This window comes from Gambusia affinis, linkage group LG18 (assembly GCF_019740435.1).
Source record: "Gambusia affinis linkage group LG18, SWU_Gaff_1.0, whole genome shotgun sequence".
NCBI classification, from domain to species: Eukaryota; Metazoa; Chordata; class Actinopteri; order Cyprinodontiformes; family Poeciliidae; genus Gambusia; species Gambusia affinis.
The window spans coordinates 13,800,798-14,265,343 of NC_057885.1; the positions used below are offsets into that span (position 1 = coordinate 13,800,798).

The 464,546-nt window shown below is 38.4% G+C and overlaps 6 protein-coding genes and 3 long non-coding RNA genes across 24 annotated transcripts; 3 read left to right on the forward strand and 6 right to left on the reverse strand.

The window, feature by feature from the left end:
* The first annotated feature begins 353 nt into the window (after nucleotides 1–353).
* Nucleotides 354–45,137, forward strand: LOC122820598 (RNA-binding protein with multiple splicing-like). 4 transcript variants are annotated; one of them, XR_006368833.1, is made up of 9 exons: nucleotides 363–830; nucleotides 16,529–16,606; nucleotides 18,190–18,228; nucleotides 21,731–21,793; nucleotides 27,251–27,401; nucleotides 30,738–30,865; nucleotides 33,282–33,345; nucleotides 41,783–41,900; nucleotides 42,976–45,137. XR_006368833.1 is itself a non-coding variant. In XM_044098156.1 (8 exons), exons 1-7 carry the CDS (start codon nucleotides 768–770, stop codon nucleotides 33,342–33,344), a joined length of 585 nt encoding a protein of 194 aa, XP_043954091.1. In that variant the 5' UTR covers nucleotides 364–767; the 3' UTR covers nucleotides 33,345–33,351; nucleotides 41,783–41,906. The 4 variants fall into 4 exon arrangements, 1 of the variants encoding a protein (XP_043954091.1); XR_006368835.1 differs by lacking the exon at nucleotides 30,738–30,865 and having other exon boundaries at nucleotides 354–830; XR_006368834.1 differs by lacking the exon at nucleotides 30,738–30,865 and having other exon boundaries at nucleotides 358–830; nucleotides 33,282–33,351.
* Nucleotides 45,138–51,005: 5,868 nt separating this feature from the next.
* LOC122820599 (fatty acid-binding protein, intestinal-like) lies at nucleotides 51,006–52,958 on the reverse strand. Its single transcript, XM_044098158.1, has 4 exons — nucleotides 52,685–52,958; nucleotides 52,326–52,498; nucleotides 52,094–52,201; nucleotides 51,006–51,391 (listed from the first exon to the last, which is right to left on the reverse strand). Exons 1-4 carry the CDS (start codon nucleotides 52,749–52,751, stop codon nucleotides 51,341–51,343), a joined length of 399 nt encoding a protein of 132 aa, XP_043954093.1. The 5' UTR covers nucleotides 52,752–52,958; the 3' UTR covers nucleotides 51,006–51,340.
* Nucleotides 52,959–81,828: 28,870 nt separating this feature from the next.
* On the forward strand, nucleotides 81,829–84,121 carry LOC122820600 (doublesex- and mab-3-related transcription factor A1-like). Of its 2 annotated transcripts, XM_044098160.1 has the most exons (3): nucleotides 81,829–82,405; nucleotides 82,982–83,310; nucleotides 83,413–84,121. In XM_044098160.1, the coding sequence occupies exons 1-3, from the start codon at nucleotides 81,928–81,930 to the stop codon at nucleotides 83,764–83,766; spliced, it is 1,161 nt and encodes a 386-aa protein (XP_043954095.1). In that variant the 5' UTR covers nucleotides 81,829–81,927; the 3' UTR covers nucleotides 83,767–84,121. The 2 variants fall into 2 exon arrangements, with proteins under 2 accessions (XP_043954095.1, XP_043954094.1); XM_044098159.1 differs by having other exon boundaries at nucleotides 81,830–82,405; nucleotides 82,982–84,121.
* Nucleotides 84,122–85,175: 1,054 nt separating this feature from the next.
* On the forward strand, nucleotides 85,176–243,670 carry LOC122820601 (glucosidase 2 subunit beta-like). 6 transcript variants are annotated; one of them, XR_006368836.1, is made up of 17 exons: nucleotides 85,176–85,406; nucleotides 85,665–85,781; nucleotides 88,331–88,426; nucleotides 91,401–91,458; nucleotides 92,316–92,433; nucleotides 99,781–99,910; nucleotides 103,377–103,403; nucleotides 107,043–107,109; nucleotides 111,941–112,019; nucleotides 136,322–136,408; nucleotides 149,192–149,261; nucleotides 179,323–179,392; nucleotides 182,193–182,282; nucleotides 208,045–208,116; nucleotides 223,805–223,904; nucleotides 228,218–228,502; nucleotides 242,309–243,670. XR_006368836.1 is itself a non-coding variant. In XM_044098161.1 (16 exons), the coding sequence occupies exons 1-16, from the start codon at nucleotides 85,325–85,327 to the stop codon at nucleotides 228,353–228,355; spliced, it is 1,401 nt and encodes a 466-aa protein (XP_043954096.1). In that variant the 5' UTR covers nucleotides 85,176–85,324; the 3' UTR covers nucleotides 228,356–229,615. The 6 variants fall into 6 exon arrangements, 5 of the variants coding, with proteins under 5 accessions (XP_043954096.1, XP_043954097.1, XP_043954098.1 ...); XM_044098161.1 differs by lacking the exon at nucleotides 242,309–243,670 and having other exon boundaries at nucleotides 228,218–229,615; XM_044098162.1 differs by lacking the exons at nucleotides 103,377–103,403; nucleotides 242,309–243,670 and having other exon boundaries at nucleotides 228,218–229,674.
* A 6,627-nt stretch (nucleotides 243,671–250,297) lies between these two features.
* elavl2 (ELAV like neuron-specific RNA binding protein 2) lies at nucleotides 250,298–291,990 on the reverse strand. 4 transcript variants are annotated; one of them, XM_044098168.1, is made up of 9 exons: nucleotides 291,543–291,989; nucleotides 289,748–289,865; nucleotides 271,489–271,579; nucleotides 270,442–270,682; nucleotides 262,380–262,483; nucleotides 259,644–259,797; nucleotides 257,575–257,800; nucleotides 257,065–257,103; nucleotides 250,298–252,874 (listed from the first exon to the last, which is right to left on the reverse strand). In XM_044098168.1, exons 2-9 carry the CDS (start codon nucleotides 289,825–289,827, stop codon nucleotides 252,544–252,546), a joined length of 1,266 nt encoding a protein of 421 aa, XP_043954103.1. In that variant the 5' UTR covers nucleotides 289,828–289,865; nucleotides 291,543–291,989; the 3' UTR covers nucleotides 250,298–252,543. The 4 variants fall into 4 exon arrangements, with proteins under 4 accessions (XP_043954103.1, XP_043954105.1, XP_043954104.1 ...); XM_044098170.1 differs by lacking the exon at nucleotides 289,748–289,865 and having other exon boundaries at nucleotides 291,543–291,990; XM_044098169.1 differs by lacking the exon at nucleotides 289,748–289,865 and having other exon boundaries at nucleotides 270,442–270,685; nucleotides 291,543–291,986.
* Nucleotides 291,991–293,491: 1,501 nt separating this feature from the next.
* Nucleotides 293,492–297,158, reverse strand: LOC122820603. 3 transcript variants are annotated; one of them, XR_006368839.1, is made up of 4 exons: nucleotides 296,959–297,158; nucleotides 296,461–296,618; nucleotides 295,992–296,148; nucleotides 293,492–294,370 (listed from the first exon to the last, which is right to left on the reverse strand). It is a non-coding gene; the product is annotated as an uncharacterized LOC122820603 (long non-coding RNA). The 3 variants fall into 3 exon arrangements; XR_006368838.1 differs by having other exon boundaries at nucleotides 296,955–297,130; XR_006368837.1 differs by having other exon boundaries at nucleotides 296,698–297,130.
* Nucleotides 297,159–300,181: 3,023 nt separating this feature from the next.
* Nucleotides 300,182–306,243, reverse strand: LOC122820605. The gene is made up of 3 exons (XR_006368841.1): nucleotides 306,156–306,243; nucleotides 300,747–300,814; nucleotides 300,182–300,332 (listed from the first exon to the last, which is right to left on the reverse strand). It is a non-coding gene; the product is annotated as an uncharacterized LOC122820605 (long non-coding RNA).
* Nucleotides 306,244–374,982: 68,739 nt separating this feature from the next.
* On the reverse strand, nucleotides 374,983–428,025 carry LOC122820604. Its single transcript, XR_006368840.1, has 4 exons — nucleotides 427,897–428,025; nucleotides 396,637–396,750; nucleotides 376,115–376,200; nucleotides 374,983–375,904 (listed from the first exon to the last, which is right to left on the reverse strand). It is a non-coding gene; the product is annotated as an uncharacterized LOC122820604 (long non-coding RNA).
* Nucleotides 428,026–429,543: 1,518 nt separating this feature from the next.
* On the reverse strand, nucleotides 429,544–434,418 carry LOC122820390 (caspase activity and apoptosis inhibitor 1). Of its 2 annotated transcripts, none has more exons than XM_044097760.1 (6): nucleotides 434,182–434,418; nucleotides 432,384–432,575; nucleotides 432,229–432,313; nucleotides 432,097–432,145; nucleotides 431,931–431,998; nucleotides 429,544–431,862 (listed from the first exon to the last, which is right to left on the reverse strand). In XM_044097760.1, the coding sequence occupies exons 1-6, from the start codon at nucleotides 434,284–434,286 to the stop codon at nucleotides 431,408–431,410; spliced, it is 954 nt and encodes a 317-aa protein (XP_043953695.1). In that variant the 5' UTR covers nucleotides 434,287–434,418; the 3' UTR covers nucleotides 429,544–431,407. The 2 variants fall into 2 exon arrangements, with proteins under 2 accessions (XP_043953695.1, XP_043953696.1); XM_044097761.1 differs by having other exon boundaries at nucleotides 432,414–432,575; nucleotides 434,182–434,388.
* Between the last annotated feature and the right edge of the window lie 30,128 nt (nucleotides 434,419–464,546).

Sequence of the window (464,546 nt, forward strand, 5' to 3'; positions counted from 1 at the left end):
TTTGTGGCTGTAACATGAGGGAAAAACTCAAGTTCAAAAGAAGTTCGCAACATTCGCAGGGGGCCAACAGAAGCAAGAATTTGTTGCCCCTTTTGTCCACACCCCCCTCGACTCAACAACTTGTACAGGCAGTCAGATAAAAAAAACAAAAAACAAAACAAAATAGCCACATAAGCCAGCGCCTTAGGAGAATATTTCAGGAATGTTTCAGTCACTAAAATAACATCCAGCTGGTCCAAAAGGTGATGGATGCAGATTTTGTTTCTCCCCCTTCCGCTGTAGCTCTTCCAGCGGTGGATAAATCTCCATAAACGCCGCTGCGGCGCATCCTCCAGCCCTCTACCCCACCCAGAAACCCCTCCCTCCCGTCCTCCCTCGCCTCCTTCCGCACGGAGGGACGGACGGTGGGATGGGGAGAGAAGTTTGCCAGCGGCGCGCTTCGCTCAACATTAAACTGTATTTCATTTTGGGGGGAAACAGCAACAAGAGGAGCCCCGCGGAGAAGCTTTCCAGGGAATGCTGAGGGAATATCCGAGAGCTGAGACACACACGCCGCTCACAGCTGACCCCCTTTATTGACTCCTTTGATTAAATATAAAACAAGAGAAATCATTAATGTCTCCGAACTAAAGGGAAGAACTAAAGGCTCGGGTCCAGTCGGAGGGTGCCTTTTAATTTAATTTGTGGCGGAAGAAGACGAGCAAAGCGAAACAAGAAAAAAAGACGACCTTCCGAGTGAGGCAAAACAACAAAGAGTCCGACTCAGGATGAATAACAACAAAATAGAGAAGGAAAACGAGCAGAGTGAATTCACCAACCACGAAGAGGAGGTATGTATACCAGCGTACCTGGAGCCCAGGAGCTGCTGCTTTTTAAGGCTTAATAATCAGGTTCGAGCTGCTCCGCCGGGAATTTCCACTTTTTAGCCTGATTGTCCGAAAACCTGAGATGCTTTACGCGGAGTTTCTATACCTCGTAAAAGTTTCACTAGACCTCCTGATGCGAGCCGTCTTCCTCGTTATTCTTCTATTCTTTACAGAAAACAGAAAGAGAAACAACTGATTATTTGGTTGGACTTTATTTTCACAAATAAAATGATGAACTCAAGAAATGACTAGCAGAGAAAAACTGAAAGGTGCAGTTTTTCATATTCTGCTCTGTCCACACCTCAACCTGTCCTCGCAAAGTTTTTACTTCAGTTCATGACGTCATTGTCCATAAATAGTAATGATGAGTTTTCAACTCTGGTATTTTGTTTATTTTATTCTATATTGACGGCAAAAAAGGGGAAAAAATAACGTTTTTGAGCACTCTAAAGAAAGCAACAGTATTTTAAGTATTTTACAAATAAAAACAAATTTCATAGATTCTTATTTTTAGTTTCTAGTGAGAATATCTAATTGCCTATACTATTTACACATAATCTTGCAACCTCGCTTTCTGAATTTGGCAATTAGTGCTTTTACATCAGGCTAACAATGAGATGAAAATTAAATGCTTAAAAAAATACTTTGGTTCAAAATGATCAAAACTTTAGGTGTATTTATTTTAGATGTGTTTCTTCATCTATATTTGTTTTGTAATGAATAAATACAACACCTCTGAGGTGTAGATATGAAGCAGCGCCTCCTAGTATGGTTGCAAACTGTAAAAAAACTGAGCAATTTTAAGCCTCTTGTTGCTGATGGTTTTAGGTTTTTAATGTTTTATACATGAAAAAAACTAGCTTAATTCAATAACGTTTTAGAGCTGTGTTTATTTCATATGTTTTTATATGCATTTGTTTTCAACAAATTACTCAGATTTTTACCCTTAGATAACTGAGACAATGTTTATGTAAACATTTTGCAATAGTAATAACAACAATAACAGAAGGGGGGAAATAAATAGCCAAACAGGAAGTTTGGAGCACTAAACACAACTATAAAAGAGATTCTGAGCCAAAGTGAATCAGAGTTCAGAGAAGCACAGAGGAGTCATTGAAGTTCAAACAACGGCTGCTGCAACATGCAGGCAATAACTCTATGTTGCATTACAGTTACCTCCTCCATCTAAGCACAACAGAACAGTTTGTTAGGAAAAAATGTGAGATAATCTTTTCTAATAAAGATAAGATGATGGTCCAGTTTCTGTAAACGCTGCGCAGTCTGGTTCAACAATATCTCTGATTGGGTTTGTTGTATATGTCTTTTCTTTGGCACAGATGTGTCTCCGTTCAAAGGACATAGATTGTTATTTTCAAGCTTGCAAGAAAGGTGTATCAGATTATGTTAGATAGTTCCCTTGGAGTAAATCTGATTAAGACTCGATACTTTGTAACTGAATGCCTGGACTGATGTAATGCCATATTTGGTCCCGAGCTCGGAAAGGTTTCTATAGATGCAGGGAGTTTATGTAGCACTTCTCGGATGAGGTAAAGGATAATAAATTTAGAAGTTCAGTCTGAGTCTTTCTGACCTCATGAATTGGATTGTTTGACAGATCATCTTCTGGAACGCAGTTCTATCTCTGCCAGTTGAAGTCACGGCCATTTTTTAATTCACAACATACCCAATTCAGCTTAGTTTATTTATATAGCACCAGTTTACAACTGATGTCACTTTACAAGACAAGCAGGTCAATTCGAGGCTGGTTGTTTACAATCCAAGTTGGTCCAAATTTAATTGTAACCAACACAATTCTTTCCAGTACAATCCATTACGGTATAGTCAGTTCAGTTCTTTCCCGAATACAGTCAAATTCAAATATACCAAACAATTGTGTGTATTTAAGCAAACAGCTCATTGCCTTGAGTCGGTGGCAGTTTGGTCCTGAAAATATCGGCAGTTTGTTCATTTAATTGGACATCTGCCAATTAGGTATTTTTTAATTGCTTGTACCAATCCCAATTCTTATGCTAATTGCTATTTATTTATTTATTTTATTAGTTTTCTCTTTCAGTTTGAACTCTTATATAATATAATGTTTGGGAATATATTTTGTTTTTTTTTTTAAAGATGGGAATCAGCGCTTGTGGCCTGATGGACAAATGATTTGGTTTCAGGACCTATAAGTATTTGAATCTTAACTATAGAAAACCACACACCAAAGATTGTACTATGTGTAGCCACTGTGACTGGAGGGAGGGAGGGTACTTATTTTTTATTTCTTTTTTTTTTAACAAAGGGTACACTTGTAGTTGTAATAGACAAGAATAAAGGTTTTGTTATATTCTTGTCTAAATTTGACATAACATTCAAATTTCTTTTGGGTGTGTGTTATTCTTGCACTGGGAAAAAAAACACCACTGCTGTGGTAGAAAAAAACTTCATCAATCAATCATTATTAAGAAATTTATATGTCAGGTCTATCTTATTATCAGTTTTGTATAAAGATGCAGCAATCAGGCTTTTTCTGACCAATACTGAATTTAGATTTAGACTAATCTGGATTTTTTTTAAATTGTAACATATAAAAACAGTGTAACAATAAAAATATGCTGCAGTTTACTTGATATAGGTCATAAAGTTGAATTAAAAAATTGAAGGAGCAGCAAGAATTTCCCATTTGTACATCAAAGCCTATAACATTAAACTTATTTTGGTTTGTAGTAGACATGAAGTAGTGTGTTGAAGTATTTGCTGTTTGTTGATGGACTTTTTTTGACCAAAATTGATGGGAGTTGTAGTCTAAGTGCATTTGAAGAATAAGGTAAAACAAATTTTAAAAAGTGACAATTAGAGCAGATCAAGAAAAATCGGCCAGTTCCGACTCTCAGGCCTCAGAGGCTCAGGAGTATCCAGTGTAATAGAAATAGACCAGATTAATTTGTCAACCAGTCAATTGTTCTATCTCCAGCTCTAACAGACTAAATGGACAAAATATGACGTTTTTTTGATTCTAGAAAATGCAATTAAAGCAAGAGTGATAAAAAGCTCTTAAAACTAAATTAGATCTGAATTTTGAGCATTTTGCGTCCAAGCATGACCTTTAAGACCTATATTTGATTCCTGCTCATTAGCTCTTTCTGTACTCATTTTAGCATCTCATAGCTTGGACTTAGAGCTATGAGACATTAGTAATGATTTGCATTTTTTCAAATTTAGCTGCTTTTTGCAGTTGTAATTAAAATTTTGACTGCATACTATCAGATATTAAGACCTTGACCTGTGATAACTTGCTTTCTGATGTAATATGAAATATTCCCGATTGAATAACAGAGTCATTATTCCAATATTTCTGAGGAAAATATTAGTTTTTTTCCGCCCCGTTTGTTTGATAAATATCTGGACTCTTTCGAAATTGAAATTCCGTGCTGTCGACGGCCTGCACCACCAGACGAGAACTGTCTGTGTGAAAGGCAGACACAGAGACGGGGAGAGTAATGGCCAGAGGAATCTAATGTTGTAGAAATGTTTGGATCTCATCCAGACTGGCCGAGACTTACATTCACTTGGATGAATTAACATGAGGTTGGACAGGCCCACTTTGTCTTTGCTCTAATAATTTGTGTTGTTTGAGCTGCGGGGGGAGGAAAGAGGTTTGAGTCGTTGTTTTTTTCCACTTGTTCAAAAGTGTGCAGACAGATGTAGATGTTTGTACAGTAAGGCAAAGAGTAGTGTGAGTTGGGCTTTCTCTGCATCATTTCTTAAATTTCCCTTTCCTTGAATCCTAACTGCCCAACTATAAACTGTAACCTTATGAGAGGCAAAGTTCAACAGGCTGGCTGGTGTGACTCTCACATGCTGAACAACATCACGCCCTCCCTCCCCCGCTTTTGCACAGCCTGCGCCTCAATGGATCACTGATTCGCACCAGCAAAGCACTGCTGCGAGCTCGGCTCCGTTGCTCAACCTCACACGCCATTGACGATGCTTAACGTTTATCTTGCGTGCACCGGCGCCCACCAAACATGGTCTGGCTGCTGGGGAGGTATGCAGGAGGAGGCGTGGGGGTGGGGGGTGGAGGGTTTCAGTCCCTGCAGCATCTAATCTGGAAAGCTGCTGCGATAAGCGCGATTATCAGGTGTTCTGGATGCTTTCACGTTTAGCAGCACTCGGCTGCTGATGAAGTTGAGGTGACATGCTTGTAACTGTCAGAGATATGTTTCGACCGTGGCCGGTTTCCAGACCTTTTTTGGACAAGACATTTGTGCTGGACCCTAAAGGAGACTTGTATTAATCTGATATGACAAGGGTTTGATAGAAAGATATGGCATGCGTGTATGTTTATTTTAATGCGGACCAATATTTATGCACACTGAGACTTCAACACACTTTAATGTTAACAGAAAGGTGACATTTAAAGACAAAGGGCAAGCAGAGAAATTGAAGTAAATAAAGTGGAGACATCATTCACTTGGCAGCCAAAAATCCTATTCATAAACAATATTAAATGGTGGGACTAATGCCTGTGTGATACTCTAATGGTAAAATACCTGGTTTTCAGTTAATGCAAAAACTTCCAACAACTGTGAAAACCGTTTTGTTTATTTACAGAAAACTGACCTACTGAATTCAGCTTCAATAATGTGATATTACTTATAGTTTTAGTTATAATGCACCAATCCATGGGCAAGAAATTGGAATCAACCAGTTTTCTCTATCACTACTAAACATCCTTTTGTCAAAGTAAAAGTACTTACAGCAGCTTTCTGTATCTTACTATAATTTATAACCCAGAAAAATTGTAACCAAATTTTTACATTATTTTTGTGGGTTTTTGTCTTTAATTGATATCTTACTAATTAGCTAAGGTAACACAAGACCTTTGTTTTTCCAAATAAGCAGGTAAAAATACATATTTTTTACAACTTATGTTAGTAAAAGCTTTTTTCATCAAGTAATACTTCAGTGAACAGCTTGCCGAGCTCTGCTCTGTTTTGAGTTTATTAAAAATTAGATAAAAGTTAGGTTCATATGCTTTGATGAAAGATCAATGGTGATAATCTTGTAATTCCTTCATTTTCTTTGGTTCACTTCTAACTACTCCTGATATCAAAGAACCTGCTTTATGTTTTTCATGGTAGTGGTGGCTTTACATATTTCAAAAAGGTTTGCATGAAAACTTTCTATTTAACAAAAAACAAAAAGAATGAACTTAAAAAGAATACCTGGAAATCAGTATCCTATTGGCTGATTTAAGGAGTTTGACCGGATTTCATTTAACATCTTTAAATTCTGGATGGAGTGTTGTAACAGAAAGAACATTATGGCTTCTTCTTGGCCTCTTTCGCTGTCTTCTGACAATCAGTGGAGAAACAGAGAAGGATGGAAAAGGCAAATGGAGTATATGAAGTGCATCTGATCTCTGCCAGTCGACTGTCGGCTTGACCTTTCGCCTGATTGTTGTCGGTTCGCCTCTCTATGTCTTAAGTCTGCTTAAGATGAAACCCGATTACCGGGTTGATGTGCCAAGCTTCAGTTTCTGGACAGAAAAGACCACGGATGTAAAAGTCCTACTAAATAAGGTCCCTGAACCCCCTTAATACCTGTTGAATGTTCTCATAGTTACAGGGAATGCTGCACGTACGAGTTCAGCAAACGTGGTGCATCTGCCCCCGGGGTGTAATTGAGTTGTGCTTGGCCTGCTTCAGGTATCCTCTTCAACATAGCAGGTCATGTGGGCAGCAAGCGTGACCTTTTTTTTTTTGTTCTTAGGTTGTGGGGCGGGGTGAGTCTCGCTGCTGGAGAAGCTCCATGGGCAGCGCGGTGGCGTTGGGGATGCGTGTGATCCGTGTGCGTGTGCATGTATCTATGAAAAGGGCACGATGATACGCTAACTCTCTGTGACATGAAACGTTACCTGAGGGAGGGGTTGGCATGATGGGGTGCGAACGGACGGAGGATTTGACCAGACAAAAGATCTACAGTAGATCGAGCCTGCGGCAATTCAAAGAGGACACAAAAGCACAATATTACAAAAATAAATAAGTAGAATAAAACCTTGACTGAGGTGAGGGTAATATAGACATGAACAAGCCACCTTTACTGCCATACAGAAACCATAAAACCTTGCTCTGTCTGACAGTCTGAGAGGATGGAGTTTATTTATAAAACCCTGAGGGGAATTGTCATCTTATCTTAGCCATTTGTCAGCAGTGCGACAAGAGATATTTGAAAAGACAACAAGAAAGCAGAGAGTCATCAGGACAGATGTGAGAATAAAAAAAAACATACATATATATTTATAGTACTGTTACTTGTCTCCCACTTTTTCTTATATATATATATATATATATATATATATGTATCTATATCCAATATATTTGGTGCTGCTTCCCCTAAAAGACCTCGGCTGTCAGATCTCAGTTTGTTTTGTAGTTAATGATATGATGAAACTGCCCTGTGATGGAGGAAGTGCGAACTTTTTCCCTAGATGTGTGAGACATTTTACCGTCCTTTGTCATACTGTCAGCTTTACTAAATATTACTCACTCACGAGCTATAATTATCCGCCTCACAGCATGGAGTGTATGCTCTCAGTCTTCACACCTGCTATTGAGATCCTTTTTATGTTCATTACTCTTTCTCAGACTCGCTATTTCATGTAATTTCTTCCCTCCATTCATCCATCCTCTGCTGCTGCTTTTATCTCCCTTGCCCTCTGTTTCCTTCCCTCCCGTCTTTCCTTTGTCCCACCCTTTTTCTGCCCTCTCTCTGCCTTTATCTTGTTCTCTTGCTGTTTCCTCCCACTTTCCCTCACTTCACCCTGGCACCGTTTATAATTTGCCGAGCTATCTACTCCCGTCGTTTCCATCCTGCTTGCCCCTATTTATGTCCTGGTGGACGTACCCCTTATCCTTTATCGGGCTGTAGGGTGAAAGATGTCTGAGATCAGGGGCTGGTTTTGGCTTGTGGAAGTTGAGGAGGGACTCCAACCGGAAGGAAACGGCGTGCCGATGACTGACAACTCTCCCTCCTCTTTTTCTGATCACAGGATCTTGCCAGCATATTCAATTTGAAGTCCAACAAAAGCCTACATTAGTTCCAGCACCTCAGAGAGTTATTGGCAAATATTAGTAGTTAGCCTTAAAATGCTTGAGCCTTTTTATTGCGTTTGCGTCATCTTGCTGTTTTGAAGATGATAGTTATTACTTGGATTGCAGAGTTTGATGAGTTAGGCAAGCATTTTTTTTTTGTGAACATTTTTGGCTTTGAATCTGACTTACTTGTATTGCATGTTTCCTTGCCTTTACAACTTTGAAGAGCATCAAAGACAGATGGGTGCTATATGTTATATTTCTAGAACTGGTATGTAGTAATTCAAGCATTTCTCAACATTGATCAGTTATTACATTCAATTCTGAATGTAATAGTTGCATTTCAATTTAAAGCTATAGAGCTCAAAGTCTTATTTCTTCAGGGGGTGTGACAGAAAGAAAAAAAATGCTTATAGATTAATTTCTGCTCAAATAGATCTGTCAGCAGATCTATTTGAGTTTATGATGACCTTCTTTCTTCTTGGTCTGAAATAGACCAATAAAAAGAAAAACATTAACATTTTCCGTCATACTATTCCTGTGGTTTCAGGTTATTTTAATGGAATGGAAGATGAAGCTACTGACTTTGTTGGTGCACACTGTAGGCCAGCTGGCTTAAATAAGGATAGTGCAGATTTTCTTTGCTTACAGAAAAGTCAAATATATACAGTGAACCCCCTCCAAATCGCAGTTCACTACTCGTGGAGTTTTCTGTGGAAAGTAACTCCATATTTGCAGAATATCTGCCTATTTGTGAATATTTTTATATTGGCTGTGTTCTCTAACCCTATTTTTTCTTTCTTCTCTATTAAATGGCTCGATTTTTAGGCCATAGATAGCCATGTTTATTTTAGCAGTATTATGACATATGGTGAATGATAAAAATTACTAATATATAAATTATAATTAAAGGCTCTCTTGCGATTTCTGCAAATAAATGTAAATCAAAACACAAACAGACCTCTGGTACTGATAGTGCAACATGCCTAAGTCAGAAACTAACAGCTCTGGTTAACAGACTGTGATGGATGACGATAAAGATTCGACAAATGGTGACTTGTTTTCAGCCACTTTGATGACTCAGAATCTGGTGTTTGTTTTTTGTGGGGGGTTTTTTGTTTTCTGTTTTTTTGTTCTCGCTTACCCTCAGCTCATCCATCCACAACGCAATAAGCGATTTTAGGTGTTCACTTGGTCGACGAGCAACAAAAGGAAGAGGCTGACGAACGCTGAAGCGGAGATTAGTTCAAATTAATGAGCCCTTAGGAATTTTAAGTCCATTCGAAGAGACTCGTTAGTTGTCAAAAAGGAAGAAGAGATCATGTCGCTTCAGAGTAATTTTGATGAGCTCTTAATCAAGGAGTCAAACCTATATGGGACTGACAATCTGTGAAAAAAAAAAAAAATATATATATATATATGTTTCCCCTTTCACATGATACCAAGAAACTGTTTTGGTGAAATGCAGAGGACATATTTTTTGTTTCTAGGTCAGATTATAAACAAGAAAAATTCTTGTGGAGGCAGAGAGAATAGAGCAAAAGAAGAGCAGAGTGCAAACCTACTAGGTCATTAGTTTTAAATGTCTTTTAAAGGTCAACCTGTTGGAAGATTTACAGAGTCTCACTGAGTCGTAATTGTTCGTCAAAAGCACTTGTAGGACTTAGAGAAAGACGGAAAATAACAGAAGGCATTCTCCACTCTTGAGTTCAGGCATGACGCCTGGAGTGCACTCAGTCTCACAGTTAACCTTTTGCCCTACAAAAACAACCCCAAGTCTAACCTGTGATCTCTGACCCAGAATTGGAAACTTGACCCGACGAACCCTGATCATTAGCAGACAGACTGGCTCATCCATTTATGGTTGTTTGACACCTCTCAGGCCTGCAGTCGCTCACTCCTCACGCCCTTTGACGTGGAAGATGAAGAGACAAAGCTTCATCAGCTATGAGGATGATGAAGAGTGATGCCAACGCTGAGCCGTGTCAACGGCAGAGGGAGGCCTGTGGCATGATGCAGCTGGGAAGTCTTTGATAGCAATATATCTGAAAGTTTAATGGATTTTGTCTATTTCATTATTTATAACATAAGTCAATGTGAGATTTGGAAAGGTGATGCCCAGATACACATGTAAGGGTGTTGATGTCTTTTTAAAATCAGTGCTGTCTATTAGAACTTCACCTTATATCTAAATTCATAGGCATGCCAATATTATTGTGTGTAATATAGATATTGCAAAGAACTGTGACAAATATTGGCTAATTACCTTAATTCATGGCATTAATACAGAGAGTATTATAGCCTGTTTTTGCAATCATGACTTTATTTTCTTCATCTAATGACTTAGGGTTTTCTATCATAAAGTGAGTAATGATGTTCACAGTGAAACAGAGTGTATTAGCTGCTGCAAATTTCTGTCTATGTATCTCTGTCTATTTGCTTGCTCTGCACAGATTAGATCATTAAATTTAACAACTCAGAAAGCAAAGCACTACGGTAGGTTTATTAAACTGCTCACTAATAACTGGAGCTGCACTGAAATATGCTGTGACCTAAAAGCTTGTGAACATGCTAACATTAGTCCTACACTTCAGCAAATTGCTGTACCGGAAAATCGTAACAGGAGCGAGATGTCAGTTTGTTGAAGACTTCTTTAACAAAGCAAATAGTTCAGGGGAAACAACCTACAAGTTGACTGGTGACTACAATCAGCTGTCTTTCAGCCTTGACCCTTGTCTTGCAGGTTAAAAATAATAAAAAAAAATCAGCTATTTCTCAAGTCATTGAATGCATCATTGCTAAATGCTGCATGATTGTGCTGGCAAAAATTCTCTTCAGTGTGAAAGTTGTCACTGAAAGAAGAACCACTTAAAATGAGCTATATTTAGTGATGAGACTCGCAGAATCAGAAGGGCTGAATGTTTAACAGCTTGGTTCAAATGTTGTGGACCTTTTTGAAATCTAATCAACATCATGGTAAAACCTACTGATATATTGTGTAAGAATTCACAATAAGTTTCTTGGGGACATATTATGCTAAGGACAGCCTAAAATGTAAACACATTTTGGACGTCTTTTGAAATATTAGTTAAACCCTGCTTTATATGACCTTTGTTCTGGTCCAAATATAAATTGTGGCTTATTAACCACTTTTGAGTGATCTTGATGGTATTTGTTAACTTAAAAAATTAAAAATTAATCTAAAATTGATATTGGCAAATCTCAGCAAAATTGTAATTAAGAATTTGGCCACAAACTTCTGATTTCACACAGCTGCACAGCACATAGCAAAGAATAAAAAAACTACCGCTAAGGTCTTGTGAAAACTTGCCTAAACCACAGGAACTGCATAAAACAAATAATAACACTGAAAACTGAAACCTACCCATACTATCTCTTAATCAGCTTCATTGGTCATGTTTGGCAATGGAAACAAGCTATTTTACTTCTGTGAAACTGCTATAAAATACATAAGCATTCAAATGTAAATATATAAATTCAGAAAGAATAAATGTTTTTCTTATAAAAAATATGGTCAAGTTATTGCTTCTATATTTAGGGGTAAAAGATGTGTCCAAAGCCATTTAGTTTGAAGGAAATTTCAGTTTTATTAATTTGTTTGTCTGATACCTTCATTCAAGGACGGAGACAGAAATGTGTTGCAATCTTCTCACATTGCAACAAGGTCGTGTCACTCATTACAGGCAGACGGAACGGTCAAAATAGCAATCCATCGCAGTCAAACCAAATATACGAGGGAGTTGCACTGTGCAGCAGACTATAATGAGGCTTTTCACACAAAGGGTGTAGCAGACTCAACAAAACCTACAGTGCAAGCTGAATAGAAATGACACATTAATAACTTCTGTTGTTTGATTATTGAAATTAATCTTCCTCATGTTGGCTAATCAAATGATCAAATGAAGTTTCCCTGCTGAGAAACCTTGACCTGAAAACAAGTTTTGAAGGGTTTTCTTGGCTTCTTGAGACTTTAACTGTTTAGATTTTTATTGCTTTATGGTGTGGCATTTAAAAAAACTTAATTGGTACTAAAGGTTGCAGCCTAAACTATTGGATCAACTACTGGATCCATGCTTTCATGTCGTATACACTGAACTCTGATCCTACCATCTGAATATTGCATCTGAAATTTAGGCACGCTGGACAATGTAGTTTTTAATCTGTTTTGGTCCTCTAGTGTGAACTTCGGCCTCAGTTTCCTGTTTTTAGCTCATGGTAGTTGGCCTCATTGTGGTCTGCTCTGGCTGCAGCCCACCTTCTTCAAGGTTCAACGTGTTCAGAGGTGACATACTGATGATATCTTTGCTTCAACCAGGAGTTATTTGAGCTACTGTTGCCTTTCTATCTTCTTGGACCAGTCTATTAGCCTATTCTCCTCTGATCTGTGACTTTAGCAAAGCAGTTTCATCCACACAACTGCTGCTCCCTGCATATTTTTTCTGTTTTGGAATATGGTCTGTCCCAGTTGATCAGGAGTTTCTGAAACATTGACATCCAAATTGTTTCATTCAGATTCACATAAAATCCATTTTTTTCACCATCCCAAGTCTTGGTTTGAATGTCTTCAAGTCATCTTTGCCACTTCTAGATGCCTTAATGCCATAATCTTGATTGCCAAGTGACTGGCTAATTTGTTAGCACAAAACTTTCATTTGAGATTGTAATGAAAACACTTGGAAATGGAGAAAAATATTCTAATTGCTACATCCAAATTTTAGTAAAGTTTTGATAATTAGATTTTTCCCTCCTGCTTGTCTTTCATTTGTGTGTTGTTGATTGAACAGCACCCTTTCTAGGCCTAAACAAATAGGGTGGCACCAGAAAGTCTGAAAGGTGCATAGATGGAGAGCCAATAAGGTGATGACCTCATCTGGTGCTTGTGAAGTCAGGGATCTCTGATTAGAGGTGCATGGATCCCCCCAGGACTTGCTGCAGAAGTGGCCTTAATAGGATGTGATGTTTTTGGCCCCGGGGCTACGCACTCTGCCTTGCTCCGCTGAGGCGTTGCCAAGGAACTGCACCAGTACGCCGGCTGCGAAGCACTCAGCTGGCTTATTGAAGGTAAAGGCTGCTGTTTCTGATCGAAGCCTGCTCTCGCGTTACTCCGTGGATGTGTGAACACGCCATAAATGGTCAACAATTCAAAGGCTTGGACCTGGTTCCTCAGCACTATCGTAATGTACTTATGTGACTCACGAGGAAACCAGTAAAACAAATCCAGTAAAACAGTAGCAGAAGGTTTGACTTTGTGGGGTGTTTTTTTTATAACTGCTTGGCCTCTGGTCTGACCTTCACTTTGGTTTAATGGATTATGAAATTTCACAATGATGGCAGTCCCCTTTACAACTCTGTTAGCAGCATAATACACTGTAGCGGTAATCAACAGCAGATATACGCTGTGAAGAGCTGTTGCCCCATTCTATCACCAACGTGTGCAGTCAGCTCCACACCGGACACGCATGGAAAGAAAGGATCATATATCACAATAGCTGACGTCAGGAAGTCTCAGGAATGAGGTCCGAAGCAGCCAAGAATGTCCCATTGTTCCAAGACGGTGGAATACTCCTTGTTGTGTGTCTTAACTTGTCTAGTTTTCAAATGTCTCTGGCTAAAGATAAGAAGTTCAATTAGAGATGATATTTGACAAGATAGATCACTAGATAGATAAGGTTTTATTATGCTATATGCCAACTTCCTGCTAACGTGACAATTATTATCTTTGTCTTTAAGATAACTACACTTAAGTTGATCACACAGTTTATTAAAACTGTGTGATGAGTTTTCTATCTATTTATGGGTCTTTTTTTTCCTTCAACAAGAATAATTGTTGCTAAAATTTGGCAATGACACAAATCTATGTAGCTTTATTTTTATTCTTGTAAGTTTCCAATAACAATGCGCTGGTTACTGGTATCAAGGTATTTCAAGAACAATCACGCTGTTCCTCCACTGTAACCTGTTTTCATCAAAAAGATACAGAAAGTTACTGGAGTTTTCTCTTGCTACGTGGAGCAGAAAGTATCTAAACGCTGCTCCTCCTCCACTTGTTGCTATGCACTGCTGCTCAGCTAGCTCAAAGAACCCTCGTCGACCAGTAAACTACGCAGATGCTCGACTAATTAACTCGCTCATATCAACTTGTTATACCCTTGTTATTCTGTAAAGACTTCTAAAGTATTGAGCATTCAAGTTTTCTGTTCCTGTGTATTTGCTGACACCAGTTATTTGATGCAGGACTGAAAGGTTTTAAGAGGTGGTAAGGTGTTCAAGTCATTAAGGAACTACAAGTTGCCTCAAGGCCAAAACAGCTGGTGCCATAAGAAGCAACTTTTTCAGCAAAGAAATGTTGCGAGTCACTTTTATCGCAACATCCACCAATATTGTTGCATGTTTTTTTAAATATTGTGTTGCCCTAACCTGATCTGTTACACCACTGACCTGATCTCACATGAGAAGAACAGTAAATGGATGGATGGAAAAGTCGCCTACAACAACATTTTAAAGGTGTAGTTTTTGCACTTGTCTTTGTATTTGCATTGAGCCTGATTGATTTTATTCTGCTGACTTTTTAAAGCAAGGAGAGCATCCTTAGAGTTGATTTGAACATATCTGCCTGAGACGAGGTGAAGTGAGGACAATACAGGTTTCAGCTCACCACTGTGATGAGAGAGTTACCACAGGGGAGCGTTTTTTTTTTTCTACTTCATGTTTGAATGAGCTTGGTGACGCTGACCATGCTTTTGCTCCCCCAGTTGCTAAGCTGCGTTTGTTTATGTGTTGATCAGCCTCTAGCTTTGGGGATGTGGATCAGGTTGCATTTGGGAATGAGGTGAGGTGTTAGTTCAGCAGCTCCTTTTGTCCCCTGAGTTTTAAATTTAATGAATCTGGGAGCTTTGAATGTTCTTTGTGTACAAAACTATAATTTTCTGAAAGCCTTATTGATATTAAGGTGGAGCATTTTAGTTAAACTATAGCTAAATTGCATATTTAGCTATTTAAAAAAAAAAAGATTTGTATGTATTACATATGCAAAATACAACTGGAGAATCTTTTGATCGGGATTTAAAGCTGTTGCTCCAGTGAATGGCACATTCAATGTTTGGATATGTGTTAACAGCTCTGTCCTGGGCTGACCCTTTATTAAGCACAGACAGATTCACAGACGCATAAAGAATTTTCTGTTACGCTGCCTACAAATCTGTAACCAGATCTGCTCTCAGCAGCATGAAACAACTCCTCGGCACCTGTGCTCCATAGTGCTGCTATGTCTGTGTTTACCAAACCGCAGCTCGGGTCTAATGGGTCTGAATGTGTGGACAGAGTTGTTGCTGCTGCTGTTGTTCACACCAGCCTTTTTTAGACAAGGAGGCCTGGTTTTCCATTGCACGATTGACCAGGCTGGCAAAAATAAAAGAGTCGCATACTGACTTTGATGAGAGAATAAAGAGCAAACATAGAAATTCCTCATTAGTGTCCATTTGAACTTTTTCTTGCTTTTGAAAGTATTAATAAATCTTTTGTCTGTTAACATATATCTAAAAATTTTAAAAATTTAATTTGTTTTTAAATATTCCATTTAATTTTGCAGTTCTGAATTGAATAAGCCTTATGTGAGTGTTGGACACGTCTTTGTGGTCTAAACAAACACGGTGCCTTGTGTTTTAAAGCATCCTCCTTAAATGGCTGGTAAAGGTGGAATTTTGTGATTCCAACCAATTAAAAAAAGAGAATATATATATATATATATATATATATATATATATATATATATATATATATATATATATATATATATATATATATATATATATATATATATATATATATATATATATATATATATATATATATATATATATATATATATATATATATATATATACATAATATATATATCATTTGTCTGTTTCAAGGATCCCAAGTTCTCTCAAACCTGATGAGTTCAACTTATTAGAAAATTTTTCTGCTTAATTTTCCATCTTTGAAGTTTTCCATCACAGAGGTTATGAACTATTTCTCTGAAGATAGTATTTGATGCAGTAGAGCCTGAAAGCATTATGTAAAGTGTTTCCTAACATTGTTTAAATAAGCCTTCGTGTATATTCTCCTCATCAGTTTTCATAACACGACATCTTCTGCGCCCAAATGCCTGATCAAAAGTCATCATGAGTTTGTCCTCTGCACTTATGCCCCTTCTCTCACTCTCAGTTTGGGTTTTCCTCCCACCCAATATACTCAACATATACAGTACGTTATAATTCTCAAGAAATGCCAACCCATGCTGCAAGTTGAAAAGTTCAAATGTAAACCAGAGGATAAAACTGCCGAGGGGGATTGGCCATTTTCAGATTACACAGGAGAGCTCAATGGTGCAGAAAGGAGTGTGTTTGTAGAACAGTAAGATATCTCTATCTTTGAGTGTAACTGTTTAACTTCATTGTCCTGTTCCTCATAATCTCCTATGTCACTGTCAGAGAGCCATTGAGGCTATTTATAACCACAGAGGTTAATGAAAAATACATAATCCCTCTCTCTTGTCCTCTTCAGGTCCGAACACTATTCGTCAGTGGGCTACCGCTGGATATCAAACCACGGGAGCTCTATCTCCTCTTCAGACCATTTAAGGTATGTTTGTATGTTTTAAACCGATGAGCTGCAGCAGCTATTCTTTGCTTCTTCCCTTTTTCCCAGCAGTCAATGAGACGTCCATTAATGGTGATGAAATAAACAGCAATGGAAACTCTCCCTCGAGGTTCAAGTGTCTGTGCTCCTAACGCCAGGCTTCAATCACATCTTGATCGCGTGTTCATCATGGAAAAAGTGGCTCAACGCCTGCAATCCAAAAACAAAGCTGTTTGCTTCGCCTCAGAAGCTTCGCTTTCTTGCACTGGCAGGGATTTCTAATCCAGCTGAACAAACTCGGATGTTGCTGGCTTTTTGGCCCGTCGCCCGAGAATAATGCACCTTAATGGTTCAAGAGCAGTGCTGTTCAAGTGATTGAGTAATTGCAATCCATGTAATCCCTCTACTAGACAATGCTTTTGGTATGTACCCTGAGTAAAAAGGTTTACAGCATGAGTGTTAAGAGCTGGAAGCCTTGGAATAATTAGATAAGACACAACAATCCAATCCATATGGTCGTTTTGTAAGAGCTCCAGAAAGGAACCTTACCATGTAAAGCAAATGGTATAAAATACCTGTGCCTCTCAGAGGTAATCACATTGCTAAAAATGTTCAGTATTTTGTTATGTTGTAAGCACAATCGTCAACATTCTTTTTTGTGACATATATATGTATATATAGAAAGATCTTTGGTTATAATAACAAGTGCAAGTCTTTTGGGATGCTCCTCTACTTTCACATCTAGAGACGGATGTTTTTCTTTGCCAGATATTTTCAGCTCAGTTAGATTGGACTGAGGCTATCTGTGAAGAGCAGTTTTCAAGTTTCTCAGTTGGATTTTGATCTGGGCCTGGTTTGTGGTTGTCATGTGCTTCAAGGGGAAACCTCCAACTCAATCTTAGTTTCTTCTGTATCTAAAATCGATATTTGCATCAACTCTGACCGGCTTCCTTTGCCTGTTGGCCAAAAGCTTAAACCCTGGTCTTATTTGACCAGATGTTGCTTTTCCCTTTATGGTTTTTGACAAACTTTATTGGAACTTCATATGGATTTTTCCCTCCCATCTTCTTGGCACTTTTCTGTTAAGCCCACATAAGTGTTTATGATTTAGAGCTGAATTATGGAGCTCTGCAGCTCCTCCAGAGTTCCCTTTAACATCTCCTTATCTCATTGATGCTCTCCTTGCCTGGCCTGTCAGTTTAGTTGGGCAGCCATTGCCAGTAAGCAGGCTTGGGAAATAACCTGACCCTGATATATTTTTACTCTGCTTTCACTAATATTCTCTAAAACATCTGAGACCAGCTGACATTATTTTGAGATCAATTTCCACAAAGATGGACTCTATTTACTAAGTAGGCAGCCTGTAAAGTCATATATTTGTATTTAGGGGACTCTTGAGTTAAAAGTTCTAAATACAAATGCACACTTTTCAGATTTTTGAAAACATTTTTTTTACCCTTTAACAGACTTTTGTTTTGATTTATTACATAAAATAAGAATAAAATACATTAAAGGTACATTTACGTAAGGGTATACTGTAAGGCACTCCCACTTACGTCATATTTCTGTTTTGTTTTTTCCCTCAGGGTTACGAAGGATCCTTGATAAAGCTCACTTCTAAGCAGGTATGTTTAATGTCTTCTCATCCAAAGAATCCACTGCATGAATTCTTGCCGCTGCTTAACAAAACATCCCATCTGTCAGAAGCTTGCAATTCACTGCATCTCCTTTTTTCCATCTTGGTGGGATTGGCTTGCTGACAGGAAAGGATAACCCCTCTGTTTTGTCGGGAAGTACCTCTTTAATGTGTAAGAGAGGTTTCCTGTTGGGAGGGGGAAACACGTTTCACCCAGTTGCCTTTGCCAGTCTGATACTGCTCGTTGGGGTGGAGGGTGTAAAAAAGAGCATTTTGACACAAGGTCAGAGTTTTTTCTCCAGAGGTACAGGACTGAAAATTAGCTAGTCTGGCAGGTGTCCATAGGCAGAGTCAAGCAACTTATATTTTCACATCACACTGTCTCCTGCTAAGACATGTTCTGCACATGTTCTGGGCTTATTGGGGAACGTACACTGTAATAACACATTTCTTATTTTTGCTAGTAGTTTCAGGATGTGAAAAACATTCACAAGATTCAGCAGTAGTGGAGTACAGGACATAGTTTATTAGTCCTTTCACACAAGATCTTCAGTCTGTTTTCACAACAAACTAAAAAAAACCCCATATATATAATTTTTTTTCAAAGCTGTTTCATCTTGAACTTTTGCACAGCAGGCTTCCATATGTTTTTGCTTTATTCTTTTGTCCATAGCAAATAGTCATGTACTCTTTACAAACTGCACAAATGTAATAATTGTTTACTGTTTGCATTAGCTCAACTATGCAAAGGTTTTAAGCCAGCATTATTCCCTTTATATTTTGCTTTCAAGCAGCCTGATGTTCTTGTAATGTTATAAAGTGGCCTTTAACGGTTTCATGCTTTCCAAATTTATGTTTAGACATTACTTTCTCGCTCATTTGTATATTGAGTTGTGTAGTGGGTCCTGAAAGTACATAAAAGAAAAGTGAATGAAAAGAGGAGACAAAGTTTGGAAATAGAATCAAAAATCAGGAGTCATGACACAGGAGAGGCACCATTCTTCATTCAGTCAAGTGTTTTGCTGCTAGTTTTCTGACAATCACCATGTCGATGGTCAATCTGTCATGTTTGGGATTTTTTTTCCTTTGAAGACTCAACTAAAGAAACTGGAACATTTTTGTGACAGGCTGTTTGTGACAGACCAGAAGATCTGAAAAAGACAATAAAATACTATTTTCCTGAGAATTATACAGATATTTTCGGATGCTTCTAAATTGGTTTATAGTCACAGTTGCACTACTACACAGTTTATTTGTACTTAGGAAAATCTTTTACAAGTGCAGTACTCCATAATCTGCTCATGAGCTTGTTTCTTTAATGATTTATACATAAAATACTACAAAACACTGTCAGTACCCAGTAATTAGCTTCACACTTATCACAGCACTTAGCATATTCCACTGATTTTCTGACTCCCAACTGTCTGGAACATGGTTAATTTGGGTTTGATTTCATTCTAAGGTCCTTGTTCCACACATTATGGGTAGATAATGGTTCACCGATGTCGGCTGAGGTTTATACTTTTAAGTATCCTCCATTGGTCTTCTCTTTGAAGTAGTTTCTGCCTGAAGCAAAGACAAATAGGCTTGAAAAGCTCCTTCTTTTGGCTGCTAATTAACCTTGTGTTTACCCCAATAAACACAGACTAACACCAAACTGGTACCAATACGTACCAGTACCAAGTGGTATTAAGTACCACCACCAGTGGTTCTTGTTGACCAGTCCTACAGAGATATGGAGGACCTTAAACTAATATTTTTTTGTTGTGAGATGTTGTTCACAAGGCCAAATTTGTCTTTAAGTGTCTTAACAACAAATCCTAACAGTATTCAGATATGAATCAAGTTCCAAATAAATATTTTGAAAGAACAATTACAAATATTACAATAAAATCAGGCCTTCTGAGAAGCAAAATATAAGAAGAGAGTCAGGCTGCAAGATATTTGAACACTTTTTCCAAATAAATGTGTTTGCTGCTTTCCTTTACGGTAACCCTGAAATTTAAGATCATAGTGCTGGACTAAACAAAACCCTGTTTGCCTTGTGGTTTCCTTTATAAACCAGCCATCATGTAAAAACATGGTGCAAATAACAGTTCCTAAATGGCCCTTGCAACTGCACTTATACAAGTGCTTTTAAAAGTCTTAAACATCTCCACTCACCACCGCTTACGGATGTTATGGCTGCGCCTGCATTGCAAAGAGTCAGCTAACAGTAAAAAGCCTGCATGAATTCCCATTTTACTATATTTACACTTGACAGATGTTTTAAAGAAAATGTCTGTGACTTTAAAATTTTAACTGTGAGTTGAAAGCTCTTTTTTGGGGGGTGGTGATACAAAAAAAAGGACCTTTGCTGAAGTGCTTGTCTCCAAACTAGCCCTTGAACTGACTGAAAAGGGGCATCGCTTACCTTCTCCCTCCCTCCATAAATGCCATCCTCAACAAGACAAATGTCAGCTAATGCGCACGTTCAGTCAGGAGTCACAAAGTACTGTCCAGGAGTGCCCCTGCTTTGTTTTGCTTCTCCTCGCTAATGGCAATGACGATGGCGACATAAATCAATCGATCGGCCCTCTCGCTCCACCAGCCGGAGGACTCGCAGCCATCTCCATATATAGCAACAGCAGCCAGACCTCAGACCCTTTCTATTTATATTCCTGCTACGCTTCCTCCTCCTGACGTCTTTACTAAGTCCTTTCTTTTATGTGCGTGTTTCGTCTTTTTCTCCACTTCTCCCCCTCCTCTTCCTCCTGCTTCTCGCTCCACTTATTCCAAATTCCCATAACCCTCCACGGCTTTTCCAGATCACAGACGGCGGTGTGAACCCAAGGGAGCAATGTGTTCGGAGGCTCTCTATCCACACAAACATGGAACAACAAACCTTTTTTTGGGATTCACACCTGCATAGTCTTGCTCTCCTTTTGCTTTTTTTCCTTCGTGCCCCTCCCATCATTGCGACAGGTCTCCGAGGTTAACACACAAAGCAAATGTCACGAAGCAGGCCTGCTTGAGGACAGGAACTTTTAAAAGCTTTGGCCTCACTTTCTTCTATTTTCACCTCTCACCTCTAAACTCTGTTCTTATTTGTCTTTGTTTTTTTCCCCTCATTTCTATCCCTTTTTAGCTTTTTCTCCCTCCCTTCTCAGGGTCTTGTACAGCAACTCTTACATGCACTTTCTCGCGCCTCACATTGCCCGTATTTGGGCAAAGGAGAGCCCGAACGTTGAACTCTCTCTTTGTGCAAACTAAACCGCATTTTTTTTTCCTCCCCCTTCTTCTCTATCTCTCCTCATGCCGCCACAGTTTCATAAACAGGGCAAGAGAGAAAGAGTCGGAGAAGGAAGGAGTTGACTCTGATAAGAAATGAAAAAATGTACACAGTGTATAAAAAAAGAACATGTTTTTGTCATTCAGACAGAAATGCAGACTCAGATTTCTGCCCTAAACAATGTTTCTTTCTTTTTGTTCTGTCTTCTTTCTCTCCCCAGCCAGTGGGGTTTGTCAGCTTTGACAGCCGATCAGAGGCAGAGGCTGCTAAGAATGCCTTGAACGTAAGTGCCATGCCCTCACCGCTCGAGCACCGGCTCAGCGCAAAGCATGTTTCTTCTTCTTCTTCTTCTTCTTTTTTTTGCAGCTCAAATGGATTTAATTGAGGAGAAGTACACACATTCCTTCATGACCTTTCAATTGCAAAAAAAATAAAAAATCTGATGCAAGTATACGACGGCTAAGCAAACAAAAACCTGAGATGTGCTATAATATTTTTCATCTTAATGATGTTTGGACAAAATATATCCAGTTGCTATCACCATGTGAAGCAAGTCTATAATAATGTTAGTCTCAGATATAAAACTGAGCAAAAGACATACTGTATCTTTGTTTGAGATTCTTATTTTCACTTGGGAAAGGAAGTAGTTTGTGTTTTGTTTTGTCATGTTGACAGCTAATTATTTCCTGTCCACTGGCTAATAGCACACAGCTACAAAAACATTGATGTGGACTCCACCACTTTCAAATGTATTATTTGCTAACATTTTGGGTATTTTGTTACAACCACAAATGGTGACAGACAAGATAAGTTACTAGTAAGAACCTTGAAAATATTGTGACAGCTACTTGTTAGCCACTAACAAAGCTAAGGTTGGTATTTGCTATTTCACATGCATACAAAACTGACATTGATAAACATAGGTTGAACTGATGTTCTTTATAGCAAAATTTCTGATTATGAAGCCTTTTCTACTGGATACAAAGAAAAGCAGAGATGGTTGTTGACGGTAATGTTGGATGCTGTTGTCCTGTTACGTTGATGAGGTAGCCTTGACCAGCTGATAGCACTATGTTCAAAAACATTGACGAAACCTTCAACACTTTGAACTTGGTGAACTTATTTAGCATTTTTGAAGAATGAAGAAATAGTGGCAGAACAGAATAAAAAATTTTGTGGGCTGATAATATAGTAAATAGCTAACCATTAGGTGCTAACCTCAGCAATATTAGCAGCTAATGTTAGCAGCTAGCCATTTGCTGCTGATAGTGCTTAAGTTAGCACTGAGATGGGTCAAGTATAAACTAAATCAATATTTGTAGATTAAGGAATTTTAAGATTAGGGAAGTTTGAAATGTATTCTTTATAACATAAAAAGGTGCGTTTCTATTAGTCTCGTTAAGATGCACCAATTTTTCCTCAGTATTTTCATAGAGAAAAATTGCTTTTGAATAATTTTTTTTAATAATGACCAAAACTCGCTGACAACGCTGAGGAAGCCCCACCACTTTTAAATAATTTATTCAGCACTGTTTTATGTACATAGCAGAAAAAGTACAAATTTACTAAGTCTCACATAAGAAATCAGAATTGGCTGATTTTCATCCCAACTGGCTGTGACTGATGATCAGCAGGTCAGAAACTCAAAAATACAAACTTTTTTCTGACTGTTGAATGCACTGTGCATGCTGTAAGAAAAAAAATCACTGACAAGAACACTCTTGAGCATATTACTGAATGATGTGACTCCACGGGGCCTGCACAGTGGTGCTGTTGGTAAAGCTGTTGCCTTGCAGCAAGAAGGTCCTGGGTTCGATTCCCGGCCCGGGGTCTTTCTGCATGGAGTTTGCATGTACTCCTTGTGCATGCGTGGGTTCTCTCTGGGTACTCTGGCTTCCTCCCAATAAACATGACTTGTTTATTGGGAGGAACATCTTGTCTGTGTCTGTGTTGCCTTGCGACAGACTGGCGACCTGTCCAGGGTGTCTCCGCCTCTCGCCTGGAACGTTAGCTGGAGATAGGCACCAGCATCTCTCCTGACCCCGCTAGGGAGAAGGGTATTAGAGGATGGATGGATGTGTCTCCATTTGTAAATGCTGTTTCAATGCCTTCTTACATTATAGTATTTAAAAAGAAACCAGAATCGACTAAAGCAAAACTCTTTACAAAAATTGTAGATTGGTAATCGGCCACAAAATTCTGATCTCTGCACCTGCACCTGAAAACCACAAGCTTTGTAAAACAGCATTCTTAACAGTTCCTTACAACAATGATATTGCACACAATATACGGTGATAAAGACACATTCACATTCCGCCCACTATGGAGCATCTGTAGGTTTTCTGTTTATGGAAATAAAGCTGCCTCTTTGAGCTTTGCCTGTGAATGCTGCAAGTTTTGGAGAAAATTAAATCTTCTTGTGTGTATAAATAGAGGATATTGATCTAGGGTTTAATTTTAATCTCCCTTATTTCAGTCTGTAGCTCAGGAGAAGCCTTGGTGAGACAGGCTCAAGTATATATATATAAAAAGAACAACAGAGCCCATATTCACAGAGTTTTTATCCAGCTTTGTAAAAACCAAGGCAGTAATGAACTCCAGCTTTCACAACCTTCACTTTCCTATTGTTATTTATATATTTAGTAGATTTGTTGATTTCTTCGTGACGGAAAAAGATCACTTTTATCTCCGTAACTGAAGTGGGACTGTGACAGCAGAGTGTGCTGTCTTTCAGATGTTAGAAGAATTGGTGCGTATCAAAGACAGAGCAGAAAGGAAGAAAGGAGAAAAATTATCATCTTATTATGAGCCAGCAACACTCACAGCGTTTCTGGTGAATCTCTAAGTGGGAATAAGAATTGTTTTATTTTTTCGGAGGCAGAGTTATGTTCCCGAGAGGTCATATGGAGATAAGTTTTCTTTTTTTTTCTTTTTTTTTTGAAAACATCTATCTGCATATTTAGATATGCGGAAGAGTGAGAAACCTCCAGAGAAAGTGAGGGATTTGTTTCCTATCAGGAGCTATGTTTTATTTCCTCTAAATTACAAAAACATTAGCATTAACCAAAGATGGTGGTGGAGAAGAAGAAGCTAAGAAGCTCTTCAAGGTGGATACACAGCTCGGTTCAAACATTGGAGAACTGGGGCCCCTCATTATAACTTTGCAGCTTATTACACCTTTACAGCTACTACCGGTAGAAGCTGCGAGCCGCCCTGAGCCAAGGCAATCCCAGTTAATTCCTCCCTCTTTCATGAGAAGAGCCTTCACTCGCTCGTTGCAGCTCAGCTTTGCCCAAGCCTGCAGGGACGAGATGAGAAGCCCATCCCCAGCAATTCCTTGCTCTGTTGCTGCAGAGAACTTCGCACCTCGACTGCTTTTCTGCACAGCTGATTTGACCTTTGTTGCATCTCTGCGTCTTATGCGGCCAAATAAATATGGTTAATTTGGCGACATTTGCTGTGGCCTTAAAATTTCCTGCCATTTGGTTGCTTGCAAGCAAAGTAAACACGTATCCGCTGTGATTTGGATGAGGAGGATCTTGGATTGTGCCACATTCCTTGTGTTTTCTCAAGCACAAGTAACTGTGAGAGGAAAAGATTTGGCCAACTGGTCATGTGGCGTTAAAAACACCCTTTATATTTGATTTGTCATGAGTAGTGGTATGTCAGAAGGGCTTTAGCAGTGGCATGTCAAGCATTTTCCAAAACTTGTGGCTCCTTTTAAGCTTTAGCACTGACTGTGTCATGACAAATGAGGCGTCTGATGTTGTGATATTAAATTACAGTTCCAGGGTTCAGTAGGAAGCACTTTGAGGTTCTTGTGGCTTATCTGCCTGACTTTTAAATGACACCATTGTGTTAGCCAGGCTTGTGTCATCAGGCTTGGATTATAAATTTCTCAATAATCCACAGTGAGCATCTTACATCAGACATCACATTCCAAGCTGCATTTTAAGTTAATTTGCATAAGTTTGTGTATCTAATCAAACTTAAGCATAGAACAAACATAATCTCACAGCAATTTACAGGACCAACAAGTCAAAGTTACATCCAATAATATAGGCTCAAATTATGGTCGAGATACAGTTTGGACAAATCAAATTCTTCAAGTGATCAAGTATATGGTGACGGTGGAGTGAAATCCTTCCATTTTTAACAGAAAGAAACCTCTGTTAGAACCCAGGTCATTACAAACAGCTGTAAGAGGTCAGAGGTTAAGAGTTAAGGGATGAGCTACAAAATAAACAGAGGTTCTGGTTCAGGGCTGCCTTCTGTGGAAGAGAGCAATAAATTTAACATGGCAATTCTTATAAGAATAACTCTATCACTGGATTAGTCTGGGAATGAGACACAGAAGCACTGAACCACTAGAACTTTCTATTAAAAAGAAAATCAAATTCAAAAACAGCTATAGCTTTGGCAATGAGTTCATCCTAGAAGGCCACACTTCCTTACACAGAAGCATTGAGCCAAGAGAAGCTTCTATGGAGCTAAAAACAACTAAAAGCAGCTAAAAAGAGAATCTCAGAACCAAGAATGCTCTCTATACAATAATTAAAAAAATAATGCATAAATGCAGGTTAGTCAGAGAAATACCAGTGATTTATTAAAAGAGACCTATTTTTAGCTGCATATTTTCTTGTGAAATTCTTTAAAGTATAAAACACACTGTACTGTGACAGTTCCAGGAACCAGAGTCTGGCAAATGTGTAAACAGCACATTATAATTTGCAATTTATTTTTCTGTTGCTGTCTGTATTGTTGTGATTTATTGCTGCACTAAATAACAGTCAGCAAAGTTTTTTGTCTTGTAATTTCCTCCCCAATTATCACATAACAACCTGAGTGCCAAACAAAATAATTTAAGCGTCCTGTTTTGAAAGGTGGTTGTGAGAGCAAAGTAATCCTGCTCTTAACATCATTAGGAATCATTATGTGGTGAGCCCAAATCTCTCTCAACAAAGTTGCTGTGAGCAACCTTCAAGGGAAACAAAAAGGTGTTCGCGAACTTTGTAAACAGCCTGTTGGCACTTGCAAAACAACTGAAACACGGTGAAAGTTCAAACTTATAAGCTAACTCGCACAGACTTTAACATTTTTTGCTAGGAAACCGCCGTCTGCCATTGTACCCACTGCTAAATCAAGGTGAGATGTGCTGCAAGTGCTTGGAAAAAAGTTTTTGACTAGTTTTCAATGACAAGTTAGATTTTCCCAAATTTCCCTTTTCATTTCTGTGTCTAGTTTTTCAAAACATTGAGTTGAGCCTTACAGAAAAAAACGATGTCCTCACAATCTAATAGGTTTTTAGAGCTCTTGCAAGTTAGAGAGGACAAATATTGTCTATACAAGATGAGGGATGCTGATGGACTCTTAAGAAAACTGACTGTGGAAATTGAGTATAAAGGTGATTCACCAAAGTATTAGCTACGGGGTGTGCTCACTTACGTAGCTAGGTTATTGCTACATTTTGTTTGCTTTTTGTTTGAATTGCATTTCACTTACCATTTGGAAAAAAGATTAGAAATTATTTACCATGGCCTTATTTTATTCATACATTGAACACAGGCATTTTAAAGGGGTGTATGCACTCTGTATGAACTTTACAAATAAATTTATATATATATTTTTTTTAACTAAAGCATAGTCAAAATACTGAAACACTTTGTACGGTTAAAAGATCCTTCCTACTGTGTTACTAAGACAAAGATTGTCCCTAACGGATCTCTCCGGTTGATCTCAGGGTGTCCGTTTTGATCCAGAGATTCCCCAAACTCTGCGGCTGGAGTTCGCCAAGGCCAACACCAAGATGGCTAAAAACAAGCTGGTCGGCACGCCCAACCCCCCTCCCTCCCAGCAGAGCCCCGGCCCTCAGTTCATTAGCAGAGATCCATGTAAGTGCTCCGATCACTCATCTGTCTGTCCTTGAGTATGTCTTACTTTGTGCTGCTGCTTCCTTTGGCTGAGCTCGACTGGGCAGCTGTTTCCCTTTAGGACTTTTTTTATTATCAGACATATTTATGTGCTCTGTTTGACAAAAAGTATATAGAATACTGTGCCTGTTTTTTCTTTCTCCAACAGAACATTTGGTTTGGTTACGTTTTAACAAAAATGTAACAAAAAAAAAATCCCTTCGTGTAAAATGTTTACTGAAAACCTTCTTATTTTAGCTCACCTGGTAAAAGATTGATACTCTCAGAGATTAAGTACTTATTAACCGTGCATGTTCATTGTTAACTGTTGGACCTGAAAGTACCAGGTGTGTTTGGAATTTGTTCATGCAGTTCCCACTCGGTTAAATATTTTTCCGAGAGGTTAAAGGGTTTTGGAGAAATTATTCATTGATAGTTAAACATAGACCAGCTGTAATAGTGCATTCTTCCTGAATGACCAAACCGCTCTTATCTTGGATCTTTTCTTTGCCAGAGAAGGGGGTGTTACTGGTTCCCTCAGAGGAAAATGGACGGAAACGATTTATGAAACCATGACGTAATCACCAGGAGAGAAAATTCATACACTTCCTGATAAGAGTTCTTTTAATCAGCCATTTTTTTCTTGATCATTCTTTGATAGAGAAGTACAGATAAATGCTCCTTAAAATTATGTTTGTCTGATGGTTCTCCAATGAGTTACCCCACGTTGTCTGATTTTTACGTTTTTAAGTGTCCACTCCCTGTACACCACACAGCACTGTTTCCTCACTTGTGCACCTTTTTTCACAGTCACCTTGCACTCAGCTTTACGAGTAAATTATGTCTGAGGTGGTTTCCTCTCATTTGCAATTTCTGCTAGCTACTGTTGCTCCGCCTGTAAAGCTTTTTGTTCTCATATGTATCCAATTTAGAGTCTAAAAGGTGCCTGATTTAAGCTGCAGAGCTTAGTAATTTGTAGAATAACAGGTCTTCGTGTTCAAACAGGGGTATATAATAGTATTTGATGATAACCATCAATTTCGTCAGCATAAATTACATTTATTAGATCTGTTGCTTAAACTAATCAAGTTAATGCTAACTCTATAATCTTGGTAAAGGTACATTTGAGTCCAGGAAATAATTACAAATACTAGTTTATTGTGTGCCAACTTTGGTAAAGATAACTAAAAATTCTTAAAATATTTTTTATATGTATTAAATAGCACCAACTCACACAGAAAATCTTTAGAAAAAAAAAAATCAACCCTTAATTTGTGTGTGTTTGTTCAAAGGGGGTTGGGGGTGGAACACATTAAGAAAAAATATTCACAACCAGTGGCACAGCTACAATGTTCTTTAAAATTTATGTAACTGAAGCATTGTTTTTATGCATTTGTGCCTTTTTAGGTCAATCACAGTTTCATGGACCTTTTTGGATTTTTGTTTCACTGGGGTTAAGATAGGATGTTGTACTTTTATCTTAGCCTCTCTTCAAAATGAGAAAGACAAGAGTACATGCCATTCCCATAGGAAAATATAAATATATGATAGACTGCTGATATTGAGATTGGCTAAAGGCCACAGCCGCCAGCAAATACGTAAAATCTACAAATCTTTGCGATTCCCTTAAAAAGCTTATTGCTGCCGATTTTAATTGTTCAAAAACTGCCTCAATATGCATTGATATGCACACTAATCTTAGCTCTGCAAACTATCTTAGCTCTGACACAGAATCGAATAATTTGGAGATACATTCCACAGAAAAATCTGCAAAAACTGAATTGCAAATAGGTGATGGGTCACTGTGTATATTTAATAATCAGGGTTAGGGGCATTCACTACAAGAAAGTGTCTGATCAACTTAACTTGCATAAATCTACAGTCAGAGCAATTATTAAAACTGGAACAGTTACAAGGCTGGACCAATGCTTGCCTTGAAATCACATGCAGTGCAGAGGACAGTCAAAGATGGTTTAAAAAAATCTCTAGCTGATTTTGGGATCACAGAGAATCCATAATAACAATTTATTTGAGGGCTTTTTTCACATTTTTCCCAGTTGTTCCAGTGACAGTGGAGTGTGTTGTATGTTAAAATGTGACATTACATGCTGTTGAATATTGTGATGAAGCTCAGAATGATAAACTATGTAAAAGTAATCTGCAATACTCCGAATGCTTCACTTCAGATCACCTTGACATCTTTACCCTTTTTATTCTTCCAAAGTAGTTGTCAGATTTTCTGGTGCTAACAAAGTCATTGTCCACAGTGGGCTTAGCCATCAAAAAAAAAAAAAAAAAAAAAAAAAACAAGCTTTGAGGAAGAACCTAAAGATACAAAAACAAAATATGCTTATTTTCAGTAGTTAGTGTACTTGTGGTACCTAATGTTAGAAGAGTCCCAAACTAAAAAGATAAATAAAACAAATGTTGAAATAAGCAAAACTTTAGTAGACTTTTGCAAGAAGCTGTACTGTATTGAAAGAATATGAGAATTAAACTTTTTTCCATTCACCCATTTTAACATGCTGCTTTGATCTGTTTAAGCTTCAATTTCTGATTTCCTCATTTAGAAACTCTGAGGTTACATGGCAGCCTGAAACTGACCCAAAAATCCAACATGGCTGCCTCAGGCATAAATGCCTGCTTTATTGTTTTCTTTCATTTTTTAAAATTTTGAACCTAATAAATTCTTTTGCACCCATAATACTGTACATCGTTTACCAGAGTGCAAACGTATATAAAAGTGCATTACCAATGAGCTTGGATTGCTAGTTAAAGTTAACCCTAATACTGAGGAAAACAATGAGAAAACCTGAATGATTTTTAAAGTTATAGCTAGAACAAAGTTAAGTTGTCTGGATCATCGTTCCTAGATCTGACTTCTGATTGTGAAGGCTTATGGGAAATGGCAGCAATGCAGAGCAAGCTTTGGAACTGGGCTCTGATTGATCACACTTTGTTTCATTATACATTTCCTGCAGTTACAGTCTTCTTTTATTCAAACAGCAGTGTATGTACACATGCCAATACCAGCTACTCCAACACAAGTAGGAATCCAAAGCTTTACAGGCTCGCAGTTCATGTTTTAAGTTGTTAAGGTTTCACTAAACAGTACTGGGACAAATGTATGATGTGTGGACTCACTGAGTGCTCAATGTAATGAAATAAGAGGAATCAACTTCACAAATTAAAAACTCCCCCTAGTGCGCACCTCCACAATCACCACCATCACCACCACCTCCACCCTGTCTCTCTATCCACCCTCCCATCCACGTTATCACTTTCCTCACTCCACTCCTCCTCTTCTTCTTTCCACAGATGAGCTCACAGTGCCTGCTCTATATCCCAGCAGCCCAGATGTGTGGGCGTCATACCCGCTGTACCCGGCAGAGCTGTCGCCGGCCCTTCCACCCGCTTTCACCTATCCCTCCTCGCTCCACGCTCAGGTAATCTGAAAATCCCACCCCAAACGTTTCCTATCGTCATCGCCACCACCACTGCTCCCTCACCTACCGCTGAGCCGGGAAAACACTCGCTGTTCCATTTCACAGATCCTCGTCACGTAGTCATTTTGTTAATAGAAGCTTTTCAGAAATGTCAACTTATTTTGGGGGGGAGAAAAAAAAAACTTCATCTCGTACAAAATTGTATATTTTTGGAACACGGAGAGCTAATTTTTAGACTTTCTTTAGAAAACTAGACCTTTTGAAATTGATTGATTTAACTATCAATTCCTGAAATAATGTCAACATTTAAATAAATATGTATATAAAGAAAAAGTCTTCAAAGCTCTTGTCAGGGCATATTTGCAAATTGTTTTGTCAAAATAATCAAAAGATGCTGTTTACAAAGCATAAACTCAACTGCACTGAAAGTTTTCTTTATTCAGACTCATATAAAAAATAAAAATAATTCCTTAATTATGAAATGTTTTACAAGGTTTAAAAAGCCACATGTACGCCTGGAGAGAATACATACGATTCTTGTGAAAAAGCCAAAGTTTATTTATGCTTGCATCATTATTTTTTTTACCTTAATCTCCCTCTTTAATTAAACCCTGTTTGGTCCAGTTCTTCAAGGTCTTCAAATCCACTCAGCTCAAACTGTGAGCTCACATGAGAGTTTTAATATTGATCTTTTGAAATTCTTCTCATAAATTCTGTTAGGTTCAGGTTGACCCACTAATACAACCTCAGTGTCAGACTGGTCTGCAGGCTTGATCTGATCTCTTAGTATTTGAAGTATTGCTAGAAATGTTTTTAATTGGGTCATGCAGTGTTGCTCAGATCTGCTAGAGAGGGCATATGGAATATATTTCCATTCATAATGCGGACACTTGTGTCTTTTAGGCATAAAGCCCTGCCCACCTTGAGAAAGACACTCGCCGAAGCTCAGATGAAGTCAGAATTTAAAATGAGCCCACGCTGAATCTGCCTCGTTGGCATTTTTCCATTTGCGTGCCGTGGATGTGCACACATGCTGACACAAAGAGAATCTGGCTCTGTGATTTCAGTAGGGGGTTGTGGTCAGTGATAGGCTTGTTAGAGCTTCCTCTGACCAGGAGTAGGTGCTGATATAAAGCCAGAAAGGGCAGGCTCTATTTCACACACACACACACACACACACACACACAAACGCACGCCCACACACCGGGCAGAAGAATCAAATATAAATCATGTTAACGTGAGCTCACCTTCCTGGCTCCGCAGCTAATCAGCTGATGTCATCAGGGTTATTGGATGCTAAAAGGTGATTTTAGGCCGGATGGATTCAGCAACCTAGCTGGAGCAAAAGTAACTGAGCACAAAAGCAGAACAATGAATCCTGACATGAAATAAAAATCAGGTGAGTGTATATCATCAAGTTACAGTACATGAAGACGTATTTACCTTCTTACAGATTTTTTTTTTTTGTTGTTGTCACATTTAAATGTTTCAGATCATTAAACAAGTTTCATTGTAAGGAAAAAAACCTGAGTACAAAATTGTTTTTAAGAGTATTTTCTCATTTATTAACGGAAAGATGCCATGCAGAGCAACATGGCCTTGCTAATAACTAGGCGTGCCTCCCCTGGCGGCGTCTGCAGCAACAGACTCTCTGCCTCTATGCAGAGGCTGGGATGGTGAAATCAACTCTCCTGTGTCAGAGAAGACACTTGCCTCCAAAAGGCTCCACTTTCTTTCTTGTTATTCTTAGAATATTTTCCCCATCAGGCAATTTTTTTGTACAGGTGAGACAAGGCCTTTATGCTCTTCTTGGTCAGCAGTGGTTTTGGCTTCAGGACTCTCTCACATGGACGTCATTTTTTCCCCATTCTCTCTTTCTTATACGGTAATTAAATCTTGAACACTGGCCTCAGATGAAACAAAGAGTGTTTTAGATGTGGTTCTGGGTTTTTCCTTAACGTTCTTGATGAGTCGCTGAGGTTCTCTTGAAGTAATATTTTGTCCGCCAGCCATTTCTCAGAAGGTTTGTCTCTCTGTCATATTTTCTACATGTATGGATCATGGCTCTGGCTGTGATTAACTGGAGTCCCAAACCCGTAGCTATGTTATTATTCCAGACTAATAAATCTTAATGCCTTGCTCCTAATTTGTTCATGAATTTCTTTAGATGTTTTGCTAGGATAGTTTAGCCTACTTCATGCCATCAGACAAATTCTGTTTAAGCAACAATTGGTTAGTCAATATTACTCTCACACATATTACCAGGTTCCCCATTATAAATGAAATATACGTGTCATTTGTAAAATTGCTTCATGACAAGCAGCTGGAAGCTTTTCATACATTAAAAATTGGTGCCTGAGCGCCACACTAAAGTTAATTTCAGGACTTGCGTTAATGTGAGATTGTGTGTGTTTAGATTCGTTGGCTCCCACCTGCAGATGGAACTCCTCAGGGATGGAAGTCCAGGCAGTTCTGCTGAAGTATGTGTAAGTAGCAGCATTCACACACATTGTCTGACCCTGCTTTACCCCGATGCAATGAAGAAATGTACATTGTAACGAGCTCTAGAGTAAATGTTATGACACTTTGTTTAAACAGGTGGTGAAACATTCCTAAACAGACACGAGGAATTTCTCAGAATGTTACTACAACTCAGTTTTTTTGTTTGGTTTTTTTATTTTTTATTTTTGCACTTAGACCTCAGATGAAAAATGTCCATCCTGCCGACTCCCAAAACTAACCGGCTAATTGGTCTCATATCTGCTGGTTGACTTCAAACACAAACATGTGAGTCGCCAGCAGAGAACACGGGAGTGTAACGCCCGGTGGGTCAATCAAACCTCAGCCACTCCTCAAGCATCATCATCAGAGATGAAAGGCGCAATCTGAAGGGGAACTCCATTATTTTCACACGCACACACACACACATGCCCGCACACACACACACTCCTCATTGCCTCTCTCTCGCTCAGGTCACATGGTTGCACAGGGTCGACTCTTCTCATTGATGTTATGGTTGATCTTGGGCATCAAAAGCAGCGAGTCAAACAGAATTTGCAATGAGAGTGTCAGCGCTGATGGTTTGGTTAAGCAGACTGAAAAGGGATCAGCAAATATGACTAAATTGGTAATAGACCCTGCTTTGATTGGAAGCATAAGTACAGACTGGTTGTGAAAGTCACTTAGTACCTTTACTCAAGTGCTCTGCGTAAGTAGGACTGAACACTTTCAGAAGGCTGTTTTTCACATTTGTATTGCAGCTCCACTTGGTGAAAATAGCAAACATTATGTCTTTTGTTCCCCTTTCACGTTTTCCTCTCCGGAGTTGTTGGTTGTTGTAGTTCAGTTGCTTTTCACCCAGTCACAGATGATCAAACAGAACAGGGAATTTCCAACTTCGGTCTGTGTTTGGTAGATTTGAAAAAAGTTAATGACTAAGAAGGAATCTGTGGGAAATGTGGAATTATCAAGGGGGTGGTCCTGGCTTTCTCCTCCCTGTTTAGATTAGAAATCTTGAAGTATTCTTATCACAGATGCACTGAGACATCGACTGGACAAGAATTGGATGATTTTTAGCTTGATTGACCCTGACCATTGTCGGCCTGTTCCGAAACAGAAAAATCAAATCTCTTAACAACACCGGGATGGGCTAAGAACAACACTCTTTGGTGTGTAAGTGTTTACTGAGTAAAGAAGCCTCAAAGCTATTTTCAGTGTCAGAAAGGTGTTTCTACGAAATAGGCAATATGGAGTCAAAATTATATCAGTATTTCAAAAGAAATCTTCAGTGACAATATTTAAAATAGCAAAAAAAAGGAAGAGGCTGTGAATGTAAAGCTTTAAAATAATAGGACTTAAAAGATTTATGAAGTCAACCACTTATTTAATTTTGTACTGAAATAGCAGAGGGGATTGTTAAGTTATCTGGATTTCCAGTACATGGATAACGTAATATCAAGGTCAAAATTAATTCTCCCTTTTGATATAGCTTAAATCTTATTGATATAACTTAAGTCCAATGAACAGAGAGTTTACGTGGGATCAAAAAGATCTCATTTTGTGAAAGTATCAGTCCTGAGAAGGGTATGAAAGTTCATGGATGTACCATAGCACAGAGAAAACAGGCACTACAAAGAGAAGAAAATTGGTCAACAGTGATGCTTCAAAAACAAATTTTCTCTAAACAGAATGAAGAGATGGGATGGAAACTATTCGGCGAGGTTCCCAAGAAGTAGATAGAAACACTGCTGCAGGAATTTGATACAAGCTCTGGCTTTGTCCTTCCTGTAACAAAAACTTCCTGTATTTTCCACATATCTTAAATAACCCCACCTTCCTATTTTAATAGTTAAAACACCAAATTTAACTTAACATGCAGTACTACAGACAGACTTCTTTATCTCTGCTCTATGTCCACTGGAGTATGCATTAGATATGACACCTTTTTCTTAGCTTCTCTTCAGAATGGAAAAGACAAGAGTACATCCCATTTCTCAAAGAAGAATATTCATATTAGTTTGAATATGGATTTCCCTATTATTAATGTCAATCTAGCTTATTTTCTTTCTATTGCTTTTGATTTGATTGCAGCGCACAAAGTACATTTATTCATAATTCACTGGTTATTCATCAATGCTGATCCTGAGATTTCGTTGCAACGTTGGCATGCCCAGTGTAAGGGCATTTAAAATTTATCTCACCTCTGTGTGAGGGAAAGATTACCATGCCCACAATACGTCTGCAATAATCATAATAAACACAGAATTCTGTTGCGACCAAACAGCAGATATTAGGACTTATTCGTCACTTTCTCAAACCCTGTCAGGATGAAATACATTTTTTAATTTAGAACCTCACGCTGGCGTTTCCCATTCTAACAAACTACTCTTTGGAGAATTATAAAAGGGACTGAGCAGATATAGCAGGAGGACGCGATCAGAATGGTCGTAAATGCTGCTTACGCTCTGTCAAGTGCTTTGGTACTTGGGAGCTGCTGGAAGCTCCATTTTTACGAGTCTTTATTAAAAACATTTATTGTGGGGCTTTATTTAAAGTAAATTACATCCAAATTAGTTTAGTGGATCGGTGCGTACTTAGATAAGCCAGCTGCGTTGGCTGCATCTGCACTCCGCTTTTGTGTTTGCAGGAAAAGAAGGGGAAAAAAAAGAAAGAAAACAAGAAACCAGAAAGCAAAACATTGCAAATCCCCCCAGATAGTTTGTGTATATGTGTGCACGCACACGGCGCCAGTCTCTCTGTCACCTCCCTCCAGTGTCTCGAGACAGGAAGAGACATGTTCTCCTCGGTCCCCCCCTTAGGGAGTCGATGGGAGGTGGCATGAGTAAGGAGGCTAACATTCTTCAAGCTGTTGATTGGCGCTAGTCTCCCCTGTCTCCTTCTTACCCTTTTTTCATTATCTGTTTATTTCTAAGAGCTTTAAAGATGTTGCCTAAAGAATAAAAGCTTTCGTGCTGTTTTGGATTTAATCTCCATTGAGGGAAGGGAGTGGAAAAGGGAGGGGCTTGGAGGAAATAATTACTCCTATCAAACCAGGAGGAAGTCGTTTGACCAGTCACTCTGCCCCAGTGGATATTAACCCCGTCGGTGAATCAACTTCCCTACATCCGGCTTGCAGAGAAGGGTGATGGAGAGCCAGCATATCCAGTCAAGATTATTGTGATAATTACAAACATTTGCTGCAGAAACATTCGCTGGGCACCAACCCCCGACTGTGTAGCATGGAGGAGAAACACATATTCAAATTATGAAATAAGGATTACGTTTGTTTGTCTTTTGTTTGTGCTGCTGGATTTTTATTCAGGATTTAGATCTACAGCATCCATCATACTAATGGGCACCCCAGCACAATTAAAAACCCCACAGATCCTCCACCCTAGGAGCTTTTTGACATCTTTTATAATGTTTCATAACAAATGTACCTGGATTGTTTGTTAGCATAAAGTCAATTTTTGGGGTGATATGACTAAAACAGATAAAGGAAAAATCCCTCTCATGACAGTGTGTAAGGATTCTGAAGATTTTGTGATCCTAAGATACTTTTCCTTTCTTCAGTTCTCCAATTATGGGTTTTTAAGATACTTTTCCCTCCCTTGTCATTCTCTTCTCTGTTTGTGAAGTATATATAAACTTTGACCTTCGTCCAGCCTCATTTGTCACCATTACAGTTGTTTTAAACATTTTATTTCTCAAAGACTGTGGCATGTTTAAGTTTAGCATTGCCGCAATTTCTATGCAGTAGTTACGCAATTGCCTAACTTTAATGTTTAGTGCGATGATTGCTTGGCTTTCCCAATTTGAAGACCGATTCGTAAAAAGGGGCTTCTGTGTCATTTTATATACGCAGCACATTAATACAAATTAAATAAATCATACACTCTTGATTAAGTTTTAAAAGCAATGTAGAAAATTCCAACAATTTTTAGGTTGCATTTTTCTTCTCGACACACAATTTTTAAACGAATGTTGTCAGATTCAAGGCAAGTTTATTTTTTTTGTATTTATAATGTTATTTTAGATGAAATTCTTCTAAGACTTTTGACACATCCTTGAAAGAGGTGCCAATAACTGCTCAGTTAGGGGGAAACAACAATTATGTCCTTTGCAACACAAAGCCATTGTCCCGAAGCAGCAGGCAGAAACTGTTTTTTTTTTTTCCTTCAAACCCCCAGAGACGTCAGATCTGTGAAACGTCTTTCCACTAAGGAAAGAAGTGGAGAGAAAATTCCCTGGAAACAAACTAGCTTCCCCCCCCCCCTACTATTGTATCAAAGTGGAGACGGAAATTGCAGACAAGTGTTTTTTAATGGAGATTCATTCAAATTTTTTTTCTTCACTTTGTTTAAATTTAAAATTGACCCTGACAGAACATTTTGTCTGGGTAAATCCAAAAAATTGGATAAAGGCTAGAATGATCATTGTAGGACTAGATGGTTTGTGGATTATTTTACACACCTAGTAAATAACATAACAATAAATCCACGGTCGTCATGCTGTCACACTGAAGCTGAATGAGGCTTTTACCACCAGAGAGCTCGTTGTTTAGTTAACCTTCCTGCTCGGTTTGACCCTGATATGTTGCAGCTTTGCAAACAATTCCTTGTTTTTGTGTCCGGGTTGACAGGAGGATAAACGGCACTGTACACTGTCCAAAATATTTAGCTACAAACCATGCTTTATTTTCCTTCTGCTCTGCACATATGAACTACCTTTTGCATAAAATCCCAACACAATACATTCAAAATAGTGGTTAAAAGGTCACAAAATGTGAAAACGCTCAAGTGGAGTAAATACTTATGTAAGGCTGTGTGTTGTTTGTTGTACTGCTGTGTAATGTTGTGGGAGTTGTCTTGGAAAAGCAAAAGCCTGCAATTAATTACAAATGTTGAATGTTGGTATTTCGGAACGGAAGGTGAAGCTTGCCTAGAAGTCAGCAGTCTGAAGAGGTTTGTTGTGGGTCAGCGGTTGTCTTGGCGTCTCACTAACTGGGGGCGACTCACAGACAGAGAATGCAGGCAGCTGGAACCGCGCTGGTGTGTGGGATCTTTAACCGTGAGCTGTCCTAATCACCTGGCCTCTGGAGGGAAGAGCCTTTCTGAGAAGTACATTTACTGCCGCTTGCAAGTTCAAACAGAAAGCCCCTGACTTTTCGAAGCTGATTAAGTTTTTAGCTTTCTGTTGTAATACCCCCCCTGGATACTGAGAGTCGCTTCATTCGTCTGAAAGCTTATGAAGCTGAATTGTATTTGACATTCATGCTCTGGCAAAGAGCTCGCTCCAAAGACAACCTTAACAGTGGACGTCAATGCATGGTGAACTGCAGGGAAAGGTAATCCGTATTTTCCATCTGACAAGACATATCGGGGGGGGGAGTGTGAACCCCTATCATGCAGGTTTGTCTGTGACCCTGTGAGAGATATATATGTGTGTGTGTGTGTGCATGTGTGTGTTGTCTGGCTGTCTGCCCCGAGGAGGTTTTTGGCCAATAGCCTGACAAAACCAGTGGTTCCTGTGCGATGTTGGACTAACTCCAATTGAAGGAGAGCTTTGGGCCAGCTGGGGCCCTTTCTAATAAGGAAGTGGGACTTTATTCCTCCGTCCCCTGCTGACACACAGTCACACAAACGCACAGAGGCATACACTGTAGCTGCATCAGGTCTCAGGAGCTGCATGTCAGCAGCTGCATTCACCACCACCCACCTCCCCAGCACCAATTGTTGGGATGTAAACATGATGGACAGACGGTTTTTCCTTGGGAAAGGAAAACTCCCTTTCAACAGAAAGAAACCTCCAGCAGAACCAGGCTGACTATGAGAGCCCATCTGCCACAACCAAGTTTGGGTTTGAGAAAACAAAACAGGCCAACAACAAAAAAAGCACAGAACCACTGATCCAGAAGACTTTTCTATGTTAAAGAAAATTTTAAAAGTTAAGTTTGTACCTCCTTTAGTGGTTTTATAGCAATTCTAAATAAACTCTGAAATCAATTGGGTGAAAAACAGCAAAACCCTTCAGTGGCTTTGATTAGGACAAAGACAAGGTGAGAGAAAGGTGGATATATGTGTCATCGATAGAACATGAAAGTAATGTTATTGTCAGCAATAGCTCAGCTGAGTTCCCCTTCCAGGAAGGCGTTTTTGCATCTGGCTTGTGGTGACTTCTGTGAAATGACAAAATGAGAACATAAAGCTAATAGCAGCAATAACTTCAAGTAATGCTCAGATGGAGAGCAATAGGAGAAAGAAGCAGAGTCAGGAAACGTACTAAATATGTCCTCCAGGATCACATTTTATTTTGTTAGAAATGTGTTTCTACTGGGTAACCCTTGTAAGTCATATTTGTTCAGACCTTTTCTGAATATTTCCATTCACAATCTTTTTAAACTTTAACTTTACTTGCTGATGTATTTTTTTTTGTGCTTTGGCATTTTGTTAACAGACTTCTGTGTAGCTCAGCTTAACAAGCTACCAAAACTTCATGCTTGAATGCTTTTTTTTTTTACATAGATCTAAAACTAAACTATATTTAACAAAAGAATCAAGACAATTGTTTCCATTACCATGGTTGAAATCAGTTACTTGTTGAAATTTTGCTCTTATTAGATGATTTAACAAGTCCTCTGTACCCTTTAGTCACGGCACACAACCAACAATCGGTGATAACAAGCGAGGAAATTCGCTACGTTACAAAAAAGAAACAGCTCATGCATTCATGAGAAACCCAATTACACCCCTTCTTTCTCAAACACTGCTTGTTTACCTATCTCACATTATGCAGCAGAACCAAGATATTGGATGTAACATATTAAGCCTAAAATTCACTAAACCTGTCCTTAATCTGTGCAGACATGTTCAATGATCAACCCAGTCTTTAACCTTGGCGTCTCGGCCAGAACAAATAGGGTGATGTGGAAGCAAGCGTCCCGTCAGGTTAGCCAAGCGGCTGTATAACGCATCGATTCCCTCATCCCTGATTGAACGCGCAATGGGGCATCAGTTAGTTCAAGCATCCTTACTCCCTTAAAACAAAAAAAAACAACAAAAAAAACCCATTGTTCTCAAGAAGCAGTTTCCAAGTCTGCGTTCTCTCTGACTATGTCAGTCTGCCAGCCTCTTTCTTTCTCATAAGATTATGGATGACTTTCTAGTTGTTTATTGTTCCAGAGAGTTGCCCAAAACTCCTCTGAACTCAAGTTACCAGAGTCTCAGAGAGAGGTCTATTTTTAGAGGTGCATCTGGCGAGGAGGTCTGACCTTTCTTTACGATCCGCTGGTGGTGGGATGTTGTGGAAGGTACAGATAGTCGGGGAGAAGCTTGACATAAGTACTTGAGACATCCTGTGTGTCACAGTTCAGGTTTGGGCTTGAAAGATTTGTAGAAAAACAAAAGGAGGGTCCAGTGACATTAAAAGTCAACATCAGTTTACTAATCAGAGGAGAGATTTCATTTTCTGGGAAAACAGTTGAGTGTGTCCAGGATGTCCAGGAAAACTACTCTAGCAAGAAAGCCAAATCCCTTTAGTCTATTTATCAAACTTTGCATATCAAACAAAGGTTCTGGTACATTTAGAACTTTTTGAGTCTTGCTTTGGACATTTTTTAATCAGGAAGATCTGTTTAGTGAGACCAAAGTGTCATAACTGGTACAAGTGTTTTAAAGTACGACCAAATCCCTTTAAATTAACCCTACCACACATAGAAATATGAATTTTATGACCAACTTTGAGGTTCTGGTTTTTGCACTGCCAAATATTGATTTTGCCCTCTACAGTGGGCAGCTGCTTTACAATTTGTTTTAAAACAACAAACTAATTATGTTCACATTTCACATTTCGAGCTGTTTATGGTCTCACAATATCGACTGGAACAGTTGGTGCAGCTGGAATTACAAAAACAGCAGCCTCTTTGTTCCCTAGACAATCTTTTCTTTAACTCGGACTTATGTCTGAGTTTGCCAACATTTTCAAATCAGCATGACCACAAACAGGTTTTGTCCACAACACGATAAAACAGAGGAGAACCTTCCTGTTATTTGCTGCAAGTCTTGCTCCCCTGGAACCTCAGTGAATCAAAGACATGTCTACACATTTTGTTGAAAATAAATTTTCGTTTTAAGTTGCATCTTTAATATATGTCCTCCTATATTCTGGTTAAACTCTTTACTGAAGTACTCAGCGTACTTCCAGCAGTAATGACTTCTATACAAAAGAGCCTTTTTTGTAGGTGCACCATGGTAACGCTTGAGAATTAAATATTCATTGAATTTTCTACCAGCTGGTCATCAGTCAAGTTAAAAATCTCCTTCTGATTTCTTTGTGTGTCTCAAACATCTGCACTCAAAAGTCATATGTCTCGTCCTCGGGTGACTAATTGGACATGTTGGGTTTTCTTTGCATCCTTAGGTTCCTGATGTGTGATGGTGGCCGTGGCCGGCTGTGACGGGCTTTGCTGTTTGCCTCTTTTCCTTTTAGAAATTAGGAGAATTGACCTGCTTCCAGATCCTGCAGCAGCGCACCGTCGGTGAGTTTTTTCCTCCGCTGATTCCAACAGGAGAGGACAGCTAGGCGGCAAGGTGTAGATCCCACCTACCCACCAAAGTGTCCACCAAAGCAGTTTGTGTCTGCTCTGTCACACTGCGTAAGATTTTTTGTGTGTGTGTGTGTGAAAAAGATCAAAAGTGACACACCTCCGCATACATCTGCTGGCTCAAACCTAACCACAAAGACATTTTTAACACTGTGTCAGCTTTCATCTGAGCAGGTTTTTTGTGTATAAAACAATTTTTTTTTCAGAACTAGATGCAGTCATAGTTAGAAGAAAGTACATTCTCTTTCAGGATGTCTGCTCAGACTTTTGGGCTACACAGAAATACAAAGTTTGTAGCAGAAAAAGGCACAATGTGCCCATAGGCAGACATGATGGCGGCACCTTCATGTTGTGCGGAAGCTGATTTTCAGCAGAGGCATGGAAGTGGATCCAAGAGAGGTGGATGGAGGATAGAAGATACACAGGACTTGAGACTGTGGTGGAGTTTCACCTTCCAGCAGGACCATCCTAAACATACAGGCAGAGCCACAGTAGGATAATGTACATATAGCTGAACGGCCTAGTCAAAGTTTAGACCAAAATGCCATTGTGAAATTGTGGCAAGGCTGAAAAAGGCGATGTTCAAGGAGGCTCTACATGCAGTCTAAGCTATTTTGGTTTATCACATGAAATCCCAATAAAATACGTCGAAGACGTTTGGAGCAGGACGGCGATTCAAGGGGTGTGAGAACTTTCTCCAAATCACAGCCTAGATTTTATAGAGATATTTCTATCTTTATACTGTGCCTATTTTTCAGATGAAAGTTTGTGTGGTTTTGCAGATACAAAGGCGAGTATTAGAGATTGAGGGGGAATCCAAGACGGCACTTGAGGGCATGTGTCTTTATTACAGTGTCTGCTTTTATACGAGATTTTATGATTTTTTTAGAATCTGTGTCATTCCGCTCTGCATGGTCCCCTTGTGTTTTCATTAGTTTTTAAGCTGCGATGTGCAGAATACTGTACAGTCCTATCTTCTTTTTCTTCTCTTTGCATTTTTCTCCCTTAGGCAGCAGCAGCCTTATGGGCTTCAGGACATACTAGACCCCAGCCTCCATCGCACATCAAGCACCCGTCCCGAACCTCTTCCCGAAGTCTTTGCAACTCTATTAGATTTTTTTATACTGTTACATACTCGAGCTTTTAGAGGCAGCACTTTGGCTACACCTCCTCTGACTCGTGCGATGGAAACGGTCCGTGTTTTCCGACGGCGTCGCGTACGGAAAGACCACCGGAGGAGATCCATGGAAGTGTGGCCAAAGTGCTATTGAGTAATGTTGTTATAATACTAGAATTATTACTATTCTGTATATCATTCATATCAATGTTATTATAATAAATACATGTCGAAGCATGACTTTGCAAAAAAAAGAAAAAAAAGAAAAATGAAAAATAAAAAACAACAATGCTGTACATTTTTAGATATTTTAAAGAAGTACAAAAAAGTATTTTTGTAATCAAGACAATGTTGAAATGTTTTGATCGGTTCATGTTGTGTATGAGAAATTGTCATACCTTGATTTTTGCCTTTTTTGTGTGTTTTGTGCCATTTATAAAATTACAAGTTGTCCTTCCATACCAAAGCAGTCATATCAGTTTGCCTCCTTGTCTTTTCTACGCAAATCTGTGGATGTTGGTTTGCTCATTTTGTCCTTTTTCTCTTTTTTTTCTTTTCATTGAGCCTGAGTTAAATCAGAAGTCCCTTTTTTTGCGCTGTAGGCTGTCATAATCAGACGTGCTAGTGGAGGCATCAACAGGATTAAAGCCATCGCCGGTGAAAGTAAAAAAAAGTGACCCCAGAGACGGCAACGACTGGCAAACTCAACTCCACTATTATTAGAAATCTGCTCCTTCATTTTGTAGCAAGAGGACAACAGATAAGTACAGAGAAACAAAAAGACCAAAGGCTTTTTTTTTTTTTTCTTATGCTGGTGTGCTATTTAGAATTCAATGTCTGACTGCTTTGTAGTCCTTGGTTTGATTTTTCTTATGAAGTAAGATATTATTTTTGCTGCATGTCCCTCTTGGTGTCACTCCAAAGAGTCCTTCAGCAACTGAAAGAATTTTCACTTTAAGCGATTTGTCTCTTTTGTCTATTTTTAGGAGTCAACTTGCTTTTGTCGAGTTTGTGTTTGCATACTAATGATCGAGATGAGTGGGGGGTGGGGATAATTTCTAATCTGGTGTCTTTCTGCAATAACACCTGCTGTGCAACATATCATGAACTGATCATGTTTCTGTGACATTTTTAATGACAAAATTATGATGCTCGTCCCATTTGTGCAAAAATCGAGCTCTTGTACTCGATTCTTGTACTTTTCTGATAAAGTCACATATACTGATGTGGCGCTAAAGGAAGAAAAAAAAAAAAAGCACTGAAATGCTGTTAGAAGTAAACAATACTCCCTGTGATCTTTAAACCCGGATGTTTAAGACCATCTAGGACGAGTTGAGTCATGTACATTTCTCAGTGTTTCTTCATGTTGAATAATAATATGCATCATATAACGGTGGACCATATCACCTGAGTACATGAAGACCTTTTCTTTTTCTCTTGCTTTTACAATTTTAAACCAAGTGTGGAGCCAAATTTATTAGAACAAGTATTTATAAAAAAAAAAAGTGTGAGTGTGTTTTTTTTCTTTTCTTTTAAAAGATCATAGAAGATGCCTATTGTATGATTCACTGTAAGTATTATTGTAAGTTCAATTGTATAATCATTTGATCATTTTTCTAGGGCTTCTTTTGGTTTGTAGCTGTCTGATTGGAACAGTCTGTGATTGATATGTGAATACTCCTATAATTCACTGTGAAAGTCGGAGAACAAATAGATCTTTTCATGCTTTTCCAGCCTTATGGTACATAAATTTCCTGGAGGTTGATGAGATGATCCCTCTGTTAATGAAAGATATTTCTTTGCTTGGTTCAGTGTGTGTAACTGTGTGTTGTGCATGCTCACGGCATGTTTGTTCTTTTTCTTAATGCTTACAGTGCTGTTGATATTTATGTACTTTAGCCACTGTGAGGAGGTATTGGACCTCAGTGAGTTGCGGAAATTTGTTGGTTTGAAACACACACACACACAAAAAAAGATGATCAAATGGAGCCGTTTTTATGAATATGTTAAATGAAGACATTTCGGTCCATCTGCCATTAAAGATTGAGATTAAAGCTGCTGTCGTGACTAATATTTATTTATCATACAATTAGGTTAAAAAGAACTATCAGACTCTTTGTTCAAATAGAGGATATAGTTGAGGGCCTCGTAAATGTTTTCACGTTTAAATTAGTTTTATTTCCCCTCTAACAAATGTAGACCGAAATTAAAAAAAAAACACTGCTGGGCGATGAAGGGTGGATTTCCCCTTCAGGACTGTAAAAAAACAAAAACAAAAAAAAAACACTCAATGCAACAAGAGAACTTATTTTGATTTGATTATTTATTGATGACATCACAAAAGGAATTAAAATCAAGCAAGTGTGGAAATTTTTTTTGGAATATTCCGACTTGTTTTAGTTCACGCGGTGAATAATAATAATAAAAAAAAAACACATTTAGATGTATTTGATAAGACGCACAACATAATGTTACAAAGTAACTGTTGCCCCTTAATTAGACTTTTTTGCTACTAAAAAAAATACAAAAAAATAAGACTAAAAGGGAAAAATGTCACACACTTAAAGAACTGTGTATCAAAAGAAGGGATAAAAATCTCACAGCTGGATGAATGACTCCAAATTCAAAGCAAACAAAATTAAACGTGATACATTTTAATAAAGTGACAAAAGCTTGTCACAATTAAAACTGAAAGAAAGTTTATGTGTTTGTAATGATTGATTATGCTTTTTTTATCTGTTTAGATAATATTTAAACAAAAGTTTCAAGTATGGCAAAAAAATACAAAAAAACAAAGAACCTTTTTTCCTTGTTTGCTTGTTGCTGACATGTCTTTTACCAGTGGGCATTAGAGATAATGGGTATACCTTTATTTGATATACCAGCCAAAAATACAATACATGCCCAGCTTCAATTTTTCTTTCAGAATTAGTGTCTGGTTTATTCCCAACTTCCCTCCTGAAACACTATTATGTATAAATCACTCGCAAAACACCTGAATGCAAATTTGTAAAACTATCGATTCAATATATCTGATGTGATCTATAGTAAAAGATGTTCTTGTCCAGACTGCAAACAGAAACAAATGAACACAAAAGAGACGAAGGCCTGCTAGAGAAAATTAGAGGACACCGTTTGCCCATTTAGAAATCCACCTGCACATGGTGCCATTTCCATTTTCCCTCTTTCACACTTGTCATTGGATAACACCCCCACCCTCCACTCCTTGGGGGGCCATCAAAACATGATGTGGGATACTATAAAGTGGTTTTTGTACCATGGGAGCTGGAGACCTCTCCCTGCCCTCTATAAGAATAGCCTGGCAAACCCAGGAGCTGGCTACACCTGAGACAGAGGCCAAAGCCAATTTACTTTCCCTCCATACTGTCTCAGCTCTCATCTGTCAGGCAGCATATAGCAGCTTCTCACATGGCGCGCACACACAAGCACACATCTGAGGGGCGATCACACGTTGTCACGGAGGAGAAAAGTGGCGGATAAAAGTGTCTCGTGAACAGAGAGGAATATTCATGTGGATGCATGCAATCATGAAACCCAACTTGCAACACATTGGAGGGACGTTCCTCCCCTTTAAGGAGTTCATTGAAGACTTGTTTGCGAATCCTTTAAAGTGTCTATTTTCCAACAGAGGAATGTCAAACAAAAGAAACATACCAAGGAGAAACGTTAAAGCAGCACTTATTAGTCAAAATTGCTGTCTGGGTTGTTTGCTTATTTTCTATACCAGTATTTACTGATAAATATTGGATCACTGCAAAAAAAACAAAAGAAAAAATCAATCATGTTGCAATTTGTTCATGTGAGTCACAAATCGCTTGTGTCACCTGTTGAACAGCACAAAGAAATAAAAACATTCACACTGATTGGTTCAATCTGACACATGAATTGACAGTGAAGAAATGAACTTAGCTATGTTAATGTCTTAATCTTGCCAAGAGCCAAAATTGTGATGGTTAAGAGGGTCATAGCATCTTTAAAATTGATGCTCCGACGGAAAGTTCTGAGTCCAAGTCAAAGTAGTCAAAAGAGGGAGCAATGGACTCTGTGAGTGGCCTTGGCTAGTAGAAGAGGCTTGACCCATGGAGTCATATCCAAAGAATAAGCAAATACAGCTCAAGTTGATGAAGATGTTAATGCTGGTTGAAAGTTGTCTCTAATCAGGATCCCCATACTGAGGAATATTACTGCTACGCATTACTGAAAGTACCGTCAATGGGAATGTGTATCCACCACTTGCCTCAGGAACAAATGACACAAGGGGTGAAGGCAAGTCAGCTGAGAGAGCGTGAAACTTTGGGCGGTGGTCTGCTGGGTAACCTCGTGTCCTACAACTCATTTAGATGGTAATCTGACAACCAAGCTTCACTCTGTCATGGAAATTGTTTCCTCTGATCACTGTGGCCTCTTACAGTCGGACAACTCACCTTTCCTGAAACTAAAAAAGCAGTTTGGAAATTGTTTGAGGAGCACAAAATGAGTCTGAGGTATGGACTTGGGCTGTAAAAAACACCTCTTACTTTCAATATGTGTATTAACATGAATCTGCCAAGATACACAGATGAAAATGAGTTTTTCTCTAAAATCTGGATCATTTACAAATATTTAGCATTTGGACATTGTCCTATACTGTCCTTGTTTTAAATGAATAAACTTACATCTGAATTCAAAAAACAAACAAAAAGTGAAACATAGAGGAGGCAGAATAATAGCATAATGCATAATAGTTTCTTTTGATAGCACTAGACTTTTCCTCAAAATGCATGAAATCATAAGTGCCAGATACAGATTTGGCACAAACTAAAATGATTTCATTTTCAGCATCCTAGTGATGTCAAGCATAACATAAGAAAATTTCAGTTTTGAATTGCAACTGTGAGGTCCCCTGAAGACGTTATGGACATAAAATGTCCTTAAAATCTAATAGACTAGAAGAAACACCAAAGCAGACTGGATATTTATTTCATTTTTCACATATCGTACAGAATAAGTGGCCTTCTGCCGCTTTGCAAGAGAATAAAATAACTTCTCCTACATAGATAATAGTTTTGCTTTAATACTGCTTGTTTCCGTTTTGTTTGCACCCTTGTTTTCTTTGCTTGTTGGTGTGATCTGCGTGCTTCAGCCAGCAGTTCTCACTGTAACAAGTTTCTGCCATTGTTACATAGTCAAACAGAAGCTGATAGCCTTTGCCACAGAGTAGCTCCAGAGACTTACAGCTAAAATGCACGAGACTTGACGGGGCTTGGACTCTGTTATCATCACTGACTAACTTCTAAGTCATCATTTCACAGCTTGGATGCGTCTCTGCACAGTCATTATCTGAACACTGATTGGTCAAAATGTGGCGCCGGGCCACCGAGAAACACTACCTCACGCCAAACCTCTGACTCTCCCTCCGACACTGACGGTTTCTCCGCCTTTGTTAAACAAACTGAAAATGAGTGAAGGAAGAAAAAGGCTGCCCTCTAAAGCTGCGCCTTGTTCTGCGTGTCTTTTCCTCCGTCCACCTTCTGTTGTTTGCCTCCTGCTCCGCACTCAGCGGCAGCTTCCAGCTCCCTGCGGTGGGCCTAAGGGCCCTCGGTTCCTCAGCAATCAAAACACTAAAGTCTCCCACGACTTTCCCTTTTCCCACAGATTCCATGCTGCTTCAGTCTGCTTCACCAGATTCCAGATAATTACACAAAGATATTTTATTAATAATCTACACTGATATCCAGCAAGCATACTGTGAGTGTGCGTGTGCGTGTGTCTGTGTAAACATGGTGAGTGTCACATGACAGCTTGACTCAGAATGACATCATACAGTATGTCCAGAGAACCTTTTCAGTGGAAATTCAGGAGTCCAGCAGCGCCCCTCATTGGTTATCGTAGGGAATTACAGACTCCATCTACAAAGTCCAACGCCAACAATGGTGACACACTAATTACCTCGACAAGAAAAGCATTACAGAGGTGTAAAACTGCTTAAATATATCCAGTTTCTGAAACATTTAGACTAAGTGTGATTTTTTTTTTTTTTTTAAGCAACGGATTTTCAGACTATGTTAAGATGTCTCCTATAATTGCCTCCCTCTGCCCGGTCAGCTCAACATGTGGCAAACTCACCCGCCATGATTGATGCTGGCACTCAGGGCGCGAGCTGTGATGGATTGATGCTGCATGTACTGCCTGTCAGTTGTCAGATGTATTTGGATGATGATGTTAATAAATTAAAACGTAAATGAAAAACCACAATTTCAGTTATTGAACTGAAAAATTTAAGCTCAGAGATTCTTACATTAAAGCTTAGAAAGAAAAAAAATCCAGTTTCTCACCAAACTGCACAAGGGCAACAGAACGTATTTAAAGTAATGCAATGTTATGTTAAGATGAAGGCAGGACCCTTGATGTAGTATTAAAAGGAGGTGGAAACTGTCATTATCGGATGTTTTGAATGAGAAGTAAATTTTGTGATTTCATTGCTCAACTTTTTCATTCATGCATCAACTTCCTTGTGTTCTGATTAGTTCGAAGCACTATTCAAATATCTAAAGAAATTTTAAAGGCTGTATTGACAAACACTGCAGATTTCTGGTAAGAGTCAGAACTCATTGTTCTCAAAGCTCTTCTTTATAAGTTCAGCCGATCCATTTGGCATGCTGGGTCGAGCCTTGAGGATTTTCAAAGCCAGAGAAAAAAAACATCAAGGATCTTCCCTTCTTGTAACAAAATCATGGTGGAAAAGATCCGTGTTCAAACACTCAGTCAAGTCAAAATATATAAATATGTTACGCTCTTTTCAATCTGACTACTTAGCCACCTAAAACTAATCTGAACAATCCCCAGAGAAGCTTGTGTCACTACTAAATCCTTTCACCATGACGCCATATTTTGTGTTTGAATCGCAAATCTGATATGAAATGAGCACACGTTGCCCTCTTGTGGTCAACAGTGCTTATTGCATATTGAGTCATTTTATTTTTTGCTTTCTCATGACCAAAAGAAAACATAGTTGCTGTTGTTTTTTCCCCACAGAAAGAGCAGCGTTGTTTCATGTATCCCCACTAAAGCTTCATGTGATAAAAAGCCCTCAGTTTTAAAAGAGCACTTTTTTCCTTACAGGCAAACACATGATATCTCAACAACATCACACCACAGTCATTCTACTCACTGGGTGAGTCACCTCAAATCAGACTCCGGGTTGCCATAATAATGTAATATTAGTTCCTCTATCCTCCCTATCATAAAGATAAAAACACTGAGATGCTCATAAAAATTTAGTTATGAAGATATGATCTTTGTGCTTAGTAATAATAACAGCCCGCTATCATAATTGGCATGGGATTTGTAAATTTAGGTCACTCCCCTATGATGCAATCCACACAGATGACCTCAAATTTAAAACAAAGAGCTAAAAAGGCAAACATTGCAACGCAGTGAGTAAACATTACAGCAAATTGGGCTTTTTTCTTTCAACCTAATGGCAGATTAACTTTCTGGTCTTTTAAGGTTCTGAGCAGTATGTGGGTTAAGTTGTATGAAGCATATCTCCACAGCCTTTTGTTGTATGTAAATACGATAGTTTCATCACCATCCTCTGGTTTTTTATCTTCCTTTTATCTTGACGACGTCAAGAGTTACCAGAGTTCCATTGGCTAGCTTTATTTTTAAAAACCCACAAACGTTTCTCAGTTAATGGAAAAAAGTGGCATGTGTAAAGTTTTACTGAACATTTCTGCTGTCAAATGAAACCAGCACATCCAGCTTAGGTTGCTTTAGGCCACGGAAAAACCATAGATCTTTTATTGTTTCTTCTAAGACTTCAAACTGGCGCTGTGATTCTGTCCTAGTTGTGTTTTCTTCTGAGTTCAGCTGGATGTTATTCACATTAATTGAGATAATTGTGGCCAAAAAAGAGACACTTTGCAGTTGGATCAGCTCTTTTAGCTCCCTTTATTTAGACTTCCTGACCTGGCCTGAGAACTGGACACAGAGTGCAAAATGTGTCTGTCAAGGTCATCAGTTGTCAATCAGGGGGGCGACACCTTTCTGTTTATTGTTTCACTCAAGTATTGGCAGTACAACAGCGTTACACTGATTCATCCCCAAAGGCATTGGTACATATATAAACATTTTCAGGTAGATAAAATGAGTGAATTGAGGATATACTTTAAGGTTGGTTGTTCTCTACTGTCAAAAAGAAAAAAAAAGTTGTGTGAGCTATATAAAAGTCAAAGTATTAACAGCTGGATCCTGGTTACTGCTTCTTGAAAATCCGCTTCGCGTCCACGCCTTCATAGCTGTAACTCTGCAGATAATAGAGACAAAGTTCAGGTGAATAGAGATATTGCATGGCAAAAATTTCAGTCATGAAATTTATTTTATACAGACAGCTGTATAAAAACTGCTGCATAAAACAGTTTGGCACACAAGCCGATCTTCCCATTTGCTATGAGCAGATGATCAAGTTGTTTTTCAGCCTGAGTGCTTTGATGTGACGGGCGTGTCTAAAACACAACACTTCAAGGTTTCTGTCTCAAGAAAGAGAGGATAAGGCTGATTGGCTCTGGCAACCTTCAAAGATACCATTTATTAAATATTTTAAGCAAAAACCTCAGCAGAAATTCTTGAATGTAACTTTTTCAGTTTTCAGAAAGCGGTGCATCTAATTTAAAAGTAGGTCGATTCATGACAGCTTGCAAACAAATGCAAGGGGGAGCCGCGGGAAAACTTTTAAATGACCCTTATTATAATACATCTTGACAAAATATATCATGAATATAACACTGTTTAGCTATGAGATGGCAGCAAATTTACAAATAGTCCCGCTTCACTACATGCTCCTACAGTGGGCACTGTGCAAGCTTGAAATGTACTTTTCATGCATATTTTCCTGTATGTATATAAGAAAACAAAATCCGGTTTTCTTGGGAAAAATAAACAGCAGTTCAGTTTACAAATGCAGCTGGGCGGCTCCATCTTCCACTTCAGATTTATAAGTGGCACTGACCTGCACAAGCTCTCCTCCAACCAGTGATCTTGTGGTGATGAGGACCTTGTTGTTATCTTTCCTGTTGAAAGTCCCTTTCAGCGTATCGCCCTCTAGCACCCATGTTCCCTGATGAAAACAAAATAGAAGAAAACAGAAAGAGATTAATTTTAAACCTCTATAAAGAATTTAAGCCTGTTGTTATGGTTTTCTTGTTGATTTTGTTGCATTTAAGCCATTTGTTGGCACTCACTGTGAGGTCGGTTCCATCAGCCATAGAGTAGTCAAACTGAACGCCCAAGGTGAAGTCAATATCTTTGGTGCGGAACGTGCTGGACTCTTTGATGTGAAACTTGTCCCCAGTTTGCTCGATAACCAGCTTCAGGTTGTCGTGCTCACCCAGCTTGCGTTTCACCATGTTGACACCTGGAGGATGTTCACAATGCGTGTTATTAAATTCAAAATACCTCAAGTAGTAAACCTGTTGAACGTTCAGTGCATCTTATCGTCTTAACCCTCAGACAGGTCACATCATTAAAAAAATAAATAAATAAGCAGAACAGTCATGCAGCCTAACGTGGCTTCAGGTTGCACCTGATTTAACCGACTCACCCAGCTGCTCCATGAACTTGTCGTAGTTCTCATTGCGGTCAATCTTCCAGGTCCCATTGAAAGCCATGGCTGCAAGCTTCTCTGCTGGTTACAAGGCACTGGGGACAACCGTGTGACTGAGAATTCCCACTGGTCCCTATTTATACCCACCCCATCCCCATGTTGCTGTCAGCTCCAACCTTCCACTCTCACCCTCACCGAGCTGGCATGGAGGATGATGTCCTTTATCTCACTGATTATCTGTCTGCTGATGTGGCCATTCAAATGTAGGGTGATTGCTGCGCGACCTCGAGGAAGGGCTCATAAATGAGCACAGGGCCCCTCCCTTCTGTGAATCTGGCACAGTTGAACACTGTTACACTGTTCTGCAGGAGGGGGAAAAAAGACAAAAGCGCGAGCTGTTTGTTTGGCTGCCAGTGGCAGTCACTCAGCTGAGTCCCTCTCTGTCCCTCACTCAGGCGTTTCTTTGTCCGGTGAGTTTGTGCCATGCATAAAAATGACTGATTGATAGTGACAGCCTGAGATTCTCTGGTGTTGTATTGAGCACAAAAACAACACTATGTAGTGCATGATGCTGGAGGGTTTCTATTTATTTAGATTAATTAGATCGTAAGTTAGTGAGAGGTATCCGAGTATGGCTGTCGGGGGACGGAAAGCTGTTAGCAAACAACTTTGACACTAGACAGAGTAACTAGTCGGGGCACTTTCCTCTCAATGTTAACCTGTTGGTACTTTAAACACTGATGCCTGTTTTCACTTCAAACATTCAGTTGCTTAAAATTAACAATCTGGAGTTACTTCAGGGTATCACTTCAACTTCCCACCACAAAACATGCAAAGTTGCATAGAATATCAGTAGCTGACTTCCTTGGCTTTAGGTTGTTCATTGTTTTGAACAGATAGTAAGAAATGCATGTTGTACTCCATAGTGTCAACCTGAAGGTAAAAGTCCAAACACTCAGTGTCCAGGATGTGTGGGGTTTGCACAGATCTTAGCTTCTTTCTTTCTGACCACAGACTTGTTCAAGTTCTGGACTGAGGGAAGATTAGCCCTCTTGGCGACTTAATTATTCATTGCAGTTTGATCCTGTCGTATTTTGTGAGTTAGCCAAACCTCATAGTAATAGACAAACAGAGGACAGACAGGCAGAAGATGACCAGCAGCTCCATTTGTGGGTTGTACTTCTTGAGCTGCAGCAGGAACTACGGTCTCTGTCAGGTCATCTTACGAACAGTATCTGTATGCAAAGACTGATATGGATGACTCCTTGGAACTGGAAGTGATCCACAGTAGACACAGTGTTGTTGAGGATGATGAGGGGAGGCAGTGTGATGGTTGTTCGCCAGAAGTCAACAGTCCTGTCCACAGTCTTCAGTGGTTTGAGCTCCTGGTGGTTCTGACTGCACCAGTCGACCAGCTGATCCACCCCTTGTCAGTTTGCAGACTCATCATTGCCTAAAATCAGATCACTTTTTTTTTCTTACAGAAAAACAACAAATGTTTTCTCTTTTAGGGGTTTTAAGTGAGAGGCCACCACAAAAGAGGTGGAATGGTAGAAAAATGATACATTATTGTTGGATATTATTATTGTAAAATGGAAATTTGAAGTGTCTGAACTGCAATGGTATTAAGCTCTCTTGATTTTTAAATACAGAAGCAAGCCTTCAGCAATATTTGTCCATCAGCTGTGCAGCTACAGACTGAAAAATACAGCTTGCAATGAGTCAGATCGGTTGGTAATATCACATAAATGTGCTTTGATATAAATCTTTCCACTGGATCTTTGGCTGTATAGTTAAAATCTTGATTCCAATAAAAATTTTAAGAGCTGATAGTTGATCAAGGTATTTTCACCTGTGAAAAACATTTTGTATGTAGGCCAAAAAGCTCCTTTTTAGACTTTCTGAGACCATATATGTATGGTAGTAGACTACAGAATTGTTGCATTACCTCAAACACTCCAAGAATATATGGGGCTCCAATATAAATTTTCAAAATGTTTGCAATCTTGTCATTCACAAGGTTTTAATCTTTATGATAAATAAACTTTAACATATTTATTTACAAAGAAATACATTGGCAATTTCCAAAATGTACTATGATATGACTGAATTAGTACCAAAAGAGTCAAATATTCTTATCTGAGAGAATAAATAATCTTAAGCAGTCTGATAAACAACCGGCAAACATGCTACACGTAGTGCCATTTTTTTCTATTACGCTTTTCATGGAGGAAGAGCCATTAGATATTCAGTTAAATGAGATTAAGCATGCCAGAAAAAACAGCAACATTACCCATATTGTCCCTAATGATATTGTCATTCCACTCACGTCTTCGGACAATGGGGCCCTATATTGTATCTGCATTCCTGAGAGGAAAAGCTGTGGCCTCAAGAGTTAGAATGTTAGATTATGGACAAATAGGGTGATTTCAATGTTCACACCTAAAAAAGGGAGATTATATTTACATTTAAAATAAATTGAGCCAAAAAGCTAAATGTGAAGAAAATGTGAATAGCCTACTGAGAAATCTCTAGAAGCTTGACAGGTGTTTTTAATGAGAGCCAGCTAGTTTTTAGTGCCAGCTACTTGCACAGGTTTTAAAAAGTTGCCGTTTCAAAACTTCTAGCACTTCCTGTCAGTCCCCTCCAATAGTAAGAAGTTCTTTCAATGTGGCTCCTGAACTTGTTCTCATCCTGTACGAAGCATAGAGCAATAAATACACTTAGCAATACAATGCAATGTGTGCTGCCAGTCACTTGGCTCATAGTAAATAAACATATTTAATGACTTCTGATTTAATGTCAGAAAGGAAGAAAAAAAGGTAACATATTTTCCAAAAGAGTATATAAGCTACCGCCTTGAGCTGTTTCAAAAACTATGAGTTACGCTAACTCAAACACAACCAAGATACAATAAGCTAGCATGCTAATGGTTATGTAACAACTGGCAATAAAAAAAGTGGATCATTTGTCATTTATCTAACTAAGACTAAATGCAAATAGATAACAAGTCAGCGTCCGATTGTAGTTGTGTCTCTTCTTCATAATCCCTTTTACTGCTTTCAGTAAGACAGCATGTACTTTGAGTTTGATTAAGCTAATCAGGGTATGCAGGTGCCATAATACAGTTGGTTCAGAATGGTGTATAACGAAATTGTTTGACATGCAATAAAGGTTTTATTGATAGAAAAACCACACCTGTTTTTTTTTATTCCATCATCACTTTCACCATGGTGTTTCTTATCAGCAAGTTACCAGAGCATTCATCTTTGTTAGTTTTACCCTTTGATGCTGATAAAACAGTCAACAATTATATTGATTAAATATATATATATTGATTAATAATTCTTGCATCATATCTCAGTTAATAATTATAACACTCCGTTTAATAAACTAAATCTGATGCTTATATAACCTCAATCCTAAATTTATGTAAGAGGCACATTAAAAGTCTGCTTAATGTTTCCTAATTTTTTAAAAACTTTTTTTCATAATGCAACTATATTTTTTATGGAATTTTATTTGACGGACCAGCAAAATTATGATGTAAAAGTTATGTGTGGTTTTCAAGGGTTGCAAATAAAAATCTGGTTTTCACTTGCATTCAGCTTCCTTTACAATAATACAAAAGAAATTAAACTCATCACCTTGTTAGTAAATTGAGCTAGTCTGTGTGAAATTTAATCTCTTTACAAATCCAGCTGTTCTATAAAGGCCACGGAGGCTTTGTTAGTGAGAAAACAGCTTTATGAAGGTCAAGGAACATAGCAGGCAGGTCAGGGAGAAAAATATAACTGTTAACTGTCTTTTTTTTTTTTTAAATACCACAAAAAAAAAAGAAAATGCAGATAATGCAGAACATGTGACCTCAACAAGCTGCAAGACCTCTACAAAAAAAGCCTGCAAGAACAGAATGATGTCTTTTTCTCTCTAAAGAGAAACATTTCTCTGTTCTTTCATGGTTCATTTTACCTTTTATCAAACACTTTACAAATGCAGCTTTCATAGAAGAGTAGCAAGAAGAGAGTATTTGTTGAAAGAAGGCCATTAGGATTCCTGTTTGTCCACGCAGTGTTTGGGAGACGGAAAGCAGGCTGAAGTTGCACTGCAACTGTTGCCTGTGTACTAAACTCTGTGTGTGGAGGAAAATTAACGCTGCAAATCACAGCAAACACACTATTCAACCGTGAAACATGGCGGGCAGCAGCATCATGCTACGGGGAAGCTATTCTTCAGCTGAGACACTGAAGGGGGTCGTAGTTCATGGGAATGCAGATGAAGCCAAATGCAGGACAATCCAGGAACACAACCGGTTATAGGCTGCATAACACTGGAGAGTGGGTCGGATGGCAATCTTCCAGCAGGATAGCAACCATTAATATATGATCAAACCTGCAATGAAATGGTATAGATCAAAGGAAATGTATGCATTATAATGGTCCAGTCAAAGTTTAGACCTAAAGATTCTTTTTAGAGACTCTCTCCACACGTGTGGCACACTTTTTTGATGATTCTTCATGTGTCATTTTCCTTCCGTACAGTTATGTTCTGTGTTGGGTTAATATGTCACATACGATACAAATGCAATGTATTGTTTGTTTAATGTAACATAACTCCATTAAAGTCTAAAAGGTGTGCATATTTTTTCTAGTCACTCCCTTTTTTACTGTTGTTTGACAGAACTCGAAATATAACTCAAAATGTTGTGTCATCACTAAGAAAACCCTGCAAAAATCAAACCATGTGTATTTAAACATAATATATGAATATGCTGTTAAAGAGCTGAGGTTTATTTATATTTACATTAAAATATAACCATATCTGAATGAACAGCTTTGACGTAAAAAATGTTTTTCTTGTGAAGATGTGGTTCATACTTATATCATGAGGATTTCTTTAAATAACCAGATGAATGAAAGCTGTTGTACATAAAGACTTATGTCTCTTTACTGCAATTTCGTATGTTGCATTTTTCTCACCACTCAAAGATAAATAAGCACACAGTTCTCAAAGTGCAGTAATGCCTACAAGAGCAACAGAGGGCGCTGTAACACAAGATGCTCTGGGAAAAAGAGAATGACTGATCAGTAAAAGCTGGAACATTGTGAGTACAGACATATAAACCCCTGGAATCTAACAACAGAACTTGCACAGTAACTTTATAATTTAGGTAATAATAAACTGTTGACAGATTGCATGAATGCTATCAGAAATACAGCTGAAAAAAGACGCTTGTACACAAACTGCACAGAAAGGCACTTAACCATTTTCCCTAACTGCCTCTTTGTCTGTCCTAAAATTTTCACTGGACTAATTAATACATATAAACTGTAACAAAAAGACCTGTAATGCGCTCTGGAATATTTAGACAGAAACCTTAGATGCATTGCGCCACCATGTGGACAAGCAATGCAGGTACTTTGCATTCTAACTGCCGCATGTCAATAAATTGATACAATCTGCTGGGTTTCTTTGGATAGAAAACTTTTGAAATTAAATAGAGTTATAATCTCAACTATACCGCATTTTCTGATTGCTAGAATCAACCCGTATGTGTGTACATGACCTGGTGTCTGTCTGAATGATTGGGTTACATTGATTTTTTTTTTCCTTTCTTGTTTTGTTTTGCTGAAGTGCCTTAAGACATGCTAGTGAGTTGAACTAAAATGAATTTAAGTGAACTTCCTACACTTCGATGCATTTTATGTCACAAATCTTATCCAGAATTATTACTTAAGAGGCAAATCATGAACTTGTAGAGGGTAATTTAAAATTAATCTAGAAACATGAGCAGGATTTACTTGCAATAATAGTTTTTCATGTATACTTATGTCAAGTTCTGAAAAGGACAACTTAGCTGTTGATTAAAGCAAAAAAGTAAATCTTAAATTTCAATCAGATTTTGTGAACATTTTTCTCATTTGCTCATTTTCAAATGAACAGCACAGTGTTTGAGGCCTCGGAAAACTCACCTGCAGTCAAATAAAATCCCCACATACAGTAAGCACCTACTCCAAGAAACACAAACAGAAAACAATTCAGGGCTAAATATATCCCAGAGTGCCTGGAGAGTGAGTGAATGTCAATATTATTGGGGCTCAAGGGTGAGGCAATATTTGCATTTCAAATGAGGCTCAGACAGTAGAGAAAGCGAGCATTCAGTCACAGAGACAAGAGCGAGCGCGAACGGTGAAGAGAGCCGACCCATGACACGGCGCTGACAAACAGCCAGGACATTATGCTGAAAGAGAAACAGTGTTGTAGGGAAATGGGATAATTGATTCAAATTAGGAAAAAGTGACCCGAAGTACTTTGCAAGAGGCTGGTGTGAGAGAACAAATGAGAGCAGTGTTGACGCGTCATCACAAATAAAGATGGAGCTTACCTTCCATTCACTCAAATGGAGCCCACATTGAAAAAGCAGGTTTTTGCTTTACATCATTTTAAATCCACACAACTCCATAACACAAACCACACTAATCTGCACTGTGGTAGAAATATGCCACTGTAGTGGAAAGTAGCTGCTACAAAGAAGCTTCCTTCGTAGCCTCTCCCCTATCTCCTCTTTTCAGAGGTTCGACCTTCCAATATTTATTTTCTTGCTGGCGTTGCGGCTCTTGAGGGAAGGATTACATGGCTGGCTTGGCCTACATCCTACAACTCCTGCTGATCCCTCCGCCGCCACCACCCACTGCAGGAGGCCCCAGCATCTAGGGATACCAGCATGGCCCCGCTGTGGGTTCGCAAATGATCCAGCACCAGGCGCCAAGCGATGCCACCCCATGAGTTTGGCCCTCCAGATACGCCTCTGGAAGGCCTTCGCCTGCACTGGAAGAACAGGATGACAGAGTTGCAACATAGCTTTTTAAAACACACACATTAGACCACCTTTTAAGCCTGTAATAGTGGTCTTGGACCGTTTGTACATGCGGGAAGTGGATTACGACTGCTACCGAGACCAGACTTAAAGCCTTGATGTTTGGGAGACTGTACAATCTTAAAAACGCTTAATTTCTTGACTGTAAGGTAATTGAGGGATTATTTTTGCATCATAAAATTTGAGAGCACAAAAATTGTTATCAAGTGATTGTCCATGAGGCGAATGCAGGTTGGGAAAATGGAATGCTGTCCCACAGCAGTGTGTGACCAGGATGGGGAGAAAACGCCAAGCTGTTGTGCAGCTTGGCATTTTCTCAGCCTAAGGCACCTCTTAGGCTGATCAAATGAAAGAATAGTCAAACAGCTGAAAAACCAAAAATAAATTTCAATCATCCAATCCAACAAATCACACCAAGCAAGAGTCAACAGCATGTTCTTTGGGACTGGATGCTCAACTCTACAGCTCAACCCATAATTATGTTCTTCTGACAAATATTCCACCATTTATGTGGCTTTGTTATTGTGTTTTAGAAATAATTTTCACAAAGTGAAATAAACGTTTTAAAATAAGTCAAAAGGTTTTGCTGTAATTCTTATTCAAAATCAATCTTTTAAGAGCTCATCTTTACCACCAACCAAAGTCTCTCAGAGTTCAACGGAAAATATAAAGTATGAAGCTATAATCCCAACACTCATGCTTGATTGAAGAGGCGTTAATTACACTCATCATTGTCTTTGATTGATTTTAATTTGTGCTTGGCTCATTTGACCCAGTTTTGTTGGAATGAAGTTGGCATATCCAGTGCATTTCTCAACATCAGACCAATTAAAAAATGGACAGTTTTTACCTGTTACAAATTTGTTTTCAACTTTTTTTTTTTTTTTTTCCAAACTTGAGTATTTTGGGATAAAGAAGCACATTTCTATGTCAAGTGACCTGCTGCCATTCACCAGTCTAACAAAATTTGTCATTAACATCCAACAACAGCTACAAAATCTTTTCCAAGCCATTTACTGAGTGGACCATAACCCTGAACAATATCTGCAAATCAAACCTGTCACTGTTATGGTCAGTGACTCAAAAAGAAAAGAGAATAAGGGTAAAGGGATAAAGGGAGCAAAATGGGGCAAAAGCCTCTCCAATTTGGCTGAATTGAAACAATTCGTCAAAGAACGAAGCAGAAAAAACATTCAATTCTAACAAAATATGCAAAAGATAAGAAAAAAAAAAGCTTTCCTATAACATTTATATTTTCAGTCAAAGGTTTTGAGTTTTGCATTAGTCACAGCAGCTCCTTCACAGCAGGTGAGTCTGAATTAACAGCTTGATGCAACATACGAACAAACAAACACAGGTTTGTTCATAGTGTGAGACTTTGGTGCTCCACTCCAACTCACGACATTTAAGTTCCTAATTGTCATCAGTAGCCACTAGTTAGCAAATCCTCCACAATTACTCATGAGGTGTAAGGTGACTATTCTCTGGTATTGTGTAAGTAATATTCTGTGACAAACGTCATCCTTCTCACAAGGTCTTATATATATATATACATATATATATATATATCTGTCTTTATATATATACCTCTTGTAGTACTTCCCACCTAATCTTAATGTTTCCTCTGCTCTCTTCAATCACTGAGGGTTTTCTTTTGTTCTGGCAGGACAAACTTTAAGCTCTTAATTGCAGGTGGTGCTTGTATGCTTTATCCCAATCCCAACCTCTTTTGTTCACAGTGCTGTGGGAGAAACAAAGGTTCCCTTTTTTCCCTTTTTGCTCCTTGTTCTGACTCTTAGAAGTAGTGTGAGGACGAGGAAAGGATTAAGTCAACATTTCTCATGACCTCTGGTGACTTTGAGTTGAAGGGGGAAACCTGCATGGTGCTTTTATGGGAAATTATCCAACCAGCGAATGTGACCGATATCCTAAACAAAAAGAAAACGGCTAACTATAAATATAAGATTTATATTTCAGAAGCCAGTGAAGAAGTGGAGCTCTAACTATGAAAAGTGCTGCTCTGAATCTCTCCTGCTGAGACAGAAGGAGTCATACTGCTACGGTTATCTGTTGTTGTTCATTTGTTTCCCATTACACAAGCTCCATTTTGGCTAATTACTCTTGACAGTAACTTTTCCCTGCGGTGTTGATTAGATCTAATTAACGACTGCAGGCGAGATGGAGGCCCGCTGCCCTGCTGCAGTCATTTTCAAACGCCAATGAACACTCAAAGCTACTCTGAGTCAAGTTTCCAATGCCTGTTTTTTTTTTTTTTCTTTCATGCCTTTCATATTTCACATTGTTTTTGCTCACTTAGCAGAGTTGCAATTACTGAACGTACTGTTTTGTTAAAAAATCTTAAGAAACTTTTTCTTTCCATTTATTATTTTAGGATGGCTTCTTTGACCGCAGCTCTTTAGGTCGTTCAAGTACCTTTCTCATCTTCCACAGCTCCATGCCAGTCAACATTAGATTTTTGGAAGGGAGAGAGATCTGATGAGAATGTCTCGCAAAAGTGAACACCGTGCAGCACGATGCAGTGGAGCAAATCGCCTGGACTATCTGATTAACAGGGTGAAAATGTTCCTTATCACCGATTATTTCAAACCTCCATACAAATGAAGCAGCAGCTAGAAAGGAGATTAGAGATGATTAAGGCGCGGATGGATTTCTTCATGTATGTACGTATTCCTGCCAACGAGCCAGAACGCCAGATTTACCAGATTAGCAAATCGTTGGAATAGTCATGGATTGCTTCAAATTCCAAGTTTGTATTCTGCTAAGTTTGGATGACTGTTGATTTAAATTCAAAGCATAAACATAATGGTAAGATTTAACAATTAAGCAGCTGTTAAATCTGCAGTGATATTAAGTATTTGGAATAATTGTTGCTTTATATCTAGTTGCAAACAAAAGCAGCTATGTATAGTAGAGTACTTTTCCATTTTTGAGTAAATATTGTTGTTCTTAATGTATATCAGGGTTAGTGAAAATTAAAACATAATGAGAATCCTAAGACATATCAAGGATTAAGTTGACTACCAGCATGACCGTATCAACTCACCATCTTGGCTTCTATTACTTGGGTTGTATAACTGTGATTTAAAAACAATGACTTCCTGGTTGGACTCGAAAGAAATCAGAAGAATTTCAACTCATATCAATTAGATTAAATAAAAACTTTATAAATCCCTTAGAGAAATTGAATGTAACATCTCAAAGGTTCTTCAAAGAGTCATAAGAAGCTGAAGGCTGTCATAGGCACAATTTGCTGACGCAGTCTGTTTTTCAGCAGATGTGAAGACGACTCTTGCTGAAGACAGTCTGTTGTTGCATTGCAGTCTCACCAGGAAGCTGCTCTGGGTTGTCCATAACATTCATTATTTTCAAGAAGCACTCGTCTTACACTCACACTGGATTTTGCTTCGAGGGAACCAGAGTAAAAGAGGTTTAATTGTAAATGCATAAGAGTTTTCAGATTTTCTTTAGGACATGGTATTTCATTATGTAACTAATGCTGAAATTTGAGTTTGAAAAGAGAAAACAATGTCAACACTTTAGCTATTATTACCCTATAACATGTAATATGTTTTAGACGATTTGACTCTAAAGTTCTATTCGACCCATTTTAGAAACAGAGATGAACTGAATTTTATATCATAATATTGCAATAATATTGGTTAAACATGATCCACTGTGAACCCTCTGTTAATATCTAACTTTTCTCGTTTCCTTTTCCCGATTTAAAAAGACAACTTATGTCTCATGATGGCAAAGGTCACAACTCTGAGGTGAGAACAGTATTTTCAGCCAGCCCTTTGGCTTTAATTTGACATGCAGTGTGTGATAATAAATGCACGAATGGCAAAAACCATGGGGGCTGCTGTTGAGGGGCTGGTGTTTGTGTGTTTCCATGCCCCTGATATGAATCTGGGGATATGCAGGAGTTTGATCACCCCTACTTCCATCAGCACCTGCTTGCAGAAAACCAAATAATTACCTGCACACAAATGTAGGTGGCGGTCCTTATCTGAAACCAGTTGCAGTGAAGCCTGATGTAATCACTGCTGTTGCCCAAGGCCTTGCCCATTTTTTTCCAACATGATGAGAAGAAGAAGAAGATTTGGGAAGGTGACAAAGTCATTAAAGTTCCTGGATGCTGTGTAAAGTAATTGTTTAATGTTTTACCCTCTAATTAGTTAATAATAATTTAGTTTCACATTAACTTAACCACTGTCATTATGAATGGGATAAAATAATTTTTCCTCATATGTGGATGTGCTGCAGCGTTTCAGCAGTTGGTTCCTTTCCACTGTCCAAAAAATATGCAATTTGATCAATAACTGATTCAAAATTAGCTATTAATTAGCAAAAATCCGTTTATCTTCAGTATGTACCCCTTAAGACATTGGACATGTAGCCTATGAAGAGAAATTCATGCCCAAGTCCCTTTTCGGCCAAGAAAAACATGTTGAAAATGTGATTTTTGTCAGTCAATATTTCCTTTCTAAATTTAGCCATAACAAAGACGTTGAAAATCAGGCTTGGTTCACTTGCTTGAAGCCATAGAAAATTGAAACATGTTCTTTGAAACAACTCATGTAAATTAGTTTAGGACTGACTTAAGAATCATTGGGGTGAAAAAGATTTATAAGGTAAAAATATAACCAGGTTTTGCATTTACTTATAACAAAGCTAATGACATAACTTTGCTAATAACATAGCAAAGTTATTGGGAGTTTTAAAGCAGCTGAAGATTTCTAATTTAAATCTTTAATTAAGTTGTTATCAGCTGTTCACAAAGACAGCTGCATTGGTTTTGTTGAATTAGAAAAAAACCCTCAAATGGATTAAACTATAATTTTAGCACCAAATAATGGATTCTGTTTAAGTTTTTTTTACAGTTTCTTGAACAAATATTATTCAGATACCAGATGCTCCAAATACCTTTAAATCCTGACGCTTCTTTTGTCCTGTATTTTTCCAATTTTATTTTGCGGCCCTAAATTGCCATTCTGTTCATTGGTTTTTAAGTATCTATTTTTAATTCCTGTACTCATGTTTCGTGCAATAAAACTTAAGCCATTTTTAAGAGGGGGATCTTTGTGTCCTTGGTTTGACTGAAAGGAAACCAGATCGGTTCTTGCAGATCTGGCCCGTACTGCTCCAGAGGTTTCTTTCCACCTGTTTAAATCCCGCTCCACCCACCTCTTTAAATGCACAGCAGGAGATACACACAACTGGGCGGGACTTCCCGGGTCCGAAACAATACTGACCATTCGCTGAGCACAAGGGGGGAAAAAGTGAGGATTACAAACGTTAGTTTTTCTGGGTCATTCAACTAGAAAATAGAGCTCCTGAATAGCCGCTTGAACCAATCTAAGGAAAGGTCATTAAATCACAGAGGGTGTAGTAAAGAGAACCACCAAGTGGAAGGAATACAGGCATGACGAAAAGTGAGTGGAAAATAAAATCTGCCTAAGGATAAACATTTTTATTTATTTATTTTTTTTGCATGACTTATATCCAGGTTGTCTCTTAACAGCTCTAAGGCTCCGTTAATTTGTTCTGCTGTGTGGCGGCAACAAGGGAAACATGGATGAGGAGTGATTTGCCCTATTCTGACACAAAAATTGATGCGTTTTTGTCCACACGCCATCACAAAAACTTTGGCTTATGAGCGTACTTACACATTAACTCATATAAAGTTTGATCTGTCTTCATTCTTTCTTCCGCAGCTGTAAATTATTCATGAGATTGGGTCTCTAAAGCGGTTCTCCCTATAGGAATCTATAAATCATTTGTACAGTTCCTGCCAAGTTATGACACTGCAAGTATTGAGATGGATGACAATTGTAGTTCAACTGTGTTTGGTATAATTTATTTATCAGAAAATACAACATCTTGCGCACACACATATTTACGTTTTAAACTGGTAAATGTACATTGCTTAAAGTTTGCCCTTTAAAAAGTATTGTCACCTCTCTTGGATGTTTCTCCCTCTAGTTGTTTTAAAATTGAAATCATGTTTAACATAATTTCAGTTTTACTGAAGCAACTTAATGTGAAAGTAAAAAAAAAACAGTTTTACACAATAAAATGAATTAATAAAAAAATATAAAAGGATAAATATTCTCCAGTATCCTTTAAGAAACGGCTCAAAATCTCAGGTTGTTTGGGGATCGGCACAAAAAACTCAGATTTGAGCCGAGTTGACTTGGCAACATCAAAACATTCATCTTGCAGTTTTTGAAACATTATTTTGATGTATGCTGGAAGTTTGCTGGCCAGAGAATAAATCTCCGCTCAAGTTGTATTTCTCTGACAAACTGAACAAAATTGTCTTCTAGGATTTGGTAGCACTGTGATTTGCTGCATTTATTTTTGCAGTATGTACACTGATGATATACAACTTCATATTTCTGAGTTACTACTCAGATACACAGCCCCCGAATCTGTGAGTAGAAGAACCCGTAGCAGGATGTGTCAAAATGTCCCCCAGCTTTTTTTTTTTTCCTCCCCCCCAGGGGGTCTTTTGTGGGCTCTAGTGTCCCTTATTTGAAAGTAAGCTGACAGGAAAGGGGGAAGAAAAGAGGGGAAGACATGCGGTAAATGTCAAAGGGTCCAGGAATCGACCCTGCGAAGGCCACGTTGAGGACTCATGGCCTCCAAACGTGGCTCGCGCTATGCATTACGCCACCACAACACGCCCTACTTTTTTCTTTAATCATGGATTTAACTATAAGCTCCATGTTAAGTCCAGTGAGTTTGAAATCTTTTTTTTCTAGCCATATTCTGACTGACACTTTTCAGTGAGCTTTTGTCAAAGTTCCTGGGATTGGACCTCAGAGACTCAGATGTTTTCACAATACAGTTACTCGACATGCAACAGCTGCTGTTTAGCAGTCTCCACTTCACTAACTGTGATGCTGCTGATAAAGCTGCTGGATAGCTATAAAATCCAAACCCTGACATATTTTTAGTGAACTGACATGAGTAAAAATTAAATATTTGTTTTATTATTTTGCAAGAGATTTTCTTTAGAGAGATTTCCAAAGAAATGGATACATCTCTTAAAGAAAACTGGGGTCTCTAAATGAGACCAGCATGGTATTATTGCTGTTATCTCATGACTCTGTCGACTCTATTTAAACCATGGAATGTGCTGCATACTGGCTTCTACACATCACCGCAAACCATTTAAAAAAACCCGATGTGTGTTGCAAAATCTGATAATTGGATGCATTTCACAGCTGAGTTTTAGGGAATTTTTATTGTAAGAACACAGCATGTTGGAGAATCCTTTACCCTTAAGCCAATATTTGTTGTATTCTGTACAAAAAAAAAAAAAAAAGTCTCAAATAACACACTTGCAATTGTGTCCATTGATGTTGAAAACTTGGTTCCCTGTCTGAACACAAATCATTGCAATTCTTTGGATTACAGCATTTAATTATTTGCATATTTTCATTAGTTAGTGCCTATGCGACTTTTCCTGTTATATCCTCTGTGTGGTGATTGGTCAGATGTTTGCTGGCATGTTTTTGAACAGCAATATGGATGTTTTACTTTAGTTAGTCTTTTTCCACTATCCAGTCTGTATCCACAGAAAACATAAGTACTTCTGAGGAGGGTTTGTAGGACAGAGTGGAAAATTACATACATTTGTGTGATTCTTCATAAGATACCTACACAGAGCATCAAATAGTTGTTTCTTACAGTTTTTGTGTTTTCCCTTTTCATGTTACTTTACTTTACTTTACTTTACTTTTTCCCCTGTCCTGCATTTTATCAAGGAGGTGTCCTGTCATAGAGCTGGCCTTCTTGATGAACTTACCTCACCGTTTTTACCTTAATTTTGCACAAGTTTGTTTGTTCTTCATATGAAACGTCAATAGAATACATTGAAGTTTGTGATCGTGACGTGATAAAATGTGAGTAGGTGTGAATACGTGTGAATCCCTTTACAAGGCATAGTGCCTGTCACAAATGTGTCAGGGAATCTTAAGATCCAGGGCTGATTCGGGCACAGCAGGCATTTTGCTGGGTGAAAGTGCTTGTCGCTCAGATGAAAGGTGTCACTGTGAATTTAAAAGTTGAAATAACAAATTTAACTGTTTTCTACACAAGTTATGTACAATCATCTGAAAATTCCTCTATGATTTTCTCAGTTGGCATCTTCTAACAAACAGCTCCTTTTATGTTTTTTTTTTGCATGTTAAGCTTTTGTTGTAGCAGGGCGGCCCATCGCCATTCTTTGCCGGAGGGGCAGTCGGGTTTCAGAGGCCTTCAGAATCACTGTTTTCATGGTTTAAGCCTTTCATCTCGTTGCTGGTTGAGGAAATGCCATGCTGTTATTGAGAGAGGTGTTGTTTCCCCTTACAGGGGTCTCAAACAAGGGCCGCAGTCCTGCAACTTTTAGATGTGCCTCTGCTGCACCGCACCTGAATAGAATAATTAGGTCATTAGCAAGGCTAATGAGCTACACAAGGAGGAGGTAATTAAGCCATTTCATTTCAGTGTTTTGTACTTGTGGCACATCTAAACACTGCAGGACAGCGGTCCTCGATGACTGGAGTTTGAGAGCTGTGCTTTACAACGTGTCTCCATTGTTGGGGTAGCGGGATGAAACTCCTGGCTCGCTGTAGGAAACAAAATCGATCCTATCAGAACAAGGTCCAGAACTTGATTTTACAATGTTTTGTTTGAAATGAGATGTTACAGCTGGTTCCCATCGAGGTGTAGACTTCTTGCATGGCCTCCATGTCAGAGAAGATCAAAGTGGGTCCTCACGGAAAAGGGAGACATTAGTGTTACTTTAGATTTGGAAGTAAATCCTGTAACATAAATTAAAATGAACAACCTCAGCTGTTTTGTCACATTACTTTGTATTAAAAAAAAAAGATTCAAAACTGAATTACTTCCACTCGACCCGACAGAAAAAAAACAACATAATTTCTCAAAAGACAAGATTAGAAATCACATTACTACTACATAAAATACATTAAAATTAATTTTCCTGGGTGAAATGGACCACCACTGCTCAAAGAGTGTGTTATTGATGGGGGTGGGCAGGATGGGAAGCAGATAAATGCAATGTTTTTGTTTCAGTGTGTGGCTCTGATGGTGTAGGGTGACATCAGTCGCCCTTTGAGAGGTTCTTTGTCTTCTTCCTTTCAATGTCCCAGATCAGGAAACATGCTTCTTGTTCACTCTTTGAATCAAAAACAAACCATGTATGTATGTGAGCAGTGAAACTAAGCTGCCAATATTACTACTGGAAGTCACAGAAGAACCCAGGACAATATCAAAAGCACTGCAGGCCTAACTCACAATTAAGGCCAATCTTCAAGATTCAATAATGGGAGAGAATGGACAAAAAATTGGAGTGATAGGACAAAAGCGGAAAGACTTTGTCCTATTGTTTTGGTTTAGAGCCGGTATTCTTTCAGAGAGAATACCGGCGTCATAAACATATCCAAACATGGCGGTGGAAGTGTGAAGGTCTGGGGTTTCTTTGCTGTTTCAGACCCAGCAAGAGCTACATTTATTTGATGAGACCATGAACGCTGTTCCCTTAGCCTTAGATCCTAAAGAATAATGTCTGGCTGTCATTTTATGACCTTAAGCACAATTAGGCTGTGCAGAATAACTGTGTTTGATTATCTGAATCACGCAAAAAGGAAAACCAAAAGAAATCTGTACGGAGGCAAATGCTTTGTTCCTCATAAGAATGAAATGGAATGAATTTTGTGAAATATCAAGTCCACTCAGAGCATATCAAAAATGTGTGTCACCTTTGTTATGCTGCAGTGTGTGTGCATTGAGATGAAAGTTGTAGTTTCTGATTCTCAGGTCATAGAATATTCTACTACTGACTGACTATAAAGAGGAAATTAAAATTTTCTATATGCAGTTTATTGAGTATATTGCTCCAGGTTGTTTAGTGACCTCCTTGATAACAAGTGGTAAAACAATAATTAGCTGAAATAATCAGAAAATACATTGGGTTGTTGCTATTCAAAGTCACACCTATCATCCAAGTACAACTTTAAGGTTCTGTGTCTTATCTTCTCATGATGGTGATGGAGGAAAAAAAAAAATCAATTTTCCATTAAGCTAATGTAGAAGAATCTTATCTTGTCTTAATGAAAAGACAATATTTTCATATTTTTACAAAGATGTCTATCAAAACTCCTTATATTGAGTCTGACTAAATAAATGGCTGACTTCAGTGCATTTCATGTTATTAAAAGAGGTTCATTTTTTCAACGCTTCCTGTAGAGCATAAACAGCATTATGCCTTCACATAAAGCTGGGGGACTTTCTCACACGATCCGAAGCTTCAAGAGGAAGATCTTAACCAAAATGTGAACGATGGAAACGATAAGCCGTTTTCGCAATTCAGTGTGTTTTTCATCTGATAATTTCTTTTAAGCCTGTGAAGTTGTGGTCGCAGCTCTTAGACTCTGAATCTCACATTGATGTTGGGACTTCAGTTGTACAATTACACATCTGAACTGATAAAAGATCCCATTTATCTTCTGTTTTGTGGATGGGAGCGAATTGGATCTTCAAAAAGTTTTCAAAAGCTCTGCGCAGTTCCCCTGCTTGAAAATATTTTTGAATATGGTGCTTTGTTCACACCTGTGGTCAGCACTATATATTTTTATTATTTTTTTCTGTTATCACACATTAATCTCTGTGCAGCCAGCATTTTGCAGTCTATAGTGTTGAATAGACTGCAGTGCGTATTGTTATCTGGTCTTCTGTCTCTGTACTTCACCGGCTGCAGTTCCCTCAGTGGTTTTGAACCATAACCAGGTGCAAGACCGTGTATAAGCATTTTGCTGTATGTTCTGCTTCAAAGACACTAAAAATTAATCAAACAGAATTACTGGAAATTTGACTCTTGTTTTATTTTTTGCCTCATGTTTACATGCTTCATTTTTGCTTGACTTTTAATACCGTCAAATGGACTTGATTTATTGATCATCATCAGGGTGACCAAATGAAAGCAAGTCTTTTATCAGGTTTCTGGTCTGAAAAACACAAGAGTGTACTTACACAGACATCAGCAATCACCTTAGATTGTCAATTGTTGCTGTGCATCAATCTGGAAAGAGTTATGAAGTCATCTCCTGACAATCTGGAGGTAATTAATACATTACATGCTAACATTTCAGTTAGCATGTTAAGTGTTCATTGCATGTTAACGTTTCCTTTGCTGTAGTATTTTAGACGTTGTTCTAGGGGTTTTTTGTGTTCTCCTGAATGAGTTGAAAAGCACTTTGAGGAAAGTTCACCACTCTTCCATGTTTTATCCATTTTGTTAACAAAGAAAATATTTAATTTGGACGACCAGAACAACTTGTCAGGTCTTTAAGAAATGGACTGTGACTCTTTTTGTCATGATCTGTAAGGGTTGGGACTTTTAGTTTTATTTACGTTCCTGATTTTGACAACTTCGATCTGGTTTATGTTTATTCCTCTGTGCCAGTTCTTTTCTGCTTTTTCATTTGCATATTTAGATTGAGTTTTTTTTCTTTTTTTTCTTTAGGTTAATGATCATTTGTTTACTGTTTATGTTAGAACCAAAGGGAAAACACTTGTCGCCATGGTTTCCTTTTCTCAACTTTGTTTCTTTCTCTTTTCCCAGCTTACTAGTGTAATAAGCTTCCCACTTGTTCCAGATCTGATTTTCCTCTGCCTGCTCTCTTCCCGGCTGCCTCAACTTACCTCTGATTAGCCCTTCTGGTTCCTCTGCCACTTCCATAGCTTCATTAGTTTTTACGTCTTTCTTACCACATTGCTCTCCACTGGCTTCTCCTATTGCTCTCAATTTATCTCAGTTGCTTTTATACCTAGAAAAGTTATATCCGAAACAACCAAAAACTGGAAAACAATTACATCAAGTTTAGATTGTAAGTCAGTTCATTGACAATAAAGTGGAAATTAACGTGGATCACTTATTCTCTTTCTCTGACTTTGACAGTTTGAATCCCAGTAGACGTGCCTTCCTGCACCTCTGCTTGACCGAATGCCAAGTGAGGTCATGAGTACTGAAAAACATAGCGCACATGTACACAGAGGAAAAAAATAAATAACTGATAAAGAATTTAAAAAAAAATACTGTGATCTTCCTGTTTATCTCTTAAATATGTATGATGTCTCAGTTGTTTCCTTTGTGTCAAGTGGAGTTGGCGTGAACCGCAAAAGTGCAGGTATGAGGGAGGCAAAGATAGCAGAACTGGCTTGGTGGGTATATGGGTTGAAAGCAAGTTTGGTTCTGCTGCCTCTTTGGAAAATGTGTTCCTTTTTTTTTTAATCAGTGTTTCTATATTCCAGTTAAATCCTGAAAAGCCTTATGGGTTGGCAGATGGATATAAAAGAGATTTAAGTAGGTATTCAACATTTTGGACACAGCATTCACACAATCTAACCTCTTATTGGCCCTTAACTCGCTGATCGCTTCGTGCTGCCTTTAATCTTAGCAGTAGCTCACGTCTGATCTGACTTTCAGATACCGCTCTCTATCTGCGACAATGTTTAACAATTTCCAAGCCGTTATTGTCTGTTACTGAAGGGCTGAAGTATTTTCCCATAACACCCTGCCAAAGATGTACAACACTGATGTCTCTTCTTGTGCTCTTCATTTATCTGATAGCAAACTCGGCTTTCTCTTTGCTTCACCTCCTGTTTTTTCTTACTTTTTCCATTTTGTTGTCAGCAGTTTCCAACATGTCTTTAATGGTTACTACGATCTGAAAGATTGTTTCCTTGTGACCTGGTACTCCAGTGGTGTAGATTGGCTTCCCCAATCAGCCAACACTGTTTCCTTTGGGAAAATATATTTCTATCTTATGGATTTAGCCTATTCTGCCCTATTCATGACTGGATTTACTCAGAGTAATCTAGTTTCCCTGAACTCCCCTAAAACTCTCTTGTTAGGAGCTTAAAGTACATATTTACTTAATGATCATGTGCATTGGGTAGTTTCTTTTTCATGTTACATTTTTTAACTTTTCATTGATTCTTTTGTTTTCTTTTTAATATGTTACACCTCTGCTAAATGTGTTTTGTACTGTGTTTTATACTTGTGATAATTTTTTTTACCTTTGAAAGGGACTATAAATGAAATCTACATATTTACAGTTAATGGCTCCATGTTTCTTTGCTGATCCTGTGATAAACTGGAGAGATGGATGTGTTTTTTTGTCAAAGTAAATAAAAATATAAACACCTCTAAATGCCAGTCAATTTTGATCAAACATTTTCAACTGTCCGACTGAAAGCTGAAAATAAGAATGGAGCTTGGTTTTTCTCCATCGGCTTGAATCCAAGCCCACCTGAGGTGGGCTGTGGACAAAAGATGTTTCCACAGCTTGACAGGTGAGCCTTTGCAAGGAAGAGTGGAATAAATATTCACTTCACATGACAAGGTGCAGCCAAAAAAGGATGGATGATGAAATTAAAACAAAAGGCACTAGAATTATGGCTGTGAACACATACACTGTGTACGTCACAAAAAAGATTTAAACAATTGTTTAAACATATATATAATAAATAAAATAATTCCCTTCTCACCCACCGCGGGTGGTGATTCTTCTTCCTCTTAGCTCGGGTCCTCTACCAGAGGCCTGGGAGCTTGAGGGTTCTGCGCAGTATCTTGGCTGTGCCTAGGACTGCACATTTCTGGACTGAGATGTCTGATGTTGTTCCTGGGATCTGTTGTAGCCACTGTTCCAGTTTGGGGGTGACTGCCCCGAGGGTCCCGATGACCACAGGCACCACTGTGGTCTTCACCTTCCAGGCCCTCTCCAGTTCCTCCCTTAGGCCCTGGTATTTCTCTAGTTTCTCATGCTCCTTTTTCCTGATGTTGCAGTCACTTGGTATTGCCACATCCACCACAACGGCTTTCCTCTGTTGTTTATCCACCACGACTATGTCTGGTTGGTTCGCCCTCACCATTTTGTCTGTCTGGATCTGGAAGTCCCACAGGATCTTAGCTCGGTCATTCTCCACTACCTTCGGGGGTGTTTCCCACATATATATATATATATATATATAGATATATATATATATATATATATATATATATATATATATATATATATATATATATATATATATATATGTTCCCCCCAAATTATCTTAAATTCTATATCTTACCACACTGACTGTGACTTGTTATGGTACGGGGTCACTTTTTAAACTCTCCAAAAACACTTAAAACTTGTTATGTATGAGAGACACAGATCAATTAAATATTTCACATTTCAATCTAGGATATGCAACGCACTATAATTTTAGTGTTATTAATTTATTAACTTTTCCAGTGAGCAGATCTCTACTTTTGTGCCGTATGAATCATCCTAATGTGTTCTCAAATGTGCTACAAGACTTTCGGAACTGTAAATGAAATCTCTTCTGCAAACGATAAACAATTATCCAATTACGGTGACAGCAGATATTTGCACTTAAGACCGAGTAAACAAAGCCCTAGGGGTCTAATTGGGAGTTATTCTAAATCCCATATCCTATTAGTTTAGGGGCAAGAAAGCACTGGAAAAATTACTTTGTTATTGTAATTATAGCGTGACTAAAAAGAATGCATAAAATGGGTTTTAAAGTGCATATTTCTCATTCGGAAGCCATGGGTGAAAGTCCTTTCTCACATATTATTCCTACGTTAACTTCCTCATTGATGCAAACTCCAGATGAGTGTCACATTTTCACGAGGAAAGGTGTATTTAGTAACCCGAAGCTTTAAATCCTTGACAGAGGGTTGTGCTCCTCTGCCACTGAGTTATGCATTGTTAAGCTGCAAAGCTCCCCTTGTAAGTGTATCATTGAGGGAAGAAGCTTCACTGAAAGAAAACAGAGAGCGTATCCAGAGTAAACTCAGAACAAGGAACTTTCTGCGTTCAGCCCTAACCAGTTTAGACAGAGAAGGTTGCATTCACCGGCATCCATCCACAGCCTTTCAAGGCCCTAACGCCCAACAAGGTGAACTCATTAGGGCATAAAACATTTTAAAAGCATATATAAGCATTTCCACAGCTAACCCCTATGTAAAAGTGAGCCTGCATTTCCTAGTACTGTACATGCACCCTGTTGATGCAGATGTAATATGCATGATTAAAAACAGACATGGGTGCACACTCAACCCACCTACCCACCCACGCCCACACACACATCCAAACACAAGCAAACTTGACTGTCTTTAGCCCACCATTGTTCATGGCCACTGAGGCATCGCTGGGCTAAGTGAGGGGCCCTGATGGATACCTACCAGATTCAGACCACCAATAAAGGTGTGACAGGAGGAGAGTCAGAGTAAATGAAGATATTTCAATAGGGGAGCTGAAGATAGGAGATAGCGGTCTACAAACTCTGAGAGAAAGGAAGTGAATTGGAAGAAATGTATTGTACTCTGTTTGACTGCACAGGTGTGTGTGTGTGTGTGTGTACAACCAAACACCCAACTACTTTGATTATCTGTACTTAAGTGCATCCTCATCTTATTAATTGTTTGTTTTTAGAAATGTGATGGATTGTTCCCATTGTAATGTCTATTCAACAACTCTTTTTTCTAATTTCTCTGTTTTGTCTTCAAAATTGGGACCCTTTAGAAGCATGATTAAACTAAACTTTTTGTTTTTAATTAATTAAATTTTTTTTGGCTCAAGAGCTTTTGATTGCTTTATTGCAGAAATTGGCTCTTTTTTTGTCAATTTATGTCATTACAGCTGCAAGTCTTTTTAACTCTTTTACATCTAAAGGTTGAATATTTTTATTTTTATTTTTTATTCATCTTTTCAAATGTTTTCTTCCAGGATTGCCCAGTATTTACCACCACCTATCTTCATATGAACTTTAACAAGCTTTCTTGTCCCTACTTTTAAAAAAAGATTCCCGCAGCATCATACTGCTACAACCATGTTTCATTAGATGGAATAGTGTGCTCAGAGCAATGTGCTTTGTTGTTCAACATTTGGGTTATCCTTTAATAGCCTAACTCTGCTTTAAACTTCTCCAGAACTTCACCCCTGACCTGTCTGCTGCATTCCTTGATCTTCATGATGCTGTTTGTTCACCAATATTATTTCTTATTAACAGAGAAACATAAAAGCAAGTAAACAAATAAAAATAAAACTGTATAATAAAGTCAAATTAAAAAAATAAAAGTAAAATAATGAATATTCTGTACTACCTAACTCTTTGATTGGGACTTTGACCTCAAAGCCATTAGATAAATTTCTATTAGGAGCAGCACAGAAGGAACAAACTGCCAGTATTTCACACCATAATCCTCAGTCCATTTGTTTTATCAATAAACATTATGATCTTTTTTCTGTGTATGTCAACCTTTTAGAACTTAAAATTGGTTTTTGTAAATGTATTCAATATATCTTGCCACTCCTTTGCAGTTAAAATAATGGGTAAAATAATATTTAAAAAGATCTGGGTTAAAAAAAAAAACATACTCACAATGTACTTTACTTCCTTTTGCTCAAATATTTTTATTCAGAAGAAATCCTGCATATATAAGTGAACCTTTTTTTTTTTTTTTTTTTGCACCTTGAAGCTTGCTTTTGGTCTTATCTCTGGAGAAAAATGTGTCACAGTGTCTCTGCAAGGATGCAATGGCATAGCTTTGTAATTTATGCCCCAGGCAATATAAACAGAGATACATAAAGTCCAAAAACACCAGTCAACATCCCCTGGCACAAACTGATAAAAAAAAAGCAAGGGGAACAGTCTTAAAAAGCGTCTCTAAAAGCAAAGTTTTCTTTACTGAATTCCTTTGAGGCAACTCATGTCACCCGGTGCATAAATCGTAACACAACAAAGTGTCGTTGATGTAAAGAGCTAAATAGAAAATGTTGCTTTGGTGTAAGAAGAAAATGACCATTTTCAAACGTGTCAAACAGTTTAAACAGCCCGGGCCATCCTTGGTGGCCGCAAAGTTGTTGGCTGTGAAGTGGAGGCTACTGTGTGGCACTTAAACAACAAGGGTGTGAAGTGACAGATGAGAGAGCAAACACATAAAAGGTCGAGACCCTTTGCATACTGAGAGAGGGGAATTTGTGGTAACCTGAGAGCTGCAGTTTGTCTAACAAAGGCGCTGTCTTAAAAAGTTTAGAATCCACACAGGCCAATGTCAGATTCAGGTCACTTTATTGAGTAAAAATGAAACAATTTGTTCCTTGTAAGATAAAAAAAAAAAAACTCAGTTCAGATGGCAAGTTGCAATTTTAGGTTGATTTCCCTTTCTTTCTGCCTCAGCTTCTTGCCTCTTCATTCTCCCTCCTCCGTCCTCCTGCCAGAGGGACACATAATCAGGTTTTGTGAGATTTGTTTCTAGATTAGCAGCCACCTTCCCTTCAGATAAGAAGCTGCTGTGAAGAAGCCTGTCCTGGGAGGCACAGGGCTGTGATGAAACACCGCATCTGACATGAACAGATCTGTTAAGAACACAATTAAGACACTGTCTAGCCGTATCTGCCCCAACTTATCGCTTCTGATCTTTCCACTCTTGTTTTGAGATGAGGCTGAAAAATTCTGACTAAAACTAGATAATCTGTGCAAAACTGAAACCGGACTCAAGGTTTTTCCAACAAGTTTGCCAATTCAAACGCATCCATTCATACAACCAATAGGGGTATCTGGAGTTGTAGGGGGGTGGGGTGGCGGGGCAACTGTGCTTCTACATGTATCCCGACAGATGATCGCCTCTGTCAGAAAACAGTTCTGTGTAAGAAGGTTAATCTCTCTTAAAATAATTTCTGAGTGTTTATAAATTATCAATATAGGCACTGACAAAACAATCTGATGTGTACAGGAAGCCAGGACAGGCGAAGCAGAGTCCATGCAGAGTAATATCCACCTAACATGTAAGGGACGTCCACAGTACCAATAACCATTGTTCAGTGGCTTTGAATAAACCAGTGATTCTTCCCAGAATGCTACCCGAGACTTCCCATCACTTAGAAAATGTGTAAGCAGTTAATACAACACTGTATTTGCAAATCAAAGTCGTTGGTCACATTTCTTAGCTTTTTAAATGTTTCTCTAAATTAAAAACAAATAATATTACTGACTGTTATTGAAATCTCTGGATAAGAATTTGGATTTATGGCATAACTCCTTTCTCGGTTTTGTAGTCTTCAAGCATCACTGCCACTGAAGAAGATACTCAAGTCTGTTTTTAAAAAAAATCCTCACCACATGTGTAGCTTGCCTTAAAGACAAGAAATAACTCAAGATGACAATGTCGGTGTTCCCAGAGTGTTTTTTGATAATCCAGCTCTGTGAATGGAGTTTTTGTCTCTGTAGTCCTTGTTGTTGAGGGCAACGGACAGGAAGACCTTTTGTACTTTATTGGTGGTTTTGGTTTTCTTAATGATGTGCACGTCATGTTTAAATTGTTCTCCAGGGCAGCAGGTAACCTGCTTTTCTAGATGAATGAGTCTTGGTTGTCTTTTTGAGGTGTAAGTCTCCCATCACCGTGATGGATCTTTTAGATGTGAGTTCCCATTTGGTGAAATTGTCCCCCTGGTGGCTATGGGTGGTATATGTGGATCTTTTGGTTTCAGAGATATTTGCAGGTTTCTGTTTTTTTTTTTCCCCCACCAGGGGGTCTTTTGTGGACTCTAGTGTCCCTTATATGACAGTAGGCCGACAGGAAAGGGGGAAGGAAAGAGGGGAAGACACGTGGCATATGTCGTCGGGTCCGGGAATCGAACCCGTGACGGCCGCGTCCTCCAAAACCAAGGCCTCCAAATGTGGGTCGCGCTACCCCCCACGCCTCCGCAGCACGCCCATTTGCAAGATTGTTTTTAATGTGATTTTCCTGAAGGACCAGGAGATTGTTTTGGGTTTTATTAGATTAAGTGTTTGGCAGGGATTGAGTTTTGGTTTCAAAGTTGTGCAATATAGAGTGTGCAAGTGAGTCAACTTGTTTTTTCATCACCTATTTCTGGTGGGATGTTTTTGTGTGGAAATAGAATAGAATAGACCATAAAACAGACATCGGTATCAATCAAGATAACCTGACTAAATTCAAAGTGCAGTTCTTGCAAGGATAGTTTAAGGTATTAAAGGGAAGAATCAAACCAAATGTGAAAAACTAATTTCACATTACAATCTGGGGCCCCTACAATCTTTCTGTAGGGGCCCCAGAACATCATGCCTCCACCTCCATGTTTGACTGTCAGTATCAAATACTGTGCTAGTGCTATGCCAAAGACCTTCACTGAATATATTCCCAAAATGTTGAGTAACTTTAGTTTTTTTATTTTACTCCAAATGTTTGATAGATTTCCATGTTAATTTGGTCAGCAGTGGTCCTGGCACTCTCCCATGGAGGTCCAGTCTCTTTCTTGTTGTTGAACCATGAACACTGACTTTAACTGAAGCAAGTCAGAACTGCATGTTTTGATGTTTTTTTTTTTGTTTTTTTTTTTATATGTTATGACCTCCTGGATGAGTCTTTGGTGCACTCTTTGTGTAGTTTTGGTAGACTTTCTACTTTGGGAAAAACCATTTATTCCTAATTATTTACCAGGGTCGCGTTTTTTTTGTTTTTGAAGAACAGTCTTTTCAAATCAAAACTTATACATCTTGAAGAGATTTAAACTAACCAGACTAAGAATTAGCATTTACTAGATCTCTTCTTTTCAGTGACTCAGTTTTACTCTGGCTACCACCGCTAGATTAAATAAAGCCAGGTGGGATCAGCTTATAGAGTCTGGATAAACTTGCCAGCCACAAATCTTAACTTCAAATTTCCCTTCACAGCAGATGAAATGATAAAAAGACCATCTGCATCACTGGGATTATTTGTGTTTATAGGGCTGTGCACTCTGGGTGATGAATTTTAGATAATCTTCCTGTTCTTACAGCTTCAGTGAGGCTGCACCAGCCCCTATCCATTAGGGCGTCGGAGAACATCTTGCTGAAAAAAAGCAAACTTGCTCTCAAAAACCAAGCTCCACATAAATTATCATCTGATAATTTGTTTACTTTTAGGTCCTTTTAACAGTAAATGCCAGGGAGATTTTCTTAATATGTAATATGTTTGTGAACGCATTGCTGTGTATGTAGCCTTTCCTCACATAGGTAACAGAGGATCAATTTGTCTGATAAGAGCTATCAGTCATAAGAGAATGACGGTAGAGATTATTGTGTCAGGAAGAGTTGAAAAATGTACAGCTATTTTCTCTTGAGCCTGGGCTTCAGAACCAGACAGTGGTTCTTATCAGACACACCTACAAGCCCAACGGAGCAGCAAAATTTCCCCTTTACATCTTTTGGAGAAGATCTTTCCTCAAAGACGCCCCTCTGGGAATCATTATCTCTGAAAAACACCAAAAAGAAACTCTGTACTTCCTTTAACGTCTTTTTAATTCACATCCATTATTCACAAGGAATATAAAGTCAAAACTACAGGGAGGCCAAGAGAAGCCTTCATGTCTCATTCAAGATGATTAAGAGACAACTTAAGATAGCATCGTTATGACATTTTATCTACCATTCTTGAATGCACCAAAGGATCAGACTGGCTGACTACATAATGAAGCATTCCAAATAAAATTACTGATGGGTATCAGAACTGCTTGGAAAAACCCACAAAGCTACTGAAAAAGATGTCAGAGATTTATATCCACTCATCATATTTGAACTATAATTTTTTATAAGCTGGAATGAACATATATAAACATACAATTTCAAGGCCTTTCTAGAACGAGAAATGTGCACACAAATTTAAATTCTCTGTGAATTGTCTTTAATTCAAGCAGGATTAAGATGAAGACAGATCCACACTAAATATTGGATAAATGTTACTTGGTAAGAAACAGAGAAACCACAACATTTTTTCTGTCAGAAATTGTGGAGTTTATTTAAACTGACTGGTTTGGAGGCTCATGCCATGGTTTGAAAACCAGTTTTAATTTTTAGGTTTAGAAGTCAACCATCCAGCTGTTTATAAGAGAGTTTAGCTTTGGTTGTTTCTGGACTGTTCCTGAACTTTTTAACAGATTCAGAGGTAACAGTTTTGGTCAGATGGCACTAATGGATGTTCTAACATGACAATGTAACTTGTTTTAGAATAGATGAAGCAGGCAAGCATAAAAACCTCTGATGAGGCCTTGACGTTAATATTGTTGAAATGGCTCAGATCAAAAAACAACCTATTTAATTAAACCCCTTAATTAAAATACCTATTCTGTAAGGAGGAGTGGTCAAATATCCAGACAGAATTATGCCAAAATTGTTCTAATGATTATAAAACAGCATGGTATGAATGTGTATGTTGGCAAAGGGCAGGGAACTCATCCATAATAAAAAGTTGTGTGGTCTTATATAATTTGGCCTGTATAATTCTGATCATGTGTGGATAATAGAAAATTGATAATAAATTAAAAGTTGCACACCATTTTTTTTAAAGTCATACAAGTTACTCCTTTGTATAGTTCTCTCACCACCTAAAATATCTTTTTATGTAAATCTTAAAAAAAAAAAAAAAAAAGCCCAAGTTAAAATTACAGCAAAATGAAAGACTGCAAACGTTTACAGAAATTGTTCTGGCAGTTTTTCTTTTTGTTTTTCTTAGCGATGTTTGTGTTCGTCTCTCAAGTCTTTTACAAGCAATAACAGTGAGCCAGTCCTGCGTGTGTAATTGGATCTGGATCCTGCTCTGAATGCAGAGAAGTGGAAGAAAAGTGACAAGGTGTGATTAGGTATCCCCTGAATCACACTGGCTGTTTGTTGGCAGATGGCTCTTTTGTCAAACTAATTTGTTCAACAGAATAACCAGGTCGATAATTACATGCTGCTTTTGAGGCTGTTGGAGCTATTGTTGTATTTTTCACAAAAAAAAAAAATCCAAATAGTGGAAACTAAGGAAACAGAATGAATGTAACCTCAGGCAAATGTCTCCTCCCCACCCCCTTTCATTTATTTTACACTTTACACTTGGTTTGTAACACACTGGCATATAGAATGTAACCACCGAAAGCAAAACTCCAATGCAAATCAATCTTTTTCCAGCTTAGGACACTTTTGAATATTTAAAAAAAACGTATACCTTTTCATGGCAGGTCTACATGAATGGTTCAGTTGCGTCAGATTAGTGCACTAATCACGGAAGCAAATACACATGTTAGGGTATTAGGAGTTCTGAGCGGAAAGGGGTGTGACGAGGGTGTTGGGTTTCATCTCAAACCACCTGGTGAAGGGACTCTTAAGGAGCGCTGTCTCAGAGTGCCAGCGCACAATAGAGTATTCAGTCCCACAGAAAGGCCTTCTACCAACTGCTCATCCGTTTTGGGGAAGTTCAAGTCTTTAATTTTGGATGGAGAGCAGGATCAGACAACTCTCTTTGGCCGGACAGCCCCCCGGGCCGCTTGGAGGACTCCCGATGGCCCCTTCCCTCCTGCGTCACCCACCGCTTTTTCTCCGTGCCTGCAACCCTGCGCTGGAGAGGGGCTACCCGAGGACCCCAAAGTGCGCCAGGTGTAGGAACCACGGCGTAGTCTCAGCGCTGAAGGGCCACAAGCGCTTCTGCCGCTGGAGAGACTGCGTGTGCGCAAAGTGCACCCTGATCGCGGAGCGGCAGCGGGTGATGGCGGCGCAGGTGGCACTCAGGAGGCAGCAGGCTCAGGAGGAGAACGAAGCGCGGGAAATTCGACTTATCTACCCTGGCCCAGGCATCGGAGGGCAGGCGGGGATCAGTCAGGGTCCGGTGGTAGGGCGCGGAGTGCCAGCGGCGAGCGGCAACACGCCACCAGCTCCATGTTTTGACGTTTTTGGCGCTCAGAACCATAACGAGGGTGGGTTTTACGCGGATATTCTGAATTATTAAGCATAACCTGAAGTTATTATTATTAGTTATAACTTCGTACTACACAGATTGTATATTTTTTTGGTACTACCATAGCAATAGTTTACCAAGCAAAGGGTAAAAGTTGCGTAAAGTATATATTATTGGATTAAGAGTTTTGTCCTTGTACTGTGTTTCCAGTACAAGGACAGAATGGCACAGCGGTGCCAATTCAAGGGTGTTCGAGGCCTTACGCAAAATTTTATTTGAGAGCACTATCACAATTGTTATTTTGGGTGCAGAGGTGAGTGAGTCAGAGAGGAACTCTAAAACATTTTATTTTCGTTCATCGTTAAAGTAGCTATGCAGTTAGTGTGCTTGAGATCTGCTCTGAAGTTAGATATGAACAAGAGGAGGCATTAAATAAGAATTGAAATGTGACTGTTATAATAACTTTCAAATAAACAGGTCTTATTAAGTTTTGTATACAATTAGTGTATTTGTGAAACTGTCCTAAATCCAAGGCCCCAGTAGCAGTAGCTTACACTTCACTTATCAAACTCCTCTTTTCTCCACTGTGTTTCAGATGACAAAGTGAGCAAATACAGCATTTGCAGTGGATTTCTGGGTCAGCCACTCTTCACGCCCCGGGTGCCCTCTCCAAGTGAAGGAAAGGATCTGTCTCCCGGCAAGGACAACAACTCTTCACTCGCCAGTGATAGTGGAAGTCCATCACCGCCATCTGATCAGCTCTCAGATAACACTCAGAGTCCTCAGAGGTCACTTTCGCCCTCTGATCCAGAGTCCGGCAGTGAGTCAGAGAAACCCAAAGACTTCCCGAATCTGGACCGTGACCCTGCTGACATCATGGCCAAGATCTTCCCCCATAAGAAGCGAGACGCTCTGGAGTCCATGGTGAGAACATGTAAAGGGGACATTGTGAAATCCATCGAGCTGGTTCTGAACTCTAAGGAGAAAAAAACTGACGCTGGCAGTTTGTCTCCGTCTCGTCTGCAGAGTTCAGTGTTCAAGCCTGCAGCCGGACTGCCGGGAGTTCTCGGCTCTTCGGGGACCAAGTCTGCCTTCTCCCCTCTCCACGTCCATCCGGCTCCCGGTGGGGACAGCCTCTATGGGCTTAGTCCTCACCTTGGTGTGAGCCCCCTGCGTCTGGCCTACTCCTCTGCCAGCGGTGGTCTGGGTGGGTTCATGTCCCCGTACATGACATCAGGACTGATGCCACTGTTGACCCTGCGTCCACCATTGGACTCACATTCTCTCCCAGGAATGATCAGAGACTTTTCTTACATCCAGAGTAAGGATTCCCTGTGCAGTACAACAGGTCTCTACACACGACTGAACAATGATAAATAATAGCCCTAAAATAATATCACACGATAGATGATTTTTGTCCAGTTTCTGTTTTCCTGCTGAACAATGTAAGTGAAATTGTACAACTGAGTTAAAAATTTGCTTGCAGTTGTGTAAAGTTTGTATGAAATTGTTTCATTGTAATAAAGGGATTCTGTTTATGTTTCTGAATATATCCATCTATCCAGATGACTAACAAAAGCTTGTATGTAAAGTATTCCTTGCAACAATGTTCATATCCTTTAAACTTTCACAGATCTTTCACATCACACACAGTATTGTGTTATTGTTAAGCACAAGGACTATTTTATGTTACATTTTACATAAATAAAACCCGAAAATGCATGGCATGCATTTGCATTCCGCTCCAGTACAACCAGATTTCACAGCAATTACAGCTGCAAGCATTTTGGTGGATGGTGAGTTGCTTTGCCAACATAGAAAAATTTTGTCAAATTTGATGGAGACCATCTATGATCATACACTGAAAGACTTCCCATGTATTCTCAGTTGAATATACTGTAGGAAGGGGTGTTCACTGTAGCTCTCGCTTAATACTTGAGGTTATTTCCCCTCTGGAATAATGTTTTGTGAGATTTCAAAAGCTTAGCATATGGTTTTCTGACATAAAACTGATCGAAGCATCTCCACAACGTCCTCCCTTCATGATGTTAGTCTTCCTGATGCTTGTTGTTCACTATGTTCTCTAACAATCACAAAACATCTGGATTAGTAATTGGTGCTGAAATGAAATGCACAAATTTCCTAATGTAAAACCCACACTTTAATTTGTAGAAATATAAGAAAGCAATATAGTGTTGTCCTTCCACTTTACAAGTATGCACGATTATGGTGTATTGCCCTAATACATAAAAGTACCAATAACATACTTTCAAGTTGTGAGTTCAATGTGACAAAATGTAAAAAGTCCAAGAGGTGCAAAAGTTTGCAAGGCAGCATGAAAAGATTAAGTATTCCACTACTTCCATAAAAAAAGCAAAAATAACAACAAAAAAACCTTTTGAACCTTTTTGACTAAATAATCTCGTTTTTTAAAATCAATAACCTACATTTTTATTTGTGATTACTTAATAAGAGTTGAAAACAACCAACATGCATAGTGAAAGACTCAGCTGACATTTTATAAAGGTGTTCAATGAAACGTATGTGTTAAAAATATATATATATTAAATATATATTGTGACGAGTGGGGCGTGACAATATAAAAAAATTATAACATTCCGAATTACAATTTAAATTATTATTACCTACTTTACAGTATGTTACTAGCATACGGAGTCTAACATATTTTCAAACGTTAAATACAAGCAAATGTTTCTCCAGGGTCTCCTGCGTGCTACACTTCTAACTCGTGATTGGTCCAACCCTCAGCCTCGAACCAATAGAAAGCTTGGGAAGTGTCACGTTGTGGAATGTTTCAGGAAGCTGGAACATGGACGGTCTAAACGCTGGTTTTGCATCCTGAGTTTGAAATATCCTTGAGCGGGACTTTAATGAGACGTGGCTGACAGCGGGCAGTGCTCATTTTTTGTCCTCTGAGATGCGTTTCCACATTATCACCGCAGCTTTTCTCTGGGCTGCGTTTGTGGAATCGCGGAAAATCCGAGGAATATCTTCGTCCTGTGAGTTTAGCTCACCGTTTTAGCTAAAGCCAAGTCGCTGACATCGTATTTATGTTATCAATAAGTCTTCATTCATAGTCACAGCTAGTTCATACATAGCTGACCTGATCACAGGCCATATAGATCTGTATAACATTTAGATGTATAGGTTGCAGTTGGAGGAACAAACATGTGGATTTCATAAAATCACAACGATTTACTTTGATCAATTCATAAAACGACTCTTATCTTATCTTTACGCGTTTTTCTGTGTAACAGATAAAAGGTTCTACAGGGAGAGGAAGTCATTTCTGTGCATAGACGGGTCCAAAATAATTCCTTTCGAGCAGGTGAACGACGACTACTGCGACTGCGCAGATGGGTCTGATGAACCAGGTAAACATGGATTGATAACAGAGGAATCATCATTCAGATTTTAGGATTGTAATCATTAGCTGCAGGCACAGACGTTTTACTTTGAGAAATATTATGTTTTTATTCTTCTATTTAGAAATAAAGTGTTTTGAACAGCAACATTGAAGCTGCTTTGCACTATTCTGTTTAGTTCAGATGGTTATTATCTTTAATTGATTTGGTCGTTTATGAAGGCTAAAGGAAACACAATTAACCTTAATGAGATCATCATGAATTTGACACTTCAGTTAGTTGCCTTAGGGCCAACTAATTTTTATACTAAAAAATTAGTTGGCCCTAATTTAATAACTTAAATTACTGATTATTTTATTTTTAATTTGTTGACAAATTATAGTTGAACTATATGCATTTTAGTTCTTATATCTAAGCTTGAATGAACTTAAACAGTGTTTCATAAGGGTTGTTTTGTCATATTTTGATTTGCAGATATTTTTTGTAATGATCACTACTATTGGTACTAAAATAATTCTAAATTAATTAATTAGATGTGAACTCTAGTATTTCTTTCATTAGGAAAAACCCAGATTCCAAGCATAATTGTGTTAATTTCCAAGGCAAACTTGCCACTCGCAATATGACGCATGTAGGTGTGCTGTTAAGGCACTGACCCAGTCTCTATACTCGCACTACACCCTACACTGCACTATGAAACACATTACCATATTTCCACCTATTAATTTAAAGCGTCCCATACTGTCACATGCACTAAAGAGTTGTGGGTGTATATATACTAGATCTTCTTGACTAAATCAACTTTCCGGTTTGGTATTCCATAGGGTTCAGTTTTAGGGCCATTGTTAATTTTTCGTTAGCTCCCATAATGTCAATTTCTCCTACTCACTTTCAAAACTGCACATTTAATTAAAATGGCTGGATTCAATTAAGACTGGCAGTTAACTCGGTAAAATCGACATAATAATAATAATAATAATAATAATAATAATAATAATAATAATAATAATAATAATAATAATAATAATAATAATAATAATGATAAAAAACTGAAATAATTATCTTTGCTTAAAAAAAGTCCATGTTCTATCATTTAAGAAATATTGCAAGCGGGGCTCCAGTGCCTTCCAGAAAATTAAATTAAATTAATTAAATTTTTTTTGTCTTGTCTGGATGATTATATGCATTGTGTGAATGTCTTTTAAAATCTACCATTGACCAGCTGTACGCTGCTCAGGCTGCTTCTACCAGGCATCTGGTTTGAAGTGTTTCATGTTTATTTCTACACACAAACTTGTTGTCAGGTCATTGTGACTCAACAGCCTAATCTACCAACAAAACTTTTCTCTAGTCCTGGTGTCTTTTATTGAGAATGTATGATGAAGAACTAAATACCAAGAAAAATGTCTAATGTTTTATGAGCTGAAATATTGTAAAAGCCTCTCCTTGCTGCAAAACGGCCAGTTAAACTTTTGTACATTTAAAATAAAACTGTTTAATGCTTAATTTAAAAAGTTTCCTGTAAATGGGGTATGTGGTCTACTGAAAGGGTCATTAATAAACTGTGCCATCGCCAGCATCAGCGTAAGTGCTATAATAACCCTCTTTCACCGCTACACACAGGGGGAGCAGCACAAGTAGGAGGTTAATGATGCCAAACTGAGCTCATGTTGAGTGTGCCTATATCATCAAGCCTGGTGGAGTTTTACATCAGATACAGTCCAGTAAAAACAAGAGATAATAAAGGTGGCGCTTCATCAGACCTCCGCTTAGATAAGCTATAACTGTGCTCATTTTCTCAAGAATAGTTTTCATATTCAAAACAAGGTTGGAATTAGTTAACAATTTGCATCCAAGGTAGGAGCATAGGTCAACGTTTTTGTTCCCCCCCCCTCACAGAAATATGTTTCACCTTTTAAAACTGGTACAGTTACAGACTTGTCTTTGTTGAATTCCAGATAAAAATATAAATCAATGATAATCATAAACTGGAGGAAAAAAGAAACAGAAACCCATCAGCCCATAAAAAAAAAAACAGTTGTATGTTATGCAACTGACACGCACTTATCATGTTTGATAAAAATGTTTATAGGGCCTTTAAAAATAAAGTAATCTTTTGTGGCAGAAGCAATATCACATATAAATATAGAAAGACTACAACCTTCAATTTCAGTACTTTTCTTGAGTAAGAAAATATTAAGAATGTTCTTAAGTAATTTAAAATTGTGTAAAAATTCCCCTTTATTAAAATAAATTTCAATTGTTTTTTTTTTTTAAATTGTACTTATTTAAGATAAAAAAACAATCAAGAAACTTTAATTCATTTTTCATTTACCAGACATAAAATCAGCCATCTTACATGCCTATTCTTGTTCCTAAACATGAATCTACTGAATAAATGCACTCAAAGAAAGCTAGATGTTCTGCAATAAAAGCTGAATTTAATTTTGACATTTTTAAATACTCAGATGAACTAGTGTAATTAAAACAACAATGTTTTGAGAAATATTATGCATTGTATTCTTCCTTTGATTTCTTTTTAATCTGGCATTCTTCAGGCACCTCAGCGTGTCCTCGCGGTCGGTTCTACTGCACCAACCTGGGTTTCAGGCCGCATTACATCCCATCTTCTAGAGTCAATGATGGCATCTGCGGTAAGCTTTCACTTTATGCTGAGTTGCACTGGTGAAAAATGAAAAATAAATAAATAGATTTATTTCTGAATTTTTTTCAAAATCAAAAGTTTACATAAAGAATGATTTCTATTTCTTTAAGCAGTGAGGGAAACCCGATATAATGAGGTCATAGCTTTGGAAACTTCTGATAGGTTAACGGACACATTTGAGTCAAATAGAGGCACACCTGTCGATTTATTTTAAGGCTACACCTTAGACACGCAGCTTTCTTTTTTCCACACAGTTAGAAAGTCAGAAGAAATCCGCCAAGACATCAGGAAGAGAATTGTGGCACTGCACAAGTTTAGTTCATCCTTGGGAACAATTTTCTGTTTGAAGACAAGAAAAAAAAAGTTGCATAGTATATGCAATCATAGACATGATGAGAATATCCAATCATCATACATGAAAGCCAAAGACCTGGTTAAGATGCTGGGGACACAGTGAAGAATATCCTATACTGACATAGGTTGAAATGCCATTCAGTGAAGATGAAGCCATTAAATGAAACATCAAAAAAAGCCAAATTGCAGTTTTACAGACGCATACAGGGACAAAGACCTTTCCTTTTGGAAACATGTCCTCTGGTCTGATGAAACTAAGATGGAACTGTTTGGTCAGAATGTTTGGAGGAAAAAGAGGGACACCTGTGAGCCTGGGAACACTATCCCAACTGTGAAGCATGGAGGTAGCAGCATAATACTGTGGGATTGTTCACATGCAACTTGTGGCTTTGAGGACAATAAATAAATAAATCTCTGGAATATTCTTTCTCTCATTATTGTGAAATTTAGCAACTAGAAATTATTTTGGTAATTCCAACTGACATGACATGTTCTAACTGATATGAGAAGTTTGATCTTGCTTCAGACAAAGATAAAAAAAATATGAACGCCTTTTTTATTCACTATATGTACTGTGAGCATCTGGTTTTGACTGTACTTGAATGTATATTTAGATAAGTATTGAAGTAAGCGTTATCTGGGGAAGTAGATGTTTAAATCTAAAAAATTGAAGTACTCTTTTAACTCTGTAAAAATTCAGTTTGTTTTTCCTCTGTGCGTTCTGCCGACTTGGACAAGCAGCTGCATCTTGTTTACTGTCGAGCAGGAAGCAAAATGTAACCATGAAGTTCTTTAATCCTGTTAATTCCGGCTTTATTTTTTTTCTCCCTTCAAAACTGTTCTTTATTCCTGCCGAAAACCTGAATGCCACACTTTATCGCAATGGATGTCTTTTTTTTTTTAATACCACCTTTCTTTTCTGCTTTTGTTCTTCAGTAACTCTCTGTTCTAGTTAATCTCATGGAGCACATATATAGATGTAGAAGCAGAATTAGACCACATGCAACTATCAAAAGAACAAAATGTTCCACTTGTCTCTTATTCTCCTCCCATTTGTCTCACCACACCCACTTTTCTCATCCCATTTGAAATTCAGATGGGTTGTCATATTCCCTGTTATTTTATTATTATTATTATTCTCATTTTTTTTTTAAGGTTTCAAAACCTTTCAATCTGCTGGCCACAGACGGGGGTTCTGGACAAATGCGAAATTTCACACTGTGCCTGCATTACTGGTGAAACATCTGAGCAAAAGTCAGATTAGAGCATTTGCTGCACACCCTGCAGTGGATATTATCAGTGGTTGATGTCAAGAGACCCTCTGTGAATCAGAGCGAGATATGATGTAGGCACAAAGACTCAATCTTCATCTTTAAAGATGAAAAGTCAGTGGCTCAGTCAGCCCCCATCTTCAAAATGAACTGACAGTTGAAAACATGGATGGATAAAGACGCAATTTACACAGCATCTAATCTCATGTGCTGTGTGAAATGTGTGCATACATCTTTGCAGCTAAAGAACAGAGTTTGCCCGGACAGTGATACTACAGGTGTTTCATTACATGGTGCTGTGTTCAGGTAGCATTAGGTGCTCTGAAATTCCGGATTCCTAGGATTCTGTGCCAGTCTGTCCGTCCTCCTGACTCCGGTACCTTGATTTCCAAATTAAATGCAACATTTCCTTTGGTTTAAAAAAAAAATCAATTACTTTGGATCACTCCTTCTCCCTTTTGTCCAGGTACTGAGTATTTATTAGCATTGACAGCCAAGAAGAATCAAAAGGACCCTTGCTTGATCAGAAAAAAAAGAGAAGTGCAGTGGAGAACATTTAAAGAACTTCTAGAACAAACAAAGATGAGCTGCATCACACCAGGAGCAAGCTGTGATGGCTGCAAATGTTGTCTTTCATTTAATACTGATATTAGAACTTGGATGTAGAAAGTAGTTTCTGTTTCCGAATCAAAAATCAGCAGGATTTCCCAATTGACGTGCTCAGTGGCCAGGCTAATTACTGCTAACTGTGCAAGCTAATGACAATGTATTTGCTGAAACAATGTAGCAAAATGTTCACCAAGGTCATGTGAGACTTAATGACATAAAAGAGTCAGGAAGTACAAACAAACCTTTTTGTCTTTACTGCAATCGAGCCATATCGGATTTTATAATCCAGATCAATGAAAAGGTCTTTTGAGACCCTTTTGTTAATTTTCTTTGTTGCGTTTTGAAAAAGAAGATATTGCTATGGTGGTATTTAATAGGAAAAGCTTGAGTACTGCTAATGTAGAGGTTATTAACTAGAATAGAAAAACAAAATAGAGATGTTTATAAGGAAGTAACACATTTTTCAAGCTGTAAATATCGACTTCTCATAAAGTTGATGTATTCACAAAGAGAGACCTTTAAAACACTTGAAGTGTTTCTAATTGTCCTTCAGTATAATCTAGTGTGGTATTCTGCTATTTTCCCTTGTGTTTCCTCTTTGAGGAGCTGATTGTAATCCCTTAATTTAGAGCAGTGACATTCTGTCCACACTGTGTGCTGCTATTCTGTTTTGTGCTTGTTTTTGTTTTTATGTGAATTTGGACGGGGTTCTCCTGCGTCTCTCGGCAGATTGCTGCGACGCTTCAGATGAGTACAACAGCCACGCTCGCTGCCAGAACACTTGCTGGTAAGTTGGATCAAAACTGAGATTCAGTACCTGTAAAATTACCCAGTTTATTTATTTATTTTTTTTCTTCAAAGTAAATCAGATGGTAGAGGGGATTTTGAATTAATTGGAACAGGACATCTGGAGGAATTTCTTTCTTTAATTACAGTGATAAAATTATTTTTAATAGGAGGATTTTATCACAGCAACTGCATGAGGGGCTTATAACCGCACCTGAGCAACAATAGTAACCTAATCATTGTGCCACCAGGGGGCATTGTATCTCTATGATAAGAAATAATGTGTAGTTTCAGACTTGCTCTAGTGATTGATATACATGGAATTAATGGATTTTAAAGCCCAGTTTGACTCGAATCTTGTATTTATTTTAGATTTATTTCTGCAGTTTGACTCGCGTAAATTCTAGATATCTTTTGTTATAATCGGGAAGTGTGTGTTTAGCTGCGCTTCGTGTCATGTTTGGACATTGTGATATGCAGGAATGTAAGCTGCTGCGTAAATGCACACTAACCCACTTCTTTTGTTGACAGTCCTCTATTTGTTTCATTTATTTTCTGCCAGACTAAAAAAACAAAAGTACCACATGGAAGCAGTCGATCTCATTATGTTTCCACAAGGTCCCCGCTCACATTCTGTTTGCCAGACTTCTAAAATGATTTAACTCCACCACATAGCATCTTATTTACTCCTCTGTTTTTTGTTTTTTTTTTTAACCCCACCCCATTTGGATTTCTACTGCACCGCAGGCCCCTTTAAAAAATTGGATTGCAGCATCTTGTTTGACCGAAGCCTGGGTGGCTGAGGTTTTCCTCAATAATGATGGTTCTATGCGTCTCCTCTCTTGGCTTTTCCTCTAGGAATCTGGGACAGAAAGAGCGGGCGTACGTGGAGGGTCAGATGAAGACCTTGGATGAGGGTTTGAGACTCAAGCAGCAGCTGATTGAGGAGGGTGTGCTGCTCTGGAGGGAAAAACAGGTAATTTGAAAAAGTAATACAAGAAACGTAGTTGTGGTAAAAGAACCCCACCATTTTCTGAGTTTCAGCATCTGAACTGATAAAAATATACATTTAATGTGGGCATCAACAGCACACAGTCTCTCTAACTGGCTGAATATTATGCATTTGGCTTGGAGCGTTTGATGGCGTACTTTTTTTGAAATATAATTTCTGATCAGAAACTGCCTCCAAGCTTTCTTTTTCGAGTGCGATATTGCAAACATTGATATTGCAACGATAATTGCAACTCCCAGGTTTTCTTTTTGTCGCAGTTTGTTTTGAATGTTGTGCCTAAAGATACTGCAGTTTACCAAAATTGGACCATTTTCAGATGGACTTGCTAATGTGAAACAGTTGTGAAATCCAATTGTTTTCCATTCTTTATACCCTGGCAGATTTAGATTTAAATTTGTGTTCATTCAAAGCTTTTGTCAGAGAGATGGGCTCCTCTAAGAAGATACTAAAAACATGTAGAACAATGATACACAGTCAGTAGGTTTTGTTTGTTATTTAATCTAAATAGATGGCATATTTAAGCTTTTTTACACCTTTCTTAAAACTGTTGAGCAGCATTTTGCCTGCATCCAGTGATATTTTGACCATGTATTTTTAATGCTGAGCTCCATATCTGTATGTTGGAAAGACTCCTTGCCAGTGCACTAATGTTTAACTACTTTCACATATTTCTAACCAAAAGAAGCATTTTGGTAACATTAATATAAAGCTTTAAATCTGCTCTGATCAGGGCAGATTTTAAATGACTTTTAAGTACATTTAGGGGGTTAAATAGAGAAAGCACAAAAGGTGAAAGAAGATGTTAGAAGAAAGCCATGTACTCTATGAAATGTCTTTGGTTCATGCAGCTGTTGGAAAGCGAGAGAGAGAGAGAGCAAAACCTTTAGCAGATAACAAGAAGGCTTTCTAATGTGAAAGAGATAATATACCCTTTCACAAGATTTCTGTTCTTTATTTTTTGTTGAAGAACATTCTGTAATTGGCAATGTTGGCAATCTTTTATAAACCTGAGTTAAGTATATGCATTTTCTAAAGCATACAGATAGACTACTGTTTTGACAATGCTAATCACTGTTATAAGATCCTAAGGGTTAACTTTAAATGTTAACTTGTCATTCAAATAATTATTTCTTTGTTTTGAAATAGTAAAGCCCAGTCTTGTAGGGTTGGATCTCTGGGAGAGCATAGTGCTTTTCTAGATCCGTAAGGACTGCATAGATAGGAAAGCAAGAGGAAAATATTTGCATGCTCTTCTTATTTCTTCCTACATGATCGTATTTAAACAGAAATCTAAATTGGACCTGTCAGGTCAGGTCTTTGCAAAGATGGAAGAGTGGAAATTGATCACTGAATTCTTATAGGTGCATTTTAAAATGTTAACTTATTTGAATTGCAAATAGAGAAAATTTATCAAATTTAGCGATAATGCTTAATTTAGCCAATGAGAAAGATGCAAATGAAGTTTAAAATCAACCTGAGGAAAATATCAGATATGTTCCCCAAAGCATTGTGTTAAGTTAAAAACATAATTTAATGAGGACAAAATTTGCATTTCCCTCCCTAATTTTAGCATCTTAATTTGAAACCAGTAAGTTTGTGCACATTTTCATAGTAGCAACACAATGACAAAGGGGGCAAAAAAACAGTGTAGTCTAAAATGACAAAAAACGTGCAGTCTGTTCTTAATTTCCTTCATCTTTGTGAAGATTCTGTTTGTTGTTGTTATCTTCTGCACATCGAATTAACTTTTCCCCTCACTAGCGTGTGTTGCCACATTGCAACTGCACTGTTGTCACCTGGCTAGCTGGCTAACAAGCTCGAGGAATAAGGGACGTCGAGGTTAATTTTGTTTCAGATGTGCTGGATCCGGAGGATTTCTCTTCGGATTGAGCAGCTTGTCTGCGGTGCTGCTTTAGTATGCATGTTCACAGCACCTGCTGCTACATACGCCTGTTGTACAGTCAGAGCCAGTTGATAACACAAACCTTACTTTGCCTTTTTTTTCCTGGAGGTTATTTTTTCTTCCTTGAATACAGTTTTTTTTTTTTTTTTTTTTGTCATTGTCTTGTGCGTGTTCCAGATCATGGCATCTTCTCATTATAGACTGTTTGATGAAACGATGCACCCTCCATTGCGGTTCTCACAACTTTGTCTTTAAGAACTCATCATTCTACATCAATAAAACAGGACAAACTTGCCCATTCAAAATTTTATCACTAGTAATATTTTAAGAAAAAACTGATGGTTGGATGGATGTGTTTTTGTTATTTGTTTTCCACGAAAATGTCAAATATCGATAGCCACCTTGATGAGCAGCTGGATGTAAGCATATTGTGACAATAATCTGATATTTACTTGACCTCTCAATGACATTAAGCACTAAAGTTTCATCCCCAGACGGTCATGTCATGAAAGTAAATGACACGAGACCGTGGCACACATGCTTCCATTAAATAACAGGAGCTAGCGCTACCTAACTTTTTGGATTCATAGGGCTTAATGAAATCTGTCCTATCCCGTGTGGAAATTTTTATGTTATAATTTCTCTGATAATTAGATGTTTATATAATTAATAACAAAATTTTTTTCTTTTAGTCTACAAAACATTCAGTTTAGTTTTTGGTGTGTTTATCAACTATTTTCAGCTGTGGATTTGGGGTTGGAAAGATGTTCTTTTCTGCAGTTTAACAACTTGAAAATGGCTAATCATTTTTTTAATTCATTTTTTTGTTCTTTCTGCCACGTGTTGTCTATTTTATGATACGACATGTGTCTCTCTCTGAATTTATGATGTTGTCATAGTAGCGCATTTTGTAGGGATGCATTATATAGCGACACTAACATTGATATTGACCAATTTTGGTCCTTTTCTTTTTAACACATCGGTATCAGTCTGAATAAATCTGGGTCGATATAAACAGTCGATATTTATTTCCATCTTGTTGCTCTTTGTTTGGCAGGGGGCAATTGGAGGAGACTGGTCATGTGATAGTGATATAGCAAAGGATTGTGTGAGCCTTATCGGGCATAACAGCAATATTAGAAATCAGATATTGATATCTGATGTTCATATGTGTGCATCCGTAATATTATGTCCATTCACTTGTTTCCATTTATGTCTTTCTATCAGTAGCTGGCTGGCCACACTCTGCTGCATCTTAGCATATTATTGGAAAGTTGTAGAAAAGGAAAATGTGTGGTTAAAAAAGGTTAATAAGTTCAGGCAGGAGATTAACAAGACGTGTACAGCAGCTGTAGTTCATGCTTCAAGGAGTGATGATGTCAGAATCACTTTTCTTGGGCTAAGAGGAGATAAGGTAGAACTGTTACCCATTCCTAAAAGTCTCTCTTGTCAACTGCAAGTAAGGTTTTGTATTTAGTCTGTATATCATGGTTCAAGAGACTGAATCTAAAACGGCGAGACACAGAGTCCAAAATTGAGGTTCAAGCTAAGGATCTGCCCGAACTACCAATAGTAAAAAGACTTTAAAGACAATTGTATAGGTGCGCTTGATTGGGCAGGAGACTCAAGTGACTTAAATTCCGGAGAGGATCTTTAAAGTGCTAATAAGAAGGCTAAACACACAACAGCCAACCATGCAGACATGATTAAGGCAGCTCTTAAAGAAACCTATGCGTCTTAGCAGAGCCACAAGCTGACCATCTCCACGCCACACTACAACAACGCAGTGATTCAAGCAAAAGAAGCACAAATCAATGACTGAGTATATCTACTGTCAAGTTCAAAAAGACATCCTTTTCAGCTGAAAAATTTGTACAAAAAATATTTGTTGGTATTATGTAATTTTTAGGTTTTATTTGCTGTGAGCAATAATCGTCAAAATAAACAGAACTTAGCACTTGAAATATCTCTGTGTCTAATAGAGCTATGTAAATTTCACATTTTTTAACTATAGAGTAACATTGTTTATTGAGATACACCAATAATCAATGCATCATTGCCGTTTAGGATTATCAAAAGGATTTGTATTGGTTGTCTGAGCGTAAATGTAAAATTGTCTGCTACAGTTTGAGGGTTGAATTTTCCTTTTCTATTTTTTCATTTTTACTTTTTTACATGACTGTTGAAATTAACAGTACAAAGCGTTGGCCGGCATTCAGGTCCAGCCACTTTAGAATACGTTCTTTGGACACTGAAGGACTCGTCGTCGCTGCATCACATTTCACAGCTCCATGTCTTTGTCAGGGTTGCGCTCAATCGTTTTGCATTAAAATGAGCTGTTTAGAAATCACCTAGTTTCAAGGCATTTTTAAACACTTCACAGAACAGTTTTTTTTTTTTTTTTTTTTGCAGAGCATTTCAGAAATCTATTTTTCTAAACATTTGCTTATAATGAAACATTGATGGGGAAAAAAAGACTTGCTCAACAAAGGTGATTTTATTGAATGAAGTTTTTTTTCTGCCACAGTAACCAGTCACAATCTCTTGATTTTTTTTTCTTTTTTTCTTTGTCAGCTGAATTTCTTTGTTTTGTTTTTATTTCTTTCCAACATGCATGCTTTGTGGTCTTACCCCCATTCCAGACCCGAATGTTCCCTTTTTTCTGTCAGCTGAATGGCAGATCGGGGCTAAAGTGTCACCCAGTGCTTCCAGCATTTCCACACTTTGTGATCATCGTCTCTCTTGACATGGCAGGGTGAGCTCAAGGCCGTGGTGTTGGGAACCTTATACAATGACTCAAATATGAACTCCTGATGCTATGGGCTCGAGGCTTAAAGACAAATCTCCTGCTATCAAAACCTTTTACGAAATTCCATCCCTTTATTCAATATTTGTACACAAGCTATGAAATGAATACAAGCGCACATGTTTATTTAGTAAAGTTTTGATTACATTTGTGTATTCCACGCTGGACATATTCAAGCATGAAATATGACGGGAATAAATTGATAGCGCTGATTTGTTTTCCGAACTCCTCAAATTTTCAGAGGAAAGGGCAGATTATTTTTTATGTTTTAGCAAATATATAGCTTTTCAGTAAGATTACCTATTGTGCAGAGGTTTTTAGAATCTAACTTTTATTGGAATTTTTTATTTTTTTAATTTTTCTAAGGAATTTCTAACATTTTACTCGTTTTCCTCACAAGTAGAAATCTTCTTGTGCTCTGGTAATAGAGCCCATAAATCACCGCTGCAGACTGAAGGTACCCAAGCAAACGGCGTGGCCTAGAAAGGTAGTCATCCCTGGCTGAAACCCCCAGAATCCATCAGTGCATCACCAGCGTCTCTGAGGAGAGAATGGAAGGCAGAGTCGACACACAAACACACTCACGGACACGCATTTGCACAAAGGAAGCTGGTCCTCTTTGATGCAAATTGCTCCGTTACAGAGAGTGATGATAGGTTTTGCTTGGGTGTTATCAGCTGTCAGTCTGACGGCGCTGATTTAATGAGTCTATGATGCAAAAACAGCCACTGTCGAATGTGTTTTTGGCAATTAAACGGACTTTGTGGTTAAGAGGTGGACGTAGAAATAAATGCAAACAAATAAGAGGAGAAAAGAGGTTGTAGCATAACTTGTGCACTGGCTTACTTTCTTTAACTTTTGAAAGTTGAAAATAATCACCAATTTTTAGAGTACAAACCAAAGAATTTATGTTTATCTTATTTTTGTTAGTTTTATATCTTTTCAACGGGTGGTTATTAAAGCCCTATTCATCTCTTACTTCATCTCTCACAAGCAAGATGTCAAAATGCCTGGACTCCTCGGCTTGAAATAGCCACTGACCCCTGACTAAGAGGGAGCAAGACGCCTTTTAGACCCATTTCATCTGCAAAAAAACAATTTTAGACTTAGAGATTCCCAAACCAGAGATCTTGCTCTCCAGCGCTTTGAAATTTGTATGTACATTTTGGTCAAATGTTATGTGATAGACCAATGTGAAGTAGAAAATAATTGTGAAATTGACAGAAAACAAGTCATGATTTTCAAGATTTTGGCATGTAGTACTACTCTGCCATCTTTACACTTATATTCCTGAATAAAAACCACTAGATTATGATTCAGTTCATCATAAATAAATGGTAAAGTGTTTAGCACAGCAACTAACTTGCTAAGAAATCACCTTTTACCTACATTGACTATCAGGGGAAGGAGAGCACTGAAACATTAGCTGTCCATGGTTACTCTGGAGTAGCAGCAGAAATCTGCAGCTCGAGGGAGAATCTGTCCACAGCACTGTTACTCTTGCACTCTATAAATCAGGGATTTATGCAACATGAGATTTATGGAATGGTAGAAAACTACAGCTGCAGATGTCTATGAACACACCGTTCCTACCATGAAATGTAATGTTGACACCATGCTGTTGGGATTCATTTCTTTATTAGGGACTGGGAAGGGACTGAGTAGATGGGAAGTTGAATCTAAAATAAAAACTTATGTTATCAAACATGCAAGCTCTTTTTTTTTTTTTTTTATAAAAAAGAAAGAAAAAAAATCTGTCTCTATATGTGTAAACATGGTTGGCAATTAACCCAAAAGACCTTTTTTAAACCAGCTTTTGATGCAGTTATGGTTCAAAGCATTGACTCAGGAGGGGCAGGTTTGAATTTTTAACTTCACAATAACACTACTTTGATGGTCTATTACATTAAATCACAATTAAATATCCTGAAATTTGTGGTGCTAGCAATACAAAATGTGAAAAAGTAAAAGGACCAAGGTACTTTAAAGAGTTCAGTTGGATTCATTGCCAAACCAATGTTTTTTGACATTCAGACTTAAAGACTAAGGACAAAAGGAAACCCATATGTGCCACAAATTTACAAAGAAATAAATATTTTTGAGGTTTGATTGAACTGCTTTCTTTGAACACGGAACATGAATTGGGAAATGACTTAAAATAGTGGGCGCATGTATGGATTCCATGTAGGTGCAATGCATGTGTATGTGTGTCTGTCGTAAGCAACTTACAAGGGATCCCATTTTGAACGACCTCATTCAGTCTGAAAAATTAGCTCTGCGGTCTGAGTATGTCGTCTGTGAATCAATCTCCTGTTCTGATAAATGCACCGGAAGGAGCACAGGACGAGTGGAAAAGAAGATGGAAAATGGCCATTATCCACATGCCTACTCCATTAGAAAAGTTTAAGGTTTGCATGCAGAATACATGGCTCTGCCTGCTCCAGTTGTATGCTGTTGACCCAAAATATAGTATGACTAAAGGGCTGTTCATGTTGGCGAGGAGCCTTACTGTTCTGGCACAAGAAAGCAGAAATCACAAAGCGCTTAAATTATAACATTGAAGGTTTGGTGTGATCATGTTTGCCCTGTTGTCCCTCTGCAGGCGCAGCTCAGAGAGCTTCAGCGGGCTGCTGAAGATCTGCAGATCAAATTAGAGGAGCACAGAAAGCGGAAACATGAAGCTGACCGACTCAAAGAACAAACATTAAAGGCTTTGAAAGGCGGGGATAAAGGTAAGGCTCCATCTATATTTAGGACCCACTTCAAGACGTTTGCTCATTTCGCAGAGTTGTTCCAGTTTACACAGTTGGGCCGTCGTTTTGGCTACAGGGCAGCTTCCATTTCGTGTCTGCTCAGCCTTACTGGAGCAACAGTAAATAGGCTGAGCAGCTCGGCTCAGGTTGTTCAACATCAGAGGGGGGGGAAATGGAAAGGTTAAGTGCAGATTCCTCTGCAGTGGAAATTAATTGACTTGGAGAAAGATTGCTGAGCAGCTGCAAACTGTATTCCCTCTGCTCTCCTTTTTACGTACCTCAAACCTTCAGAGAGACGTTGCATATGAGTCACAGGAAAAATTCCTTATCGCTGCAAGCACAAGCTGGCTTGGCATTTAAGCGACGCTCTGACTTGTGCATGTGTTGATACAGAAAGTTGTGAGGATAGGAACTGGGTTCTATCATCTCATGAAATGAAAGATTTACACTCATTAAATGTGGGCAGAGGACGCATTCAGCCTCCAATTTTTAGATTTCAGAGACAGAAATACACAAGATTCATACTTGTACCATTTAAAGCATGGACTTTTTAACATAAATTGGAGAACAATCCTTTATCCTTCTGTTTTCATTTCAGCATGTCGGAAAACCTTCAGGGAAAAATAGAATAGATTGGAAGTCTCTGTCATGCTCTATTGCCAGCTTATTTTCTGATCTAAAGAAGTTTTGAGTTCGAAGCACGCTCATTATAGTGTCGGTTCCTTTGGGCAGCACACATCCATCATGCTTCCCACTGTGCAGGCTGACCTTTCCTGACCATGACAGACCTCCCCCAACACATCGTTCCTGAGTCTGTCATCCTTTACTTCCATTACAGCTCATCTTCAGGGTGTAACAAGCATCAGTTTTAATTTCTGTGCTCGAGATGGCTTGTCTTGTTCGAGTTGCCCATCCGTCTGGAGGATTAACCGAGATTTCTAATGTCAAATGTGTTTCTACTGGAAATGCTCCAGTTTATTTTTATTCATTTATTATCAAGATTCCAAAATCTGAATGAAATATCTGCAGACGCCAATGCTTTTCCAGTCCAGATCTCCTTTAACTCAATTCTTTGGTGCTATTTTTGGTTCTGGTGTCATATATGCTAATATAGACACTGTCGGTCGTAGTACTGCATATTTTTCCCATATCCTCAGTCAGATTTATATTTACAAGGATGATGGTTGCCTAAGCACCAGGTTGGTCAGTTTTATTCTTTTATTTACATTCAGTTCATGAGCTTCTAAATTTAAACTATACGACTCCTTGAGAGCTGAAGATTAGCAGTTCAGACTTGTGTTTTTTTTTTTTTTGTTTTAGAAAATTACTTGGTATATTTTTGCAAGCTACTCAGCTGTAAATGTTCATTAATAACTGATAAAAACAGACAGCGTTGAATCAGATGTGACTGTGAAAGAAAGAGATTAAAAAAAAAGTAACATCAAGTGACGGTGCCGTACTGCCAACTGGAAATGAGGCATTTGTTCTATACATGAGAGAAATCAAAGTTTTTCCAGTAACACTACAAGCAATCCTCTTGTTCTTTAGAATGCTAATCTTTGTGTCATATCTTTTTGTGAGTCAAATGTTTTGCTATAGCCCAAATATAATTCATCTGTTCATAAACAGTTTAGTAACTGAGAGTGCAACAGATTTTCGCCTTTAAACCTGCATTTCAGTTAGAACATAGACCGACGCAAAGAGCAAACACTACTGCAAATCAGACATTAATGTTAATAGCTGGTAGGAAGAGAAGAGCAAGTTTTAGCTAGTGAAAGCATTTATTCCCCTCAAGATCAATATTACTCTAACCATTGATCTGTGGTTTAGTTTCATTCTGCCTGTAGTTAAACAAAAGCTCTTTACTGCCTATACTATAATGCAAACTTTCCTTCTAGTAGACAGTGCAGATAAAGTCAGCTTTTAAATTTACAATACTCGTAATGTTTTTTGTCTGTAATTTGAAAAAGTACATGTCCCTGAGCATCTTTTTGGAGCCAACTAAGAAGAAAATATGCATCGCAATAGCACAAGGCAACTTTTACGAGTAGCTTTATTACTGTAAAGAGAAGAGAGTTATTGTATGTTTTAATTATATTGGATCACTCGTAGAGCTCCACAAACCTCTTTCAGTCTTGCAAGGTTGCAAAAAAGCTCAACCCTATATCTCATTTGTCTTTTTGTCACACAGCACTTCCTATACAGCCCATACATAACAGTTGCCTGCAAATACACCTGCGGTTCTATACAGGAATGTCAGAACACGGATTGTTCCGTGAACATGTTGCCTTTCTCTTTATGACCGTAATAGCCTGCGTCAAAACGGGAATGAAAAGCCAGACGAACAAGCAGCTGAGAGTGCAAGTAGAGCTAAACACTCTGTGGTTTCACGGCTGCTGTCGATCAGACTTCTCTCCAGGGCTTTATGTGCAGTTATTGAGATGTTTGAAAGGACCAGGTTATTTGTACCCTCGAAGAAAATTAGTTTCTTGCAGCGTGATGTGTGCGGTACATTGGAAAAAATAGAACAATGGAGAGCTGGGGGTATTTGAGCTGACAGAACAGCAATCTAACCTTTTTCATTGCATGCAGTACAGGCATTTAGAGCCTGCAAAACAATCATGTATTTGCAGTGATTCATTATTTTATTTATTTATTTATTTTAATTGCTGTATTTATGGAACTTAAGTTCCGTCACACGTGCGTTTGTAAATAAATGCATTTTATTTATTTGCCATCTTACAGATTTCTTGTTTTTGCTCAATCAAAAATAAAATGGGGTCAGCCGTATTTTTTGAAAAGCTGAATTCAGTTTTACTAGCCACACCCAGGCTTGATCGCTGACAGATCTTTAGTATGGAAAAGGACTTTAATAGAAACTCTTTGTCAATATAAAGGTGGCTAGGACATCTGGAAAAGCAACACATTCTATCCTGATCTAAACAAATTGAAGAACAGACGAGAACCAAATCTGGATTCCATCAGTCGACAAAGTGTTCGAAAAAACAGCTGCACAATATGTCACATTTATGTCGTCATTCCAATTTCAGTCTGTGCAAAATTTACATCCAAAGGATAGGTTCAGTAACTGCTGGATGCTCTCCAACAATGTATTTCAAGTGTTATGAACTTACATTTTACATGCTAATGTAAAATTCAACTAGCTGGACTAGATATTTGTCATGGCAGGAGATGTTCACTCCAGAAACAAAGGGCAACGTCACAGAGTAGTAAGCACAGATCATAAAGAGAGGAAAAACAAAAAGTATCACAGCCAATACTGTCACCCCAGTATTTAGCAATGTTAGTGCAATATTATCGCCATCTTGCCATTCTAATGTTGCATATTGTTTCATGAAATCATGAAAAACTGTTTAACAAATTTCAAATTGCTTGGTTGTTTATTTGTAACGCTTTTATTTTCTCACTGTGTTTTCTGAATAAGATGTACGGCCTGAGTCATCCTCCTGCGGTAAGCCCCTCAATGCTAGACATGACATTTAAGTTGAAACACTCATTTTCAGGCTTCTTCTTGCTTATGTCGTCTCCTGTTTTCAGTGAAGTAAAAAGCTCAGCACAGAACATGCAGCCTTTTGATCTGTTTCCATTTCTTTGCCTTTTTTCCATAGAAAGATGTAATTTTCCTCTCTCAAATATTGCTTCTAGTGTATAAAAGACAGCAAAATGTATGTTTTCTTTGCCTGGGAGTGCAGAGCCTACAATGACAAAAAAAGCTCTGAGTGGATAACATTGTCTGTAGGCTAGCCATAGATCTGCAGACTCCCGCTGATATGTTCCATTTTCTCTGTTCTCGATGTGTCTCTTATTTTACGAGAGTGCTCCGATATCACCAGGGCAACATGGGTGGATGACTGATGGTGTCCATTAGTAAACATAGTCTCCTATATATGTGCCATTGGCCTAAAGATCCCAATGTCTTCAACTGCCTCCTCCTCTTTTTTCCCCCCACACCACTCTCCAACTCTTCTTTATTTTCCTCTTTTCTCCCCCATCATCCTCTTACCTTTCACCTGCCCCCTCCTTCGCCAGGTGCTTCTCCATCATTCTTGTTTTCCGCTGCACTCCTCTCCCCCACTTCTTCATCTATCCTCCTTATAGTTGTTTTTCGTAGCCACAACTTTGCAGTTAAGAGAGCAATGAGACCACCTCGCTCCCTTCATTTTTTACGAGGCGGCGACCGGAGCACGGGTTGAAAATATCGAGCGTTAGGTTGCAAATGGAGAGCTATTCAAATAAAGAACGGGCCACTAATCTTGCAGATGCTGTATGTATTGAGGGATAATATTATCAAGTGTAGTTTTTCCCTTTTACCTGTTGTTAAGTAGACTCATGATTAGAGTTGCAGATACTGAAGAGCCATATTGTTTCAGGTCAAGATGTTGTGCAAAATCTTACATCGTTTAAAATGATTTTTCTAAATCCCCTCCAAGATTTTTCAACTCATTTTAGCTAGTTTAATTGATATCAAGCAAAATGACAACAAATGTCATCTGAGGGCACTTGGCAAGCAGGTCCAAATTGTGTGCATTTATGTAGAATCCAATTAATTTAAAAATAGCCCTAAAATTTAGCCCCATTCCCACCCAATTATGTTCTATACTACTTACTCCAAAGTACATTAAGCTTGAATCAAAATCAGTTGAGCATACAATGCTATACGTAAGACGTCCTCTGAGTTGAGTGGTGAAATTATATGTGTCAAATTATATGACATCAGTGTTTTATGGTCATGTATTTTTAATGCACTGGGTTACAGTGCATTAAAATCCAGATACAAATTGATTATAAAGCACACATCCCCAACCCTATTGCACAGACTTAATACCAGCAGTAACACTTAGGTTGTTTTTTTTGTACAGAAGAGAAACACAACTAAGCTGATAAGCACTGAGCTAGTAGTAAAATCTTTGGGATGAAAAAAAAAGAGGTTAACATAGCTGATGGCAGCAATAGCTCAACTGATGCCCTTTTCCATGAAGTTGACCCAGCTTAATACAGAAACGCTGGGCCCAGTGGAGTTTCTGTGGAGATAAAAAAAAACCTAAGAGATAACAAAGTTTTTTGCTGCAATAACTGGAGATAATGTTTAAATGGAGAATAATTGGGAAAAGAATAGCAGTAAGGACAAATGGCCCAAATGTCCTCCAGCAGCCCAAGCTAATAAGAGTGTAACTATAGAGATAGTTTCAAGATAACAAAACACAATCTAACTATAAGCTGAATATGACCTTACAAAGGAGAAGGGGGGTCTGTACCAGACAAATGTAATCTCAGTTCTCTTACCACGGAAATCAAAACACTTATGTGGACTGAAATATATAATTAACATCAATTGAATTTTAAAGTTATTATTATTATTATTTCTCTTCTAAAAGCAAAACAAAGCCAAACAGAGAACCTTTTCATCCCTTAGTACAATCTAGTAGATGAAAGTCAGTATGCTGCATATAATTAGTGACAACAATATTTTCTTTCTGAAGTTTGATCCAGGAAAGAGACTGGATGAAGGACCACAATCACCCTGCCACATTTTACTCAACAACAGAATCGGACACAGCTTTGCATTTATTCAGCACTGGTTTTCGAAGGAAGTTCTTGTTTTTACTCCTAGAGATGGACTAAAAACAACAAAATAGAAAAGAAAATTACCCAAGAAACTCTACACCTTTTTTTTTTAAATAGTTGTATGAGTGTGAGACCCATTGTTTTGGATTTATAATAGTTTGTTCTTTTATACTTTGCTTTATTGAAATATCTTGTATTTAATTTCCTTCTGAACAGATAAACTAAAAATAATTCACACTAAGATGGTTTGTGCTTTTAACTGTAAAAAATATATGCATATAAAAGCATGGCTCCTGGTTACTTTGAACTTAGTAATCTTGGCAGAAGTTTGGATACCACTGATCTTTAAAGAGAAAACATGTAGTTACTGGCAGCAACGGCTCAGCAAATAGCCCTTCTCCCCCAGGAAAGTGACACTGCTAACCACAGGAATACTGGGCCAGATGTCATTTTTTTATGAGTGAAACTGAAGCTAAGAGGCTGTTAACTGAAAGATCTTGAAGTTGTATTTGATCAATTGGGGAGAAAGAAAACTTTTCTAGGTTCAGCTGGGAACAACTAAGATAAAACTTAAGAAACATGATCTCTTGCTGCGCCATTTTGGATTAACTGTTTTTTGAGAAAAAAAAAAAATCTAACTAATAATGTAACAAATGGATGGACTAGTTTTTCTGTCAAATAAAAAACAAAAAAAACCCCAGCAAGTTACCTCATTAATGTTAGTTTTGCCAGAGCAAGATTCACAAAACTTGTTGTAACTCTTTAATTTTTTATTTGATTTTCTTTACTATTTTTTTTTTCTTTTTGCACACACTCTGCATAAGCTCTTTGCTCCGTACATGGTGAGGAAAAGAAATGCTAATTTCACAATTAGCTTTTCCGTAATTAGTACGGAAAGGTAATTGCCGCGGATGTGCAATTAGCATTATGTAAAGTGCTTTTCCCCAGACGTGGGGGCCAATCAGTTTGCCCCTTTTACCTTTTCTGTTCTGTAAATGATTCTGGAGATGCTCAGCACCAAACGCCAAAGAACTTCCTCCACGCCTTGCTCTCCAGTGAGTGCGATTCACAAAACTGAATCGGCTGGGGTCACATGCTTTGCGGATAAGAGGGTTCAGGAAGTTTCTTTTTGCTTCTCCTTTTCATTTGCCTGTGAATGTGAACGGAGGAGAAGAGGGAAATCACTGTCATAGCAGCCGTTGCAGCACAAAGCCTCCTGATTGCATTCTGGACTCTGACGCGCTTTTTTTTTTCTCCTACAGGGAAAGCAAATGTTCCTGCACAGCATGACTGACTCATTGCCTGATTTTTTTTCCCCCTCTCTCTACCCTTGCTGCTCATACTTTTTAGTTGACTTCTTTTTTTTTTTCTTTTCTATTTTTCCTTTTATGTTTACGCTTCAAGGTTTTTATTGGGACTGATAAATACAACCATCAGCAATTGGTGGTTAGAAATAATGAAAAGTTGTTTCTTAAATATTATTATCAGCTGTGTAAAGCCTCTAATATACAATTGTCCTTTGCAGGTTTTAGGCAACAGAATAGCACCGTATCTCACCTTTTCCAACTACTGGACAGCAATAAAGATGGCAGGTGAGTTATATTATAATCAAAGAGGGTCCAAAGGTTTTTAAAGCCTGGAAACAAATTTGATGTAGTGCTGCTGCTCTTTGCCAAGCCTTTCATCCACCAGCCATCTCTGAGGCACTATAATCTTCTTCTATTAAATCTTTATCGTTTTGAACTCTATGTATCTTGCACATCCTACTTTTTGTGTTGATTAAATAAATTAGACTGTATGCTGATGATATATCCTATTAACTACCTGGACAGAAACTTGATTCATACAAATCAGTTTTCATGTTTCACTAAAATTCAGTTGGGATAGTTTTGGCTTTTCAAGCTAAAAAAAAACAAAACTTTTTTCTTTTTCCTATAGTGGAACTTGCATCTTTATGACATGGCTAGCAAAAAACTTTTTTTCTTATTAAACGGTGCACGTCTTGTTGAATTATGATTTAAATGTGTTTGAACTCATGTTTTACTAGAGTAAATTTAACAGTTTTAATTACTATATAGAGTCGCATAATAATAAGTCACTTAAATGGACAAATGTATGTGACAACGTGAAGTTGGCTAAAAGATCTCAAAAAGCAATGCAATCTAAATGCATTTTAAGAATTAATGAGAAGCAAGGTTATTGTGAAGGATTAGTCTAGAAACTGTCACATCTCCATATCTAATGTAAGGGCTTTCTTACATTACAACACCAGTGGGAAACTTCCTAAGAGTGGCTAGGCAACCAAAATTACACTAAAAGCGCATTAATCACTCATCCAGAAGGGTCACAAAAGAACCAGGAGCTACAACTAAAGCATTGCAGACCTCTCTTTATTTAGATACAATCTGTGTTCATGATTTCACATCAAGAAAGATACCGGGCAAAAATGGTATCCATATGAGAGTACCAAGGCCAAACCAAGACCAAACCCATTGCTGACCTAAAAGAAATCAAAAAGAACCCTCTTTTAAAATTTATATTGACAGTCCTCTGCACGATTTTTCTTGCAGGACTGTGGGAGAACCACAGTGCTGGTTCTGTTGGACCTCAGTGCAGCTTTTGACACTGTTGACCATGACATATTACTGAATCGACTGGAGAGTTGGGTCGGACTCTCCGGTCCAGTGCTTAACTGGTTTGAATCGTACATAAAGAACAGGGATTTCTTTGTTTCAATTGGAAACTTCTCATCAAAGAGGTCAAAGGTCACATGTGGGGTACCCCAAGGTTCAATCCTAGGACCCCTCTTATTCAATATCTATATGCTTCCACTAGCTCAGGTTATAACAGGAAATAATATTAGCTACCATAACTATGCAGATGACACACAGCTCTACATTACGATGTCACCAGGAGACTCAGAACCCATCCAATCACTGAACAGATGCTTAGAACAGATAAATGTGTGGATGTGCCAAAACTTTCTCCAGCTGAACAAAAACAAAACTGAAGTTATTATTTTTGGACCTAAAGAGGAACGATCTAGAGTCAGTGCACAGCTTCAGTTATTACAACTAAAAACCAGTGATCAGGCCAGAAACCTGGGAGTAGTGATGGACTCTGACCTGAACCTTCAGAGCCACGTAAAGACAGTCACAAAGACGGCCTTCTATCACCTGAAGAACATTTCCAGGATTAAAGGACTAATGTCTCAGCCAGATCTAGAGAAACTCATCCATGCGTTTATCTTCAGTCGTATTGATTATTGTAACGGCGTCTTCACAGGTCTGTCCAACAAATCAATTAAACAGCTGCAGCTGATCCAGAATGCTGCTGCTCGTGTTCTCACTAAAACCAGGAAGATAGAGCACATAACACCAGTTTTAAAGTCTCTCCACTGGCTCCCTGTAGCTCAAAGAATAGACTTTAAAATACTGTTGTTAGTTTATAAATCACTGAATGGTTTAGCACCACAATACATTAAAGATCTGCTGCTGTTGTATCAACCTTCCAGAACTCTCAGGTCTTCTGGTTCTGGTCTGCTCTGCATCCCCAGAACCAGAACCAAACGAGGAGAAGCGGCATTTAGCATCTATGCACCAAAAATCTGGAACAAACTTCCAGAAAACTGTAAAACAGCTGAAACACTGACTTCCTTTAAATCTCAACTAAAAACCCACTTGTTTAGAGTTGTATTTGAAATGTAATCAATTGCAAATTTATTGATGTTGTGTTTTTATTGTTGATTCTATGTTGCATTGTATTTTGTGTTTGATTTGATGTAAAGCACTTTGAAATGCCTTGCTGCTGAAATGTGCTATACAAATAAAGTTTGATTGATTGATTGATTGATTTACAGCAGTCCAGACCCTCATATTCCTCACTTTACCAGAACATGCATGTAAAAAAAATAATAAAATAATAGTGCTTAAGCCAACAGAAAGACTTGGAATAGTAAACCACGTGTGCTATAAAACATATGCATGCAGATACAATCTCCTCAGGCAGCAATTCCTATGTAAGAAAAATGTGCCCGTTTGTGCAGTCTTGCAGTTGGATGTTATTCTGCCTCTCTGGCCACTGTTCACAGCTCAGAACCCCTTTATCCACTCAATCTCTCTCTGTCTGAATTCTTGAGTCTCTCTCTGAGCTGTGCTTAAGCAAACACATTACTAAGCTGTCAGTCGGTGGACTTTGTGAACTGGCCATTATTATGCACTACATGTGTTGATGTTGATCTGAATAAGGCAGAGATTGTATTTTTATCCGCTGCATTACTGCTTAGGTCTTGTACGTCTCTCCAATTCCGTGTCAACCCTCATTTAGTTTCTTCTCTGATAAATGCAATGTCACAAATTATACCTAATGCTTGCAGTTGCCAGGCAATTTGCTTCCTCGATTAGCATGCGTGCTGCATGCTTTTTATGTTGTACCAAAAAAAAGTTATTTGTCTGGCTTTGTCCCCGATGACACTTAACTAAACGTTCCTCAATTCTTAATCTGCTTCATTGGAATTGCTAATTATGCTTAATGCAGATTCACAGATAATTATTCTCTCATTTATACTGTGAACTAATCTCATTTTTGTGTCCATTTACTCACCAATTATTGCCTCATGACAAAGGCCGCAGCCATTGATTTTCATAAAGTTTTGAACACATTTTAAATCGCATTAAGAAATTCCTGCAAAACATCCTCATTAGAATCAGTAATGCATTTTGATATAAATTAACACTGAATAAATATTTAATTCGAATCGTGATCAGGTTGTTTTAAATGGCCCGTCTGAAAACTTCCTAAAAAGATAGTTCACAAGTTATGAAGTCGGATTTGTGAAAATGTCATGAGTAGAAAGTAGCTTCACTGCTCTGTCCTTGTCAGTAATAATTAAATGTTTGTCATGAAAGAACTTTACTACAGGTATAGGGTGCCGACTTATAACATCTCCACAGAACCTTACTTAATAAATAAATGTATATCTATATAGATAGATAGATTGATAGAGCCTTTTGAACCACTTGACCATTTTAGCAAGGAGAATTGCATCCTGGACAGTTTTAGAAAGGTATGAGAATGTTGTACTTATTTTCCAGGTTTGAAAAGGCATGCGGAAAATATAGTTCAAACAAGTGTTGAATATTAACGCTTTGCCCTAACACATTTTTAAAGGTTACGTCCATCCCTCTTTCCATTTATACATCCATAATTCTGCCAGTTTATTCATTGAACTGTCTCTCCTTTCTTTGTTTATCTTTTCAAAACTGGCCTAATATGGCTGAGAGCTCTGGATATTTTAGTCTCAAAACCAACTTTGAGATGTAAAATCCCTAAATAAGGGGTAAAGACTCGTTGGTCACGAATGTAGGCCTTACAATCATTTCATCCCGAAACCTTTCCATGCAGCACACACAGGCACAGCCCACTGTGCCAGCTGGCAGGCAGTTGGCAGCCCAGTGCAGGATTAACTGGTACTAGTATGCTGGCCTATAAATAGAGTCTACCAACTGCTTCAGGAAATGAACCATGATGGAGCCTCCCAAAGGCCCACGAACAGGATGTGCTTTTTATCCTCTCCCCCTCTACATGGATTTATCACTGCCTGCATCTGCGAGCTCCATAATATTCATTACTGACTTTCATAGAGAAGCCTCCAAAAGGGGTGCACATCACAAAACACCTGCTTTTATGCTGCAGTGGTCTATATATACGTGCGTGATTTGAGCCAAAATCCAATTTACTTCACACAGGATTTACAGAGCCGTTGTTCTGCAGCCTGTGTGCCGTTCTCACAATGGTGAAAGGCATTGTTTCTCTCCAGCTCTCACCCTGAGCATTGATCTTCTGTAGGCTGTGCAGACTATTCGCTTTGTATGTTTGCCTGCCTTAGTTGACGCGCTCCGGGGATTGATTCTGGCTATGCAGTCATTATCTGAGCTCAGAGGGGGCAGTTTGGCTATAACCTCTAGAAGGAAGACACAAGCATGGAAAAATAGTTAATGACAAGAGTTTAGTGTCGTGGGAAAAGGAGTTGGCATATATATGTGTGTGTGTGTGTGACTTTACAGTGTAGTGCATTGTATTGTGAAATCAGGACAAAGGTATGAAGATATTAGCTGTAAATAGGTTAATTGGACTTTAAGAGATTTGTATTTTTCAGTGTTAATCTGCCCATAGTTAATTGCCTACTCTGGTTTTGCAGTTTAAAAGTGAGGACAGGTCTTCTTTTTGAAAAATAGTGTGCTTGTTTTTATTTTAAATCTCTAGATTAAAACAAGGTTGATATTTTTAAGTGGAATCCTATTGAAACAAGCAGTTATTTTTTCTGTATAACTGTCTAGTACCTAGGAATGTTCAGCACATATTGATGGAATCAAGCAAACTGTCCAATGGAATACTAATACGATGCATTTTTAAACCCCTCAGTATATCGTTGGATGAAGTCAAGGCTAAGGTGGTGCTTGTCCGTGATGAGACCAGGGTTCTCTCCGAGGATGAAGCACTGGTGAGCTATTTTTAAAATTTAATAGCACAATTTTCTTCAAGGTTTTTCATGTAGGCTTCACTTCGTGGCTAAACATTCCATAGGTTGTTTTAAATTTAGGTTGCACTTTCTTTTATTTAAATATTCTTGTAAATTATAATTTTATTTGGAAGCTCCCGCCCTCCTCCCGCCACCTTTAGACATTTTAGATGACAAAATGAACTTTGTAGGTATTCTTAATCATTATCCACTGCCGTTTATACAACATTTAAGTCATTTTTGTGCTAGTTACAAAGAAAATAAGTATCTGTTACTACGTAAACCTAGTGAGAAACAGTTAGGCAGCAAAAAAACCAAAGTAAAATGACAATATTTCTAAGTATTTATAGTCGTCCGTATTGCCACTGATTTGTCTCCAAGCATACAGCACTTGAGTCTGCAAGGCCTTACTTATTTTAATGATGATATTACATAAGCAAGAGCTGGCACTGATGGTGATTTATTTATTTACCTTTGATTAAATTAACCAGTGATTTCTTATATTGGCCAAGGAAAATATATTTGTCTTTAAAAATGAAAATACTTTTATTTCAATATATTTACCAACCAGATGTCAATTAACTTTACAAAAAGCATAAACAATGACTTGTGGCAATTTCAAATGCAAGACAGCCTCTATGAGTTAGGGAGCCTATTACAATATGACACAAATATAGAGAAGTCCTTTTTGGCAATTAAAGTCGTAAATCAGGTATTAAATCATAATAAACTTTTCTTGTTTTAGGTCTGTTAGCAATGATAAAATTATTTGCATTTCCTAACTTCCTAATTAATATTGCTGATTTTTTTTATTACCTTCTTCGAAGTCGTAGGTTTGCAGAAAATAACATTGTGTTTTCCTACAGTTTGGGAAAGCCAGTGAAGTTTGGAAACATCTGACAAGTTGCTTTATGTCAGAATTAAAGAGAGGAAGAACTCGCTATCTCTCTATTATCCTAAATTACCTTAGCAGTCCAATATCTGATTTCTAACTTTTATATACTTTTATAACTCATGGGTAGAAATTAGCGAAGGTTAGAATTGACCCAAAGCCTATTAAAAGCAGCATTTGGTAAACAAACATGGATAGAGGTTTTACCTGTTTGCTTACTTTTAAAATACAGTTTGTCCTTATTTTTAGAAAAAACAACAACAACACAAAAACTAAAACAAAGCTGAAGTAACATTCAGAACTGATTCTCTAATGGCATGATTATCCAGCAGCCTTGATGAAAGATTAGAAGTGGTTGTAGAAAATGTAGCTTTAGCGGTGGATTTGTTTACCTGGTCATCTTTAGAGCTCCAGGGAGGTTTTAAGTGGGAGTGAGGAAAAATTGCAAGCTGCTATATGTGTGTCATGTATTATTATTATTATTTCTTTTCGTATTTTTATTTTAGTAAACTTTATGTCTGATGTCTCCATTTTGAGTGTTGTCTCCACTTGTACAAGTGGATTTCCTTCACACTCATTTTAGTTCTGAACAGGACGAGCACAGCTTCCCAGTGGTAATTTAAAAAATATATATATATATATATATTTTTTCCCTCAAGCTGTTTTTGTGCAGGAATATGTCTGTCTGTTTCACTTAAGACTTGTTGATCCCCCGTTTTACGAGGCAGCACATAACAAGATGTCTGCGTGTAAACAAAGCAGCCCAAACTTATTCTTCTTTTCCTTTTCTTTTATAAATTACAACATTCATGGGGACCACACAAAGACACGCACACACACACACGCACACCCACGCACGCACACACCCACCCACACACACACCCAACCACAAAACGGAGAACCTTCAGAGCTCTGACCTGCATGAAAGTCTCACGGATGAGAAAAAATTGTCTGTGTTAAATTTTCCTGGTAAACGGGAAGACATTCTCAGTGAATTCAGCTGCATCTGAAGAGGATGAATTAGTATAAATATTCATGAATATGAAAATGTGTGCTTAACTGCAACCACAGCAAACTGTAATCAAGCTGGGCAAATTAAACAGGCTGCCATTAAACAAGCAATTTACATTAAAACTGACGAGGGGCTCAGTGTGTCAGACCCTATAATCAAAGTTGGGGCCCTACGGGGATCATATCTTTAGAGGAAGTTAATTTTTAACTGTTTTGGCAATCAGGCCTGGTCATCTTCAGCAATTGTCTCTTAAAACAAGGGGCATGCTTTGGTGTGTCCAACAGGTACCAACTATAGGAAGTAGTACTGGTTAGTTTGCAAAGTTGACTATACAAACAAGTGTTGCCTGATGCAAAATTGTGTTTTGACATCTGTGTTGACCTTAAAATTAGGCAAAGAATAGAGGAAGTTGTTCCTAAAAAAGAGCCACACAGGAGCCATCAAAGAGCACTATGCAACTTGAGAGTTGCAGGTTCGCCAGTGCTGACCTGTAGAATGGTTGCTGCTAATATTTGAGATTGTGTTTAAATCTTGAACAGAAAAGCCCAATAATCTCCTCATCACAGCTAAATAAGATTTTGTAAAACATTTGGAAAGGGGCAAAGCTTTGCTCCACTGTTCACGTCCAATGGAATGGGCTTGCTTTTTTTTTTGAGTATATATTAACATTACATTTATTTGGCTGCGCTGCAGTAAAATACCAAAAACATGTGTAATGCCTTAGTTGAGCAATAAAGCCAACAAGGAAGAAACATGGACTCTGTGATGTTTTTTTTCTCCTATATGCTTTTTGCTGAAATGAAAGGCATTATTAGTGTTCAGTTGTACTGAATAAAGAGCTTGATAAACTTTCCTCTCTTGCACTTACAAGTGGTGATCATATTCTTTTTCTTTTCTTTTTTTCTTTGTTCTCTGATTCAATTTGTTAAATTTTCACATCTTTTTTTATTAGTTTTTCTGCTTCTTTTCCCCTTCCCCTATAAGAAGCTTTGGCCTCCCCAGAAAATTCACTTTCCACTTCAGTGGCCCAGATAATTCAAGAAGGATTTTCAGGAGAACAATTTGATGATCAAAGGGAAGCTCGACGCTCAGAAGGGAAAAAGGGTATTTTGAATCGGCTCTCCCTCTGTGTTCCAACATTATGTTATAGCCTTTCATTACCGTAGAAACCCCTGCGAAGGTAGGGTTACTTTAGTTCAGACAATAAATGGTAGAGAAGCGAAAGAAGGGAAAGGAGAGACGTAATTTTAGTAATGAAACTTAAAGTTTTGCACAGACTGAACTTTTAGCGCTTCTTTATTTCGCCTTTATTAATGGGACAATACCTTCATAGAGCCGTCGATGTGTGACTCAACTCGAGCCGCAGCAACATCTCTGAGAGCAGGAAATTGCTTTCTCTCAGCCTATACACGTTTTGTGCCGAGGCGTATATCACTTATCCATCTTTCTACCTGCTCACATACCTTTAAAGCCCTCTCCTCATTCTACTAGAAACAGTCTGAGAATACTGCATGTTTGCCGTTTGAACTGGAGAACCAGAGTAATCCTCCATTTAAAGAAAGAAAAGCCAACTGTGGGGTTCATGCACTATTTAATGTTGATGAGACAAGGGAAGAGTTGAGGGAATTTAACTTTTTGCAAGTGTGCAGAACAAAAAAGAAAAAGAAAATAATCCTGTAGGTGTAAGGAAGGGATTTCTCTGCAACAGCTAACAGTCTAGGTGAAGACATTTGTCGTGCTTTAAAATTTAAAAATGGAGGCTATATTTTAGGTGCTCAATTATACGTCAGAATAGCTTAAAGGTCGAAATTATGATAGTGGAGTTTTATTTTAGCGGCGGAGGCAATAGTGCGTAAACAAATTGCTAATAAAGCTGAATTTCAAACTGCTCATAAAAATTACTTTTTTTAAACTGCAGTCACTTTATTTTATGACCAAATGTGGAATTGATGTTTCTTTTGTATTTTTCCTACTCTAAAGTGAAGCCCCAAATGATTCAGGCCAAATTATTGTCAGATTTAGGTAACCAATCAGTTTTTCTGAAGAGTCCAAACTTCAGTCTGATTTGTGGAGGCCAAAGATTAGGGTGGAAGAGATCCTCATAAAGACATTGCAGAAAGCTGATCGGCAATTGTAAGACTGGTCTTATTGCTCTAATGAAATCAAAAATGATTATTCCTTTCATTACCGAGAAGGAGTTGTCAACATGATATTTAAATAAATACATGATTTAAAAAAATAAGTTATTTCTTTTTTTCCCCACAGAAATAATCTATTTTTTTTTTCAAGGATTGCATTTGAAAATGTTTTATTTTCCATCAAAAAGCAAATTACTTTAAATCTGTGCCTGCCAGTTTGAATAATTTCACAGCAATTTACTGAATTTCTTATGCAAAATTGGTATTTGTTCAGTGTCTTTAATTGTCTCACAAAGGGGGAAAATTAGTGTTGCAGCCAGGCATTTCAAACATACAAAAACAACCTAAATACCCACATTGGCCATGCAACATTTTCCTGCATGTTTGAGGTATTTCCTTTTAAGCATAAGAGAAGGTGCACCCTAAAAAAATATACTGCTAGTTTTAGGTTTTAACTATGGTATTTTCAGCAAAGGACGGTAATCATTTTGGACCCTTTGCCATTTTGTAGTTAGATAGTTTCATACCTGACTGTTTTTATTTACATTTTTAAGAACTGCACTCTACTTCAGGCTTTTTTTCAATAATTATATTGCTTAGATGAAGGCAAAGGCTATACGACTTAAAGGTGAGGTGGTTGTTTTGCTTCTCCGCCATTGTATGCTTTTGTTTTTGGAGTTTTTGTACACAACCTTTTTGGGTAGAAATAGAGCCAAATGTTCTGGAACATTTTGTGTTGACTATGAGTCAATTCTTACCCCCCTCTAAGCTTGTCGCAACAAGCAATAAATCAATTAATAGCATGATAAATTAAAACAACCTAAGTAAGTTCTATTTGCATGATTTATTGTTTTTCTCTTTCACCTTCTACCAAAAACTTAACGATGAGACTTCAGTTTGGAACAACGATCTCAACTAGCTCTTTTTTTTTTTTTTGAAGGACAATTTTGTTTACAGAGACTTTATAATTCATTTAATTTCTTTCTTTCTTTGTTTATTTTGGATATTCAAAATATCTTCAAGTTGTCATGTTATATATTCATTAGAATTTAAAGTTTGTTGATCTTTCAAAATGTGTTCTTGCATTACATCATATGTCATATCATATTATAGTAATATGACTGTGGCAATCTGTGACGTTTTTCTGTCCCTCTGTCAGTGGACTGTGTTGTGTGAGGATTGTAACTCCACAATAGACGTGGACCCAGAAATGGTGCGTTTTTGGTCAGTTTTATGAATATATGGACTGCTTTTACCATGGAAACAGACAAAACGACACCAAACTGTACGGCTGTGTGAAAAGGAGGCATTTGTTTACGTTCTGTATCTGAAGTGAAGTAAATCTAATATGAATCCAACGAGTATTATCAACATTTTCATGCTATGCTAAATTTTGAAAACCAAAACGCTGCATGTTTTGTCAGGATTTGTATTTTTTAGAAACCCATTGTTGGTTTCATAATAGCATAAAAAAATCAATTAATTAAAAAATTGTATTAAATTGTACTACTGTGTGAAGGTTGGTTAGTTGGTGTAATTGTCACAATAAATTTTACAAAATATTATGATAAAGTCTATATTACCCATCCCTGATAACTACTATTTTAGTTAGATTCAATGGTATCATCACAAGAACTCAAATGAGATGTAATTAATCAACTGATCTGAGTATGTTAGAAGTATTATAAATCTTCCAATGTGAACATTTTTTATTACTCGCTTATCCATCCATCCATCCATCCATCCATCCTTCCATTCATTTATTTATGACTAAGATAATAGTATTTGCGAGGAATTGATGGTACACTGTCCAAAGAAAGAACCAAGAACCCTGAAAATGTGTTTTGAAAATGTATGCAATTTTCCAATTAAAGAGGTGCAGGAAGATGGCAGAGGGAAATCTGTTCTATTTCATACAAATAGTTTATTCTGTGGAAGGTCAAAAACTACGTGAAAACCAAAATATGGATAACAAAAATAGGCAGCGCATTCTGTTCTTCTTATCTGATATCAAAAGCCCTCTTTAAGCTGTTCATCCACTCTTGACATTCCTCTGTCACAGCGACAGCTCGACAGCAACCCACAGAGTCCCAGAGCACCTGCCACACAAACAAGCCTGACATGATTTTACCTTCCCACCTGGGCAACAACGCTCTCCTGATGCTCCCGTCAACATCAAGCGTTCTGCACAAAAACAAAAACCGCGTTGCCCTCCCTCTCCTCGTCACTGCTGACCAAGGTTGGCCTCTGCTGACCAGCTCTGTGCACCATCTGTCTGAGCTGGTTGACATTTGGCTCTTGCTTGAGCTGAAATCTCACCTCAGAGGGGGCCCTGACATGTTTGCATTCTGGACTTTTTTTTTTTTTGGCAATGTGTGTCAAAAGAGCACATTTCTCCTAGATTTTATCTGAACTGCAGACAGGAAGGTTTGCCTTTAGAAATGTGAGGCGGGGAGCAGGCAATGCATATTGAATCTTAATGCTTTACCGTCGTCATTTTATCACCATTTCCAGTTAGTTTGGTATCTCTGTTTCTGATTTCAATCAACTGAAAGTACCTGAGCAGACACACGAAAGTAAAAGCAGGCGTTGTTGTACAAGTGTATGTTGATGTCTCATTAGCCACCAGAGGGGGGCAGCAGCCTTCTAAGTTAAACTCAGGTTACTGTAATAGAAAATGGAAAGTCACATTCACAGGTCATTTAATCTCTTTGTTTTGTCACAGGCTGGGCCTCTGGTGCTGCTTTTCTGCCTCACACACACTCACAAAAGCAGAAACATCTCTCTTGTTAGGAAAAATTCTCCTTCGCTTGCGAGATATATTTATGAGACTGTTTTTATACAGCTGGTTGGATGGCTGGTTTCATAAGCCTGCAGTGATTCTAAGATTAAATGTGGGCTCTCAGGAGATTCCTGGGCCTGTATATGATTACTGTTTAACAGTGTTGTTTTTTTATTTATTTATTTTTAGCTGTAATGGGTATATGCGAGTTTGAGTCTTCTCTTCCCTCACTTACAGTAACTTGAAAGATTATTACATTGCCTGGCCATAAAAATAGACAATATCTGGATTTAACAAAGCAAATCCGTATTAGCCTCCAGTTGGGTACGGGGCTGATTTCTGCGAGAAAAAAATTCAGGCTCACCCAAACATTTATCAGGCTTCCCTTAGACTCCTTCACTGCTGAGCTAGATCTGCCATTTACCACTGCTCCTCTGCTCATCTGGTTATTTGAGTAGTTAGTAGAACAAAATGTCACTCTTACTCACCTGTCTGATGCCTAACAATAGTATGGAAAGGAGTTTATATGTAGGCTACTGGTCCAATTATGACGAAGTCAGGCTGGGTGAAACACAGGCTGCCAAAAAAGTAAACATTGTGAATGCCTCAGTATTGATGGTTGAACTAAAGCATGTCCAGCAGTAATAGATTTTTTCAATGTTAAGACTGACATTGTTTTGGAAATGGATGTCATAAAACCCAGTGACACTTAAAGATCACTGACGGTTGAGAGAAGTAGAGACGTGTCAAAAACTGATTTTCTTAAAAGATTTTAGTTAAGTTAAAGCAACTTCTATCTGGCTTTGTGAAGCTGTATATGGAAGGATGGAAGCTAAAGGGGGCAGGTCAACAGCACAACTTTATCACCTGCCACCCCACATGTCACATTTTTCCCTTTCTGACTGGCGTGCTTTCGACTCGCATAATTCGAAATGACAAGTAGAAACATGTGGCGGAGTTGTGTGTTTTTTTTTGTTTTTTTTCAGAACTGAGGTGGAGAAAAGTTTCTTGCTAGGAAATAAAAAACCAGTTGTATGTCATGCTCTTGTTAGACTGGAGGAAGGCAAGGTAACTTCAGAGGAGAGGCTGCACCCCAGTGATCCGCACGATAACGGTAAAGGAGTTTTTGTTTTTGTAGGCTGAGCAAACCCTGACACTTCTCGATCTCTTGCCTCACCCTTCACTAATCTTCCCTGCACTCATCTTTTGTTATGTAACTGTCACAAGATTGGATGTGCTTGAGGTTGCTTGGGTGCTGCAGTTAATGGAACCTGTGGGAGGTCATAGGCAAGAGAGGGATAGAACACAATGGAGAGGCTGCTCCGGCAAGTCTTGACAGAGATCTAAGACTTTTCTGACTGTCTTGCTGTCCAATAACTAAATTGCCCTGATTTTAATTCCAGAAAGCATGAGAAATATAACATAGAATGATGCAAGCAGTCAGGTGTAGGGGGTATGAAGCGCTTTAGCTCAATTACTGACAGTTCTAGCTTCCAAGTTACCCTGACAAACCAGGCTTTAAGCAACCCCAAGGCAATCATCTGTGTCCTTATCAGCTCTAACCACTTGACAAATACTATTGATGTTGCAGCTGGGTAACTGCAGCTCCAGAGAACATGGTACAAACCGAGTGGTAAGCCACATAGGGACATTTCAATCCACTGGGACAGTCTGTACCAGCTCATCCTCCTTTAGTGCATTGATTGGTGGTGTTTTACTTTATTGACATAAACACGGTTTTAAATACCTCCTTTCTAACATCTAGGGAAACAAGTTAGTCGAATTATCCTTTCGTTCTTCTAATGAAACTGTATATTTTTAACGTAATAAAGCTGAGGTGATAGTTTATTGCAGTTTTTACTGTTAAATAACATGTCTTGTTTCTTTAAACTTAATTAATGTGTATCGACACATGTATGCTTGAAAAAATTTAGAAAATTTGTTCTGTTTTTAAATCAAATACATTTAAAAACACTTTAAAGGTATTGTGCATAAGCAGCATGGGCCATGTGACTAATAAATTAGGTAATTTTACAACAGCCTAAGTCGTTCATACAAAATAAAGCCACAGTTTTTGTTAAAAAAAACGTAAATGACTAAAATTAAAATGAATATTCGTTCTCGTTTCAACCCTTGCCACAGATTCTCATTTGGATTTAGATCTGGATTTTGACTGGACTCCTTAATTTTCACATTTTTTCCCATCCAACTTCTCCATTAGCATGAACAGGGAAGCACCTCTACAACATCTTGCTGTCACTGCCAGTTTTAAGTATGGAGATGTCATGTTTTAGGATGATGTGAAGAGTTGGTTTTGCGCCACAAAAGTTAGGTCTTTGTGTCATCTATCCAAGGCTAATACTATACATTTTTTCTATATTTTGAATTGTAAAGAATTTGTCCACATATAGATGTCTACTGATGCCTAAATGCAATTGAAAGACCTGGGTTTGACTTACCGAAAGTGATTTTTATTGTAGGATCTAAAGAGTGCAGTTTTCAATATCTTAATGTGTATTTGACTGACCTCAAGTAGTATATATTTATATAAAGTGCTTGGATAGTACAGTCTCAAGCTAAATGTTTCAACACTTTTCGCACAGCACTTTACTAAATTGTGGTCTCATAAAGTACAACAATACCGACAACTAGTGTTCCTAAGGCTCCAGTTCAACCACAAACACAACAATACTCTTCTTGGAATCACTTCTCGAGCAATTTACACTGTAAAAATCTATCAAGAAAAACAACAAAAGCCTCACGTTAAATTATTACTCCTTAAATTTGGAAGACAGGCTCATTTGATTTTGATTTTAAACAAATGTAACCTAATTTGAGGTTTGGAAAATCTGAAATAACGAATTTGATGTTAAATTAGCAACTTATTTAGATAAAATTTCCAAATTACAGGCAGCATCATATAGCCAGTGGTGCTTTCAACAGTATATTTGACAATTAGGATATCATCAAACTGATATGGCTGCATTTGAAAACATGAACTTGTCGTCATCTTTCTGTGATATTTAATTCTCCTAATGTGTCTTGTGTTTGTTTCAAGCGTTTCTTGAATTCCTTTTTGCTGCTTTGTTCTGTGTTTGTTCATTGTACAACAGCAGGAGGTCTTTCAAATCAATTTTGGAGCTTGGGAACATTGTTTACAGAAATTTGTTGCTCAGCAGTGCAGATATTCACATCATTCTCATTCTAGCTACTTTGTTTGGTCCTTTGAAGCTCTGAAACATTTGAGTGAAAAGTCACAAGTTGCATGGGCTCATGAAAGGGGACTGATTATATTTGTACAGAAAAAAAAATTATGTTTAATCAAAGTATTGATAATAGTTTTGGCTCCACGAAATGTTAGTAGTGATGAAATTTGGACATCCAAGCATTGGTTTTGTAAAACAAACGATGTCAAGAGCACATAATAGAAACATTTTTTAAACCATTTTAACATTTATTAGCAATTAGCATTGGTAGCATAACTTGCTGCAACAGCTGATTTTCTAGATTTTAAAATTTCCTACATTGTATCAAATTTTGTCACCAGTTTACCAACATTTCTTTATCCAACTTGACCAAAAGCAGATTAAACATTTTAAAGGATAAAGAAAAAGTCACAATTTTGTAGGTCATTTAGCCATTCCGTTTGCTGAAGTTTCTTGTCCAACAAAAAATGTTTGTTGGACAAGTGTTTGTTCCTTAGCTGCTGTTGCTCTAAGAATGTAAAAGAAGATTCACCACTCAAAATGATTGCACAAAATATGTAACAAAAAAACTTTATTGTATTTTCGTCGTAAATACAAAAGAGGCCCTGTGAAGCAACACACTATTCAGTGGACATCTATTTTAAATTGTGAATGTATGCCTAAGCCTCCTTAGAATAAAATATGTGTATATGGACTTAAGACTTGTGTGATATGGAACATTTTATGAGATTAAATGTATGTGGAAATCATTGAGTTAAATAACGCAAAAAAAAAATAAAAAATCTTTTGTTCAGAAAACTGTGTAGATATAAAGCAATAAGCTGTTCTCTTCACTTTCTCTAGTGATATTGAATAGTAAGGTACATAAAATGTTATGCAACTTTGTGCAAATATAAATTAAATGTGGAGAGTTGTATGCTTATCCTTTTCTGCTTCTTGTTCTTCTTAACTTTGCATTATGAGATGTGAATACAGAGATTCAGATAACTGGATATTATATTTCTTTTTAGTACTGTGCATTTACTTTATTGCGGAAAAACACATTAGACGATTACACTAATACATGATGATCACAGTCAATGTTTTCAGTATAAAGCATGTTATGTTTTGTTGAGCTTACCTACAATGTTTTCCAGGCAATCTGCTTGATTTAGTTGTTTTTCTAAATATCAAGTCGCATTAAATAACATCCTACACTGGACAGAACCTCTTGCCTCTGAAAGAACATCGAAGCGCTTTAACTTGTTTGTGGGGGGTGACTGTTGATGTGTTTGCCGTTTCTATGGCGACCTCCATCATAAGACAATAATGAAAACTCTCCGAGGCCATCAGGGTGCAGAAATAGTGCATGTCCTCAGCGTTTCAGCCTTACGTGGGGCTCAGAGGAGTTACAAAACCTAACGTTCTCCCTCAGAACATTTCTCTCCTGCATCGTCTGAGGACTTCTAAGACCGGCAAAAATTGGGGCTTGCTAGCAAAGGGATGACACATGGAATGACAAAACTCTCAGTGTCTGTCTGTCAGACTTGGTCTTTATCCGACTGACATTTGCTGGCTCAGGCTCATCCAGGCTCCACAGAAAGCCAGGGATAAGAGTCAGACACAGATGGCTTTTTTTCCCCCTGAATTCTGTTGAGCACAAGATTTATAATGGAAAAAAAATGTTCCCAAATCCACATCCTGTTTTTACCAACTCTCAGAAAAATAACTGAGATTTGCTGTGGTTTAGACACCTAGGAGTTATCTCCTGCAATATTCATACCACTTGAACTTTTGTTACATTTTTGTTGTACAACAACCACAAACTTCAGTGTATGCACTTTGGTGAGGTGTAAAAAAAAAAATAATACATTGTTTTCAATGTAAAAACAAAAAGTAAATTGTGGAGCATATTTGTCAAGAGCTCAACAACAACAACAAAAAAGAATATTTGGAAATTTTGAATTTGGTTCTTTATAAAATGCCACCCCTACATTTAACAGTTTGCCAATTGCAAAATACTTAAAGATCCAACCAAAGCATTAAGAGTTGCTTGAAACCAGGCTTTTTATTTTGGGCACATCAGCAACTTACAGAAATATCAATTAGAGATGAAAAGCTCCCTGCTACTCCTCACATAAAATCCAGTGGGTCCATTAAATAAATTGAGTCCATAGGGAACCAGTTGAGGTGGTTCGGGCATTTGATCAAGATGCTTCTTCTCTTTGTGTGTTTTCTAATCATTTACTACTTTGGGGGGAGCCAAGTAAGAACTTTCTATATTAAAGGAACAATTCATCCCCTCTGGTCAGGGGAAATGCCTTGGGATGTCTTTCAATGAGCTGGAGTGGGATGTTGAGGTGGTGTTGGAGAACATTAGTGAATAAACAGATTCATGAAGACCAATGATATAAACTTGTTGTAAAGCAGTATTCCAAGCTTTAAACATTTCACAGACTGCTTTTCAGCCCATCAGCTGAAAATGGAAAGAGTATAGCTCATCTTCAATCAAGAATTGATACCCACCCAAACAGGAGAGACAAAAAATGTAGCACATGCAGAAGGCTTTCAGTGGCATAAACCTAAACCTCCGTCTCACCAAGGATGCATACATTTCAGTTTAAAACGTGGTAGCAGCATCAAGTTGTGGGCATACGTATCTTTAGCTCAGAGGAAGCAAGTTGGGAACATTTGGAAGGATGGATGAACCTGAAAAAAGTTCACCTTCAAGCAGGACAATAACCCTAAACATATAACCAGAAATAAGTTTAAAACTGATGTATTAGAATGGTCCAGTCAAAGTCTAGAAACAGTTCAGAATTAATGTTCACAGATTCTCTCCATCCAAACTGACTGAGCTTGAGCTATTCTATAAAGGATGGAGGTTACACATGTCTTTCTTTACATGTGAGTACAGCTGGTCAAGACATGTTGCTAAGACTTGTAGCCGTAGTTACAATTAGAGGTGGCGCCACAAAGTATTTTCTAAAGAAAGGCATTTCCAGATATATGTATTTACATATATATATATATATATATATATATATATATATATATATATATATATATATATATATATATATATATATATATATATATATATACATACATATATATATATTTTTAAGTAAAAGCGCTCTCTGCTGACCTAAGTTATTAGTGATTAAGTCTTGGTAGGGGTGTTGTAACTGAGGAGATGTTCCCTGTATTCTGAGTGAGTCAAAAGAACAATTCAAGACTGCCTTGTGCCATTTAAAACTGATGAGCCAGAGCCAGCATGCAGGAGGAGAGGGGAGGTGTAGGTGTTAAATTGATTGGCGAGAGAAAAAAGCATCTGCTTTGCAATCGCTTAGCAGTTGCCTCAGAAGCAAGCCTGCCTTTGTTTCCAAACAAGAATACCCACTTCTGTGTGCCGAGGAGTGTCGCCTTTGAAAGAGGGAAAGAAATCGTTGCATAAGAAACATTTGAAGACTTCTTTTTTTTTTTACCCTGTTTTGCAGCTTTCCAAGACCTTGTTCTATTTTTTTTCCCATTACCACCTCAACTCAGATTTTTTTTCCCACCTGTTCTTCAGCCAGTTCAGAGTTATTATGTGGGCAGAGAACAAAAGACAAAGGATACGGTGTTGGAGTCAGCAGCTGATCCAATGACAGCGAGGCGAGATGGTCTCAGGTGTACCTGCTTCTCAAGTAGCACTTCAAATTAAGAAAGGTTGTGATTGAGGAGGCCGAGGAGCGAAAAAGAAACTGGGGCATCATGGGAGCTTGCATCCTGTGTGACAAGTTCCTCGGTGCGTGCAAACTCCCCGACATCAAGAAAAGCAAAGAGACAGGAGACCTGAACTCTCCGACCTTCCCAAAAGTGAGACCAGACTTGCATTATGCTGAACAAGAGATTCCTGACTCTGCACTTCTCTTATTGCAGCTAGCTTAGTGTATTTGTCTCCTCTAAGTAAAATTTGATTTTCAAAGCCAAGTTTTCAAGTTTAATTTACCAGCTGCTAATGAATGCACAAGAAAATCTGAAGAATATAGGCTTCATTAAAAGTTTAGAAAAGGGTTATTTATTTTTTTATTTTTTTAAAATATGGAAAATTAAGGATTTATGACAAACCAATGGCTTCAGTTCAACATCCCCACGCCGAATGATGAAAATACAGAATAAAATTGGTAGCTTATGTAGTTTGTTCCTTTTTTGTTCAGGTCTGGCTTTACTCACATTCACAATGACTTCTTTTACTTGACAAAAAGGTTTTGCTTGATTTTGCTGTTCACTGGACCAGAGTTGTTTTTGTTTCGGTTGTCAGTGGAGGTAAAGATTTTGTAATGTATTGAGGATGGTGGACAGCTGGCAGGAATCATGGACGTCTGTTGAGTATGTATGTTTGTATGTCACATGACAAACTTTGAACCCAAGCTTTTCAACCAACAGTTACCTCAAAAAAAAAAAAAAAAAAGACCAACAACTTCTTTAAGTAGTACAATATTTAGTGAAAACTGTGATTAAAACAAATTATGCTCAGCCAAATAAGTGGGGGTCTCTGACTAGAACAAAAGAGTCATAAGATGCTGGATCTGATGGACTTCATGTTTCCTGTAGACCATAAAGCTTAGGAATACAAACATATTCCTGTTGCTACAATTGGCATTAGTGGAATATATTTTTTAAGTAACAGAATTGTGGATTAGCAATTCATGTTAAATAGAGAAATATTACATAGGTCATCTATTGGGAAAAATTCTGCTAAATAAATTAGCATAGCCTTATATCTTGTAGCCTTGTGTTTTTGAAACTTAGTTGGTTTTTAAACCAGGCTGGAATGTGGGGCGCATACAAATTCTCTTTATGTTTCCTTTTAACGATAGAAATTAAGCTTAATTGCATTCTGCTCCTGTAATATTCCTCGCACAGCTCGTAGCCATTCTTCCATCATTCTTTAAAGTCTAGCTGGCTAATTAATGAAGCTGTCAATCATACAATACATGCAGCACCAAGAGGAGGAAGAAAATTCTTTAATTGGAAAACGTTCCCTCTTTTCCCTTGGAGAATAACAGTTGAACGTCTTTTATCTGCATCTTCTAGAACCATTTAGAGATTTTCAAGAAGACTGTGGTGAGGAAAGTGCTTCCCATGAAGATCTTTCTCCAGAGCAGCAGATACTTCATGGTGAATAATGGTGGCTGCCAAAGTGGGAGGTTTGAGATTGAAGGTGTTTGGTTTATCAGGTTAGATTTAAATGGAGGGCTCTTTTACCTTAGTAAACTTTTTTCACCCTCATAAACTTTGTCAGTTTTTCTCTAACATTTTTCAGCTTCTATAAGTTGTCTAAATCACAAAAACATTTTTATTTATTTGCTGTCACCGTAATTTTTTTTTCCAGCCAATACATCTGCCTCTTTTGTTTGTTGCAACTGAATGAACAAGAAGCCTTGCGTACCGTGTAAATGTAAATCTGCTGGTGCATCTGAACACATCATCATCATCATGTTTCCGGAATCGCTCAGTTTCAACCCTAACCCTACCCTAATAATCGAGGTGACTCAGCCATGATTGATTAGTCCCCAGTTTCTGTCCAGAAAGCTACCAAGACTCAACAGTTCTTCACACTTGGCCCATCTTGAGGCCCTTTGTGCTGATTCACTGGTACTGTAGAAAGCTCCCCTTCTCCCTTAGTGCCTTTCCTGCTCAAGGCTCTGGTCAAGAAACCTCTGCAAATAACCCCCTGTAGGAGCCAGGTCACTTTCCATCTTGTATACTGACAGGCGCTGACCAGTCCTATGTATTTGTAGAGCTTCCTCTCAAAAAGTGTCTTCCAAATGCTGATAGATTTTGCCTACATGGGTATCATGCTTGTTTCATGGCAGACCTGTCTAAAGTGTTTGTTTACTCAACATCTCAATTTTACGCTTGTCTGCTCAGAGAAAAACATTTTCAGTTAAAGTTGCAGTGGAATTTTTCAGTCTACATGTTTACATTTGTGATAGTAGGTAGAAAAAACTTTTTTTTTTTTTTAAATGCTGGCACTCTTAATAGTTGTTGTGGAGAATTAGTGTCCTGAAGATGCCACCCTGCTGCTGTTTTCTAACAGAGCTTTTTCCATGTGCTGCTCATTCTGCTCCCTAAATGTGGAGTCAAAATAAAAATGGTTCCTGGTTCAGGCTAGTGGGTAGGGGCTAAAAGAAACTAACCTCTGGGTCATTTCATATTTGTACCCCACAGAAACAGAAAGTCATAGTTTTACCAGTTACAATTTTTTTTCATTTTCACCAGCTTAAAGAAACAGAGTGTAGAAAAGTTTTGGCTACATTCATTTTGAATGAATTTTGCTCTAGGAATTTTGTTAGAAGAAATTATAATTTTTTTTTTCTCCCCTATTGAATGAATGCACTCAAAAGCTTGGGATTTTTTCAGATCAGTGTGCAATAAAAAAAATATTTATTTAAAGATCTTTTGCACATCTTTGCTATAAATGTGCTCCAAAGTGAATTTCTACTGATCTGTTATTGTGTACAGGACCAGTTTTGTTGTCACTCTCGTTTGCTCCCTCACCGTTTCATTTACTTATTTTTTACCCATGCCCACCCCTCACTCCCTTTGCAGAGTGACATTTATTAATTAAATATGGTGTTCTGCCGCAGGATGTGCTTCCCTTTCCACTATCTCCAGACACTAATAATTACATTGGCATTTAGCTCCATGATAAGCCGACCCTATGGCCTTTATGAAATGTTCCCCAGGCCCTAATACTGAGGAAAATATAGACAGATGACAGGCTGTAAATCGATCCATCGGTCTGTCTTCTTACTTTTTATCTGTGGAGAAGAAGCAGTGTTCATTAGTCTGACGAAAGTGTCTTGCCACACCACCTTTTATAAGCATCGCTAAAAGTGAGCTTTGCTCAAAATGCTACTGGGCTATTTTTGTTCTTATTTGGGCTGATGATGACAGTTTAGTAGCATTAAGTAAATGCCATCACCCTTTGGTGCCACCTTGATTTATGGTTCTTCTGTACTCCATCCTTAAAGTTTAAATAGGTAGTCATGAGCTGGCACCATGGGAACTATATCATCTGAAACTATGCATATCTCAAGTGGAAACTAATATTATTGTAGCTCAGTATCATTTGAGGAGTACTGCTATGCCAGAGGTTAATTCACACACAGAATATTTTCTTTGTCCTAGATCCTTGGGATTTCCATTGTAAAGATTTCAGTGAGGTTTGTGGAGCATTTGGAGAACACAGAGTCTCAAACTTTAACACATTGACTGAAGAAACAGTCTCTCCTTGTTTGGGTCTTATTTAGAAATGTCCAGGTAGAGTCTGTCTTTATTGAATATCCTACTTTATCTGCAGTGTTTGCATTTTTTTAAATGACTGGATTACAGGTCTCAGTATATTCTTAGGTTTTAAAAGTCATAGTTTGAGACAGTCAGTTTTACATGATACCATTCTTATGGTAGAAATTGTCAAATGTCAAGGTGGTGTGATAATCTATGCATGTTTAGTAGCATTGGGAATTGTATTTCCTTTTGTAGATTGGAAATACCTTGATTCCACAAAATTGCTCGACCTTACTAATGTTAGCAAATTGTAAGAATTTTATTCGGATACATACCCAGTCTCAGTATCTGCCACAATAACTTTCTACAAGAGTCCAGTAAGATGTATTTTGCCTCTGCATATAGAAATACAATGTTGCATTTAAAATGTTATATTTTGAAGTCAAGTCTCGGTAACGGTCGTCTTTTACATGGTCAAACTAATTATCTCTCACAGCAGCTTTAATACGCAAAGAAAGTTGCAGGAACAAACTGTCAACCTCACTTATTTTACATCAGATTAAGTGAAAATGTCCAAAAAGCTTTCAGAGTATTAAGTTTGATTAGCCTTTACATAATTACTTTGCCTAAGGTGGCCTAATCAGCACATTGCAAGATGATTATGTGGCTTATCACCATTAGCTCAATCAAAGGACACTTCAGTAATAATTACTGTACATAATGATTTTGCTTGTAAAAATCTCTAATGCATTAGTAAGTTTCGAGGAGTTGTCGGGTCTTATTTTATTTTCTCAAAAATGGGGTTATTAAAAGCAAAAAAAATCTTTTTTACTACCAATATTTACATTTAATTCCACAAGCAGATCCTTGGTATGCTTCTTTTGAAAGAGCCTCCAACAGAAACCCCATTTTTCTATGAGGGTCTCATGAAGAGGATGTTCAGCATTGTTGAGGAAAATTGTGGAGAAATTTGCTGTGATATGAATCTAAATCTCAAGTACATCTCAAGTGCAGTATTTTCATTTTAACATAAGACTTGAAATGATTTCATCCTTTTTCTTTTATTTATTCAGTTTAAGAAACATTCTTTAAAACTTTTTGTTGCACTCTTAGTAGACTATGCCCCCAAACCCTCCAAAGTAAGGCATCCTGTCACCTCATCGAACTCCTTTTGATGAAGGGAACCAGCATCTCTGCTTAAATCTCCCTTCAGATGATGGAGCTCCTCACCTTATCTCTAAGCCTGAGTCCAGCCACTCTGGGGGAAAAGCTCATTTCAGCATCCTGTATCTGAGATCTTGTTCTATCTGCCAAGATCCAAATCTCATAGGTGAGACATAGGTGAGGGTCAGAACACGTTAAGGCTCTGCTTCTTCTTCAGACCAGAACATTTTGAGTAGTGTCCAGTAATACTTATTCTCTGCTGTTTTATTAGTTCTCTTTAGGGTCTAGAATATCTCTTAATGTAAATCTTAAAAAGCTTAGTTGGTTACATGTCTGAAATGCTAGTTAGAACAGATATTGCATAGAAAATTTGTGAATTGAGGACCTAGGCTTACTTTCAAATTATTCAATAAATGAGTATCATTGATTACTGATGCATTTGCTTAGCATTTTGTGTCGTCTTTCTCTTGAGTCTTGAGTGACGTACTACTATATCGCCTAATAATCTGTACCTTTTGTTTGGCATTCTGCCTTTTATTGACCAGATGCTGGCGAAATTTAATTACTTATATGATAATTATTAGCAGTAACACAATCTCGATATTGTCCATTGTTGTGTCGCAAAGTAAGAGAAGCCACATACAGATTTGCACATTGTTGATGTGACGATCCCTCCTTCTTTGGAGACTCAATGCAAACACAACCAGGGCCATCACTAGCCGGGTCCTTCAGTGCCAAAAGGCCTGTTGTTTGGTTTGTTTCTGAGGAATTCTGGAATTGGAAAAATGCTAACAAACAGTTTTTTTTCTTTTTACTACCTTTGCTGGCATAGTCAGTAATGCTTTCACCATGTGTCTGAATATGGACAAAAAACAAAACAAAACAAAGGCCATTGTTTTTTTTTTTTGTTTGGTTTGTTCTTCTGCACTTACTGATTGCCTGTTCATTTTGGAATGAAACATCAAATGTCCGTGTCAATCATTGTCCCTTTGTGCCAAAAGAATTGCATGTTGAAATAATCAAAAAATAAGACCAGTCGAAGTTAAGAATCTTTTTCAGACCATAAAGTAGAGAGAGGAGGAGAAATAGACGGCGTTGACAGAAAGACAGACAATTAAAAGCAGCAGTCAGAAAAGCAGCAAGCACCCAGTCGTTCCAGAAATCCTTTGCTTCTCCTTAAAGTGTGCTGTAGTTCACCTTCAGTAGTCTACATTGGCTGTTGGTGAGCTTTTCACACTAAACAACCACATACCCATGACGAAAGATCACCTATTTTTTCAGATTGTTTCACAAACTAGTGCCAAAAACTCTGACTGTGTGAACCCCGTTTGGTGATTAAAAAGAACACAGCATAAGGGACTTTCAGACTGGCTTTAATTCCTGAGACAGGGGAATTAGAGTAAGTGTGCTTCTCCTCTGCAGTCTGTGCTCTTATACCAATACTGTGTGGGAGACATAATATTTTCACTTGTGTGGGCTCATGGTAATAGATGTCTCATCTCTTTGTTTGTGCTGTTTCCACATATTTGCAAGGTGATACATTTCATAACAGACTGGAAACCCAACATTCTCATGCCAGGTAGATATAAGTGATATTTGTGCCTCTGGAACTATCTGGATCTATCAAATAGCATATCTGTAACCATGTTATTTGATCTTTCGTCTCCTGTAAGGCAGTATCTTCGCATAATGTTTTATCTGCTTCTGTGTTAGTTTGACACTATAAAGTGTCGAGCTCATTCCTCAGAACCGTTTTCACACGTTGAGTTACATCTATTCTATTCAGGGATGCAGTTTATAGACCAAGGTGAGTCATTACAAGCATTTATTTTAGGCAGTGAAATTTATTCAGTATAATTTGTTTACTGGTTTTATATTTATATTTTAGTAGGGGAATATAATAAAATATAATGATTTTCCACACTGTAACTTCTAAGGTTGCTAACATGTCACACTGTGTGAGCAAGATGATATAAAAATTCTTGAAATTAACTTTGTTTTTAGAGCTAAGGGTGTTAAGACAAGGCCTGACAATTAGAAGAAATACATTTTGCAGACCATCACTGTAAAAAATGTATTAAACTTTTACTTTAGTAAAATTACTAATGCATACAGCTACTCACAATACAAAAGAAGGTGGGATATGTGCTGTAGCCATTTCTAAAAGTTTGAATAAAATAACACACCATCAAATTTTTCGTGTTATTTTGAAGAAGAAGGAAAAAAAAAAAACAGGACGGCTAAACTGCAGGAGCAAATTGTTTAAAAGAGGATTCAGGAGAGGTAAATAGGAGAGAAAAGTGGGAAAGTAAAAGCCACATTCACTCTAGTGCCTTCTTGTCCTCTTCTGGTCTCTAAATTGATGCCCTCATTTTTTTTCCACATCATCTAAGTTCCCAGTTTACTGTCTGTCACTTTGTACAAACTCCAAACCCTTGAAATTGAAATTGAAATGGGTGCTAAAGAGGATGAGGTCGGACATATGAAGGGTGAGGTTTTAATATATTACTATTTGTTGGGAACATGGGTGTTTTGATTGTCTGTTTTAATGCTGTGATATTTTTTAATCAATTTTATTTGAGAAACTTGAATTTTCTTTGAAAACTAAATTGATAAAAATAAAAGTTTTCTTTGTTAAAAAAAAGCCTTTAAAAGGTTTCAAATTTAAGTTGTCGAAACCTGCAAGAACCCTGCAAACAACTCCTAGTAAAATTGTTTTTTTTTTTCTTTAATAATTGAACAATAATTATTTAGCACTGCTTTCGTCATAATCAAGATCTTTTCAATTTTGAACTAATTTGTGTTAACATTATCGCCACCTGCTGGAAATATTGTCCGATATTTTTGATTGGAACCCAACAGACTGAGCAAATAAAGATTTACTTCAAAACCTGCTAATTAAGTCTCACGAACAGTTTAGTTACAGTCTAAAAGAAGATTTTCATCTGCTTGATGACAAAAAAAAACCTGTCAAGCCAGTGAGATTAATTAAATCATTTACTGGTGAGATTTATTAAAAGTAATGTTAACGGTAGCACATGAGAACAAATCAAAGTAAATAGAGTTTTTGTGTTTCTTGTAACTGAGAAAAACACATTTAGTCCAAAATCTAATTTCCTGTTGATATCTCTCCGCCTATCGCCTTAGGTTGAGGTTGTTTTATTTATACTCGGGTAAATTTGTTCTGCAGCCAGAAAGCAGCTTGGCACATCAATTTCAAAACAGCAAACATAGTGCAAAGAAATTTAAATGTAATAGACATGTGAGAGGAAGGATACCCTGAACATCAATAATAGATGAGAATATAAAAACATGTCCAATGTGTTAAAAACAAGTTTCAAAATCTCTGTAAAAGCACATTTTTTAGTGTTAGGTTTCAGGCTTTAATATTAAAGTTAGTAAAAATGTCTGGTTTATTTTTCTCATTTACAGCAGCTAGAATAAAGTTGTTTTTTGGGGTTTGTTTTTTTTACTGATGTATTCTGCATTTAGGGAGTAGAAATGTCCATCATATCTACAGCTCCGTCCATCTGTTTTACCTACCCAATGTCAGGAACAATTGTGCTCTCAAGTTTTCTTACTCTGGAAAATTGTATTTTTCAGAGATCACAAATGATAACGCACAAAAAACTTTCTTTCAATCATTTTTAGTGATCGATTGAAATTTATTATTAAACAACTTTGGTTGCTTTTTCTAAGTCATTATAGCTGAAAGTAGGCCAAGTTTCCCATAGACGAGTTCTTACCTTTAATTTACCATTTTAACATTAGTGACAGTTTGCATTCTATTGTAATGAGACACTTATAAATATTATTTATCTATAAGTAATATCTTAAGGATAAGATATTACTCCCACTCTCCTTGGGGAAAAAAAACCTTTCCATTTCGTGTTTATTCCTGGGTTCTCCTGTCTGAGCCTCACTTTTCAGATTTTGTTAATGTGCTTCAAAAATACTGAGTTTAGGAGACTGCTATGGTAACTTGACAACCTTTACATTTTTATTTCTACCGCATCTAAAAGAAGTTGGCATGACTTTGTGTTTTGGATCATTGTCCTGATGATCCAGGTTAATGACCGGAAATGTTTCTCAATTATTTACTGATACTTGCTGTGTTCATTTTGCCCAAATCATCTTTGATCCTCAAAACTACCTCTGAGTTTCATAGTAGGGATAGTGTGTTTTTCACTAGAGGCTGTGTTTCCTCTTAAGAAAATGTTTCATATATGATTGTTGTCATTATCTATGTGTTTAGTGTATTATAAGCTGAATTGTGGGCTGCACAGAGGCGCAGTTGGTAGCACTGTTGCCTTGCAGCAGGAAGGTCCTGGGTTCGATTCCCGGCCCGGGGTATTTCTGTATGGAATTTGCATGTTCTCCCTGTGCATGACGGGTTCTCTCTGGGTTCTCCGGCTTCCTCCCACAGTCCAAAAACATGACGGTCAGGTTACTTACTTACTTACACACACTTATTTAGCAGCCCAGAACAGGGATTAGAACTTGGGATCCAGAAAAACTACCTTAGCAACTACTTTTTAGACTCATCTTCTTCCAAACCTGAAAAGTAATTAGACCAGAGGATACTTATATTTACCTACCAACCCAAGCAGTTTTCCTGTTAATTGAGGCATGGAATAGTTAGTATTTCTGACTGTGGCTTAGTTTCTACAGAATGTGGCTTTACAATTGATTTGGACAGAGAAAGAATGACTTATGAACATCTATGATACAGATGCATATGCTGTGAGGATGTGAAACCAAGCCATCTTTGTTCAACCTCAACCGAGATTACATCAAAAGGGATGAAGGGGCTGCTTTCACAAATTCCCAACTGAATCCTCCAAAAAGTGAACTTTAGCTTCGAGCGACACTCCTGTTCAGCTCAGTGTTTTCTCTTTAACATCCAATTTCAGTTTGTCTTTGACTGAGAGGCACAGAGGAACTTGATGCCATTTAAGTTTGTGATGATTCAGTGGACCTGCCTTCGCGTCTACATGTCCAAATCCACAGTTGTGTTTATTAGCTTAGCCTAATTGTGCGTGGAATCTAAAGGTCAGTGCCTGCTGTGATGTATAATTCCCAGAATGGCTTCCAGGTGTCACTGTTTCCAATGAATAAACTCTGAAAACTGTTTCGGTTTCCATCCAACTGCTGCCATCTTTTCCCCCTCAGTGTGCAGCAGTGATGCATTTTCTTAAATTTTCATTTCTCTTTTATTTATGTCCTTCCACACCATCCTGACACTGATGGGCATCTACTGATACAAACCGCCTGAGTGACTTCTATTTCAGCTGGCTAAAGGCTGCAGATTAATTTGCTTGTCAGTTCTTTTCCCCCTGCGGAAAACCATTTGTGTCGAGATGGGAAGAATGATATGCTTGTCCTCTGGTGAATTAAAAGATGCTGACTGTTACTGCAGAAACACTCTTCTTGATTAATAGTTTGCTTTCTAGAAGCTTAAAGTTCACCTTGGGGCTTTAAAGGTATGTTTAAAGAGAAGGACATTTGAGCAGGTTGAGCAGAATTGATATTAACTGGAGAGTTTATCAATTATGCAATGCATGTTTTTTTATAAACTCATACCTTTGGAGGCAGCCTGCAGAAAATACCCTATTATATTAATGTCTGTACAAGGACCCTAAACATTAAACGGTTTAGATGAAAGCTTAGGCATAAAATTAAGGCCCAATCAAAGCCTGCTACTATCAGCTTTCCTTCTGAAATAACTGCAGTAGGTGAGATTAAAGAGATTCTTTTCTATCAATGCTTGTATTTAGATGATTTAACAGTTTTTATTTATTTATACACATTTTTGTACTATTACAACCAGACTTTGCTGGGTGGAGGCCACCAAATGGATCTGAGCAAGTTTCAAAACACCCTCTGGGACGTCCTAATACGAGGCGATGACTACAAGGTAAGATCAAACACTTTTATCTAGATCTTTCATTGTTTTCCTGTTTCCATTGTTTTCATCTGGTTGGTTCTTTGTTGGGTATACAAACGTGAAGCTTTCTTGCAATTGTATTGAACATTATGACAATTTGTAAATGCTCAAAAGTTGAAATTTTATTCAGATTTATTGATTTGTTACTGGTCCAAATTAACTGTGCAGAAAAAATTTCTTCCATTGGAGTAGCAAAAGCTCAAGAAAGAAATGCTCACCTTTACTCAATGGAGATTAAAGGTATTCCCAGTTTTTACTGATGCTTTCTAAATGAGTTTGTAAAAAACTGGTGCCTTTACAAAATGTCAGGTACTATCAGGATTTCTTTTCAGATAATTAAAGTAGCCAGTGTTAAAAGAAATTGCTGATTGCTCTGTACATGTCTTTGCAAACTGCAGCAGCACAATCGTCATAAATGAGCAGTTGAAAGAAAACAAAAAGGAAAAAATGGTACTTTAATCCTTTTTAAGCAACTGTCTGCCCTCTGAGGTTAACAGCTTAAAATATTCAGGAAAAAATCTATATTTGTTTTCAAATTTCTATGGGCTCCATTCTAAAGCAAGAACATCAAGCCGTTAAAGCCGGTCCTATTATGGAAGTATATGGCTGTAACATTCCACTCATCCTAGAGTTTACGTAAGCTTAGTATTTTCAGTGTATCCTTATAAATGCATGAGTTATTCTTGACAGGGATCATATGTTTATTTGATGTTATTTAAAAATTCAATTTAAACAGCGTGAGAAAAGCTGTAAATGTGCAGAGCAAACATATAAGAAGTGTTGTTTCAGAGAATTCACTGCTGAAATTCAGTGACTCAGAAACAAGTGTTTGTTTGTACAACACAAGTCTAAAACTACTCCCTGTTTGCGTCAAATGTTTCAAAGCTTCATTACTCCTGTAGATGTCACAACATAAATTACCGTATTTTACTTCGCTTTGTTTAATCTGCTCTCACTTCCAAAAGCGGAAGCATTTCTTTCTGAACCCAAAATTATAAACAATGTCTTATATATATTTATATATATACCCAACAGCCAAAGCCTGAAAAAAACCGCTGCTCGTTTCTCTCCATCTCCCGAACAGAGATACCATCCTTTCATTTCCGCTCCTTCAGATAAAAAGATGAGACGGGAACAAGGCGAAAGTGAGGCCTATCGCCGGGCAGCAGTGATTGAGTCCCTTCACTAAGCCACGACGAGAATCTGAACAAATAACTGAGTCTGATGATAACTAGCTAGTCATTTCCATAGACAAAAAAAAGAAACATTGGGGATCAGATTAGATTTCACCATATGCCAGGCTTATCTCTGTGCTGCTTCACAGAATATGAATCATAAGGAAAAACTCCCGCACCCCATCTTTTAATAAAGATGGGGTGCGCCATAAAAAAAAAAAAAAAGAAACGTGGAGCAGAAATAAAATGATTTTATTTCTACAGCTATTGCTAGGAGTTTTAACATTGGGTTTTGGAAGCATGTAATAAAAAATCATTTATATGCTCCATCGCTTCTATTTGTGTTTTAAATAAACATAGAAACAAACCTTAACAGGTCATTTTTTGATTGGACTCCTTGAGCTGTAGAATATACTATCCTGAAAGAGTGTAAGAAACAAACATTTCCTCTTCTGCTCAAAGACAGTACAATGTGCTTTTTTTATTTTTCAATTAAACCAAACTGGCACAAAAATGCATTTAAAACTATGTAGAGTTTAATTTAAATCTTTTAAATTCTAAACATGTATGCACGTGATGTCATACACATGTACAGGTAATCAGGTAGTTGAAAAAAGGCATGTAAAAGGCTGAAAGTTGTTTGTACTGCAGGATCTCTGACTGAAGCAATGAGCTGAGTTCTCTAGCATTGAATTTGGAAATTTCTGAAGACTTTCTTTACCATCCTCCCAATTATCTGTTGGCAACCTAAACTAACATCCTTGACCAGCCTGGTTTGTCACGGTTGTAGATGTTTTGAACTGTTTAATTCTTACTCTGACTTTAGCTACGGGCATGTTCAGACCATCAACTATTTTCTTGTAGTCATCTCCTCTCTGCCCCCCTGCAGGCACACTCACATCCACTTGCTGCACCGTAAGGACTGATTGAGACTTTATTTATTTATCTGTTTATTGCTGAGGGCACCACTCCAACGTTATGTTCTAGACACATAATGACAAATACAAAAAAAACATACTTCTTTTGAAAATCAACACTTGTCTGCCTTACTCATGAAAAACAAGAAGTCTTGTGGAGAATAAAACATTGTTTTAGGTCCATGGTTGTGGAGCATAAAAGTGCTTTAAGGATTAGATTTATTCTTCAGACTACAAAGATTGCACGGAATGTTATTTGCAAGCTACAATAAGTTTGGTTCTTTAATCGACCCTCAGCTGTACGGCTCTTGAAAAACACTCTCTGGCTACTTTGTTCACCTGTTTAATTTCTTGTTAACTCACATAGCAAATCAGTCAGTTACATCTGGAAGCAAGAATTTGGCTTCCAGCAGCCCATACATCCTCGCATGTATGGGCTGCTGCTGGTGTCATAGTTTGAGGGGATATTTTGGCCCAATTTCTGTCCCTTAGTACCATCTGATTACCACTTAGCTTGAGTTTTATTACCAACCTCATCCATCCCCTTGTGATCACAGTAAGTAGTCATGGAGCAGATTCCTAGACAACACTGTAAACCTAAAAAAAAACAACAACCTTGAAATAGTTTGCTTTGCATGGCACTGTTGAATAGACTGTGCTCTAAAGGTCTCCACAGCTAATGGATTATAATTCAGTCTCAACAAGGACCAAAATCTTCCAGGGATATTAGATATGTTGTTGCATCTATTCCATGAAGGATTGAGGCAATTCTAAGGGGAAAATGCTTCTAACCTGTTACTCACAAGATGTACCTAATAAACTGTCCGGTGAGTGCATGTAAACAAAATTAGTTGATTATAGCAGTTCTTTATGCTGACGTGAGGAAGTCAATCGTCAGCTTTATATGCAGAACAGATACAAATGACCCCATAAGTACTTTGTTATTGGAAACTGCCAGTGACACTCAATCATCAGAGAGACACTTGTTTGTCAAGAGGTTGTGAACTCACAATAAGGCATTTTTGTACGTCTTGCTCTCTTCATTCAGTGAGTAATCAAGCATCTCAACTGCAGTCGACATCTTCCAGTCACATTCCCTATTTAGTGGTGAGTGGGCCCCAACCTTTATTTCCTCAAGATGACAAAAATCAAAACTACAGATCAGGAAAGGAGCGTGTTGCAGGCCACACTGCTTCGAGACCAGTGACGGTTCTGACCTTTTCACACTGATACAAAGGGACTGGGTGTTATTGTGTCGGGTTGAAACCTGACACAGTAGCTACAGCAGCTAATGGCGTGTTTTCCTACCGCTCCGCTTCTATGCACAATGCACATCCTGGCAACGGGAGAAAAAGGTCGAGACAGAGCTGCCCGTGAGGAAGGAAAATAAGTGAATCGTCCAATGTCTTAATTAGGAACTAATTATTTCACTTCTTCCGAGTTAGAGAAAAGCCAACCCTTTTCCCACTTGGTCAGAGAAACTGCTTGGTTTTGGCTGACCTCAGTTACAGGTAATAAAAACTGAAAGATATAGGGATTTGTATTTCTCAGTCAAACCTCTCAATCAACGAGGTTCTGTTTTCCACCATCTTTGCTTTTTTTTTTTGCATTCGTGTGTTTTGTTACCAGCTACACAACATAAGATATTGAATTGAAATTTAAAGGCTTTGGGAATGTTGCTAATTAAGAGCACATATAATATAATGGCACAAAGGAAGAATATGATGTCTTTACCAGGCTCCTCACAGAACAGGCTCCACGTTGTCATTATTTGAAAAGTAGAGATAAAGCCAAAAAAACGACCACTTGTTACTACTTTCATATGATTTGAGAGTGAATATCAGCCAGTTGTTGATTTTGGTGGTTGTGTTTGCAAGGTTAGTTATAAAGATAATCAATGTTTTGATTAAGTTGACACTAACAAGATGAGTTATTGCATCAAAATCAATATAAACTGACCTATTCTTATTTGCCCAAAATATGTTGAGGCTCCAGACGGATGCTTGTTTAGAAACAGTTTATTTTAGCATAGAACAAGCATAATTAAATGTCAGTAGTAACATTTATTTTTCATCAGTAGCAAATTGATGGACAAATGGAAACACACAGTACCAAAGATAGAGTAGTAATTAAATTAAAGGTACACACTTCCATAAAGGATGTTAACAGTTATACTAATTACCTTTTCTTTTACCGTTTTACCAAACATGAAAGTGAAGCATATCCTCCTAAATGATGGCTTAATTCTCCCCTGCTTATGTATTTAACCTTAGTAAGAAAGTAAATATTTCATATTGTAATTAATCTTATAGTTTCCTCTTATCTAGACAGAACCTTGGGCTTTCTAACCAAGTTTCGGGAGTATTAAAAATACCCAAAATGCCCAAAACTTTGGGTATTTTGGGTAGTATCGACTATTATGGTTAGAATCAGCATTGAGTATAAAATTTTAGTGAAGTTGCAACCCTAGCGGAGGTGGAACGACATAGACAACAACCTTGTTGGCAGGTAGAAAAACCCTTATGTCAGCTGCCTACAGGCGCCGTCCTGTAGGCAGGATAATCCTCACGCTCTATAGGCCTCACTTAGCTTCCTAAATTTATGTAAAGTGTCTCCTACCAAAAATATCAGCAGCTATATTTTTAGAAAAGTAAGAGTCCTTAAAAGTAAAAGCTTTGAATTTGTCTGAGTGTGGACTAGAATTAGAAAAGTCATTTTGGGACTGTGCGGGAGCTTTTTGGCAGTGGATACTGATGCACTGTTCATAGTGCATTTGTGTGAACATTTAATGGACCCCCTGCTGTTTTGCTGTCTCACGCTCACAGAGGCCTTAAGCAAACCTGACATCCACAGCATTTGTGGGACATTCCAAATATCTATCACAGCACATTTTCTCCCCCCACCCTCTCGCCACTCCTTTTTAAGTAAAAACAACTTTGGTGAATATTTTATGGGGAACATTGCCTCGGTTTCACCGAGTCGAGCGCAGAGAGTTGCACGCGATGACGACTGACAGGCCCCTGGTTGTAGCATCTGCTTGGAGATAACCTTTCTTTTTGGTTTGTCTTCCTGACAGTCCTACTCTTTTTTTTGCCATCCTGTTTCCCTTCTGTCACACTCTCTTAGCCTGGTTTAGTCTGGCTGCTGTTCACTTAGCTGCTGCTTTAAATTTTTGTGTGACCACAGAACTTCTGCCCATCCATCTGATACTGTTAGCTAAAATGCCAGCATATGGGTGGAAATCTGCTGTTTGGTCCACAGACTGCAGCATTTATGGCACTAAATAAAACAATTTATTAACTTTGAGGATCACACTGAAGCTTAATGCATGTTTGTTTCTTTTGGCAGTATAACACAGTTATAATTGAATATGTTTCTAATAGTAGTATAATGCCCTTTCTTTACTGTGGTATACTAAAATAGAGTATTCTTTTGCAGAGGCTTGAACGACCAAGAAACAATGCTTGGCTGGCTTAGATCATATTTGTCTTACAGATCGCAACTTGTTCATTTAAGGTTAAATCTTCCTTGTGTGCCAATGTAAATTATATAATATAACAGGCTTCAATACCTGGTCAGTTTTATTTGTTACAATTTACAGTTGAAATATTAAAAAGAAACAACGTTTTATTTTTTCTATCTGTCACTTTAAATCAAACTAAGCTTTTCCCATTTTAGGTTATGCAGCAATCTGCAACAATAAGATATTTTTTGTTTGGTTAATGTTTAGAGAGGTTTTAATGTTTCTCTCAATTCAAAAGTTTATATAAGCAAAGGTCACTTAAACAATTCAGGATAGCCCAGATGCCTTATCCAGTTTTCCAGGGGGGCTAAATCACCAAACAAATAGAGGCACACTTGTGGATATGGTTTAAGGTAACATCTCAAACACATGTCTTTCTCATTATTAAAAAAAAAAAAAAATGATTTAAAAAAAAAAAAAAAAAAAAAATGCTAACTCTGACTATGAAAGTAAAAACGTAATGCTAATTACTGCAACAATAAGCAAATAAAAATTATTTTAATATGTTGAACCTAATGACGGCTTTAGCCATTGTCTTCTTCCAGCTGCCCATGTCAGCGATATGCTGTAAAGTAACACGTCATAAAACAAGATCTCTAAATAATTACTTTTGTTGTTTCCGTCAGTGTTACTCAACCTGGGCCTCTGCCTCCATATGTCACATTTCTCAAGCGCACGCTTCGGTGATTGTCTTTGCTGTGATTAGAAGCTACACTTAATTTCCTACCCCAACATTCAATTTTGTGGAGGGCTGAGAAAACACTGTATTTCCATAGTTTATTTATTTAAATTTTTTGTGTATTTTTATGAACGTTTGACAACACGGCACTTCACCGCCATCGCTGCTGCAATGCTGCGTGCTCTTTCATTTAATAAACATTGTGCTTGCCTGACTTTTCCGCCTCGCCTCGTGCTCCGTGTGACGAGCAGCTGAATGGTGTCGCAACTAAAAGGGTGGCTCTGTTGTGACAACATTCATTTGATGTTAAAGCCGGTAGTCCTTGGCTGCCACGTTCTCCCCTTCTGTTCTCTTACTTTCTTGTCACTGCTGTGTCTGGATCGCACCGCTGTTGCACATTGACGACGCCAACTGGCATGACCCAGAAGTGTGACAGTGTCACACAAGCTGCTGATTTTCTCACCGCCCATAGCCATCCACTTTTCATGCCTGGGTGCAGGGAAATGAGTCGGTTCTCTCTCATTAAAAGAAAACCTTAATTGACTCTTACACTTATTTGAACTATAAAGGTAGTAAACTTTTTTTTTTCTCGTTTTCTAAGAAGACAAAGTTGAGATTATCTGTAGACTTATTTTTTTTCAAAGGTTTTTGTATTTTTGAGAGTCACCCTTGCTGGATCCGTTGGTCTGATCATTAACAGACCCAGAGCTTCACTGAGACGACAGCAAGGTGGAGTAAACATGCAACCAGAGCAACGATGGTTTAGATGAACCCGTATGCATGTGTTGGAATGGCCTAGTCAAAGTCAAGAGATAAATGCAATCAAGATTTTGTGGCCTGATAACCTGAATCTTGATGGTAATATTTTCAAAAAACGTTGAGCAAAATGTTCAGTCTTTGGGTGTAAGAAGTTTCTCTTTTAGGTCGTCCTGGGTCTTTTGAGGTGAGACTTTTAAATTAAGTCTTCTAAGAGAAGTGATGCATTGGTTAACGATAACAAATGTTCAGTTGTATTTACCACTTTTATTCCCTCAATATCAAACAGAATTTTAACTGCTGTAGAAATAAAGTCTGATATCTTGTAGTAAAAGATGGGGAAAAACTTCTCTCTTTGAAAAAGGGATTTTGTTTTAAGAGCATTTAAAATTAATCAAAAGACCGACTCCTTAAAACCACCTCCCCTCACTCTGTCATTGCTCTCGCTGCGAGTTCGAGATACAGAAGAGTAAAGTGCCAACAGCCATGTATGAGATTGGAAGAGGAAAACTACTCAGGGCATCTTTGTCCTCTGTTTGAACAGTGTCGCAGATGTGGGGTGGTGGGGGTAGAGCAGGGATGGTGGGAAAGCAGGGGAGCGAACCAAGGAAAACGGGGTGGGGGGTGAGAGAGAGAGGAGAATTTTCTCGCAGCTGCCCAGCCTGAGGCCAAAAATATGTGGCGCTTTCCTCATCACAGCGTCACCAGCCATCCATTCTCGCCTGTCATTATTTTACCTCTTGCAGAGGACACACGCCGTCTCTCAGGCACACATATGCACACTGGTACTACCACACACCGTCTGTGCTGCCTTGATCTAATCTCAAACATGGCCAAGTTGAACAGAATGAATAAAAACTCCAAGATATATATATTTTTTTGTTGACACCAGACTGTTCTTCTGCATGATTAATCACTTGTCATCGGTTCTGTGATTTCTCAAAAAGCCAAATTGAAGCAACTTCTGTTATTGAATTTTCATACTAACACACTGATTTTATGATTTTTGGGGTCTGTACAAGAGACTATTTTGACTTGAATTAGTAGCTTTAACACTAGTTTTATTTTTATCATATGTACTTTGGACTTTCGTCTACACGCTCCACGACATGAGCAAAACTTGCAGCTTGGAATCACGAGCAACAAGTTGGCCAGCTAGCTTCCTTTTTAGCAGTTGGTCATGCAGCTACTGTTATATAACAACTTTTCTCTTATCGTCCAGGGTTATTGTCAAAAAGCATTCTTTATAGTACATGAGGCTAAAATAAATGTTTTTGCAAAGCAGAAGTGTAACTTGCTTAGCTTCTTCTGATGTACTGATATTTTGATTTAAAATGTAACTCAAAGTGCTTTATATAGAACCTCCTGCTTTCGAAGAAAGGGATCATTTCTACTAACGTCAGATCAGAAGTCTTTTTGGGTTTTACAATAAGGAAATTTATTTTTTCTTCTTCAGGCTGAATTTGCTTGTGATTTGCCTCTCACAAAAACCTACTTGTCACATTTTGAAAAGTTCCTAAGGACATCTCTACACTAACTCGTTTTGCTGGTGATGCTTACAGAATGGATTTTTCCCAAAAAACTTGAACTTAAGAGTTTGAGTTCAAGTTCAGCGCTCGCCTTCCACTCTGCCCTCCAGTCCAAGAGCTGAACCTCAGCAGAGGCCTCCAAAAATGTCACAGTCTGCTTCAGTTTGTATTAGCAGCAGTGTCATGAGGCAAAAGAGATTCTTTGTGTTCTGCAGATATTGTGCTTATGGCTCTGTCGCCATAAATTTCTGTTCTGCTGCATAATAAACGCAGCTCCATAAACAACCCAGCTTAAACGTGAAAACTAAATTTTGACGTCAGCACAGCTCAAGTCTGTGAGTTAAACATCTGTAACAGCTTTCCTTTAAATCAGAGAGCTGCTGAGAGTTATGGCTGCACAGTCTGTGCAATCTGTTCTGTGGCTGAAACATATCCATCAAACACAGGACAGATTGAAAGTATATTTCACCACATTTATTCTCAGAAACCTGCTGTAAACCAGAATGTTTCTTGCTGTAGAATTTTGAAAAATCAAAAACCGATGTATTTGGAAACGAGAGGAAAGAATATAGAGCTGTAAATTTTTCTGTGGAGATTTCTTCCAGTATTTTCCTATGTTGTTGAACTTATATGCTGGAGTTCATACAAGTTTTAATGTCTGGTGACCTTAGTAAATATAAGAAGCAGCTTTCAAGTGAGTTCATACCATGCAAATAATAAAAAAAAGAAGTTGGCAAACATGAGTGATGGGATTTTTGGGTTTGTATTCTTGATATTTAAATTTGTCCACTGCTTGGAAACATAACCGTAACAAAAAAAAAAAAAAAAAGCAGAAACAGAATACATCTCAAGGAAACACATTTCTTTTATCACATCACCGCTTGGTTAACTTTACAGATGTCCAAATTTGCAGAGAACATATGAGAAAAGTGCGCTCAGACATAAGAATAGAATAGACACATTTAAACTGGAGGAAAGTCTGTAAAATGTGACACACCAGCTGAGCACACTGCTGTGGGAATTCAGCAAAATACTCACAGAGAGGAAGCTGTGTCTCTCCTACTTGGCTGTCATGAATGTAGGTCTGCCAAACTGAGCAACAACAACAGAAACGGGGCTGGAAGTATTACATAAGTAAGTATTCACTGTGATTTTGAACCCTGAATCGGTGGCTCACAGGCTGCTGTTTAAATTGCATCAGTTCCTCTGATGTAACTGTGTATAGCCCTGAACTCCCTTAGAGGTTTTAGTCATTTATTTTGATTAGGGCTGTATTTATAAGATTAGTCTCTAAAGAAAGTCGCCTGGGAGGATGGGTTGGCAAGAATGGTGGTGGGGGAACAAAATGAAGTCTGTTTGATCATTACAAATTCAGAAATTTCTGCTTGTCAATTAATTAGCCACTTCCTGGGTCTGCGTGTCTCTCTTTTCATTTGTGGGGGCCCGGCTCTCGATGGACAAATACCCACGGTGTGTCCATTGTATGTCTAAGCTCTCACTCACTGTCGGGCAGCTGGGGAACAGTGAATAAAGATCCTTCAAAGGCAGGCGGTTTTTCAAGAGCAAGCCTCTTTTTACTTGTGTTGACTGATTTCTGAGCACGCTGTGTTTGGCTTCTTCGTGGCTTTACGCTGCCAGTTTCTCTCCTGAACAAACACAAATGAGAACAAAGACAGGACATGAAAATGTAGGTGGAATAAGAACAGATTTTAAAGTGGTTTTTTCCCCTAGTGAATCTGTCTGTAATGCAAAAGTTTTCTTCTTCAGAGTGTTTGTGAAACTCCTGAAGTTTAGAGACGACAACACTTTAATTGGCCTGAATTAGGACAGTAATGAGTCTGCATACAAACTGAAGGTGAATTGGCTGGTCCACTGATGCAGTCAGAATCACTTGAGGCTAAATCTGCTAAAGACAATGGAGACTTCAGTAGAACCTGCATCCTGCAGAAACTTAGGGTCTATTCCCACCTGACACAATTGGTCCGTTTTACATCCAGAATTCATGATTTCAGACCTTTTTGTGCAGATGTGAACACACATTCAAATCCTGTTGACTAAACAACTGTTTATCTTCTACACTTGCCATCATACAATCTGTCCTGTGGTTTGTCTGATCCACAAAACAGGACAACTCCAAACTGCAACAAACAGTTAGGTCTGCAGAGAGGATCATCAGGACTGACATCGCCTCTGTTCATGTCCTGTATACGTCCAGGGCCATTGAAAGGTCAGCTAATATATCTGTCGACACGACACATCCTGGTAACAGGTTATTTAGGCTTTTAGCCTCAGGTTGGCGATATAGAACGCTAATGTCAAAACCTAGCCTACACTGAGACAGTTTCAATCTCCAGGCAATCTGTCTGCTGAACACAATGAAAATCTCACAACCAGGGTTGACAGCTAACTTAGCTGGAAACAAATAAGCATATTTGCACTAGCACAGTAAGTCTTCCCTCTTTTCATGTGCATGTACATGTATGTATACAAGTATGTATGCATGTATAACAAAAAATGGACTGTACACATTTTTTTCCTGTAAACACCACGCATGTCATTACCTATCCTTCGAGTCCTTACTTGCTAAGTGTTTTTGAAATATTGAAGTTTGCTGTTTGTGACTATACTTTATAATGCATGCAATGGAAACCTAAGTCAAATTTCTTGCTTGTAGCTACAAACTTGGAAAATTTTGATCAAATTTTTTAAAAGCCAAAGTTTTTTGACTATAAAGATGTGGTATGGTTTTGTTTTTTTACTCGTTTCTTCTTCTGCTAAAACTTGTTTACTGGATGTAATATAATTTTTCTGAGTGAATGCATACCTGAACTGAAAAAGGTAAAGGAAATACAGATTGTATTTTTCTCTCATAATCCACCGACTGAGAGATCTCAAAAGTAACAGTACATGTTGCGTTTGTCGATTTTTTAGGTAAAAGTGTGCAAAAAGCCTCCAGCATGCGAGTGATTGAATGTAATGTTAATCATTTTGAAGGCTTCTGACTTCAGCGAAGTGCTATAAAACACATTGAATTTTATGATTTTAATGCAACAACATAGAAAAAAGTCAAAAGGATTTTGAGCATCTTTGGAAGATACTGTAGTCTTGTTTCCACAAAATGACCATGAAAGCTTTTAATTTAAGGCAGAAGAATCATTTCACCCAATTGCTTTAGAATGCATGTCAGAACTGATGCTCTTTTCCTTTGGCGGTTGCCTCTGCCTTCAGTCCAGTCTGTCAGAAAGAGAATCCAAACTGCAGACACCACATGAACAGTCAAAGTGCTCTTAAGCAGGTTTTTGTTCCCTTCAGAAGCAGTGAGTCACATTGCATTTGGTGACACCTCTCACTTGCACAGTTGAGTTTACAGTCTTGTTTTTCCATAGAGGAGAAGATGACAGCATGCGGCATGTGACAGCTTATCAAATCAAACCCACATTTCCTCTTTCCCATATGTAGGACTCTTTTCATGTCGAGATGTCCTCACTGCTAGAGTCTCTTATAGAAAGCTTTTTTTTTTTCTCTTTTGTTCCTACAAGGATCAGCAAGGAGGACGCATGAAGAAAAATAAACATTTTATAATCTAAGGGAGGAAAAATACTGGCTACAGATAAACATCTTTCTTATTATCAAGTGTGTCCTTTATTGCTAAGCTGCAGCTTAGTAGTCAATATTTACTCCAGGAGGTGATTATCGGCGCTAACAACTTCCACAAGCCACAGAACCAGAGTGTGACTTTTAAAATAAATTGTGGCGTCTTTTAAAGGGAAATTAAAGAGCTGAAATTGTTTTGGCTTTGCCTGGATTTCCCCTGTGACCTAAAAACAGAACACAAGCATCCAAGCATGTTGTCTTTCATCATTAAACTGTCTTTCGAAAGGCTCCTGAGAGAGGCTCCTGGAGCACAGCGAGAGATGCCTTGTACTTCGAAACATCAAGTGTCGTCAGCGTCTGCTGGGAGGTGCATATTAGAGTCGTGGACTTGAGCTGAAAGGATCTTTGAAAATAAAAAAATAAATAAAAATCTCTTTTACAGGCTCTCTCTTTCACAAACACAAGTTGTGCTGGTTTCCATGTCGCTTTATGCAATAATGCAGGTGATATCCAAGGTCTGCTAAGTGTACAGTTCTTTGACCCTGCTTTCTCACCCTCTCTGCCTCCATTGTGCTCACAGATCAAAGACGCCCACAGTGCCCCAGGTGGTCTCATGAGTGAAGATCCTCACTTAAAGGCAGCTGACAGAGGTAAGCTATTAAACCTCACCACTGTCTTCGCACACACATGCACACATTTTCTTTGATCCCTATTGTAGAATGTCTTTCTTTATTTTTATCAAAGATCCTCTTACAGTACAATGCCGTACAAATGCAGTTCTGCCTGTCATGACAGTTGATAACAATCATGCAACCGCAACTCATTCTTTGGTTAAAATATAGCAATTGATCATAAATTCATTTACCACACAAGGTGAGTGTTATTTTCAAAAAGTCTTGTAATATTAATTATCTGGATTTTTCTATGCCTTTTTTCAGAGTTGTAAAGGATGGGGACTCATTTTTAAAGTGCCTCATGTTGGCGTAACTATACCACTTTTATGTGGATTGAAATGTTAAGAAATCAGGCGCATTTTGTTCATCATTAACTTCTGTTGTGTATAATGTATAGTGCTATAAACTATATAGAAATCCAGCTTATATACAAAATGCTATTTTGCTTAAATCATAAATTTACTTTGATCAGCCCAGATTTTTAGTTCATGTCACACGACATGCCTGGTTGGCACCTAAACTGAAGAATCATTGACATTTACATGTGTGAAAAGAGTTACAGTGGTCCACAATGAGAGTCATTATGTGCAAACTTGGAACTGTGGTGAACATTCCCAGGATTGGCTGGCCTATCAAAATTACTCAGAGAGTTCGTTACTCATGTAGATGTTGGCAAAGAACTCAGGCCAACAGGCGTACATGCATCAGGTGATGTCAGTGTTCATGATTCAACAGCAAAAAAACCCCAAAAACCTATACCTAGTTCACTCTGCAAGATTTTTGTTCCGATATTTGTTCCAATTTTCTCTTTTCAACAATTGTGAGGATGTCCCAATTATTTGGTTGGTTCCAAAGATAATCTTAAGAGATATTTCTGCAGAGTGATGTGTGTTGAGTGATCTTTTCCACACAGAAGCATGTTGGGAACACTCCAAGCTAAAAATCGAGGATATTCAACGTCTTGGGTTGTCTTGGCCCGATATCGCAATGTGTGTAGCGTTCCCTAAGAACACAGCATGAATGTGACCTGTAGCCAATCAGAAAGCGAGGTGACGGAAACACAGAAGACCTTTTTTTCAGTGAAACGCCATGTTGGCGTTTCAACCTCGACCAGCTACAGCTTTTTATTACAAAATCTCCATGAGTTTGTGGCCTTCCCACAGCTTTTGAGTCAAAACAGTCAAAACGTTCAGATTAGTGAAGTGTAACCCAAAGTGCGTAGACCTTGTAAATTATGCATTCATAAAAACATTTGGCACACCCATTCTAATTAAAGTTTCATAAGGTTCGTATTGAATTTGGATTACCTTAGTTCTGAGGTAAAAACCCTGCTAATGCAGTCAAGTCCGACCAGGGGGAATTGGCTGCATTTGTAGGTGTCTTGCTCCTTTTAAAGGGAGGAGCCAGAGACATTGGAGGTACTGTGACCAGGTTTTTCTCGTATAGAAAATACGAGTTAAATGATTATGAGATTTGTTTTGAAATCCTCCCATTACTGGTTTTACAGCCTGCCTTTTCCAGCTGTGTATATGGAGTCTGTAGAACATGTACATCGCAGAATTCCTGTGATTCTTACAATAAAAAGAGTAACATATCATTCCTAAACAGATGTATTAATGATAAAGATGGATCCTTTTTAAAAAAAAAAAAAAAAAAAGAAGGAAGAACTACACTAGCAATAAAGAAATTACAATTAGCTGAGTTTTCTATTTTGCATGATTGCAGATTCAAGTTGGGGCACAGCTTTTCGGGCAATGCAAGAAGAGAATTCTTGGGGGGAAGAAAACGTTTGGTAGCCGCTGCACTTATACAAGAAAATAAATAAATTGTGTCAATGGAAGAGTCTCTGATGAGATATATCACTCCAATTGTACACTGTCTTTATCCTAGAGGAATAATATAATAAACTAAGGAGTAGGCATGTCCATAGCAGAATTGAGGAATGGTCCTGTGCTTATAGGCAATTTGATCCAGACATTGTCAAAGTATGCTCTGTCTTGCCATGTAGTTTAACATATTTCACCTGGAAAATGGCTCATGTATATTTAAGAGATTACCCATTGATGAAAAATATTCAAGCATATTGTTATAAGCTCTGCTTTGGATTTAGCTTTCAAAAATATTCAATCACACAAATAGGAGTATTTTTGTATACCTGGAAGCTTGGTGAATAAAACAAGTTATCAATTCATGGAAGCGGTGTTTTTCTATACCCCCCCTGCACAGCCTCAGTTTGAAATAAATCGAAAGAAGGGTTCTCCTGATATAGATGTGATGGGGAGAGCTGTTTCCTGTGTATCGTGTTTTGTTTTCATACAGCCAGTTTATTCTCCCTTTCACACCACCAGCACATTATCCTGCTCCATCTGCTGCCAGGAGACAGAGCCAGGTATTTATGGTGAACATGAAAAGTGAGTGCATTCCCTGTCACCTATAGCCTGAGATTTACAGCATATTTGACAAACATTCTGAATAAAAAAAAAAAAGGAATGTTCAGTTTGTATAAGAGTTTAGATCTTGTCTGTTGTGCAAGCTCCCAGCGGATGGTACCGTTAGTACATGTGCGTGCTGCTCGATGTGTATGTATGCCTCCCCGCTGAGTGGAAATGTGTCGATCTGTCTGGTTGTGGTGCTACATATGTGTCTGTACGCCTGTGTGTATTTTTGGGCGTGTGTGCTCGCGGTGAATCTGCCTGCTCTGAAACACCAGCAACAGATAACAGATGGTCCCCCTGCATTAGAAGTGTTTTATTTCCCCGAGGAAACCAGATATGTCAAAAATAAGCATGTGCAACATTAGTCATTTGGAATATTCATGCCCCCGCTGTCCGACGGTTTCCTTTTCACAGCCAAAATACCACCAGCCCAAATCTCCCAAGAAACGGAGGGAAAGTCAGGGAGAGAACAACAACAAAAAAAAGCAGTCAGCTGAGTTGATGGTGTGGTAAGGGTTGAGGTCCTTCACGTGCTTTTAACATTGGAAATTTATTTTCAGGCTTTCTTAGCAGAGCGATCCCTTCATTAAAAATTGGTTACAGTCTGTGCATATTTTCTTGTCGAGAATCTCACCTCTCCGGCTCCACTGGGCATTATCACTTTCCTCTTCCTCTTATTTTGCCATTTTTCTTTGTCGTCTACATGTTGTGTCTCTGAAGCTCTGACGTCTTTAATCTTCACCTCCTCTCGGTTCAAGGTATCTACCCCATCTCCTCACCACTGAGAGTGGTCAGCATCCTTGTCCTTGGCGGCTGACTTGTGTTTGCCTCATTATCGAGCCTGATTAACCATCCATGTATTTGGAGGTATTCAGCCCACTGGAAGCCAATGGCACGTTTTTTTCCTGACTGCAGAAAGCATGAATTTTGAGCAGCATGTTTGTCTTCATGATCCCTCGTGTTCAGGGTTAATTCATGGCAGTGTGCGTGAATGGTGCACAGAGAGAGAGAGAGGAAGAGAGAAATTGGAGGCAATAAAAAGGAGGTGGAAAAGCTACTAAACAGGAGTGTGGTGCTTATCGCACAAATGCAATATAATTTATTCAGGAATATGCAAATCCAACAATCACTCTGCCTTGTTTACCGAAGGGACCTGCTGATTCAGAGACTGAAAGAGAAAGAGAGGCTGCCAGAGATGCCGACCTACAGTGGCGACACAAAGGCGCCCAGCGCTAACTCGTTTTACTGGTTTTCTTTAAATTGAAGAAATGAGGTGTGTCGGGCAATTTCTTGCTTATTTCCTACATGCTATGTCCTTCATATTTAGTCTGCTTATGCTGGCTTGTTGACAGAATGACTGAAGTTATGCAGAGTTTTGGGATGTGTTGCCTATAGCTTTTCTGCACAGTTAATTAAATCTTTAGAATTTGCAAACAGCAGTACATTGTAACAATATAAAAAGTATACTATTATTTCATCTTTCAGCTCAGGCTGATAGATATTTGTGCCAATAAATATATTTTTTTTTTTTTTTTTCCATTTGCAGCTTATCTCAAATAACCGTGGCCAGCAAGAACTCACTGGGGCATCAGTTTGCTCAATGTTTACAGAGATTTTGTTGTTGTTGTTGTTTAAATGAGTAATTATCATAAAAAATGCATTTTTATTAAATGTCAATTGCCTTGACACTGTGTCACCAGTGTGCTGTAATTATTAAGCACAAACTTTCTACTGTGATTGCTTGACTTTCATTGGTCCATGTTAACTTTTAGAAACCTGATACCTTGTTACCAGTAACTAGCCCATGTCTAGTAACCATGTACTTGAATGTTGGAATTTGTAGATTTTTCACTGCACTTTTGATTTTAATGAAGAAATGCATATAAATCTTGTGTCCTATTAAACCTTGAAATAAGTCTTGGAGCAAAAAGAATCTTGCTCTCAGCATGGAAATTAACTTTTGGCCATAGGGACTCAACGGTAAAGGTTAGGGTAAAACTCTTCCACTGCCACCAAGGCAGTTCCAGTCACTGATGATGATGTGGTATTTGCAAGAACTGCCACAGCCAGATTAACCCCAATAGAGGCCCAAGGGCAAAACTGACCTGTGGACTTGTGTTGAACCACAGGTTTTGTCAATTTTCTGTTCATTGAATGCGCACTAGTCAAGGTTGACCTTCAGCAGTCAAATGGCAGATCTGTTATAGTTTGCCTTGAGCCAGAAAAAAACAACTTGTGTTCAGTCAGTGGAATGCCATATTGACTGTTTTGTTTGTGTCAGCTATGTTAGTGTTGATTATTGTATCTTTAAGAATTTAATTATGTTTGGATTTCCAGTGGTCTTGGTTAAGAAGAGCATTGTCATGTGTGATGTTTCAATATCCACTAGAATCACTCAAATTATGTAAGTAACAACAAATACAGCACAGACCAAAAGTTTAGACACACCTTCTTAGAAAATGTGTCCAAACTTTTGGTCTGTACTGTACATCAGCCTATAACAAAAATAACTTGTGAAATTAGTGGTTTCAGGCAGTGATAATAGTAGTGTAAAGAATAATTCGCCCTGATTTTCTGGTATAGTCCAAAAACATTTATTACATTAATTGGCGATTCTAAAGTGACGTTTGGTGCAGTTGCATTTCTTTGCATTGTTTCCTGTTTCTCAGTTGGCCCTCTGATGGACTGGTGATCAGCTCAGGATGTACAATCAGTGGAGAATATATACCATAGACCTCTACAAAATATAAATAAATAGGCCCAATTGCATAAAAATCTCAACTTCCTATACAACTAGTTGGTCTTAATATCAAAATAAAACTAAACCACAACTGTTTTGGTTTTGAATGGTGTCTCTTGGAGAGGTATTCTGGGATTCATGGAGGAAGCAGTTCACTATTCACTGATGCAGTTTGAGAGTTTTCTGACCATTTTAAATATTCGCAAACCTTCCCTGCTGTCATCGTTTTTGGAAGAATTTAGCGGAAGTTGTTTTTTTTTTTTTTCTGTAATCCATTGTATATGACCTGTATGCACTGATGTGGAAATTATCAAAGTAGTGAACATGGAGGCTTCATTCCGAGGCCGTATCCTGGTTACGCCCATTCCAGGCCAGCAGTGGTCCAAGTAATTTCGGCAGCTCAGTTGCATTGCATATGACATTGTCCAGATTTGTCCTGGTTTGTATAGTTCTTACTGCTCTGAAGACTGGAGCAATCTTAAACTGTTGTGATGAGGGCCTTGTTGTAACATCTGCTAAAAGTTAATGTTGTGACAGGGAGAAACTGGTTATGTTGATTTCAAGATTAAATTTCCTGTTGAGTTGTTGGGGAAGAAGTGCCCTACCAAGTTAGGGGCTTTTCATTTTTCTCAGCTATTTACACAGACCCACTTTTATTTATTCAGCCACAGTAATATCCATCTTGACCATATTCTGGCATTAGTGACTGTGGACCAGTTCAAGAAATCCTTGGAAGAAATAATTATAAAGCCTCATTTTGCTTTGTAAAACTGGCCCATTGGCAAGACAGCTTCTCATTAGATATGCCCGTCAGACTTCACTAGAACAACACATCCAAAGAACTAAAGAGCCAAAGTAAAGCAAACCATGGAGACATGTGATTGCCAGCATTTTAATTATTCTCGTCTCTCACATTGGAATGTGGCAACTGTTACAGCTAAAACTAGCACAGGATGCTAGTTTTAATAGCAGTAATGGTCATTTTTACATAGAAAATCTTTCTGTGTAAAGAGCTTTAGAAGAGCTAAAACACTGATTTACCTCAAGAAAGTCAGGTAACACGTAGGACACTAAAAAAATGATCAGGGGGGACTTTTCAGTCTGAAAAGACTGCATAAAGCAAAATTAAATATTGAACTAAGAAGATAACATTACTCTATATGAACACTTTGAAACTTGCAGAAGTTCTTGATCCATTTTAGTTTTGTCTCTGAAAGGTACGGAGCAAAGTTTGGAAATTTAGCTGAGAAGGAGGCCTCGTCTCAATTCCCAAAGCATCCCCAACCGCCTAGCTGCACAGCAGTTCGGAAAAAAGAAAAAAAGGACGCAGGTAAGGGATTTCTCCACTGACAACGCAAGAGGAGAAAAGCTTGCTATGTCATTCCAACCATCTGGAAGTCTGGCTCAGACTTGAGGCTGATGTGTAACTTTTAATTGGAAAGACAGTAGCGGGAGGCAGAAGAGGAGGAAGGAATGATCCCGATGGATAGGAAGGCAATGCCTGCTGCCAGATGGACAAACCTGAGCTTGCTGGTGTTCTTGCCATTTGATTCACGGGCCAATGCGATGTGTGCTGAGCATTACAAAGAGGCTGGTGGAGAGATTTGATCTGGCTCAATACATGTAGTTGGAAAGGCTGCTTTGTAGACAACAGAGACTTAGGCTTTTGGCAGTGTTTAGTTTTACCCTTAAAAGGTTTGACAGAAATGTCTTGCAGCTACTGTAATCCAAAAATCAAGCTTATTCAAGAGATTACACTTCATATACTGGCTCTCTGTATAGACAACTGATTGCCTCTTGATTATAATTGTTGATCTCAATGCTAACAATCTGGATGTATAACCTTTCTGTGAAGCTCTTTAGGCTTGGATTGCAAGATCAAGGCGTTTTTCTTTCAAAAAGGCTTAAAAGTTGTGAGTAGTTAAACGTGATTTTACTTGGAGATATATTTTGATATTCTTTGGCTACTTTGGAAAAATGTAAAATTTTCCAAAGTAAAAAATTGATTCATGACTAATTATCTATAAAAAAAAATGCAATTATTAGGAGCATTACATTATATGTTTCATCTTGTTTTTGTTGGCATAGTTAAAAGTGGAAACTAAAGCTGTACTTGTAGCTCTTTCATTAAAATCTGAAATATGATTGGCCAAAATAGTCTGCTTGCTAACTACAAGTAAGGATATGTGGGTAGTTACCAAGTTTGAGCATTTTCAGCAAGTTAGAAAATAACAATGACTACATCAGTGTTAACTTGCTAATATTAGCAGTTGGAGGTCCCAACAGCTCAGGATCTGCCAATTATTGCTTATTATAGCTAAACATGACATGTTCAGGTAACTGAAAATTATTCCCAAGCTAAACTAGAACCCTGGAGGTCCACAATACTTTTGCTAATATTTCTTTTGATTTGCAAGAAACATTAGTGATTTGGAAGCAGTATGTTTAAGGTGTTGCCTTAAGAAACATCCATATGTGCCCCAATTTAGTTCAGATTTTATGAATTGCCTTAAGATGTGGCCACAAAGTTATGACACTGTGTCATCTGTGCTTTTCCATTTGATTAAAATACAGAAATTTTAGTGTCTATAAATGTCTACGTTTGTGGAAAGTAGCAACATTATCCAGAAAACCCATCTCCCCCATTATTCTGGTATTTTAGCAATCCTAGCCGACCTATAAACAATAACACCGTTAGTCTGATTTATTGTCTGGTTTATTGTCTGACAGTGAGAAGCAAAGGTTATGTCTTTCTATGCAGTGTATGTAAATAGCAGGTTTGAATTGAACATGGAGTTACCATTTTAGGTTTAAAATAACCCATCAACTGTTCTCTGACTGTTCCCTCCCCATTACTGCAGTCTCACTTGAGTTTTTGAGTCTGAAGGAAAACCTCCAGAGTGTTGAAGGTGAAACAGGAGTCAGTTCCTGGGTCAAGAGTTTGGCTAATGAGAGTTTGAGTTAAAATTTCAGACATGTAATGTTTCACCTGCCAGATTTCCTTCTACGACTCCCTTCTTCTCCTGCGTTCACTAGTCTCTTCAGGCACCTGTATGTTTATCTTCATTTCACACCGCATGTTCATTTTTCACTACTGTTGCCTCCTCCGCTGAGCCCCCACCCCCCTCACACCTATTTGCCCAACCTCAGTCCCTCCCCCCACCACCCCCCCGGCTTTGCAATTCAATTTGTGCTGTATGTTTCATTCCCTGCTCCGATTTAAATGTATTTCATGTCATCTGCTTTTAATTAACTCTCAGGATATGGCGACGAGGGGAGGAGGCAGACGGAGAGATAAAACCTCTTCACATCCGCCGATGAGTTGTACTGGCAATCATTTACCACTTAGACAGCAGTGAAGAAGCCCCCTTTTTGTTGCCCTGGCAACCAGCGCCTTGGTGATTGATTCCTCGCCAGCGTGGCATCGCTGCAGGGAATATAGAGCGTGTGAGCTTAGCATGCTTGCTACATCTTTCTAATTAAAATGGGATTACAGAGTCATCGTTGTATGTACAAACAAATGCATGGCTGTGAAAAAAATCAATTTCGGTAAATGTCAAGACTGTTAAATACAACTGTGCATAAACAAATGTAAGCAGGCTCCATACACTGATATGGACATTCTGGGCACAGTGTACTTGGAAAGATGTGTTTCCATCTGATTTGTATGTTGGTGTTTGTCGATTGACAGCGTCGGTGCCCCCCCCCTGCATCCAGGAGTCGAGCATGATTGACAGTGCATGGATAATATTATGCAGCTCAAATCACCAGGCACAACAATTAGTCTGTTTGTTGCTGTCTGCTAATCAGAAAATATTCCTCAAATTGCAGCTTAATGTACTTCTTAAATGAACAACGGTTTCTTAATGTAATTGGATTAGGCAAGTCAATCGTATCTGTGTTGTTTCTGCTGTTGTCTCTCAGAGAGCTGAGAGTGTGGAGGGGCTCGGTGTTCTCCAATACGCAGAGCTGCTTTATTATTTTCACATCCTGCCATGGCTGTTTGCACTTGTGCCATGGGGATGCTGACACACTCTGGTATTATATTTTAAAATATGATTCTACAAATATATGAGTGGGAAATGATTGCGGCTTGGTGTCGATGGCGTAGCAGAGGAAAAACAAACATCAGCAATCTGTTGTGGCTTTTTAGGACTGAAAAAGAATTTATATATTTTTTTGCAATGGCTATCCTTCATTGTTGTGTATCATAGTATACTAGTCATCGTATAGCAGTGGCTTCACTCATGTTCATAGGGCATTCTAGTTGACTTCAAGTGCAACTCAAAGTCAAGGGTGGGTTCAAGCCAAGTCTTAAGTTTTTGGAAGTAAGTCCAAGCAAAGTCCAAGTCTTTCAAATGAAGTCCAAGTGAAGTCTAAGGTCTATAAATGGCAATTTCAAGTCTTAAATGAGTGAAATTAAAAGTCTCAAATCACATGTATGATTATTGTCTGAATTGCCAAAGGCTGAAGGATTGGCATTTGCAAAGCAATTAATCCAGATATGCTGTTCATTTTCCTTGGCACTTGTTGGCTGTACCAGCAAAAGTGAAGTTGATTTCCAGTGTGTATTAATGCCTATTAAAGTATATTTGGTGTACGAATGCTTAAATAAGGCAATCACAAATGTGTATGAGGTAATTGATCTAAATAATTTTGAAAACATGGGTTTAATGTGTACCCCACCAGCAAAATAAATCTCTTTTGCTAAATGTACCAGAAAACATGAAACTTGTTTTTTAAAATAAATCAAACAGGTGGTGTTTTTATTTTTGAAAATACTTTGATTTTTTTTTTTTCCTAATAACATAACTAAAATCTGATATTCATCCTGCTTTGACTGTCAACTCCTTAGCCTGATATTGTACATAGGATTTTGTTCACCTTACATTGAGTTTGTGGATTTGCAGGATTAGTTGAAAACCATGCATGTAATGTACAATACTAAAATGTTTGGATTCCACTTTTTGTATTAAATAACACAACGGTGCAGTTACTAAGGTGTACTTGATGTAACCTGGGGCTTTAGGCCTTTTCCCAAGCTGCGCGCTTTGGCACTGCCTGTGCGGGATGTTTCATTACAGCAAAGGTAATAATAGACCGGGGAATTTCTAATGTGGCACCTTTATATACCTTTGAAAGATTGTGTGGAAGCCTCTGACCGCTGGCAGAAATAAATAAAATTCATGTTTAGTTGTAAACACTGGCTATTATTGGCAGATATGTCATGAGACGTACAGTGTATTCAACCTCTGGAATGGAGCACAGTTTTATTCCAGCCATTGAAATTCGAAGCAGGTCTACCTGCAGAGAGAGAGAGAGTGGACTGCTAGTACAGCATACATCTACTTTATCATCTCTTGGATTTTACAGGGCTCTCTGAGGCTAACGCACTTCTCACAGAAATGAAAGTGCAGTTACTGCCTTATGAAACGGAGCCCCAGATTAGGCATCAATCACTTTCACCCTTCTTTTGCCCTTTCAGTCTTTACTCAGATTGGCTACCTGACTTTTGTGTGCTCAGCAAATATGCTGGGTCCTATTTTTTATTTATTTTTATTTTTGCTGTACCTTGTATGAGAAATATGAGAACATAAAACAGAGTGAAGGGTTTGATTTGAAGTGAGAGACCCCAGGCAAAACTCGTCAATTTTGAGTGTTTTTTTTGTTGTTTCCATTGCGCATATTTTTCACGATGCACTATAAAGTACTTTTTTTTTTTTTTTTTTTTTTTTTTTTACTTTACATACATGCACCAATTTATTCTGTAAAGCAGATTTTATTTAAACAAGATACTTTTCTTTAGATGAACTTCATATTTTCAAAACTTCAAAATGGAATTAGTTAGTTTGTATGAGCATAAACCGCTGCCCTGTATTAAACTTGCATTCAAGATTGATTGTTGCTCTGGTTCAGTGACTAGATTCTCCTCAGGATAAACTAGTTTACCACTAACTTTAAAGATGACATGCAGTGTTATTTTCTTTGTACTTCACCATTCTGTGTTCTCTGTTTGGACATATATTTTTAAAATGATAAGATATCAATATCAATATCATAGTAATATTATGTTACTGGTAAGTTTTCATTTACTTCTTTAAATGAATTCATCATATTCAAACCTGAGTGCAAGGTCGAACCTGGAAAATAAATAATTGGAAAATTGAATATATACCTTATTTTCCAGACTCTAAGATGCACTTTTTCAATTGTTAATTGTCAGTTGTTAATTGTTAATTCTTGCTGACTGACGTGCGCCAAAGATTAAATAATACAGTCTACACCTGCAAGGAAAGCTAAACAACTACTTTTTTTTGCACATCCATCCATTGCCTTTTTCTGCTTATCCTTGCAAGGGTAGCTGGTGCCCTTGCCAGTATATTATTACTAACTCCAGCCATAAACAAAACTTAATTCACACCATACCTTTAAGCCCAACTAATAGAGTGCATTCCAATAGGAAAAATGCCCTTAGTTTCCGAAAATAACCTCTCTTTGTTGGTGGAAATGGTTAGAAGGGTCTTCTACTTGCAGTATATAAAGTTCTTACACACACAAAGGTCAGAGATATTTCCAAATCTGCAAGTTGACAATGGTTTCAAACAGGAAGTCTTTTGGTACTACTAACTGTAAACCAAATCCTTCATGTACCACAGACCGCAAAGGGGACTAAAGCATAAATACAGTTCTATGGATGATCATGCCACATTGACATACAGCTTCCTTCTAAGATTAACTACTATGAGATTTAATCCAACGGGTTAATAACTTTACTTCTATGCAGCCATGTCTTCAAACACATAGCCTTGATTTCCAGGTGGTCTAGCTTTCTGATATGAAATGATAATGACAGCCTCTTTTTCTTCCTCTTCCTTTTCTTTTTGGGTTGTGTGTTAGAAATCCCACATAGGTCTACGCATTCATTGGTGGGTTTTGCTCTTCTCTTGAGAGCTGAAGAAAAAACATGTGGGATTTTGTTCAAGCAAATGTGCAACGACTTCTCTGTCTCTCATTTACACCAGCGCCTGGCATCAAACAGGAGCTGATGAACCAATCTAAATCTGGACCTTGATGATGGAAAAGGATTTGATCACACTGCTTTGGACGTGACTCTCACGAAACCCAGTGCAGACGATAGTGCTAATAGATAATTGCCAACATAATCAGAGGTGACATGTTGCATGATGTTCCACGAACAGCCATTCATTTGGTTGCAACATGGCAATTTAAAGAATGTTTACTGAAGATAGAGGCTATAATTTCAGCTAATGTATTGTATATTGTAGTACGGTGGTATCCTAATGTAATATTTGATGTTTAACCACACAATTAGGGATTGTATTGCTTGGAATTCCACAACTGCAATAGGACAATGGCAGCATACATAAAAAGTAAGCATTCTTGTCTCCTTTTTATTAACTTTTCTTCCCCAAGAAAGTACAAATTAGCATGCAAAAGTCTCCCTCTCTTCTCACTCATACACATAAGTCCACTCATGGAGACACACACCCTCATCATAGCAGTTTTCTACAGACTTACACCGCCTCCCTTTGCCTCCCACTCATCCTGCTGATTGGAGTTGTCAGGAGTCAGAGGGTCACAGTAAAGGATGTCAATATGCCTCACTCAGAGACACAGAGATGTGTGTGCACACATTTGCACACCATGCACACGCAGACACATGCGCGCACACGCACACACACACCCAAGCAGCAAAGAGGTGAAGCAGTCAAAGTGGCAGGCTGTAATGCAGCTCTGCCTTAAGTGTGTATAAACATTGCACAGTCACCCTGTCCCATCAATGTATTTGACTCCATCTCCCGCTCACCCGTGTACGTTGAAGTAAAGAGGATTCAATTCATATTCATTATTCATCTGCAACTGCCTTGAGTTTAGTGATTTGATATACTAGCTACAATTTGAGTCTTCCACCTGCTCAGCCCCAAGGGAGGAATCTGGGTTTCTTTTTGCCTTAAAGTGGAAGACTTAAAGTTTCCTTGTTGCACAGAGTATTTATGCATATTAAACAGTGCTAATGTGGCAGAAATAAACCTTTTTCAATAGAAGATTTTAAGGCTTAGAATTACATCACCTTCACTTAGAACATAACAAAGCTCATGACCAATTGATAAGCACATTCACAGATACTAATGAGTCAAAAAAAGCAAACACAACACATATAAGGCACAAAAGTATTTTTATCTCCCCTACAAAGAACTATTTGATTCCTACTCAAGCAACTTTGGTTTTTGCAATGTTCAAAGGTTCATTGGACTGTGTTGGGGCTGTCATTTGTTATTACTTCATCTCGTAGTCTTAGTGCGCAGTGTTTCTACCACACATGGCTTTCAAGTGCATGATGCTTGAAATTAGTACAACTTTTTGGAGATGGATATTTTTCTGGCCCTCTTATCCAATGCATACGATCAATAGTTAATTCGACTAAGGAATTGATATCCGTCACTGCAGTGTTACCAAATAGAAAAAAAACTGTCAAATTTTATTTCCTATTGTGATTAATTCATAGATCACCAATCTCAAAAACAAAATATTGTCTATTAAGCATATATTTGTAGAAATTAAAAGCTGTGTGGTTGTTTTAGACCTCATAAAGAGAAAACACATTTTAAACAGCATTAAAAGTATTTTGACTTGGGAAGATTTCAAAGCAAATGGTAGTTTAACCCTAATTTTAAACTGCAACTTTCATGCTTTGCTTTCTTTAGCTCTCCCCACTGAATTAAATTAAATTAAATTAATCATTAAAAAAATTCAAAACTTGGCCACCAGAGCTTAACTTTAGGAGACTAAGGGCAGATTGAAAAATCCTGAATATCCTCACTGATTCTCTGCATCCAAATAATCCTAATTGGGCATTTCGGGTTTCTGTTTAGGACAAAGACATTTGGATACGCTCCAGATGGGGGAGGCCTCAGGGTGGACCAGGTTCACACTGATTATATCTCATGTCCGGTTCCCAAGGGTTCTTCTCGCACTAGAGCAGAGTCTGTGGTTTGATATAATCAAAATGGTTATGAATATTTGATAATCTTATGCAACACTTATTTAAAAATAAATTTTAAAGCTAGAATCTTCAGAATTATGCAAGGCTAGTTTCAGGAGTAAGAGTCTTCTGTTTTGGCACAGTTGCAAACCTGCCAAGCCATGGCCATCCACCTAAACTGACAGGTGAGGCAAGAGGTATGGTCACTCTGGAGAATCTGCAGAGATCCACAGCTCAAGTGGAAGCGTAGGTAAACAAGCCCAAGATTAAACATTTGGGCATATAAAACACTTTGTGTAGTTAAATTTGCCAGTAAAAACAAATGAACAAAACACTGCAAACAAATCTGACAAGAACAACCAAATTCAGTAACCAAGCAATTTCCTCAGTACAGTCTCCTCCTCACTGCTGTCTACTGACTGAAGGGACAGATAGGTTCTCTACCTACCGGTTATATCTGCCCCCCTCTCTGATTTTGCACAATTGTATGATTCCATATTCACACATATCATTGGCTACAAGGCCACCATGTTACTAATTAAAACAATGCTCTGCTGTGAGCAGGATAGAGCCACAGAGAGTGAGAGCTGAGCAGCGAAAAGGAAAAAAAAGTGGGGAGACGGCTCTTCTCATTCACTGATTTCTGCACATGACCCATCAATGATTTCCAACCAGTTTTAGATGTGCTGCTGCTCCACTACAGCTGATTCAAATGTGCCAACCTTCCCACTCACTGTGTTTAAGTTCTGCAGTAGCCTGCTAACGAACCATCATTTGATTTTGATGTGTTGAACTAGAGGACGTAATTAAATAGGCTGATTTGGACACTACTTATCAAGCTTTTTTTATTGTTTATTGTTATTGTTGTTGTTAAAAATGCTCAGTAAAAATTGTTGCAAAAGAAAATTTGCAAAGTATCCATTGTCTAGATGTGCAAAACTAGTGGAGATACACCAACAGGTATTTGGGTATAATTGGAGCAAAACACAGTGACTAACTGTTGGGTCATCAGAGACGGTAGCAGAGCCTAACAGAAACAGAAAACAATGATTGTTTGACAAGACATGGGCCGGGCTATCTTTATCTGTATCCAAAAGCAGACAGCACACACAGAAGCTCACAGGCAGTTTGCTCACAAATTGTTTTGGGCACCTGTCATGCTCAATTATAATTATCAAATGGACATCTAAATAATTGCCATCAGGCTCTGTCTGCTGTATCAGTGTTGCCCCATTCCTCGCCTTTAGTTGTAGTATTATTTAAAGGGCCAGCAAGCTTTCACAAAGCCAGCGCTCTCAGCGAAGTCCGAAGCAGCAGTGTTCAGCCTGAGACAGCATCTGGAGCACTGCAAATAATTAACTGGCACAAGAGGATTTGGTGTTGGTGTCACCATTTGTTTTGTCCACACTTCTCCCTGAATGACACAGACACACACACACACACATGCAAGCACATATAGGAAGCTTCTGATCATCACTGAGATGCTGCCAGGAGATAGGGAGGTAACACACTCATCCCATTGGGGATTACGAATGGTTGTAAAAGTAAATGAGGCAGATGGGTCTGTGTCAGAAAATAAAAAATAATAAATGCCTTTGAGAAGTGAAGATTTGCTGAGTTCAATCACATCTGTAATATAAAACTAATTACTATCACCAACTACGAGAATAATATTAGTAATAAAAACAAATGTTGAGGTGATGGATTCGACTGCAACATGTGTTGCTTCTCTGTTGGTCAAAATTTTGTGAAAGTGCTGTCATTCTGTCGTTTTGTGCGCTTTGAGAGTGTCAGATCTCAGCTTGCTGCTATAAAAGACTGCGCTCCAGGGCCGGCGAGAGCTATCCCAGAGTCTATCGCCAGCCGTTGCGTGACGACTTGACTCACACTTGTCGTTCTTCCCTTTTCCTCTTTCCCCTTGATTAGGCTGCAGTGTGGAGAGATATGTCAGAGCGACACACGCAGGCATACACACGTATACACACACAAGCCGTCTTCGCAAAAGAGTTGTTGCCTGTGGGGAGACCGAGGGTCAGTCCACCCTGCACATCTCCACCCAACCCCCTATGTTTGAAACCTGAGGGTGTGTTGAGTTTACTGCTGCTCAACAGCGCCCTCTCTGGCCTTAATGCTACTTTCCTCAGATTGAACTGTGATTCCTTTCACTGCAGATTTCATTGGAATTTTACCAGTTCCCAACAAACATCATTTCAAAGAATTTTATCATTTCTATCAAGTTAGATAGAAATTCTAAAGACGATCTCCCTGTCTTCCATAGGGACATTATGGAAATTAATCTACCTAATTTCCATAATTTCCACATTTATGATTGTCATAAAAATGGTAATGTCTTGTGTAATTTGATTGAGTAGTAAATTGTTATCTGAAAACGTTGTTACCCATTTTTTTGGGGCCAGTTGACTCTGACAGATTGACTCCAGATCAAAATCAAAATATTTCTAAGTAACTTTCTTCTTGTCGATATTATAGATTGGTGTAGCTTAACAATAGATGAGTAAAATATAGAATATAATGTTGTCATCATTTTGATGCCAAAAACTGATGGATGATCAGTTTTAACACCTCAAGGCTGATGCACCATTTCATTCCTGAAAATGTCTGATAACATGCTGAGATCTACACAGTATTCCCTGTGTTTTACTTGCTAATTTATTGATGGTTTTGGTTTGATATGTTTAAAAAGAGATTATTGATTTATTGGGATTTGTTTTAAATTTGATACATGGAAATCTCCAGTTTTTTTACTCACAATATTATAAGGTCTGCTGCTCTGCACCTCAAAGTGTAATATTAAAAATTTGACAAGCCTATAGTAATTTGATTAAGGACAAAATAAACTGTTTTCAGCCAACTTTTCATGCCCCAACCCAAATGTTTCCTGAGTACAGGCTCCAACTGCTAGCTGTTGTAACCAGCTAGCCGCTTAGCATATTTGCCACACGTAGCTTAGCAGCAATAGTTCATAAATGCGTTGCCCCAACAGAAGCGATGCCTCCTTTTTGCAACACCCTACCTGTCTGTGTTTCATGCATCTTAAATATTCCCAAAAGCTGTGTTTTTTTTCTCTCTTTTAATGAAGGGAAAATCGTAGTTTCCCTTTTTACTCTGCAAACAGGTGTAGGAAGGACAGCACTGCATTTTTCTGTCTTCAAGCTCTTTCTCTGGTATCTCATTGAACAAACTTAATATTATTTTCAGTGTGACTACAATTTAATCGGCTTTGAAGAATATATATGTCAAGGTTATTTATACTGGGTCCATGTCTGTTAACATTTCTTTCATTTTTGTAGCTCCATAAAACTTATTTAATCTTTCTTTAACCTAAGCTAAATACAAAGAGTTCCATAAACAAAGTCTTATTGATTTATATATTGATTTTTCTGGTTTGTTCAATAGTCTCTCCTGTCCTCTCTTAAATCCGACTTTAAACCTTCACACAAACACACTTCATTCCCCCTGACTCACTGCTCTACAGCTTACCCAACTCACACTCACAAGCTTCTTCTGCTGTTATCTCTGTGCACAGTAGTGTCAGCATGTCTGAGTGTGAATGTGGCTGTGCTTGTTTGTCTTTGTCTCCCTTGCCCTCTATTTTGCTGATGTGTCTGACACATCCTGTAAAGGCCTGTTTGGAGAGACATTAGCATAGCATTGCTCAGAATGAAACAGACAGGACACAATGAGGGCTGTCTGTAGTTCTACTGACTTTTCTGTGATAAGTTGCAGGGCATGTAAAGCCTCTTTGCTCCTTCAGCTCAAGATCTGCAACAGCATTGCAGGAATCTGAGGCGACAGTGTCGTTATTTTGTCAGAGTAGTTGCTGCTCACTGATCAACGCATCCAGCCCATCCTGTTTGTGTACTCTGTTTTTCTTGATGCCTGCTCAGCAAGCTCTCTCTGTGGTGCTGACTTAGATGGAGCAAACTGGTCGTGTCCACAGTCCTGCCATCAATGCTCCTGTTTCAGCCGCTGCCCGCTGAGCTACAGCTGACTGTGTTGTCTTTTCGTCTCTTTACCCTTTGTGCTACCTCATCTGTTTGTAGCAGAGCTTGTGTCATCCACCGTGCTTACACCGCCGGTTTGGGCTGCCCATCAGCCACTTACAGCAGGCAGGCGGTTTCTAATCTGCTACAGATTAGAAACCACCATTCTGGACCCACCATCTAAATTCTGAAGACAATATTTTCTCTTTTACTCTGAAAACAGAATACTTTGACTCTGTTTTCTGCATTGGGGTGAGCGTCACCAGGGGCTCCAGCAGAGCGCAGCAGTTTCAGTTGACCGGGTTTTTGCTCCGTCTCCTCCTGTGTGGTCTAATCAAGCCTGGAGCACCTGAGTTCTTTTGTTTCCTCTGTGCTCCAGCTTTCTGAATGCAACACTTCAATGTTATTTCAAAAGTCGAACCTGGTGAAACTTTAAACCCGGGGTGAGCATGTTTTTGCTTCCAGAGGGCCATATTAACTTAGTTAAACCAACCGAAAGGGCTGTTCATTGAACTGTGGAAAAAGAAATCTTTCAGGAGGCTTTGTAACAAGACATGCTCAGTGATTTTCCTGCTTTTCTTTCATGTCAAGTTTGCTTCATATGTAATTTTCATGCTTGGCTAAAAAAAGAGCTCTTTGATCATATCAGTGGTATCATAGACAATCAAATATATTGTCAGATTTAAAACATGCAACAGCTGTTTCACCTCAAAGTCCCTTTTACAGTGCATTGTGTTTTTGCTCAGTCAGCTTGATCTCCTTGATGCAGTTGGCTGGGTTTCTTTAGATTGATAATGTTTTCTGTCCATAAAAGTAATAAATAGAATTGGTGACAAAGGGAAGCCCTGGCGAAGTCCAACTTTCACCGGAAACGAGCCCGACTTACTGTCGGCAATGCAGACCAGACTCTCACACCGGTCATATAGGGACCTGACAGCCCGTATCAAAGGACCCGGTAGCCCATACTCCCGGAGAACCCCCAACATAGCTCCCCGAGGGACACGGTCGAACACCTTCTCCAAGTCCACAAAACACATGTGGACTGGTTGGGCGAACTTCCATGCACCCTCCAGGGCCCTGCTGAGGGTGTAGAGCTGGTCCAGTGTTCCACGACCAGGACGAAAACCACACTGCTCTTCCTGAATCCGAGGTTCGCCTATCCGACGGACTCTCCTCTCCAGAACCCCTGAATGGACCTTGCCAGGGAGGCTTAAGAGTGTGACCCCCCTGTAATTGGAGCACACCCTCCTGTCCCCCTTTTTGAACAATGGGACCACCAACCTAGTCTGCCAATCATGGGGAACTGCCCCCGATGACCATGCGATATTGCAGAGTTTCCACAGCCAACACAACCCTACAACATCCAGAGCCTTAAGAAACTCGGGCGGATCTCATCCGGCCACCAGGCGCTCGCCATCGTACCCCCCCTCCAGGCATGGCTCTATAGTGCAGGCTATAGTGCATACTCCAGGCGAGGGAACACGAAGTCGCCGTAGTTGCCGTTCATCATCGGGGTCTTCGGGCTGTGCTTTGTCTGGTTCCTCACCGAGGACCTGCCTGCCTTGGGTGAAGCCCCAGACAGCATAGCTCCTAGGATCATTGGGGCACTCAAACCCCAATGACTTGATGTCATTGGGGTTTGATGTCTGACTATGTTTAAATAGAAAAATAAATAGAATTAAAAGTAAAGCTTGCATGAGACAAAACATTAACACACCACCTCACTGACTTTATTGAAGCTTGATTTTACTATTGGGTCTAGATGTTACTTTGTGTGATCAATTTTAAAATAACTTCATGGATTGTTACTGCTAAACTAAAATCTGAAGCATGGGAATAATGGGATGATCTCTGGTTATTTTGACAAGATGAAGGGTCCAAGCTCAATTTTCAAAGAATCTAGCAAATGTGATTTATCCAACAAAAATGTTTTTATTGAGGCAAACTGTTTTGTATGGGTTGAAAAATTTCACCTTTATGTTTTCTTTATACACTCCCGATGGAAATCTTAAGTCTGAGGATGAAGCTACAATTATTCACATTTACTGCTGCTGCATCACAACCAGATTGTAAATGAAGCTCTAAAATAAAGAAAAATAAGAAATGGGAGCAAGAGTCAAACAAGAAAAAGAGAAAAATATTGAAAACTACAATTTATAATCCAAAAAGCTGTTTTCTAGACATTCTTGTTTCTCGAAGTTGCTGCATGTGGTGGGGATTGCCTGGAAAAGGGCTTGCATTATCTGGAGTTTTTTTTTTTTTTTCAAACCTCCCTATCATTCATTCCCAACCGTCAGGGGGAAACAAGCAGAGCTGAATGCTATAATGAAAACATTTATCATTTTAACTATGTGAAACAGTTGTGACAATAAAACGTATCATAAACGCATAAAACTAAGAATTTTCTTACGGTCAGCACTTGGAACCTGAAGCACCATGATATCCATTTTTCAGTGTTATTTATATCATTTTATTTGTTGAATCCTGCTGCAAGCATGTGAAATAAATTAGCTTTGAACATATGGGTACTGTGAAGCAGGGTTCACTTTGATCTAATTTAAAAGCTGCTCCTAAAGATACGAGGGTAAAAATGGTAAACAGAAAACAAAAATGTAGGCATAATTTCAGACTGGAACTTAATGTGGGGCCAATTATAGAGAGGTTAAACTTGTGACCTTCTGTCCATCAGGCTTATTCGCAATATTAAAACATTTCTACTTTAGCAAGTGCATCATGTTCAAAAGCACCACATATAAAAGTATTTTGCTTTAACATGTCACTAATTAGGTTGACTGTTGAATTCCAGCGCTCTGAGAAAGTAGGCGTTAACATAGGTACCTGTGCTCTGGTATTCTTCAAACCTTGGCGTGTTAATTAAAGTCTCTGTTCAGCACTTTCTAAATGAGATGCGAAATGTTAAACATGAGAGGTTTGCCATTAACGTGGCGCTTAGCGACACCTCTGACCCTGACTCGGGGCGACCTTGAGATAAAATTGTGCTTACCTGGAGTGCTGGATCGACAGAAGGAGCAAAGAGAGAGACGACTCAAGAGCATTGGGGAAAAAAAGAGTACTTGTATTTATTTTGCTGAGGAGTTGCAGGAACATTTATAGCTACTTGTGCATTTTCCTCTTCCTCCACTGAGTTGCAGAGTGTGTTTTGTACCCCTTGAACTTGAAAACGTTTTTAAGATAGAAAATTTCTTTCTTACACCTTACCCACCAACGCTAGTGCTCAATACAAAACAGTGGAGGACTGTGAAGTGGAAGAAAATGGGAGCCTGATTTTCACAATATATTAGGAACTGAAATCTGAGAATGACAAGCATATGTATTCCATCTCAATGTTTTGTGGAGCCTCCCTTCACTTAAACGACTGCAAGTCTTTTGTGCTACGTCTCTACCCGCTTTGCACATCTACAGATTGAAATCTTATGGATTTTTTTTTGCTAAATAATTCAAGCTCAGTCAAATTGGATGTTGAGCAATTTTTAATTCCGTCCACAGATTCTCAGTTCGACCTTTGTCCTGCCTTTGACTAGATCATTCTAAGACATGAACATGCTTTCATCTAGACCACTCTGTTGTAGCTCTGGCTGTGTGTTTAAGGTTTAAAGTCTTTTGCAGACTCACAGGCTTTTTTCTTTTGAGGAACTCTTGATTTATGGAGCGCACAATTAACATTCGACATATCGACAGATTCTTTCACCTTAGCTCAAGATGTCAGCAGCTCCTCCAGAGTCACCACTGACCTCTGGACAGCTTTTCTCAATCATGCCATCCTTAGCCTGACATGTCTGTTGTGTTCCTTGGTCTTCATGATGATGTTTGTTCACTAATGATCTCTAACAAAACTCAGAGACCTACGCCAAACAACTGGTTTTATACATGGTTACTAATTAGGTGACTTCTGAATATAGTTGCTCAGCATTGCATATAAGGATATCTAAGTGAAAGGATTGAAGATAAACATAGGCCACACTCTTCATATTTGTTTGAGAAAAATATTTTCAAAACCTACAATTTTTTTTCTCTGGCTTTATAGTTAGGCACTAATTTGTGTTGATATGCTACATAAAATCCCAATAAACAGAAGGCAATATGTGGAAAAGTTATTTTGTAAAACAGTGTGCACCTCCTGCCCTCAGTCTCATGTTTTAATAGCCACCAGAGGAATGTATTGGATTGTAATCACTTGAGTGATACACTAAATTAGCCCATTTTTACTTTATCAAATGTTGGAAGTGTGATTTGAGGAGTTGCCAGCTTTCTGTCTTTCTGTGTTTTCTGAAATAGATTCTTTTTTCTCTTATTCCCACTCGTGAAGCTTACAGCGTTTGGCACCATACCAAAAATGATCCCAGATAAAGATACTTTATGAGATGTTGCCTTCGACTGCTCTCCAGTGTGCAGCCCCAGATTTGTGAAGAGCACTCTTCTTCTTCTTCTTTTTTTTTTTTTCCATGTGCACCTGTCCATCAAACATTTGCTTTACCTCTACCATTTTCTCGTTTCATATCACGCAACTGCTCAAGTTAACATTTACTTTTGACAAACAAAGGTAAACACAAATGCTAAAGTCCTGAGGAATCCTCTGGCTGCTGGACCACCCCTGGGCTCTTCCCACGGCAGACAGTGATTATCACTTGCAAAACCGTCAAGCGGGAGCATGTTGATTTGTACATGAGAGCGGCTTGCTTCCTGCTATTACAGTGTGTTGCAAGATGACAGAGTTACCCCAGAAGGGGTAACCAAGTCATGAGCAGAGGAGACGCAGAAGTAGGTCAGCTCCTAGGCGTTTGTTACATCATACATATTCATATAAACAGCACCCAGTCGCTGCAAAGCAGACTCATTCCAGACAGTGTGTTTATTCTTTTCACTAAGGCCTCTTCTCCCTTTTTAAATGTTAGTGATTACACATCACGGTGGCAATATAAGTACTCAAGTATTACAAAAATCTTAACAGTATGCCTTGTTGAATTTACATATGGACATGAAGCATGTTCAAACATAATAAATAAATTTGTCGTAGCAAAAATATAAGGAACACAGGTAATTTTTTGTGTCTGCCATTCAAAACGCATTTTTTCAAAATTTGCATTGGAGCAAAATGTTGCTCTCACCACTAAATCTCTTTTTGAGGGAAATCAAAACTTAATTTCCCATCACTTTGAGAGACTTTTGTTTCTGTTTCATACTGAAGAAAACATGTTTCCATTATTTTGTGATGTTTGTTTTGTTGGAGATATGGCAAAACCTTCTACTGTTTAGTGTTATGGTAACACTAAAGAAACTAATCTACAAAATGTAACAAACACAAACCACAGGGGATATCATACATTTCCTTAGCTCTTTTGCAGCATTTGTTATTCATTTATTTTATTACAACTTCCAATATATGTGTTTTTTTTTAGAGAGGAAATACAATAAATAATCCATCTACGTAATATTGAATTTCTCAGCTTTAAAAACTAAAAAATAATTGTATAGAATAATACATAATAGTTAAATCTATTGTATTTCTCTCTGCATGTGATGCTACAGAAAACACAAAAGTAAAAACATCAGCATGTATTGCTGTGGCCATTTATGCAAAAATTTTTGTGGGTTGTAATTTCTACCAATTTTGTTCTCGACCAAGTTGCAAGACATTTTTAGTAATTATTTTGTCTCTACTTTTGCAAGAAATAAATCATATATCATTGTACAGAACAATCAAGTCAGAAGTGCGTGCAAATCAAACCACCTGTAACAACCCACGGCCTTTGTTGGAAATCTTGGTTTTTGGAACATAGAAGGCCTCAACATGTATGTTTTAATCTTCTGTGTTGCTCCCAAAATTAGAAATGCAAAGTAGCCTCTCATCTCATAAAGACAAAGTTAGAGTTAGCATTGTCCTGAAGCTGTCAATAAACACACCTTTGTTTATAGTTAGTTCAGCGGTTAATACTGTTTTTGTTCTTTATTTTCCTACAACACGTTAAAACATTACAGGCAAAACAAAAAGTGTTTTATTTTGTAAGTGAAGCCCACGTTCTGCAGGGCCTGCTTTTATCAGCTCCTATAATGACAGTCGGCCAGTCAACGCATTCATTCTTAATTCCAGTACACCCTCGCTGCTGTGCCGCGTTTGTCCTTCAGCCACTTTAGGAAAAAAAAAAAAGAGTTTCAGGAGAGCGTGGGAGAATGAATAGAAACCGAGTCAGTCACAAGGCTATGAATTGCACTGATAGTTCAAAACATGATGCTATTTCTGCCAGCTACAGTTATTCACTCAACCCTAATACAATCAGACACTCCAACACAACGATTATGCGGAGGGCGAGATTGACCTCTCCTCAACTCCCTGAAGCCTGCGCTTCACTTTCAGAATCATTTGTGTGATTTGGACAGAAGAGGAGAAGAACGTTAGAAAAGGAAAATGTAGCAGCGACTTGTCTGATAAAATGTTTGGCTTATGGCTTTATTCTGAAGCTCTTTCGACATCTAGTGACTCTTTAGTATTAATTAATCGTGGATTTTGCCTGTTAGGCGTTTAAACACTTTACATGGAATAATAAAATTATGCTACTTTCAAAGGAAAAAGGCAGCTTTTCACACCAGTGAAATGACGTTTTATACTGGGATGAGCCCTGCTAGCACTACCTGTTAGGTTTTAGCTTCAAAGCAAAACCAGAGCTGGTGCTGGAGCCAGTTCTTAACTGATCCTTTGGAGAAATAAAATGAGAAGAACTGGTTTTGTTTACCACAGTCAGGGAGCCACCTGGTCCCTATTATTACATCATTTTAGACATTTCTACCAGAACACTTTTGGTCCTCCCTCTGCTATATTTAGAATATCATTAATTTCTGTGTTTTCTGAAGGATGGTGCTGCATTTTGTGACCCTTGAAGCTGGCATACATAAAAGCAATCCTAATTGGTCCACCTCTGTTCTAATTTTCCCAGTCTGGTTTATAGATGTTGCTTTCAGAAGCAGTCATTGATTGTGAACACCTTTCATTACGGAAGGGTATTTCCAAATTGCATTGTATTTATTAAGGGAAATGCATAAATAGCAGCTGGTGATGCAGAGAAAAACAAGTTCATGTCTTATAAATGGAACTGCAAACAGGAATTTCACTAGCTGTATTTATAAACATGCTGCTGTTGATGCTGCAGGATGGGTTTCTAAACAGCTATGTAAAATACTGGGGGGAAAAAATTACAAAAACTAAAAGCCATTTTCAGTCAGTAGGCTTAAACATGGCACTGACTTAGGACTTCAAATTTTATCACAATGTATTCTGGCATTTATTGTGATTGCAATATAAGTTTTGTTAAATAATAAAATATAATGCAGACCTTTTTGGTATAAATATATACCAGTCTATACCTCACAAGCATTATATTACTCTAAAAAAATTGTTTTTTTCCATTTTCAGTATAGATTTTTGTTCAGTGCATCAATACTTTCAGTCAGACAGGCTTTTGATCAGATTATTGCCTTAGTATCACTTATACCCACATATCCCTACAAGGGATTGACATCATTCTTGATTGTTTTTATTCTTATGTCTGGCTCTACCTTCGGATTAAAGGCCACTTCTGTGCTTTGATTGTGAAATTAGAACTAGTTCGGTGAAGGAAACAAAAAAATCCTTTTCCCTATTTGTTGCATCTTTAATACATTAGGGTATAGTAATTCTCTGCTTATAGTTTAGTCCTCACCACTTAGCAGTCAGAGCAAGCTCTTGAGTTGAAGAGAGATGCTGAGAAAATGGACCTTGAGAAAGGAAGGTGAGGTTGCCTGTTAGGAGCTCATGCTGAAAATATTGAATCCAAGGAGAACGTTGGAGTCAAAAGAGAAAATGGGTATTGCAACATAGCACAGAGAGAAAGTGTTTAAAAGTGGACTGAAACAGACGTGGAAGCTTTTAGTACTCTGCCATTATTTTAAAGAGCAGACTTTTAAATAACAGACAACAAACCACCCTCCTACATGCGCCCGCCGGTCGGCGTCCTCTCTAGGTGTGTGTTGCTTGCGTGAAGCATGGGGAATCAAGGGTGGCCTCGCTGCATCAGCTGTGCTGCATCGAGCACGGCCGTGGCGGCGCGTATCGCCGGCTCTCTCAGGTTTCTTTTCTTAGAGCTGCCGAGGAATCGTCTCGCCTATCGATCCACTCGCATGTAAACACAGTATCTTCGGTCTATGGCTCAAGGTATGTATACACAGGAGATATTCTTGGGGCGGGGGGGGAGACGGCGTACACTACACACCGTGTTCATCCTCTTCTATTTTTGTACACAGCTTCTGTGATTTAACAGCTCTCCTGATGGCTTCTGGTAAAGTGCTGTATAGGAGAGAAAAATATCCACTGGTCAGCTTAGTTTTACTCTGAAAACATTTGTCCTGAATTCTCCACATGAAGAGTGTCGATAAAATGTTAATAATGCATGCGACTACGGATAAAGTGGGCTTTAACAGCACATGATACTTGTGGTTATAATGTTATTGTCCTTGTCTGATAGTGTAAGAAGAAACATAGGCTTCGAGTTATGTCGAGAAAATGGCTGCGGCAGCAGTTCAGATGTCTCCCACATGGGGTTTTGTGCCTCCTTCTGTCATTGTTGAGCTTAGCGATAGCTGTGTGAGTAAAACAAAATCAAGAGAGGCACTGAAGGGAACATAAGTGGTGATTTTAAATGGTTTAAAGGTGACTAAGAAGAATATCCTGTCCCCTTTTGGTGCTTTAAATTCGCCCACGATCTTAAAGCACTTCACATCTGTATCGGGTTTTGCAAAAAAGAAGTTGTAGTATTTGGGGATTCATACAATAGAAGGAACATGCTAATTGGTATTCAGGCCAGTGCTGTCACAGCTTCCCACTTGGTTTCTTTGCCACGCGCAGATTCTTATCCGTTGCCACAGCACCAGGCCCCAGTGAGAGTTCCTCCGACGTCAGCGGCGAACCTGTCCGCTTTCAGAAGCCCCACTAAATCCACATGTCCAACAGCACCAGGTGGTTAAATTGGAGTCTTTTAAGCCTGTCCTCACTTCTATTTTCAGCCACCTTCTTTCTTTGCCTTTCAGGCCTTTTTTGTTCGCATTTAAGGGCTGGCATGGCTCAGGCACAAATGTTCTGCATGCTTTTACTGTCGGGTAATCGGATCCCACTTTTAATGAAAAAGGAGTGCAATTATGTTTGCATCATGAGTTATAGGGCTGTCACCTGGTAGCATTGTCTCATCGCTTCCTATCTTTGGAGGTTAATGTATTTTCCATTATTTCAGATTGTTTACCTCTTCAGGTATCATTTGCTTTGACAGGTTGTTCACAATGTTTTCGCAGAGGCTGTCAGCCAATGTGTGCATTTATGGATTTAGTGAGCAATTTAAAAAAAAAAATCAGTCCTTCATTCAGCAAGGACTGAAACATTGTCTATTTAATTACACTAGAAATGTTGCTGTGCTGGTGTTTCTGCACACCAAGTCACAACATGCTTACAAAACATGTTGGAGGGAAATAAATGACTGACGTTTATTAATTAATCCAATCCAACTCTGACTATGAGGTAAGAAAATTATACCAGGATTTAATTGTGCTTACAGCTCTGACATTAAAGATGTGTAAAAATGCTTGAGATAAATTCATCTTGTATTGCAACAAGATACAGTGGACCCCAAACAACAACCATCTGCAATTAGCTGAAAACTACAAGTATTTCAGATCCCTTCTAAAAAACACTTATTTCTACCAACTTTAATAGTTTAGCCACCATTTATACTTTGCTGTGCATTTATACGCAAAATGGAAACCATTTTTGCACCGTCACAGATCCTACCACAGTCTTCTGTATCCACTCTTAGCGGCAAAGCCAATCAGTGGCATGGAAAATAATTTTTCACTCCTGGATTGGGTTCTCTCCAAATGCCAGCCAATAGTGTGTCAGGTGACATTGCTCCTTGGCCTTTAAGCTGCCCAAGCCACATTTACTTTCCAATATTTAAGACGATGTACAAACTCCTAAAATTTAACATCAACTCACAGCCAGATGGATCTTTGACCAAATTTCTTGGTGACAAATCTCCAGATTTTCAAAAATCCTGGACTAATTTATTCTTCGTTTCAGTTTTCTTCACAAGATTTTGATATGATTTATACGAGAACTGTGAACCCCATGGCGAATGGTTGCTTTACTCTTTGCTACGCCATTACTGTGTTGATTTGGGCATATGTTTGGGGACATTATCCTCCTGAAATACCTACTGATATTTTCCGTTTTCTTGCAGCGGCCACTAAATTTTCATTTTATTTTAAAACGAATCTATCTTGGTACAGAATACAAGAATTCATAACAGCAGGTGCAATATTCACACTATTCCTAACTGAAATGTTTGTTGCTGAATAGACCCATCTTTGAATCTTGTGATCATAGAGCTCAAATTCAAATTCATAGTAGAGCTGAGCAGGTAGTAGGAGATAAAGTGTTTTTTCTGGTGTCTCACACAATCAATTGGCACAAAGCCAACTGACTGGTTGAGGACTTGGTGAACCCAAGTGATTCCTGCAAGTTCTCTGATGGTGCATTCACACCAAACACGTTACGTGCGTCAAAAACTCATCTGACCATTCTTCAAGTTTGATGCACGTGTACTTCGAATGCAGACGCTTGATGGTGCGTTCACATCAAATGTGTTTTGAGCGCCTGGTTTACATTTAGAGTCTATGTGGAGGCACGTCGAGCGCCCATCAGACTCGTCACAATTGCTCTAGCGGTTTTGTTTTCCATTGCTGGCTTAATTGCCGGAATCTACGCTGCAATCTACACGTTTGATGCGTCAAACGCTTCAAATTGTGCCGTGACGGGCCTCTACATGGACTTTGAATGTAAACCAGACGTGCAAAACACATTTGGTGTGAATGCAAGCGTGAGCTTTGGAGACTTCGCCATCCGTCTCTTTGAGTTTTCCTCCCACTGTTTATCCTGGTTCCAGTTGTTATGAACTTTTTAATTGTTGCTTTGACTGTATAGATATCAGCAAGTTCAAGCCAATTTGTTACATCCTGACTTAACAAGGTGTTTTCTTGTTTCCCATTTTGACAAGAGGCTTGCTGAAATGTCACTTTACTTTTACACCCCAGTCAACCAGGAGGTCGTCACATGTTTCTAATCAAATAATCCAAAATTAATGGCTACATCTCACTGATTTCCTAGTTGTTGATAATAACATGTCATCAGCATGTTTTTCTTCTGACTGGATTTTGTCCAGTTGAGACAGGTTTTAAAGAGATGTGTTGACTTTACAGATATGTGTATGAATACTAATGTTTCCATATCGGACAAAAAGATTTTTAAAACAATCTTGAGATTAAAAAAAATGATTTGATGAAGGTTACAGATTCCTCTTCAGTGGTTGCATTTGCATTTAGTGTTTGCTTCAAATGTTTCTATTCACAGCGTCCCCAATCATGTCCTTGGATAAGATACTGAATCCCACTGAAGCCCCTCACAGTGTTTTCCTTGCCTAGGATAATAATATTTTAAATGAACACAAGATAATGTGCATATGAGAAAGATGGAGCTAAAAGTGACAAACATGCAGTAATTGCTGCAGCTCTCCCTCTCCCTCCGACTTCGTTTATTCTCTCTCTCAGTCTCAGTTAGCACACTTTTCAGTGTGAAGAGGCTAATAAGCTCACCATTCTGCACTTAACGCACCTGAAAATAGCACGCTCATGTTTATGTTCAGCCTCTTGCAGTCCTTAAAAATACCGCCCTATATTTGGAGAGCGCTGTTTGGCAACACGCAAGGCGCCCAGTCGCAACAACTCCGCATTGTTAATTTGTCTGATCTTTTGTTTTGTCTAGCTGCAGAGTGGGAGGCTACCAACTTGAAGAAGGTGGAGGAAGCCTACGAGACAGTCAACATGGAAATAAGGTAAGAGAAAATAAAGAATTAGAGGGGGAGGTTAGCTTCTGTTGTCACATAGTTACGGCTGAATATTGAACACTTTGCACTTTGCGTGGATGATGCATTTACTTCTCACTTAGCTACTGTAAGCAAATTGGAAAGACATCCACCCAGGACTTAAAATAGACTCCATCCTTTTGTTCTATAGGAGTGTGGAAAAGCTGCACAGTAATGAATTTGTACTGTGTGACACCTAAGGCTAATTTTAATGAAGAAAAACAAACTCTATTTGTTGCCTACTGTGCTCTGTGGGGTAGGCCTTTGGTTAACTTATTTTCGGCAGCCTCCGTTTCAGTTATCACGGATTCTTAGTGGCACATCTAAAGATGATTATGGCTCAAATTAGCGTTGAAAAACTCAGTAATTCTTTAGTTTTAAGTTTTCTTTTTTTTTGTCACAAAGCCTGGTTAAATATCAGGTTTTTATGCAAAAACTGATTATCTTTTTCACCTTTAATTTGACCTGCATACTTTATACTTTTACCAAAACACATATCTTAGAGGGAGAAAACAGTAAAAAAAAAATAAAAAAAACGCTGCAATAAGCATCTTTTATAAGTGTTTGTTGAAGCACCTTTTGATCCAGCTTAAGCTTCCAGTCAAATTCGATTAGCATGCCGCATCTTGACTTGCCAGTTTTTGTCCACTTTACTTTGCAGAACTTCTCCCAAATACGTTACATTTTGAGAGCATCTCTTGTCAAGAGCCTTCTTCAAGTGACCCTTCACATTTGCTGCCAGATTAAGTTCTTAACGCTCCTTAGGCCTTTGTAAAACTTTGATTTTCCTGTCATGAAGTCATTCTTTTGCAAAGTTTGATCAATTCTTTAAATTGCTGTGATGTTGAACAACAAAATCCCCCTCCATCTTCAGCTTTCTCACAGGCACATGCAGTTCTTGGTCAACTTGTGATTAATAGAACTACGGTACTCAAACTTGCAGGTGGAAAAAGGAAGTTATTTCCCGTTAGCTTTGAATTATTTATACTGGTTTCATTTTCTTTCCACCACAACAAGCAGTGTTGGTGTGGACTTTTTAAATCCATGCTAGTTACAAGAAGATTTATTTTATTTTATTTTATTTTTTGCAACAGTCTTAAAATCACCCTTCAAATTTTGACATCAACTTGAAGTGATTATTTTTCCAAACCCTCACTTTTATTTCAGTTGGTGATTTGTCTTCTAGAAGAATGGAAAAGAGATAATTTCCCATGTTGTTTTTTTTTTTTACAACTGAAAGTAATCCACTATAGCACAGTCACGCAACAGAAAGGCAGCAAAACCTTGTTCCCTTCTAAAGCAACATAAAACATGCAGACACTCAGAGATTTATCCCTGTTACATTCCCTCTGTGAGATGTTTCCACAAAGCTCTTAGCCCAACAGCAATGGCTGGTTAAGTAATTTCTGAGGCCCTTTGGGCTTGCAAACGGTTTATTACCATTAAAGAAGAGAGCGCCGAGTACAATGATGGCAATTACCAAAAGGTCAAGATGTTTCCACAATAAACAAAGGCCTGTATGAGGCAAAAGAGGAAGTAATGACCTGGTTCATATTGTTGTTGTTTTTTTAAATCGAATATTAATATACAAAAACACCCAACAAATTCCATTCTGTCATACCTAATAGAGTTTGAAACGCTAAGCACACTCCACTCAGACCCAGTTTAGCAATAACTAGATATTAACATGATATTTCTCTAACGTCACCACTGTGCAGAAACTCTGAGACGCCGGTTGCTTTTCTCCAAGTCATTGCTGAAGTCTTTCCGTTTTGACATGGTGTTAATGCACAGCTTTATGCTTCAGATAGCATCCTGCCTACATCCGTGCTATATGACCAGTCAGTCAGTTATCAGCACCTGGCTAATTTAGCTTTTAGTTTTTAAGTCTTGTTAAAGTAGCAAAGGTGCACTTAGTTTTTCACAAATTATTTCCTTTGCTGGTTCATCTTTGTTAATAAATAAAGATGGTTAGAATTACGTATACTCCCTGGTAAATCCCATATTATTTCTACAACGTCCCGTCACATTAAACCTTCAAACTAATTGCAGGTGTTCTCTTTTCACCATGACTGTGAATTCGAAGTACTCGCTCTGTCTCTCCCTCTCTTTCCTCCTTTGTCTCGCTCGTGCTGTGAAGGGAAATTTACTCATAAAATGATTCAGTGCATGAATGTCATGACCTGTGCCCTTACTGCATATCACATGCACATAGGGTTACGCAACCTCCATTGCCTCTTTGACCCCTATCCATCCCCCTACACTACCTTACCTTATCCAGAATCACCTTCCTTAGACATTTGTTAACCCCGTTCACATGTACGTGTTATGAATATTTAAATGAGGGTTTATGCACCCTAAGAAATACAGCTCACTTTCCTTATCTGCCATTAGTGAAGAAGAGCAGTCTTCAACGGCTAAAATATTAGAAGACAATGCATACAAATGGGGCTTTAAGGGGCTACCTCATTAAAACACTATGCGAGAAATCAGTTACTAAAACAGGAAAGAGAAATAAAGCCTCTCCGCCAGCACAATTCAAAGACACCCAACAGTTTTTAAAGCAACCTTTAAACATTCTTTGTGGTGCTGTGCATTTTTGCTACTAAAAGTATTTCACAAATTGGCTTTGGACTTATTGTTAAACATATCTCCCAAATGCATGGCTTCCTTAAACAGCCCTGATTAAATGTGTTTAAAAATATAAATTCAGAGTTGAAACGTAAGTGAAGGGGAAAAAGTGATGCACTTTGTGATTTTGTTTCCACAGTGATCTACAGAAGAAGCTGGAAATAGACTATGGGACAGATTGGGAGTATTTGTTTCTGAACGGCCAGTGCTACAAGCTGAACGTGTACGAGTAAGTACAGACTACCTTTTATCACTTGGGGTTTTTATCTGTGGCTCGACTTCAGTGCTGACAATATTTTTGAATAAGAGGTTGCATATAAAATGTGCAACCTCGGAAATTCAGTTCATTTCAGTTTGTTTATATACCGCCAATTTACAACAAAAGTTGTCTTAAGGCCCTTTACAAAAGAAAAAGGAAAGGTTTCTGTGTGATGACCCCTCAAAGCAATTATGACTAATGTCAGGGTTTGCGGTGTTTGAGGTGGTGAGGTAGACGCTAGAGACCCAGCTTAGGTGAGTGATGATGAAGTTTAATAAAGAAATTATTCACAATCGTCCAACAACAAGGCAGCACTGCTGAGCTGAATCCAGGGCTCGACACAGGTAGCACAAGTGATAAGAATGGACAGAGACTGTAGTGACATCAGACGTAAACTAGACGTACACAGACTGAGGACCCGACGACGACAGACACACACAGGTGACACTAAATACACAAGAGGAAATCAGGGAACGAGATACACCTGGGGACTAATCACGGGGAGACAGGACAACACAGAGACTCAGACACACAGGAAACTAGAAATAAACATACAGAAAAACACAGAACACAACAGTACCCCCCCCTTAACGGGCGGCTCCCAGACGCCCAAAAACCGAAACACAACAAGGGTGGGTGGAGGGGAGCTGGACGGGGGGCCAGAGTCTATGGAAAAACGAAAAACAACCTATCAAATAGGCGGAGACACTAGGGTCCAAAGTCCAAAAAACAAAAACAAAACAAACCCAACTGGGTGGGCGGAAACACAGGAAGGCGGGAACCACGGAGGAGGTCAGGGGGCCGACCTCGGCGCAGGAAGCGGGAGCCACGGAGGCTGTCCGGCGGCCGTCCGCGGCGCAGGAGGCGGGAACCACGGAGGCTGTCCGGCGGCCGTCCGCGGCGCAGGAGGCGGGAACCACGGAGGCTGTCCGGCGGCCGTCGCCTGCGCGCAGAGGCGGGAACCACGGAGGCTGTCCGGCGGCCGTCCGCGGCGCAGGAGGCGGGAACCACGGAGGCTGTCCGGCGGCCGTCCGCGGCGCAGGAGGCGGGAACCACGGAGGCTGTCCGGCGGCCGTCCGCGGCGCCGAGGAGTCTCTAGGGCCGCACAGGGGCGGCAACGAGGAGCACAGGGAAGGGGCTCGGGACTGGCACAGGGAAGGGGCTCGGGACTGGCACTGGGAGTCTCGGGGGGAGCACTGGGAGTCTCGGGGGGAGCACTGGGAGTCTCGGGGGGAGCACTGGGAGTCTCGGGGGGAGCACTCTCTGTAGCGCCGGCTGGAGCGGCGGCAGGAACGGGCTCGGGTGGCGGAAGCGCTGCTGGCAGCTCCGGCCGCGGAAGCGCTGCTGGCGGCTCCGGCCGCGGAAGGGTTGCTGGCGGCTCCGGAGATGCTGGGGCTGGGCTGACGGAGAGATAGTCCGGCTTGGGAGGCAGAGGGTTACCATTCAGAACGGCTATGGCTGTCAGGCGTTGCCACTCTGCCTCCTGTTGCAACTCCACCAGCCCCAGATGCGGAAGTCTAGGGATCCAGTGGTCCAGCATGAGGACCATGCGCGTGGCTATATTTAAGCGTTTACGGGCAGAGTATGGGCTAGCCACAACTGCCACATAGTCCTCAACCGTATCCCACAATACTTCTGGGTCCATGATGGTTGCGTACCTCACCTCGGTGTGGTCGGGTCCTTCTGTCAGGGTTTGCGGTGTTTGAGGTGGTGAGGTAGACGCTAGAGACCCAGCTTAGGTGAGTGATGATGAAGTTTAATAAAGAAATTATTCACAATCGTCCAACAACAAGGCAGCACTGCTGAGCTGAATCCAGGGCTCGACACAGGTAGCACAAGTGATAAGAATGGACAGAGACTGTAGTGACATCAGACGTAAACTAGACGTACACAGACTGAGGACCCGACGACGACAGACACACACAGGTGACACTAAATACACAAGAGGAAATCAGGGAACGAGATACACCTGGGGACTAATCACGGGGAGACAGGACAACACAGAGACTCAGACACACAGGAAACTAGAAATAAACATACAGAAAAACACAGAACACAACAACTAAGAAGATAAACGTATTGGGAGAAGTTTCTTGAAACTGATTTGATTATGTTTTAAGAATGGAAATCATCAAAAGGCATTGAACTATTAAAAATTTCCGCTCAGCATCTCTGAGTAACTTCAAGATTCAAAATGCTTTATTTATCACATGTACAGTTAAACAACTAGAACTTCTTTACAGATCATTGTTGGGGCTATCGTCAGTCTGTGTTCAGACTGACCTGTTTTAATAGCCGCTCTACAATTGGCTTCTTAATAAAGGTTCATCTTGTTATTTGCAGCTTTAAAATATCGATATTCTAAGAATTATATGAAATGGACTTGTTTAGTTTCTGTACAAAGTCTGGTTTAGGTTTTTCATTACCTGATTTTTTTTGTGATTGTAAGCACAGGAAATAGTAGTACTTTTCTTTCAGCCAGCTGACCAGGAGTGTGCCTGAAGTGGACAGAAGAGAGAAAAAACTGTGTTGCTACAGTGGACAGGTCTCAGATTTAATAGAAAATATGAAGCTATGATGGACCTCTCTATGGATCCAGTAAATCAGTGTGTTTATGAGTTTATGAGGTAGTTACTGTCATTTATTCCAGAATGGAATAAATTACAACATTTGCAAAATTTCTATTGATGGTTTCTTCTTCTTTTTTTTTCTTTTTACATAATATTAAAATCTTCTTATTTATGGTAATGCTGATGACTCTTGGGTCCCTCCCAAAGAAGTCTGGCTTGGACTTCATCCTCTTTGCAAGTTGGCATGCGGCTCACTGGACTGAGATGTGAGCGGGTTTGAAAGAGGTATCAGAGAATCAGCATGACAACCAGAGGCTGAAAGCTATCTTATTTTGTGCAGCTGTAAGAAATAAAAAGCCGTCTGTAACAAAAGGGAAGCATCTCAATAAAGACCTCCCCATTTAAAGGTTGATAATCTCCAAGCTCCAAGTCACCCCGGAGAAGGCAAGCAGCTAAATCAACTAAATTTAATCAACAGAATGAGCTTCTTTTACTCTCTCCCGCTGCATCCCTGTGGCCCCTGCTGGGGTAGAATCTGTTCTCCTCAGGATTGCTTGCCAGCTGGAGTTTTAGAAGCCTGTGGGTGGTTGCAGTTTAAAAAGAAAATTATCTGAGATCTGCACTATGCTGTCTGCACAGCAAATACATGTTCCAGGCATCTGTGGTTTCCCCGTGCACCAATACGCCAAAGTGATTCGTTTGCTCAGTTTGTCATTTTAGAGGGTAGAATCTGAAAAGCAGGGGTGCAGTTCTTACCTATGAGCATAAAATGGGTCTGTCTGGATGTTTTTTAATATAGACAGTGATAAAAATGTGGTAGGTTCAAGAATGTGGCTGTTCTGAAATGAATGTTTCTGCCAAATTAGCTGTAAAAGCATAACAGTAAGTAAATATACATCTAACCATGTGATTTCTACTGGGAAAAAAGAGTGGTGGGATTAACACCCATTTATTAAAATTGGGAATCATCCTGTACTTGAAATGTACAAGAGGGATTACGTTTTCAGTTGATGAAGAACCCATTTCTTTAGTTTGAAGTCAGCATAGATCTATTTATTGATAAGTGATACAACTCTTCTTCAAGCCATGTTTTAAGATTGTAAGACATATAATCTTTAACTAAAATATATGTAAAATGATTGCGTTTTGGGAAGCTGAAATACCTAAGCACAATGCTACTTGACATGCTATTGGCTGGCGTTTACAAAGCATCTGGTCCAGGAGCAACATCTATTTTCCTTGACACTGATTGGCTGTACCCTCAAGAACAGCGATAAGGACCGAAAATGTTTGCTTCGTAGGTAGTGCGAAGCAAGCAATGGTTATATGGAACATTCATCCATCCAGTGTCTGTTTCTTTTGGGTTCCACCATTAAGCTAGCCTGGTAAAAGCCAGCCCCTTTTTCTATGTTATTTGATTCGTACAGACAGTCTGGACTATCAGATATTGAGAAATGATGGCGTCCTGGAGGAGTAAACTCTATCGAAGTTTTAAATGTCAGAAAATCGCTAACATCTGGCCGTGATGTTTATAATGCCAGTTTGATACTATAAAGCTTACCAGAAAGCGTGGCCAACACTAAATGGCTTTGCTCGCTTCCACCACTATCATTGCTAAAAATACCGGCAGACTTACCGGTAAATGCTAACAGAGCAGAAAATTGACGTCGCCGTTCACAACTTCTCCTTCTGTTCGCTGATTGGCCCCACTTCAGTGAGGAAAAAAACCCAGACAGGGCACTGAAGTGAGACAAGAATCAAACAGAATTGCACAGGAAGACGCTCGTCAGACTATCTACAGGCCTGACCACTGTAGAAAAATCTACTATAAATTATTTTTAGCTCCAAACATATCGGCATGTATTTATACTTTAAAATGTATCTGGAAAATTTCTTAGACGTCCAGGTATCTGATATTGGAAAATTTTGAAATTCTAGTTTTGAGAATATGGATTATTGTGGAGACTCCCTATACTAAGCTTTGTTAGAAAACGCATGTAATGAACAGACATTGAAGCACATTGGAATCCCCCAGACTGTGCTGAAGCTTGTAAAACTCCAGCTTCAAAATATATAAAGGTAACAGGTTGGAGAGCAAACACAAATTTAGATGAGCTTGTCAATACGAACCGTTAACAGATCATGGTCCAAACCCGGAGAATCTCACAAGTCAGCTGACCTGAGTCTTTGTTGAGATTCCTGGAAAAAAAAAACATTGGGTCGTGCCATAAAATATTTTGGAACATTAATAAGGCAGTGATGGATTTTGAGTTTAATGTTCAGTCAGTGATGTATTGTCTACTTGTGTTGCCTTAGTAGGACCTTTTGGTCATGCGATTTAGAGAAACATGCTGCTTTCTTCTTCCCACTTCCCTTTTCTACTGGCCTGCTGGCATAAGACGCCCTGTGATTTTTTTTTTCTCTGCCTTTATATAAGGAGCACAATAAACACCAATATCAAGTTTATGGAAGGTTTCTTGACCTACCAGCACACTCTCAGCAATGTACCAGTCCTCCTCATGTCTCCCCTGTGTCCTTGCTGTTTGCCTTGAACTGTGATCTTAAGAAGAAATGACATTGACAGACACTCAAACCCAAAGCTTTCTGTAGCTCTTCCTCCTGCACCAAAGAGCAGCAGAGTAGAAAAATAGAACAAAGTTCCAGTTTCAAGTTTCTTTGATCATTTTTGGTGTTAAACCGTGTCAAATATGATTGTTGTATTTTTCTTATCGCTAATTACGGTACATTATTTAAATGATTTATTGGTTTATTCTTGCATCTTTCTGTACATGTTTTATTTGAGGATATTTAATTTAGCCTTGCAATGAATGTTTTCACAGGTTTGTCATTATTCAACCACAACCATCAATGTTTTCTTTATGTACTAAACTACCGTAGAGCTGTGACATGGGGAAAAAAAAGTATACATTGCATTTTTTTATTGATAAGCAGTTCTGTTGACAGCAATTGTCAAAGCTTTGCCACACATTCCAACTGGATGTAAATCTGAACTTTGACTATGAACTTTGACAACATATGATCAAAACGATTCCACTGTAGCTGCGGCTGTCTGTTTAGGATTGTTGTCCTGCTGATAGATGGATCTCTCTAGAAGTCCCAAGTTTTTCAGATCCATTGGCAGGTTTTTTTTACAGGCAGAATTTTGCACGAAAGTAAGAAAGTTACATTTTGGTCTCAAATCAGAGGAACCAAAACTTGACTTTACTTCTATGACGTCTTATGGTAGAGTGTAAACAGTGCTTATCGAGACAATTAGTACTTAATTATTATTTTTATTTTTTTTTACCCTTTCATAAAGGCTAGATTTGATGGGTATCCTACTGTTACTTGTCCAATCAACAAAGTCTGACACCTATACTGTGGATCTCTGCAGCTCCTCCAGTGTTACCATGAGCCTCCTGGCTGCTTCTCTGATTAATTCTCTCATTAATGGTCTCATTGGCTTTCTACCCAATACAGGATTGATTTCAAGCTTTAGCTGTTAGTGTTTCATGGTCAATCAATCAATCAAATTTTATTTGTATAGCACATTTATGCAGCAAGGCATCTCAAAGTGCTTTACATCAAATTCAACACAGAAACATAATGCAACATAGAATCAACAATCAAAACACGACATTAAGTCAAGTTCCATCATTAAATTTGTAATTGATTACTATTTCCAGCACCTTATCCACTCCATCCATCAAGAACCTTAAAAGAAATAACCAAATGCTCCTTGCAGTTCCCAGATCCATATTAAAAAGCAAAGGACTTTGTGTATTTATTTTAGCTTCCTTTTGTCCTCTGGAACAACCTGCCTATCCACATCTGTTCAGAGCATCATTTATTTCAATAAACTCTTCAAGACCCACTTTCAGTCACTGGCTTTTAACCCTAGTTAATATGTATAAGCCAATTTTATTCTTGAACTTCTGATTTTATGTATTTTATAGACTTTCAATAGTTAGTTAACTACTCTTTGCCATCTATATTGCTTGCTGTCAAGCACTTTGGTGCAGCCTTTGTTGCTGTAAAGTGGTGCATAAATAAAATTGACATTGAAAGTCCCTGGCCTTTCAATGTATTTGGACGGCTGTGTCTTTGTAGGTTTGCAGATGCACCTTAAATTTTCTCTTACTGACTGATGGATTGATTATTTATTAAGGGTTATTACAGTAAAAAATAAATGTAAAAATTTACAACACACTTTGTTGATGTTTTGTAAGAAATTTGTGAAAATCATTTTTGTTATCCCTCCACTCCATAACTGTGTATTATTTTTTTGTTCATATAGCACATGAAATCCCAGTAAAGTACACTAAAGTCTGAGTTTGTGTTGTGAAATAAGGTGAAACCTCTTCCAGGTGGGTCTTAGACATTTTATTTTTTGTAATGGTTTAAAATAGTCAAACTTTTTTAAAAGGAGAGAAAGACACAGCCATTTGTTGTTGAGCATTTACAAATGAGATGATTAACGGCAGGATCTGAAGCTAGCTGCAACGTACTGGCATTTTTCACATTACTTTCTTATCAGATTTTCCAAAGACCATAGACAAAATGAAGAAATGCTCAATGTCGACTCTGGGTTGGTGCATTATTTAATAGCCTTTATTACTTACTTCTAAGCACCGCAGGCTTTGGTTGCCTTTTGTTTTATACTATAAGCACATTTAAGGGTTTAAATTTCACCTCCTCAGAAAAAAGTAAAATCACACAAAATAATTTCATCCGCGACGCTCTTCAGAGTGGTGACGATCCTTTATCACAAGTTACGACTTAAGAACTCAAGTTTCTGCCAGGGAATTGGAAATGAAAGGGACAATTCAGGCGACACAGCCTGGCACAGCGTGAAGGGAGTCCACCGCATAATGAGTACTCAGAGTTCCCCCACCTACAGTGGAGTCTAATATTCCTCCTGTGGATCTGTTGACACTCCTCAAAGCAACTTAAATCGAAAGGGCTGTGATTTATGCAAGACTGTCAGGTCAGATTGACTCAGCCTCTGCTCTCATGTCATAAGAAAGTACAGCACTTCTGTGAGTCACGCCTGCCAGTGCGGCTCAGCTTCGACAGAGAAGAGAGAAGGATAACGGAGCACAAGTGACACTTCCAACTGTCTGCAGAACATCACATGGCCTTAAGAGCACCGGATTCTTCCAGACACAGCCGGGAGGGACTGCTCTCAAATAGGAGCACGAGCCCTTAATGTTCAGAGAAACCTGGAAATACAAAGCCATATACTGTAGATCTACTGAGAAGATTCTGTAACAGCAAACCACAAATACTGAAAAGCAGCCGTGACTGGACTGTAAGGCTCTAGAAAGAGCTTTTGGTTGTTTAACATCAATTAAATGAAAGAAATTAAAGTTAAACGAGCTAAACAATAAAACTTATGCTTTTAGCGTTAGAATCTTAGTTTGGGTCATACTTCTTTTAAGGGTAATAAATAGGAGCTATTATGATTAACATTAATTATGAATGTTGTTCCTGCCGCTGTTAATAGGAATGAGGCGACTTACATCGAGGCAGCCCAGGTGATTGGACAGGATCTCAAAGTTCCTTTACATCTAAGTAAAGGAACTTTACTTCTCAGATCTCAGGATAAATCTAACATTCAATAAAAACTAGAAACATGATCAACATGAGAATACAAAACGGGATGGAGATCTGTCAGGAAATGTAGATTCCTAGGACCTAGATTGTATGAAAACTTTACAATGTTTAAAATGCAGTCATGGATCTTAAAGATTAAGATGTTTAAGATGCAATGGCCTGAATTTGATGTGCCTCCGTGCCTTAGTTGCTTTTGAAGCAAATCTTCTTTTTCGTATTACAAGCCCAACACTCCCTTTTAATCTGGCTTTACTCACATCTTGTATTTATTTATGTTCCCTGATGAAAGCAAGTCTGAAACTGAGTAAAAATGGACAATTGAGGCAATATCCAGCAACCTCTTTTCATGTTTACATATGTTTTTAGTTATAAATTAACTGACTGCTTATGTTAAGGATAGCATCTGTGCTGCCTTTTTGCCTACATGTACAATAATCACTGAAATTGGAAGCAACAGAAGTTTCTTTCTACTTCCTTTCGTACCATGGATAAATCCTTCTCATGAGTAAGAAGCCACTGGGAATGCAGTTCACACTTGCTCCTACTTCATTCCACCATAAAATAAACTGATGGTTAAAGACGCGTTTCTTCATCTGAAGACGAGTCTTGTGATGTGCATTGGGTTGAGATACGTTAACTCCACTATGTTTTTCTCATTGATAATAATGTTTAATATTTATGTCTTTTTTTTTCTGGCTTGTTAAGTCAGATTTTGGCTGAATGGAGATTCTCTCTTGGAACTGCAGTTTACTGAAACTTAATACCGTGTAAATTCCTGGTTGAACTGCAACTGTGACTGTGTTCATGTATAAACGGTTTCGGCGAGAAACTTTTCACTGTCCTCTCAAAATGCAAACTCGTTACGGAGTTTTCTGTTTTGGTCCCTCTCAGGGGCTAAAGTGCCTAAATCGGTTCTCGTTGTCGCAGTGGCGTGATGAAAATCACATCATTTTGTTTTCACCCTCTTGTCATCCACTCCTTGTTGTCACAACCTCCTGGATAACTTTTTTAACCACCATTTCTATGCAAAACTCCTGTGTGACTGGTCAGAATTTCATGTGTGGTTCTTTAGAAGGAAAAGCTCCCAATGCTCCGTACTGGGCCGATGCAGCAGGCCGTCTATGTAGAAAGAAACCAGGCCAGGATTTGAACCCAGGACCTTTTTACTGTTAGGCAGCTGTCAACATGCAGCTAATTAATTTCGTTCAGTGTGTCATTTACCTTTACGCACATGTGTGAAACTATATGTTTCTCTAGTAAAGGGATGTTGTTGTTTTTTTTTCTTCTGGCTCTTGTCATCGGCTTCTCAAACATCATCCCACGTCAAAAATGACAGCACAGTCCCTGTTTGGCAGGTGTGTGTCCTGTTATGAGCATCTCCATTTTAGCAGTTTTTGTACATAGGACAAATGGGGCTTTGGCATTTTTACATGTATATGTCTGGCTAAATATAAACAATGAAGGAATATTTATTGCTAAACGCTTTGTGTATTCCCAAGCGCTAAAGCGAGCACCAGACATAGTACCATCTCAGAACCCTCCTGCACCTTTTGCTTTCTTTTATTTTGTGTAATTTTATTTTGACCACAGATACAGGCCCAGCAAAGCACTTTCTTCACCACTCTAGTATCTCACCGAAGGCATTGCAAGTACTGTTCGTCAAGGACGGAATATTTAAAAATGTTTGTGCTAATAGAGAGATGAAACACAGTACCAAGGGGGTAGAGCAAGGTCTGTAAACTGTTACTAATAAATTTATGTACACAAATTAAAGTTGTTTTATTTTTCATTCCATTTAACCTTTGTTTAACCTGACAGGAAAAATGAAGTTCAGTTTCTCTTTACAAATGCGGCCAGTTCTTTGACACCCATTAAGGGGACAAACAGGTGTTTTGCTTAACCATAATTAGAGTGTTGTTCAAATAATTGGCTCTGACGGAGCTAATAATAATGTAAGTTGTTTCCTCAGAGGACGACCTCCTTGTGCTATCTATACCTTATTCTACTTGGTCGCGCTTAATCAATTTTCAAAAGCACACATGACGTTAGCTTTATAAATTTCACATGCTGTCAAATATTATAATTGTACTTTTTGCTTTGACTACATAATTCAGACAGTTTGGTTTTACAGCACAAAAGGCATGCAAATAAACTGTGCTGCCTTCCCTTGAAAAGAAATAAAATTAAGTTAGCGGGTAACTTAGAGGGACGTTTTGGAGATATTGAGTAATGATGTTTCCCTTTGTTCTGGGAACAAAAACAAAGCTGAATGAAGAGGCGGTAATCGGGTTTGAAAACAGCGGTCCTCTTAATGTTTCCCAGAAACCCTGCTGAGGAGCACAGACAGCATATTTTCCTGCTGAATCACTGCCTCCCTCTCACAATTGTGATTCAGTCCAACTTTTGTCTGTCAGGATGCTGTTCACTTCCTGTAGCCAGCTGAACCCACAGGAGATTCAACCCAGTCTGCAGCGGGGGTGGGCATCTAATGGAATGAAAACTTTAGCTGTAACCCTGTAGAACTGTGAGTCAGTTAACTTGTGTCTGACAAAATCTTACTGTAATCACTGGTGGAATTGCCAAACTTTGACTCTTCTTATGCACTCAGGTTCTTATCATTTCTAAGATTTTCCACGGTTGATGAACTAATTGGGCTTAGACTTGTGACACCTTCCAGTTATCTTTATCGCAACAGTTATCACAAAATATTGATGTCTGAACAATTGAAATTTCAAAGCTGAGGCTGTGATCATAACTAGGACAAGGAAGCCTAAGCGGATTTTAATTTGATCTTTGTTAATCTAGATAATTTGAAATAGAGCTAAAAGAACTTGCCTGGTTTCTATTTGCAGCGCTGTCATTACTTTTGGGAGTAGCAGAGAATACCTGACGAACTGGCCAAGTGTGTCTTAGTTGGGTGAATTTATTATTGCCTCCAGATAAGATTTTCCTTATCATATAAACTTTACCTAAGGAGCAAGTGCCGTCTTTGCCAAACGACAGCTTCGGGCTTCAGGGTGTGGATGAGTTGATATGTATGGGATGAATGGGATGCCATCTTTTCAAAAGCACACATGACGTTAGCTTTATAAATTTCACATGCTGTCAAAAATTTGACACAAATAAGCTGTGTCAAATAAGCAGCATGTGACCAAGCTGGTGACCAGAATGAGAAGGAGGTGCTAGGCTGCCGGGGCGGTGTACAGTTCTCCTACGCATCACTTTGGTTTGGGAGAAGAATACATTTAAATGCCAGTTTTTTTCTTCAAACTTTATTTATTCAATTCAGTTCTGCACTTAAAAATATACTTGGATGAGAAGGGAAAAAGGAGAACTCATTTTGTAACACATTTTCTGATAGACCTACCATACAAAATACCAGACTCTACAACTTTCTGACTTAAAAGCCTATAAAAGTTAGTTTTGAGTTTTATGGGAGCTGTTGCGTAAATGGTATATTTGAACAGCTCAATTGTGCTCATTGAACTTCAAAATAGTAACACACTGAAGGTAAAGTATGACTCAGCAAGAGCTGTAGCACAGTTTCAATGTCGCATCACAGTGATGAATGCCTTTGCCCAGGAGACAGGTTGCTGAAATGCTCTCTGTTTCACACCAGATACCTTTTGTAAAATATCTTTCTCCACTAAAAACCGACAACAGGAAAGCCATTTCAGTGGCATTCTCAGTCTTGTGAATTGACTTTGTCCACAAACCACGCGAATGGTCAGCATCAGGTTGGATTCTGTGGCCCTCCATGCACATCTGGGCTTCAGATACGCTGCGTCAGTTGATATGCTTTGATATGTTTTTGTTTTGCTGGTATCTCGTTGCAAGGTCAGTGGTGGTATGTTAGTCTTGAGAAATTTCTTTATCAGGCCTGATGGGCTGCAGTTAAATACTTTTATTGGAAATTACTGAGCATAAATTCGCTAAGAGAAACCAGGGGAAAGGAACAAAAGACAACTAGTATGTCTTCTTTTTAGTTTGTTGTATGCTATTTAGTTATTTAACACTTTAATCCTTTCAACATTCCACCTATTTCTTTTGGAGGACAAAACAAGTAGTTTGCTGGTGACTAAATAAGATAAAAATTGACCAGATAGATTATTTAAGTGAAATTTACATTCAAATAGTGTGAAGTTCTTGAGTTGTTTTGTGTTTTCTTTCTGAGTTTTCAGTTTTGTTTGTGTGTTACATTAGTTTAGTCCATTCTTGGTTATTGTGATCTTTATTATTTATTTTGTTTTTTTAGATAGATTTTGTCACGGCTAGATTTAGGTCTCTTCCTCAGTCTGGCTTCTGCTCTCCCCCAACAGCTGCAACCTGTTAGTTAATCCTTCCCAGCCCATTGTTCCAGCAATCATATTACATTTTGTTTCAGATGGTAAAATCATGCAAAGAAGTGATTTCATTTTCTGTAAGCAGAACATTGTCATATTCACCTGTATATTGTTGTGTATATAATCTTTAGTAGATTTCTGTAAAGACTCCCTATTACAACGTGCGCTAATTATTCCAAACGTTAATTGCTGCCAGTAATGGCACGAACTGAATAAATCGCATTTGAACTACAACATTATTTGAAAAACTTGACAGTGAAATCATGAAAAGAATTTAAGAGTTGAGCTTCAGGTAGAAATCAATCACGGTAAAAAGTCTTTGTTGTCTTTTTCCCAGAGGAGGAAGAGAACAAAATGCCTTGGTGTATGAAAATTATCATCCGTCTACAAAACGATGTTTATCTCATATTTATTTTCACGCTGCTTCTCATTTGTGGCTCCTGCTGTGGCAACTTAGACCTCCCAGAGAGATCAGCTGAGTTTATTTTATCTAATCAAGTCTAATGTGATCCAATTCAGCAACTGTAAGAACTCCAGTGAAAGTGCTATTGTCATCTAAATTGTTTTTTTTTTTTTTTTTTCTTCAGGTGATCCTTTAAAATGAGCCACTACAAAGTGGTTTCTTGGAAATAAAATCTCTCTATCTTCAACATATAATGACATTTGTCCTTTACCATCAGTCCTGTACTGCATGCTTGTGTCAAGCCTGGAAGATTTATTCGCAGTTTAAAAAAATGTTTAAAAAATTAATTTTGAAACCTGCTGTGCTTACTGCAACTCTTTTTTTGTGTGGAACAAACAAAAAACTATTTTAATTACACAATCTTTGATTCCAAATTTGCAAATGAGCGTATTTGTTTAGATTCAATAAAGACATAATTAGCATTTGAATTAGATGTTATTATCTCTGTAAATAATGCCCAGCCTGAAAAATGTGAAAATTGTTCAGTCGTTCTGTGAAACGTGTCCACGCCAGAATCAATGTTCAGATGTTGAAAGCAACAAAAAGTTAATTGGCTGTAATGGTTCTGATCTACAAACCTTGTTCCCCTGAGCCTTTAACCTTAGTGCATTTGACCCAGTTAACATGAATTTGGACATAGCGACAACAGAAAATGGAGCAAATTATTTTAATGGACTTCTCTCACTGATCTAGCTCACCAAAACACAGATAATTGATGGTGATATTTAGGGGAGAGAAGGCACAGCTGAACCCCTCAGCCTCAGAGAAAGGTAGATGTGTTAGTGAGATGTTCAACACGGGAAAAAAAAACAGAAAACAAGAGTAAGTGTTCCAGTTGAAAACAGATCACGTTTAAAATGTCAGTCGATAAAAATAGAGTGTAGAAAGCACAGTTCTTCTCAAATATAAGACTAATTGTCATCGGAGTATTATGTCCAACCCTCTGAAGTGTCGTTTTCTGTCGGAGCTGCTGCGCAAAATCAAATAATTGCATTTTGTTTTTACTCATCCAGTGAGTTTAAAAGTACGTGTATTTGGGATGTGGCAGCGCAACTATAATGTTGAGTGTTTGATACCAACGTCAGAGTTTAAGTCACTACAGGTAGAGTGAAACAAAAAAGAAATTAATCAAATGTTGGAGACTGCTCACTTTTTTAACGTCTAAATGTCACAGAAACAGGAAATGAAAATAAACCACCTTTTATCTACTATATGGCAGCAAGTAGTGTTCAGGCTACAGTCAAGTGAAAAATTAGGACATCCTTCGTAAAGCTTGTATGCATATTTTATATATATATATATGTAATTATTATTATATGTGTGTCTATATATATACACACACATTATAATCACAAATTAATGTTTGTACTTATGCCTAAGGAGAATTTAGGGACCAACTAACTAAACAGTCGTGATTTCAGAATGTGGCAGGAAGCCGGAGCGCCCGGAGAGAAACCTGCAAACAGGAAACCTGTCAAATCTTTTTACCCTTTTGTCCCATAAATTTAAGTCAGACGCATGTTTGGTCCCAGTCAGATTTCTCCAGCCTCAAAATGGTTACTAATTTTGAGGCCTTCTAGGATTTTTTTCTTCTTCTGAATTTAATATTTTTAGCTCTTCTCCAACGGCACCTTTATCATCTTCCAGAGGAGGGGCTGGAGAAAGTGTAACATCAGGTGTCTCATAATTTCTTAACTTCTCGTAAATGTAAATCAATTCATTTTGGGACATGCTTGTTGTCAGCCTTCACAGTTTGTTCTCTTTTTATTAAATAAGAGTAGAACATTTTGGAAAATCTCCCATCTGTTTTTATTTTTATACATTTATGTCATAATCCTCGGGTGTAGAAGACTATAGCCTGCCTCTTTGTCCTCCTTGTTCAGAATGAAAACTTGAATTTGAAAGAGCTGTTGTGTCGTGACAATGGAGGTTTCTCAGTTGCTCTGTCGAGACATCTGATTATTGGCTCAGCACTTGTTTTCACTTTTAATGTGGGAATTCTAATTATCACCTCAAGTTATGTTGAGTTAGATTTATCAACACATTTTAGCATTAAGAACCATTTTTACACCTTTGAGGAGCAAAAGTGAAATTATTATTTTGAGATAACTTGCTCCACGCCTTCTTATTAAGCTCTTCTTACTTGTAGGTTTCATTGGCAGAGTAAAAAAAAGTCCTTCACAGTTTTTTTTGTTTTTTTTGGTTCCTGTGTAAATAAATAAATAGTGTATTAATAAGAACTCTAAATCTACGTCATTCTGTACGTTAAAATAAGACTTACAGAAAAATAAATACAAGAATCTCCCTCTCTCTCTCTCTGTCTCTCTCTCTCGCTTTCTGTATATACATATAGAGAGAATATATGTATGTACAGAGAGAGAGAATATATATACATATTTGTATATACATATACAGAGAGAGAGAGAGCTCTGGAATAAATTAACAGACCACTTAAAATGAACAGTTTCTCTGATTTTGCTTTGTATAGGGATATGTTTGAGTAAAATGAACATTGTTCTTTTATTCTATGAAATACTGAAATGTCTCCAAAATTCCAAGCAAAAATTTTGTATTTTTTTCAAGAAAATGAGAAACAGTCAGAATAATGAAAGAGACGCAGTGCTTTCAGACCTCAAATAATGCAAATGAAACAAGTTCATACTCACTTAGAAACAGCAATATTAATGTTTTAACTCAGGAAGAGTTCAGGGCTCAATATGTGTTGGAATAACCGCAAGGTTTTTAATGGTCTCTTAATTTCTTCTGGAGCTGCATATATGAAAAACATACGCAGCTTCTAGTTTTATATGATAAACAGCAGATATGAACCTGCAGCTCTAACTCTGGCCTTTTTCTATCCATGTTATGTTATATTAAAAACATGGTGGAAGCTCAGTCTTATTGAAGTCTTCTAGTGTCATCGCTTTGAGTCTGTGCACATATTTAAAACAGTCAACAGGCTCCCTGACTTGAAGAAGATTTACAACTGCTTGTTTCCTAACTCCTGTCTAAAACAACACAATATACTTGAGGCAGAGACTGACTCCCTAATGAGTTACAGTTCACCTTCTTCCTGGTTGGGAAGCTTATGGCTTAAGAGACGAGTCTCTCAGGTTTCCATCTATGCTAAAGTGTTTTAGTCTGCTGTGGTGAGAAAGGAGCTGAGTCAGAATGCAGTACTTTAGATTTACTGCTCCATCTACCTTCCTAGAGAACAAGATACAAGCTTCTGAATTTATTTTTTGCACGAAGGAGTCAGCAGGAGTGGTTCTGGCATCGTATCTTGATGAGTGTAGAACGCCTCTTTTTGGAGGCTTCCTGTGTCGGTCCAGTAGGGAGGAGACCCATGAGGAAGAAGAGTATTGTTGGTAACAGATGAACGGATGGATCAATGGGTGGAAATGAAATTTGTTAAAAAGGATCAATGGGAACAGAATATTCAACCTGTTGAAAGAAACAAACAAGAACCAACAAAACCTCACATCAAGAAGGATAACAATGAGATTTTTTACACACTCTGTTGAAATTATTCTCAGTTTTGTCTTGGACTGGATGAAACAGAGGCAATATAATACATTAAATGTCCATAAGCAGCTTTTACGTGTTTGTTTTTTATAAGCTGGACAGTCATGGTTCATCTGTAGACTTGAATAGCAAACTTCATATTGGACCTTTTTAGCCACACATGCTGCCCAAATTCAGCCTGAGCAAAAGCATTGCATTCAGGCTTTTAATGGCATTTACAAAGTTGTCTACCTGGAAGATAAAATCAGCTTTTCATTGTCATTTTAAGGTACTTTAACGCTGGGAACAGATTTCATGCTGTTGTATTTGGTCTGAGCCATCGAGTGATACTAGCATTTCCCTGGAGATACTAGAGATTTTCCGTTCCACGTTAATAAAACTCTTAAAAACTCAACATCTCCTTTTATGTTGCCACTGCATTATTACCATGTCACTTTGTGGTTTACTTTATGTATAATTGAAGGCTGTTCAAGTTAACTAAGTGTTGATTTCGCCAAATTTTTGCTGATAAACAATTAATTGCATCATTTTCTGCTGCCACATCACCTTTGACCTGTGGTACGTGTCTGAGCAGTTACCTGAAGCCATTGTTGATGTTTTCAGCGTCACCTAGAGTGAACTCCACCTACGCTACCACATAGCAGTCTACTGGCAGAAGTGCTTAATTGCCGTTTTTCTCCTTTTTTTCTTCTTCTTTCTCTAGAATGGAGAAAGATTACGTACAGAAAGTTTTTTTTTTTTTTTTTTTTTTTTTCTTCCCTTTTGTGGCCCTGGTAAAATCTAGGAACAGGGTTGTGTCAAAACTGTGAGGTTCAAGACTTTTAGTGACTGTAAACTTCTGCATCATCATTCCTTTTTATATTTTCTTAATGGGTTGTTAAAATTATTTCCGTGGAACGACACTTTTTCTGGTTAAAGAGAAAAGTACTGATATGTTAGCAACTTTTAATTCTAGTTTTGACTGCTAAAGCACTTAATTTGATTGGATTACAAATGATTTGCTCCTTGAAACAATATGTGAGCAACATTTTATATTTTTGTTGTTAATGGACGTGCAGATGAGTGCAAATTTGTTCACACCTTCTGCATGGCTTTTGAAATATGTGGCGATGTCAATTGTCGCTTGTCTTACATAAGGCAATTAGCTGTACCTGCTTCAGACGACAGAGGCTGACGGGGGTTTGGATCCTGTTCAAAGTGCCAAACGACTCACCAAGTCAAAAATGACCAGATGTCAGTATATACTCACAATCTTAAAAATTGGAGAAATAATTTCTTGTCAGTTTTGGAAAAGACGACCTATATTTCCTGCAGGTTATAAACCCAGAGCTCTTTCATTTAAATCACAAGTGTCAAACTCGAGGTCCGTGGGCCAAATCCGGCCCACCATAAATTTTTATGTGGCCCTTTACATTCTAGACTAAACACTAAGTGTGCTTAAATGTTTTGTTTTCAATCAAATCAATGCAGTTTTTATCTGTTTCCTGCCAAATTATATCAATCAGTCCCTCCAGTTTCTTGAGAATTATCGTGGAAATTCTCACAAAATCGACAAATCCTCACACTTTTTAGTGCTAATACATAATTTTTTACATATTTTTCTCAAAAATTGTCAAAAACATTCTTACTTCTACTAAACAGCTGCCTCAGCTTTAATTGATGTCAGATTATTGTCCATGATCTATACAGCGAGTAATAAAAAGTCACATTTACCGTCATAAATAAGTGCAACTATTTCCAAATTAGTACCACGAGCACTTTGGTTTTTATTGCAAAAAAATCACAAAAAGAATCACAAAATCCTGGAAGGCCTGAATAGATGCTCAATAATACTATTTAATTTTAAGAATTCATTGATATTTTAGCACTTTGTGAACAAGTTATTAATACAGTCTGACACAACCGGCTCTTTAACAGCATATATGATCTTGATTTGGCCCAAAACGAAAATTAGTTTGACAACCCTGATTAAAGTGACGGGGTACAACGTTTTGAAAAATATTAAATCTGTCCATTCTTATTTGCCTTATTTGTTAAGTCATCCTGTCTAATATTATGAAGTGGGGACTTCTTTAACAAGAATTTGCTCCAAGCTCAAAGAGAAAAGAAAATCACATTTGATATTAATTTCACAACCACAAATTTCAAATTTGTCTTTGGTGAGATAAAGTCTTATTAAAAAGGTTCAGAGTGTTTTTGTAGTAATTAGCATCACATCATCATAATATTTGTATTCTACCAGGGTTTTTGCATGTTGTTGCTTTTATTATTTTCTTTGTTCTCACTTTATAAATTGTTTTAACATGGTCTGTTTTACAAGGAAGTCCCTGTTCACAAATTTTGTTTGTTTTTCCAACATAAAAAAAAAAAAAAGCTAAACAAAGAGTGTTGATGGAAAAGGAGCTCCTAGCTTATATTTAGACATATATAAACATTTATTTAGTGCTTCTTCATCTTCAAATCATTAACCGTATCCATGGATATGTAAAGTCAATCAGCTACGGATGTAGAGTATGTCAGCTAATCCCTTACCTGTTACCATGATAGGATGCCACCTGTGCAATGAGTCTAGTCATAAAATATCCTTGCTTCTTAATTATTAGTCATCTCCCGAGAACATGTCACCACTTGACATTATAAAAGTGATGACGTGTTTTTCTGAGTGAAAAATCCAGCCTCTGAAGCAGTAAAGCTAACAGACAAGTCATGGTTTGGCAGTTTTGCATTTGCCTGACTGCACTGAGTCAAGTGGAACATTTTGTGCAGAGGGGGGATCATGATGTGGAACGGTTTTTTAGGAGTTGGACTCGGGTCCTGAAGTTCAGTGAGGAGAACTCTTAATGGATCAGTAAATGTGTTTTGAAGAATTTAATCCGCCTTATTCCAAGGGAACAGTTGTGGGGTGCCACCCCCCTGTTCCAACTTGTGCCCACAACATGGACTATCAAGATGAGCATGTTTGATGTGAAAGAGCTTGACTGGCCTAGACTGACCTCAGTGTTGGGGATAAATTTGGCCAAAGGCTGCAAACTAGGCCTTCTTAGCCAATGTCTGAGTCTGACCGTATTTAACTATGGTTAAAAACTCCCATAAAACGTTTCCCTAGATGAATTAAAGCTGTGATAGCTGCAGAGTGGGTAAACACCATATTAAATTAAAATATGGACTGTCATTAAAGTTTGTGTATATAAAGCCAAGTGATCTAATACTTTTGCTAAAATAGTATATAATGTTTATTCAAGCTCAACATGCAATAAGTGGATTGCTTTTATGGTGATAAAAACTGATTTGACTAAATGTCCGCTTTATAAGCAGAATGCCTCTGCTGTTACTTTGGCTGGAGTTACACAATGATTTGACAGAAAAATTGGAAAGTTTGTTTTAAGCTTTTCTTTAAGTCACAGGTGTCGAACTCCAGTCCTCAAGGGCCGCTTGTCCTGCAGGTTTTAGATGTGCCACAGAAACAAAACACTGGAATGAAATGGCTTAATTACCTCCTCATTGTGTAGATCAGTTCTCCAGAGCCTTAATGACCTAATTATTCTATTCCGGTGTGTTGCAGCAGAGGCTCATCTAAAAGTTGCAGGAGAGCGGCCCTTGAGAACTGGAGTTTGACACCCCTGCTCTAAGTGATGGTGACCACTCAGAAACAGCTACTCATTTTGAATTTGGCATTCTTAGTTTTTGTTGACTACCTATGAACATTGTATTGTATAGATTTGGATTTTGTCTTTTGTTTCCTGCATGAAGGTTGCTAAGTTTAACCTGGAGCAGAATGTTATGTAATGACACAATTGGAGAAATAAGACAAAATTTTATGAAGCAATAAAACCACAAAAGGGGCATCAATATAATAATATATAACTAAGCATTAAGCTGCAAAGTGTGGAAATAGAGTTAATAGTAAAATGTAACATTTTCCAAGAGTTTTTTTTTTTTTTTCATCGTGTGTGTTTACTACATCAACTCAGACTGTCATTGTGTTACATTAAATTTGTTAAATGATTTGATACATAGGGGCTGCACAGTGGCGCAGTTGGTAGAGCTGTTGCCTTGCAGCAGGAAGGTCCTGGGTTCGATTCCCGGCCCGGGGTCTTTCTGCATGGAGTTTGCATGTTCTCCCTGTGCATGCGTGGGTTCTCTCCGGGTTCTCCGGCTTCCTCCCACAGTCCAAAAACATGACTGTCAGGTTAATTGGTTTCTCTAAATTCTCCCTAGGTGTGAGTGTGTGTGTGAATGTTTGTTTGTCTTGTATGTCTCTGTGTTGCCCTGCGACAGACTGGCGACCTGTCCAGGGTGAACCCCGCCTCTCGCCCGGAACGCAGCTGGAGATAAAAACCAGCAACCCTCCCGACCCCATTAGGGAAGAAGGGTGTATAGAAAATGGATGGATGGATGGATTTGATACATTTGGAAAAAAAGCAAAAATGGAACAAATTTGAAATAGGAGAAATTTCACTACACTATGTATTGATGTACTAGGATCTGTGCTGATTTTAAGTGTAGTGAAGTAAAAGCAAAATCTTTTTTTTTCTTTGTAATGTCTTATTTACGCTCTTGATTTAAACATAAATCTATACACACAAGATGTTGTGGTCTTTAAGACGTTAACAAGTTCATATAAATGTAAAGTCTTAGATAATCTTTTGTCTTTTTAGTCCGTTTAATTAAACCAGTAAGAACTGAGACTGAAAACTAGCTTTACTTTGGAAAATCTTAGATCTCAACAGTTCTGTAGGGGACTTCAGCTGACTGTCCAACTCACTGAGGTATGAAATACTGCCCGAGGGCCTTGGAGGTTGCATCTAAGATATTTATTCTCTGGCTGTGTACTGTCAGCCCGAACACCCATACCAAAGATTGACACAGTGGTTGCAACCTATTATGGCAAGTGTCAGCGCTGCATTGTCAAACAGCGCCAAATCAAACATTGGGGGATGAAAGGAGACGCGATGTGGAGTTCAGCACTTGAATGGAAAGATCACTGTTGTCATTTCTGATCTGACGCTTCTGATTATTACCAAAGATTTAATAAGTGACCCACTGCGTTTTATCCCCTCGCCTTTCTGTCTTTAATATCCTTTGTATCCTCCACCCAGTGTCCTTCTTGTTGCATATAATCATCTGTCATATTTTCAGTCTGTGCAGTTGGTGATTCATACGCGCAGCATCACCGGCAGCACACTCGGATTCCCTCCCACTCCCTTTTGCGCACTTTTGTTTCTTTTTATCCTTCAGTCTCGCCCTTCCCTCCGTCTTTGTTCTCCTTGCTGCTCCTCACTCTTATTTTTTTTATCCCACTGCTGTCAGTCTATTCTCCTCAAAGCCTTTGTCACCCACCCGTCCATCTTTGCTGATATTTACCCCCTTTGTGCCGTGCTTTGCTTTCTGCTAAGGATAGCAGGGGACAGTTTGTGTAAATGTGCATGTTGATCTTTCTGCAATGTCCCTTTTATCTAACACAGATGGCAGAAGGGTCCGTCTCGCCAGCGGACAGCTACTCAACGTGCACCTCAGTCTGCGTGTTCACAGTGACATTTCTTATATTTTCTGGCTTTTTTTCTTTTCCCATTTCATCCTCGCAATTTTTTTTTATTAGTTCCCTTCCCTTCATGGAGTCAGGCATTTGAGGATCCTAGGTCAGATTTCATTGCATCCCCTCACTAGGATCCTCTTTTTTTGTGCATTGAAGGCTTGTCATTAGAAGTAGACAGGAATGAATCTCTTACCTTAAGGGTAGGAGTGAGCCTGACAGAAAGGGTGAAAAGGAGTTTCAGTTATATAGGGGAACTCCCTTCTGGGAGCTATTAAAAAGCTTTTTTCATTGTGTTACCCCCTCTTCCGCTACCCACAATCACCAGGCACCATATGTTTTAGGGCTCAAATGAGGAGCTTTAATGTTGCTGAACCACCTGCCTTATAAACTTAATGAATCAAGTGACATAGGTGCAGAACGATAAATCAAATATCAAGTGAAAATAGGATGCTGGGAGTTATTGAAACTATCTGGACGGCATTTCCAATCTGTTATTAACCAAACTAATCAGAAAACAAGCTGTCGGTTTTACTTTCAGTTTTACGCGTCCTTCATGTTGAGGTGAGTCAAACTTCGTTAGTGCAGAAAGAACATTTGATTGAGATGAACTAAACATTTCAGTAATGTTTGAGTAGTAGTTGTGTTAATGTTGTGTTTGATGGTTTTAAAGTAGGAATAAAAGAGCAGACCAGAGCTTGGTGGGATCATTGTATGAATCTTTTAATGTAAATAATGAGGAAAACCTTCAGAATTTGAGCAGTTAGTAAAACAGCAGGATAAACAGGGGATATCACAAAAATAATGAAGCCAAAGAACATTATGTATATATGGATAATAACATGAGCTGTAGGTAAGGTAATCCTGCTGATCCCTCTCACACTTCCAAACCCGTATATATTTATGCTCTTTACCTTCCTCCCTCATTCTCTCTCTTTCTGTTTCCCTCTGGCATCTTGTTGTTCTTTCATGGAAGTCTGTATAATGGTTCAAGTGTCAATAAAAAAAGCCCAGCTGCCTTTTACCCTGTCAGCATCTCCATCAAGGTCTTTGATCAGTTTGCTTCTGGACTGAGTGATCTTGCTTCAACTCCTTACCACCAAGTACATTAGTGATGGCTGCAGCAAAGTGTTAACTCCCATAGATTTGTCTTTGCCCAAGTGGAAGAGCTGTGGGTGGTGGGATAATTGGTAGCTCCATGCCACTCTGTTTTTGTCTCACTGGTTAGCCATTGAAAAAAGAAAAAAAAATCTTGTTTACACACAGTTTTTTCTTTTTTTTTGTCTGATGTTTACAGGTCTTACCAGTGTTGGTTTTCCACAGCATCAGAAAACCTGACAATATTGAATTTTAGTAGCTGAAAATATAAAAATATGTGCTATATAATAATACCAAGACTTTTTTTTTTACACTTTTCACAATACTGTTTGCTAAGAAAACATATAAAGACAAGGTGTGTGGATATATAAAATGTATTTGTTGTCAAATTTTAAAATAGGACTCATGTTTCATCCAGCTTCATTAGTTCTTTATTTATCCATGTTATAATAACAGAAACTAAGTAAATACTGCTCAATAGAACCTCTGAGTTTAGATTGTCGTGCACGAACGACCTGTTCAAGGTCACACAACTGCATCTTAGTCGGATTAAATTCCAGACTTGGACTAGGCCTCTCCAAAACCACTTTTGTTGACACTCTCAACAAAGATGGTTGAGTATATTCTCAAACTGAAAACAAAACAAAAAAAAAACAGATCCAACCTCTAACTTAATAATATTAATTCAAGGGGAGGCCCTTATTTCTCCTGCCATCACAAATGTAAATGTGGTGTCTTCTAATATCTACTGGGAAGTGTGAGCTTTGGTTGAAGGATAGTGACATTTCTCTTTCGCTATCGCTGAAAGATAGTGAATCCAAGTATAAACAAAGGATGAACATTTGGAAAATTACCTCATGCTTTTTAGCATGGTAGAGGATCTGTGATGCTGTGGGCCATTTCCCCCTTTAGATACCCTGAGAACTTTGTAAGACTGTATGGCATCATAAAATGGGTCCCTGAATGGAAAAAAAATAAACACAAATTCTATTTTCTCCCATGACCTTCATAGTCCTCTGACTTAAATCCAAAAGAACACCTGCAAGGTGAGCTGGCGATAAGACAGGACTCAGGACTTTTATCATCATTTGACCCGCTACCACTTCATCCAGCAATCTAGATGAAGTGGGAGCATCTGCTCTTTTAGCAACTGTTAATCCAGGACAAGCCCATAGTACACCCACACACGAAACAGAGCTGAAGTGCATTGACACTTACAGTTCCTGAAAACATAAAAAAAATCTTACTATAAGATTAGCAACATCAGTGGTCTCTGTGCACATAATGGCAACCTTTTATATTCTGATTCAGCCCTTCAACTTCACATTTAGCAGCTGGCTTCAGAGAGCATCTTTATTCATTTTGGCTAATGTATTTGTGGGACTTAACCTGTTTTGTGTTAGTTTTGTGACCTGTTGCTGTTTTTTTCTGTTGTCTGTTGGTAGATAATGAACTGAAGTTTAGTGTCTTAATTCTGCCTCAGTTGTCAAAGCTGTAGCACCTGCCTGACTCATAGTAACTGGTGCCAGATATTTAGGAGAATAGATGTAAACTCTAACACTATGCTCACTTGTGTCAACTTTAGGAGTCAGGGTTGGCATGTATATGTGTATGTGTGTGCGTGTGCGTGCATGTGCTTTTGTATTTTGGGAACAACAGAGCATGGAAGATGCTATGTGTATGTAGCAGCCCAATATTCGGCAAAGTACTCCTTAAAGTTACTGAAAGTTTTGTGTGAACTTCCAGAGGTTTCTCTCTGACTGAGTTGCTCATTTGGAGGAGTTTGAGATAACTCCAGAGACGTCAGCCAAGAGAAGCACAGAATGTACCCGCACTGTTCAGTCAAAGATTACTCAACCAATGCCAGCGATTTAGTCATCATTTGCAGGCTGTTAAAGAAATGGACATTACATACATACAGATCGGGACATCATTCATCCAGGAGCTTTTTGATTCTTCACTTGCGACCAGAATAAGTCTAGCACCACTACTTGATTTGTATGTATGATGGGCCTTTACCAGAGCAGTTTAAGGTCTTCCTTAGATCTTCTTGTTCTGATTGGAGCTGACTTAGAAATCTTACTTGACATTAAGAATTGACAAAAACCCTTAATGTTTTTTTTTTTGTTTTTTTTGCAGGAAAGACTAGACAAAACTGAGCAAAGATGGTGGAGATTGGAGTTTGATGATAATTCTGTTTGGGTTTGACACTACTGCGTGCTGCATGTGCGTTTAATGCATTATTAATACTGAAACATATTCCTTGATAGGAGGGCTTTAATATTTATACCAAGCATTTCTGATGATAATCAGATGTGCATCCAACTCCAGCAGAGAGAAAACTGTGTTCTTGTATTATGATGCATATTAGCTGGCATTTCTACTCATGCTGAACATCTGTGGTGGGCTACAATCTGCCAGTAATATCCGCAAATGCCAGCAAATTTTATTTTCATCAAAGTCTCAAAATAGAGGAAATCAGCCAAGCAAATTCAGAGTGAAAAGAAAAGTTATCTGACATAAAAGTAAGACCATCTGTACCATCTAATTTAGTAGGCACATTTTCTTTCTATTTCCTCTGCAGGTACATGTATACCCTGTGCCCATTCAATATGGTCTCACAAAAGAGCACAGCAGGAACAGAGGTCTCATTAGGGTAAGTACCTCAATTCCTGTCTATTTGGTTTCCAGAGTGAAATATCTCAATCGATGAGCTGCCAGAATGTGTCAGCCAAAGTGGGGGAAATAGTAAATCTATTATGGAGGAACTTGATTTAAAAATATTCTTTCTAAAGTGCCTTGCTGCATGTGTTCTACGCTGACATTTAAAATCTGCTGCAGAGCATGTTCACTCTTAGGCAAATGAAGTAAGTGTCCTTTTCATGAATGAACTTGAAACAAATCCCATCACTTTACCTATGTGGAAGCTAGCCTTAGATCAATATTTGTTTGATTTCTTTTTCCCACCTCATTCAGTCACTGTTTGATTCTTGTGACCTTTAATCAGCCTCTAACGGATGTGTTTTATAGTTTTAATACCTCTTGATCCAGGAAAAATGGGTCTGCCTTCATATACTGCTGAGGTTGTGTGTTTTTTTTGTTTTTTTTTCTGCCTCCAAGGGTTTCAGTTTCATCACAACATGCTAGTGATTGACTGTAACCTTGGAATTGGTTCCATCAACTGCTGGGGTTTGATGTGTGTCATAAATGCTATGGGAGACATCAGCATTAGATGTCAGAAAATACTTTCTAGTTCTTATGTCTAGGGAGCCTCACTTTACAGTTTTAATTTCCAGCATAGTATATCAGGCCCCCATCACAACAAGATAAGGCATCCCCAAAGTCCTCAGGAACTCAACAACTGTTCAGACGTCAGCGGATGATGGCAAACCTAATTTCAGCATCGAGACAACCACGATTCTTTGTTCTTTGTTCTAACACAACCCTGATTTTCTTCTCCTGGATGTGTTCTCCGTCATTCTATCACAGTTCTACCACCATGACAGTGTTTCCTCAACTGTGGAATCTGTGTGAGTAATTTTAGCATAGCAGAGAGCATGACACCAATATCTTGGTAAACTTATCTAGCACCTTATTGAGTCCCGAGGACTCCAAAGTGCTTTTCAGTCATCCACCCACATTTTCACTTTGATGGTGGTGAGCTACTACATTGTAGCAACAGCTGCTCTGAGACAGTCTGACAGAAGCAAGGCTGCCATTTACCGCCACCATGAGGTCTTCTGATCACCACCAGCAAGGCAACTGCCTTGGCTTCAACAGGCAAGGCAGTTGAAGAGGTCTTTCCCACTAGCACGCCTGAGAGAGACAAGAACGGGTGTTTGAACTGGTCAGGTGGGGATTTGAACTAGTACCCACACATTACAGGACAAACTCGTACCACTGTCACCCCTTCATAAAACCAGTCACAAAAAACAGTGCATGTAACACCTTAAAACTGTCTGTCACTGTGAGCTTGTCATAACAATTCTTTGGAGGACTAACTTTATTTTTTTAATGTTTTGTGCTGAGACTTTTATGCTATTATGTTATAAACCCTGCAAGCCACAGGTCACACTTCTTCCTCCTGCTTTTCACTCAACTTGATGCCAGAGTTTCTATTTGACAGTGAGTAAATGCATATCAATTGTAAAGTGCATTTATTTCACTCATACCTTCCTTCCATCTATAAGCAACCAACCTATGCGCAATTTGGAGGTGTGTGCTTTTTTCTGTAACTGTATGACAGATAAGCACATACCAATCTCTATACACAAGGGGTCTGTTAATGGTGACATATCCATTGATTTAGAGTTTGTGGATTTTAGGTGTTTGGCAAGATTCTTTTGGTTGAAGCTAGCTCAGTGGACTCAATTTTCACACCAGCCAGCCTCACGAGAGCGCTGCAATAAATAAATCACTGAATTGCAGCCTTACAGTTGGCACTAATAAGGTGGTGATGTTCTTCTAAAATGCTCCATTGACCAGACAATACAGCTGCTGTGGGCCGATAGAGGGGAAACCCAGGCACGATCTCACTATGAAAGCTGAAAACAGCCAAGATGCTCTCTACGTCATACCTCTCCAAGATCATCCACAATCTGGCTGAGTTTTAACGGTACACTGCAGCTGTAGTCCTCAGGATGAACATTCTTTGACAAATATTATATTGTATTTTTCATCTACTTTTCAGGTTTCTCCACTTCTTTCGCTTTTTAACTATAGCTGTCATGGTGCTGTCATAGAGCTCCAGAGTGTTGCATTAACAAATGCTTTGTTGTGCCTCTTATCTGCTTTCTGCAAAAATATTTTACAGTCCAAAAAAACTCCAAAAAAGCATAGCTTTTGTTTTTAATAATGGGCTGTTTCTCCTCTTCACCAAAAGTCCCTTATCCCTCTGAATTTGTAATAGTGTGCCGTTCCTGGAATTCAATCCCACTGATGTTGGAAGCGCTACTGAAAAGGCTTTATTCATTGATTCACTGTAACATCTCTTAAAGTACAACAACTAATCATTATAACTCAACACCCTTGACTTTTTTTGCAAAGGGAGAAATCACAAAGATCCAAAGCCCCACATAGGCTTCGCGACATTGTCAAAATATGTTGTCTTCTTTTGAATCAGGTGTGACTTGTCTTCACTGGGCAGCTAGATTGAGATGCTACAGGCTAATTTATGTGCAATTACCCTCCTCAGCAAATATATGAATATATTTTTTTCTGTTAGTTTTTTTTTTTTCCATTTCCAAATGGCAAATTAATTGGAGTCCAAAGCCGGGGCTGAGTTTTACAGTTTTGCACCACCTCCTCCCACACTACCTTCTTCCGTTTGGAGCGCAAAGTGCAATACTTCACCATGTTGTTGGTGCAGGAAAGAAGAGGAACAGAATGCTAACTCTGAGTAATGTGACCCCAACGCGCTGTCTGCCTGTCACTCATGATGGTATAGAGGGGCTGACAGGACCAAACGGGAACGTTCGTTGAACACATCGTTGAAGTTGGAACAAAAACTCTGCCAATACTGACACAGATCCAAAAATTTCAAAAATATACTTAGATTTTTTTCCACGCCACAGGTGCGTCTTAATAATTTAATATCATCAAAAGTTTTTATTATTTCAGTACTTACATGTCACAGGCATGTAGTCTGCTAATTCTGATAAGCATGACCTATTAAAATATTACATCAGGCCATTAGAACATGTGGATTCTAGAAATATCTACCTACTAAGTCCATGAACTTCACAGTATGCTCTCAACAAATGCTCTTCTTGCGTGAATTACTGCATCAGGTGATCAGTCTGTTGCTTCGCTGAGGTGCTGAGGAAGTCCAGCCTGTTTCAATAGGCCCAGAAATGGGTCTATTGAAACCATTTTCTACTCTCAACAGGATCATCCTGTTGAGTCTTGTGTGTCGTCTTTTTCTTGATAATGTTAATCTCTTTAGATTTTCTGTGTGGTTTGTACATCTCCATTAAGATTGTCAATAGGAAGATTTATAAAGCACTCTAAAATAATCTTGTCGGTGATTTTGAAAAAATGTCTACAGTCCATTTTTGGTCCACGTCTTGGTCTCTCTGGCATTTGCATCATTTTCATTTAAATACTGGAATTATCCCTGTTGCTTGGCATTTTTCTTCTTCTACTGTGTTTTGTTTCATTAAGCCTTCCATAAGTAAGCTTAGACACAGCAGCCTATGAGCCTTTATCGCTATGTTTTTGTTTCTTATCTTCTTGTTGACTAGCTTACCAGCTATAATAAATGAATGTCCTTTTTTAAATTCAATTACTGAAACATATGTTTCAATGACATTTTCATTTGCCGAGGTGAAGTTGTACATTTGATTAGTGCTGAATCTGACAAGGAGACTTAAGCTGCCTTAGATATTATGTTTAGCTCAGCCTCTAGAAAATTTTCAAATGTAAGCTGGTGAATGCAAACACTTTGGTATTTTCTGGACGTGTATGTGACAAAATGTAGTTTTCAGAGAGCATGTAGAGTAGTGAAGCTCTGTGCGGATGGCAGAGGAGACACATGAATCACAACCAGAATGGTGGGTATAAAGTAAATTTTTTATCCAGACAGACCATCAGTCAGAGCTTGCAGGAGATGGCTGGGTCTCCTGATATCAATCTGCATGGAGGCATCCTGTTTCTCCCCAGAGGGCCGAGGGGGAGAGAGTGGAGGGCTTGGATTTAAACGGTAGCATTTATCACACCTGCTCCAGCGTCCTAAAGGACAGCCGAATGAAACGGAGGAGAGGAGCGACAGCGGTAACATGTGAAACCTCGACTCTAACTATTGTTTTTATGTCATTACTAACGCATGCTTAAGCCATTTGAACAAAATTGGATCTGATGCTTTGCATGTGATTACAGCTCATTGCGGCTGCAACTCATGAAGCGAAAATTGTTCCCCAAACCCTTCTTCATTCTTGGTTTTGCAGCATGTTTGACATTAGTCCATTAACTATACAAACGTTCTTTACGACAAACCAACTGGGAACACTCTGTTTGTTCTTTTAATGTGGCCACATGTCTAGAAGTAAAAAAAAATAAACAAAATTCTGAATGTAAGGCAGTCATACTCCATGCTCCCAATTATCTGTAAATGTGGATATTATACAACACACACTCCGCTTCTTGAATTCCAATTTCTCAGTTCCCCCCAGTTTCACTTCTCTGCCTTTCGGCCTCAGCAGCTCAACAACTTCCTGAGATGGCTGTTGTAACAATAACATCAGCAATAGTAATGATAATAGAGCGGGGGAAAATGCTTGCATTGCGACAAACACCATCCCAGTGTGACAGCGTCGTCCGTCTTCATGATCCCCCCCTCTACACACCAACCTCCTCCCTAAAAAACAAGACACACTTGGTGAAATAGGTTGGTAAATGCACACAACTGGAAATAGTCCACCTGAAAAGACAGATAAACACACAACTACATTACTTGGCTAATGCTTCAAGGGGGTGAAATCATATAGAGAATTTAGTCTGAAGAGGAAGAATATTTACCTGAGTATTCAATAATTTCACACTCGCAATTGTGATGCATTCTGTGAAAGGTAAACAAAGAAATTCACTAATGTCTTCTTCTCAGTTTCCCCAAAAGTAGTCACCTTTCTTGACATTTTTTTCTAAACTAACTGAGAATTTTTGGAACAATTATTGTTAAATATAATACTAATGACAAGAAGAACAACAATGATGATCATAATCATTTAAATTGTAGTTTATTGAATTCAGGCGTTTCAATCATTGGTGTATAAAGTTTGCCACATTCCGACAGGACTCTGTAAGCACTGGAGGCGCCTTGTTTAGCGTTATTTGTAACAAATCATGGTCCTTTAGTTAAAAAAATAAATGTAAATTTAAAAAAAATAATCGTCATTTATAGATATTGCACCGCCGGTTTTCAGAAAGTAAAGCTAAACACAAATACAAAGTTTAAAGCCAGCCACTAACAAGAAGTAGAATAATACCCACAATAATCCAAAACATCACTCGTTCTTTCAAGTTAGAAACAAACGCGGATGTTACTTTCACTTTTAATTCCCTGTTTGTTTGATAAATAAAGGCGGCAACACTGCTTAGTCTTTTACCCATTAAAGATTGAAAACACAGGTTATTCTGGAAGAATGTTGTCAACATCCTGTAATTACCATTCAGCCCATTTCCTGTAAACAACCCCAACTACAGCAAAAAAAAAAAAAAAAAAAACATTGAGTATGCTAACTGTGTATCTGTATGCCTTTCACCACCACCAGAAGTATATTTGAAATATTAATGAAGATCCTTTCTAACTTAACCCAAGGTAAGGCACATAGAAAAAGCCACAACTGCTATAAATTGTTCTAAAAAACACAAAATATATATTTTTCCACATCTGTTGTTGGCTCAGTAAATATGTAAGGTGACAAAAGAATATAAATTCAATTCATGGGTGACTTGTGTTTCCAGAGGAAACAAAACACAAAAGAAAGCAGCATAAACATACGAAATTCAGAGGACAAAGAGATTATTTGAATCTAGCTGTGGAGGAGGATGAGATCAGTGGAGGGGTCATTAAATGAGTTTTTGTTTTGAGACTCGGGGGAAATCAGGTAGCCACGCAGTTGGGGTCGGTGGGGTCGGCTTGTGTTGCCCAGCAAAGTTCAAGAAGCCCGACCTTCTATTGTGCAGGGGTCAAACTGCTTTACACTTGTGATTATTGGGAGCACACAAGGAGAAAAAAAAATAAGTGAAATACTGAAATTGTGGGGGTCCGGGCAAGCAGCTTGCTTGTTCACCCTTCACCCTTGCAATCAGCGTGTTTGACAGTTCAAGCTTTGGATAAGCCCAAAATCCAAAGCTGACTGCATGCCAGAATAGAAAGTACAGGTGGTGGTATTATCTATATTTTGTAATGTTGAGCATTGTTTAGGTTTTACTACCATATATGTTTTGTGCCTCACAAAGTCTTGCAATGGGTTTTGGGTGGAGATTTTTTGGTAGTTCATTTGTTTCCGATATATTTTGAATCTCACTATTTTGCATTAAGTATGCAACAGAGAGTTATTACCCATTTTTTAATCCCTATTCCATCATGTAACGAATGACGGAATAGCAATTCATTTAAGCGATAAACAAATCCGTAATTCAATTCAACTTGTCACCTCTTGCAGCATTTTGACCCTCTCAGGTAGCAAGATTTCCATACTAAGACTTTTTTTTTCTGTCACATTTGTCAGGTTCTCTACAGTCAGCTCTGCTTTTGCTTGTTTCTCTATGGTGTGACCCCCTGCCTATTGCTTGATTTTATTTTATTTTATTTTTTTAAATGTTTTAGATTGTTTTATCACCTGTTCTTTATAATATTCCGACATTAAATCACATTTTAACTGTTTTACTAGGGTAAAATATAAATATAATAACACAAGAACATACTTATGAATTGGTGTGATCTTTCTATATGGGCCAAATTTGGTTTAATCCTTAAAATTCCTTCCACTCCCTGTAGTGCACAGCATAAGTGACAGCAGAAGATGAATTTGAAGGTAGTACATTCTCCATGCGCGAATGTATCTAATATAAGCTGTGTTAGTTTCACCCACTCAATTATTATACATTCCACTTTCCAGTGAGTCAGCCGATTTTAGTGGTGTTTGTTCAACTGTAACGTTTCGTTGTCCTGTGGTCCATGAAAATTAGTATTCAGAGGTGGTTCACTTTATTGTCTAAAATAGACCATAATGCTTGCTAGCATGTTAACGCATGTTAATTCAGGTTAACCCCCACAGCTGATTAATATGATTTTTGAACACCTCAGGACCATTACTACTTTGCATTAAAGTACTAATTCCTTTAGGAATTTTAGGAGTTCTAAACATTTATATAGGGTTTCAAGCTTAAAGTACTCATTTGCATATCTGATACCCACGTCAATAGCTCAGACTCATATCAGCATGTAGCTCTTCAAGAGATAAGCTTCTCTACAGTGAAACATCATTTATTGCATTTCAGTCTTATGTCAAAAGGTTTCATAACATCCCCAAAATCTTAAAGTCTAAAAAACTGATATGAGAATGTGAAAATCTTGGAAGAGAAAATCTACCAATAGGCAAGGTCTGCACAGAAATAATTGAATATTGGAATTGAATGAATGTATGGGTTGAAGAGGCAGGTAATGAAATTATATAATCAAATCAAGGAGGGGGAAAAAAAAGACAAGAATCTTGAAAAAGAAACAAGTCAATGAGTGCTACAAGTGACTCCTGCAGGTTCACATCACTCAGTATTCAAACCCACAGGTCTCCCTTGAACTGCCTTATTGAACAGTAGATTTTCAAACAGAAAACAGTGGAGCGGTGAGGTAGCCTAGCAACATTGAAACCACAGCGAATGGCTGTGTGTGCCCACTACGAAGGAGCTCGGCAGCTGAAATGACAGCGCAGAGCAACCCCAGAGAGAGTGGGATGTGCTGGCCACCATGAAAATACAAATAGGGAAGTGCTTTGTGGCTGACATCTGTCTGCTGTTTGCAAATCTGCTGCACGTAAAGATGGTTGTTTTTTTTTTTGTTTTTTTCCCTCTCGCATTCGCCGCCGCCTCACTTTAAAACCCAACCACATTGGCACAACTGTGTTTTATTTTGTCACTTTTATTTTTTTGTCCTCTGTGTGGAAGATCCTCTGATTGTGAGGATAAAACTCCCAGGTGCTGAGAGAAACGGGTACATCGACGTGAGTGCCTCCAGGCTGTCGAAGTCCCTCGAGGGGCTTTAGTTTGAATGATCCAGCTGAGCAAATTTATTGGCATGAAAGCGGAGACTCCACTCTGTGACCATGGTAATATGGAAATATGCTCTTTTGATCAATAAGAGTCTATTTCTCGTGAGGACGGCTCAAAAGCCTGACATTTTTTATTTTTTTATTTTTTTGAAAGAGCGATGCAGGAATGGGATTCTGACGGAAAAGATTTCAGATTCCGTCTTGTTTTCAGATTAATTACTGCGCGCTAGCAGTTTTCTGCAGCAGCTGCACGTGAACTGTATAAACGGGAGATAAGTACTGCAGCTAATTATCTCTATTGGTGGCCATTTTACTGCAGTCACTAGGGAGCTGTAAGATTATAACTGTAAAACTGATCGAACACAAATGAGCGCAACTAAAACAAAAACAACAAAAAAACTAACTTTGACTCAGGCTAAATCAATGAATGACACTGAAAGAGCTCGTGGCAAAATAGCCTGGCTTGGATTAATTACTGCGCGCTAGCAGTAACTGGACTTCTTAGTCCAGTTATGGACTAAAAGTCCAATTATGGTATTTGTGTAATGATCTTTAAAATATTTTAACAGCTAAAAGTATCTGTTTCTGCTCCTATCAATTATTTCTAATCCATCTGACAACTGTACTTGATGAATAATAACAGAAAGCAGCACAGTGTAAGAGCAACAGACTCTAGATAGCAGATGATAAATGATTCACAGTTCTTTAAATATGTTCTATAGGCCTATGTGTTGTACAATGGATTTGCAGATATTTACATAGAGATAGATGGGGGGTCTCTTTGAGCATTCAGCATTCTGTACATTTCTGCATATTAAAGTTAATCTTTTGAGATTTATGAAAGTAATTCAGCTCTTTGTATTCTCGCTTAATTTAAAATAATCATTCCATCAGTAACAGAAACATTTCTGTCTTCTTGAATATTCTTATTTCAGTTAGCAGTAAATTGCAGCGTATATATATATATAAGACAAAGTGGGAAGAAAACAACAGAAGGAGCTTGGCAAATTCCTCCTATCTATATATTCCTTATATATTTGAAGATAATTTGATGCAATCATCTTGCCATAACAATTTGGCCCCAGAATCTTACGCTTGACTATTTTTATTCCTGTTGAAACATCGACTATGTGGACATTTTGTTCACTTGCTGGCTAATATATCCCAGAGAGATGGTTTGTATTATTCAGTTTAAACAAGATACAGGATGTGTAGCATTAGACTAACTCTGTATATATCTCCTATATGTTTGCTTTTTAAATAAAAACAAATCTATCTAAGCGATTGCAGTGGTGTTCCTGTTCACTTCACACCGGCCCTTTAATTGTTTTGATAGCTGTTTGAAAAGCATGATTTATTTAATTTTTTTTTTTTTTACTTAATTTTTTTTCCCCCCACCCTCATCTTAACCTACGGAGCAGTGACACCTCGACTGGAACAAGTGCATAATTGCACATTTAAGTGCTCTACTTAATGTGCTCATTTTCAAGCTGTCAAGGTCATTCGCTGGAGTGCCATTAGCGGAGAGAGAGGCCCTCTCTACCTGGAAACATGGCGGCCTCTTAGTGCCCAGTGCTTTGGAGGAGGATCGTGCCACGATGCAGCCAGAAGCCTCTCCGTTCATTCACGGTTGCAGGGAAATGTTCGGCCTACATACGGAGCTTCCGGCCCCCAATGTGTTGATGATATATGGCCCTCTTTCCTGACGGCCCACACGATATCTGGTAATCAAGCCAGATTGGTAATGACTCTCGCGTGTGTTAGAGTGGCGTGGAGCGGAGAGCAGGGGGAGCTGACACTGTGAACCCCTGATGGCCTTTCTGCTGGGTTTTCATGGCAACAGCTCGGTCTTTAATGAGGCACAAGTGAACTGTTAGCAGAAGGCTGATTTTGGGGGTCGACGTCAGGCTCACTCAATGTCTGTCAGGAGGTGCTGATGAAATGTACATCCTTAGCTTTTTTTTTTTTATTTTCCCCCTCTCCCTTTTTTTTTTTTTCTATCACCACATGAAATTGATTTGGCCTTGAAAGTAAAAGAAAATGTGCCATCGATGTTTTTATAGCAACCGTGCGGGTCAGGGTGATGTACATGAGAGAAATACTTGAGAGGTTGTTGTGAAAAACAAAACCTTTAACCTGTTTTTCCGAACATATAACTGGCAGACCTACTGCAAGTACAGTAAATTTATTTGGATGCCATTATACAGTTCTATACTCTATTGTTCAGAAAAGTGTAAAGGTAGAGAAATAACAATCATAAACGCAGTGTTTGTGAATCTGAAGAGAAAAAAAAAAAAGCCCTGGCTGCATGTGCCCTTCACGTGTTCCTGTGCGTATGAATTATTCATGAAGGTGCTGGGCACAGTGGGCGGCAGGAGGGCAAGAGCAGCATCAGCGCCTGGCAGAGTAATGACATCGCCCGGGCTCGTCTCAGAGCGCCACTCTCTGATTGGTGGCCCGACGAGAGTGGCAGAGGTTAGCCGTCCTCTGCACCGCTGGGCTACGCGAACGGGCGTCTTCTGGGGGGAGTCGAGAGGGCTGCACGTTGGCTCGTTGAGATCATCCAGCGGCTCTAAAATGACTCTCTCTATCATCCAGAACGTTGCCATGTCTCATGTTGTAAATGATTAGCACATTAGCAGCCTAGTGAGCAGACTAACCTGCTGCACCAGACCCCTTGTTAGAGCAGTGAAAAGCATAGCTGTGAGGCCTAATTTATGGCAGCGCTGGCTAATGAGCGGATGCTATGGTGGGAAGGTGAAAGGAAAGAGCTTAGACTTTACACAGCCTAAAGAAGGTTTACATTACGTTTCTGGAGCTATTACTGGAGAACAGTTGTCAGAGTATACTTAATTCAATCAGCTTCTTTTTTTGTGCATATCCAATTAAATATTGGTTGTGTACACCAGTCTTCTTTGCTATGGGTAGCATGAGGCAGACAGTCTCTCGCGACTCAGTGAATCATACAGCATCAACTCACTACACTTAAGGACCTGGAGGCTGTTAAGGGGACTTGCTGAAGTTCCAACTGAGTATAAGAATTGGGAAGAAAAGGGACTTTGAATGTGGCATGGTTGTTGATGTCAAGGGGCTGGTATTACAGAGTATTACAGAAACTGCTGATCTACTGGGATTTTCACGCACCAGAAAAAAGAGAAAATATCCAATTAGCAGCAGTCGGGTTGATGGAAATGCCCTGTTGATCTCAAAGGTCAGAGGAGAACTGGCAGACTTGTTTGAGATAACAGAGATGGCTCAGTAGCTCATTCCAACCAATGGATGCAGAATACCTTCACTGTACACATTTTGAAGTCCAACCTTGAAGCCGACAGCATGCAGAACAACAAATAGTGTCTTGCTAGCCTGCTAAGGACACAAAACTGTGGCTATAGTTCACACAGTCTTGCAACAATTACTCAAAAACAGATTCGAAAATACATTGAGTCCTGTCCAATGAGTTTGATTTTAGATGCAACATTCAAATTGTCAAAGTTCAGCATAACGCCATAAAAGCATGGAGCCACCCTGCATTGTATTAATGGCACCGTAATTGTTAAGGGCGGGTGTATTCAACTTTAAATATGTCTCTTTTTAAGTGGTTTTCCTGTGTTTTGGCACAATTGTGAACTTTAAAACAATGCAAATTGTAACAGTTAAATCAAACTGGGTAGAAACTCGACATCTGAAGTATAATTTATTTTATTTAAGGCAGTACATATTCACCCAAGCGTATATAACGGCGGTGCTTTTCTCTGTCTGAAGAAACAAGCTTCAGTGAGTTTACATCAGCTTAACAAACATACCAGACATTACTGAAGGCAAATGAGCAGATTTATGCCGGGTTTATTTGAGGCCACCATTATGTTTGCTTCTTCTTCGAGTTCTGCTCCTCGTTTTTTTTCTCAAGCGAACACCCGGAGACAAACAAACAAAATCCCACAAACATCAACAACACAAGCAGGAATTTTGCCCCAGTTTCCAACCCCCTCTCCCCCACCCGCCCCACTCAGCATCTTCAGGGTGTTTTAACACCAGAGCGGGGTTGTCCAAACGATAATTGCTTCTGAAAGGTTGATTTGTGGCTGTAGCAGAGGGGGCAGCTCTCCTTTCAGCGTTGAGCGAGATTAGCAGTGGATCTTCAGGACTTATCACTCGAGGCATTCGGATTAGCGCAACGATGAAGTTTAAAACAGAATCGGTGGTCACCACGGCGTTTTAAAGCAAGCGAGAGAAGCTTAAATCAGCTCAAGCTATTATTAGAAGAAGAGGAGCTAATCAGCTTTTTTTTTATGGTAATTACCCTTCATCAGGATTAGACTATTTCTTTTTTTTTTTTTAGTTCTAAATCAGTGTTTAGACATTAAAAACAAAAACAAAAATTAAATGAGACCTTTCACTTGCAAACAGTATTCATCAGAATTCACATATTCCATCATTTACTAATTGAACCCTGCATATACAACAAATTTAATGTTGTGATTTAATCAAAACTCCATCTACTTTTGTCAACCGAAATCATACCTTAGTAATTCAGAGGAAAACTAAATGAGATTGGCTGCTTAATGTGTGTAGTTGGACACATCGAAGGTCCCCAGTGGTCCTGTTTTGACTCAATGTATTGATAGTAGGTTTAGCTGGTTGGATATGATTCCTATTACAGGTTTAACTTTGATGGACGGTGCATTTCATGGCTTTAAGGAAGGGCAGAAAACAGACTGAATCTCCATCCAGATGTCTGTAAATAAGATTCTCTGTGTTTTACATCCCAAACGGTGAGTTTCTTTACTATTTGGCATCAGTTAATTGTTAAAAAGTCTGCGACAGACTGGCGACCTGTCCAGGGTGATCCCGCCTCTCGCCCGGAACGTAGCTGGAGACAGACACCAGCAACCCTCCCGACCCCATTTGGGACAAGGGTGAACAGAAAATGGATGGATGAATTGTTGAAAAGGAAGCCTGCATTTTGTAGCCTGCTTCTTTTTCCACTTTGTGAAAGGACTAGAACAAGTTTCCACTACCCAGTCTACAAAAATATGAAAAAATGCACATTCCCAAGCAATTTTTCCAACCTGTTGTATAATTTGTGTTTTTTCCTATATTTCTTTTTTTTTTATCTTTCTTTCTTCTCTCTCTTTCTCCATTCCTTCAATCTCTCAGATCAAATGTCTTCTATAAATGCAAAATGAACTACCAGGTATTTGATCATTAGCTGAAACACAGTGAAGGAAGCCTGAAAGAGATGAACTCCTCAGCGACATTGGTTATCCTTTTTCCGAATGAAACTGAGGTCGTTCGTCTGGCGTTTTATGGAGCGCCGACAAAATGTTGTCCTTGCGCGTCATTCCGATAGAGATGTTTGGTATGAAGTGGGGTGACCGGACGGGGTGGGATGAATGAGTCCCTGCAAATGAGGACATTCAGACGGTAGACCGGATGAGTTAAGAAATCTGATCCTGCTGCTACAAGTGCAGGCAAGCATGACTTGTGTCAGGGATGCAGCTTAGAGCCAAACTGTGACAAATTGGATGAGAAAATGAAGTTGTCACTGAACCCAGGGGGTCCACTGTGCAAAGCCGGGGTGGGGAGTTACATGGTCTGACAGCAGGTCAGACTAACACATAGCGATGATAGGCACCCTAATCTTATCCAATTAAGCAATAAGACCCCATGTATTCTTGTGTTGATGGTGTTAATAACTAGTAGAGAGAAAAAAACAACTGCAGACTGACTTTAGAAAATGACCTGCCAATACCACGCCTAAGTAGGTATTATTACAGGGAATGATCTATCAATAACTTCCCATCTCATGAGTCCAAAAGACCGGTGTGTTGGCCATATCCCAGCGATAACTCAGCTCCTAATTGACAGCGTCTGCGCTTCCTCCTGGGGCACGCAAGGGCCGGCAGAGCGAGAGCAGAGGCGAACGGAGGAAGGGTAACGGCAGCGAAGCTCGGGAACGGTTGGACGAGGAGGTGATGCACAAGAGATCGTCAGTCAGCCAGCCTGAAGAGCCGGAGCGCCGGAGCTTTCTGCACGCCGCAGCAATCCGTTTTTAAGCATCCCGGTGCTAACAGGGTGCTAAAACCCAATCAGACCTGCTGAAAGGGAAGAAAAGGCGAGGCACTCGGACCCCGCTGGTGTCCACTCGTGTGAGCAATTCACCTCTGACTGACCCGCTCTGGGTTTTCGAATAAGCTTTGCGCATCGTGAAGAGCACTACAGCTACGTTGAAAAACCCAAAGACAACTGTGTGTCTGTGAAAGCAAAGGCGTATTGTTTTGGGGGGGAGAGGTTTCTAAAAGAAGACATCATGTTTGGACTCATCAAGGTCAAATGAGTAACAAATGATTTTTCTGAAATCTTCCTAGATAAAACTCAATAAATTCTGATAATGTCAGATATCAGCTTGAGCAAAATACTCACAGTAAGTCAATGGCATACGGAGCCAGGTAAATGCAATAAGCTATGAGCTTTACAGTGTTTTCTGAGACTGTATGTAATATCAAAGCAAAGGAAAAATATTTATGTACGTACATATTTTTTTTTTGCTTTTTACCTCTTTTTAAAAAATGCAGCTTCAGATGAGTGTGGTGTGCCTTTTTATTCAGTCTGTAAAATATCTTAATGACCATCAGTAAAACAGGGGAAGTCATAATAGTTTGTTAAATAAAGCAAATTGCCATTCCTAATATTAAAATCCCCGAAAAAACAGAGCGGATTTTGCTGCCTTATTCCCTCGTGGACGAGTCAGTGGAGGCACGTAGATCAGCTGTTGCAGCTTTACGAAAGAACTGGCAACAGTGTGGACGGCACTTACGCAAATGAACAGTAAAGTTATTCTAATATTTTCTTCCAGCTCCTTATCCCATTGATTAATTTGCGGCTGGAAAAAAAACCACAAGAGAGGCAGGCAGAGATTGATCTCATTCTTTATGCTCTGCCATCAGTATTTCAGATAAAAAGTAGTCGCTACAGTTGAAATTGAGATCAGCACCAAAAAAAAAAAAAAAAGTGTCTTACCAAAACTTAATCAGCCAAACTGGCTGCAATTGTTACCTTAATTAAGATATCGAGGCTTAGCAGCAGATCAGAGAAAGTCAGAAAACATAATGGAAGTGCATATGTCGACGCAACGTTGGACTGCGTTCACTGGCACCCTGGTTTGGTTTCTGTTCCTCCCTTGAAATATTTGGTGAGAATATAATTAGCTAGCGATGGGCAGGCACACTCATCCGAGACTGGTATCGACGTGTTCCTCCTGTGTGTTGTTGCGTGCCGAGTAATTAATATTTTCTCTCCATTGTTGAGCAAGAGAGGACGTTTGAGTAACACTGCCAAAGGAGGGCACTGCCAAACTCGCCATCTTGCCAATTTTTTTGTTTTTTTTTTAATTATTATTTTAGCTGAAAGACAAGTGTTTTTCAATGTGCCAACTGAGTGATGTTTTTTTTTTTTTTAATAAAAGACTCTCACTTTGTCTCAAATGTTCTTTAAAGACCATTTGGGGCAGAAAAGATGCCCCAATAGTTTTTTGGGGTTTTTTTCCAACTGTTTTTCTGTCACTTTTTGCTCCAGGTTGTGGGGAATGTGGGCAGGACCAGCAAAGAACCACTACAGTCAGATGGTGTATGAGAACGGAGAGCCATGCTGGCAAGGAGGATCTCGCACTACTTCTGTAAGTAAAGGTCAACATGCAGCCCTGGCAAGGACACACACACCCCCACACACACACACACACACACACTCCATCAAACTTTATGTGCTGCATTACTTCTGCTAATGTCAATCCCTGGGACATTTGGGTCATGCTTCATTCACACGCTCTCTTATTTACCTGCCTATTCGTTAACTGGGACACAAATTTTATCAGGTAAAACAATTAAATAGGTCACTAAAGTTCTCAGACATTTAGCTCAAAGATCCAAATGTGGTTGAGGAAATCACTTTTGACAAGTTCTTTTTAAAAACCGGTCAAACACAGAAAAGCAGAATAAGCTTTGGAGTTTATTTGTAATAAATCTGAACTTAAACTTGAGCAATAAAATTACTTTTCATGTCTCAGCGAATAAAGCGAGAGGCCAATGTGAACAATAAAATAGCTGAGGTAAAATGTATCAGTGCCTGAGACGGTTGTATTAGTCAAGTTTTTCAAAAGCTTCACCAAAAAATAAATAATCTTACCAAGATTAAAAATTCACTGTATGTCCAAAAAACAGAAATGGCAGGACGCTTACACACACACACCTCCAAATTGTGCACACGGCTGCAATATGTGAGCACTTACCGTCGCATAGAATACGTTTTTTTTCCAAGCTTGCTGTTATCAAGCGATAAGAATATAGTTTGATCTTAATCTGGAGTGAAAGGCTGAAGATTTTCTTTTTATGGTTTACCTAATTTTATCATATCTAGCCAACATTCTCAAGAAGCAAATCAAAATAAATGTTAGATGATTAAATGTAGTTAAAAAAAATACTCTGCTCAATACTAAAAATGTCAATCTGCCCAGATAATAATCCTCTGCAATTGAGGGTTTTTATTTACTACTACTGTAGAGAACATCGGGTTTTGTAACACATTCTGTAAAAAATGTTTATCTTCTGTCTGAAGAAAGTCTATTTTTTTCTGATCTGATTCCAAGTTTCCAAGTTTAAATTTTTGTGCTACAATCACATCTTCTACTGTAAATCATGATTATTCCAAATTTCCACCACCCATAAAAACTTTATCTGCTCTGACTGGTCATTGTGTTTTTCAGAAATGGCAGTATACATATAGATTTTTTTTTTTTTTATATTATTTTATTTTATTTTATAGCAGCAAACAAGCTGCTATGAAGATTTTCCGCAGCACCATAACAAGTTATGGTATTAATATCATCGCGATCGAAAGAGATGAGCCAGAAAGCATTTTCTTCAGAACAAACCATAAACCAGTGTCAGCTTTTGAATTTATTTTAATGAGGGGAAACTGGAAGTGAAGAATCCTGCTTCAACCACAGAGGTGAAAAAAGTCCAGTAATAAATGTTGCAAGGCTAAATCCCCTTTAAGGATGAACACACTTGAATTAACAGTGCAAATGGAACATGAACTGTAGGAGATAGCTAAACAGAACAATACATGAACCTCATAACACCACATTAATAAAGGGCAGTTAGGAGATTTCTCTGCTTCCTGCAAGGGTCTTGCAGAAAATCCAACAATTAGCTTTTCATCAACCATTTGAAAGGTTAACATTTTCATGGCTTCTTCTGTGGCCTCACCAAAATCAGCTTTTTTTTTTTTTTTTCTAATGCCAAATGATAAAAACGAACCAATTGGCCTCCTATTTGTCGCCAAACATATATATATATTTTTTATAATCAGTGGTCCTCCGTTTGCATCCTCGGCTCATACATCATATTCATTTTTCCCACAAACACTCTTACAGTCGCCTTTTTTTTTTTTTTGCTAGAATTTGCTCAATTAAATATGTAGCACATTTAATACTCTGCTTCTTTTTCTCCCTTGTCCCATCTTCAGATCAGATCCCAGTGAACGTTGTTTGTAAATGTATGTACTCTAACCTTCCAGGGGCCCCCTTTGAAAAGACTAAATTGAATTCCTTTGATATGACCCCCCCCTCCCCAAACCGTGTGCAAGCAGCATAGATGAAGACTCGTCAGAACTTGACGCTCATTATATCTGAAATGTCGAAAGTTAGCCTTGGATGGTGCTCCCTCTCTCTCACTCGGATGAAATAACACTTTCTTTTTTGCACCTAAGTAGGGACCAGTGATGTATTGTTTTACTTGGGGTAATCCAAATTCAAGCACTGTGCAGTTAATCTTACCAGGTCTGTGGGGAAGGAGGGAAGTCAACTGTTTAATTTATTAATTAAATTCTCAGGCCAGGGCTGTAACATGTGAGCACTGACTCCAACAACTGCAGATTGGTAGCCAGCTGCTCTCACTGTGTGATAAATTGGGCCAGCGTGCGTTTGTTCTTGGCGCTCATTATATTCGAAATAATCTAGAGAGATCCTTGTGTCAAAGAAAATCAGATTTAACTGCAATATTAGGTTAGTCAACCAGTTTGATTAAAAAAAAACAAAAAAAACATTTGTCTACTTTGCTAAACTAACTAATAGGTGATGCATTCTCCTGTTCTTAAAATTTTCCATTTTCTATCTTTCTCCATCAAAATCATACTCACTACATATACACATAATTATTGGCTATGCTAATTCTACCCTTTAGCATGGTATGCTAAACTTAGCATGCTAAGGTTAGAATTAGTTCTGTTGTACTGAAATTCAATTACCTGTATTTTTAGTTTAAGTTCAGATGAAATCTGAATATGCAAGATCCCCTCTGTGATGCTTGGAAATATTTAATTGGTTTAATAGTTCAAACAGCAGTTGTACCGTAATAAGCATTAATATGAAGCTGTGGAAACTGTCTCAGCACTGCTAGCAGAAGCTAACATCCACAATCGTTCTTTTGCGCTCGGGGATTCATCCAATCAGCGGCAAAGAAAATGAATGCCACTCTAGATATGCTTTTTCTACGCTTAATGTGGAATCACGTTCCACAGAGAAATACTGAAACGAGCTGTTTTTATTTATCAACTACTAGTTAATCTGCCACTGAACCGTTGATATACCATATATAAACAAAAGGATCACGTCACTAGGTGACTACTTTGCAAAACATTCTCCTTATTCTCCTTTAACTCTGTGAAAAATCGTGACAATTATTTCCGATAACATCACCAATCAAATAAGTTAAGAAGGTGCAGGTTTGTTCTGTTTTTTAAATCAGATCATTAAAAAGGGTAGATTCACTAAAGCACTTTTTTCTTTTTTTTGCTTACTCTGCTAATATATTTTACTACTGCACTGTTGAAATCAATATTATGACACTTCTTAGTCAGAAAATATCTGCTTTTCAAAACATTACATTCAGAAAACTATAAGGAGAAAAACCTCGATTTGAAAAAGAAACATATCTGTGCAATAAATCAGGAATAATCTCAAGATCGGTAATTCTGACAAGTTCTGATGATTTCAGTATTGACCTAAATCATCATCATCATGATTTTTACTCTTAATGGAGCTGCCTATGGCAATCTTCAATACTCTTCTACATATAAATCCTTATGAATCATAGTGACAACTAAGCAGCTCACATGTTTGATTCATATGTTTTGAATCAATGCTGTTTCTGTTATGTTTTTATGTTCGATTGTTTATGACAAGTAAAGCAAACAGTGGAACTAAAACGCATGTATTCCCCCCCCCCCAAAAATAAAAATTTATTTGAATGTTGTTTCGTATGTCTGAGTCAGAACTCACATAAATTATGCACACAAGAAAGCATTTTGTCTAACCAGGCAGAACAAAAACATTTAACATTTCTGTTGAACTAGATACTAGGTGACATAAAGGGGGAAAAAAAGGTTTGTTTTCGTTTTTATCCAAGAACTGAACAAAACTGAACCACCAGCATGGTAATATCTGTCTGGCTCTTGCCTCAAGTGATTGTTGTTAAACAAAGGGAACTGTCTGCTGAAGATTCAGGATGATATGAGGGCTCCCTAAACAAACGGTAAAAAATAATATAAGTCATTCTTTGCTGTCTTGTGAAAGAGGTGAAACCGTTAGACCCATCGCGATTGTAATCACGTCATTTCCAGATCTGTTTGCTTGTGGCAAGACAGCAGTGATATTCCGTTATCCCACAGCGTCCCCAAAGTACAGAGAAAGCAGGAAGATGCACTCATGTTGGTTGCAGGCACTGGAACTGCCAACATGCACTGCGAATATGTGAAATGCCCTGAAAGTCTTATTTGTTTCCGCCTTTTCCTCGCAGAATCGCAGAAGCAGGCAGCCGAGCATCTTCAGTCGGCTCACTTTGTGCGTTAAAACCGTTAAAAGGCTCCTGACTCGAGGAACAGCAGCTATCGTCCCCACTTCACCTCGGATTCTCCTCCTCTGTGCTTTTCTAGGTCACTCTGACGTGCGGAACGGAGACAGCCCTGCGATCGGTGAAGGAACCCAGCAAATGCCAGTACATCATGGACTTTGAGACTCCGGTGGCCTGTCAGCCGGTGCTGAAGCAGAGGGGCGTGCACAGTGAACTGTGACCTCCCCTTCCCTTTGCCACCTCAGCCTGGAATAACTTGGACCCCTGCCCTTGTTGGCTTGCCCACAGTGACAGGCCGGGGTCCTGAGGGTCCCCTCTGACATCTGTGTTGTCAGAACGTATATACTTCCAAGCAAGTTTGACTGAGGTCAGAAAGTATTTTTTTGTAATGATGTTCCATGAACACTTTCTGTGGTTTGCGTTGACTTACTTTACTATTTTATATCCATTCTGTGCTTCTGTATAGCGATTACTGACACATTTCTGAGACAGGAACCTTTTGTGAAATAGCTTGGTTTCATTACAAAACAGAGCAATATTACAATAAATGATTTCATAAAGTCAGGCCAGTTAGGTTACTATTGTTGCGAATCTAACCGCTACTTTGGATGGTGGCTTTGTCATTCTTCTCGATTGTAGAGTTTGCTTTATTATAGCCTTTATCTAATATCAGAAGAAGAAATATTGATATATCGTCTTACATGTATAAGTAAAATAGTTATATTTAAAAAAATCACCAAAAAGACCAAAAACCAAAAATAAAAAGAGCGATAATCAGCAGGAGATGTCAAGAGTTCAGTTTTTTTTTTTTTCCCCGACTGAAATTTGTAGGATTTCCAGTCACTTTTAGTCAGTTTTACAGTATCAATGCCAAAGTTTATGTTGAATCAGATGGGATGATTGTAAATGTTACATGTTTGGACAGGAAGCTAGTGGATCGTTTTAGCTCCAACTTTGGTTTGTGTAATTCCGTTACAAAAAGCCTCATCTTGGACATGTTGACGTTTCTGTCCTGGGGGGTTTTCCGATAAATTGTGCAATGAACATTTTCTTTTTTTCTGACAACTCCAGTTGGACGTGACGACAGTGATCACCAAACATCCAGAGCAGCTGATGAGGCGCCACACATTTATTTAGGCCAGATCTCTGAATACTAAAAATGAAAGAAACTGTTTAACTCAACATTAATTTAATGTACCTTTGTGTCTAGAGCTAATGAATCTGGTCTATTTAGCAGTAAACATGAATTATTCGTCTTCAGAGTATCAAATATGTAAATCCGAGCCTCTGTGACCGTTACATATTTACATTTTAAACAAAGGCTGAGATCCAGCAGGGAAGGTCAGAAAGTATTCAGGAACGCACCAAAACTTCTCAGTATGTCCATCAGAAGGTAAAGTGTTGCAGTACTTTCCACTTTCACTTGAGAGATGAAATATTTGTAACTGTATATTATAGAAAGTGATTACGTTACACGTAACTGCTGTATTAAAGTTTTATTTCTAAACAGTTTTGTCCTTTTTCCATCTAATTTAAAAATAATTTCACAGGGAGTTTTGAGTAGTTTAATGTTACATGACACTGTACAAACCAAGGTCCATAAAAAAACTTGATGTGGAAGAACTTGACTGGTAGGCTCGATTCCAATCCAACAAAACGCAGATTAGTTATTTATTTAGATAAATAACTATCGCTAAGATTTAGGATTACGTAAAGACACAACTTTGAGATGCTTTATCATTTTATTTATTTAATTTGTTTCATCCATTTTTTTTTTTTTTGTCCATCCACTCTTCTCGCTACACTGTGTTGGATGTGATGATGTCATAAGGTAGCTATGCAAAGTCCAAACTTTAAAAGACCTTCAAAAAAAATCGGGAAAACTATTTATCAAGACCATTTCAAAAGATGAGAGAAATCTTCAGTTTTAGTTGGAAAATTAAATCAACGAGGGGTTGCAGTTTCCTGCACGCTCGTGCTACGTTAATATGCAGTCTTTAAAGACTTCTGCAATATTTGCAGACCTTCAGTTCTTATTCTATGCTGAATTTAACAGCTATTGATTTTCCAACATCCTTGCAGGCCAAGCAGTCTGCCTCTTCCCCGGCCTGCTGTCTGTGACGTTACGTAACAGATTGTAGGGGTTTCTGCAGCAGAGCCCTCTGCTCATTAAGGGGGAGCTAAATCAGCTGTCAGGTTTCCAATAGTCTGCCTGATATATTCCTGGCCTGCTGGGGCAGCTGGGTGGCTGTTTGCCTGCTAGCAATGCAATAGCCTGAGGCCCTGCAGCTCAGGAACTGCTCCTTTTTATTTATCTGGCCTCGGCTCTCATCCACATGCTGTGTTTGATGGCGAGCCTAACCGTTTGCCTTCACCTTTGATTTTCCAGAATAATAATGGCCCGGTTTGTTCAGGGAGCCGGCCAAATTGGATTTACCACGTTGCTCCCGAAGCTTTCGAAAATGCATACGGAGTTATGCAGAAAATGCTAAAGATGGTGAAGGGATCAGAGTTCAAATGTAAAGTGGAGCAAAGGAACAAACTGTGGAAGTTACGCAAAATCTTTTCAATTATAATTATGGATAAAATGTTTGTAATTACCATAGATTTACAGTTTTGAAATGAACCCTAGATTAAAAAAAAAATAGCTAAAAAACTGTACATAATTTCAACTAAACAGCAGATGAAAACATGAAAACGTTGAAACACTGCTGTTCACTGTGGGCCAGACTTTACAAATGGCTTAAAGGGGCCCCAAATTTTGGGTTCTTCAAAACTTTAGGATGTTTTTGTAATGAACACACTTTTTCAAGCATTGCACCTCATATGAAACTCAGGTCCTTTAATATGTGGTGTGACGTTCTAATATTTTTTCCATGTTTATGACTGTAGACAATGCTCACATATTTGAAACTCCTGAAGTTATTTTACATCTTTTTGGCACCAACATGAAGCCGTCTCACATGGGGCATTATAAATCACCTGGGTAGGGGGGAGGTTTGTAAGTAGGGTTAAAATGAGGGCTGAAATTAGGGTTAGAATTGAGGTTGGAACCAGGGTCATATTGGGAACCCTCAGAGCCAGTGGCCCCGTGCTTCTGCTTACATTCAAAACATAACCTTATTAAATTGTCCCAATTAAAGTTCATAACTAAACTAATCCTTGTTTAGTCAAACATCAAGGATTATGCTTCCACATCGACTCTGACTGAGCAAAGTGTTTTTGCCCAAGACTGGCAGATTTTCAGTTTCTATCTAAGGTTCAAATTTGTATTTCTGAAACATTTTGAAAATGTCTCCCAATAACTAGCAACTTTCTAATAATTTAGCTGTTGATAACACAGCTGCAAATCCTCCCAATCTACCAGATTGCCTCTACCTGTGAGCTCTGCCGCATGACGACATGTGGCTGTTTCCTTGAAAGAACTTTTTGAGTTTGCTTCAAACCCACAAAGAAACCGATTCGACAGTCTGCAGGGCATTAACAGCTCCTCACTTTACTGACTGATCATCGTGTGTTAAATGAGTTCTGTGCTTCACCCCACACGCAGCGTGGGTGGAAAAATTAGTTTTAGATGGGCAGTTATTAAAAACCCACATTAACCCTGTGTGATTCTGCAGTGTGTGTGTATATTTTTTTTTAAAGTCCACTGATGTGAGGCTCTGGATCAAAAAAGGTGGGGGGGGGAACGGAGGGAGCGGTGGGAAGCTATCAGCAGGGAAACCAAACACACACACGCTCCCGAGCAGATTCTTACACACCTCCATTCAGCACATTAGCACATGAAGGGGCAGGGATGGAAAGTCGTTCCAGTTGAGCGTGGGTGTATTTGTGTGTTGACTCCAAATTGCTAAAAGGGCCCAGAGGCTTTCGATTGCATTAAATCTCAGTCAGCTTTGGAGAAACTAGTTCAAGGTACCTGTCCTCTAGAGTGGGAGACAGCGGGGCCTTCGCCTGACTGACTGGCTGACTGACGCCCACCACAGCCCAGCGCCAGTTTGGCTCTTTTGGAGATTGTTCTATAGGCCAGCTCCTTTTAAAGGGAGGCCAGTTGTGGCCTCAGGCCTGGGGGCGGGAGGAGAGAAAGCTCAGCGCTGAGTTGGCAAGACGCAGACTCATCTGACTTCCTCTTGTCTCCACTTTATTCCAATTAGTCACAATGGAGATGCTTCAGTCCCAAAACGTTTAACAGTTCGTTTCTCCAAACAGCACTATGTCCATCATAAATTGTACATTTTCAATCCGACTGCTGATGATGGAAGTTCTACCACCAAAGTTGAATGTAAAATTGTTTATTTATGTTTCTGCCCCATGGAGATTATATGCTTTAGTCCTTTATGTAATAACATAACATTCACAGTCATTAAATCAGTCATCAAACGAGGGACAATAAAATTGATTGAAACACAATTAAATAAGTGACTATAATATTATGTTTTACAATGCCCTCCACAATGACTAGCAACTTTATTGATGTTTTTCTGAAATATTCAAAAGGAATACACTTAAGAAGTTAAGCTGAAAATGCCCAGGCACAATACAGTCTGTTGGGTGAGTTTTTGTAAATAACTACAGAATCTGGAAAAGACCAAATCACTTAAACATTAACACCCCGAACGTATCTGTGTCATTTTCACGACTCTCATATGATTCAATCCGGTTGCAGGCAGTTCAGTTTAGTCTAATTATTTCTCACAACATGCAGTTCAATTCAATCCAATTACTTCAAATCAATTTGAAATCCAAATGCAGTCAAAAATTATCCTCAGAACAGAATCCCATTCAGTCCAGTTAATCTGACTTGCATGCAGTAAAACTTAGTCCAATTAAAGTCTCTTACTAACAGCCTTATTTGGTTATATTAATATTGATTGCATGCATCCCAGTTAATTACATTAACACAGTTAATTATTTCTGCCCAGTTATGGTTAAATTAAATGTAATATATCCAGATTCATTGGTTGCATTAGCTATAATAACGTGGGAATAATAATAATAAAAAAATAGTTGTCTTGCAAGGGAAGCAAACAGAGTCAACTCTGCAGAAAAGCTTTCAGAAATGGGATTTTAAATAATCTTAATCGGACCAAACAGTTGAAGCCTGTGTTTGGATTGAGCTTAAACCAGCAGTGTGTATACCTCAGCATCATATGCGCCACATTTGACTTTATTCAGCACACAGACATTGTGTTGGGGGGGTGGAGGGGGATGTGAGAGAAAAATAAAATCCTAGATACAGATGAACAAAGACTAATATTGACAGAAAGATGGGGGAGGATTAGAAAGACATTCAGACAAGTAAACACCAACAAAGACGGCAGTGCGCAACGACGCTCGAGGGAAAACTGCTCTTTGAGAGGAGGAGAGAGGCTGAGGAGAAAACAGTGGTGGGAGGAGCAGGCAAGAGGAGAGAAATGCGAAACTGTGAAAGGAGAGGAGGGGTTCGAGGCTGCACTGCCAGTCTGGTAAAGGGTGTTTCTGTGTTTGTGCTGTCATGTCGGCGAACGAGGCTCAACACTTCCCCTGTGGAGTGGATGAGTGTAAGCGTGCCGCGGTTGGAGGCTGGAAGGCCGAGCTGTGATAGCATGTGGTTCGCAGGAGCCTCCCGCAGTTGGCTTCTTACAGCGAAGGAGGCTGGTGGAGAGGGGCGATCAGGGCCATGGAAGCCAGCGACTACATGGGGGTCTTTCCTTTATTGCATTTTAGAGTGAGGAAAAAAAATTCAAAATGGTGTGGAGGCAGTCAAGGACATTTTAATGCAAGTGTCACTAGTAGATTGTGGCAGGAAATCTGGAAGATCATAACGAATGATGCTAGAAAAAAAAACAGTACAACCGTAAAATACGTAGATGTATTTTAAGACTGCACAGGAAACACACCGTTTTCTTGACTGACATAAAAGGAAAGTAAAAAAATAATAATAATAATAATCAGCTATCAGGAAGAGAACTGTGGGATTGCACACGTATGGTTCATTCTTGAGAATGATGACAGACGTTTGAAGGCGCTGCATTCATCTACACCAAGTATAGACATGATGGGAATGACCAACCATCATATCGCTGACGATGAATCACAGAGATGAACATATTTTAGTTCAAAATCTGCATATTGACCCCACAGCAAAAGCCAAAGACCTCATGAAGACGCTGGATAAGGCTGGTAAAGACAGAGTCATTATCCACAGTGCAACGTGTAACAACAACTGAAAGAGCACTTGGCAAGTGGTTCAATCCAGTTGCAGATAGTTCATTTTAATCTAAATGAACTAAATTGGGATTAATTAGTTCAATTAGAAGCTAAAGAAGTCCATTAGAATCACTCGGACAAATCCAGGATGGATGGTTTTGTCTGAGGCCGTGTGGAAGTTCAGCTTCATCTGCACCACGTTCTGCCCTTTGGGGCCTGGAGGGGAAATAAAATTTGACTGAAATCTTAATCAGAAACAGGATAACTCTCCGATTATCACTTCTATTTAGCAGCAGAATGCAAAAAAAGCGATTCAGTCTATTGTTGACCTATCTGGCATGCTGGATGATTTTCTGCTTTTCTTGTGTTGTTTGTTCAGATTAGTTTCACTTCTGTACACAGGCTGTTTCATGTTCCGGTTAGCAATAGCAATGAGGATATCTGAGAAACTAGGGTAAAACATAGAAGAGTGAAAAGTCACTACCCAAAATATTTGTAAAATTTTCCATGTGAAATGTCCAATTTGCAGTTTGTCAGACATCACTGGTCTGTGAAGATACCTTTTTTTTTTTTTTTTTTCCCCATCCTTCTTCGTAATTCACCAGATAAATGGGGTAAATTAGTCAGGGAACGTTCCTGGAGATTATTTCCAGTGCGATAGCTCTGTGGAGAACAGCTCTGTGCTGGCATCTCTAATGTCGCCATAAATCCAATGCAAAACATTTTCTGCTTTTCATGCATGCAAGGTGAAAGAAGATTGCTACATCTGACGGGATGAAAACGGACGCGTAAATTAAACCGAGGACAAAGTGGAAATTGATCCGAGGTGGCATTCCAGACACTCGCCATGCCCTTCTGTGGCTGCTTCACCCTCTGCAAATTGTTGTTTTTTCCCTCTTGTAGCCCCCATTAGGATGATAGATGAGAAGAGATGGAGAGGGTATGGTTAATCTTCTAGGGAGAGAAAGACTGGGGAGAGGGAGTGTCGGAGACGGAGGGGGGGGGGAGGAAGAGACCAGCGTGGCCTGTACATAAATAAACAGGGCGTCGCAGGACGGATGAAAAATGACTGCCATCGCCTCTGAAAAGACGGGAGGATGGGCAAGCGGGAGGAAAGGGACGGAGCCGAGCACGGCCGAGTGAGGGGATGGAAAGTGATTAAAAAGGAAGCAGGAATGAAAAGCAGAGAGAGGAGGAGGAGGAAAAGTGGGATATAACGAGAGGGAGAGCAGCGGGATCTCGGTGGGAGAGGGGAGGGGATTCTGGAGGGCTATATTGAGCCCAGCCTCTCTACAGGAGCTGCTTAATGAGCACAGAGATTTTTAAGTAATTATTGGTTATCAACCTGATAATAGTCATTGCTCTGGTTTTGTGTAGCAGACTCCTTATACTTATTCAATTATAGCCATTTTTTTTAACAAAGCCTTGTGTTTGGGGGCCAGCCAATATCGCACTATTTCATATCAGATCCCTTTCTACTGTATTTGCTTTAGTGGTTCACTGACTAAACCAAATAGTACAATTTGTTCAGGTGTGGATAGAAGAAAACCGCCTCTTAAATGTTTTAAATGAAGAAATATCGGAAACACCACTGCATGAAAAATTTTGGTCGGCTGCAATGGAAGAAAGTTCAACTAATGTCAAACCGCGTGAACTGCTGTGTCACGTGCCATTTTTGATTCCGCTGATTTTAATTCGTCAGCAATTGATTGTGCTGACGAGAAAGACGATGGAGGAGGAACCATGTGTGCTCAGCAGCCTCCACAGTGCAGGGAAGTCGTCCATTTTAAGGGTGGCGAGCAGCAGAAGACCTGCTAGCTTCTCATTAGCAGGTGAGACACACTGATAGGATCTTGGGATACAGTCGAATGGCTGGCCAGACAGACAGATGGTTCTCTGCTCCATTACTCAAGAATACAGCACAGCACTGGATACTTTCCACTCCACACACACATGCACACATAAAGAGAGGGAGAGAAAGAGAGAGAAAACGAGCACTTTAGTCTTTTAAGAGAATAAAAGAGGCAGAGAAGCATGCAGAGATGTGTTGGGAAAGTCTATAAAAGGACGAACCAGAGATGTGAGAGCGCTGATGTTGCAGCCTCAGGATTTATTGCCTGAACAATGCCCTGGGTTTTTGTTAATGAAACTGGTCTCTTTAAATAATAAAGCTTGTTTTTTACCCTCCTTTCAAAGTATTGGATTTAAATTTCAGATGAGTGCTGCGAGGGGAAAAGAGATACGACTGCTGCTCCGCTAAAAAAAAAAAAAAAAAAGAAGAGAGGAGAAGTCAGCACTGGCTGCTGCAGCGTCTGTTGATTCAGTCATCAATTACAGCAGCAGCAGTCGTGATAAATAAAAGTCAACAACTGACTAACAGCGAAACCCCGTCCAGCTGCTTATTGAGTTCCAGGCCCACAGCATTCGCCTGCCTGTACGCACACACACAAACACACACACGCACACACCATTGATCTCTATAAGGTCTTCAAAGTCTACAGGTTTGATCAAAGCTGGTGGAGGGTGGGGAGCAGTTTTCTGAAGGCCAGTAATGCTACCTGAGGAAGAATAAGAAGGTGGTGGTGGTGGTGGTGATGTGGGGGGGAGGGTCTCTGATGCCGTGACAGATCTGGATCAAGAGTACCTATTGCAGAATCAAAGTCAGCAGTATCAATATTTCATCAGAGAAGAACCAGCCGGTCGCCGTTCACCGTCTCTCCTGCAACTGTCTGGACCAAATGCTTGTTCTTTCCTGTCCTTTTGCTTTCCTACAGAGATTCTTTTGTGGGTTACAGTCGCCTCAGTCTTAGTTGCCCAACCTGTGGATCATAGATTTATATTATTGACACTGCATCCTGGTGGGTTACAGTGAAGCCAGTGGGGAAAAATGTATCTGTCTGCTTACTGATTTTTTTCTGTCTTTTTTTTTTTTTTTTTTTGAGGTCAGATTTAAATGTTTCAGATATCTAAACATATTATGCAAAGAAGCACCTTTTCAAACTATTATGTCATTTATTAAGACGGAAAAGACAAATCAACTATATGAGAAAAATACTAGTCCAGCGGCGGTAGAGAGATTTAATTCAAATTTATGTGCTGTATTTATGTACAGATATCTTCATATTTTAACAAGATTATGTGTGATGTGAATTATCCATTTTGGACAGTTTATTGATCAGCTATCACCTCGACCCTAAGGTGTTATTTTACTGTTCGAGCAATATGCTTCAATGATCCTTCACAGGATGACTTCAACTGTTACCTGGGCGCCACATCATGGTGCAATAAATGAGCTGTTTGGTTCATTACAAAATGTAATGTGTGACCACATCCCCATGCAGTTATCGTGACGTAAAGGACCGATGTTGCTAAACACAACAAACATTTATTTCTATACATAATACTTCCAAATAATCAGTGTCACATGACTTGTACTCGCTCAGTAAGGTAGTTTTGATGGCCCTTTCACCAGTTATTGCAGATTTTTTTCTTTATGGCCGTAGTGCCATGATAAAAGAAGAGTCAAATACTACAGATGATAAACTCAGTCAAATGTGTTAAATCATTTCTGTTTTTGGCTTGTTCATGTGGGAAGCTGCAGATTTCAGTCTAGATAGATGTGATCAATATTGAAGAAGGAGCTTCTTTCGTGGATGGCAGCCTCTCAGTTAAAGGCAACATGAAACTGCACCACTGTGGCCTGTGGGGCTGGTTTTTCAAGAGCTTCCTGGTTGATAATAGGCTTGATCTACCTAAGGGTGAATATTTAGGGTGAGTATTAGTGGAGGTAGATCACTGGAGAGAGGCACCAGCCCCCCAGTGACCCTGTAAGGATATGCGTGTTCGTATAATGAATAGTGGGAATGCATCTCGGCATGCGCGAATAATTTTGATTAAGTAGATATTCGAACATATAATTTTTATGGCTTGTTTCTTGAATAATTACACCACTAATTACAATAATAGCTCATATGAATCATTAAAAGCTCCAAATTAATATGACAGTCATGTAAACTTCCGATGTGTCCAGGTTCAGCCTGTTGTACAAATAATAAAATAGGCTAAATAAAAGGCAGAGCTTATGAGATGTATATCAACACGGAACTTAAATAAGCAAAATAAAAATAATAATAATAAAAAAGAGAGTCTTAATCCTGTCAGTGTGTCAGAATCATACAACCTCAATGTGTCACAATCTGGATTCTTCTCCAATCCCAACACAGGCAGGCGGCAGCACACGCTGTGCAGAAACTAGGCTACAGAGTGCTTAACATGGCACCACATTGACTAATACAGGAAGAGGTGAAGTTACTCCCTGAAACACGGAATTAACGCAGGAGAGGGGAAATGAAAGTTTGCATTATTTTTAGAAGGAAATTATGTCTGTGGATCTCAGTAATTATAAAGCAATTCAGAACTGACTGATAGGCCTTGGGTTTACTCCACCAGCCGCACTCTCGCAGCCTTATCTTTACCCAGCACAACCGCACAGACTCCTACATCCATTTTAATATGGTAATTATCGGGCAAATTCCAAACAGCGAGCAAAAGGAAAAGCTGGCGAAAGCACTTAAAATGGGATTCAGCCACCTGTCACCAATATCAACGCAACTCATGCTTTCCACTCACTTCCTGATGAGACGGGTTTATTCAGGGTATTTATAGACCTTCTCCTCCTTTGTGTCCACTCCCAGGCAAGCTATTTGCGGCTGATTCGCAAACGCGATAAACGTACGCACAATGACTGAGCTCCGTCATTTAGAATGAAAACCATTGTTCGAGCCTCTGTTAACAAGGTGCTTTATTGTAGCTTCTATTCATTCCATAGGCTGAAGATATTGTCACGCAGTACAATGTGACAGCTGAGCATCCAGATTCATCTGGGGAGCAAAAAACACAGGATTTGCTTGGCGACTCTGGTCTCGGTTTGTTCGAATCGTGCGTCTTTCTGCTAAAGCAAAAGGATAGAGAATGTGCTAAAGACGGGGTGAGAGACTTCCCTGTAGAGTTTTTCCTTCTCGAGGCAAGTTCTTCTGGTTTGAAGTGACTCTGATAACTTTTCTTACTAATAAAGAAGTTCTGAGGAAGAACCAGCAGCCATTCTCTGGCTGGCGACATCTGACTGTTGACTAAATCATGTTGGCAGGAAAAACAAGACGAACTTCTTTCATCCAAATTCACCCAGTGAAGAGGCAAATAAACCGTTGTTTTTAAAGGTCAGAGCAGACAAAGGAACACAGCAGACTAGTCAGTGGTAAAGTGGAGAAGTTCAAAGCAGGGTTTGGTTCCAACATGTTACTGTCATGTATGGTGTGACTGCAGCCTTACCAACACATGGTCATCCAGCTAAAGTGAAAAGCCAGGCAGGCAGAGAGCTTTCTATGCATCTTTCTAAAGCGTAAAACCCAAAGTTCTTGGTTGGATAATTATTCTATTTGCACATGTGAAAGTGTTTGTGTTTTTTTGGGGTAGACAGCAGCTGTGTTTTGATTGGTCATAAAAATTGCGCAAACTGGAATTCCGAAAATAAATTTGCTTAATGGAAACATGCTGATTTCGGAAAAAAAAAATAAACGTTTTTTGATAAAAAGCTTCCATAGTAGGATAAATTTGTTTTTGTTTTTTTTGGTTGACAGTATCAAAATTGGTGTATTTTGCAAAACTGCAACAGAAACACTTATCATGTCAGGGCAGCAGAGAGAACCATAGGTTGCCCCCCTCCCCACCATGGAACAGGTTTACTCGTTGTAATCTGTTGATGACAATGACAAGTAAGTCTTATCTTGTCTTATCTTATTTCGCATCACACCAGTTTGTGAACAGTAGCAATGTCCATGTCTGTGCTCATTGGACAACGTACTTGTGGCTACTCCAGAGATTGCACAGTTCATTAATAGTTGAGTTTATCATTCAAAAAGTGTTGAGTCCAAAGCTCTTCTGTAAAAATTGCTGACTGCAATTTCCCAAACGTTTTAGAGACGGACATCTCGCTCTGATGCCCGATGATGAGTGCTAATAATTTTTATTGACTTATCACATGAACAAGCTTATTCAAAGCTGATTTTAATGGCATATCTTATTTAATGGAAAAACCGTAATTGCAAAATTGTGACCTTTTTTGTGCATTTGTACTGGAGATGCAGGTAAAGGGAACACTGATGCAGATCCCATCAGTCCTTTACAGGAGTGATGACATTTTATGAGTTGGGTCTAGCTTGCCTTTTTTTGGCAAAGTGTTTTGTCGTTTAAAATTCTTGATTGCTTTATCGAATCAAATCTGCTGTGGTTTGCTTGCATCTTTAAAACCGCTAATTCAGACGTATCTGAGTCTCTCAGAGATCTCATTCCGTTTTGTCAGCAGATGTGCAGCCTCTCTCCTTCCACTGTAATAAATCCATCTTGTAATTTGTCCTTTCTTGCTGTCCCCTTTCTTTCTGTCTTTCCCGTCTCCCCTCTTGGGTTGGCTTTGCTGCTTAGCTTATGGGTCCAGGGATGTTGTATTAATTAACTCGCCTCACTGCACTCCCATCAAGCTGCCAGTAATAGGCCCAGCTCCAAGTTTCCCTCCTGGAGTGCACCAAGATGGCAGCATCCGTAAACAACTTGAAATTTACGGCACTGCAGTCTCAACAGCGAGGCCCCTGCTCCTCCACATGCTGAGGGACCGCAGGCTGGAGCACGAGGGTTCAAACAGACCCTTTCTTGGTTTAATGCCTAAATGCACTTTTGTCGTATTCAAACTGCCGCCAACCTTTTTTTTTTACCGCCTCAATTACCTCTCTGATACCTATGATTTGTGACTGCTGCTCAGAACAGAGTGCAACCTTTTTCAATGTGCACAGCATCATTGTGCCCATTGCTCAGCCCTGGAGCTGCAATAAACAACTTTGTCTACCGTCATATGTGGCAGGTTTGAAATGGGTGCAAATCTCTGTCAGTGCCAACAAGGTTTGACAAGCAGCTATGCAAATCACTCTGCTCCTCTGAGGGGCTGTAATGAGGTACAAAGCTGTGTGTGTGCGTGTGTGTGCGTGTGTGTGTGTGTGTGCGTGTGTGTTACTGTAGCTGGAAATATCAGAAGCGCTTCTTGTGAAGTGCTGAGGTAACTCAAGGTGTGGAGATACAAATACAGCCCACGGTCCACGGAGACTCCCAAATCATACATTACCTTCCAGTAGATGGGTCACCAGATATATTTAGTGTTGTTTTTCTTAGAACTGCTTACTCTTTTCGATTCAGAGTATCAACGGTAAAGCATTAAAAGCACAAAGCGATGCAAAAATCACTAAATCCTCTGGTGAGACTGAAAGTTGGTTGGCGAAGAAGCATTGCTGACCAAGGACTTTCACTGATTTCTTTGGCAAGTTGGGCAACTTGAGTGTCAAGACATTAACAACATAACCAAATATATATAAATAAATAAATAAATAAATAAATAAATAAATAAATAAATAAATAAATAAATAAATAAATAAAAAACACAGGTGAATATTGTTGATAAAAGGTCAACAACACCCAAACTGAACAGATAGCAAAGCTAACAAGAGTCCAGTTCAAGAGTGGTTTTAACACGGGCAAAGAAGATTAAGCTAAGGCAAAAATAAATATAAAATAGTGACATCTAAATAAAGACAAAGAGAACAAAACAGCTGGAAAATACATCAAAAACACTGAGGGTTTTAAATGGTCACAATTAGAGGTAAATGCAGCTGAACACAAACAGTGATTGATCACGTTTGTGGCTCTGCCCTCATTTTGGGGGTCTTACGCTTAATTAAAATTAGAGTGGGGGTTGGCAAAGCTGGGAACCCTACAGTGTCGAGGATCTAAGATGAGATAAAGAACAGAAGACAAGAAAAAGAGGATGAGTCACTCCACCAGCGGTGCACACGGCAGCTCCTTATTCTAAAGGCCAAGCACAAAAATACTCAGCTCTGCTTCATCTATAAACTATGATCTAAAGCTTTTTTTTTTTTTTTTCCAGTTTTATCCTTCCTGTGGATGTGGCTTCCTCAACGGTAAAAATAGACCTCACAGAGGCACACCCCAAAGTCAGTCGAGTCAGACCTCATTATTCCAACGGGTGGATATCAAGTGGACGTACGAAACTCATACCGCATGCATGTGTCGACACACCATAATGATCCAGATGTGCGGCACACAAACAGCCATGCTGAGCCTTCATCAGGGCCTCATCAACACACTCAGTGGGACGTTTCAGTCTGCCAGGAGAGTCTGCTTCCAGGCCCGTCCTCATCTCGGAGACTGCAGCTCCACTTGCTTTGGGGAAATCAGTCGAGCAGCAGCAAGGCGAAGGAGAAAATGAAACCAAAACAGTAAACACAACAATTATCTGCTACAGAAGATCCACCGGCGCCTCGAGAAGTTGTGAAAGTGTCGGGAAGAGGTCCGAACTTACAGTCGCTCCGTGAGGGGAAACTGACAGTCTTGTGGAATTGGAGCTGCAGCTGCTTCACAACTCCAGCGGGACTCTCTACCCGACGAGATTTCCTGGGGATTTCACTCAAGTGCAGAGCAGAGATGAGTTTCGGGGACTAATTACAGCAGATAATCCCAACTGTGCAACACTCCCTGACATTACTTCTTCTTTTTTTCTTTTTTTTTTTTCCACAGGTAACTGGTAAGACGAGGTTCTCTTGGGAATCCTAATGATATGTTGGTATAGTGAAAATTCTGCAGTTTATTAATTTATACAGTAAATAGCTGCACTGAGGAAAACCTTACGTCAATATTTTCACTGAAATATGTTTGTTAAATAATTTCAAAGGAGAAAAACAAAAACCCCAAATGATCAGGCTGAGAAAGTTTGAGTTGTGGTTTAAATCCATTAAGAAAAAAATAATTTCTGATCAACTAAACTCTTTCCAAACTATGTGAACTAGCATAACCAGGAGTTGCCTACAGATAGATAGAAATGTGATTATGTAACTCTAACATAATTGATATGTTAGAGTTTCCCCTCATGGGGAGCTGAACGGAGTAAATGCCACCGTGTAAAATCTTCAAATGCTACTTTATAAATAGAAATTAGAAGTGAGATATTTGAATTTTCAATAAAAAAGATGAACTGGAATACAAATGTTGAATGCATTGTCTTAGAATGATCAAATCAGGAATCAGTTTCTATGCCATTAGCCCATCTGCATGTTTAACCGTTGACTTGACATGGAAATAAGCAACAGAAAACATATCGCCCCGGCCAGAGAGCCTTGTTGTACCTATCAAAGGCCACTGCTGACACCACAAGCTCGTTTACTTTGGGAGAAGTTTGAAGATGTTTCTTGGAGAATCATCGAACTCTAATGAGGGACCAGAACTGTAGGATGTAAGTTCCAAAAATAATAAAAAGTAGGAAAATATCTGTCTGTTATTTGGAAAGCATGAGTCATGCAACTGGTTGTGATTGATTGAAATACCTCCAGTTTTGTTGGTTGTTTCCGTCTACGGCACCACAAATCGGGTAAATGTTCAAAGAAGCCTTAAAAATATCTGAACACTAAAGCTGAATTGTGATCCCCAGGCAGAACTGAAATGAAAACCTACATGATTCAGTAATGAAAAAGTCACCATTTTAACTCGGAAACTACTTCAGAAAACCACTGGGAGTAAACAAAGTTTGTTGTTCCATCTAGAGGTAAAAACTCTGCCACACGAAGGAAAGCAAAAAAACAAACAAACAAAAAAACAAAACAAACAAACAAAAAAATAAAAAAAAACAAATAAAAAATCCAACTAGACACAAGAAGTGGAAGAGCGACTCTCTGCTCGGAGTCGGAGCTCATTTAAGATGCTTACAGAGTGGATTATGGTGGTAAACACTCCCTCTTTCCTTTCTTTAAATGAGCTGCTCTTATGAAATTCACATGAATTGCAAAGCCTAATTGGACCACTAGGATCTAATGAGCCGATCTCTTCCATCCAACAGGGAAATCCAAAGTCTCAAGCTGCAGCATGAGCCCATTCCTGAACACCGCTGTCTGAAATCCTTGTTTACTCATCACTGAGAAACAGTTCCTGTCAATAACCATCCATGTCATAACGTGCCTCATCCAGCGAGGGCTTCATTCGTCCTCCGTGGTTTGTTTAGAGCCGACAGCTAGAAATCAGAGGCCCAGATTTCTCTTTCTGCTCTCCTCTGCATGTTGGGGAAGGTCTGAGACTAAGACAGAAACGGTTTTGGCGATTGTCGTCCTCGTTCCGGCAGATTGCCACAGCCACTATTCTTGAGGCCTGTTTTGCGTGGGGTGGTGGCGTTGGGGGGGTGCGGAGGGGAGTTGGTGGTTGAGAATCAGAGTGAGAGGCGAGATTTTGCCACGGCACCCGCGGAATGAGAAATGACACGGTTTCCCCCAAACGTGGCGCCTCATCGGGCTGTTACGGATTAGTTAAGGCTGTTATTCTAATCTGCGCCCCTTTTTTCTTTGCCGCCTCATTACGGAGCAGAGATGCCAAGGCCTCATGGCGAGAGTAATCTGTTGAGAGTGGTGAGGGTACAGATGATGGAAGCCAGAGCTGATCTGACGGGGGCTGCAGGAAGCCAAGCTCCAACCGTTTGTGGTGTAAGGACTTAAATCCAATCACCGAACATGTTTGACCATGGACAGCGAGAAATAGGAAGACAGCTGAACAAGGACGCGCGTCTTTGATGTCAGACACATGGAAATATGATGCAAAAGAGGAGCATTCAGCATTGTGCGTTCCACTGCGTAAGCTACTCGGCTTGTCAGTCACAGGCAGAGACTGAAAATGAGCTCCCATTCGTTTTAGCCTTCATCGTGTACGAAAATGTTCGTAGTGGGAGCTTTTCCATATTAACGCCAGCAACTTCAGGCCATTTTATTCAGATTTCATGTGACGGACTAACACTAAGTAATGCAGAATGGTGTAGTGGAAGGAAAGGGACACACATTTTTCAAAGTTTTCAGAAATAAATATATAAGACGGTTGGCCTCCATTTTGGCTTGAAACGGGGAATGGGATGTTTGTAGTCCATGCCTTGTATTCGTCTGTGTGTGGCGGCTCTTCTGAAACGGATTTCGCTTCACAATCCTCTGCGGTTCTCCCTGTTGCTGGTGCACCTTGTCCTGTCCCGACCACACTTATTTCTTACACTCAATTTTCTGTTAATATGATGCTTGAATATAACAAGCATATTGACAACCAGTGGCTTATCCTCCTTTCGAAGGGCCTCCATGACGGTTTTCTGGACATCAGTCAAGTCAGCAGTCTTCCTCATGATTGTGTAGCCGGCTGACTCAGAGTGAGAAACTGTTTGAAAGTTCAGGAAACCTTAGCAGATGTTTTGACTTAATCACCTGATGTGTGATCATAAGTTCCATTAATGATTAATTTTTGGGTTTTCATTACCAGTAAACCATAGCCTAATCACCAGGTGATATCTGTAAATCTATGTGAGATAACTGGCAAGAAATGTTGCAATTCTAAATGGACCGAACTTATATAGAACTTTTCCAATCATTTTGACCACTCAAAGCACTTTACACTAGAGTCACATTCACCCATTTGCTCACACATTTATACACGAGGTTAAGTGCTTTGCTCATCAACATGTGGCTGGAGGAAGCTGGAATCGAACCTACAACCTTCCGATCAAAAGACTACTCCCCAATATCTGAGACATCTGTGAGATGAATAGAATATTCAATATATAGAGAAAATGGCCTGCTTCTCTGAATAATGCTTTTTTTACCCCCTCTGTAAGTTTAACTGCAAAGAGAGGACAGCATTTATTTTTTTAAATTGAAAGTTATTGTTATGCTTTGATCTAAATTGTTTCAGTTTCCCAGCCTCCTATAATAAAACCTGTTCAAAGCATAATGCTGGCATCACCAGGTTTCATTGCACTTTGCTTAGGGTTAGAGTAGCTATATTATATATGAACATTTTAAACTTTAGAGATGACTGATTTGAATTTAAGCAGAGATCACTGATCATCACTTTATCTTCTTATATAACAGACAGACGTGACATCAGGAACCCTTCCTAAAGGCTTGGACGTGCTTAATGAAGCAACCTCACATGTGGAGAAGGCGATTGTATTTATCTGTGACACCGGGGCCATTAAAGCCACGTGAAGCATCAGCACTCATCCACTCCACCTCAATCAGCTTCGAGCCCTTTACATTTAACAACTTCAAGAGGGTTTCAACTGGGAACGAAAGACAAAGGGTGAAGAGCAGTAAATCAGCGGAGGACGAAGGAATAAAACAAAGGCGCTCCCATCATGTGGGTCAAAGCAAAACTGAGTCTTCTAATGTCTGTAACATTGGAGAAACTGGAAACTGATAAATCTGAATATTTGAATTAAGGTAATTTGTTCCAGTAATTCAGTTCAAAACAGGAAACTCAGACATTAAAAAAATTCTTTACACACAGAGTGATACATTTCAAACAACTGTTTGTATTAAGTTTGATTAAGGTTTAACAAAACAAAACAAAAAACATCAGTCTCTCAGATCATTATATAACGTTACATTAGTAAAACGACTCCAATATTTTGCTCCAGGATTTCCCCCCACAAACCTACCGTACCTGGGGTCCACAATCCAAAACGGCGGTGAATTCGAGAGCTGGAGGAGTAACCGGGCAGGACTGACCAGCTGGAGAAACAGTGGCGTTTCATGAGAGATGTATAGCTATTAAATATTACATCCATATTTGAATGTATGTCAAGCTAATGTTTATTCTAAATGTGTTATAATCCACGATTAAAAACCTGTTTTCTTCGTCTGCCAATGCATATAAGCTCACGGCATACACAGAGGAAAACCCTGAGGATGATAAAGACCTTTATAATGCTGAAGAATCTGCACAAGAGCGAGGTTGGGATAATAAATGAGCCCAGCAGAACCTACTTTGGGTTATAAATCACAGCAGACAGACCGTATGCAGATGTGTTTATGCACGACTCTGCTGACATCGGCAGCTCTGGACAAACATCTTTTATTTATCCCCAGTCCCATCACGTTACGCTGGGTTTCAGCAGAAGGGCAGACCCAGAAAACATATCGAGGACACAGAGCCTAGGCTCAAATCTTCATGTAAGGAGCCATGAGGGAGCTGCAGGTCAAAGCTGCATCACTTTATAGCTTTACATAAAGGACAAACAGGACAAGGTTTTTTTTTTTTTTTATATAGCTTCATAAATCCAACCAGGATGTAACAAGCCATCACAAAACAGCTATAAGCACATTTCTTCCCAGAAGAATTAGCCTCAGGGTTGGGTGTAAAAGAAATCAGGAGCTGTTGGTGACAGCGTTCTGCAAGAATATTTCATACTTCTTACAGGTTTTTTTTCCCCCCATCATTTATTCCTTTATGGAAGCGTAGCAAGAAGAACACCATTGTTGAAGGAAAGGCATAAGATGTTCCAGTGGTATTTGTCAAAAATCAAATAAGAGAGATGGATTCCTGGACTTTCTGGCCTACATTCACAACTTTATACATGGTGGAAGAAACACCAACCCCAAGGTGAAACATGGTGGTGAACTGATTGAACATCTTCAGCAGGCAAAGGGAGATAATCCTGAAAGAAAACGTGTTACTGTCAGACGAAGACTCCAGATTGAAAGACATTCACCTCCTACCAGGACAACAACCGACAGCACTAGAAATGAGAATATATGTTCCCTGTTGATATAAACTGATCATCAGTAAATAATTTTTAGGAATCAAAAAGTGATTAAAGCTTTATAAATTCAATTTTACTTTGTATTGAGCTAAAGATAACAACCATTCATATCAAAGAGCTAGATCAACCAAAACCAGAGACGAGTAAATTTTTTTGTTCCCAAAGAACAAATTTAAGACACTGTAATGTGAAACATGGTAGCTCTAGCATTACAGCATGAGAATGCTTTGCATAGTACATTACCTAAAAAAAATAAATAAAATAACAGGGTATTTTATCTAATACTATTTCCATTGCAATAAGTGTATTTAAAAATGTCTTTTCTAAAGTCAGCTATTATTTCAAGGCTGTACAATTTCGTTTTAGCGAGGCAGAGTTTCTAATATTGACAGAAAAGTGGATTTTTAAATGCCTCATTGGCTTTTATTATTTGTCTACTTTTCAGTATTCCTAGCTATAAGAAGTAATATTTCGTTTTTGAAATATTTCTACAGTTTGGAAACATTTTGTTGGAACAGTTAGATCTGGAAGACATTTGCTTTGCCCTGTTAAGTAGAAACTCAGAGATGTTTCTTTGTGAGGTCAGAGTAAGGCACTACTTTGCAAGAACTTGTCAAAGGATTTGAATTAATTTAGCCCTGCTGAAGCATAAACCGTATTTCTCATCTATACCTAAAAAGATCAGCTTGTGGCAGCTAATCGGTGACAGCTATCGACTGCCAAGGCTAATCTGACTTTAGCCAGCAGAGTGTAATCATTTTATACAGCTCAAACATCTGCCGATCTAAGAGGGGTTCTCAGCGCAGATAAGAGCCAAATATGCCATCACTCATCGCCTCGCATCTTCAAAATCATCACAAACTAAACCAGCAGCCCTTCACTTCCAATACTAGCACTTATGGGCTTCAAATCTACAGAAAGTTCTGATATTAAAGAAACTTTTTTTTCTGATTCAGAAGTGAAAGTTAAATCCAGAAAGACTGGAGCAGCTCACAGAGTGCAACAAACTCTTCCTCCCGTCTCTAAACAAACCTACAAAGACTGCATGTGCGTTCTACCAATACCGTTTTCAGTAAAACTGTTCCTGGCGTGAGTAGGGAAGCTCGCCTTAAAATCTATTTCATCTTCAGCAACCATAAACTACAAGTGAGCACTTTAATGAAATGTAGAGTATTGATTTTTTCCAAGGCTTCTACCTTCTACCTTTCTGCAGTTCTTTTCATTGGAACCTGGACTGAGGTCCAATTATCTGTAATGTTTGCTTAGGAATAGGGTATGCACTGTCCCATCACCTGCAGACCAGCAATTACAACCACCATAATGTCTCGTGTGATTGATCAGCTAAACTTTGGATATGAGTTTATGGAAAAGGGCTAGAGATGGAAAAGTTGTTCAGCAGCAATCACTGGGCTAACCAAACGAGCAGCGGAAATTAACTAAGAAAAACTGCAGATTTTGGAGACATTTCCAAACTACAAAATCAGTTCAAATAACTTTTAGGCACTGAAAGGTTTGAAAGATTCATCACCACCTTGCCCATGTCTGGAAGAAGACGCAAACTGCCACTCTGAAGAAGGGAAACTTTTTAACATGTTTAATAACTCCAAAGATACCAAAGCCCAAGTCTATCTAGCTGGAAGACACAAATCAGTTTCTACAGTGAAGAGATGTCAAAAACAGGGTTCCAGCAATTTCATGTAAAACTACTACTGTTTTCCACAGTTGTAAAAGTACTGGAGTTCTCTATAAAGTTGCAGACTGTAAAGAGACCTTAAGTGTAAAGCTTGCACAAAAACAAGACAAAAAAAAAATGCTGAAAGAAGGAAAGGAATCCTTCTCTGCTTAAAGTGTTGTTGAAGGTTAGGTTGTGAGAACATTTCAAACATTCTGAACAGGTACTGCTCGACAGGCGTATCCTACAGGAATTTACAGGTCTTCTGACTTACTCGTTATTCCCACTACTGTTTTTACAAAGTCTGCAGTATTCACCTGAGAAACCATGAAGTTCATAATTTGGAGAAATGAACTAAATCTTTATGCAACATATGGAGGTTGAATAACTCGCCACCGATAGACTGTATCCCATTTTCAACTCCAGGAGCATCAGTCCATCAATGGCCAATGCCGTCACGGTCAGTGACCGACCTAAACAGCTGCTTAATGCTTAAAATTTCCAAACAGAAACTTTATAAGAATCCTGGATTTATTGTAGGCATCAAGTGGAATGGAAATCACCAATTGCAATCTAAAGAATAAAATGTTATTTTTGGATGCAAAAGAAATAATCTCAAGCAATGTTGTGCCCTTCAAACTTATTTATTGATGTACTGAACATTGAAAAAATCCAAAGTATCCAAACACAAAGTAAAGAACATGTACATCCTCTTAAATAGTCAAAAGATATTCTGCTCCAAAAATGCTGTAAACCAAGTTCGACTATACAACTTCAAATAAATAATCCCATTAAGTAGTGAGATAGACAGGGTTGGAGGGAGCGGTTTTTCACGCCGGACCATCAGCAAAATTTGCAAAGACCAAACCATCATTAAAAGGTTTTGAAATGAAAAAGATTAACAGCGGTAAGTCGGGCGTGAAAAATGTGCTCCCCGTCTCCCCCCACAGCAGCAAGTATCACAACTCATCTTGACTTAAAGTTTAACTTTTACAATAACAACAAAAGGAGGAAATAGATAAAGAAAAAAAAAAGAAAAAAAAAAAAAGAAAAAAGCAGTTGCAAAGAACTCTATAATGCATAGCACACTGCTCGTTTGAGAGGGGAAGCATGACTAGTAACTGGCTGAAACACCAACCAGGATGCAGGTGCAGTAATCAGTGCAGCTAGACGTTTGGTCATGATGATCTTGTTTAAGGAAATTTAGCAGCCAATTTCTTTTTTTTAATGGTTTTTGTCGATGTTAATGCAACTGCTTCACTGTCCTTCCCCAAACACTATAAAGCAATATACACCTTTTTACGATTTTAAAGACAGGTTATATGCATTACATATATATGAGTATGAAAGAAATCAAAGTATTTCCAAACTGTGGTTTATATCCATTCTTTACCACATAAATATATATCTATAATGTTTATATATATTAAAAAAAAACAAAAAATGTCTATACTTTAATACTTTTTTTCAACAAAGCAAGACTATCTACAGACCAAACAACCAACATATTTGATGCACTGAAATGCTAGTCCATCGGACGACAAATAAAATCGTTTAACCTCAGGGAAATTAAAGGCTTCAAAAACAATATCTTACATACTCTGGGAAAAAAAAAAAAAAAGGTATAATCACACTTTCCAATAAAGTCTAACCTAGAACTAAAAAAAGGTCTGCTTAATACAACATAAAACAAAGAAAAAGACTTATTTACAAAGCTCAAAGCTCAGAAGTTATCCGTTTGATTCTTCTGACTTTCTTTTTAAATGCGGCTGCCATCATCAGCTTATCCACAATCTTTCATACAAAGTATGTAAAAACCCCTAATGGTCGATATTAAGACAAAAATCCGTCTAATGATACCGTAGGTACACCACAAAAACACCATGAGCTCCATCTGAAGGAAATCTTAGAGGAAGAACTGATTTTAATCCCCCAGAGCCTTTTAAGGTCTCTCCTTACTGTAATTTTGCATGCACTTTTTTGAAGCAAATAAATCTTTATCTTTATTTTTGTCAGTTTCCAAATCTAAAAATCAGAAAAGAGAGTTTGTAGTCGAGCAGACGACTGGGATGAAGGAGGACCCACAAGATGATTTACAAATGAAACCAGCACTGGTGCCGATTCTGTAATCTAAAGGTAATACAAAGATCTCAAAAGGTATCTTTTACATCATAAATCTCTCCAGAAACATCAACCACTGCAAACTTTCCATTTAAAGTTCAAAAGCTCACAAGGTGTCATATGAAGATATTTCTCAAAGTATCCAAGTCAAAATATTTTGTTCCAGGTCCAGTAAAAAGTTTCTCCAAATTTTTCTTTTATAAAAATAGATGCTTTTTTTTTTAAACCCACATCAAAGAGGTTCTTAGCTCTTTGGCAAGGTACTGCTTTAAGAATTTTTTTTGTCTTTTTATCCGTTAGGTTTACAAGAAGCAACATTATGCAGCCAACCAATTACCAACTCAGTACAATAAACTAACAGAAACGGCTCAAAATAAGTACTTGCTAACCACTCAAAGCGTAACGCACCAATGGCAAATCAGGACACAAAGAAAAATCACAACACATAACCTTACGAGACTAACGGTATCAAAAGTAATGTGCAAGAAAAATCAAGGAAACTGTAGTAATCTTATAGGTGATCCATCTGTGAAGACAGCGAGATTCAATGTCAGGTTTTAAATCCTGCTGGGGGTTTTTTATGCTTTAAACTAATTAAAATATTCAAAGTGTCGCAATGAGGAAAAACAAAAACATTGTTGGACTCTAAATATGGATTACAAAGATGTTTTACTAATGTAGAAAGTTACGGTCAATATGCTTCCATTTTCTTTTTCCTTGGTGAGTTTTCTAGAAACAATCTCAGTGGGTTTTTTTAGGCTTTGTGTGTTTTGTTGGTTTTAAATGAGACTTGCAGAACTCTGTCCCCAAGGCGGTATCCGTTCAAGCTGGCAATGGCCACGGCCGCCTCGTCGTAATTAGTCATGGTGACAAAACCAAATCCTTTGCACTTGTTTGTGTTGAAGTCGCGGATGACCTTGACGTTTGTAACGGCGCCGAAAGGCCCGAACATCTGCCACAGGATGCTTTCGTCCGCGTCTGGAGCCAAGTTGTAGACGAAGATGCACCAGCCGGTCCCCGCGTGCCCCGGGATGTTGATGCCAGCCAGACTGGTCACCCCGTCAATGGCCATGGGGGAGAACCGGCTGAAAAAAAAACAACAAAAAAGAAAAATCCCAAACATGGTTCAAGGCAAAACCAGAATGAGAACAGAACAGCCTGTTTAAACAAAGATCAGTTTTTAATCAAATCTGACAATTGTCTACAGGGTTCAGCCCCATCCATCCTTCATCCTGAGTTACAGGCTTTTACCATTCATTGCAATGAAGAAAAAAAATATATTCAAAACCTTACTTTGCCATAGGAGACAGTGCATTTGATTGCGAGTGATAAAATGGAAATCTTACAAAACTAAGAGAACATTAAGGTTCTGTTGGAATCTTATCCTACACTTTTCCTTTACCTGTAAAAACCCTTTAGTTATAAAAACCAACATGTTACCTTTTAAGAGGATCCAGACAGTTAAAATTGTGGACCTTAAGTATAGAACATGAATTGTAATGGATCAGGAGGTCTGATTTTAGGGATCAGCTCTGTAGGGATCTCTATTCCAAGTAAGCATTCAACAGTGATTCTTTGTTGATATGATGGACATGTTTAGTGAGGCTGGAATCATTTTGCATTTTTCAAACAGCCAGACTATAAGAGGTTACTGGATATCCATTAACTAGCCTCTACATTAACTACAAATGCAGTTCCCCACCAACAGTGGTTGTTGCTGAACCAAGTCCTTAAGATGAAAGTGTTCCACAAAAACCATGTCAGTAATCATCATCAATAAGCATAATATGCCAGCATATTCTACCAAAAAAAATAAATAAATTCAACCAAGCCCTCCACACAAATGAAATTAGACATACCATGGAGTTTGACCTTTAACATAAACTAATGGTGTGAGAATTAAATGTCCTTACAAATTATGATGCTTCATCCTTCAGAGGCAAAAAGCTAAATGAAGATTTTCATTACTTTTTTAACTCTTACTATGAATCAGCTTTGCAACTCCATCTGCAAAAATAAAGCTCAAACGGCCATGCAGAGGACAATTAGGGGCACAGAGAAGGTCACTGGAGTATCCTCACTTTCAGAACCTATGGTCAGGAACTCCTTGCAATCTCTTCACAACTTGTCGCCATAAGACTAGTGGTACTGCAACATCAGCTGCCAATTTTAATCTTTACATAATTTTATCTGTACATAAAATTTCATAAGTACATCTATCTCCATAGAAAGCTACAATTCATGCTTGAGGTGGAATTATTTTCATGGACAAGTAACAAGATGTGCAATTTGATAGCCAAAGACGAGCCTTTTTTTTTTTTTTTTGCCAGAATATATTAAAGAAATATGACCTTAGAAGCAACAACAAAACAAGTTGCATTTGGTCTTTGAATTTCAATTAATTTTTATGATTTTTATTTTTTTAAACTTTTCATTGGATTTTTTTACTCAACACTGCAACGCCCTCAAACTGACCTTTTTGCTCAAGGCTCTTCAGGCTGAATCTCATATGAGTCAATGCTTAATCTCACAAGTCAGCCAGAAAATACAGCTTTCCGCACTTGTTGAAAAACAGCTGCTTTTCAAGCTATGATTCCTAAAAAAAAAAATAAAAAAAACCCTTGAAATCAAAAGCACAGCATAACTAAAAATCCATATCCCATTACAGTTTAAGTTTTTCCTTAGATCAAAATAAAGTGGCATAAAAAAGCTCTGGCTATTAGCAAGTGTGGTTTTGGGGTTTTGGGAAACAAAATTCAGAGTGCTTGGAAAGCCTATGAATTATTGCAGCAGGTGTCACACAGGATTAGCTGCTCCAGTTGGCCTCTCTGGGAACATCCACTGTGACAGGTGTGCTCCCAGCATCAAGGACCCACAGATAGATTTGGCAACGAAGACGTACGCAGAGGAGCGAGGCAGACATGAAATCACAAGTGTATTGTTGCTGCTGATGGGCCTTTGAGCTTTCAAAAAGCTGGACTTCAATCACACTTGAGGAAGCAACACCAATACTCTGACAAATCCTGAAAGGTGTCTGATGCAACCAAGTTTAAACAGAACAGGGCTGTCCATAATAGATCAAGGTATAAAAAGTGAAGCTCAAAATATCGCTATGCAATTTTGTGCAAGAGCAGGGATGATTGTAAAATGCAGGTCTTTGTGATGTAAACGCAGTAATCCAGATATGCGATCTTCCTGTGTCAGAGTTCTTCATGCTTGAGTTTGAATGAGCACTTGAGGGAAAACTTCGACTGTGTAGTTTCTAATGGACGTTTATCCATACAAACACCAACCTCACAGTGACTTCAAACCAATCGCAGAATGCCTTTTATTTGTAATGAATATGCATCTTAGGATGAAGTACATGTGAGAAATCATGCAAATATTAAACAATAATGTAATGAAAATCTGATACCACAAAACCTTTTTTTTTTTAAATAAAACTTTTAGTTAGGTAAATGGTTTTTGATTTGCAAACATTCATCCATAAAAAAAAAACACTAAAAGCTTTACAGTATGAACGGATAAAGGTGAATTCCAAATTTCAGAAAGTTATTAGGAAGGGCAGAACTCCAGGTTATTTATTTATTCTTTTTAAATGGTAAGATTTAAAAATTTTATCTTTGTAACAATAGTAGGACCATCAAGTGGAACAATTAACTTAATCCATTCTCCACAAAAAATATTAAAAGTTGACTAAAACTGAACTTAAACTTTTTGTTGGTTGTTTAACTGTTGCCATGGTTATTTGAAGACGAAATGGGAGCAAGGGCTTGGCGATATGGCTCAAAAATGCATAATTTAACTAAGCATTTCATACCAGCGACTAGATAATTGGCAGTATTTTGGACATTTTAGCAAAAGGAGGGGAAAAAAACAAAAAAAAAAAAACAACTTGCATGACTTTACCTTTTATCCACAATTAAGCTGGTTTGTATTTTCTTTTATTTTGTGGCACAGTGGCAAAACTAAAAAGTGCACCCAGATAATTAGATGCACTCTGTGTATTCTGTGAACCATTCAGACATATTTTCCATTGATATTGGTCAGGTGTATTGTAATAGCTATTGTTTCATCGTCCAGTGGAAGCCTTCTGAGTATTGCATAGCTATTTATGGGTGGGAACAGGGCGGTCAACACGGCAGCTGCACCATTTCTCGCAAATTTGGGTGTATGAAGGAATCACAGCCATGTGCACCGTTTGACACACATTTTTCGTCCATTGCACTGTTCAAAATTTGCCAACAGGGACCTTATGCACGAGGCCAATTCCTGTAAAAATTGTGTGAGGAGGGGAGTACTTACCACATCATTTGAGAAAAAAAAATTATTTGAATTTATTAAATTTGTAATAATAAAATAGTAATAAAAAAACACATGCAGTGCTATCAACCAATTAAATTTTATGTCAAATGTAAAATAATTCAATAATATGATTGGGGCGTGCTGTGGTGGCGTAGGGGATAGCGCGACACACGTTTGGAGGCCATGAGTTCTCGACGCGGCCGTCGCGGGTTCAATTCCCAGACCCGACAGCATTTACCACTTGTCTTCCCCCCTCTTCTGTCAGCCTATTTTCAAATAAGGGACACTAGAGCCCACAAAAGAACCCCTGGAGGGGAAAATAAATAAAAGTAAAATAATTCAATAATATGATTAAAAGCAGTTACTGTGTGCAGTTTAGTAAAAGAAATCGCATCTTTATGCGACTGGTATCCTGTAGATACCCATTTCAAATACTGTAGCTTTTAAGACCAGTTTTTAAAAACAACCCACTCACACAATAGACACCCTTACATCCATTGCAGTCTATAAGCTACTGTCAAGATTTTAATGAGCAAATGACACCTTATCTGTGTGAATTTATTTTTTGGTTATTTATATATAACCAACAGAATTTACTCAGAACTTTTGAACAGAGTTTACAGATGTACTAAAAGATAGTCAGCTGGTTTTACTGGGCAGTAGGTCATTTTTAGAGACTTCAATTCAGGGTCCCCTTGATTGTACCCATTAGAGCCTCTACCTTCTCTACTCACTCCACAAATCAACCTTTTAGTCCAACTCACAATCTTTAAATATTAATATTCACTCCTACTGAATTCTGTGAATAAATTACACTCAGTATCTGTTCATCCATTCTGTCAGTGATCCCTTATTGAATCAGGTCAACCTTGTGAAGCATCAACTACCTACGTAACAAAATAAGCCCTCCCATTAGGTCAGTGATCCCTGAAGACCAATTAGAACAAATTTCAAAAGAAAATCTGATTACCTTTTGACTCCATAGGCCATGTTCAGCAAATTGTCCAACCTTGAGGAAAACAGAACAAACATTTCAGTAAGTGGAAAGCTTTGCTGAAAATGATGCATTTTGAAATGATGACAGATGAAAAATGGTTATGATACGATTAAAGTTAGTTGTTCCACTCAAGGGAATTCCATGACTATTATGACCTTTAATAACCTGCTGACTGTATTTATTTTTCAATAATCAACCTACACAGCTTAGTCAACAGGAGACATTCAGTTTACACAGAGCTTTTAAAAAGGGCTTTAGCAGCATGTTACAAGAAACTCTTCAGAGATCAGTATGGTGAGTGGGCTGAAAATGTTCTGAAATTAAATCATCAACCCAGGATTCATCATTTTCTATATTTGAAAAAAATAAATAAATAAATAAAAAATGAGGGTGAAAAAAAAAATATGGTGGTGAATGTAATCATGGGGTTGAATGAGGTTGTCTCTGATCAGATTTGCTTCTGTTTAGATGTGTCCCTTTTACCTGAAACGTTGTGCCTGCTGTGCGAGGGGTCCTGGGTACCTTCGATTGGGAGACTGATACAGCTGAGACAGCAGCGCCTGACTGGTCTTCTGGCTCGGGTTGTTTGCAAACTTGACTGTAATGGGTTCGGTTGCACCAGGTGGCTTCTGACAGTTCAGACCCTTGATTGCCTCCTCAGCCTCAATTCGCCGGTCAAAACGGATGAAGCCGACCCCCCTGGAAACACCTATGGAGAGCAGAACACTCATGTAACTAACCTTTGACAAGAAAAGAGGTAATACATCTCAAACCCCATGTTATTGAAACTGCAGTTACTTCTGCCAGTGTACACATGCAAAATTGATTTCTTTTAGGGTTCCTTTTATTTCTGTTACATCTTTAATTCATTCATGAGCATTTTGCTTTACTGCTAAGCAGATACTTCTACGACCCATAAGCCAAGAACATTTAAACTACAAATTTTACACGGTTGCTTTGATAACTAAAAAATAAAAATGTCTATGTTCCATTGTCAGATTATTTACTTAGCTCATGTACAGTGGACTCCCAGTATTTGCAGGTTGCATTCCTGTGAATAGCTGAAATCCACAAATACTTGAGATCCACCCCAACAACAGATGCCTATTTTAATTTTCCAAATAACTATACCTTAATGTTCATCAATACATAGTTGAAGCCATTTTAGCACTACTACAGAAGCCAATGTTAAAACTACTTACTTTGAGGCTCAAGTCAATCAGTACTAAGAAAAATGAATGTCACTACTGGATTAGTGGCTTTGCAAAGGCCAGCCAATAGCTTGTCAAGCCTCACTGTAGCTTGGTATTTCACCTTCCAAACTGCATCACAATTTTAAATGGAGATAAAAAATAAAAATAAATTAAAAATTCATGACTAAGTGAATTTTCTGTAAATAAGTTGGAATTTACAGATCTTTCCAAGACCCTAACACGGATAAGTTGGGGTTCACTGTAGACTCAATTTTCTTCCCACATTTGCAAAATCATCCCAGAAGCCAACCTTTGATTCTGCTTTCAGTATTTAAGTGAAAATGGTATGCTTTTGTTAACTTTTCCCTAAAACACATTGCACAGCTTTGTTGTGTCACTTTTGGGATTTCAGCTTTTATCATCATTTCAGCCTTTATTTCTCTATAATGAAATTGTAGCAATAATTGTTCATTTGTTTAGAAACACCTTTTAGAAACATCTGCAGGTTTTTCTAAAGACATTCACTAAGTTTTCACATTCCTCGTGTTATAAATTAACAGATTTATCTACATAAAAAAACTCAATTAGTCACTTACTAATTCACTCTGTAGTGAGTGACTAAAGAGCCACTCTTTAGACTCTTTAAGAGACTAGTGAGTGACGTGTAATCAGGCACTGAAAAAGTCTAATCACAATTTTGTCTTAAATTTGCATCTTAGATAAACTTTCTAATTTAATTTGTGTTAATATAAAGGAATTAGTGCCTGCTCTCAAATTTTAAGAACAGGCAGTTCAAAAGTTTGAGTTCACTTATGGTACAACCAGCAAAGGAGAACACATGAACAGCCCTGGAATGTGGAATTTCTTTGAAAAATAAAGTTGCCCAATATAAATGCAAAATGATTCTGCACCCATCTTCTGGGAGAGAGTAAATAAACAAAACAAAAAAAAAAAAAAATATGAGCAGATCCATTTTGTTTTCTTTTCTAAGGATTCTGCTTTTAAATGATGTCTGAGAAACATCATAAGTAGTCTAAATACAGGCATCACATGTAGACCTCGGAGAATGGAATCCAAAAATTTAAAGGCAAATGTGAAGAGAAGAGACTGAAGTGGAAAGAAAATTTAAAGCACCGACTCCTGCTACTTTACAGCCACCACTTTCATATTCTGTCTATGCATATTTATGAACAGCTCTAGTGGAAAATTGCATTTTGGGGAAGAGTCTCACACCAGCACCTCTGATGCATTTCTCAGCTCAGGCGGTTTCTTTTTGTTCAGTATTCCCAAAGGGAGAAGCCGAAAGGAAAAAATTTGAAAGTTAAAAAACACAGGGGGAGGTAGTCCCGTTCTACTCACCAGTCACCTGGTCCACCAGGATACGCGAGGTAATAATTCGTCCGTACTGAGAAAAGAGCTGTTCAAGTTCTTTCTGCGTCATGGTTTTTGGTAAGCCGCTGACGTACAAATTTGCATCTCTGATGGAAGCGGAGCTTGGGCGCGCATAAGAAACCTGCAGTAGGAAAGCTTACATGAGCACCACAAGATAAACATCACAGCAGCACCTGGTGATTAACTCATAAACTGCCCACCGACTGAGTAGGCTGCTAGTCACCTTTGATATTCGATTGTAAAAGGGGACACCTTCAATGCCCACAATACTTGGTACCATTTACCTACATCATATTATCCATCAGTAAAAGCAGAGAAACAACTTTAACTTGTACACCAATTTAGATTCATAATCTCAAATATTTTAGCCTACTAAGCCTGTTATTAAACTCATTTTCAACTCAATGACAGAGTTTAACAGATGCAAAACTCAACTGAAAACCATTAGATACAGTTTTAAAGCAAAGTCTCATTTAAAATTCCTTCATTACACTGCAGAGTTTCAGGAAGGTGAATTAAAATTAATAATGATCATATCATTAATCAACTACTTTTCACCATCAATTGACAAGAGAAGAAAAATTACAGCTACAAAAATAGCTAAACTATAAACAAGACTGCACAATATTAGGTTAATTCACGATTGCTATAAAACTACTAAATATTGTGAATGTGACATAAGTTACAGATCAGCAACATTCTACATTTTCTTTTTTATTCCCATATTAATCATGACATGTTTACCATCTCTGTCACAAAAATCTATTTCAGTTCTCAAGATCAATTGCAGTGAAAGTCCAACCAATAGGCTAATATCAGAAATGAAGAGAATTTGGTTGGAGACTAGAATCACAAGCTTTTCAGCTAGATCAATCATTGAGAAATTAAAAATATATATATATATTTTTCTGATCTATAAATAACAAATGCTGCCAGGCCACAGATGTTGAAATAGAAGCTGCAGATGCCATTGTTAGCCTTTCGTTCAAGTTGCCAAGGCCTACAGAAAGACTTCAGAGGGTGCTGATCACTTTAACCATTGCAGTTTTGGCTATTTGGTACCAAACTTGGTCAGGTATCAAAAAGGTCATGCATTTCATGTTTCTACTACTGTAATTTTTACCTGTCAAAGGTGATACTTAAGTGTCATCTGTCAGAAAATATTCTTTAAAGAAATTCAAAGACATTTACCATTTTAGACTTCATTTTTGAAAACGCCTGTAATTTTGAATACTAGCATTTTAAGTGTTCTTTGTTTAGAAAGAAATATAAACAATATAGTCATCAGTTCAACTGCTTGGGGAATCACTTAAAATTAACCTTTGAATTAAGAGTAAAAATTTTGAGCACTTAATCTGAGCAATGATCAAATCAATCTGATCTTTGTTAAATTAACAGCATTTAACATCACTGTAAAAAATAAAATACACTTTCAAGATCTAAAAGCAATAATGGCAGCACCAAGCCCAACTGGACAGCTTTTAAAATTACATTTTAATGTGGCAGCTCTTTATGGCCAACATCATCCATTCCTTTCAAAAGTAAGGACTCATCTGAATTGCCAGTAGCAATCAATTAGATAAAATAATTCCTTACAGGCACATTTATCTATAAGCTGACAAGAAAAGCTAAAATGCCTCGCCAATCAATATGTCATTATACCCCTCAGTAGTCCGATTCATTTTTCTTCAGTTCTCCAGCTCATTTTTCAGGCAAGTAGACGTTTAACCAATGAGAGCCAAGGAATGTATCCAGTTCAAATGCTGCTGTTTATTTTACATTTTAGGAATGTTAGACAGGACAGATTTGATTATCAGAGTGGTGCAGCTATTCTGCATTCCATTTTAATGCAGGAATAGTGTAAAATGCCTCCTTTTACAGTAGGAGAACAGAGTCAAACTATTTGATGAGCACAAAATCTGCACTGACAAGAATGCAAAAAGTGTAAAAGCTGCAGCTTCATGACCAGATCCAGAATAAGCTGTCCTCTCACCTCTGCCTCCATCAGCCTCGCCTTCACACTTTATTTGATGCAAATGCACAGAAAGGGTACTCTTTGAGCAGACTACGGTTTATTTGCACATCTGACGGTGCCGCAAGAGAACTTTAGATGTGAGACACAAAGAAACGTTATGTCCTACTTTCAGGGGCACAAGCTGGGAGATTAACTTAGGCACAGACATGAAAAAATGTGTCTGCTCTGCTTGTAAAAACAAAGCAATATGGTTTAGAATATGCCACATCAATACCAATTTTGTAACGCTGAACAAAAAAACCCCCCCCAAAAAACACACAACTTACAGGTTCTTCAAGCGAAAGTCGCTTAAAAGATTTACTTCAGAAAAAAAAAAGTGTAAAATATAAAGTACAAAAGAATAAGCTAACTCTAATGTCCACATTCCAACAGAACTACATGGAGCAAATGAGTTTTCCCCCCACAAGCAAGTCAAGTGTCATGTTGTATCATGAATGCTAATGGCAGCTGCCTCCCTGTAAAGGCATACAGCAGAGCTAGTTAACATGCAACCATAGAAACAGTTCTGCTCTACTTGAGGCCCAAGCAAAGCCGTCTGTGCCCAGATTAACAATAGGCGCCCTTACTGCCCCACATTGCTCCAGCATTATAATGCCTCAGCTCAACTCAGCAGATGTAGATATGAGCAACACATACTGGAGGATTTCTTTCATACCTTGATAACTTACCTTGATGGTTTTAGTCTGAAGTCTCAAGCCGTTTAAGGTATTGATGGCCTTTTCTGCATCTTTAGGATCCACATAATTGACAAATCCGTAGCCTAGGCTCTGCCCTACAAAACACAAAAATAAAATGTTTCAGACTCAAAGTGTGAAAACTGGGTAAGAAAAAAAGAAAGAGCCATTACAAAGACTGACATTTCAACATAATGTGGATACAATAACTTATGAACCCTGGGCAAATGCAATTGTGGAATAAGATCCAAGGCCATTTTATGGAAGGAACAGACTGAGGTAAGTTGCAGAGAACAGTGATATCTTTGTCAGATTATACAGTTATTCAGGTCAGAAGTCAATTATTAAATCATCTGCTTGAAAAACTGGTAGGAATCTCAAATATGCTCTAGCTGGATAGTAACTTGAAACCAAAACTTGAAACCAAAAAAAAATATTTTCATTTATTCAGCCCATCTCAAACTGCACAATAAATCAGCATCCACTATGCACAAAGTAGAGCTGCCCAATATTTAAAAATAATCTTACAATGGCAACACTATCTACAAATATTGAAATAACCATGAGATTTCTTCTTTCCTTCATTTCTCATCTGTGTGTCCATCACTCGGTAACCTTTCACATTTTGGGCAATGTCATCTGTTCCTGCTGCCGTGAGAATGCAAGTTAAGGAAATTTATGAATACATTAGCAAACAATTATTGTATTCCAAACAGCCCGTTGCACATACTGATGGGCTATTGTGCAACCTTAAATCTGAAATTACTCCAACGGCACTGAGGTTCTCCAGTTTCTTTTTTGAACCTAATAACTATTACCCTGCATGGCAAGAATTAAGGGGTCGACTTTTTAAATACTGAAGGGGAAAATGTCAGTGGCTGTAATTCGGGGGTGCCCAAAGTCGGTCCTGGAGGGCCAGCATCCAGCACGTTTAGTTCTCTCCCTGGTTTAAAACACCTGGATCAAATGTTGACTCATTAGAAGGCCTAAGAAGAACACTGACATGCTGAAAAGGTTGTTACTACCACCAGGAACAGAACTAAAACATGCAGGATTCCAGCCTTCAAGGACCGACTTTGGGCACCCCTGCTGTAATCTCAGTGCTAAAAGCAGGAGATAAAAATTGCACTGTTAAACCAACGCCACAACCAAAGTGGAAACTAAACTTGAGTCACTGGTTAACGTCACACAGCTGTATTGAACTTTCAATCCCAGAGTGTGGTTAATACCAGCTCACTCATCCATTCTGCAATACCATGAAATAACTCCATAGACAGTTAACTCCTAAGACATTTATGTTTTCATGTGAAATTTTTTCTTTTAAGCATTCAGCATGATAACATTTCTCAAGCCAAGATTCCTAAATGGGTCTGGACCTTAAGCAGACATTTGATTACTCTGCAACTGACAGACTACCTTCTGGGTCCTTTGTTAAGTTTGCTACTGCAGGAGGGAAAAAAAAAGGAGAGAATGCACACCAGGGTGCTGTGCACAGTCTGACACAGAAACAATAGACCTCCTCGCCCACCTACTTCTCCCAAATCGTATCAACAACAAGACATTTGGAGAAGTGTCTGGCAGTGAAAGTCCTTTCCAGAGCCAAGCACATATGAGACAGTTTCCACAGGTTCGTAGTGCAACTGCATAGTTTTGGGCAAGTCAAACTGAGTGGGAGTGTATTTTGTGATCAACTCAGCATTGCCCATTGGCATCAGTTTTTAAAAAACAAAACAAAAAATCTTGGATCCCTGGTTTAGAAGATAAGGACTATTAAAATTAGATTGTTGAACCTCCCTGGGATTTTCCACTATCACCAGATGTTCCCATTCTACCAGACTGAGAACTTTTACCCTTTGTGAGTTTTTCTATTATAAAAGTTTGTCCTGAAGAAAATGCAACGATTCTTTCTGCGGAGCAAAATGTTTAACTCTAGATCCATTCAACACAGAATGAACCTTCCAATGTGGAGAGTCGTTGTTTGGAGATATTCAATAACTTCCCACAAAGACAGATAAATTAATAGTTTGAAAAATCCAAATCATGTCCTTAAAAACAACTACACATAAAAGCAATAAAATAAAATTATACTGCAGTCTTTACAGTGGATAAACAAACCAGGTCATACTGTTAAACTAGTGAAAATAAACAATTTCAAGAAAGACTTTATAAACAGCAAGAGAAGCCTGTAAATTTTACCATGAGTATAAAATAATGTATGCTTTTAATCCCTTCTTATAAGCCAAAATACAAAATATTGCTGCAACATTTGCAAAAAAAATAAATAAAAATGGTACACCTATGATAACAAATAAGTTGATATTTACGGTTAAATTTTTTTGATTCTTACTGTGCTGATGAGCTAAATATACAAATGCACATCAAGTGAATAATGCACAAAATGCACAAAAAGTGCAACTACCCTCAAGATACTTTAACTGCAGCCTTTGTCAAGAAGCAGATCACCGAGCCAGCTACAAAGAAATCTGGATGTTTGCTTGAACAGTCATTATCCTAATTACAAATCTGAACTGAGGGCATAAATAAAGTCCAAAATGCTTCCCCCCTGATAATGGATTACTCAACACTTATTATAAAAAAATTTAACCAAGGATCACAGGAGACATCATCACAGCAACCAATATTGCGGTCAACTACTAGTACGGAGAAAAGACCTCTGTCTACAATGCTGGTACGCCACTGGGATATGTTCCCGGTCACCTTCTTTACATCTGTAAGGGTCTTTGTAATAGATTATTTGCTCTATTTAAGCTGGACCAGAGTTTGCTTCCTCATATAGTGCACTCCGCTTTATGTGTGTAGTCTGATCTAAATTCAATTAAAAACTTATCTCAAAGAGTACTTAATTGTTGTAACTCATATCATCCAAGTATCTCGGAGCAAGACATATCTCTGGTAGCAGGGAGTCTAGCAGCAAATTTGAAGAGGCCTGACTGAAGACCGTTGCTCAATGACAATCTCATGATAGTCATGATGTGCCAACAGTTCAATTTCAGGGCAGTAGAGAAGTCATCCAGGTCAGTAGCATGTCCTGGACAATGCCAGTTGATGGCAAGCACTCTTCCTTCTTTTCCTTTTTTATTTTAGGTTTTATTGGCTCTAGTGGCCTTCAATAGTGAATTGACAGGAAAGTGGGTAGAGAGAGAAGGGGGAAGACATGCAGCAAAGGTCTCCAGGCCCAGAATCGAACCTGCGACAGCTGCGTCGAGGACCAAGGCCCCCCACACATGGGCTGTAACCAACCCCTACGCCACCACAGCGCCCAGGCAAGCACTCCTCTTTCAATCGTTCTGGCAATATAGGTTGAAAGCAACACAGATATTCCAAGGGATATGCTCCTGACTCAGAAAATTGTCTCAATTGTATCCATGGAAGGAAAAGAGAAGGGAGGAAAAAAAAAAAAGTAAATAAAATTTGGGATTTAAAAAAAACATATGCATCTCATTTTTAACCCAAAAAGTGGGTTAAATATTGGTGGGTTAAATTTTAGTTAAAAACTAAAATTATTCATTTAGTTTTTTTGAAACTAAAAAAATAAATCCTTCCAACTGAACATTCAGAACAAGAGGGAATAACTGTCCAAACGTCAAACAAATCAGAACTACAAAAACAGTAATTCCAACATGCTGCCACCATGAGCAGCTTGATTCCAGAATGAAACTGTTGAGAACCAAACATGGAAACTCTGGTCTGCCTGCCAGCAAACCTTGATGTTGTTTGGATACGGTCAGTCTACTCAATCAACAAGAGAGAAAAATTAAACCAACCAATATATTTTTCTACAGTTTTCTTCTATTACATAACACAGAAGAAAATAAAATCAGAATTTAAGGTTTTCAAGGCCACCTGGTAATCTTGCATTCCGATTTATAATTAGTTCATTCCAGTACAAATGCTTACATTTATATGTAAGCAGCTTCATGAAGTTAAATTACATTTACCTTTTAGTATATGGAACCTTTTTCTTCCCGACATGCTTACAATTAAAAAGCTTACCTCAGAGACTAAACAGGAAACTGTTAATGTATCAAGTATCTGTTATCAAGTTCATGAACTTAATTTCACCTTGCAAGGCTGAATTCAATATAGCCAACAGAAATGCATAAAGCCTTTCAAATGAGCAAGTAAAATGACACTTTCACTCAAACCTGCAGGGCATGTTGTAATATACACGTAAAGCCTTTACTGAACAGATTTGTTTCGGAAAATAAACACCCACAGCACTTTTTATAACCAAGAGGCATTAAAACAAACCATTTACCAAGTTTTAGCTGTCGCTAAAGTAAAGAGGAGACTTGATAAGATAATCTTTCAAATAACACCCAGATTTGAGTAAAATGTTACTGTTACTCACAGTAGGAGAAAAATATTTTACAAAATGACTGAGCCGTTTCTGGAGCAGCAGCCAAAGCATGAACATTTAAAGAAAAGAGGAAGCACACATCTCTGGTGATTACTAAACATCTGATGTAGCACCCGTACACAGATGTAGGCTGACTTAAAGCCGTCGCCAGAGGGCCAAGGGAGAAACAAAAACAGTCTGGAGGGGATAGAGGGTTTTTAAGTAGAGCTAAAATCAGAGCACCAATCCAGAGAAATTTAACTTTGAGGCTTTGAATAATATCAAGCTGCTACTTATTCCTAAGTCAATTCAAGTCTTGAAGTAAAAAGGGACTTTTTAAAAAATGGTACGTGTTGGTAAACATATAGTGTTGGGTTAGAGACTGGCCATAAATTCAAAATTACAACACATTCAACAGCAACAGAAATTCCTGCACCAAAATCTTTGAGCGTGGCCTAGCAGCAAAGATCCAGCAAAGACCATTGAGGATTGTTTGTGTTGCATGATACCACCTGTTTATTCCTTTTAAATTTAAAATATAAATCCAACAAGTGTTTCCCAGCATGAAAAAAAAAATTATTTTGATGCCAGTGTAAATCTAGCTGAAAGTTAACATCCAGGCTACTTGGACAAGGTAAAACTGTATGTAAGCAACTTAGAAATGAAAGGGTAATTTAACAGTTTACAGAAGACAAGTCAAGTTAAATGACTTGTCAAGTCAAGTTAAAACAAATAAAGTACAGAAAAGACGAAAGGTGAAACCATCCATCCATTTTCTTCTGCTTATCCAGGGTCGGGTCGCAAGGGTAGCAGCTACCAAAGGGAGGCCCAGACTTCCCTCTCCCCAGCCACTTGTTCCAGCTCCTCCGGGGGAATCCCAAGGTATTCCCAGGCCAGCTGAGAGACATAGTCCCTCCAGTGTGTCCTGGGTCTTCCCCGGGGCCTCCTCCCGGTGGGACGTGCCCAGAACACCTCACCAGCGAGGCGTCCAGGAGGCATCCTGACCAGATGCCCGAGCCACCTCAACTGGCTCCTCTTGACGTGAAAGAGCAGCAGCTCTACTCTGAGTCCCTTCCAGACGACTGAGCTTCTCACCCTACCTCTAAGGCCCAGACACCTTACAGCGAAAACCCATTTTGGCCGCTTGTATCCACGATCTCGTTCTTTTGGTCACGACCCAAAGCTCATGACCATAGATGAGGGTGGGAACGTATATAGGCCGGTAAATCGAGAGCTTTGCTTTTTGGCTCAGCTCTCTCTTCACCATGACAGACCGGTACAGCGCCCACTTCACGGCAGACACTGCGCCAAACCGCCTGTCGATTTCCCACTTCCTTCTTCCCTCATTCGTGAACAAGATCCCGAGATACTTGAACTCCTCCACTTGGTGCAGGCCACCACCCCCTCCGAACCCAGAGAAGGCACTCTACCCTTTTCTGGCTCAAGACCATGCCGGATTTGGAGGCACTGATCCTCATCCCAGCCACTTCACACTCGCTCCAGGGAGAGCTGCAGATCACGACCTGATGAAGCCAATAGGACCACATCATCCCCAAAAAGCAGAGATGCAATCCTAAGGCCACCAAAACGGATCCCCTCAACACCTTGGCTGCACCTAGAAATTCTGTCCATGAAAGTAATGAATAGAATCTGTGACAAAGGGCAGCCCTGGCGGAGTCCAACTCTCACCGGAAACAAGCCCGACTTACTGCCAGCAATGCAGACCAGACTCTCAAACCAGTCACATAGGTACCTGACAGCCCGTATCAAAGGACCCGGTACCCCATACTCCCGGAGAACCCCCAACAGAGCTGCCCGAGGGACACGGTCGAACACCTTCTCCAAGTCATAAACATATATTCCAAAGAAACATTTTGAAAAGCACAAGACATTCCAGGTATAAATGATTTCAGGTACTCCAACAATCTAGGCAATGATTTACCACAAGAAAAGACAACTAGTGAACCTTAAGAGACACATGTGGCCATTTAGAAGATTTTTTTTTTTTTGGTCAGATTCTTTTGAGCACAAACTTCTGGCTCTGCACAAGCAGCCAGATGGACAAAACCTCAGCTCTATAATGAACACAACTGCAAACAGTACACTCCAGAAGTTGTTTTCACTTCATGTATGAAAAATATGTATGAAAATGTAAGCTTAAACTGATCAATATTTCAAAAGCAGAGAAAATGAAAGCTGCTGTTTTTTTTTCTTTTAAACAGTGAATTAATTACTACACTTGGAAATTCTGTTTGACCTTTAAAAAAATTACCACACTTTTATTGTATTTACAATCAGCTTTGCATTGTACAAAAAAAACTATTTTTACTAAGACAACACATCAGTAACCAGTCTTAAGAACAGCAGCAACCCTCATACAGCCCTGCAAACATCTGCAGCCCATATGAAACAAGAAAAACATGTATACATTACTTCCAAAAAGCAAGCTCAAGCTGGACGCACATCTTCCTTATTAATATCATTTACATTTCTATTATTGAGATCAAAAGATAATCTATCGTCTCATAGAGCAGAGGGCCATTTGTCCTTTAGCCTTGTAATAACGGAACTATATACTTACAAGTTAAGTTGGCTGATTGTTAACACAAAATGAAAAACAGCAGACACTTCCAAGAGGCAGGTCTGCTTGAACATTTGACATAATTCCGAGGGGAAGGTCACAGTAACCTTGACCAAAAACAACCACCAGGTAAAACACAGCAGCCTCAGCGTTCAGCCTGCTCATATCAATGTCACCCTGAGTTTTGTCAGGTGTTAAAAGCAAATTGAATCAATTCAAAACTGACATCACTTGCAATTTTTATAATATTTTAAAACTAGATTAAAACAAATTTGCTAAAAAATAAATGCAATAGTCTGTAGCTTAAGTAGAAAATATTCTTACTGTAAGCAAATTATAAGATCCTGAAAAATTAAAGGGGACCCATTATGTTTCCTTGAACTGGTTAGGATAAGTTTATGAGCTGAATAAAACATGCTCATTACAATTATTGCACCAAATCCTTACTGGATAAGAGTTCAGTTTCCAGTTCACTCCAGAACAAAATAGCTCAGTTCTGTTTATTTTGAGCTCTTTTCAAAACATGCTGTTTTAGGGCCTCTTGTCACTTTTATCCAAATAAGCTGCTGCTAGCCACACCACCCAACTCAACATTTACACACACTTGAAAACGGCTGCAAAGCAATGTCCTATTATACAACTGTACATCTTTGACCCTGAATCAGAACCAAAAACAGAAGTAGTTCAGCCTTCTTCACAACTAACAAGAATGCAGCAGCAGCTTCTGGATGAAAAGTCCACTACTAAACACTTGTCATTTCCAGCACTCATTCTGCATTACGTACAGTAATAAAACCAGCTGACCAAACATGCTCAAGCTCTGCTTGGGTTGCAAGGTGAGTGGCTGGTCTCAGCTGGAGTTGCTAGCCAATGGCACAGTGGCAATCAATTGTGACATAATCGAGAGATTTTTGAAAGCAACTCCTTTTCCAGACGCTAAACATTTTTTTTTAGTGCTTTAGCTGTTTTAATACAGAGCTCTGAATAGAAGTACAAGACATGAATTTTGCATAACAGGTCCTCTTTAAATGCCTCACATGTATAAAAACATACAGTAAAGCTCCCCAGCAAAAATAAATAAATTAAACAAGCCAGCACTAGAAAACAGACATTACCTGTTATTTTGTCTCGAACCAGTTTGCAGGATTCAATTTCTCCAATACTTCCAAACAAACTCTTCAGCTCCTCCTGGGTCATGTTCTGAGGCAGATAGTTGACTATCAAGTTAGTTTTACTGTCCTCTATGCTCCCCGACTCTACTGGTGAGGAGCAGTTGTTTGAGATTGTTGAGGGACCATTGCTCGTGTTGTTGCACGTTGGCCCATTGGACAGCTGTGTTTCCATGGTCGCAATTACCTGCTAAAGAGAGAAGGAAAATTATGTAAATAATACTATCATTGATATTGGTAATAAAAGAACAAAACAGCAGTTAAGAAAGGAAGCTCTTCACACGTCAAGATAATGATTAGTTGAAGTAAAACAAATATTGGCTGATTGGTATTGACCAAATTTACATGTCAGAATGACATTCGTGCATTATATTGTAAAAAGAAGGTGGGTCATTCACTACAGAGCAAATGCATAGTTAAAAAAACAAACAAAGGATCTTCACAATTTCATAAGAGAATTTTTGTTACTGGTTGAAAAAAAAAGAAAACTTTTCAAGGCCCTTAAGACACTTTCTCTTAAATAAAAATTAAATGTTATAACAAAAAAAAAAAAAAAAAAAAAAAAAAAATCACTATTCAGCACAATTAAATAAATATAGCCACAAGCAGCATCAAATTACTACTAGCAGACAAAAAGCCTTGGCGTGATCAGCGAGACAGGCAGAAACATGTTTATGTATGAAGAGTCATCCTTTATTAACAAATTCACCATGTGCAGAAAGTTGATCTGCATAGACACACCAAAAACATCTGTTTCTCTTAAGACATCAAACATAATTTGAAAAGAGTGGTTGAGACCATACCAATTCAAAACATTGACCATTAAGGAAGTTTCAACCCCAACCGTGAGCAATTTCCCCCCAAATTTAAGCAGAAATACTTTGGTTTGAACATCAGAATACAACAATGCCAATATCATTGGTATGGCCTGAGCAGAGAGCAAAAATGACCTTCTGGCCAAATGATTTCAAGATGTGAAAAATAGCCACAGACCCCAGTCCAAGGCTCAGGCGCCCACGAACCACTTCTAAGCAGAGAAGCCACATCGCACAGTCTGACTGCCATGTTAGTTTGGAGTTGTCGTCTGAAAATGTGGACACAAAAAGTACGTCACGTTAGAGAAACAAGGGTAAAAAAAAAAACAAAAAACAAATGATTATTGTAGGGAGGTTGATTGAGAAGGCCATTTTTATTACAGGAAGTCCATGCATATTCACTTCAATAAGAAAAAAAAAACCCACAATGATTAAGTCAGTCAGAAATTATGCAAGACACGCCTTAAGACATCAAAAGCTTTTAGTTAAGAAAAGTCTGATCTCAACAGCATGGACAAAAGGCAATTGACCAGCTTTCTACAAAAAGCACGCTGAAGCAGATTTAAAAAATAAATAAATAAATAACACTAATCCAATAGTGATTTGACAAACATTTCAACATCTGCACATTTTATCACTATACATCTCTAATTTGCAGACATTCAGAACACAACTGAATAGCCACTGGTAAAATAGCAATAGTCGTGAGGAAACCGGCGTTCCAATCACTAATTAAGGTAATACCATTTTAAATTTATGGTTTGAAAGCTAAGAAAATGTCTTGAATAACATCTTAATTCTTATTTTACTCAAACAGCTTAATGAGAAAAAGCTGCTTTAGTGGAAACCAATAAGCTTGGTGAGCTTTTAGTCTGCCTTAAGTTTATGCATCAGAAAATGTGATGTAATAAATCATCTTGTATATTATCAGCAGTAGATACAACGGTTGCTTTTCTGTTTTAAATAAAACTAAAGGTTTCCCCCAGTGTATTATAAGCTTGCCGGACTGCCAGGTTTTACTTACGATGCTCTTGCAGAGCAGGTTCACCTTTAGAAGTATTTATATGATCCCTCTATGACTACTGCCTTTTCAGAGTACTGCATCCATGCACACAAAAAGTATAACAGACTAAATGCTTGCTCAGCTCACGCTCAACACAAGCCTCAAAGAGCGTCTATGAAGGCTAAATGCTCAGAGAGGTTTCTGTTGAGCGAACAGTGAGACTGATGCAAGCGAATACAGCTTTGTAAAAAAAGAATAATGTGTGGCATTATATTTCTGCCATGTTTGTCTAATAAGTGGTCAGGCATGTACTTTGCTACGCCTGTGCTTTCAACTACATAAAGCTAATGTGGATAAACCACACTATCAGTCGGACAAATCTCTCATCCAAATACTGCCATTCGCTCGAATAAACTAGAACTTGACCAGACAGACATATTTAGAAAATCACAAGAAAACTTCAAACACTTAAATTTTGTACCTTATATTTAGTAAGTCCTTTAATTACACTTACTCTTTGTTAATAGTAAGTTACATTTCTTTTACTTTTAAATGTGACTGCCATTACATTACTTGTTGCAAGATTCAAGATCTGATTACTTAATTGGTATTTATTTTATCAACCATTTTCCATTTGCCTTAAATAGTTGGTGTTTAATAGATGTCAATAACATCTTCCAAGTAATTACGTAGTACTAGTTTCAAGTCTCCTGTCAATTTTTCACAATTTCTAACAAAATACAGTGAGCCACCGGTGGACTGCCCTCCCCTGCCACTGCACTTAAGTTTTCTGGGGGAGCCCTGTAATGACGTACGTTTGAATTTTTAATTTTATGCAATACTGCAAAACAGTAGGCGTACTCAAAGCTCTTGTACAGTAAACTCATGTGCCAATGTAACATCATTTCAGTGATTTGTCAAAAAGTCAAAAACGTCAGAATACCAGCAAATCAGCCATGAAATAACCTTTGTGAGCCTCAAAATAATGCAATTGTAATTTAACTACCAGGCAACAGGCGGATGTAGAATACCCTCCCCCCCAATTACATTTACTACAGAAAGAGCCAATTAATGAATAAGGGACTATAAAAATAAACTTCTAAAACTGAGTAAAATAAGATCCGTTTTGGAGTCAAGACAGTATTATGCTGCATTAGTGAACTCCGTCTTCAAAGTACCTTTAGAACATTTCTGCCTGTGACTGAACAGCATCCAGCTACAAACAAGCACAACTTCATCTCAGGGGAAGTAATTTGCAGATGTATAAAAGAGGCCAGAAATTAAATTTATCAAAATGTCAGAAACACAGATTACTTCTTGAAGAAACACAAAGCGGCAACATGTGTGCAAAATCGACTTCATAAAGAGACTCATGACAATTTAAAAGTAAAACACATTCAGTGGGATGTTTTGTGCACATTGAGCAGAGGCAAATTTAAAGCTTTTAAAGTAGTTGCTCTAAAGTCGTTGTTCTCAAAGTTCCAGTCCTTTCAGCTTGGAGGTTAGAAGTGATGAAAATGTCAGCCTGTCAACTCAAATACCAATTGATTTTCTTTACTCAAGCACAGAAAACAGCTTTTGCCAAGTTAACAGGCAAAAACCAACGATCCTAATCAATATGTCTTAAAAGATACCCTGAAAAGTGTTAAAATATATACAAGTTGTTGTTTTTTTAAAATCATTTCAACACTTCTGTTTGGATACTAACATCTAAACTAATGTTTGCTTACAATTTTTAAGACTCAGATCCTGCCGCTTAAGTTCCAACTAATTTTGTGTTAGAGCTGTACTATGTAACACACATTTAATATTTTTTATATCTGTCACTATGCCGTAGCAGTACAACATGATAGATAAAAGTGAAAAAATAAACTCCACCTACTCCCTGTGATCTTAGTGCCATCTACAGAATTACACAACTGTCAGAAAACAATCAGAAGCAAGAGAAGGGTCTTAGGGTTGTCAATCATCCTCGTGTACACACTTTTCATTCTCCTCCACTGCTTTCTGCTTTGCTACAGCTCCTTTCCCACAACAGAGAATACCATGAATGTGCAGTCAGGTAAGAATGATCACCAATGACGGCAGATACAGTTTTCCTTTAATGGTAAGTTGTTTCTCTATTAGCATATTGAGCAGTGCATACACGAGGGTGACTGACAGTGCTAAGAGAATAAAAAACATTTTTATTACTCAACAAATCTTCACATACCAACCCACATTTGCTTCATCTTTAAAAATACAACAACAAAAAAATTCTGAACATAGCTCTGCATTGAAAGTTTTCCATGGAATGTCATATGAAAAAGATCAAATTTACTGAAATTTGCAAATTAATAACATGGCTTCACAATGAATTCCACCTAGGGAAATATATTCTTGGGGGACTGGCATTTAGGATTATACCATTTTAATGTTTTAGCATTTACAGCAAAGCTCTTACCTGTTATATGAAATATCATTCAAACAGATGTACCCCCAATGCTCTAGATTCAAAATGTTAAATATTAAAGCTCAGCTCAAAGTGTGAAGCCTCGAGTGTGGGAGGCATAAAGCTGAAAACATTTCCTCATCTACATCTGTACTTATCTTAATACAGAGGGACCTTAACATTTTAGTGAAATTTGTGGGCATTTGCAAACATGTGTTATCGAGGCAGTAATTTTAGGGGTGTGATAAGTGGTGAGGGTCTTCACCACACATTTATAAAATCAGGCCATAAACCATGGGAATGCCACTTTCCAGGATTTTTTTTTTATATTTATGTAAGATTTTCAGCAGGCTGGACAGACTTCTTTTAGTGGCAGAGCAGAAAAGCTCAAATCTTGGTAGGTCATCAAGAAGGCAGTCAAGAAATGTGTTGAATCACTATCGGAACTTTCAGCAACAATATCCGTTTCAGCAACTTAAAATATTATTTAAGTGTGTATTGCATATCTTGCAGCACCAGGACCTCACATTATGCAAATACAATAAAGGTACTCTAACAAGTAAGCATTTTCAACATAAAAACAGAATTCTGTTATAAAAGGACCAAAGGAAAAACATGTTACTTCTACAGTAAATACTTAAAATAAAAATGGTGTTCTTTTCAATTAGATCATTGGTTTACTTCCTCAGAGTGGCAAATCTTCACTCAGAGCTAACAGCCTTCAAGTTTCTTAGGAGTTAAATCAGAAATCTGGCAAACAGCTCAGATCACAGTCTGATTGTGTGGAAGCCAAAATAATAAAAAAAACTAATAAATTTTTTCCCCTTCTCAGCAAGGGAATTTAAATCTGTACCATGGAATATACAACATCCTGACATCTTCTCATTGGGAGTAGTTCCTGAAGTTTCCATTAAAAGATATGAAATTAATTCACCCATTTGTGGTATTGGGTATTTTGCACATCAGCTTTTAAGCCATTTGGTGAGTTGAAGCCATCATTTCAATTTGTGTCATCTAATTTATTTGCCATCAACAGCAGAAATGTCCATTTACATGTTTCTTTTGCCAACATAAAACACGTAGATGGCAATTTCTGCAGCTAGGCAATCTCAGATTAGTTCTGTATGCAGACAAACCAAAATGTCTGCTATCCACACATACAACATACTTCATTGACTATGAATCTTTGAATAAAAATGCTGCTCATGCTTTATAATCACATAAACAGGTTTCCAGTTAAAATGTAGTAATGTGTGGGACGTGCTGTGGTGGCACACGGGCTTCGTACGCCCCACTTTTGGAGGCCTTAGTCCTCGATGCGGACGTTGCGGGTTCGGCTCCAGGTCCCGACGACCTTTGTCGCATGTCTTCCGCCCTCTCCTAGCCTTCTGGCCTCTCCTAGCCTTCTGCACTCTCCTAGCCTTCTTTCCTGTCTGCCTACTGTTGCAAAAATACGAGCCACTAGCGCCGCAAAAACTGAGAAAAAAAAAATGTAGTAATGAGGAAAATTTGAACCAGTTTCCCTCTAATCTTGCAAATGGATTGAATTTAAAAAAAATACTAATCTTAAAAACCACAGAGCTGTATGTGACAAATTTGTCTCATTTGCCATTAAAAAACCTGAAATGATTGTGCTGATGTCACAAGGTTCTGACCAAAGTGTGCTTTGGTTGCGTTTATCTTTAAGTAACAGATGTGGGCTGAATCATTCTAAGATTTACATCTTCTTCCATGGTACAGTGAACCTCAACAGGTCTCTATATTTCACAGCATCCAAGCAGAGAGGATTGTCTTGAGCATATGTAAAACTTTTATCTACCATGTTTGAAGTACAGTGCAAAATATGAAAAATGCTGAAGGTTACCACAATTCCTTCAAATAAGTGGATATAAATTCATGCATGGTATTATTATTACAAGATGAACAATAACATCAACTGTAAAATCTTAAATTATCTGTGACCCGTCACTTTTTTCAAAGTTGACAGGACGTGGAAAGTGGTTGCAGTGAAATAAAATAAAATAAAATGGACCCAATCTCACTCTCCCTATGTGTTCATATTCTGATCATACTATGTTGTATGAGACTCTGGTCTGTCTATGCTGTTACTATTGTACAAAATAAAATAAAAAACTATGACAATTAATGCTTAGCCGGGGGGCTGAGGGCGAACAAGGAAACCCTGGTAGTCCGACAGTCTTACAATAGAATGGCTGAAACCCTGACTGCTATATCCCTCTAAGAGCTTTTAGTCTGAACACCAAATACAGCCAGCAGACTGAAAACTGTTTTAAAGAGCAATATAGTTCTGCCGAGTCAGATGCATGAATGGCAAACAAACCAAACCAAGACCAAAACATTCAACTAACTGTTTAATTGCTTTAAACATTTTAGCTGCCAATGCAAGTCATTACATTGTCACATTGATACTCACTTCCAAATTTGATTATTTCAGGCAAAGTTCCATTAGACTTAGAGCTAGACAATAAATCAATAATGTATATTCTGATCAGAGGTCACTGTTCTCTGTTATCCTGACCGACAGTATAAAAAAAATGGGGGGCAGGCCAGCAAACAAACCCAAGATGGGGGTGGACAGGGGGAAATAGACAAGGGAGAAACAAACGCAAGTCCAGGGACCGGTAGACCATGGGATGAAAGTAAGAACGGAGGGAGCAATACGTAATATTTACGGCACCTTCGTTGTCACACTCAGAAACTCATCTATCAGCCATGTACCGCCATGATGCGCTCCGCCATCTGTTTGTTGAGACTGGGATTATATTAAATTTATTGTGCGGTTCGTCTATAAAGTTACACTTATGCTGTAAGCATCAAGTACTCAGCCGCCCACCGTGTTCAGGCTATCCGGTCACCTGTATAAATACTCCCGTAGCACTCTTTCCGCCGTTGACTTTGAACAAGCAGCTCCCAGAAGAGAAAGGCTGCCGTACTTCAGGCAATCGCGCCAGTCATTTTAAGGATGCTTATTGGTCCCCCAAAAATGATGAAAACCCAGGCATTGTCATCAATCAATAAAATACCCATAGCCAAACTTAAAAATTGGATGTTGTGCCGCTAACACTTAGCATTTGTCAACAACTCAGAGGTGGAAGTCAGAGCTCTGCGCAGCGCACATAATGTTCTGGCCGGAACACAGTGCACTAAATAATGAAACATAAATTAAGGAATCTTCGAGGCAGGTAAATTTTCCCAGAGAAATTTTAAAAATCAAGGTACTCGAATCATTCAAAGATTCATTTCAGCCCTAATCTAAAGTTTCTATAGTTTACAAAGAGTTTCTTGAAGCAGACTGCTGCAGAGACAGATAAGTCAGATAATATGAGCTTATCAGGGTCCCAATGCACCTTCAAAGAGAAGAAAAGGGACAAACCAATAACAGTCGGTGCAATTTATATGCATTAGTATCATCAGCCAAACATTATCTGTTCTTGTTGAGGTCTTTTACTATTCTTCTTAAGCATCTCAACCTGTGAACTATTTGGTGACTTCACTGACTGTTGATAACAGCAGGACAGTATCTGGATGAAGGTGCAGGAGTATAAACGCTTATTTGACATAGAGAAAGCTGGAAATGTTGGCAATTGCAGATAAAGATTGATTATTATTACAAAGAATCATGCCAATTTACAGAAAAATCTGATGTCCACACTGTAGTATTCATCGTTCTGAATATAGGCTTCACAGACTACACAACTGACGATGCATTGCACAACAACAGCATGAGTCATGATTTACACGCATGTCCTTAAACCAAGGTCAGATCCCAGAGAACAATTTTCTGTTTACAGCATAAACAGAAAGAGTAATAATGCAGACCGCTTTAACCCTAATGGCTTCAACTACACAAGATTTACTTATGGAGAAGATGAACCTCGGAAAAGCACCGAGAATCATTTAGCCTGATAACATGGAGGCCATCTATTATTCAGTGCGATTAATTTTTCTGTAGGAAGAGGAATACATTTATCACATTATCCACCACTAATCTCAGATATCACTACAATTTACCCACAATATAACTCCAACAAATTTTGCATTTATTATAAACTATAATAAATCTGCACAATATATCAAATTGCAGTATCATTGTGTGCAATACAGCAATTGCAAAAAAATAAAATAAAATAAAACCCTGCTTGGATGCAATTTTTGGTAAGATATTCCATTTCAAGAGTCATGCACCCCTACTGCTGATATGGGTCACATTTTTGACCAGTTGGACATCCAAGTGCCCTTAACACCCACCTATGATGCATGCATGGGATGTTAAACATCAGAGTGGGACAGATGTCATGTAATAACAGAAAAGTGAAAATGTCTAATGCAATTTTCAATGATAGCACTGCAAGTAAATATTTACTCAATATTCTTCAGTCTTGGTGGTAGGTATAGAATAAAGATTCATTGGCGGGGGATTTAAAATCAAAGTTTAAGTCTTCAACTTCTCTATCCCATATTAAACAATGAAGGACAGATGAAAATGTATTTTAGGCAAAGATTTACTATTCAAGTTATTTACTCAAGCAGATTTTTTCATGTTCATCAGGCAACTAGAACATATTGTTAACTTCAGTCTTCATTATTCTAAGCACAAACACAGGCTATTGTTCCAATTGAGAAACTGCCACAAGGCAGCAATATTTCATTAGATAAACCCTTGGAACAGCAAGCTTGGCAAGACGCCCCTTTCCAAAAAAACAGAAGAGAAAGAAAAAAAATGCAACAAAAAAAAAAAAAAAAAAAGAACTCCGTCTAGGCTTTCACTGTGTGGAGCCAGCCTTCAGCATCGTCCTAATGCAGGCATCTGAGTGCAGAGCATCTTGCTCCACAGAGACCTTATAGTTTACTTCAGAAACCAGGTTAGAGAAAAACAATAAGGTTCTTTAGTTATACTCATTCTTTTCACCTCCACATTTTCACCCCACTGAGTGGAACATTTAGGAGGCTTTCAAATGTAACACGTTTAATTAGAGACTAGTTCAGATCCCACTGCATCTATGCTGGAAGAGGGGGAAGAGGAAAAGATTTTTGCAAAGTCATGGGTGATTTCAGGAAAATATACTGATAAACATTACAGCCTACTCAACTCTTTTGGAGAGTGACATGCAACTGTCAAACTTGATGGGCATGGTGTTAATCTAAAGAAAACCACATTGTGTGTTCATAAATATTCCAAGGTAAGTCATCTTACTACTGAAACAGCAAGATGTTCACATGATACTATACTCCCAAAATGATAAAACATGCATATATTGATGTTAATTTCAAGTAAAAGATGAACACTAGACCTGATTATGTACTTAAAAGTATGTTTTGGTATCAAAACACCACATCTAGGACACTGAAACATTTTAGATGTGGCCAATGATTCAAATGGTTGAATTAACCAATAAGAAGGTCAAATTCTGCAAGTAATGTGATATGACATTCACTGAAAGCAGGGCTGGGCCTTATGTCATTCACTGTAATAACAAAAAAAAACTTTCCCGGGAAAATACATGTTATTGTGATATGCTAATTTCACCCATACAACGATATTCAAGTCATAAAGGTGAAGGCAAACATGGCTGTAATGCCAGAAAAAAAAGAAGCTGGTTTACACTTTGGACTGGACTAAATTTGGCAGAATTCAAATTTAGGTTTTATGAAACATTTTGGTAGCAAGGATTTTTTAAAGAAAGATTTACTTTTAAAAATATTAAAGATTCTTAGTTTTGCACATAATGTTTGTATTTAAAAAGAAAACATGAGGGGAAAAAACATCTTAACATCTTGTGAAACCAATGTTAATCAAACGACAACAGTTTGTGTATTCAAGTATTTTTATTTCCATTTGGTAGTCGATTTCAGACAGTTTGTTAGTTAAATTAGTTCACATATCTATTTTGCATTTTCTTTGACACTAGGCCTGTCACAATAACAAATTTTGCTGAGCGATTAATTCTCAAAAAATTATTGCAATAAACAATAATATTGTTTGAAGACCTTTTTACACTGATCTAATGGAATTGACGTAATAATGCATGCGATTTCCTGCCGAAGATATATACACTGTATTTTCAAGAGAACATTTAACACTGGAACTGATGAAACAAAACAACCAAAAACAAAAATAAAATGGATTCTCAGTCTTCACTAACAAAAATGTACTTGAATAAAAACACCAAAGTGGAAATAAATACTGCATTCAACCAAAAGAATGCAGATTTTGATATGAAGTCTGTATACCATATTGCCCTTCAGTAATCATTAGATTTAAATAGACAAGATGGGCACATCCGAATACCTGACGCAATAGTTCACACTAAACGTTAGTTCACACGTACATTTTCCCCTTACGACACTCTTAGAACCTTGATCGTTCTAAAATTGTCGCTTGCGATTTCGTAACCGATCATCCTGTAGTGTGTGTGTTACGGTAGATTGTTGTGGCCACTCCGATTTAAATCAGGGGTTTTCCCGACTGGGAGCAAGGCAGCCTGTTGAATGTGACAGGTAGCCAATCAGAAAACACCAATTCTCCTCCATGTTTTCTGAGGGGAAATTACGGAGGGGAATCCCAAACAGCTGATAGAGTGCAACCAGAAGTCCAGCAGACAGATATGTGGAAACAACATTAATGTTTATAAAACGTTTTACGCAAAGAATATAGAAATGACGAGGGGATGAGTTGGAGCGAAATTACTATGCAGTTGATAAACCCGGTAACTTTTCAGCTGTTCTTCGTTAAAGTGACATAAATAGGTTATAATGATTTTCATTCAGTCAGGACTGACTCTAGCCACATACATTGCAGGTAGATTGTAGTAAAGCATTGATTAATATCTGGTTTTAAAATTAGTTAACTGGACTTGTAGCCATTATTTTGTGCCCATTGTTGGACACCACACGGCACGATCAAACCTGATCGAACTGTTTTAGCTAGGATTTCTGTTGGCTAATGTGTGGTCTCAGATTTTGAAAATGGGCCGACAATCGGCCATCAGCTCCAAGATTGTGTAGTGTGCACTGGGCATTACACTAAGAACGTGAGGAGGGGGGGGGTGGAGCCTTTTTTTATTCAGTGTCATCAAGAGAACGAGAAAAAGGCCGGAAGAGACGACAAAGCCGATAATTAAAATGATAGTTTTAATTTATCGTACGATTAATTGATTTATCATTTATCGCGACAGGCCTATTTGACACATTAAACCATGTGTGACTTTGTATCTTATACATAATTTTTTTTTTTTTCCCTCCAGGGCGTCTTTTGTGGGCTCTAGTGTTCCTCATATGACAGTAGGCTGACGGGGAAGGAGGGGGGGGGAAGATATGCTGCAAATATCAGTCGGGTCCGGGAATCGAACCCGCGACGGCCGGGTCAAGGACTCAAGGCCTCCAAATGTGGGTTGCGCTATCTCCTACGCCACCACAGCACGCCCATACATGAATATTTTTTAATGTAGTCACTTTGTAAAGAACAGTAATAAAAATATATATTAAAAAGATCCACTCCCTTCACCCAACGAAAGAGAAAAAGCTGAAAATGTGGAATATTGTCCATCACTTGAAGTATTTAACAATGTATATTGTGATAAGAAAAAATTGGAAGGAGGATGGACATGCCTGCCGCAATCCTTTCTTGTAGCAGGAAGGGAGTTCATAGAAGCCAGCTCACGCAAAGAGGGTGAAAAAACATTTCAGATCTGCAGCTCTATAACTCAACTAGTCAAAAGTGAAGGCCTGTTAAGACTGGGGTTAACATATGTTCAAGGAATGGGCTATAGCAGGGGTGGGGACTCCTGGTCCTCGAGGGCCGGTATCCTGCAACTTTTAGATGCATCTCTACTTCAACACACCTGAGTCAAATAATGAGGTCATTAGCAGGACTCTGGAGGACCTGACTGCACTTGGGAGGTGATTCAGCTATTTGATTCAGGTGTGCAGGACCAGGGAGACAAAGAGTTGCAGGACACCAGCCCCCCCACCCCACCCCCGAGGACCAGGAGTGCCCACCCCTGGGCTATAGTCATGTCTCCATACTACGTACAGTGAAGGTCAAGAGGCTGACACCATAAAGACAACTGAATGACACGAAAGCCTACCAACCACCTCTGAATACAGAGCACCTATGGTTCTAGACCAGGGGTTTTCAAAGTATGAAAGGGTGAGCCCCCCTCCAAGGAGCACAATGCCTGCTGCGCCCCCCCCCCGTGGAGGGGGGCGGAGTTGTAAAAACTCCACCTTCAGCCCCGCTCTGGCGAAAACCAGTGATGGCATAGTTACTTTGAAAAAGTAACTTTAATCAGACTACTGATTACTCCTTGAAAAAGTAACTTATTTATATTATTGACTACTTGACTTGGAAAGTAACTAAGTTACACTAAAAGTAACTTTTTAGTTACTTTCAGCAGCTGCTAACAACAACGCTCCGCCTCCTGTGAAAATCACATTGAGCTTTGCCAATACTTAATTGTAAGCTATTTTAAAATGGTAACATCAACAATGTGTCTCCACTGATAAGGTTGAACTGAAGAGGAGATTGTACAAAAAACAGTACAAAAAATAAAAAACATGAGTAATTTGTGTGGTCCACTGTTGTCTGGAAAACTCTAAGAAGGATTTTAAAGCCCCCCTCCCCCCAGCCTCCAGATTCTGCGTTACGCCCCTGAGTTTGATGTCGCAGCGCACAGAGCTCCTCCTGCAGCTCCACAGCTCAGATGGCTGCACAGATTTGTGACACTTACCGTAATATTAATAATTATAACGGTGCTAACTTGCCATTATAACTATTGCCAACTACGGACACGTTTATTCGTGGCTGTTTTCACGTTTATTGCGCTGTTCATATTGGTCTCGATGTTTGCAGTTTTCTGGAGCGCAATGGGAAGCTAATTAAGTTGACATTAACAAAGACACAGCGGGACGGATCATCCGGGAAATGATGAAGACGGAGAGACTGACTAAAACTACCTTAATGACGGACAAATTCTGGGATTTATTATGAGTCTCTGCTTATTTCCAAGCCCAAATGAGCAACTTCACGTTCAAAAACGAGCCCAAAAAGGCGCAACCTGCCACTCATTAAATTTGCAAGCGACTTTTAAAAGATGAAGCCCAAAGCCGCTTATAATAATCGGACTTGGCGACAGAAACTCAAAATAGTTCCAGTTTTTCCACCAACAAAATGCTCATCTCCCTCCATTGTTTACATTTCTGTCGCATAGAGACGTCGGTCACTCGACAAGACGAGTAGAGGAAATACGATTAAATAACAAAAGAAGATAGTAACGCAGTAACGCAAAAATGATTTTGATAAGTAACTGTAGTCTGACTACTGGATTTGAAATAGCAACGCGTTAGATTACTCGTTACGGAAAAAAGTGGTACGACGTCAGTAACGTTACTGACATCACTGGCCAAAACATCCTCTAAGGTGGGAAACATTTCCACTGATCCCCACTCCACACGCGCACCCCACAGTACCAACTTTTTCCTAAATCCACAGAGTTGATCATGTGCGTAAAAGACGTTTCTCTCACATCAGTAGACAGCAAGCAGATAGCTTTTCCGGTTTACTTTTTCCCTCGCACCGCGCCTCCCCTAAAGTGCTCTGGCGCCCCCCAGGGGAGGCGCGCCTCACACTTTGAAAACCGCCGTTCTAGACTATACACCCAAATACATTGCAGAATTTTAATATTTTCACTTTAAGGATAATGCACACAAAAGATGTAAAAAAATGCCTCCATTATTTCCCACCCTGGAACATATGTCTGACCAGCAATCCTTTTCAAACCAGGAGAGTCTCAGGAGTGCCGACAGTCCTGAAAGAAACATAAACCCAATTACCACAATATTCCACCTCGGGTCGCTCTTCTACACCAAGTTGCTAGTTCTATGGTCGTATTCTAGAACCATTTAAGGTAAAAAAAAAAACAGTTTTTTAGTATCAAGATTAATTTGAGATTAAAGAGTATATAGATATGACCCACAATGTCACCACTAGAAGGACGATGCCAAAAGAGATGCATTTTACGGTATGATTGATTTTATTCTATTAAACCAAGTTTCTTTTGGTAGACTATGCCACTTGCTGGCATAAATAAGGAAATGCATTTGACTAAAATCAACAATCAAGTTGTTCAGTTTCAGCAGACTTTAGCATAATATCCAATCTGTGTTAAAGGAGTTATTTAATGTATGAACTTAAAAGCACTCCTCATGTGCCTTCTCCTTCAGATAAAACAGTCAGTCAAAAATAGCTATTATCCAGATTATCAATGTTTCATAGGTTCTCAGATTCATTCCACAGCCAGGATTTACAAAGCTTTTTGCATACAGTAAAAAATTTCACACCTGGTGCCAGAGTCTGAAAACATAGCTGTACAAAAGTAAAGACTCTGCATCACATCAGAAAACAAGATGAAATATTTGCCAAAAATATGTTTTATTTCCAGATTAATACAAGGCAGAGGAGTGAAAAGAAGCCTTTTTTTCAACAAAAAAAGCTGATTCACATAAGACTACTTATACATTTTTATGCTAAGCATGAAGATAACTGTGAGATCAGATGTACCGAAATGACACAGAGCACTCAAAGTGAGGAGGTACGAATCCCAGCTACTTGCTCCTCAGAGAATTAAATTGACCAAGAATGCGTGACAAGATGAAGAGCAAAAAAACCTTCCAGAGTGCATACACTGACATGCACAACCCGTCCTTGAAAACTAAAAGCCCACAAGTAACAGTTCAAAATATCTGTTAAAACCACAGATGTAACTTGTTTACTGACACACTAAGTGTACAGAGGCAAATGCTGCAGTTTACAATCGTGCATTAACAAAAAGGCCTAAATTCTGTGACGAGAAAATGAAAGCATTGATGGTGTTTGGCAGCTGGAGCAAAGAGCTTTAAAGTCACATTATTTGTACTGCCCATAAACATCCATTTGTATTTTCATGTAGATTACATTTTCAAGCAGCATGAATTTAATAATTTTATGTCTGCAACTTTAATTACATTTGCTTGGTAGCCAATGTGTCGTATTACCTTGTTCTATCTACAAGGTAATCAACACAGAATGTACTTAACTGATCTTAAAACTTGCTATTCAAGCAATTCAACCACAAACAAACTATCCAAGCAGGTAATTTTTTTGTAGCTCTTTATGTGCTGAAAACAGAGAGAAACAGAAATGCAGCTAAAGACCAAAGTTATCTTTGAGAACCAATTACAAATAATAATTAAAAAAAATCCTATATTGGGAACAAAAACATTAACATTACTTAGTATCTTGTGGAGCCATTTTGTGGGCCATCACCACACCCAAAAGGCCAGTCTCGGCCCTCCACCACACTGTGAAATCTCTAGGTAAACGGTTTCTCAAGTCAAACTCTGTGCAGCTTGGCTTAAGACCAAATGTTTTTTTACTTTAAAAATTAAAATAAAACAAAAAAACATTTCTGTTAGGAGAAAACTGCAGACTCAACAGGTCTATCGACAAAATGTGAAAAAGCAAATCTAAAATACTTTAATACCTTTTACAGCAGATTGTTCCATAGATTAACTGAATTTAGAGAATTTTTTGTGTAAGATAAGGAACTTATACACATCCTACTTCAAACCAACCATTTTGACCGTGTTTGGGGGAGGGGATAAGTCATGTTTTAAATCCATTTCTTTTTTATACCGACAGAAACTGCAAGGCACAAAAGCCCATGAGCATGAGATGTTGCGTCTGTGGAAGCTGTTGTAATTCACTGAGTGTTTTCAAGGGCAATGCATTACTGGCCTGCAGTGACGATCTGCCCATGCAGAGGGAGGGCCACCCTGTGGCCAACAGACTAAATCTTGTGCAACATCCAGACAAGCCATACTACACTAGAGGAGGAGGCCATGTTATGAAAAGAAAAGGGGACGGATGACCATTTAAGAAGGACAAAAGACATAAAATTGCTTCTCTTTTCAGCCAGTCTCTGCATACTAACCTGGTTCTGACAGCGACACACAATGAAATGCAGAGAAAAGTGATGTGTGGCCTCTGAGTCCTGCATTTTAGTCCCTGTCAGCAGCCTTTATTTAGAAAGGCAAACGTAGTCGCAATACACAGAGACAGCGACTCTTATCTCATGCCCTCAGCAGTGTAGGGGTTGCTGAAGCTGGAATGGTTGCAGGAATAGAGGGGGAGAAAACGGCTAAAAACAGCAGATACTCATCACACGTTGAGACTTCATCTGCAGCAACTTAATTAAAATGAAGTGCTCTTGTGCTCTCATGAACGCTACTTTAAAACCATAAATAACAGACACTATCTAACATTTCACAACCATGCAGTTGCTTCCAAAGATGATTTCAATATTAATAGCTATATATGAGCTATATTTTATATGCCTGACTTTAAAATATGCTCAAAAAAGTGCATCTTAGCACTTCCAGGTCAGCATTTTTTCCCAGTTAAAATTACTTTGTCTTTAAAAGGTTCAGTTTTAGTGACGAAACTACAAAATCTTTAGACCATAAAAAACCTAACAGAGATATTCCATATTTTGGTAACCTACAAGTACATTTTCAGACCAATATGCAAAAACCAAGTTTAATGACATTATTATCGTGTCAGACTTCAAGATAGAGGGGTAAAACCACTGCTGGCAAAATTAGTGATTGAGAGCAAGTGCAGGGGTAAGAAAAACACAAACACTAAAAAGTTCAGTGATTAGGGACCTCTACAATAGCCAAAATTAATGACATAAATTATTGTCCAACTCACTGACAATATAACTCAGCGCTGCAATACCAAGGAACATGACTGATTTTATTTCTCACTAAAAGTGCTTCCAGTGTTGGAAACAACACAATGCAGGTTTTTCCATTGATTTCTATGCAAAATGCCCAGAATTTTCATTAAATATGTCCAAAAATGACCTGTAATTGTTTGAGGCCAGAATATAATTGTATTGACCCCTGATCTGACTTTGAGGACCCAATCAAAAATATGTAGAATATAAAAAGATACGAATTCAGAATCGGGGAAGCATTATTGCATTCAGATTTCCCAAACTAGTCATTTTTCCTGAATTCAAGTCTATGCTGGTGAGAATCACAATTTACTTACATTCTGAATAAAAACTTCTTACGCGATAGCTCTGTAAAATCTAAGGTCCCAGTCATTCAAGTCAAAATTTACTGCATCACCACCTGATCTGTTTTGGATGTGTTTAGTTATCTGCTGTTCCTCTGCAATTGATCATGGAGACTCATCGAAATTAGCAGTGATGAGTCCAAAAGGAATATTGTGACTTTCATTGGTATAAAGTTACCATATCAAGCAATTGATAGTATGCGTTTCAGTCCGTCAAGCATCTGCTCGTATATTTACTGCCTCGCATTTCTTTTCCGCTCCATCAGCTTATTTTAATGGCAAAAAAATGCAAAAAAAATTGGACAAATCAAAACTATTGAGTTGGGGGACAGGGGACTCAAACTAAGTAGGAAATATTTTACTTTCCCTTCACCATTCTCACCAACTTGTAGCTCAAAAAAAATATTTCTCAAGAGTACAAATTTAACAAAAAATACTTTAGAATGTTATACAGTGCAAATAGTGACATGGTCCATTGAAATTTAGGTTAAAATATTTTTCCTTAACTAGGCTTCTGTTTATCAAAACCACCCAATAGTACATTAGCATCACCTGCAGCAACATATATACTATTTAAAAATTATGCAACTCAGCAGTTTCTCAAACCTAGACATATGATCTTAATATTTAAATGTTAAGTGTTAGCTTAGGCCGGATCCAGCTGTTAAGATGAGCTAACATATGAGGTTTCAAACGATATATTGACAAATGTAACACTAAAGGCAAAACTGGACACAAAGCTAAAATCTTTGAGAGAAAAAAACTTTTACTTAAAAAGGCTTTAGCTGTTTCTCCAAATAGCTACATTAGCATTTCTGCTTGGCTCAAACTAAAGCCAGGTTAATACAGGGTGTAGAGTTTGTGGCACGTGGGGGCTTTACAGTGTCTACATCGATAATATTGCACAAAACAGTTTGGAAAGCCGTACTAGTTCATTTTGATTTTTAGCCATCTTGACGTTTTATGCCAAAAAGCTAAAGCTACCTGTTTGGAGTGTCAGTGCAACGGATGTCCAAAACTAGAAATGACTCAATATCGCAATTAAATGTTCTACAATCATGTATCCAATGGCTTTTACTTGAGAAGACAAAGTCGTTCCTTGTGAAGAACAGACAACTGTTTTCAGAGATTAGAGCTTGAATCAAAATTAGAATAAATATTTTTGTAAGCGACTCAACGACATGATTTGTTTATAGATTAAACTTGAAATGTTAGCAAACCAACCAAGCAAACAGGAAGGGAAATTGTAGTGGAGGCTGCAAGTACCGCGACAAAACGTACTTAAATTATGCATAGAGCAGGTTCCAATTCTGAGCTGTATTTGAAAAAAAATTTAATACAATTTTGAGTGTGGCGTCTGAAACACCGAGTGGAGGCGCCATGTTTAATTAATGCGTTGCAGCTGTGCTACTGCGACTAAGCTAGTAGTTACCGTTAACTCGGAAAAAGAGCCAAAAACGCAAAAGAAAAAAACCTTTTAGAATTCTATTTTTTTAAAAAAACAAAACATAAAAAACCCTACTCATAAAGCTCCAGGAGCGGATTATATTTATAAGTGGCGTTATTACTAAAAGTATGGCGAGCATTAGCAGGACCGTTATCAAAAGCAACAACTCTCCCATGTTTTCTGGTCTAAGTTCAAATTGGGTTTGTTTTGTCATACGCGAGTTTTAAGTACGCCACCATTTTTTTTAGGAGCAACTCGTTTTTCCGAGTATAACAATAAGGCTAATGCAACACCTTATGATAGGCAGATACAAACTGCTAGCTGCCCTGCTAGCTAGCAAACCCCCTTCCATTTAAGACGAACAGGCGAACCACCACAGTGACCGTTTCAACTCCACTGTTGCTACGTGTCTTACCTCGAGGTGTTGAAGTGGCGCCGCGGGTATTTAATGAAGTCCCTGCAGACAAATGTTTGGTCGAAGTCTTCGTGAAGCATATGGGGGCGGTGGCGGGAACGCGCACGTCCTAAATAAACTGATCAGGGCGTTAGCCAATCAGCAGTCATGCAGAGGGTCCATCGCTAGTTTATTCATAACTAGATGATGAGCTGCAGCTGCAGGCTCTGTAGAGAATGCATCTCTTTTTCAGAAGCCGCTTCGTTTGGCAAAGTACAAAACAAATTAAAAATAAAAAGGACAACTTTGTCGGCTAACAATTCAACAAAGCAAAAGTTAAAAAAGAGGGAAAAAAAATACAACTGAATCAGTTTTCCACACTTTATACAGACATAACTACAGATCAATCCGTGTAAGATATTTATTTTTTAACACATTAAGAAACTGGAACTTCAACAATCTAAGATTATACAAACACAGTAGTTGCACAGATCGTTTAACTCTGAAATTGCAGATCGCTCTATACTGCCTATCTGTGGACATCCGGTAAAAACTACCTGCTAGGAGCAGAAGTTGCACAGTGGTGCCATGGAAAATCTGTCAGAGGATAGGGTGTCTGTTAGGTATTTGTTGTGAACTTAAACATCTGCATGGTGCTGTAAGCAGTACTATCATGTCACTTACGAATAATAAAAAGAATCGCTCCAGCTACTTGTCTATGCTTGCTAGGCTTTTTTATCTTACATGTATACACATTTTAAATCATGCTTTTATATATTTTGGTGTCAGTTTACACATTATTGTATTAATGGTCTTGTTTTTGTAATTTTAGAGCAAAGTCTGCTATTAAACCTATTAAATTTTACTCTTGACTAAAATGTAAAATTTAGTTTTAAAAATTAATACATCATTATATAAAAAAGCAGAGATTAATATGATCATGTGGAAACATTTGACACATAAAAAAGAAGAAATGGGTTGGTTTGCAGTCGCACAACACTAGCTTTTTTGGTATTTTGCTTTAAGTTTAGTTCAAGTTTTATGACCAACAGCGGAACACCCACTAATAATAATTTTTAGTTGCCTAATGTGTATCACTATGAATTACCTTGATCCACTGGCCTACAATTGTACAACTACAAGCATCAACTCTAAGCAATGCTGAAATTCGTACATTGGGAATACATTCTTGAAAGTAGCCTCTCTCCAGTGACTTTTTTTCCCCCCTTCCACAAATAGACTTGACTTGTGCAGTCACACCTGCACGGAAATTCAGAAAGAGTAAACACAATGTGCCTATGAAAGCAAGAACTTCATGCAGCAACTCCAAGTGGCACAACATGCAGGCGGCAGAGTGTAACCTACATAGCTTTGTTCATGTCAAGAGTTACACAGGCTATGTCTATTTTTAATAAGTTAGTGTTTGAAAATAGAGCATAAAAGCAAAGAGTTTATTTCGAGAGGGTTGTTTTGCACCTAATAAAAGGCCTCTAGAAGATAAACTGTTTCAAATTAGCCTGTTGTAGTGATCGTTTTCCAAAATTACTCTTCCCCATGTTTCAGCACTGCACACGATAGAAAAAAGCGTTACCATAAATCCCTCATTGATTACCCGAAAGCTCTCCAGTTCATAGTTGAAAATCAGCCGTCACATGAATGCACCACAGTGACTTTCCTCCCCCCCTCCCCGTCACGTCTGCATGCAATAAGATGATCTGCTCTGCACACCAAAAGGACCAACCGAAACAGACTATTCCAATGGGTTGATTTCAAAATGCTTGAAGCGAATGAGCAAATGTGCAGAAAAAGATCTTACCGTTTCTATAAACGAAAGTTAGGGGCGTCCTTGGGGCAAACAATCTCTGAATGAAACACCTGGTCAAATGATGTGGATTCCGCGCTCTCTTTTTCTCTCTTTCTTTTTTTAGTTCAAACTTGGAAACATAACAAAAAAGCCAACACAAACGAGATAAAATGAGAAAAATAAAATGTTTTATTAAATCAAAAAAACAGGAATGATATCGTTTCAGCAAATGCACGAAACAAACAAAAAGGTAAAAGGGAGGAGGAGGAAGGGAGAGGGGGGAAGATAAAAAAAGAAAACCCAAAGCCAACAGAAGAAAGAAAAAGGAATCAAATAATGAAACAAAAAAAGAGCCCGGCTTTCTGCCCCGTGTCTCGCTCTTTACAGGTGCGCCACACAAATACGCCACATCACTGGAGTGGAAAGCGACGCGGAAGAGGAGGCTGTCTTTAAAAGAAGCTAGTCCTGCCGGGGAATATATGCGGGCCGCATCACAGCGCGCCTACATAACTCTCCGCACTCACCGTTTCATCCCATTCAACCTACTCACGAACATGCGTCGGACGCGGAGGTATATCCGGAGAGGCTCCCCGTCCGCTGCTCGTTGCGTGCGGCGGCTCTTAAACGCCATTGGCTCTTAGCGCCGCGCGTCTCTCCTGGATCACAAGCTGCAATTCGTCCCCGAAACAGTCACTCAAAGAGACAGCGCGTTTATTCCTCATCCTCTTTTCTTTCTTCTCCGTTTATATGGCATTTGAAGTCAAACACCGTTCCACTGAAGGACGGACAAGCGTCAGTCATTTCACTTTCAACCCACATTCTGCATTGAAATGACCCGATGGCCATTTAGGGTGCGCTACTTTCAACGTGTTGGCTTTTATTGGGGCATCAGATTAAACACTATTTAAAATAAAAACCTATCTCCATCGCCCTTTTCCCGACTCTCTCTGCTCGTCTTTATCTGGTTCCTTCACATAATGTATCGTCAGAGTAATTAACAGCAGGCATCAGCGTGCAATTCTGCCGCAAACCCGTCTATAGGCCAATTGAAAGCTGCTGATTTCAGCACCACAGACAGCGCCGCGCTCGCATATAGACTGCCTGCAGGGCTCTTCAGTCAGAACTGAGTACAGTACAGTTCAGCGTGTAGCACTAAGATGAGAAACAGACATAGGCGTTTACCTTACAAACAGGTTGCTAAAAGCTCCAGTTTAAATCACTTGAGAGGCCCATTGTACAGCCTGAGTGGAGCAAAAGTTAGACTGGGAGAAAAAAAAAGTGTTTCTGGGCAGGAACCCGCAAAACTCCTTACATAGAAAATAGCTTTGCCAATTTATTCATTCCAAGGCATCCTAAAGCTCAAACAAATGACAAAACAAATGCCATGCAAATATGTTCATACAATTGACACACCAATATAAAAACCTGAGCAATCCACACGCTTGCTATGTTACTGAATTATGAGTCCACCTGTGTGAAATTTAGCTTAGTATAAAGTCAGATGTTCTTAGATAACCCAATAGTTTTGTTTAGAGAATATTACTGACAAACAGCATCATTCTGTCCAAGGAACACAGAAGAAAGATAAGACGAAAGCTGTTGAACAAAAATGATAAGTTGCATTAAAATTTGCCACAGGTACAAACACAAGAAGATGTTATGATCAGCTGAGATCAAAGTTCAACGTTTTGGCTCACATGTAGATTTTTACGGGTTGGGGAAACTTAACACTAAATATCATCCTGAATACAGCATCGGCACAGTAAAATGAGCAAATAGCAGCATCATGCTGTGGACATACTTTTCTTAAGCTGGCTAGAGTTGAAGGAAAGATGGACATGGTGGTAACAATCCAGGATTTCACTTTCCAGCTGGGTGACTAAACATAACAAGCATTAGAGCTGCAATGAAATGGTTTAGATCATATTCTGAAATGGCCCCATTTTCAGAAAATGGGGCCACAATAAATGCATAGATTTATTGTGTTCACAATAAATCTATGCATGTACATGGAGAATAGAGTAAAAAGAATACACGGTTTTCAAATAATAAAAACAGAAACGTTTGCTATAGCTTCATATTTAACGTCATAAATCAATAGGGGATCGAAACACATTTTTCACCAATGTTCTCTAACAAATCTGAGACCTTCACAGAATATTAAATTCCAATAAATTACATTGAAGAGGGTGGCTGTTCAGTGACTAAATGGGAAAAAGTTCAAGGTATATGAATACTTCTGCAAGGCATTATATTTGTTCCTTGACCTAATGCCAAAACTAATCAAAGGCAGCGAGCCCAAATCCAGACTGACCAAATCACAGCCAATTTAAAAACAGCAAGAAGCACAGCAACCATAAATCAATTCTCATTTATAAGTAATTTTGTCCTCCTGATTCAGTGTTTTTTGCAAGACTGTGTACTTGATTATACAACTAATCAAAAAACACAAAAGACACAAGAATTTAAGTGCAAAATTGTTTGTCTTGAGCCATTTTTAATTAAATTTGAAAAATGCAGACATGCAAATTCCATTTTACCAAGAATTTTGTTCACACTATTCCAGCTGCAGCTGCTAGAAAACAAAGAACTACGATCTGTGCCATCTTTGAATGCTATGCTGTATCTGCTAAACTTGAAGACCCATTCAGGGGAGGTAAATGGCAAATCATTTTATGCAAATTGACATGAAACCACATAAATGTTAGCGTGGATTCTAGTATTCCATAAAGAAAGTAGAGAAGTTGTGATACAGTGTCTGAAAGTGTTGAAAGGAGAATTTGCCTGCAGATCTTCTTGCAGCTTGTGCTCGCCTTGGAAGCTTTGCTGACAGGTCTGAACTGAAAAAAGGGAAAAAACAAAGATCTTTTTAAAAATGCACATATTGCAAGCAGGTGTTACCAGAAAACATAAATATCCAATCTATGCTACGCCTCACATTCATCTAGCACAACCAAACAAAACGTCTGTTTGTCTTAAATAAGGCTGCGTAAATAGTGCACCAGTAGTGTGTTTCAGAGCAATCTTGTTGCTCTGAGCATCAATTTTTTGTAGTCTGATGTAGGTCCAGCTTTCTGGCTCACAGTAGGTGGTATTAGCATGTGATCATGATGTAAAACCTGGAAATCCTTTTCAGATGTCTGCTTTAAAAAAAAATCATTTTGGTCTTACTGCCAACATTAAAGAAAGGTAAAGACAAAAGCAATCAGAATCAAGACGTTTACGTCCAGTCTAGTTTCTGAATCTCCTTGAAGTTAATGTCACTCACAAATATCAGATCATTAACATTTAGACCTCTTAAGATGAAAGAAGGACCTAAGCCTATTGTGTCATTTTCTGGTAATTTGGTAATGTACAGCACGGTGCAAAAGTCTTCTCTCATTTCTTCATGTTGTCACACTTGTTGATGCTGCCGTTACAAACAACCAGCTTATTTGAAACGCTAGATGTTTTCCTACCTGCAGCTTGTCAATATACTGAACGTAACCAATGGAAAACAACAAGAATAACCAACTTTGAAGGACGGGAAGTGTATTTTGGCATAAACAAGTAGATTCTCAAAACAGCTGTGAGCTGAAAACTTTGCAGACACACTATATAAAGAACATATTTCTCTCATTATATCTGGCAGAACTTTGTGGGATGGTTACATATTTTTCAAAAACATAAGGGAAGTTTGGATTAAAAAAAAAAACATAAAAAGGGAGAACAATTCGAAAGAGAAATTTCAAAAGATTTTCTGGAAGCCCCCCAAAAGACTACTGATCAAGACACTTAAGAAAATGTCTCATTGAAAGCACAGACCTCAATGTATTTTTGGGGGGATTTTATGTGATGGACCAACACTAACAAATACAAAATGAAAAGCATGGGGTGCGTTTGTATTTGGTGCCCTATGCTGTAATACCCCTAAAAAATCCCAAAAAGACTCTGAAGTCACCTAACTCAGGAACAGAGTCAACCTGTGTGTAATTTAACCTCAGGATCCAGCCGTTCTATGAACGTCCTCACTAGTTACAGAAGCAACTATGGAGGAGCTGAAGCTATCCACAGTAAAATAATTTGTCGAAAGGATAATATTTATCGGCGAGTCGATTCATCGGAACCGATTTCCTTAATTTTGGGAGATCTGTAATAGGCCGATTTCCATCAAACACTAGGCTTGATGGAAAACGTCCACTGCATATTGCCCCTGAAAAAATGGTAGTGGCAGGATCATGATGCTGGAATGGTTTTCTTCAGCAGCAACAACCTGGATAAAGTTGATGGGAAGGTGGATGGAATCAAATACAAGGCAATACTGGAAGAAAACAAGTTAAAGTCTGCAAACAGTTTGAGACTGACGCTTAGGTTCACCTTCCAGTAAGACAACCCTAAACATACAGCCAGAACTAAAAGGTAATTGTTTATATTAAACTTATTATATAGCATATGGTAGAAGGGCCCAGTCAAAGTACAAACCTTAAGTCAATTGAGGTCCTCAATTTAGGAACTTTTTGCAAATCTTGAAAATTCATGTTCGAAGATGGGCTCCATCCAAAAAAACCTGGAACTGCAGCTGAAGTTGGCTGCAGAACGTATTGGCTCAGGGAGGCCATGCTTCTCAGGTTTTTATTTTCTGAAAAATATGCATCATTTGATAAAATACAGACTGTCAAAATAAAATACAGACTTGGATCTCTAGCCATAGTTATGTGCCTTATTGTTTCTTGTTTAATTTTTAAAGTAAACCCTTTCGGTCCAAGTATTCCTGAGTTACCTCTTAAAGCCTACATTAAATACTCAGACACAGTGTCGGTCTCAGTCGTTCTGGCTTGGGACTGAACAAACAGCCGGCAAGTACTCCTAGAGCAATGGTGCATTAAATGCTATGCTGCTCAGGAGAATTTCCTGCGTGGCAGCCAAGGCAACAATCATTAGCAAATCTTACCAGCTTCCTGCAGCTTTGGTCCAGCACTGTCTTGCTGTCAGGGCCTCGCAGCACGCTCCTGGGCTAACCACACCATACCCAGGGAGCTGTAGGAAATCAGCCGTCTCCGTTCCACCAAGGAGACCAGACATATTAGGCTGCGAGCTGCAGAGCACCCTCTGGGTGAAAGATTAATTAGAGCTGACAAATCGCATACTATTGGAAACAAGCCCAATACATCACACAAAGATGGCTCACATGAAGCAAATGAAAGTGATTCAGTGGCTCCAAGAGGCCTGAAGTATTCCTCCAAGTCCTGTTGAATTATGGTTAGCACACTACTGCTAACCCCTCTTTTGAAAAAAGTATTCAACCAGGGGTGTTTGGCTGAAGAGCATGAAAATTTGTTTTGCGTTTGTTCACCTTTTTTTTCCTTTTTCTTTTTTTTTTACATACATACAGGCAGCAGCTGTTGTCAGTTTGACACCCAGTTTTGCTGCTTGTCTGAAATTTACCTACTCTTCTCAGAGGTTCTCTAAAAGTGGAGTCGCTGGAGTTGCTCCAGCGTCATAGGGTGTTGCAGTTGATTTTTCGGACTGGGGAGACGGGATTTCCCAGTTCCGTGTACAACTGGAACGCAACATTAGCTCGCCATTTCCTGGTAGCAGCGTGCTGTCGAAGAGGGTGTGGCCTTAAAGGGATATTACTCAAATAAGCCTTCCAGACGCTGAGCATGAGACCAGCAAAAAACATACTTTTTTTTTTTTAAATGAATACATTGAGTTCAGGTAACCCATAAACAGGGTGATTGAAAAAACTCTTTACTATAAACATAAAATAGTTAACACAGGAACTATAATGGAGCATAATGGGGAAAAAATGCAAAGGATGCATATTTTTGAAGCTATTTCCAAATTAGGGTCACCAAATATTTGAATACACTCCTTGAAGAAAGATGATATTGAAACAAGCAATATTAAAAATAAAAATTAAATGAATTATTCTCTTAATTAAAAAGACAGATGGAAATGGTAGCTTCTGGAGTTTCTCTCTGTTTCTTTTGTGCTGTATGTGCACATAACCTCTACAACAGAATGAAACTAGTGATATTCATTATTTTGCTGGAAATAATAGGCTTTATTGTTTTTACTGAGTTACCGTTTTCCCCTTCGCATAGGTATGGGAAGGACTCACAGTCACAGCCCAACTTTAAACAAATAAATACATAAATAAATTTTAGCCCCTCACTTCCACAATGAAACAGACGTATTTACAGAGTAAATAATTTAATTGTATATATATATTTCCACCCCTAAACCCCTCCCCAAGTGCCAAGCTTGAGGCCAACTGTATTTTTCAGCCAGAAGAATGAAAACATCTCTTAGAATTGAAAAGGTTGCTGACATCTTATCTTCAAATAAGCTGTGATTAGTGAAAGAAGAGGGCGCTCTTTTCTGCACAGGTTGTAACAAAATCAACCCTAGGCATGTGCTGTAGGATTTTCAACTAATCTGGTGGATTACTGGAAATATTTTCTAGCAAGCTGATTTTTCTACTGCTTAGACATTTCCTTGAACTTTGATTCTTTATCTTTAGAGTGTAAAACCTACCTCCTCTCTTGAATATGTGGAGACATTACATGGTGCGGAAAGATTCTAAAACAAATATCTTCTAAACTAAAAATCAGCAAATTAAGACAGTTTTGTTGCGTTTTTCTATTATATTGCATCTGTCCCAGAAACCTTATATTTTGAACACCTGCATTGTATTCATTAAAATACAATGCAGGTCAGAAGTTTGCGCATTTATCATTGGCATAAACCTCAAAACCACCAGAACCAATAGCAGTGAAATAGAGCTATAGCATGATACTGCCACCACCATGCTTTAGACTGTGTAACGTGTCCTTAGCTTTGGGAGCTTCACCTTTAAGCCTCCAATCATACTTTTGTTTCAATATAGCAAAATAACTTAAAATATTTCTCTTCCAAGCATACAAAATGCAAAAGTCTCAATCAATCCCTCAATTCTTATCTTTTCTCTGTCCATTGATAATGAAAAGAGCTCCTTAGTCCCTTGCATTCCCTCTAAATGTCAAAGGTAGGTTCTCTCTTGACCTTGACTCCCTTTCTCTGAACTCGGTGGCATCCTGCGATGATGAGAGGCCGGGCATTTCATCACACATGGGCATTCTTTTCCCACAGCGTCTGCAGAGGAGTGAGATGTCAATAGTACTTCCTTCGAGACATTATCGGACGCCGTGCTGGTGCCTTTTGTGCAACAATGGTCCCAGTGTGGCATGGAGGTGATTATTAAGACTCCCTGCTGTTGCCAGAATAAAAGCATCCTGAGATGAGCTCAGGAAGATGCGGCAAAAAGAGGATAATAAGTAAAACTGCTCTGAAATATCCTTTAGAGTGAGTCATTTTTTGTCTTCGGTCCCAAAGATTGCAGTGATTAGAGAAACAGGGGAAGAATCTTAGATAAGTATGAGATTGGTAAGAAGATCTTCCTCTTCTGACTTTAGTGCAGGTCATTTAACTCTGCAGACTACGCAGGAAGTGTTTATTTTGGTGTGTTAAAACATTCTAAAATGAAGAAACAAAATGGGACCACTCAGTTCTGCAGAAAATGTTTGTTTATTTCTAGATCTGTCAGCAAATGATGTTCATTTGAAAATCTGGAAAAGGGCTTTTCAAGTCTGCTCTTGTGGAAGTATATTTTGTAACATTAATGGCCAAAATAAAAAAGACTTGTACATCACTTCACAGATCACAATGAAATATTGAGACAATTTTCAACAATTGAGATGTCACAGGGAGTCACCCTAAGGTACCCGACCAATCAGCTGTGGTTCAGTTTGCAAGCTGCAGTTTGTGACCCACAAAATGTTGACACTAAAAGTGGGAAGACACAGATTCCATAAAGCTGACTGAGGGAAATGGGTGTGTAGAAATCTGTGCAATGACAGACAGCTGGAAATCCCATTCTCCAGCACTGTTATTTTTCCGACAGACAAAAAAAACCTACCATTTTCTTTACCATTATTGGTAATGGATGCAAATGCATGTTGCATTTGCATGACGAGATCTTAATCCGAGATCTCGTCATGCAGGTAACAAGAACAGTGAAGACACCCAGACATTCCTCATTGGGAATCCTCAAGGTGTTTTCAGGGTGAAACATGGTTCCCTCTACAGAGCATTGTCTGAAAATCTCCTCAGATTTTCAGAGAATCCCACCATGTTACTATCTTCAAACTACGACTTTTGTACTTCCAGTGGCAGCTAGTTGTGCTGCATATCCAACACTAGCTGCTGAGTCTTAGTAAACTAGAATGTAATTTATTTTAGTTATTGAATAAAAAAAATAAAAAAATAAAGCTAATATACTATATATTCATCACACACAGACATCTCTCTTAAGTGATTATTTGACATATATGTTGACATACTATACAAAAAGGGTCACATTTCCATTACTGTACACTACTTTGTCTAGGATATCTATTGAAAATGTACTACTTTGTTTTTGCACTAAATGCCTGAGAGAAAAAACAAAAACAAAAAAAAAAAAAACAAAAAAATATACATCTCCTGAAGAACCTAATACTGAAAAGTAATTTGGTGATGTGATGTTAACATCCAACTCTCATGCAACTTCCTACACACACATACACACACACAATGAGAGACAGAATAAAAAAAAAGCCTCACAGGGTCTGAGATCATGTTCACTTGTTTTATATTTCCCAGTCAATAGCAGAGGTAGATGATAGAGCATGACGTCACAGGGTTAGGCCATCCTATGCTGGTCCTGCTGGGAAGTCGGTGGTCCCAGAGTGACTGTTAATGTTGGGTTATATCAGACTGGATGATGTCATTGTAGAAGCACTGGGACCACAGGGACACAGATGACATAGTGATGCACCAGCACACCACCACCATGACAGATTTGATGTTAATAGAAAAAATATGTTTCTTTTCTTCTTGGTATTTATTTTATTATGACTCTGTGTGGTGACAGAAATTTGTGCAATGCACTAAAATGTGTTTTACAATGGCTTCCAAAAATACTGAAACCTCATAAAGGTTTTCTCATATTGTAACCAAGAACTGTAATGTTTTTTATAGGGACATCATAAGTCAGACAAACACAAAGAACAGCACAATTGTAAAGTGGATGATAAAGTATACATGGCTAAATAAATAAATAAAAAATCTTCACAGTATTAAAAATCTGAAAAGTGTGAAGGGAATTTGTATTCAGTCCTCTTTCTCTGTAATCCTAAAAGAAGATCAACTAACTTTGAGCTTTCCTCGTCCTGTGGGGTGTTTTCAGGGAAGTGGAATCTGGTCAAAGCTGATGGAAGATGCTGTAGAAGACGGAAAGAGAAAACAAATGCAGGGTTGCTCCTAACTATTTGAGAAAGAGACAAAAGGTTGTCCTTCCGGTTGGACTGGAAAAAGGCAGTAAACACCAGACTGGAGCTGGAATACAATGGAACGCCTCTTTTTCTGTGAAAAAGTTCTTTAAAAACAGTGCCTCTGCTAAAAATACGGATGAAATGTGCAATGTGATAGAATGGGACAAAGCTGTGAATGCCTTTGCTAAGGCGCTGTATGTTATTAATGAAGCTCTCTGGTAGCAAGCCACCAGCAGCTGAAGGCGTTGTGGGATGCTTGAATGAGTCAAAAAGAATGACAGTGAGTTGTGATCTCTTTGTCAGGGACGTTAACAAGCCATGCATGTGCAGAGTGAAGCTATTTTCATTCTTTATTCTTTATCCAAATAAACCAAATCAGTGTTGTTTATTTTTTTGTGTATTGAACACAAAAAGCACATTTTAAATAATAAATCATCTTTGGTGTGTTTCATTAAATTGTATTCCATAAAAATAAAGAAAAAGCCCTCATGCAACCAAAAATAAATAAAACCTGAAAACAGCTTCTTTCATCTTGTTCCTTTGAGGAAAAAAAACAAACAAACATCTCACTGTGAAGCAGAGAGAAATTCTGGATCTTGAAGAAAATGGCACATGAAATTTCAATTAGACGTCGAGATTGTGAGTAATTTGTATATTTTCTCCTCCCCCACCCCATTTTTAACACATGTTCATCTCTTGCGGTCGAATGCTAAGGAATCCCTGACCATGAAGCGCCCCGTTCTGCCTCTGGGATAACCCGGTCTAAACAGTCTGATTGGAGAGCAGGAAAAACAGCCCCACTGAGCGCAGGACGAGCAGGTGCAGGTGAGGCAGGGATCGATTTGGTTGTCTGCAGATAAAATAAGAAATCAAGGGGGTTGTGGGGATGTGAAGGGGGGGGAGTTGTGACAGCGCTCCCTGACAGGCCTTAGGAGGCTCCAACAGATCTGAGAGGGAATTTCCCAGAAAACAAACAAAAGGCATCATTAAAGCAGCGACTGCGCACACTTTCTCTTCTAAGTGGAATTTGCTCTTTTGCCTCCCTTTTCAATCCAGAAGAAGAGGTTGCCTTTAAGATCTCGTTTGATGGAAAGCCAATTGTCCTTTCCTTCAGTCTCTTGCGTGAGTTTTAACAAGAACTGCCCTAACTTTTCAGAGAAAATAGTCCAATTTAAGGTAGTTATTTCTTTGTATCGTCAGCCAAAGCTTTCTGGAGCGTTCTCAACAAAGGCAGCATTTTATTGTGCTTTAAAAGGCGCTGGCTTTTTATTCCCTCACCAACAGATTTTTAGTGCAGAGGGGGTCAAACCAACCAGTGGAAAGTTAATCATGAGATAATTTACTACTGATTCATTGAAGTTCTTAAACGAGGTTTTCTCAGTAACTCTAATGAATAGAACAATAACAAACCACAGGTCAATTTGCACTCTTTGTTTTAAAAGTGGCCCCAAGCTGCACAGCCTGGCCGCGTATCATTCTTGCCCTCCAATCAGGTCGGGAAAACGAGGGACATAAAGCAGCACAGGGAGAGCCTTTATTAAGGCTTAAAAGCATGAAAAACTCCACTCACACCGAAGGCACACAGGCATGATTAACTGCGCCTGTCGTCAGGTGAAATTTTTTTTAACCTTCAGCTCTCTTTGTTGTGATGTTTTGACGGTTTCCATGTGAGAAAGCAAAGAACTGCAGCTCCAAAATGTCAGCTGAAAATGTCTTCCTGTTCTCTGGTTTAAACAAATGAATCCAAATATTTGGAGAGGTACGTGCCTTGAGAAGTTCCTCTTCCTTATCCTCATATTTCATCTTTTAAATGTGCACAGATGGACGCTGGAGCACGTTGCAAAAAAACCTCTGATAGCTCCGTAACATGGATAGACTGTAGTTATTAAGAGATCAAGGTGACCAGTGACAATGCTCAAGTAGGGTTATTGAACAATGCTTAGTTATGACCTAGAAGTGCAGAATGTGTCGAGACCATGACACAACCACTTGCAAGTTTTAATACAGTTTTAATACATCTTACATTGATAATAAATTGGAATCCAAAAGAATGGATTTTTCTTGTAAACTTCTCAATCCATTTCATCAAACAATATCTTACTTTGGACTTATCTGTATGCCTTCAGTCTTGAATTTCAGGGAGGGGGAGGTTGTCTTTTTACAAATTAAAGTATTTCTAACATCACTAAACATGAATTTTTTCATGTAAATTATTATTAATTTACACTTCTCCCAATCACTACATGGTTTCATTTGATGTCATGCTTATCTGTCTGTCCCGGAAAGCTAGTTAGCCAAAAAGACAATAAATTGATTCCCCTCTCTCACTGCGTATTTGGTTCATGAGTAATAACGACCACTACACACAAATAGTGTTATAGAATACAGACCATGGTGGCATATATAAACAATTGAAAAATGTTTTTTGTGCACACTGAAGTTGTGTTTGTCTGGTGTTAAATTGAAGTTGATAATCTGAGAAATTCATCCCCTGCAAAATGTTGTTGCTCCATGCTTGTAAGGCCTTGCAGGGACATCTGATGCGATAATGCATACAACTTTGTCAAGCCAGGCATTGCAATTGGGGCTGTGGGCATAAAACATCTTTCAAAAGACAGCATATTTTCATTTGTGAGAGCATTTTCAAGCATAAATAATGCCCCTTTCTTTTGAAGACTGAAGGGCTTGATAGCTTTGCTATGCACAAAAAAGCAAGGACTTCTCAGTCCGAACGAGGTGGAGCAATTTGAGCTAAACTGACCTGGTTGGGGTCACAAAATTACAAAAATGTGCGATTCAATGGCATTTTGTCATGTGTGGAAAAAAAGGACTGAAACCCACTGACATTTTACAATTTTATTTGCATGTTTTTCCTTCCATCATTTTAAATCTGCCACCGAAAATGTTAAAGACAGTTTTACTGCAAAACAACCTATAAAAGATATAATGACAAGCCTAGAGGATTTTATCAGTTGAAATGTAAATGTAAAAAATGTCAAAATGTTGACACTGATTTTCACTCTAATTATTTTCTTTGTGTATACCTTTTAAATAAAAAAAAGTCCACTTGCTGTAATTCAAGGTGTTCTTGAGCTTCGCCCTCAAAAGTGGCACATAATTGCAATTTATTATGCATTAGTCAAATCAAGAGTCAGCCAGTACATTGAAATTCTCCACGTGAGGAGCCAACATTTATTCTCAAATTAAAGGAATGATTTCATAAGGAGGCTCGGAGTGAGGAATAATAATGATATAAACTCAGGTCAAACAAACAGTTGATAGGATGTTTAATTATTCAGCCATGGCAGTTTGCTGAGATAATGGCTTCTTAGACCTAATAAATTTAACTAAAGAGAAACGTGATGGCTCCTGTTTTGATTCGCCATCCGAGCTTTAATTTGGCTGGGAAGTGTTACCTCAGTGCATCTCCGCATTTAATTGCTTCCAGCCAAAGAAATATTTGTACAAATTGCACAGTGAGGCTTTACAAGATGACTTAATCAGCGGCCTCATCTATTATTTCTGTATTTTTATGAGTAAGAACAAGATCCAGAGAGGACAAAAGGGACCTGATTACTATTTATACCTCGTGTTAGCATGCTAGTTCAAGCACTTTTGTTGAAATGTATAAAAATTGGGTTAAAATCAATAAATATAAGGAACTATTGAAACTTTTTGAAGGTTTTGAAACTCTGCCTTTAGTCCGTCTAGCTGATTTTGCTGAATCAAGTTGAAATTGGATGCAATTTCTTATTTATATTTCAGCTACAAGAAAATATTTAGAGCATTTAATTGCAAAGAGAAGTATTAGAATAGATATTTGTTTTGCTTTTTGGGAGAGACAGGAACACTGCCACAAAATAAGAAAAATATGAGTCACAAAACATATATAACACTGGTCATAAATGAGAAATTGCTTTTTTGTGGAAAAATGATCAATAATTTGTATATTTAATTTTCTTGCATTCTGTTTTGCTTGTTGTTTTGTTTCTAGTAGCTGACTGTTCCAGTAGTATATACATGACTCTGAAAACCCACACACTGAGATATCTTTCATTAACCGGCACCTGAACCTGCTCAGCTCTTGAAAGAAACTATAGCACAAAATCTTTTAATATATAATCCTTCACAGTATTTTATTAATCTAAGGTCTCCTTAATTTTTTCTGTGTCATTCAACCATCTGCTAAATGCTAAATTGTTAAATCAACAACAGAAACAGACAAATCAACATATCCTGCTTTGAAGGCGTAAAATGTTCTCATGAATTTATGATGTAGTACACAAATTGATGCTGCAGAAATATGTTTGGGTGACAATCAGAATGGCGAAGACGCAAACAAAAATCTATATCCATTACCGTCTCGGAATGGAACATCCAGTAGGAAAGGTAATCTCAGTCTTTTCAAGAGACACAGACACCAATCATATGTGCCTGTGTGTGATTACAGGGAGCTCAATTAATGTTGGCTCAGGGGACAGTTCAGTCACAGAGACAAACATTTCCCTGTCACTGCCTACGTGACCTGCAATCACTGGTCCGACTTAGCTCCACTGATTGAGTTCAACAGGTTTGGAATAGTGGACCTCAAACATTCCTGCTCTAAATCACTTACAGCCGCAACAATGTAAAAAGTTTTTACTTCCTAACAGATTTCTTGTTTCAGCTCTTTTATCACACCTCTCTGTTTCATCAAGGTCATTGAATGCATTTTAATTTCAGATGAAGGTATCCTGAGAAGGTACAAAAGCATTTAGATGATGATGATTTTATTAATTAATGGGAAACTATCCGAACCAACCCAGTCCCAAACCGGTGAAGAAGTATTTGTCTGACCCCCGATTAAATCATGACCTAACTCTGATCTACCATATATCTTTGTTCAGATTCACAAGCCACAGCCAGTCTTGATATAGAAAAATATGTAACTCATTCAGTACCTATCTGACAATGCGAAGGAGGGTAAAATATCTCAAACAAGCAGCAAATTGTGGATTCATCTTACAAAATGAAAGAGCAGATGAGAGGTAAATTCATCATCTAACAGCATGAAGTGGCTTACAAAGCTATTCCAAGGGGCCTTGAGGTGTTGACAGAGTGGTGAACTGTGCAGCTGTGTCTCTCATCTCCTTTTACTACATCTGCAGGCAGCATGCAACATTGTGAGTGCCAGTTGACATGACAGAACAATCACAGCATTTCAGCAAAAGAACATCATAGCAGCAGGCATGAGCACAGCGGTGTCAGTGTGATGGTGCGGGCCTGCTTTGTCAGGATCTGGTCGACTTACCACAGCTGATGGGACCATGAACTCGGCTCTCTGGCTGAAGATCTCGAGACGACAGGACAATGTCCATCCATCAGTTTGAGACCTTGAACTCAACGCACTTGGACTGCATCACAAGGATTCAAAGCAAAAACTAAAATAAAAGTCTGGCTGTATTGCGATGCTGACATTCATTAAACAGGGAATTCGTGCTTACATAGAAGAAGGATGGTTTTAACAGCTTTAGTCCCGTAAGTAATACAATTATTATTGTAATTTTTGTATTTGTGTAATCATATTGTCTGATATAAAAGTCCAATTAATTGACCTGAATGTTTAAAGTCTGACAAAAAGCAAAACGTTATTAACCTATAAGGGGGGAAATTGTCATAGCACTTTAATTTACAATTTTAATGGGTAAGATGCTGACATTTTGTATATACATATATGTGAGCATGTGGGTGTGTGCATGTGTGTAAATATTCTATTTTCTCTGATTTGTACACCTCAAGCAGCTGTGTGTTGTCCTGTAACGCTCCTCTCTGCTCTCATAGGTATCCCCCATTCTCATGCAATGTTAAACATACTTGTGTTTTCACAGTAAAACAAAAAACAGGTCTTGTGAATTCACCCACGCAAGTTTTACTATCAGGAAATATCACATTAAAGACACCTCATTTAAAATGGAAGCATAATTGAATATGGGCTTTTTTTAAAATGCAAGATCCCCCGGCACAGAGATATCAGAAGCAACCCGCATTTCAAAGTGGCTCTAATATGATTTTCTGATAATATGGTTAATGCGGTGCGCTTAGGCTGATCAGAATGGGCCCAGTGCCGCCTTGGGAAGATTTACCTCCTAATGGCATGCTTACACTAAAGAGGCAGAGAAAATGCTCCGGTTGCTTTGATTTGTTGGGACTGAATACTGATAGACTGAATAGTGAAAAACTGTTACTGAAAAGGCGACAAAGTAATTGCAATGCTGTCTAGTTTTAATAAAAACAAATCCCACCTTGCATACCACTTTTTGTCTTAAGTTAGTCCGCACCTTTATTTAAAAAGCAGAAAAGCAGCAAAAGGTTCTATTTAATTCTCCTGTGGTGAGCTAATTCCTGATTCAAATACGAACCGTTTCCCTGTAATACAGCAGCTGAACCTTTGTTGCCATTGGTAACCTCTTTTAGCACAACCACTTGCAGCCCAATTAAGTGAATGTTAATTCCTAATGCTCATATTTTAAGCCGTGCTTGCTGAAATGTAATTTAGAGCACGTTGTCGGTGCTTGGTGCAGCCTTCTGCCCTCCCGGCAGGAGAAGGCAGGCGTTTTTCAGCAAATCAAAATCAATAGCTATCTAAAGGAGGCGAATCTCACAACATTAATCTCCTGGATCCACCGGTGACTCTCATTGTCATTAATCAATGCTTTAAAGCTTAGAAATTTGGCAATTAATCTTTAATTCTCTAATGGAGAACACACACACAATCGGCGCAAACAGTGGAAGTGGGTTACGCCGGCTCTGAGCTTATTCAATACCGGTCTAATGAGGTCTATTATGAGTCAGATCTGGTCCTTTTTGAAGCAGCTGAGTGTGCAGGAAGAGGGCCTGTGAAGTGGAGGGTGCAAGTCATTATGCTCTGTATTTTGCAAGACACACAATTGTAAGAGGGAATATGACTTCAATGAGAACTGAAACCGATGGAGATAATCTGTTCCTGCCAAAAAAAGAAGAAGAAGAAGAAGAAAAAGAAGAAGACGAAGAAGAAGAAAAACAAGCACCCAACCTTAAAGGCCATCACATGTCCAATGGCATTTCATGAACTCCAGATGAACTTCAGAAGTCTTTTAAATATTCTCCCCTTTTTGTATGCATGCGAATGTAACTTAATGATTCTTTCGCCTGCTTAAGTCGATAAATAATCTATTGCGGTTCACTCTGCATCTGTGCGAGTTCTTATCAGACAGGTGGATCCAGACTAGCACCTGCTGAGCAAGGGTCTGAACAGAAAAAAACAGAGGAGGGGCGGGGGGGATAAATCAGTCAAGCCTGTCGCATTGACCTACTTGACAGTGCTGAGCTGAACAGTGAGAGCTTCAGCAGTCAAACTCTTTCTCTTCTTGCCTCCCTTTGCTTCAATCCGTCTAGTATTTTGAATCTACTAATTGTTACTACGGCATTTGGACAAAGATACTGCTTAAGAATCAAAGCTCTTATTTTGTTAATTAGGAAATGAAATTATACATTTTAATTTTGTAAGATAAAGTTCAGACAATAACAGCCAAGAGAACAGAAATACTTTAGCGGACCATTAAAATGCAGCAGCGTTGGATTTGTCCAGTTCTCTGACCACTAAGAGTTTTAAGCGGAGATGTGGTAAAGAAGAGCAGCGAAGAGTCACATCTCAGGTGTAGGAATTTCTATTAAATGGGCTAACCTAATTTAGCACTTGACCACTTAATGAGCTTCACACAGATTGTTCTCCTATTTCTCCTATACACAAACATATTAATATATTAACATTAAGACAGTTAGACAAGTTGGGTTAAGCACCCATTGAGCCCATAAGCTGCTGCTTCTGCTAATTGTTCTCACTTGTTCTCCATACCACACACTGAGCTCTGGTTTCTTTATTTAATTGCCGGATTCATTGGAGAGGATTAATTTTTTGATTAATCAAACCAAAACCATTTAATTTATATATATTTTTTAAAAATCTTGATTTAATGGTTGACTACAAGAACAACAAAGTATCTTATGCAGACTGAAATATGTGCTATGGTTCACTCCACCTTTAGTTTTGTAGTTAAAGAACGGCAGAGTCAATACTGGTAAATTTTCACTGTTGCTTATTAGGAGCTTAGCTTTGAATTTCCCCTGAGTATGACTGCTTAATAAACCTACGAAGCGATGTATTTCTCAAGCCTTGAATGTTTATCTATATACTGACAGTAAACTTCGGAGGAGTTGTGTATGTGATTGAAGTTCCCCGGCTAAATTAAGTTTCTACAGTTATTTCCTTTCCAGATATCAGAAAAATATACAAAAATAATAAAAAAAAATAGACAACTCCACTTTTCCACACGCCATGTGAAGCAGGAAGCCAATCCTCACATTGTTCGCTTAAAACTTTACATTTCACCCGTTTTATTCTCTGTCATGGCAGCTACTGCCGACATGGGGGAACAGTTTAAAATCAAACTGGCAGGAGTCGACAGCTCCGGCGTTTAGGGAGAGGAAGAGAGACAGAAAGAGGGTGAGAGGAGGAGAGCGTGGAGGAAGAAATGTGGAGGCACAACAGGTATTTCTGTCAAACTCCAGGGGTCTACCTTGCTGATCCCTGCCTCTCATTAGAAAAGAAGGATGACACACAAGCATTTTGGGTAGAAGAGGGAGGATTCTGGGATTGGGAAAGAGAGGGAGGAAAGTTATAGGAGAGGAGGAAGAAGAAAAAGACGATGAAGAAGAAGAAGAAGGGGAAAGTGGGTTCCAAAAAGCCCTTTCTTTGACAGCGTTTGATGTAGCTCAGATATGTATCTGGGGCTGCTAAAACAAAGCTTCAGAGCGGGGTTGTCAATGGAAGCTGCTGCATGACAGGCTGCAGGGTGAATTCCCCTGACCCGCTGATTTACCACAGCAGGACCGTTTCTGCAAAAAATATTAAGTGAAGTGCAAGCTTGGGGAAGCATCGCCCCCACAACCAAAAGCAGAAGAAAAAAAAAGAGGAAATGCATGAACAGAAGGAGTAAAAAGAAATCCACCACCTCCACTAATACCACGGAATTATAGAGAAAGTGGGAGTTAGCAAGTCTCACCTCACAGAACTCACTTTTCCACAGGGTTAGGGACACGGGGGTGTCCCGCCAAGAGGAACACAGTCACAGACTGTGTGCTGAAGGACCAAAAGCCCACCAGCTGTCATGAAAGCGCTATCATCAGGAGCAGAGACGGTCCGAGAAGCTGTCAAACACCAGGTAATGTACCAAAGACCCTGCTGTCTCTAACAACACAGTGTTATGCTCCAGCGAGCATTCAAGGACCACAATGTCACAGTGTGCACACAGAGGAGCTCCGTGAAGTGCAAAAATAGAAAAACTTGACACACACCCAGAAAAAACAAAATGGCCTCCTGTCAAGGTGGGGTCAGCAGGAAGTGACTGCAGCCTTTTTGTTGCACCACAAAACATTGAGCAGAAAGCGCTGTGGTGTGTCATTCCATTTGACGATGTAGGAGAAGGTGCTGGGTTCAAATCCCACTCAGGGTCTTGCAGCGGTGACAAAGAAACACAGTCTATTCATAGTCAGATTACAGCAGGGCGGACATCACGGGAGTAAGTCAGGGAGCTGTAGCGGTTTGTGTTTGAACAGCAAGGCGTTTTCACACCAGAGGTTGGGCTAGACTTTTTCATTGTATCTCATTTAGACTGACAGGGTAGAAAAATTTCCATCAATCTATTTTTACCCATCACTTTTTTAAAAATAATAATAGTGGCATATTCCGTAGTATTTCATTGTTATTAATTTGAACTAATATTCAGTCCAAAAAAAAGCTGAAGAGCCATATTGTCCCATCGCACATCAAGCAGTGGAATACGTGAAGCTGTCCTGTCGTGGCCTGAAAGCACAGAGTCTCACAGCTTCCTATTTTAGAGCACAATCAAGTAAATGTTGCTTTGAGTTGTTCTAAAAATGCTGGATATATCAAAACAAACTTTACAAGAAATTTGATGCCTTAAAATTGGGCTTTCATCTCTTTGAGAAGTTCCTGCTCCTTCCGACACGCCGCCTTCAGTCCACCGTCACGACAGTGTTTCTCCATTAAGCTGTTTGCAACTATTCTTAAAAAGCATTGCACTGAGATGTAGTTTGTATGCTGACGTCAGCAGATGTGCAGTTTCAACAGGTGTTTGCTGCCACTGGTCTGAAGGAGCGGAACGGGAATCTAACGGGGAAGGGATGCTCTGTGAGGCCGAAGCTCAGCTGGAGACTGAAGCTCCAAGGAGAAGCTGTGTGGAAATAGGCGGCGTTGTGTCAGAGAAAAACTTTAGCTATCACAGGAAATTCAAAGATTTTTCAAATACACATGAAGGAATGAAAATAACATTCCAGGAATGTTTTTAATGAGGGAATAACATTATAACATGATGTAAACATGAACAAAAAGTCAATTGCATAATCTTTCCTCCCCTTTAAGGAAGACGCAGTGGGATGCACACAACTCCAAAAAGTTTAACTTTTTTTTTTTTCTCCAGTACACAGAATGTTTTTTTTTTTGTTTTTTTTTCTCCAAATCCTCCGGGGGACTATATAGATGTTTTTCAGAAAATGTGAGACAGAACTATGTGTTCCTTTTAGTCGGCAGTGATTTTCTACTTGAAACTCTCTCTGTGCCATTTTTGCCAAGTCTCTTTCTTATTGTCAAACCATGAACACTGACCTCAGCTGTCGCAAGTGAGGCCTCTATTATGCTTGATGTTGTGCCAGGTCTTTTTGTCAATGCTTGGAGTAATTTTGGTAGGTTGGCCATGCCTGGGATGGTTAAGCCGTGTTTCATGTTTTCTTCATTTTTGAATAAAGGTTCTTGACGTCCTTTGGAGTCCAAAATCCAAGAAATGGCTTCTGATTTTTTTTCTCTTTTAGATTATTTGATGCTGTATTGCTTTTTAAACTCTCCAACAGCATCTCAGCTCTGTCTTAGTTATTTCTTGATTCAAGCACTAATCAGATGAATGAAACTGAACTATAATTCAAAGGTAATCACAGTTAGCTAATAATTTAAGAGGGGGATTACTTTTCCACATATTTCAAACTGGAGCTTATTTTCTCTTCCTTCTTCCAGAAATGTTTGTGTGACGTTAAAATAACTTTGAGCTGTTAGATTTAGGTATGACAAAAAAAGCAAAAACAAGAAGAAATCTGTGAAGGGGATAAAAACATTGTCCTAGTATGATCGCTGTAGACCAAAGTTCTGGATGTGCTCTACTCTGGTCGTGTGGTCCCTGTCAAACTCACTCTTATTTTCACATTTCTCTATTTTTCCTGCTTGTATTAAATCATCCTACAGAAGATTCATGTACGGCAAATGCATGGTGCAAAAGAACTTTTTGCCCCCCCAACTACTTTTACTAAAATCTGACCTGCAAAATACATTTCAGTGCCAATCATTGCAGTTCAGCTACGTGAGTTGTATTGAAAGCTCATACGACACTGAAGGCATAAGCTGAGGAATGGCAGGAGTGGGCCCACCATGTGAGACGTCTCCATTTCACTGTGTGCACTGCTAGAGCAGGAGACACACTGCCTAGGGGAAATAAAGGCAAAAGTGCTGGTGATGGTGGTGTTCGAGAGGAGGGGGATGGAGGTTCTTGACAACCCATGAAATTTTTAATCCTTCCACACCCCACTTTTTTAGTGCCAAACTCAATTATTGATGCATGTATGATCTGTCCACAAAGCTGCAAGCCTGCAAGAGGCATATTTTCCTTCACTACTGTTTATCACACTGCGTCTTGTTAAATATCTAAATGAACAAGGGAGTAGCAACACCCACGTACTATTGGAGGCAATAACATTTGAATGTCAGAAAATAATTCTTGCAGTCATATTTTCTAATAATAGAAGCATTGCAAAGGCCAAGCATGGCCATGGGGAAAAAGGAAATGACTTTGCCCATGACAGTTCATAATTCCATTTCCAATATCTTTTTCTCTAAAAGTTTAAGGTCGCTCTTGATTTACTTGGCATATCTCATATATGTCTTTTGAAATGAAGTCCTCCTTCTCTACATTTTCCTTTGTCATTCAGCATTATGGCAGCTGACAGCTGAAGTGAAGTCTCCTTTATTATTTGCCAGCCGCTCTTACACCCCTGCATAATCACTCTGAATGCACCATAATTACAGCTCCCCCTGAAAAGGGTATCGGACTTGCAGCTTTATTGAGAATGATGAACCGATGAGCGTCGACTTAAACAGCGGGGCCTCGGCTCCTGGCTCAACCTGCTTTGGGGGAGAAATGGATTTTGAATTATCTATGGATGGTATCCCTACTCTCAGGCTGCAGGTTTCAGTGGAAGTCAATACCAGTCCTTGTCACACCAAGTAAAACAACTTCAATTCAAACCAGAGCAAACACAGAAACTCCCAAAGGTGCTGCACTGGTAAAATACAAAGCCGAAAACTCCAGCTTCACCTTAAACACCGTCTCCTTCAACATTCATCCTGCGTCTTCCTTTTATTCGAGATCGAGTCTCAGGGGAAATGAGTCCAGGAGAAAAACCAAGATATCCCACTCCCCAGGGACACTCTCCAGAACATTCTGGGTGATCCTAAGTTTTTTTTTTTTTTCAGGTGAGAAGAAATATATGATCATAGGAAAGATTATTTGGTGTTTGTATTACGCCTTTCCTTAGATGCTAGATCTGCCTGAGTCTTATCCCCGTGGGATATTCCAAGAAAACCTCCTCTATAGACCAGATACCTGAACAACCTCAGCTGACTCCATGGTTGACGCTATGGATGAGCCTAGTTATCCTTTGGAGGTATCGAGCTTCTTGTTGTTTTTGTCATGGTACATGTCTCATGACGACCCTTATAGGCCAGAACCTAGAAGGGTAGAAAAACTCAGCGCTGTCTGTTCATTCTGCAATCCATCCAGCCATCACAATCAACAAGACCACACTGTACTTGAACTGCTTCTCTTGAGACTGACTTCCAACACAAAAGGATCAATCTGCCCTTTTCAATTGAGAATGGTGGTTCTAGACTTAGAAGAGTTGGAGAAAAACATATGAAGTTTTTTTTTTTGTACATTACATAATTCTTTCCAGTACATTCCTGTAATCACCACCTATATGGCAGTTGTTGCTGCGACTCAGACTGCAAACAGAGAGGCTTTGTTCTTGCTGGCCTCCTGTCAGTGGGTTTGCCACTGTAATTTATGGCATTCCACCCAAGCTCATGTTGGAGCTCGACGTTTTCCACATTTTTCTGGCTACTTTGGCTGGCCATTTTGAAGCCTGCCCATGAATTTCCTTTGTCTCTGTAGTATTTATGACATTGCTTTTATGTTCCCATCAAGCCATTCTCCTCTGGATTTACACTCTGAATCAAATGAAAAATTATTGGCCCATTCCGAGACAAAATGTACGTATTCATAAAAACCAGTGGGCAACAGTAACAGAAATCATCGGGCTGAGGAGAGACAACTAAAACAGGAAGGCTCAGACACGAATGCCCTTAGGATGAGTGATCTTTCACTGAATGCTGACTCTTGCCAATTACAAACCGCCCACATCCCACTTGTTGTTAAGAGTAATTAGTCAGGGCCTGCCCGTTTTCCGGGAAGGTCTTGGGAGATGAGAGAAATGTGCTACAGGTCAGTCGGCTCAGTAGAGGGTTCAGTGCTTTGAGAGCCCCACTCCATTCAGCTCCTCACTCGGAAATGTGTGGGCTGCACTGAAGTGGAGTAATAGAGTGAAGGTGCAGCACGCTCAACGCCCTCGAGGTCAGCCATGATCATCATCAGCCAAGAACCATGAAGGATAAAAACAAACACGCCCGATCACCGTGAGGGCTTTTTATTCTGTTCATTAGCTGCAGTCTACATAAAAGAGACGACGAGTTAGTTATGTCAGAGGGTTAGTGGAAAATGATCCACCTTGACATGTAAAATACGTTTCACTGTCCCGATCCCTGCAGTTGCTGTAAATGTGATAACTGTGGAACAATGACTTGATGTTGAATATATATGTTTTGGAGATATTTTTTATGTCAAGCAATTTATAAGACCAGAACATGAGGGTGGGCATGGAGGTAAGGGGTTGGTGGAGTGGTTAACAATGTAGTATACAGAAATTGGGGTTGAAACCCTTCCTTTTCAAAATACAATCCCACACACAGCGCAAAAAATAAAAGAAAGAAAGAAAAATAAAAAGATCCCTATCATAGCAAACAGGGAAAGGAGAACATCATTCAGAGCCAAAGTTTGTAAACTCTTTATTCAGCTTTTGTGTTTTTGTGAGTCATTATAAAGAGTCATTATGTGTTCATTATCTTGATTAGATTTTCAAACAACCTTTCTAGATTTTCTGGTCAAAGGCTTGTTAAGCTCAGAGAAAAAGTTGAAACTTCACAGGAAATAAAATTTAGATTTTTAAACAATATTCAGAGCTTTCATTTTGGTGTTGAATGCTTTCCATATCTAAACCCCCCAAAGTAGAAGAGACGAGTGTAATGACAATAAAACTGAAAACAAAAAAGAAACCTTTTCTTGTTCATATCCAAGGCATCAATTCTATCCAAGTTTAATCAAATTAAACTTACGTTGAACTATTTCAACTTAATAGCTCACAACTTCCCAGAAGTCATAGTTTGAGGAATCCATTAAAACAATATAATCTGCTGAAAAACCCACACTTTAAAAAACAGACAATGCATTAACATCATGAATGTCCTACGATCCAGTCAATGGTCACTACAAACAAGAGCAGTGAGAACACAAGTCTAGGTCTGTGCAGAGCTTATTCCCAGAGCTGAGCAGTATAGACAGAACTGTTCAATAAGATCACTGTTACTTTAGCTATAGAGTTACAACATAACCCTTTGGAGTTAGCTCAATATCCCTCACACAGACACATATAAACAACACTCAAACTCTGAAATTATCAAAGTTAGTCTCTTATGATAAACCTCATCATTGCTTGGAAGGGCATCATAGTCCACATAAGCAATAAGGGAATTGCCAGATGAAAGAAGGCAAAATAATCAGAGCTGTTGTTCAGTGCATAAGCAAACTCAGAACATATAACCGGGTATAACCCGAATTAGCCAAAGCTGAGTGTGAACTAACAATTTTTGGTTGATATGCCTTGACATCAGACACCAGCTTTAGCTCAATTGCCATGGGTAAGGTGAAACTGTCCCTAGAACCAGATATTGCCACAAGAAATGGGCACGCTTAGTCCCCCCTATCTGGAACACCACAAGAAGTCTGCTTCCAGGAATGTGTCCCAGTTTCTTTTTTTTTCCCCTCAATTTTGCTTCTAGTTTGACCTGTCTCCAAAGGTTAATTTGCCATTAGAGACACCATATTTGACCCAATTGAAGTCCAAGACCACACAGACACTAGGATCATGGGGTATTCATACATCCGAGTCATGTAAAGACGGGAATTCTACAGATTAGTACTGAAGCAATCAAAATACAACAACAAATTGATAAAGATAATGAGATATTTCTGGAAAATTTGGATATACTGGCAAAGAAACAAATTTTACTTACATTTACATCTTAGGTACAACCAAGAAAACCAAAAAATAAAAATAAGATACATAAATATTCCAAAATAGAAAGCGTGTTACATCAACGCTCATTTCGGAGGAAGCAGCTGTAACAAAAGTGGTGTCACTTGGCTGTGACCTGCTGTCATCACATGATAAATACCTGCGGGTGGTTGTGGTCGGCCCAAACATAACAAGTACTTTGGGACACTGTTGAGAGCTTTGCTTCGGCCTGCTGCGAGGCGCTGACTTCCACTGTTTGTCCCTGTTGACCTGTCTATTCAACATACTTACTCCATTTAAACACGGCAGATGGTGCAGGTCACTCATGTGCAAAGCAGGTCATTAAAACCAAATCTCAAGGAGCCACAAGAACCATCTCAACTCCTTAGGGTGTTATTGGGCAGGCGAGATAAATGGCCAGTCTTCAAATGTTTCTTTTCAGTGCTTTTTGTGATGTTTGAGCTTCTGCTGTATTTGCTTGTGGCCTGCGTGTGGGAGAGGAATGCATTAGCAACATTGTGAGCAATTTCTAGTCACCCATCAAAATGCGGCTGTCTGGTAATTGTTGTTTAATTGCCGCTGAAATGATGTTTTCTGGCTTGACAAGTTACAAAGAACAACCAGGGGGGAGCTGCTGTTTTTTTTTTTTTTTTAAGAAACCACATTTGATTGCTTTTGTAACTTGATAAGTTGATCTGTTTTATGGAAATGTTTCACAAGCTATGGTTGGGGATTTATTTTTCAAATTACAACATATTTTGATTTTCTATGTTTGCTTTTAGGAACTACTAGATCCAAGGGTATTAACAAGGATACCATTTGCTTTGAACACTTTGTTTCCACAGGGACTAAATGTATCTGTAAGTGAGATAGCAATTCCTTAAAGAGTATCAAGTCTGTTTTCTTCTTCATTATTATTTTTGACAAAACAAAATGCTTCTGCAGTGCCTATTAATGACTGTGGACAATCCCTTCTCACCCACCCAGCCCTCTTGAAACAAGACAGCATATGTTGTGTCAAAATCAAAACTCAGACTCCCAGTCGTCCCGTCTCTCTCATCTCAGCTGGCGGACTCTTTATCTCTTCCTGCATCCCAATATTTCTCTATCCTCCTCTCTCTGTCACCCCCTTTCTTTATCAAGGCAGTGAGACCCCCTGGGAGGCTCTGATCTCCAGTGCACATCCTGAAGAATTAATGACTTCTAATGTACCAGTTAATGCAGAGAAGGCGGAACATCCATCATAACTGACAATTTAATGGTGCTTTCATAGATGGGCCACTCACATCTCTCCCATTCTCCTTCAACATTTTTTCCCATCTTCCTCTTACTTGCTAACACATGCTTTTAGGTATATAGCAAATGCGCAAGGCAGACTCTTGCTGACTTTATGCTAAACGGTTCTAAAATGCACACTCTAAAAGAGAGCATGCTTTGAATGCAAGCAGTTGACCTTTCTGTGGTAAGTTCGAACACAGACAAAGCAGAAACAGGGTAAAGAGTTTTGGGCACACAAGAAACCCTTTAGTGTTTTTCACACGTTACAGCCACAAACTTCAATCTTGTTTGGGGGGAGAGGGATGGAGGTAATTTGTTGCTGTAGACACTCAAGGCTTAAGTGAGAGAATTTGTTGACAGGGCAGCTGTTAGTCATGTATTCCACAAAAAGAGCCTAGATGGAAGACTAGCAAAAAAGTAATAAGAAATCCCCTTAACAGTTTCTTATATAGGCAGCCCCAGCAAACATGTGGAAGAAAGAATCTCTGTTTAAATAAGACCAAAATAAAACTTTTTGGCATCAATAGAGATACTTTCTTTGGAGGAAAACAACTTGAATAAACCATCCAGAGGATGAGATGTGGGGCTAACATCATCATGCTAACCCTAAACAGTCAACTAGAGGACAAAACCAACAGATGTGTGATAAGGGTGCAGTGAAAGTCCAGGTCTAAAGCCAATTGATAATCTGAGACAAGACATGGACACTGCTGTTCACCAATACTCTTCATCCAATCCGATTGAGCTATAGAAGTATTGCAAAAAAGAATGTGTAAAAACTTCAACTTAAGTTACAAGTGTAAATATGGCAGAGAAACCAAAAGACATGCATCTTTAGTTGCAGCAACTGCTCACAAGCATTTTGTAAAAAAAATTGAAAGAGCTTTTATGAGTTATGAAACAATTAAAACAGAAACTCCCAGAGAAACTAATTAGTGAGGAAGAACTGGCTTTTAAAGTTTGATTCATAACTGAAAACTAGGTTAAATATAATCTGGGTACTCGACACCTTTTTTAGAGCTCCTTTCAATAAGCTCATATTCTGCTGAGAACAAAAATGTCAAAAAGCGTTTCCTCCATTTGCAATTTGCAAAACGGCATAAAAGACACTCTGAAATGTCATTTTGGACTGGAAGCCCGAATTTAACCCATAGTACTTCAACATTTGGCTTTATTTAAGATTTTAAAAGATCATAAACATGCTGAGTACACCAAGATTATTGAGGAGAGGAAATATTCACCAAGATGCTCTACAAAATGATCCAAAGTCAATAAAATACCTGGTTGTTTATTAAAAGTTATACATGGAGTGTCATCAGAGTGCGCGCACATACAGCAGTCTGGAGGTGAGACTCAAAGCACTTCCTCTTACCTGAAGCATCAGAAGGCAAATAACATTACCATGCAAAACCGGAATCATCATATTTCACTGAAACTGGTGTTTACAACCAAGTTCAGACCCTAAATCTAACAACTTCAGAGAAACCTCCATATGTTGTCACAAGCTTAACTGGTTGATGCAATGATTAACAAAGTCATGAATTTAGATAACTGATTATATTACCACTTCCCTTTTAATTCAGAACTTACTTTTTTCATTATTTTTTATGTATAACAATAAAGTGGCTCTGAACCAAAAATCTTCTATTTGCTTTTTTAATACTTTTTCTATTCCCTCACCAGGTGTCTTGCTTTTTTTTGGCTTGGAAGTTTGCTAAATACAAATGCTACTTTACATTCTTATGTCTTATCAACCTTTAACATTTCTCACCATTCAATAAAAACTTGACTTAGAAAGTACAACTGACTCTAATAATATGCTTTCCACCCCCCCCTTTATGTTCTTTGAGACTATAAAAATAATCCTCAATAGATATGCAAGGTTAAGTCAACGTCTAAGGTTTTAAAGGGCACCTAATTTCTTGCTGCCTTAGCTCTACAGTCTTGTAGCTAATTCTTGAACATATAAAAAGAAATACGATTCATATGTAGTGCAGACTAATTTGGTATTATTTGCTTTATAAGTGCAGCAATCTCATCTTTCAGCGTCCTCATTACACAGGTAAGACATCTTACCATCAAGCTGCTCTAATGCAGATAATTGTCAGTGAACAGAGAAAAGCTTGGCTGCAAAGCCTCTTTTACTTGATATAGAAGCCCAGTATTTCTGGGAACAGATTGCACAGGCAGCTAATGTCCCTTTCAACATGTCTAAAATTATGTTCAGTGAACTGTCCAATCAATGGGATTGTCCAGTGATGGGAGACCGGGCCACCTTCCAGCCAAGTGGCTTTGTGGTTCATAATGGGGAGCTAAATTCATTGCAGCTGGGCCGAGTCTACAGGAGGTTGACAAAACAGATAGCTTTCACTTTGCTATTTCCTGATGGAACAAACAGAACTGAAGTGTTGGAGAAAAGGAAAAGAGCATTACACAGAGGTAGTGTACTCAACCCGCTGCCCTGAAGAAGTTAGAAGACATCACGAAAATGGCAAAAGTGCAAAAGATACAGATCTAAAACACACACACACACACAATATATATATATAGGTTTGTGTGTTCCACATATTTTTTAAAACTGTAGTGACAGTATGTGAAGAAATTGAGCTTCTCTACCTCCTGTCATCTAAACAATTACACCGTCAGAAACAACCAATCAGAGCCAGAAGCAGGGTCTTAGCACTATCGATCATGCACCCCTGGTTCACAGCTGGTTCACCACAACAAAGCCTGCCATGACTGCTCATGCTAGTTAGCATAGCCATCAATGACGGCGGATAAACAATTTTCCTGGAACGGCAAAACATTTCAGAAAACTGTTGTTTCTCTGTCTTTAGTACACAACATTGATAGACAGCGCTAAGATCCTCCTCCGGGCTCTGATTGGTTGTTTATGACTGGCAGTGATGCATTTCTTCAGTTCTCAATGTTAGCACTAGGAGAAGGTGCAGTAGCTTGATATTTTCACAGATTATCTGTGTCATATTTAATGATCACAACATGGCGACATTTATAACAATTACATAACAAACATTTTTTTTGTAAAAAAAGAAATGTTTGCTTCTATAAATATTATTGAAGCAAATCCTTATTGGTAACTTGCTACATTGCCTTACCTTTTTCTCGTAAGCAATGGTTTGATGTAAACACTGCAATCTTAAAAGCCATTTTCCTGCAAAAACAAAACCCCAGTAACATTACATTTGTGTAAAAAGCATAAAACAAATGCTTTGTGCTCCATTTATACGTGAAAGAAAACACTGAAAAGATGTTTACATAAAGAAAACCAATAATGGCTGCTTTTTTGAACCTGTTAGCCTACTTCATGTTGTCAGACAGGTTTGTTGTTTTACAGTTACTTTTTCTTTTGACTTCGTAAACAAAAACCTCAAGAAATTAATCACAGTGCTAGACTTAGACACGGTACAGTTGGACAATAACAAATAATCCTGTTAACATTTTGCTGCTGAAATATTTGCTGTACCCTAGACTGGGTGTTTCTAATGACAATGGTGTGTAAACAATGTCTCTGCTGAATTGTTTTGTACTGTTCATTCAAATTACATTTAAACTTTTGTGAAATTGTTTTGAAAATCCAAGGATGTAAGATAAGAACCTCATCGAAGTGTGCATTCGCAGTGTTTGCTTTCTGTATTATTTAGAAGTCTTTGGATGTTTGTATACAGGAAGGAACTACACTGAGTTGTCAGTCATACTCATGTGTCTCAGAGGACAACCAGATGCCTAGTCTTTCACAGATAAGTTACACAAAAAACCTCCCAAACAAAACAAACAAAAAAAAACATAAGAAAGATAGACAAGCCAGACCAGACCAGTTGTGAACTTGCTGTGTGAGACCCTGTAGGAAATTTATTCTGATGCAACATGTGGCATGTATCTTCCAAGGCTGATGTAATTTAAGCAAAGAAAGATTTTCAAAATAACTCTAGCCAATATTATTGACACATATATGGCATGGGAAATTGATAAGTAAATACAAATAAAGCAAAAGCTGGAAATGTGGAAAACAAATAATTGATTTATTGGGGAGTTTTTTTTTAATTTTTTTAACAACACAATAAAAATAAAAATAAGAATAACTTGCCAAAAAAAATAATGCATTCAGTTTAGTTGGCTCTCTGGGTTTTTTTGCGAACACGTATGAAACCAACTGGGACGTCTCCTCACAAAAACAAGCACGCAGCCTGAAAGGTAAATTTGGATACAACCCCAACTTCTGGTGGCTGGTGAAGCTCAGCTACTCTATACATAAATGAGATAAAAAAAAAGTAGGCAAAAGAAATCTGCAAAGTCAAAATCTACCCTAAAAAAGTCATTTCTGGCATAATCTGATATGCCAATATGCCAAGAGATTGGTTAATAAATGCCTTCCCACCTTTAACACAATGTCAGATCAGAAATCCTTGGCTATCCCTTTAATCGTGCCTGATATTTCTTTTGTTGTAGAAGGACTCCATCTTTTACAAGGTTAATCAGGTCAGAAGTAGAAGACAAACGTATAAATGCTGACAGGACACGAGCGGCTGAAAAAAATCTTGGTCATTATACATCAGCAAGTATATTGTATTGCAGACTATTGAATATGCAGGGCTTGCAACTTAGCCATGCATTAAATAGGAAACATTATACCCGCTTTTCAGATCTTTATTTTCGTCCCAATTGCTCTGGATTCCACTGTTAGGGGTAAAGGCCCCTACTTCTTTTACTTCTAACCGGATTCCTCTGGAATATCAAGTTGTCATGGGCGCCTGTTTTCCTTCCATTTTTAAACAGCGGCTGAAAATAATATGAAGCCCCTTGTGCTGGGCACACAGAAGATAATAAAAAGGAAGCAGACATTTGTGTGTTTTTGTCCCCATTTTACTTGCAAAGCAGCAATCTGAAGTCAAATAGCCGTCGGTAACCAGCGGCTGATGTTTAGCACAACCTCATTTAATTCCTTTATTTTTTTCCCCTCAGTGAGCTCTCTGCTTCAGAAATCACAGGAAATTGATTCCATTATCTGTATCACTTTTCCTCTGTGCGCAGCACCTGCATATGAAACGCTACGCACCCGCCATCTTAACATCTCTGCCATTGAAGTGACATTACTATTGTCATGGCAACAAACTCCCATCTCCGCAGAGAAACCAGAAAGCGAGGCAGGTTCATTTCTAAATCACCTTTCATAAACCAGGCAATACTGAGAGCTCTACCTTAGGCAAAAAAAACCCCCCACAACAACACATGGGCTGGTGAAAAGGCACACAAGACAATAAGCAGAGGGGCTTAAAAGAAAGGGGGGAAAAAAAAGAAGAAAAAGATTATCAAAGTTGACAAAAACACTTTAGGAATAATTATGATGAGATTACCTACATTGGGAATAAACGAACACCTCAGTTTCCAATTGAAAAGAACTGGAAACTGAAGCACTTTAATTGTTCAAGCATCAGTTATTCAAAAGTGTAAATTATCTTCTGATGCAGCGACTTGCAAAAGTATTCATACCTTTCTAACTTTCCACATTTTTGTCTCCTTATAGTCACAGACATCAATGCATTGTGCTTAGACTTTAGTCAGTAGAGCAACATAATTTAGTGCCTGATTGTGACATAGAAGAAAATTGATACAGTGTTAAATTTCTTACAAAAATAAAATCCAAATAGGGATGATCTGCATTAAATTCCGTTTTTATGAGCCAATAGTTTAGAGAATAACATTTTTCTGCAATCACAGCTAAAAGTCTGTTTATGTCTACAAGTCTTGAGACTCAAGTTCAGTCAGACTGAATGGGGAGCATCAATAAAGACTTTAACTATTCCATTGGTTGATTGTGTGTTTGGACCTTTTGGCCAGCTAGAAGGTGAGACACTGATTCAGTCTTGAGTCTTTTGCAGCTTCTATCCAGCGCTAGCTCTATTTATTTAGCTCTAATCACCTTTCCAACTCTCACCGTCCTCTGTGGCCCTCAAATTTGCAGGTATAAATTTAACTAATTTTAACAACAAAGAGTAAACAGCACAATTGAAAACACCACGGTAGGAGTTATAATTGACATTTAATATGAAATTTGGCAGTTACATCTTCAAAAATACCTCCCTGCTGATCATTTGGCTGCTCCCCGCATATTTTTTGTCTACATCTGTCACAGAAAGGGCCGAGTGCGAGCGGAACAAAAGGGTTTTTTGATGTGCCCGTACTCAAGGACATCAGCACAGCACCTTGCAAAATCTAATTTCCGAGGTGTGAAATCTCCTCATTCTCTCCCGTGATAGCTACATTTCATAGCTGGAGCTAATTATGGGAGCTGTAATTTCTTCGAGCGCTCAAGTCATCAGCCGGCGAAAATACAGAGCACCTCACAGAATGACACGGTATAATTAGTATGGCAAAAACAAATGACTTTTAAGATACTGGTCATTATATTGATGATGATTTTTTTTTTGTCTGGAGGAGAGGGAGGCTTGTTTATATTGTCTGTTTCTTTGCATGTGAATGTCATTTGGGGATACTAAAATGTTTCTATTTTAATATTCTTATGCAGCTGCTGTTCTTTCAACAGCAAAAGATATAAAATAAACAAATAACCAGAAGACTTATGCCAACAGTTTACTCGCAAAACAAACACCCGTTTGACATTGTCTTCTTAAAAAGAGGGCCTGGACAAATTTAAGATTCACTGGAGGTGCAATCTGCATGCTAAGGCCCATCAATTTTTCATGGCTCTCACACTATGAGCACTCACAGCCAAAGGGGGGTAATGCAAAATTGATTTGTGTATTAAAACTGCTTAGCCAAGCAGGCATCACTGGGAAATGTAGTGATTACCCCTTCGGGAACTTGAGAAGGCCACACGTTGCCAAAATGATTGGAAGGAAGATTCTCCGTTCAATATTTAAAGAATAACTGTGATTAATTTTACAAGAAAAAAGAAAATACAAAACAGGGTGGCATTTCAAGGCTTCCGCTGGGAGAAATAAATTATTTTTGGCATTTTCTCTTTAATAATGTAAAACTGCTAAAGGACGGAGCCCATAAACACATTTTTATCAATGCATAACAAAAGCATCAATAATCTTCCTGACACAGTCGCGTCAGCATCACAATAAATGATGTCAGCCACAAATGGAGTCGAGTTCACAAGAAATAAAGCCTGGCAGTAATGTCACAAGCGATGAAACACCATTTATTCTTGAAGCGGCGCCATTGATCTCACAACTGTTGTTTAAGTAATGCAGGGAGGAATCAAGCTGAGGACATTAATATGATGGCATAAACTTTGACGCCTATAGTGGGGTCACCATGGTGGATTCATGGTGTCTTGAGGATTTTTTTTTTTTTTTTTTACCAACGAAGAAAATTGAAGCTTTATTTAATCCTGTAGTATTATTTGTTTTTAGAACTTTAGCTAAATTCTAATCTTACTTGCTCCAAAATTTGTAAGAATTTTATGTACACCAAGAGAATTAATGTTATATTAATTGAATTTAATAAAAAATAATTTCAACTTATTTTTTTAAGGAAATTGATGATACCACAAACAACAGCAATGACAATTAGATGCAATAATTTAATGTTAAAATGTTTTTGTTTTGTTTTGGTTTTTTTTGGTAAATTTCCTTCTCTATCAAAGTGAAAAAAATGTTGCAAAAAAATGTTCTTATAAATTTTTTCTGTGTTTGTTTTTTCAGAACTCCTAAATCCCTCAAATCATCTCATTTCAAAAGACGAAAAAAAAAAACTGACATAAAAACAAATAGCTTTTAAAGCATAATTGAAATTGTTAGAGGAATCCAAATCGATGCGGGCCTGTTTTAAAAAATGATTGCCCATTTAACCTAATTGCTGGTCTGCTGCTCATCAATCGTAGTTGCTTGCTATGATTCCTTTACAACTGCTGTGGGGGAATTTTGGGCCATTTTTCTTTAGAGTCTGGTTTTAGTTCACCTACTTGGGAAGGTCATTAACCCACATTTCTGCATTAAAAATGTCTTAACTGGTCTGAGGTAATATTGTAATCTTAAATATCCTGTTTTTATTAACTCAAATCATCATAATTAACATAACTAAGGGCTTGAAAACCATCAGCCTGGGTGTTAATAAGCCATATAATGTGTTTAGCTGACTTTAATTGAAATAGATTAAATCTTTCAACAATAATCTGATTTATGATGGGTCTGTGTATACTTATGTCATCTTACATTTACAGCCATCGTTACATTTCACGTTGTTCTTCTGAGTCAAACGAATTCTGTGTTTCTATGCAGCTTTATCTTGGTTGAGTTTGCCGGCTGTCACCTTAAACAAGAAGCAGTCTACTGTAAACAGGTGTTGATTATTTAACTTGCCGGCAAATATGAGCTATATATAATTTTAAAACTGCTAAAACTGAACTCTAACAATCCGAAATGCTCAGCACTCCCCGTCAAAAAGACACAGTTTAAAGACTTGTTCTAAATGGAAAAAAGCACTTCCACCAGTTTTGAAGTTATACCTGGGTGATCTGTACTTACCCTTGTTAGCTGTGAGAAATTCCGGTTGGGCAGTACAATCTGCGCAATCCAAGCAAACAAACCATATTTCAAAGGGACCAATAACTTATCTAAAATTGTTTCTAAAACCGGTAAAAGTTGTAATTAAAAGGCAAATGAAAGTTTAGTTTTGCTGGTATATTTATGCATGACTACATCCATTCCATGTTTGCTTTTTTTTTTTTTCTCGTCTTTTTTTAAAATTAGACATGCTAGCACAATGACTAAAAAGAAAAGACACTCAACATTTGCCAGATCATACCATCAATCAATAATGTTTTACGCCTGACTAAAAGCTTCTCACATGAATGCCACAAATCAGTGGTGCTGACATTGATGTATGATTTATCATGTTTCATTTAATGGAAAACTCGCCCTTACTCCTCAGGCTGTCTTGGTTGTAACAAAGAGGATCGGTTTCTCAGAAGGCACTTTATTCAGCAGGGTAAAAACTGCCTTTTTCTTCTGCTCCTAACAGAATTACCCATGTCTGCTCTGAATTTACAAATGCCTACTTTTGTAAAATAACCTTGCCTGACTGCACAGAAACACCACTAGCACATACATATTTATCAAAGCACATCAGCAGGGGTCATCAAATGAGCAGCGCAGTTCTCGTCCAGCTTCCCTTCCCATTTAAACAAAGTACGTCCTTGAGTGTCAGAGGAGGCGAGTATACCTGCACTTGTAGAATATTTACCAGTCCTTCATTTGGCAGTGTGAGCCATTATCAAAGGAATCCCTAATGTGGTAAAACGAGCATAAATTACAAGCTGTGTGCGCCGGGATGACAAGATCAGAATTGTTTCCCAGGTAATCCTGAAATGTTCATCAGAATGATTAAAAATGTAACTTTTTTATTTTGCTTATTGATGTTCTCTGACAAAAAAAAGAAAAAGAAAAATAGTGTCATTTGGCAAAAAAAAAAGAAAAAAAAAAGCTATCATAGAGGCTGGAATTTGTCTTTTTTTGCATACTCAAAATTCACAATGTTCCCACAAATTACACCCCCATCAGCTCACCCTCCCACATTATGCTTTGACAAGTCTTCAGCTATGAAAAGCACTTAAAGGTCATTTTTAACCCGTGATATGAAAAAAAAGCAGCTTAGCTCCAATAAAAGTTCTGGAAACATTATTTGCAAAAAAAAAAAAAAAAAAAAAAAAAAAAAAAAGGAGCCTTCTCGTGCTATTGTAGCTGCCAAACAAGTGGTGAGTCATCATTGGTTAATGGTCAGCTCAACGAGCTGGAGCTCAACACAAATGGAATGACATTTCTTGATTATTGCTGGTGTCGCATAAGCTTAATTTAGTGGCGACCTGCGTGTCAAAACATGTCCTCCGCTGAAGACCACCCGGGGAAGTTGAACAGAGACTGAACTGATTCGGTGGGCTGCTGTGTCGGGATATGACATATTTACCAGTTAATTAGGTGGGACGCATGCATACGCACAAGGTCCTTAAATGATGTGGGTGTGAATCGACTCTCGGAATAAACTGCTGGAAAGTTCCAGCGAATACAACGATTCACGGCTCTCTTCACCCCCCCCTCCACTCTGATGCCGCCTTGTTTCGGCTGAGGCGGAGAGAAGGAAGCCTTTTGCTGTCTGCAAAAAGACTGCAACCTGTGGTTGAGAATATGACTGGAAATGGCAGCGCAGCTTTCTTATCTGTGTTTGAAAAGCAGCCGCTGACCTTTACGACTGAGAGCTGAAACATGTTGTGCACTACATCTGGGCTTTGGGCTTGGCAAGCGCTGCGCTTTTCAGCGATTATGGCAATATTTGTGAATGCCTCCGCCTGGGGGTGGGGGGTAAGGACCCCAGGGAGTATTTACCGGGCACGCCTTCAAGGCTTTCCCGACAACCCAGCTCACATTTTGGTGTAGGATTCTTCCTTGCATGGCTTCAGAAGGTGTCTCATTGCCTGTATTTTTGCTACTTAAAAGCAATTAAATCCACTGTTCAGTTATTTTGAATACTATTTTGTTGCTTTTCATGTCCTACAAGAAGGGTAGAGCAGAAAAAGTATTGACAGCTGTTAACGCAGTGTTGTACCCAACCGTATTAATGTATAGTTTAGTGGCGGGAAAAGTACGGTGTAAAAAGCAGCAGAGAAAAGCATAGTCTTGTGGGACAATTGTGAAGTGAAACCCCATCAAGAGTGTGAGGACATGGGCTATAAATCTGGCAGGAGAGATCTTAGAGATCTTCATGCTTCCTTTGGCAGACAAGAGATGTTGATTTAAATTTTAAAGCAGAACTTGGCAGACAACCACAACCACGGCCGTTACTGACAATGGCATAAATGTACCGTAATTTCCGGATTATAAGCCACTACCTTTTTCACAAGCTTTAAACGTTGTGATGCGGCTAATGTGCAGCTTTATAACAACGGCTGGACTGCTGTGTGACGAAGAGGACAGCACAAGCTCAGGAGCGAGACAAAAGTGTCTTTCTGAGTGACAACGAAAGAGAGACGGAAAGAAGTGTGTGTGAGGCCAAGGACGCCTGTGGGAAATCGTTGGTTGGCACGCACGGAAACCACCACCACACCTGACTCACAAACACAAACACATCCCCCAACGCACATCACATCACCTGCACAATGTACCTGACCCACACAAATAGGCTACATGTCACAAATACATGTCATTGTTAATAATAATGATAAAATTGCTAGCAGAATAATCAGACCTGCTAACATTGCAGAATTGACGAAGGCCACTTTTTCAGGCATCTTTGGCTTCATTAATTCAGGAATAGATCTCTCTCGTTGACGCGCTGGATTGGTGTAGGATTTTATGTAAAACGAGCCATGATCATTTTACATAAGCTATCTACAAGATAGAGAGATCATATAGATGTTATATATTATATATTAATCTTAGTGTGTTAAAAACTAAGCTCTAGACTTTCATCAACTCTAAGCCACGATGATCAAAGTGAAAACGCAAATGCTTGAAAAACGTCCCTCTGCATGTAGTGAATGACATTAAATTGACAACGTTACGAGGAGCACCTGTACAATACATTAAAACGCCCTCGAAAATATGTGCAAATCATTTCAAACTATTTACGCTACGCTTAGAAAGACGGAAAAATACATTAAAGTAACATAAAAATATATTTTACAGCTGTTTTGCTGCAATTTGAAAACATGGTGCTAACAAATCTCAAGAAAAAAAAAACTGTTTACTAAAATTTCGCAACCATCGTCAACAGAATAAAGAGAATTTAGATTTTTAATGTATAGCCTATGTATTTACTTCTAAGCATGAAAAAGGACACATTCACACTCTTGAGCTGTGATGCAAATGTTTTTTTTTTTTCCACCGTCGGGCTGCAAAGACAGATCTGTAAGTGCACTATCTCCAGAACGTGGGAGGATCTTATCTAACCTTTCCTGCCTCATGAAAAATTCAGTATCCTGGCCACCAATCTCCGCTGTCTCAGGATGTTATGTCCGATACAGAGACGGGGCTGCTGGGAAGAGAAGAGGAAATTATTTTGGACTCCAGCACTGTATGATCAGTGATATCAAGGCAAAAGACCTCATTCAGTCTTATACCTTATAGCACCCTTTACAGCGCGCATCCGACCACAGCAGTCGGATTTCATCGACCGTGCGGTGTGTGTGTGTGTGTGAGGCCTCGGGTTTGTGATGGGTCTTTGTGATAGGGGTGGCAGGTTATATAACGATGGGGGGACAGCGTTGGGGGGTGCAGACGAGTTGAGCGGCAGACCGTGGCTTGACAGCTCTCTGAAAGCAGAGGGAAGGTCTAACACGGGTGAGTGACAGATGTGTCGAGATAAAGCTTCCTGTCGGTCCCCAGCAAGTGTTGCCCAGCGTCACTGCCAGCCCCCGCCATGTATTTACCCCTCAGGGGACTCACAGACAGAACAGAGAAGATCTTAAATATGATGCGACTTCAACCTCAGAAAAACCAAGAGTCTGGTTAGCAAAGACACGAAGAGCTTCTTTCTCTCTCTCTTTTTTTTTTTTTTAAATCCCAGCAAATCTTCTTCTTTTTTCTTTCCTCCTCGTCTTTAGAGACACTTAATTTCAATGTTAAAGAGAAATAGTAGAACATAGATTCGTGCAACGCTTTGATTTTTGCTGACAGAACAGACATGCAAAAATTGACAATTTGCCCCAGTACAGGTTTGACTCTTAACTTTTCACTCTGGGCATTTTTGTCACAAATGCCAATTTCACTGTTCTTAGTTGTCATTTTGTAGACATCCTCCGTGGTTTGAAGAGCTGCAAGATGAATATTTATTCATCTCAGAGGTAGCTGAGAAGATCAAAACCAGAATCCTCTGGATAGTGCAAGAAGGCAGGTAGTTCGGTTTTCCCAAAAGAAAGGGAGAAAATGAGAATTGGAAAGTTAACCTTGTTATCTGATATACGAAGTAGAATAATTTGAGTTCATGAATGAGACTTATTGCCTTATTAAAAGTTATTTGTGTGAAAAAAGAAAAACAAAATCAAATGCACATGGTTAAAGATGGAAGACATATTTTAACAGATTTTTTATTATTATTTTACATGGAAATTTGAATAAAAAAACTGACTGATGCCTGTGAACAAGTATCAAGTACATTGTTTGAAAATCAAATTAGCCTCCAACAGGGTTGCCCTGTACTTAGTTCCATCCATATTGTATCAACACTTTGCAGGTTCAATGTCCTTACTAAATGAAAAGTTAAAACCCACAGCACAATGCAGCCACCACCATGTTTCACGATAGTTATTGTCGCTCCTTCCAGACTTTTGTGGTACACAACTCACTGTCTAGCACCTCTCAATTTGATAAATGGCCGATCGGAATCAAAATGCGTCTTGTAAATGCCCCAATCAATAAGATTGACCAGGATGAAACTGTAGAATCAGAGGGTTGGGTTATGCCGACTGATCATCCGATGTTAACACTTGTTCTGATTATGTCATTCCGACGGTCGTAAACTGACCTGACTGCACATGAGTGCCCGATGTGAACCATCAGTGACCAGACGTCACTGTGCTACTGCAATTAATACCATCTATATTCAGTACATTTGATTTAAGACTTTTATGCAAATGACTTTTACGTTAACTTATGTTGACCCTATCAATTGATTCTGCTCAATTATACAAGGATTATGTTGTTATCAGTCAGAACAGATCAGTTTAAATATGGGAGGCTCCCATCGGGCTGTGAAAGTTATTTACTTACATTCAAGCAGAAACTGTAGCAGACAAATTCATAGTCTTGTACTGTAGGGGACAGATCTCTTCTAAAGGACAGATGACATGACATGTCAGCAACCCTCCACAGGCCTGTGGGCAGCCTGCAGCAGAACGCCACTGTGCAAAGACAAAGGAGTGGGAAACTGGATTATTTACCAGAAACAACAAATGAACCAGTAGACTTTGTTGATGGTGTCCTGGCCTGATTGGCATCTCCCTTTGGGCTTCCTTATGCCTGGGAATCAGCTCCAACCCTTTATCATTACATATTTGTTGATTTATTTGCTCTTTTTGTTTGGATACATCAGTGTTATCTGTCATGGTGTTTTATTTTTCTTTTAGTTTTTAAAATATATATTCAGAAATGTAGTTAACCCTCCTTTTATGTTCGTTTCTGAGGTACAGAAATAAGGTTCCTGGGTCAATTTGACCCGGAGAGTGTTTAATCATCCTCCAAAACATTTTTGGATCTGATTATTAACTCCAATACTAACCATTTCAATCAATATTTGTGCAATGATGGTTTTTTTTTTATTTCTCACAAATAAAGGATCAGTGATGACAACTTACTCATTTACTCATTTGGACATAACTTTAAAGATCTGCTTTTTTTGTATCAACATTCCAGGCTTCTCAGGTCTTCTGGTTCGGGTCTGGGTTGGTTAATATACACATATCTTACGTGTATTGATGATTCTGATAATGGCACTTGACAAAATGTAACGTCTGTTATTGGTTTTTAAAACTGTTGACTATAAGACATGTTTATTATGTATTTTTGCTTTTATGTTTCATGATGTAAAACACTTTGAACTGCCGTGTTGCTGAGATGTGCCACACAGATAGACTTTGATTGACTGAAAGGTCTAGTAGCAACCAAGGCAGGAGGCAGTTGAGGTTTGTTTGGCAGCATAACCGAGTCAACGAGTCATTGTCACCATGTTCCATTTAAAACAGGCCACAAGCAGCAGCTACGACACATAGCAACTGTATGAGCAGTTTGAGTTTTAGCCTGAGGCATGATGCATCCCACGCAACTCTGACAGCCGTCAGCTGTAAGTTTGCTTGGCTTTGCGCAAGTGTGAACAACAGCGTCAGTAGCACAATCTTGTGGTAATGTCTCAGCCCATTACGGGAGAAGCCCCACTGCTTTTGTTTCCGCTCAAAGCTCCGCCGGACAGATGGACAACCTCTGTTAGAGAGCACCGACTGCAGTCCACCTGCTGAGCCAGACGACAAGAGGGAAGATAAGCCACAGCACCTGGCCGAAGTTGTAAGAGGGCGGGGAGGCTTTCGGTCCAGGAGCTGAATGTCCGCCTGGGTGATAAGCGATGCAGAATCTCCTCACCACTCAGGTTTCGCAACAGGATGGAGAGTCAAAGTTCTGTCCTGAGCCAAATCTGTGATGAAAGAGGAGCTAAACATCAATTTTTAAATTGTATTATTATTATTATTATTATTATTTTTTTGCATATTTAAACAATCTTTGCAATGCCTGATGTGTGGGAATTCTTGAAGACCAACCACTTTTTAACTCGTTAAAACAGGCTGCTGCTCTTCTAGCTTTTAATGTATTTATTCCCCTGTATGAAATGTAAACAAAAAATGTGACTGAAAGAAAAATCAAGAGCTATTTGCCCCAAAGTTGGTTATCTGCTCTGCATCTTAGCAAGCTTCTGTGAAGTCTGGCACACATTTTCTATAAATATAATTAGGTGCCTGTGCTCCAGTTTTTAAAGGTTAAAGTCAAAACAAAAAAGGAGTTTAAACTGGAAGTGAGCAAAACCTGTTGGAGATTTTCAACCAACAAGAAATGTTTAGGACCCTGCCACCACAAAAATGGTTTTTCATTATTATTATTATTATTATTATTATTATTATTATTATTATTATTATTATTATTATTATTATTATTATTATTATTGCTTGGTCATTGGTTTGTGTAGTAAAAATAGTAGAAATATGAAACGGCCCCATAAAATGTCTACTGCGCTGGAAGCTCATGTTAAGAAATTCAGGGGACCAAGGTTCATGAAAGCACCCACCAGGTTCAGAATATTTTCAGAATGAATATCTGGGGAGATAAATTTCTACCCAGATATTCTATTTTTAGACTGGCAGGCGAGTAGGAAACTAAGAGAAAACCGAATAGCTCCAAAAAAAAAAACCAATCCATGATTCTGGACAAAGATTCTAGAATGGAAACCCACATTTATCCACTCATATCATAATGAGTGGATAAATGCTCATCAGCTGTTATGGTTTATCTTTGTGAATTGTGTTTATGTTTGATCTTTGTATTTTCTGGTGTGTTGAGGACAACTTAAAACAGAAGAAGATGATCATTTTGACGTTTGCTCAGAAGAACCCGTTGCGAATGTTAATTCATTTAATGAATTGTTTGAAAGCTGCTCTGCTCTGCTTTGTCGAAGTAAATCAAGCCCATACGCTTTTTGTTGAGCGTTTGATTAATGCCAGTTGCGGTAAAGTGGAAAACGTCCTTAGTGTGACAATGAGACAGATAAATTATCTAAAGGAAATCAAGGTAATGGCTTTCATTTACTCAATAAGCAGATATTAATTATCTGTCCAGCAGATTAGGAGCCCCGAATTATTGAGAGTCTTGAGATAAATGGCTTCCTGATCGAGACATAATGAAATCCTTTTTATGTCCTCCAACCAACCACTCGTCAATTTACATATTAATTTCTGCTCTTCTTACTTTTAGCACTCACCAGAGTTTAGATTCCTCTCCCCGCGCCCTATCTGCACCACGATGTCTTGTTTTGCCTTCAGGGATTTTGATGTTATCACAAACACTTCTTCTCCACTGACACCCTCCCTGCTACCACCCTCAGAGGGGAAAGTAATGAAATGATGAATTTGTAAAATAACCGCGGGATGACTATGATGAATTTCGTGGCATCTCTCAGACTAATAGCTCTGTCAACAAGAAGAACTCTGTAGATGAGTGCAAATCAGGGTATATGTGGTTTACTCCACAAAGGATGAGCAAGGTGGGGGAAGGTGGACAAATCTGAGTAGCAAATATCTCTCAGATGAAAAAGGTTAATTTGGTATTGATTACTGAGTTTTTTCCACCAAGAAATGCGAGTTCCATCAACCGTTTGTCTGAATTCATCACTTTTGACTAAGAGATAAAATGTGCATTATCCCAAACGGGAAAGACGACGTGTTCTCAAGTTCTTTTAGATGAACAGGAGAATGAAAGAGTGATTAGAGTGCAAATACTTTGACAAGCATAGGTACCATATATTACTGTCAGTGCTGAAAGCTTTAAGCGGCTCGGCTGAATTTGTCTCTGATGGTAAAGGACAGGATGTGTAGGCGAGAATAACTTCTCAAACATATGAAGGAAATTGCGTTTTGAAGAAGCAGTCTAGAGTTTTAATGCAGTCTGAGCATACATACTATGAGTAGTAACACAGTGTTACCGCACTTTTTCATAACTCTTGAATACTTGTACATTTTGTCATGTTAGAGCCACAAACCTAGGAGTAACTTGCTACAATTTTGTCGTGGAAAAACACTAAGGGATGGACTATTCTCAAGTAGAATGAAAAGCTATTCATTATTTCAAAACAAAAGCCTGAAGTGCAGAAAGCATTTGTGTGTTGCCCCTTTTACTTAAATACATCAAGATATATTAAATAAATATTAAATTGTCTCCACTGGAGTGTGATTTAATTTCAATATAAATCCAAAGGTTTGTTAGAAAACATCATTGAAAAAACAGCATAATGAGGAACAAGAACCACAGCCGACAGTTGTTCCTTTAAGACGACAGAGGAAGTGTGACAAGTAGAAAGACCTGGTGAAAGAAAGTCACGACAAAGCCGCGTGTGCAATTTGCTGCAAACTGCAGAGGACGCAGAAAAGTTACTCTGTTCAAAGGAGACCAAAGCAGAACTTTCTGGACAAATTAACACTGCACATTGTCCTGAAACACTGCAAAACTTGGAGATGCAATCATCACGCTGTGGGGATGAGTTTCTTCAAAAGGGACAGGGAAGCTGCAACCAGATTGAGAACATGCCTAAAAATACAGCCATGGCTGAAGTGGAATGAGTTCAGTTTAGAGAGCCAAGATGGCTCAGTCAAAGTCCAAGCATAAATTCAACAAAGAATCCATGGAAAGACTTCCAAATGTCAGAACTCTGTTAGCGAGAGGAGAAGGGAATCTTTTTTGTCTCTTCAGTTATAGTTCCTGCTTGAACACATGATCAGAAATGTGGCTTTCAAAAACACAATGCCACTCATAAAACTCATTTTTGCCACTCTTCTTTCTTTTTGTTTGTTTCCCAAAGTAACTGCACAATCTACACGTCCAAACCCCTTTTTACTTAAGCTCCACAGCCATCCAGGCCTTTCCATCAGTGAATTTCCAACATATAGAAGTGCTATCAGAACTAATGGGGTTAGCAGAGTGCAGTGAGCAGACACTTTCCCAGACCAGGAGTCTCACTGTTGCCTCTATATCTAATAGTGTCCTTCCTTTTTCAGGTGGAAGAGACAATAAAACTTGAACATATAAAATGCTGCTGGAAAATAGACTTTCAGTAAATTAATGGAAAACAGTCCTTTATTGAGAAATGTATAAATATATATTTTTTAAACAAAGGCACCCTCTGTACTCTGATACATAGCAATTCTTTACTTCTCGTTTACTGAGGGGATAAACATGATGTGTCACAAGACCTATTTCTGTTAGCCACTCTTCAAAATGGGAAAAGTAAGAGAACTTGCCATTAAGGCTCAAATTTATCTTGCCACTTGCCATGCTGGTGCCACACCAAGAAGTGGCAACAACTACCAAAGGATGGTATCTGGGGAGTTAAAAGGTGTCCAGCTGTTTTTTGTTTTCTCGCAAGTAATCTCCAAATAAAAGGGTTGGATACAAACAAGGTAGAAATATGCATGCAGGTTCTGTTATCAGTATATCAGACCTTATACTTGCAATTTAGGTCCGTTTCACGTGGTTGAATTTTAACCGTTCGCCACACACCTAAGAGCTGCGGGTATGTAAATCAGTTTATCTTAAAATCGGTACACAGGAACTAGACTGGATAGGATGGGATGAAAAAGTAATGTCTGAGTGCAACGTGTTAATGCAATATAAAGAAATAAGGTAACATGGAGCTGAAACCTCAGCACTAATGCATAATGTCTTGTGTCAAGACAAAAGAAAGTTTGTCTTTAACTTCCATTGTATTTTTTTCTAATTTTTTTTAATGTTTAATGAGATCATTTTCACACCTACATTTCAGCTTACTCTTGGCAACCAAAACAAAAGGTTGGCGTTGTCTTGTTTTTTTCTTTTTTGTTTGTTTGTTTCTGTCGTTTTGTTACAAAGTTTTGCAGTTTTCTATAATTCTTTGTGTTGTTCTCTTGTTTCCTGATCTTCCTTGTGAATTCTGCCGCTGGTTGTCAGTCACTGACCCACAACCTCCGGTTACTGAAATGCCGTCAGATACACGGCTTGTTCTCTCTGGTTTCCTTTGCTTTCTGCCGGCTCTACGTGTGCTTTGTTTTCGTCAGCAATTGTTTTTGTTCCTGCTTTGTCCTTTTTGAACTTATGTGAACTTTGCTTTTTTTAATTATCTTCAGCACTCTCTGTTTTTCTCTTTGTTAGTAAGTAATTAAACTTTTTGTTTTCAAACCTGCCGTTTTCATGAATAATGCATTTGGGCTCTTTTCATCTTGCAACCCCTGCATGATGTTATGATACACAGAAGAGAAACAGAACCTCCCTGTGCTTTAGTAAGCCTAAAAAAAAAAAAGTTTGAGCACCTTTGTTTAAAAAAGTATAAAATATTAGAATCCAGAATCGGGTACATGCGATTCTCTGTATGACAACATTACAACATAGGACAGAACAGTAATGATTTCATTACCTAGCCTGCAGCAATGCAGTGCTTCAGGCAGTGCTAGAGCCGGGACATTAATTACAGTTGTTATAAACTAAAGAGTTAACTTACGAGACATGGCCTTTGAAAACTTTAGCCTTGACTTATCACTTAAAGTGTTTAGTTTTGACTCAGACTTGCCTAAAGATCTTGGCCTTGTCCTGAAAAAAAAAAAAAGCAAAACAAGAACCAATGAACATCTCATCTGAGACCTAAGATGGAAAATGGAAAATTACACAATATTCTAAAAACCTTGTTTTAGAATAGTATGGAAAGCATGTGAAATCAAATGGATAGCCATTAATTGTACATGTTCTTTTCAGAAAAAGCGGTACAAGTTTCACATCTTTCAAATTGTCAGTGTAGGAATTAAGTCAACCAGTCAAACAACAAAGGCTCCTTAAATAATGAAAACAGTTAATTAACTGAATACAATGGCACCGTCTTCCATTATTCAGCCGATTTATCTGGTTTTCTGTGGGCGTGCGTGTGTGTGTGTGTGTGTGTTTGTACTGAAACTATACATTTTTTGCAAATGGCCAGCTGCACAGGTTATGTGTTTCTGGTGGGGAGCTTGTGGTGCCTGTCAGCCTGCCCAGCTCCTCCACAACGTGTTTGTCTGACCACAAACCCATCAGCTGCCTGCATAATGACGGTAATTGATTAGAGTCTCGGTAAGATCCCCTGAATTAGAACAAACGGATCGGCCCGTTTATTGCCACAATAAAGAGAAGAAGCAAAGAGCCAAACGGAGTGTACAAGCATCTCAGGGAGAGATGGGTCAATAGTTTACCTCCAGTTACTGTGACAGTATCACTGGCCTGCGAACCAACGCCAAGTGTGATAAACAAAGCTCTCTTATTCTTAATTCTATTGAACGGATGTTTCTCGTCTTTTCAGTGGATTGGCTTCGACACAAACAGCAGAAGAAATTATCGCTTGTGCTCCGCTGAGGCCCTCTATTACCACTGTGCTTATTATGTCAATGTACCGAGCTCTTGATCCTGCATTATCCTCCAGGAAGATGCTCACAGTGGAACCTGGATGGAGAATGTACGCATCAGCTTGATGGCAAGGCATTATTCAGTCCCAATTAGGCTATGAGCGCTTTTAATCACATGCTTGTGCTTCAAAGCCAAATATTTCTCTTCTCATAACTTAATCCTTCAACCAAAGCACATCTCTAAGTTTTAGTTTTTAAGAACTGAACATACCACCATTGATTGTAGTCTTCTGCAAATAAAGGAATCAAAACAAGAGGATTTGCTTGTCTTAGGTGCTCTTTTAGAGAAAGATTAATTCCCAATTAATTTGCTAAACTGCTTAGAACGCACCACTTTATCCGCACAGCGGTTTTGTTGGAGCAAAGCGCACCCACCTGCCCCTGCGACCCCGGGGCCCATCTGTAATCCTTCAGGATCCTGCGGTCAATACCTTAAGAGTGATTCACCCCTTCAGTCGAATAAACTATTAAATCTATTAGTGAGACAGCTTAGCCTTACTTTACATTTTGATTACAATCAATCACCACTCCTTGCTGCAAATCTGATTCTGCGTTTCTGTCCAAACGTAAAAAAAAAAAAGCTCTGCCTCAGTGCGCCCCAAAGTACAATAAATGATTAATACTTGGGGAGCACAAAATGGTCATCTCTACAGGTGGGTACAGAAGTATCTTTGTTTATCAGGCATTTTAAAAATATATATATTACAGAGAACTGCAATATGCCACTCCTTCTGCAGGTCTCTGACAGTGATATTTGGAGATTTTTTCAAAAACTCTTGCCATCCACGTGTGCGTTTGAGCAAAAATAATCTTGGGTCCTTGTCCTGCGTCATTGGTCTCAGTTTCAGTTGCTTAGAACTTTTTACTTATCACTCATATAGATTAGGGGAGGAGTCTGCAACTTTTACCATCCATAAAGTTATTTTTGCATCAAGTCCAGATAAACACAACTTGTTTAGAACCACAAGAAAACAGCATTTTGAAAACAGACAGCTTATATGTATTTGATAAATATATAGTATAGAAAATTTGTTGTCATTTAAAAAAAAACAAAAAAACATCTTTATTTCTATCTTGAAGTGCAAAAAAGATGATAGACGTGTTTTCTTTCATGGGATGTTGATATTAAAAACAGTTTTCAACCTGATGACGACAAAATTGGATCTAAAAATGTTATTGGTACTTTGGGTGTCATCCTGTTGTGGAAATTCAATGATATTATTCAGTGGAAAACCGGAAAATTGGCTAAAAACTCCATCTGCTGCTACACTGATACTTGAAAGCAATCGTCATTTAAAATTTTTAGTCAGTTATTATGAGGCATTGCAGAGGTCCAAACAGTCATTCGCAGCGCAGCAGGTTGAGTATTTATCATAAACACTTCTGACGGAAAATCCTCATGAAAGATTTATCTTTGACCATAAAAGTTGTATCATGTTTAATTAAACATACAAGCCAAAATCTCATTTAGTAAGCTTAAGCTCATGAAGATAGAAATTAAGAAAGACTGTAGTGATGTTTTTTTTTTTTTTGAGAGGTCATTGTGTTTTAGTAGCTGCTGAGGTCCAACTGTCTCGCCGTCTCATATTTCATCCTGGCTTTATGTTTTACACCTCGCATTTTAGTATACTGTAAAGCTGCTCCCTTGGCCAAGTCTGCCTTGTAAAAAATAGATTTTCCCCTCAATAAAATTACTTGTAAGTGTAAACGAAGGTAAAATAAATAACTTGAGTATTTACAACACATCAATTAACAGCTTTTTAGAGAAGTATTTCTTCTAGAGAGCAGGAAAGGGTAAACAAGATTGTGAATTATTCCAAGACATAGGTCTAGTAAAAGATATCGTAAAAGAAAACAGATCTAGTCTATAAAACTGTATATATGGGCTTGTGTTCAGTATTTTGTAATTCTTGTCGACATCAAGGCACAGAGACTCTTTAGCAAAAGTGAGAGAATTTTCAAAATCCAATCCACCGATATGTAGGACATACGTAGAAGGTAAAGCTATTTCCCCTCTTGCATGACTGCTTCCTGTCATGTTACTGCGTCTAAATCTTTGAATGTTTGCCGAAAAAACACCACAAGTTTCCTCAGTCAGACACTCTGTGTCTGTCTCCTGTATTTTCCACACGATAGAATTTTTAGTAATCCCTCTGGATTAGAAAGACTTCCTCTAATACCTGGAGATGCGAGTCAACCACACTTAGAAGGCAGCGTGTGTAAGCCTGTGTTGCTGCATGGAGAGGAGGGAAACCGAATGTTTGGGATAAAGAGACTGAGCGGCGGAGAGAGGGAGGAAGATAGAAAGGGAGAGAAACAGCTTTAATGTCGGTCTCCCTTTTAGACATGCTTTTAATTCCTCTGCAGGAATATCAGCAATATTTAACTGGAAATGTCACAGAATGTCAAGTCGGAAAATGTCACTGGGGAAGGACTGGAGGGTGACCTCAAAAGTCCCCCTTTAAGATGAAATAAATATGCCTCACTGGTATTGTAAAGGCACATTTTTTATCCTTTCTCTTTTGTTTTTCAGCATATGATTTCTCCATTTTACGAAGGCCATTCATTTTCATACCAACAGAGGGGCAAAAAGCCAGAAGACAAGCAGGGGAGAGATAAATGAACTCATCAATCGCCCTGAGTGGGAACACGGGATCGGCTAACGTCTACCCTGTCATTTCCACCAGCCGCCCGGTAATTGTTGACTTGCAGTTCTGAATGCATTGCCGACTCTGGCCTCCTGCATGTGATTATTGTTGCGATTGCCAAAAGGGATGGTTTACCATTTCCTAAATGATCTATTGGTAAACATTTTCTATGTGAAAGCATACATTAAGGAAGCCATTTGCAACCCACTTTATCATCACCCTGTTTAGTTTCATGAAGAGAAAGAAGAGAATTTTCTGGTCTTTAACTTTTTTTTTTTCAGTTTTTTTTTAATCTGTGTCGGCATATGGGCCTCTTTTTGTTGTTGGAGCCTTGGGATTTTGAATTTATTTAAATTGCTTGATTAGTCAGTGTTGTGTTTGTATTTGTGCTTGTGCTGTAGTATTTTTATTTCTCATAAAAGTGTATTTATTTGTGGTAGGCTTGATCTTTGCTATAACTGTCAAACGTTGGTGTTCACTGTGTGTTGTAGATGGAATGTTTTGTTCAGTTTGGTTATGTTAATTTAGGATTAGATTTTCTTAATATTTTTGCATTTTGTTATTTAATTTTTTTTTTTGTGTGCATTTTGTTTTAGTTTAATTCTTCGTGGAAACTCCGGATGTTGTTGATTGAATTTGAATTGTATTCTTTTTTATTTATTTATTGGTAATAATTTATTATAATTCTTTAATTGAAAATGTGTGTCAGAATAAACGAGCTCTTGCCAGAGGAGCATTGTATCAACTTGCTTCCTCTGTGATCCACAGATACTGGTTCCACAGGATTCCACTTGATACTGGCTCAGATCCCCCTAGATCAGGTGCCGGTGACATTCAGTTATCTTAAAACATCATGAAAGCATTAGCGAGTACATCAACATGTCTTTTTGCATTACAGAAGTTCATTTCAATAAACCAAAGTATTATCAAAAAGTCAATTTATTTTGGGAATTCAATAAAAATTAAAAATTGTTTTACTTCATCACACAGAATGAAATACCTGCCAAGACTGAAACCACTTTAAAACCATTTACCTGAAAGAAGGACAAATAACATACAAATGATTTGTAAACTCTTTTGAGACATGAGACATTTGCTAGTGAAATTAGCATTCGCTTGACATTACCTTATCAGTGAAACTTCTTAAAGTGCAGCTTCCCCTAATAAGGGTCAGCTGCACCTTACAACTCACATACACACAAGTCTGCTTTCAGAACGTCACCACTAAAAGAAAGATTTCTGAAAACCATCGAGGCAAAACAGGCACCAGCTTCTCCTCTCTTGACTGACCTATTTCAAATAATTGCATCAGACTACCGTCCGTGATATAAGACCTACCTACAGCCGTGGCCTATCAGTGTCAACGCTGATTGCGACACTGCAGGCGTGTAGCCAATCATATTCCAGTCCTGTCAATGTACATTTCATATGAAGACGAACTGAAAACCAGCTCCAAAGCAAACAAACAAGCCAAAACAAGTATTTTTTTTGAGCACTTTGAGAGTGCTTTATGTAAAAGCCGTTATCTACAGCAACAGTTGGTTTATGTTTTCTAGCTTTGAAATACTGTTTCATCATCAAGTGCTTCAGCAAAACCTTTTTTGTTTACTTGTTGGTGACAGAATAGTACTTTACCTTCATGTGCACGGTGGTACAAAAACTTTTTTCAACTACTTTTTAGACGTATGCTTCAAAAATCTCAACTGTATATCTCTGTGGTGAGATTAGAGTCTCAAAGACATTTTAACATCCATTTAACATTTATTCTGTTTCAAAGAATAGACAGCACTTTTTGCCATTAGGATCACAATTTACGGGTAAAGGCTGCAGCGTAAAGATTTATTAAAACAGTTTGTGGTGTTTGAGAGAATTACTGTAGTTGTACAAACAGAGAATATGGCTGAAATCTCAACAAAGAAATAAAGAGAAAGCTGTGTCAGATAGAATGAAAGAGGAGGATGAGACGAGTTTCTTTTTAACAAGAGGAAGAGGGTCAAATGCATTGGTAGCACATCACGTAGGACAATTCGCATGTACGGACCCTCGTTTCAGTTATGACAAAGCAAAAGTCACCTAGGTCACACCGTTGTGCAGCTCAGCATTGAGAAATCCAAGTTGACATTTGAACCCATGCAGCAGTGGACTATAAACAGCCCTGGGGCTCGCTGAGCTGGAATCATGCACAGCATTGAGAGGTATATCTCACAGTAACAGTGCACGGGATGCAGGAAAAACATAAAACAACCCTGATCTGAAATCAATAAGGCTGCAGACAGTGGAGAAAAAAAAAAAAATCAAATAAAAAAAAATTCCAGGAACGGTAAGAGAACAAGGTGCACAGTTCAGCTAAAAGGCATACGGATTGTTCAGCTCTTTTTCTTCTATCTCGCACCGAGGGAAGATTTTCTAAGGGGCAGCAATGATCCACTTATGGCCTATCAAGACATTAGCCTGGAGTTCTAGGTGTCAGATTGGATACACGTTCACTCTGCTGCAGTGCTTCAGAACATCTCTTTCCCTTTCCCTCTGCGAGTCTGTCTCCTGCATCTCCGTTTCAATTTCCACCTCAGAGTCTTTACGGTTTAAAGATATTGATATTAACAATGATGAGTCGTCTTCGCTGAGCATTACTGTGTGCAATAACGGAGCTAATAGAGATCATTACCGACAGAGACAATTAAAATTGTTAGGAGCTGGGCCCCCTAAAAACCAGCAAACAGCTTGGACAAAAATATTGACAGCACGGAGTGGGAGCCTCCAAGGACATTAGAAAAGAAATTAACATCGGACAATTCAGCGATGAGTCACAGAAGCATCTAAAAAGAGATATATAAAAGGATGGCTGGTATGTTTTGTGACTGTTAATGCTGCTGCGATGCTAAAGCGTCCTCTGCCATGAGTCAGAACAGCACGACTTCACTGACTAGCAAGACAACTGGTTCAACAAAACTGCGGACGTCATTCCCATTGACAATAAAGGGAGTGGCATGGACGGTATTTATCTTTTTCTGTCCTGTTTATTGAGAGGGGGGTGAGAGGGGGATGTTTTAACAGGATGAGAAAATAAACCAGAGCTCTGCAGACAGGATTAAGTGTGAGGATGTTATCTTTTATACACAGCCACAAGCTACTCGGTGAAATTCACTGAAAATAGCAGCAGAAAGCTGGAGTGAAGCAGGAAATGAGGTTGAGACAGTACCGGTTTTACATTTAAAAAGGATAGAAAAGGAATTCTACCTATATAGCAAAACTAACGAAATTAACACACCTTATGTACCTTGGAGATTTGTTGACAGAAACACACCATCAGAATAAGCGGTTTGCTTGAAACTAGACATTATGCGAGCCCAGTGTTACGTATTCTGGTTTTATTGCTGTCCAAGATGGCCAACAATAAACTGGTGCTTAAGTCTTAAGATGAGAACAGAGAGCTTAGTAACAGTTGCACGTAAAGTGAATCCCAAATTCCTGGGTGAGGTTTTTGTATTTCTGCTTTTACCTACTGTGATTGTCTATAACCCAGATTTTCTTTTGACACATTGAACAGATGGAGGATGGAAGAAGTCCCTTTACTGGTTATTATTGTTACTGAAAAGTCACACATCTTACATCCTCTTTAAACGTTGAAGCTACAGAACCAGCATTCCACTGGGGAGAAATTTTATTCTGTATTCCTTAACATGATTTAGTCAAAATGACTTTATTTTGATTAGATTCAAAAGTTTTAAGTTTAGCCACTAAAAATAAACCAAATATGATTGCTGCAACAAATATGCTTTGTTAGTATTAGAATTTCCCCTTTTTCACGATTCAAAAGCAAGTTACAAGCTATTTTGATCAGACACCGATGATGAACTCGCTTAAAGAGAACAGGCTTTGCTTTTTGTTAAGAGACACAATAGAATATGAGTTGATTGAGCTACTGTCTAAAACAATCCAGACTAATGCAAGAGTTGCATTGCCACAGTGTAACAACTGAAATAGGCTGGAAAGTCTTTGACAAATGTTTCTCCAGTCTACAAAAAATGAAGGACTTAGTGTAATTTGTACTTTCTTCTAGTGAATAAAATTCAATCTGGAAGTAAATTAATGATTAGCTAATTTAATGGCAAATGAATAAATTGGACAGTAATGTAAATGTGCATCAGTAAAACATGAGATAAGCAAGGAGAAAGTGTAAAATTGCTTGTTTTAAAAAAAAATAAAATTAGCATGCAGATTTAAAACATCTTGGGAGTTGCAAATACCGTAGTTAAATTTATGTCTATTGTAGTGTCATTGTAATACCCTTTGATCCATTTTAAGCTCACAAAAAGATTCAAGATGAGAGCAAAATTGAACTGTTTTGAATTTGACTGAAAGCTTTGGCTTACCTTTGGTCCCTAAATGAAATGAAAATTAAGTTTAGGAAGATAAAATACTTTCCACCAGCAGAAAGTCTAAGTGGCTTAGCAAGGGTCAGGACAGATATGAGGTGACACTCAAAAGATGTGCGCCTTCCTGCGCTACTGGAAGGTAATTTTATTAAATGTGCATTATTTCAAGGTCCCAGTCCTTTAAATGCGATAAAGCGTAATCTGCTGTCTGTGGCAGGCGGCAGCTCGCTGTTTGTCCTTTTCCGAGGTCAGCCAGCTCCTCTTCCTTCGCATTAAGAGAAATATCCAGCTTGACCGAAAAAAAGTTCAAAAGGACCAAAGTTCGAAAGTCACCAAGCTAAATACTGCAATACCTTGCACACCGAAGGTGTTCAATAATTGCTCTTTTTTCAAGAAACATTCCCGATTGCATGTGGTAACAAGTAGGTGGTCTGGAGCCGGCATTGAGGAGCGTGGGATGTGGGGCTTTATGTAATCTGCAAAAAAAAATTTTAAATGTCATGCAAAGTAACTCTTATAAGGTTGTTTTGATGCAAAGACATACCGTCTCTGAGACCTTGAAACAAGAGAAAGAGAAAGTGTTAATAGTATTGCATGCAGCTGCACCCATGCTGAATAACTGCAACCCAAGAGACGCACATGTTCTCATTAAGACAAATCAGTAAACCAAATTATATATATATATATATATATATATATATATATATATATATATATATATATATATATATATATATATATATATATATATATATATATATATATATATATATATATATATATATATATATATATATATATATATATATATATATATGAATTACTGAAAAGCTTTTAGGTCAAAACAAGATTTATGTTCCCTGACCACCCACCAGGACTTTCCCATTATCTCAGTGTATTGCTTTTAGTACTAAATGATGCCCCGAATGACTCATAAATAAAGCATTTAATCACAAAAGGGGAAAACATGTCTTCAACTCGAGTTACAGCATTTAGGTTTATTTAGTGTTGTGATATTATATAGATATACCTTTAATCAGTAAATGATAAATCCTTGCTTTTGATCTAGATCTAATGTTATACTATAATAACAGTGGCCTTTTTAGAATGCTTAAAAAAAAAAACAACAACAAAAAAAAACAGTTTACCATGGCTTAGTTGTGAGCATGAAATTTATCTTCCCAGGGCTGAGCAATGTGAGGGGGAATGTTGCAACTCTTCCACACGAGGATGAAATTGCAGAGATGTTCCAGGGCGCCTGCACGGCTCCTTGTTCCCAACATTCCTGTCCCCAGTCTGGAGTTCTCCAACACGGGCAGAGGGCATGAGATCCACCTATGAGGAAAAGGCTTGTACATGCGTGTATATATATATATGTATATGTGTGTGTATGTTTATTTTCCATGATAAAAAGAAATCCAGGGCATCTGCTCCTATAGATTTTTTTCCCTCTGTATGCTCTGAGTCAGTGGCCAGGTTTGGAGAGACTAATGCACATTAAGGCTTCCTCTCAAAGTCAATCTACAGATCTGTTTCTCAGACGTCGTCGTGGTGAATAACAACACTTTCTGCTACACGGTTTGATAAGCTTAAAGTTGCTATGCTACAGTCACAATTATACCAGAAACTTAAACGCAGGTATTATTCAGTGAATACCATTGAGTGACGCAGCTGTACTTTTCTCTCTAATGAAAGCATTGTTCCCATTTTTACCCCTCTTCCTTCAAGGACATTAACTTTTATTGCATAATAGCCTGGTTGTGACAGTACACTAAGTTTTCCTTTATGTTTGTTCATAAACATTGATCACAGTTCCACGCTGTGGCTGGCATTTTAAAAAGTGTATAGTAAAACAAGAGCTGTGGACTTTTGTGGTTTTTTTGTAGACCTTTGGTCCACATGGAACAGCAGAGGATATAAAAGACTGGAGAGTTGACGCTTTGTAATTACAGTCCCTTGCAAAAGTTTGCTTCTCCTTGGACTCCTTTGTCCATTGTTGTTTGTAATACAGCTGAAGCTCAGTCAGACTGGATCTGAAGCATCCATGAAGAACAGTTTCAAGATGTGTCAAAGATTCTCCTAAGTCTGGAGCTTTACTGGGCAGTTCTAACACATAAATATAATTTAAGCTAAACAATTTCATTGTAGCTCTGTGTAGGACCGCCAAGCCTTTTGTAGCCTTTAAGAGTGTTTTTTTTTTGTGTGTTTTTTTCCAGGTACACACTGAAAAAAGCATATTTATAATGCCCACTATATCAACTGTGCTCCTTGTGTTAAACCACAAAGAGCACATTTTTAAATAGATTTTCTATATTTGCTATGTTCCCTAAATGACTTGGAGAATTTTTTTTATACATTTTTTTTCCCCCATACAGTGACTTTTTTCTCGATACTTTTACACAAAAGGTCAGACTTTAAGTTTAATAGGATTTGGGTGACCAGATTTAAGTCTATCCGATTAGTTCAGCACTTTCTTAAATAAGTTCAGTCCATAGCAGTCATGTGAATAGAAATGACAGAAAAGAATATTTTCAAGTCCATGTAAAACCAAGTCATTATTCTTATGGAACCATAAATGATTTAAGAGTTTGTGAAAAAAAAAGAAATAAAACTCACTATGAAAGTATTGTTGCAGTAGGTAACATTTATAAAAAAAATATGTATAGCTTCTTTACATATTTTGTTTTTAAAACTGTCATTATGCCATCAAGCTCATCTGCGGAAATGCACCAGACACTACCAATCATAGCCAAGAGAAATGTCTTAATGCTGTCAGTCAGCTAATGTATGCGCTGCTCAATCCCTCCTCCACACAGCTCATCCAAGTTTATCCACCATCACCGCTAGCCATGCTTACTGGCATGTGCATTCATAGTAGCCCAGGAGGGAGCTACGGCGTAGCAGAGAGCAAGCGGCATGGCGTGAGCAGTTACTGTCAACTTTCCTTGACAATTAGCAGAGTCGTTATTTAGACATGTTTAAAAAATTTTATTTTTTTTATTCACAGATTGTCTCTTCTGAACAAGAAATTTAGCTCTAATCCAGTAGTCAGTGAGGAAATCGAGGTTATTTTGCTTTCGTAGGATCTGTGGATCTAAGGATGTAAGTACTGTGAAAACATAATCAGCATTAAAATCCCATATTATTTTTCAAATAATGACCTTAAAAGTAAAGCTTCATCTCATCTTCCAACGAAGGAGGATTTTCTCACACATGCTGAGGATGAGAGATGAAGGAGAATAAAATGCAAGAGACTACTTGTTCCTACTTTCAGTTTCTGTTACTCCTCCTCAACATCACAGATCAAAGAACGCAAGAAAAAAAATATGTATAGCGACATACATTTCTGTTAATAACAACATGTGTTTATGATAAAAGTTAGACAAGTCTTTACATACATACAAATACATGTGTTACATGATGAAGTTAGGAGTTCAATGTAAATCCTGAGTGGAATTGATTGAGACTGAGAAAAAATTAAATCCTGTAAGATTTTATGATTTCTGTGTTAAAAAGACAACATTTATTAGATATAATGGGAGGTCTTGTCATTTTTCAAGGATGCAATTTGTGTAAAACCAATTTAATTTAACTTTTCATTTACCCTTGAAGTCTTTACCACAATGAGTCTGAGTTAAAACTCATCTGTATCATTTTATAGTTGGCGGTCACAAAGGTTGTGGGTCAGTGTCCTTGGTGACCTGGCTAAGGAAAATTAACAATAAAAACTGAAAGCAAAGCCTTTCTGGCATTTTTGGCTTTGAAATACCACAGTTACTAAAATAAACGAGAGTTGCTATGGATTTATAGGACGTAAAAGATCAGAAGTGAGAATAAACAGTTTAATTCTGCAGCTATCATTACAATTTACGTACATGACAGTGATTTTCCGAGGTCTCTAAATAAACTGAGGTCGTTTAGAAACCTCTGATTTCTAGCAAAATTTCAAGTTTCAAGGACATTTTATCTAGGGAGAGCTCTAATCCTACAAACACTGTAATTTCCCTCTGAACCAGGACTTATTGCTACAGAGGCAAATATTCTACACAGCATGCAGCACCCAAAAACTGTGCTTAATATATCTAATCCATATTTAATAATCAGATGAGTATCTATGAATTCAATTTCAATGCTTTGAATGCCTCCAAGTGGTTAAATAAGTATTATCTAACCAGAAGTGTGGAGGACCCAGTGTTTTTGTGACTTAAGTGCAACTGGAGTGAAATTCTGAAACTTGAGTCACCATATCTGTCTGAGCTTCTGGGGAGGAGGGGTTTGCAAATTTATGCAACATTTGCTGTAAAGAAAACGGCCAAAATGGCACAGAGGCGACAGAAACAGATGTCAGTTTTGCGGTTCAAAGCCTTTTTTGAGTTGGCAAGTAGCAGGTATATACTTTGCATAACACCTCTGTTTAAATATCATATTGCTATTTTACCAGTCTTTGTAGTAGCACATCACACAAACATTTGATCCACTGTTACCTCTCCGTTCAAGGTTGCGCAGCATTTTGTAGACCTTTTAAAAAGTCTTACTATTTCACACTGACTACCATTGACAATCAAAGCGTGAATAAATATGGCTGGGCGACAGAATTGCTGGTTCTAATTTAGTCCTGTTTATCATTGTTTTGTTGTTTCTGCTTAGCTTGTTCCTCTGCAAAGTCTGCCACCTCACATTCCAAAATCTCTGTCTACCTCGCAATCTGCAATTCAAATGGAAAGCCCATGCAGAACAGTCCAGATGGTCCTTCACAGGCTGCCATGTCTTGGCCAATCAATAAATCCTGCCTGTGTCTATTGATCTATGCTCACACTTTTGTTTCCTGTGCTCTTCTTCTTCTTCTTCTAAAAAATAAGGACATGCAAACATGTCGTGTTTGTGCTTGAATGTAATGTAAATTGTGGCAAGAATGCTGTGGTGAACTTTGAGAGTCAACAATGTATTAAAAGGCCTCTGTTTGATGAGGACTGAGTTAAAATAGGATTTTAGATTTTCTATGCGCCCAGTGTTGGACCATTCAGTGTTCCTTTTGGCCTACCTCCAAAAGAAGTCAGTCATCCACTGGCAACTTTTGGAACCAGCAAGCAGGAAACGATCATTTGCATCTCTGCTCCTCTGTCAAGTCAAAGCCCTCTTCTCCTAAAATGAACGCTGTCAAATGCTGACAAGATGAGCGATGTTACGCACACGTGCCAAAGTGTGTCAGGAACTCATCACCCCACCTGTCCTTCAAACACGCAGCAGGGTGCCATCTTGCTTTTTACTCACTTTCACTGATGAGTCGACGTGTGAGTGCATGTTGGTGTGCGTGCGTGCGTGCGCAGGATGGTGGGGGTTCATTTGACGGCGTGCAATTTCCCCTCCTGCTTAACCACAAAAATAGACCTCACAGTCTTGTTGTCCCTCTTGGCAGCAGTGAGTCTTTCTTGTCATGACACGCTGTCAGAGAGCAACGCAAAGTAGCAATTTGCCCAGGTATCCAGATTTCTAAACGGAAGTCAGACGTGCTCCTTCTAAATTTAGATCAAATCCTATTAAAGCTTGCAAACCCAAGTGACACACAGTTGGAGGGTGTGGATGCAAGATTTCCATGCAATGCAGTGTTTAACAGGTATATTTAAAGGTTTTTATTACTTTCACACTTTCGATAGTAAGTGGATATTCCAGCTAGGATACAGGTTGTGTCACAGACACATCACCTATTTTTGAGAAGTTTTTAATTTTGCATCTAAAAGTCTGCTAAGAGCAATTCTTTATGAAAATGGCAGTGGATATGAGGCTAAAGAGACTTCTTGGTGTGGACTACACTGTTTTTTTTTTTTCCTGACCTATTAAGATTTTCACGCTTGCTTCTAAATCTTCACAGTGCATTATCACATCTCTGGATAAAGCATGCCACAGAAGCTTAGAAACAGGCCGTTTAAAAGGCACTGAGTGAAACAGCGTTCCAGTCAGAAGTCAGAACATACAGTCATATTCAGCATGAATGTCATAATACTTTGCTGTATTTTACTGATGCATCTATTCTTTCTTTAAACTACAAAAGAATGGTTATGTCTATTATACAGCTTTATGATGAAAATTATATCAGATTTGATATTTTATTCTAAAGTATTTTAGATTAGTATCTTGTGGTTGATTTGCTGCCACACCACTCACTGAAGAGCACAGTCCTGACATTTTCAATAAGCGTTAAGTTTGGAGATCTGGAAACTTTTCATTGACTGATTTAATCCGTTCCAAGCCCGTCTGATGTGTGTTTGGAAATATTGCCGTGTTTGTTCACACAGCTGTAACCATCTAGCTTTGTTTGAATTGAAGTTAAAATAATAAAAAAAAATATTAAGTTAATCCTTCTTCACTGATTGACAGTGAAACTGGCAGTTAACCAGCCTTACATTGCAATGCTGTTAAAGATGAGTAGAGTCTGCTTAGGTCATTGTGGTCAAGCAACTTGACTCATCCAAACATTAAACGTTGTTCCAGAAAACATTTGACTTGTCCACATAAAGGCGTCTTTTTTATGCTAACCATCTTTTCATTCATTTTTTAACATAAACTTACTTCACATTGGACAATGACTCTGGTGTTCCATTAACTTCTACTTTATTGGAGACTTGATTGTCGAATCTATTTTGTTTTAACTTTGTTTTTACGCAAATTTTGTGGCAGAGCTTTGACTCTGTTCAGTTTAACAACACACCAACTCAGAATTGGGAAGCTAACAGTAAAGCCAAAACTTAAACCCAACAGGCCTAAGCACCATGTCTGTCTGAGGAAACCTACCAGCTCAAATTAGATTCTGCAATCCCACCAAAACAGGTTGTTCATGCCAGAAGTTTTATTGCTGAGTGCTATAAAAAGCTTGTAGTTTGTTAGGAAGATGCCAAAGGTGATTTTACCGAATATCAGGGGGTCATAATAATTTAACATGCATTTGTTTTATGTAGAATTATTTAAACCTATCTACATTGTAGAAACTTGTGCACCAAAATGATATCTTTGAAATTGTTTGCAGGTGTTTACGGTGTCAACATTTTACCCTTTAAAAAAAACAACTACAGAAAGTCCAAACCGATACTTACACCCATGATGAGTGTATGCAAACTTCTGACCAACATTGCATCAGTGGCATTGTCTAAAAAGAAGCACGCTCATTGCTGCAGCAGCACAAATAAGACGACATCCTCTCTCTTCTTAGTTTATCCACCAACCAGACAGCATTTAGGAGAAAGCCCATAAACTGGAGGCCATAAAATGAGCAGGACTCTTGATTAAAAAGAGTAGATTAAGAGTCTGTTTGGCTGCTCCTCAGACATAAGTCATACTTACTGGTGCCGTGTACAAGCAACAAGCACAACGGGAGATTCTGCAGTTGGCCCTTCCCCCCACTCCCTTTGGATAGATAATATGGCAATAGGGGGCTGTCCTTGTACATATCATTGCTGCCCTCTGCAGTTCTACACCCTCTTTAATGAAAAAAGCTCAGCCGAACCAGACACTAATTTATAATCATACCGGCTTTTATTGCCCCATGACGGAGTTTTGGTCAAAGGTATTGCTTAGCAATTGTTGTAGACATTCATCACGATAAAGTATCACCTCTGAAAGTTTCATATTAAAACTTAATCTCCCTTAATAAAATCCCTCCAAAAGTATGCAACATGTTGCAATAGGGAGAACATTCAGAGACCTCTAAAAGCTGTTTCTAGGGCATGTCCAGTGTCCCATTTTCTTCATGCACTAAAGCACAGTGACACGACTGGTCAGCCCACACCTGTGGTGTGATGTGCCATGTCACACTCGGCCCGACTCTCTTCCCCCTTTGGGCTTGCCCACTTGCCTGCCTGCATAACAGAGGAATGCAATTAATGACAGATGGCCGGGCGATGACCACGTCCTTGAGCTGCGAGCCTTCCTGGCACCTACTGCTAATTGTATCACATATAACACAACTAAAAGCATAATAAATCAGTGCGAGAGCGGGATGTTTTATGCAAGCCCTCTCCTCTTTCTCTGAGTGGTAAATTGCTCCGCTCTTGAAATATCTATAACCTTATGACACCCATGCTGCATTAGCTTAATTGCCTTTTTCTCTGCCCAGGTTTCTGGGCTGTGAGAAAATGCAGGAAGAAAACAGGGAGTGGGGGGTGGGGGGGAGAAGAAGAGGTGCAGCTGTGCTTAAGAAATTGTAGGGATGTTTTCGCTGATTAGCAACAATTGAGACCGATTACTTGCCGCTGCATGATGCGACGAGATCCGAGGCAAGAGGGCATGAAATTATGATGTGGGAGAGAAAGTGACATGCTATTTAAGGTTCACTCTGATATCTTAAATGTTGTAACCAACCTGGCATTGAGGCTTACAACAATGGTGGAAAAACAAACCAAAAAAAAAAAAAAAATCTGATCTAGGGTTGGGATTTCCTAAAACTCTATTTATGAGGTCAGATGAAGTGTCCACACAGACAGCTTGTGTCACTGCAGGGGTTTTTCCCTCAGGGTCACGTGAGGCTTCCCCACCCACTACCTGCCGGCTGAACCTTCCCACCGCACTCTGAGAGCTCGTTGTGGGGAGAGCGATGGCGATGTCTCTGAGCAGCTGCTGGGAGAGCAGCTCTGCCAAGGAAATTTATCAATACCCCTGTGTAAGGTCCAGGAACACAAGCAACAGTATTCTGCGCCATAAAGAGGCCGCAGAAACTGATGATCTGACCTCTGGAAACAAAGCACTTAAGGGTCTCATTGGCTCATCTCAAGCAAAAGTTCATGGACTCTGCACGTGTACAATCAATGGTGGGTATTGACCATAACATGGACAGTGGCGCCCAGGCATGTGTTCTCCAGCTCATCCAAGTTTTAGATTTATTCAAGATTTTTTTTTACTTAAAATTTAATGAATACATGGTTTATCAGGATGAAATAATTGTTTAACATCCTCACATGCTTGACACATTTTTAGGCTTAAAACCATTACTTTCAATCTTGCAAAGATCAATCTTTGTCTTGTCTGAACAAAACCCAGAAAGGAAGTGTTATTTATTTTTTATTTTTTTTCATGTGGGCAGCTACAAAAGTCTGTTAAGCTGAAAGGTGTCAATTTTGGACCATCTTTCAAGGCCCTATGGTGGAGTATAACTCGGCAAACTGTGAATAGTGACGCCACAGTTTTAGAAGATTTTAGTTCATGACTCGAGGAGTCTGGCTGGTTCCTGGGTTGTTCTTGAACATCCCGATTTGTGTCCTTTAATTGTAGGATGACAGTTTACGTCAGATGGTTGCAGCGTGGATATAATGGAGTGTCTCAGTAGGACAATGGTCCTAAATGTATATCAAAACTGGTTTTGGAATGGGTAGAGTAGACCTGAAGACCAGCCAATTTCATTGGCTTTTGTTTTTTTATTAGAGAAAAATGATCAAACATATACTAGAATCATGTTGATGGCTAAAAACCAAATGGTTCAAACGTATTATCCCCTACGATTATTTTATGTAATCCTTGATTGGAACTGTAGATGTCTTTCTGTTAAACTTTGATCAAAATGTGGAATACTACTATGCTTGCACATAAAAGGTACAGGATGTCTGCTAAAACGTAAGATTATGACAAAATAACATTTATTATGAGGTTAAGAATTGTATAGGTGCCCTAAATGTAAGTAAGGTAAATAATAAAAGGTAACAAAAGTCTCTTCTGTTTCATTTTCCCTATAGGACTAAACAAAGCAACACCTCTAGAAATGACTACGTGGACTCAGCTGAGTAAGCACAGCAGGACGGCTTCTTCTGAGCGGAACAGCCAAGCAAACCTCTAAAGCCGCCGGGGAAATAAGAACGAGGTGGGGCAAAATTCACCAAACCCCAGGCCTGAATTTGCAGCCACGTTGATGTTAAACTCAAAGCTCCTTGTGTGCTGCTGAGAGAGAAGGTTTTCCACTGAAAGACTGAAGAAAGAGGAGGCTGGGGCGGTGTGTTGGAGCGAGAGAACAGAGGGGGCTGAAAAAAGAAAAAAAAAAGAAAGAAAAAAAAAAGTACACAGATGGGGAAATCAATAAGGGTGTGTGAGAAATGGTCCAAGCAGCTTGCATTTCCTCGATGGTCATCAAAAGGTTATTTTACACCCAAAAAGCTTGTATTGATTGCGCGCGCTCGGCACGGTCTCTGAGAGAGCAGAGGGATATCTGCTGGGGGAATTTACACGGTATTTATTTTTTGCATTAGGATTAGGGTGGGCGTTGAGGACGATCAATGCTTGTTTAATGTAGCTGCAGGGATCAAACCATGAATCATGAGCTCCAGGGCTATTACATTTTATTTGGCATTGTCATTGACGGGCTTAAGGACCCAGCCATTCCTCAGTTTAGTCAAGATATGGAATTACACGTTTTTGTCAGCAAAAGGGTGCCAAAAATATTTGCCGCCAGTTTGCACAAGAAATTGGATGGATTTTGGTATCAGCCATGCTAAAAAGGGATGTAAATAAAACAAATAATTGGCTGGACAAGTGTTTCTAATTGTTTGAATGGCCAAATCAATCTGCCATAGTAGAAAAGCCATCTACTAATGGTTGAATGTTCAGTTACATCATTGATATTTGTGGCTAAAATTATACAATTCTTTAACCAGATAATTGGTATGTGTGTGTTAAAAATTAGTGGGAATATATCCATAATCTCTCATATAAAACACTGTCAGAACCAGTTGAAGAGAGACTAAACTTTCTATTTGACAGTAATGTGAATAACCTAAGTTTGATAAAACTACTCATAGCTATTTCTCAAAAAATATATTTTTCAATTCTCAAAAAAAAAGTTTGACCTTTACAACTTGAACACGTTAACAACCCTCAAAATCAAGCAACTCCAAACGTTGAAGATTTGTTAAGGGTTTACTTTTGTTGGGAGTGTTGGTGTTAAATCATCAGTTCTGTATAAATATGATCAACCTATTTGTAAAAAGAAAAGAGAATATTGTACAATGACAAGCACAAGTGTTGCCAGCTTCTGAAAAACCAATCTGATCAGATCAGTACAAAGTACTTAAGTAGCCTTTTTACAAAATACTTTTTCACTCTTAATTCAGTAGTTGCTTTGACAGCAATCTTACTTGAGTACTATTTCGGATACTCTACCAACCTCCCATTATGTGAAGACTGATGTATATATCCCAACTAGAAACAACACATGCCTATCATCCAATAATAAACTAGCCTGACTCTATGGCCAAACCTGTTTACACATTAGTTTTGGTTGGTTGTGACAGGTATTTCTAAAATCTAAAAACGTTTTTTTCAATCTACTCAGGCAACTATTGACTGATTCTGGCCTGCAAAGGTTTAAGAGTGAAAAAAAAAGAAACAAACAAAAAAAACCAGAAGAAATCTGTAAGGGGGAAGATCTCCTGACACCACAGTAAATATGAAGGCCTTTTAATTAAATATGCCCGCCCCAAACTCTGGTAGGATCAGTAAAAAAAAAAAAAAAAAAGCATTAACCAACATTTCCTGATTATCCAACATACTAAAACCTTCAATTATCTTCTCTTCATAATAAAAGCTAAAATATGTGCCATAAATGCCAAAGAGAAGTCTAAGAGCAACAATTATTTCATACCAAGACTCCTTATAGGCCTTTATGGTTTTAGAAAATGAGAGTCATTGAGAAGAAATGAACCCAACCAAAGTTCTGTCTCAAAGACAATGACAGATTCAACTTGTCCAGAACTTTTCCTCTGTCGAGACAACCTTTAGATATATGTTACTGTCAGGTATCAGCCATAAATTGCCTCAGCCTTGGCGATTTGAGAGAATCAGTTCTACCAAAACATGTATCATAGTGACGTACTGCTGTGTTGCTGCCACAGAAGGGAACAATTCATCAGCACATATCAGACCATAGAGAAAATGTTTTATTGTGCAATATGGTGGGTGATGAAAACAGCAAAGCTGGATCAAGGCCAAGATCAATTGTACAGCCAGAAAAAAAGAAAAAGTGCAGTATTTCTGCTGATGAAGAAAAGTTAGGAGCGGGAGGATATGGATCATTCTCACTTTCCGATGACTGAAAAGCTCCCAGCACCCGGCACGTCAGCTATGAGACGGTCATTGACACGGACTGCATAGCCAAACAGCAATCCTGTGCTTCAAATGAATAATTCAACCAGAACCAATAAGCCACTGCTCCAGCGTTCTCCGTGTGACACAAAAATGACAGCTTCCCTTCTCATGTCTGTTGGAATTACGGAGATTAATAAGGGCACACAAGTGGCGGTGCGCTTACAAAAAGTAGCAGCAGTATTTGTTTTCCAGGGATTTGGAAGAGGAATTTCCTTATCACTAACGGATGAAAAAGGTACAGACACAGCATTTTGATCAGCACTGATAAAAATCTATGTACAAACAGTTTAAGATTTGGTTGTATAAATATAATAAAGTTAGAAGAATGACAGAGAAGTTATTGTCTGGCTAAAAGCTCTATGTTGTTACTGGGAGTAAGACTTGCTATCTACTTCAAATGTTTAGAGACAGAGCAGCATACAGAACAGGACTATGAGTACTTTTGAATGGCTCTGTTAATGCGGACATGTGACTGAGTGTATGAGGAGGTTTTGTCTTACAGTAAAGATGTCCTGATCTTTTAAACTTGCATAAGGACATTTCTATATGTGGATCGCATGCTCCCTGCACATCTGCAGGATTCTCTTTGTACCCTTAGGATACGTATGTTAGGCTTTTTTGCCCTTGACTGTGCTCGCATTCAGCTGTCATGTGGTTTGCATGCTGCTCCTACACGCAGTAGTAAACGGAGGGTCAAATACACAGTACAATTTTTCTCTGAGGCACCAGCAGTAACTCATTTTGAAACCTATATTTGACATTAAGAAAGACAAGCACAAACTACTGATTCAGTAAGACAAGCACTTTTCAGCAGAAATCAATCCAACACTTTTCTCAATATCATGGCTTTTCTTTCAGTTTTTACAGAAAACATGACCTAAATAGGCATGTCACTGTTTACAAGTTTTTTTTTGTTGTTGCTCCATTCAAGTGTAGTTTCCGGGAGGGTGTCCCAGATTTGTGCATTAAAAGCTAGATAACAAATGCCATAGATGACATCCATATAAGCGTATTACAAATATATTCATTTAGCAACAGCAAGAAATGTTGTTCTTGCTGTCTTGCTAAAAACTGTAACAGTTTTGCTTAATTTTCAGCACAGAAATCACAAAGGAGACAAGCTTAGCTAAAGGTAAGTGTTTTTTTTCCCCCACAGGTGTCAGAGATATTCACATTTCTGTCCAATAACTTTTATCTCAGTTTGAAGGTGGTGTCAGGAGAAGAGTTGCAATTGCTTAGAGGCTGGTATGAGACCAACATATATATATATATCGGTTTTCTCAGGAGATGGATAGAGGATAGATGGTATTGAGGAGAGACATGATGGTTCCGGAGGTGAGTGTGTCATTGGCGAATGGCGTTGCTTGACTTGTGATTCTCAAAGTGTTTACCCTGGTTTGGATGTGTGAGAGCGCCGGAGACGGGCCAGGCAGGTGAGAGCAGGGGAAAAGGAAGCTGCTAAGGATGACTATAGAAGTGGGAGAGTATCCAGGTAAGATTGATTAAAGGGAGAGTTGACTGAGAGGTCTAGCATCTTGGATGATGAATTCATACGCAGGTTTACCTTGCTGTCTGCTACGGCCAATCAGTAGCGTGGCCATTGCCTTTCTATGCAATTCCGCTCAATTCTCATCTCCAGTCAGTGTTTGAGTTGAGATTCCTCTCAATGAGTTTTATTTCTCTTTTTGAATTTCAACAAATTAGGCTAATCAACGAACAGAATGAGGAGTTTCGAATGATTCATCACGCTGAATTGTGCGACAAGAGGTAGGCCGGTAAGCATCTACTAGCAAACCCTACTAGTTTGCAACCTGATTGGGTTCTATTTCCTGTCATTCCCAGATCCAAGGCTGGAATTACAGAAAAGAAGAAAAAAGAAACACTTTCTAAGTTTCTTCCTTTCTTCTTCCTGGTTTTCTGTAGCCTGCCTCACTTCTTAGTGGGACTTGTAATACTTTTCCTCACTGCACTTCTCCTCCGAGAGGTTAAGTCCGATAAGTTATTTTTTTAGGCTATTGTTAGCTCTACATCATTCATGATGCATTTTTTGACTGCTACGTTAATTGTTAATTCATAATTACTGACTTAAACCAAGGAGCAAACATTACTGTCTGCAGCAGCGAAGAAAGCTAATTGTGGGTCGAAAGCAAGATGGCCAGAGCTACTGGAACAAGTCTACATATGGGTACTTAAAGAATGTGTCACTGGATCTTATCAACATGGATGAGGTCCCCGTCATATTAGACAATTTTTAAATAAATGCAAGTTATGGTCCAATGCGACTTATTTTTACTCTTCATGAGATTTCTTGACTGATGCGATAGTCTGGAAAATACAGCAATAACATTTCTGAACACCAACAAAGGCAGACCAAGTACAACCAATAAAACCAGTCACAGTTGAAGAGTCATTTGTGCAGTCAATGTGATGTTCTGTTAATGGCCGCAATTAGAATAACAATAATAATTATGGCTTTTAATAAATTCACAAACCATTATAAGTTAGTTCCTCCTCACTTGGTAGCAAACTGTTCCAAACCACTCCAGCCTTTCTTTACACGCTTTGTTTAATTGTACCAGTCTCATAATTTGTCAGATTCTGAGTTCTGGTTGAAGCAGAATAGAGATAAGGCACCTAATTACCTTCATGGTAATGGAAGCTGACAGTGTGATTAGGCACTGACAGCGCCATTAGCCGGGAAAGTCACCCACTTTTAGGTTCCTTCTCATCGAATCAGTTTTACTTTGTTGTGGCACATCTAAGGTAGCTCACCTTTAGCCAAAGTCAAACATTTTCTCTGATTTTAAACAAGTGCTGTCTGCGCAGAGGTGGAACCTGCTCCTCAATATGGCTAGTCCATTGTTGATATTGCGCTGCTTGCGGTAATAAAAGACACATGCAAACGTCGAGCAACAGAAGGACCCCGAGCTGAATTGCAGCCAGCACACTCAAAACTGCCAAATACTACATCTATGGATCAATATTGCTTTCGCTTGACAGGGAGAGATTGATCACAGGCCGACATGAGATTTCAAGATGAAAACAGCAGGTGTCTTCTCTGGAGGAGGATGTCGAGTAACAGAGCGGTGCACACGCTGATGAAACCGACAGGCCGGCGGAGACGTAGAAAGCAGAGCCTCCGCTCGCCCACGCACCTTACGTGACTGGATAGACTCGATTGAAGAGCCCTGAGAGTGTGGATGCTGCTGCTGGAAGTCTGATACACGACTCTCCTGCTGTTTCCAAATGAGTGTTTTTGATCGAGCAACATGCCCTGACCAGTGCTTAAAGCAGGGGTCTTTTCTTGGTAATTATGACTAAAAACATATATGGCTGTTGGTTGTTTTTGTCTTAGCAAATAAGTGTTTGTGTCGTGTGGATTTTCATGTTGCGCTGGAGCATTCTTATCATCCTGGAGACAGAAAACAGGGAAGCTTTGACATTTCAAAGTTGACTAATCCTTAATACATCCTTTGATTTGTTCAGCCTTTGTTTTTTTTTTTCCCCTCGCTCTCTTTTTTTATTTTGAGTCCACCCTTAAGAATCACTTTCAGGCTGAGTAATAAAGCTCTTCTTGCCTATTTAAACCCTAAGATCTTCACCCCACAGCGTTCCTCTATTAAACTGATCTAACAAAGCCGGCAGCTATCTCAGCATCATCATCCGATATGACAGACTTTTACTTTCAAAGACGATGTTAAAAAGGGACCAAGCATGTAAAATTTCATATGCACAGCATTGATCTCTCCCGATACCCCACTTGTCCATGTCACTAATTCTTTATCTGTAGGAATTCTAATGCAAGACGTGTTCAGAGTGCGAGCCAGCTCCCTCCAGATTGATTACACAGATATTCGATCAAAGGTGTCAGCGAGCTCTCGGCTAGCCTAAGTATCTCCTGACCAACCATGTGTTCAGACATGTTCCGGCAAGCTTTTGATGCTTCAGAAAGGTTGAAATCTTTGTGATAACATCTCTTGACATCTATTCATGCGGTGGCCTGAGTCTGAGGAGGAAATACTCCGGTAGATCTCAAAGGGCAGGAGTGATCATGGATCTTTAAAAACATTTTTGAATCCCATTATTTTTTTGGACAAAGTGAATTGAAATATTAATTTTTTTTTTGCCACATTGCACCAAACTTCAATGTTATTTATTTGGATTCTTTTTTTTTATGACAGCTGAATACAAAGGGATGTATGTCTGCGATGGAAGGAAAAATGATTGTGATTCTTCACAAGTTTTCATAAAAATAATCTTGCAAGTGTGCCATGCATGTGTATTCAGTTAGCATAGAGATAAAACTGCAGGTGATGTACTCTTCCAGGTTTGCACATCTAGAGACCAAAAACTGTTCATTCGTCTTTGCAACAAAGCTTAAGTTTTATCAGGCTGGAAGTGAAATAGAGAGACAACTATTTTTAAGCCTCAATTATCAAATTGTGTCAAGACAATTCTAACACAGGAATTTGGTTCCATCTGAATTAATTTATTGGAGTTTAGGCTGGGGGTAAATTTTTTTTGATTGAAGGTCACATAAGGTCCAAGTCCCATTTTTGTCTCTCAGAATTTACTTTATTCAGATATGGAAAAAATCAATATATTGACTCATGAGGATCAGGTCTACCACATTAACCTGAACCATATGGTTTGTTTTACACTATAACCAAAAAAAGCAAATAAGCTTTATAAGATTCGTTATTGGCTGGTGTTTTATGCTAGACTCCACATTCAAAGTGTTGTGATCATCCTTTGCCCTGCCAAATATATATATATATATATATATATATATATATATATATATATATATATATATATATATCAGGTCTACCACATTAACCTGAACCATATGGTTTGTTTTACACTATAACCAAAAAAAGCAAATAAGCTTAGTAAGATTGGTTATTGGCTGGTGTTTTATGCTAGACTCCACATTCAAAGTGTTGTGATCATCCTTCGTCCTGCCCAATATATATATATATATACATATATATATATATATATATATATATATATATATATATATATATATATATCAACAGCTTCTACGTGACCCAAAAACTCACAATCAAACAATCAGTGCATAATTAATGTTCATAAAACAATTTGGCCGTTATCAGTACGGGCCTCACATCTAACTGTGATTAATCACATCTTTTGGATGTGATTAATCACAGTTAATTCATGAATTAATAGTGGGTGGGGGTACTTATTCACTCAAGGCCAGGTTAGCTTGAATAGCTTGTTCTCTTAATTGTTGAGCTCATTATTTGGAAACGGTTGTTGGGATTTGCTCAGGCTATATTTTTCTCTTATTAACATTGCTTCCATGAGCATTAAATTTGTTTACAAATGCAAAATCAGGAAGGAACAAAATGCTATAAGTTTGTGTATTGTAGATGCAAAATGAGTTGAGTCTTAAAATGAATGGCTATTTCAGCTAAGGAAAATGCATTTGATGCCTTCTACAGACTGTTATATTCTATAAAATTTAGAAACTGTTTAAGTCACTTTCCTATTGCATGGCTTGTGACATTTGTTACTCTCCACTGACGGGATATCCTTCAAATTAAATAAATCATTTTAAAAAGTGGCGTAAAACTGTAATGTCTCATTAGTCCAAAATAGTAACACAATTTCAGCATCACTTCCGGTCACAATACTTGGACCTGCTATTGAAGAAAAATCCATATTATTAATAAAAACTATTACTATTAAATGAAAGGTCGTAGAAGGCTCATTAATATAGTGTAGCAACACAACTCAGCATTGATAAGGAGTTTTGGGTCTCCTCCAAGCAGGTCATTTTTATCTTGATCTTCTCTTTAGTAGGTCTTTATTACTTCTTATTGGAATCTTTTTAAAGTGGGGGTATTATGCATTTTTCACTTGTAATGAAAGTGCTGTATAAATACACTGTATATCTCAATAAAAGGGGCATTGTAGTTTGTATGACAAGCTCAGCAGGTGTGCAGCTCCACCAGGTGTTTGCTAATTGCTGCTAGTCTAGTGGAGCTGTGTAGTGAAGGGCTAATCTGTAAGAAGGGAGAATAACTAAGGGCTGAAGCTCCAAGGTTGAACTTGTTAGGTGAATATCTGGTGCATTGGGTTGACACGGGAGACTCATGATGAATTCCGAAAGCATGACTCAAATCAACACTCCACGTATGTTTTTGATGAGGGAAAACATACCTGACATGATGCAAACCTTTGAAAGTACATTTTGCATACTACTTGCCATTTAAAAAAAGTGTTGTCGCATCTTAGGATGATCAGAGGTCAAGATAAACTTCCAATATGAGCACAAAAAGTCCTAATATATTACTGGAGCATGGCGTTTTCCCACAACTGAAGGGTTGATAAGCTAATAAAACTGAATCACTGCATTTCTGTAATGAAGGGTCGTATTGTATTCTGACGCTGGAAGACTAAAACAAACTGGTGAGGTGTCCTTGAAAAGCTCCACTGGTGAACGCTTGTGCATCAGAGCAGTCATGTGTTTTACTGAGGGCATTATTACAGAGTGGTAATTAAAGTGGTAAACCTTGCTGACTCTAATCTTTGGAGATACATTTGTGGTAATGTGACTTTCCAAAGGAGAGCAATGCCGTGATGCACAGCAGCCATCCTCTGCGTAGTGGGGGAGTTCCAGTCGTTTGGTAATAGAAATTGCATTAGCTGCTTGTTTATGGTGATGGGCTGGGAGGCACAGCCATGTAACTGGCATAAAGACAATTGCTTGACATGCATAACCAGAGGATTTAAAGAGTAAGTGTAGGACATTGGCTAGGTTAGCATTTTTAAAATGGATGTTTTGTATTAAATTTACATAAATGGAAAGAAATGCATTTCGGCACACAGCAATGAAATAAAAGTGTTCACAGGAATCCAAATGTGCAAATCTATTGCAAAGAGCCTCCAGAAAATACTATCTAGCAAAGTAAAAGGTCTAAGGAGAGTGCAAATTGAAATAGTTTTTGGACTTGGCCAGTTTGTCCTTAAAAGTTTCATCGCTCAGCTGTTTCATACAAAACATCTTTTTTTTTGTCAATTTAACTCCAAAGCATCTATAGAAATATACACTGAAGACCAAGGGAGCTACCTGCCCTTTCGTACAATTAATTTACATGTTGGACCAAGTTGTGGCCCTATTGTATAAAGGTCACGTATCATGGCACCTTACAAGTAAAGGCTCACATGAGACGGTGTCTGTCCGAGCTCATCAGCTCTTAGGGCTGGAGCACAGGAGGTGACAGACAGCATGGGGGCTGATCAATGTGGCAACAGCTATTAGGTAAGTGGGGCTGAAAGGCCAAGTGTGTTTAAATGAGCCACCAGGGAAGGCTTGGTTTCCGTTACAATAAGAACATCAGCAATGACAGTAGCTGGTGATGGTGTGCTTCTGCACGCAGTGGAAAGGACTAAGTTCAATGGGAAGCTATTGTTCATTTTAACAACGCTGTACAACAAAGAATATGGCAACGTATTTAACTAAAACCAGGTGTACACAAGAGTTGCTTTAGATGTGAAGATTGAGCGGCATTATACTTTATCTTTGAGTTTGACCACTGGATCCTAAACTGTGGTTCAAGTTAATTTACACAGAAGACAGTTTGGTGTTGATAGCAAGTTAAATTCAAAATAAATTAATTTTGTGGAGGACAACAGTGAACCAGAAACGGGTGCTGGTGATTGCTCATGATGTGTTTGCTGCTGAAATCAAAAGATCCTTCGTTTAGGATTTTTTTTCCACGGAGCTCAGTTTTCATAGTCTTAATTCCAACTTTGATCATTAGCAGGATTAGCCCTTACGTGGAAAGGGCAATATTTTTATTATTATTATTGCTCTCATTATATACATCATGAGATAAATGGATGACTCTGTTCTTGTCATAATCATGTTCGTCTTGTTTTGAGCACTTATTTTTGTTAGCATGTCCAATCCTGAGATAAGTAGCAAAAATGAATACTGTAGCCTGTGTTTTGGTGAAATCAATTTGCTGGACTCCTGCTTTGTAGACACATCTTAAGTTAGTCAGACACATGCTTGTCAATCGGCGATGTGAGTCAAATCATTAAAGGCCGAGTTTAAAGGATTTGGCTTTAAGTTGCAGTCAGTCGCTGTCACCAATAATGGATCTATGGCTTGGGAAACTAACAAAAGCTTTAAGAAAGCAGGACATAAACAAGTATCCACAGGCTATGAACATACAACACGGTACACGCAATCACACCAGATGACAATCATAAGACACAAAGCTCGGTTGAAATGTAAAGAGTACTGTGGTTGTTGGCAGAATCTTCGAAATAATTTTTGGTAGCAGGAATTTCCCAAGTACATGGAACAGTTCAAACTACTCAGTGGCTTGTGGTTTAAATAACCACCATTTGCATCACATGACCGTTTGACATTGTATGACATTCTACACAAGGCCCCCACATTCTCAGGCATTCTGTATCAATCAATCAAACTTTATTTGTATAGCACATTTCAGCAGCAAGGCATTTCAAAGTGTTTTACATCAAATCAAACACAAAAACACAATGCAACATAGAATCAACAATCAAAACAGAACATCAAGTCAGATTCCGTCAATAAATTTGCAATTGATTACGTTTCAAATACAACTCTAAACAAGTGGGTTTTTAGTTGAGATTTAAAGGAAGTCAGTGTTTCAGCTGTTTTTCAGTTTTCTGGAAGTTTGTTCCAGATTTGTGGTGCATAGATGCTAAATGCTGCTTCTCCTCATTTGATTCTGGTTCTGGGGATGCAGAGCAGAACCAGAACCAGAAAACTGTGCACTCTGCGTGCACTTTTGGTACATGGCTGGGATTTTATGGTCAAGTGTGCCGATCGCCTACATTTCTTGTGACAAATTCCTTTATTTCCTACAATTCTAATGAATATTAATAAGTTTGATGAGCTAGTTGGTCCTACCACTGTTTTTCTTAATCAGGGCAACCTCCACACACTTGTCAATGCGGGATAGAGACTGGTAGACATGCTGCACAACCTCGACCTCATCAGATTGGCATCACATGCAAAACAGTTTGATGTGAACACTGTTTTCCACCCAACAGTTTACTGTGTGACACCAAGTATGCGGTCATAAAAATTTAAATTTGAGCGTTAATGTCCGGTGGACGTCCACTTCGAGTACGCCTCAAGCATACACCCAGCACTGCAAGGTGAAGTACACCCGAGTATGTTGGGATCTACAGTCAGAAACCGTTTATTAGCTCACTAATATAAGGGAGGCTCAGATTTGAGTTGCAAACTTTGCCATTGCTACTTTTATTGTGGGTTTTCAATACATTGTGTATAATTACCTGAATTTGGCATTCATCACACTTAGCCAAATATCAACTGTGTTCTCGTGTGGGTTGCCTTTTATATCTTTTTACATATTTCTCCATTTCATTTACAGAAACAAACAACTATTCTAAGTTGCAAGCCTAAACAGAACTAAAATGAACTTGATCCTTTTACGTCACACCTTTCATAACTAGAAAGTTTTTAATGCTTAGTCACGGAGATGCAGAGACAAAAGGCCCTTCATGCCTCACTCTGTCACTGATGTGTGTTCACGTTAAGGTGGAACAGCAGGAGCAGGTTGTGTTTCATTATGCATCAGCCTACATGAGGTGTGGATGACTGATGAACTCAATTGGAAATCCATGACAAATAATTCAGCTAACTAAGGTAACCTTGTATTTACACGCAAACAAACTAACTTTTAAACACATGACAGTAACTGCAATGTCACTCAGCACCATCGATTGCTTCGATGGTGGGAGCAAGACCCCCGGGTCAGATCCTGTGGGGAGAATGAGGCGACTTATGAATAGCTAAAAGAAACAACAGAGATCCGCTGAGGAATAGTAATTGGGAGTTCCAGTGAAGGGAAAGAAACATTGGCAGGTTGAAGGTTGCAGAAAATATCGAGAATGAGTCCAAGGTCTCTGTGTTTTCCACAGTCAAGTTGTTTGTGTTTTTTCTTTTGGGATATAATTGAAACACACTGAGATTAATGGGGGGGGGGGTAACATCTTCAAGCAACAAGCTTTGATTTGTTGACAGTGAACACACTCTTCTGAATTTACAAACACCAGCAGAAGACATCACAGAAGAAACAATTTTATTATCCAAAAATAATTGTCTAAATAAAAATTGTGGATGTATATTTGGTATATGCATTTTCATTAATAGAGTGCCTTTAGCATCAGAAATAAGAAGTGTTTCTTATAAATCAAAGATATATGGGTATGTATTGGTTAAATATTTGCTTTTATTCCAAATCTTAGTTGTTGCTAACAATGACAGATGTGAGTAAATGAAAGTAAGGCAAACTCCATTCATTTGCTTGCAGTATGCTACCATGAACCATGCACATAATTTTGACCTGTAATTATAAAGCTCTTGAGATGAAACAAAACCATCCTATAGGACCCAAACAGAGATGTTTTTCACACTACATTTACTTACCTATTTTAGATAACACAATTCATGGATATACATTCAGGCTGATAAATGTTTCTGACATCAAATGATTCCTTAGGCCTTAGAATTTAGCACTGCTTGAGTACATCCAGTTATGAGAAGATCGGTTGGATTATCTTTGGTTTACACATCCAACACAATCATGAACTGATTCTGTTTATGGTTGTGATGAGGTGGGTTCTCCACCTCATCATTTACATTACCTTTACACTGTGTGCACAATTATTAGGCACGTCTTATTTTTGAGGATTATGTTCATCAATCACTAACGGTTCTCTCAGGTAATCAAAACTGTTAATAAACTCTTTCAGAAAGTAAAAGTTAGGTTTTGGTTTTCATTATGACAAATCTAAATGTGCACAGTTACTGGGCAACTAGTGTGCAGAATTATTACACAACTAAATGTAAAACAGTTTCTCTAATCACTAACCCATTTTGGGGTACTAATTTAAAAGGTATTGCTGCTTGCTAAAAACAAACCAATGTACAGGTATTATCACTGCATAATAACAGAATTCACAACCTTTAATTGCCCCCAACAAACTATTAAAATAATTGAAAACATTGCGCGGCAGCCAAAAATACAACTCCAAACTACAGACTAATTCAGAGCAAAGATGATCTAATATGGCCCAGGCACAGCAGCAGTGACATAGTAGTTAATATTGTCAGTTATTTCCAAAACACCAGGGACAGTGGCTGCCAGCATTCAATTCAGTCTCATAATTGGATGGCCCTAAAGATCTGCAATTACAGAACATCATAATTAAAACATTGTTTTCCAGAAATGATTCAACTTTTGTCCTCTTGCAGGTCTTTCTTTTTTTCTCTTCTTGGTTTGCAATTAAACCTGCCACTTGAGGAAATGCGAATGTACAATTACAACAGATGTAAAGGATTGGTCATCAGTTAGTGTCATTTCAATACTCATCACAGGTAAGGGGTGATATAGTAAAGGTTGTTTGGCGGCGTTACACTGGCTGTCTTAACGCTGAACCTCTTTGCCATTGTGAGTGACTATAACATTAACAGAACACCATCATGCTGTGTGGGCACCAGATTCCCAGTTTGAGCTCACCACGTACCGAGTAATGGAAACATGACCGTTTTTGCTAATATGTTTTAAAAACATGTAACAAAATCAGGGTATGCTGTTGGAGTGGTCAGAGTTTTAAAAAAAGTGATTTTCTGGTTCAGATCGTTTGTCAATGTTAGTTGTAAATTGTTCTGCGGCTTTTGTGAAAGCGCTTGAAAGATATTGTGAAAGTCAAAATATTGCTCTGTAAACAGCTGGCAGAAAACATGGTTCATGTCCAAAAATATCCAATACATATTAATTCAGTCATATTGAATACAATTCAATATTATTAAAAAGTTCAATTTACTAAGTGAAACATATTTATAACTATATAATATAGACTGATATTTTATATATCTGTCTTGTTGTGAAACATTAAAAGACACTTTTTATACTAAAATTTGAGGCTGTTATTGAGTCACTCATTTAGGATTTGCGTTAATTAGCTAAATTTGTAGCAAATCTGTATGCAGAGAATGGTTGTGTTTCTAACCTTCACTGTTTGTCTCCATTTTTTCAGCGCCTTAAAACAAAATACCTGCGGCAGTTTTTTGTGGCTGGAACTTTATCTACAATATCAGATGCTTTGAAAAGTCAGTTGGGTCATTATTAATTCGAAGCCTTGAACCTGATCATGATGCAAGTTTGACTTTGCTAAAATATACTTTTCCTGTTTTCCCCAAACTGAGATAACTTTGGCTGCTGTTCACTGCAGGTAACACGCTGCTTGCTCAGAGCTGCTCCATGTAACTGTTTCGAAATAAAAGTCTTGTAAACTACCCTGTCTTATTTATTTAGTATGTTTTCTCTTTTTTTTTTCTTTTAACTATTGCTGCAGACTCATAAGTACACAGTAAAACTGAATCACCGTCAGGTAGTTAAAGTTGAAGACGACTTTGGAAAAGGACAGGAGCATTTTTTTTTAAAACTCCACAACCATAAATGTCCTAATAAATCAAGGTTGGCTTAGTCATTTTGTTGTCATAGCAAAAAGGTAGAGGGTAAGATTACTGCCTAAGCCAATAAACTTTATTGGTCTAGTATTCAAGATGTCACACTGGCCTTTATTTGCCTTAAAAAAAACAAAAAATTAAGTTAAAAACCCGTAATAATTGTATTCAAACAAAACATACTGGCATAAGTAAGAATGGTAAATTCATTTATGACATCAGAACTAGCAGCACCACATATTGTAAGAGGAGTGGGAAATGAGAAAATAAAAGAAGGGACAGAGCTCATCTCTCCTGTGACATGATGAAGCACACTTGTGCATGATCATGAATCACCCTGGTGACGCTGTGTATACAGAGCAGGGAGAACAGGACAGATACAGAGAGTCGCTAGAGTACCTGGCAATGGAGGCGACTCTTTCTGCTGTTTCATCAGCATCCCCACTTAGTCTTCTTATCATTACAGTGAGGAAAACCATAACCTGTCTCATTCTGTTTCAATTCAGCAGACTAATTTATTGATTTCTTCCATAATTCAGAAATATGTTAACAGTAGCCAACGATGCGATCACACCCACACTCACTTTGCATCCAGGACGGTTGCAGCTGCTCAAGTACCTAAAAAAGTAGGTGAACATGAATACGTGTCATCATCCTTGGTTTGATAACTTTAGACATTAATTCTCGGTTGTGCTGAGAAATCAGATAAGTCGACGTGAGCGATAAGGACGAGAACGAGCAACGATCCGGAAAATGAGGCGAGCTCAAGAGGTGTATTTATGTGGTTGAGCAATTGGTTCGGCATGTAATTTATTCAATGACTCACTTGTACTCCCCAGATTCGGCAGAATTACATGAGCCCCTGCATCAACACTGTGTGTTTTATATGTGCTTCATTTTGTCAAAGTCTCGGAATAGAAACCTAGTTTCCAAGAAGTGCACTGAAAGCACAATTCACCTTATTACAAGCTGAAAGCTCTTTTCACAACAGGTGCAACACCTACGTGTATCTCCATGTTTCTGCCGGGAGAACAGCTTGTCATTAGCTGCTCCACTATTTAAGTTCAACTTTAAAGCTTTTTTACACTTCAGTCATAGCATGAGTTGTCGCCACAGAATGGGGCAAGGTATGAGCATACAGTTGGGACGTACTTCAGAACAGTTTGACCTCTAATCGCCTGCAGGGCAGTGATCCTGACCATTGTGAAAGCTTTCAGTTTTGCAGAGACCTCTGGCTGTCTTATAGATTATTTTTAATTTGACTTTGTATGAAGAAAATGATCTGCTTAAGACCTGAAACAGTAGCTCCAATTATTGTACCAATGCACCAAATACAGCTTTTAGATTGAGTATTGTTAGAAGTAACATGTTTGGGCCTTTGATAACAACTCACGGTGTCAGTCATACCAAGATCTATAAACCGGGAATGTTATGAAGTACAAGAAACAATGATCCAAAGTACGGTTGGATGTTGTTGGCCATACTTTCACAGAAATTGACTAATCATGACTTCATTCTTTGAGGTCACTCCAAAGTGAGTCCAAAGCAAATCTTAAGTCCCTAGAGGACTAAAATGACTTTATTCTGTTAATTTAAAGTCAAATAAACTCTGTATGTATGAGCAGTTCCCATGATAGAATGAGTTAATTTAATATTTAAAATAAAAGTTGAAAAAAAAGAGCTGTTTTTCATTTAGTCTAGATAGTACAGAAGAAAATGTTACAGTAATTGTTTGTGGCATCATTAAAAAATTAACTTATATTAAAAATCATTCAAATTGAGCCACAAGGTCGACGATAGTACAGCAAAAAATGGCATTTAAAGAAAGTGTTTCCAGCCCTCAAGCATTTACAGTTAGCTACAACTAGTCAGCAGTGCAAGTGAACATAGATTTACCTGGATGCAAATAGGTTTGAACTGCCAGGTGCTATTTGTGCTCATTGTCCAAAGCACACAGAAATCCTGGACACTGCAGGATGTTGGCAAAGAGGATTATTCTGCAGTTCATGAAGCAGGGCCTCAACTCTATGAGATGCTACCATCTGGATATGATGACTGTATGATGAGTGTGGAACATGCTATCGGAGTCAGTAAACCCAGGTGTGACCTTCGGTTCTGACAAGCATTTACGGCAGCAACCGTAGGCGTTTATGTTTGATAAAAAAAAGAGAGAGAAAAAAAAGTTTCCCTGATATAAGTCAGGTTTTCTTCTGGTCGGCAACAAGATATTTGATTGTATTCCACATAATTTTACATCTCAGTAAATCGCAAATATTTGCCTGAGCTGACTTGAAAGGCTTAAGATTCTTTACCCTATTAAGTGGAAAAAGAAAAAAAAAAAGTTTAAAGATTAGGGGCCTAATTACATCTCTGCACACAGATTGCCTAACGGCACTTCTGTTGCTCAACTAAAAAGCGATACAAGCAGCCGTATCCGAGGAACAATCTATGCAAATAGCCACTGTTTCCTCCATGCTGGCTTTAGTCCATCCGGCTAAGATCAGCCATTCCATCGGATTAACATCGACGGGAAGTCTGGACCTGCTGAGAGAGGCACTTTCCCTCCTGATTCTCTATCTGACATTGGGACGGACAACAAACAACTCTTCTTTTTTTTTCTTTTTTTTTTTTTCCGCTGGGAGTGCAGGGCTCCATAATCCATCCTGACCTTCCTTGGCTGCAGTTCAGACTTATTTTTAGTCATGCTTGAAGGGGACAAACCTTACCTCACATTGTTGATGCAGAAAACACTGCAACAATTTTCCCGGCAGGGATCCACCTTATCACTGTTTTTGGTTTTGATGAATGGCGAGAAAGGATTGATTTGAAGTGCTGCGACTCAAATTACCCGGCATACCTCTTAAACTGCAACGGTCATATCAAAGATGTAAAATATAGCATATAGAAAATCCTAAATGATAATCGACGTCTAGACCTCTGAGGTGCCCACAGCTGCTGCTTGTGATGTTAATCAGGAAACAACAGACCTGTTGCACTGCAGTAGTTTTGAACTTTTATACCCTCTGACAGTACAAAATGGCTGCTGATGTCCGCAGCGTGAGTTAAATCACTACCTGCTCCCTTCAAACAAGCCTTCTGCATGTTTACCCTCAAGAGTTTTGTCCCTTGTGTGAGACAAATGAACAAGAGATTGGAGGTAGCAGCAGTCTGACTGCATGTTAGATATTTAATCAATCCTTCATTCAACATATCGCAACAACAACAGTTACGTTAAACTGACTTTGAAGGGCCAAACAACAAGTTATGGGCTTGAGGAATTTGAGTGTCCTCAAAAAAAAAAAAAAAAAAGGATTTTTGACAACTGCATTCCTGTGGTGTTGTTAACCTCTCACAAGTGAAATGGTACTTGGTGGACACATGCCGGTGAATAAAAGATTCACAATGCTGGTTAAGACCAAAATCGAAAATTCCTTAAGAAATGCAACCGGAAATTTTGTTTTTCGCATTACAGTCATTGTCCCAAGCGGCCAATCACAGACAGGAGTGACGAAAAGGTGCTTTTTACATGTTTTGGTAGGATGCTTGTTTGCTAGGTCCCCGATCTTCTGGTCTCAGACAGCACTGTTTTCCTCTTCACTTTATGAGTTAAAGCTACAGACATTGCAATCACTGCTTCGACTTTCTGCATCCATAATTTGTGTGTGCATTTATGCCCAAGTTCAATATTTAAAACATAGCGTCACAATTCTTCAGCAACTTTCTGTTCCGGTTTTAGATGTTTTGTTCCTTTCTCAGAAATATACTACTATCGTTAGGAACTGGCCTGAAGTCAATTGAAAGGGAAAAGTTGTAAATTTAATGATATATGCCCTTTAAACAAATCCAGTTGTAAGTAATAGATCTATCCGTCTTTGTCACAGACGATTCGCTACTGATTACACGTCCACGTAATCTGATATGTGACTCCATTCTTCAGACATGGAAACATAAATCTTCAGGCAGATTCCAATCTGGTGCAAAAAATGACAAATTTCCTTTTCTCAGAAAGTGGGAGAAAACATCAGATTTTTTTGTCTCCTCATTGGTTTGCTCTTCATTTTATCTCAAATGGCAAAAAGCTTAAAGAAAGATTAACAATTAATGAGGCATGTGTTTCCCTTTAAAAGTCTTAATTACTGCAAAGATCCGAGACAAATTGTATTAAACTTGGAGGTAATTCGATCATCTTTGAGTGTTAATATCAGAATATGAATTCATTCCACCTCTGCCGCAGTGTGTGTTTGCGTAGACCTGGTGCAGCCGCAGTGCTTTTCAAGCTTCAGAGAGAAGAAAGTACAGAAGGAAAAAAATGGAGGACAGGGGGAGTAAATGTTAAAATTACCATATTGATGGATGTTACAAAATAGGGGGTTCATCTTTTTCATCTGAATTTTAATAATGCATAATCATAATAGCCATTTCTTACCATATTTGCATAGTTTCCAGAATTATTCAATTTTTAGGTCATTTCACCAGCAACATTCCTTTTTTTCCTCTCTTTTAATGCTGTTTAGGCTCGTCTGTCATACGGTTACACTGGCAGCAGATATGAAGGCACACAAACATTTTCTTTTTATAAAAACACTAAGTAGAATGTCTTTTTGGAATGAAAAATATTGAAGTTTTTTGTTGAAATTCTGGATTTAGTGATGTTTTTAAAAACCTGAAACGTTTCCTTGTTTATTTTGTCTTCCCAAATCTTGGTCACCCTTTATACTTGTAAAATTCCATGATAGTACCAAAAAAAAAAAAATAACAACATAAAACCATCCTCAAGACAAAATGCCATTCTCCCAATTTTTATTTCTGAATGTTTTTGGCATGATAGATCCCTGTATAATGGATAATATTATTATTATTATCATTATTATTATTATTATTATTATTATTATTATTATTATTATTATTATTATTATTATTATTTCCTCCCCTCATTCAGTTGTGTCTATTCCTACCACCATTTCAGTTTGTTGTTGCTGAACTTGTGTTTTTTTTTAGAAACTCTGCCTGAATACCTCTCAGGAAAAATAATTACAGGTTTATTTAAAATTCAAGTTTTGCTGCACAAATGTAAGAAACAAAATATGTCGGACCAGCTGTTTTTTTTTTCAGCAACAACATAAAAGTTTAGATGAATACCAAATTAGCTTTTGCATTCAACAGAGTCTGCTTTTCTTAAAAATGTTCGGTGATATCATGATGTTCACAGACACAAAGATGTCACTGCGTTGGTCTGGTTAGACATTTTAACAGCCTTTTATAACACCAATTAAAATTTCTATATTAAGAGACTGCATCGTTTGGGGGTCTTGGATTGGTTGGGATCTTAGCTTTCAAACAGCAGATTCTGTGTTCATAAGAAACCAGATTATGTCAAACTTCTGTTTCGGCAAACAATTTATTTTGCTATTTACAATCATATTCATCATTTGCTTCTAATGAGATCCATTTGTCATATTAAAGGTTCAAAATGAAAGCCTTCTAAAATAATATTTGACAAAAAAAAAACCTCATTAAGCCAACATTTGTTTATAAATTTATACTTATGTTAATGTCAATGTGAGTGCTTAGAAACCAGTCAAATTTGTACGCATAATATTTGCCAAAAAGTTATTCTTTTCCTGTATTAAAATATTTGTAATAGGTTTGGATGTAATATGCTAATCTTTACTAAGAATTATTTATCAATTATTTTCAAGAGTTATGGAGGTATGGATTCCCAACATTCAGTGTTTTGTTGTGAGACTTTTTGACAGTGTCACTGATCCACTATCACCACGTTTGGATGAGCCATTATTGGACATGTTTCTGCAGATGTTCCACAAAGGTCTCCATGGCAACTCCTTGTCATCTCTTTAAAAAAAAAATTAAAAAAAGTCAGCATAGCGAGCACGTTGCAAAGAAGTGCAACCAGAGCACCCCACACAAAGTGCCAAAACAATTTGGTTGACGCTCTAATCCTGTTTTAAGACCTCAAGGAATTATCCTCCCCTGCATTAAAGGGTAATGAAAACACATTCTGAGCAGCTAAATCCAATGCTTTTACTGTATTATCAGACTTACAGCATTGTTTGGACTGTGCACATCATCTGTCCCGTCTGCCATTTGTCCATCTCTATCCTGCAGTTCGCCATTTGCAGCCGAGGAGCCTGCATTGAAATTCATAACAGAAGCTCGAGTCACATAAATGTTGATAGTCTTATATCAAGGCATAGACAGCCCATCCAAACCCGGCCAGTGAATCTACATAATCTATCAATAAGCCGTAAAGCTTTGTGCCTTCAAGACGACCCAGGAAATCGATACTTCTCTGCAGGTATTGACAGGACTTTAAATGGTGGCTTAACACGATGTGCAAGCTCTGGAAACATTTTTCACACTTACCCTATTATCTAGTTGCACATTTGTTTCAAAGACAAAGCCTATTCATTGAGAAAAGGGAGCGCTCTGCAGACTAGCAGGGGCATAAATAAGGTGACTTTTAAAGAGAGAGTTAATCTGGAACTGCTTATTATGGCCGTGTTGTGACATAAACTACAGAAGTGAAAGCAGCTGCAGTAAAACACAATCTAGTATCTATTATTTTCCCATAGCTTTACACCTAGTAAAAGTGAAATACATAGCCATTCCAAATGATGCCATATTAGTTCAGCATTTTGTTAAATATTTCAGCAATAGCAACGAGAGGTCGAGGTAGCGGAATGTTAATCAGATTAAGAAAACTGAACTAAATGAACAATGTTAAGAATTATTTTTAATGGGACCTTTTTGTTGTAAAGATTTCTTCTTTCAATTGTGATAAAGTTACTTACGTAACAGTAAACTGGGGTAAACAATTTATTAGTAAAATGAAATATTTTTTAACCTTAAAAATTAACCATGCTGTATGTATTTATTGGTAAGATTTTTAAAAAAAAGTTCATTTGAAGATCAACTCACAACGGTGAACTAAATGAAATGTCCAATTTAATAACTAAATAGAGGCTGTGGCTGTATGGGCATGCATGCACGCTAAATGATGAAGGCCTTTTTCAAGCGCAACATGCAGGAGTCTTCAGCTACTGTTGTTGTTCTGTCTGTATTTAGACTGTATGTCAGCTTCACCTACTAGTAGAGTTCCAGTCAACTCTGTTTCTGATTTCCATGTACAGTTTTTGCAAATGATTTCCTCCACTTAGAACTGGATTCTATGAGGATGTATATTATTTTTTAGTAAAACTGATGTGACAATTTTTATTCTCTGTAATTCCATTTGAGGTGAAAGGGAAACTCGACATACTGGCCACCACAGCTTCCAGTCTTTCTGTTATGTCACCTGCCCAAAGAGGAGCTGAAATTATGGCCATGAAAGTTCATGACATCTCAAGCAAAGCAGAGATTTTCTAAAGCATTCAAAAATATCTGGAACTGCAATAAAATACAGTTTGAGATTAACTATTTGTGGGCCAAATCAACACAAAGCGCAACCATACTGGTGCTAGCCTAGCATGTTAGCAAGCTGCCACGTATATGTATAAAAATAATAACAGAATTGCTGATTATCTTGCAGTGACTTCACACAACACAGTTCAGTGTGTCCTCTGAAGTGTGGTCAGCTACACTTCAGTCACCTGTGCTTTGGATATATTCTTCCACAACGATGTGGTTGAACTGTGGTTTTAGCGAAAAGATTAAATCAAACGAAAGACGAATTCAACAAAACAGCTGGACTTGCGTTATTCAGATCCACAATCGTTTATGTCATATACGAACTTACTGTATATTAAAAGGTGTTATAACCGAATATTAATTTCAGGCTGTAAACATTAGTTGAACCAAATTGTTATTAATTTTTTGCACAGATTTGTTTTTCAGTTCAACTTAGATGGAAAAGTTTAAACGTGGTTTATTACGATCTCAATTAATTAAGTATAAAACATTTAGAATGTCAACAAGGTTTGTGTTTTTTTTTTTCCATGTTATTGATTTGATTAATCTGAATATAGAAACAGACAATGTAACTGCAAAAGAGCAGGAATGACTGATAGGCCACAAAACACTGAATATCGTCTGACTTTACTTCCATTCTTAAATGAACTCCAATAATGACCCTATCCTAGAACAGAAGTGAATATCCAGATCATATCTTACTACTACTACAAAATTAAAAACAATAAGTTACCATTGTGAAATTGTCCAATTGCTTCAGAAGTTTAAAAAAGCGCTTCAGCCTTGATTGTCTTTTCCTTTTTCATCATTTCATCGAGTTAAAGGCCCTTTTAATTTACACAAGCAATGCCGTGAAAAGAAAAAGCCATGCGCACAGTTTCTTATGAATGCCGCCATTAAATAATTAGTAGACTATCTGTGTAACAACTTAAAATAAACCTGCCTTTTTTTCATGCGTTTCCCTTTACAACAGTCAAATTAATTCCTTGAGAAGAAACAACAATGTTGAATTAATAACAGAAGAAAAGTGTTGACAGCCTAAAACCCATTAATGCCAGACGCCTCATGCGTTTTTCTTTCCCCCACAATCACACATTTGTAGAGAACCAACAGGTTATGTGACTGATGACTGTTCTCTTAGTGGCGATCAATCAGGGATGATGCAAATCTCATTAATCGACATTATTAACATCTATCCTTTATTTATCAAACCATTTGCATTTAAATTAACCCAAAATGCTCCAAAAGACCTGATGTTTGTTTACTTTAAGAAAAAATAAATAAATCTAATTATCCACAGTTTCTGCCCCCATTTTCCCGAGCCGCAGACCTTAAACAATTAAAGCTTTTGACCCAGCTGGTTGGTTTCATTCTAACTTCCCACTATCTGCTGTGCTGTGTTTCCCAGCATGACGGAGACTCTGTGGAGCATGATGGAGCAAATAAAAAAAACAAAAAACATTTTCCTTCAACATGAAAGCCGAGGAGTGAGGGTGGAAAGCCGGGGAGTGAGGGTGGAACGCCTCGAAACTGAAAACGGCGGCTTCATCTCTCAGAGCGAGAAGCCTTGAGGTATTCCGCCCAGCATTCGAAAAAGACTGAAAACTGCCAGCTTCTCCTCTTTTTTTTTTTTTTTCCTGCCTGTGATGTGCATCTTGTGAGCAGGCAGTTTAGGAGCAGGAGGCCCGATGGATGGCTGTTGAACTAGTAAAAGCAAAGGCTGCGCTGAAGTGCTGCATTAGAGGAATGTAGGCTAAGTGGACTGTGAAGTGATTGAAAACTTAGAAACGGAATCTGGCACACAGATGCTTTTTGGAAAAATCCAGCTGGTCAACATCACAGTCCACACACTAGAGAAAAGCCAGTAAGGGCATGCTTTATATGTGCTGATTCACAGAGTTTGATTCAGTCATTTCAATGTTTGGACTGGAATAGAGACACGGGTTCTAGGTAAACATAGTGACTGTTTTTGTGCAAATTACAGCATTACAACGTAAATTACACTTTCTGGCATTCAACGTAATGTTACGAAACATCTTTTGACCTACAGTATGTTTACAGAGTGAAACAACTATATGAAAAATATATCTAACCACGAAACAACTGGGGAATATGGAGATGAACAAAATAAAAACCCCTGTGGAACTCCACATGTACTCCCTAACAGAGCACATTTTTCACTACTCATTGTTTGTTGGCTTCTAAAGCCTTTCCCTCCCCTGGTCCAACACAGTTTGATTCAGAACTATCAACCCATAAGTTGTTTTCTCCTTATTTTCGAATTGCAGTTGCTGTTTTTTCTGCTTACGTCATCATAAACATGTCTGAGACCAGTAGTTTGGAGACCCAGAGCTTTTGGAAGCATGCGAAACCCAGGCTACCATGTGTATGACCACATGGTAAAAACTGCAGCTCAAGTTACAATTCAGGCAGTATTTATACAGTCTTAGGGTGCATTCACAGAAGCCCTGTTTCATCTGCTTTAATCAAACTCTAGTTCATTTGCCTAAAGAGTCCGATGAGTTTGGGGAGATGTGAATATGCACTCGAACTCTCATAGGGACCAAAAAGCGAACTCTTAAAAATCTAGGCCTCAGTTTGGTTGAGGTGAGTTCTGGTGGGATTTGAATGAATATGTGAATGCCAAGTGGACCGGAGACGGCGCCAAAAGCACGAAGCAGACGACAGCACAGGGAATTCTGGGTAAATACAACCAAAAACAAACCCATGTCTTTAGTGTTAGTATGAGAAATTACTCATGGTCTTTTGCCAAAGACAAGAGAGAAATCCTGCAACAGCTAAAACTTCACGAAGCACTATTGTTTACATTTTATGAAGTAGGAAGTAGCGCTCAGTTCTTCAGGAATTTTCATGCCTTTTTCTTTCAGTGGTTCTTGGTGCAGAGCCACCACAGTCGAGGGGGTCAACAGGTTGCACCGTGTGGACACAAACAGCACCAGATGAAATATTTCAATTTTAGTCCCCAATCGAACCATGTGTAGCGGAGTATCAAGTGTGAAAACACGCTTAATTTCTGCTCCAGTTTCAACCAACTTTGTGTCTCTTGTGTATACAGGCACTGCTAAAATGGCTTTTATGCAAAGTCAAATGTCTGTTCAGTTGTCTTTGATACAGCATGTTCATAACAAGTACTATAGTTGTTATAGTTATGTGCCAGAAAAATACAACATACAGCCTCTTTCAATGAATAACAAATGTTTGTACAACAGAGCAGCAATGAATAGAAATAACAACCTTATGTGGACACACAACTCAACTCCTTTTGCTGCATGAAGGATCATTAGGGAAATTAAAAGTCCTCGCTCCAACTTTTTCCTTTAATACATAGCCACTCATCAATTTAACATATTGAACATTGAAAGATCTTTGTTGTTTTTTTAATCAAGAAAAAAAAAAACATTTTTTTTCTATGCAACACTAGGCAGTCACACTATATGGTTTAAGACAGGATGTCATCATCCACATATAGTGCCGTCTTTTGTTGTTTAATTTTATGTTGTCATCATTTTTATGTCTTCTGGCTCCAAAATATGATGAAATATGCTCCGTATGAAAACATTCTAATCCTTGTTATTAACGGGAATAACCTGTCAGGTAGTTATGCTGTAGGTACTTAGAGTAATTACCCTCACTTGTTAAACTATTAATTAACCACGACTAGCCATGTTTTGTTTTAAAAGCTGAGTTTAATTTTGCGACCCACAGCCATCATGGTTAAACCGGTAGCACAACAAAATAACTTAAATAGAAAGTGGCTGAAAACAAAATGCTCCATATGACATTGAAAGCATCATATTTTGCCACTATCCGAAGAAATTCAAGAAGTGATGAGAAATGCACTCAGAATAAAGGTTTTCCAAAATATTTTTTTTTTTTTTTTTTACAAAATATTTAGTCATTAGCTTTTATGTCATAATTATTACATGTCATTCTTTAATTTTGTTTAAAAAATGATTTGTTTTTATACAGATGGTGTATATGCTATGAGCATTTTTATGTTTTATTTATAAATTCATTTATTAGGTTGATCCATTTTAATTAAGTGGTAAATTATTTAATTTCAACTTAAACTATTAAGCACCTCTGTACACTCTATGTAACTTATTAGTCGGCTTTTGGCTTTGCTGATATAACTCCCGTTTTCAGTTTCAGTAACGATTTGTCAGTGGTCGTCAACGACAGAGCAGGACGGGTCAGTATGAAAGTAGATTTGGCTTTCTGAGCCACTCTGAATCTGAAATTTGACATAAAAGTGAAACTCTTTTCAACTTACCCCTCAAAATCATTTAGCGATAACAAGTCACCGTTGTGTGCAATCCATAAGTCTTGTGATCAATGCCACTCCTCCTGCCACAATCCGCCTGCAGCTAATGGCACGATTAGAGGCATGAACAGGGCTAACACCGAGGCCTTTCATTCCCCATGTGGAATTGCCATTAAAAAGTCTGGCCTTATTCTGCCATATCCATCTGCCTCCTACAGGAAACCTGTTAATTGATGGATGAGGACGTTACAGGAAATGGCAGGAGTCGTTGTGGTGGTGATTTTCTTTTAAATGTTCCTGCTACTTAGCTGCTGGAAGAAAGGATGAACGACAACTTTCCTGGACCCTGGACAGCTGAGAGGAACGTGGGCTGGTGATGCCACGTCAGCAGGGGGTGAACAAGTGAAGGGTGGATGATTGATAGGGACTTAAAATGGAAAGAGGGACACCCACCTTCTCTCTCATCACGCCAATAGCTGCAGTGGCTGTAATTTCCCAAAGCTGGGTGGGTTTAATGAAAAAGGACTGGGTTTTTTCACACATCGTTGCAGGGTTTCTCATTCCCTGCATGTCTCTGTTCTCACTGGCTACTTGCAACCAACCACTTTCACTGCAGACGATTTCATTATTGACAAAACGTACTAATGAAATGTCACCTCTGACAGCTGCCTTAGACAACTGATGTGCCAGAACTTTTTTTTGTTTTTCTTTTTTTTTTACTTTATTTCAGATTTTCTTCCCTTTACTTTTAGTGCACCTTCTGTATTGATTTTTTTTCCTCTGGAACTGATTCCTCACATCACACATTTTGACCCTTTTCTATTTGTAGCGAATATATATATATATATATATATATATATATATATATATATATATATATATATATATATATATATATATATATATATATATATATATATATATATAATCTTAATCCTGTGCAGAGGTCTAGGCAAAAACTCAGTATATTCAACCTAAAACATATTGGACATTGTGATAGCATAATGAGTCCTCTATTATGAAAATATTATTATGGCAAGGTAATTGCAGTTTCTCCACGGAATGCACATACAGGGAATTACAAAAGAGCCTCTAAAGTCAATTCAGATGGCAAAACAGAAAAGCACAATGTTCCTCATTTTACAAGCCTCAAATGAAAGTAAACCAGGATTAGCGACATAAGCGCAGAACATGCACATCAGTTATTTAAATTGCAATAAAAATTATAATCTTATAAGAAGGACTAAGAAAACACAGGCTGTGGTTTCAGGAAAACAAGTTAAAGACAAACAGAAAAATAATGATTGCACACAACAAACTCAATTTTAAAATCGCTAAAGTTAAATGTATCTCTTTCCCCAGAATCTCTTTTCTTTTGATGCTCATTCAAACAGTGTTTTGTGCTGCTAACACAACTCTGTGTACATGCTAAATTAGCCGCTCGCTTATCAGCTAAAATTTCCCGGGAGGAAATTTTCTCCTGTGTTATCTGGCAAATGCAGGTATCCGAATTTCTTCATAAAAAGGCACAATGTCTTTCACTTTATCGCTGCTTTTTCTAGTTTGGTTACCATTTTTATTGATTATACCCAAGAAGCAGCAAATCACAGAAAATTAGAGACAAAACATATTCTGGAATTTCAGCACAGGTGATGATGCAAATTAACACAATGAAAATTGTCAACAATTTGAACAATTGTTTGAAGCCGCAAGTATAGGTTTTAAATTAAATTGTTCACTAGTTTGAAATGAGGACCTGCTCTGAATGGACGTTCACTTAACTCGCCCAAATCTCCACACTAACAGCACTCTGCCCTCTAATGCTGATATCTCATAATTATTGCACATTTTAGCGTGAAATAAAAATAAAATTGGTTAATGAACAAAAGATAAAAGTAAGGCTACACAGTGGTGGAGTTGGTAGCACTGCTGCCTTGCAGCAAATGCCCGGGGTTTAAATCCAGAAATGAGGTTTATTTGTATGCAGTCAGATTCCCTCTATGCTTTCCTCCCACGTTACAAAAGCAAAACTGTTCAGTTAGGTGTTCTTAGAAAGCACAAAGAAGAAGGGATAATAAACCTATTCTGAAAAAATTGATTCTCCAACCTGTCGGATGATAGAAATGAATCAGTTTTTGGTTTTGTTTTTGTTCAGCTTTGTTTTTCCCGGTTTTTGTTTAGCATATTCAGAAGGAATCCATATTTACACACCCCTGGTTCAACTTTTGGCATGGTTTCCATTTCTGCACATAGCATTTTTGCTTTGTAGCCCACATAATTTCATGTTGTAATGACCAAAAAGCAGGAGATTTTCCTGAAAACCACAGTGTGGTTGATTACTGCTTGTTACTTAAGCTTTGGGTGTGCATTTAGTAATCAGACATGCTGCACAGAGTGAAAGGGGCCACAGAACACAAGGGAGCTTGGCCAGCGCTACTGCAAGCAACTCAGAAGCATCTAGAAATCAAATGCTAATTTTCTTTCAGTTTTAGGTCACCAAAGTAGCAAAACAGGTGCAAAAAGAGGGGAATGCCTCCCTCGCTCCTTAACCAGTCCAACAGTTGGCAGAAATGTGGGCGAACTGCTGTAGAAGTCTATTGCATGAGCTGGGGGGATTTAAAAGAGAAAATATTCAGATTTATGTTAAAAAGAAAAAGCATATGTTTAAGAAGGCAAGATTTGGTAATAGCCAAAAAGAAAACACAAGCAGCAGGGAGACATGCTCTTTTCTTTCTACTTTATAACATTCTCCTTTTTTTTTCATATTTGGTAAACTTAGTCACACAATTTTACAAAATTGCCCACTTCTGAGAGAGAGAACATTTTGTTCAGGGAAAACAGAAGTGCTCAAGGAAAATTGATGCTTCATAGCTTATTTAAAAGCAAGAATAATATTTTTATGTTTTTTTATTTGTTCTCATTTAAAACTTTTTTTTATTTTCCAGTTTTCCCCGCTCTTTTACTCTTCCCACAATTGGAGTGTTTAGTTTCTGCTATGTGGCTACTGTAAGCAACCAGCAGCATGATCTAAGGAAAGATTCTCATTTATATATATATGTATATTCTTATAAAAGAAATAACATCTACTGAACATAAATGGGCTACTTGTTTGGCAACATCAGAAATATTCTCCAATAACCTAAAATATTGTTTTGAAAAACACTTCAGTCACAAAAGTTATTTATTCTAAGAGAAAAGGGATAGATGAGGCACATTATAGTTGAAGTAGGTGGTGTTTAAGTGTAAAGTAAGGGTGGTTGGACCGAACAAGAGAGCTTAACACAGCAGGTTGTAGAAATATCTCAATTTTGCAACAAGAGTAGAAACATTATGATGGCAAGAAGAAGCACTTAAAGGATCCTGAATAGAAAATCTGCATGGTAACCATGTGACAATGACAATAGCAGAGGGTTTTGACTGAGAGGAAGATTATTAGACAGTCACATTCAATAAATAAGACTATCGTGTAAAAGGTCCATTATATCAGTTATCCAATGAACATTACATTATCACATCTAGACTAATAACACTCACCATGTTTTTGAGCTTTTCTTTATGTTAATTACGATGATTTCCCACTTACATCTGAAGAAAACACAACATTAGAGATTAGAAAATTACAGCAAGCCAATTAGAAACAAACATTTTCACACAAAAATCTAGGTTCAAAAAGTTTTAGTTGCAAAAGATGCTTCTAGTCTTTTGTAGAATGCATATTCTGATTTACTGAATATGTCTGTAGTTCAGATCACATAACACACCAAGATTTAGACTGGAACATTCCAGAGAGTCCGGTGTCAATTGGGAAACAAATCTGTTGGGTGGAACTTCACAATCAGTTCCATTCTATTTTATTTAGGGGTATCAGATTAAACAGCGCTTACCAGAAATGCACCTCACACCTCACTCCCCCCACAAAAAACACTGACGTTTTGGGTTGCAGTGAGACAAAATGTGAAAAACAAGGATTTTAAAACAGTTTTCGCAAGGCGCTGTTCCACGCAGTGCAACAAAAACAACACCTGTGAAGTTTAATATGCTTAGTCATGTTTATCCCCGCGGTTCAATTTACAAAGCATATAAAAGCTAAGTGCCTTCAATTAACAGCGTCGATGGCTCTGCTTTCGTGAACTGGAAAGCAGGACGTTAAGCTTATTGTTGAATCAACACGGCGCCGACAATCCACAGCCTGCAGCAGCAAGCTGCAGCTCCTTAGGTTACGTTCAGAAGCAGAGGGACATACAAATCACCTCACTTCACCGCTCGCAGAACAAGAGAGAGGAAGAAAGCTTGTCCCCCCTCCTCCTCCACCTTGTCTACTTTCATCTTTGGCTGTTGTGGTTTGTTTACAAACCACTGCCCTCCCCTCTTAATTTATGCTTTCTTGCATTTAACGCGAGGTGCTGCGTGATAATAATGACATTTTTATTGCCGGGTCTCCTTTGGCTGTCTCAAAGCGGAGATCACAGGCTCATCCTGGGGCTACGGCAGGATTACTCTGTGGTGAGGCGTCATGCAGCAGACCTCACATTAAAGCTCCGACAGCTCCGAGGATGTTTATTTGGTTGATTTGCGTCGAAGATGGAAACGCACAAAGTAACGGAGCGGAAAAAGTAAAAAAAAAAATAAAATAAAATAAAATATAAAGAATATATATATATATTACTTGGGATATGATTTCCAGGGGGAAAAAGAAGTGTGCACGTGCGTGTGTGAGGCGCCCTGAGTGACTTTTTGACAGCTGTTTGTTTTTGAAGAAGCTTGCGGGTAATTTATTTATTTCTCTGACAGATTGGGCTCTCTTTGCTCTCCGTGTAGAAAAAAATAATAAATAAATAAATAAATATCCTTGAGACCTTTTTGTTATTCATTGTTTGAGCAACGCCACGACGTTTTGTGCGATATTAACAAACATTTCCCCCACCTCCGACTTACATCCGCCGGCAGTAATATTTAATACATTTGCCTTTCTAATACGATATGGTGGAAGATAATAAAGGAGCTAATGTGACCAATGAATATCACACCCACTTTCACAATGCTGATTAAGAATTAACTGCTTCAGCTGACACTTCGGCTTCTGAGCCAATTTGCTTTGGTAATTGAAGGAGATGAAACTGAGCACAACAGACTTGAGGCATTCTGTTGATTAGAACTGATGACTGCATTCAGAGTCTGCGCTTTTTTTTTCTTTTTTTGTTGCATGATGAAACACCTGCAGAGCATCGCAGGCTGCTCACTTTTTATCCTACATATTAGAATATATTTTTGTCCTTGTTTAGAATCTGCCTTTTGTGATCGTGGCAGTTTTTTTTTTTGTTTGTTTTTGTTTCATACAGTTTTAAAAAGATTCCTTTTAGTTTAGCACTGCTTCACTGTGAACTGTCCAACACTACTGCCTCTTCTGTTATCTACTAATTTATGGCTTTCAATTATAATAAAGTAGGTGCTGTCTTTTTTGTTATTTCACCTGAGCTTTATTTAAAAAGTCTGCAAGCAAGTGAGTCCAGTATGCTTAAGGTGGTGGTGAAATGTTGGCCAAATCTCATTTCCAAATGTTAACCATAAATCAGAAGACTTTTTTTTTTGTTTTTTGAAAATGTAGCTAAAATAATTTGGCATAAACTTAAGCCACATATTTATTTATTCATTTATTTATTGCAAAATATGACAATTATACCAAACAATATGTGGATTTCTACACATTTCCATTAAAATATCAACATTTTTATAACTTCTTCAGGGAGCTTAAGTATGAAATATTGCGTATATCTTTTTTAATAGTAGCTTGGTCTTCTTATGTGCAGCTCCCTCTACAGGTAATTATGCAATAAGCAATTCTCTGCTTTTGTAGGATCTGAAACAACTTAAATCATCTTCATTTCAAAATCTAGAAGTCTCGAATTTGTCAAAGGTATAAGGAGCATCCTCGACTAATTGCAGATTAATATGCATGAACTAAATAACGCATAGTTTGTACATTTTGGTACAGACGTAATTTTCAAGGCACCATTATATCCCTGGGTGTAGATCCAAACATAAAATTAAAATGTCTTGTGAATGATGAGCTCTGATATGAGATATACAAATTTTGCTGCTAATATTATAGATATTTTACAGTGATATAAAGCATAACAGATTTGAACACCTTACATAGGACCTGAAACTCAGAAAATAGTTTGAATTGTGAAAGTATTTCCAAGCACATCTCATTTTTTAATCCAAGTGTGCCCTTAAGAGAAAAAAATCTCTTTGCTTTCACCACAGAGAGTGCTGAGGACCGTACCCAACGGTTTACAATAAGGGGTGAAAGGATGGAATGAGATTCAGGCTTTTGTGAGAAGCAAATCTTTTGCAGACAGCCTCCATCTGCCAAAGGCTTTAGTCAATACAGTCAAGACTTTTATTAATTTCCATGCTCCACAGAGGCATTGATCAGGGCTTCTGTTTTTCCAATGATCTCATTTCAAGCTGCAACATGAAACTAAACGGTCAATACCGACATCTTACTCAGTTCTCATTTTTGGCTTGTCCCCTGGCATGAAGAAGTGAATATCTGTGACTCCATGAGAGACTACTTTGGTTTCATTTAGCAATAATATAGGACAGAGTGGCACTAGGATGTATAACTGGTTTAAAAATACAATTCACTTTGGCCAGTGCAAGTTAGACTGAAAGATAGGATTAAGTAAAGTACAAGTAAACAGAAGTGGTGCAATCAGCCATACCTGGATTTATGGGAGACACCCATTAAAAGATTAAGCACCGTCAGTAATCTCAAGATGTTGCTGCATCCACAAATGCAAATTAAAACCATGCAGGGGGAACGAGACAGGCTCAGCTGCCTGGAACTGACTCAACAGAAAACATTTTAGGAGCCTAACACTCACACGGCTCCAAAATTAACTCAGGGGAAATTTGTAATTTGATGAGCTGGTTCAACTGCGGCGAAGCACAGGGCCTCGTCTTCTTTTAAAAACTATTAAATAAACAGTCACATGATGGTTGAAATACACTATAGCAGGTTGGAAAGTCTAAATCTTGGTGCTACGGCTTCAGCAAGGTGATGGAAACCTTCCACTGAAGCTTTGGCCCCTGTAGGTTTGGAAACTAAGTGAACGATCACAAGACACGTCCCCGCAAAGGTACTGACCACATATACACACTCGGCTGGCCGGAAATGGTGATTACATCTAACTGTTTTGAATCTGACACCAAGCTGATAATATTGACAGTCGTGTGGACGCGTGCAGCCATGATAGTTGTGCTGTGTCTGCCTTGGTGAAGAGGAAATGGGACTAGGCTCATCAAACCTACTGACATCCACTTTAACTGTGCAAAATTAAGAAATTTGTCATTAGAAATGTAGGCCATCGGTGAGCTGGGCTATGAGATCTCAACCGTCCATAACAAAAAAATTTTTTTATTGACACAGACAACTGGAGCAGCATAAAAAGCAGCGTGATAGTTATTCAAGTTTTCAAAAATTGCTAGCGAATTATTAGACAAAGTGAGAGGCGGCTTAATTCTTCCTGTACATACATGGCTTTGTTCTCTGTTCAAAAACACCCATTAAAGTACCTGGGAAGTTTTTTTTTTGCTCTTTAGTATCGATGGGTTATGATGAATTTCATGAACCCTGTTCTAAGATGTATCCCCTCTCTTTCCCGCTGATTTTCTGAACTTCCTTGACCAGAAAAATGCAGATACAAAAAAACAATTTAAAAATCAAGAGATCTAGATATAATATTCCAAAAGTCTGATAAAATATGGCCAAACTTTCAGACTCAGTCGTATCAGCTGAGGTCTCGTTGGTTTTTATTTATAAGACTTCTTTAAAAAAAAAAAAAACTTTCACCAAAATAGTTATAATTTCTGACTTGAAAGCCATTTTGTTCTGTACTTTTCCCTTTATGAAAGGACGAAGGAGGACATGCATAATGGAACAAACAGATAAAAATGATAGGCTCCATATTAGCTGCAGACGAATGCATAGCTATCGCTGCCCCTTTGTCCACTATTTTTCTTGTTATCAACGCCAAGTCCATATCATACTGGAAAAAAAAAAAGCAAACTTTAGCGAGGATCCTGCAGAAACTGCTGTGCGAGATAACACTGCAGTGAGGTGCCCTTTGCTTGCAGATAGGGCTTATAATGAGGTAAAAATGGGGAAAACATTGGATTAATAATACATGGGTCATTTGTAAATCAATGGAGGGGGCGACAGTGAGCCAGTGAATAGGCTCGAGGATTTATTCTGATTACGGACTCGCAATAAAGAGCCATTTACAACCCGAATGGGACAGCAAGTAATTAAGAAGGCTGCCTTAAAACGAAAAGTGAAAGAGTTCTGTGGGAGTTCGCCGTTAACTCTGGGGCAGAGTCGCTTCATGATAATGGCCACGTTGTATTTCGCATGCAGTTGGCTGGTAGCGGCTTGGGAAGGCTGGTCCTTCAGGGAAACATGAGGTAGACATCTGTATTATTCTAATATTGGGACTGCACACCAGGGATCAGCAGCGCTGTGAGGTGGAGCGCACTGGAAATGCATTCGTGACAGATGAGGTGGTTGAGCATCATAAACTAACATCGTTAAAAATTTACACCTCCAGCTCTCTAATATTCCGAGCACTTTGTCAAACAAACAAACCAGCTCCACACCAACTATGGCTCTTTCTTTCAGGTTACTCTAATTAACTTACACTTTATTTTAGCAGACTGCAAACGCATCAACACATCGACTGCATTAATGTCAATCTGATTTTATCCCCCTGACAGAATGATGGATTAAGTGCTGTTGGCCGCAGTCGGCCACCTCTTTAATTGGTTTGTCTAAATGTTTTATGAAATCAAGATAAAAATCAATCAAGTTCCCAAAACTGCTGATTCACCCTCAAACAGTGAAGGACGCTTTGATTGATTTAAGTGACCGAAAAGACCGCAAAGGTGATACATCCCTGCGGAGCAACGGCTCAAGGTTAAATGGTGCAAGCCGGGCGATTCTTTTTCTAATAAAAGGCGGAAAGGGGAACGCCAACGCCCACACACTCAGGAGAGTCCTGTGGGTTTTTACTGCACAACACACTGCTGCAGCTCCTGCACTGCAAAGAAGCTTTATAGATGTAAGGCACCGTACAGTGTGATCAATTTCACACTCTGCAAACAACTGACGGTTGTCACCAGATGAAAACCGTTTCACTATTAGAGTTTTAAACGATTGCCTTTTTTGATCAGTACAATGATGATAAGTAATTTTTAAACTAAACATTTGGAAGCAAGACAAAGGTTTGCACAAAAATAATAATAGTCCATTGGTATGCTTTGCCACAAATTTGATTATTATATGAAAAGTCACTTTTTAGTAGACTTTACAGTAATTATCAGACGTTATTTTTCATTCTTAAATGTACCAGGCTTAAGAACCGAATGACTCTCAGGTGAAATTATAACTAAAGTCCCACAGCAAATTAGGATTAATGGCAAAATTTGAAACTATTCAGGCTTTTTGCAGCAATCAAATTGCAAGAGAGCGATTTAAATTGTTTAATAAAATTACTATCATAAGCATTTTCTCTAGCTGTGTGAAGCGCAAGGTCGATTTTGTGTTTGATCTGGAGACAAAATAGTTTTGTTCAGCTATTTCACATATTTGTGTTTTGAATTGTTGTTTGGTTTGTTTACATGTAAGCTGGTTTGCATGTTTGGTAGTTCAATCTAAATTGCAGTGGAAATTGAATAATTTTACAGTATATCAAGTACATTGACATTGAAACAATGAAATTTGTTTGTGACTTGACAAAATGTGAACTGAATTTGGTATAAAGTGCTTTTTTCTCCAAAGTATTGCAAATGAGGGAGAGAAAGTGTGTGACCATTATGATGACTAGGACTCTAATTGGCTTGCGATTGTGAGAAACTTCCTGGTCCTATCTCGTCATTTCTTTGGGTTAGAGAGAAATGGTGCACTTTGTTACAGCTGGGTCGACAAACATCCTGTTGTCCACAGGATGTGAAATGACACTGACTGTTTGCCTGAGTGCTGCCGATGAATATGTGACACTTTCAAAACGGTCTTTTGCATCCATTTGATTTAAATTTAATGCTGAGAATTTTTCACAATTTTGAAAACCACACATCATCCGCCCAAAGCAAGTGTCTCTGGGTCTCGGTCCGCAGTAATATAAAAACAAAACAAAACAACAAAAAAAACTAAAGTATGTCTGTCGGTCCACTAATCAATACACTTTAGCTCCAATTACATTTCACCATTAGGAATCCTACACAGAGGAGGATGACTAAAGTACAATGAAGTGGAAATAAACCTGAAATGCTCAGTTTTATCTTGATACATTTTTTTTTTATGTCTCTGTGTGAAAGTCTAATTATGCTTTAATGGGTTTTGTAATTGCAGACAAATGGCTTATTTTGAATGAGGATCAATGTTTTTATTCAAATTAGATTGATTTCTAATTAAAAACTAACTGAGCATAAATCAGGGAATTGCCTTTTAATGAAGGCAACCAAAAGTAACCGCCAGGTTTGCTGCGTGTTTTGCGGGTTGCGTTGAAACAAAGAGTTTTTGCTTGCCGACTGCCTGCAGCTGTGATTCACACTGGCTTTACATAGCTTTTTTTTGTTTTTTTTCAGCAACGTGACATGTGCTATCTGGGATGTCAGCTGAAATGAGACGACGGCTGAAATGCAAAACCATTTCCTGCTTGTTCTATTGTAAAGCTCAGCCATGTTGCGCGCCTATTGTGTAGCTTCCTCCAAGTTATCTGTCAGGCCCGGCAAGCACCCTATTATTTTCTGCCATTTGACTGTCCTCTCTGCCACGGTGCAACTCCTCTGTCGTGCCATGCGATCGGTCTGATTCTTTTGACATCCAGCGAGCGGTATCCAGCGATCTGTAATGGCGGTAATGTTTCCTGTCGGAAAACGGTCCCCGGGATCGGGGTGCAGGAGAGGGAGACGAAGCTAAACAGAAAAAAGAAGAGGAAATATTCTTTGGGAAAAAAACGACTTTTTGTCGGTTTTCACTGAAACCCCCTCCCTGATATTTCCAATCTCTTCTAAACTTCTAAATTGTAAGCCTCTGAGTAAGACATGAAGTGTGTCAGAACTCCTCTGTGCACAGCACTCCTCCTTTTTGGTCGCCTTCATTTTTCAGAAACTTTAGGTAAAGAGGAGGAGATATAAATAGATTATAATTCCACTGCCCTTGCAAAGGTGATGTCTTTAAAGGAGATATTGTGACTCAGCTATTACTCAGTACAAGGCATTACTGTCACTTTATGCCGATACAGTCATAAAATGCCTCCATGGCTTGTTGCACTTTTCATTGCTAAAGAGAAAGGTCAGCGTTAAAAAAAGGCCTCGTTTAGGTCCGGTTTACAACTATTCATGAGTCGAGTCAAACCGTAAGCAATGTTTTAAGCAACACTTTTTATTGCAATGTTTTATTCTTGTTTCAGTACATGTTTACATTTTAGAAACAGACCAATGTGTGGCATAATTGTTGAAGGATCCTAAAGGGACATCAAAGATCCAATAAAGTAATAACTTTACGAGGTTTACTTGGCCAGATCCGACTTGGCCTAAAAAAACTTTAACTTAAGATGATAGTTCTGAGTTGCATCCATCAGTACAAAGAACCAACCAGTATTAGAACATTATGCCAACCATCACCTTTAACTATGACAATATGTAACAGATTGATGACAATCCCTCACAATGTTTATTAGGGTTTCTGTTGTGTTTACTGACAGACAGTTGGAGACACTTTAAGGCTGAATTGATCCATATCCGATTTTCTTTTGCCCTTATACAACCTGTATTGGATCTTTTTATGACAATCTGAACAACAAAGATTCTTGTTTTTTTATTTTTTTTTACAAATGTGACACTTGAATATGTGTTTCTAGATCCAATACGTATCAGATTTTTCCAAATGTGACCTGAGCCTGTACATATAAAAGGTCTCCTGTTTGGGACCTTCTGTTCTACAGAAAACAACAAGTTCTGGTTTTATTTTAGACAATCTACAAATATACTGCGTACATTTGGCCAATTAAAAAGTCATAAAATTCTGAGAAAATAAGCCTTCCAAGGAGAGAAGGGATAAATCCTTCTGCATACAATGATCTGCTGTGGATCCAAATGATAAGGCAGAAAATAATCAGTAAGGTCTTAAATCCTCGACTAATAGCATTGCACAGAGAGATGCAGAAACCAAATTCTGTCTCCAGAATTAAGTGGAACATTAGTAGTTTACTCACATCCTCTGTTTAGTACTCTATAGCAAAAGTAAGCTCTCCTGCAAACTACATAAAAATACCAGAAATAATAAATGTTTTCCAAAGTTTCCTTCACGTCACCCGTGTTCTCTCTTTCTCTTTCTCGCTCTATTTCTCTCTCGCCTTTGCACAATGACAGACGTTAAACATTATATCCAAATTGGATCTGGGAGATTTGAGCGCAGTCTGCATCTGCTCTGAGGGACACATACACTGAGGCGGCTGATTGTTTGAGGAGGCACCGAAAATTGTGCTGTCATGGTAGAAAATGCTGAGAGATTAATATGGGCGCATTTCGCTGCTGCCATCATCTCGCTTTCATTATCGAGTAACAAGCACCGGAGAAGGGTGGGGAACAAAAAAAAAAAAAAGAACGAAAAAAGAACAAAATAAATAAATCCCTGCTTTGACGCGCAACCTGAGATGTGAGTGTGACATTATGTTGACAATTCAGTATGTGGATTCAGTTCAGGCAGATGCAGACGTATCAAGGCAAGCCATTACTGTCTTTAGTAGATTGGCTTAGCTTTGTGCTGAGGTGTAATTGCGCAGCTGTCTGGCATTATTCCCCCCTAACAAATTGGTTTAGGCAAGAGAGCCTTCCAAATCCAACAGTGAGGAGGCTGCATACTGAGTCTCCATATGGTTTGCTTCTAGAATTTGATAATTACTTCTTTTGCAAAAACTTACATTTATTTACCATTATCAATGTTGTGCATTGGCAGTTGTGAGAAGTGCAACATTGTGCGATCTTTTGAGGAAAGGTCAGAATGTGTCAACAGAATGTCATTTTTATTGAATGTTCTGTCTTTTTATGCAAGTTTCCGTCGAGATGCAGTTACTTGAAGTTTTAATCTATTCCTGTTTATCCATTTGTCATGGGATCTCCTTAAGGATTCCTCACTTTGTGTCTTAATGAGACACACCTAATTCTGCTGGAACAAAGCAGACATTAAGCCGTTAGTATGAGAACTGGCAATGAAGACGGGGCTTTTGTTGTCTATCTGCAACAGCTGCAAGTTTTGCTTACATCATTCAGAAACAGGGAAATGTACTCTAGGTCTGTGCTGGACAATTGTGCTAAGGAAATAATTTTTTTGCTACATCTGCCTACACAATATTGCTCTAAACGTCAGTTTTTACCATGAAATAAAATCACTAAACCTTTAAACCTTTCTAAACCTCCATAGAGTCAGAAAGGATACGACTTTTATCTGTCACACAGATTCTAATTTTGTTGTTAATGCAATCTTGTCACAAATTCAAGCTTCTACAAAAAGACACCATTTTACAAAACTGACAATATCTGAAAGCTTACATTATTATAGTGAAAGTTGTTAAAATAAAATATATTTGATGGTGAATATAGTGCAGTGAATAGAGACTTCAAATATTAACGCTTTTTCATTCTTTCTATATAACATATTAAAGCTCCAATAGTCTATCAGCATGTTTAAACCTTTAATACATACAACCCCCAACAATTTGGGCTGGGACAAAGGGGGTGATGAGGGCATTAAAATGGCTGCTCTTAGTGCAACCTAAACACAATTTAGCCAGTCCAATGTACTGAATTTAAATTTTGTCTGTTTCAGTTAAATGTTTGAAATGTTTTTAGAGAAAAACACATTTTACTTACGACATATATTTAGTGCTCCTACTTCCCACTAAGGTACACTGCTGAAGTGGCTATAAGATAACACCAGACGTGCAGTTTTCAAAGAAAATCATTTTCAGGGAAACTCATACCCGATAGAGAGGACGGTTTTAGCGTGTTAGCGAAGCAATGTGAAATGTAAATTCAAGATTTCCCTTTCAAAGTAGCTTTGAGCTTCAAGGAATTGCAAAACGCTAAAATCAAAGTTTCATTTCAGCCCGCTGACGGTAATCCTCCTCTCATCGCTGGCTCCTTTGAACATTTTTGGTGAGGTTAAAAGAGGAACAATCGATAACGAAGTGAATCTGGCCACATTAGAGCCTCCATCTGGGATTTGAATGTTCTCTTCCCCCATAAATCCATAACATCAAGGTTAAAAATTGTGACAGAGCTATAGCAGGGTCCCCCCCGCCTCCCGCCTCCTACCCTCCTCCTGATGCAGAAAAAGAACCAAAAACAATACAGCACTCTCAACCATTTAGGAATCCATTAGTATCTGTCCATTTTTCCTCCATCAGTGTCATTCAGAGGTGTTATCTCCTTGTGGAAGTGTGTCAGGATAATGACGGAAATTTGCCTAAATCTCCCTCAACTCAAATGTCATTACATAGAGGCACTTACAAATATAATACTAAAGACATGTTCACCTCCGTCTCTAAGCCGCTGTGTTTTGTTGAATCTGGTCACGTCCACCCTATTCCCTCACCTGTTTTCTGCAGGGTCACATTGCACCTCAGTTAATTGAGTAATTAAATATTTTTATATCCTTGCTCGTGCAAGAGGGGACAGCCGTATAAATACTGTAAAAGCTGGGCAAAGTTTTAGTTTTGAAGGTCAACCTCGCAGTACTGACTTCTGTCGGCCTCTTAAATATTTTATTGCTTCAAAATGAAAAATAGGATCCACAATTCAAACATACCTGCAAGCCATTTGGAAAGCCTCAGCTCCAGTGTTTACAATAAACAGGGTTCAGTAACTGTATTTTGTCTTCCATCATGGCGAGATCCCAGTTTGTTTGTGTTCAGTGCTGGCCCTGAAAGAGAAACAAAATTCATCCACATGAATGACTGAAATTGATGACAGGACCTTAAAGGTAGCATGGATATGGAATATAATTTTTGTTTTAACTTGATGGGATCAATACTCCTTAATACATTCTTGAGAAAAGGATAGAAGTCACAAATTTTTGCTATTTTGTGCCATGAATCACAGTAGCAAGAGAAAAAAAACATAGAGTAGGCAAATTATTTAATATATGGGTTTAAACTTAAACTAATATTTAAGTTTAAGTCAATCAGTGATCAACTGATTGAACCATCAAAACAACAAAATCTGCATACAGATGTGGTTTTCGTTTTACTTTCTGTTAGGCATTGACACCCAAGGGCAAAAGCAAGATGCTGAGGTTTTTGAAACAAGAAAGTCAATTGGTAGACACCCCAAAATACACTTGCACTAGACAAAAAGATCCAATGGACTTTCCAGGAAGACCCTACACAGAAACAAAGAGCAGATACTGACTGTGGTCCTACCATAAGATGGTATATGTGAAAGAAGCATGGTGATAGGCCACGTCTCCTATCATGAAACAATCTTGCCAGTTGGTACTTTGATAAGGAACACCAAACATCGTCCACTTATGTATTTCTGTACAGACAACAGTAACTTAGCTGTCCGTCACTGGCACTACAATGCCAGAAATGTTTTCTGTGGAAGAAGATGCTCTATCATTATCTACGTTTAGGTTGTGTAGGGGTGTCGAGCCACGTCTGGTTATGTGGAGATCACCAGATTTGAATAAAGTCTCCAGGTAGTTTGAAAAAAACTCTCTATTGTTCCGATTGCCTATAAAGGAGAAACAGGCTCACAGCATCACATGTCCTCTCGCATGCTTAATAGTGGGCATAAGATTTTTTTCTGCACCTTCCTCCTTTGCTTCACACTTACTGCAGAAAAACTCAGTCTCAGTCTGACTAAAAGTACACAGTCAGAGTTAAAATACTAGAGTTTAGCAATCTCTACATGTTTATATTTGTGTTTGCTTTCCCCTGATGTGTCTTCCAAACACTAAGGTGTCATGTAGACTCAGTCTAATGGTTTCTATGGAGACCCAGTGACCCAAAGATGTCAATACCTGCTGTAGTTCTCTAACAATAAGTTTTGGAGACCTTTATTTTTCTTCTTTTTGACTTCCCTTACCATGCTACTGTGTGTGGTGGCAAAAGAAATGCGGGTATTTGTCCAGCCTAATGACCATTACCAGATACCAGAATGGTCCTGTATCAGAAATTGTGCTGCGGGTGATTATTATGTGACAAATGCTGTTTCTCTCTGAAAAATTTTTTTTTTTAAAAATTAAATGTTGTACATCTCTTGGCAATAAATGTGGATGGTGTTGTTTGGCTTATAGTCTTCAAATGAGCACAGTATGTAATGCTAACATTAAATGAACATGCACAAAATGTACCATTAAAGGGCTGAAAATTGGCTTTTTTTCAGTTTGTAGCTTTTAGATGAGCTATAAATATATTTGTAAGTGAGGTGTTTTACAATATATTATATTAAAATAATATTGAAAGCCTCTGGGATGATTTTAAAAAGAAATGTCAGTATTCAGTCCCTCGCTGCTTCTGTTGTGTTTAACAGTGTGTATATTGAAGGGTGTCTATATATCCACACAGAAAGTTCTGTTTTAATGTGCATGGTGCTTTAAAATCCTTCGAGTGCTAAACCAGGAAAAGGTCTCATATAAATACAGTAAGTCATTTAATTCAAACGTAAATTCTAGAAAGCCTGCATAAAGTTTTTTCTGAGGAGAGTCAAACATCTCTAAAGGTGGAGTAAAAAGTTTCTCTGCAAAATTATGAGAAGAATGAAAACTATGCACCCCTTAGAATAAAATATGTTAATAATTTCTATCTATGTGCAATTACCACGCAGCTGAAAGCCTGAGACCTTGAGAGACAGCAGGTGCATACAATAAAAAGATTACTCTCTTTGTGGAGCATTTTCTGATTTTTATCCGTGAAAGGCGCTATATGAATAAACTTTACTTACTATTAAAATTTAATGGTTTGTTTCCTAGTGTATTCATCCAGTCATGTAGTTTTGCAAAGTTTGGCTTTTAGCAGAAGGGGAAGGGAAGGATCTGTTGTCTAACCTTTAAGGTAAAAAGACTCCTGTTGCCTATACACGCAAAATACACACATTTTAATGTCTCATTGGACCGCCTTTAACTTTGATCATGACAGTGACATTGTTTCAATAAGCTTTTTCTGAACCTTGACCAATGGCTGTTCAGTCCCAGTTCCCCTAACATTGTTAATATGACTATGTTCTTACTTCCACTATTAAATGAAGCCATTGATTCTACTGTTGGTTTTCTTTTCCTTGATTTGATTTCACAAAAAGAGGAAGGGATTTTTTTTTTTCAAAGCACATTTCTTCCTCAAAGACGATTGTTAATAGCGTATTGGACAGTTCTCTGAAAGACCTGACCTATTTGGCCACAATATCAACAAGTATGTCTGGAACCGACGAATGGAGGATTTAAAACCTAACAACACTATACCACTGTCAAGCATGGTGGGGGCAGCATCATCCTGGAGGTCTGTTTTGATCGCACAGTGTGGTCGGAATAAAGAGGGATGAGGACAAGATCATAACTCTTCAACTTCACCTTAAGACAAGAGAGAACGCTGGCAGACGCAATTTAAAATCTCCATTTAAAATCATGAGGCTCTGTAAACTTCTGACCTGCAATGTAAAGATGAACCAAAGGGTAAACTGATCAGTCCATTAATTAATGAGCCAATAACGCAACCCCTTGAGTCATGCTGGTTACATAAGTAGAGACTTAAATTAAACACTGCTGTGCAGCTGTCACATTACACACCCGACAGCAAAGAGGCCCCAGTGATATTTCAGAGTCATTATTAAAGGTAAACACATGCGGCCTTTCTCAGTCCCGCTGCTATAAATGACCTGTTTGATTTAATAAGCAGCAACTAATGAATAAAGAGATAATTAACAACTAGGTAATGCTGTACAATCTCACCACCTCCCCGGAGTGCACTAAGGCTGAGATCACATTAATATTGATCCGAGTGAAGGCTCCCTCCTCAGGTGTGCCAGACCAGGCTGATCGGCCACAGAAAGAAGATCCGATATTAAACATTAATTATTCCACAGGCTAGGACTTGATCTGATTAATCAGCAGTTGGGGGATATGGAGATGCTGTCGCTTGAGTGGCAAATGCCAATATTCACAGCGTAGGTGGGGGCAAAAGGTCGGGGCGGCTGTGGATCAACAAGCCAATACGGAAGAACCGATTCATCATTCTGTCTGACCAATGTCCACAAGGTAAACGGCAGAATTTTCTGACGGGAGGCAGCAACGCAATGGTGAGGAGGGGTCAACGAGCTTACACCTCCCCAAAGAATGCGTAAGCATGATAACAACTGCCACTTCCAGCTTTTTCATTACGACAGATTAGCGGATGTGAGGGAGCTACATTGTTACCACCATCCAAACTGCTGATGTGAGTAATGCTCCTCCAGCAGCAGTGCAAGTTTTAAAAGAAAAAAAAAAAAAAAGATGTCAAATGTTACAAAGGCTAAATGCCATCATTTAATGCTCTTTTACAGCACAGACTCATCTCAATGACTTTTATTAAATATGTGGGACTAAAAGGTGCCTGAGTCTGCACTCATCTTCAAACAGATTGTGTACATGTTGAACCCTTTTGAATAAAAATGACAAAAAAGTGGCCACATTTTAGAGGAACATAAATTATCACCCTCTTTCCTCAAAAAAAAAAAAGAGCCCCCAGTTCTTTTCCAGCTTAGCTTCCCACACTGCACACACATAGCATTTATAGAGAGCTTTTAACAGATTGCATTATTTAAAAAGCCAACCCCAACACACAAAAGCAATTTGAGAGAATAGGAGCCGTAAAATATAGCTTTCAGTCGTGGGCACGCAAATGGTTTGTCTTTCATCAATGCCTCTTTTTTTTTTTTTTTTTCTGGCTGCTTCTCTCCTCTTGTCAGACACGGCACCCACCAACCCCCGTACCCCCCAGCCGTCACCCCCAACCTGATGCAGAGAGCATCATAAGTGCTACTGCTGCACTCAAATACAATTGATCTTCCATTGGGTGCACTTCAACCCAACAACCCCACCCAATACACACCCATCTGAGTTCTCCCATAGAAATTAGGAATGTCTTCATAATGAGTTGTAGGTGCACAAAGAAAGAAGATACTGTTCGCTGTATGTATATATATATATATATATATATATATATATATATATATATATATATATATATATATTTATAGCATTGTTTCATTTATTCTGAAAATGTTTCCAATTGTTACACACACACACAAAACAAATGTCATTTTTACTATTTTCTTCACTGTTTCACAAAAGCATCAGTAAATATCAGTAAAATATGGTTAATACAGCTTAATGATTGCAATTTAGTGACATAAAGTTCATCTTTAAGTCGTGCCGGAGATGTGTATTTTAAACTAGAATGGTTTTCAAAAGCAGCATTTGTTTGTTGTGCCATGAATGTTGTGTCTTGCAGTAACAGCCATACAGTTACGTAAAAGAGAAGTAATCATGTTTTATTCAGCATTTTTATTGTTATCTCAATAATACCACAAAGTATCATGATAAAATTCAAAGTCCATATAGGTACAATTACTAGTAGGCCAGTTGTTAATACTTTGCACAGCCCACCTTTTACCAACAATTGTTACTCATATTTTTATCTCTTGTTGACTAACAACTTGGCTAGACTAAACACACATACCTCAGTTAAAGATAAGATTCTTTTTTAAGGTTTTCCTCTGCAAATATGTCACAGCTGGATTTATTATAAAGCTTCTTATCATACACCTCTTTGACAGAGGTGCCAATAAATTTGTCTGGTACTGCGTGCCAACTTTCTCGAAACATTTGCACAGTCAGGCTTCTACAAACATGAAGTGCAACTCATGAGAAAGGGTAGACAGAAAAGTAACCAATATGTTTCTGTAGTCTAATTTATTTGGAGGAAGTCTTCAAATAAAAAAAAAAAAAAAAAGAAAGACTTTGCAAATAGTTAAAATGCTGATGTGGTATAACCGTCAGAGACTCCATGTGTAAGCATGGCTTCTTTTGGGTCCATGACAAAATGGCAAATTGAATCATGTTGCAACAGTGACATTGAGAGACAAGTTCAATATATATATGATTTCACTGCTTAGACAAATGCAATCACTGTCAGCTTATTCCTACGAAAAGGTTTCCGCGTCTCCTCCTTGAGCGCAAATGCAGTTTGTACCGAATTTGATTTTATCAAAGAGTTTTTCTCCTCTCCCCTGTGGCTTCTGAAAATAGCTTTAAAAAGGATCAACTTAAAGTTGCTTTAAGTATAACAAATAATAAAAATATGTCCCTGGCACCTCATAGCTAACAGAGATAGAGAAATGTCCAAATGTGTCTGTAACTGGACAAAAGTAGCCTCCTGATAAATTGTTTTTCAGTTTTATTTTACCATGTACCAATAGAAGAACCTTTTCAAAATACTCAAATCAGGAAAAATGGCTGCAATAAAGAAAAATATGAACATAAATCTGTAAGATTCTCAGATATCAATATTTAGTTGTTAATTTGTTAAGAATGTAAAAAAATACTCCTGATATATTGTCAAATTATGAGATTTTAACATTTTTAGGATTAATAATATTGATAACTCACAATATTCTGCTATAACAACTAAGCTGATATGAAATAGCTAAGTGAATAAATATGGTGTACTTTATTTAAAGGTATAACAAAATGAGTACAAACCTGGTAGGCTAAATTGACCTGTTATTAGCAATTGCCTTTTTGTGATTAACTTCATATACAGCAACGAGCCTGGTTCATCCTTGTGAACCTTCTTTTCCGATTTCCATCCAATGGTGCTTGGGGGGAGAGATGAGGGATGTGGAGACCACATAACCAAAACCTTAAGATCAATATTTGTCTTGAAAACACTTCTGAGACACTGAACATGCAAAGTAATGTAATGCCTGCTTTGCAACTTCAGCTCTTTTACTCGTGTCTTCTCAGTAAATTACATTTGTGGGGGTGTATTCGCTGTGTCCCTCAGCTGTTTCTTCATTTCCTAAGCCTTATTGAGCAGAGCGAACAATACAGCCCACTAAGACGGAGAGGTTTGACTGCTAATAACACATTTCTATGGAGATAATTGCCATTTAAATAGGTATTGTTTATTTCAACAGATTAGAAAATAAACTAAAAACATGATTAATAGCAAATAGCTGCACGGAGTCATGGAATTAATCATTGAAAAAATATAATCCATTTGCCTCCCTAAATGTTATATAATCATTAATCATGTCATGATTAAATACAGAGTTTTTTATGTTGTTGAAGGTTTTTTTGAGGTTATATACCAAGCTACTGTAACTTTTCATTTTCATAATTATTTTCACTCATTTTGTCCAATGTCTTGGAAGAAAAAAACAACAAAACATCACATTGGTTCTGACAGCGATAACAAAATTCTCCTTACATTTCTGAAAACAGTAACTCAAATTGGTTGCTAAAACGGTATTTTTATACCACATACACAGAAAAATATTATAAATATGGCACGGTTTATTTTCAAGTGATGCAAAACGTCAAGTAATTGTAAAGAGCAATGTAAAATATTTTCTTTCTGAATAGAAAATAAGTGCAGTGATGAGATGAAATGTCAATAAAATGCCCTCACATCTGATTTGGTATTCTGGTGTGGTAATCCTAAAGCCTCTTCTCCATTGTCAAGTCACGCTCTAGTCTGTGAATATCTGGTTTGGTTGTAGCCAAGTTGGAACAGTAAGTCTGTTCCTCACTATGTGGGCATCAATTTGGGCATGAAAATGGGTGGGCCATTAGCGCGCAGAGGCTGTTAGCAACGCTCTGATGTCATTTTGCACGTGAGCGCTTGAGAGTTCGGCTCTCCAAATCAGAACTTGTGTGCGGTGAGCCGACAATTGCTTGCCCTCCTTGGGCCAAGCAAGCAGCTACAATTGTTGACGTGAATTTAAAGTTCAAATCTGTAGATGTGCGCATGCTGGCTTGTGACACAGGACAAGAAAATTGAAACATGTTTAGCTTTTGTCGTCGTTGTCCCCATTACATTCTTTGGGTTTGGGTTTCACGCTGAGTGGCAAGGACTTTGGTCTGTCACTGTCATTTGTCACTCCTCGTGTTTTGAGCCCAATAGGTGGCCAGTTTCTTTAGAATCTTCTGCTATATTTGCTGCCCCATCCAGTAGGCACTATATGTGCTCTTCCGCCTCAATTGACAAAAACGTTTGGACCTCAAGGTTTGTCCATGGAATTACCGTTTCCCAGAAACATTCAAGTAAACACAAAGACTCGACTGTGCCAAAACCAAGAAAAACAGTTTTGATATGTCAAATAATTTATTCCCCCAAAAGCTTGTCATTAAAATATTGAGAAATATCTTCCCATGTCAATGTTATGTCTCGCTGTTAATCACAAAACACTATGACAACAATGTCAAATGTAACTAGCCACAGTAAAGAGAGTACAGTCAAGCAACCACTAACTGCTTATAACCCTCCAATTTCTTCTAGTTTTCTAATGATGTAACTATGAAATACTTAAAGTCTAAGGAGCCTCTTTTTAGTGGGAAACTTTAAAGTGTTTTGAATTAAGTCCATAATATGTATGGAGCTATGACTGAAGTGAACATTCTTTGAAATTTGCAGTCTGGTTGTTGATATCTTTCCTGTCACCTCCTTTGGACACAGATTGCTTAACATACTTTTCTGACCTTTCCTTTGCATCTCATTACATTTCCAGTTGTCAGGCTGAGCTTTAAATAGGGGCTGAAAATAGGAGCTAAAAGATGTGGTGATGGTGGAATTTAGGTAGATTCCACCATCACCACTCATCCAGCTCATCCAGCCACTGTTTAGTGCCCCAATTCATTAAGCCCAGTGAACAGCGGCTGGAAGAGCAGGGCTCATCATTTTCTTTAACTCTTGGACAACACTCTAAATGATAAAGATAAATGTGCTTATTTCCATGCTCTAATTACATCAGCTTCAAATCCATAGTTATTTTCTCTGAAAATGAATAACCGCATTAGATAAGTGGGTGATTTACGAACTTGTCTAGAGATTTAAATATACAAACCACAAAGGAGAGGCGTGGTAACAACCGTCACATCGATTGCTAAAACTCAGAGTTCAACATTTTCCAGGCAATGGATTGAGGTTATTAAAACCGCATAAAAAGGTTCCTTTTAGAACAACAGCTTAGATCTTTGAAAAGACAAGGACAACTTTGCTTTCCATTGCTAAAAACATATGACCTTTGGGGCACGGCTTGGTCAAATGGGCTAAATATAAATGCCTTTCAAAGTCAGCGTTTGCTAAATTATAACAGTCCTAAACTGGTTACATTTTCAACATATAGTTACACCAAAAATATTCATAATTTATATATTCAGATTAAGAAGGGCTTTTATTCAACAAAGAACTTTGCTTCTGCTAGGTAAGACAAGGATCTGCCAATTTTAAAAACTTGCATTTAGATAATTTATTTGGTGATGAGAACTAAGTTTTTGATGCTGGAGGGCCTCCTTGCTGTCACCATAATATGCGACTTCCTCCACAGGTACCATCTGATTCAATGTGGGACTCTGACTGGGTCACTCTAATGCTATAACATCACTTCCAGGCAGAAAATAAATCTGTCAGAAATAGGAATTATTCAGGGCATAAAGAAAGGATTTTATTTAGCTTTAAATTACTTACTAAGTGCAGCCTAATTTAAGGGTATGCACACTCATGCAAGCATAGCAATTAAATTTTATTTTTTTATTTTTACATGTCTTCTTACGGGAGTGTCAAACTCTAGTCCCTGAGGCATGGTGTTAAATTCTGTTTAATAATGCAAAATTTATGCCACATTAAAGGTCAAAAAATGTTACTACCGCATATGATTTATCTTGGTTTTGTTTTATTTCTACTCATAATAGTAAATATTGACTTACGTCTACTATTAATAAGATATTTCTGTACCAACCTGACATGAATAGAGTGAATTAATGTAAAAAGTTAACATCTCAAACAGGACACTTGTGTTTTTACAATGGACTTGTTCATTATCCATATATGACGATATATGTCAGCGTGTGTTTTATTTTATGGCGAAGGAAAAACTAGTGTTGGCCAATAGACGAGAAAAACAACTTGCTTGGAAAATAAAACCACTAACCAAAATTTCAAAATAAGTTAATGTTAAAGATGATCTTTTTAAAAAAATTTATAGCTATAGAGCAACGAAAGTGTAGTTAACAGTTGATCTGAGTAATTAAAAAAAAAAGATAGCATCCCTATAGATATTTTAGCTTGGTAATAAGAGAGCTAATGAAGTAACAAAGTACTTCTTAAAATAACAACAGTCTTGGTAATATGGATCAAAATTTGTATCAAACAGTTCAACGCACAGGTATAGTGATGCACCTTCATGTGGTGAGGTGTTTGGGACTGCACCATCTGTTGTTCTGTTGTAAAAGCAAAAAGCCTCATTAGAAAATCACAAGAATGTTCAAGGAAACACATGAAATAGGCAGAGCTGCTGCAAGAAATGCCGTATAACCAACTGAAGCATAAACACAGCAGCTAAGTCTTGGAGCAGTGAATTGGAAAAGCCAGTAACCGTCCCATTGAGGATGGCTCGAGGAAAACAGCATGTACATTCACCACCTGTTCATACATCAGGGAGTCACAGACATTCTGGCATCAAAGTTTACGCTTATTCACAAAGGCTACATCTCAGAACAGGTGAGAAAGTCAGCCATGCATAGTAGAAGTGGAACTCGGTGTAGATATACGTTTTCTTCTTCTTCTTATAATAACCAGTGTTTCCTCCTTTGTTTGAAAACTATATTCCATATGCCTATAGTGCAAATTTCTTATTTACCCTCCTGAATGCCCCCTAGGGATAGTTTCATTTCTAATTTCATTTTTCATTTCTTCTGATTCAGTTTAAAGGTCTGGAGACTCTTTTTATTGCACATGCAAAGTGAACGCAGCCAAAGCTACTTTTTATGTAACATAGTATAAACAGCATTGATTTTCTTTACAAATATTTGGGAATGCAGTATGCATAATTATTATGTTTCACCATAGAGTTCAGATGCTTGTGTTAATACTGTTTTGTAAAGAATTGCGTATGTGCGCATTGTTTTGAACTTCAGTGTTTTGCATGCTGCACCTTTTGTACACACATTTTTGTTAAACACAAATGTCTAATAAAAAACAGTTACAGACTTCAAGATAAAGCAACAGTGTCGATCGATTGTTCAGAATAATCTAATGAATGTATCATGAAAATTTCACCTCATTAGGATAAACGTAATTTATTGTTTTGTTCAGGTTTTTAGGTCAGCTTAAATCATTTTCATAAGCCCCGCCCACTTCTGTCAACCATCTCTTTATTAAATATGTCATTTAGGAGCTGTTCCTTGGAGGTACATGCAAGGTTTTCTCAAAATCTGATTGGTTGTCTCGAGTTAGGAACTCCCAGTTCTTTGCAGTGTTTCCATCTGTGTGTCAGACAGGAAACATTTGTAGATTTGCACCATACCATAAAATATTTCCAACCCTTTTCATGCTTGATGCAGGTGGCCCTTGTCGAAATGTTCAGAGAAAAAAAAACCTATTTGTTTGCATTTGAATACAGTCAGGCGTGTCTTAATGAGTTTACAAAAAAAAAAATAAGTAAATAAAAAGTGATATTTGGCAGCTGAGCTGTAGACTGATTGTCTAGTACTTGGGAGCCGAGGACAAGACATACCCCAATGCAAACCTTCACTGAACATTTTTGTATGTTTGAATTTCTGAGTGAGCGTCTTCTGGGTCTGGATGTCGGATTTCTGTTTTTAACCGTCCAGCATCATTTAACTAGCACTTTTATGAGTGGCGTCAAGCTGTGCCAGAGACGTGTCAATATTAAAGGCACTTCGCTGCCATGAGTGGCTCATAACAAGCTCTTCATTACTTCACTATAGAGTCTGAGCATGCTGGTCCCTGTAACACATTCGGCATACATTATAGATAAATTACATACATTTTTCAGTATTAAATTATGCTATTTCAATAAAAGTTTTTTTTAGACACATTGTTCCCAGAAGTGCCAATGAATTTGTCCAATGACAGAACTCTCTTCTAGTGCATATTTAAATTGTAGTTTCTATTTCTTTACATCAGTGAAAATTGAAGGGAAAAAACAGAAACTCATCAAGAAGTATTCAAGTACAAACATTTATTTAAAAAATGTAAAAAAGAATTAAAAAATTTTCACATTTACTCTTTTTAACAAGATCACCTTTTACCGAAGTAAAGTCTAAATTCAAGAAATGTCATAAAGAAAATTATCTATGAGTGCCAGGTGGCGTGGTGACATTTCAGTCACTATTTTCTTGCAAGCACGTTGCCATAAAAAAGGTTTGTCTTTTGATTTCAAAAGTGAACTCCCCATTTGTAGTGATGGCAAATAAAACATAGAACAAACACGGAAACTTTGAGGGTTTGGAAATTGTTTCTTATGGCTGTTTTACTGCCTCTTCTTTCTGAATCTGTGATGACTTGTGAGTTCAAGCTTGCATGGTAATGAGCTCCTACACTGCCCCCTGTTGTTGATGCACAGACATGGAAGGCACAAGGCATTCCTACAAAAAGAGGCAGTAGCTTTTGCATGACACATTTTAAGAGCAGAATGTCAGAGTGACCTTGAATTGAAGTGGAAATATGGCAAAATGGATGGGGATTAAGCTGTGTGAAAAAGGAAAAATCTTACAGTAAATACTCTACCTTTGCAATTAATTTATATTTATTTGGGCATTTATAATGTCTGTCTGCGGTTCACCTTTATTTAAGGTATTGCTCCTTAAGAGCTTCACATCAAGGCCTGGAAATAATTGTTCATATAATTTAAACACAACATTTAAATTTGAATATTTAATACATTCGAGTTTAACTGAATTACTTTGTGATAATTGGATGAAGGCAGTAAACTCAATCAATAAAATGGTCCTTTTGCAGGTAAAAATACAAGAAAAGATAATTTCAGTAATTCACTCTAGAAAGTCAGACTCTATATCTACCATACAGACTCATTATATAGAGTAATGCATTTTAAGCAATATTTTTCGTTCACTTTGTTACATAGGGCTTACAGGTAATGAAAACCTAGAATTCAGTTTGACATAAAATTTGTACATTACATAAAATCAATTAAAAAAAGAGCTTTGATAAAGATATTTTATCACAGTCATTGGAAAGACAATTGACAATTGTCCAGTAGAAATGTAACTGACAGCATCCACCAGGGGGTTAAGACACAAAAGGTCGTTGCTAAAGCAGCTGGCTGTTCATGCATGAATGAGATATTATCCTACAAAATCCATGGACTGGACGGCTTATCAGTGGGTACCAATAAAAATCAATTTTTAATCAGTTTCACTGAGATGTGCATACATGTTCTGTTTTCTTTCGGGTTGTCTGAAGAGTGGTTAAGGAGAAATGGTTTCTGTTTGACCACAAAATGGCTGGCCTGCTATACAAATTATGATGAGAGGAAGCAAGAGGGAGTCATGTACTGTCAGGCCATAGAAGACGTTTACTGCAAGCATCTAAGTCACAGCAAACTGAGGACACTACTGACCAGCTGAAGTGCTGGGGGCGAGAAGCTCCGTGCATTTGTAAAAACACACTACTGTCTCTCAAACAAAAATCCCACATAATGGGAAAGCAGTGATGTGGCACCACACTGTGACAAGGCCTTGTTAGTGACTAGTTTAAGAACTACAGTACTGCTGCATCTGGCTCCTCCTGAGAAGGACGAGAGCTGGGGGAAAATGAATCAAGCGAGATTTAGAATCAGAGAGCAGAGAGGGCAGCTTGAGATGAGGAGGAGAGCGAGAGAGAGAGAGAGCCACGTGTACGAGCTATGGATCATTGGACCTCTCTAGTTCAAGGAAAGTTCATTGGAAGCCTTGCTCAGATTCATGTCATCTGTTTAGCTGTTCATTGCTCCCAGGAGTGCATCTTGCTGTCTGTTCAACTTGACAAAAGAGCAAGAGGCTTATCAGACCTCCTGCAGCCAGGAACAGACTCTCAGTCCAAGTTACAGATAAAAAAGAAAATCCACAATATCAATTAGGAATCCCTCCCGGTTTGCACAAAGTGGTCTCGGTTTTTGCTCGCCGGAAAAAAATAGGCATGTGATGATTTTGGGTGTTTCTGATCGGAGGGGGGAAAAAAAACAACCCAGCAATTTGGCAGACAGTAATAGTGGTCTAATTACAAACAGTGCCTGTGACAGTGAGCAAGTGGGCATGCAGAAAAGTATGAAAAATGACTCCCTCTGTCTTTGTCCAGATGACTGAAAAGCACAAGGGATAAAAGTGAGTCATATGTAATCTCTGCAATAAATGCCAAAGTGGCAAATAGTTGTCAAATTGAGACGGTTCTATGCATGCACAAAAAAGGGAAATGGACAGCAGACAGCTAAAGGACTAAACATGGAATGAAAGAGAGCCTGAAAGCTGAATGCATTAATTAGAAAGTTTTCAAGAAAGGAAGCGTTGCAAACTAAACTGAAACTAACTTGTACTGTTTACAGCTTGAAACCACAAGAACAGACGGAGAAGAGATACCAATTAAGCTCATAATGGGTTTAGAAAGCTCCAGTACAAATGGATACCATTAGCTTTTATAGAGCTCCAAAATAGCCTCTTTGATGTTAGCTTTCAGGAAAACTTTAAGGCATCTCATTCGAAATACATCTGTAGAAAAGGTAAATCAAGCAAAAAGTTATCACAAAGTTACTGTTTCAGACCGTTAAAAACTGATCTCATCATATTCTCAAAATGTCTGCTGCTGGTTAAAGTTTGAGGGGGAAAAAAATAGAATATTAGGGGGGAAAAAAAGGGTTATTCTTAATACTTCGGCATAAATTGCTGGACACCTCAGTAAGCAAAGTAAAATTACAGCACTGTAGCAAAAATTTTAAAAATTCAACCCCATAGGATAAGTATGGCTAGAATAACCTAAGAGTTAAAATCCCATCCTCACATGTTCATTCCAGCACATATTTGTCATGTTTTAGGCATGGTCATGTGGGGACACAGACAAATAAAGTTATACATGAAAGAGATGTTGCAATATAGCCTGAAACCAGCATGAATAAACATGGTCTTCATTCTAAACATTCAGTTTCATAATTGCCTAATGACAAAAAGTAGTTCCTGTCTGAACAACTGAAAGCAGGCATAACCAGAGACGTTCACTTAGGTGCATCAGTGAGGGAACAAAATTGGGCACAGCATTTTAGAAAGCAACAAAGAGGTCATCTGGATTGTTTTTTTTCCCACAGCAGTTATCTCACTATAAGCCAAAATCTTACGCAATTTTTGATAGAGATGTTGATGCTGAAGGAGAATGTTTCTTGTCAAATTATTCATTCTTGTGAAATGCTAACTGCTGCCAACACAACTTTGTCTGGTGAAATAAGTATATGCTACAGCGGCGGTTTTCAAAGTGTGAGGCGCGCCTCCCCTGGGGGGCGCCAGAGCACTTTAGGGAGTGAAGTGCGAGGAAAAATAAACCGGAAAAGATATCTGCTTGCTGTCTACTGATGTGAAACAAGAACAGACTGTGGAGAAGAGATACCAATAAATGTTTCCCCCCTTAGAGGATGTTTTGGCCAGTGTTGTCAGAAACGTTATTGACGTCGGACCACTTTTTTCAGTAACGAGTAATATAACGCGTTGCTATTTAAAATCGAGTAGTCAGACTACAGTTACTTATCAAAATCATTCGTTACTATCTTCTTTTGTTATTTAATCGTATTTCCTCTACTCGTCTTGTCGAGTGACCGGCGTCTCTATGCAACAGAAATGTAAGTCGGTGGAAAAACTGGAACTATTTTGAGTTTCTGTCGCCAAGTCCGATTATTATTAACGGCTTTGGGCTTCATTTTTAAAGTCGCTGAAAATTTAATGAGTGGCGGGTTGCGCCTTTTTGGGCCTGCTTTTTGAACGTGAAGTTACTCATTTGGGCTTAGAAATAAGCAGAGACTCATAATAAATCCCAGTAGTTTTAGTCAGTCTCTTCCTGTTCATCATTTCCGGATGATCCGTCCCGCTGTGTCTTTGTTAATGTCAACTTAATTTATTACCTCTCAATGACGCCGAGCTGCGTTGCTCCAGAAAACTGCAAACATCGAGACCAATATGAACAGCGCAATAAACGTGAAAACAGCCAATGAATGAACGTGTCCGTAGTTGCCAATAATTATAATGGCAAGTTAGTCTAACACAAATCTGTGCAACCATCTGAGCTGTGGAGCTTCAGGCACGCAGCGCTGACACCAAACGCAGGGCCGTAACAGAATCTGGAGGCGGGGGGGGGGGGCTTTAAAATCCTACTTAGAGTTTTCCGACAACAGTGGATCACACAAATTACTCACTTTTTTTGTTTTTTTTTTGTACAATCTCCTCTTCAGTTCAACCTTATAAGTGGAGACACATTGTTGATGTTACCATTATAAAATAGCTGATAATTAAGTATTGGCAGGAGGCGGAGCGTTGTTGTTAGCAGCTGCTGAAAGTAACTAAAAGGTTACTTTTAATGTAACTTAGTTACTTGCAAGTCAAGTAGCAAAGGTTAGATTGAGTTGAAGGTATATGATAACAGGTATGTCTGTATATCAGGATGTCCTGATTTTCTACACTTTTGCTTAAACTTTAACGCACAACAGCTGCACTCCCTTCATTTGACTTTTAAATTAATCTGGTAAAAAAAAATAAAAAATCTGTGCAAACATGGCATGACAAGAATTCAACAACAAAAAAAGTGATGTAAACTAGTAATAGAAACAGGAAATAAGTCGGTACCAACTCAAGCACACCAAAATAATCCTTCATAAGAATTTCTGAAGTGTGGAGTATCGAGCAAAATTCCACATCCTTCATCAATCAAAGAAGTCTCTTCTTGCTTTCCTGTGATGCTTCAGCGGCACACAATATAACAATTGTATGACATTACACGGTAAAGAGGCATGCTCTGGGGCCAAAGTGTCATCCCAAGTGTAAATGTATTCATAGAACATGTTGTATTGTGCTTCCATTGCATTTGTCAATCTGCAGTACTTCTGTGTCTTCTGTTGAAATTGTAATGTATTTCATTTTGAACTATGTGATGCACACAGAGGTGATTGTTGTATTGGAAAGCAGATTTTTATTTTATTTTTTTATATTTTTGCCACAAGTCTCTTAAAAATTCAATACCAGCGCATTCAGGATGCAGTCAGACATATACACACTCCTGGACACACACAAATGAGAAACAAACAGCCTATAGACATACACCTCCAGGTTTGAAGAATATAAGAATAAAACCTGAACAATTTAGATTCCTTATTTGTTTTTATTCAGCTTTTACCATGGTTCAATGTGATTAAAATGACATAAACCAGAGTAAAGCTGGGAATAATTTACCAAGAGTGTGTCTGCGTATCATATAATGCCTCATTTTGGGACTAATTCAAACTGGAGAAACAATACAGGCTTGCAAAAGAGACATAATTTGCTTAGGCTTTTTTTTTTTTTTTTACCATGAATCTTTTGCTTAAAGCAGAGAACCTCTCAATTTGGCAAGTAGGGTTGTTTTACACAATAAAATATGACCATCTGTCCATCAAATTTAAAAATAAATATATCCAGTTAAAGTATTTGTTTCCTGGAATGGAGCTAGATAGTTATATCTCCCTACAACTTAGGTTAAAATTAAGAAAGTCTCAACTCTAGAAGAAATGTTTTAATTTTGCTGTCCAACATTTGAATAAGACAATCCAATGCTACAAGAACATAGCCTGATCTGTCTGAGACCAGAAGTCTCAGACCCAAAAAGTACCATACCAATACTAAAGGTTGGAGTTAATAATATCATTATGAGAGGTTGTTTTTTAGCGTATAATACAGCCAGACTTTGTGTGTCTGAGAAAAAAAAAAAAAAAAAAAAAAGAGTAAAAACAGAAATGTACTGGAATATTCTTGAATCAAATCGAAAGACGGGTCAGATTCTCAGCAACATTATAATCCCAAAGAAATTCTCAGTAGGTCTTAAAGGACCCCAAACTTTAATACTATTGGAAATCAACGGAAACACCTTAAAATCAAAGTGCATAGAAGAACTTTCAAGATCTGAAGGGTTAGAGTGGAGGAATGCGTCCTAACAACTGAACAATGCCTGTTACTTGATTCTATAACTCTGAAACAACTTTATTTTAAACTCAGTGCCAAAAAAATAATAATAATAAAAAATTTAAAAAGAACTATAAGCTGTCATCAAAATCTATAAATTATTTAACAAATCCCAATTAGTTCACTACTTATTCACAATGATTCACCTTTATTACACATATCTTCCAGTAATTTTGTTTCTAGGATGGATGACAAAAAAATGGAAACCTCCATTCAAAAACCTTCAAATCACAGCTTGTACTGTTGAACATCCTGACTTTTTGTTTTGCATTGGCACACAAGTTTCTCCTGAAAGTCCATGAAAACAATTCCAAAGCACCTCTAAGTGATGTGGACATCAAGCAACGATGTCATCACCTTCCAGGGCCCAGCTGTGATGCCAGATCCAGCTTGTACCCCATCTCATGGCCCGCCATGTCTCCTTACTGTCCACCAAGAAACATGGGTCTGAGCGCAGTCTGGGAATACTGCTGAACATCATCAGGATTTTAATGAGGTGACAGTGCATTGTATCAAAACCCAGTGGGGGGTCTGCTGCTGCTTTCCACTCTCCACTCATTAAAAGACTTTTAATGGGCTCTGAGGAGGGTTCACCTTCTCTAACTGCCTCTAACTAGTTCAAATCGTGTTCAGGTTGTCTAGGAAAATAATTTTTGTTTAAGGACCAACTTGCCATTCAGCGCTGAAATATTGATTCGGGTAAACTTCAAGGGAGTTGCTGGCTGGCGTTCTCTTAATGGCTGAGCGTCTGTGGGGCTTACGGCTTTCAGAGAGTCAAAGACAACGAGAAAGTGTGGCGGAATAGATTTTTAAATTTAGAGAGTTTAGAGATGTCCTGGAAGACACACTAGAAGAGGCTGGAAAGAATGCGGCGGTAATTACCAACACCACCCTTTAATCACGACTTTGTAGAGTTCAATTGGCATGATGTTGTTTCGCTAAATAGATGTTTAATTCAACATGGATGATGGGTTTCTGTAATAGAAAGGGCTGAGCTTGAATGTTGTTTTTTTGTGTTTTTTTCCCAGAACAAACACATTTCCTGAACAAACCCGATTAATCAAACTGTAATGTATTCTACAGAACCATATGCTTAAACAGAATCTCTATCCACGACTATTCAAGCCTGTCTTCTTTATCTACTTTGCACTTTTCAAGTTCACGCCTCAAAAGCAAAGCCTCGAGCAAAACTAGATGAATATATTCTCCATTAACTGTGACCGTTGGTCGCAATCTAGCACACACAGGCACCAAAGCCCTGTGTTTAAAAAAGAAACCAAAAAAACAACAACAACTAATTACATTACCGAGCGCACTAGAATGGCTTTGCATTTTAGAAAAGGGCAAACAACTTGTACTGTCCAAAACACAATCTGTTACTTTGCGTGTCATCGCAGTGGTGGAATACAAGTTAGTGGCTCTTTGAAAATTAAAGACAGGGCCAAATGGTATGTTAATTAGTATGACGGTAATTGTGAATTTACTCACTTAATGGGTGCAGATGCTTCAAAGGAATTAACAGGCCAAAATGTCCTCAAGGTAGTGTGATTTACATAAATTAGTTTTTTTTTTTGTTTTCCCTCTCCACTGAGATGTGCTCATACTCATTTTTGTGACATTGAACATTATGTGTGTTTTAATGTGTAGATATTTTTTCAAGCTGTTAAAATAAATGTAAACAATTTAGATAGGTTGCTTTGTTGTTTTCTAAGGTGTCCCGTCATGGCATGCCAGGCATACCATATAGAGAATTACTTTTGCTTTATGAAAAGGTCAATTGCATGATTGACTTTATTAAGTCAAGACTGCATGCAGCATCAAAGTAGGCAGTCTACACTGATGTAATGGCGACCTGTGTTTGCATGACCTTTAAATATTTGAATTATTTGTGTGTTGGCATGTGTGGGTGTGTGTTAGCTACGTTTCTAAATCATAAACATCCTAATTCACTCACACCATTAACAACATCAGAATATTTTTGCATATTATTATGTGAAATGATAAATCACTACGCAAATAAGCATAAACACCATTAAATATGTTTTTGCTGTCAATGAAATGTTTAATTTGAATACAGTACAAACAAAACGTGCTTTTTATTTAGATTAGCAATTAGCATGTTTAAGTATTAACAGGCAGAGTTCTTCTAATATGATTTTTTACTATGTAATGAATAGCCATCAACGTGCATCAGTGCTATATAGACATCACCTTCTGTTGTGTGGTGGTTAAAGGGAAATTTAGAAGAAGGCTGTACAAGGGTTTAAACATTCCTTTTAAGGCTTATTAAGGAAAATAATAAAATGAATAACCTTTTGTAGAATGTGTTTAGTTAATGTTAGGAAGAGATAGCAGAAGCAGAACTGACGGGGTACTGCACAAAACATCTGGTGCAAAAATGTTGGAGCTTGACTAATATCAACTTGATCTCTTACTTTTTGGAGCACATTTTTTGCTTAAAGTTTGCACCACTTTTCACAAAATAAACAAAAAAAAAACATAAATAAATCTTTTGTTCCAGTCTCTACCTGCATTTTACATGCATACACTGACGTTTTTGTTCAGAGTTCCTTGCTAAAGAGAATAAACTCAGTTAAATTGGATGGACAGTGTTGTAAAATTGTATTTTTAAGTGTAACCACAGATTGTCATTGGTTTCTCTTATTTGGTCCGAAGTGCTCTAACACAAAGTATACTTGAATCTGTTTGTACTTCTGTTTAGGAGTAGCTTTCCAAATGAATGGCGAATCTCTGCATCCGTCTTTTTTTACAGCCTCTAATAGCTTTTCTTCTAGGATTTCCCTGAGCGCAACAATTCAACATAAGAGAGCCTTTTGTTTTTAGAACAATAAATTAAATTAAAGTCTCATCTAACTAGAGCACCTTCTTCTGTATATCTGATGGGTCCTCAACAGGTTATCTCAAGGCTGCACAGTGTCGCAGTTTACAGCACCCTTGCCTCACAGCTTGCTGAGTAACTTTCAAATAACTCCTTCAAAGCAACTATTAAATCCTGCCTTGCAGCACGAAGGTTCTGGGTACAAATCACTGGAGTCTTTCTAAACATGACCGTTTAACTTGCCTCTCTAATCTGCTCTTAGGTGTGAGTGTGTGCTTGTTTGGTTGTTCGTCCTCCGGGTTGAACTCAGATGGACTGACAAACTGTACAGAGTGTACACTGGAGATAGACACCAGTTCACCCTTTTCTTATCTCAACCTGTCAGTTTAGGTGGATGCATAGGTCTTGGCAGGATTGCAGATAAACCATACTGTTAGCTTTTTCCGACAATGGCTTGAGTAGAGGTGTTCAAGATATTCTAAGCTTGAGATATTGTTTTATAACCTGACTAAACCTATACGCAACTTTATCTCTAACCAGCCTGCTGTGTTCTGTGGTCTTCAAGGAAGCTGTTTGTTCAACAAATCAATTTAGAAATACTTTAATGAGCTCAAAGGGAAATTACATTGACATTCTCTAACAAACTTCTGACACCTTCACAGAACAAATGCATTAATACTCAGATTAAGTTACCCGCAGGTGGACTCTACTTATTACGTGATTTCTGAAGGTTACTTTTTGATTTATTTTGCAGTACAGGTGTAAAGGGATCTGATTACTTGACATGCTGGACTTTCAAATGTCTGTTTACTAGAAAGTTTGAAACTATGTACCATTTTCCCTCCAGTTTACAATTGTGCACTATGTTATACTCATCTACCAAACAAAAACCCAATAAAATATACCAAAGCTTATGACTGAGACAAAAGGAAAAAAAACATCTGCAGAGGTGTGAATACTTTTGAAATGTGCTGCACAAATTGCTTGGCCTCTAAACGTTTTCTAAAAGGGTAATGCTGAGAAGGCAGAAACTTTGATTGAATTTGCGCTGCCATTCCTTTTCCTGTCACTCCCAAATAAAATATGACCAAAAGGATGACCTCCATGCGTTTGATTCTGGTGACAGTCAAGGACACTTCTACCTCTGCTGTGACACTAATCTTGAAAAGAAAGTCTGTAAAAGTGTGCCGCAGAGGAGATGGACACTAAAAGTGCTTCATCTGCAAACAAAGTTTTCTAAGTGTTTTTTTTTTTCTTTTTTGCTTAAATAAATGTCCATTTATCATGCGTTGAACTCAGTGAAAGTGAGAGACAAACTTGAAATCTCTTGAAGGATTTTCACACAGCCAGCTTCAATGATGTGCGGATGGAAGCCATAACTCTTGAAAACAGCGGTTATCCCTGGCAATCTATAAACATACATCATCTGGTAACAACACATTCATCACAAAACGGCAAGAAGAAAAAAAAAAAGAGCTGAGGAAGCGATGGTTTGCGTAATACCTCTGATTAAATCTCCGGAAGGCGGCACAAAAGTAACACCCTCCACCAAAATCATTTGTTCTTGGCAAATTAGCACAGGCAGGTGCTATTATTCTTGCATGAACCCTTCGGCTTTGGGAAAGAAATTCATCTTTTCAAAAATAGGAGAGAGCAAATCACTGTGAAGTTATTCAATCTGTGCCTACTGATTCAAGTTAAATTGCCTTTCTCTGCTTTACATGCAACCACAGAGCTTCGCTGACATTTAGAACAATGATAGTGGCTGTCAAAAAGAAGTCGCCCTGGTTCAGAGCACCCGGCGACTGGAGACAAAGGAAAGGAAAGGGGGAAACAAACAAACAAAAAAAAAACTTTTGGACTCACTGTGACTGCACATTTTCACTTCAAAGCTTCATTTAGCCCTCAGATGAATAACCTATTGCTCCGTCGCCTGAGCCCTTCCTTTAAGCTTGTCATATTTCCAGCAACACCTCGATGTGTTTAACTGACCCCCCTCTTGCAAAAGCTGCGACTGAGTGCTGCCGCAATATGAATAAATAAGAAAACATGCGCTCATCTTTGTGCCACCTCACACGGCGTACAGTTCTGAACTCAATTTCACACTCCACTGCCTTCTCAGACAATTTAGACAGGCTGATGCCAACAGCAGAAAGTCAAGAGACAATGCATTTATTTATCGACTTTTTGGCAGAACGAGGGGGGGTGTGCGTGTGTTGGGGGAGAGAGCGGGAGGAAGGGCTGGGAGGTGTTGTCAGCCGTGTGCGTGGATGTCGACGTGGATGTGCCCATGCAGCTCTTGTATGTATGACAGAGAGGTAGAGAAGGGAAGAAAAAGCAGAAATGTGATTCAGTCCCCAAAGAGACGCAGAGAGAGCACGGCGGAGAGGAAGAGCGAGACAACAGGCATATCCAGGGGAATTGTTTTCTTAGTCACTCATCCTGTGTTTGTCCCAGCACTCCTGCAATGTGTCGGAGGAGGAAATAAAATACTCCACGTCCACAGAGAGACACGGTCCACTGCAGGAATGCTGACAAACAATAATAATAAAAGAAAAAGACTGCTGTATAGCTTAAACACAACTAGGCCAGTTGTCACTACAAGTCGACACGAATATTGTGCAAAAATGTGCTTCCTTCCCAGTCATATGCCGCAGAGTGTGATTCACACTGCACACCACTGCCCCCTCTGTAAACTGCTGATAAATATAAAGATTTTATTTATGATCCTCCTCCTAGCTGCAGGATGCTTCAAAATGTTGGGTACAGACTCATCGAAATAACTCTGTTGTAGGTCAAATTAAACATGATTCAAATATTGTATTGTACTGCACATCATTTATTGATCCAATTCTTTCCACCAATTTGTTGGTCTAACCAAAGGGCATGACTGTGTGTGCCATTTCAATTGAAAATAAAATATTCTGTTTATTAACACATTTCCCTCTCCCCTTCTTTCTTGTAATGAAATGCAGCATGAAATTCTGGGCCCTTAGTCTAAACCATCTTGAGAGGTCACCTGTGCTCACGTAGCATAATTGCCAGCATAATAAAAATAAATGACCAATTTCAGTCATCTTTTTCATTTGCAGAAAAAGATATCTGGAAATGTGTTCAAACAAACAAACGGTGCTGAAATGCATTTCCTGTAAATGAGTGATGAGGTCTACAAAATCTACTTTTTTTAGCTAACTGGCTTTCAGCTTAGGTTTTTTGTCTATTCATTCATGTTATTCATAATGTTAAGCTTTGCTCTTACCGAAATATTACAATGTCAAAACTGAATGAAAGGGTTAAAAATTTGTTTTCTCTACAATGAATTGTTTGTCTACAAAGATAAATGTTATTTGTTTTGTATCTCGTGCCTTACTGTGAATCTTTTATTTATCAATTTTTTATTTTCTCAGGAAGCCTGTGTACCTTTCTGATGCATCATGGGGCACCCTTTTTTCACTGTTCTTGTCCGTAGAAGTACAGTTGATAAAGTATCAAGTATGACATTATACATAATCATAGTCATTTGGATACTAAACATTGATGTTCCCACAGGTTTTTTTCCCCCAATTTCTGCTCTGCAACTGTAAGAGACCATTTCCTACATGTAACAATACTGGACTAACAGCAACCAACCAAATTTCTGCAGTCTAGAAATAATAGCAATGAAATGCCTACAAATTTCATGGCCGACTAAAAAAACAAAAATCTGAATCAACATGAGTGACATAGGATTTTAACATTATAATTAACATTTAAAGTAAAATAATAGCACTATTAAATGACAGAAGGGAACATCAACCAAGTCAACTGTTTGAAGAATATGGATCAGCTTTAGAATATGATCAGTTTTTCCAACATCATTCGTTTTAGTTTGATGGCTTCTGAGCAGGTAAACAAAGTGTTGATTTTGACCTGCTTCTTTAATAGATAAATATTAAAGGAAAAACATACAGTACAGACCAAACGTTTGGACACAACTTCCAATTGAATTCAATTACAAGGTGTGTCCAAACTTTTGGTCTGTACTGTGACATACAGTGTTTATTTGACCTGTGTCAAATAAACACTGTATGTTTCATGAAAGACACCACTTAGTCTAACAGGTGCTTTATTTTATTATTTTGTAAATACTTAAGCATGGTGGGATTGTTACAGGGGCCCCTGACTTTGAACTTTAACGTTCTATGCTGTAGGTCACAGCTTCAACTAATGTGCAAAACTGAGTGTAGAATGGACTCACTTTACACATAAAAGAGAGATGAAATACAACATTTGTTAACCAGATTTAGAAAATAAAAAGATCGCATTTGTGGCTAAATGCCCTACTCATTGCGAGGCTATTTCCTTTCCCACAGAAAAGAACTAATCAATTTTTATGCGGCTCTTGTTAAAAATTAGTAAATAAATATTCTGTGACAAGAAAAATGTTTGTGTTCAATTTACATTAGATGCTTAGCCGTGGTGACGTGTGCAGTTCTTGAATTTATGAACCACTTGAATAATTCTGTAAAAGAGGCTAAAACAAGCAGTCAAAATAATTAAGACTGCTAAATGTCAAATTCTGTGTGGCATTGTCTGAAAGTACAGCTGAGATGCTAATCATATTTGTCTTTCAAATCCTTTTAACATGCACTTGCCATATACAGATTTTGAGAAATCTGTTCAACAACTCCTCTTCCTTTTCTGCTATAGCTCCAGAAAACTGGAACCAGCTTGTTAGTTATCAGACATTCTTGCATGAGTTTGGTGTGGAGTGCTTTACAAATTGTCTACTGACAGAAACATGAGGACATTCTTTTCTAATTAAGAGTGGGGATCATTTGTGACTGACATTTTTCATCTAACTGCATTTATCTGTTAGTGATGTCGGTACAGTGTAGTTGCTTAGTAGTAATGGAAAGTGTTTTTATGGCACTGGATACATACCAATTTATAAATGTTGAATATATTTTTCTTTTTTCTTTTACATGCAGCAAAAACTAAAAAAAAAAAAACCCACTGGTTTATGTATTTCTCCTCTGCGAAAATCATATCCAGTCATGAACTCAATTCCAAAATACAAAGCAATTCACCCTCACCTTCAGATCAGGAACAAAAACTGTTCCTGAAGTAAAAACACTTCTTTTAGGTGTGCTGAGACATAATTTTATGCAAGTATAGCCCTCCTAGCCAGTTTCTGAAGACTGACAAAGTAACCAGATATTCTCTTCAAACAGCGTGATGTCAAAAGCAAACCCTTGAGGCTGGCATGTGGAAAAATAAAAGTGGAGCCAAACTACAGACACATTTCCGCTTCAAAAATATTCAAAGCACAGCCTTGTACAAAAATTTTCAAGCGCTTCCTGAGCAGAACTGGCTGTTCAGGTCCACTGAGCAGTTTCTTATCACAAAGACTTTGTGTAATTGGCTCAGACATATAAAATCAACTTTCTTCAGAATTCGCAAGTAAGCAGGTATGACATTCTAATGGGCTTCCTCATTAAGTCTTCCGGCAGGGGGTAATGTGTTTGAAATTAATGTGACATTTTCAACTCCAAAGAGTTTCGGTTTTCAGTTACTTCTCCTGCTCTGTTCCTCACTGCGGAGGTAATTTATGCACAGTGGTGATCTAATTCAAAGATGCGTTTCCCAAGCTGCTGGAATAGGATGATCTGAAGCTGAACAACATGTGTGTGGACACATCAACACAGAGAAAAGAGCAGTAGAATTCCAGCAGGGCATAAAGTGGGATCTTGTTTGAACATAGGGTTCTCCCTGTAAGAGGAGTCAAGCGGAGGTCAAACGGTCTTTTAGTCTAGACTGGAGTTTTTCTGGGACCAGAATTATTCATAGACGTTTCAATTTTGATGGATGGTTTTTAATTTTTTTTGCAACTATTCAGCCAGCTCTCAAGCCATATCTCTACATTTTCAGCAGGGTAGTCAACGTTCCTCAATTCCTAGAGAGATATAGTGGTATGCTGAAGAGGCTGAACATTTTTAAGTCAACAATTCAGAATTGGCCTAGCCACTGCAAAATGCTCTACATATGGAGAGAGATTAAGGTAATAGCACAAAGGCCTTTCAAGATCAGAGACTTGGAGCCCATTACAAATAGTAAAAATACCAGTGGAAGAATGCCATAAGCTGGCCAGCTATTACAAGAAAGATGTGATTGCTATGCTACCATAAATGTGTTTCATTTGGTTCTTGAAATGGGTATAAATCATTTTCAATATGCCCTTTCTAAAATTAATATGCAAATGGAAAAGAGAATGTTTTTCATAACCGATCTTGCTTTTGCATTACTTTCTTATTCTGGAGAGATGCCCGTCTCATTTCCTTACAGAAACTGACTTCTTGGTTGAATGGAAGCTTTGATGAAAGGTACGATAATTCAGGGGGGTTAGTAGCATATATCATTATCTACTGGTCTTGGGTTTCTGTAGGTTAGAGCAAAATGTTTCGAGTCTTGATATCTTTTAGTCAACTCGATATTTTTTAATTCTTGATTCTGCAGGTCTAGACGTAATGAAGTTGTGGTGTGATTAGTAACATTCAACTCCATAAAATGTTTTTTTTTTGTTTTCACAAATAACTTATGATTTAACAAAGGTCTGATGGCTCTTTTTTGACAGTGGCCAGGTAAGGATGGATAGCTTTATTCCCTAACACATAAAATAGTAACTTATAAACTGCATCTGAATGGGCTTACTGATCAGAAACAAACAAAACAAATGGAAAAACAACAGAAATTTGATCTTCCTCAACAAGTGCAAGAAATGCTATGCAAAACAAGGAAGACGCTTGCAGGCGATTGAAGCCTTTTACCTGATATATCATATTTGTAAAAGAGGACAACTTCTTTGAAGTATATCCTCTCTCAGAGGATTGGTTCAGCCACCACTTTTTGTTAGAATGATTTAAGGGGGAGCTCTAGAAAATAGGATTTAGCCATAAAAACATCCATAAAACCAACTCCTGCCATAATTACAGCATTTAGATGTGTTTAAGATGTACAGCTTATATCTACAGCACTACATGTTTAACAAGAATAATATTTATAATTCAGAGATCTGGGCAGCGCTCTTGTGCCTTGAACCCAATTAATCTGAAAGAGTTACTTCATCTCTCTGAGTATTTACATATAAACATGATTATGTATAGTGTAGCGCTGAAGCTACTAAGCTAAAGCAGCAGCAGAAGATGTACTCCGTCTTCTTTCTTTGCAAAATGAAGGGATTAGTTTCCCCAGTTGAGTTTTATCCAACATTCTGCACTATTATCATCATTTCCCAGTAAGCAGAAGCTGTGTGGATACTCCCCAGAGAGCAGCACTGAGCTCTTCTAATGCCTTTTGCCATGTTCCCATGGAAACATTTCCATGGCATACCCCATTACAGAAACAGACACTTACACATCACTTTGGAAAAGCTTTCGGGGACGACTTTAGGACTGTTATAAAAATAAAAAATAAAAAAAAACCCTACGAAAATAAAATTGCTGCAAACGTCTTTTGCTCCAAACTTCAAAAAGGGGATTTTCATTGCAAGGATATGTGGAACACTTTGGTGATTTATTATTTATTTTTTTTTCACAAATTTTTTTTTTTTGGGGGGGGGTGGGTGGGGGGGAGTACGGACTTCTAACTTTTTAGAAGAAAGATTTTAAAGAACCAAGACATTCTGAAACGATTACAGTGCTCAGGTGAGAACACACCACATGATGAAATGAACGACTGACTCGTTTCACCAGGCAAAAATTAAAGATTTAGTTCATTGCCTCAGCGTATGTGTCCTCTTACCACCTGAACAAAAAACCTCCATGACGTAGCGCGCGGCAGCGGCCGCTGCCCAAAGACTGCCCCGCGTCCAGCTGTGGGGGGAGCCAATTTTCCAGAGGCCTGCTCAGCTCTGATTAAGTCACATTTTATTATGCCGTCTCTGCACCCATGTAATGAGTCTGGTCTGAGGGTGATAAAGCTTTGATGAAACTTGCAACATGGCTGTTATGACTTCTCAGATGGCTGTAATAAATAAACACGCCAACACTGAATGCTGAGCGTTAACTCTCGGAGACAGGGTGGGCATCCTTTTAGCCCACTTCTGCAAAGAAAAGCAAACCTGCTCCAATCAGGTGTGTGCTTCAATAAAGTCAGCAGGTCTTCCAACACAGTCATCATTCATATCCAAAGCACTGATTGTACTTTTATGACATATCATTACCTCTGTGACTAATGAGTCACAGAGGAATAGGTTGAGGTGAGGTTATCGATACTCTGGAGCTCTATAATTGGTGAACCTTTGCTGTGAATACGGAATGACTAATGATGGATCTTTCAGTTTTCAGATGTTGATTTTGAAGTGACTCACCCCTTCCTTGTGACCTTTAATTGCACAAAATAGTAGTTGATTCATCTTTGGAGGAAAAACTCTGCAAAAGCTCAGTTGTGAGGCGTCGAGGAGTTCTTCATTCGCCTGCTGCTGATTAGTTTGGGTGGGACCAGATTAAACTGATTGGCAAAGGTTGATTACCGCTCAAATCACTTCAAACTTACCTTGATTAAGGCTTGAGAAATCATCAAGAGCGCTGAACTATTTAGCCTCTGAAAAACAAATAGTTTGCTTTCCAAGCCTTCTCTCAAACAGATGCGTGCACGCCCACGCACACACACACACACACACGCCCCAACAAATGTGTTTTGACAGTGTCGTATTTGCTCATCCTCACAGTTGTGCTCTTATTTGCAATAAATATATATATCTAAATTAGCCTGAGTACTTGTAAGATTTTTTTAAATAATTCAATAAAAACTGAGACTCATATATTTTTAAGAGTTTCTACAGAGTGATATCCTGCAGGAGTATGTTGCTGTTAAATCTGGTTTACAGCTAATAAAAAACCCAAAATGTATTTTCCCCAATAGATCAAATTTTATGCAAGAGCAATAAAAACTACTAAGTAAGCACCGCACTACACTTATTCATTTTCAGTGGAGGGATGTTAGCAAGCAGCTATCAAACCCAAGTCATTGCTTAAGAAGACGAGTGCTGTATCATACTAACAGAAAATTCAGTGGAGGGAAAAAGTGAGGTGCACAAGCAACCTGCTTCTTATGTGCCACATTATAGAAAATTTAAGTCATCAGCTACCAAACAATTTTGATAGGTGCTTGTCAGGTACAACTGACATTGTGAAGCAACTCCTTTTCTCGCCCAAAACGTTGGGCATGAAATGACCAAGGTGTGAAATGGCCAGCCGCCTGGAGTCAGGCATTGCGCTGGTGCTGTTGTTGTGAATAGTGTCTAAGTGAAGAATGCTATTTCTCCTGTTTCAAAATTGATAGTGACACCAAACACACTAGAAAGCGACAACAAAAACTAAATTTATATTCCAAGTACCCATGGAAAAACCTCCATTATTTAAGTTTAATATGCTGACATTTCACCCTCTAATTTACACCACAGAAGCATCCAGAATACCACACTACCCTATGCTCAAAATGTAAAGGAAGAATGAAGTTTTCAAGTCTGGTTTGCTACAGGAAGCTGACGGATGATGGGCCTCTATTTATGATCATGAGCTGTGGGTAGTCATAAAAAGATACCCATACAAAACAACATAAGAAGCTCCAGTATTCAAGAGAGAGCGTTCTTGCTTGAAAAACAGAAAAGAGGCAACTGATGCCAAAGTCAATGAACACAAAACCCTAAAGGACGGATTTAGTTTTTTCACAAAAATGTAATCTGGAATATAGAGGTCTGAAATTGAGTCGATTTTGACAGTTGTGTCTAAATTACGGATTTTCCCAGAAGAGCAATACACTGCGTTATAGTTAAGACACACATCAGGACAGTCATTCTAAGGTAAGTAATTTGATGCATGTCCTGATGGACAGAAACTCATAAAGCAATACAGTCCTCTCCTGACATTCCCTTTGACAATTACTTATGTAATACAATTGCTTGCCAACTGGTAGCGGGAAGCAATTTGACAGTTTTATCACAGTACGGACAAAAGTAATTTACTTGGCAAAGTCCTCTTTGTGCTGCTACAGGAAATAAATCATCCAAATAAAACACTAGATAACAAAGATGGCACCCAGCTGGGATCTGACAGTTCATAATCTTCCAGGGCCAGCAGAAATGGAGGTTTCTTTACTTCTTTACTGAAACATGACATCACTGAGTTTAATGTCAGAAACTGATCCTCATACTATCAGAGTTGTCAAAGAAGTCGAATTGTATACTGATAACCACTGTGCCACATATGCATTATTTGGTTATATTATGAATGGACAATGGCTACCTAGAGTCCATATTTTTATGGCCTCTAGGCCTATTTTTAAAGAGTCTGACCTGCCAATTTCAAAAACGTTGTTAAATATAATGCCAAAGTTGCTAAGCTAGCAACAGTGGGGTGACTATTATTTACTGTGCACCAACAAACATGACATGGTGGGTTGATTCTGGAAGTCAGATAGCTCTTTCTTAGAGCACAGCAAAAAGGGGACAGTAGCTGATTTTCAAAACTTTGAGGTGATAGATAAGATTAAAAACAAATCCCCCAAAATTAAGAAAATTGAGGCCAAGTATTGTGCGGTATTGTCAACTGAAATGACCAAAGTCCTTCATCAAGCAGGTCTGCATGACCTGGTGATGAGCCATTTATGTCATGAGTTGGAGTGAGATGCATCAAAAAGTTGCAATAGCTCTTGAGGATCAGAGTTGGAAACCCATGTTCTAGATATAGACTTTACAAAAGCTGGCATGGACTCTCTGTGATCCAGGACACAATAGTACCAAATACTTGAGTAGAAGTCAACCCGACCCCTGAGAGCAGTGAAAACCATAACCGACATCTCATTAGCGGGAGCGAATTAGCTTAACCAGAAGTAGCTGCCAAACAGCAAAACGGGTACTTTCTTATGACTTTAAAAATTAAAATATTGAACCACAAAAGATCATCAAACATATTAAGTGCATACTGTGTGTGTGTATTTATACACACCTGTAACACAAAACAAAGCAGTGGCACTCCGGATCACGTTGCTGAACGACCGTCTTCACAGCTAACAAGCTGATGCTATTGTGAAATGCTAACAGATTCCGCCTGTCAATCTCACAGCAAAGTCCTCTCTACTGCCATCTATTGTCAAAAATAAATATTCATCAATGCTTGTGTAAAACAAATCGTATTTACTTACCGGGTAGTCCAAATTTTTAAAAAGGAAAAAAAGAAACAGTTGGAAGTATATACTTCTGTAGTGCCCAGAACATCTATGTCAGAAGCTTACTGCATTTGGTTTAAATATATTATTTCATTTGATTGTATTGGTTTGATTGTGGACGATCATCCATCCTGATGTGTATGTGTAGCATTTTGAATTATTGGCTCACTGCTCCAACTGGCAGAAATTCAGAGGTATTCATGCACCATTTGAATGCACTCCGAAATTGTGAGGGACCGTTTTGGTGGTGGAGCTGTGACCCATGTGGAGAGAGCATGCCTGGAATATGAAAGTCAGATGCGAGGGGAGTCACTGAAGAGGAGGAATTTGCTCCAAATGCTGATGCTACACTGGAGTGGAATATCAAATGCTCAAATCTCGTTCAGGGGAAATTTCGAGTGTGACAAAAAGAAAGGAACGCGTCTCGGCCAAATTGTAACAAACTTACAATCCACTTCATATTTTTTCAAGGAGAGTTCTGCCAGGCTCTTTCCTCTACAACTGACATAATGTTAGGAATGACGAAGAGATGAGCAGCACGCATGGAATCAAACATATGAGAACTACAAATGGGAAGATTGGGATTCTGACATCTCTTGCAACACACCTACATCTACCTATTCATCAAATTCAGGAACGAGGGCTAAAAAGAATTAAAACAGCCAAAGGGATTGCCACTGAATGAAACATTTAATCAAAACAAAGTAAATTTAACATAAAACACGACTTCCAACTTGGCAAGAAATTTGTTTTGTTGGCAGCTTGAGGAAAATGAAATGTGTCCGATGAGTCATCACTTGTGGAAATCAATTCATTTAGTCATACAGAGGTGCTAAGTTATTTATTGCCTGTCAGACTCTGCTTTTAGTTCAATTTAATTTCCCACTGCAGAAGAAAACAGTGAATGCGTAGGAAGAAAAGTTAAGTCACTTGCTTTTTTTTTTCTTCCACAAGAGCACAACACAAACATTTGTTCTGGTTTATGTGGAAATAGTAGAAGCATTAAAATTTATATATTTTCTGCTTTTTAGACAGATGTATTATTGTATTGCTCACTGAATGGACCCAAATGTTTCAGTTAAAAATAGTTAAAACTATGTGACATAAGCAGCTGTGCCGAAGCTCTGACATCACCCAGCCTTTAAGATGCAACAAACATTGAGATCATAAGATAGCAGCATTTCTGTTTCAGCTTGTCCTACTCAAACGTTTTAAATTATGTCAAAAATTTGTATGTAATCACTAAAAAGAAGTACAGGATCTCTGAATTTTCCTGTTACGTGTCAAAACAGCAGCTGACTGTCTGTGACTTCTGAACATGTGCTTTTCAAAACCCCTCAGATTGCATAAACTGAAAAACATTCAACAGGAACAATGTGTCTTATGCATTAACTCCATCTTTGCTTCGCTTAATAAAGACACCTATGTCAATTGTTCATCTTTAATGTTGATTATCTCAAATAGACATTAGCTCAACAAACCTAGCAGAGCCTTGAATCTGTTCCATACTTCAGATTTGTGATATTAAACATTTTAATACATGGAGAATAAAGCATCTGTAAAATACTGACCTTAACAATGACAGGGTAATTGAAAAAAATTCTCACCGTCAGAGGACCTTGATTCAAATGCCAATTTAAATGAAAGGTGTCGTCAAAACAGATGAACTGTTCTCGTTCTTTAAGTATGACCTTCTTTTCACTTTGAAAATGCTGGGGCTCAATATTTTAACATGGATCATAGGGTTCGTCTGAAAAAGTATCATCAACTATTTTTCAGCCTACAAGTATGTTCTGGGGTGATGTTTTATTCATGCCAACCGGATCGTAATTGGCCTTCTAATGGTGGTATAAGGACACCAGACGCAGACGTAACAAGCATCTCGACGTCTTTACCAAAGTAGACTTTTTTTTCCCCCTCTTTTCTATCCTTGGGGAACGCTAAGACACCTTTGGATAAATACACAGAAAATGACACATTTAACCCTCCCACCCTCACCTCTACCATGAAATAAACCTTTTAAATGCAAATAGCTTGAAGAGGCAACTGGGTTCTTACTGCACATTTCATTGAGTGCTGCAGGGGCGGCGGCAGGGTGCAGGGATATTTCACTCTGAAAGCGTAGCCTCGTACAAACACTGAACAATTGATATTCAGACAAAGCAACTCTTTATCAAACTGACAGAAAAACCCTTTGAATGAAAGGATGGCGTGAATTCAAACAACTTTAGAAATCAGAATTAGACTTAAAGAGGCAGAGTTTGTAATATACTCTGTGGTTTTAGCGTGAAAACTTTGACCTGGCTCTAAATACTCCAACAGACTGGACACTGCTTCATTTCAAATAGCTGCTCCCAGTAATGTTCAGTTCTAATGCTGGCTAAATGGGAGCTGCAGTATCACTGTAAGATGAGGCACTGAAATCTATACAGTGGATGTCCTCTGCACAGGTTACTGCAGTCAAGCGTCCCTGCACTCTTCGGGGACAGAGTGCCACTGCCATCTAGTGACCGTAAAGGGAAATGACCACTTGTCTTTCTTAACTTTTCCAGGTTGAAATTTGACAAATTCTAATTTTTTACACTTCTTTTCAAGTACAAATAAAAAAGTTCACTATGAATTGACAGAGAGAAAGGCGTTAAGGATTAATGGAAGAAGTCAAGTCTACTTTCTTTGTTTTTCGAGTAGGGAACAAGAAAGTGAGGCAGTGAGGAAGAAAGTCAAAACAGAAGAAAAGGACAAGTGAAAGTAGGAAGGCATGAAGGAAAAACGGGAGCAAACAAGGATGGAAAAGGTGAATGAAGGGAAGGTCTTGGAAGCAAGAAGATATATGGAAGAAAAGAAAATAAGCAGGGTTGATGACAGAGAAGAAGGAAGGAAAAATAAAGAAAGGCAGAATTGAAAAGACACAAAAGGAAAGAAGAAACAGGGGTGATGAGAGAAAAAGGAAAACAAAAGTAGAAAGAAGTAGAGGTGTAAAGAGAGAAGAAACAAATAAAGAAAATTACTAAAGAATGGCATGGAGAATCTGCAAGCAGTATTTTTCCATGCTCCATTTTCTTTTTCCATAGAAATCCAGACTCAGAAAACCTGCGAATGAATTCCAGACTTTTCCAAGCCGCACAGGAACTCTGATCCCATAACGCACTTTATAACTATTATATGCAAAACAACAATATTTTAATGATGGAGACATTCCGTAATGTCTTAAAATAACTTGTCATATGACTTCAAGTCAAATGTGAAAAGCTCTACATGGAAAGAATTAAATACAACTTTCAGCAAAACGGGCTAAATGTTGTTTGTCATACAAAGTTTTTTCTTGTCTCCAGCTTTCATCAGAGCCTTTATGGCCCTCGCCCTCATCTCCAGCTCCAGCAGCTCCAGCTGTTGGATCGACGGCGAACAAACTGAAGCTCCGCCTTGAGCGGCCACTTCGACGGCCGCGGGCTGCGACGTCCCGCTGCTCGCTTCCACAGCTTCCTCTTTAGTCGACGTTGAAGAGAGAGCCAAGATTTCGCTGACGCTTTTGTCTATGTCGCTCTGAATGTCCTTCTTTGTCCCTGGAGCTGCTGGCTTGGGGTTTACGGAGGCCCGGTCAGATTGCTCACCGCCGCCGTTGTCCGGTTTCGCGACCACCTCGTCGGCTTTGACAGCCTGCTCCTCCTTCGGCCCCTCGATGTCGCTGTCGTAAGCGTCTGCGTTTATGCTCAGGACGTCACTCTCCTCGCCAGAGCCACCTCCCTCTGCACAAAGGAATTTTTAATTACAGTTTTTAGAATTGAATATTTCTCCGGCGATTTTAAATAATTACCTTGTTTTACATCATCGGTTTTAGAGCTTTCTTTCAAGCAGGAAGTGGAGTCAACATTGTTATCCTGTCTGGAAGAAAAAAAATAAATAGGATAGATACATAAGAAACTTATAAAAAGTACTTTTATTTTGAAATTTTGCTCTGAATCAAATAAATGATTGCTCACTGGTTCTCTAAAGTCCCTCCATCACTGTTTCCGGCTGCTATCTCTTCTCCTGGAGGAACGCTACAGATTTGTTTTCCATCACAAAGCAAAGTGATTTTTTTTTTTTTACCAATATCTGGCTTTAAATCTTACCTGCTAAAATTTGAGTGAGATTTTTCTCTGAGATTGGTTCCAGCTGCTCCCAACAGAGAGTTTTGATTTCTTCTAAACTGCAGTCCTGTTGAAATCAAAAAGTGTTTGAATACACGATTCTGAGTTTTAAGAATTTTCCATACACGAAAAGCCACCTTGAGCTCATCGGGGAGCATCTTCCGGACCTTCTTCTCCCCCAACACGTGGAAGCACTGCTGCAGCATCTCCCGCTTGTTGCTGATGTAAGCTTTGATTGGCTGGAAGGGCACGCTGAGGTCGAGGCCGCCTTCCTCGATGTCGCTGCCGACCCGGTCCAGCTCGGAGTCGGCGAGCTCATCTTTGGAGTCCTGCAAAAAGGAGAAGGCAAGCCTTCAGCCAAACTGCTTTTTCCAAAGAAACTGGATTCAAGGTTCCTACATATTTTTCAAAGTAATTTTAAATGATTCTCTTATAATTTTAATATGCAACAGATGGAGAGTAGCTTCAGGAAATACAAGTTGAAATCAAATAAAAGAAAAGTGAACACAAGGCGTTTCTAGACTGAAGCAACTTACAATCATGGCAGCCATAAGTTTTGATTTTACCAAACCACTAGGCCACTGGGTGGCTGAAATGTAGAAATAAAGCAGCATTCTTTACAGAAAGCTGGCAATAGAGAGCAGACAGAGGAAGAAAGGACAGTGAACGTGTAAGGGCAGCGAGGAGCCGAAGGATTCACAGGCTGAAGGAGGAAGTGTGAGGACACTGTGATCGCGAAAACACCGGTAAGCCACATGCTTGCAAACACACAAAACGAGGAACAAAAAAGAGCATACGCTACTATTTGACCCTTAATAGCTTATTAACATATGTAAATAAAACTGTATAACAGCAATAGCAAAAGATACAGTTGAAACCAGAAGCTTGCAAACAGTGAATAAAAATGCACTTTTTAAACTCAAGTTAAATTAGTCAAAACCCCTCTTGTTTTAGGTCAGTTAAAATCACCTAAATGATTTATTTATTTGATAAATGAGTCAAGAAATGAGAGATGGTGAACTTAGATTTGTATGCTTTTATAAATATACCATTCAAAAATGGTCTCAAAATGCTATTATTATTATTTATCACAATAAGTTCTGGGACAATTTATCGCCCAGCAAAATGTATTGGGACCTGTCTTCATGGAGTGACAAGAAGAAGTCCTGTTTAAAGTTTGCCACAGCAAACGTGTGAAAGAAGGCACTCTGGTCAGATGAGATATAAATGTAACTTTCACAAGCAAAAGCTTGGCAGAAAACCAATTCTGCGAAACAGCCGAAAAACACCATTCCCATATTAAAGTATGGTGATGGCAGCTTCATGGGGTGACAATGCTTTTATTCAGAATGGAGGGGGAAGCTGGTCAGAGTTTACTGGAAGGTGGAGGATGCTAAATGTGCATCAACCCTGGACGAAAGCTGCATTTAGAGGCTACAAAAGCTTGGGGTGAAGATTCACCTTCCAGCAAGGAAAACATCACTTAACATACATACACCCAGAGCTAAAAAAGAAATGGTATGTAAATATAAGCATATTCATGTGTTAGAATGGTCAAAGTCCAGAAATAAGTTGAGAATGTGTGGCAAGAATAGAATAAAATTGAACTGTTTTTATTGTTATTGCAAAAAATAGTAGACAAAAACGTCACTTTCTAGATGTCTGACGCCTTTTTGGCAAGACAATAAACGGAGATGGAAAACTGCTACAAGTTTAAGTAAACTTGAGCAAGAAAGAATTCACTCCTTTCTTGTCTCTACAAATAGAGAAGAGGTCCACTCCATTCCTTATGCACCGCGAAATTAATATAATTCTTTCCATATCATCCGGTCTCAGGTCCGATCTGGTAATGTAACTGTAAGTCATTCATTGACGCGCTGGAAGACTGCAGCTTGGGCTGAGCACCAGTTAAAGGAGCTAACCTGAACATCTTACCTCTAATTGTGACTCTGAGCTGCGGCGTTTGTTGGTGTTTTGTCGTTCTTCGGAGTGCGAGTGTTTTCTTTTCTTTTCCGAACCACTTGGTTTCTTTTTCAGCATATTTAAAGCAAGCAAACAAACCAGATACCGTAATAGAAAGCCCACGAGCTATGTTGTTTATGAATAACTAACGTCACAGAAGTAGTCTTCTTCTTAAATGGCAGTGAGAGTCGTGGCTCTTTACTGCCACCCTCTGGCGAGGATCATTGATGAGCATTAAAAAAAGACAAGTTGAAACTAGTTTTGTTTACTCGAGGAAAAAATTAAATAAATTAATAAATTATTATATATATAATGCAGACCTAGATTTTGCGTAAAAAAAGCTTTGTGGTTATATACTTACTGTCCCAGCAAAAAGTAGTTCTTTACAAACGACTTTGGTAATCAATTGTGTGATCATTAAGGGATACGTTTAGTTATTATCAAATTGTGCTCTTTCCCCCTGCAACAACACAACATCCAGATTTATAGCAGCTCTTGAGTCAGAGTGGCTCAAGGTATAAGTTTGTTATATTCAATATTGACATACAAATACATAAAGAGATGAAAATGGAATTAGTGAAATCAGAAGAGGCCTTCCAGAAATTGAGGAGCACAGTGGAAAAACCTGCCCTAATTTCAAATTTAAGAATGTCTCTAGCCTAAGAGATTCTAGTTTTGCCTTATTTCACTGAAGATTTTCAGATCATCAAACCAATATCCATGTCAGTACAAAAATGCATTTTGCACTAACATGCATTTAGTCAGAACAAATGGTAATTAAAGTGAAATTTGATGATCTGAAAACTTCAAATGAAAGGTTGTACTTTTTTACAGCTCTGCAACTTTAAAGTAGAAGCAGCATATGCGAGCTTCCATTTTAAAAGGAGAGCTGGTTTTAGGTAAGAAGCAAGAATGAAAGAATTTGCCTCAGCAAAAATCCTATTTAAGCATAATATATTTAATAAAGAATCATAAATTCTAGTATTTTTAGTATATGCACATTATTTTTGTAGCAGTCGGCTTTTAATCAGCATTAGTATCTGAGATACAGCTGTTTCTCAAAGTGGCAGCTGCCTTTTCTCTCACTCTCTTACAGCTTACAAAAGAGCAAATAGGGAAAATTTGCATCCCATCTGATTTAAAACTCGCTTTTTACTCTAGCAACGGCTGATCAAAAATCCTCTTCCTCAATTTTACATGTTCTCACCATCTCCTCAGACTCGTTCTTCTTTAGCATTTTATGAAATGCAGCATGTCAGATTTATGTGTAAAATAATTCAACTCTTTTCTCACTACTTATTTATGCCTCTCGAGTCAATCTTCATAGAAAGCGTCTCATGGTGAAATGACTGTTAACATTAATGTAAAGTACATTGATCCAAAAGGAAAACATAGTATTTAAATGGTAAATGTATGAACTTGAAATTTGTGCAACACCATGTAAAACATAAAACTAAGATGAGACTTCTCACAGACATTCTGTCCAATTTTGATATGACATTATATCTAAAGGCATGTATCTCAGAAAATACAATTCTTGGGATTTTAACCCTCAGAACAGGAATATGACCTAATTCTGAAACAGAAGGATACAGGATTAAAAAAATTATTTACAAAAAAAATCCCCTGAGCCTATAATTTGTAGAATGTCCTTTCATTGCAATCACAGCTTCAAGTGTTCTAGGGTATGTCTGCAAATAGTTTTTAAACTTACCATAGATGCCTCAAGAGTGACTAAAACTAAATAACATTCTCCCTTGCCTTGATCACGTAGCTCCACCAGACTAGTGGCAGCAGCAATTAGCAAACACCAGACTGAGTTGAGCATCTGTTGGACTTATCAAGAATTGTAGGTAACATAGTTACTTGATTGTGGTGTAAAATAGCACTATGTGCCTGGAAAATATATAAAGCATAATATAAAGTTGTAGTTCATTTCTTACCTGAGTATGAGTGCAAAAGGTGTAATATAAATGCTGAGCATCTGTTGGACTTATCAAGAATTGTAGGTAACATAGTTACTTGATTGTGGTGTAAAATAGCACTATGTGCCTGGAAAATATATAAAGCAATGCATCGTTAGTAGTTCATTTCTTACCTGAGTATGAGTGCAAAAGGTGCTGAATATAAAACAAAAGGTGCATAAAAAATTAAATGTGTTCAATATATGACATAAAATTCAATTAAAACAAATTTATGTTTTTGATTTTAGCATAACAAACTATTAAAATGTTTATGCATATGAATCCTCATACTATGCTTTAACATATAAAACCTATTCATCAAAAGACCACCTCATTTAAGCTTTCTCCCAGAGCTTTTTAAGCTTCTTTTTCTCATTATACCTAAGGTTTCCATTTTTTTTTTTTTTTTTTAATTTGAACTGAGCTGAGACGCAGATTTCGAGGTGGCGACGACACAAGCAAAGCTGTAAATCAGCCTAATTGGCATCCCCGCCTCTGCCTGAAATAAAGCAGGAGCCAATGCTATGGCTGCCTGGGCGCCATGGTGACAGCTGTCTCCCCATAATGCAAGGTTGTTATCCTGATGCCATCCGCCAAATTACGCCATGGATGTGGAGCGAGGTGTGCATCGATCACGGTCGTGCCTCAGCGAATTTCTTTGCAACATCTGCTCCCATGTGTCTGGATATCACCTCATTAAAGGGGCAATGATGGAGCTGGCTCTGTGGACCAGGGCAGGTTGAGGTGGGCCTGGGAAAAGAGGCTGAGCTACATCCAAATCTGTGTGTCTGACTAAATCCTGATAACTGCTGCCAAACCTATTCTTTCTGCAGTGCTGCTGTGACTGAAATTGCACATTTCCTACAGTCACATTACATGGTGGTCACAAAAACAGAACACTTCATGTCTTGGTTTCTGTCTCTAATGTCGCATTACTGACTGTGTGGAGGACACACGGAGTCAGTACAGTTCACCTCAGTGAAGTCAATTGAATAAAAAAGTGGCAATTAAATGGAATTTAATAATAGTTAAGTTCCATTTGATGCAAATGAAGAAAGATCTGATTTTGGTTGTGGATGTATGACTGTCAAAACAGTCACAATTCTGTGTCACAAAAACTGGCTTCATGAGAGGAGAACTGAAGTTTTTGAAAACTCAGAGTCCGGAACTTCATGTCATTTCATTTATCTTGCATAAAGGGTGTTGGGTCTTCTGAGGAGGGATGTGGACAAGACATTTCTTCACAATCTGACTGGTTTGGAAACCCTCTGCAATTTTCATAGAGTGGGAAAAAACTGCCAAGATATGGGGTGTTTGTTGTGGATTACTTCGAAAGAAGACTAATGTGTCAAGGCCGATGTAAGACACTGTAGAGGTGGAACATTTTGAAATGATTCAATGTGGTGTCACTTTTTTTTTTTTGTATCACACAAACTTTCAACTACACCACACATTTGACAACTGCAGTACCTCAGTCATTTTTCCAGGAGTCCTTTCCTTTTGAAGAGAAACATATTTTAGTCTGGAACACATTTCAAAACCTATTCTCAAGTCATCTGTTTCTCAGCCAGCCCAACTTTTTTATTTGATACTTCCTCAATTCATCACCTCAGTTAGTTACACGCCTTCACACGAAGCCATAAGTTGTGAACAGTAAACTTTCCAATCAACGCCTGTTCTCGACAAAGCAACACTTACATTGATAGTGAAAGTAGCAAGTTCTCTTCCAGATGAGGAGGTCCAGCTGTGTACATGCCTCACACCTAAGATTCTGGTTGTTTTTTTGGTTAACCAAACTCCACCCTTAACCTGCTATTTTGAAAACCAGTGTTTTATGAATTAAAATCATAGCCTTTCACATGGGAACATTTTAATGGCACAGATTGTACCAAACTAGCCTTTTCTGAACCCTGACCTAAATTTCTAAAAGTTCTTCTTCACTTTTATATGTTGCACTATTTTTATAACTAGTCAGAGCAGTAGTTTCATCATCTTGGACATGCTTTTAGGAAAATCAGATAAAAAAACAAAACAAAACACACATTTACTGGTATTCACATATTCTAACACATCAGGGGTTTTCTTAACTGTAATATCAAAAGTATTCAAGTAGACATGTAGATAGAAACTGATTTTATTATTCATCATCATCCAAGGAAGAAACGATTATTAGTCTTACTTCCTTCAAGGCATCGGTGGTTGCAATAAGATATCGGGTGAGCCATGGTTTATTTTATAATCTGCTTTCAACTCAGATCTCTTTTCTGACTGATATTAAACAAAAATATCATTTATTAATTTCCCGTGTACAGCTTTTGACCGGAGTCCTTAAAAATGGGGTTTAAAGTATTTAATGATGTTAATGATTCTCAAAGCAGTTTTTTCATATGATATTTATAAAGCACCACACTCTAATACTTCTTTAGTTGTTTGACTGTTTATTTTAACACAGTGCATCCCTGAAAGAGTTGCACATTTTTCTTCATTTCACGACTGAGTGTAATTCTTCCTCAGAAAAGGCTGTAAATATGAAGGCACTGAACAGACTTGGCTAAAACATTTGTCGTCTTTCTGTGTGGGCTGGATTTATTTTTCTTCTCCCGTAAAATAGCTTTGAGAACTAAAATGTGTTGAATCCAATAAAATAAACTTTTAATGCTCAGACATCTGCTAAGACTGCAGAGGATGGTGTTTGAGGAAAAAGTCTCTGTGAATCCCATTATGGGCTCTGCCCTCCCAACAACGCTGCCTCCATCTCACAAAACAGTGGAGGAACATTTCTCACAACAGCAGGGTTTGTTACAGCTCCATAGTTAAAACTGATCTTTCATATTTTAGCTTTGTCACTTTATTAATGACATTAGCGGTGTTCACTTCCACAACGTCATAACAGTTTTGTAGAGATAAATATGCCAACATAAACATGCTTTCCATCGCTGTGATTTATTGTCACAACTTGGCTTGCCAGATGTTGTAATGCAACATTATATCCTCTTGGTCAACTCAAAATTTTCATTTTTTTGTGAAATTGTGATAGATTCAGTCCATTTGGTTTTGTCTAAAAAAAATTATCTGAAAAGCTTGCAGCTGTGACACCACAGAAAACACCGAAATGTTCATGCTTTAAATCTTAATTGTTTCGTAAAGAGCTTTATTACAATACTAATTTATTTATGTGATAGAGAGAAAGATCAAACAGATGCCACTGCCTTGTATCGTCTGGACTCATCCATTTAGGGACCAATTTAGGCCAAAGCGAAATGTGAGAGGGTGCGTTGGAAAAAAAAAGAGGGGGTGGGGGGTAGGGAGGTAGCCGGAACTCAATCCGTCTCCACTCCTGCTGAGAAAGAGAGAAAGAGCAATGAACTTTGAAGTTTCTCTGGAACAGACCCAGCAGCTCGCTTGCAATGTTCCCAGGAGCTCTGCTCTGTGTGCATTTGAGTTAGAGTGAGCGAACAAGCAGGCAGATATAGCCTGTCGGGTCTTGCAGGGTGAGATGAGAACCAGGCGCGGGATGGGATTTGGCCTTCCTCTCGCCTTTCATTCAGTAATTGAGGGCTAAGACTGGAAGGAAAACTGACAGGATCCTTCCCCCTTGAGGTACAACCCCTGATCCTGAGGAACCCTGAGGCACTGGTTCACTCAGGCTAGGCTGGTTCCAGACATTTTTCATTTAAAATGAACACAAGCAGGAGATAGGGGAGTTCATTGTTATCTGCTTGCATGGGGATTGTCTCAGACTGTGCATACCACCTGTTTCATTGAAGTTAAATTTAGGGCAACCTTCCTGGAACAAAACAGTCTGAGCAAGAAGCAGCGTGGAAAGGTTAGACAGAGAGCAATGCACAATTAGAAACTGTCTTCTGTGAAGAATGGAACCTCTAGAAATGTTTAATGCTCTAGATAATTGTATTTTCTTCTACTAAACATGCAACATTGAATCCTTTAAAAGAGGCGCGCCATGGCCTAATTTTACTTTGATTATTCAAATTATAAATACTACCAGAAACTAAGCTTTGGGTTCTTATTGTCAAAGTTAAACACCGGCTTCACTAGAGACTCATTTTCAAACAGTGACTAACCAGAAATATTGACTTGTTTTGGTTTCTTGTGGAACTTTTATGATTTGTAAAAACAAATAAAAACATCTTATTCTTCACAATGAGTATGAGGTGCTGCCATGAACCTCTCCCCTGTTCCAGAGCACTCACAGGTGACCAGGTCCTCATGTCACAGTCCCTACCAGAGTCAGTCAACGGCAAATAAATCGTCGATGAAATTATGCTGCCACTGGGGGATCAACAGAGTCATCATTATCCTTCTCATGTCAATTTAATGAATGTTTCATAAGGTAAATGCAATTGTTACCTAAAAACGGAGATGCAGTCACGGGACAGATAGGAATAAGAAATAATTGAAAACAATGGGGCAAATTCTAAAAGAAATCTAAAGTTGTTGCTTTGTTTTAGTAGATATGCTCCTTTATGAGTGCCACCAATGTTTAAACAAACACTTGACTATATAAACGCGTAATGCAAGGACCCAGGCCAACGTCCTGTACTTTGCTTACATGGCTGGTATCCAAGCATGCCTCCAAGGCTTCAGCAGTCCGCTGCGTATAGAGCAGAGATTGATGAGCAAACACACAGGAGTTGTGCCAATAAAACCAAGCTGGCAAGGTTCCATGAAACAATCCAGCTCACCTCCCTGCCTACAGTAAAATAATCATGCAGTGCAAAAAAGTCAAAAAAGAAAAACCCACCACAACTGGATGCATTCGTTGGTTATTCGTCTTCCTGGCTCATGTTTCTCAGAGTTGCAGAAGATCCACAGATACATCAGGGAACCTTCGATTTCTATACAGAGGAACATATGGACGCAAGACTCTTCAAATTATGATGCAATATTCTTTAACGTCATAAAATGTTTAATACTTCAACATCTTTTAAGTAAGACACATGCAGGTACAGACAATATCACAGTATGTCAATAAATTTCCTGCAATTTACGTGCGGTCATGAAAGATTCATGTATGTTCACAGTTTTTTGGTAAAATGGTCAAATTTGCCTACTATTTGCATGTACTGCATACGTCATGCTAACAAATGTGCCATATTTAAAGGAAGAAACGTCTGATGTTAAAGGAAGGAAAGAAAATCTCAGAGTTGCTTTGAAGGTCTCACAACCTCCAAGTCTGACTGACAGTTGCCAAACTCAAAGCTATAATGTCATTTCCGACTGTCAGAGGGATATTTACTTTCACTTAAGCTCTGGATTAATCCGTGAGAAATTTCAGAGCTGTTTTTCTTCCATATGCTCACATGAAGAAGAAATCAGGTCAGATAAACATACACATCACATTTTGTAAGCATTTGTTATCACAGAAACTCATGTTGTATAAGTTCCTAATATCATTGCAGGAAACATAAAGAAACATGCAACACGTTTGTCTTTAATGAGTTCAGGTTTGGGACTCAGCATTTCTGTAGATGGCACTGTTTCATTACTGAAGAGATAAAAAGGGTTTCAGAAGCAGAACTCGGTTTAGGATTAAACCGACTGGCATGCTGTGACAATTTGTCCCAAAATTCAGCAACACGTTAGGATTTGAGCTAAGTAAAAAAAACAAAACAAACAAACAAAAAAAAAAGAGTAAATTGGGATTTTGTAGATATCTTGCTTTCCATTGCAAGAAATTTGTTCTTTTTAATAAGTTGTCCATTATCATTTTTCTCCTTTGTTAAAAAAAGATTAAAGTAATCTGAATCCCCATTCTCAGGTATGAAGAGGATAAAACAGCACTTTACCAAAATGTGTTTTTACTTCATCTGAATTTGGACGACATCAAGAATTCACTTTAACTCTGGTGGCATTGATTGATGTGATCGAAATGGAATCATGATGGAATACATTTATTTGTTACCGAAGTCAAACTAGTGTGGAAAAAATGATGATATATCTATTTTTGAGTGCAGCTGTGAATAAATTTGAGGTTTTACTCCAGGGTTCTGGCTACTTATAGCTCTCAGATGAACGTCTGGAGTTGCTCTGGAAGTAATCTGTATGGCTCAGAAATCATTTCAGTCCATCCACCCATCGTTGTACACTTAGGTTTTGGTCTATCAGAACCAGAGACAACTTCAAACTTTACAGAGTAATTCTTCATGTGACCATTTGTTATTGTTCCCTTCCAGTCCATAAATTTCACCACTGCTGTCTCCTTTAGCCCATCTGCCTCTCCCTCTTTTAGAATCAGGAGGATGTTTGAAATTTGAAATGTTGACCTGGTTTCTACATTGGAAATCTGAAATGAAATATTTTATAGATTTCCAAATTTTCAAACATTGTCTGTAATGATTCCATAAAACGGGTGCAGATTTGCAAAACCTTGAACAAAGAGATATTTTTGGAGTACGATTTTGTCATACTTTAGATATATAATTATAAACAGAATATTCTATTTTTCAATGTCATAGTTTCTGACTCCCCAAACAAACACATAGCCTCTTCTTCCAAGGTGCAGGGAGCTCCGAGAATGTACACAAAACTCTCCATCAACTCACTCGATCAGGCAGCAAGCATAAGCAGGAGTTATGAATCTAACTTCGATACACTGCGCAGGAAAGTCACGCTCTGTCAAACAATCGTCCTTAAGCGCTTTGACTGGGGGTAGAAAAAGGCCTCCGCTGTGCAGGCTGATGACTGATACTGCATGATAATGCTGTTTCAAAAGCAACGCTCCCACTAAATATGACAATACAAAGCACTACGTGTGAACTTCTGCAATTCCCACACCACTTTCAACTCTTAGTGCTGACAAACTACAAAATGGAATACATCATTGATGCCTTAACCACTGATGTTCCCCTGTCAGTGGTCCACTGTGTACCCTCATCATCCATCACTGGCTTTTCTACCCGTCTCTTCTCTTGCTCCTTACACCTGCTCTCCGCACAAATGAGCTCCCAGGATGGAGTGTGTCTGTTCCTCCAATATCACCCACTTCACTCTATTCCACAAGTGTTACTTCAAACAAAATACCTCCATATCTTAGTCCAGTGCCTGGATCGATAACTGGGAGAGAACTGCATGGAGATTTTGTTTCTTTAAAACACTTCACTGCTAAGACATAAGACTTTGTGGTAGGTAAGTTGTTGGATGCAGCTGATGCTTAAATAACTCTTATAGGTGAGACCAGATATTTACGTAGACTGTATCAATAAAACAACTGCCTTAATTTTCTCTTTCTCTGGCATCACCGACAACCAACGTTTTCCAGTTTTAGGTTGGTCGATATCACCAAAATTACTTGTAGTTGCTAAATGACAGACTAATGAGAGAGATATGTTTATTCAAATTCTGAAATCTGCTTTCAGGAGAATTGTCTTCAATTTTATGAGTTGGATCAATCTTTTTGGTTGACTGATCAACCAAAATGAAGTCTGGTTGTCCAACCAACCTCTACCCAAAGAAGTTTGGGTAGGGAAGCAGCATGTTTGTGACGTCGCCTTAAAATACTGTACATCCAAAGGTGTGCCTTCATTGAACTCAAATGTCATTAGTCAATGAATAAGAAACTCTTAAACATGACATTCTGTATGTAAACTTCACAATTATATTCAATTAAATAAAACATCTGGAAAATATCTCTTTAAACACTGAGCATAAGTAAGCATAAGTAATTTGGGCAACATTGATGGACCTGAAACAAGACAACTGTAGTCTGATTACTGTCAAACAGAGAGACAAAAATAAATGGTTGAATGTAAATGGAAATATTTGGTTCGGCTATGAACCAAATTCTGTTGAATTTGTTCCAAATGGGAAAGATGAGAGAAAAACTGCCATTCAAAGAATGTGTGTTTATCGGGAAAATCGCTACAACGGGTTTCAATAAATGTAGCTTTATTTATCTAAATTAACCAGTAAAATTAGAGTGGTAGCTGGTGTTTTTACCCCCAGTCATCACTAGTTTCGGTTTAGATCAATGCAGCCTCATGCAGCAAGTCACCACAGCATTTGAAACCAGCTTTATGCAGCCAGGTCCGTTTTCACCCGCATAGCACAGCAGATCATGACTTTGATGGAGCATCCTGACCTTTGGCCCCATCCTACACCACTTGGCTCGACCCGCTCATTAACAGGTCTGTGGGTCTGACCCTACCATCTGTCCCAGAGTTAAGGTTCACCAAACCCTCCACCCCCAGCCCCCCATGGCCCACCACGCTCTCTGTGGCCCCTCCCAGCCTAGTTGGAAGAGGAGCAGAAGGTGACATTCCAACTTTCTGTCTCTCGCTTTTAACTCAAGCTCCTCTCAATTCCAGGTTGGGTTCATTCCAAGAAAAAGGTTTGATCCAAGGATACCTAGAGCGCAAGGTGAGGAGAGAAGGATGTGTTTGTTTATTCTGTTTACGACGTGAAGGTGGAGCAGGGAAGAGGGTGCCAGCATGGGAATCTTGAATCGACAGCATCTGGCTTTGAACGCTTCATGCAAACGTTTGCTAATATCCACTGGCAGTTTGTGTACGGAGGAGAGCTGGGGTTGAGGGGAGAAGAATAACAAACAGTTATTTTCCCAATCTTTTCATTTTAACTCTATTTCCAAGGGGGTCAGGAGGGGGAGCGGGGGGGGTGCACTAATACTTGATAGAGACATGCACGCTTCGCTCAGCATGACAATGTTCACTCGCCTCCTCCGAAAGTCACTCAGGCACAAGGAAAGGAGAATCAAGAGTGATGAGGGGGGGAAAAGGGATGAGAGACGGGATGACAGAGCAGCAACTCTCTCGTCGGAGCCCCAAGTGTTTTCTGGTGAAGCTGCTCGCTTTGGTTTTCATCGCGGCTCAAATCGGGACGGCTCTGACAGTCATAAATCAGCCGCAGAGCCGCCACAGCTGTAAACGAATCTCATTGTCTAATCACTTTTAATCTTCGCGTCTCTGCAGGTGCATCTTTCTTACCTGATGACACTTTATGAGAAGTATAAGTAATGTCTCCAAAGAATGAAGTAATTTGTTCTGTTCAGTCCATTAGATGCGATGAGGATTTCAATTTGTTTTTAATTACTGCAATGAAAGATTTGAAGCAAAATAAAGAGAAGAACCTGATCTTGTGGAAAGCAGGAATTGCTTTTCTGGTCTATATTTACCTGCATTTACATAAGAATGTGTATTGCAAAAGCTGTGGCGAGATTTAAAAACTGATATAGTCTTTATTCTGACTGAAACGATTTCCGAAACGAGGGAACACATTTCAGTCTGAAAATATGGCAACCTGATTGAAACACAAAATGATAGCCGTAATTGTCACAAAATAAAGGGTTTGCTCAAGGGGGGATAAACACAAATGTACCCTACAATTGTTAGAGTTCACTCTTTTTTTTACTTTCCAGTTACGCATGACTTTGTGCTTATCTAACAGATAAATAAATCCGGCAATATGTGTGGTTGTCATATGAATTCATTTGAAAACAAGGTGTGTGAATACTTTTTAAAGGCTCTGAAATCCTCATTAAGACTCATAAAAACTAATATTTATCAAGGTTTCTTGATAAACAGAATAGAAAGCAGGACAGAAGTGTTACCTCTAGCTTCCATTCAAAGTTAGATAAACACGTAATTTTACCTATTCTTTGTAACTACCATGCATGGCTGCCTGCATACATGTGGCTTCAACTTGTGATACTGCACTGTCATTTCAAGCTTGAACCACAGGGAGGCAGTAGTAGCACATTTGATGAAGACATTCAGAGCTGCTCGTCAATACAGTGCGTGTGTGACTCCTCCAGAGCCATGCTATTTCCTAAGTGATTTTCCTGAAACACAAACAAACACTGACAGCGTGGAGTGTTCCGCTGATGGGTAATTTATTCTAATTTATAGTCCAATTCGATTCATAATCTCGTAACAAAAGAAATGATGCTGTCTGCAGTGATATTTATGATGCACATTGGTGGGAAGTAAAGAAGAAAAACCCTTCCTGATATCTGATACTCCAGACAAGCCTGAAGTAGGAATCCTGCAGGCTGGGCGCTTTATAGGAGAGAGGAAATAAGCCGTGGCGTTAATGTTGTGCTGCAAACGACGCACAACCTTTGATGCCTCTCCAGCGAGCATTCAGTGCTGCCACCTCTTTGTCTCTCCATCTCTGCCTCTCCTATTTTCTCTCTGGTGACAAACTCCAGCCCAAGTCTTATATGAGAAGTTTCTATAGCAACCCTGTTGCCAGCATGATTTCATCAGTTAATTTCCCCGCAGACCGCCTGACAAAGTGAGAAAAACAAAAAAGACTTTCGGCACCGGGTTTGACTTTGCGGGGGTGAGGCCTGTTTTTTTTTTTTTGTTTTTTTTTTTGTTTTTTCCTGAGCTTTACTTCTTCTCATGGCGTTTAATCTGCTAAATGACTGCCACTGCTGAATTGTATCCAGGTAGAACTGATCAGAATGCAGGACAGCCTGTTATTTATTAACCTAATTGTGTAAAATTTAGAACAAGATGGCTGAGTCCTTTCCCTTTGCCTTCTTTGTAGGAATAATCGTAGCAACTAAAGAGGAAAACTCAATCTAAAAGCCTTTATGTCATCAGTTCATCTATTCTTTTCACATAAACAGAAGCCATAAGAGAATCTCCATATACTAATGCCCTCACAATTGTTGGCATCCATGGCATGGATTTATAAAAGGCCTTAAAATAAATAATAAATGGTTGCTGTGGCAGCTTGGCGACCCAAGATGGCAATCTTTCCTGCAGTTCTCTAACAGTGAGCTCACTGTGGGTGGCAGCAGACAAACTGGATCTTTCATGCAGCAACAGGGTGGCTCTCAAAACACATAAATTTCAGTTGAAAAACTAGCAGATCAGTCAGGAAGAAAATATGGAAGTTTAGAAAAGGTGTAGTGATTTTGGGGTATATTTAATGCTTCCCTTCTGATTAAGTTTTATCATTCAGACGTCTTGAGGTCACATCTGCCACTAGCATAGTTTATCTGGTGCACCTTTTTATACACCCAGGGAGTTCTCCTCGTTTGCTCTGGCCGGTGCTTACATCCAACCACAAGCTCGCATAGCAGAAGCCGAGAAACAGATCGCTGAGCTAACAACAGAACAGTGAAAAAATACCCGGGTTGTTTCATCTTTGTGCTTGGGGATTGCAACAGTGCAAATCTCCCCTGTGACCTCCCAAAATACAGAGAGTGTGTAAAAGCATCCCAACAGGGACCAATTGACACAGCTACACGGCTTTAAAAGATGCATATCACGCTGACATCAGGCCAGTTTAGGAACTTTATGATCACTGTGTGCTTCATCTCATTCTAACCTGCATGCAGCCATTTAAAAACACTTCTAACCCTGTGGTTATGTCTGTAAAAGAGTGGATGGAGGTGTAACGGCCTTTTACACCTAAAAGCAGATGCAGCAGGCCGCCTGCTTATATTCCACAGATTGGAGTGTTGTTAGTTTCAACTATTGACCAGAAACCAGAATGGACCGTGAAACCGTGACTTCAGTTGTTACGAGGAAATTTGTGCATGCAAAGACACACAACAAGAAACCAAACCTGACATCTGAGGTTTCTGCATAGAGCCATTGAAGAGACTTGCAGCAGTATGGAGTTGGCCCTGTATGTATACATGTCAGGACAAACTCACTAATGCCTAGTTCACATGGCAAGATTTCAAAATTGTTGGTCAATTTTCAAAATCCGAGAGACTCCACACACAATGATAGGAAATTTTAGGTATGACAGTTTTGGTCATGCAGCGTGCGGGGTCAAAGTTATGGAGGCTTTCCTCCCGGTGAAGTGAGTAGATCAGGAAACCTTTCGTTCGGAGTCTTGCTGACTTAAATAAATAAAAATGAAAATTATAATGTTATTACTATCATTTAAAAAGTGAAAAATAGGCAAAAATAGATTATGACTGGATATTTTTTTTTCAGACCCTTTCAGTCAAAATTATAGACATCAAAGAAGTCTAGTGCAACCTTTGATATGGTCATTGATATTTTTTAATACATGCTGAAAACTTGTAGTTTAGAAAAGATCAGTTCATTTTACTCTAGAGCCTGAAGAAAATATTTACACGGAAATTAACTCTCATCAGTCGCTACATCTGTGGTGGGAAGTTGAACTTCCTTAACATCCCAAAATGGTTTGGAGAGCTCACTCTTAGGCGTTGAAAGCAGAAAAATTTAGAACTAGATCTACAAAGCCGGGTCAATAAAGAATGAGATTTAAAGTAGAAAGGCTGTAGAAATTGTCGCTGCATGAATATATTATGTGTAATAGGGCATTTCAAGGCAACGGTGCTGCATCCATCACCTCTTCCCTGCAGGTTCACAGAGAAGACGCAGCAAACAGTCAACAGGAAAAAGCAGGTGTTGGAGTGCAGTGGATAGGGCACAACCTGCCTTGTTAATGCCTCCCTGACTGCAGGGGGTGCCTGGTGTGGGTGGGACTCACACCGTCTCAGCATTGATGAGCATGCAAGGGGGCCACTGACACGGCTGGAAATCCGGCAGCTTTTAGGCTCTGGCTGTGGCCCTGGAGGTCTTTGGAAATGTCAATCATGTGCCCTTGGACCTACATGCTGCTGCCTTGGCTTTACTTAACTATTCTATTACAGACACAAAAACGATTCATTTCACACTCTCACTATAAATTACAGTCATCTTGAAACAACAAACCAACACAAAGGGAAGAAAATCTAACAAAACTTAGACTTTTGGTGAAAGGTTACAATAAAGGGCATGATTGTCATTTTAATTTTTGAGTTTAATGTGTATTTTATTGCTTTTGCTGCATAAAAATATTGGAAAAATACATCTGCGGTGATTTTTAATCCTTGAAATGGGTAAAAGCATGAATACAATGTGACATTTTACCTAATCTAGACAGTCACAAATTGTACAGACAGGTTGTAGCTCAACTGGTTGTATTGAATTGGGAAGGTAGAAAACGTAAAGAAATTTTGGTTGGAAATCAGAAGTACTTAGGCCAAACGACAAAAAAGTGTCCAGAAACCAGTGTCAGGTTCACTCACAGAAACAGGTGTTTGTATCTCTCATCAGAGTAGTAATATTCATGTTGCTATGTAGTTCCCCCTCAACAACCTAAACACTGTTATGAATTAATGAATATATTTTTCATATGTCAATGTGAATATATGAAAGTATACCTCTGCCTATATGTAGAAACAATATTCTCTGCATAATAAACCTCAATCTCAGGTGTTTGCTCCATCTTTAAATAAACTTTTTAACAAGTTTTGTCATTTGTCATGTTGTCACAGAGATGTAATATCAAACTAACTTCAGTGTTGTGACCAGAACAGCCCCGCCTCTATCTGAGCAAGCTGTGAGTGCTCTTAAAGCATTGTCCTTTGTCATAAACTGCTCTGGTAGATCAGAGAAAAGTGGGCTCCAGGTTTAAATGGATTAATAATCCAAATCCAAATTCAGACCAGTTTCTTTTTTTTCTTTTTTTCTTTTACTGGGAAATTGATTCTCTGTCTTTGCTTTTATCTTTTATGAGCTCTCTCCTTTTCCTGTAAGTTGACGTGCCAAACCATTCATTTAGTTTCATCCAGTCACTCAAGCATAATTTGTTTTGTTTTTTTCATCATATCCAGTCATCATACTGATGACTTACAATACTGTCCTCTTAGGACCTGAGCACCTTCAGAACAATTTGCTTAGCCCATTACAATTCTGGTAATAAATCTACATTCACTTTCTGTTCCCATAATTTTTGGGCTATTAGTAGTTATTTTGACTTTTGTTTTTTAGGATGGATAGATTTTGTAACAATGAAGTTGCTTGCTCAGTTTATTGGCTTTGAGATGAACGTACATACCAAAGGATTTTTTTCTTTAGTGGAAAGTTACACCTAAAATGAATAATCTTGAATTTGTTGAGGTATCAAAAAAAAGTTTCTTCAGAAAAACAGGATTTGGGTGAAAGTATTCCATATTCCCAGGTATCCGGCTTCATATTTCACAAAGCGCTCTCTGTCATTTGCAAAAAAATAAAAGAAAAAAGAAATAGACCTAAAATAATTATGTTTACCCATGACAGCACTTCAAACCAAGATAAACAAATTGAACCAAACCAGGCTTCAAAACTATTACCCGATGAGGGGCAACAGAAGGGGCATTTTGAACTCCTGAATAAAGCTCATGACAATTTCATCGGCTATCTTATCGAGGCAGGTCATTCAAGCCTCGACATCGTCACCGGTGCATCTCATCAGAAACAACACAGATGCTCTTCGATTGTGGAAGGAGCTGCCACTCAGCAGGGCTCCTCACCTGTCAATCAGTCATCTCAACAGCACATTAATGACCCTCATTACGTGCCGTAGCCATATGGCACAACTCTGTGTCGCTACGTCTGTTCACCGTCCTGAAAGCAGATTGAACGGGGGAGGGGAGCATGCTCTTGGTCACCTCCCTTAGAATCTCATTGAGGTAAATGACAGAGGGAATGTGTCCAAGAAATAAGGTGCGTGTGTGTGCGAGTGTGTGTGTGTCAGTGGGGGCATTTGATGGACTCTGCATCTGCTTGGAAACGTCTTTCCAGATGTTCAGCTCTTTCCCAGTCAGAGAGCAAGCAGCAGAGGGTTAACCGGGAGCAACGCGACGGCACAGAAAGGGCCAAACTTCTTACCTCTCAAATATTAAAAGTGTCCATCTTCATAGCTGTCACTTCTTTCTGAAATGCAGTAAAAGAGAGTAAGTAAATCAAAACAGCTCAAAGTTTAACCTCGGTGTCAAGAGATAAGATTGGAAAGCTGAAAATAATTTGGAGATGTGTCAAAATAACAGAGGCCTCCCTATCTTTTGCAAACACATGCAAATTGCTAACTCTGCTATGAAACTGCAATTCATCCCCAAACTCCACTTACACAGATCACACAGAACAGAAGTTTTTGCTTGAGAAATAAAGCCAATATGCTTTTGTTAAGCAAACTGCCAGCTGCACACACAAAAAACTCTTTATTAAAGCAGTCGTTATATATTGGACACAAGTTTGATGAGCAGATTAGGAATAAGCAATAAATGAAGGTTGATTAACTGGAAGCAGGAACCGTTGAGGCAATATTAAACGTTTAAAAACTGGCCCAATGGTACCCTTAAGGTCCAGTAATTAAGAGGATGCATCTCATTTGCAGTTTTTTTCACCGTGTCACACAGAGTGTAGTGGTATCAATGGCTATGTGAGAAGAAACAAAGAGGCTAACAGAGTCAATGGGGAGCATCATCATCCAGAAATATATGACTCTGACAAACCATTTTCCTTTTTTCCTCTGAATATATTGTTGTGTTCCACCTCTCCATTACCCCTTTTTCTTCTTACAAATATCGTTGCTTTTTCATAGACGTTTCTGCAAACTGTTGCTTATCTCTGCAATAAAATGTAAAAAAAAAGAATAAATAAATGCATGAAGTATAATTACAAACGTCAGTATCTGTTTAGTAAAGAAGATTAGGTAAAAATCTCACTCTCTTAACGTGCAGAGCTAAAACCCTGCATTGCTTTTATTCCACTTTAAATTTAAAATTGCTTCATGTTGTTTTGTGGCATAAAATCCCACTAAAACAAACCTAAACGCTCGTTTGCATGGAGAAGGAACTGGATAACTTTCACTGAAGACCATCAGAACGGTTCTTAATTTAACATCTTCATTTAACATTTTCTGTTTTGAACAAGTTCAGTTAAGAAAAAAATTAAAAACGTATGTGATGCTGTGGTGGCATAAAATCATTCTGGCTTTTGTATTATTCAGGTGATCTCTGTCTTATAATTAAAGGCTGGATTTCAACTCTAATACCTGCACACAATAGATCTCAGTTAGCTCAAATTGTAATGATGCTTCCATCCTGGTTGTTTTAAGATGACACAGCAAACACTACGCATCTGTCTTTCAATCTAACCTCAGTCAGCTCTTTCCTTTGACGCAATTGTATTTTAGCTATATAACCGGGCTAGCTAGCTATATATCCTAGCTATGTAATAACCAGAGCTGCTCGAGATTAAAATAAACAGCTGCAAAAGCCTTAACTCTCTTCTAGCCAACAGGCGCTGTGCATGTTGAAAGGTGATCAATTTGACAAGTAAAATGGTTTCATTAAGGGTTCAACAAGAAAAGTGGAGATAAGACCATTCACTTGAAAAGGGTGGTTTGGTTTGATAATGAACAGACTCTGAAACTCAATTATTGCCTGCAATCTACCGAAACAATTTGTTACCGTTGATGCTGAATATCCAGTCCCCCAGTTGTTGAAAATAAAGGACTTTATGGTTACCACTTTGTCTGTAGGGTGGAAAATGTTGATGTGAGTTCTGGTTCCACATTCCTGTTGAACCGGAAATACGGAACATCGTCATGACAAGAACACCTAACAAGAAAAGACAAAGCAAACGTTTTATGCAACCACAGAAAGCTTTTCAAAATCTAACCCCAGGAAGTTCAAACGAAAGCTCAACGTGCACATCAGTTAGTTTTTCTGTTACCTAAAGGCAGACATGTATCCTCTATAAATAACTGTCTCGATCAAAATGAGAAGAACAAAACGTGAAGCGTGTCACTCGTGTTCAATGCAGTCTGAAGCAGACATGCAGCTTGAAGTCGTGCTCAGTCTGCATTAGGACTGTAGTTTTTAAATTCAGACTTAATTTATTAGCAAGTGACTCCAAAACGTTTGTACTTGCAAGTTTTTCAGACAGGTTTGGGAAGGACCTGGCAAACTTTTTTGTGGCACCAGACAGATTATTTTTTTTTATTTTTATTTTGGTCCAATACGGCTCTTTCAACATTTTGGGTTGCTGACCCCTGGCTAAGACAGACAACACCTTAGCTGACAAAAGACTATAAGCGGCAGCACTCTGCAAAAGGTTGTTGTCAGCAACATATCTATAACAATTCTAGTTAAACAAAGAAGCACTGAGGCGGCAAGTATGCTTTCAGTGGAATAAAAAACAGAGAAGAGAAAGTTAACTGTAGCAAAAATACACACCAACACATAAGTAGTGACTAGCAGGACAAAGTGACAGAGTAAAGATAAGCGGTTTGCGTGTCATACCACAGCATAACTAAGTAACTTAACGTGAATAGACCCTAATGAGTAATATATACTTCCTTTTTACAGCATACCTGCTCAGCTGACAGTTTCAAGTCGACTTTCAAAACAGCAACCACCATAATTAGCGCCCATTAATTATCATTTTGGGACAAGCGATTACTACATTGTTCATGATTCTAAGACCATAAACAGGAAGTGTTAATTATCTAACAGGCACGCTGCAGCAAAACCCTAACCTCCTGTAACTCGTGTGTTTTTCATAAACAATCATTGCACGTTTGCATCAGCATGCATCTTTGTTTTGATTTAGTAGGAAAATAGGCATTATTTGAGGGACTCATCCAACAGCTGCAGTACTTTAAAGGTCAGCCATATTGCATGTCCTCATCACTTTTTCCCTATGCAGTGAAGCACACTCATGGTGAATATTTCTGTTTTGGGGGCTGACTGGAGTTATCTGCAAGGCTGCAGGGATGCGATACTGTTAGTTTCAACTCTGACAGCCCATTCTGATCTTCTGTTACACACTGGCTCTTCATCTCACTTCTTAATATGTATACTATGTATACATCAAGGTCAAACTTTCTTTGACTTAAGAAAAAAAACAGACTGAATCCCATTTCATAAAATTATTTCAATTGACTTTCATTCACTAAGTGTATGAAAGCATTTCACAAAACAGTGAGAGTGAAGTTTCTGCCCACTCTTCTCCCCACTATACTATACAGAACTCAATTGGGTAGAGAGTGTCTATGAATGAGACATGTCATCTTCGACACAGATTCTAAATTGGATATGGGTCTGCACTGAGATTGGGTCATTGGAACACACAGATATACTTTGATGTAAATTATTATTGTATTGTGTGTTTTAGGTTGCTGTCTTTATGGAAGGTAAACCTCCACCGCACTCATTTTGAAGCCTCTAATATTCGTTTCTTTCACAACTGCTTGCCAGTCACATATCGTCCTATCACTTTCACTGTCCCTGAAAAAGAAAAGCCCTCCCCTCTGTATGATGCGGCCACCATCATGCTTCATGGTATGTTCAGAACGATGTAGAGTGCTGATTTTCTGTCACGTGCGGTATTCTGCTTTTTAGGCAAGAAAGTTTGACCAGGAAACATTCTTTGACAAGTTTTCTTTGTTAGGATTATCTTCTTCTTGTCTTCAGATCTTTGCCTGATCTCTCTTAGAATATTGCTGCTCTTCACACACCTGCTAGTAATGAGTTTCTTTGTTTAGTTGAGGCTTTTAAGAAGCTGTTCGATGAACATTTGATGCCTGATTCTTGACTGTCTTTGGTAGGGTCAAGCAGCTTCATACTCCTTCTTGCAAAGTCCTAGACTTTTCCTTGAGCTCTGTACTTTCAGGTTGGAGTTCCAAGCCCTTCATTCCTTACCTTTCTCAAGACTCGCCTGACTCTGGATCTACACTGGATGTCTCTCACTCCACGGTCGTCCTCTTTTACCCTCTGCTGCTTCTTGCCTTTGCAGTCGTGTTTTTCAGTTTCTTACTTTGCACTACTTCTGGTCAATCGCATTTTGTGTTTGTTTTTACTTTGCAAAGCACTTTGGTCAATGTGAGGCGTTGCTGGAAGCTGCTAAATGAGTAAAGCTAGATTGATTAATTGATTGAAGATTCTGGTTGTAATCTGAGAAAATGGAAAAAATAGTGAGACAGGTTTGAATACTTTTGCAAGGCAGCATGTGCCACAGCATTACCATATAACTGTTAATCAAACTAGTTTAGGAAGAATAAACCATTTATTATCATAAGAATACATCACATATTCACTTACCATTGATAAACATACCACACAGAGGTTATTAGAATGCCTTAAAGCAGACATTGTGTGCATTGATAGTAGCTGGGGCTGTCTATGTCTATGTCTGGAGAAAAACTCAACTAATGAAGACATGAGTCTCACGAGCGGCTCGGAAATTACTATCCAAGGGAACCATCCTGAGCTCAGTCAAGCTTTGCTGATCAGTATGCACCTGCAGACAGATGAGTGTGATGCATCAATAAGTTCTGAAAAGTCTCTCTTCTTTAGTCTTAAACCTGTGCTGAATAACAATCCCTTTAAACCAATCTGTTTAATTTTGCTGCTCATTTACGTCATTGTTTCAGATTCAGTGCTCGGCTATCCAATAAACTCATCAGACGGAGACCTAACCACCACATCACAAGCTCGGCTTAACTATTTGTATTTTCCCATGTAGAGGTTCCTGCTTCTGGTTGATGATAGTGCTTTAGCTGTAGATTCACATGCACTCAACAAAAAAAAACAAAAAAAAAAAACTATTGTCTTAAAAAAAAAAAAAAACTTTTTGTAGATGCTGGGTCAAAAAACACAGTCTAAGTGAATAATGAGCTGGTGCAGAACCAGGTGGGTGACGTACTGAGGGCGAAGCATGCTGGGAGGCGTGCGGTTCTGTCGGCAGGCAGAGCGGCGCTTTGTCATCTGCTAAAGCTGGTTTGTGTACACACTGATGGGTTTGAGCTGTCAGGGAGATGACACCCCCTCCTCATGATGGCAGATAAACACTCGGAGCAGAGTGGCACGCCCTGTTACCAAAACAGACTGAAAAGCTCTGGGAGGTATCAGGGAGAAAGAGAGCGATGAAAAACACAAGAGCACGAGCGAGTCTGGGTTGTGAACTCTTATCCAGTTTTCTTCCCCGTCAGTTTTACTCCCCTTCCTCTTCCTGCGGCTGCTTGTTATAGAAAACCAAGTCTTTTCGCGATGCCATTAGACAGCAAGGTTTTAAAGTGGCAAGAGGCAGGGAGAGCCTGCTTGTTATTTTGCCTCTATTGTCAACGAGAACCCTGCCATTTCTTTCAAGCGAGTGCATCACTTTACAGACAAGGTTGTATAAAACGTGCTGATCGAAGTCTCATAACTGCCTTACAGGGAGACTTCAAGGCTCCCTGTAATGGTCAAGACAATGAAACAAACTCAGCAACATGCCAGACGAATGTGGGAGGAAGAAATGAGGAAAACATGGCCGCCAGACGACAATGTCAGTTTACACATCAACAGAACTCAAGTCAAACCTAATCTGAATTAGCAGCGCTGGTGACAAATATTTGTTTACAAAATGTTTTCTTCAATTTTGACTCACTTCAATGTTTCCAATAGTCAAGAAATTGAAATGAAGAATTACAAAATGTAAGTTTTAAATTATGATTGCAATGTTAAAGAGAAAAAGATAAACAAAAGAACATTACCTTATAGGAAAAAAAGTGATCACTCTCCGTTTTAGATAGCGATTCATTGTGATTTACCACATTTGTTTGTGGAAAAGTGAGTTCATAAGTGAGTTCAGTATGACAAATAATTGACTAAAACATTACTGACAACATGTGCAGAAAGATTTTCAAGAGCAGATGAAAAACATATTTTCCCACCTTAATCAGAAAAAATCTGAAAAAGAGACAAAAAACATAAGGGAGAGAAAAAACAGAGAACGAACATAAAGTTAATGACAGCAATGATTGCAAATATTATTTATTGGTCTCATTAGACCTCATTTCTTAATAGAATAAGTTGGTATGCTCAAAAGTTTTCTTTCAGTCATTAAAAGTTTGTATGAAACATTTCCCCCGACTTTGTTTTGTTTCCTAAAATGTTAGGCATAAAGAAAATCGACTCCTCCATCGTAAGAAGTAGGGGTAGATTAGGGTTTTAAAAGCAAAACATTTAAAACTACACAGCCATGAAATGGTGATGGACGAAATGTCAATGTGCAACTATTTGAAAACTACGACGTCACAAAAACACGTCCTTGGCACCAGGGCCAACAGTACCAAGCATTCAACACATTCCATTTACCTTCTTTGTTTTTTGACATCGTTTAGTGTGATACATTTCCACCTACACGTCTTTTCTTGTATAGGTACAAGAAAATGTGCAATTTTTTTTTTATTGATGAATAAGAGTGGAAGTTGGCTTTTTAAGATCTCTCTATGTCTCATGTAACCTGCTTGCTTAACATTTTCCTCAGCTGTTGTAAAGGAAACAGCTTGGCCTCTATGTAAATCCTTGGGGGCATTAATGTTTACTTGACATAAAAGAACTCATGCTGAATGCAGCAGAAAGTTTGAACTCGTCTTGATTCATTACATCAAAGTGCGTGTGAATTAGTAGTTTTCCACTGCAAACATTCATAGTCACGAAACTAAACCAATCAGTCTCTCTTCCCCAGAACAGATAACTACAATTTGTGCAAGCTAATCAAGTTCAAGGACAGACAATGTTAAGAATTAGAAGAAAGTTTTTTCAGCGCTGATTGCAAAGTGATTTGAAGACAGCAAAAAGATATATAAATGGTCTTAATCAGCCAATGCCAAAGTCATTTCTGTTCCCTCTCATCTTCTGCTATAAAAAGGTGGCAATGCTTCAGGTTCAGTCAACAACAGAAAGAAAATTGCCCCAAAAAGGGATGAGAAGCATCTCTGACAGATATGTTGCTGCATTCATCGCAGCAGGAGATCCCAAATGATCAGCAATCAAAAGGGAATAGTGGCCCACACATCGAGTTCGAACCCTTATCATCCCTCAGCTGGAAGCCCTGCAGAGACGTGGGACCATCTTTAAGAACAAAATAAAAGAAGAATCCTAAATTGCTCAAGACGACAAGTGTGACAATACAAGGTTATCATGGGCAGTTCTGGTGCATTCCTGGCTTGTTAAAGTTAAAGTGATTCGGTTAAACGGAACCGTGTTACAGATTGCTCCATCACACACCCTTGTAGGTCTCAACAATCCCTGCAGCGCAGGTCACTCAGCCGAGTGAAGTCGGAGCTCAAAGCTCGAAACAGTGCTCCACACCAGATCAGAATAAGCTCATAAACATTTCGATAAAAGCTTGAAAAAGGGGCAAAAATAAAAATGCCTGGATTTAACAAAGTAAATATGTACAAGCCTCCTACTACATGAGTAATTATCTCAGCTCGGAACACATTTTTTTAACCTCAGCTGACTAGAGTCTCATTGTAGAAGTCCATGTATCCTGTGGCAGTCAAAAACATGCTCCTGTGTTTAAGAAGAGTCAAACGAGGTCAATTGGTACCTGAAGATACTGAATGACCAGGTTATTCCAGCAGTGTTTTTTTTTTTTTTCTTCCCTGATGACACAGACATGTTCCTAGATGACAAAGCCAGGATTCATCAGAATCAAGAAAGAGTTGTTTAGGAAGCATAAGACATTATCTTCAAACATAGGATGGCCACTGGAGTCTGGACCTCTGAATCTTTGGGATGTGCAAGAGAACGATTCACAAAGCGGGTCAGACTCTCCCATCATCAGTACAAGTGCTTTGTGAAACATTTACGTGAAAATAAATTGCACATTTTCTTTAGCCGGGGCAGTGTGGTAGTAAGCATCCCTGCTGTGTTTTGAGAATAAAACAAATTCCCACCCTTTTCAACAGAGATGTGTTCAGCATAAAAAAAGCACAAGAGAGTTTATACAGAAATGCCAACAAAAGCAATTCTTGAACATTGAGGAGAAAAGAGCGTTTTCTTGTGGTAATATTTGGATTCAGCTGTCGACTGGGTCAACAGAAGTCCCTTGTAAGAGGAACTCTAGTAAACATCTTTGGACAAAACGATGAAACACATGTTTCAAAACATAATGTCAGAGTTGCTTTCAAGCTATCTTTTATATTTGCTTTTGTCCGTTAAAAGCTTCTGAAATTCATTTTCACTGTGAAAAACATCACCTCTACCCCAAGCTTGACTTTTTCATTCATACGGATCCTTGGCATGTTGTTACGAGGTTCATGCGCTGCTGAAAGCATCAACAATGGCTCAACGCTGTTCAACAACTTACAGAAGCAAGTCACATTTAGTCCTCACACCATGTCTTGGTGGGGGGAAAAAAAAGTCACCTGAAGGTGGCATACTGATTCAGATGATGTGTTGCAACAGTAAACTGTTCATTTTTGTTCTGTGTGACTTGAGTCACATGAGGGAGTGTTGTTAAACCGTTGGCCCAAAAAACAAACATGTCTCCAAAGCAGGTCGACACTGATTTTAGTGTTCATGGAGAGACTCTCAAGGCCTTTCTCTGAAGAGGAGGATTTTTTTGTTGGCAAATTTGTTCCGCTTTTTGCAGGTGATACGGTCCTGTTGGGTTCTTCAAGCCATAATGATGACATTATCATGCAGTGGAGCGACTCAAAGACTGATGCAAAGCGAAGAAAATAAGATTCAGCTCCTCCTTATCTCAGGTCTTGATTCTCAATCAGAAAAAGGTGAAATGATTTCTCCAGGCAGGGCTTTAGGAGCTGCCTAAAGTATGTATATGTTATGTATACTTCACAAGTAATGGTAATTGGAAAAGATATGTATATGGATACATCCTTTATGCAGTGGCTTTATAATATGATGAAGAGATGAATCATCCAGATGGTAGTTTGGAGCAAAGCAGATATTTTTTCACATTAGATGGAGGTATTTGAAAGGCTTCAGGCATCTGATCAGGAAACATCATGACTGCATCTCTTTCGGAAATTTTCAGGCAGATAACACACAGTGGATCCAAACCCCCAGAATGAGCTGAACAGTGATGCTCGGTAGGGGAAAATCTGGATTTACTTTCTGGAATTTGTTGCCCCAGATTGTCAAAATTGGATAATAATAGATTGGCAAATTTGTTTCGCTTTAATGTATAAAGTGAAACACTTATACATGAGGATGAAAGCCTCATGCATAAATATATCATAAAATAAAGAGGTAAGGTGAAGCAAAATCTTTTTTTTTTTGTTCTAATATCTTGATTATGTTCTGGTGAAGCAGCAAATCTTGTGCTCTCAGTTAATGGCCCGGTGATAGCCTGAGGTTGAAGAAAGCAAGACAAGTGGAGCTCTGGAAATATTTTTCAGGTTTTTTTTAACTGACCTGCAGGTTACACCATCCTGGGAAGATGGAGGTTATTGGATGGCACACATGATCATAAATGATGGTTGATCTTTGCTAAAGTAGAATGAAGCACAGAAGAACCAGAAGACGAAGAGGACGCTCACACTGATATTTCTAGGAAAAAAGGAAACAGAGTCATGCGTATAATAGATGTAAGTGCTAGTTTGTCATTTGGATTTAAAAGGAAGTTATACTGTTGAGAAAGACAAAAGCCTTATAGCACTCAGCATCTAAGGTCCAGCATCCATTGAGTGGACAAGAACCAGAATATAGCTTACAGTTATTATATCTTTGCTTATGAAAAGCTTTCAACTAGCTATACCTATACTTGCAGTCTGGATTGTTTTTTTTTGTGTGTTTTTTTTTACATTTCGGACATGTCATGTGGCTCATGCGCTGCTAATAACACAGACAGAGACGCAGATCTGCTCGACAGTCTGAGCAAACCAGGGCAACTTGTCAGTCCTGACTTTATAGAAAACCTGGATGCTGAGACGGAGGCAGCTAAATGGAATTCATGCATCATTTATCGTAGAACACCAGTTCTCCTCCTGTCAAACTGTCTTCTCTGGAGATGACTGTAGGGATTTCTGCTGGAAACACAAGCAATTTTTTTTTTTACTGTTCTTCACTTCAGCTCATAACTTTGTTTCCTGGTTATCATGACTTTTCTTTGATAGGGAGAAAATTCTATTCTCCATTTAAGATCTGAGTAAAATTGTGTTTAAATTTGCATCATTTTGTTTGCCGGTTTTTTATTTTTTATTTGTATGCAAATGTGTAAATGGACTGAACTCATATAGCACTTTTCCAGTCATTTTGACCACTCAAAGTGCTTTACACTAAAGTCACATTCACCCATTCGCACGCACAAACGCTCACATATTCATATGCAGATAGGTAGGCAGTATGAGGTTAAGTGCCTTGCCCAGAGGCACATCGACATGTGGCAGGAGGAAGGTGGAATGGAACCTACAACCTTCCGGTCGCAAGACGACTACTACGTAGTTTGCATAACAGATTGGAACCTACAAGTGCAGTAGAAAAAGCAACGAATGACTTGCTACCATTAAAAAGCACTAATTGGAGCTTCCTGGTGAATCTGGAATGTAAACATTTAGAAAACTTTCATAGTGATTCTATCACTGTGACCTGCTGCTATGTTTACCGCTGCATCTTTGAGGGATTAAAAATCACACACAAAATATGATTAAAATCTGAAATGTCTAACATTTAGCTTACATTATAAGTTAGCATTTGATCATATCCTTTTTCATGTTTAAGGAGGTGGCATGAATCTTTACTCCACGTCTAGGAATAAATCTGTCTGCTTATCTCTCCCTTTGAAGGACGGACACTGCATGTAGCTGTACGGACACAAAGAGCTAAATAAATCATTCAGTGCCGGTTTTAAATATTAAACACAGAAACACTTGATGTAGGATAGAAAGCAAAAAAAAAAACATTAATAATATCAAAGCCTTTCAAAATCCTATCTAGAATAATAAAAGCAGCTTCTCAATCCCAGATCATTTAGATCTGGGTCATTTGTGATAACAGTCCCCAAATGTTAGCCTCTTCCTTTTATCCACAGAGCTGCTTCTGGCAGCACATTGCTGTCAAACAGCACATGGGAATTGCATATGTGTTTCCATACTTTAATTTGATAAGGTGTAAAAAATTCAGCCTGCCAAGATTTTCCATATGCAGTGTCAAAAGGATCCTACAAGTCAACACTGACGAGTCTGTCAAAAACCACGAGGTTAATATTAAAATCCCTGCCTGTTTAAATCCTAAATATTTGATAGCATGAGGCCTGTCGAAACATTAACATCCTGCTGCTGACACAGGCATTTAAAAAGGAGAGATGTTATCACTTATGGCAAAATCAGTCAATTCAAGAACCGACAACGTGAGAGGAAAGTTTTTTCTCAAACGTCAAAACCGGAAACTGCTAATACACTGACGTGTGTTTGTGAATGACTGAATGGGAAAGAGGTCAGCTGCTGTCCAAGCTGCCATTTCTGATCTGGTCACAAGCTTTAAACATGCAGAAATGAGGTAAAACTGCTGCAGCATATTTGAGCGTCGAACACATCAACGTTTTCTCTAAAAAAGTATATTTTTGGAGTCATTATTTTCATAAAAATACAGTCCATCCTTAATTCATGTTCAGCATCCGCAGAAGACATTTCTCAAAAATGTCTTCATTCATAGCTCCTTCAGTTATAGAAAATCTGCTAGTTTTGAGAGCTAAAAAAAACAAAAAAAAAAAAAAAACAGAAACAGAGCATGCCGTTTCTTCTTCAACACTTCATGGAGCTAGTAGGGTGTGTTAGCAGTATGTACCATGATTGAACCCTAAAGGTCAAACAATCAGCTGAAGTGATCAAAAAGTAGTTGCATCACCCTGCAATCTTTTATCAGTACAGACAAAGTGTCTGCATAACTGCACATAAGATTTTTTATTTTTTTTTAAAGTATGTTACACTAAAAGACGCGTGAATAGACGATGCTAGATTATTTGCTTAAAGCAGCGTCTTTTGATAACGCACAGAAATACAAGGCAGGATTCATCACTTGCTATGCATTTAAAGGAAAACATGTTCAGTAGCATTTTGGTCTCTGTTGATCAAACCTGAGCAGACTTGGGCAGGAAATGGTGGGAATGTTACATTCAGAAGAGGGGAAGCACATTGTCTGAAACAGTTTCACAAAAATCTTTCTATATCAGTTGGTGGAGATTGAACTTTTTCAATATTTATTGGAATCCACTCAAACTGGCTCAATTAGCACGACGCCTTGGCTCAGAATATTCATTACAGGCGCTGATTGTTTTAATTTACTCAGCATCTGAATCCACAGCCAACAGCCTAATGCTCTACTTCTACGGACAATCGCCAATATTTATGGGCTTCCAAACTGGAAACTATCCATTAAACCGAGAAGAAAAAGAGGTTTTGTCTCCGAAAATCCTTACAAGTCATTATTATTTGAATTTGTTGGTGAAAATTCTCTGGCTGGTCAAAAATAATGAAGAGACGGGAGAAAGGCTGATTTTTATTTATTTTTTTTTTTACTTCTTGTCTTAGTGGTGGCCTCCTTCCTAGCTCTATGACAAGAATTAGTAATATTATTAAATGGATACTACCAATATCATCCCAACTCGAACTCTTAAAATGATAAGTGAATTAGCACAGGTTCTTATTTAGTCAACTAGACCACAAATAGCTGTCAAATTTTAACATAAATCTTTCGCTAAAGGATTAACCAACGATTTATTGTTCAAAATGGATCAAAATGTGAGAACACGAGCTAGTTAAACAAAAAGTAAAAGTATTTTTAGATTTTTGGGAGGTAAGCAAAATAGCACAGTTATACACAACATGTTGCATGAATAGTTTCTCTCATCTACCAACAATAACCACCCCCAAGCAAAAGCTGCAGACTTTGAGAGCTGAGGATTATTACAGTTTAAAATAAGGTGGGGATTTCCTGCAAAGCTCACCTGTCAAGCAGATCATCAAATCTCCTCTGACCTCTAATCTTTACACTCTGAAGCCCCACTACATTTTATTTATCGGCAAAACGTTTGGTATTTTAGTGTAATCTCTTATGATCATGATGAGGCTTTAAGATCGAACAGAAAGTTTCTCACAGAAAGAAAGCTGCAGTGAAATGATCTAGGGGTAATAATAAATGATCAGTCTTGGGAAATTACAGGACAGCGTGTGAAAACACTATGAGCGACTAGCTGCACCTTAAAAAAAAAAAAGTCAGCATCACCTAAGCAACAGCTCACACTCTTTTTGTGCTGGCTCCAGATTGAGTTGCCCTTTTTCCATCAGTTCATTAGTTCAATGCATTGTCAGTTTGTTCCAGTCTCCTCCCATTTTGTACAACTATAACTAAATGTTATTTACTTGCTATATAACTAAAAGTTACTTACTTTTAAAGAATATCTAAAACTGGGCTTACTTTTATAGCCCTTGTGTTGCACTTGAGATTCCAATTTCCTAAACAATCTACTCATCAAACAATAAAACAATTCGTCAAGAACATGAAAATAGTATTTAAAGCATTAGCAGCATTTACTCCTGGTTTCTGTGTGTTCAACTTTCCTTCTGTGATGCAACCAAATACATTGAAATAATGGTAAAAAGTAACAAGTACCTTAACATCTGAGATTTCATCACCTCAGTAGGGTTCACGATTGGGCGATCATGTCTCCATGTCTGGCACTGTGCCGCAGAACTGTGTGTGCTAAATGAGAAAAGAAAGCAAAGACAAGCGATACCTGGCAGACGCCCAAGGATTTAGACAAGGGGCTCAATTTATGGAGAGGACTTCTCTGCTTTAAGAAT

What these genes read in the sequence shown, in the direction of transcription:
- LOC122820598 (XM_044098156.1), top strand. Translation starts at nt 768, where the DNA reads ATGAATAACAACAAAATAGAGAAGGAAAACGAGCAGAGTGAATTCACC. An exon ending in TCACCAACCACGAAGAGGAG is followed by an intron (nt 831 to 16,528) that starts GTATGTATACCA and finishes TGTCCTCTTCAG; the next exon opens with GTCCGAACACTATTCGTCAG. An exon ending in GTTCATTAGCAGAGATCCAT is followed by an intron (nt 27,402 to 30,737) that starts GTAAGTGCTCCG and finishes TTCTTTCCACAG; the next exon opens with ATGAGCTCACAGTGCCTGCT.
- elavl2 (XM_044098167.1), bottom strand. Translation starts at nt 289,827, where the DNA reads ATGCTTCACGAAGACTTCGACCAAACATTTGTCTGCAGGGACTTCATT. An exon ending in CGCCTGAGCCTTGGACTGGG is followed by an intron (nt 270,686 to 271,488) that starts GTCTGTGGCTAT and finishes TTCTCTCTTTAG; the next exon opens with CAGGTAATTGCGACCATGGA. An exon ending in GGTTCGAGACAAAATAACAG is followed by an intron (nt 262,484 to 270,441) that starts GTAATGTCTGTT and finishes TGTGTTTTGTAG; the next exon opens with GGCAGAGCCTAGGCTACGGA.
- LOC122820601 (XM_044098161.1), top strand. Translation starts at nt 85,325, where the DNA reads ATGCGTTTCCACATTATCACCGCAGCTTTTCTCTGGGCTGCGTTTGTG. An exon ending in TGCTCTGGAGGGAAAAACAG is followed by an intron (nt 92,434 to 99,780) that starts GTAATTTGAAAA and finishes GTCCCTCTGCAG; the next exon opens with GCGCAGCTCAGAGAGCTTCA. An exon ending in TACAAGCTGAACGTGTACGA is followed by an intron (nt 182,283 to 208,044) that starts GTAAGTACAGAC and finishes TTTCCTCTGCAG; the next exon opens with GTACATGTATACCCTGTGCC.
- LOC122820390 (XM_044097760.1), bottom strand. Translation starts at nt 434,286, where the DNA reads ATGCTGAAAAAGAAACCAAGTGGTTCGGAAAAGAAAAGAAAACACTCG. An exon ending in GCTCAGAGTCACAATTAGAG is followed by an intron (nt 432,576 to 434,181) that starts GTAAGATGTTCA and finishes TCCTTTTTGCAG; the next exon opens with GACTCCAAAGATGAGCTCGC. An exon ending in TCTCACTCAAATTTTAGCAG is followed by an intron (nt 432,146 to 432,228) that starts GTAAGATTTAAA and finishes GCGTTCCTCCAG; the next exon opens with GAGAAGAGATAGCAGCCGGA.
- LOC122820599 (XM_044098158.1), bottom strand. Translation starts at nt 52,751, where the DNA reads ATGGCTTTCAATGGGACCTGGAAGATTGACCGCAATGAGAACTACGAC. An exon ending in CAAGTTCATGGAGCAGCTGG is followed by an intron (nt 52,499 to 52,684) that starts GTGAGTCGGTTA and finishes AACATCCTCCAG; the next exon opens with GTGTCAACATGGTGAAACGC. An exon ending in TTGGAGGAGAGCTTGTGCAG is followed by an intron (nt 51,392 to 52,093) that starts GTCAGTGCCACT and finishes TATTATCTGCAG; the next exon opens with AGTTACAGCTATGAAGGCGT.
- LOC122820600 (XM_044098159.1), top strand. Translation starts at nt 81,928, where the DNA reads ATGGAGAGCAGGATCAGACAACTCTCTTTGGCCGGACAGCCCCCCGGG. An exon ending in CGCTCAGAACCATAACGAGG is followed by an intron (nt 82,406 to 82,981) that starts GTGGGTTTTACG and finishes ACTGTGTTTCAG; the next exon opens with ATGACAAAGTGAGCAAATAC.